At 44.4% G+C, this 539,978-nt stretch overlaps 6 protein-coding genes, 1 long non-coding RNA gene and 10 other non-coding genes across 41 annotated transcripts; 11 read left to right on the forward strand and 6 right to left on the reverse strand.

Annotated features, from left to right (window-relative positions):
* Positions 1 to 21,528: 21,528 nt before the first annotated feature.
* Positions 21,529 to 21,600, reverse strand: TRNAC-GCA (transfer RNA cysteine (anticodon GCA)). The gene has a single exon. It is a non-coding gene; the product is annotated as a tRNA-Cys (tRNA).
* Positions 21,601 to 37,369: 15,769 nt separating this feature from the next.
* Positions 37,370 to 68,389, reverse strand: ZNF777 (zinc finger protein 777). Its single transcript, XM_058297554.2, has 6 exons — positions 68,159 to 68,389; positions 63,317 to 64,177; positions 62,134 to 62,260; positions 56,613 to 56,726; positions 41,807 to 42,058; positions 37,370 to 38,658 (listed from the first exon to the last, which is right to left on the reverse strand). Exons 1-6 carry the CDS (start codon positions 68,273 to 68,275, stop codon positions 37,502 to 37,504), a joined length of 2,628 nt encoding a protein of 875 aa, XP_058153537.1. The 5' UTR covers positions 68,276 to 68,389; the 3' UTR covers positions 37,370 to 37,501.
* Positions 68,390 to 96,831: 28,442 nt separating this feature from the next.
* ZNF746 (zinc finger protein 746) lies at positions 96,832 to 124,079 on the reverse strand. 4 transcript variants are annotated; one of them, XM_058297555.2, is made up of 7 exons: positions 123,884 to 124,079; positions 120,741 to 121,040; positions 120,530 to 120,656; positions 119,431 to 119,544; positions 101,400 to 101,591; positions 100,782 to 100,907; positions 96,832 to 99,628 (listed from the first exon to the last, which is right to left on the reverse strand). In XM_058297555.2, the coding sequence occupies exons 1-7, from the start codon at positions 123,905 to 123,907 to the stop codon at positions 98,541 to 98,543; spliced, it is 1,971 nt and encodes a 656-aa protein (XP_058153538.1). In that variant the 5' UTR covers positions 123,908 to 124,079; the 3' UTR covers positions 96,832 to 98,540. The 4 variants fall into 4 exon arrangements, with proteins under 4 accessions (XP_058153538.1, XP_058153541.1, XP_058153540.1 ...); XM_058297558.2 differs by having other exon boundaries at positions 96,832 to 99,625; positions 120,530 to 120,611; positions 123,884 to 124,024; XM_058297557.2 differs by having other exon boundaries at positions 120,530 to 120,611; positions 123,884 to 124,024.
* A 9,972-nt stretch (positions 124,080 to 134,051) lies between these two features.
* Positions 134,052 to 336,142, reverse strand: LOC131278550 (uncharacterized). Its single transcript, XR_009185915.2, has 3 exons — positions 335,210 to 336,142; positions 277,846 to 277,952; positions 134,052 to 138,371 (listed from the first exon to the last, which is right to left on the reverse strand). It is a non-coding gene; the product is annotated as an uncharacterized lncRNA (long non-coding RNA).
* Positions 181,456 to 181,527, forward strand: TRNAC-GCA (transfer RNA cysteine (anticodon GCA)). Its single transcript has one exon. It is a non-coding gene; the product is annotated as a tRNA-Cys (tRNA).
* Positions 189,008 to 189,079, forward strand: TRNAC-GCA (transfer RNA cysteine (anticodon GCA)). The gene has a single exon. It is a non-coding gene; the product is annotated as a tRNA-Cys (tRNA).
* Positions 196,163 to 196,234, forward strand: TRNAC-GCA (transfer RNA cysteine (anticodon GCA)). The gene has a single exon. It is a non-coding gene; the product is annotated as a tRNA-Cys (tRNA).
* TRNAC-GCA (transfer RNA cysteine (anticodon GCA)) lies at positions 197,140 to 197,211 on the forward strand. Its single transcript has one exon. It is a non-coding gene; the product is annotated as a tRNA-Cys (tRNA).
* Positions 212,492 to 212,570, forward strand: TRNAC-GCA (transfer RNA cysteine (anticodon GCA)). The gene has a single exon. It is a non-coding gene; the product is annotated as a tRNA-Cys (tRNA).
* TRNAC-GCA (transfer RNA cysteine (anticodon GCA)) lies at positions 213,498 to 213,569 on the forward strand. The gene has a single exon. It is a non-coding gene; the product is annotated as a tRNA-Cys (tRNA).
* On the forward strand, positions 232,935 to 233,006 carry TRNAC-GCA (transfer RNA cysteine (anticodon GCA)). The gene has a single exon. It is a non-coding gene; the product is annotated as a tRNA-Cys (tRNA).
* TRNAC-GCA (transfer RNA cysteine (anticodon GCA)) lies at positions 282,977 to 283,048 on the reverse strand. The gene has a single exon. It is a non-coding gene; the product is annotated as a tRNA-Cys (tRNA).
* A 544-nt stretch (positions 336,143 to 336,686) lies between the features above and the next one.
* Positions 336,687 to 378,232, forward strand: KRBA1 (KRAB-A domain containing 1). 20 transcript variants are annotated; one of them, XM_004465168.4, is made up of 19 exons: positions 336,687 to 336,840; positions 345,474 to 345,600; positions 346,126 to 346,245; positions 346,585 to 346,672; positions 347,049 to 347,198; positions 353,120 to 353,275; positions 354,051 to 354,221; positions 363,896 to 364,045; positions 364,944 to 365,096; positions 365,928 to 366,167; positions 366,586 to 366,759; positions 367,195 to 367,365; positions 369,684 to 369,836; positions 370,352 to 370,534; positions 371,352 to 371,537; positions 371,632 to 371,772; positions 372,180 to 372,284; positions 372,931 to 373,155; positions 375,218 to 378,232. In XM_004465168.4, the coding sequence occupies exons 2-19, from the start codon at positions 345,580 to 345,582 to the stop codon at positions 376,162 to 376,164; spliced, it is 3,534 nt and encodes a 1,177-aa protein (XP_004465225.1). In that variant the 5' UTR covers positions 336,687 to 336,840; positions 345,474 to 345,579; the 3' UTR covers positions 376,165 to 378,232. The 20 variants fall into 20 exon arrangements, 17 of the variants coding, with proteins under 17 accessions (XP_004465225.1, XP_071071441.1, XP_071071439.1 ...); XM_071215340.1 differs by having other exon boundaries at positions 354,108 to 354,221; XM_071215338.1 differs by having other exon boundaries at positions 353,123 to 353,275; positions 372,183 to 372,284.
* Positions 378,233 to 414,373: 36,141 nt separating this feature from the next.
* ZNF467 (zinc finger protein 467) lies at positions 414,374 to 423,806 on the reverse strand. Of its 3 annotated transcripts, none has more exons than XM_012527794.4 (6): positions 422,786 to 423,741; positions 420,915 to 421,026; positions 420,541 to 420,616; positions 419,916 to 420,032; positions 418,964 to 419,077; positions 414,374 to 416,333 (listed from the first exon to the last, which is right to left on the reverse strand). In XM_012527794.4, the coding sequence occupies exons 2-6, from the start codon at positions 420,993 to 420,995 to the stop codon at positions 414,808 to 414,810; spliced, it is 1,914 nt and encodes a 637-aa protein (XP_012383248.2). In that variant the 5' UTR covers positions 420,996 to 421,026; positions 422,786 to 423,741; the 3' UTR covers positions 414,374 to 414,807. The 3 variants fall into 3 exon arrangements, with proteins under 3 accessions (XP_012383248.2, XP_071071435.1, XP_023446516.2); XM_071215334.1 differs by lacking the exon at positions 422,786 to 423,741 and adding an exon at positions 422,697 to 422,771; XM_023590748.3 differs by lacking the exon at positions 420,915 to 421,026 and having other exon boundaries at positions 422,786 to 423,806.
* A 2,281-nt stretch (positions 423,807 to 426,087) lies between these two features.
* SSPO (SCO-spondin) lies at positions 426,088 to 482,074 on the forward strand. The gene is given in 108 exon segments (XM_071215526.1): positions 426,088 to 426,137; positions 426,215 to 426,511; positions 426,941 to 427,023; positions 427,202 to 427,381; positions 427,648 to 427,892; positions 427,987 to 428,086; positions 428,825 to 428,983; positions 429,073 to 429,152; positions 429,652 to 429,804; positions 430,144 to 430,315; positions 430,540 to 430,780; positions 431,151 to 431,295; positions 432,465 to 432,582; positions 433,271 to 433,446; positions 433,531 to 433,758; positions 433,990 to 434,155; positions 434,363 to 434,597; positions 435,321 to 435,510; positions 435,654 to 435,748; positions 436,030 to 436,286; positions 436,640 to 436,774; positions 437,643 to 437,839; positions 438,014 to 438,141; positions 438,230 to 438,339; positions 438,719 to 438,865; positions 438,961 to 439,054; positions 439,145 to 439,314; positions 439,538 to 439,771; positions 439,995 to 440,216; positions 440,681 to 440,917; positions 441,775 to 441,866; positions 441,955 to 442,186; positions 442,312 to 442,464; positions 442,610 to 442,747; positions 442,827 to 443,009; positions 443,164 to 443,314; positions 443,894 to 444,047; positions 444,193 to 444,247; positions 445,070 to 445,174; positions 445,492 to 445,710; positions 445,822 to 445,949; positions 446,600 to 446,741; positions 446,824 to 446,977; positions 447,971 to 448,043; positions 448,871 to 448,928; positions 450,654 to 450,837; positions 451,165 to 451,196; positions 451,199 to 451,300; positions 451,845 to 451,852; positions 452,375 to 452,407; positions 452,409 to 452,586; positions 452,677 to 452,841; positions 453,691 to 453,870; positions 454,000 to 454,122; positions 454,298 to 454,427; positions 454,509 to 454,634; positions 454,922 to 455,013; positions 455,804 to 455,977; positions 456,234 to 456,398; positions 457,047 to 457,299; positions 458,286 to 458,332; positions 458,515 to 458,685; positions 459,032 to 459,163; positions 459,414 to 459,559; positions 461,367 to 461,461; positions 461,657 to 461,709; positions 461,890 to 462,111; positions 462,230 to 462,400; positions 462,512 to 462,591; positions 463,702 to 463,871; positions 464,139 to 464,185; positions 464,306 to 464,497; positions 464,596 to 464,766; positions 465,042 to 465,242; positions 465,481 to 465,577; positions 465,670 to 465,869; positions 466,101 to 466,267; positions 467,514 to 467,674; positions 467,901 to 468,121; positions 468,724 to 468,765; positions 468,926 to 469,081; positions 469,605 to 469,814; positions 469,968 to 470,135; positions 471,051 to 471,182; positions 471,333 to 471,579; positions 471,839 to 471,994; positions 472,096 to 472,142; positions 472,335 to 472,450; positions 472,452 to 472,680; positions 473,021 to 473,188; positions 473,766 to 473,896; positions 474,125 to 474,249; positions 474,533 to 474,579; positions 474,828 to 475,106; positions 475,417 to 475,575; positions 475,718 to 475,800; positions 475,802 to 475,835; positions 476,325 to 476,463; positions 476,586 to 476,788; positions 477,032 to 477,159; positions 477,297 to 477,439; positions 477,566 to 477,612; positions 478,425 to 478,645; positions 478,943 to 479,038; positions 479,187 to 479,247; positions 479,538 to 479,668; positions 481,178 to 481,328; positions 481,882 to 482,074. Coding segments are annotated over 108 exon segments (15,642 nt in total). The 3' UTR covers positions 481,905 to 482,074.
* Positions 482,075 to 491,778: 9,704 nt separating this feature from the next.
* LOC111765758 (small nucleolar RNA U3) lies at positions 491,779 to 491,990 on the forward strand. Its single transcript, XR_002798008.1, has one exon. It is a non-coding gene; the product is annotated as a small nucleolar RNA U3 (small nucleolar RNA).
* A 12,949-nt stretch (positions 491,991 to 504,939) lies between these two features.
* Positions 504,940 to 535,289, forward strand: ZNF862 (zinc finger protein 862). Its single transcript, XM_023590751.3, has 8 exons — positions 504,940 to 505,173; positions 510,372 to 510,483; positions 511,949 to 512,050; positions 513,610 to 514,307; positions 515,760 to 515,916; positions 526,689 to 526,793; positions 528,018 to 530,126; positions 531,853 to 535,289. Exons 1-8 carry the CDS (start codon positions 505,150 to 505,152, stop codon positions 532,026 to 532,028), a joined length of 3,483 nt encoding a protein of 1,160 aa, XP_023446519.3. The 5' UTR covers positions 504,940 to 505,149; the 3' UTR covers positions 532,029 to 535,289.
* Positions 535,290 to 539,978: the final 4,689 nt, after the last annotated feature.

Below are 539,978 nucleotides of genomic sequence, written 5' to 3' on the forward strand. Positions count from 1 at the left end.
AAAGAACATCGTCAAAGTATTACTGCTAATTATAGGCCATAGCTTTCATTTGGTGTATTTTCCCCAAAACCACCCTATTGTTAACACCATGTATCAGCATTTTATATTTGTTATAGTTTATGAGAGAACATTCTCATATTTGTATTGTTAACCACAGTCTATTTTCTACCATGGGGTTCACTGTGTTATATGGTCCCATGCCTTATATAAACCATCCGAAGTGTACACGCAGTGGCTCTCATATTCACCACAGAGTTGTGCTGCCATCACCCCAGCAATTTGAGAATGTTTTCATTACTCCAAAAGGAAAAATCCCATACCCTCTAATACTCCCCTAATGTTGACACTTAGCATTGATATAGTACATTCTTTGTCATTGATGTAAAAATATTACAATATTACTATTAACTATAGTCCATAAGTTACTTTAGTTGCATTTTCCCATGTATTACCATATTCTTTTTTCCCACCGTATTCTTAATGCCTTGTAATAGTGATGTACATTTGTTCTAGTTCATAGAACATTCTTGTATTTGTACTATTAACATCCTCATCCCCCACTGAGTTCACTACATTTTACAGTCCCTATATTGTCCTCCAGCTTACTTACAACTGACAATTAAATTCCTAGAGTACCTCCTTCAGTCATAATCACATTTATAAACCAACAGGGTTAGTTACACTCAGTATAATGTGCTACCATCAACTCTATCCATTTCCACACATTTACAATCAACCTTACTAAAAATTCTATATACATTAAGCATCATCAACTGCCATTCTCAACTCACATTCTATCTCCTGGTAACCTATACTCTAGAGTTTACCTCCATGAGGTTACTCATTGTATTTAGTTCATATTAATAAAACCATACAATACTTGTCCTTTTGTGTCTGGCTTATTTCACTCAACATGATGTCCTTGAGATTCGACCATGTTGTCATGTACATCCCTTACAGGTGAACAAAAAGAAATGGAGTGCTTCTCCAGAATTTGTAGTTTTCTGCTTGTTTTTTTTAATAATGGCCATTCTATAAGGTGTGAAATAGTATCTCATTTCCCTAACAGCTAGTGATTGAATATTTTTTTCATGTGCTTTTTATCATTTTTATTTCATCTTTGGAAAAATGTCTGTTCATGTCTTTTACTCTCTTTTAAATTGGGTTGTTTGTCTTTTTATCATTGAGTTGTATGATCTCTTTTATAACATGGATATCAAACCCTTCTCAGATAATTTCCAATTTTCTCCCATTGAGTAGGCTTCCTTTTTACTTTCTTGACAAAGTCTTTTGAAGAACAAAAGTGTCTAATTTTTTAAAATTCTTTTTAAATTAAAAAAATTTCCTCCCACCTGAGACAGCTCCCTCATCTGTTTGCTCATTGCTTTTGCTCATTGTCTGCTCATTGTTTTTGCTCATTGTCTGCTTGTTTTCTGTTTGTTTCTTCTTTTGGAGGCTCCTGAAACCAAATCCAGGACCTCCCATGCAGGCACCCAACTGCTTGAGCCACATCCGCTTCCTGCTCATTTTTTGTTTTTGCTCGCTGTCTGCTCATTGTTTTTTTTTTGTTGTTGTTGTTATCTGCTCATTGTTTTTGCTCTTTGTCTGTCCTCTTTAGGAGGCACCAGGAACTGAATCTGGTACCTCCCATTTGGGAGGCAGGAACCCAACTGTCTGAGCCACATCTGCTCCCAAAAAGTGTTTAATTTTGAGGAGGTCCCATTTATCTATTTTTTCTGTCATTGCTTCTGCTTTGGATGTAACGTTTAAGAAAATACCACCTACCACAAGATCTTGAAGATGTTTCCCTACGTTTTCTTCTAGGACCCACATCTGCTCCCTTGTTGGAATTTTTATTGGGACTGCATTGAATCTGTAAATCAGTTTGGGTAGAATTGACATCTTAACAATATTTAGTCTTCCAATCCATGATCATGGTATATCCTTCCACTTATTTAGGTCTTGTTTGGTTTCTTTTAGCAAGGTTTTGTAGTTTTCTGAATACAGGTCCTTTATGACCTTGGTTAAGTTTATTCCTAAATACTTTATTCTTTTAGTCACTATAATAATTGGAATTTTCCTGACTTCCTCCTCAGATTGCTCATCAGTAGTGTATAGAAATGCTACTGAATTTTGTGTATTTATTTTGTATCCTGCCACTTTGCTGAACTTGTCTACTAGTTCTAATAGCTTTGTTGTGGGTTTGGGGGAAGATTTTCTAGATATAGGATCATATTGCCACCAAATAAAAAAAAGTTTTACATCTTCCTTTCCCATTTGGGAGTCTTTTATTTCCTAAAATGAAATCAGTCAGTGTTAATATACCACATTAATAAATCAAAGAAGAAAAATCGTCCCAACTGATCATCCCAATTGATGCAGAAAAGGCATCTGACAAAATCAAGCATCTTTCTTGATAAAAACACTCCAAAGATAGGAATAGAAGGAAACTTTCTTAACATGATAAACTGCATATATGAAAAACCCACAGCTAACACTGCACTCAATGGTGAAAGACTGAATACTTTCCTGCTGAGATCCAGAACATGACAAGGATGCTCACTGTCACCACTGTTATTTCATATTGTGCTAGAAATTCCAACTAGAAAAATTAGACAAGTTCACTTCCTGACATTAAATCATTTTACTTAGCTACAGTGGTAAAAACACCATGGTACTGGCATAAAGATAGACATATTGACCAATGGAACCAAATCAAGAACTCAGATATAGACTTTCACATCTACAATCAAGTGATTTTTTTACAAGGCTATCAAAAATCCCCAGCTGGGCCAGAAGAGTCTATTCAACAAAGGTCCTGGAAGAAATGGATATCCACATCCAATGTAAGATGTTAACATAGAAAATTGACTGTGTGATATACAGGAACTCTCTGAAAAATCTTTGCAATCTTTTTGTTAAATTTAAATTGATTTAAAATTAAAAGTTTGTTGTAAAAATCAATTGCACAGATTATAAAATAAATATTTTACAATTTATTAAAGAAAAAAAGTTTTTAAAAAAACATGAGCATAGAAAGATATGCTATCCAAACCAAGTCATATTTGAAAAAGAGACAAACTGAACTTTCAGAAATGAAGAACATATTGACTGGAATTTAAAACTCAGTGGATGGATTAAACAGCAGAAAATTCACAGCCAAAGAGGTAATTAGGAATTGTAAAGATAAGAAATTACCTTGAATGAAACACAAAGAAATAAAGCAATAGAAAGTAGAAGGGAAAAGGTAAGAGATATGGAGGATAGAAATAAGATCTAATATATGTCTAACAAGAGTTCCTGAAAGAGAAAATAAAGAAAGTGAGAAGAGGCAACATGTAAAGTGATAGTGGTAGAGTATTTTCCAAAACTGATAAAGGACACAAAAATTTAGATTCATGAAATACAATATAGCGCAAGAAATAAATCAATACAAAGAAATCCACACCTAGGCACATCGTAGTGAAATTGCAGCACACCAAAGACAAAATAAAATCTTGTAACAACCAAAAAGAAAAGAGATTACCTCAAAGGAATATGTTAGATTGTTAGCAGATTTCTGAACAAAACAGTTGACCACAGAAGACCATAGAATATTACCTTTTATGTATAAAGAAAAAAGAAGAAGAAAAAAACAAAACAAAAAGTGTACACCCAGAATAGTATACCAGCTAAACCATTGTTCAAGAACTATGAAAAGACCCTTTTCTTGATAAAAATAGAATTTTCCATCAATAAACCCTAACAAAAGGAAATTTTAAAGGACATTCTTCAAAAGAAAAAAACTGGGGCCAGAAAGAATGATATATAATAAAGAAGGGGCAGGGGAAGATCAATAGGCTAGTTAATCTAAACAAACATTAGCTGAATAAAAGATTAATAATAATAAAATAATGATAATTTGAACATTAACAAAAACAAGGTAAAACCAATATTTGCTTTTATGAGTCATATAGGGAGATTTTTAACACAGCTTTCTCAATAATTAATAGGTTAAGCACACAAAAAATATGAATTTGGAAGATTTGAATAACATTACTACAAGCTTAAATTGATAGACATATATAGAGAGTGTTGCAGCCGACAATAAAGAATGTAAATTTTTTTGAAGCTTACACAGAATAAAGGAATTAACCATGTACTAGTCTACAAAGATAATTTTAACAAATTACCAAGAATTAACATCATACAAACCTCATTCTCTGATGAAATGTAATTAAGTTAGAAATTTGTACCAGATAAATAACTTCTAAATTATTCTGTATACTTTGAAAAAATTACTCATATATAAAAGTAAAAACAGTAATGGAAATTGGAATTACCTTGGACCAAACAATAAAGAATACTACCTATCAAAACTTGTGAAAAGTTACTTAGAAAGAAATTTATTACCATCACTACTTATATTTAAAAAGAAAGGGGCCATAATTAATGAGCTAAGTGTCCAACTCTAGAAGGCAAAAGGCAGCATAGGAAAACCAGTGACAATATAGGGAAGGACACAATAAAACATAAAACAGGGTAATGGTTTATAGAATAAGTGGGTAGCAGTGGGAGCCAATATTATATACAATAATAGCCAGGGAGAGCTTACCTAAATAGAACTGACCCCTGGATGATTGAAAGAAATGAGCTAAAGAAATAACAGTAAGAAAGCATTCCATGCAAAGGGAAAGACATATGCAAAAGTCCTGAGGTTGAAACAAATGTTGTGTTAGAAGAACAAAGAAAGTCAGTATGGCTGAGACACAGTGATCCAATTTTGGATATTTTCTGCATGTAGGTAGTAAGTGATGGCCTAGAGTAAGAAAGTAAATGAAGAGGGCTGAGGGCATGTACCTAGACTCTCTAACTTAGGGTTTGGATAGATGAGAAAGAGCACCAAAAGAGTCTGAGGAGTAAGTAGAGATGTAGGAGAATAGAGCAAACAAGAGAATGAAGTGGTGTCATGGAAGCTAAGAGAAAAACAAGTAATCAAGAACTAAGGAATGGTCATTGGTTGGATACTGACAAGAAATCAAGGAAGATGAGAACCACCTTGACCACTGATTTTGGCAGCATGGACATCATTGGTGACTTTGACAAGAACAGTCTCAGTGGAGTGTCAAGCAAAGAAGCTCAGTTAGAGCAAGTTAGGGAGAGAATAGGAGGCAAGGAAATAAATACAGTGAGTATAGACAACCAAGTCCATACATTTTGATGTGAAGAAAACAGAAATAAAAAGTAGCTGGAGGGAGATATGGGATAGGAGTGGCACTTATGACGTAAGCAAATAGAGCATGGTTGTATACAATCAGAGAAAATACGATGTAGGAAAGGAGAGAGGAGAAAATCCTGATGCAGGGGAGAGAGAATAATTTTAATATTTTAGAAGGTGAGACAGGTAGGAATGTAGACCACAAATGGAGGAGCTGGCTTTTGATAGGAGCAGGGATACTTTCTTCGCCAGGGGAAAAGAAAATAGAGGTATAAAAACAGATTGGTAGATTTGGCACTGGGAAAATGAGGGGGTTCTATTGCTTTTCTCTCCTTATTGAAATATGAGGTAAGCTCCCCAGCTGAGAGTAAGAGAAGGAGAGGATATTAGAGGTTTATGGAGAGAGAGGTTGTCACATAGTTATCCAGGAGTGGAGAAGGTAAACTTGCTAGAAAAATGGAGAACTGCTGGGCAATGTGGAATGCCTTTAGGAGATTTGTGTTCATAAATTTAAAACATACTTCTTAGAATTGTGTGGTTATTTTTTTCTCCAGCAACACACAAATGCTTGCGTATTCTCCTAGAGTAAATTGTTGGGTTTAACCCAGGTTTAGTTTTGATCAACAAGAACAATGTGGTAAGGGAGGGACAGGGAATTGAGAAAGTTAAGAGTATTAGCAAGCAGTTAGTTTTTTCAAGTATTATAAACAACACTCTGAAGAACATAAGCATATATCTTTGCCCACTCCTCATACTTCCTTAAGATTTATTCCTAAAAGTGAAAATATCAGGGTCCAAAGATATCTCAGTAAGGTGGTTCACAATATCATCACTTCTTAACGATAACTCACGCCCAGGTGGTTCTGATATGCCGGCCGTCACCTCTTCTCACCCATGGTTCTTGCAGGATCACAACATGTACTCTGCCCCTCACTGGAGTGCTAAGAGCCAGCTTGAGAAGCCATTTAGAATCCCTGAACTGGCAGAACCTCAGTGTAGTCATCAACGTAGCCTGGGCCTCAGACTGGCAGCAACAGATCCCTAAATTTGTAGATGCAACATGATTTCGCCTGGCTCTCAAGACTCTTCCCTAATTAGACTCTCAAAGGCTGATACATAATAAGCCAGAATGCCCTTCAGGTTACCTGGGAAACCACATTAGCCAGCAAAAGGTTGTCCAGGGAGGCTACAGTCATAGCAAATGGAATCGAATGGTCTCAAGGGTATTGTCCCAGGCTGTGGAAAATTATGAAATATTCCTAATTTTCCCACCACTGTGTCCACCTCTCTAAAGGTTGGAATGTTCACTTCTACCTAAATAGGAGCCTCTGTATATTTTTTTGAGGAGGTACCAGGGATTGAACGCCAGACCTTGTGCATGCAAAGCACACGCTCAAACACTGAGCTACGTCTGCATTAACCTCAGTGTCTCTTCACATCTTCACACACATCTAGTTAATCACTGGGTCCTGTCATGTTATTTCCTGAACACAGGCATACCTCCTCCACCCCTACTGTCACTGCTGTTGTCTCAGTTCTGTAATCTAAGTGTGTACAAATCTTAATCCACAAATTGAGGGCTAGAGAAATGTACCTTTATTTTTCTACAGAACAACTTGATTCTATCTTGGGTCACATTTTGCTGGGTGATGAAAATTTAATGACTCAACTCAGGGATCCCCTCAAATTTCTCCTGTGTTACACTTAATGGTGAAGGTATTTTCAGAGTACCCCAGCACTGTGGGTGGGGATGGGTATCTGGTGCTCCACATCATCTTGACCACTGTGGTAAGTTGAATTACATACCCCAGAAAGAAATAAGTACATCTTAATCATTTTCTGTGTGTGCAGGGAAGCAGATTTGGCTCAACTGAGAGAGTGACTGCCCACCACGTGGGAGGTCCAGGGCTCAAACCCAGGGCCTCCTGACCCGTGTGATGAGCTGGCCTACATGCAGTGCCAATGCATGCAGAGTGCTGTGCCATGCAGGGGTGTCCATTGCTTAGGGGAACCCCACGCACAAGGAGTGAGCCCCATAAGGAAAACTGCCCCACGTGAAAAAAGCACGGCCCGCCCAGGAGTGGCGCCACACACACAGAGCTGACACAGCAAGATGACGCAACGAAAAGAGACACAGATTCCCAGTGCCGTTGACAAGAATACAAGCAGACACAGAAGAACACACAGTGAATGGACACAGAGAGTAGACAACGTGGGGTGGGGTAGGGTGGGGTGGGAAGGGGAGAGAAATAAATAAAAAATAAATCTACAAAAAAAAAATTCCTGTGTGTGTAAACCTATAGGATCTTCTGAAGACGTTATTTTTAAGGAGTGCCCCCAAAAGACTGTGGTTGGGCCTTAATCCTATTACTAGGGGCTTTATGAAGAGAAAGCCATGTGGAAGGAAGAAGCTGGAAATCAATATAACCAGAACGAGGAAGGAAAGGACCTTGGGGCCATGTGCATTGACATGTGAACAGAAAAGAAAAAAAAAATTTGTTGTTAAGCATACAATACCCATTGTGTAGTCATTATTTTAGCAGGCAGGTTAAAGCAACCACATTGTGAGCATGGAGACATTATTTCATTCTGCCTTGGGATTCCTGATGGCTCCCACTGCATCCTCCTACTCAAGTTCTGACACTCATGGCCACATCCAGCTGCTCTCTCATGCTGGGATGGAGTTGGCTGCTCCCAAGCCAGTCTTGATCCCCTGCAACCTCTAGCATCCAGACTTTGAGAATTCAAAGATAAGAACTTACAACTTGTATTCTTCTGTGTCATACCTTCTCTTGGGTTAAAGACTTAACACATCTGAATGGATGGGGGAAATAGGTGGGGAAAAAGAGGGCAGAAAACCGTGGCTTTTATCTCAAAGTATTACCCCACCACACATGAACTATAGACACAGCTTCCTAACTAGTCTCTGTCTTTCTCCTTCTCCTTATTACTTTCCATCCTTCCCAAAGTAGTTCTTAGTTGGGACTTAGCATGACCAGGCACTAAATGGTTTACACGAATTGTCTCATTTAGTCTTCACAACCAGCTCTATGAAGTAATACTATTATTATCTTCAATTTTCAGAGAAAGAAATTAAAGCTTGTAGAAATTCAGTAACTCAGACGCCTAACTCCAGAACTAAAACTTGTGACCATAGTGCGAGAATTATTTCTAAAACACAGATTGAATAGGGTTTCTCTGCTAAGCAATGCTAAATGAGACATGTACCAATTCCTTACTGTCTGATTTTCCTTCTATAACATTTGTGAGATAACAGCTCACTTCAGCCTGTTATGATAAAATTAATTGGGTTAGCTCACTTGTACTTCTATTCCAGCCCGAAGAAATAATTTTGATTGTTCTTTATAAAAAATACTTTTCTCTGCATCAACTTCTACTGATAGCTTATCCCAACTATTGTATGCTGATTCTAGTTTCACTTTTCCTGGGCAACTTTATCCGCAGATTCCTGGAGTGTAACCATCCCAGACACAGGAGTAGCTCAGTAGTTGAGCACCTGCTTGCCATGTACGAGGTCCTGGGTTCAATCCCCAGAATCTCCTAAAAACAAACAAAAGTGAGAGGTCCTAGGAGAACTACGAGGTAAGCCAATACCCGAGGCAGAAACACATTTAGCCAAAGGATGTTTGTTACTTGTCCTGAGTTGCCATTTTAGAACCAGAAACCATAGTGATGGCTTTATCAGTGTGCTTTCTTTGTTCATTTCCCCTTATTTTCCATCAAAGTTCCTTTTGAAAATGTCAACCTGTCTCTATAGTGCTAAAAGGAACAAAGAAAATTTTCCTCCGTACACATCAATACACTGTTTATTAATATAAGACACAAACTCAAATCAGAACCACAAAATGAAAATAGTATTTTGGAAAACATAGTTTCCTTCCATGTATAAAAATATGTATCTAAGAGAAAAGAGGTTTTTTTCATTTGTTTGTTTACTATTTATTATGGAAATTTTCACATATTCACAAAAGTGGCTGTAGCCATCACCCAAATTTAACAATATCAACATCTGGTCAATCTTATTAGATCCAGAGGCTTGGTCATATTCAGGTTCAAATTTAGGGTGATAATACATCCTTAGAAGTACTGTCCTTCTTTTGTATGAAGAAGCCCATAATGTCCAGTTGTTTTTCTTTTTGTGATATCAGTATTGATTGATGGGTTGAGCTGTTGCCAACCTCATTATAAATGTCCCCATCAAATACATAGCTGATGTTTTAGCAGTATTCGTTATACTTGCCGAGATCCATTATTTTTTTAGGGGTTTTATTCTAATTCTGATTCTCTACATCCATTAGCTGGAATTCTTTTGCGAAGGAGAAATTTCCTTCATCAATTGAAATATAGTTCATACAGAAGATGTGGAACAAATGCTTGATTCTTTTCCTTTATGAGTTTTCAGAATGGTGGAGCTTTTACTTCTGAAGTTGACTAGGGTGATTTTGTGTTGTTGTCTTTTTAAATTTTTTTTATTCCCCTCTTCCCGAGATGGCTCTCTCATCTGTTTTTGCTCGTTGTTTGCATTTGTTGTCTGCTCATTGTTTTGCTCTTTGTTTTTGTTCAATGTCTGCTTGTTGTTTTTGCTTGATGTCTGCTCATTGTCTGCTTGTTGTTTGTTTTGTCTTCTTTAGGAGGCACTGGGAACAGAACCTGGGACCTCCCATATGGGAGGTGGGTGCTCAACTGTTTGAGCCACATCTGCCCCCCCAAGTGTGTTTTTTAATATCATAATGAACCCATGGATTTTTTTTGTGTTTCAATCAATTATATACATTATTCTTTTTGACCCTCACATTGTCCCATCTTTGGCTAGTGGGAGTCTGTTCAGTTTGACTCCAGTGTACAGTGATCCTGAGGGCTTCCTTGCTTTCTGGTGTGACAAGGCAACCCAAGCTCATCTTGAAAACTGCCCCAGGCTTGGAACCAGTCATTGCTCCAAGGAGCCCTGATTACTTTTAGCTGGAGATAGTATTTGGGTGCAAGGGCTACTCATTGTTACTGGATTGTCATTGTTTCCAGTCCTTTTTATGAGAAGAACAAGGGAAACATTTTTTTTGAAAGAGAAAAATACACCATGAGGTCATACTTACATTTCCAAGTAGTATATAAAATGATAGGTTTTTACTCAGTTTCTTTGATTTTATAATTGTCATCTCTTTTCTCTTAAACTTTAAGCTGAAAATCTTTGTACAATTAACATAATTACTTATTTGCTTTATCCTACTATAACTCGATCTCTATTCATATATAATATTGGTATATCCAATATTGGTATATAGAGGTCTTCCTGATTCCACTTTACAGCTACAAAGTACTTTATTTTGCAAATGCATGATAATTTAAGAAACCCCCAATTTATGGAATTCCTTTCTTTTACTATTACATATAGTGCTAGAATAAATAGCCTTAAGCATCATTTTATGTATATATGTACACACACACATTCACCAAGGTTTCTTAAATAAATGCCTAGATGTGAGATTATTGAGTCAAATGGTGAATTCAAGTAATTTTGCTAGAAAAGGACAAAATTGCCTTTTAGGAGTTTATATTTTGCATTCCCACCAGCAATATACGAGAGAGCCTGTTTCCCAAAAGAATGGTCAACTAAGTGTGTTGTCAAACTTTGAATTCATGCCTATCTGATAGATGAGGTATGATACTTAGTGTAACTTGAATTTGCAGTTCTCTTACTATGAACAAGGTTAAGCATATTTTCACATGCTTTAGGGCCATTTTTTTCCCTGTGTGTCATCTCCCTTGTCCATTTTTCTTCAAGGCTGTTGGTTTTATTCCTCTAAAATTTTAGAAGCTCTTTATATATTAAGATATTAACCCTATGTCTGTGACATAAATTGCAAATGTTTTCTTCCCAGTTTGTCATCTGTCTTTTTAGTTTGCTTATGATATTTGGTTGTGGTTGTTGTTTTTAATGCCATTGTTTCATGTAGCCAAATTTACCAATCTTTTTCTCATTGCTTCTAAATTTTAAGGCCAAAATTAAGAATGTGTATGTGTTCTCCGAGGACGGGGATGAATTGATGCCTAGTTTTCCCAAGGACCAAAAAGGCTTTGAATTTACTTAGGCTCATGCCTTGGGTTCTCTACCTAGTTGGACGAAATTCATAGCTTAAGGGGCTCTAGACCACCCTGGCTATATATACTTGCATGCAAATCCTACACAAAGGCCCATTTTCACAGGTAGTAGGACCCCCCTCCCCCGCCCTTTTCCTTTTCCTCTCATCTTCTGCTCAGCATCAAAACAAGTGGCCATCGTTCTTCCTCTTCCTCAGCTTCCTCCACCACTTCCCTCCTCTTCTTCTTAATGAACATATAATAAAAGGGACATATTTTGTTACATAATTCTAGAAGGTTTTTATTTTAGAGATACTCAGATTGAACCCAGGACCTCGTCCATGTAAAGCCCACACACCCCAGAGCTACATATGCACCACAGTTCTATGAGTTTTAACAGATACAGACATCATGTCTGATCACTATTGACCCTGATCAGACTACAGAGAGTTCAAACACCACAAAACAACTCCCTCATGCTGCTCCTTTGTAACATGCTTCCTTCTAATAGCCGGAGTGCAGTGGAGGGATAGGTGCGTTTACTCTTCATTTGCCTTCACCCAGGCAATTTATTCCTTTGGATTCCTTGCACAATGTGAGGAAGGTCTTTTAAGAGATTTCCCGTAGGACTTTTGCCCCTTTGTTGAAGGGAAGCCCAGGAGTACTCTTTTGATGACTGTCCTGAAGGCAAAGTGGCTTTGGTACGTGTCCTAGATTGGATTCCGTCAGAAGTAGCCAGTCTCTGAGGCAACGATTTGAGTGCAAGTAGAAGTGAGACAGGAAAGGAAAGGAAACTAATTAAAGGTGTGTGGTGGAGCATGTGACCTCTGTGGGCAATGGGTGCTCAGTCACACTGGGAAACTCTGGAAGACAGTGTGGACTGTGCCTCAGACTTATCTCCACAGAGTGGTGAAGGAGCTGGGTATCTTCCATCAGCTTCAATCAGACTGAAAACTATGGCAGGGGCGACGGGTGGCGTTAACTCCCTGACCCTCTGACCTGCCCCCCACCAACCAAGCAGGCTCCTGTAGCCAGAGAAAGGACTCCAGCCAAGAGCCACATGTGCTCGCATGTGGAAGCTGTTAGATCAGCACATCCAGGAACGGTGGGTGCTGAAGGCATGTGAGTATCTGCTCTTGGACTCTTCTATGTGGATTTGAGGTTCCCTCGCACACAGTTTAGCCTGCCAGTTTCCCATTCTCTTAACTGTTCTTCAATGCTTTTATGGCAGTTTAGTCTTCAGTGGGAGGGTTGATTTGATAACGGAGTCTTCAGTGGTTGGAAACCAAAGCCTCAGGACTCATCCCTTTTCTTTATATGTATGTACCATAGTGACCCGTGAAGGGCTTTATGTGTGAGTGTGCAGAAATTATATCTGGACTCCAGGTTCACTCTAGTAGATCACTGATGCAGCTTGGTCAATTGGAAAGCATGTGAAAACACCTTACGTTTGTAAAGGCCTTCCAAGAGCCTGGACCTGACTCCTTATTCTGTACCACTTGCAGGAAAATACTGATTCAGAGGTTCCTAGGACATGAAAGACACACTGGAATTCCAGCATCACCTTCAAAAACTGAAACCCAGACAGGTAGGAGTTCCTTGGATTTCAACTAGGAATCCCTTGAACAGAAATCAAATTGAGCTGGTAAGTTAACTGAATTACAAGCCCTAGTCTCATAATCACACTCAGAACAGCCAAGATCCTTTTAGAAATTGAGGGGGTATGGGTCAGATGACCCTAAAGCAGTTTCCCAAATTATATTCCATGGTTCACTGTTTCCTCCAGATGTTAGCTAATGTTCTGTAAAAAAATTCATGTGATCAATATATATGAAAAACAGTGAACATTTTTCTATACTTGTTTTTACTTCTTTGTGCAATAATCTGCATTTAGAAATTATAAATAACTGAGAACTCCTGGAAATCAAATGAGAGACCATTTGATGGTGAAGGTTGTTACACCTGCTCATCAAAACGTGATTAGCATTTATTTGCCCACAGGCATAGATCCTTTAGGAACCATGTGTTCCTATTCAGTGATTGCTTAATATAGTTTAAAATACTGCTATATACCTATATTAAATTTAAAACTATGTTTGTGAATATTATGTCATATGTTTTCCACATAAAGAATTTATTCTGCACAATGCAAGAAAAAAAATTTTTGGTTTTGGATTACAAAAGAGGTTACAACTATGTCAGGGAAGGATCAGTGGTGCAGGGTGTCAGTGGTGGGGGGATGTGTGGGGAAGGATGCTCCTGGGGCATGCCTCTATGGATTATGAATGTGTTCATGTCATCATGGGGTGTTATCTCAGTGGGTAGAGACCCACACAATAATCAACAAAATAGTAAATTCCCATCCTGAGGAGTCCTGCTACAGTCTCTAATAGAGTGGCAAGAATCTGTAGAGTACATTGGCAATGCCTAGTGCCAGAGGACAGACCAATATTCCAGGCCCTTGGTATTAATGCTTGTACTTATGAACCTTATTCTTGTAGAATAGAAACTTAGCCTAGTAATATATATTTCCTAAGATTTACCTCCTGAAAACCACCTTGTTACTCAAATATGGCTCTCTCTAAGCCAAACTCAGCATATATACTCACTGCCTTGCTCCTGCATGTGAGACATGTGACTTCCGGGGATAAACCTCCCTGGCGCTGAGGGATTATTACCAAGTGCCAAATAGTGATGCATTTGGGAAAAAAAACCTTGACAAAAGGGGGAAATATTAAATACAAAAGAATTCTTTTTTTAAAGATTTATTTATTTATTTCTCTCCCCTTCCCCGCCCCACCCCGGTTGTCTGTTCTCTGTGTCTTCTTTGTCCGCTTCTGTTGTTGTCAGCGGCACGAGAATCTGTGTTTCTTTTTGTTGCGTCATCTCCGTGTGTGCGGCACCATTCCACTCTTGGGCAGGCTGTACTTTCTTTCATGCTGGGCGGCTCTCCTCACAGGGTGCATTCCTTGCGCGTGGGGTTCCCTTACACGGGGGACACCCCTGCGTGGCACCGTACTCCTTGCGTGAATCAGCACTGCTCATGGGCCAGCTCCACACGGGTCAAGGAGGCCCGGGGTTCCCCATGTGGTAGACGGATGCCCTAACCACTGGGCCAAGTCTGCCGCCAAAATTTTTATACTTAAGAGTTTAAGTGAGTTGGGAGGTCATTCCAGGGTTATGCTTAGGTACCTCTCAGAAGGATCTGACAGACTGCCGCAGTAAACAAAGCCTCAAGCAGGAGTGCCCCTGAGGGTTCTAGAGACATCTGAACACTATAGGCAAGGCACAAAACTCCAGGAAATTGACATCCTGTTGCTCAACCTAGCCTTGGAATATATGTTAATCAATTTCCCCAATGTAACAGAGCTAAGCTTATCTACAATTTTCCTACACGTGGTTGGTTAAGGTTAGGGTTAGAGTTAGGCTTCTGCTCCTTTTGTTTAGCACTATACCTATTAAATATATATCCCAGAGACTTAAATCTTCTTTCTGTTCATATGCAGGTTGAGCCCTTAATCTTAGCAGAGTTGCAGCCAGCACCTACTCTCCAGTTCATTAGACTCTCCAGGACAATTAACAAAAGGATGATGATGGACAATGCCAATCCCCCAAAACAGGGAGCATTTGCAACTGCAAGCAAGATAGTTCCATCTGTCTGCCCCACCGGACCTAAGCCCCCTCTCAGTTGGAAGCAGAGTGGGCATCAACATCCCCAAATCCTCAAGATTGAGGAATGAACCAACATAAGGGAATGCAACCATGTACCAAATAGACTTATTATTATTCTAGTAATGAAAAAACTTGTAACACTGATACAGAGACAGTGCTTACCAGAGGTTCTAAGTGGAGGGGGAGGGATGAACAAGTGGAACATGTGGTATTTTGGAGACCTTGGAATTGTTCTGCATGATATTGCAATGATGGATATAAGCCATTATACATTTTGTCAAAACCTATAAAAATGTATGGTACAAAGTGTAAACAATAATGTAAACTATAGACCATGGTTAGTAGCTATGCTTCAATATTTGTTCATCAATTGTAACAAATGTACCATGTTAACAGAAGATCTTATTAATGGGGAGATGTGAGAGGGGAGAGAGTGGGATATATGGGAATCCCCTGTATTTTCAAGGTAACTTTTCTGTAATCTAAAACTTCTTTTAAAATAAAGTTTAAAAAATATTGGAAGCAATTCACAAAAAAAGGAAAAGAATTTATTCTTCCCAACCTGTTTCTCATGGATCTATATTCCAAAGAAGATTTTAAACAAAGCAAAGTCTTATGATTTTCAAATGGTGTCTGAAATAAGTAAGAAAAAAAAAAAGGTCTGCCTCAAGTACAGTTGAAAACAGTGATGTAGCCTTTTATAAAAAAAAGTTGGTGAGTAAGCTGTCAAAAATGAACAATAAAAGAAGTCAGGGGAGTGGGTATAGCTCAGTGGTTGAGTGCTTGCTTTCCACATATGAGGTCCCAGGTTCAATTGCTCGTACCTCCTTAAAAAAAGCCAGACAGTCAAGAACACATACTGTATTGTTCCATTTATATGAAATTCTAAGGTAAAATTATAGTGATGGAAAGCAGCTCAGTGGTTGCCAGGAGCTGGTCATGGTGGGAGGGCATGAACTGCAAAGAAGTGCATGAAAACTTTCCAAGACCTGGCAGTATTCTATATCATGATTATCATGGTGGTCTTCAAACTCATCAAATTATGCATTTAAAATCAGTAAATGTAAATACTTATAAATTATACTTCAATATTTTTTAAACTTTTTTGTTTTTTTTCGTTAGGAGGTACTGGGGATTGAACCTGGGGCCTTGTACATGGGAAGCAGACACTCAACCACTGAGCTACACCCACTCCCCTTTAAAAATAATTTAAATGAATTTTAAACAAGTAAACAAAAATATGTTAAAGGCAGAAAAGAAATTAATGATTTTTTGGAACAGCCTGAGTAAAACGCGCAAAATAATACAAAACACATGGTTTATGTTAATATGTTCTTTGCTCTGATGGACAAGTAGGAAATGTAATTTTCATATTATGTACCACAAAAACAAAATATAGGAATATGTAGATCTGATATTGTACCTGAGAATCTGACTCAGCAGCATCATTTCTAATATTACAAGGATATGTGATTAAAAAAGAGACAGGGAAACGGACTTTGGCCCAGTGGTTAGGGCGTCCGTCTACCACATGGGAGGTCCGCGGTTCAAACCCCGGGCCTCCTTGACCCGTGTGGAGCTGGCCCATGCGCAGTGCTGATGCGTGCAAGGAGTGCCATGCCACACAGGGGTGTCCCCTGTGTAGGGAAGCCCCACGCGCAAGGAGTGCACCCATAAGGAGAGCCGCCCAGCGCGAAGGAGGGAGCGGCCCGCCGAGGAATGGCGCCGCCCACACTTCCCGTGCTACTGACAACAACAGAAGCAGACAAAGAAACAAGACGCAGCAAATAGACACAGAGAACAGACTCCCGGGGGAGGGGAGAGGAATTAAATAAATAAAAATAAATCTTTGAAAAAAAAAAAAAGAGACAAATGCACTTTCTCATTACAAAGTATTGGCTATTTTTGTATGTGATATATAATAAAAATTTTAAAGTGAAAAATGTTTTACTTCAACTTGAATTCAATGTGGCCACATTCACTGTTGAGAAATTAGCTGTATTTTGTTTATCTAGACTGGAGGCCCACCACACAAGAGTAGAAACATACACACACATATCCCAGTTTCCTCCCCATCTCTGGGAAAAGTGACTGGCCTTTGCGTTCTTGAGGTCTGGGTCTGAGGTGTAGGAGTGAGGATAAGAAGGGCTAACACCGTGTGTGAGTGCATGTGCATGCACACGTGTGTGCGAGAAGGAGATGCTCCCAATCTGGGTGGGCCGCACAGGATACTACCTCTGAACAGGCCAATCAAGGAGATGAACTTGTATTTGTCTGATGCACGGTGGAGAGAACTGGGCCCCGCTGGAGAAGGATTGGCTGGAGCCTTCAAGAAGCACGTGACCCTGGCAGCCTGGAGCACCCAGGCTTGGCCCTAAGGGAACAGAGCCGCTGTTGCCTCAAAATGGCCCGAGCAGGTGTGGGTGAGGAGTGAGCCTCAGTGGCCACCGAGACAGCCCAAACTTCTGGTTCTCAGAGAACACAGCAAAAGAGAGAAAGGAGGAAAGACCCTCACGTTGGATCCATGCTGGATTCCCCACCCACCTTGGTGGGTGAGACCTATAGCCAAATTTGATTTTTCAATTGTAAATTGTTAATTTAAAAAAATACTGAATTTACATGGTACAATTGTCAAATGGTACCAAAAAAGTATGCAGTGAAAATTCTCCACCTCGTCCCTATCCAACAAGCCTCCTCTTTCTAGACACTGGAGGGAAGAAACCATGTGAACACTCTCTTACATACTCCTCCATAGAAAGTTTGCACATGGGAATAATCAATGCATATTTTCCCTCCTTTTCTCAAACACAAATGGTAGCATAATACATACACTGTACTGAATCTTGTTTTTTTCATCTAATTCAATACCTATAAATAAAAACGACATTAGTTACTAGCAATCATTTTGGTCTTTTTTTCTCCATAAAGTAGACATCAATTAAATCAAACCAGCTCCAGTCCTACAAGAAGGGAAATCCCTGGAGGAGAAAGAAAGACACAAAATCCCAGGATGTACTCACTTTTGTAACAGGAGAGAAGAGTAAGGCTTCCTAATGGAATTTCATATCCTCCACCTTTACCAGTTGCAAGACTTCAGTGTAAGACCTGAGAGTTGTGTTTTGTTTCGCTTTTTGCTTTTTTCATTTGTTTGTTTTTTTGGGAGCTACTGAGGATTGATCCCAGGACCTTGTACATGGGAAGCAGGCACTCAAACATTTGAGCTACATCCTCTCCCCACGAGCCAGGATATCTTAATCTGCAGTCAAACGTTCTACCCCTAAACCACAGCCCCTACTGGAATAAGTTTAGGCCTCATTAGAACTTTTCACTTTGATAGTACACTCAACATACCTCTAATAAATATGCCTTAATGTTTGTTGACCACTTGCAATGTGCTAGACACACTTTTGTAAGAGCTTCATATATATAATTATTTTAATCCTTGTAACACTCTTTGTGGTAACACTATCATCACCACCATCATCATCAACATTGTCATTATGGATAAGAAAATAATGACACAGAGAATTGAAGCAACTTTTCCCAAATCATAAAGAGTTAAGCGGCAGAATCAAGAGTTAAATAACCACTGCATTATCTTGCCTTGACTCAGCTACCCTTTAGGGTGGATCTCTGGGGCCTTGCTGTCTCATGGCCAACTCCTCTTTCTACCCTGTGACAAACAACCCTTCCTGGACACACACACACACAGAGTCCTGCAAACCTTCCCCCTTTTTAACAATAAGGTTGCCGAGAGAAGCAGAGAAGGCAGCCTAACTCAGTGCCTTGAGAGAACCCTAAAAGAGGATTCTGGGAGTTAGAATACTTGAACTGAACTTCTCTAAATTTGTATACTAATGAATTTCGGCTTTCATGTGGCTCACAATTGAAAATGTACAAAATGACATACAGAGAAAAATTAAGACTCCATTCCATCCATGGCATCCAGCTACCAGGGAACCTCTTCAGGGGTTTCTTGTTGGGTATATACCTTTAAAAGGGAAATTTTCTTCAGGATTTATTTTAGTTTATTATAGTGCCTTTTATATGCAATCATATCTATAATGCATGTACATACTACATATAGTGCATGTATATATACAAATACGTACAAAAACCTAGATATAAGTGCCTTGTACCTATACTTTATACACTATAAAGACAAAACGATTTTAGAAATCATTCCATACAAAATCACAACTCCAATCTCATTCAAATGACTAGCAGTTGGGAGAGTGGATGTGGCTCAGCAGTTGAGCGCTAGCTTCCCACATGGAAGGTCCTGGGCTTGGTTCCTGGTGCCTCCTAAGAACAAAAAACAAACAAACAAATGAGAAGTCCAAATCAGGGGTGCCAAAGTGGCTCAGGGTTCAATCCCCAGCCCTGGTACCTCAAGAAAAGAAAAAAAAAAAAAAAAGATTCCTAGCAGTTCAGTTGAAACTGTTTTGTGAGAATAGGCTTTCTGCTTGTGAAGCTGTCTGCTGCTATAGAGTTTCTGCCCCTATCTGTGTGGACTCAATTCTTCCCCAACCCTTTTCTGAATTTCTGTAAAAACCTGTCTCCATTTAACACAGCTAACATTTGGCCTCCCTTGGCTCAGGTCTCTTATAGACTAAGTCAGAGTCGTTTTTCTTTTGTTTTCTTTTCATCACAGGTATTAAAGCACAGCATGATGACAACTTACACATAAACATACGGGCACACTCAGGCAATGAGTATCTAGAAACAGCTCTCGATTCGAGAGTAGCCCAAGAACCTATAGTATTCCTGTATTTAAAATGTTAAGACTGGTGTTAACATAGGAATAGAAAAAATTTAAAATCTTATGGGAATTCAGGAACTCCTGAAGAACAGTGATCTCTAGCTGTCGTCCTCACGGTACCCACTCGTAACAAAGCTCCGAGGCCTGCACATTTGGGCAATTGACAACTGGACTAGAACTTGTTCGTTTTGATTTTGCTCCAGAATCTATACCTCAAAACTTGCCTGAAGCACGGGCTGCCCTCCTTTCACTTTCTGCTTATCCCTGTCCAACCCCTTGACCAGCTAGACGACATGAGCCTTTCAGAGAAAAACACCCTTCTTAAGGAATAGTTGGTACATTGGTGACTAAGGAAGCTGAGGAACTGCAGGGTGAGTAGGGTGAACAGAAGTCTTTGTTTCCTGTCTGTTGTGTTGGCATTCGATTCATGGAATTAATTAAGGTTTTGGAAGTTCATTTTGCCAATGCTGGAATATATTATTGTAAATGCTATTTAAATTCAGTTTGAAAGTCCAGCGGGGGTGGGGGGCTGGAGACGGAGCTCCAGTGGTTGAGCCCCTGCTTCCCATGTAAGAGGTTCCTGGTTTGATCCCCATTACCTCCTAAAAGCAATCATGAAAAAAACAACTCCCACTGGGTAGCAGAAATAGCTCAGTGGTTAACCACATCCAGGTATGCCTGGCCTTAGTACCTTAAAAAAAAACAAAAAAGGAACACGGGGTGTTAGCAGAACTGGAACCAGACTCTTCTGACTCCTCTGTGGGACTCTTTTTCCTCCACCACACTGTAGGGGAGCAAGAGAAGATTGCCTGAACCATGGCCGAGCCCACCAAATCCCCTCATCCCATCGAAACTGCAGGAACCCAGGGAGGTTTCCCTCCCTCATGGCCCGCTGTCTCCCTGCCGGGTGCGGTAGTCACTAGCCACGTGGGCTCTTGAGTACTTGAAATGTAATTAGTAGTACTACTTGAAAGGTGCATAAAACACACCGGGTTTCAAAGGCTTAGTACAAATACAAAAGAATGTAAAATATGTCATTTGTAATTTCTATATTGGTTACAGGATGAATTGATAATGTTTTGGATTAAGAAAAACATACTATGGAAACTAATTTCACCTGCTTGTTTTTACTTTTTAAAATGTGGCTACTAGAAAAATTTAATCAGGTACGTGACGTGCCTTAGATTTCTGCGGGACAGCTCTGGTCTAGCCCTCGGCCTTGGCGAGTCTGCCCCAACCCGGCGGGCCTGAGCCCCGGGGCCAACCGTCCCCGCCCTCCTCGCTCTGGGCTTGGCGCTCAGCCCCAGCTTCCTGCGGCCCAACACGTCCAGCATTCTCTCCCGTCCTGTTTCTTGGGTCCTGTTCCTGCGCTTTGGGAATAAAAACGACGGTGGGTTTGGTGGTCAAAGGATCTACTCAGTAGCTACCTTCACAGGGGCCATGAGGCCTTGGGCAGGTTACCCAAATTCTCTCGGTCTGGCTTTCCTCATTTGTGAAGTGGGAAAAATAATGAAACGACTTATCTTGCAGGCTTCTTGTGAGGATGAAATAAGAATGTGTATGAAAATGTGCTTTGGAAATGGCAGATCACGTGCGAACATTAGCCTCTACTGTTGCGTAGCGTCAGAACACGGAAAAAGACGAGCAGGTCCAGACTATGGAGCTGCGAGGTGAAGTAAACCGTGGAGTGGGACAAGGATAAGGTTTATTTCCACATCTTGTATGATCTGTAGGGATCTGGAAAGGAAGTTAAGAGCATGTTTGTCTTCCCAGAAACTAGAAACAGAGAAAAGAAATAAACAGGGGGCACCCGGATTTGAACCGGGGACCTGTTGATCTGCAGTCAAATGCTCTACCACTGAGCTACACCCCCTAGCCGTAGGGATATTGCTCTCCTTTACCTTTGTAATCACAGGAACACATCCGGGCCCTACAAAAGTATTGTATCTTTAGCTACTTTTCCCATTGTCATTCCACACTGGTCTTCCTATTGTATAGTTATGCTCCAAATCACTTTCTTCTCCCAGCCTGGTGCCTCGAGTGATTTGGTCACAGCAGTAGGCAACCAAGCACCTTTTCATTGTTCATGGGGGAAAATCCAGGCAACCTGGAGCTTCTTCATCACACTAAGCTTTGGATCCGAGAGCCACACCAGCCCATTTATTCAGCCACCCTATATCTCTAACTTTCTTTTCTCTATTTTTTTTTTTTTTTTCTTTTCTTTTAGCCCTCCTTCTTAGCCTCTCTTCTTCAGCTGTCTTTCCTTATTTCATTACTCTGGTATCACTCACAGCCCCTCCCCTACACCCGCAGTCCTCTCCGACCACAAGGACCTCCACTGGTCCCTTTTCTTCTTCAATATTTTCTTTTCCAAACTAACTCCTTACCTGAGCTATAAATGGAAGTCCAGGTCTAGTAAATAGAAGTTGGACCATTTATTTTGAAAAATAAAATAGGTGATAAAAGATAAGAAAACTGAAAAAGAGGCAATACTGGAGGATTTGTTCTATTAAATATTAGAGGATCTACTAGAACTCAAGAATGAAAACGGGGCAAGAACAGAACAGACACATGCAATAAACAGACTATAGACCTGGGAATACACCATGGTGTGTATATACTTAAGAAAGGATAATCACTAGTATTTACTGAGCAGTAATTATTTTGCAGGCACTGTTCACAAACAATCCTAGAGGAGAGGTACTGTGATTGTTCTCCCCATTTTACAGAGCAGGAAACTAAGATGCAGAGATAATAAATAAGTTGTCCAATGTCAAATAATTATTGAGCTGTGATGCAAACTTAAGCAGTCTCATACCAGAGTCCACACAATTAATCCCCATGTTTTACTGCCTAACGACTGTAGCAATCACACATTCATAGGGGAAACAAAGGGCTATTTCCATAAACTGTATTGGGAAAATTAGTTGGCCCTTTGGGAATAAAATTAAACCTCATATCATACACCAAAATAAAGTTCAGGTGGATGAAAGCATTCTGTATAAAATATCTAACATAAGTAAAAGTACAAGAAAGTATAAATAAACACCTAACTGATTACTGAATGGCAGGATTTCTAACACACAGAAGAAATCCCAACGGATGATACCAATCGATTTGTATACATTAAAAATATAGACATCTGAAAAAAATTTTTTTTCCTGATAATTTGACAAATTCATTAACCTCTGACCATGGTAAGAATTCCATAGCATAGAATAATTAAAGATAAAATACGTACAAATCTTATCAGAGACTTGGAACCCTCAGCTGGAGAAGGAGGCGGGGCCAGGGGTACCGAGGATGTTGGGAGGAGGGGCTTGGACTGAACGGAGAGCATCTCTCCGGCTTCACCTTTTTCCTGATATCTCTTCTCTCGCGTTAACGGTGAATCTACACCTGGTCGCCTCGGGGGTTATTTCTCTGTAGGAGGGATTTAATGTCTCGTCTTGGGGCTATTCTGAGCCAGGGCCCTGCGCACAGAGGATTCAAGGAATTGCTGGCTCCTGTGGCATCTCCCACTGTCCCTGTGAATGTGCCCCAGGCTGCACAGCCGGTCCTGTCAGGTGCTTCTTCCACTCCCTGTGCAGCTGTTCCTCTCGCGACTTGTTTGGCATAACTAGCACATGCAGAACTTTCTTCCTGGAGCACTTACCTCCTTTTGATCCCAGACCAGCATGGAGTATAACCCCCTCCACACTTCAACTCAATTTCCACTAATCGTGACTGACATAACATTAAAAATTAATATCCTTAATATGTAAAGCGCTCATAGATAATGGCAAAGGCCATGTTCCCCACAAAAGGCATTTTCACATCCCAACCTCTGGTCCTGTGGGTGTTAACCCATTTGTAAATAGGGCCCTTGAAGATGTTATCTGTGAAGGTGTGTGCAAACTCGTTGTGGTGAGCCTTATTCCAATATGGCTAAAGTCTGTATAAGCAAAGGGAATTGGAGTCAGAAAGCGAAGATATGCGGAGCAGCCAGAAGCTGGAAGTCAGTGGAACTTAGAAGAGAAAGAAGGCACTACCATATACATTACCAAGTGATGGAAAACCCAAGGAATCCCAGAGATTGCTGGCCAGCAGGAGGATACCTTGGGAGGAAGCAAGCCTACTAGCCTCTGAAACCGTAAGCCAATAAATTCCTGTTGCTAAGCCAACCCAGTGTATAGGATGTGTTTTAGCACAGAGGAAACTAAGACAGCCATCAACAGACAGTTCACACAAGGAAATAAGAGAAGCTAATAGTCAAGAATGAGTGTTCAATTTCAGTAATATCAAAGAAATGCAAATTAAAACACTATTATTTAATTTTAACCTCTCAAATTAGAAAAAAAATTAAATAGTAATTCTCAAACTAGCAAGGCCAGGTAGGACCAGTACTATTTTAGGACTGTAAATTGGTACAATCTTTCTTGGCTGGGAAAGGGCAATATACAACAATCAATTGATCTAGTTGTAATTGATCTAGTTGTAATTCCATTTCTATTAATTTATTCTTAGAAAAAGCCAAAATATGAACAAATGTTGGCTCAAAGGTATACTTCAAAGTGTTATCTTAAATATTTAAACAAATAGAAACTGAGATGCCTAATATTACAGAGGTGGTGAAGTAAAGTATGGTGCATCCACATGACAGAAAACTATATAGCAATTAAAAATGCTTAACTTACAAGAAAATGTGAATTATATTCTGACTGTACATTATCACCTACAGAGATTTAAAAAACATTAGTGCAGGAAGTGGATGTAGCTCAAGTGATTGAGCACCTGCTTTCCATGTATGAGATCCCAGGTTCCATCCCCTGTACCTCCTAAGAACAAACAAATGAAAAAAAGGGCTCTCACTGGGGAGTAGATGTAGCCTTGTGGTTGAGTGCCTGCTTTCCATATATGAGGTCTTGGGTTCAATTCCCCATTACCTCCTTAAGAAAAAAAACATTAGAGGAGTGGAGTAGACCAATTGAATCAACTAAGTGTGATACCATATTTTGTAAGACCTTCCCAGGGGATTCAGCCATGGTTGGGAATCACGGTGTTAAATGATAGAGGGCATTATCTCAAATATAAAAATAGAAAGAAAAAAAGCTAAAAGGAAATCTTTTGAAATCCTAGTAGCTGTTATTTCCTTGGTGAGATTATTAGCGATTATTTCTTCTTTACACTTTCTGTATTTTCAGTCATGGCTAAATATTATTTTCATAAGCCAGTTAGAAATTTTCTAAATGTTTTCAAAGGACCTGTAAAAAGCACCTAGAGACCTCTGAATTTAAATTAGGACCTCTTAATCTATAATCAAATACCTTACCTCAGTCCACCCCCAAAAAATCCAGCCCCTCCCCCTTAGTCTTCTTCCCATCAGAGCCACCACCAGAACTCACGTCAAACATCAATGCTCCTCTACTCGGATACTTTCCTGTAACCTTCCTAGAAGTGAACTTACCTTTTGTACTGCATGGGCCACTGGCTTGCTGGGATCACAGTTCCTTGTATGGGTGAACTTAATATGCATCGTTTGTTCCATAGCATAAAGGTAAGGGCTAACAAATAGGGGGATTACGGGTGGTTTTTAGACTTTCTTTTTTATACTCTTTTCTATTCTCCCAATATTCTGCAATACAATGCATCACTTTCAAATTAGAAAAACCAGTAAATATTAAAAATTTAAGTACATGCTCTCCTAATAGTTGCAAACAATACCATAAGTATCAATGGAATGCTATTTTGAGCAATCAGGTCATTATAATTTACATATAACTGATTCAAGCAACTTTAGGAATAATTATGTGCATTTTGCAGCTGAGGACACAGCCTCAGAAAGTTTCTAAGGGACTCAATTTCAGGATGTCTCCCTCCAGATCCAGGGCAATCCCATGCTTTTTCTTCTTTTCTAGTAAGGGTTGGGTAATTTGAAGAACACCAAGGCAGAATTCTTTGGGGACCTGTAAAAATTACCACCTCATCCCCAATCTCATCCCCCCACCTTGTTAGGATGTATGTTCATCTAAGATTAATAATGGCTAACATTTATTATTTTCTATGTTGTAGGTACATGGGACATTTTTCCATTCAATCCTTACAACAATCCTTTGAGATAAGTACAGTTATCATCTCCTATGAGGGAGCTAAGATTTCCCCCTATTTATAAAGAAACAAAAACTGAGAGGTGTTAAATAACTTTCATTCAATTGCTCAACAAATACTAAATACCTACTGTGTTCCAGGTCCTTGGCTAGGCACTGAGGACTGCAGTGAACAGACAAAAGAACAAGGTCCCTGCTCTCAGGGAGTTTATTTTCTGAGAGATGTAGGGTGACAGAGAAGTAATCAAATAACTGAACAAGGTAACAATTGAAAAATACTATGGGAAAATAAAACGGTGTAATGAAATTGGGTGGTCAGGAGAGTGACAATTTGAGCTGACATCTGAATGACAAGCCAGCTGAGTAAAAATCTGGTTCTAGAGGATTCCAGGCAGAAGGACCCTTGACTGCAAAGGCAGGGACTAGCTTGGCAGGATCAAGGAGCACAAACAATGCCAGTGTGGCTGGAGCAAAGGGACAGAGCAGGACAGTGATGTAAGTGCGGTGGGGAGGGGTCAGATTATACACAGCCAAGCTTGTAAAGCACAGTCAGCAGGTGGGTTTCTTTCACGTGCCACTTAGGAAAGAGCGGAGCCTGGACTGAAATGCGGACCTGTCTCCCTCCAGGCTACATGTGCCACTGCCTCCAAGGCCTCTGGATGGGTTCTCTGTAGTGGACTCAAGACAGGGCCCTACTATCTGTGGCCTGATCTACGGCGACAGGCTCCCCTTGTGAGCCTGAGGCCTCCCTTCAACATGTATTTAAGTTTGTTACGTTCACTCAGTCGACCTGGTCCCTGCCCTTGTGGAGCATCATTTCTAGTGGAAGAGGCGTACGTGAACATACATGGTCACTCAGGTACTTCTTCAATTACAGTTGGGGTAAGTGCTGTGAGCCCATAGAACAGGGCAGCGGGGAGGTGCTGTGAGCCCATAGAACAGGGCAGGGGGGAGGCGCGGCTAACCTAATCTGGGGGTTTGGAGAGAGCTTCTCTGAGAAAGTGACATTTCCATAAAACCTTGAAGGAAAAAGGAAAGTTAGGAGATGAGTGGCCCAGAAAGGCAGGGCAGCGTGGGTGAAGGCCAGAATCAGAAAAGCAGAAAGAGGGCCACAGTGCCGGTGCCTGGGGAGGTAGATGGAGATGGCGTTGGGGAGACAGGCAGGGACCGGTGGGCTCTGACAGAGATTTTGGATTTTACCTTTAGACCAAAGGGTGTTATGCAGAAGTCCATGATAAAATCCGCATTTTCAAAAGATCACTCTGGCTGCCTAAAGTTCCCAAAGCACAGCTTCATCATATTAAATTCAAATACATTAACTCCATGACCTAAGCCTACGGTGCCAACGATTCTGCCCACCTGCACATCAATCACATTGACCCACATGTGGCTCCTTAAACACCTTTGCAGCCACAGAGAACAATCTCCTAATTCTCAGCTCTTCCTGTCAATACCCTACCTGTTTCTCAGGGATGTGTCAAAGGATCGACCTTACCTCCGAACGGTTTAGCAATATGAAAAAAGACATAAAAATGTCTACACACATTCATATGTAATATACATATTATATTATGTATAATAATATACATAATATGTATATTTTATATTACACATTATATTAAAAATACACTTCTAGGAATTTAGTATTTGTAATTAATTAGGCAAATATTTGTAAGTTTGCCAAAGAGTTAAAAACAAAAAATTCTGCCCATCATCAGAGCGCTTCTCAAGGTCCACCAATGCATGATACACCTGCAACTTGCTTAATTAATTTAAGCTTTGGTTTCCTGATTTATAAAATGAGAAAAGTAGGTAAAGAGTACAATGAAATGCTGCATGTTAAAGTGTTTTATAAACCGTAAAAGCCCGATGTAAATTAAAGGAATTTAAATTCCTCCTTCCTGGAACCCCTACAGGCTCCTGGGCTCTCTTTCCTACTCCTCTGGCCTGCGCGGGGTCGTAGCCATCAGCGCACGTGGTCTACTACACCCCACCAATTCCTGAGGCCTAAACGTTTGGTTCCTAGCACCGGGGAGGTTTGCCGAAAAAAACGGTCTCTATCAAATCTGGGTGAATTGGGGGCAGCCAAGGGACCAATGATCTTTAAAAGAAAAAAAACAAAAACAAAAACAAATTGCTGCTCTGGGCGGGTGCGACAGCGACGGAGCCGGATTTATAAAGAGGAGGGGCAATCCACTGGCAAGGCAAGAGGATGGTTCGTCTTTCAGCAGCGTCTGCACCGCAAACCCAGTTGTTCTGGGCGCTGGGCGGGGATTTCGACCACCGGAGATTGCCCGGGAAAGCGCGGCGGCCCTGCGAGGCCTCCGCGCACCACCGAGAGGGGACCCCCTCCCCCGCCTGTTCCTAGAGCGGCGAGCGGCCAGGTGCGGGCGCGGTGGCCTCCCCGGACCTCCCCGGCGCCAACCAGCAGAGGGCAGCACGCCCCGCGGTCCCGCTCCAGCGCTCGCGGCCGGCCCGACGTGGCATGGGCACCTTGAGCGAGGCCTTGAGCTGGTGGCCCCGCAGACGTCCGCCCACGCTGCTGGCCAGTGTGTGATTGCAGATGATGCAGCAGCGAGCTGTCTGGTCAGATGTGTTTAATCAGATTGGTGAGATGAGGTTTACCCAAAGGACTATTGTAAATAAAAAATATATAATAAAGATATGATAATATACAGTAAATATATAACGTTAATAATTCATATTAAGCTTCTGCTACATTATCTCACAGCAACCCTGTGAGAACTGTTACGTCTCCATTTCACAGGTGCTGAAATTGGGGCTCAGAGTTTTTGAGAAACTCCTATAGACTCAGTCAGTGAAGACCTGTGACTCAAGGGAAAGGTGAGGACCATGATACCTCTGTCCTCTGGGGGAGCCAGGGCACCCAGGCTGGGGACAAGACGCGAGGAATCCTGGTGAGGTGGGAGGCAGGAGGCATTGGGAGATGGCACTCCAGGGTCCCCCAAAGCCTGTATTTCGTGCCATGGCTATAGGGAAGCAAGAAGACACAGCAAAGCAAGATTTAAAATTTGAGAAAGCTTTACAGCCCCTGCTGCCTTGTGTGAGCCCAGACGAGTGACAGCGTGACAATTCACTGACAGACGGAGGAAGGTGGGGAGAGCTGGAGCCAATGCCCCTGGAAAGGCACTGGCTCTATCTCCATGCAGTCTTAGGGCTGCTGACTCCCTTCCCTTGGACTCCTTATCAGGAAGCTGGGTGACCTTCCTTCAAAGGACAGGGCAGCCCAGGAAGGATTTCAGTCATCACCCCGGGCACCTTGCAACCGTGTAAGAGGATTTGCCAGTGTCATACCTCACAGTGTCCTGGCACTCTACCTAATATTTGGACTGAAATATAAAAGGGAATGATAAAATACATTTTTAAATGCTCTCTTTTAAAGGTTGGGCTGAGTTTTCATGAAGAAAGTAATCTCCACTCCAGAAACTTGGGGTTTTACTTGTATTTTTTTCCCTGCATCCTGTCACCTATGGTTTATTCACCTAACATTCATTGAGTTCCTAGTATGTGCCAGACCCTGTGCCAGATACTGGAGTTAGCACAGAAATGAACCAAAGAGGTTCCTACCCTTGAGGAATATCAAACACAGCAGGCAGCTGAGTGCCCTGCTTCAGGCATGCACCGAATCCAGGAAAGCCCAGAGGAGAAGGCCTCTTGACAGTGCACAGTTGTAACTTGCACTTATTATCTTCCCTGGCCTTCGCAGTATAAGCATTTACTGTAAAAATAACATTGGGAATCCTTGTAGCTTTCTCATAGGGGATTTCAAGACATCTGTGTTGCTATATACCCCCTGGCTCCCGGGGATTCTTGGTGGCCGTTAGCTTGCTTGATTTCACTGATGAAGTTAGAGGGATCTGCCGAGTAAGGAAAGGCTATAGGGAATAGGATGCATTTATGCCCTAAAAGAAAGGAATCAACTTAGGAAACCCTGTGCTCTGTCAAAGATTTAAGTAAGCACCGATGTGTCACTGGATAAATAAAACACAGAGATTGGATTAAGACTGGGAAATATTGAAGGAAGGGGGGAGAGTCATTATGACATGCCCAGGGCAGGAATTTTTCGAGGTGGGGGTCTCTCTTTGGAGACGGCTCAGCCCAGTCCTTGGGGACAGGGAGGACAAGCAGGTGGGACTGGGCTCCAAACTGAGCAGCAGCTCTGCCTTCAATTATTTTACATATTTAGTTTCTGAAAATGGTTTTATTTAAGCAAGGGACTCTGGAGCTAAGTTTGAAAACACTGACTGCTGAAGTGCAGAAAATTTAGCTGATTATAAATGTGATAATGAGTTTGCATCCTGAATCTGATAAATATTCTAAAATATAATATTATGGACTTGGTTTCTACAGCAAGGGGGTAATCCACTTAATTTCACAGGTGTGGAGACTGGTTAAAAGTCATCATACTGAGTGGTAAATAAAAATGGATTTCAATACCATCTCTTGGAGAAATAAGGGACTCATACAATTCAAAATAAGTTTTATTGTTTGGAACTCAGAAATTCCCTTTACAGTTGTAAAAAAGCAATAATGCTACTTTCATTTAGGGGAAGAAGGTTTTAAATAAAATTCTGTTACGTGATTATCTATTAATGTGAGGTAATCTTGGTAAAACGCATACCCAAGCATGTTTGTATGCAGTTAACGCTTGTTCCAAGACTCTGAAGAGCTGGCACAGATTTGGGCAAGAAAAATGTGTCTGTTTCTCTCAATATGTGTATATATCTACTGTTAGAATTACATATACTAAAAATTGGCTTAATTTGATCTGGATGTTGACTTGTTTTTTTTAGCAGTATTCTGAAAAAAGTTTGTTATTAAATTGTTCAGGTGGTAACTATACAAACAAACTTACTGCCTTTACTTCTGGACAAAATAGATATGGTCATTTTCAGTTATGACTAGTAATCAAAGTAGGATAATACATACATAAAAACTGTTAGATTTTAGAATTTGTTTGTATAAATAATTTATCTACAGAAAATTTAGGCATGGAATGTGCAGTTCTTGGATTGTAATTCAGTAGAAGAATGGCAAATGTCACATTTCATTACCCATTTAATTTTCTTAATTGGGTTTGGTGGAAATCTAATGTATGTCAATCCTTTGTGGGAATAATTTTAGTATTTGTGTATCCTGTAAATAAATGAGTTTGGTTCTTAAAAAGGTTTTATACTTATTAGACTATTATGATTCGGAAAGAAATCAGTCTGTTTCTCTGATATGCATTCTTTATATAAAATTACCAATGGGGACAGAAATTTTCACTGGTAAATTTTGTCATTAAAATTCATTACTCTTCTTAGTAGACAGTAGTGACACTCCTGCTTTATAATATTGGGGTTATTTTGAGAACCTGGTTTTTTATGAGAGCCAGTTGGTTTCATTCATGTGGTTGTAGGAGGGAATGGTGAGACCCCAAAAAGTAGCATATGCCTGGAGGGTTAGGGTCAGGAGTGTAAATGTTAGTTTACCATGGGAGCAGGATGTTTTCCTTAAATAATTTCCATCACCCAACTACTCTATTAAACAAATGACTTCTTAGGTACCAGCATCAGAAAAATAGAAGCAGAGCTTCTTGCCTTAACAGATAGCTCTCTTCCCCAAAAGCCTAAGAGAGGAGCTCATTTTGAAACTAGGGCTAGATTAGCACTGTAGCCACCAAGGCTGCCAGCAGCATCTCTTCTGCCAGCTCAGGAGAACAGAAGCGCCCATCCCAACATTTCCCTGGCCAGCCTGGCCAGCAGGGAGCTTCCAGCAGGTCCAGAACTGACACACTGTGGCCATGACCATCAGAGAGAAACGGTACTGTTTTGCCTTCTTCATTAAGGATCTATGTTGAAAAATTTGGGAGACAGTATATATGTAACAGCAGTTAATAGCACACACTTTGGGTCCCTCAGACTTTGGTTTAAATTCTGGCCATGGGACCTTGGGCTGGATACCAATTTCACAGAGAGTTTCACATGATAAAATGAAATGAAAGCATTTATTTAGCACAATGCCTGGAACAAGGTAAGACTCAATAAATTGAAGTGAATATTATTATCATCCTTAATAAACTCAAAGCTGGGTCTGATTTCTGACTGGAAGTTTTCATGTAAAATCATTATCAGTAGGGCTAGATTTGTTTTTCTTTTCCTTCTTTCTTCCTTCATTCCTTTCTTTCTTATTTTTAAATTCTTTTATCTTGGAGCTACACTTTGTACAAAATAGAAATAAAAGGGTTAGATTCTAAAGTTTTATCTAAAAATACTCATTTCAAGAACGCAGCGAGAAGTGGTAAATGTAGAATTGATGTTTTAAAAATATAATTCTAGAAGTTCCCACTATGATAGGGAAGCAATAAGAGGCTTCAGAAGCCCAAACGCTTTCCAGAAAACAGGAGAGGCCCTGGCCTGACTCACCGTTGCCCTGGCAACAATAGGGCCTGGAGGGCCTCAATCCCTGATCCCTTAATCTGAGTAGCTGCCACAGCAGTGCTTCAGGAAAGGTCTCCAACAGACACCTGGCTTGTTAATGTCATACTGGCTAAAAAGAGGGACACAGAAAAGATATGGCTTTCTCTTTGTCAAAAATAGCTGCCTAAATATCTCCCATGGTCCAGTTTTTCCAGACTAGCCAAGGCTTAGTTTAGAAAATAAGGCCACAAAGTCTCCACCAGATTCTAAGTACTGTCAAGGCAGTAGATGGTTTTCGAATATTTTTGTTTCTCCAGGGAGTCCAGCACAATGCTTTGCACACAAGAGGTACTTAATAAATAGGCACTAGACCTGCATCCCGCTCCACTCGCTGCCTCTCACCAGATGCGTGAATAAGCTAGCACAGACAATCTCACTCTTCTTCATCTTAATTTCTCCAGCTGTAAAATGATAGGGCTCAGTGCTGAAGTCTTTTCTGGCTCTAAAATTCTCCTTTTATTCTATTACTATTTTCATAATTTTGATAAACAGAGGACAAAGCATGCTCTTTGATATATTCCATTTTTCCCAATTGTGTATTACATTTTTTTATTTTTTTAAAGATTTAGATTTATTTATTTATTAACACCCCCCCCCCCCCCCCCCCCCGGTTGTCTGTTCTCTGTGTCTATTTGCTGCTTCTTGTTTCTTTGTCCGCTTCTGTTGTTGTCAGCGGCACGGCACGGGACGTGTGGGTGGCGCCATTCCTGGGCAGGCTGCACTTTCTTTCGCGCTGGGCGGCTCTCCTCCTTATGGGTGCACTCCTTGTGCATGGCGCTCCCCTACGCGGGGGACACCCCTGCGTGGCAGAGCACTCCTTGCGCGCATCAGCACTGCGCATGGGCCAGCTCCACACGGGTCAAGGAGGCCCAGGGTTTGAACCGCGGACCTCCCATGTGGTAGACGGACACGCCCTAACCACTGGGCCAAGTCCGTTTCCCAAATTTTTTTTAAATCTAAGGGTAAAATGGGATAATTTGAAAGAGGTATTGGGTTTTTGGTTTTCAATAACCATTCTGTTCCCAGGGAAAGAACTTTGTGGCTAAGCACATGGGCTAGGCAAAAGGACTTGAGTTCTAGTCCTAGCTCCATCAGTTGCTGTGATACTTTGGGCCTTCAAGCTCATTACCTATAAAATGAGTAGGTTTGATAATACATTAACCAAAGTTCTCAGGTAATGTATGTAAAGTCTTTGAAAGTAAGATGCATTCCATTAATACTAGTTATTCTTTCTGGTACACAATTCCACGTGCCAGCAACAACTGTTAACTTAGGAGGGTGAAAGTCTGGATTTGTAATTAAAAGGGAAGCTCTGTGAAAGAGTACCAGAAAACCCAATGAGGGGGGCACTAACCTGCTGGAAATACTGGCATATGGCTGAAAGGTGAGGGTTTTTTCCTCCCTGCTTTATATTACCTGTATTTTATTTTATTTTTCTGTATTTTTAAAAATTTATTTTGAATTGTTTTTTCTTAAAAGATACATAGATCACAAAAAATGTTACATTAAAAAGTATATGAGGTTTGAAAGGTAAGTTTAAACCCCTGTCCACCCAACATCAGGACCAAGATTTACATTTTCTGAGTGTTTTGTTTGTTTTTTTTTTTGTCTGAGTGGTTTGATTTGAACTTCCTCACAACAAAATAATTTTATGAAGATTTCCTTCTCAGAGATTCATTCTTTTAGGATACAACACTATCCCACTAGCTACCTGAATTTCTGTCTTTATAAATTCAGCTATCATTAGCTATAAACTTAAAATGAAATTATCAAACTTTTATTTTGAGGCCTGCTACATACTTACTATTTTATTTAATCCTCAGAAGAATGGGACCTTTTTCATCACCATTTAACAGATGAGGAAATTGTTAATTAACTTGCTCAAGGTCACACAACTATTACGTGGCAAGGTTGGAGGTTTAAATCCCTATCTTTTTTACTCCAGAGTCTGTCATATGTTTGTGACTACCCTCTATTTGATGTTGGCCTCTAACAGCGAGATGAAATGACAGCAGAGGCAAAGTGAGATTCGTGATGGGAGTGGGAGGCAGAACAGAAGTGAATATATACTCTTTGGGCCTAGGGCATTGGACACTTAACATGAAAAGGCATAAAGGGGGTTACAGCCAAGAAAAGGAAGGTGGAAATACAGAGAACCCCTGACAGTTCAGTCTAGCAATATTTGGTTTAATCCCTCTAATTACCAGATTTTCTAGGAAAGGGAGGCTCATTTATACATTCCCACTTGACTTCATGTTGGTTTCTGAGGATGTCCTGATAATGGCATATAACAAATGAAGAAGTTACTCTCTGAATCTCTAACTTGGATTATGCCCCTAACAACTATGGCCTCTCACTCAAGTATGAACAACTTCAGCACACTTTAGTCCTCAGATTCCAGGACTAGTAAAGATTTTGAGCAGCAATGGCCCTCTACCAAATATCTCCAAAATACAGATATCCTAGTGTTAACAACAACCACCTATTTCCCCGGGCATCCCCCCAACTTCCACCCACAGATTCCATTTTGTGACCTTTCCATTTCACACTGCTGGTTCTTCCATGTCTTTGACTACCTAAGTTTCCCTTCACCATCAAATTAATTCTCTTGATGCTAGTTTGCATCATATCTATCTCCTCCTCATTAATCTTCAAGAGTTTCTCATACAAGACCAAATTCAGACTCCATGGTCTTGAAGTATTTAATTCAAGACCCTCTCTGTACCCCTAGTCTATTCCAAGCCAACCTTTTGACTGTTTTTTCACTAGATTTAATCACTGTTCCCTAACCATACTTTGAGCCCACCTTCCATACCTGTGCTTAAAAGAATACATCCCACACACACCTAGAAGACCTTCCTCATTTGTTTCATCTACGCAAATCCTCCCCACCCTTCAACACCAGCTCAGATTCCACCTCCTCAGAGAAACTGTCCTTGACTCCTCCAGACTCCCTCCTCCTGTACTCTGAAGTTTGTTTTTCAACCATTTGGCACATAGCACTTACTGTACACTGATGTAATTACCTGCTCCCAGATCATCTCAGCTTTCCAGCTGGTTCTTTTGTGTGTGTATTTTTCTTCCCCACTCCCTCCCCTGCCTTGCTGTTTTTGCTGTCTGTGTCCATTCACTGTGTGATCTTCTGTATCTATTTCTCTTTTTGTCTTCTCATCTTTCTTCTCTAGGATTCACTGGGATTCGATCCTGGGGACCTCTGATGTGCAGAGAGGTTCCCTGTCAATTGTGCCACCTCAGTTCCTGGTCTCTGCAGCGCTTCACCTGTTTGTCTCTCGTTTTATCGTCATCTTGCTGCATGACTCACCCGCACGTGCACTGGCTCACCATGCAGACACTCGGCTCACCATGCAGATACTCCTGCAGGCATTTGGCTTGCCATGTGGGCACTCGGCTCGCTGCACCGTCACTCGGTTCCCTGCACAGGCACTCGGCTTGCCTCGCGGGCACGCTTTCTCTTCTTTTTTTTCACCAAGAGGCCCCAGTGATCTAACTAGGGTCATCCCATATGGTGGGCAGAGGCCCTATCACTGGAGCCACATCCACTTCTCCCAGCTGGTTCTTGAGATCACGGGAGGGACTGGCCTCCTCTCCAGCCTCCTTTACGCTGACATAGATCTCTGCTCCTTCTTCTGTCTTCTCTAATGTCCACCATCCTTTTGAGAAATGGCCAGTGTAAACACAGAGGTAATAACCTTTCAAAGTGAGGTCTTGGGGTATCACTTTCCCACTCAGTGCCTCAGTTTATGTATGAGGGGCGGGGCTTTGATGACCACTATGATCTCTTCAAAGTAAAAAGCGTTATCACCATCTTCTTCCAAATTCCCTTTTTCGAAACCCCTCTTAGTATCCTGACCCCTTGTACTGTCTCTCCAACCTCAGCCTCACAACTTATTTTGCCCAGCTCTTTCCTGTTAGGGCAGTCTCAGCAGCCTCCAGCAGAAGTCCAGCCTCCACAGTTCACCCTCTGCTAGCCTCGGTAAACTGGCCTTTCAAATGGCCCTTAATGCTCTCTGCGTCTCTGCCAAGCCAGTAGCAGAGTGAGAGGAAAGAGCTCCGTGGACAATGGAATATGCCTGCAGTTCCTCTTTCTATGCCTCCCAGAAGTGACTGGAAATGAATACCTAGCAAAACCAGGATAAAGTTCATGCATTCAACGAATCTAGAGTAACTTGGTACAACACTCAAATAAAAAAATGTTCTGGCTGGTGCCTCTCTTGGCTTCCCCCAAGACTGGCACCAGGGGCCTCTGTACCCCTATGCTACCTCTCTGTATGCTTTAGGCCATGCCACCCCACCACCAGCTGCCAGCTGCCAGCTGCATTTCAAGCCGGGCTGCTTGTGTCGAGAGGGAATCGCTTTGGCTAGGTCTGTCTTTCCAGCCCATTACAAACCTGATTGTCACTCTCCCTCGGTCATTCCAGTCAACTGAAACCTCTGCCCTTCCCGAACCCCCTTAATCCTCGCTGACACCCAGGGCCCATACCATGGTCTGCAGCCAGTTGCTTCTACCCTTCCTTAGACTTTTGTACCATTTCAAGCTTGTCAGCCCTGTCTCTCCTTTCAGATTACAAACCAGCCAGCAGCGGGATCTGCATCCCCCTCACCACCCAACTCTGGACAAGCACATAAAAGGTATTCAGTTAAAAAAAAAAAAAAAGGTACTCAGTAAAACCTTTCAACTGACCCTAGCCCACATTCTCAACCCCTCCCCTTCAAAACCAAACAAAAACGGCAAACAGGAAACGCTCGTCTTTTAAAAATTACTCTATTATTATCAAATAGAACCACAGTATCCAAAAGGTAATTATAAAGTTCTATCCCCAACTAAACTGCCCTGCCCCTCCCCTCCGAGTGGCTGGCGGCCAAATCACTCCCCCCGTGCTGATTGGTTTCATCCATTTTATTGTCAAGGAAATTAACAACCCGAAGGGGTTCCCCAGGTCCGCGCTCTCTCCCCCTGGGGCCGCGGGGGGGGGTACACAATGGCAGCCAACGACCTGGTCTCACTACCCCGGTGTCCTTAGGAGGAGGGACGAAGGAGAGAGGGGCTCACAGCAAAGGGGCTTTGGGTCCGCCCTGCCCCGCCCCCGCCCGGTGGGCTCGGGCCTCCCCCGGGTGGCCGCGGCGGGTGTCCGGGGGGCTCGGCCCCGCGCACCCTGGCCGCGGAGCCGGCGGCGGGGCGCCGGGCTCACTCGCCCGTGTGGGTCCGCAGGTGGTACTTGAGCGACTGCTTGTAGCGGAAGCACTTGGCGCAGTGCGTGCAGGGGTAGGGCCGCTCGCCCGTGTGCGCGCGTTGGTGCTCCAGCAGGTGGTGCTTCTGCGTGAAGCGCTTGCCGCACTCGGCGCAGTGGTAGGGCCGCTCGCCCGTGTGGATGCGCCGATGCTCCAGCAGGTGGTGCTTGCGGATGAAGCTCTTGCCGCACTCGGGGCAGGCGTGCGGCCGCTCGCGCGAGTGCACGCGGCAGTGGTTGGTGAGCTTGGACTTCTCGCTGAAACTCTTCTCGCACTCGGGGCACTTGAAGGGCCGCTCGCCCGTGTGAGTCCGCTGGTGGCGCAGCAAGTGCGACGGGCGGCTGAAGCTCTTGCCGCACAGGCTGCAGATGAAGGACACCTCGTGCTTGCCCGCGTGCACGCGCTGGTGGATCACCAGGCTGATGTGCAGGCGGAAGCTCTTCTTGCACTCTGGGCACGTGTAGGGCCGCTCGCCCGTGTGCGTGATCTGGTGCTTGGTCAGGCTCGACTTGTGGCTGAAGCTGCTGTCGCACTCGGGGCACTTGTAGGGCTTGGGGCCGCCGCCCCCGCTGCCCGAGCTGGGCGACTTGGGCCGCGGCTTGAGTGTGTGTTTGGGGTTGAAGCCAGATCCACGCTCGGGCGAGGAGTAGCCGCCACGGACGCGGTGGATGCGCTGGTGCAGCGTGAGCTGCTGCTTGTGCCGGAAGCTGATCTCGCACTCGGCGCACTCGTAGGGCCCCTCCTTGATGTGGTTGCGCTGGTGGATGATGAGGTTGATCTTCAGCCGGAAGCTCTTGCCGCACTCCATGCAGGTGAAAGGCCGCTCGCCGCGTCGGTTCCGCTGCTGCTGGCTGGAGGACCCACGGTTCTCGCTGAGGTGCCGTTCTCCGTGAGAGCTGGGCGCCAGCCTCTTCACCCCTGGGTTTCCCAGCTGCAGGGGTGGGGGGCTCTCCTCGCCTTCGGGAGACATCTCCCCCGGCAGCGGGGTCTGGTATATACTGGCGTCGTATCTCCCAGATAGCTGCCCGAGGGACTGCAAGTGCTGGGGAAGCTCATCTTCCTCTTCCTCTTCCTCCTCCTCATCTTGTTCCTCCGTTTTTATCACGATCCCCTCTGCTCCAGAGACAGGGAGAGAGAGAGACGATGTTAGCTGTTGCCTGCCGCCATCCCCACCAACACTTTACCCGTACTGTCGCCCACATTCCTTCTCTGGGGAAACCACTGCTTCCCACTGCCATGGGTCTGCGCACGTAACCCAAGCTGGCCACGGTGTTTGGTAGAGGAATGAGCAGCGACCCAATCCGAGTACTCTCCTGGAATTTTATCGTGGAGGAAGCAAGCCAAATGGTCTTGATGGTCACCATGTGAAGTTGGCCATTGCCCGTGCCCATTCTCCCAAGCTGCTAAGGGAGCAGTGACCAGCAGGAAAGAAAACCAATAGAGGCACCCAGATCCAGCTGTGCCTGAAGTTGGACATTCATGAATTTAGGGGTTATTTGAGCTGATAAGTATCTTTGCTTTTCCTTCCATTTAGGCTACTTTAAGGGTTAGATTTCTGACATCTGTATCAAAAGGGTCTACATGCATAGAATTCTCTCGCTTTTCTCTTCTACAGCCTCCTTTACATGAGCTCTGCTCAGTCAGACTGGTCTACTTTCCAGAACTCACTTGGGAATTTCTCCTTGTCCTACCTTTACTCACTCCCCTCCAGGAACGTCCCCCTATTCTCCATGTCTCCAAATTGTACCCATCACTTAACACCCCACTCCAAGCCTGTCTTCTCCCTAAAACTTTCCTTGATTATCACTGCCTGCAGGACTCCACCCCTTCTCTAAATCCACAGCTTCTGTGTGTGGCCTCCTCAGGAAGCTGTGGCATCTCGTGTGTATGATTCACCTGCAGTCACATGCCTCCGACCTTGAAGTTGGGACTGGATGGTTTTTCTTTGCCTCTCTCACTGTGTGCAGTGCACACCTCTGACTGATTACTGTCCTCCCACTCCCAACCCACCACTTTCTGGCCCGGCCCTTTAGGACCTAAACAATGCGAAGGCTACAGTGGCCTACGCGCATGTAAGTTTTAGAGAAAAGAATGGCATCTTACTATCATTTGGATTTTCTCAAGGGCCTTGTACTTATTTGGCACTCTGTAAACACTGTTAATTGAAGGTCTCTATTTTTAGCACTGACTTTGTGTGATTATGAGAAAGTCACTCACTTCTTTGAGACCATCTGTGAGAAGGAAGGCGTAATAATAGTCTGCATTTGCAGAATCCTTAAAAACAAACATGAACTTTTTCAGAGTACTTGCACACCTGTTCTCTTTTCATGTTCACAATATTATAGAATAAGTCAAGCAAAAATTATCCCCATTTCATAGATGGGGAATCCAAGACTCAGAGATATCAAGTGATGTATCCAAATAAGGTAAATAAAGTCATGGACCTTTTCAGAGCTTGCATTTTAGAGATCATCGAGTCTATCCCCTTTTCTGACTGAAATTAAAGCTAGCAATGTTTGTGACTTGGCCACAATCTTGTAACTTTATTAGTGACTCCTAGGCCATAGCACTTTTTTCTACTCTCAGTCTAGTAAACTGCAGTGTTAAAATGAAAAGCCAGGGGTGCTGAGTCCCAGCTCAATACTCTTGCCATATGACAATGCTGCCTCCATACTGTTAGGATTCTCAGCAGGAAGTGACTCAATATGTTTAAAACATCAGGAGGGAGGAGACAGGTTAATAGGCTGATACCTAATTATTCTGGTGATTATCCTAAAAATACAGAGTTCATGAAAGATGCGGAAAAAAAGACCTAAGAGGACTTAACTCTACCTGAGTGTCAAAGTTGTATGTGTGTGTGTGTGTGTGGGGGGGGTTTAAATGAAATCTTAAGAAACAGTTGACCCTAAAATTCAGGACTCAAAATTCCACAAACTACTGTTTAGTAACTTTCTATGGTTCTACTAGAATTACTGAGAATGCTCAAATGGCACTTTGGGATTTATATTGTGAAGCTCTCAATTTACCATCCACACATAATTTGACTTGTGCATTTCATTATTATTTTATGAAAAGCAATGTGGCATATTAAAAAAATTCTAGAATATCATGCAGTTATTAAAGAAATAAGGAGTTAGATTCAGATCTTTTGACCAAGAAGAGTGTCCATGATATTTTATTAAGTACAAAAAAAAGGCTAATTGCAGAGGAACTGTCTATGGATAAAATGAAACATTTTAAAAGCTATCACCATAACAATAATTTCTAAAACCCAAATAAAATCAATGTGATACATTTCTCAATTTAAATAATACATAAATTGATATACTGCTTAATACACATAAAACAAAACAAAAACCCAGGTGAATTCTACCAAATTTTAAAGGAACACACTTAATTCCCATCTTATTCTTTTTTCCCCCCCAGAATACAGAAAAAGAGAAAAAGCTGCCCCATTCATTTAACAAGTCTAGTATAATCTTGTCTCCAAAACTAGAGGATGATTCGAGAAAAGTTCAGGTTCATTTTACTTATGAATATAGTTGTACAACTCCTGAATACAATATTAGCTAACTAAATCCAGTAGTGCATTAAAGAAAACAACAACAACAAAAAAAACCACCATGATGATAAAGTAGGGCTCTTCCCAGGACTGCAAGGATGGTTCAGCATCAGAAAATCTATCACAAAATATGTCTTGGGATCATGCCACTGTGAGTCTACCTCCTTACTGTTTCTCCTTCTACTGACAAGCATCAGTAGTGTGCAGAACGGTGACCCTGAGGTTACCATTTAAAAAACGCAGAACACACATAGATTCTACCGGGGAAAGACAGTACAATCAGTCATTTAAAAAAATGTACTCCAAGGGTTAAAATCGTCAAGTTAATAGAGGCTTCTAGTGGAACAAAAGAACTATCAAGGACAAGTTGGGAAACTGAAGTTCTAGCTTTGCCACTATCTGTGTGACCTTGGACAATTTACGTGACCTTTCTCTGCCAGTAAAATGAGGGAGTTGGAGGTGTGATCTGGAATATCTTTTCTGGTCCTTCCCTTTACCAACTTCTTTTTTAGCCTGGAGACAGATTCTTAAAAATCCAGTGTCAGGAAGCCTACACTGCAGGCCAGGCTTGGTTACTTTCCCACCTGCCAGGCCCACCTTTGTCAAACTGCCTCTCTGAAGGAAACCATGGGAGGTGGGTGGGAGCTATCTGCAGGGCTCCTCACACCAGCTTCCCCGCGGCCCCTGCACAGAACTTACCCGTGCAGTTTCTCTGCTGCACCAGCATCTGTTTGAGCTCGCTGAACTCACTGGAGCCTTCCGTGGACTCCTCCAATGTATTTTCTTGTTCCTGCATGTCCAGATCGGGCTGTTCTCCGCAGGGGTCACCCAGCTCTGAATCCTGAAAGCCATGTTCTTCCACTTGGCCCATCAGGGGTTCAGGTGCCTCCAAACTTTCTGAGCCCTCGTCGTTGGTCTGTACCTCGATCTTAATCACGATCCCGTCGTGGGCTGAGAGAGGTGGGGAGGGAGAGGGGGAAAGGAGGAGGAAAAAACAATCCAGAACACTTTCATTCCATTTGCTGAGGTTTCTACAGTTCTAGAACCCACATTTCAAAAATTCCTATTTTAGAAACCCTGAAGAAATACGATTTTGAGGTAGCAGAAAGTAGAAATACAAACTTTTCTGGACATTTTATAGCCTTGAAGACCAGTAAAAACTGGAGTAAAGTTAAAATAGATGCAGAATTTGTTTTCCATGACCCGCACATTTTTAAAAATATTCAGCATCATCAGGGTTTTTAATGGATCCTAATTCCTTTTCCCAGGTTAGACGAGCCTAAATCAACAAATACAATTTCTCTCTGTCTCTTTATCATTCTTTCTCTCCCTCTCTCTCAATCACTCACAATCGAGTTGTGTAAAGAAAAATCTATTCTCTCTAGCCACTCACATCCTTTCAGACCCACTCTAATAGACGCAAGATAGCCTTCCATTCCTTTGCCTTGCCCACATTTACAAACACTGATATATGTTTAATAGTTTTAAAAAACAATATCCTATTACACACAGTGCCCTGCAATGTTTATTTTAATTGCCTAAAGGTCTGCAGATGAAATTCAAATGTTTCATTACACACATAACAAAATTTTTCATAAATGAGATAACATACACTTTTGTTTTTTAGTGCAGTTTTTTCCTTTTAATTTGCTTTCCCCTCACTTCTCATTTCATCATTTTCTCTTCCCAGATAACTCTTATAATTAACTTAGTATTTTTGTGTCATCATTTACATCATATACATTTATATTTTTATTTTTTGCCTATTGGTCTTAAAAAATAAAATCATTATACATACTCCTCTATACCTTTCTTTTTTCAAATATCTTGTAGAATATCTTCAAATAAATTTCTATAGGGCTAATGCATTCATTATTAAAGCTGCACATATTCCATGGTAAGGTTAATAATGTAGTTTATTCAATCATTTCCTTTTGAAAAACATTCACTTTTTGTTCTCAATCTTTTGTTATGGTGAACAATACTGCAATAACCATTTTTTTTATATCTCAACAAAACAGTGGTTTATTTCATTGTGTATGCATATCTTTTGCCTCTTTTCCAATTAGGTTGTTGTTTATTGTCAATTTATAAGAATTCTTTGATTCCTGCATTACAGATGTGTTCTTTTATCTACATTATAAATATCTTTTTCCAAATCTGTGACTTGCCTGTTAACATATTTGTAACACCTTTTACCATATAACTTTTTAAAAATTTATACATGTGGGGTATATGGAAACCTCTTATATTTTTTAATGTAACTTTTTTTGTGATCTATGTATCTTTAAAAAAAAAGCCAATAAAAAAAACATGGAAAAGAAAAAAAAAGTTTATACATTGTCAAATGTGTCCATCTTTTTATGCTTCTTGGTTTCCTGTCTTACTTGAGAAGGTACTTTATGGCCCTAAATGGCACATCTGCTCTCCTAGATTTTATCCCAAAGATTTTATTTCTTATATTTAGGTCTTTAAGTCATCTGGATATTTTTTAAAATTTTTGTATATGGTGTAAGGTAGGGGTTCAACTTTGTTTTCTTCTATATGGGTAGAGTTCTGCCAGCATAAACCCCCTTACAGTTGGAAAATCACTGTTAGATAAATGTGTAATGCATAAGCATTCATTCATTCATTCAACATTTATTCAACATATTTATTGAACACCAACTCATATGTTTACCATGCAGTGTACTAATGGATTGGCTCCATCAGTGAACAAAACACATGTTCCTGCCCTTATAAATCTTACATTTTAGTAGGAAAAGGAAAGAAACAAGAAACATAATTATATTGTATGTTAGAAACTGGTAAGTGCTATGGAGGGAAAAAAAGAAACCAGGAAACCAATGAACAAAACAGATATAATCCTTGCCCTCGTGAAACTTCCTCATTGTTCTTCTGCCATATTTCCTTGTCATTCCATCTGAAGTGAAGCTCATCACTGAGAAATCGGACCAACTAATTTTAATGCTCTAAACCGATGCCATATGACCTAAAATTAGGTTCTTGCTGATGCTTGCTGATTAGCCAACTCAAATCCTTTGGATGTAGACTGACTATAAAGCAGCTCTAATGCCTCCACATTGTATTCCCCACAGCCTTAAATGTAGACCTTTTCTACTTTTCCTAAAACTGAGTCTTCCACTCTCCAAAGATGTCTTTATTCTAGTCTCTATTTTTAAAAAGTCACCCACATTTAAAGCCTTGGTTTCCTCCTGCTTTAACTCAAAATTACCATCTGTACCCTCCTTTTCTCTCCAGTCTTAGGAGAAAGTGTCCTCCTCCCTCCTCTTTTAACCTAAATCTTCTGCTTGTTTCCTTTACCGCACCCTAGTTTTTCCTCCCAGGAATTCTGTTCCATCAGTTATCCCCCTTTTCTCTTCTTTCTTAAATTATGTTCCCTCCAGAAACATGATTGTGACCCCTGCATCAGAAAAATATCTTCCCTAATTTCAAATTCCTTAAAATATTTTGCTTGTCTACTCCCTAAAATAATTGTCAAAAACGATGTACCTCTTTGTACCTTTTTGAATAAATGTATAAAATGTACCAATAACTGCAAAAGATATAATTTCTGGGGTATTGTAAATAGTGATATTTAAAAATAAAACTTTCCAGCCCCCCCCCTTTTTAATTTAAGAGATATCATCGATTGAACCTGGGACCTTGTATATGTGAAGCAGGTGCTCAACCTCTGAACTACACCTGCTCCTCCACCCACCCCCTTTTTTAGGCACAACCACTGAGCCACATTGGCTTCCCTGAGTTGATTTTTCATTTTTTTGTGCATTGTTTGTTTTTTTATTTTCAGGAGGCACTGGAAACCAAACTCAGGACCTTCCATGTGGGAGGTGGGAGCTCAATCACTTGAGCCACATCTGCTCCCACCACCCTCTTTTTAATGTAGCCAATGAACTCTAAAAGCCCAATTTAAAATCCACCGTTATTCATTTAAAAATACATGAACAAGTTCTTCTTTGACAGTTGAAATTTTTATATCACCTTCTATTTTCATTCCACTTTTCCCAAGAACTTTATCTAATTAGAAGATATTTTTTTCACCTGGAACTCCTTCATGATCACCTTATCTGCCTGTCCACCAAAAAAATACATATATAAATTAAAATTTTAATTTTGCCTTTACTTCTAGGCTCTAAGTGTTAATTTTTTTCCTGACTTAAGCTATCCTTAGTTATTTTTTTTTAAGATTTATTTATTTACTTCTCTCCCCTCCCCCCCCCCCCACCCCGGTTGTCTGTTCTCTGTGTCTATTTGCTGCGTCTTCTTTGTCCGCTTCTGTTGTTGTCAGCGGCTCAGGAATACTTAGTTATTATTACTACAGAATGATAAACAATTATTCAAGATAGAAAACAAAAATCTTGTTGGAAATATATCTCTTTCAAGGATAGGTAAACATTTTTTTCTTCCAATTAATTCACTTATCTGAGAGTATTCTTTTTGCTAGAGTGAGTCAGAGTTCAGAATTAATTCTATTTTTCTATTTCATTTTTAGAAATGCAAGCACTGGGAAGCCTCCTTTGCATTAATATGGAGATGGTATAGAAGGAGTTTTGCTATGGAACTGTCACTTGATGCTTTGAACTTCTGAATTATATGTCACAAAATCACATGGTTAACATATCACAAATTGTTTTTAATGATTAGCTGACAACTTGATTAGGTTCGTCAATTTTGTTGAAAGCAAAGTACTGCAAATGATCTAACTTGTCAAAGAATTTGTCATCCAGGCTCTAATGATGCATTTCTGGACATGTGCCCCCAAATTCTGGATTGTCTCTTTGTTTGGTGACCCAGAGGGCTTTATACCTCAGAGAAATATTCCATAGTAAGATAGGGATGGATGGGAGGGTCCCCACCCTCCCCTTTTTCAGTAGTGAGAGATGTAGGAGAGAAGAATCTAATTTCAGGGACCATATGCATTGTGTGCTCTCAGCTGATCAGTTCCATGAATGAGAACAGGTGGATTAAGGACTTCGACACTGAGTCCTTAAAACCATCTGTTGTACATACTCGTCGAAAGTCTTTCTGTACCCTCAAGGGTATGGGTACCCCAGGTTGAAGACCACTGCCTACCAACACCTACCCCTACTTCAAGACCTCCATTCAAATGTCTCCCACTCCACAAAACATCTAACAATGTCCTCACACTCCTATCTGAACCCCAAGCATTTTTCTCCTCCTCCTTGAAGACATGTAACTCTTTCTTTCCCTAAAAATTTACACACTTCCATGTACCCTCATTTGTTAGACAGTGGGTAAGCCAGTTGTTTCCCACCCTTTTGCCCCCAGAAAGGTCCCTCACCCCAATTTTTGAAAGAGTCTTACCTAAACTGCATTTATAAGTGGTCATTTGTTCTTCCATTTTAAAAAATTAACAGAAGCACAGTGTGGGAACATAGTTTATGATCAAAGTTAGCATTTCAAAAGTATTGCAAAAGTTTGTTGTTGTTTTTTAAAAAAAGGAGTGCAGACATCTGGTTTGCTGACAAGAAGAAAAAACTACCTTCACATATCTTACATCAAAATTAATTCCTGATGGATCAAAAATTTAGACATAAAAAATGAAATCATACTAGAAAAAAAGACATGGGTATAAAAAATTTAATGACTTTGAATTGAAGAACAGGCTATTCTTAGACTTGGGGAACCTTAGATATTCCTTCTGAAAGCTGTCCAGTCGGTGACACCAAACGTATTAAGTGTACTCAACCCACATCAACTCCAAATTTGCTAAATAATATTTTAAACGAATTTTTGTAGCTCTGCTTTGAGATCATGTGGCTAGAGAAACTTACTTAATCTGTGACTGGTTTTTCCTCTTTGTAATCACACTTGTTCATAAGAACTCTTGTGAGATGGGAAAACCCTAACCTACAAATTGTTTTCAAATTAATTCAATGTATGTGAGCACTAAATTTAATAAAGAGGCTGACATATTAATTTGTAGATTTAATTAAACATTTACTCACTTTGCAATTTTCTTTTTGTTTTTTAGAGCAAAAATACTTTATTTCAGATTTCAAATATTTCCATAAGTTTTCAAAAAGCTCATAGGTCTTAGGCCTGTGATCATAGTGTTCACTGAATAAAATGACCCAAGTAAGTATTTCTACACATGATGTGAAACCCAGACACCATAAAGAAAATAGCTGATAAATCTGAATGCATAAAACCTTAAAACGGGTAGATTTGAACATAGAGAAATTTAAAACTGCTATACCACCAAAAAAGCCCACACCAAACCCACCATTTACGAAGGTAAATCACACATTGGGAAAAATATTTGCATACATATAACAGACAAGTGCTAATATCCTTAATATTTTAAAAGCCTATACAAATCAATAATAAAAAAGATGAAAAATCCAAAAGAATAATGGACAAAATACACAGAATTAAGAAATGCCAATGATCAATAAAGGCATGAAAATATGCCCAACATCGAAATTAAAGAAATTAGAATGAAAATATCAAAATACTGTTTTTCCCACTATTTTGGCAAATATTAAAAAGATAATACGTTTTTTTTAAAGATAATACAATTGACATAGGTGTGGGAAATAGGTATTCTGAGACATAGATGAAGGAATATAAATTGGTACAATTGTTTGAAGGGCATGAGCTAGTATCTTTATAAAATTTTAAGGGGTATATATCCCTTGACCCAGCAAATCCACTTCTAGAATTCTAGTTTCAGACAAGTGCACAAGGATTTATTTGTAAGGATTTTTATTGAATCACTGAAACTTCTTACACCCTAAATGTACATCAGTGGGAGATTATTTAAATAAGTTATGAAATCATTACACAGTATATTATATAGTCTGCTAATAAAAAGAACATTCACATGTTCTGATGTAAAAAGATGTCAAAGATATTATGGTAAGAGCAAGTTGCCAAACAATATACACATATATATTTTACAAGAATGTATTTATGGATCACTTGTATAATTAAGACCATATTGTGTATATATTACTCTCTGTATATAAAATTGGAAGGAATAAACTTTTGACTCTTGAGAGAATTATGGGGGACTCTTACTATTTTTTCTTTCTGAATGTTTTAGAAATACAAATGGAAAGACATATGTTAATGAAACGTTAGAGTTTTACTGGAAAGTAAAGAAGAGTTTGCTGCATTATCTTTCTCTACTAGCTCAAAGCCAAGAAATGATGGTTGACATTGACTTTGCAACCTTCTCATAGGTATACTTTCTGTTATACTTTTTAAAAATTTGCTATATGTACTTTTAAATCCTTTTTTAAAAAACGTATACATGCACATAACCCTGGGCGTGAACAGTTTTTCAGGACCTGCAAAAAAAGTTCTCCTCCCATTTTCTGCTCCCCAGAGGTAGTAACTTTCAAATCTTCTGGCTGATTCTTCTGTCATTTTCACTCAGAACTCTAATTTACATACTTACATTGCTGGTCCTTGATTTTTCAATTTTAATCATTACCTAATGTCTTTCAACAGGTGGAGATGAAGATCTTACACATTTTTTCCAAATCTCTGATCTTCCAGTATAGTTTCATTGTAATTTTGATTATATCAATATCGGGTATTTACAGTAGGTTATATGACTAGTATTCATAATTGAACCATGTAGCATACTATAAATACTTTTCTATGCCTATAAACCTTTTTGCTTTCCCTACAGCGAATATTTTTTTCTTTTGCTTAGTTCACTAGAAATACCATTAATTCAACCCCAATCTCTCCCCTTGCCCGCTGTGTAGTTCTCCCTCAAAACATTCAAACATATTTACTATGCCACCAATTGCATCTTCTTGAAGAAAACTTTTCTGGAACCTTCTGATGTGCTCTAATTTGACTGGTTACCTCTAGGTACTTAGCTGCCTTCTACGAATACCTCTTCACCGTCACCTGGGAGTCCCTCCACCTCTCTGCTGTATTGGAGCACCTAACCCCTGCAGCAAAGTGTCTTCCTCTTCCTTGGTTTACTTTTTTCTTTTAATTTCTCGCCCCCCCCCCCCCCCCCCCCAGTTGTCCGCTCTGTGTCCACTTGCTGCTTGCTCCTCTGTGACCGCTTCCATCCTTATCAGCGGCAGCAGGAATCTGCGGCTCCTCTTGTTGCGTCATCTTGCTGCGCCAGCTCTCCGTGTATGCGGCGCCATTCTTGGGCAGGCTGCACTTTCTTCGCGCTGGGCAGCTCTCCTTACGGGGCGCACTCCTTGCGTGTGGGGCTCCTCTACGCGGGGGACACCCCTGCGTGGCACAGCACTCCTTGAGCGCATCAGCACCGCTGCATGGGCCAGCCCCACACGGGTCAAGGAGGCCTGGGGTTTGAACCGCAGACCTCCCATGTGGTAAGCGGATGCCCTTTCCATTGGGCCAGATCCGCTTGCCTTGGTTTACTTTATTTGGTAAAGCATCTTCTCTGACTTAAAAAACAGTGCATAGGAGACCATGAACACCTCAAAATCTCTCAATTTTACTCTCATATTTAATTAAAATAGTTTGGCTAGATATTGAATTCTCAGTTGGGAAAATGTTTCCCCTCAGAATTTTAAAGGCATTGTTCTACTGTCTTCAAGTTTCCAGTGTTGTTCAAAAGTCCAAAGCCATTTGGGTTCTTGTTTATTTGGTCTGAACCTTTTCCTCCCCTCTCTCTCTGGAAGTATGTAGGACCTGCTCTTGTCCTCAGATGCTCTGAAATTTCTTGCTGAGGTGTGTAGGGTGTGTGTCCATTCTCACCCGTTGTTCTGAGCAGTTGGTGGGCTCTTTTCAATCTGGAAAATCATGCCTTTCAGTGCTGGGAATTTTTCTTGATTTTGTTGAAAATTCCTCTGTGTTTGCTCTTCTCTTTCTTTGATACTCCTATTATCTGGATGTTGGACTTCCATTCTTTACTTTTTCTTTCCATATTTTCTTTTTGTCTTTTTGCTTTATTTTTCTGGAAGATATGCTTACCTTGATCTTTCACCACTGCTGAGTTTTTAATTTGTATTAAGATATGTTTAACTTCCAAGAGTTCCTTTATATTCTTTTAAAAAATAAACATTTTATTTTGTGTAATGGATGCACTCACTTCTTTTATCACTCTAAGGTAGGGGTTCTTAACCAGAGGTCCTTGAGTTCGAACTAAAATTCAAAAAAAACATTATTCTTGTGGGTATGTGTTGGTGCAGGTGTGCTATATTTATTAAATAATATACAGTATAGTGTGGACTTACTAAGGGGTACATGGTTTCCACTTGGCTGGCAAAGGGGTCTATAGAACAAAAAAAGGTTAAGAACCCCTGCTCTAAGGATATCTATGTGTGTGTGCATGTATTTATACTTACCCTTTTCCCTCTCTGTATGATCTGTTTTCTCTAAATTAATTTTTCTGTTTGTTTTGATCTCTTTATATTAGAGGCTTTTCAAAAATGTCTTGTGGTTCTTGGTTGTCCATTTTAATTTAAAAGTGAAACGCTCAAGACAACTGAAGTGAAAGAAAGCTAGAGGATAATCTAGGGACTGTATAACAAAGTGATTTCAGTGGTGGATGACGACTGTGGTTATTAGTACAAATACAAGAATGTTTCTCTATCACAAGATATTAAGAATATGGAAACTCATGGGAAAAATACAACTAATGTAACATTTTGACTATAGTTAACAGTAATAATATTTTTACAGCAATGGCAAAGAAGATACTCTATCAATACTAAGGGTCAATAATGGGGTGCTGTTTAGGAGATAAGAGGAGGGCTTTGAAGGAGTACTGACGCTTAACGTATATATAGTAAGTTTTAATTAACCTGACTGTAAATGTGTGGAAATGGATAGTGTAGATGGTAACACATTATAGTGAATAGTAGCTGGTTTATAAATGGGAATGTGGCCGAAAAGGGTAGTCTAAGTATGTAAATGTCAACTGAAAGAAAGCTATAGAATAATCTAGAACCTGAATCACACCAAACCCAGAAGTGGATGAGAATTGTGGTTAATAGTACAAATGCAAGAATGTCCTTCTGTGAACTAGAACAGATTTACATCACTATTGCAGGGTGGTGGGAATGTGGAGAAGCATGGGAAAAGTACAATTAATGTAACGTATAGGCCATAGTTAACAGCAATACTGTAACATTCTTGCATCAGTGCCAAAGATATACTATGTTAATAATGGGGGGGGTATGGAAAAAATATGCCAAATGTATGCTCTGGACCACAGTTAGTAGTCATAGTCTGATGATGATATTATCTCATAATCTGTAACATTGTTCCACAGTGTGGTGTGGTGTGTTGGTGAAGGGTTGTTGTATGGGAATTCTACATATTTGCATGATTGTTTTATAAATTCACAAATTCTATAATAAAAAATATATTTTAAAAATTCATGAGGAACTATAAGGGGGGATATGGGATTTTTCCTTTTGGATTAGTGAAAATGTTCTGAAATGGGTGAGCTGATGACAGCACAATTCTGCCATGAAACTGAGAGCCACTGAGTATGCTTTGGATGGGCTGAACAAGGGAGGGGACCGCATAATACAATGAATCCTAAGGTAAATGATGGACTGTGGTTAACACTACAAATACAGGAATGTTCTCTCATGAACTAAAACAAATATACAATACTAATACATGATATTAGTAATAGGATGGCTTGTGGGAAAAACATCAAATATAAACGATGGATTATAGATAGCTGTAATATTATGACAGTGCTCTTCCATCATTTGTAACAAATGGGTCACAATAAAATAAGGTGTTGGAGGTGGGGCTATGTATGGGAATTCTGCATGGTATGCATGATTGTTTTGTTAACTCACAATTTCTCAAAAAAGAAAAAGACAATTGAAAGTTCTGCACATTTGGGTGGGACTTGCAATGGCCTCCAAGTGGGTTGGTTTGACCAGATGGATTTGGGAGGTGGGAATAAACACATGTTCAATCTGCCACCTTTAACAGGAAGACTTTATGCATTTTTTAAAAAATATTTTTACTGAATAGAGTACATGCTCACTTTAGAAAATTTAACAAAGCATAGAAAAATATGATTTTAGTATGTTTCTATTCAATTTTCTTCTATTTATATCTTTGATTTCATATTATATTTACATTTTCCACTTCTACACTGTTAACTTCTATCAAAGGATAGCTCTCATCAACATTCCCAACAGGTTTTATCAATCCCCACCTTAAACAAATAAGAAGCTCCCCATCTAGCCCCTCATCTTCCCACTACACACACAGCTAAGCTTCTTTTTTTTAAAGATTGATTGATAGATTGATTTCCCTCCCTTCCCTCCATCATCAGCTCTCTGTATCCATTTGCTATGTGATCTTCTGTGTCTGCTTATATTCTCATTAGGTGGTTCCAGGAACCAATCCTGGGACCTTCTGGAGTGGGAGGGAGGAGAGCATTCTCTTGCACCACCTCAGTTCCCTGTTCTATGTCTTATTGTCTCTCCTCTGTGTCTTTTTTGTTGCATCACCTTGCTGCATCAGCTCTCCACGTTGGCTGGCACTCCTGCATGGGGTGGCACCCCACATGGGCCGGCACTCCGTGTGGGCCAGCTCACCACACAGGCCAGCTTGCCTTCACCAGGAGGCCCTGGGTATCGAACCCTGGACCTCCTATATGGTAGATGGGAACCCAGTTGTTTGAGCCACATCTGCTTCCCAGCTAAGCATCTTGAAACAACTGTCAGTATGTGCCATCTCTACTTTCTTGCCCCCACCCAATTCATTCCTCAACCCACTCTAATCACCTGATTAGAACGCCACCAACATTTCATCTTGCTGAGGTCACTGATAATTTCCAATTGGCAAATCCAATGGACACTTTTCAGACTTTGTGTTCCTGGTTATACAGCAAGATTCAACACTGCTGATCACACTCCCTTTCTGGAAACACTCTTGTCTTGAAATACCCAATGATGCACTATCTTAATTTTTTTGGCACCTTCTGGTCACTCCTCTGTTCCTTCTTCTGGTTCCTTCTTCTCTTTCCAGATTCTATACAACAGTGGTTTTCAATCCTGCCTGCACTTGAGAATCACCTTGCAAGCTTTAAAAAAAGACCAAAAAACTAATGCCTGGACCCATCTAGACATATATTAAAAATCCCCAACTCTGCTATAAATACCAGGGCTCCCCAAGATGTGATCTGTAGCTCACTTTTCTCCCTCTCTATTCTCTCCCTGAGTAAGCTAATCCAGTCCATGCAACCAACAGCAAATATCCATCTCTAGCTCAGACCCATTTTGAACTCTAGACACTTTCATTCAGCTGCTTTCATGACATTTCCTTCTTGATGTCTCAGAGGGCTCTCAAATGCAATGCATTCAAAATTGAATTCTTGATCATTTCTCCAAATCTGAGCCTCATCTTGGCATCTATCTACCTACCCTGTTACTCAAGCCAAAGACCTAGGAGTCATCTTTGGCACCTCACTGCCTTCTTCCTCATATTGAGCACCCTCCTCCCCCCGCAACTAAGCCTTTCTATTCTGCCAAAATATATCTTGCAAATGCTACTTCTCCCCCTGGGCTAAGCCAAGGTGTCCTGCCTAGACTGTAATAAGAGAGTCTCCAATTGGCCTCTGAGCCTCTAGTTTTTTCTCCCTCCAATAGATCTCCTCAGAGCAACCAGAATTCCTATTGTTCTTTAGGTTTCCACTAAAAATTCCACTTGCTCTAGGAGGTCTTTTCTGACCGTCCAATCTGAATAAGGTCTATCATGCCATACATCTTGTAGCCCAAGAGCCTTTTCTTCATTCTATCATAATTAATAATTGCATTTTCACATATGTGGGGCGTTTTGGTTGTTAATGTAAGTTCTCTCTACTAGAGCATATGTCTGAGGAAAAAGAATCTCTGGGACATATAGTTCTTAATGTGGTACCTAGTCAAAAAATATTTGATGAATTAAATAATAAATAACAAATGAAACATAAGAGCTCTTCATAAATATTATTTTAATGACAGTATAACAGTCTATTATATGTGATAAAATATCTGTATGCACATATTAACCAATATTTTGGATTCTATATACTCCCAAAAAGGAAATCATTAGGCCAAATGTATCAACATTTTACTTAAAGCATCTTTAAAGACTAGAAAAAATTGTTTTCTAAAAATGATGGGAACTAGATCCACTCTCAGTAGTAACATATGAGGATACGGATTTCAGCTATGCTTTTTTGTTTGTTTTACTCTTTGCTAATTTGTAAGGTGAAAATGATCCCTGGTTTCCCCAGGGCTCTACTACCACCTTTATGGGGCCAAGAATGGAAGTCCCTTCTCTGAGTATTTTTTCATTTTTAATTTTTTAGGAGGTACTGCGGATTGAACCTTGTATATAGGAAGCAGGTGCTCAGCCACTAAGCTACACTGCTCCCCCTGCTCTGAGAATTTTGAAAGCAGGGTCAATGTAGGAATCACATTTGCATCTCCTTGCCATTAGGGATCCAAAAATCCCTATGGTTTATAAATAGTTTGTTGAATGAATTTACTTAACCAGTTCATAAAATTGTCATGTTTGGTATATTTGGAACTATGAAAATTCTCAATTTTCTAGACTTCTACCTCTTGGAATCACTTTGGGGTTTGGTCCAACACTGGCTTTATTGCCATCTTTCCAAGGAGAAGACACATGAACAGATAAGTTATCACTGGTACATTAGGGGCTCTGTTAATTACAGTTTCAAAGAACAATCCTGCTATCCACAGAGGCAGACGCCAGGGCCTTTGGTTTAGCACAGACATGTGAATTGAAGGCCAGCTCTGCAGAGTAGTAGCAGTTCCTATGTTCTCTCCTATCCTCCCTCCCACTCCAGGCTCCAAGGGTCTGGAGATGCCCAGTGGAACAAATGGCACATTTCAGCCAAACAAGGAAGCCTCTGTGAGGCTGCCACTTCCCAACAGAAGCTCAGGCTGTGCAAGGGCGTGTGCCAGAACAAACCTAGCCTGGGGCAGAGTGGGCAAGGGTTATTTGCTTTTTGATTCTGGCCCCATTCTGTGGGAGGCACATCAGTGGAGAGGGTAAAAAGCAGGAAAATTGAAGCCCTCTCATCCCAGCACCTCCAAGAAAATCCTACAAGAGCAGCATCTGAACCACAAAACCCCAAAAGGGACATCAGGCTGTATTTTAGGATTTTCACAAGTCCTTTTCCCATACTCTCATTCTTTGCCTCCCAGTTCTTCTTTCTTATTTCTTCTACCCAATATCTTTCTCTTCCCACTTTAGCCTTGTTTTTGAATGTGGCCACTCAAACCTTACAGACTTATTTTCCTCCAAACAAAAGATCATTCTGACATGTGCCATTACTGGCTTCCTTCTCCCATCTTCGTCTCATCTTTTTGTCTGCCAAGATGACCAGCCTCAACCCTCAATTTACATTTCTAAGTGAATTTCTAGCAAGGTCTCTCTTAACAAACATGCCAGCACTTGTGTTTTTACAGGGGTTCTGCCTCTCATAAGTCATCTTTATTCTTAGTACATGTGGTTGGCACTACTCAATATATTTCTCAGACTTCTCCTTGGAGCCAGTTCATAGATCCCAAAACCAATGGCATTACTTCAAAGCAAAATCTAGCTTTTGGCCCCAACCTGTATTCCCCAGGTTTCTTTAAAACAGACATGATCACAGATGATGTTTGGCTATTTCCAAATGTTATAGCTACCCACAAAGGACAAGGATTTGCTTCCACTGTAGATGTTCAAAATAAGTGATGCAAGTCCAAAGGCAATTCCAAAACAGGGGTTCTAAAAACCCACGATGCACCATGGAGGCACCAGTAGTGTAAGTGTACGTGAGCTACAGATAAGGCCACTGTGAAAGGGACAACACCTCATGCTGGTGTTTACTATGCCATTGTGACATGCCAGGCCCCAGGGTTAGATATTAGGACTGATCCTATAGATGAGGAACTGACATTCCAGAAAGGTCAACTAAAATCAGGCTCCCAGTAAGCAGTGAGGTTGGGATTCAAATCCAGACAGCCTGATCCCAGAGTCTGCACTCTTAGTTACATGACCTTGTAATTGGTCATACCGGGATGCATACCTGCTGCTTCTATCTAATCACCCCATATAGGCACTGTCCTGTCTGGAGTCATGCATTTTAGGATTTGTCAGGGAAAGCCCATGTCTGTCTTTTTACATTCTACTGACCAGCTGCAGTACTCAGAGATGTGGCCCTTCTGTGGGAAAGTCCAGGATACATGAGCACTAACACCCTCACAGGTCACTGCCTTTCTCTGAATTTATTATATTCCCTACAAAGAGCAAGGTGATGCTTGGTCACATTTTAAAAATCCCGCAGATGATGAACCCAATGGCATTCTTATTTATCCAATAGTCTGGGCCGCTGGCAACCGTGGAGGCCCCATGCCGGCCTCCATCCCGCACACAGCCTGCTAATCTCTCTCTCCAGGGTCTTCCTTGGATTGTGAAGCTCCATGCTGGGGCCTCCTGAGGACTGAAAGACCTACAATGCAGAATTCACCCCCCAGCCACTCACCAGCACTGGGATCCGTGGATGTCTCACCCTCCTCAGAGTCTTCCTGTTCCTGCATGGGTGGCCTCTCCCCTCGCTCCATCTGTGACATAAGGTCTGGTTTGGAAATTGCATAGTCTGAGCAGAAGAAAGGAAAGAAAATATAGGATAAGGTCACATTGGATGCTAAGGTGTCACTTGTGTGATTGTGAGACCAGAAGTAGACTCCTCTACCAGGGACTGGCAGTGTTTGAAAAGAAACGGGCCAAGTTTCTAACTCTTTTTCTTAGAGCCCATTCTGCATGTGTGTATGTGTGCAAGTGAGTGTTCGTGTGTGTGTGCTTGTATTAACCACATTCCATGGCCTCCCCTGCGGAGACCTACCTAGGTCCCTGTACCTAGGTACAGCCTACCTACCAATGAAAATTGGCCCATCTAGCATCTGAGGTTCATGTTGTTCACAAATGGCCGATGCCTGATCAGGCTTGTTATGACAAAGGCACAAAATATTTGCAATTTAATAAAGTAAAAATTAATCTTGATAGAAAACCTAGAAACCATAAAACAAAATATGGATAGATTTCATTACTTAAAAAGTTTAAAGTGCTTTGGAAAGAAAGCCAAAAGAGAGAGTTGGAGGAAAAATTATATATATATATATTTAATATACATAATTATATATAAGGAGCCCCTACAATTAGTAAAATTTTAAAAACCAACAAAGATATGAAGAGGTAATTCATAGAATACAAATGGTCAGTAAACATAAGAAAGGATGCAAAAGGTCACTAATCATCAAAGAAATATAATTTAAAATAATGAGGTATCTTTTTTACCTATCAAAAAGACAAAGATTTAAAATAGAAAGACATCGGTGTAGGCCAGGGTATGAGAAATGGGCATCTTCATACATAGTTGTATAAACATAAATTGGTTCGGCCTTTTGGAGGACAACCTGACAGAAGCCATAAAACTGTAAATGCGCATCCTTTTGACAGAGCAGTTCCATTTCCTGGGATCTGGACTACTTACTGAAACACTCATGACAGCACACAAAAATACAGAGATGTGTATCACAACACTCTAATAGTGAAAGAACACAATCAGCCTATAGTTCAACTGTGGAAAGGTTAAATGCCTGTTGGTTCATCTGAAATACTGTGCCATCTGCAGAAGCAGGTCAGGTTCTGACATGGAAAGTTGTCTATGACATATAATTAAGTAAAATTAAGTGAACGATCCTATTTTTGTAAACCATGAACTGCATGTACATGAGTGCCTTCATGTTTGTTTTCATACGCATAAAAAAAGATGAGGACCCTCACATTTATGACCAATTGCCATTTGACAGGGCCACCATGTCACCTGGGACAGAACACGCTCTACAACAAATGATGCTGGGAGAACTGGATATCCATATCCAGAAGAAAGAGGACCCCTCTCTCATACCTTAAACAAAAGTTCATTCAAAATGGATCACAGACCTAAATATAAGAACCAGGATTATAAAACTCCTAGAAGAAAATGTAGGAAAGCATCTTAAGATCATGTGGTGGGCAATGGTTTCTTAGACTTTACATCCAAAGTACAAGCAACAAAAGGAAAAACAGATAAATGAGGCCTCCTCAAAATTAAAAACGTTTGTGCTTCAAAGGACTTTGTCAAGAAAGTAAAAAGGCAGCCTACTTAATGGGAGAAAATATTTTTTGTAAACAAGTGTTGGAGAGGATGTGGAGAAACTGGAATACTCTTCAATGCTGATGGAATGTAAAGTGGTGCAGCCACTGTGAAAGACAGTTTGGCGATTCCTCAGGAAGCTAAGTGTAGAATTGTCATATGATCTGGCAATCCTGCTAATAGGTATATACCCAGAAGAACAGAAAGCAGGGACTTGAACAGACACTTGCACACCCATGTTCATAGCAGCATTATTCATAATTGCCAAAAGATGGAAGCAACCCAAGTGTCCATCAACTCATAAATGGATAAATAAAATGTGGTATATACATATAATGGAATATTATTCAGCTGTGAGAATGAATGAAGTCCCGATGCATGTGACACCATGGATGAAATTTGAGGACATTATGTTGAATGAAATAAGCCAGACACAAAAGGACAAATATTATATGATCTGACTGATAATGAATTAATTATAACAAGCAAATTCATAGAGTTAGAATCTAGAATACAGATTACCAGGGGATAGAATGGGGACAGAAAATGGGGAGCTGATGCTTAATTTGTACAGAATTTTTGTTTAGGTTGACTCTAAATGTTTGGAAATGGATAGGGGTGATGGTAGGACATTATTGTGAGTGCAATGAACAGTGCTGAATTATGTTTGTGAATGTGGTTGAAAGGGGAAGTTTTGAGTCATGTATGTTACTAGAAGGAAAATTAGAAGACAAAAGTGGGACTGTATAACACAGTGAGCTCTGTTGTGAACAATGGACTGTAGTTAGTAGTACAAATATAAGAATGTTTTTTCATGAATTATAACAAATGTGTCACTGTTACAAGGTGTTAATAATAGGAGGCTGACCTACAATCTGATTTATTGGACTTACCACACTCAGCTAAGATGGAGTTGAAGAAGGACAACCACCACACCATGGAGCCTAGAGTGATTACAACTGAAAATGGGAGGATTGCATCCAGCATCCAGGTGGAATCTGAGCCTCCTCTTGACATAGAGGTGCAATGGACACAACCAATCCAATGTCCACATAGAAGAGGTGGCATTGGATTGGGAAAAGTGGACATAATGGACAAAGGGTATGGGGAAAGGCAGGAAGAGAAGAGAGGTGGAGGCGTCTTCGGGACATGGAGCTGCCCTGGATGGTGCTTCAGAGGTAATCACCGGACATTGTAAATCCTCACAGGGCCCACTTGATGGAATAGAGGAGAGTATGGGCCATGATGTGAACCAATGTATATGAGGTGCAGAGGTGCCCAAAGATGTACTTACCAAATCCAATGGATGTGTCATGATGATGGGAACGAGTGTTGTTGGGGGGGGGGGAGAGGGGGGGTGGGGGGGTGGGGTTGAATGGGACCTCACATATATATTTTTAATGTAATATTATTACAAAGTCAATAAAAAATAAAAAAATTAAAAAAAAAAATAAATAATAGGAGGCTGGGGAGCGACTGTAACTCAGTGGTTGAGCACCCATTTCCCATATATGAGGTCCAGGGTTCAATCCCCAGTACCTCCTAAAAAAAAAAAGGGGGAAACGGACTTTGGCCCAGTGGTTAGGGCGTCCGTCTACCACATGGGAGGTCCGCGGTTCAAGCCCCGGGCCTCCTTGACCCGTGTGGAGCTGGCCCAAGCGCAGTGCTGATGCGCACAAGGAGTGTGTGCTACACAGGGGTGTCCCCCGCGTAGGGGAGCCCCACGCGCAAGGAGTGCACCCATAAGGAGAGCCTCCCAGCGCGAGGGAGGGAGCAGCCTGCCGAGGAATGGCGCCGCCCACACTTCCCGTGCCGCTGACGACAACAGAAGCTGACAAAGAAACAAGACGCAGCAAAAAGACACAGAAAACAGACAACCGGGGGAGGGGAGGGGAATTAAATAAATAAAAATAAATCTTAAAAATAAATAAATAAATAAAAAATAATTAATAAAAAAAGGCAGAGACTATATGGAGCTAAAAATACCTAATGTAAACTAGGGACTATAGTTAGCAGTAATATTTTAATATTCTTTCATCCAAGACCACACTAACGCAAATGTCAACAATAGGGGAAGGGAAGCGGACTTGGCCCAGTGGTTGGGGCGTCCGTCTACCACATGGGAGGTCCGCGGTTCAAACCCCAGGCCTCCTTGCCCCGTGTGGAGCTGGCCCATGCGCAGTGCTGATGCACGCAAGGAGTGCCCTCCCACAAAGGGGTGTCCCCGTGCTGGGGAGCCCCACGTGCAAGGAGTGCGCCCCGTAAGGAGAGCCGCCCAGTGCGAAAGAAAGTGCAGCCTGCCCAGGAATGGCACCACACACAAGGAGAGCTAACACAACAAGATGACGCAACCAAAAGAAACACAGATTTCCATGCCGCTGACAACAGAAGTGGACAAAGAACACGCAGCAAATAGACACAGAGAACAGACAACCAGGGTGGGGGGAGGAGGGGAGAGAAGTAAATAAATAAATCTTAAAAAAAAATAGGGGAAGTATATAGGAACATATGTTTTTACATAAGTTTTTGATAAACCTACAACTTCTCTAACTAAAAAAAAAAAAATTACAATAATTTGGGAAAAAAACCATTATGCTAAGTGAAAGAAACCAGGCACAAAGTACTACATATTGTTTGATTACATTTATATAAAATGTAAATATAAAGAAATTTATAGAAATGGAATTAGATTAGTGGTTACATATGCCTGAGGAAGGATAGAAGGATTGAGAGGTGATTGTTAGCATGTAGGAGTTTTTTCTTTTTGGAGTAATGAAAATGTTCTAAAATTGATTATGGTGATGAATGCACAACTCTGTGATATACTAAAAGCCACTGATTGTACACTTAGGAAGAACTGTATGCACAGTATATGAATAGATCTCAATAAAACTGCTTTAAAAAAAAAAAAAGATGAGAAAGAATAGAGGCCAAAAGTTCATGGCAGTCGCCCTGGGGAGAGGGATGAGGAAGGAGGGGTATTTTTTATTATACAGATTTAATTTATTGAATTTTCAAAGTATGTTTGTATTTTAACACAATTCTAGCAAGAATCAAAGTTTCTATACAACAGTACATTTAACGTTTGTTTTTTAACTTTTTTGTATAAGCCCCAAAATTTCCCTATATCAGAGAAATGGATACCTACAAAACTAAAGTATATTTTCACAGGAGTTCATCCTTAAATACTCTTAATGACAACTGCAAGGTATAATGAAAAAAAAAATCCACAGGCTTTGGGGTAAGACAGATCTCAGTGAAATGGTGACTTCCTGGCATGGGATCTCGGCCAAGTATTTAACCCCCAAGGATCACAGTTTCTCAGCTATACAGTGGGAATGAGAACCTGAGAAATAAGTCCATAATAAATGACAGTGTCCAGTTAACTGAATAAAACAGGAGTGAAAATACTTATCCTCGCTTCCTCACTGGAGGGTTGTGAGAATTAAATAATGTGACATTTTAAAGTACTGGCCTAGTACACAGTAGGCACTTAGAACATCTGTTTTCTTCTGTTCTTTTTCCTTTCCTTAACAAAAACAGTTTGCTGGGAAAATTAAAGTTTTTAAGATAGTGTCCATATGGGAAAATAATATAAAGGTGAGAAACACTGATGTCTAGTCTGTACTCTCCCCCTTCCAGGGCTTCTCTGTAGAAGGGTGTCCCAGGCTGGGAGCTGCTCTGATTTGTGCTGCACTGATGCATGTGGCTATGTGAGTACACCTGTTTTGATGCTCTCTAATGTTAAGAATTCAGTTTTTCTTCTTTTCTACTCTTGGTCCTACTGGAGTTCAGAACTCCTAAAGGTCCCAAATTAGCCCCAGAATGATAGCAACGATGCTCTCAACAAGTGAAGCCTTCTCCTTACCCATGGAAACCAGAGATTCATAGTTGCCCCTCATCACATTCTTGTAGAGCTCCTTCTGCCACTCAGACAGGTTTCCCCACTCCTGCTCCGAGAAATGGACAGCAACGTCATCGAAGGTCACAGGAACCTGAAATTACACACACAAGCTTGGCTCTGACCAACTGGAAGCCAGTCACAGGCCCCATGGCTGTCAAATACCAAGGCAAGAATAGCTCAAGCATCTCTTCCTTAGACAGGCATGGGAAGGGCCCAAATGCACAGTTCTGGAGTTTCACCTAGGACCTCTCTAGAAATCTGGCCAGACTTTGGTCACTGTCCTGGCGCCAGAGAATGAGGGACTCATCTTTTCTGATTCATTTCCTCTATGACAGTAGAATCCTTGCCAGTCTAAAGTGGTCTGAGGACAAGTAGCAACGAAACCACCAGGGGACTTGTTAGAAATGCAGAATCTCAGGCCCCATCCTAAACTAAATCAAATTCTGCATTTAGTAGGATCCCCGGGTGATTCATACGCACACTACAATTTGAGAAGTGCTGGCAGAGAATACAGTCTAAGTTTTTTCCCTATATGAGGCTGTGAAAAGGGACAGCAGCACAGAAGAATAGAAAGAAATCTGGTCCACATTCAAGTTCTTTCAGAATCTTCTACAAAATAATATTAAAATATAACTGTTCTCTAGTTTTTTAGGATACCTCTTGAAATTTCATCAGCATTATCATGATTTATAAGTCAACTGATAAAAACGTGAAACAGGACAAAGCCCTGTGACATTTCACCCAAGATCTCCTTTCTCTCCAATAATGAATCACTAACTCCCCAATGATGATTCACTAATTAACATTCATCAGTAACTGACTATAAAGCCACTCAACAGCACTGTCATCTGGCCTTCACCACCACACGGACATCATGGAGTGCTCTGCTGAACGTCCTTCCAAATTGACAAGCCCTGACCAGTGGGACATGTCTCTGATCTATTAACCTATGTGTTTATCAATAGGAGAAATACTTTGCTTTTCACAAGACCTGTCCTTAGTGAACCAATGTTGACACCTAGGGAACACTGTATTTTTTTCTTTCTCAATCATTTCTTTCCCTTTCTTTTACATTAAGCTAAATTTCTAAAACAAACATTCTTATTCAGACTTCTTCCTTGGGAATCCCCAGTGGGGACAGTCTTACCTTGGGGACCTCTCCATTGCTACCCGGCGGCAGCCGCAGGATCCAGAAATTTCTATTTTTCAGCAGGTTCTCCATGTTCTCCAGCCGCCTCTGCAGCAGCCCGTACTCCTGCAGCAGAGTCCCCAGCACGACCCATTTGCTCTCCAGATGGTTTGCAAACTCCACAGCCGTCTTCTCACAGTCAGCTATCTTTTTTTCATTTGTCCCTGTCCTGCCCTCCAGGGTCAGTAGCCTCATAGCCTGGGCCTCCAATTTCCTCTCCACCGCCTGGACGGCAGCCCACACAGCCAAGCGGGTGATCTCTGCCGTCGGGAGTGATGTTTCCTTCTGGGCTGTAGAAGAGATCTGGAAGGGGGTGTCCTTTTGGGAGACTGAGCTCTGGAGCAGGGAGTCCATGTCAGGCTCGGGGACTGTGGGAGAGAGGGTCAGAGGGTCTTTCTCAGGAACTTCAGGAGAATGGAGTGGGGCTTCTTGATGGTGGCTGGAGTGGGAGAGAAGTGAGACTTCTTGTTCAGCAGCAGCTGGGGGTGGATACTGGGTTTCTTCTTGGGAAGGCAGGGGGCACTGGAGATGAGTCTCTTGCTCAGAAGCACCCGGACACAGGAGTGAAGGTCCCTTCTGAAGGACACGTGGCATTCGGCCAGAAGTCTCTTGCTTGGGAGCACTGGGAGTCTGGGGTAGGGAGCCTTGACGGGGAATGGTGGGAGACAAAGAAGGAATTTCTTTGGGGGGAAGAACACGGGATGGGAACAGAGTTTCTCGGGGGAGTCCAGCAGGAGCCTGGCGCAGGGTTTCTTCTTGAGGAACATTGGGGAATGACAGAGGTGATGAGCATTGGGTCTCCATGTCCAGCTGCTGGACCTATTTTCAAGGAAAGAAAGAAAAAGATAGGCTTGAAGGCCATAGTGTCCAGCTTGGAACGTTAATTCCAAAGATAAGTATTCACATTAAACAGGTCTCAATTTTGGTAGCAATAAGATATGTTCTGGGGATATGAATCTCTTCTTGAGACTGTAGCACTGCTTTAAACATAAATTATAAAACTATATGAACAACAATTAAAATGGTTTTACAGCCTTCTATTTTTAATAGAGCCATCTCCTTTTACAGAGCATGTACTTCACAGGAATCATCTTATGAGTAGTTGTTTGTCAGAGGGGAAAAGGAACTGAACTTGGATTAGAACACTGCCCCTTGGCTCTGTCTACACCTCTTATGCCTAGGTCATCTGGGTCAGTTATTTGACCTCTCAGTTCTCAGTATTCTCATCCAGAAAATGAGGATAATATCTGACATATCTTACTACCTCACTGAGATGGTTGAGCATTAAATAAAATACAACTTTGAAAGAGATAGAACTGTAAATGCCAGGCCCTGTTATTATCAGGAGACTCCCAACAAGGTGGGAAGTGACCACTGGATGCGGGCAGCACTGTAAACTATGGCCCTGACATCCAGCCCCCACTGTTTCTACCAGCACTATCAGGCAGCTGTTAGGCAGTCCTGGGGCACTGCCCATATGCTTTCCCTCCCTTTTGTCAACAGTGAGGGTGTACTATTACCTTTTTATGTTTCTTAGACTCTTTTTCTGATAAAAGTTGAGTTGTTGACTTAATAAAATTTTTCAAGAGTTCATGGTGTATTTTGACTTTGAAACACTTCCTATATACCCAGTCCCCACTGCAGCGTTCAAGTAGGCTTCTGGCTATTCTAGGTTCACTTCTGCCATAGCAGAGAGAGACACCCAGACAGGTGAGGACGTGCAGATTCAGCCACACTACAGGAATCAAGGGCCTTTTGGCAGATGGTCCAGGCCACTGCTGTAGGTGTTCTCTGGTGATCTGGGTACTTCCAGATGATTCTTGAGGTGGGGAATGAGGAGGGAAAGAGGCAAGGACTGGAAGCAAAACTCAATTCAGCCGGTTTTGCTTCTTTTGTCAAGGTTGGTGGGGACTAGAACCAAAACAAAGATTCAGCTGGAATTTCAATTATTCATGCTCTCCCTGTTCCCCACCTTGTCACTTTCACATTGACAGAATTCCTGTATCACTGGGGAGATGAAGGCAAGATCTTCTGGGAGTGACCAGTTCTGTCACTAACCAATCAATCAATATCTTTACTGGAAGTGAATAGAATTTCTCCTGTAACAATTTTTGTCCATTTCTTCATTATCTTCCCTCAGTGAATCTGCTGAATGACCAATTACTACACTCCATATACATGTGACCTTTAAAGTAATTAAAAATCCAAGTTTTTTTCATTCAAAAATTAACACATCCCCGGTGCCTAGTCCAACATATAGTATGTATTCAGTAAGTATCTGCTGAATGAATGAATGAATGAATGAATGGGAAATTGTTGGGTTACCAGAGGATGGTTATTACGATAAACAACGAAATTCCTTTAGTCACCCATCAAAGATTCACCTAAACCTACTTCTTATTGTCCATTGCTTGATTTCTTTTATTTGTTCATTCATTCATTTGAGTGGCATACCTGAGACAGCATCACACTTTGAAGCCAAGGCCTGAAGAATCAAGACCCTGTCTGAGCAAAAGGTTTTCAAGGTAGTATGAGTCAAAGGTTTTGCCGCTATTGAATTGGGTAATAGCTAACAAGTGTTCGGCATTTGTTATGTGCCAGGTACTGTGCTAAATATTTTAAAGGGTTATCTCACCTCATCCTCATCACAGCCCTATGAAGTAGGTACTAACCACTTAACATATGAGGACATTGAGGCTTGAAGAGGCCAAGAAACTTGCCCAAGGATATGCAATGATCTGGCCACACTTGATGTTGCCTCTGGGTCTCATCTTAGTCGGAGGCAGCTGGTCAGTATAAACTATGAATCCTTTTTACCTCTAAAATTCGGTGGAGGCTTGGAGACTAAACAAAGACCTATAGCAGGTTCTGTCACGAACCCATTTAAGTTGGGTTCATGGACCCCTTAGAAAACCTACGGAAAGTTATGGATTCTCCCCTTCAAAAAATACACACGATTATATACACAAAATCTGGCAAACACTTTCAAGGGATTCATAGATGCCTAAATCTGAAGGCTCATCAATGACTATGCCACCTCTCAACTCTTCACTCTCAACAGGTGAAGTCAAGTTTGGAGGGCCCTCTCCGGTAGGAGCCTCAGGCACTAGTTTAATGCAACACAATAGACGCATTATAGCCCTTCCTCGGAGGGGGTTTAGGGTATTTTATCTACAACTAGTGGAAAGAAGGGAAATATCCACCGCCCCCATCAAGTTAGTATCCCTGAGTAATAGAGGGATTTAACTGAACAATGACTATGTCTTAAGGGAAAAAAGTGCCCATTTAGTAAATAAAGCCCACAGAGAAAGACATCTTTACCAGCTAGTCTAATCAAGGCCCAAAGGAAAACAAAAACAAAAACAAAGCTATTTCTTTGCTATCTATTATTAGACCCTCTCTTTCCTTTCCATTTCTGGATTTGGAGGGCTGTAGAGGGATGTAAAACCAAAGGAGCTGGTCCCTTCCCACATTCCCCCGAAATAAAAAAAGTTCCTCACTATAATTTCACGGGTCCCAGTAAATCTCTGGTTTGATTTTATCTTTAGCAAAAAGAAATGGCCAAAGAGAGACGCTGCTGTAAATACAATATCTAAAACTCACAAGCACATTCTCAAACTACTGGGGGTGGGGTGGAAATCCTTCTGAATACTATTTCACAGAATTTACCCCCATGTCTCATCAGTGGATGGGGATGCCCAGGATTCATGCTATATTAGCAGATAACCATACACATCTAATTTAAAAAGAAAGCCTTGTTATTTTCCTGACTCACAGAGTGGCTCATGCAAGATTGTAAGGGTCCTGGAAATCTAAGCCCAGAGACAGGAATTTTAAATTTCCATTTCTATTTTCTCAAGAGGTTAAAATAAAAAAAAATTTTTTAAAGAGCTAGAAGACTTTTTAGAGTCACATATCCAGATCCCTTCGCGATAGGGAGACTCAAAAGCAATGACTCCCATGCAGTAATCTTTCTCGCCAGCACGGCTACTGCATCTCAAAGAGGTTAGCAGAGAGATCTTAAGACTGTTTTTTAAAGAATGGCCCACTGAAGAAGAATATCAGGCCCCAAACCCTTAGAAGCTTGCTCCCCCGACCCCAACAGTCAGGACACCCAAAGTATGGTGTACCGGGAGAGTGAGGGCCAGACCAGGGTCCTCCAGATGCAGAGGCTGGAGGGTGAGGCGCTGGAGCCCGGATAGTCACTGCTCCCCCACGACGGAGGCGGTCGGCTGGGCACTGCTCGGCTTCCAACCCAGCCTTCAACTCCCCACCCGACGCCCGACGGAACCGTGCTCACGCCCGCCCCAGCCTTAGGCCCCAGCCCAGCCTCCTATCCCCTGGAAGCCACTGTCAAAGCCACCCCTCTCCCCGTCCAGGCCAGCAGCCCGGGAGGCAGGCATCTCCTAGGACGTGGACGCAATGCCACCGATGACTCGCTACGTGACCTTGGGGTAAGGCAGAGTGCCTCCAGTTTTTCGGTGCCTCAGTGTCTCCGCTCTGCAAAATGGGAGAGAGCCGCGTCAGCGCCACGCTCAGGTCGGGAGAGGCTCCGGGGCACCCGAGCTCTGCGGAAAATGTGCCGGCTGCAACCCCGACGTGTGTCGGGGCACGTGTGTGCGTTAGGGGGGATCCGGGTGTCCGCCGCAGCCTCAGACAGACGGCGGCCGAATTCTCCTCTCGACTCCCAATCCCGGAGATTCCAACACCCCCGGCCCAGTTCAGGGGCGCGCGAGCCCCACCAGCGCCCGCCCACCCCCACCCCCACTCCGCGCCAACGTCGCAGCATTTGTTCCTTACCGAGACCCCAGGCCGGGCCGCCGAGCCTGGGACACGCAGACCGTCCCCGGGGCCGCGAGTCCGGGTGTCCGTCCGCGCGCGGGCCGCCCTTACCGGAGCCGGAGCCGCCTCGGCCATGGCCCTGGCGCTGTCCTGTCCGGGCCCCGGGGGAGTCGCCGCCGCCGCCGCGCGCGGCCACACACAGGGTCGGCCTCGCGACCCTCTCCGCGGGCGGCGCCGCGGGCTCCGGCCCTTCCTTCTCGCCTGCTCGCTCTCGCGCGGGCCGTCGGGCTCCGGCCTGCACCCGGCGCGCGGGGCGGCAGGGACCGAGCTGCCGCGTCCCGGCGGCGGCGTCGGAGCGGCGCGCGCGGGCAGAGCAGGCGGCCCGGCTGGCCCGCGGCGCTCCCGGCGCGAGCTGGGCCCCCGGCCCTCAGCACCCGCCCCCGCCCCGCGCGCGGCCCCTGTGCCGCCGCCGCTGCGACCCCAGCACCGGCCCCGGCCCGGGCTGCGAGCTGCGCTCCCGTCTCAGCGCCTCTTCAGCAGGGGAGCTGCACAGCAGCTGCCATGTTGATACAAACTGCATCCTGGGAGGCATGTCCCTCTCAGGCCGTTTAAAGAGAAACACTCCGAGACTCGTCGGAGGCTGCAGGAACCCAGACAGCTCCATCTACAGCTGGTAGGAGCGAACAGTGTCGAGCGAGCCCAACGGAGCGAGCGGACACGCCCTGAGCCCCGGGCCAGCCCGTCGTGGAGCCGGTGCCCCACGGCCTAGGCCTCCCACCCGAAAGGACCCTCTGGCCTCTCACCTGCGATCCTCGCCTTCCGGGCACCCTAGGGCGAGGCCAGGAGGCAGAAAGGCAGAGAAGAATAAACAGCCCGCGGCCAAAGCAGTACGGTGGGGTCTGGACGCGGGTTGATTGGCTCCGACAGCCTTCCTCCCGCCGGATCCCCTTGCGCCTCTCAAATCCAGAACCCAGGGTCGTTCCCGTTCAAAACCTGCGCTCACAAAGGGATCTAAGAAATCCCGTCACACCAAAGAAAGCACAGAGTTCATGTGACCAGCTCCGTGCAATCTGGGTTCTAGGGAAGCGGACTGTGGTTCCAAGGGTAGCAAGGGGACTGGGGTGCTTTTGTGAAACCCCGGGTGTCGTTTTTAACATTGAAATACCGGTTCCTAGAATCATAGAGTGCTAGGAATGGAAGCGGCCAGAACAGTCATGTATGAGGAAATTGAGGCAGAGTGGGGGGAGACTTGTTTAACCGAAGTTAGTTTCGGCCCGTGGTGCGAATACTCTTTCCAACCTGAGAGCTGTCTTAAAAGGAGTAGTGAAATTTAGAGTTGGCAAACTTCCTTTCCTGGACAGGTTTATGTAAACACATATTTATTAAAATATGGCAAGACCTGGGAATAAAGTGAGGAAGGGGGGCAGGTGGAGAAAGTAGGCAGGCCTCCTAGTTGAAAATAATGAAACCCAACTGGAACTAACTTAAAGGTGGTTTAAAAAGGGGGGGGGGGGGGCGGGGGGATGGGGAGCTTATATTCGCTCACCTGCCAGAACCCCAGGGAGGGCAGGCGTGGAGCTGGCCTTGGAAGGCAGGGCTGAACATGCTGTCTACTAAGATCTCTCTTTAAGAATGGGAAGTTGGGAGCTGATATAGCTCGTGGTTGAGCGCCTGCTTCCTATGTACGAGGTCCTGGGTTCAATTCGGGTACCTCCTTTTAAAAAAAGGAAAGTTATGGACAGTGATGAGGCCCATCCTCTCCCCTCGCTTCCCAGAGGCAGCCCTCTTAAGCTGGGGAGAGGGTAGAATTCTCAGCTATGTCTCCATTTCCTGCCATGTCTTGTATCCCTAAACAATGCATGCTACTGTTTTTGGTATTTTCAAATTTCACATGAATGTTAGCATTTAGTCTATATATTCTGTTGCAACTTTTTTTTTTTCATGAATTATTATGTTTTGGGGATAGTCTTGTTTAAACAAGAGTATTTAGTTTTTTTCATTTTAACCACTTTATAGTATTTCATTGAATAAATAAACTGCTGCCAGAAACTTCTACATAATGTCTCATTGTGCACTGTGCTAGAGTTCCTTCTCCAGGAGAGACACTGGAATATGGAATGTTGGGTGACAGAAGCACATTCATCTTTTCTAGGCTCACCAAAGAGATTGTGCCAGGTTATACTCCCACCAACAGTGCACGAGTTACTGTTTTTCACATCTTTGCCAACTCTTGGCAAAATTGGAACTTTCTGCCAACACCATGAGTGAGAAATGGTAGTTCATTATTTTAATTCATGTTCATATTTGTATTTTCCTGACTAGTAAGGAGTTGAGCATCTTTTCATATTTGGGTTTCTTCCTCTATGAATTCCCTCTTCATAGACTTTGCCAATGTTTTTATTATGAGGGTTTTTTCTTATTAGTTTATTGGTGCTTTTAAAAACACATTCTGGATACCAATCCCATGCTGGTTGTGCCCATGGCAAATATCTTTTCCCAGTCTGCCTCTATCTTAACATTTTTCAAAATAAGTGTTCACAAAAATTTAAATGTAATAAAGTTTTAAGTCTTTTCTTTTAATGAGTTGTGCTTTTTTGTTTGTTTGTTTTCTTCTCTAACCTATGCCTTAAAGGTATTCCTCTATATTTTATTTAAAACATTTAAGTTTTGCCTTTTCACATAGACGTTTAATTCATCTAGAATTGATTTGTCCAGCCTTTAAAAAATATCTTTATTGTGATGTAATTCACATACCATAAAGTTCATCCATTTAAAGTACACCGAAGGGCGCATCTATCATCACAGTCTAAGTTTAGGATATTTTCATCACTCCAAAAGGGAACCTTGAACCCATTAATAGTCACTCCCCGTTTCCCCCTAACCATCTCCCTCTTCACACTTCTCCCAGCCCTAGGAAAACACTAATCTACTTTCTGTCTCTACAGATTTGCCTATTCTGGAAATTTCAATAAATGGAATCATATGATATGTGGTCTTATCCAACTTGCTTCTTTTACTTAGCATAACATTTTCATCCATCTTGTAGCACGAACAGGTACTTCATTCCTTTTTGTTGCTGAATAACATTCCATTGTAAGAATATATCACATTTTATTTATCCATTCATCAGGTGATGGACTTTTGGTTTGTTTCCACTTTTTGGCTATTATGAATAATGTTGTTATGAACAATCATGTAAAAGTTTTTCACTGTGTTCGTTTCTCTTGAATCTATACCTGGGAATGGAATTGCTGGGTCAATGTTGATGTTTAACATTTTGAGAAACTGATAAACTCTTTTCCAAAGTGACTGCACCATTTTACAATCTCACAGTGCATGAAGGTTCGAATTTCTTCACATCTGCCCCTAAGCTTGTTCTTATTCTCTTACTATAGCCATCCTATATGTGTAAAGTGATAACTTATTGTGCTTTTGCTTTTCCCTGATGATTAATGATGTTGAGCTTCTTTTCATGTGCTAATTGGCCATATAATTAATTTTGCATATGGTGTGAGTAAAGATCTAATTTTATCTTTATCCATCTAGATAGCTACTTGACTGAAACCACTTTTTGAAGAGTTCATACTTTCCTCATTATTTGTTATGCCATGTCTATTATTGATGTTATTATGTATGTGTGTGTTTCTAGGCTCTTCTTTGTGACCTAATGGCTTTCTTTCAATCCATGCACCAAAGTCACACTAATTTGAATTACTCCAGATTTAAAGAATTTGATATTGGTAGGGTGAATACTCCCTTCCTTTTCAAAATTATCTTGGCTATTCTGGAAGATTTACTGACCCAGATGAACTTTAGAATTAGCTTTTCATATTCCTTGAAGAACCCCACTGGAATTTTTATTGTAATTGCTTTGACATCATAGATTATTTTTGAGAAAAAGCTTTTTTAATGATTTTGTGTCTTCCAGTCCATTCATTTTTTTTATTTCTCCATTTATTTGGGTAATATTATTTATCTTTTAATGAACTTTTCTATTTTTTTCTATGAAACTGTTCATATCTTTAGATTTATTCTTAGGTTCTTTATGTTTCTATCACTATTGTAAATGGTATCTTAAAGATAATATATTTGAATTGCCTACTGTGGACATTGAGGAAAATCATTTACTTTTGCATGTTATCTTCTTGCTAAATTCTGTTACTAGTTTTAAGTATTTGACTATAGATTCTCTTGAATTTTCTAAATGAATAGTTAACATTTGTGAATAATGACTTTTTCAATGTTGATTCTTTTATTTCTTTTTCTTATCTTATTTCTCTGCTTAGGATTGCCAATATAATGTTGAAAAGATATTATGAGCATGGGCATTAATTTCATGTTCCTAACTTTAAAGGAAATACTTCTTAAGTTTCACATTAAGTTGTTTGACTTGACCTTAGAAAATTAAGAACATTTTGGAATAGTAAGGAAACTTTCTATTCCTAGTTTGCGGAGTTGTGTTTTTAAAATCATAGATGGGTATTGGATTTTACCGAAGACTTTTTCTTCTATATTGAGATAATCAAATAATTTTTCTGTTTTAAGCTACTAATTTAGTGTATAGGTCAGGAATTGAGTTTGGTTGCTGGCAAAAGAAACTCATATATACTAGCTTTAAAAATAGAGATGTATACTTTAATGTAAAAGAAGACCTACAGAAGACATTTCAGGGATTTTTAGTACAATGACTCAACAAAATTGTCACAGACCTAGGTTCTTCCTTCTTTCTGCTCCACATTCTTAGCATGTAGCTTTCATTCTCGAGGTCACCATATAGCTCCTGGAGTCCCAGTCATCATATCCATATTTCAGGCAGGAAAAAAAGGGAAAGACAAAGGGCAAAAACCATCAGTTTTCCTCCTATTTAGGAGATCTTCAGGAACAACTAGACAATGTCTAATTATGTCTCTTTGACCAAAACTTGGTCATTGGGCCACAATTCATTGAAATGGAGGCTGAGAAATATAGTCAATTAGCGAGTCACACTGTCATCTCAAATAAAGCTAGGTTTTGTTTTTATTTGTTGTTGTTGTTTTTTGCTTAGCATATTTTTTTAAAGAAGCTTTAGATTACATAATTGTTACATAAAAAATATAGGGGCTGGATGTTGTGTGTCCTGTCGTGGCCCACTGGGTAGACTGGGGGAGAGTGTGGACTACAATGTGGACCACTGTCCATGTGCCGCAGCAGTTCTCCAGAATGTATTTGCTGGGTGCAGTGGCTATGCCACAATGATGGAAGAGGTTGTTGATGTGGGAGGGGTGGCATGGGTGGGGTGGGGGATATTTGGGGACCTCATATTTTTTTAATGTAATATTTAAAAGAAAATAAAGAAGAAAAAAAATGATGGGGGTGGCTAATGGTGATTGGGGTATATGGGAAAAACTCATGTTTTTTAATGTAATGTTTTGTGTGATCTATTAATTTTATAAAAGATAATTTGAAAAATTAAAATAAAAAATATATATAGGGGATTCCCATATGCTCCATCCCCTCCTCCTCCCACACTTTCTCACATTAACAACACTTTTCATTAGTGTGGTACAGTAGTTACAACTGATGAACACATATTGAGGCAGTGCTACTACCTGTGTTTTATAGTTTACATTGCAGTTTACACTTTGCATCACACAATTTTATAGGTTTTGACAAAATGTATATTGGTCTGTATCTGTCATTGCAAAGTCATACAGGACAATTCCAATGTCCTGGAAATACCCCCATATTATATCTATTCTTCCCTCTCCCTCCCCTCAGAACCTTTGGTGGCCACTGCCTTTATATCAATGATAAAATTTCTTCCATTGCTAGAATAATAGTAAGTCTATAATTGAATAATAAGTCTACTTCAGTCCAGTGTTCATTCCCCAATCTTGAGGATTTTGGCTCACAATGATTGAAGACAAAATGTCTAAAAATTTTTTATATTATTCCAATTTTTTCTATGTTTTATTTATTTTTAAAACTATTATCATTTCATTTTCTTTCTTTTTTTTAAGATTTATTTATTTATTTATCTCCCTTTCGCCCCCCACCTCAGTTGTCTGTTCTCAGTGTCTATTTGCTGCATCTTCTTTGTCCACTTCTGTTGTTAGCGGCACGGGAATCTGTTTCTTTTTGTTGCATCAGCTTGTGGTGTCAGCTCTCCGTGTGTGCAGCGCCATTCCTGGGCAGGCTGCACTTTGTTTCGTGCTGGGCGGCTCTCCTTACGGGGCACACTCCTTGAGCGTGGGGTTCCCCTATGCAGGGACACCCCTGCGTGGCAGGGCACTCCTTGCGCATATCAGCACTGTGCATGGGCCAGCTCCACACAGGCCAAGGAGGCCCGGGATTTGAACCATGGACCTCCCATGTGGTAGACGGACACCCTAACCACTGGGCCAAGTCTGCCACCTCATTTCATTTTCTTATGAATTTTGTTTGGTTATTTTGTTGGCTTCATTTTTTTAGATGATTTGGATCACAGAAGGGTCACAACTGTGGCAGGGGAGAATCACTAATCTGTGGTGTCAGTGATGGGGTATGTATGGGAAGAAAGGCATATGAATATGTTCAAGTGTTCATGGGCTGTTGTCTCAGTGGGTGGAGAACCACACCATAACTGAAAACATATTAATTCCCATCCTGGGGAATGCTGCTACATTCTTTAATAGGACAACATGAATACCCCAAGTTCAAGGGCAGTGCCTAGTGAAGGAAGACAGACCAATTATGCCTTGCCCTTGATATTGATGATTGTACTTATGAACATTTTCTTATGAAATTACCTGAGTTATCTCCTGAAAGCCTCCTTGTTGCTCAAGTGTGGCCTCTCTCTAAGCCAAACTCAGCATATAAATGCACTACCTTACCCCAGCATGGGACACAACTTCCAAGGATGAGCGTCCCTGGCACTGAGGGATTATTAGCCAGTACCAATTAGCAATGCATTGGAGAATGACCTTGATCAAAAGGGGGAAATATTAAATACAAATGAGTGTTTATGGCTAAGAGATTTCAAAGTAATTCAGGAGGTCATTCCAGAGGTTATATTTATGCCCATCTCAGCAGGATCTCATTGACTGCCACAGTAAACAGTGCCTCAAACAGCTGGACACCTGAGGGCTTCAGACACTATAAGCAGGACAGATAAGCTCAGGAATTCAGCACCCCATCAGTGGGCCTTACTTTGGAATTTATGATCCCCAGAGCAAAAGGGTTAGACCCATTTATAGTTTCCCTACACATGGATCATCTACCCCTTTTATTTGAACCTATGATTAGCACTATACTTGCTAAATATATGTCCCAGAGACTTAAATCTTTGGTCCATTCATGTGCAAATTGAGCCCTGAATTTCAATAGAGTTGCAACACCTACTCTCCAGTTCATTGGACTAACCCAGGACAGCTAAGGAGGAGATGATGATGATGGACAATACCTATTCTAAGGAAAAGGGAGTGTCTGCAACAAGCAAGTAAGATCCATCTATCTACTCCATGTGATCTAAGCCCCCTCTCAATTAGAACAGAGTGGGCATCATCATCCCAAAACTAGGGTTTTGATCCTAAGCAAGAATAAAGAACAGTGAACACATGTGACAAATCCTATTAACAAAATTTCTTCTATTAAATCATCCTTGTTTTCCTGGGATAAATTATATGTGGTCATGAGATGGCTTTTAAAAAAAAGTACAGGATTAGTTTGCTATTATTTTGATTTTTGCATCTATGTTTCTACTTAATATGGGCCCATAGCATTAATTTCTCACCATGTCCTTGTTTGGTTTTGCTGATTTTGGTTCAGAGTTATATATATTAGTCCCAGAAAATAAGTTGGGTAATTTGCTTCTTTTTCTATCTCTGTAATAGTTTGCATCAAATTCTTTGTACTATGGTATAATTGACTGTAAACTCTTTCTTTCATTATTGTTGTTTTGTTTAGTTTTAGTGGGTCTATTGAGAGAGACATTCACTGACTAAATGTCTTTAAAGGGTGTACATCTATTTGGGTTTTCTATTTCCTTCTTAATATAGCTTGCTGATTAATAATTTTCTACAAAATTATCTATTTAATAATCTAAGATTTTAAAACCTATTGGCACAGTTGTTTATAGGGTTTTCTTAAATGACTTTAAACCTTCTACCTGCAGTTGTGTCCCTCTTTTCCTTATAATATTGCCTCTCTCTTATTTTCTTCAAGTGATCCTGCCAGTGGTCTATTTCACTGTCCGCTTTGGTTTGCTTCATCCTCTCCATTGTTTCTTTGTTGTCTATTCAATAAAGTTGTGTTCCTATGTATATTATTTTCTTCTTTCCACTTTCTTTGGGTTTGCTCTGTTCTTTTTCTAACTTGTCTTGAATGAGACAATTAGGACTTATTTCCCCTTTTTAACATGTGTATTTAATGGTACAAACATCCCTCTAGGTACTGTTTTACTGCAACACCCAAATTTTAATATATATCATTTTCTTTTTGTTCCACTCTAAATATTTTTTAATATACATTGTAAATTCTTCATTGGCCTACAAATTATTTAGACATGTGTTTTAAAATGTCAAAATATGGGAAGGCTATATTGGGGGAACACACGTAAATGTACAATGTGTTTTATAAAGAAAATGCTTCGGAAGCAGATGTGGTTCAAGCAATTGGGCTTCTATCTACCATATGGGACGACTGGGTTCAATCACTGAGGCTCCCTGGTAAAAAAATTTAAAAAAGAGAAGTAAAAAAACTAAAATGCTTCATGGATTTATTGAGAACTAAACTAATCCAGGCATAGCACCATTGATATTGTAACCAGTTATTCTTTTTATTTTTATTTTCTTTCTTTCTTTCTTCAAATCATTAGGATATTAACTCCATTTTTCCCCCTTCTCTAGCTGATTTCCTCAACAGTCAATTTTTAAATAAATTAAATGACTTTATTGAGATATAATACACATACCATATAATCCACCTATTTAAAATATACAACTCAATGGTTTTTCCTATATTCACAAAGTTATATGTCCATGACCACAACAAATTTTAGAACTTTACATCTTCCCAAAAAGAAAACCTCTATCTATTACAATCACTTCCAATTCCTCCCCAAGCTGGGCTCACATCTTTCTCCCCAGCTTCCCAGCCATGAGCAAGCACTGTTCTACTTTCTCTCTCTTCTGGACATTTCAAGTAAATGGAATCATACAAAATGTGACTTTTATGCCTGGCTTCTTTTGCTTAGAATAATGTTTTCAGGGTCCATCCATGTTTAGCAAATATCAGTACTTCATTCTTTTTTATTGCTGAATAATATTCCATGGCATATACATTCATCAGTTGATGGCTATTATGAATAATGAACATTCATTATACACTATGACATTCATGTATAAGTTTTTGTGTGGACATGTTTTCATGTAGGAGTGGAATTTTGAAATCATATGGTAACTCTATATTTAAACTTTTGTGGAACTTCCAGACTTTTCCAAAGAGACCACACCATTTTACAATATTACCAGCAGTGTATGAGAGTTCCAATTTCTTCATATCTTTATTAATACTTCTTATTGTTTCTCTTGTTTATTATAGTCATTCTTTGGGTGTGATGCAGCATCTTTTTGTGGTTTTGATTTGCATTTCCCTGATGGCTAATGATGTTGAGCATATTTTCATGCACTTATTGGCTATTTCTATATCTTTGGAGAAATGTGTATTCAGATCCTTTGCCCATTTTAAAATGGAACTCAATGTTTATTATTGAGTTTTAAGAGTTCTTTAATATTCTAGATAAAAGTACCTTATCAAGTAATTTACAAATATTTTTTCCCTTTTTGTGGATTATCTTCCCCTCCCCCCCTTTTTTTTGATGACATCTTTGAAGCACAAAAGTTTAAATTTTTATGAAATTCAGGTTATTTTTGTTGTTGCTTTTGCTTTTGGTGTCAAAGCTAAGAAACTATTGCCTTATCCCATGATCACAAAGACTTACACCCATTTTCTCCTAACAGTTTTATAGTATTAGCTTTTATTGTAGGGTCTATCATACATTTTGAATTCATTTTTGTACATCGTGTGGGGTAGATATCCAACTTCATAATTTTGTATGTAGATACCCAGTGTGCCAGCACCATTTGTTGAAATCAATGTTTTCCCCACTGAATTGTCTTGGGACCCCCCAAAATTAATGGATCATAAATATGAAGGTTTATTTCTAGATAATTGATTCTATCTATATATCTATCCTTACACCAGTACCACACTGTTTTGATTACTGAATCTTCGTAGTAAGTTTTGGAATCTGCAAGTGGGAATCCTCCAAACTTGCTCTTTATTTTCAATACTGTTTTGGCTATTCAAGTTCCCTTGAATTTCCACATGAATTAGGCTCAACTTGTCAATTTCTAAGAAGTCTGTTGAGATAGATGGGGCCTGGAATTCAATTAACCAGGTAATATTCTACTGAGAATTACCTGGATTAACTCATCTATCACCATTCTTTAGACATTATCTTGGATTTACTGTATTTTCAGAAAACTGTAAATGAGAAATGCAGTATTAATAATTTGGGGTTTTCTTGTTACAAAAATAAAATGAGACTTCAGTCATCAAAACAGTTTATTAAGTGGTTTGACTCTATCTTCCTTTGTCTTCTAGAATATGTAAAAATAGAAAACAAATGTTTTCCCATACATTTCCCCACATCTAATACCTGGCATTGTGAAACATTTCTAACGAATTATGAAAAAGCATTGTCAAAGTATTGCTAGTAGCTATAGTCCATATCTTACATTTGGTATATTTTTCTCCCAACCCACCCAATTATCTTTTTTTGTTGGTGTTCATAAACCATATAATTTATCTAAAGTGTACAATCAACAGCATTTGGTATAGTCACAGATTTGTGCATTCATCACTTCAGTCAATATTAGAGCATTTTCATTACTTAAAAAAAAAGAAAAAAACAACAAAAAACCAACCACTATCATACCCACATGTTAGTGTTACTAATTACAACTCCTATGATGTGCTTTCGCCATTTCTATTCATGTTCAAAGACCTTTTTATCAATTCTGCACAGATTAAACCTCAACTTTCCATTCTCTAACCACATTCTATTTCTTGATGACTTATATTCTAGCTATTAACTCCATGCTCATTATATTTAGTTCGTAATAGAAAAATCATACAATATTTGTCCTTTTTTGCCTGACTTGCTTCATTCAACATAATGTTCTCCAAGTTCATCCATGTTGTGATTATACTTCACGATTTCATTTCTTCTTACAGCTGAATAGTATCCCATTGTGTGTATATAACACCAGTTTGTTTAGCCATTTGTCAGTTGATGGACACCTGAGTTGTTTCCATCTTTTGGCAATTGTGAATAATGTTGCTATGAACATCGGTGCACAGATGTCTGTTTGTGTCACTGCTGTCAATACTACCGCTATTGGGTATATATACCTAGTATATACCTCATAGCAGTATTGCAGGGTCACATGGTAGAGCTGTATCTAACTTCCTTGGTCTATCTCTAACTTACTTAGGAACTGCCAAACAGACTTCCACAGTGGCTGTACCATTCTATATTCCCCCCAATAATGAATAAGTGTTCCTATCTCTCCCCCGTCCTCTCAACACTTGTGGTTTTTTGTTTTTTGTTTCATTGTTGTTGTTGTTTTTATTTTTTAGGTAGGAGGGTTTGAACACAGTACCTTGTACAGTGGGAAGCAGGTGCTCACCCACTTGAGCTACATCTGCTCCCCTCTGCTTTGTTAAAGTGGCCATTCTAGTAGGTGTGAAAAGATATCTCATTGTAGCTTTGATTTGCATTTCCCTAATAGCCTGTGACGTTGAACATTTTTCATGTGTTTCTTTGCCATTTGTCTTTTTTCTTTAGAAAAATGTCTGTTGAGGTCTTTTGTCCATTTTAAAAATTGGGTCATTTGTCTTTCTATTGTTGAGTTGTAGGATCTCTTTATATATCATGGATATTAGACCTTTGTCAGATGTGTGATTTCTAAATATTTTCTTCCATTGAGTAGGTTGCTTTTTTACCCTTTTCACAAAGTCGTTTGAGGAACAGAACAGATTTATTTTAAGGAGGTGCCATTTACCTATTTTTTTCTTTTGTTGCTAGTGCTTTGGGCTTAAGGTTTAGGAGACTGCCACCTTCTACAAGGTCTTGTAGATGTTTCCTTACACTATCTTCTAGGAGTTTTATGGTCCCGGTTTTTATGTTCACATCTTTTTTTTTTTTAAGATTTATTTTTAAAAATTTATTTCTCTCCAACCCCTCCCCCCCGCCACACACACACACACACACATTGTCTGCTCTCTTGTGTCCATCTCCTGTGTGTTCTTCTGTGTCTGCTTGCATTCTCGGTGGCACCGGGAATCTGTGTCTCTTTTTTGTTGCATCATCTTGCTGTGTCAGCTTTCCGTGTGTGCGGCGCCACTCCTGGGCAGGCTGTGCTTTTTTCACATGGGGAGGCTCTCCTTGTGGGGTGCACTCCTTGCGCATGGGTCTCTGTGTGGCATGGCACTCCTTGCTTGCAGCAGCACTGTGCATGGGCTAGCTCACCATACTGGCCAGGAGGCCCTGAGTTTGAACTCTGGAACTCCTATATGGTAGGCAGACGCTCTATCAGTTGAGCCACATCCGCTCCCCATGTTTACATTTTTGATACATTTTGAGTTTATTCTTATATAGGGAGTTAGATTGGGGTCTTCTTTCATTCTTTTGGTTATGGCTACCCAGTTTTCCCTGCACCATTTGTTGAAGAAACTGTTCTGACCCAGAAAAGTGGACTTGGTATGCTTATAAAAAATTAGTTGACTGCAAATGTGAGGGTCTATTTGTGAACTCTCAATTCCATTCCACTGATCAATACGTCTAGCTTTATGCCAGTACCATGCTGTTTTGATCACCATATCTTTATAATATACTTCAAGGTCAGAAAGTGTGAGTCCTCCAACTTCACTCTTCTTTTTTAGGATGTTTTTGGCTATTTGGGACCTCTTTCCCTCCCACATAAGTTTGGTGATTGACTTTTCTATTTCTGCAAAGTAGGCTGTTGGGATGTTGATTGGTATTTCATTGAATCTATAAATCAGTTTGGGTAGAATTGGCATCTTCATGATGGTTAGTCTTCCAATCCATGAATACAGAATGTCCTTCCATTTGTTTAGATCTTCTTTGATTTCTTTTAGCAGTGTTTTGTAGTTTTCTGAATACAGATCCTTTATATTCCTTGTTAAATTAATTCCTAGATATATGAGTCTTTTTCTTGTTATTGTTAACGGATTTTTTTCTTGGTATTCTCCTCAACTTGCTCATTACTAGTGTATAGAAACACTACTGATTTTTGAGTGTTGATCTTGTATCCTCCCACTTCGCTGAACTCATTTATTAGCTTTAATAGCTTTATCATAGATATTTCAGAATTTTCTAAATATAGGCTCAAGTCATCTGTGAATAGTGAGAGTTTTACTTCCTCTTTTCCAATATGGATGCTCTTTATTTCTTTAATTGCTCTATCTAGAACTTCTAACACAATGTTGAATAGCAGTGATGAGGGTGGTCAACCTTGTCTTCTTCCTGATCTTAGAGGGAAAGCTTTCAACCTTTCCCCGTTGAGTACAAGGTTGGCTGTGGGATTTTCATATATGCCCTGTATTATGTTGAGGAAATTTCCTTCTCTACCTATCAAGAAAGGATGCTGGATGTCATCAAATGCCTTTTCTGCATTGATTGAGTTATCATGTGTTTTTTTCCTGTGATTTATTAATGTGGTATATTACATTAACTGATCTTCTTCCTTCATTTTTTTACATTAAAAGCTTTTCTAAAAAGAGCCTTTAGATGTTAATTGATTTTCTTATGTTGAACTAACCTGGCATACCAGGAATGAAACCCATTTGATTTCAATGTATAATTCTTTTAATATGCTGTTGGTTTCAGTTTGCAAGTATTTCGTTGAGAATTTTTACATCTACTGTATGTTCCTTAGAGAGTTTGGTCTGTAATTTTCCTTTCTTGTAGTATATTTACCTGGCTTTGGTTTTACAGTGATGTTGGCTTCATATAATGTGTTGGGTAATTTTTTCTCCTCAAAATTTTTGGAAGAATTTAAACAGGATTGGTGTTAATTCTTCTCAAAATGTTTGGTAGAATTTACCTGTGAAGCCATCTGATCCTGGAATTTTCTTTGTTGGGAGATTTTTGATGACTGATTCAATCTCTTTTCCTGTGATTGTTTTGTTTAGTTTCTGTATTTCTTGTAGAGTCAATTTAAGTTGTTTGTGTGTTTCTAGGAATTTGCCCATTCATCTAGTTTGTCTAATTTGTTGGCATACAGTTTCTCATAATATCCTCTTCTTATGAGGTATATATTTTTTATTTCTGTGGGGTCAGTTGTAATGTCTCCCCTTTCATTCCTGATTTTATTTATTTGTATATTCTCTCTTTTTTCTTTGTTAGTCTTGCTAAAGTTTTTTCAATTTTATTGATCTTCTCAAAGAACCAGCTTTTGGTTTTGTTGATTTTCTCTATTGTTTTGTTGTTGTTGTTGTTGTTCTCAATTTCATTTATTTCTGCTCTAATCTTTGTTATTTGTTTCTTTCTAACTGCTTTGGGATTGGTTTGCAGCTCTTTTTCTAGTTTTTCCAGTTGCTCAGTTAGGTCTTTGATTTTAGCTCTTTCTTCTTTTTTCATATAGGAGTTAAGGACTACTACTTTCTCTCAGCATTACCTTTGCTATATCCCATAAGTTTTGATAAGTTGTGTTCTTATTTACATTTATCTCAATATATCAACTAATTTCTCTTGCAATTTCTTCTTTGACCCACTGTTTAAGTGTGTGTTGTTTAGTCTCCATATATTTGCATACTTGCCCCTTTACCACCTACTATTGATTTCCAGCGTCACTCCACTATGATCTGAGAAGGTATCTTGTATAATTTCAGTCTACTTAAATTTATTGAGAGCTGTGTTGTGGCCCAACATGTGGTCCTTCCTGGAGAAAGATCTATGAGCACTTGGGAAGAATGTATAAGCTGCTGATTTGGGGTGCAGTGTTCTGTATATGTATCAGGTCCAGCTCATTTATCATATTGTTCAGGTTCTGTTTCCTTGTTAATCTTCTGTCTAGTTGTTCTATCTATTGATATGAGTGGTGTGTTGCAGTCTTCAACTATTATTGTAGAGACCTCTATTTATCCTTTCAGTTTTGTCAGTTTGCCTCATACATTTTGGGGGCACCCTTGTTAGATGTATAGATACTTATGGCTGTTAATCTTTTCTGGAGGATATTAATATATAATGGCCTTCTGCATCTCATCATTTTTTTTGCTTTACAGTCTGTTTTGTCTGACACCAGTATAGCTATCCCTACTCTCTTCTGGTTACTGATTACATGAAATACCTTTTTTCCAACCTTTCCATTTCAGCCTATTTGCATCTTGGGTCTAAGGTGAGTCTCCAGCAGATAGTATATGGATAACTCATGTTTTCTTATCAATTTTGTCAGCCTATGTATTTTGATTGGGGAGTTTAATTCAGTAACATTCAACGTTATTACTTACTTCAACTATTTTACCCTTTGGCATTCATATGTCTTATCTTACTTTTGTTCATCTTTTTGCTCTTTTGGTTACCCTTTCTGATAGTTTCACTACTACATTTTCATCCAAACTCCTCTCTCTTCTCTTTCCTTTTCTATCTGCAGAACTCTCTTTATTTTTACTCACTTATTTTTTAAAGATTTATTTTTTTTAACTTATTTCTCTCCCCTTCCCTACACCCCACTCCCCATTGTCTGCTCTGTGTCCATTCGCTGTGTGTTCTTCTGAGTCTGCTTGCATTCTTGTCAGTGGCACCTGGCATCTGTGTCTCTTTTTGTTGCATCATCTTGCTCCGTCAGCTCTCCATGTGTGCGGCACCACTCCTGGGCAGGCTGCACTTTCTTCATGCGGGGTAGCTCTCCTTGCAGGGGCGCACTCCTTGTGTCATGGGGCTCCCCTACATGGGGAACACCCCTGCATAGCATGGCACTCCTTGCACGCATCAGCACTGTGCATGGGCCAGCTCACCACACAGGTCAGGAGGCCCTGGATTTGAACCCTGGGCCTCCCATATGGTAGGCTGATGCTGTATCAGTTGATTCAAATCTGCTTCCCTGCAGAACTCTCTTTAAAGTTCTTGCAGAGATGGATTCTTCTTTATAAACTCTCTTAGTTTCTGTTTATCTGTGAATATTTTATACTCACTGGCATATTTGAAGGACAGTTCTGCTGGATAAAGGAAAAGAATTCTTGGCTGGCAGTTTTTCTCTTTCAGTACCATAATTCTATACTACCACTGCCTTTTCATCTCTATGGTTTCTTGTATATGATGTTTTCCTTCTTTCTTGCTGCTTTCAGAATTTTCTCTTTATATTTGGCATTGGGCCTTTTGCATATTATGTGTCCTGGGGTAGGTCTATTTGGATTTATTCTAATTGGAGTATGCTGTGCTTCCAGGACATGTATATTCGTGTCTTCCATGAGAATTGAGAAATTTTTGGCCATTATTTCCTCAAATACTTTTTCTGTCCCCTTTCCCTTCTCATCTACTTCTGGAACTCCCGTAATATGTATGTTGGTGTGCTTCATGCTGTCATTCAACATCCTGAGCCCCAGCTCAACTTTTCCCATTCCTTTCTCTTTCTGTTCTTCTCTCTTTTCAATTTAAGCTATTTTGTCCTCTACATCACTGATTCTTTCTTCCATGATTTCAAATATGCTGTTCTGTGCCTCTATTGTATTTTAATGTTATTTATTGTGTCTTTCATTCCCAGAAGCTGTTATTTTTCTATCCAAGGTTTCAAAGTTTTCTTCATGTACAACTAGTGTCTTCTTTTTTCTTTCAGTGTTTAATTTTTAAAAAACATTTATTTATTTTTCTTCCCCTCCCCTCCCCCACCCTGCTCATTTTGCTGTCTGTGTCCATTCGCTGTGTGATCTTCTATATCTATTTCTCTTTTTGTCTTCTCATCTTTCTCCTCTAGGATTCACTGGGATCCAATCCTGGGGACCTCTGACGTGGAGAGGGGGTCCTTGTCAATTGTGCCACCTCAGTTCCTGGTCTTTGCTGTGCTTCACCTTGACTTTCCCCTTCATCTCTCTTTTGTTGCATCATCATCTTGCTGTGTGACTCACCTCTGTGGGAACTGGCTCGCAGTGCAGGCACTCAGCTTCCTGCATGGGCACTCAGCTCACCACGTGAGCACTGGCTCATCAGGTGGGCACTCATGTGGGCACTCGGCTCACCACACAGGACTCAGCCCACTGCACAGGCACTCAGCTCACAGTGTGGGCACTTGGTTCATCACATGTGTGGGCACTCAGCTCACTATGTGGGCATGCAGCTTGCCTCATCGGCACCCACATGGGTACTTGGCTTGCTACACGGGCACTAGGCTCAATGCGTGGGCACTTGGCCCACCACGTGGGTACTTGACCCACCGTGTATGCACTTGGCTTGCCTCGCCAGTGTCTTCTTAATGCCTTTCATTTCTTTAGCCATGTTGTCCCTCAATTCTATAATTTGATTTAGGAGATTTGAATGAACTTCATTGTTTAGTTGTTTTAAGTCCTGTGTCTCATCTGGAGCTTTGATTTGTTCATTTTCCTGAGTCATATCTTCCTTTTTCTTGTAATTTTTTGCTGATTCCTAGGCATGTGATGCTGAGTTTATTCTAATGTTCAGTTTTTCTCTGTTACCTAGGAATTTACTGTTAAGTAGCTGTGTTCTACCACTCTATTCAACTTGTTCTAGATATTTAGGATTGCCCCTATTTAACTCCTCAGACCAGGTTTAGAGACCCAGTAATGGGGTACAGACCAGTTTCCAAGGTCCTCAGAGAGGGGGGCAGTAAAGGCATCTGCTTGCCTCTTTTATGTAATTATTTTTCCCTTTTCATGCACTTTTCTGGTCTGCCAACAGATGGTGCTCTTTGGCAGATGTTTCAGCTCAGACCCCAGGTTTTGCAGGGAATGCATTCAGTGTCACTCAGGGTCCATGTCCTCAGTGCTGACCAGGCCTCACAAAGTTTCTCAGAAGCTGTTCTTTTCCCTTGGTGGGCTGCACCCACTCTCTCTCTGCCTCCTCAGCAACCAGCCCAGGGCAGTAGGAAGGATATTTGAGAAGGCAAATTACCTTTAGCCCCCTCTTGGCTCTCAGTGCAAACAATGTGGAAGCTCCACCTGGCCTGGAAGTGTGGGAACCCTCCAAAGCAGCAGATCAAGTTTGTAGGCCAAAATCTGAATTTGCTGCAGGCTGTGTCCTTCCCTCTCCCCTTTCTTGGAAAAGAGGATCCCTGCAACCTCCCTCAGTCCATAGTCCCTTCAGTCCATAGCTGCTGCAGTCCATAGACTGGTGTTTGTTCCAGGGGTAGGGAGCTGGGTGCCTGCTGCTGCTGCTGCTGCAGCTCTACTCTCAGGACTTTTCAGCCAGCTGAGACTCCTTTTCTTCTCTGCTCTCTCCTCTCGGTAGTGTCTTGCCTTCCTCTGGTGTCCTGAGCTCCAGAGTAGCCCTCCTGTCTCAGCCTGTCTGCTAGCTACATTTTTCTGGGAGAGAAGTGATCCCTCTGCCTCTCTAATCCTCCATCTTCCCAGAAGTCCCACAACTGTAAGCTTTTATCTCAAATAAAATTCCCATTATAAAAGCCCACCCATTTCTGGTACTTTGCCTCAACAGCCCTTTGACAACCTAAAGACACTCTTTGATATAATTTGCCCCTCAAGGTTACTAAATTTATACTCAACACATTAATATTAAATATTCTGTAATCAGTTGAAATTTTTGTTTTGAACTTATAATAGGAATTGTTCAAAACAAGGAAAAAATCCACAGTTATATAAAAACGGGAGCAAAAGTGTTCTGTATCTTCTTAGATAAATTGTTACTTTCTTTTATTATTTATTTTAAATTTTACTGCATTGTGATTTTTAAAAATGTTCCAAGTGAATTAGACTATTTGGAATTTGTTGTGAATCTCTTTGTGGCCAACTTTTGTAACTACTCCATGTATACTTAAAAAGAAAGTAAATTTTCTAAGTGGTTATATAAAACTAGTTAAATATGCTATTCGAATTTTCTTTATTAATTTTTGTTGGTTTCTTGTATTAATTATAGAGAGGGGGATACAGAAACCATCCATTGTGGTTTTAAAATTTTTTCTTATAATTCTGTCATTTTTGCTTTATGCATTTTGAGACCATGTTGTTAGGTATATTGTGCCTTATTTTTTCTAAATGTGGTGACCCTGTTAATCCTAGTAATGCTTTCTTTTGCGTTAAAGTCCATTTTGTCAAATAGCATTAATATGCCAGGTTTCTTTTGATAGTGTTTGCAGATACGCCCTTTCTCCTCAATTCTTTTCTAGTTTGCTTTAATAGTTCAATTCTGAACTATTTTGTGTCCTTAACTTTTAGCTTTATCTCTTTGAAGCATGTGACAGGATGTGATTTTGTGCATCTGGGAATCAAGGCTGAGGCCCTGAGCTAAGGACAAAAGGCATAAGCTACCCATTTTAATTTCATGTGACCAGTTGGAGTTGGGACAGTCAATTACCCATAGGACATCAGAGAGCCACCCACTGACATTCCCCACCCCCGACCTCTACATAAAAAGAGGACCACAAGAGGAGGTTCCTGACTATTCCTTTCACCAGCATGTGAGAGTTCTTGGTCTCTGTTTGTAGAACCCAAGAGAACGGCTCATTGTCCTATCAGTTTCCCTCTCCCATTATAGGGAAGAAGAGGAGGGTACTTGATATGTATCCCTTGGTCTAGCCCAGCAGAGTAGGGCCTAAAGGCTTCATAGGGAAAAGGTGGGGTTATTCCCACCCTATTCTAGTTCTCCTCAACCCTTGATCTTGAAAAATACATCCCTAGAAGTTTTCTGGCCTTTTTTGTAAAGGAGCATGGAGTTTAGTGAGGGGAGGGGCAGGGTTAATGAAGTTGCCCATGTGGCTGCGGGCCAAGACTTGGGATGCCTACTCCTGAGAAAGTTAGGGGCAAATATTGCCAGCTGACCCACTGAGAGTGATTCTGTGTCAGAGGGGATCAGGATGAAGCTGAGCCCTATCCCCAAGAATACTTCATCTACCACCTACCTGGAAAGCACCATGCCAGTAGATGCCAGCAGCCACAGGAGGAACCAAGCTGAACCAGCATTCTACATCCAGATGCACGAGCACATTCTCCTTCACCTTCTTTTCCATCTCTTGGTGCCTTGGCCAAAAGCGAGGCATTAGTAAGGCCCAAGCTTAGTCTGAGTGAAAGAAGAGTGGGAACCCAAAGAGAGCAAAAAGGATTTGAAGAGTAGAAAACATTCTCTTATTAACTTGAGCCAGATTTAGCCTAAACTGGAGTTGAGGGAACACAGATTCTGAATTGAGTTGGACATTGAAGTTCAATATGGATCAGATTGACACTGGAATGAGACTTTTCTGATCTCAGAAAGTGATGAATCATTTTGGAATTTATAAAAGATGTCGTTATAATACCTAATAGCCAGTAAGAAAACAGGGTTTGATATATTACGGGTAGTCATTGGAGACAGGATGACCATTTTATATTTATGTCCCAAAAGGAATTAACATTCCTGACTATGACTTAAAAGCATATAGCTGGATTTTTGTTTTACAATCTGATCATTTGTCTTTTAGCTGGAGAGTTTATTTTCTCTTTTTATATATATAGTGAACATAGACATACTTAGATATTTCTACCATCTTATTTTTGTGATCTTTATTTACCATGCCTTTTCTTTGCTTCTTTCACCCAGTTCCTGCTTTCCATTAGATAAATCAAGTTTTCTTTAGTCACATTTTCTCCCTCTGCTAGGAGACATTCTACTTCTATACTTTTAGTGGTTTATCATGAGCATTAAAAATGAATGTTTGACTTACAAAGTCTAAATGTAATTGATTTCTCTGCTTGTCTCTTGAAATTACAAAGCCTATAGAATGCTTTCACTTAAATAATGCTCTATGCTTCTTACGTTATTGTTATATAATATTTTAGTTCCACGTTGTTTTATATCACCTAAATGTCTTTATTATTGTTTTACAAAGTCAGTGCCTGTTAAGATTTGCCCACATACTTAATTTTTTTCTCACCATTCTCTCTTCTTACATCCTTTTCCTTCCTACAGGATTCAAGTTCTTACTAACAAATGATAATATTCAGCAATTTTTTTTCAGTGAACGTCTATGAATGATAAAGCCTTGGTTTTTATTTGTCTGAAAACATCTTTATTTTTTTTTTTTAATTTTTTTATTTTTTATTGACTTTGTAATAATATTACATTAAAAATATATATGTGAGGTCCCATTCAACCCCACCCCCCACCCCCCCTCTCCCCCCCCCCCCAACACCACTCGTTCCCATCATCCTGACACATCCATTGGATTTGGTAAGTACATCTTTGGGCACTTCTGCACCTCATATACATTGGTTCACATCATGGCCCATACTCTCCTCTATTCCATCATGTAGGCCCTGTGAGGATTTACAATGTCCGGTGATTACCTCTGAAGCACCATCCAGGGTAGCTCCATGTCCCGAAGACGCCTCCACCTCTCATCTCTTCCTGCCTTTCCCCATACCCTTTGAAAACATCTTTATTTGATTTTGCTCTTATATGATAGTTTATTGGTATAGAGTTTAGTTTGACAGTTACTTTAGTCCATTGTCTTCTGATCTGTTTTTATCATAGAAGAGTCTATTTGTCAATCTAACAGTTTTTTCCTTTTTCTTTGGTTGCTTTTAAGATTTGTCTTTGGTGTTCTATAGTTACACCCCAATATTTTTAGGTATAGATATACTTTTTTCTTTCTTTCTTTTTCAGGCGGTACTAGGGATGGAACCTAGGACCTCATACGTGGGAAGCAGGCACCCAACCACTGAGCTACATCTACTTCCCAGAGGTTTTTTTTGTTTGTTGGTGTTTTATTTTATTTTTTAAGGAGGTACCGGGGATTGAACCTGGAACCTTGTACATGGGAAATGGGCACTCAACCACCTGAGCTACATCTGTTCCCCTGGATTTACTTTTTTTAAAAAGAGATTTATTTATTTATTTATTCCTCCCCTTGCAGCTTGTTCCTTTCTTTGCTGTCTCTTCTCTGTGTCCATTCGCTGCGTGTTTTTTCTGTATCTGCTGGTCTCCCTTTTGTTGGGTCATCTTGCTGTGCCAGCTCTCCGCAGTGCATGGGCCATTAGCTCTCCATGGTGTGTGGGCCAACCTGCTTCCACAAGGAGGTCCTGAGACGTGAACCTAGGGCCTCCCATATGGTAGATGGGAGCCCAACTTATTGAGCCACAGCCCCTTCCCTGGATTTACTTCTATTTAGTGTACTCAGGAATTACTCCTCTTGAATTTGAGGATTCGTGTCTCTGTCTCATCGATTCTTGAAAATTGTCAGCCATTCTATTTATATATATATTTCTTTTCTCCAATTTTCTAATTATATTTTTCTACATGAAAGTATCTAATCAGCTAGATGTGTATTAGTTCTTCCTCACTTATCCTCTTGATGTATTTTTCCTCCCATCATTTTATCTCTGTGTTCTTCATTCTGGGTACTCCTCACCTATCTTTCATTTAACTAATTCTTTTCAGTTGTCTCTAGTTCTGCTATTTAACCAGTCCATTGAGTTTTTTTTTTAAGATTTATTTTTTATTTATTTCTCTCCCCAACCCCTTCCCCCCTCAGTTGTCTGCTCTCTGTGTCCATTTGCTGTGTGTTCTTCTGTGTCTGCTTGCATTCTTGTCAGTGGCACCCAGAATCTGTGTCTCTGTTGCATCATCTTACTGCGTCAGCTCTCCATGTGTGCAGTTCCATTTTTGGGCAGGCTGCATTTTTTTTTGGCACAGGGCGGCTCTCCTTGCAGGGTGCACTCCTCATTCATGGGGCTCCCCTATGCGGGGAGCACCCCTGCGTGGCAGGGCACTCCTTGCGCTCATCAGCACTGCATGTGGGCCAGCTCACCACACCCGTCAGGAGGCGTTGGGTTTGAACTGCGGACCTCCCAGATGGTAGGCGCTTTATCAGTTGAGCCAAATCCGCTTCCCCAGTCTGTTGAGTTTTAAAATTTAATGACTATATTTTATTTCTAAAAATTCCCTTGGTTTCTTTGCCAAAGACTCCTTTGTCTTCAACTGTATCTCGATTGTTCTTAAGGTTTGGTGATTTCTGTTTACCACTCTTTTTCTATGCATCTTTTTCCACTTGTTGCTCTTTATTAATTTTATGTTTTTACTCATAATAAAGATACTCATGTTATAGTCTGTTTTTCAGTTATCTCTACATGAATTTAATTTCTTGAGTTTTTTAATCTGTTTATTGTATTCTCACCAACGGTGGATTGTTTCCTTTTGGGTTTTGCAATCTGTGATTATGAGCTTCTGTTGAGCAAGGTTTGTGGTCTCGATTGTGGGAGGGTTCCTCCTATTTTCGAGTTTGCTTCCGCTAGGAATCTCAAGTGCTATCACTGGTCTAAGTTCAATTACTCTCATGAGTAATGTAAATTTGTATCCCAAACCTGCAGGAGGTACTAGTTGTGGTTTTGAATTCTCAAGAAAGACATCTCCCCCACCCATCAGTCAGATTCCAGCCTGAGACAGATACACTTCATGCCATCTGTGCAAACCATGGAAGTATGCCACTCAGATTTCCACTCAAGAACGTACCACTCAGTTGCAAGGAAAGCAAACAACTGACTGCCTCCAGTTGTTAATACCCTTAGGATATATCCCAGCTTTTGAGCTAAGACCATGCTCTTCTTTGCAACCCCAGTCAATGACTGAGCAGAGCGTCCCAGGACCTGACCGTTTCTGCCCAGCACAGAATTCCTTTAATAGGCAACATCTGCCCTGGAGCACTTTGCTGGGTTAACTGAAACTGTCAGATCTGCATCATGGCCTGAGACTTTACCTGAGAAATCCTGCTCCTTCCTGCTTTTATCTTTCACAGGCCTTATTCTTCAACAACTCTCTTACACTCCCAACTTTGTCTCAGCATCTTCTTCCCAGAGGACCCAACTAGTGTTGGAATGCATTTTTTCTGGATTACATATTTCCTAAGGAGATCAGGTTTTATGGGGCGGTGTCAGTTCCAATTTCATATCTTCTTGAGCCCAAGGCCTTATCTCATGTCCCTCCTCATGCATTAAAACCTAAGCGCCAAGATTACCCAGACGTATCTCCCCTTTCCTCTTATTCCCACTCTAGTAGGTTCAACAACTACTCACTTGTTTATAACTTGGGTATACTGTTTTGTTTTCATTTCTGGCACACCAGGATTTCCCTTTTTCCTTTCTATCTTAGCTCTATATTTCAAATTATGTTTATTATAGCCTATCTAGTATTTCCAGATATTTATATCAGGAGTGTGTTCAGATTATACAATCCACAATATTTGCATTATTACTTAGTGACCAAAATATTTTAAAAAGAGAAATTATTGCACTATATATATTTCATGGCTAATCTGTACTTTTAATATTTTAAAATAATCACGTATAAATTGTACAGCACTCAGGGTTAAAAGAAATCTGGCAATTGCACATAATCATGACTTTCATTTTATAGCTGTCAGGGAAGAAAAACATCCTTATGATTTGTAAGTCTATCATTTCCTTTTTATACAGACAACTTTTATACACATTTTTAGGAACACATTATATACAAAGTAAGGGAGGGCCTGATAAGGCAACAGATGGAGTCTGGGCAAGAGCCAGTGAGAAACACAGGGGGGTCATCAATTCCACCTGCAGAGACCAGGCAAAGCTGGGTGATGCTTTGAGCCAAGACCTGGAGAATAAGTAGGAGTGTGCTACGAGGTCTGGGGGTGAGAGTGAGGGATGTGAGCAGTGGAAACAGTGTTTGCAAAGACATGGGACAGCATGGTGCTCAGGAAAGGGCAGGCAGTGCAGTTTATCTAGAGGGTAACAGAGGAAGAGGAAGTGGGGGGAACAAGAAAGGAGCCATCTCAGGAAGGATCAGAAGTGCCGGGCTAAAGATTTGATTTTAACTGGCAGATAATTAGGAATCACTGGAGGACTGTGAACGGAGGAGAGATTGATAGTGATCAGAATTCCCAGTTAGAAAGATAACCCTGAGTCACAGTGAGAGATGGATGGGGGCAGTGTGGGGGTGGGAGTCCCAGACTTGAGGTCCGGCAAGCCTTCCGACTAGCCTTCAATAATGGGGAAGGATACTTGATAAATGACAGAGACAAGGAGAGTTAGGTGGCACAAGTCTTAAAGGAGGAAGGGTCTTTTCCCAAGGATGGAGAACTAAAAGAGTTATTGTTATGAGTGGACAGGACAAAGTTCAAAGCTCTCGTGGCTGTTAAAATGGTTAAGGTGAGCTTGACCCATCTTGTCTTCAATCTGTGTGAAAATGATGACGTGGCATTGTTAATTAATGATGGAGAGTTGGGAGGGATGGAGTCTATCTTCAGAACAAATGGGAAGAAGAAAACAAAGTTGTAAAAAGACAAAGGTAAAAAAAAAAAGATGTCAAAAGGAGGCAGGCAAAAGGTAGGCAAGTTTTGATAAGCAACTGACAGTGGCAGAGATGAAGGAATGGCTGGGAATAATGAGCCTCAAATGTTCTAATTTTGGCACAAGTTATTTCAGTGCCACAACATATATGAGTGCTTGTCCCAGCGAGTATTCAGCCTGGCCCCAGAGAGGTAAAGAGGATGCCGTGAGATGTGGTAAGTGTAGAAAGGCTGAATATTGGCTCTCCAAAGACATCCATATCCTAATTCTCGGAACCTGTGCATATGGTACCTTATGTGCCAAAAGGTACTTTGCAGATGTGATTCAATTAAGAATCCTGAGAAGAAGAGGTTAACATGTATTATCTGGGTGGGTCCAATATAATTGCAAGGGTCTTTGTAAGAGGGGGGCAAGTGGGTCAAAGACAGAAAAAGGATGTGATGATAGAATCAGAAGTTGGGGTGATTCCCTCTGAAGGTGGAGGAAGGGGCCACAGGACAAAGAATGCAGGAAGCCTCTAGAAGCTGGAAAGGCAAGGAAATGGCTATTCCCCTAGAGCCTCCAGAAGGAATACAGCTCAGCCAACTGCTTGATTTTAGCCCCAATAAGACTCATTTTGGACCTCCATCACTGTAAGATAATGAATTTGTGTTAGTTCAAGCCACTGAGTTTGTGGTAGTTTGTAACAGCAGCATCCAGGACCAAAAGAGACCATCAGGGCTTTAGCCTAAGCAGGGTTTCAGAGCAGTGACAGAACTAGAGTTGCTGGGAAGTTTTGTGGAGGAGTGGTGGGCCTTCCTTATTCCATGGTGTTTGTCTGGTTTCCCTAACTACTGACTGGGCATCGCCTTCTGGATGGCTCACAAAGAACTCTGACTCCTCCTGCACAAACCTGGTCCTCCCATGTTCTTTCCTTGAAGAATGGTACCCATGCCAGAAATGCAGGAATCATCTTTAGTCAACCGTGGTTGGGGTTCTGGTCATGATATACAACAGTCCTGCATGGAGACTGTGGAGGAGAGCGTGAGGATGCATGAGAGAGTACTGAGAAGGTGACGGTGGAGTGGCACTGTGAGCAGGGCAGACACCAAAGGCATCTCCGGTTGACTTCCAACTACTAGAGACATGACTAGTGGGACAGATGGATAAGCTCAGGAGAAAAGTCAGGGTGGGAGAGAGGGACTGGATTAGATCTCCCTTCCTTCTCATTGTCCCACTTCCTTGCCCTCTGGGGTAAAAATTAATGCAAATTTTATTTTACATCTTTCTCAAAAAGACTATGACCAAAAAAGACTGAAACATGAGATAAAAGTTACAACTTAATTCTGGTTGGTGGGAATATGAGTATCCACTTGGCATGTAATTGATGTTACATATATTTGTTGAAATATTCCTTGAATAATTTCATGTTTTAAAAATCTCAAAATAATTTAAAAATACAATTTAAAAAATTGAATACATAGTCAGTACTCGACTCCCTAGTTTCCGTCTAGAAGTTTCGTAAGGAGCAGACTGCATGTCTGCTTTGTTCCCTGCCAGTGCTCAGGAAGTAGTTGTGAATAGTCAGGAATAGTCTCTGCCTCTCCAAGCTCCGTGGCCTGTGATGGTGCTTTTCCATTTGAGACTCGATACTTTGTTTTGTTTTTAAAGAATGAGAACACAGGCTATCAAATCTGGTGATATGAAGCCCCTATAATCCGAGTGACCTGCAGGGGTAGTAGCTGTGGCTCCTTCCTTTCCCATTTCAGGCAGTCAGCTTCCTGGACCAAAGAGGGAGCCAAGACCTGCTCTCCTCCCCTTTTGCACGGTCACCTGCCTTTCCTTGGGCATTTACCTGTGGGTTTTATCTACAGGCCAGACACTATTACCTAAGGTAACTTCCACAGGCCTTGAAAGTCTTGTCAACACTCTTATGGGGCTGTTAATTTCCCGCTCCCTCACACCCACCACAAATGGTTACGATACAGTGGGGTTAAGTGGTGCATTAGAAGCATGTTCAGAGAGCCATGGGAAGAGTCCTCATCAGATGCAGAAGCAGATGGGCACTCCTGTGCACAGGATCCAAATCTTTGAGAGCAATTTCCTGCCTGAAGGGGGCAGTGGGAGTAGAGGCTACAGGGCAGTTCGGACAATGAGTTGTCCAATGGGCAATGAGTTGTTTAGGAAGCAGAAGATATGATCAGATTTATGTTTTGAAAAATAATTCTAGTAGCTCTAAGAAAGCAAGGCTGCAGAAAGGCCAACCTGATGTCTCCAATTTGGGAGACCAGTTTAGGAGCTTGCAATACTCCAGGCTGAAATGGTGCTCGGGCCCTAAAGGTCTTATCTTGCGCAGGTGCACAGAAAGCACCTCACCTGCCTTTTTCCAAAACCCATATACCTCCATCCCTTCTTTCCTTTAAATCTGCCTAAGGCTCATCTTTGGGTTCCTGATTAGTTGCAGGTCCCCTGGCCCTTTCTCCATGTCCTGATGTTTGCCCTCTTCTGGGATGATGTTTGATTGTACATGGTGCTCTTTCCTAGGACTTCAGAGCTGCAGAACTGGAGGAATCTTTAAGATCACTGAATAAAATACCCTTGTTATAAACCCTAGTAAATTGTACCAGAAGCTGTGACTTGCTCCAGGTCACATAGCCAGCAAGTAGTGGAAGCAGAGCACAGACCTAGGACCCCAATTCCCAGCCCTCTTCCACAAAATGCTCATACGACATCTGGCAGACTGCTCCACGATCAGGTGTGCCAACAACTCCAGGCACCACCAACCCTTTCATCACCTCCTCCGCCACCTGAAGGATGCAAGAAAAGAGGCCACATCCATTTTTCTCTGATATTTCACAATTCCCCTGCCCCACCCCATCCCCAACCTTCTATTTTCAGGCCTACTCTATCAGATTAGAGAAAACTTAATCACACAAACCATGCTTATGTTCTGAAACAAAGTGCCTCGTGGTGTTTCGATTTTCCTTTCCAAATGTCGTTCGTTCCCACCAAGTCAAATGTCTCTGGTATTCTTCCATTCCTAGTTCTCAGGGACAGCCACCTCTCTGGTCCAAAGGCAACCAAGAGCAGAAGGACGGCGGGTGAGACGGCTGCCTTGGGGCCGTGTTTGGGAGCATCTGCACTAAAGACACAGCTCAAAGAATGGAGCCCACCAAACTGCCTGGGTGCTGGTTAGGTTTTATTTTGACAGAACATTTTCTGTTTATTTTTCAAAATATCAGTTATATCAATATTAGAAGTGTAAACAGGTACAAAATATACAGTACATAGAAACAATTTTCTTAACTAGTCTATTGCCTAATAAAGGTACGCATGAAGGAGCTGAATGAATGAAAGCCATGGTCTCTCCCTCCTGCAGGGGAAACAAGTTACCCGTCTTGGGTAAGAGAACCAGTGGCTGCTTCAACAAAACAAGAATGGATACTCGTGGCAGAGACAGCACTGTGGCAGAATCAAGAAAGCTGGGTTCATTTCTAATTCCACCTTTAAGATATCAGTTATGGGAAATGAGCAAGCCACTTATCCCTTACCTAGCTGCTTCTCTAACTCTGCCTCCAAGTACCCCTAACATTGGAGGGAGCATATACTTTGAGGCGGCTGGTGCTCAGCTAAAGCAGCGGCTGCAAGCAGAAGTTTCTTCGAGGTGTCATGATTTTACTCACACAGGTGTGGGTCAATCTTTTAAGAGAGAAAAGATTAAAACCTGTTCTCCCCTAAACTGATGTTCCAGGAGGATGGACCTGTGGCATTCCACACCTCTTGACACACTGCCCAGTAAGCGGAGATGTGTCCTCTTTGGGCAATTTCTCTCCCCATCTCTAAAAAGAAATAAGACATGTCCTGCCTGTTTCACAAAGTCACGTTAATGATCAGGTGAGATGTGACGTGAAAGCATTTTGAAGATGGAAAGACAATACACAAAGGGCAAAGGAAACAGAAGCATCTTGCTGGAGTGGAAAGCAGCCCCAAGTGGGAGTGGGCAGGCCAGGCTCGACTGCCAGCTCTGCCATTTGACTAGGTGTGGAAGGGTTCATCACCCTACTCCTCAGCTTCTCTACCTCTCCGGACCTGACGTTATACTTTCAGACACCTCTTTAGGAGGCCCAAGGAGTCAGGTGACAGGCGGCACCGCCCCTAACAGGGAAACACAAAGGGCCAGCACTTTTCGGAGACCTTTTCAGATAGAGAGGCAAGCTGGGGAACGTAACCGGCTATTCCTGGACAAGTCTTTCACCCTGCTGAGATGAGGCTGGGGTTTCACAGCACCCAGTTGCACTCACTTCCCAGGGGCTTGGGGCGCAGCCCCCCACCAGTCAGCCCCTGGGTGGAGCAGGATCTCAACTGCCAATAGTGTTGTGTGCTGAGCCCATCCCATCACTGGGAGCAGTGGGCCCAGGGGAGCCAGCAGGTCATGTCTCCCCTCCCTCCCCAGGCAGCCGACCTTTGAACACACTCACTACCAGACTGGTAAGGACACAGTCGACATGAACACACTTTGAAAACCAAAAGCACGCTACAAAATTTAAATTGGTGCTACTACTATTTTCCAGCTTTTTTTCCTCAAGAATTAAAAAAAAAAGTTTCATAATTAAATTACTTAAAATTCTATGGAGCTCAATTTCACAATCAGAGAATTCTACTTTGTTTATAGGTAGAAGCTGTACTGTTTGATAGTTTTTCTTTTTCCAGTGATCAGTTCAGCAACTTTTAAGTTTGGTTCTCCCAGTCTCCATTTCTGCCTCTAAGCTTTTTAATACCACCCTGATGTCTGGAAAAGGTTCTTTTAAAATTTGTGAGCCTGCAGCAGTCACGACGACTTTGGGTGCTGAGGAGGGAAGCAGCCCAGCCGTCTGGGGGAAGAGGGGGTCCCTCACAGGTTACTGCCATCAGTGGGTCCCAGGACACTTAGGCCACAAGTCCAGTCAGTCACAAGGTCTGTTGAGGCCAAGGGTCCTTTAGGGCCAGGGCCCTTGAAAGGGTCTGGGGGGCCAGTGGGGAGGGGCAGGAGGGGCTGGCTTCGGGCCGGCCCCTTGGACCCTGCTGCGTGGTTGCGCTGGTGTTTGCGGAGGTGGTCCTTGCGGATGAAGCTCTTGCCACAGACGGTGCAGGTAAAGGGCCGCACGCCCGTGTGGGTTCGGTAGTGGTCGATGAGCTTGGAGCGCTCGGTGAAGCGCTTCTCGCACTCGGTGCAGGGGAAGGGCCGCTCGCCGGTGTGAAGCATGCGGTGCCGGATGAGGTGGGCGGGCCGCGTGAAGCAGCGCCCACACTCCCCGCACCGCAGGGCGTTCCCATCCCTCGCGTTGCCCGAAGTGGTCGCCCCGGCTCCCGTCGCTCCTGCCGCTGGGGCGGCCACCCCATCGGGCAGCCCGCAGCTGCGCTGGTGAGCCGTCAGACTGACCTGCAGCTGGAAGCTCTTCCCACAGGTGGCGCAGGTGAAGGGCCGTCCCCCAGGAGGGGCTGCTGGGTGCTTCTTAAGCCCTGGCTTGTGGCCAAAGCCTTTTGTCCGGCCGGGGTATTTACAGGGGTCATTGAAAGGTCTTGGGGCCTGGTTGGGGTCCAGGATGGCCTCACCATTGTCTGGAGAGGGATACGGGAGCCCCTCTGGCCCAGTCCTTGGGTTCAGACCCACCGAAGGTTTGCACCTGAAATTCCAGCCCCACCGGACTCCACCGAAGAGCCAGTCTCCTTGTGGGGTTTCCTCCTGGGCCACTGCAGGGCTGAGCTCACTGATGTCCCTCTCGGGCCGGGTGGGTTCTCTCAGGCCCAGCACAGGGTCCTGGCTGGGGAATGAACTGCCCTGGCTTTCCCAGGCTCCTTCTTGGACAGGACTCGGGAAAAACCTTGTGGCCTGGCCTGGTCCAAATAGGGTTCCGTGAGCCTCTAGGTCAGTAGGATGCACTGGTGTGGCCACCACCTCCTCTTCCTGGACTTCTGTTTTTATCACAATTTTTACATCTGCTGAGAAAGCCAGAAAGACCAGGTATCATTCTTCCCCCTTACCTGATGACAGCCAAGAATCTGATGCTCTCATCTGGAAGCCCCACCGCCTCCACCCTTAGCCTGGTCTCCAAGTCTGAGGATCACGGTTCCCTACAGCACACTCCAGCCAGAGCCAAATGGCGGTGCGGCTGCCTCACTCTGAGGACACCTGTGCTCTAGAACCTTCACCACAGGAAAAGCAAGGCCAATCTGTTCACCCAGCAACATATTCACTTCGGCTATTAAGGCTAATCATGGATTTTTCTAAGAAAAGAAATCTGTGCCCATGGAGCAAAAGCAGGTTTGGGATTTGGATGGACCTGGGAGCTTATCATGGCTCTGCTACATACCAGCTGGGAGAAATTCAGGCAAAGTTCTTAACCAGTATTTAATTGGGAGATACCCCATTTCATAATGGAACTAAACAAGATCAAACATCTAAAAGCACTTAGGTGTGCTGCTTGGCATGTAGTAAATATTCAAAAAATGCAGCCAGCCAGGCAGTGATAAAAATATTACTGAAAACGTAAAAGTATTCGATTTTATATAAACATACTTCAATTTCACATCCTGACGTTTTACACTAGGGATCTAGGCTTTTAGCACATTTGTGTGTGTGCACACTAAATATGGCAAAGACTAGTATGTAAGTTAAGAGATAACTGGCCTTCTAGGAAGAAATACTGTTAAATAGAAAAGTAATACATAAATTTGGTAGCTTTTTTTCCTAACTCTGGCCTTCAGACATCACATCTATCTTTGGGAGTAACAACTCTCTTAAAAGTAGTTTTTGTATTGTTTTGTTTTCCCACAGAGGACCCACTGGTTGCTTGAGTCTGGGCGGATGTATATAGCCTGCCAAGTTATCAGCTGTCAGAACAGACTGGTTAAAACCATATGAAAAAGGAACAGTCTGAAACATGGACATTCTCAAGAAAGAACTGTTGGAGTATAAGAATTTGGAAAGAGATAAAGGACAGAATGTAAATAGTCATAACATCACGGAAACATGAGTACTTACTGGCTGACCTGGTCAAGGTAGTTTACCAATAAAAATGAGGGCATCTGGGTATGTGGCTTCCGCCACAGGCGAAACACTAGCCTTCCTTCTTCCTCTCCAGCCGCCCCTTACCTTCAGTGGAGGCTGCCGTATTGAGCTTCAGTGTCCCATCTGAGCATGCTGAAGAAGGGTGATGGGGGGGGAGATCTGCCTGCCAGGAACTGGGTGGGATTGTGGTTGAAAAGTTGGAATGGACACCTGAAGTGAAAACAAAGCACAGCCTGTGGGTTAGGGAAGAAAAGGGGGACAGAAGAAGAAAACCATGGGAGAGGGAGAGCAGGCTAAACCCTGAAGATGCCAACTGGGACTCGTCTGAATGACCATAATGACCCAACCTCTCCTGAACCCAGTTCCCTGTGCCCCTTTCTCTGAAGCACTAGGGAGCTCACACATCACTAACTAATCCCACGAAGTCCCTCATTAACATGAAGTGACTAGTGATTTAAAGGCCCAGTGCTGGAGAGAAGAAGAAAAGGAGTGAGGCTGATGAAGCGAGCCACTGATACAGCGGGCTATAGAACTAACCCAGGACCATGGCATCCTGAACCCACAGGGGCCCTCAAGATGTCATTTGGTGCAGCCTCCTCCCCTGCCTTAAGGAGTCAGGCTAGATGCCTGGAGCCTGCAGCCCACGATACTTCCAGGAACTCCTTCCCCTATGCCCTGCCCTTAGTCCCGAATGCCACTCACCGGGGGTAGCATCTGTAGAGATGTCGCCTGGTCCTGAGTCCAGCTGACTGAGGCCCCAGGGCTCTTCCCCGATATCTGGCTGTCCGGCTGCCCAAGCCTCCACCCCCAGAGACTGCTGCTCTTGGAGCTGGAGCTCACTCTCCTGCTTGATTTGCATTAAGAGGTCAGGTGCAGGAACTGGAGCCCCAGAGCCTGAGAAGGGGAGAGTACATGAGCTAATGGCTCATTGATCCTGAGGTTACACATATAGCTTGGACACACCCACAGCCAAGGAAGTCAAGTAGGGGCCTTGCAAGGGTCAAAGAGCAAAGTGTGGTGGAAAGAGAGGACAAGAGCAACTGGGGACTCCTGTGCCTTCTGGGCCAAGGATGAGGTCACATGATATTGGGTACATGGGCAGGGTATAAAGGGAGGTGGGGAAGGGTGAGGGATACACAGACTCTCAGGGCTCGACTTCTGGTCAGTGGAGGAATGCTGAGCTAACCTGGGGAAGTTCCTGCTCCCACTTGAAACACAGAAACCCTGAATAAAATTTAAACCTCCCCAAACCCCACATTCAAGTGAACTCAAAAGAAATATTCCAGATACTGTATGAGAATCAAAGAGAAAATGCAAAGTCAAATAAAGACTTAGAGCCCAAGTCAAGTGACCTCCAGGTTGCTGGAAGAGGACTTAGGGGCTGGGGTTTTAATGTCCATGACATGCAGAGCAGAAGTGAGCTTCCTGCATCAAAGCAGGATCCACAAAGGATGTGTCCCATCTGTTCAGTGGGGACTAGAATAACTCTACCTACCAGACTGAGGTAAGTAGGTAAGGTAAGCTGCCCACCTACCCAGAGCTGTGAATAGGAAAGTCACCTATAAGAAATCAGAGTCCCGTGTCCACAATGAATTCATACTACCCATGCGTACGAAAATCCTAAGCTGAGAAATTCACAGAAAAATTGGCTGAGAACTATAAAAACTTACGGGGCCCAGGCTGGGTAAATGCAAAACTGTTCCATAGGTACCTTCACAATGCAGGTTGCAAGAGACTCCCACTAAAAAACTATAATTACAGACCAGAAGAGGAACCAAATGGCCACAAGATTCAGCAATATAACACATGGTAGAACTCATTCCCAAGCTACTAAAGAAAAAGGTATAAACTGAATAATATGGCAAAATAAGTATGTTAAAAATATTCACAGGATTAAAGGAAGGGACAGAATCTCTAAGGCTAGAATAGGAAATTATTTTTTACAAGGCAGATTTGAAAAAGAACTAACTTGATATTTTTGAAATGACAAAACCAGTCATGAAAACAAAAAACTCAATGGATCACTTTGGATGGATTTTATGGTATGTGAATGTTTCCATAAAACTGCATCAAAAATTTCAATGGATGACTTAGGCTGAACAAAAGTCAAGAGAAAATTAGTGACTAAGAAGATGGATTTAGGGAAATAAGCCAGGACACAGCACTAAGAGTTAAAGAAATGAAAAATATGGAGAGAAGTTAAGAAACATGGAGGAGAGAATGAAAAAGGTCTGATATATGGGGGTAGAAACCCCAAATTGGGAGAACAGAGAAAAGGGTAAATGGAAATAAAGAAAAAATGGCTGAAATTGTCCAAAATTATAAGCCCATGGTTTGAAGATACACATCAATCCCCAAATATGAAAAAAAAAAAAAAAAAAAAAATCAAGAAAACCCTAGATAACCTTCATGTGGAATGGAAAAACTGCAAAGCCAGAGAGAACACCTTAAAAGGTAGCCAAGAGAAAAGAATAACCCTTAGACTGAAAGCTCATTTCCATCAGCAACTACAGTATCAAAAGATAATAGAATATCTTAGAGAATGCTGAGGGGAAAATACCTGCCAACTCATTTTATCAGGCCAATTTAATTTTGATAGCAAAAACTAGAGGACAATATATGAAAAAACTTACAAAATCTCATTTATGAACAGATATGCAAAAATTTTAAATGAAGTAATACAAATTAAACGAAGCGATGCATTTTTTTAAAGGGAAAAAGATAATACATTATGAACAAGTTGGGTTTGTCCCCAAAACTCAAGGATAAGTTAACACTAGTAATATAATTCACAGATTAATAGAGAAAAATGATATAACCATCTCAACAGATGTAGAAGTATTCCACTCTTGTCTAGCTGGCTAGATGTGGGGAAAAAAACTATTTCTAGTACAGAACATCTCCAAGAGTCTGGGTTTTCATGGAACATGCCCTTTGGGGTAGAGGAGGGTGAGAAGCCTAGGGCTCGAGCAGGATAAGGAGCTGGGTTGCAGACCCTTTCCCCCTACCACACACATAAACCTGGGCCTCCAAAGGGCATCATCTAGTGGAGTAAGTTTAAAACAAAACAAAAATGAAAACCTGTCCTGGAGAAAGAGACATGTAGATCCTAGCCTTGGTGCCAAGCTCAGGGGTAAGAAATCTCCCCCTGGGAGTTCACTCACCACAAGGCACAGTCAAGGGCGTCTGGTGCCAGGCTTCCCATCACCAATGTAGGAAAAACCTTGAGGCCATGATTCTGCCTTGAGGTGGTTCCTACCTAGTCCTACTGGTATCAGACGACCACCAGAGGCAGACATTCCTATTCTCAGGAAAAGAACACTTTAAACACAGCTTGCAAATAACGAATGAGCTCACAACTAAAAATCACTGCTTCAGGGAGAAAACCAGCTACCTCAAAGTCAGTAGAAATCATGGGCTGCAGAACATAACCTGAAAAGACTTTGGGTAGCATATGTGGCTCAAGCTGTTGAGCACCTGTTTCCCACATGGAGGTCCTGGGCTCAGGCCCCGGTGCCCCCTTAAAACAAAAATACACAATAAGCAATAAATAAATAAATTAATTAAAAAGACAAAAAAATTAAAAAACTCAAACAAAAGAACATAAAACCTACAAAAATGCTTTCAAAGAAGGACAAAAAGAAAAATGAAAAAAAAAACCAACAAAACCCAAACCCCACATACAACAACAAGCAAACAAACAAACAAACAAAAAACAACTCCGGGGAGCCAATGTGGCTCAGTGGTTGAGCCCTGGCTTCCCACATAAGAAGTTCCAGGTTCAATCACTGGCTCTGGTACCTCAGAAAAAAATTTAAAAAGGCTTTGGATATTGGAATATCATATACAGAATATAAAATTTAATATGTTTAGAGAAATAAAGATAAAGAGGGGAAGTGAAAGTATGATAAATAAACGAGACTATCAAAATCAGAATTTTGAAAAAGAAACAAATATAACTTTAGAAAGATAAAACGATTGAAATAAAAATTCAATCTATTGGTTAAACAAAAGAATGGAAACGATTTAATATAGAATAGTGAGCTAACTAGAAGACAGATCAGAAGAAATTATTCGGAACTCAGCACAGACAGAGGTGAAAAATATGAAGAGAAGTTCAAATATATGAAGGCTAGGGAAAGAGAGTTCCAGAAGAAAAGAATAGAGAGAATGGTGGTAAGGCAATATTCCAGAGATAACCTTGTGAATTTCCCCCAAATTGTTGAAAAATATCAATGATTAAAGTGAGCTAAAGAGAAAGAAATCCACACCTAGACATATTGTAGTAAAATTGCAGATCACCAAAGACAGATCTTAGCCTGAGAGAAAAAGCACATTACCTACAAAAAGGAATAATGATCAGACCAATAGCTGACTTCTCAATAACAACAAAAGAAACCAGGAAAAAAAAAGGGGCGGGGATTATCGTCAAAGAACTAAGAGAAAATAACAATCAATCTGAAACTCTGTCTTTAAAATATACAGATAGAATAAAGACACTTTCAGATACGTATAAACTCATATACCAACACACACACACAGAGTTCATTACTAACAGACCTTTGAAAAAGAAGTTCTAAAGGATGAGTTTTAGGAAAAGCAATTTTTCTAAGTTAAATACAAAAAGAATAGAAATAGAATATATAACTTCCAATTGAATTAAAAATAAAAATAGTTTGAGGAGGGACAAAGCCTAAATCAGCAATTCCAAAAGACATGAAGTAGAGTGTATGTGTGTATGGGGGCGGGGTGGGAGGGGGTAGGAGGAAGAAATAAAGAAAAGGCAGGACTAAGGATTAATAGCACAATTTAAGAAGGCAGAAGGGAATCTAAATAAACTCGTAATTATAATCAATGTAAATGCTCTAGACCAGTCTTGTCCAACAGAAATACAATATGAACCACATACCTAATTTTTAAATTTTCTATTAGCCACATTAAAGGAAAAAACTAATAGGCACTTTCTGTGATTCAAATGATTCATGAAGAAGGTGAAAAAGTGGCCCACTCATTGGGAGAAAATATTTGGAAACCACATATCCAATAAGGTTTGATTTCCATTCTATATAAAGAGATCATACAACTTATCAATAAAAGAGCAAGCAATCCCATTAAAATGGGCAAAAGATTTAAATAGACATTTCTCCAAAGAAGAAATAAAAATGGCCAAAAAGCACTCAAAAAATGTTCCATATCACTAGCCATTAGGGAAATGCAAATCAAAACCACAATGAGATATCATCTAACATGGCATAAAATGGCCATTAAAAAAAAAAATACAGACAACAGTAAGTGCTGGAGAGGATGTAGAGAAATAGGAACACTCTTTCACTGTTGGTGGGATTGTAAAATGGTGCAGCCTCTGTGGAAGACAGTTTGGCAGTTCCTCAGGAAACTAAATATAGAACTGCCATATGATCCAGCAATTCCTCTATTAGGAATATATCCGCAAGAACTAAAAACTATGACACAACAGACATCTGCGCACTGATGTTCACAGTAGTGCTATGCACAATTGCCAAAAGATGGAAACAGGCAGCGGACTTGGCCCGGTGGTTAGGGCGTCCGTCTACCACATGGGAGGTCTGCGGTTCAAATCCCCGGCCTCCCTGATCCGTCTGGAGCTAGCCCATGCGCAGTGCTGATGCGTGCAAGGAGTGCCCTGCCACGCAGGGGTGTCCCCCGTGTAGGGGAGCCCCACATGCAAGGAATGCGCCCCGTAAGGAGAGCAGCCCAGCGCGAAAGAAAGTGCAGCCTGCCCAGGAATGGTGCTGCACACAAGGAGAGCTAGCACAACAAGATGACGCAACAAAAATAAACACAGATTCCCGTGCCGCTGACAACAACAGAAGCAGACAAAGTAGACGATGCAGCAAACAGACACAGAGAACAGACAATCAGGGTAGGGGAGGAAAGGGAGAGAAATAAATAAATAAATCTTAAAAAAAAAAAGAAACAACCCAAGTGTTCATCAACAAATGAATGGGAAAACAAAATGTGGTATATACATATGATGGAATACTATGCTGCAGTAAGAAGAAATGAAATTGGGACACATGATAACATGGATGAATCTTGAAGACATTATACTAAGTGAAGTAAGCTAGACACAAAAGGACAAATATTGCATGGTCTCATTAATAGGAATTAAATATGAAGAATAAACACATGGAGTTAAAACCTAGAGTATAGGTTATTATGAGATAAGAGGAGGGTTGAGAAGAACTACTGATGCTTAATGTATGTAGAAGTATGTAGAAGTTTTAATTAACTTGACTGTTAAAGTGTAGAAATGGATACAGTTGATGCTAACACATTATAGTGAGTAGCAGCTGGTTTATAAATGGGATTGTGGCTGAAAAGGGTAGTCTGGGGAAGTAAATGGCAATTGAAAGAAAGCTGAAGAATAATCTAGGGACTGAGTACCACAGTGAATGCAGAGGTGGATGAGAATTGTGGTTGAGGGTACAAATGCAAGAGTGTTCTTCTGTGAGCTAGAGCAGAGGTACATCACTATTGTAGGGTGATGGGAATGTGGGGAAGCATGGGAAAACCACAACTGGTGTGACCTATAGACTGTGGTTAGCAATAATTACTATAATATTCTTGCATCAATGCCCAAGATGTACTGTGTTGAAAATAGAGGTGTATGGAATGTCAAAGATGTACTGTGTTGAAAATGGAAGTGTATGGAAAGTGTGCCAAATGTATACTATGGACTATGGTTAGTGCTAATAGTCTGATATTATCCTATAATCTGTAACAAATGTTCCACCACAGTGTGGTACGTTGGTGAAGGGGTGTTATATGAGAATTCTACCCGTGCATAATTGCTTTGTAAATTCTCATCCTTTTTTTCAAAAGTATAATTTTTAAAAATAGGGTGGGTTGGGGGAAAAATACACCAAATGTAAGATACAGACTATAGTTAGTAATAATATTTTGATGATGCTCTTGCATAGTTTGTAACAAATGTTTCACAACAATGCAACATGTTGGTGGAGGGATGATGTAGAGATCCCTGTATGATGTTATACATGTTTATTTTGTAAGTTCACAATCTTTACTATACACTTATTGTTTATGCAATAATATACTTCAATAAAAAGTATATTTAAAAAAAGAGGGAAACGGACTTTGGCCCAGTGGTTAGGGCGTCCGTCTACCACATGGGAGGCCCGCGGTTCAAGCCCCGGGCCTCCTTGACCCGTGTGGAGCTGGCCATGCGCAGTGCTGATGCGCACAAGGAGTGCCGCGCCACGCAGGGTGTCCCCCGCGTAGGGGAGCCTCACGCGCAAGGAGTGCACCCATAAGGAGAGCCGCCCAGCGCGAAGGAGGGAGCAGCCTGCCCAGGAATGGCGCCGCCCACACTTCCCGTGCCGCTGACGACAACAGAAGCGGACAAAGAAACAAGAAACAAGAAACAAGACGCAGCAAAAAGACACAGAAAACAGACAACCGGGGGAGGGGAGGGGAATTAAAGAAATAAAAATAAATCTTTAAAAAAAAAAAAAAAAAGGTAATAGGCAAAATTAACTTTAACATTATATTTAACTCAATATATCAAAAACGTTATCATTTCAACATATAACCAATATAAAATTATTAATATTTTTGTTATTTTTCATATCATATCTTTGCTTGGATAGCCTTTGAAATCTGGTATGTATTTTATACTTATAGCACATTTCAAGTGCTCAATAGCCACAGGTAGATAGTCGCTACAATATTAGACATTTAAGAAGCAAAGATTACCAGACTAAAAGCAAATAAAAATCCAGATATATGTTGTTTATAAGAGACACACCCAAAACACAAGGAAGCAGAAAGCAATGTAAAAGAATATAAGATATGGGAAGCTACTGTGGCTCAATCAGATGGGCTCCTGTCTACCACAAGGAAGGCCGTGGGTTCGCGTCCCAGGGCCTCCTTGTGAAGGCACGCTGGCCTGCACGCCGAGGAGAGCTGCTGGCCAGCAAGTGCCATGGAGTGCTGCCTGACCAGCAAGTGCCACGGAGTGCTGCCTGGCCTGCAAGCATCCCAGAGTGCTGCTGGCCTGCAAGTGCCATGGAGAGCCGACTCAGCAAGGTGATGCAACAAAAAGGGAGACACGTAAAAACACAGACGAGCGTGCAGCGAATGGACACAGACAGCAGACAACAAGCAAGCTGCAAGGGGGGGAGATAAATAAAAAATAAATACAGACAAAAGAATGCACAGTGGATGCACAGAGAGCAGAAAGCAAGCAAGCTGCAAGGGGGGGGGGAATAAAAAAAGTATATATATAAAATATGCTGGAAGCCAGAATTAACAACTATTAAGCAAAACTGGCAGAACTCAAGGAGAAATGGACAATCGACCATCATGGTAATTTTTTTTTTTTTTTTTTTTTTTTTTAAAGATTTTTATTTATTTAATTTCCCCCCTCCCCTGGTTGTCTGTTCTTGGTGTCTATTTGCTGCGTCTTGTTTCTTTGTCCGCTTCTGTTGTCGTCAGCGGCAGGGGAAGTGTGGGCGGTGCCATTCCTGGGCAGGCTGCTCTTTCTTTTCACGCTGGGCGGCTTTCCTCACGGGCGCACTCCTTGCGCGTGGGGCTCCCCCACGCGGGGGACACCCTTGCGTGGCACGGCACTCCTTGCGCGCATCAGCACTGCGCATGGCCAGCTCCACACGGGTCAAGGAGGCCCGGGGTTTGAACCGCGGACCTCCCATATGGTAGACAGACGCCCTAACCACTGGGCCAAAGTCCGTTTCCCCCATCATGGTAATTTTGACACAGTTCTCAGTAATTAATAAATCTAGCCGACTAAAGGTTATTGAAAATTTGATCACCACTATTAACAGACTTGAACAAATAGACATACACATAATCCCAATACAAAGAAAATGTGATTTTTAAGCCACATAGACTACTGAGGAAAACTGAAACTTTCTAGGCCACAAAACAACAAATTTGAAATACTAGTATTTTACACACTGTATTTTCTATCTACGACACAATAAAGTTAGAAATAAATAATAGATATTCCAAAACTCCCTACTAAAATTTAGGAAAAATATATATTTGCTTTCTAAATCAAAGGTCAAAGGAAGAATCACAATAAAAATTAGAAGATATTTACAATCTGATGTTACTGAAAATATCATTTAACAAAATGTGTGGGCTATAGGTGAAATTTTATAGCCATATATGTTTACATAAAAAAAAGAAGGGCAAAAATTAATGGGTTAAGAGTCAATGCAAGATGTTAGAATATGAGTAACAAAAACAAAATCCGTAAAAAGGCAGAAGAAAGGAAATAAAGATAAGAGGATAAATTAATAAAGCAGAAAACAAACATAATAGAGAGACCAAAGTTGGTCCTTTGAAGAGAATATTAAACCAATATATTTTTAGCAAGATTATCAAGAGAAAAAGAGATAAATAATACTAATATCAAGAATGAAAAATGGTTCCATGGAACTATGCCATACAACCAGTGAACCCTAAATTAAACCATGGACTATATAGTTAATAGTACAATTATTAAAATGTGCTATCATCCATTGTAAATGTTCTACCCCAATCCAATGCAGGGTGTTAATAATAGGGTGGTTTATGGGAATCCTGTATTTTATGCATGTTGTTCCATAAACCCACAGCTTCTCTAAAAAGAAAAAAAAAGAATGCCAAAAAAGGGGGGGTGACACAAGATTATAGATGTAATAGAGATTAAAAAGATGAAGAGAATACTATGAATATTATTCCAAGTAATTTGAAAGCTCTGGGGAAATGGACAATTCCTAGAAAAACTATAACTTGCCAAAATGACAAAAGAAGGAACAGAAAATTTCAATAGTCCCATAGCTGAAAAAGAAATTAAATGAGTAGCTGAAAATCTCCCCACAAAGAAACCATGAGGCCCAGATGGTTTCACTGCTGTTTCTTACTAAGTATTCAAGGAAAAGATCAATGTTACATAAACTCTTTGAGCAAATAAAAACGGAGGAAATATATCATAACTTGTATCTTTAATACCAAAACCAGTCTGAGAAAGAAAAATATAGTCCAGTCATACTCTTGACAAAGATGCAAAAATCCTAAATGAAATATTAAGTACTAAATCCAGCAAAGCATTCAAAGGATCATGACAAAGTTAAGTTTATTCCAAGATTGCAAGGTTGGTTCAACATTCGAACATACTTTAACATAATTTACCATGTTAATAGGCTAAAAGAGAAAAACCGTATATTCATCTCAGTTGATACCAAAAAAGCATTCTATAACCATTACTGAATCTGTGGTTGGCACTGGGGTTGGTGTATACTCAGGAGACTTGAATCTCTGGACTGTCCATGTGCCAGGTGGGCCCTGAGCCTCAGCAGAGTTGCAACTCCTACTCTGTGGTTCATTGGACTTACCAGGTCAGCTAACAGGAAGAAGAAGAAGGTCAACCACCACACCAAGGAACCAAGAATGCTACAACTCCAAACAGGAGAATTGCATCCATCATCTATGTGGAATCTAAGCCCTTCTCGATAGAGAGGTGGAATGGATCAGAAAAAGACTGGAATGTTTATATAAACTGAGCTCCTGCCATCTGAGAAAAAGCATTGAGAAGGGTATTCCTGCTCCCAAACCTCCAGTATGTATCAGCAACAAACAGAAAATGCAAATTAAAAGATACCTCTGACAATATTGATTTAAAAAAAAAGAACCTAGGAATATATCTAGCAAAATATATGCAAGACCTTTTCAGAGAAGATTATAAAACTTCAGAGACGTAACGGATGCGCTAAATGAAGGGATTTAAGAAATTCATGGATAATCTGACTTGTGACAATTCTCTCTAAAATGATTAACAGATTGAATGCAATTCAAACCAAAATGCCAGTAGGATTTTTCAAGTAAATTGATACTGCAATTTGAAAATTTACCAGAAAGAGCAAAGGAAAAGGATAACCAGAATGCTAGTGAAAAAGAGTCAGGGTCTCTATCTCACATCACAGAAATCCTTTCCAGAAGGATTAAGAACTTGAACATGAAAGGCAAAACTTTAAAACTTTAATAGAAGAGATTCGATTGTGTATTATGACCTCAAGGTAGGAAAAAAATTCTTAATTGCTTAAGACCTAAAAAAGGATAAACCATAAAGGAAAAGATTAGTAAATCTAAGTACAATAAAATTAAAAGCACCTGTTCTTTAAAATACGCTAGAATTGCAAAAGATAGCAGCAACACAAGAACTAATAGAAAGATTAATGTCCAGAATATATAAAGAACTCTTACAAAACAATTAAGTGAAAAGGAAAACAACTCAAAAGAAAAACAGACAAAAGCCAAGAACAGGCATTTCACAGAAATGGACAGTCACATGGCCCATAGATACAGGATACAATGTTCAATCCTATTAATTAGGAAAATGCCAAGCTTTAAACCATAAATTTTAAACCATTTTGCTCTCACCAGATTGCCAGAAATTAAAAGGTAAGACATTGTGAAGGCTGATGAGGATGTAGTAACTCCAGTCCTTGCTGTTGGGGAGGCCAGCTGATACCACTTAATTTTATTTTTTAGCTGGTACCATTTTAGATAGCACTCTGACATTACCTGGAAAGGTTGAACATACATCTTTCCTGTGACCCAGCAGTTCCACTCCCAGGTCTACACCTAGAGAAACTTTTACACAGGCATAACAATTTTCACAAGAGGATTGTTCCTAAGAGCAAAATATTAGAAACAACACAAATGCCCAACAATAGTAGAAGGAATAAATACCACCGTATTATGTTCATAAAAAAGAAAACTACGAAGTGGTGAATGTAGTGAAAGTGAATGATCTACAGCTACATACATCAATATGGATGACTCTTAAAAATATAACATCAAATGAAAAAAGTTAAATAAGACTGTAACTTCAAATTAGGTAAAGCTAAACAGGTAAAGCTAAGTAGTTATTTAGGAATATATACTTAGGAGATAAAAATGTAAAGAAAAGCAAGGACCTCATCCCCTCTGTTTCTGAATTTTGTGTTCATCTGTACAGGGAAGGGAGGAGGATGTGATCAGGGAGGGGCAATGGCAATGGGGTCTTAGAAGGTTCTGCTTGTGATCTGTTTCTTATGCGAGGGTGTTGGGAACATGTGTGTTCATTATCATTCTCTAAACTTTGCATGAATGATATATAATTCGCTATATATGATACAATGTAACACTTATTCACATAAAAACTGCTGGCTAGCCAGTAATAGAAGGAAACCTCCTTAAACTAATAGACTATCTTCAAAAGCTAAGGCAAAAATCACTCTTAATATTGAAAATTTAGAAGCATTCCATAGACAAATATTCCAGCCTTTACTGCTACTATTCAGTAATGTCCTAGCCAAAGTACTAAACAAGAAAAATGTAGTCATAAAAATTAAAAAGGAAGAGATAACTATTGTGCTATTGTGCTATTGTGGAGGGTATAATTGTCTACAAAGAAAATTCATGAGAATCTAAATAGACAAATCATCAGAACTAATAAGAGGATTTAGCAAAATTTTTCTTTTACTTATACAAGTCAATGGTAGAAAAAAAGATTAAAAAAAAGTCAATGGCATACCTGTACTTTTTAAAACTCATCAATTAAAAGAATTCCATTCATATTTGAAGAGCTACCAGGAGAAAATTGTAAACCTTATTCAAGCACGTATAAGAGGCCATCAATAAATAAGTCTTTCCATAGATAGAAAAGCTTGATGTCAAAATGGGGCAATTCTCCAGAAATTAAATTATAAAGTAAACACAATTTCAAATTTTCACCAAGATTTTTAAGAACTTGACAAAAAGATTCTAAAATTCACATGGAAAATGAATGGTCCAAAAATAGCCAAGAAAAGTTTTGAAGAAAAGTTAATCTGTTTTATTACAGAATTGTTGTTACAAATCAGTAGGAAAAAAGATTGAATATTAAGCAAACTTTACTGGAAAATCAGACATCCTTTGTGGACAAAAATTTGAAATATTCCCTTCCAACCTAAGCAAATATGAATTCTAAATGGGATTAAAAATTTAAATGCAAAAAGCAAAACTTCCCAAGTTCTGTAAGAGAATTTGGGAGAACATCATCCTGGCTTTTAGTGAGGTAGGGAAGGATATCTTACAACAGAAAAAGCACAGATCATAAAGGGAGAGACTGGTATATATTTGACTCAATCAAAATTTAAAACTATACAAAACCCACAAAACTAAAAAACCCATGACAGACTAGGAGAGGTTATTTGTAATGTAAACAACAGAGGGATCTTACTTAGAACAAATACAAAGTACTCCTGAATCAATAAGAAAATGAGAACAACTCAGTACAGGAGAAGAAACCAAGTAAACATATGACAAAGATGCAAATTAAAACCAGATATCATTTCACTGCTGTCAGACTAGTAAAAGTTAATTATGAAAAGTGGGCCAAGACATAAAAAAATTGGAATGTCACAACTCTGGTGGGAAAATAAATTAGTGTAGGGGAAACGGACTTTGGCCCAGTGGTTAGGGCGTCCGTCTACCATATGGGAGGTCCGCGGTTCAAACCCCAGGCCTCCTTGACCCGTGTGGAGCTGGCCATGCGCAGCGCTGATGCGCGCAAGGAGTGCGTGCCACGCAAGGGTGTCCCCCGCGTGGGGGAGCCCCACGCGCAAGGAGTGCGCCTGTGAGGAGAGCCGCCCAGCGTGAAAAGAAAGAGCAGCCTGCCCAGGAATGGCGCCGCCCACACTTCCCGTGCCGCTGACGACAACAGAAGTGGACAAAGAAACAAGACGCAGCAAACAGACACCAAGAACAGACAACCAGGGGGGGGGGGGAAATTAAATAAATAAATAAATCTTTTTAAAAAATAAATAAATAAATAAATAAATTAGTGTAACCAACCACAGGGAAATAATCTATCAATGGTAAAGCTGAAGGACAGTATGCCCTGTGATACAGAAATACCACCTCTGGGTATAGCTCCCAGACAGACATGTCCTCAAGGGGACACGGTGAAGAATGTTCACCACAGTATTGCTTGTGATAGTGAAAAATCAGAAGAGCTTAAGTGTAAACTAATAGAGGAATGGATAATAAATTATAATATAGTTGCATATGGAATACTAAATATCCGTTAAAATGAATGACTTTAATATCTATCAGCATGGATAAATCTGAAAAACAGAATGTTGAATGATAAATATGACATTCACATAATTTTTAAGAATACACAAAACCATATTATATATTATTTATGGCTAAATACATATGTAGTTAAAGTTTTAAAATGTAGATGGAAATTATAAACATCAACTTCAGCATAACTGGTTACCCTAGGAAGGAATGGGACTAGGAGACCCAACAAGGAAGTTAAATTGTATGAGATATACATTTTTTACATACCCATATTTTATATATATATATATGTCTATATATGTCTATGTACATATATAAATATGTTTTAAATTATAAAATATAGCATACATTCCATAGTTTTTAAATTTCTACTCTGTGCTAGGCAGTTTTCTATGTTAGAAATAAATATATGAACAAATTCTTGTCCTTCTGAAATTTACATTCTAATGGGAGAAGCAGACTATAAATATGAATGATATATAATAGATGGTGAGATCTGATATAGAAAAACCAAAGCAGGAAAGAAAGAAAGAAAATTTTAGGTGAGGAGAGGGGATACAATTTTTAATGGGGTGATTTAGGGCAAGTAATACTTGAGCAAAGACCTGAGGAGGCAATGGAATGAGTCATGGGACTATCTGAAGCGCATTCCAGGCAAAGGGTACCGCAAGTGCAAATGCTCTGAGAGGGGCATGCCTGGAATGTTCACGGAACAGCAAGGGAACAGTACAGCTGGAGCAAAGAGTGAAAGAAAAGCTTCAGGAGACACGGTCAGAGAGCCAGACTGTGTAGGGCCCTTGAGCTTTGGGCTTTTTTCTTTGAGTCAGATGGAAAGCCATTAGAGATTCTGAACAAAAGAATGGCAGGACTTATGCTTTAAAAGTATCAGTCTGGCTGCTGTGTTAAGAATAGGCAGTGAGGCAATGGAGCAGAAGCAAGACTAGTTGGAGGACTACTGCAATAATTAAGCAGGAGTCAAGGGGCTGGGGTAATGGGGAGAGGAGATGAGGCATGTATGGCTTCTGGATGAATTTGGAAGGTAGTGTGGAATTTTCTGATGGATTGGGTGTGACAGAAAGGGCCAGGGATGTCCCCTAGGTTTATGACCTGCAACTGGAAGGATGAACTGCCACTGAGTGATGTAGGGGGAATGTGGAAGGAGCAGGTTTTTCAGGGAAGAGTGCAGTTTTAGACATGTTAGGAGATGTCTATTAGCTATCCAAGTAGAGATGTGGACAAGGCAGCTGGGTGTACAGAATTCAGGGTATAAGTCAGGTTGGAGATATATGTTTAGGAGCTTTCAGCACAGGGATGCTATGTAAAGCCATATGACCCACTGGGATGATGAAGGGCATGGGTATAGATAGAGAAGGGAAGAGGTTTGAGGACTATAGGCACCCCAACACTTAAAGGTCAGAAAGATGAAAAGGAACCAGTAAGGAAGACTAGGAAGGAATGGTGAGTGAGGTAGGAGGAAAACCAAAAACAAGGTGTCCTGTAAGTCCAAAGAAGTGAGTCTAGGATCAGAGGGTGACCAATGCTGGCAAATGCTACAAACCGGTCTAGTAAGATGGCAGACCTTTTAGCAATATGGAGGTTAGCAGTGATCTTGCCAAGAGCAGTTTTGGTGAAAAGGGTTCAAGAGAGAATGGGAAGGAAGGACTGGAGACAGCAAGTATAGACAAGTTTTCCAGGGAGCTTTGCCATAAAGGGGAGCAGAGAAATAGGGGCAGTAGCTGGAGGGGAGCAGAGTTAAGAGAACATTGTTTGTTTTCAGATGGGAGAAATTAAGAGTATGTGTAGATACTGATGGTTAGAGGGGGAAGAACTGAAGATAAGGTGAAGGCAAGTGAGAACTGCTGGACCCATGTCCTTGAGAAGGTGTCATGGGACAAGGTCTAGTGCCAAGTCAAAGAGTGGGCTGTAAGACTGGGCTGTGGACTGGACGGTCCAAGGTGTATCCACAGAAAATGGAGCAAATGCAGAGAACATGGCACAGATGTGGCAGACGGACAGACAGGGCTTATGAGAGCACTGCATTTTCCCCCCCAATTAAAAAATGATTTTTCAACATATAAACCATTCTTGGCTCACAGGCTACGAAACAAATCCAGCCTGCAGGCCATAATTTGCCAACTGCTGGGCTAGTGAATCAATTCAGGAAATGTACTATGACTGCTGGGCAGCACTAAATGCCCACTCAAAGTTACTGATTACAAATTTAAAGTGAGAACAGCATGGGATTGTAGGATGTTCTCCAGCCACAGGCAACCACTTGTATGCAGGTGCAGAATTAGTAGAATAATCCTGATAATCCTGATTTATGCTCTTTTCAAGTGAAGACAATGAAAAAAGAAGGCTGAGGACGGTGAAAGTGTATGCAAGATAGATACACAGAACATAAGCTGAGTAAAGAGGAAAAGGAGAGGCAGTGAGAAGGTAACAGGATCAATAGATGGTAGGTCCTGAAGGACTGTTGGAGTCAAGGTTCTAGAAGGAGGGCTAGAAAGACAGGAGGTGGTGGTCAGGGACTGGTGTGCTTGAAACTGAGATTACAGAAGGGGTGCAGCTACAGTTATCAACCAAGTCAAGTGAATGACCGAGGCGGTGGGTGGCTGTGGCAGGATGGAGAAGAGGTCAAAGGAACTGAGAGGCCACATTATTCTAAGGACCACCTACAATCTACATGGTTATTGTTATGACAGGAATAGCGGAGGTGAGTGAGGGGGAGGGCAAGTGCCCCAGAGGTCTGCAGAAGACAGTAAGGGGCCAACAGCCTGAAGGCATGCGATTCAAAGTAAGTGGATAGGGTGGAGAACTGGTGTAGAAGCAACATTCAGGCCCAGGTGTAAGAGCTGTGGGAACAAAGACCACAACCATTTAAGAGGGCTCCAAATGGAGCAGTGACCTCAGGGGACAACCAGGTGTCAGCAGGAGCAAGAATGGGGAAGGAACACTCAGGCAAGAGCCTGAGGACAAAGGGGATTCCTGCTGATGGTTCTGAGTTCCACAAGGCACAGTGGAAGAATTTTTAGGAGCTGAGAAGTGGGAGATAAGGTCGGAAAAGTGGATGGACCAAGCCAAATGGGTATGAGGAATGAGCTGGGAGCCCTGGCTTCTTGGATTGACAAGGATAGGGATAAAAGCCACAGAGAATGCCTGCTGACGTTCTCACGGCAGAGGGAGCAGTGGGGAATCTGAGTGTTGGAGAGGGAGAGGGAGGTGGGGGCCTTGCCAGGAACCAGCAAATATTTCTAGGTCCCTACTCACTCTTATTAGCAATGGCATAGAAGCAAGGGAAGCCTCCACATATTACAAATACAGTAAAACAAATCCTTCATGGACCTACCACCCAGATTAAGAAGTAGAACATTATGAGAGCACCGAAGCCCCTGTTTACCCCATCCCAGCGTTATCACCTTCTTTTCCATCCAGGCAGTACCGTGTTCTAAGTCAACTTTCTAGCCTCTAGCTCTCAGCTCTGTCACAATACATTTGTTGAAAACATTCCATACCTATGCAAGGTGTTGGTGTATGGGAACCCTGTATTTTATACATGCCTGGCCAGTAAACCGACCTCTCTAATATAAAAAAAAAATTTTTTTAAGTACATTTGTTAAATTAAATTGGTGAATGCTTCACTCAACAGGTTCTCTCCTTGAAAAAGTAAAAGTCTAGTTGAAACAATACATATAATAAGACAGTAATTATTTAACATTAATTAAACACAGTAAGACTTTTTTAGCTGTTCTAGGTTTTCAGATAAAAGGGAAATCCAGGTGGGAACCATCAAGGGAAGTTTTGTGGAGGAAGTAGAGGTTTGGCTTTTCTCATGTGTCTACCTCTCCTTTCTGTAACTTCCAAAAGGGCTGACTGGCAGCAGTAACATCTGAGACACCAGTGTCAGCTATCTAGATTCCCCTTAAATGAATATGCGGCTCTAATTGAAATCCATGTTGCTAAAAAAATGAGTTTATGTTCTGTAACTACTAATGGATTTGAATGACATTTGGCTCTTGGATGGAGGCACAGTTAATTCTGTAAAGCTATAAATGAATTAAAATTTGTCTTGAATAATATATGTCCATCTCTCCTATCATTGTCCTCCTTTCTCTTCCTCTTATTCTGTGCCACTGGCTCTGTTTTTTCTCTAAAAGACCACGCTTGCTTTACATGCTGGCAAGTATTAGTTTCTAGTGTTAGCTGAAAAGGTTATAGGCTATAATTTAACTATAAAAACTCTTAGTTTTAAAACATTCAAATTTGCTGTTTCTCCTTAGCTCTCTCTGGCAAGAAGATGACACAATCCTAAGTCCTTTACTTTTCTGTTTTCATCTGGTCACCTTCTTTTCTATCCAGGCAGTACCATGTTCTTAGTCAGCTTCCTAGCCTCTAGCTCCCAGCACTGTCACAATACATTTGTTGAAAACGTTATTCACCTAATGCAAGGTGTAGGTGTCTGAGAACCCTGTATTTTATACATAAATGGCCAGTAAAAGTGAAAAAAAAATTGTTTAAGTACATTTGTTGGGGAGCAAATGTAGTTCAGTGGTTGACCGCCTGCTTCCCATGTACCAGGTTCTGGTGTCTCCTTGGCCTTCTCCCAGCTGCTTACCTGGACTCGGGTCCACAGGAACATCTGGAATCTTGGGACCAGTGCGACGCCAGTTACACGGTTCCTTCCCTTGTTCAATCTGAGAGAGGACTTCAGGCTTGGAGATGGCATAGTCTGAGGGAAGATAGAAAGGTCAGCTTCTGCCAAATTCCATTCAGAGCTGGGCAGAGGCATTGGGAAATTGGCCCAGAAACCAAATTTCTTGATTGGTATAGAGTAACTGTTCTCAATTAGAGGCGATTGTGCCCACCAGGGGACATTTGGCAAAGTCTTGAGGCAGTTTTGATTGTCACAACTAGGGTGGAAGGGGTGCCACTAGCATCTAGCGGGTATAGAGATCAGGGATGCTACTGCTAAACATCCCACGATGCACAGGATACCCCACAACAAAGAATTATCTGTGTCAGTAGTGCTGAGGTTAAGAAATTGTAGAAGAGTCTCCACATTAAGAAGCAATACATTTCTGCAAACTAGAATATGGTATTATGTGTGCACCTGCCCCCCTCCTCGCTAAACATGCACATTGCTTTCAGATCTGGAGTAACACTCAGAAACTACCACAAGAGGAAATAAGCGCAAGAAGAAACAAGAGCAAAGGCTCTTACTGGGCAGTATCAATTGAGGAGAGCAGAAGTAGCCCCAGGGAGAAGAAGCAAAGCCTTGGGGCATGAAGAAAACATTAGCTACAAGAAGCATAGTCTGCCCATATTCTTCACTGACCCTTGAGGAATGTCACCATAAAGTCCACTTAGAGGTGGCCCAGAGAAAGAGACCTTTTCAAACTGTAGGGTCAATTATATACCACATCTAAGTGCTACTGGGGCCCTCTTGACTCCAATTCTTAACAACAAGAACAGAAACTTCCATGCTCTGGGCTTATCACCCTTTCTCGACCTGGCATTTCCTGTATCTCAACCATCAAGTGGAAGCAAGGTTCTGCCGAGGTCGCCCAGGGCTCAACCTTAGGTAAAGCTGGAAATACTTCCCTTCTGTGGTCTAAGCTTTTAGTGAAGTACACATCCAAGATTAAAAGGTAAAACCGCACAAAGAAAAAGATTTGAGGACTTCCGAAACCAGAAAAATGAGTATCATGCCTTACCCAGAGAGACCAGGGTCTCATAGTTGCCCCTCATCACGTGCTTGTAGAGCTCCTTCTGCCACTCGTCCAGTTTGCCCCACTCCTGCTCAGAGAAATACACGGCCACATCATCAAAGGTCACGGGCACCTGGAACCACAAGTGTCACACACGCTCACACACACACAGCCCCGGACTCTCTGGCCCCCCACCAGAGAATGCCCAAGGGGTTACCTTGGGGACCTCCCCCTTGCTGCCCGGGGGCAGCCGCAGGATCCAGAAGTTCCTGTTCCGCAGCAGGTTCTCCATGTTCTCCAGCCGCCGCTGCAGCAGCCCGTACTCCTGTAGCAGGGTCCCCAGCACCGCCCACTTGCCCTCCAGCTGGTTCCCAAACTCCAAGGTTGTCTTCTCACAGTCGGCCAGCTTCTTCTCTGCCATCCCAGTTCGACCTTCTAGGGAAAGCAAGCGAGCAGCCTGCGACTCAATCTTCCTCTCCATGGCCTGAATTGTAGCAGCCATTGTCCAAGGAGAAATCTTGCAGAAATAAAGAGGAAACGAGCACCATTCATTCCATCCACTAGGTTCTTTGATCCTACCTCCCCCAGCTTGGGAGAGCTGGGCTGGGAGTAGAGAGACCATTTATATGCAAAGTGGGGATATCCTGTACCACAGGCCACCTCTCAACTCAGCAATCACCTGCTTTGGGGAGTTTAGGGATTACCTAAGACTGGGTGGGCACCTTTCCTCCAGGCCTCTGCAGCACACTGTGCTGACCTGTGGCACTGCACTGACCCCTCTACAGAGTAAATTTCCTGCATCTGCCTCCAAACTGTGAAGTCTTTGAAGGCAGTACTGCATCTTTTCACAGCATAGTTCTTGGTTCATGGTACGCACTCAGTACAATTTTGTAAATGAACAGTAACTTAGCCCCACTGGAGTTCTAAAGGAGAAATAGTAAACTGCAGATTTACTAGAGGCTAGTCAGGCCCTCCCATCATAATCACACAGTAACGTCTACTGATGATGACATAGCAAAAAACAGCTGTTTCACTGAACAGCACAAACAAGCAGTGTTGCTCAATTTTTCTTTTAAGTATTTCATGTCCCTTTTAATAAACATAACAATTTAATGGCCAGTACTCCTTCTCCCAGAGAATCTGATTTTGTTACCTCCTCAACTGCTTCCATGTCATCCCCACTCCCCAAGCTAAAAAAATCACCATCACAGCAACTCTCCAGCAGTCAAGAGTTAGATGCTTTCTGATATTACCTGAGTCCCCTGGGGCCCCTGAGAGTCTCACTTTTTCTCTCATTTCTGCCAACCCTCGCAAGGTAAAAATTTTGGTCTCAGACATTTTTGCAGCTGCACCAAAATCAGTGATGCCCCTTACAGTAGGTTAGGAAAATAAAGCATATGCCATTATATTAGACTTTTCTATGTAGAGAAACCATCATAGATAAGGGATTACTGACAAAGTTCTGGAAATTACTCCTAAACAAATGGTTGGTGACTATTTATGAAATAAAGAAGTGATTACTGGGAACCAGTGTGGATTCATTTGGGGACAGTCATTGAGAGCTAGAACAAAGATGACAAAATGATAGAAAATGGTGACAAAATGATAGAAAATGGTAACAAAATGCAAGGTTGAGCATAGACCAAACGACCTCTGACCTGAAGAAGGTAGGGCATTAGCCGGATCTCAAAAGATGTGAAGGATCTGGATAAACAGAGAGCTGTTTTGAGGGGAAATTTTGGAACTGCCCAAATGCTCTATATAGTGCACACCCGGGGAGCTTGGGCTGGTTGGCTCAGCTCTGGCCCTGATGGAGGTCTTTCTCCTCACTCCTCTTTTTGCACCGTCTCTGCCATACGAAGCCCTTCTGCAAGAGTTCACTCCTTAAATCTCCTTTAACTTCACCACCCAGCTCTCCACCCACTGAAAAACTACTCATCCTTGAATTGCATCTGACTGGGTATTATTACAATCTTTGTGTTGCAGGAAAGGGCATCTGCATATATTTTCCATGTATAGTTTTTTAAAGCTAGTCTTTAACATATGACTATGGCATAAAGGTTTCCTTGCTATTTTACTGGAGAAATCTGACACCATGTAAAGTCTCCATACTATTTGGTAGAAGGTGGTGACTGTGCCCTATTCAAGTACAGCCCCATTTACTAAATGGTGGATAGAATCTCTGAGGTTGTCCTTAGACACAACCATTGCTTGAGAGGAGTTGGCAGGAAGAGAACTCCATATCCTTCAAAGGCTCCTCATCCATATGATGAAGTCCATACTTTTCCCAGGCATTCAAATCCCTTCCAACACTCTGCTGCTTCGTCTCCTACTAGCTCCCTACAAAAATCATCTTTTCCAGGCAAGAGAGACTCCCTTTTGTTCCTTTAATGCACCCTGCACGGTCCCATCTCTCTGTGTCTTTGCCCAAGCAATCCTCCCTGCATACCTGAAAAACAGTCTTCTAGCACAGCCTGTTGAAGTCCTAACCTAGCCCAAAGCCCTGCTCAAATCACAGAAGAATAGAATATGGGACCTGGAAGAGATGGGAAAGATTCTGAGGCCACTTTTCCCTCTCTTTCCTCTGCACACCCACATGAAATTCCTACCTCTGTGCAAGTACTTGCCTCTTTCTGTTCTTCACTGTTATTATCAGGGGACGTCCGTTTCCCCTGCCACACACAATGGGTCCTTGAACACACAGGCTGTCTTTTCACACACTTTGCAGCTGTGTGGTACTGGGCAAGTTCTTTAACTTCTCTAGGCCTCAGGTATTCTTTTGTACGGCAGAGATGATAACAGCACCCACCCCACTGGTTTGTTGTGAGGACAAAAACTGGGCTTAGTGCAGCGTCTAGTTCTGCAAATGGGAGCAATTATTTTCCTCACCAACACGGAGGCAGCTGGGCACACACTGGGTACTCAATGTATGCGGAATTGAAGCTGGACACCTCCCAGGTGAAACCGGGCCGCTGGGGGGAGCTGGGGGGTAGGAAACACATGGGAAGTGCGGTAGGCAGAGAAAGGAGATGGGGGGGGGGGGCGCGGAGATGAAGGGGACAGCGGGTGGGCTGAGGGCAGGAAACCACAAGGGGCTTAAGAAACTTGGCGTGGGGCGGCCTCTGGTGCAGAGAAGGTCGGTTCAGCCCCGGCCTCGGACTCTGCCCGGAATGGGGGACCCAGGCCGGCGGGTGCCTTAGGCCTCGGGGGACCCCGCGCCTCTCTCGCCCGGAGCCCCAGGCCCGACGGCCCAGCGGGGGCCCCGGAGACCCTCCCTAGGCCCTACGGCGCCGTGTGCTGCGCCCAGGCCGCTCCGGGGCCCGGAGTCCGTGAGTCCGTCCGCGCGCGGGCCGCGCTTACCGGAGCCGCAGCCGCCTCGGCCATGGCTCTTCGCTGTCCGGCCCGGGCCCGGAGGAAGTCGCCGCCGCCGCCGCCGCACGCGACCACACGCAGGGCCCGGCCGCCTGGCCCTCTCCGCAGGCGGTGCCGCGGGTTCGGCGGCCTCCTCCGCCGCCGCCGCCGCCCGCGCTCGCCCGCGCTCCTCGGCTGGGCCGGCCCTGCTCGCCCGCCTCGCCCACAGCCCCGCCGCCGCCGCCGCCGTCAGCGCCCGGCAGGTCCACACTGCATCCTGGGAGCCCGGCTCCCGCGGCCCCGGAGGAGGGAAGGCCCGTGAGGCTTCCTGGAGGCAGCGCGGCTCGCACAGCCCCACCTGCAGCCCGGAGAGGCGAACGGCAGGCGCGGCGCCTAGGGCTCCGCCCGGCCCCGCCCTGCCGGCCGAGCGCTGCGGGCAGACCGACGGACGACGGACCGACCAGTGGACGGACGGACACGCCCGGCTGAGTCACAGCTTGCAGGCCCCGCGAGCGCGCCCCCAGCCGAGCCACCTTGCGGGCGGCGCGCTTCTCTCGACTGTACCGCCGTTCGCGCTCGCTGCGCCTCGCGAGCTGCTCGGGCTTTTGACCCAAAGCGCCATGGTCCGGCGTGAGCGCCCATCCCATCTACTGGATCCCGCCCTGAATTACTTGGTTATCGAAAATAAATTCCCCGCTCAGAGGACCAGCCCAGGCTGGGCCGCCGGATGGCTCCCAGGAGCACAAAATTGCGAGTGCTGGAGGGCATCGTGGGGAGGTGTGCAGCTCCGGGGTGATTATGGCGGAGGAGACTGCGCTCAGCCTGCGAGGCTCGAAAACCCAGTAGCTGCGATCAGGGCCACCACTCTCTAACTGCACCTGACATGGCCACTTCTGTTTTAGGGCCTGGGCCAGGTGATTTGTGTGTGTATGCAACTGTACCTCATGTCTACCTTCGGTGGGAAATGGAAAAACTTCTTCCAACAATAGAAATATAGTTCACTAAATCCCGGTTGGTAGCCACTTAGAGTTTTCTATAATGTGTTTATTACACTTGTAATTATTAATCTATATTAATGGAATGAACAACGGAACGTCACTTAAAATTATTTTGGTGAAGAACTTAGTATGGAAAGTTGTTTATGATATGATGAGAGGAAGCCTTTCCAGAATGATCTTGTATTTATTTTTAAAATGCACATATGTTTAGACAAGTTTGTAAGCAATACATCAACATACTCTAAGTAATTTTCTTTAATGGTGAGACCACAGACCATTTTTCTGCATTTGCTAACTTTTAAAATTCATCCTTTTCTTTCGTGAAAACAAGAATGGTATTTTTAAACGAGGAGAGAAAAAATAAATTGAAAAACTCCTTAGGAGGGGAACCAGAGTAACCGGATTGAAGCAACCTTTGAATAGGGCGCCCCCATGTGGTTACAGCGGTTTATTTCCCTTCAGAATTTCCTCTGCACTGAGTCTTGCTGATAAGGAACCTGCTCCCACGTGGTCCTGACTTGGGCTTGGCTTGCTTGGTCGAACCCGCCGGGATTTTAACACCTTTCCCTTTGCTTTCTCTTCTTTATCATCAGCCTAGGCTGAACGTGCAACAAGGGAGTCATCCCAATGCATTCTTCTTTGTGTGTAAAAATGGAAATTTCTCAGGAGTTGTCATGAGGAAGACCTTACTCATAATATTTCAGGAGGTCATCTCCCTGTGCCTGACTTTCGTTTTCTCACGGATACCAACCACAGCTGTTTTCAGAGCTTTCAGGGTTTGTCCCTTAAATGTGGGGAAAGGAAGCTATGTATTTCCTGATGGACGCCCTGGCCTTTTGGAAAAATCTCTGAAAGGGTAAAGTCAACTCTCTCACCTCATAGACTATAAGAGAATGTTCTGGAACTGCCCCTGAGGTACTTTTCTTAACACCCCCCCCCCCCCCCCCAGTATCCCTTTCAGTGATTTTGATGCCTTGTATGTAAAATGAGGAGAGTGGACTAGATAATTTTGTAGGTTTTCCTGGTTCTGTCTCTCATTTCACCACTAACTTGCTTTGATGTTAGACCTACTCTCAAAATGTCTTGAAGGCTACTGCTTCCTCTCTCACCAAGGCCTGTCCTTAGATCAGTCCACAGGACTGTTTGCTTATTCTCATGACTGCCCATGTTCCTCAGTCCCTTTCATGTTGCCCAGAAGAGCTGCTCCAAGGTTCCTTAGAGAAGGTGATTTCCTACTGAGTTTAAGGGGACAGAGATGCTATGTGCACGCTGATATGGTCCCTCTGGGTCCCAGCACTTCCATGATAGGATGCATTTTATGCTCCATGGAGGATGTGGGCATTGTGGGGCAGGATGCTCCCTGGGCTTGTGATCATCCGTATGTCCCTCAAATTAATTCTTCCCAAGAGAAGGGATCTGATTGGATTGATTCATACTATTCAATACCATTCAATAGGGAATGCTCTCTTTGAGCAGAGTTTAAAGCCAAGTCCTCCAAGGGTGGCCAGAGGAGACCAGAATAACAGTGGCAAAACTGTTATCTTTACGGAGGGAAAACTGCCATGGTTTGCTTTCTTCCAAAGGATGAGAGACCTTTAACCTTCATGGACATCTTTCAATCATGCCACCATCACCTGCTCTGGTCCATTGGATTGGGTACTCCTCTTGGTCAAGGACCGCACCTTGCTAGCAAACTTCCTGGCATACAACTGGCAAGAAAATGCATGTGTGTATGTATATGTGTTAGACATACATATATATATACATATAAAGCTTATATTTTTTTTCTTTTTTTTCCAAACAGGGATGACATTGTAAAGAATTTGAACTGGATCTTGAAGGATGGACAGAATTTTGACAGGCAAAGAGGATTTCATACCAGAGGGTGATTGTTGAGGTGCCAGTAGGGGGATAGCATAGAAAAAATTTGAGGCTAGAAGGTACAAAGCATGTTTGATGAAGACGAGTGGCCCAGTTTGGCTGGGATTTAAAGTAGCAAAGGAAAACAAGCTAAGCCCATTGTTACAAACCTCAAATGCTAAGGCTTTTGAACTATATCCAGGCTAAGGTGCTGCATTTGAGTTAAGCAGTAATAACCCAATTATGGTTCTGATAGGGAGCTTATCTGAAGCAATACGCATGAAGGATTGTGAGGGATAAAAGATTAATCAGGAGACAACTGCAACAATCCAGATATGAGGTGAAAAAGGTCTGACCAAGTGTAACAGGAATGGGAATGAAAAGGAAGGAACATGTTAGAGAGAGAGATAAAGGGTATTCAATAAGAGATGGTAACGAACTGCATGTGGGCTTGCATGCAGAATAATTCCAGTCCAGTGCTGAAGTACTGAGTCTGAATGTAACAGAAATAAAGTGATCAGAAATAAGAGCTAGTTTTTTTTTGGAGTGTGATTTTAAAAATTCACAGTTTGATATGCTAAATCAGATGTGCCAGGACCATTTCTATGTAGAAATGACCTAGCCTAGTGGATTTCTGAATCCCATTCCAGAGCCACTGAATCAAAATTTCGAGGGATGGGTCGGTGTTGTGGGAAATTTTTTGTAAAAGAAGGTATATTATTTAACAAGCCCCTAGTATGGGGTAAAGAAGGTGGATAAGGGTGAGTTCTAATGCACAGTCAAGTTTGGGAAATAATGACTGGCCCAAACTTTCACCAAAGGCAAGAATCCATTTTAAAGCATCCCTGATAGCTGGCCCTCAGGCTTTGCTGGCAAAAAGAGTAAAGATAAACTTCCTTGGATTGATATTTAAGGACTTCCACATCCTTTAACCTCCATTTCCAAATTTATGGTTCATTTTGCCCCCACATATGTCAGTCCATTCTGTTTCATTAGCAGGCATGAGAATTCCCACTCTTGTGCCCTTTTCCACACTCCTCCTCCTTTTCTTGCCCACCTAAAGCCTTCCCATCTTTCCTAGTCCATCACACTACATAGTTCTCTATGTAGTGTGATGCAGTCCCAAAATTTCATGATCATGGTGCCCAATACCATTGCCATTACCCTGACCATCCCTCAAACATTCCTAGAAAAATCTAAGTGTGGGTATCATTGAGCATGCATCTGCAACTTACCCAGAAGGAGTCCAGGAATTCTGGTGAATATATGATACAACATGTCAACCCAGAGAATTGGAGAGACATGAAGAACTTGATTCAGATTATATAGATGTAGGGGCTGCTAACTCATGAGCTTCTGTGGGGGCTTTCTATGCTTGGATAGGATTTAGCACTATGGATGGGGCCTGTTTTTCCAGATGCTTCCTTAGACCTAAGATTTTCCCATGATTCTCTAATGGTTCAGGACCATGCTTTTCAGAGAAGGCTGTGGTCCTTTTCACTGCTTTTTGCCAAATATTTCCAGTTGGCCTCCCTTGAGGAATATGGTTGGATTGCACTTCCTGTTGTGTTGGACCATGTGAAAAGTTCTGGCCAATGAGTTGTGCACAGAAGTGACATGTCATTTCTGGCTGAGCAACTACGGATTTAGAACAGGCAAATATTTCTTTCCTTCTACTATGGTGACTGGCAATATTTGAGAAGGTGGCTGTCCTAGTATCCTGCATCCTGGAGGGAGAAACAATGACTAGAACCTCCAAACAATGCACGGTGAGTAAACTGTGAATAGAAAACAAAATAAGCCACAAGATTTTGGGGGCTGTTTGTACCACAGCTTAACTAGCCTCTCCTGACTGATACAAAGCCTTGTTGAAAGTTGACCAGGCATTAGATCAGGTGTCTTGGAGCTCAAGGTAGTCTCTTCTCAAGCTTGACCTGTCACAGAAGACTTTGTCACACCAAAGGAAAAGAAGGCACTGTCTAAAGACTCCCAAAGACAACATTACCCTACATTGATGTGGGCTATGGGTGGGAGGCTATTGTCTCTTCGTAGATAGCCTAAGCTGTATGTGTCCTGACCTGTGGGTGTGGGACAGTGAAAGGCTGTAGCTCTGCCTTGGTGACTATAGCAATGACTCCAGTCCCGGAGAAACAGTTTAGCAATGCAAACTCTATAAACTTTAAATATTCAAGGAAAATGCAAACCAAATGTGCTAAAAGCTTATCTAGAATGTATGAAGTTCATGTTAAAAGCTTACCCAGGATGTGGAAGATATATGCTATTTCAAACCTACTGAGCACTGAAACAAAGAACAATTTGGCCCTTCCTTTGTATAAAAGGAACTCAAAAATCTTGTTTGGGGCTCAGGTTTGAAACAGAAAGCTCCCGAGTCTGGCTGGCTGGCAATAAAACATTTTCTCCTTCTCAAAATCATTCCTGAGTCCTGGCCTTTCTATATGCAAATAATTGAACCTCTCTCATTTTCTACAACACATCCCTTCTGTGACTACCTCAGGGAAAGTTGCAGAGAGCCTTGGCTCTAAGGAGATACTTCCTTTCCAGCTCTTCTGCTGGGAGCTGGAAGACTTTGCAAGCCTCTGTGATCTGACTGTGGCCCAGTGCCTCACAAATATTTTACACCAACACTCAAGAACAGGGAAAAGTGATCATGTGTCCTGTGGGACTAGATACTGCCTGAAATGGCCAGCAGCAAGCCAGAGGTTTTATAGAATTGTCATACTTTAGTTTAACAATCCATGTAAAGCTATCTCTTTTATATATCCATGTTTCTCTGACTTTTAAAATATTATTTTGATTAATTGACCACAGGCCACATCTTTTGCTCCCATACCCCTCATCACTCTGGTTCTACCTCCTAGAAGAATCCATGCCTCAGTTTGAGAAGCACAGGTCTAGTACATCTCAGGTTGTTACTGCATTTCCACTGTGATATCACCTCAGCCAAGCTGGAGATAAGATTCTTATGTGGCTTTAGAGAGCCATGGCAAGGGAGGCTTACAGCAAGTGTGTAGAGAAGGTGTCAGTACCTTTGCATCCCTGAATTGTCCTCCATGTTTCTTTCTTAGAGCCTTCTGTGTCCTCAGTTATTCTGACATGCTGATATCAAAACCTGCCCAGACTGAGTGTGTTGGTGACTGACAACATGTTAGAGCATGTGGGGGAATAAATTGTGTACCCAGGTTGGAGATGTTCTTGGTCTTGGTCCATATTCTGGTGGGTATGGGCCCTTTCTCAATAATAGCTCTTCAAGATGTTATTTCTGCTAAAGTGTAAAGCTTTTATAAAAAATGATTTATTTTCTATTTCTTTCTCGTCCCAGTCCCCCCCCCCCCCCCCCCCGCATTGTCTGCTCTCTGTCTCTGCTTGCATTCTTGTCAGCAGCACCGAGAATCTGCATCTCTTTTTGTTGCATCATCTCGCTGCGTCAGCACCATTCCTGGGCAGGCTGTGCTTTTTTTGCATGGGGTGGTGCTACACATGGCATGCACTCCTTGTGCATGGGGCTCCCCTATGTGAGGGACACCCCGCATGGCACAGCACTCCTTGCACGCATCAGCGCTGCACATGGGCCAGCTCACCACATGGCTCAGGAGGCCCTGGGTTTGAACCCTGGACCTCCCATATGGTAGGCAGATGCTCTATCAGTTGAGCCAAATCTGCTTCCCTAAAGTATAAAGCTTTAATCCGATTACTGGAGTCTTTTGTAAGTAGAGTGAAAGTCAGACTGAGTTAGAAGCCACAGGGAGCAACCAGAAGCTGGAAGTCAACAGAATCTGGAAGAGAAAGGAGAAGACATTGCCATGAGCCTTGCCGTGTGATGGGAAAGCTAGGGAACCCAAGAGATAGCTGGCCAGCCAGAAGATACAAATCCAGGAGGCAGCAAGCCTTCTAGGCTCTGAAACTGTGAGTCAACCCACAATTGTTAAGCCAACCCATTATATGGTATTTGTTTGAGCGGACTGCCAAATAAAACAGAGCATGACCCCTCCTGGGGCCCCTGAGCCTTCTCTTGGGTCAGAACTTTGAGCCACAGGAATGAAGTTTTGAAAACCAAGGCTGTCTGAACTCCCTCAGCATAGGGAAAGGCTGTGGGCCTGACAGGGCAGGAGGAGGTCACCTTACACCAAAAAAGATGAGGAGTACAGCCTAGGGGATGGAGGTGAGCCTTTAAGGAAATTCCAAATATGGAAAAATCTGAACTTAAATGAAACTAGTATTAGAATTCAGTTTTAGATTTATTTTTAAAATTCACCTGTAAATAACTGAGTTCCTCAGAACTTTTGAAAATAGTATTGTGGTTACGAAAGTTAGATTTCTCATCATCCACATTCAGGAACAGGCATAGAACAAGGTCCACCCCAGCAATCACATTATTAATTATAAGAGAAACACGCTTATTACTCAGTTTCTGACTCATATTTACAAGGGATTTTGAAGTTTTATAAGGCTGACCCTTGAGTCATCAATTTCTGTGGCCTTGTAATGAATAGAACACTGCCTTGTGGCTTTCAAAGATAGGGAAGCCTGTCACATCAAAGACTAGTTAGGCAAAATTAGCAATATTTATAGGGACATTGAGTCCTTTCTAGCTTGGCGAGGGACAAAACCAACTGAACAGAAATTAGTCAACAGGTCTATACTGAGTACCTACTGGATCCTCAGCCCTCTGCTGCTCCTGGAGGGTGTGTAATCAAGGTGTCTTATAAATAAACAGAGAAAACACAGGATTTTTAATATAACAAAGGATTTTCATGTCCCTTATCAGTACTAAGGGATAATTTGGGAAATATAATTTAGACCACAAATAAAGAAAAATCTGGGACAATTTATAGGTTCATCTGGACAAAAGAAAAATATCTAAAACTATAACTGTCTTAAGGAAATGGGGATGCCCGACTATTTATTCAACAAAAAAACTTTTCAGGGTTAAGCACAATGGTGAAAGCTGAGGTCCTTGCCCTCAAATTTATTACCATCTAGGGGGATATGGATATGTAAACAATTAACAATAAGAGGATGGATGTGAAAACAAAATGTAGTAGAGTGAAGAAGGAGTGTTAAGTCCTGCCCATGCATCAGGGAAGGCTTCTGAAAGCACGTACCGTGAGCTGAACCATGGATAATCAATAGGAGATTGCTAAGCAGACAAGAAGGGCACAGAACATTCCAGACAGGAAACAGAATGTCTGAAGCATGAGGGAATGATACACCCCAGAAACAATGGCAAAATGTTCACTGTGGTTAAAATGGTGGGTGAAGAGTAGCATGGTGTTAGTGATGAAGGATAAGATTGAGGGCAGACCATAAATGGTCCTATATACCATGTTAATAATTTGAATGCTATGAACTAAGTCAAGAGCTGTCAAATAATTGTAACTGTAAAACCCTTTCTTCAAATAAAAGCTTTAAAAGTACAATAAATGAAATAGACCGGTGAGAAACTGCTCTTCGGGTTCAATCACTTGACCTCTTCCACATTTCCACTGGTTGTCTCAGAAGAGTTTCCACAGAATATACTTCAAAGTCCATTGGTTTAGGGATTTAGCTAGAGGATTCCGAGCAGGGAGTACAAAATAAAATAGATGTTCTTGAGGCCATATGAACTATTGCTTTAAAGGGAAGGCTACTAACATCTGAAGGTAAGCACAAAAATCCAGGTGGGGCTCAGTGAGGGGACAAGTATTGGAGCTCACAGCTTCCGAGAAGAGAGGCCCTGATACACATGCCTGAACTGTTGTAGGGCCATACCAGCTACAAAACTACTGAGTCCAATTTAGAATCAAATTATTCCTAGATTAATCTGTTGTGATCTACTTCTACTCTGCCTGCTCGAAGGAAAAGTATATCCTCTCTGAAAGAAGGTAACATATGGCAGAGCCTCAAATGATCTCCACAGTTTTTCAAATATAGTGTCTGTCATTGTCAAAAACAGCCAAGCATGTAGAAAGATAAAATGGACTTAAAATCAAGAGAAAAATAGATCATAGATAAAAATATACCAGAAAGCCAGTTAGGGAAGTTACCAAGACATGGACTTTAAATGAAGTATGGCTGAAAAGTTAAAATGTGATTAATAAAGGACAGGATGGATAGTTTCAATTAAAAATCAAATACAATAAAAAAGAATAAAATGGTAATTCTCTATTTTAAATAAATTAGACTGTAGGTGGATTTAATAGCAGAATGAACACAACTGCACCTTGAATTAGTAAACTAGAAGAAAGCTAGAAAGAAAATATCCAGACTGATGCTCAGAGAGACAAAAGAATGGGAAATATAGATAATCCAAAAGAGGACATGTGACATGATGAAGTGGTCTAACTTATGTGTAACTGGAATCCCAAGAAGAGAGGAGAGAGAACAAGGAACAATGTTTAAAGAGATAATGACCAATAATTTTTCAAAACTAATGAAACAAAACAAACCACAGATGCATGAAGACTTTCAAATCCAATCAGAATCAATAAAAATAAAGCTATATAAATATGGGTGGTGAATACTAAGTTCATGGAAAGGAGGACTAAATATAGTAACTATATCAGTTCTGCACCTACTTTTATCTATAGATACAAAGTAATTCTGACAAACATCACATAATTTTTTTGTGGGTACTGATACACAGTTGAGCAAATATGCCCAACAAGAAGACATGTTCAAGTCCTAACCCCTGGTCCTGTGGGTATGAACGCATTTGTAAATAGAATCTTTAAAGATCCTGTTAAGATGAGGCTTAATAAAAACAAGGTGGGCCTTAGTCCAATAGGACTGGCATTCTTCTAAGGACAGGAAATTTGAACATAGAAATAGAAGCCAGAGGAGGAGACAAATCATCATGGGACAGAGGCAGAGAGTGAGTCACCACCAGGACACTCCAGACTGGAGAACACATGACCTGCTGATCCCTTGATTTTGGACTTTCAGCCTCCAAAACTATAAGACAATAGATTCCTGTCATTTAAGCCAACTAGTCTATGGTATTTGTCATAGAAGCTCTGGCAAACTAAGACTTGCACCAATTCTAAAATTTTTATGGACACTCAAAAGGCCAGAACAGCAATACAATCTTGAAAAAGGAGAAAGAAGTTGGAGTAATTACAGTAACAGATATACTATGTATAGTAATTAAGACAGTGTGCTATTGGTGCAAGGATAATATATAAAAAATCATTAAGTCAAGCAGACAAGAAAATGAGCAGAAATACTGAAGACACGATTAATAGTAGTAATATGCCAAGTGGTTATACATATATAGAAATCTTACAGAAATCTATACTCAACAAACAGTAAATACACATATTGAAGCTTCATAGAATCATTTATAAAAATGGATTACATACTAGCCCACAAAGGAACTCTCAAAAAATTCCAAAGAATCATTATCATCTAGACTTTGTTCTCCAACCATAAAACTTTACTGTATTACAAATTAACTTTTTCTTTTTTTAGTTTTGGAGGTACTGGGGATTGAACCAGGACTCAACCACTGAGGTACACCACTCCCACAAATTAACTTTTATATGAAGTATAATATAACATCCTTTGAGTTAAAATATCATGAGCAGCATTAGTCACAATTGCCAAAAGTTGGCAGCACTCCAGCGTCCATAAACTGATGAATGGCTAGACAGAGTATGGTATACATAGCAATGGAATATTATTGGGCCATAAAAAGGAATGAAGTTCTGAAACATGCTACTACATCATGTTGAGTGAAATAAGCCAGACACAAAAGGACGTGATTTCATTTATATGAAATACTAGAATATGCAAAAACATAGAGACAGAAAGTAGTTTACTAGTGTCTAGGGGAAGGAGGTGGGGAATGGGGAGTTAATGCTTAATGGATATAGAATTTCTGTCTGGGATGACAGAAAAGTTTTGGTAATGAATGGTGGTGATGGTAGCACAACATTGTGAATGTAATTAATGTCATTGAGTTGTGTATTTTGAAAAGTGGTTAAAATGGGAAATTTTATGTTGTATATATTTTACTACAATAAAAATCATGATGGAAGTTAAATAATTAGAAGTGCATGATAATGAAAATACTATATGTCAAAATTCATAAGACAGAAAAAGCTGTCTTTAGAGGAAGATTTAGCACTTCAATTTATCAGGAAATGAGAAAGTGAAAAACAAACAAACAGGGCGGTGAACTTGGCCCAGTGATTAGGGCGTCCGTCTACCTCATGGGAGGTCCGCGGTTCAAACCCTGGGCCTCCTTGACCCGTGTGGAGCTGGCCCATGCACAGTGCTGATGCGCGCAAGGAGTGCCCTGCCACGCAGGGGTGTCCCCCGCGTAGGGGAGCCCCACGCGCAAGGAGTGCGCCCCGTAAGGAGAGCCACCCACCATGAAAAAAAGTGCAGCCTGCCCAGGAATGGCACCGCACACACGGAGAGCTGACACAAGGTGACGCAACAAAAAGAAACACAGATTCCCATGCTGCTGACAACAAAAGAAGTGGACAAAGAACACGACGCAGCAAATAGACACAGAGAACAGACAACTGGGGGGAGGGGGGATAAATAAATAAATCTTTAAAAAAACCCAAAAAACCAAACAGACCCACACCTATATGGGCACTTGATTTATGACAAAATTGGTGCTATGAGGAGTGGGGGAAAATTTTTTTAAAAATAAATAATGCTGGGTTAATTGAATAACCATATGGAGGGAAAAAAAATCTAGACTCTCACTCCATATAATTCCTGGTAGACCGTAGCTCTGACTGTGAAAGGTAAAACAGGTTTCTGGAGGAAAACATAGACGAACATCTTTGTTAATTGGTGAAAATAAAAATATTGATAAATCAGACCATTATAATTAAGAATTTTGTTCATCACAGAACATCATTAAGAGAGCAAAAAGTTCAAGAGGAAGATATTTGAAATGCATATAATTAACAAAGACATATTCAAATATAGAAGTAATGCTACAAACCAACAAGATAGACAGACTACCTATCTGTGGGATTGGAACAGGCAATTCCCATAAAAAGATGTACAAAACATGGGACTGTATAACACAGGAAATCCTGTGGTGGAAGATGGACTGTGGTTAAATATGGACAAATATGACAACATTCTCTGATGAACTATAACAAATGCATTGCACTCATAGAGGGTGATAATAATCAGATGGGTTAGGGGAAAATAAACCAAATGTAAGATATGGACTATATAGTAAGATTTTACAAGGCTCTATTGTAGTTTGCAACAAATGTTCACAACAATGCAAAGTGTTGGTGGTGGGGTGATGTATGGGAGCCCTGTGTGATGATATGCATGCTTGTTTTGTAAATTCACAACTTTGACCATATACTTGTTTTTATGCATGTTCATGTATGAATTATATACTTCAATAAAATTTTATTTAAAAAAAATAACAAGTAACATTTATTGACTCCTTCTTATATATCAAGAAATACTGTTAGCACATTCCTTAGATTAATTAAATTTACTACTCACCAGAACCTGATAAAATAGATATTATCTTCATTTTCTTTTTTTCTTTTTTGTTACCTTTATTTTAGAAATGAGGAAAAGAATATCTAAAATATTGTCTACAGAAAGAAGATGAAAGAACACAGAGGAAAGACTCTATCTTTTGGGGATTGAATCATGTCCCCCACAAAAGGCCTGGTTAGATTCCAACTCCTGGTCCTGTGGGAGTGGACCTCTTGTAAACAGGACATTTGAAGATGTTATTAGTTAAGGTGTGCCCACACTGCATGAGGGTGGGCATTAATCCAAAATGACTGAAGTCCTTACAGGGAAAGAATTTAGACACAGGTAGAGAAGCCATGGGAGCAGACAGAAGCTAGAAATCAATGGACGCTGAAAGAGAAAGTCAAGATGCCACCATGTACATTGCCACATGACAGAAAAGCCAAAGGATCCCAAAGATTATCTGCCAGCTGGAAGATACTAACCTGAGGAGGAAGCAAACCTTCTAACCTCTAATACCGTGGGCCGATAAATTCCTTTTGTTAAGTCAATCCACTGTGTGGTATTTGTTTTAACATGTAGGAAACTAAACACTATCCCATTGTCTATTGATTTATTCTTTTACCAGTATTATATTGTTTAATAAGTCCTTAAGTATAATAGTATAAATTCTCCAAATTTGCATATCTTCTTTGAGATTTTCTTTGCTATTCTGGGAAAAATTTAGTATCAACAACAATTTCCGCAGATATACCTTCAGGATTTTTATTGGTATTGCATTGAATTCATGGATTAATTATAGAGAATTGATATATGTAAATTATTGAGATTTCAGTGCCAAGAGCAAGGTTATCCTTCATTCTATTTATGTTTTCTTTTCAATTTCTCTCATTGTTTTGTTGCTCACTGTGTAAAATCTTACACACTTTGATGTGTTTATTTCTAACTATTGGATGTCTTCTGATTCTCTTGTACTTTTAAAAAATCAAATTTTCTTATTATTTGCTACTGTCCTATTGAAACAGTGGCATGGTATCCAGCAAGCATACTAAATTTATTTATTAGATTATCGATTCTAATAATCTATGTAAAGTTTCTTTTGGATTGTCCACATGCACAATTACATCATTTACAAATATCTACAGTTTTCTTTTGAAATCCTTATACCTTTTCATTCTTCTTTTGTTTTATAACACTGGCAATGGCTTCTAAGACAATGTTTAATAAAAGTTGTGATAGCAGACTTTCAAGTCTCATTCTTTATATCTGGGGGATAATCTTTCTATATTTCACCCACAAGTATGATGTTTAATGTAGAATTTTTGTAGATACCTTTTAGCTAATTTAGGAAGTTTCCTTTTGTTCTTAGTTTGCAAAGAGTTTTGACCATGAATGGGTATATTTTGTCAAATGAATTTTCAGTGCTACTGAGATAGTTATATAGGCTTTCTTGTTTAATCTGTTAATGTGATGAATTATACTGATTTTCTAGTGTTTAACCAATCTTTTATTCCTTCAGTAGTCAATTTGGTCATACCTTATTATCTTTTTTGTATTTCACTGGTTTCAGTGGGCTAATATTTTGCCTAGGATAGTTACATCAATAGTTATGAGATACATTGGATTGAATTTTTTTATACTTACGATATTCTTGTAAACCTTGGCTATCACTCGCCTCATTAAAAGACTAAGAGGGACTCTTTTCTATTCTATTTTCTGGAATAGTTTATGTAAGATTGATATATTTCTTCCTTAAAGTTTTGGAAGAACTCAATATTGACATTATCTGAGCATGCAGTTTCATTCAATAAAGGAATTTTAATTACAGATTCAGTTTAAAAATAGAAATAGGGCCCATGTGGTGAGCTGAGAGCTCATGTGGTGAGCCAAGCGCTCACATGGTGAGCCAAGTGCCCACGTGAGTGCCTGCATGGTGAGCTGAGTGCCTGCATAAGTGCCTTTGTGGTGAACCAGTGCCCACTCAGTGAGCCAGTGCCCACGTTGTGAGCCAGTGCCTGCGCAAGTGAGTTACGCAGCAGGATGATGTCGCAACAAAAGAGAGATGAAGGGGAGAGTCAAGGCGAAGCGCAGAGACCAGGAAATTCGGTGGAGCAGTTGACAGGGAACTTCTCTCCATATCAGAGGTCCTCAGGGTCAAATCCTGGTGGATCCTAGAGGAGAAAGATGAGAAGAGAAGACAAAAAGAGAAATAGATACAGAAGATCACACAGCGAATGGACACAGGCAGTAAAAACAGCTGGGTGGGGGAGGGGGAGGGGGAGAAAAATAAAGTGCATTTCTAAAAAAAAATAGAAATAGGATTAGTTCAATTTTTCTATTTCTGTCATTTTTATTATCTTTTTAAAAAGATACATAGATTACACAAAATGTTACATTAAAAAATATAAGAGGTTCCCATACAATCCCACTCCCCACCCCACCCCCACTCCTCCCACATCCACAACCTCTTTCATCAGTGTGGCATTTGATGAATACATTCATTGCATTTGATGAATACATTTTGGAACTCTGCTGCATGGCATGGATTATAGTTTACATTGTAGTTTACACTCTCTCCCAGTCCATTCAGTGGGTTTTGACAGGATATACAATGTCCTGCATCTGTCCCTGCAACATTATTCAGAACAACTCCAAATCCCCAAAATACCCCCACATCACATCTCTTCTTTCCTTTCCCTTCCCTCAGCAACTCCCGTGGCCACTGTCTGCACATCAATGATACCGTTTCTTCCATTGTTAGAGTCACAGTAATTCTATAATAGAATACCAGTAAATCCACTCTAATCCATATTTTATTCCTCCATTCTGAGGTCCCTGGGATGGCGATGTCCATTCCACCTCTAAGTTGAGAGGGGACTTAGATCCCACATGGCTGATGGATGGGCTTATCCTGCTTGCAGTTAGACTCTCTCAGTTCCCTGGTGTGGTGGTTAACCATCCTCACCTCCCTGTTAGCTGACCCAGGTAAATCCAATGAACCAGAGAGTAGGTGTTGCAACTCTGCTGAGGCTCAGGGCCCAGCTGGCACATGAACAGCCCAGAGATTCAAGTTTCCTGAGCATACACCAATCCCAGCATTTTCTTGTTTTGCTTTTCTAGGTGTTTTTACAACGTCACTAGCATAAAGTTCATCATGTTATCTTATTTTCTTTTTGTAATATTTGTAGGAATGGGAATGATACCCCATTTTTCATTCTTTCACTTCTTTTGATCAGTTTTTTTTCCAGAAATGTGATGGTTAGGCTAATGTGTCAACTTGCCCAGGTATTGGTGCCCAGTTGTTTGGTCAAGTAAGCCTTGGGCTAATTGTATGGCAAGTACTTTTCATGGACCTAAATCATCACTGAGTTGATTGCATCAATGGCTGGTTACATCTACAATCAACTGAGATTGCCTTCAGCAATGAGTGATGTCTCATCAGTCAGTTGAATGATTTAAAAGGAGAAGTGATTTCAGCACTCAGAGAGAGAATTCCCATCTCTACTTCAGATAGCCAGGGTCTCCTGGGAAACTCAGTGAGGACCGTCACAGGAGTTCCTGGCTTGCAGCCTGCCCTATGGAATTTGGACCCTTGCATCCCCATGGTTGCGTGAGACAGTTTTATAAAATCTCACAATATTTACTGATATCACCTGTTGGTTCTGTTTCCCTAGAGAACCTTGGCTGAGACAAGAAGTGTATTGATTTTATTAGTCTTTTTTTTTTGAGTTTGATTTAGGTGATAATTCTTTATTTACCTTTGCTTTCTTGTTTTCTGATTTTCTTTTATTTTCTCTGTATAGTTTTTTCATTTAAAAAAAGTTATTGAAGTTTATCATTCATACACAAAAACACATAAATAAGTGTATAGTAAAAGTTGTGAACTTATAAAACAAACATGCAAAACATCATACAAGGCTCTCATCCCTCACTTCACCACCAATACCTTGCATTGTTGTGAAACATTTTTAACAAATGATGAAAGAACATCCTCAAAATATTACTAGCCAAAGTATTGTACATTTGGTGTGTTTTCCCCCAACTCACCCTATTATTATTATTTTTTATACTATCTATACATGAACATACATAAACAATAAATGTATAGTAAAAGCTGTGAACTTATAAAACAAACATGCATAACATATATAGGGGTCCCATACATCAACCCACCACCAATACCTTGCATTCTTGTGAGACATTTGTTACAAATTATGAAAGAATATTGTCAAAATCTTATTACTAACTATAGTCCATAACTTACATTTGGTGTACTTTCCCCCCTACCCACCCTATTACTATTTTTTTGAAATATATTTTAATCACAGAAGTTGTAAACTTACAAAACAATCATGCACATGTATAAAATTCCCATACAACATTCCTTCATAACATACCACACTGTGGTGGAACATTTGTTACAGATTATGAGATAATATCATCAGACTATTATCACCAACCATGGTCCATAGCATACATTTGGCACACTGTTTTAATACACCCCTATTATCAACACAATACATTTTTGGCATAGATGCATGAATATTACAGTATTGCTGTTAACCACAGTCCATAGGTCACTCCACTTGTATTTTTTCCCCCATGCTTCTACACATTCCCACCACCCTACAATAGTGATATACATCTGCTCTAGTTCACAGAAGGACACTCTTGCATCTGTACCATCAACCACAGTTCTCATCTACCTCTGGGTTCACTGTGTTACTCAGTCCCTAGATTATTCTCTAGCCTTCTTTCAATTAATACTTACATCCCCAGACTATCCTTTCCAGTCACATTTCCATTTATAATCCAACTGTTACTATGTGTCACCATTAATTCTATACATTTCCACACTTTTACAGTAAAATTAATTAAAACTTGTACATACATCAGCCCTCCTCTTATCTCCTTTAAGAATCCACTACCTACCACTAGGTCTTAAAGATGTTTTCCTACATTTTCTTCTAGAAGCTTTATGGTTCTTGCTTTTATATTTAGGTCTTTGATCCATTTTGAATTAATATCTGCATAAGGTGTTAGATAGGGGTCCTCTTTCTTTCCTTTGGCTATGGCTATCCATTTCTCCTAGCACCATTTGTTGAATGAACAACAGCTCAAGCTGGGTGGGTTTGACAGGTTTGTCAAAAATCACTTGGCTGTAGATGTGAAGGTCTGTTTCTGAACCATCAGTTTGGCCCCATTGGTCTTTGTGTCTATCTTTATGCTAGTACCATGCTGTTTTTACCATTATAGCTAGGTAATATGATTTAAAGTCTAACAGTGAAAGTCCTCCAACTTTGTTTTTCCTTTTGAAGACGTTTCTGGCTATTCGGGATCCCTCACCCTTCCAAATAAATTTGATAATTGTATTTTCCATTAGTTTAAAAAAAGCTGGTGGAATTTTTATCAGAATTGCATTGAATCTGTATAGCAGTTTGGGTAGAATTGACATCTTAATGATATTTAGTCTTCCAATCCATGAGCATGGAATATTCTTCCAGTTATTTAGGTCTTTTAAAATTTCTTTTAACAAGGCATTGTAGTGTTCTGAATACAAGTGCTTTACATCCTTGGTTAAGGTTATTCCTAAATATTTGATTCTTTTAGTTGCTATTGTAAATGGAATTTTTTTTACTTCCTCTTCAGGTTGCACATTACTAGTATCTTTTGAAGTCTATTTCATCTGATGTAAGTATAGCTACCCCAGGTTTTTGTTTTTTTGTTTTTTGTTTTTTGCTGTATGAGGGAAATATCTTTTTTCAGTCTCTTACTTTCAATCTATTGGTATCCTTGGGTCGAGGGGAAGCTCTTGCAGTCAGCATATATGTGGCTCATCTTTTCCTATCCATTCCACCAGTCTGTGTCTTTTGATTGTGGACTTTGATCCATTAACATTCAATGTGGGAAGCGGACATGGCTCAACTGATAGAGTGTCTGTCTACCATATGGAGGGTCCAGGGTTCGATCCCCAGGGCCTCCTGACCCATGTGGTGAGCTGGTCCACATGCAGTGCTGCTGCATGCAAGAAGTGCCATGCTGTGCAGGGGCGCCCCCACATAGGGGTGCCCCATGCTCGAGGAGTGTGCCCCACAAGGAGAGCTGCCCCATATGATAACCAGCACAGCCTGCCCAGGAGTGGCATTGCACACACGGAGAGGTGATAGAGCAAGATGATGCAACAAAAAAGAGACGCAGTTTCCCTGTGCCTCCAGATAATGCAGGTGGATGCAGAAGAATACACAGTAAATGGACACAGAGAACAGACAATGGGAGGGAAGGGGAGAGAAATAAATAAAATAAATCTTTAAAAAATTCAATGTCATTACTGTACAGGAAGTTCTTCTTTCACCCATTTTGTCTTAGGGTTTTATCTGTCATATTTTATTTTCACCACTCCTTTGAGGCTTTTAGTTACTTTTACTGATATAATCTTCATTTCTAGACACTCTTCCAAGCCTCTCTCTCCTGTCTTTTCCTTTCAGACTATAGCACACCCTTCAATATTTCCTGCAATGTGGTTTCTTTGTTATAAACTCTCTTAGTTTCTGTTTATATATGAATATTCTAAACTCACCCTCATTTTTGAGACAATATTGCTGGATATAAGGTTCTTGGCTGGAAGTTTTTCTCTTGAAGAATCTTAAATATATCATACCACTGCCTTCTTACCTCCATGGTTTCTGATGAGAAATTGGCACTGAATCTTATTGGGTATCCCTTATATATTATATATTGCTTTTTTCTTGCTGCTCTCAAAATTCTCTCTTTGTCTTTGGCATTTGACATTCTGATTAGTATGTGTCTCAGAGTTGGTCTATTTGGATTTATTTAGATGGGAGTACATTGTGCTCCTTGGACACAGATATCTTTGTCCTTTAATAGGGTTGGGGGATTTTCTACCATTCTTTCTTAAAATATTCCTTCTGACCTTTTCCCTTTATCTTCTCCTTCTGGGACACTCAGGACATGTATGTTTGCATGTCTTTTGTTGTTGTTTTGTTCCCTGAAACCTTGCTCAATTTTGTCCATTCTTTTCTATGTTTGCTTTCAGAGACCACGTCTTCAAGCACACTAATCCTTTCTTCTGCCTCCTCACATCTGCTGTTAAATGACTCCAGTGTTTTTTTCCCTCCCCCACCCCCCCCATTGTCTGCTCTCTGTGTCCATTCATTGTGTGTTCTTTTGCAATTCAGTCAGGCAGCACCAGGAATCTGTGTCTCTTTTTTGTATAGCTATCTCACTGTGTCAGATCTCCATGTGTGTGGTGCCACTCCTGGGTGGGCTGCATCTTTTGGGCAGGACAGCGCTCCTTATGGGGGACACTCCTTGTGTGTGGGGCTCCCCTACATGGGGAGAACCTGCATGGCGTGCCACTCCTTGTGCAAGGCAGCACTGTGTTGTGGGCCAGCTCACTACATGGGCCAGGAGGCCCTGGGCATCAAACCCTGGACCCCCCCACATGGTAGGTGGACATTCCATCAGTTGAGCCACATCCACTTCCCTCCAGTGTATTTTTAATTTCATTTATTGTGCCTTTCATTCCCATAAGATGTACTATTTTTCTATGTATGCTTTCAATTTCCTTCTTTGTGTTCACCCAATGTCTTCTTAATATCCTTAATCTCTTTAGCCATCTCATTGAATTTATTAAGATTTGTTTGAACACCTGTGGGTCATCTGGAGGATTTTCTTGTTCTTTTAACTGTTCCTTGGTATGGATTGTAGTTTTTTGTGTCTTGGCATATGGCTTACTAGATATATTTATTCTGGGAGCAGTTTCTCTCTCTAGTTGAGGGCTTTCTTGCCCTTTCTCCCTTGCTGGTTTTGTAGTAGGAGCCAAGGATGTAACTGGTGCTATAAGCTGTGGAGGCTCTAGCTGTCCACCTTGCCCCAGGGACTGATGAAGCTTCTCCCATCTTTCTCCTTTGCCAGGGGTAGGGACAGAGCCACAGTCATGTATAATAATCCAAGTCTTGCTGGCCAAGACCATCTGTAGTTGCCCGGAGAGACTGCTGAAGCTTCATGCCCCTTTCTTCCCTGCCTGGGACAGGAATGGAACTGCAGGTGTAGATAGCAGTCTGTGCCATGTGGGTCCAAAATGTCTGTAGTTGCCCGTAGATTTCTGACTATTCAGTCTGTGCCAGCCAAATGTACCTACAGTTATCTGCAGAGGCGGGTGCAGGTCCCCCAACTTCCTCCTGTTGGAGGTGGGCCTGGGGTTTAGGCTAGAACTGTGATCTAAAATGGATGGAAAGGAGCAGGTCCCTCCAAGCTCTGTGATTTTCAATCAGTCTTGCTTCCCCTCATGCTGAGGGCAGAGTTAAAAATGCAGCTACTGGCCTCTTTCTGCCTTGGACAGGTTCAAACTTTAGCTGTTCTTAAGATTATACTTTAGCCAGCCAAATTTACTAATCAGTAGCTGAAATTGGTGCCCAACTGTCTCTTTCTCTCCCTTTTTTGGGAAATTGAGTTTCCAATTCCAGCCACAGAACAGCTCCTGAGGTGACTAGTGCCTCCAGTGGAGTATGGGCACTGGCCTCCGAGGTTTGGAGTACTCTACTCATGACTCTTCTGTGCAGATTCTCAGTTTCCTTCTTCCATTCTTTCAGAGATGTTGTAGGATGCTCTAATGGTCTACTAGAGCCACCAAACAGGTGCTTTATATAGCTCTGGGTGATTACTAACTGTCCTGTAGCATGAGCTATTGGAGCTCATTACTCTGCTGCTGTCTTGCTGGTTGTCTGCTCTGTAGAGTTTTTGAGTTCTATCTTGTGTTTTTCTTCAAGTTTCTTGAAACTGATACTTTGATTTACTGATTTTCATTCCTGCTTTTCAAATATATGGATTTAAGATTATACACTTTAAATTTGACAGCATTCTTCACATTTGATAAGTTGAATTTAATTATTGGTCTCTTCAAAATATATTTGTTTTAATCCCCCACCACCAGAGGATATCCAACTAGCCAATAAATTGGTACATAAAACCACTTTGGAAAATAGTATGTTGTTATTTACCAAAACAGAACAATTGCATTCATATGATTCAGCAATGTTATTCCTAAGGATACACCTAACAGAAATGCATACATGTGTTGATCAAAGACATACACAAGTATCTTCATAGCTTTTAGTTCCTAATACCCCCAAACTGGAAACAACGCAAATATCCTTCAACAGTAGGCTAGATAAATAAATCATAATATATTAATACAATAGAATATTATACAGTAATTAAAACAAACAAATCAATTTTATATTCTGGATCTTGCAAACATAATATTGGGAGAAAGAATATATAAAGTTAAAAAAATTGGCCAAAAATGGGGTGTTAGAAGATAGGATAGTGATTACTTTTGGAGAAAGAGATCTAACTGGGGGAGCACAAGGGTGATTTCTGGGGTGCTGGGGTAATGTTTCTTTCTTATTATTTTAAATTTAACTTTAAAAATAATTTTCTCCTAAAGTTTTATTTTGAAAATTTTCAAACCTATAGAAAAATTACAAATGTAATGCAATGAAAATCATTGTAACCTTTACTTGGATTGGCCAATGTTTAATATTTTGCTATTTATCTTTCTTTCAATATACATACATATATATGTATTTTCCTGCATCATTATAAAATTAGTTGAAGATGTTCTGGCACCCCTAAGTACTTCAACATATATTTCTTAGAACAAAAGCATTCTCCTACACAACCACACTACACTTATAAGGTTTATCAATGATACAATACAATAATCTATTATGAAATGTACATTCTATATTTCTCAGTTATCACATTATTGTCATTGAGAGCTGTCTTTTATTTCCAATCCAGGCTCCAACAAAGGCTCATTTATTATGCTACTGTCATTAGTTTTTAGATTGCTTTAATCCAAGATAGTTCCCAGCCTCTTATTTTCTTTAATGAAATTGACATTTTTGTATCATCCAAGTCAGCTGTTTTGTAGAACGCTTCTAGTTTTAACACATATACAACAGCATGGCTGGATCTCACACACATAATATTGGGAGAAAGAATATGTAAAGTTCAAAAATAGGCCAAAAATGGTGTTCGTGGTTACTTTGGGAGGAGGGAATTGCCTGATTATTTCCTCATTATTAGATTATCGTTAAATATTTTTGCAAAATTACCACATAGGTGATGTTGTGTCCTTCTCAGTGCACCACATCAGGGGGGCAACCATGTCAGTTTGTACCACTATTGGTGAAGTTGAATTTGATTATTCAATTAAGGTGGAGTCTGACACATTTTTCTATATCCTTGTTTTAGTTTGCTAGGCTGCCAAAATGCAATATACTAGAAATGGGTTGGCTTTTACAATGGGTATTAGGGTGCAAGCTTACAGTTCTGAGGCTGAGAAAAATGTCCAAATCAAAGCATCATCAGGTGATACTTTCTCCCTGAAGACCAGCTGCTGGCGATCCTGGACTCCTTTCTCATGTGCAAGGTACATGGCGACGCTGCTGGTCTTTCCCTTCTCTCCTGGGTTTCCTTGTTTTGACTTCTGACTTCCTCTGGCTTTCTCCCTGCTCCTGTGACTTTCTCTCTCAGCTCCTGTGGTTTTCTCTCTGTCTCTTCATATTCATCTCATTTATAAAGGACTTCAGTAAGAGGATTAAGATCCTCCCAGGGAGACATCCTACTGAAATATTCTAAACGAAAGATTTCACCTACAATAGGTTCTCACACACAGAAATGGATTAGCTCTAAGGATATGATTTTTCTGGGGTCCATAAAAGTCTCAAACTACCATAATCCTGTTCTCCAATAATTTTTAATCTAAGAAATTTATCATCTATTAATGGCTCTTATCTGAATTAATTGTTACAATGATGGCTATAAAATGGTGAATATATATTTCTATCATGCCTTTTACATTTATCAGTTGACTTTTTGGTAAAGAAGAGCTTTCCTTTTTGTCTACCTTAAATGTAAAAAAATACATTAATATGGTTGCACAGATTTTTAAAATTTAATGAACCATAGCTCAATTACATCTTTATTCATTTTGATACTCAAATTGTCCCAAATGTAGCTAGTGGTGAACCCTTTCAAGCTGGCTCCCGTGTTCTATTGACGTGTCCCCATCAGTGTTTGTTTTTAAACTTAATTTTTAAAGAGCAGTTGTAGGTTTACAGAAAAATTACTCACAAAGTACAGGATTCTCATAAACAACACTCCCCCAAAGTTTTCACCATTAATAACATTTTGCATTAGTTTGGTACATTCATCACAATTACTGAATCAATACTAGTATTAACTAAAGTCCAAAGTTTACATTAGAAATTCATTCTTTGTATTGTATGGTTCTATGTAGTTAAAAAATTTTTTTATTGTGGCAACTTGTATAAAATATAAAATTTCCCATTTTAGCCACTTCACAATATACAGCTTAGTGGTATTAATTACATTCACAATGTTGTGCTACCATCATCACCATCTAGTACCAAAACTTTCCATTAAGCAATATCTACACATTACCCCTGCCCTACCACCACTTCTTGTAAACTGTAATCTACTTTCTGTCTCTATGAATTTGCATATTCTGGTTATTTCATGTAAGTGAGATCATACAATATTTGTCCTTTTGTGTCTGGCTTATTTCATGCAACATGATATCTTCAAGGTTCATCCATCCTGTAGCATGTATCAGAACTTCATTATTTTTTACGGCTGAATAATATTCCATTGCATATATTTACACCTCTTGTTTATTCATTCATCCACTGATGGACATTTGGGTATTTCAAGTCCCTGCTTTCTGTTCTTTTGGGCATATACCCAGAAGTAGATTACGGGGTCATATGTACTTTTGTGTTTAATTTTTTGAGGAAATGCCAAACTGTTTTCCATGGTGGTGGTACCATTTTACATTACATTTTACACTACAACAAGCATATCCTCATCAACACTTGGTATTTTATTTTATTTAAAAAAAAAATAGCCATGGATGTGAGTATGAAATGGTATTTCATTGTGGTTTTGATTTGCATTTCCCTAATGACTAATGAGGTTGAGCATCTTTTCATGTGCTTGTTGGTCATTTGTAACTCTTTGGAGCAACGTCTATTCAAGTCATTTGCCCATTTTAAAATTGGGTTGTTTGTCTTTTTATTCTTGGGTTATAGGAGTTCTTTAGATATTCTGGATATTGAACCCTTATCAGATAATATGGTTTCTAAATATTTTCTTCCATTCTATAAGTTGTCTTCTCACTTTCTTGACAAGTCCTTTGATGTGTAAAACTTTTTAATTTGGATGAAGTCCAATTTATCTATTTTTTCTTTTGTTTATCAAACTTTTGGACTAAAGTCCAATAATCCATTGCTTAATACAAGATCTTGAAGACATTTTCCTAGGTTTTCTTCTAAGAGTTTTATAAGTTTAGCTCTTATTTTTAGGTGGTTATTCCATTTTGAGTTAATTTTTGTATTTGGTGTGAGATGGGGTTCCAGCAGCTTTGGGGCACTACTCTATTTTCTAGTGCACGACGATGTTCCACGTTCACCGTGTAGGTTTCTTGACCAGCCCTGCAATTAGGCATTTTCCCAAGGGTTTCTGGTTCCTTCTAATAGGAAATGATATTTAATAACCAAGATCTGGGCATTAAGAGTAGTCATTGCACTGGGTTTTGTTGCTTCTAGCCCCTTTCAAGGGCAGAGTTAGGAAGTGTGTGTATTCACACTGCTACTTCACAATTGCAACTCTACAGGGTTCCACTCTACCTTTATCCACTTCAAAATTATATCTCATATCTCCTACAGTTAGAACCCTGGTTTCCCCAAAATATCACTATGCCTACTAATTTTGTCAAAATTAGGTTTTGTAAGTCATAACTACCACCACCAATGAATATGTTATGCTGAGAATGTTTTTCTTCTTTGTGGTTATCTTCTCAATGTGATATACCTTTAAGATTTTGTTTCTATTTATATTTACTTTTTTGCCTATTTCTCCTACTCGTTTTATTTCTTGAAAATGTAAAACATAAAAATTATTCTAAAGTCAAGACTATAAAAAATGTAGGCAGAGACATTCCATACTCTATTCTTCTTTCCATCTAATTTTCACCTGCCATTGAGTAATGTTCTATTTTTTTATCTGGGTAAATACAAGTGTACTTATTTTTTATCATTATTATTCATCAAGCTGTACACTCATGATTTGTGCATTTTGTATGTATTATAGTTGAAGAAAAAGTTGCAAAATATATCCAGTGAGATGTGAAAATTAATGTTCAATTAGGGAAAAAGAACTACTATAAATATTATGGAAAAAACAAATTATAGAAATAAGACCTTGCGTGATTACAGGATGAACTAGGATAAGTAATAGTCCAGAAGGGGGAGTTGGAGGATCAAAGAACAGCCACTAACCAACCTTCCTAAAACATGTCAGAAGTGGGCAATTCAGAGAATGCAGGAGAATCTGGGAAGCTAAGCAAATCCAGTTGCTGGAGTAGGACCATGAAGGGCACTGGTGAAAAAGTTTATAGAAATATTTTCCATCTACTTAGCTACCACTTCTGGAGGTACTCTGCCAAGCATCTGGTGGTGGCATTGGGGCTTCTATTGATGAATAGGACTGACAGTGAGGAAGAATTGCTGAACACGGAGTGTTCTTGATGTATTTCCACTGTGTGCTTTTGGTCTCTGATTTAAAGGAGCTAAACCCTGCTGAACCACTGTAGCTCAGTGGTTGAGTGCCTGCCTCACATATATAAGGTCTTGGATTCAATCTCACTCCTGAGGGGGCAGGGAAAATGTTGGGCTTCAACAGGTTCCAGAGTTTCATAAGGATGTATCCGGTCCCTGGCTTTCCCTGACAGAACTGTTTAGTCCCTCACAGAGAGTTCCATATTCGCAGGTGCTCTTATTTTGTGAATTCTTGATGTATTTTTATTTGTTGCCAACATACCAATCTCTCATCAGCCACTTTCTCTTTATGAATGTCCACGGTCTGTGAGATGTGAGTGATGTAAGACTCCGTTCTCTGAGGCCTGGATGTCCAGCAGTTGCAACACATTGTTGGCCAGTATATTTATTTGATAAGCAACACTAGTGAGGTATTGGGTTGTGCAGGCTTTCATCTCTTCTAAAGCTTTTCTCTTGTCTGTAGCCTGTATGTAGTTGTTTTCACAGTAGTCAGCCACCCTTGTTAGGTTCTGGTAGCTTTCTATCAGCGGCCTCTTGACAGATGGGATCTCTCCCTCTGGTAATATCTGCAGCTCTGCCATTTTCCACCCTCTGCAACACTTCCTCCTTACAAAACCCTGGAACCTGTTAAAACCGAGGTCTCCATGTGAAACAAAACTAACAAAAAAGGGCGATCTGTAATGTAATTTTGTACCTACATTTTTAATGAGTGAATGTGAATTATAAATTTTCCCATTCATAAATACATAAATGAACCAAAGGTCTTTGTCATTTCCTTAATTGGTTTGATTTAAAAAAATAAAAGATACAGATTTATTGGAAGAAAAAAAAGAATACAGTAGAGCAACATCTGTACTGGAAAAAGAAAAAAAATACCAGCAATGAAAAATCAGAAATTGAATTAAAAAGAAATACCATTTCCTAGAACATAAACATGAAATACTTAGAAAAATAAGACCAAAAAATGTGAACTTATACACTGAAAACTAGAAAACTTTGCTTTTGAAATTAAAGAACACCAAAAACTGGAAATATATGCTGTATATATGGGAAGACTCAATATTGCTAAGATATTTAGTCTCCTCAAATTGATCTGTAGATTCAGTGCAATCTCATTCAAAATCCCAGCAGGGTTTTTTTGTAGAAATTAACTAATTCTAAAAATCATATGGAAATTCAAAGATGTAGAATTGCCAAAACAACTTTGAAAAGGAAGAACAGGGAGGAATATGTATTTGTTTCCTAGGGCTCCAATAACAAAATATTGCAAATCTGGTGACTGAAAACAACAAAAATGAATTATCTCACAGTTCTCATAGTTCTAAGCGGCAGAAGTCCAAAGTTGAGGTGTCTGGAGGGCCTTGCTGCCTCTGAAACCTGTCAGGGAGAATCCTTCTAATTTGGGTTGAATTGTGTGCTCCGGTTTGGACATGTTCTTGGTCTTGGTTTACATCCTGGTGGGTGTGGACACCCGTAAATAAAATCTCTTCAAGATGTTACTTCAGTTAAGGTGTGGCCCAAATTAACCAGGTTAAGCTTTAATCTAAATTACTGGAGTCTTTTATAAGAAGAGTGAAATTCAGACTGAGATAGAAGTCACAGAAAGAATCCAGACGAAAGAAAACAACAGACCCCAGAGGTGAAAAGAGAAGACATCATCATGTTCACTGCTATGTAACAGAAAAGCCAAGAAGTCCCAAAGATTATCAGCCAGTCAAAAGATACCAAACCTGGGAGGAAGCCAGCCTTCTGCCATCTGAAACCATGTGCCAATGAATTCCTGTTGTTAAGCCAACCCATTGTATGGTATTTGTTTTAACAGCCAAGAAACTCAAAACACGTTCTCTGCTTTATCCTAGCTTCTCACGATTTGTTAGCAAACTGTCTTTATCATTACATGGCCAGTTCCTCTTTTGTCTGTCTCTTGTCCTCCATGTATAAGAACACAAATCATAATGGATTAATATGGAACAGAATAGAAAGTCCAGAAATAGGGCACACCACACTCCATTATGACCTTATCTTAATTTAACTAATTTCATCTGTGTCGTGGTTTGGAGATATGTACTTCCAGAAAAACATATTCTTAAACTTAGTCCATTCCTGTGAATGTGAGTCCTTGTAAATGGGGCCTTTTGATGAGGTTCCTTCCGTTAAGGTGAGGACCATCTGAATCAGGATGGGTCTTAATCCTATTATTAAAGTATAGGGAAGGTCACAGAGTGAGAGAAAGCCACAGGGAGTAACCAGAAACTAGAAGTCAACAGGACCAGGAAGAGAAGAGAGGCCGCCATGTGCATTGCCATGTGACAGGAAAGCCAAGAACCAAGGTTTCCTGGCAGCCAGCCCCAGAATGCTCCAGAATGCTGGAGTCTTCTAGGAGAAAGCATTGCCTTCATTTTGGATTTCTCCTAGCTTCAAAACCATGAGCCAATAAATTCCTATTGTTTACGCCAACCCATTGCATTGTATTTGTTTTAGCATCCAGGAAACGAAAACAATCTGCAATGAACCTATAGCTATCTAAGATCACATTCTAAGGTAACAGAGATTAGGACTTCAACATATTTTCTTGAGGACTACAATTCAATTCATTAGAGAGGTCATAATATAACCTGATTTCAAGGTTTATTGTAATGCTAAAATAATCAAGGTAGTGTAGTATTGGTGCAAAGCTAGATAAATAAATAAATGGAACAGAATATAAAGTTCAGAAATAGGCTCACACATGTCTGGACAACTCATTTTCAACAGAGGTACAGGGAAGCAGATGTGGTGCAAGTGATTGAACTCCTACCTACCACATGGAGATAGAATGGAAGTCCTTTTTTAAAAGGTACAAAGGGGGAAACGGACTTTGGCCCAGTGGTTAGGGCGTCCGTCTACCATATGGGAGGTCCCCGGTTCAAACCCCGGGCCTCCTTGACCGGTGTGGAGCTGGCCATGCGCAGTGCTGATGCGCGCAAGGAGTGTCGTGCCACGCAAGGGTGTCCCCCGCGTGGGGGAGCCCCACGCGCAAGGAGTGCGCCCGTGAGGAAAGCCGCCCAGAGTGAAAAGAAAGAGCAGCCTGCCCAGGAATGGCGCCGCCCACACTTCCCGTGCCGCTGATGACAACAGAAGCGGACAAAGAAACAAGACGCAGCAAATAGACACCAAGAACAGACAAACAGACAACCAGGGGAGAGGGGGAAATTAAATAAATAAATAAATCTTTAAAAAAAAAAAAAAAAAAAGAAGGTACAAAGGCAGCTCAGTGGAGAAAGAGTAATCTTTTTAACAAATGGTACTTAAACAGGTGGGTATCCATATACAAAAATAGGAACTTTGATCTATACCTTGCACCATGTTAAAAAGACTAACTCAAAATGGATCATAGACCAATCGTAAAATCTAAAACTAGATTTCTTGTTACCTAGAAGAAAACAAGAGAAAACTTTTTGATCTAGGGTTGAGCAAAATGACATCAAAAGTACAAAGCATGAAATAACACACTGATAAATTGGATTCATCAAAATTCATTAAAATTCAAAACTTCTGCTCTTTGAAATACACTCCTGAGAGCATAAAATGATAAACTAAATATTTGCAAATCGCAGATTCAAAAAAGGACTTGTATCCAGAATACAAAAAAACTCAAAATAAATGCAAATTTAAAATGGGCAAAAGATTTCATAATGATAAAAAGCTTAATTATTTAGAAGATATACCAATCTTAAATGGGTATACACCTAATTACAGAGTTTCAAAATACATGAAGCAAAAACCAAGAGAACCATAGAGAAAATTGACAAATTTGCAATTATAGTTGGAGATTTTATAGTACTCTTCTTTCAGTAATCAATAACACAAATAGGAAAAAAATCAGGAAAGATATAAAAGATTTAAACCATACTACTAAACAACTTAACTAAATCACATTCATATGTTGGAATTCTACCTCACTTTTCCTTATTAGAGTTCTGGACATTGGGTCACAGACTCTTCCTGAAGTGAGGGAACAAAAAGATGCCAGGGATGCAGCCCTGTTGGGCCTATCATGGATAGTTTCAAAGTGCCTTCTCCTGTGCTGACTTCCAGTCTATCTCCTGGGCAGACAGAGGTTTGTACAGTTCACCTTTCTCCAACCCCAACTGCCATTCCCAGAAGGAGGGCAGGGGACATGCTGTAGGCTTCCCTTGAACTCCTTAACTTTTGGATACTGCTTGTGTCAGATACAGTCATATCTTTTAATTTAATTTTCCTTTGAAGGGAAGTGGGAGAGAGAGATTTTCCAATTTCTCCTACTGTGTAGTGTGCATGTATGTGTGTGTGTAGTAGTAGTAGCCTCCAAATCCCGTACTCAAAGTTGGCAGAATTTTCTAATGGATTGGATAAGGGATGTAGGAAAAATACATGAGGTATGGATAACTAAGTTTTGGTCTGAATAACTGGAAGGCCAGAGTTATCATATGAAAAGGGGAAGACTTTAGGAAGAGCAGGTTTTAGAAAGCAGGTAAGTTTGCTTTTGGATATATTAAATTTGAGTTGCCGATTAAACTTCCAAGAAAAAGTATTGAGTATATGGCACTTGAATTCAGGATTAGGGTCATGGCTGGGAATATACATTTGGCAGATGGTGTTTAAAGCTATGAGCCAAGAGTGCCTACAACTGCAAACAGGAGAATTGCGTCCATAATCCAAGTGGAATTTAAGCACCCTCTCGATATAGAGGTGGAGTGGACATAACCATCCCAGGGTCCACAGATTGGAGGAATAGAGTATGGATTAGAGCAGACTTGCTGATATTTTATTCTGGAACTATTGTGATTAGTAATGGAAGTAAATGTAGCATTGAGATAGAGAAAGTGGCATGGTAGCTGCTGAGAGTGGGGAGTGGGAAGAAGAGATGTGATGTGGGGGCATTTTCAGAACTTGGAGTTGTCCCAGGTGGTACTGCTGGACAGTTACTGGACATTGTATGTCCTCCCATGGCCCACTGGATGGACTGGGGGCGAGTGTAAACTGTAATGTGGACCATTGACCATGTGGTGCTGCAGTGCTCAGAGATGTATTCACCAAGTGCAATGAATGTCCCATGATGTTGGAGGAGGTTGTTGTTATGGGAGGAGTGGGGTGAGGGGAGTGGGGGGGTATATATATATATGAGGACCTCATATTTTTTTAATGTAACATTAAAACAAATAAATAAAGACAAAGACTTTTTTTTGAAAAGCTATGTGATTGGATGTAATCATGAGGATAATTAATGTAGAGAAAGGGGTTCGAGAATGAGCCCTAGAATCCTCCAAAGATAAAAGATAAGAGAGACAACAGGAACAAGCAAAGGAGACTGAGAAGGAGTGAGGTAGTAGGAAAATGAGAGAGGTCTCCTCAAAATGAAGAAAATTTCAAGAAGAAAGTCCTCACTTCTCAAATGTTGCTCAGAGTTGAAGTGGGATGAGGTATAAGACTTGACCAATAGTGTTAGTAACACGGAGGTTAAAGGTGACTTGACAAGAGCAACTTCAGTGGAGTGTGAGTGCCAAGCCCTAATTGGAGTAGGTTTTAAAAAGAATGGGAGGAGAGAACTTGGAGCTTCTGAGTAGAGAAGACTCTTTCAAGGAGTTTTGCTTTAAGGGGAAGCAGGGAAACATGATGGTGTGTTGGGAGGGGGTGGATGGTGGGTCGAGAGAAGTATTTGTTGTTCTTGTTTTTTGGGGGGAAAACACAAGAATGATTAGAGTAGAGAGGAGAAATTTAATGATGTGATAGGAAAAGGGTTACATCTCTGACCAGGTAAGAAGAGCTCGGACTCAGAGCACAAGAGGAGACGTTGACTTTGGTCAGGGTCACAGATAGGTCATATATAGTGACTAAAGGGAAAGTAGAATTTATGAGCCCAGATTCTGGGAAGTGGATAGATGATCTGGTGGAAGTTTGTGCATGGTTTCTCTTATTGCCCCTATTTTCTCAGTGAAATAGGGGTGGGGGAGGAACTATTAGAGGTTTGAGGAGAAAGAAGGAGTGAAATATTCATCTAGGAGAGTGGGAAAGTCAATGGACTAGAGATGAACAGATGAATCAGCTAAGAAGTCATATTCAGCTGAAAAGTGTAGGTGTGGAGTTAAGTGGAGAATTTCACTAACTGGGGTTGATTTATTACCATGCACAAACAACAAAGAAGAAAGACAAAGGCATTGGAGATGACTAAGTGATTATAATGATGGATAATGATCTCTGAGATGGGTAAAGAGGAAATGGAAAACATGAGTGGTGAGGGACAGCAACGACGTGATGGAACTATTATTTAGAAAAGAATTTCCTTATCAGAGCCATGACAAGTTTATAGGTGTGTTGAGATCTTTATCCCCTTGGTTCTTGGGGGTGATTGTTTGAGGTGGCTTGAGCCCTTTAGTTGGTGACTCCTAGCTGTGAGAATCCTCTTCTATTTTACCCTAGTATGCCACTGTAGTGGTTTGATATTATTGGTGAATTCCAAAAAGAAATAATGGATTATGTTTGTAAACTGATCTTTTCCTCTGGACATATTAGATTATATTGGATTCATAGGTTTACTTGATTAAGTAATTATGTAAACCTCTTGTGCCAGTAGGGTGTTGAGTCCCTACCCTTTGGTGGGTGGGGACTCACAGATAAAAGGCATGGCAAAGGAGCTGAGGGTTCTTAATGTTGGAGTTTTGATGCTGGAGTTTAATGCTGAAGCTGGAGCCCCCAGGAAGCAAGAAACCCTGAACCCAGAGAGAAGCAAGACCCTGGAAGAGAGGAACCCAGGAAGCCAGAACCCTTGCAGATGTCAGCAGCCATCTTGCTCCAACACGTGAAAACAGACTTTGGTGAGGGAAGTAACTTATGTTTTATGGTCTGTTATCTGTAAGTTCCTGCTCCAAATAAATACCCTTTATAAAAACCAACTGGCGGCGGACTTGGCCCAGTGGTTAGGGCGTCTGTCCACCACATGGGAGGTCCGCGGTTCAAACCCTGGGCCTCCTTGACCGGTGTGGAGCTGGCCTATGTGCAGTGCTGATGCGCGCAAGGAGTGCCGTGCCATGCAGGGGTGCCTCCCACGTAGGGGAGCCCCACGCACAAGGAGTGCACCCTATAAGGAGAGCCGCCCAGCAGGAAAGAAAGTGCAGCCTGCCTAAGAATGGTGCTGCCCACACGGAGAGCTGACACAACAAGATGATGCAAGAAAGAAAGAAACACAGATTCCCGTACCACTGACAACAACGGAAGCGGACAAAGAAGATGCAGCAAATAGACACGGAACAGACAACTGGGGTGAGGAGTGGGAAGGGAAGAGAAATAAATAAATAAATAAATCTTAAAAAATATATATATATATATTAAAAAAAAAAACAACTAATTTCTGGTATTTTGCATCAGCACCCCTTTGACTGACTAATACAGCCATAAAATATTATTTTTCTACATCTGCAAGGTAAGAAAGCTTTGATTTCAGCAGAGCACTAGAAAAACTGCTGCATTATGTATCATTTTTAGCTATTGTTGGAAATTTATAGTTTCTGGTTTTTCCTTATTACAAACATTTCTGCAATGAATATCTTTATTCATTTATCATTGAATATTCATCTAATTGTGTTTTTAGGAAAATTTCCTAGAAATGGAATTGTGAAGTTAAAGGATATACACCTTTTAAGCCCCCTTTTTTGGCTAGCCTTTTGAAATTTTGCATCATCAATGGTAGCTACTAAGTAGATTTTTCTTTCTTCCTCTAAATGTCTTATTATGTAACATTATACACATACAAGAGTGTATGTAATGTTTATGTTCTGAAAACATTAAAATTAAGTGAACACCTTTGTATCCACCACTCAGCTTAAGAAATCAAACATTATTGATAACATTAAAACTCAATTGTTTCCCTGTCTTATGCATTCCACTGCCTACTTCCAGAGATATCTACTGTATTAGTCAGGGTTCTCTAGGGAAAACAGAATCAACAGGAAATATCTGTAAATAAAATGAGATTTTATAGGGTTCTCTCACTTGACCGTGGGGATGCAGGAGTCCAGATTCTACAGGCAGGCTGCAAACCAGGGGCTCCCGATCAAAGTTTAATGAAGGTCCTTGATGAGTTTCCTGGAGGCGTTGGCTGTCCAAGGATGAGTTGGGAAATTCTCTCTGAATGCTGAAATCACTTCCCCTTTTAAGACATTCAACTGATTGGATAAAATGCCACTCACTGCCCATGGCAATTTCTCTGGTTGATCATAGAAGTAATCAGTCATCTATGCATATAAACTCACTGATGACTAAAGCCCATAAATGTTCTTGTATTAAAATTAGCCCAGTGCTTGCTTGACCAAACAACAGGGCCCAATTACCTGGCTGAGTTGACAAATTAGCCTAACCAGCACATCTACTCTGCTGGATTTTGGTTTTTCATCCCCTAACCTTTTTCATAGTTTTATTCTATAGTCATGTATCCGTAAACATTTTGCTTGTTTTTGAATTTTATTTTATTTTATTTTTTTAAAGATTTATTTATTTATTTCTCTCCCCTTCCCCTCCCCCACCCCAGTTGTCTGTTCTCTGTATCTATTTACTGCGTCTTCTTCTTTGTCCGCTTCTGTTGCTGTCAGTGGCACAGGAATCTGTCTCTTTTTGTTGCGTCATCTTGTGATGTCAGCTCTCCGTGTGTGCAGCGCCATTCCTGGGCAGGCTGCATTTTCTTTCACACTGGTGGCTCTCCTTACAGGGTGCACTCCTTGCGTGTGGGGCTCCCCTATGCGGGGGACACCCCTGTGTGGCATGGCACTCTTTGTGTGCATCAGCACTGCGCATGGGCCAGCTCCACATGGGTCAAGGAGGTCCGGGGTTTGAACCACGGACCTCCCATGCAGTAGGCAGACGCCTTAACCACTGGGCCAAGTCCGCTTCCCTGAATTTTATATTAAAGTGTATCTTACTTTCGCAACTTGATTTTTCCTTCAACGTTGTTTCTGATATATTTTTTTTCTGAGATTTTAAAAATCTCTTTTGATGTGTCTAGTAGTTATTTCATTTTCACAGATATATATATAGTTTTCCACTTTTTGAGCATTGTGAAAAGATCGTGTTCTTAAAGGTAATCCACTCCTGTGGAGTGGGACCCTTTGATTGGAGTGGATTCTGTTGGGGGGCCTTTGATTGCATTATTTAGGTGATGGGTGACCCAGGGTGGGTCCTGGTCCTCTTGCTAGAGTCCTTTGTAAACGGAGGACCAAAAGCAGAGACACACAGAAAAAAAGTCACAGAGACAGAGAGAAGGAACCCATATGCTCAGAGGAACCTGGGAGAAAGGAAGCCTGGGAGACAGAGCAGCCAGAAGCTGAAGCAACAAGACCTGGCAAAGAAGCAGATGCCTCCTTGTGCCTTGCCCTCTGAGAGAGGACTCCAGAGTCACTGGTGGCTAGTACCTGATGATGCCTTGATTTGGACACTTTCACAGCCTCAGAACTGTAAGTATTTAAATGAATAAATTCCCATTACAAAAGTCAATAGATTGTATTATATTGCTTCCAGCAGCTTTAGCAAACTAAGAAAAAAACAACAAAGCAAAACTATAATTTCCTTACCTATTTTCCTGTTGACGTACTGTATCAATCTGAGTCCACTCAGGAGAAAGAAACTATACAACAATTTGAACAGAGAAAGTTTAAATAAAAAATACTAACTATAACATAGGATTGGAGTAATGAGGGCTTCACTAGTAAGAAGTAATGAGAACTCTAAAAGAATATAGGAATAGTAGATATAAGGAGCAGCCACTACCTCTAGGGCTGATAAAAGGATACCAGGAAGAACTCTCAACTCCAACCTGGCTGAGATCCACATTTGGTTGGAAAGATCCTGGTCGTGGCTCACAGGATAGTAAGGACCCTGGAGTTGTGCTGGTGGAATCTCCTGGAAATCTGCCCTCAAGAGCAGGGAAAGCTGTTCACAGGGAGGTTTCTCACTGAAGGTACTCTACTACAAAACTGTCCAAGGGGAAGCTGCTGGCCAGAGTGCGCTGCTGGCCACTGTGCATTACTGTAGCTGGGCCCGGGAGTAGTCACCCTTGCCGCATGCGCTATAGGAGGTGAGCACTGCAGGAGCTTGCTGAGTGAGCACACCAGCTCCAGGAAGCAAAACCTGCTTTTCCTGCAATATTTCTCCAGTGCCTTCTATTGATAAAGCTTCAGTGCTATCTGGGAAAGGAAAAATATTTAAAGGGCCCATTCTAATTGCACAGAGCTGGCAAAAAGGGAGAATTTGGCGCTCTGAGGCATAAATCAATAACTGACACATATACCTTTGGATTATTTCCAATTTTTTTTTTTTTTTGTCACTTTCAAAGGAAAAAGTTAAAACATCTATGTATTTGTCTCCTGGTACATAGGAACAAGAGTTTATCTAGGGAATATACCCAGGAAACAATTAAGGTGTATGTATGAGCACCTTTACTAAATAATGCTAAATTGTTTTCCAAAGAGGTTATACCAATGTATACTCCTGCCAGCAGCATGTGAGAGTTCTCATTGGTCTCATTTCCACCACTTTGTGGTGTCAGACAAATTAATTTTTAACATTTTGGTGAGTGTAAAATGTAGTATCATTTAAAACTGCATTTACCTAATCACCACTGAGGCTAGGCATTTTGCACGTTTAGTGGTCTTCCACATGTTTTTAGAGAAATGCTTGTCAAGTCCTTTGCTTATTTTTCTACTTTCTTTTTGGTCATTTACTATTGATTTGAAGAATTTTGTATATACTCATTTCTTATTTGCCTGCTGGATCTCTGTTAGCTTCTGCCAATAGAGGTCAGTAGATGGAGACTAGAAGGCAGCAGGGAAAGGACTCGCTCCTGTTCTGCTAGTAGTTCTGTCAGTGTGATCCCAGGAATGATCCTTCTCACTGGCAGCATTGATTTTAATTCCCAGACATCTTTCAACACTCCTAGAACCAGCCTCATTGAGCACTCCCAGAGATAACAGACAGCAGCTGGATGATGCTCTACCTCTGGATGATGGATCTTCTGAGCTCCTGAGGTGCAAGTGGTACAGCACCCCATCCTCTAAAGTCTGAATCCTAGCTCTTCAGGGTTCCATCTTCAAGTTTATACCTTCTTTATTAATTTGTTTGTTTTCCTCCTTCCCCTCCTCCCACCCTGATGTTTTTGCTGTCTATGTTGTCTTCTCTTCTCGTTTTCTCCCCTCTAGGATTCACCAAGTTTCAATCCTGGAGACCTCTGATGGGGAGAGAGGTTTCCTGTCAATTGTGCCACCTCAGTTCCTGGTCTCTGCTGCACTTCACCTTGACTCACTGGCGTGGGGCACTGGTTCATCACGCGGGCACTCATGCAGGTACTGGCTCACCATGTGGGCACTTGTGCAGGCACTGGCTTGCTGCATGGGCATGCTTTTCTCTTCTTTTGCACCAGGAGGCCCCAGGGATCGAACCCAGGCCCTCCCATATGGTAGGCAGAAACTCTATCACTTGAGCCACATCCGCTTCCCAAGTTTATACTTTCTGATAACTGCCACCTCCTCCTTTTTCTTTCAAAACTGGGAGTGATAGCTCTTCTTGTAATTATTACCTTTGCAATACCTCAGTGCTCACTTTTTCCCTTTTAAAATTATCCAACACTTGTTTAACCAGTACCCTACATTAAATTCTCTCTGCTTAAACGCTTACTGTAGTTTTAAAAATTTTATTATTTTTATTATCTTTTTTTAGAGATACATAGATCACACAAAATGTAACATTAGAAAATATAAGAGGTTCCCATTTACCCCACTCCCCCACCCCTCATTCCTCCCACATCAACAACTTCTTTTATTAGTGTGGTACATTCATTGCATTTGATGAGTACATTTTGGAGCATTGCTACACAGCATGGAGTATAGTTTATGTTTTTTGTTTTTTTTTAAAGATTTATTTATTTATTTAAATCCCCCCCTCCCCCGGTTGTCTGTTCTCTGTGTCTATTTGCTGTGTCTTGTTTCTTTGTCCACTTCTGTTGTCGTCAGTGGCACGGGAAGTGTGGGCGGCGCCATTCCTGGGCAGGCTGCACTTTCTTTCGCGCTGGGCGGCTCTCCTTACGGGTGCACTCCTTGCGCGTGGGGCTCCCCTATGCGAGGGACACCCCTGCGTGGCGGGGCACTCCTTGCGCGCATCAGCACTGCGCATGGGCCAGCTCCACACGGGTCAAGGAGGCCCGGGGTTTGAACCGCGGACCTCCCATGTGGTAGACGGACGCCCTAACCACTGGGCCAAGTCTGTTTCCCTAGTTTATGTTTTATTTTATACACTCTCTCATTCCATTCAGTAGGTTATGGCAAGATATACAATGTTCTACATCTGTCCCTGCCATATCATTCAGGACAACTCCAAGTCCCAAAAATGCCCTAATATCATGCCTCTTTTCCCTCTTCCTCTCCCCAGCAACTCCTGTGGCCACTGTCTCCACATCAATGATATAAGTTCTTCCATTGTTAGTATCACAATAATTCCACAGCAGAATACCAGTAAGTCCACTTTAATCCATATTTTATTACTCCATCCTGAGGACCCTGGGATGGCGATGTCCACTCCACCTCTAAATTGAGAGGGGCCTTAGATCCCACATGGCTGATAGATGGAATTCTCCTGCTCACAGCTGTAGACTCTCTTGGTTCCTTGGTGTCATGGTTGACCACCCTCACTTCCCTTTTAGCTGACCTGGGTAAGTCCATTGAACTGGAGAGTAGGTGTTGCAACTCTGCTGAGGCTCAGGGCCCAGCTGGCACATAGACAGTCCAGAGATTCAAGTCTTCTCAGCATATATCAACCCCAGTGCCAACCACAGGTTCAGTAAAAGTGGTAGAAGAAGCATGCATAGAGAGGTCTCATCTGAGTCCAACTCCATCACACTCAGGAGTGCAAATTCCAAAGTAGGGCCCACTGACAAGGCACTGAACTCCAGAGCCATCTGTCATGACCATAGGACCAGGGTGTCTCCATAACCCCCAGGAGCACCCCTACCTGGGGTTGTATCTACTTTCGCTATCTCTGAGATCCTGCTGAGATGTGCAAAAGCACAACCCTGCTGATGACCTCCTGACTCATTTTGAAGTCTCATAGCCATATAAACTCATTTTTCTTTACCATTTCTCCCTTCCATTCAAGGTCTTTTTCTAGTTGCATCATCAGCTGGTGATGATAGTAATCCCTTGGCACCAGGGAGGCTCATCCCTGGGAGTCATGCCTCATGCTAGGGGGAATGTAATGCATTTACTTGCTGAGTTTCACTTAGAAGTGGCCACATTTGAGCAACATGAAGGCTCTCAGGAGATAACTCTTAGGCACCCTGCAGCTCCAGACTTAGCTGAAACTTCAAGCACACAGGCTCATAGCACAGTCATCAGTATCAAGGGACCTTCATTGGACGATCCTTCTTCACTGGTCTTTGACCCTAACTTGGGGAATTGTTGCTGCTCCATTGGGAAGTGCAATAGAGTTTCCTGGAATGGGAACTCAGCACTCCCTCAGTTGTCGTATGAAACTCTACCCCCTATGTCAATACCCAATGAACATACATACATATCTATACACCCTATATGCATGCCCTGGATAACTCCCTCCCACCCATGCATCCTCCATGAATGACACCCCACATCAGTACTCTTCCCTTGCCATAGTTGAACCCCTCTGTGATCCAAAACTTTTTAAAGAATGAAGCCTAATATATTGCCAAATTCAATTACCAGGAAAATGAAATAGCAATGATAGATTTAAAGATTAGAAATAGAATACATAATAATTTAGAAATACTAAAATAAAGTAAAAAATAAATTGGGGTAATGAAAAAATGAAAAATATCATAAAATTTTTTTTCATGTTTTGCCTTTTATCACTGCAATGGGTGTTGCCCTGTCTGTAAGTGGCAAGGCAATCTCTTCCATTTTTCCTCAGTGTTTGCATCTTTTTTTTTTTTTTTTTTTGTATGTCTTCAAAAAAGTTTTAGGTCACAGCAAAGTCACATATAGAATACCAGGAACTCCCAAATACCCAACATCAAACCCTTTTCTCTCTTCCTCAGCGATGATTCTTCTACATGTGAATGTTACATTTGTTGCAGCAGATGTACAGATTTTGAAACATAGCTACTCACCATGGTTCCATTATGGCTTACATTATGGTTTACATTTTGGACTGTGTGCTTTTATAAATTTCTGGTTACATTATGGTTCACATTATGGTTTACATTTTAGACTATACACCTTTATAAATTTTTAGTGATATTTAACATGGCCTGTATCCATGATTGAAGGGTCATGCAGAACACTTCCATTGCTCCCCAGTTACCTCTCTTCCAACTATTCTATTCCTTTCTCCCTCTCCCCTCAGGGCTCACAGTGACAACCAAGCTTCACTGCTTGAAGGACAAGATTCATAGATACTTACAACAATGCTGAGGGCTTGACACATTAGTCTGTCCTCCCCCATTGGGAGCCACCCATGCTCTGGAGAGAAACCCTCCCCTCTGTTTGAGAACATCAGGCCTCCCCAGGATGGGGGCATAACACCTTCCGGCTCATTACCTGGGTCTTCACCCACTAATAAAACACACTATGACATGATGAGCACTCACATACTCCTTAAAAGACTGCCCCAGGTGTACCCTGTACCAGATGCCCCCCATCAAACACCTTATACCAGTTACTCTTCCTTATTATATTTCCTAAAGCGTTTTCTCAACATTATAGTTTGAACCACATACCTGACAACCTCCTGTTTTCGCTTGCTCCCCCCAATCCTTCCCCCAATTTGTTGGACCATCTGACCCATCCTCCCAACCCTAGCCCCCCTCAAGGCTTCAAAGCCCAACCCAATAGTATCTCTATGCCCCCATCTTATCCCTTCACTGCACAACTATTCACCTCCACTTTATCATAGATTTCACCCATGTGGGCGTTGGCTCACAACTTTCCTCTCCCCCTCTATTTCCTGTAAGCCTATATTCCAGTCTCTAGTTCTCTGAGACAGTTGATTTGCTTAATTCATATCAGAGAGGCCATGTAGTATTTGTCCTTCAATGCCTGGCTTGCTTCATTCAACATAAGGTCCTCAAGATTCATCCATGTTATCCCATAGTTTTGTTTTCTGATTGAAACTTGACTGATTCAATGATTGACAAATCTGTTTTTCCAATCCGTGACTTGTGTTTTCAATTTCTTTCTGGGTTATTTCAGTAAAGAGTGGTTCTTAATTTCAGTGAAGTAGAATGTGAAGTTGAATGTAACAATCTTTTTCATTATGGTTTGCATGTTGTGTCTTAAGACTTTTCTCCTACTCCAAGGTCATAAGGGTTTTCTCATATTTTCTTTTTAACATTTTAAAAATTTGTCTTTCACATTTAAATCTTGAATCCTTCCGGAATTTATTCTGTGTGTGGATGTCCAATTGTTCTTGCACTATTTATTGGAACATCAATCCTCTCCCTACTGATATACAATGCCAGCTCTCTCATGCATCAAGTTTCTGTATATGGATTGGTCCATTTCTAAACTCTCTATTCTATTTTATTGGTCTTAATTTGTCCATTCTTTGCCAATACTACATTGTCTTATAGCTTTATAATATCTTGGTAACTAATAGGGGTAGTTCCCTTGCCTAGGTCTTTTCCTTCATGAATATCTTAGCTAGTCCCAGCTCTTTGCTTTTCCATATAACTTTTAGCATTACTATGCTAAGTAACATGAAAATCACTTTTGGGATTTTGTTCAGTGTTGCATTCATTATCTATGTCAGGGGTTCTTAACCTTTTTATTCCACGGACCTCTTTGCTAGTCAGGTGAAAGCCACTGACCCCTTACTAAGTCAACACTATATTGTGTATTATTAGTAAATATATCACACTACACCAATATGTCCCCACAAGAATAATGTTTTTTTAAATTATTATTATTTTTTAAAATTTATTGAAGCATATCACTCATACATAAACAATGTGTATAGTAATAGTTGTGAACTTATGAAATAAACATATATAACATCATACAGGACTCTCATAACTCATCCTGCCACAATTATCTTTCATTATTATTAAACATTTTTATCTAACGGATAACAAGCATTTTAAAAGTATTACTACTAACCAAAGTATTTTCCCCCAATCCACCCTATTATTAAGAATCATGTTTTGTTTTTTTTTTAATTTTCAATACAAGCTCATGGACCCCCTGAAATCTTTCCGTGGGCCCCTTGGGAGTCTGTGGACCCTTGGTTAAGAACCTCTGATCTAGATCAATTTGTGGAAAATTATCATCTTTACAAAATTGTATATTCCTATCCAAAGTCATAGCATATCTCTCCATTTATTTAGGTCTCCTTTAATGTCTTTCAATGAAACTTTATTATCTAAATAAGGTCTTGTTTATATTTATTCTTAGTGCTTTTGTTACTATTTTAAGTGACATCTTTTAAAATTTTTCATTTTCTAACTTTTTGTTACTCTGTAGAGATATATTTGATGTTCAATAAGATCATTTTATATATTATCATTTATTAAACTTAATAATTCAAATAACATGTCGAATATTTTGTGTTTTCTATATAGACAGTCATATCATCCATGAATAATAGGCATTTTACTTCTTCTATTCCATTTAAAAATTTTTTTTTTCCTTACTCTACTGGATCTAGCTTTGAGTACAACCTTAAATTGAAACAATGAAGACAGACATCCTTGTCTTGTTTCTAGTTTCCAAGGGAATGTTTCTAATGTGATGATTGCTGGAGAGTTTTTTTTATTAACACTCCCTAATGGATTATTTTTTTTAAGTCTTTTTCTTTTGTGGAAGAAGAGGCATTTTAATGAGGGGATTTCTCTAACTCCTTTCCTCCTTTTTTCCCTTTTCAATAAAAAAGGGAGACATTGCTAAGGGAGAGAGAAACTCAACAAGGAGTGGTTGTGAATTGGCACAACTCTTCTGGCAAGAGGAGTAGAACCCAAACTCCGGGGAATGTACGTGTTCAAGTTTGGAAAAAAAACCCCAACAAAGCATCAGCAGTCTTCTTTTGACCGGTGGTACTTCAGATAATTTATCTTTGTTTCAAACTTATGTATCTTTGCTCATTTTGCTATCTTTTCTTCCATTCAATAGATATGTGTTGCTTACTAACTTTTAGGCTTAATGTTGTATTAGGCACTGTAAAGAGATACAAGTGGATTGCAGTTTTACTTTCAACAATAAACATTTCATTATCTATGTTGGACTAAACATAAATAACTAAATTAAATTAACTGAATGATGAAAGAAAATTCTCTCGTTCTTACTTTCCTTCTCAAATCTCTCTGCATTCAGGGTTTTGGTGTCCCTGACAGTTATCACAGGCACTTACGCTACTTCATATGCCTCTTTGGGTGGTTGTCTTTTCTCTACATTTTGGGAATCTGTATGGCCTTCTGCCCCCAGGAGTGGCCTCAGTGCAGGAGGGTTTGGCCAGTGGAAAGGTTCACTTCCTAGGACTCATCATGTTGCTCAGGGCAGTGGTTTGGCCACTAGAGGGAGGTTTCTTTGGCCCTTGTCTGGATCCCAACTCTTACTGCTCCAGCTGTGTTGATCTTCTGGTTTGAGGCACTTTGGGACAGCTGGGGCTGCTCCCTCGGCCCCAAGATGGGAGAGTTGTGGCCTCCCAGGGCCACAATGTCTTCCCTGGGCTCAGTTTAGATCTGCCAAAAGCCAAGAAGTAGTTGTAGTGAAAGGAAAGAAGAGGTAAGAGAGGAGATGGATGACAAAACCCCCAGGTCCACCCACTGATGTAGAGATGAAGATAGGAGAGGGGGAGATGGCTGAGGAACAAATTTAAAACAGATGGAGCTTCCGAGCAAAAGAAGTAAAAGGGAGTGGTCCAACTCTTAATTATTTTTCAAGTGGTGCCTTCAAACTGGTATTAAGAGGAAACTACAAGATTGTAAACAGAGAAGTCTTCTGGGAGCCAAAATATGGAGGGAGTCTATGTAGAAGAAGTGGGTCAAAAGATGATAATTTGCTGTAAGGCAAGTTTTCTATATCACCAGAACTTACTAAAAATTAATAGGAATTTCATTGCATAAGTGTGGGTGTTGCAAAACAGGTAAAAATTATTATTAGATACTTCTAATAGGCAAGGAACTATAGTTCCAGGGTAGGGCAATTGACTATAGACCAAGAGGTCCATGGTTTAGATCCAGGGCACCTTGTGGGAAGTTCAGTTTTAGTACCTGACACAGTTTAGCAATATAAGCTAGCTATGCCAAATGGCACCTTCAGGTTGACTTACCTCATCTGACCAATTGAGGGGTATAGAGGTTGGTGAAAGGGAAAAAGATGGAGAGGAGTGAGTTGACTGCATCTATGGCTGATTTCATCTACAGTAAACTGAGGAGATTGCCTTTAGCAATGAGAGACATCTCATCCAATCAGGTGAAGACCTTAAAAGAAGTGATTAAAGCATTCAGAGAGAAAATTACCATCTCTACTTCAGATAGCCAGAGTCTCCTGGGGAACTTGTCGAGGACCTTCCTTGGAGTTCCTGGCTTGCAGCACACCCTATGGAATTTGGACTCATGCATCCCCATGGTTGGGTGAGACAGTTTATAAAATCTCATAATATTTACTGATATCTCCCGTGAGTTCTGTTTCCCTAGATAACCCTAACTAATACAGCATGGTACCGGGAGTGGTTCTTGAGAAACAGAATCTTAAAAGTGGGATTTCTGAATTGGCTCTAGGGTTTTGCAACTGACTCTCTACTCTGATCCGATTCAAACGTACTAATGACTATGTTACCAACAATCAAGAGGCCATTAATAGTTCATGGCAGGGAAGAGGACTTGGGCCAGTGGATAGGGCGTCTGTCTACCACATGGGAGGTTCACGGTTCAAACCCTGGGCCTCCTTGACCCATGTGGAGCTGGCACACACGCAGTGCTGATGTGCGCAAGGAGTGCCCTGCCACGCAGGGGTGTCCCCGCGTAGGGGAGTCCCACGCACAAGGAGTGCGCCCCATAAGGAAAGCCACCCAGCGTGAAAGAAAGTGCAGCCTGCCTGAGAATGGCGCCACCCACACGGAGAGCTGACACAACAAGATGATGCAACAAAAAGAAACAAAGATTCCCGTGCCGCCGACAACAACAGAAGCGGACAAAGAAGAAGATTGAGCAAATAGACACAGAGAACAGACAATGGCGCGGGGGGCGGGGAGGTGAGAGAAATAAAGAAATAATCTTTAAAAAAAATAGTTCATGGCATGAGCTGGCAATAGAAATACACAAAATATCACCACTGGATATGGCTACTTCTTTGCTTATAAGGGACAACACTGCATGAATGTGTTTTTTGACACCTTAACAGAGTTTTGTGGTGTTAAAAGTTACAGTGATGTTGGCTGGTTGTTCCTAAATATGCTGGATATGGTTACAAAAGAAAGGAATGAGCTGGAGGCTTCAAATTTGCAACTTAAGGGTCTCCTGAATGATGTGAAAGTTTCTTTGTGTGCCCTAAAAGAAAATCTTGTTTCTTGCAACCACAGATTTGAGATCTCTGAAAACCAGATCCATAGTCTCATTGTGCAAATAGCAGAGTTACAAAAGATCTCAGCCTTGCAAAGTGTCTGCTGTTAAAGTGAGCACACAGGATCGAGAGGAATAGAATCCTGAAAATTGGGATGGAGACATATGGGTTGATAATGATGGTAGTGGGGGACACTGAAACTCTTAATTCAGTTGAGTCTTTGCCAGATAAACATGTAATGGTCTGCCCTGGGGAAACACCTTCCTGATCTCCAGTCTTCCCTGAGGTAAAACAGCTTCCCTACCTCCAGTCTGCCCTAAGGAAATACCTTCCTACCTCCAGTGTGTGCTGACGAAACAGCCACATGACATCCAGTCTGCCCTAAGGAGTTTTGCCATCAAACTGTCACCTGAAGAAATTAACCCTGTCTCAACAGGTGGACCACCGCTGGAATGCTCTGTGGTAATTGGCTTGTAAGACATTTCTAATCCTTCTTGTTACCCACTCTCACCACCTCTTTTTTCTTCCAGACCTATAACTAAACTAAAGTCACAAGTCCCCAAAGGTGAAGTACAAAGTGTGACTCATGAGGAACTCCAAAAGAACTTCATAGGTTTTTCAATTTATATTGACAGAAATCAGGGGAATATGTGTGGGAATGGATATTAAGGGTGTGGGATAATGGTAGAAGGGATATAAAGTCAGATATGGCTGAATTTATTGATATGGGCCCACTAAGCAGAGATTCTGGATTCAGTGTTGTAGCTTGAGGGGTTAGAAAGGGCACTAGCAGTCTGTATGGGTGGCTGGCTGAAACATGAATCAAAAGATGGCTGACATTACCTGAAGCCGAAATGTCAGAATTGCCCTAGTATACAGTGGATGAGGGGATCCAAAGGCTTAGAGAAATTGGGATTTATAATGGATTGCTCATGTAAGACTAGCTCACCGATCCCAAAAATGTCCAGAGGGGACACCTTTCACCAGAACTAGGAGGAATAAATTTGTGAGACTAATTCCTTCTTCCCTGGGGAAATCTGTGCTTGTTCTTCTCTGTAGGTCAGATATTACCTTGGGAACTGCTGTTTCTGAACTGGGATGCTTAAACACTGTGGGGATGATCAGATGCTGGTTTTGCAGAAGACAGGTGGAAGCACTTAATTGCTAAAGACAAGGTGGGATGGCTACCACAATAAAAGCAGACTCAAAGTAGCAATCAATCGGTTACATGGACCTATGGCATTGGTTAGTAGATCATGAGGTGCCTAGAATTAAAATAAATGGTCAGTCTACTAAATTCCCACCTGATCTATATAAGCAGAAGAGTTCTATGTCAAGTGAACAAAGAAGTCTAACTTGAATTACACAAACAGAATCACAGTCCCTTAATTCCCAGACTTGAGACTATTTACAGACCCAGAGCCCCTGAATGAGGGGAAGGACAGGTCCCATTGGGGAAGGGCCTTGTTACACTGCAAAAAATGTATACTGTTAACCTTCCCCCGAGCCTTCCCTAAAGAGACCTACACTTTTTTACCAGGTAACTGGGCATTGACATTACAGACATTTCAGGGATTATTAGACACTGGCTCAAAAGTAATTCCAAGAGACCCAAAATGTCATTTTGGTCCACGAGTCAGAGTAGGGGCTTATGGAGATCAGGTGATTGATGGAGTTTTACTTCAGTCCATCTCACAGTGGGGCCAGTGGGTTTCTGGACCCATTCTGTGGTTATTTCCCCAGTTCCGGAATGCATAACTGGAATATACATACTCAGCAACTAGCCGAATCCCCACACTGGATCCCTGACTTGTGGAGTGAGGGCTATTACGGTAGGAAAGGCCAAGTGGAAGCCACTAGAACTGCCCCTATCTAGCAAAATAGTAAATCAGAAGGAATACTGGATTCAAGGGGAGATTGCAGAGGTCAGTGCCACATCAAGGACTTGAAGGATGCAGGGGTAGTGATTCCCATCACATCCCCATTTAATTCTCCTATCTGACCTGTGCAGAAAACATACAGATCTTGGAGGATGGCAATAGATTATTGTCAGTTTAACTGGGTGGTGACTCCAATGGCAGCTGCTGTCCCAGATGTGGTATCATTTCTTGAGCAAATCAACACATCCCATGGTACCTGGTACGCAGCTATTGATCTGGCAAATGAATTTTTCCTCAATTGTTGCTAGTAAGGACCACCAGAAACTGTTTACTTCCAGCTGTCAAGTTCAGCAATATGCTTTCACTATCCTACTTCAGGGGTATAACAACTCTCCAGTCCTATGTCATAATATTGTCTGCAGGGACCTTTATTGTCTCTCCCTCTCATAAGACATCACACTGGTCCATTATATTGATGATATCATGATGATTGGACCTAGTGAGCAAGAAGTAGCGACTACTCTATACTTATTGTTAAGGCATTTGCATATCAGAGGATGGGAGATAAATGCAACAACAATACAGGGGACTTTTACCTCATTGAAATTTCTAGGTGTCTAGTGGTGTGGGGCATGTTGAGATATCCCTTCTAAAGTGAATGATAACCTATTGCATCTGGCCCCTCCTATGACTTAAAAAAAAGGCACAATTCCTACTTGGTCTCTTCGGATTTTGGAGACAACATATTCTTTATTTGGGTGTGCTATTCCAACCCATTTACTGAGTGACCATAAAAGCCGCTAGTTTTGAGTGGGGACTGGAACAAGAGGAGGTTCTGTGACAGGTTCAGGCTGCTGTGCAAGGTGTAATGAGCCATATGATCCAGCAGAGTCAATGGTTCTAGAAGTTTCAGTGGCAAATATAGATGCTTTCTGGAGACTTTGGCAGGACACTATAGGAGAATCACAATGCAGAACCTTAGGATTATGGAACAAAGTCCTGCCATCCTCTACAGATATCTACTCTCCTTTCAAGCTTTTGGCCTGCTACTGGGCTTTTAGTAGAGACCAAATGCTTAACCATGGACCGCTGAGTTACCATAATACCTGAGTTGCCTATCATGAGCTAGGTGTTGTCTGATTCACCAAACCATTAAGTTGGACATGCACAACAGCACTCCATCATAAAGTGAAAGTGGTATATACCCGAAAGACCTCACGCAGGTCCTGAAGGTACAAGTAAATTACATGAAGAAGAGGCCCAGATACTCATGGCCACCACTCCTGCCACATTACCTTCTCTTTCCCAGCCCAAAGCTGTAGCTTCTTGGAGGGTTCCTTTTAATTAGTTGATTGAGGAAGAGAAAACTCATGCCTGGTTTACAGATGGTTCTGCATGATATGGAGGTACCATCCCAAAATGTTGTGCTGTAGCGCCTTTCTGGGACATCCCTGAAGGACAGTTGTGAGGGAAAGTCCTCCCATTGGGAGAACCTTGAGCAGTGCACCTGATTGTTCATTCTGCTTGAAAGGAGAAATGGCTGGAGGTGCATCTGTACACTGATTCATGGGCTATTGTCAATGGTTTAGCTGGATGGTCATGGACTTGGAAGGAAGATGATTGGGAAATTGGTGACAAAGAGATCTGGGGAAGAGGCATGTGGATAGACCTTTCTGAGTGGGTAAAAAACATGAAGATTTTTGTGTCCCATGTGAATGCTCAACAGAGGATACTTCAGCAAAGGAAGAGTTTAATAATCAAGTAGATATGATGATAGATAAGATCGTCTGTTCTGTGGATACCAGTAGGCCTCTCCCCAGCCACTCCTGTCATTGCCTGATGGAATCATGACCAAAGTGGTCATGGTGGTAGGGATGGAGGTTATGCATGGGCTCAGCATCATGAACCTCCCCTCACCAAGGTCAACCTGGCTACAGCCACTGTTGAGTGCCCAATCTGCCAGCAGCAGAGATCTACATCATTCCCTTATATGGCACCATTCCCCAAGGTGATCAGCCTGCTAACTGGTGGCAGGTTGATTACATTGGACCACTTCTATCATGGTAAGAACAGCAATTTGTTCTAACGGGAATAGACACTTACTCTGGATATGAATTTATCTGCCCAATGGAATTTGGACGTCAGTATCTTCATGGTTGCATGAGACAATTTTATAAAATCTCATAATATTTACTGATATATCCTGTCAGTTTTGTTTCCCTAACCCTAATACACACTTGCATCACAGGACACCAGATATTCTCCTGGACTGCCAAATTTGGCAACCACTGTACTTGATAACTCTACAAGCCCTTCTAGTATAGCATTAATTGTATCCAAGCTGACATATAAGCCATGAATTGAAGGGAGAAGAAACTACAAGGCTCTAGGCTGCTAGGTGGGATGAGGTAGGGGACTGGGGAAAGGAGAAAGTAAACAGGAATGCGTTTTGTTTGTAGTGGAGCTGTTTTCATGGATTGACAAAAATGCCTTAGAGGACTAGCTGTGGCTATGGAGGTGAAAAGGTGCTTATCAGCATTTAAAAAAGTGAAGACGAGAACCTGAAGGAGAGCATTCACCTCAGATCAAGTAGTCTTTGATTGATCAAATCCATGTGCTTCCTAACCCCTTTTTAGTTTTTTCTCTTATTGAAGAAATGCCTTTTCACCTCTAGGTCCCTTGATACTGGAATCTTCAAGCAAGTAATGTATAAACATTTCAGATCTTTTCCAGAAAGCCCCCCTACTTTTGTGTAGTCCCAGATTAGCTCCTCAGGTCAACTTCTCCGGGCTAATCCTATCCCACTCATTAAGACTTATCCTTAGAGCCTTGCAGAATTCACATTTCTTGTGAGTATGTCTCATCTCCACCCTATATGGCCACCTCTGGAGGAAAATTGCAGCTTTGACTGCTCTTGTATCTCCTATAGTGACTACCTAGCCCAGGACTGTGCATGGAATAGGCCCTCAAGACTCCAGTTATACCCATCCATCTCCATCCTGAACTGCTCTAGCAAAGGGACTAAAGGGTAGTAAGGAACGTTCTTACAAAAGTGTGATGACATGTAAGAAATGGCTGTAATTTATGAGGGCTGTGAGCCACTTTTAAACAATCATTAATACATTCAATAAGCTAACTTATATAGCGTGTCTAGTGGACATGAGACCATGTGCTATGCTCCAGGGTTATACAGAGATATACAGGGCAGCTTGCCTGTCCCCTGCGTTCATACTCTAGCATGGCACCCGCTCACCCACCTCTGTAACACAAAAACTAGAAATGTACCCATGGAGCGTCTTTCCAATTTGGAGCAGCAGAGATCCCCAGTACCCACTGGGGTGAATATGTTGCAACATGTTTTCTCAGGAAAAGGAACAAGAGCAATCTTCTTTGGAGAGTCTTTCAGTGCTGACTGACTGAATTTTAGAGAATGACAGGAAAGGCAGTGATTTCAGTTTTGTTCTAATTAGTGATCAATTATTCTTTCTAGCAGCATCCAGACAGTGGACTGGCTGTCCTTTAAGGGCTTTCTTATTTCAGGTCAATAAAAACACATCATTACTCTATAGGAGGATTTCTATCCAATTCACCCCTGTAAGCTGTATCAGTCTCAGTGCATGAGTTTCCTGCCTTTGTCTGTTCGTTTTTTGTCTCTATTTTTTTTAATGTTACATTAAAATAAATGAGGTCCCCATATAACCCCCACCCCTTCACCCCACTCCTCCCATAACAACAACTTCCTCCATCATCATGGGACATTCATTGCACTTGGTGAATACTTCTCTGAGCACTGCTGCACCACATGGTCAATGGTCCACATTATAGTTTACACTCTCTCCCAGTCCACCCAGTGGGCCATGGGAGGACATACAATGTCTGTAACTGTCCCTGCAGTACCACCCAGGACAACTCCAAGTACTGAAAATGCCCCCACATCACATCTCTTCTTCCCACTCCCCACTCGCAGCAGCTACCATGGCCATTTTCTCCACATCAATGCTACATTTACTTCCATTACTAATCACAGTGTTTCCATAGTAGAATATCAGTAAGTCCTCTCTAATCCATACTCTATTCCTCCATTCTGTGGACCCTGAGATGGTTATGTCCCCTCCACCTCTATATCAAGAGGGTGCTTAGATTCCACTTGGATGATGGATGCAATTCTGCTTGCCGTTGTAGGCACTCTTGGCTCCCTGGTGTGGTGGTTGACCTTCTTCACCTCACTGTTAGCTTGCTGGAGTAAGTCCAATAAACCAGAGGGTAGGAGTTGCAAGTCTGTTGAGGCTTAGGGCCTGGCTGTCACATGGACAGTCCAGAGATTCAGGTCCCCTGAGTATACACTGAACCCCAGTGCCAACCATAGGTCCGGTAAAAGTAACAGGAGAGGCTTGTAATTCTTTTTTTTTTTTTTAAGATTTATTTATTTATTTATTTCTCTCCCCTTTCCCCCACCCCGGTTGTATGTTCTCTGTGTCTGTTTGCTGCAGTCTTCTTTTGTCTGCTTCTGTTTTTGTCAGCGGCACGGGAATCTGTGTTTCTTTTGGTTGCGTCATCTTGTTGTGTCAGCTCTCCGTGTGTGCGGCACCATTCCTGGGCAGGCTGCACTTTCTTTCGCAACACCCCTGCGTGGCAGGGCACTCCTTGTGCACATCAGCACTGTGCACGGGCCAGCTCCACACAGGTAAAGGAGGCCTGGGGTTTGAACTTCGGACCTCCAATGTGGCAGACGGATGCCCTAACCACTGGGCCAAGACTGCCGTCTTTTCCCAGGCTCTTGATACTTGTTCTTTCTTCACACCCAGAGTGGCTTCTAGTTTAATAGAATATCTATGCCTTTGCAAAGAAGGCTCCCTTCTTGTGAGGAAAAACCTGCCCTTCCAGTTCCCTTCTCTGGCCCTTTCAGCAAGCCTTTCTCAGACCTGAAGTCCTCAATTCCCTGGAGGGAGAATTTATGGAGAGGCTAGATCATTCTGGTTCTTTTAGTACCTAGGAAGCTATTGTAATTTGAGAATAAGCTTACCCTCTGAGAATAGGAGCATCCTACAGCATCTGTGATAGGAGCATCCCACGGCAAGTTTCCCACTCCAAGAGATGGTTTGTGCATATGATGCTGAAAAATACCTAGGAAACACTCCTACTTAGTTAAGATGAGGAGGAACTCTGAAAGGTTAGATATAATCACCCTAGTAAACTGCAAACTGATGCATATAGAAAACTGTGGTTGGCTGGCATATATACAAAGGAGAAAGATATGGTAACTCTGTCTTTTTCCATCTCAAAAGGGCCAAATAATCACTAAAGAGTAGGACCCTCTTATGAGGCAATAGGGGTCTCACAATTAGAGCATTAAGCTTTTGCCTAGCCTAGGTGAAAGCCACTTTTAGTCTTTCAGCCTACAAGGACTCTTCTGATTGTCTTGATGTGGGAAGAGGTGCCCTGATTAGGTGGCATGAATAGTCCTGTAATTGGAATGATTATAATTGTGAACCAATTTTCAGTTTTTGAAATTGTGGATTGGGGTGGGGGGAAATCAAACACTGCAGAATGAGGAAACCTAAACATGGTGATCATACTGTGACTCTGCTTGGGAGGCATTACCTATTCAGACAGGCAGCCTCTAACGTGATGACATTACTCCTAGGTTGCAAGGAAGAGAGCTTCTCAGTCTCTATCATGGATAGGAGTGTGTGATAAGAATAATAGCTGGGCCCTGAGCCTCAGTGGTGTTGCAGCAACTACTCTCCAGTTTGTTGGACTTACCCAGATCAGCTGACAGGGAGGTGAGGATGGACAACCACCACACCAAGGAACGGAGAGAGTCTACAGCTGTGGGCACAAGAGTTCCATCCACCAGCCTTGTGGGATTGAAGCCCGTTCTCAATTGAGAGGTGTAATGGCCATCACCACCCCAGGGTCCTCAGGATGGAGGAATAAAATATGGATTAGAATGGACTTACTGGTAGTCTACTATAGAATTATTGTGACTCTAGCAATGGAAGAAATTATAACATTGATGTGGAGACAGTGGCCACTGGAGTTGCTGAAGGCAGGGAAAGGGAAAACGAGGTGTGATATGGGGGCATTTTCAGGAAGTGGAGTTGTCCTGAATGATATTGCAGGGACAGATGCAGGACATTATACACACTGCCACAACCCACTGAATGGACTGAGAGAGAATGTAAACTACAATGTAAACTATAATTCATGCTGTGTAACAGTGCTCCAAAATGTATTCATCAATAGCAATGAATGTACTACACTAAGGAAAGAAGTGGCTGATGTGGGAAAAGTGGGGGGGTATGGGGATTGGGGCATATATGGGAACCCTCCTACATGTTTTAATGTAACATTTTGTGTGACCTATCTTTTAAAAATAAATTTAAAAAAGAATATTTAACATAAAAAAGAATAATACAAGAGACATATATTTTTCATTGGAATCTAGAAATAGGCAAACAACTGGGTCCTATGGAAATTGGGAGATGACTCTTGACATATCAGATGAAGCTTTAGGACTCAGGCCTAATGCTACCCCTTTTCCAGTAGGACTTCTTTGATACCCTTCCTTAAAAAAGAGACGTGGATCATAGTGTAAATTAAAAACCAGGATTAAACAAAAGACATTAAAAGTTTAGAGAGTGGAAAAAATAGGTGATTTTTAAGGGACAGGGACTCACATGGTATTTGAAATTTCAATAGCAATACTAGACAATAGAATATAATATAGAAAAACCTTCGCAATATGAGGGACTATGATTTGGAACTAGAAAGCTATACCAAGCCAGCCTATTAATCAAATGTGTGGGTGGAATAAAGACATTTCTAGATAGTCAAGGTCTCAAAAAATTTACCTCCACTTGCCTGGCACAGAAAGTATTGTATGATGTCCTCTGTCAAAGTACAGGAGTAAGTTAAGAATCTTTTGGAGTCCAGGATAAAGAGATACTTACAGGAGAGAAAGAGGTAAAAAGAAGGTGTAGTATGGTTATGAATTCCATACTTCTATCATACAGAAGTTTGATATGGTTATGAATTCCAAAAATAGATATTGGATTATGTTTGTAATCTGGTCTGTACCTGGGTATGATTAAGTCATGATTAGGGCTTTGATTGGGCCACGTCATTAGGGTATTGAGTCTCCACCCCTTGGTGGGCAGGGACCCACAGATAAAAGGCATGGCAAAGAACAGAGTTGAGGGGTTTTGATGTTGGAGTTTTAATGTTGGAGTTTGATGCTGAAGTCTTAAGCTGGAGCTCCGGGAAGCTCACAGAGGAAAGAGAAGCAAGCCCCGGGAAGAGAGGAATGCTGAACCCAGAAAGAAGGAAGCCCTGGGAAGAGAAGAACCCAAGAAGCCTGAACCCTTGCAGACATCGGTAGCCAACTTGCTCCAACATGTGAAAATAGACTTTGGTGAGAAAAGTAACTTATGCTTATGGCCTGATATCTGTAAGCTCCTACCCCAAATAAATATCCTTTATAAAAACCAACCAATTTCTGGTATTTTGCATCAGCACTCCTTTGGCTGACTAATACAGAAGGGCTTGGTGAGAGTGAAGGGCAGTACAGCAGGCTTTTGAGGTCAACCAGACCAGACTGGGCAGGAAGTTGGGCAGTTACCAGAAAATAGAAAAAGGAAATGTTAATTATCTGACAGTTTTAACAGTGTGGAAAAAAATTTGAAAGGCACTTTATGAAGTGATTTAAGGTTGTTGAAAATCTTAATTGGGTATTCAAAAAGAAATGAAGCAACTGAAAACATGTTATCATTAATTTTAAGAAAAAATAAAAAGTCCTAAAAGAATTCTTAGGTCTACTTAGTGCTACTCAGATAAAACATGAACAATATTTACTAATCATAATGATAAAAACATAGAATGTAATTAACCAAAAGTTGAGATATGATATTTTGGAAAGCTAAGAAGGGAAGGAGGCATATGCGTTATAGTCATAGTGCTATCTACAAAACATATCAATTAATGAAACTAAAAATGGATTAAATAAGACTTAACTGAACTTGAAAACAGGTGAACATTTCCTTGCAAGTCAGGATTGGAAATACAGTTATCCCCAGGAAGGACCTCTGCAAGGTCTTACTGTCTGATGGCTTGGACCCCTGTGAACTGCATGCAAGACAAATGAACTTTATGTGAGAGCTGTATGAACAAAACCACTGTCAACCTGGATGAAAAAGTACAGAAAAGGGAGAAATTGAAGGAGAAACCATTTCAAGAGCAAAACAGTGGAAGCTGAGGTCTGAACTAAAGACATAAGAGAAGGAGGAGAGTATATCTTGTGAGGAGGGGGTGCATTTACCCTGGGAATTGGAATGGGTGGGCCTTCCTTCTGTTGTTCAGAAAGAGTTTGGCTGTATCCCCAGGCTACAGAGAAAGGGGGCACATTCCTCAGGGATTAGAGAGAGTTAGGTTGCCATCCAACTATTCTGAGAGGGTTTAGACTGTGCACCAGAGACTGGGGAGATTGTCACATGGGTGTTCTTGGAGGGTGAGGCCTAGAACTTGGCTGCCACAAAAATGCTTGATGAGTGTGGAACCAAGAAGATGGTCACTGGGCAAGACTGTGGAAGGAATGAGCCTCCATGCGGCCCCAAGGAGAGGAAACTGTCTTTCTATAGATGACTCACAGATTGTGAAATCTAGTGGAATATGCCCTGCAGGTTGTGACAACTGTTTGGGACCCATGATGCTGGTTTTCCTCCCAATTTCTCCCTATAGTAATGATAATGTTTATTCTATGTCTACCCCTCCTTTGTAAATTGGGAGCAGATAGCTTGTTTTCTAATTTTCACAGGTCTATAGCCACAGGGGAATTTTTGTCCAAGGAAAGACTGCATGCCTAAAACTGACGTTTATGAGATTTTATATTTAGAATTCTTACTAAAATGATTTAAGGGTTTTGCAATATTGTGATGTAATGAATATATTTTGCATATGGAAAGAATGTGTCGGGAATCGGATGTTGCTCAACTGATAGAGCATCTGCCTACCATATAGGAGGTCCAGGGATCAAACACAGGGCCTCCTGGCCTATGTGGTGATCTGGCCTGTGAGCAGTGCTGCTGTGTGCAAGGAGTGCCCTGCCATACATGTCCCCCATGTAGGGGAGCCCCACATGCAAAGAATGTGTCCTGCAAGGAGAGCCGCCCCACGCAAAAAAGTGCAGCCCACCCAGGAGTGGCGCTGCACACACAGAGAGCTGATGCAGCAAGATAATGCAACAAAAAGAGACACAGATTCCTGGTGCCACAGAGAATGCAAGCAGACACAGAAGAACACACAGCAAATGGACACAAGAGAGCAGACAACAGGTTGGGGGAGAGGGGGGTGGAAGGGAAGAGAAATAAATAAAATACATCTTTAAAAAATTTTTAAAAAAGAGAGAACATGTCTTTTGGGGATTCAGCGGGTAGAGTATGAGAATTTGAACTTCGTGAATCCCAGATAAGATTATGCTATTGAACTATCCATTCCTGTGGGTGAGGTGGCCTTTGATTGTATTAAAATCAGCTCAGAGACATTTGATTAGATCACTTGATTAGATAACTATAGGGCTTTAGATTGGATTATATCAATAGGCATGACCAAGTTTGGGTCTCTGCCCTCTAGCTGGGTCCTATATAAACAGAGAACTGGAGAAGAGACACACAAAAAATGCCAGGCAGACTTGCCCTCTGGGCAACTTGTTTGTCACATGCCAGACTTCACTCACACAGATGCCTGAAACTCATATACCTGAACCCTGGCTATTTCAGCTACCTTACCAGCAGAAACTCCTTTACTATGGTTGGAACTCTGTGAACCAGTTGAATGGTAGCCTATTACTGGCTTCACTGAAGGAAGCTTGGCTGAGGGCTGGGGGCAGGGGACTGGGGTCCCAGGTGAGGTGTATGTAGTTCATTTGGTAACCCATTGGCCAGCTCTTGGGCTAAACTGAAAAGGCAATTGGTAATGGGATGCAGGTTCTAGGGACCTCTCTCTGCTGCGCTGGGACTTCCACACAGGGACTGGGGCTAGGAAAGATGCAGAGGTCTGGAAAGGTGTCTTGTTATGAGTCATGACTCATAGCTTCCCAGAAGCAAGCCCTGAAAGGGAGCAATAACTTAGTGTTACAGAGCTGAGTGTTACCACACAGCTGAAAGGTATCAATTAAGTCATATTAGCATGGCAGGGGGTATAGCTCAGGGGTAGAGCATTTGACTGCAGATCAAGAGGTCCCTGGTTCAAATCCAGGTGCCCCCTAATTTGCCTAACTTTTTGGTAGCTCAGGTTACCCACACCTCCTCTCATGGCCCTACACAAAGGCTTAAGAGATCCTCACCAGTTGCACTGGGGAGGAACATTCCAGTTTGGTAGCTGAGGATACCCATGTCCTCCTTTCATGGACCCTCCATGAAGGAGTAAGTCCTCTCTACCAATTGCAGCAAGCCCACAGAAACACTCCTCAGGTCGATAACAGGGACTCCCAGTGGTGTCCCTTTGAGGTGGATGGGGCTTGTATGTTCAATCCCACTGTAATCCCTGAAGGCACAGTGCTGATTTGGAATCCTCCAATCTCACAGTGTCTAGTACGGGCACACACAGAGCATCTCAGAAACTATTCTGTGAAAGCGGGAATTGAAGAGAAGTCAAACTGTAAACAACCTGCCTAAATGAATAAAGAGTGTCCCAGCACAGAGACAATCTGCAGACTGGGAGAGATGCTTTTTTTTCTGTGACCCTGCCATTGAAGGACCAATACAGGCTAACCCTTCAAGAATCAAGAATAGTTAGAAAAACGAATACAACGACATGGATGAACCTTGAAGACACCTATATTGAGTGAAATAAGGTAGTCACAGAAGGACAAATATTCTTACTGATATGAAAAATTAGAATACACAAGATCATAGAGTCAAAAACTAGCATGAAGGTTACTGTGGGCCAGGGCAGGGTACAGAATGGGCAGTAAATGGTTAATTGGTACAGAATTTCTCTTTGGGGTGATGGAAAAGGTTTGGTAAAGGATGGTGATGGATGTATGATGACCAAATACCTGAAAGTAACTTGTTTCTCTTCCTGTTGCTAGTATGCAAAGGAAAGAATTATATGTAAATTAGAAGATAATGAGAGGAACCCTTTCTTGGTGCCAAATTCTGTTTCTTATGATCGAGAATATACTGTTGAAGCAATGAAGTATGAAAACCAGCTTCACCAGGTTGGCTAGACCTGCACAGAGGAAGCCCCTTGCTGTCCTTATTTCAACTTGCTTAATTAAAATAGTAAAATTCCCAACCAGGGAATTTTTTTGATCATGCAATATATGTGCAAGCATGATTTCCTGAACATACTAATCATACAATTATATAACTAGCTATGTATGTTCACCCATATGCATAAAAGCTAATACATAATAAAAGCAAATGCTAATTATAACTTGGGTAGTTAAGCAAGAGTTAAACCACAGCAAGGAGAGTCATATCTTGGTCATTTTAAACCAACCTTGGCTCCTGTCTGCAGACATAATAAATGTAAATACTGCCTAATTCTCATATTAAAGTTTTTTTCCCTACATCTCTGGTTGTCCCCAAAGGCCCAGCTATGGAGCCTTGCAATGGTGCTGATGGAGCACAACATTGTGAATAAAATTAACACCACTGAATGATATACTGAATGTGGTTAAATGGGGGGGGGAGGGGGAGTTTTGGCTTGTATATATGTTACTAAAACAAATTTAAAAGATAAGCTGTAGGCCTGTATAACACAAACAGTGATCCCTAATGGAACCCATGGAATATAGTTAATAGAATGATTGTAATAACAGTCTTTCCTCAGTTCCAACGAAGATACCATAGTGTCTATGTGGGAACTCTCATTTCAGCATGATTTGTTTTGTAAGCCATCAACTTCCTCGTGAATAAATAAATAAATAAACAAATAAGTAAATAATTGCATGTGTGCATATAAATATGGAATGAGAAACAGCAAATCCTTGGAAAGGGGGAGAATCTGATTTTCCAGGTAACGAAATGATAATATTTGAATGTGCAGTTTTCAACCAAACATCAGAAGTCAGACAAAGAAACAGGAATGTCTAGCCTCTTCAAAGAAAAAGAGTAAATTGACAGAAACCATGCCTGAGTAAAACCTGACATTGGACATGCTAGACAAAGACTTTAAAACATCCAATTAAATATGTTCAAAAAGCTAAAGGAAATCATAAAATAAATAATCCAGGAAATCATGAAAACTATGTATAAACAAAATAAGAATATAAACAAAGAGAATGAAATGATAGAAAGGAACCAAATAGATATACCAACTGGAAAAGTACTATAAGTGAAGTGGAAAATTCACTTGAGGGATTAAAAGCAGCTATAAAGAGGGAGAAGGAAGAAGCAGCAAACCTGCACAAATGATAATTGACATTACCAAGTTTTAGGAGAGAAAGAAAGAGGGATGAAGAAAAGGTGAACAGAGCCTGAGGGACCTGGGGATTACCATCAAGCAGACTGACATGCAAATTATGGGAGTCCTAGCAATACAAGACAGACAGAAAAAGACTGAAAGAATTTCTGAAGAAAAAATGGCCACCAATGTTGCAAACTGGGTGAAAAACAATGAATCTATATACCCAAGAGTTCAACAAACTCCAAACAGGATAAATGCAAAGAGACCACACTGATGCGTATTATACTAAAATTGTGGAAAGACGAGCAAAAAGACTCTTGAAAGCAGCAAAAGGGAAAAACTCATCACAAACAGGGATCCTCTAGAGGATGAATAATTGACTAATCATCAGAAACCACGGAGGTGAAGAACCCTGACATATTTTAAGTGCTGACAGGAAAACAAAACAAAATAAAACAGAAAACTTTCAACCAAAAAATTCTGTACACAGCAAACTTCTTTCAAATATGTAGGAGAAGTTAAGAAATTTACAGTTTAAAAAATATGCTGAGACAATTCCTTACCAGAAGACCTGGCCTACAAGAATGGTCTAGAGAGTCCATCAGTCTGAAACAAAATGACATGCGACAGTAACCCAAAGCAATATGAAGAAATAAGACTGGTAAACATAACTACATAGACTAATATAAAAGTATTAATATACTTTTGGTTTATAGCTCCTCATTTTTCCTGATAAATTTAAAAGGTGAATGCATGAATAAAAAGTTATAAAAATATGTTAATGTACACATTAAGAATAAAGATATATTCTGTGACAATAGTAATGTAAAAGGGGAGGGACAGAGACAAACTTTGGTTGAATGCTATTGAAACTAAGTTGGCATTTAGGTCATTGTAAGTCTGAGATGTTAATGAAATCCCCCAAGGTAACAGTTTAGAAAAGAAGAGAAAGATATACGTAAAAGGAAAGAGGAAGGGAATAATATGTTACACTACAAGAAAAAAATTAATGAAATACAAAAAAGGAGGTCAGGGAGGAATTGAGGGCCTCAAATCATGTAAGATACACAGAAAAAGGAATAGTTAAATAGCAGGGGTAAGTCCTTCTTAATCAGTAATCACTTTAAAAGTAAGTGGTGTGTAGTTCTCTTTCTGTACGATGTCTTTGTGGGGCTTCAATGTTAGGGTAGTGTTAGCCCATATTATGAGTTAGCAAGTGGTTCCCTCCTTTTCAATTTTTCTATGACTTACATGAAAATTGGTGTTAAGTAGTCTTTACATGTAAGGGAGAATTCACCAGTGAAGCCATCTAACACTGGGCTTCTCTTTGATGGTAGGTAATAATTACAGATTCAATCTCTTCATTTTTAATAGGTGTGTGGCAGGCTGATTTATGGATCCCAACAAACACACGCCCTTAATCTTGATCTGCATCCCTGTGGGTGTGAACCCATTGTAAATAGGACCTTTGGATGATGTCATCTTGGATTGGGGTGTAGCAAAACTGAATTAGGGTGCGTCTTAATCCAGATTACTAGGTTGTGTAATATGAACCAGGAAATGACAGAAGCTAGAAATGACTGGACATTGCCTTGTTATGGGAGGAGAAATACAAGCCAGGGAACTTCCAGGATTGTCAGCAGCCAGCACCGGAGTGTTACAGATTTTGCTGGAGAAAGCAAGCTTTGCCGGCACCTTGATTTTGGACTTTTCCTAGCCTCAAAATCATGAGCCAATAAATTTCCATTTTTAAATCCAAAGTCAGTTTGTGGTATTTGCAATAGAAGCTTAGGCAAACTAAAACAACTCTGCTCAGATTTTTCTACTTTTTTTTGAGTCAGCTTGATAGTTAGGGGGTTTCTAAGAACATCTCCATTTTGTCTAGGTCCTACGACTTGTTGGCATACAGATGTTCATGTTATTCTCTTAGACTCTTTTTGGTTTGTATAAAGTTAGTAGTAAACTCTCCTCTTTCATGTCTGATTATTGAAGATCGTGTTCTTCCCTCTTCACACGTTCTCAGCAGCCTTGTCAAAGACTAATTGACAATAGCAGTGAGGGTTTTTTCTGGACTCTCAATCCTATCCCACGATCTCTGTGACTACCCTTATAACAGCATATATTAATAAATAAATAAGCCAATTCCACTTGCAGTACAATCAGAATAAAATGCTTAGGAATAAACTTAAACAAGGAGGTGCCAGACGTGTACATGGAAAACTACAAAATGATGCTGAAAGAGTTTAAGACACCTAAATAAACATTGAGACATACAGTGTGCATGGATGGGAAGATTTTGTATTGCTAAGATGACCATTCTACCCAAAGTGGTCACCAGAGCCAATACAATCCGTTTCAGAGCCTGAATGGTGTTTGAAAGTCCTATCCTAAGATACATAAAGAATTTCAAGATACCCAGAATAGCTATAACAGTCTTGAAAGGGAAGAAAAAAGGTAGAGAACTCATATTTATTTTTATAAAATCTACAATAAAGCCACAGTAATGAAAACAAATCATGGTGGGAAAACTGGATGTCCACATGACTATTAAAAAAGATAAAGGAACTTAAAAATACTGCTGAGGATGCAGAGAAACTGGAGCCCTCTGATAGTGTTGGTGGGATCCCAAGATTTCCACCGTAGAAAAGAGTTTGCTCTTTTCTCAGAATGTTGAATATAGAACTACCAAAAAACCCAGCAATTCCACCCAAAAGAATTTTAAGAGGGAAGAAACAGATAGTTGGACTCTAAAGTTCATGGCAGCATTATTCATAAAAACCAAAAGCTGGAAACTCCAGTGTCCATCAACACATGAATGGCTAAACAAAATGCAGAATATACATATATATACATATAATGGACTTTTTAAAAAAGATTTTTTATTTATTTATTTCTCTCCCCTTCCCTGCTCCCCCCTGGCCCTCTCCCCCTTCCCGCCCCCCCCCCCCCCCGCCGTTGTCTGCTGTCTGTGTCCATTTGCTGTGTGTCCTTCTATGTCCGCTTGTATTCTTGTCAGTGGCACCAGGAATCTGTGTTTCTTTTTGTTGCATCATCTTGCTATGTCAGCTCTCCGTGTGTGCAGGGCAGGCAGGCTGCACTTCTTTCGTGCTGGGCGGCTCTCCTTACGGGGCGCACTCCTTGCGTGTGGGGCTCCCCTACGCAGGGGACACCCCTGAATGGCATGGCACTCCTTGCACACATCAGCACTGCGTGTGGGCCAGCTCATCACACCCGTCAGGAGGCCCTGGGTTTGAACCTTGGATCTCCCATGTGGTAGGCGAACACCCTATCCATTGGGCCAAATCCACTTCCCATAATGGACTATTATGCATTCATAACAAGGGATGAAGTGCTGATATATACCACACATGGATGAAACTTGAAGACATCATGTTGAGTGAAATAAGTCAGACAAAAAGGACAAAGGTTGCATGATTTCACTTATATGAAATACATAGAATAACCACATTTATAGAATAAAAATTTTATATTACAGGTTCTGGTGTGGGAAGGAGGTATGGAAAAATGCTGCTGAAGGTGTGCAGACTTTCTGTTTGGGGTGATGAATAATTTAGACAAATGATGCTGATGATGGTTACACAACATTGTGAATGTAATTGATACCAGGGTACTGTACACTGAAAAGGGTTAAATGGGAAATTTTGGGATATATACGTGTGACCACAACAAGAACTTATTGGGGAGGGAGGGAGAAAGAGAGAGAGAGAGAGAGAGAGAGAAAGAGAGAGAGAGAGAGAGAGAGAGAGAGAGAGAGAGAGAGAGAGAGAGAGAGAGATTCCTGCTTCAAATTCAGAGGGCCCCTCTTAGCCCTCAGGCTATGTTGACTCAATGATGCTTCCCAGGACTACTATTCCCTGATCACGATCATGAACTGGGAAGTTCATGTGCTGTCCTAGTCGCCATCTTCATGATTTAATGGACAGTTTCACAGACTGGAGACATGTGTGAAGATGTGGATATGGCATGTGTCCCAAAAGTGGTTGAGCAGGATCTCTCCAAAGTGATGTTTGTTGTTTATAACATGAGGGAAAAGACAAGTAAATCCTCAAGTTCCTCCCAGTCATAAATGTAAATGCTTCTCCGTGCTGCTAGTGTCCCCATAGACAGGGAATGGGAGGTACAGAAATGAGATAGGGAGTAGGGCTGGGGGATACAGGGAAAGAGGAAGGAGCACCTCTGGGGTGACTTCATAGAAGAAGTGTTTGCTTGTCTTACCAGCTTTCTAGGAATAAGAAATTTCCAGTGTGGTTGAGGAGGCATGGCATGAATTTGTAGAAAGCTGGGAAGGTGCTCATTAGCCACCTGTTATAGGTAAGTGCACAAAGCGCAGGGTTGGAGCATTTGACTGCAGATCAAGAGGTCCTTGGTTCAAATCCAGATGCCCCCTACTGCATTGGTTTTTCCCACTCACAGAAGCTGTTGATCCTGTTCAGGTTTCCTTTCATCCATGACAATTATGTCTAGCATAACAACAGCAATCTGAAATCTCCTGCCTGCATTAAAATCCCTACCGCACTTGGCATCTGGCTTCTTCACCCTCTGATAATGGGTATATCTCATTTCTTCAGCTCTTTTGGATCCTCAAAGTGAAGGTAGATACTCAGATGTCCATTTCTGCTGGCTTTCCCAGGGCATGCAAAAGGGCTGTACTTTAAGAAGATTTTCCAGGGACAGACAATAGCTCAGAGCCCGTTACTGTTGCTCTCAGCTCCTTTCTTCCCACCAAGACAGTATGACTCCCACATTGTGGTGTTGGTCAGACATAGGGAGACACATTACAGCATTCAGGGTCTCATGTTGGGTAAACCTGTCCCTCTGGGTAACTTGCTTGTCACAGGGCAGACTTCACTCACACAGTTGCCTGAAACTTGTAAGCCCAGACCCTGGCTTAGCTACCTTACCAACAGAAACAAGGATACTGCAGTTGGAACTCTGTGAAACCAGTTGAATGGTAACCCATTACTGTTTTCACTGAAGAAAGATAGACTGAGGGCTGGGAGTTGGGGGCTGTGGTCCCAGGTGAGGTGTATGTGGGTAGTTTTGGTAACCCATTGGTGAGCTTTTGGGCTACAATGAAAAGGCAATTGGTAACAGGTTGTGGCTTCTATGGGCCTCTCTCTTTCTGCCTGTGCTGGGATCTCCACCCAGGGACTAGGGTAGGGAAATGTGCAGAGCTTGGAAAGGTGTCTTGTTATGAGTCATGTCTCACAGCTTCCAAGAAGCCAATCCTGAAAGGGCAATAACTTAGTTTTACAGAGCTGAGTGTTACCACAGGGCTGAAAGGCATCAATTAATCTACACTGGCAAGGCAGGGGGTATAGCTCAGGGGTAGAGCATTTGACTGCAGATCAAGAGGTCCCTGGTTCAAATCCAGGTGCCCCCTAATTTGCCTAGCCTTTTGGTAGCTCAGACTACCCACACCTCCTCTCGTGGCCCTCCACAAGCCTTAAGAGATCTGCACCAGTTGCAGTGGGGAGGAATACCCAGTTTAGTAGCAGAGGATACCCACATCCTCCTTTCATGGGCCTTACACAAAGAGTTAAATCTTCTGTACTCATTGGGGTTTGTAGCAGCAAACCCACAGACACTCCTCAGGACTGCATAATATAGACTCCCAATGATGTCCCTCTGAGGTGGATGGGGCTCGTATGTTCAATTCCACTGTAATCCCTGAAGGCACAATGCTGATTTGGAATCCTCCAACTTCACAGACAGACTATCTCAGAAACTATTCTGTGAAAGCAGGACTTGAAGACAGGCCAAGTTGTAAACAGCCTGGCTACATGTAAAATGAGTGTCCTAGCACAGAGACAATCTGGAAAGACTGGGAGAGATACTTTTTTTCTGTTAGCCTGGCATTGAAGGACTGATAGAGGCTAACCCTTCAAAAATCAAGAATAGTTAGAAAAAGGAATGCAACAACATGGATGAACTTTGAAGACACCCATATTGAGTGAAATAAGCCAGTCATAGAAAGACAAATATTCTATGGTCTCATTGATAGGAAAAATTAGTATATGCAATATCACAGAGTAAGAACCTAGCATGGAGGTTATCGGGGTCTGGGCAGGAGTATGGAATGTGGAGTAAATGGTTAATTGGTACAGAATTTCTCTTTGGGGTGATGGAAAATGATTGGTAAAGGATGGTGCTGATGGAGCACAATACTGTGAATAAAATTAACACCATTGAATGATACCCTGAATGTGGTTAAAAGGGGGGAAGTTTTAGCTGGTATATATGTTACTAAAACAAAAATTTAAAAGATAAAATGTAGGTCTGTACAACACAGTGATCCCTAATGGAACCCAGGGACTATAGTTAATAGAATGATTATAATAACAGTCTTTCCTCAATTCCATCAAAGGTACCATAGTAAGGCATAGAGTTAATAATGGGAGGGTGCCTATGTGGGTACTCTGTCATTTCTGCATGATTTACTTTGCAAATCATCTACTTCTCTCATAAATAAATAAATAGATAAATATATGTGTGTATAAATAAGGAATGAGAAGTAACAAATGCTGGGGAATGGGGAGAATCTTATGCTCAGGGTAACAAAATGATAATATTTGAATGCTCTGTTTTTATCAAGACATCAGAAGTCAGACAAAGAAACAGGAATGTTTAGTCTCGTCAAAGAAAAAGAGTAAATTGACAGAATCCATGCCTGAGCAAACCCTGACACTGGACATGCTGGACAAAGACTTTAAAACATCCAACTAAATATGTTCAAAGCATTTAAAGGTAAGCATGAAAAAATAATCCAGGAAATAATGAAAACTACATATGAACAAAATAAGAATATAAACAAAGAGAATGAAATGATACAAAGGAACCAAATAGATATTCCAAATGGAAAAGTACTCTAAATGAAATGAAAAATTCACTTGAGGGGTTCAATAGCAGCTGTAAAGAGGCAGAAGCAAGAAGCAGCAAACTTGCACAAATGATAATTGACATTATCCAGTTTGAGGAGCAGAAAGAAAGAGGGATGAAGAAAGGTGAGCAGAGTCTGATGTATTTGGGAAACACCATCAAGCAGATGAAAATACATATTATGGGAGTCCTAGAAGTACAAGACAGAGAGAAAAGTATCTGAATCAAAAATGGGCCCAACTTCCCAAACTCAATGAAAGACAATGAATCTATTTACCCAAGAGTTTAACAAACTCCAAACAGGATAAATTCAATAAGACCACACTGATGCATATTGTCCAAAAGTTGTATAAAGACAAAGACAGTGAGACTCTTGAAAGAAGCAAAAGGGAAACAACTCATCACACATGGATTCTCAAGAAGATGAACAACTGACTATTCATCAGAAACCAAATAGATCAGTGTGCTGACATATTTCAAGTGCTGATAGGAAAACAAAACAAAACAAAAAAACTTTCAACCAAAAAATTCTGTACCCACAAACTTCTTTCAAGAATATAAGGGAAGTTAAGATTTCCAATTTTAAAGATATGCTGAGGGAATTCATTACCAGAAGACTTGGCCTACAAGAACGCTCTAGGGAGTCCTTCATACTGAAACAAAGGGACACTAGAAATTAAAAAACAAAACAAAACAGAAAAAAGGACACTAAGGACACTAGACAGTTACTGAAAGAAGATGAAGAAATAAAGAACAAAGGTAAATATAACTACATAGAGAAATATAAAACTATTATTATGCTTTTGGTTTATAGCTCCACTTTTTTCCTCTATGTTTTAAAAGGCCAATGCACAAATGAAAAATTATAAATCTATATTAATGTGCACATTAAGAATAAAGATGTATTCTCTGACAAGAGTAATATAGAAGGAGAGGGAAAGAGATGGACAGAGAAAGAGTGTTTATATGCTATTGAAACTCAGATGGCATTTGGCCATTATGGGTCTGAAATGTTAATGCAACCCTCAAGGTAACTACTAAGAAAAGAAAAAAAAGACATACATGAAAGAAAAGAGGAAAGGAATGAATATGGTGCACTACAAGAAAAAAAATTAATGAAATATGAAAAGGAGGTTAGGGAGGAATTGAGGGCCTCAAATAATATAAGACTTAAAGAAAAAGAAATAACTAAATAGCAGGGGCAAGTCCTTCCTTATCAGCAATTACTTTAAAGGTAAGTGGTGTGTAGTTCTCTTTCCGTACAATGTCTTTGTGGGGCTTCAATGTTAGGGTAGTGTTGGCCCCATAGAATGAGTTAGGAAGTGTTCCCTCCTCTTCAATTTTCCTATGAGTTATGTGAGAATTGGTGTTTAGTAGTCTATACATGTTTGGGAGAATTCACCAGTGAAGCCATCTAACCCCGGGCTTTTCTTTGATGGTAGGTAATAAACAGATTCAATCTCTTCATTTGTTATAGGTGTGTGGTAGGATGATTTGTGGATCCCAACAAACATGTCCTTAATCTTAATCTGCATTCCCAAGGGTGTGAACCCATTGTAAACAGGACCTGAATCACAAATGGCCCCAACTTCCCAAACTTGATGTAAGACAATGAATCTATTTACTCAAGAAATTCAACAAACTCCAAAGAGGGTAAATGCAATGAGACCACACTGACTTATATTGTATAAAAGCTGTGGAATGACAAAGAGAGAAACTTGAAAGTAGCAAAAGGGAAACAACTCATCACACACTGGTATCCTCAAGAAGATGGACAACTGACTATTCAGAAACCAAAGAGGTCAGTGGGCTGACATTTCAAATGCTAGCAGGAAAAATGAAACAAAACAAAAGAAAACACTTTCAACAAAAATATTCTGTACCAAGTAAACTTCTTTCAAGAATGTAGGAGAAGTTAAGACATTTACAGGTTTAAAAATATGCTGATGGAATTCGTTACCAGAAGACCTGCCCTATAAGAATGCTCTAGGGAGTCCTTCAGACTGAAACAAAAGGACATTAGACAGTAACCCGAAGCAAAATGAAGAGACAAAGAACAATGGTAAACTTAACTGCATAGAAAAATATAAATGTATTAATGTGCATTTGCTTTGTAGCTCTTCTTTTTTCCTGTATGATTTAAAAGGCCAGAACACAAATCAAAAACTATAAGTCTATGTTAATGTGCACATCAAGAAAAAAGATGTAGTCTGTGACAATAGCAATGAGGGTGGAAGGGACAGAGATGGACTGAGACAGAGTGATTATACGCAATTGAAACTAAGATGCATTTAGGTCATTCTTAGTCTGAGATGTAAATGCAACAACCCAAAGTAACCAATAAGAAAAGAACAAAAAGATATACATAAAAAGAAAGGGGAAGGCAATGAATATGATAAACTACGAGAAAAAAAAATAAATGAAATACAAAAAGGGGGTCAGGGAGGAATTGAGGGCCCAAAATCATAAGACATAGAGAAAAAGAAATAGCTAAATAGCAGGGGCAAGTCCTTCCTCACCAGTAAGTACTTTAAATGTAAGCGGTATGTAGTTCTCTTTCCTTATGATATTTTTGTGGGGCTTCAATGGTAGAGTAGTGTTGGCCCCATACTGTAAGGTAGGAAGTGTTCCCTCCTCTTCAATTTTTCTGAGTTACACAAGAATTAGTGGTAAGTAGTCTTTATATGTGTGGGAGAATTCACCAGTGAAGCCAATTAACCCTAGGCTTTTCTGTGATGGTAGGTAATGATCACAGATTCAATCTCTTCATTTGTTATAGGTATGTGGTAGGTCAACTGATGGATCCAAACAAACACATGCCCTTATTCTAAATCTGAATTCCCAGGGGTGTGAAACCTTTGGAAGATGTGATTTTAGGTTGAGGTGTGGCCCAACGGAATAGGGTGGGTCTTAATCCAGATTATTGGAGGCTCTGTAATATGAATCAGGGGGTGACAGAAGATAGAAATGACTGGACATTGCCTTGTTATGGGAGGAGAAATACAAGCTGGGAACTCCCAGTATTGTCAAAATCCAGCCCTGGAGGGCTACAGACTTTGCAGGAGAAAGCAAGCTATAACAGCACCTTGATTCTGGACTTTTCTTAGCCTCAAAACCCTCAGCCAGTAAATTCCATTGTTTAAGCCAAAACAATGTGGTATTTGTGACAGGAGCTTAGGCAAACTAAGACAACTCTATTCAGAATTTTCTATTTCTTTTTGCATCAATTTGGTGTTTCTAGGAATGTCTCTATTTCATCTCGTTCATACAACTTGTTGGCATACAGCTGTTTGTATTAACCTCTTAGAATCATTTTGGTGTGTAAAGCTGGTAGTAATGTCTCCTTTTTCGTCTCTGATTTCTGAAGATACTGTTCTTTCCATCTTTGAATGATTTCAGGAGTATTGTGAAAGATCATTGACTGCAGCTGTAAGGGTTTATTTCTGGATTCTCAGTCCTATTCTATTGATGTGTGTGATTACCTTTAAAACAGTACAGATTAAAAAAAGAAAGAAAGAAACCAATCCCACATGCAGTGAAACTAGAGAATTAAATGCTTAGGAATAAGCTTATACAAGGAGGTGCCAGACATGTACAGGGAAAACTGGAAAACGATGCAGAAAGAGTTTAAGAGAACTAAATAAACATAAAGACACACAGCATGCATGGATGGGAAGAATTTGTATTGTTAAGTTGTTTATTCTACACAAAGTTGTTGACAAAGCCTATGCAATCCACTTCAGAGTCCAAATGGTGTTTGAAAGTCCCATCCTAAAATTCATAATGAATTACAAGGGACTCAGGAGGGCTAAAATTGTCTTGAAAAAGAAGAAAAATGTTAGAGGACACACACTTTTTTTTTTTTCTCTCCCCTCCACCCCCTCCCCCAGTTGTCTGCTTTCTGTGTCCATTCACTGTGTGTTCTTCTGTGACTGCTTCCATCCTTATCAATGGCACCAGGAACCTGTGTTTCTTTTTGTTGCATCATCTTGTTGTGTCAGCTCTCCATGAGTGCAGCACCATCCCTGGGCAGGCTGCACTTTCTTTTGTGCTGGGCGGCTCTCCTTAGCAGGCGCACTCCTTGCGCATGGGACACCCCTGCGTGGCACAACACTCCTTGCGTGCATCAGCACTGTGTGTGGGCCAGCTCCACACGGGTCAAGGAGGCCCAAGGTTTGAACCGTGGACCTCCCATGTGGTAGGTGGACTCCCTATCCATTGGGCCAAGTCCGCTTCCCTACCCACACTTCTTTTTATAAAATCTACTACAAAGCTACAGTAATGAAAACAAATTTTGGTGGGAAAACTGTATATCCACATACTATCATAAAAGAAACAGTAACTAACGTGTACTGTTGAACATGCAGAGAAATTGGACCCTCGGACATCATTGGTGGGTTTCCAAGATTTCCACTGTAGAAAAGACTTTGGTGTTTCCTCAGAAAGTTGAACATAGAACTACCAGATTACACAGAAATCCTACCCAAAAGAATTTTAAGAGGGAAGAAACAGATAGGTGGACACTAAAGTTCATGGCAGCCTTATTCATAAAAACCAAAAGCTGGAAACAACTCCATTGTCCATCAACAGCTGAATGGTTAAACAAAATGCAGTATATACATATAATGGACTATTACGCATCCATAACAAGGGATGAAGTGCAGATACATACTATGCATGGATGGACCTTGAAGACATCATGTTGAGTGAAATAAGTCAAACAAAAAGGACAAAGTTGCATGATTTCACTTACATGACGTAGCTGGAATAACCAAATTTATAGAATAAAAATTTTACATTTGAATTTACTGGAGTGGGAAAGAGGGTTAAGAAAATACTTCTGAAGGTGTGCATTATTTTTATTTGGGGTGATGAAATAATTTAGGCAATGGATGCTATAAATGGTTACATAACATTGTGAATGTAATTGATACCAATGAACTGTATACTTGAAAGGTGTTAAAAAGGGAAATTTTGAGGTGTAGATATGTGACCACAACAAGAACTCGAGCCTGAAACAGAGACAGAGTGACAGAGAGAGGAGAGAGAGAGAGAAATCCATACTTCAAACATAGATGACCCCTTCTTAGCCCTCATGCTATGTTGCCTCAATGATACTTCCCAGGACTACTATTCTCTGATCACGATCATGTCCTGGGAAATTCTTGTACTGTCCCAGTAACCATCCCCATGGTTTAATGGGCTGATTCACAGACTGGAGACATGTGTGAAGATGTGGATACTGTATGTGTCCCAAAGGCAGTTGATTAGGATCTCTTCAAAGTGCTATTTCTTGTTTTTAACATGATGGAAACAGACAAGTAAATCTTAAGTCTTTCTAGTCATAAATGTAAATATTTCCCAATACTATTGCTGTTCCTACAGACAGGGAATAGGAGGTACAGAAATTAGACAGGGAGAAGAGTTGAGGTGCACAGGGGAAGGCAAGGCGCTCCTCTGTGCTGGAAGAATTTGTTGCTGGTCTTACAGCTCTCTAGCAATAAGAAGTTTTCAGTGTGGTTGAGGAAGCATGGGTATGACTTTATAGAAAGCTGGAAAGTGCTCATTAACCACCTGTTACAGGTAAGGGGGTATAGCTCAGGGGTAGAGCATTTGACTGCAGATCAAGAGGTCCCTGGTTCAAATCCAGGTGCCCCCTGCCACACTGGTTTTTCCCATTCACAGAACCTATTGCTCATATTCAGGTTTCCTTTCATCCATGACATTTATGACAATTGTAACAGCAACCTGCAAACTCTTGTCTGCATTAATATTCCTCCTGCACTTGGTGTCTGGCTTCTTCTCCCTCTGATGATAGGTACATCTCATTTCTTCAACTCTATTGGATCTTCACAGTGAGTGTAAGTGCTCTGATATCTACTTCTGCTGGCTTTCCCAAGGCAGGCCAAAGGGCTGTACTTTAAGAAGACTTTCCAGAACAGACAACAATTCAGATCCCCAGTTACTGTAGCCCTCATCTCCCTTCTTCCTACCAAGACAGTATGGCTCATACAGTTCAGTGTTGGTCAGACATAGAGAGACGCATTACAGCATTCGTGTCAGGTAGATCTGTCCCTCTGGGCAACTGGCTTGTCACAAGGCAGACTTCATTCATACAGTTGCCTGAAACTCATAGGTCCAAACCCTGGCTTAGCTACCTTACCAACAGAAAAGGATACTGAGGTTCAAACTATGTGAACCAGTTGATGGGAGCCCATTTCTGTCTTCACTGAAGATAGTCTGAGGATTGAGGGCTGTGGACTAGGCTGTCAGGTGAGGTATATGTGGGTAGCTTTGGTAACCTATTTGCCCGCTCTTGGGCTAAACTGAAAAGTCAATTGGAAATGGGCTGTGGGGTCTATTTGACTCTATCTGTCTGCACTGGGACCTCCAACCAGGGACTGAGGCTGGGAAAGGTGCAGAGCTCTGGAAAGGTGTCTTGTTATGAGTCATGACTCACAGCTTCCTAGAGGCCAGTCCTGAAAGAGAGCAATAACTTAGTTTTACAGAGCTGAGTGTTACCAAAGGCCTGAAAGGCATCAATTAATCTACACTGGCAAGGCAGGGGGTATAGCTCAGGGGTAGAGCATTTGACTGCAGATCAAGAGGTCCCTGGTTCAAATCCAGGTGCCCCCTAATTTGCCTACCTTTTTGGTAGCTCAGGTTACCCACACCTCCTCTCATAGCCCTACACAAAGGCTTAAGAGATCTTCACCATTTGCATTGGGGAGGAACACTCCAGTTTGGTAGCCGAGGATACCCATGACCTCCTTTCATGGCTCTCCATGAAGGAGTAAGTCTTCTCTACCAATTGCAGCAAGCCCACAGAAACACGCCTCAGGTCTATAACATGAACTCCCAATGATGTCCCTTTGAGGTGGATGGGGCTTGTATGCTCAATCCCATTGTAATCCCTGAAGGCACAGTGCTGATTTGGAATCCTCCAATTCACAGTGTCTAGTACGGGCACACACAGAACATCTCAGAAACTGTTCTGTGAAAGAAGGAATTGGAGACAGGCCAGGTTGTAAACAGCCTGGCTAAATGAAAAAGGAGTGCCCCAGCACAGAGAAAATCTGCAAAGACTGGAAGAGAAGCCTTTTTTCTGTGATCCTGTCATTGAAGGATTGATACAGGCTACCCCTTCAAGAATCAAGAGTAGTTAGGAAAGGGATGGAACAACATGAATGAGCCCTGAAGACACTCATATTGAGTGAAATAAGCCAGTCACAGAAGGACATATTCTATGGTCTCACTGATTTTAAAAGTTAGTATACACAAGATCATAGAGTCAGAACCTAGCACGGAGGTTACTAGGGGCCATGGTAGGGGTACAGATTGAGTAAATTGTTAATTAGGAGGGGTGAGAGGAGGGGGGGAGAGGAGGAGGGGAGAGAGATAAATAAATAAATAAATCTTAAAAAAAAAAAAATCCTGGGGTGGGGGCCTGCCTGAGAACTCTGTCATTTCTGCATGATTTATTTTGTAAACCATCATCTTTTCTCATAAATAATTTTATAAATGCATTTTTGTATAAATAAGGAATGAGAAACTGAATCCTGGGGAATGGGGAGAATCTGATTTTCTGGGAAACAAAACGATAATATTTGAGTGTTCAGTTTTCAACAAAGCAGTCAGACAAAGAAACAGGAATATTTAGCCTCTTTAAAGGAAAAAGAGGAAATTGACAGAAACTGTGTCTGAACAAACCTTGACATTGGACATGCTAGACAAAGTCTTTAAAACAACCAACTATATAAGCTCAAAGAGCTAAAGGAAAGCACATATGAAAAATACTCCAAGAAATAGTAAAAACTATGTATTAAATAAGAATATAATCAAAGAGAATGAAATTCTATGAAGTAGAAACTTCTGGGAAAATGGCGCTGAAGTAGGTAGGCAAAGTCTTATCCTCTCACAAAAAAAGCAGAGAGAAAGCAGGGATGAATCTAAAAGGAGCTGCTTTGGATATATATAGAACAGGAAGGTGCTTGAGCCATCTAGGAGTGTACTGGAAAGATAAAGAAGCCAAAGGAAAATCAGAATATAGACAACAACAGGGAAATAGAATAAGAGGAATGAAGTATCAAAGTGAAACCTTACCACAAAGAAAATCAAGAACAAAATAAAACCTTAGAGTAGAAAGAGAAAGTAACCAACTGAATAAACCAATCAAGATAAACAGATGCCTAGACACCAATAAAAAATTACAAGCCATACTAAAGACAGGAAGACATGTCCAGTCTAAAGAACAAACAAAACAACAGGAAGAGATGCAGAATATGGAACAACAAATCAGAGATGTCCAAACAAATATCATGAATCAATTTAATGAAGTTAAGAAAAAGATTAAGGATAGTAAAAAACATAAAAAGATAACAGATATGATGGTGATGAATGACACAATGCAAGAAATCAAAAATATGCTGGAAACACATAACACTAGATTTGAACAGGCAGAGGAAAGAATTTGTGATTTGGAAGACAGTACATCAGAAATCAGACAGATAGTAGAACAGATAGATAAAAAGATAGAATAAATCCAGCAGGGACTTAGGGACTTGAGTGACAACAAAAAATGCACAAACATATGCATTATAAGTATCCTAGAAGGAGAAGAGAAGGGAAAGGGGGTGGAAGGAGTGTTGGAGAAAATAATGGCTGAAAAATATCCTAACTCTATTGAGGGACATGGATGTACATGTCCAGGAAGCACAGCATACCTCAGACAATATAAATCCTAACAGGCCTACCCCAAGACATATACTGGTCAAACTGTCCAATGCTCAAGACATAGAATACTGAAAGCAGCAAGAGAAAAGACATCCATCACATAAGGGAGAAGATCGATATGATTAATGCTGATTTCTCATCTGAAACTATGGAGGCAAGAAGGCAGTGGTGTGACCTAGTTAAGGTGCTAAAAGAAAAAAGCTTCCAGCCAAGAATTCTCTATCCAACAAAGTTGGCATTCAAAAATGAGGGAGAGTTCAAAATATTCACAGATAAACAGAAAATAAGAGAGTTTGTCAATAAGAAACCTGCCCTTCAAGAAATATTAAAGGGAGTTCTGAAGGATGAATGAAAAAACAGGAGAGCAATTTGGAGGAAAAAAGAATAACTAAAAAGATAGAGAAATAGAAACAACATATGGCACACAGGAACCTAAAGATAATATGGCTAATGTAAATAATTCCTTGACAATAATAACAATGAATGTTAATGGATTAAACTCTCCAATCAAGAGACATAGATTGGGCGTCGGACTTGGCCCAGTGGTTAGGATGCCCGTCTACCACATGGGAGGTCCACGCTTCAAACCCCGGGCCTCCTTGACTCGTGTGGAGCTGGCCCATGTGCAGTGGTGATGCGCACAGGGAGTGCCCTGCCATGCAGGGGTGTTCCCCGTGTAAGGGAGTCCCACGCACAAGGAGTGCACCCCATAAGGAGAGCCGCCTAGTGCAAAAGAAAGTGCAGCCTGCCTAAGAATGGCACTGCCCACACGGAGAGCTGACACAACAAGATGACAGCAACAAAAAGAAACACAGATTCCCGTGCCGGTGACAACAACAGAAGCGGACAAAGAAGATGCAGCAAATAGACACAGAGAACAGACAACCAGGGGAAGGGGAAAGAAAGAAATAAATCTTAAAAAAAAAATAGAGACATAGATTGGCAGAATGGATAAGGAAATATGGCCCATCTATATGCTGTCTGCAAGAAACTCACCTTAGACCCAGGGGTGCAAGGGGGCTGAAAGTGAATGGTTTGAAAACATTTTACATGCAAACAATACCAAAAAAAGGCAGGAGTAGCTAAACTAATATCAGACAAAATAGACTTTTAAAAAAAGATTATTTATTTATTCCCCCCCCCCCACCTCAGTTTTCTGCTCTCTGTGTCCATTCACTGTGCTGTCTTCTGTGCCTTCTTGTATTCTTATTAGGCAGCTCTGAAAACTGATCCTGGGATCTTCCAGAATGGGGAAGATGTGATCATTCTCTTGCACCACCTCAGCTCCCTGATCTGCTGCAGCTCTCATTATCTCTACTCTGTGTCTCTTTTTGTTGCTTCATCCTGCTGTGCCAGCTTTCCGCATGGGCCAGCACTCCTGTGTGGGGCAGAACTTCTACGTGGAGCAGTACTCTGCACAGGCCATCACTCTGCATGAGTCAGCTTGCCACACGGGTCAGCTTGCCTTCACCAGGAGACCCTGGACATCGAACACTGGACCTCCCATATGTTAGATGGGACCCCAATTACCTGAACCACATCTGCTTCCCCAAAATAGTCTTTAAATGCAAAACTATTATAAGAGATAAAGAAGGACACTACATATTAATAAAATGGGTAATCTATCAAGAAGAAAGAGCAATCATAAACATTTATGCACCTAACTAGGATGCTGATGCAAACATTGGAAAAACTAACTAGAGAAATATACATGTCTGTACAATTTTTGTGGAGGACTTTAATACACCATTATCACCAAAAGACAGAACATCTTGACAGAGAACCAATAAAGAAACAAAGACCTTGAATAATACGTTAGAGGATCTGGACCTAATAGATATATACAGAACATTACACCCAAATATGGCAGGATATACATTCTTCTCAAATGAACATAGATCATTCCCATGATAGACCACATGCTAGCCTACAGAACAACTCTCAATGAATTCAGAAAGATTGAAATTATATGAAGTAATTTCTCTGACCACAATGGAATGAGGCTAGAAATCTTAAGGATCAGAGAAGCAGATTAGGCACAAAAATGTAGAAGCTAAACAACATACTTAGACAATCAGTGGGTCAAGGAGGAAATTGCAAAAGAAATTGGTAACTAACTTGAAATGAATGAAAATGACAACACTAAGTACCAAAACCTATGAGACACAGCAAAAGCTGTACTGAGAAGAAAATTCACATCCCTAAATGCCTATATTAAAAAAGAAGAAATAGGTAATATCAAACTGCACACCTGGAGAAATTAGAAAAATAACAAACTAATCCTAAAGGAAGTAGAAAGAAGGAAATAACAAAGATTACAGTACAGCTAAATGAAATTGAAAATATGAAAGAATTAGAAAAAAAACCTTTAAAACCAAAAGCTCATTCTTTGAAAAGATTAATAAAATTGACAAACCTTTAGCTAGACTAACAAAGAAAGAGAGAAGACACAAAAACATAAAATAAGAAACAAGGATGGGGATATCACCAATTACCTTACAGAAATAAAGAGTATCATAAGAGAATACTTTGAAAAATTGTATGCTAACATGATGGATAATTTAGAGGAAATGGACAAATTCCTAGAATCACACAAGCAGCCTACACTGAATTAAGAAGAAATTGATGGACTCAACAGACCAATCACAAGCAGTGAGATTGAATTAGTCATCAAAAACCTCTGAACTAAGAAGAGCCCAGGACCAGATGTCTTCACAGGTGAATTCTACCAAACATTCTGGAAAGAATTAACACCAATACTTCTTAAAATCTTCCAAAAAATACAAGTGGAGGGAACATTGCCTAACTTATTCTATGATGCTATTGCAGTTTTTAATATTGCTTATGAAGTCCAAAAATAGATATTGGATTATGTTTTTGAACCAATCTGTTCCTCTGGGCATATTAGATTATATTAAATTCAGAAGTTTCACTTTTACTTGATTAAATAATGATTAAGGCTTTGGCTGGGCCACATCAGTAGGATGTTGTGTCCCCACCTCCTTGGTAAGTGGGGACTCACGTGGAAAATGACATGGCAGAGGAGTTAATTAGAGTTTTTATTTTGGAGCCCAGGAAGTAAGCACACAGAGAAGCAGATATGTGAGGAAAGAGAGAAGGCTCCATTAGATACGAGGCCCCAAGAATAGAGACTAGCTGTACTGACAGTTTATAGCTGGCCTTGTGGAGTGAGCAGAGCAGCTGAGCCCAGAGAGAAACAAGCCCTGAGAGAGAAACAAGACTTGTTGCAGCCTGTGGCTGAGATTGGAAGAAGCTGGAACCACGGAGCTTTGGGAGGAGGAGGAAGGCTGAACCCTCCCAGACATCACCTACCATCTTGCGTCAACAATGGTAACAGACCCTAGGTGAGAAAGTACCTTTTATGGTACCTTGAGTTAGACTCTGTAGGGTCTTCTGACCATAAGCTTCTACCCCCAAATAAATACCCTTTATAAAAACCAACTGATTTCTGGTATTTTGCATCAGCACCCCTTTGGCTGATTAATACAGATGCCAACATCACCCTAATACCAAAGCCAAAGACACAAGAAAGGAAAACTATAGAAAAATCTCTCTAATGGGCCTAGATGCTAAAATCCTCAACAAAATACTTGCTAATCATACTCAACAACACATAAAATGAATTATACATCATGACCAAGTGGGTTTCATCCCTAGTATACAAGGATGATTCAACATAAGAAAATCAACCAATGTAATATACCACATCAAGAGCTCAAAAGAAAAAAAGCACATAACCATCTCTATAGATGCAGAAAAAGCATTCAGCAAAATACAGCACTCTTTCCTGATAAAAACACTTCAAAAGATAGGAATAGAAGGAAACTTCCTCAACATGATAAAGGATATGTAAGAAAAACTCAAAGCTAACATCATATTCAAAGGTGAAATCCTAAAAGCTTTCCCACTAAGATCTGGAACAAGACAAGGATGCCCACTATCACTACTCTTATTTAACATTGTGTTAGAAGTACTTGCTCAAGCACTTAGGCAGGAAAAAAATATACAAGTCATCCAAATTGGAAAGAAAGAAGTAAAAATTTCTCTATTTGTAGATGACATGATGCTATATGTAGAAAGCCCTGAGAAATCATCAGCAGAGTTTCTAGAGATTATAAATGAGCTCAGTAAAGTGACAGTTCATATTAATGTGCAAAAATAAGTAGCATTTCTGTACATAAATAATGAGCAATTTGAAGAGGAAATCAAGAAGAAATTTCATTTACGATAGCAACTACAAAAATCAAATACATAGGAACAAATTTAACTAAAGACGTAAATGACCTGTACATAGAAAGTAACACAACACTGTTAAAGGAAATCAAAGAAGACCTGAATAAATGGAAGAATATTCCCTGTTCATGAATAGGAAGACTAAATATCATTAAGATGCCTATCCTACCCGATCTGATTTACAGATTTAATGCAATCCCAATAAAAATTACAACAGCATTTTTTTACTGAATTGGAAAAGCTAACTATGACATTTATTTGGAAGGGCAAAGGACTATAAATAGCCAAAGACATATTGAAAAAGAAAAACTGAATTGGAGGATTCACACTATCTCACTTTAAAACATACTACAAAGGTATAGTGGTCAAAATTGCATGGTATTGGCACAAGGATAGACATACAGACCAATGAAGCCAAATTGAGAGTTCTTATATAGATCCTTGCATATACAATCAATTGATAGTCCACAAGGCCACCAAGCCCACTCAACTGGGAGAGAATGGCCTCTTTAGCAAATGGTGCTTGGAGAACTGGATAGCCAAATCCAAAAGATTGAGAGAGGAACACTATCTCACACCTTATATAAAAATTAACTCAAGATGGATCAAAGATCTAAATATAAGAGCCAAAACCATAAAGATTTTGGAAGATAAAGTAGGGAAGCATCTACAAGATCTTGTATTAGGAAATGGTTTCATGAACTTTACACTGAAAGCATGAGCAATGAAAGAAAAAATAGATAAATGGGACCTCCTCAAAATTAAAAACTTTTGCACCTCAAAGGAGTTTGTCAAGAAAATGAAAAGACAGCCTACTCATAGGGAGAAAATATTTGGTAACCATCTATGTAATAGGGGCCTAATATCCAGCATATATAAAGAAATCCTACACCTCAAAAATAAAAAGACAAACAACACATTGAAAATACAGGCAAGTGATTTGAATAGACACTTCTCCAAAGAAGAAATAAAAATGGCTAAAAAAACCCCATGAAATGATGTTCAACATCACTAGCTATTAGGGAAGTGCAAAGAAAAACTACAATGAGATATCATCTTACACCCATTAGGAGTGGTGGCTGTTAAAAAAACAGAGGACTACAAGTGTTGGAAAGGATGTGGAGGAATGGGAACACTTAACCACTGCTGGTGGGAATGTAGAATGGTGCAGCTATTGTGGAGGAAAGTTTGGTAGATCCTCAGGAAGCTAACTACAGAACTGCCATATGATCCAGCAATTCCACTGCTGGGTATATATCCAGAAGAATTGAAAGCAGGAACACGAACAGATATATGAACACCAATGGTCATAGCAGCATTACTCACTATTGCCAAAAGTTGGAAACAACCCCAAATGTCCATCAACAGATGATGGATAAACAAAATGTGGTATATACATACAATGGAATAGTACTCAGTTGTAAGGAAGAATGCAGTATTAACACAGGGGATAATATGGAGGTATCTTGAAGACCTTATGTTGAATGAAGCAAGCCAGGCACTGAAGGACAACTATTACATGACCCCACTGATATGAATTAAGCAATTGAGCAGACTCACAGAGCTGGAGTCTGGAAGATAGATTTATAGGAGACAGAAAGGGAGAAGATGGTTGTGAGCCAATGCTTATATGGGCAAAATCTACGATAAGGTGGAAAGGTATAGTTGTGCAGTGGATGGGCAGGACAGTGGTGCAGTGATATTGGGTTGGGCAGTGCCAGTCTGTGAGAGGGGTAGGGTGGGAAAGGTGGGTTGGATTGTCCATGGAACTGGGGGGAGGGTTGGGGGAGGGTGCAGGTGAACTCTGGGGATTTGTGGGTATGTGGCTGTAACAACACTGAGAGTGTTCTTTTGGCAAATATGGAAGGGGAGGGTTACTGGTTTAGGGTGTTGGATGTGGGGGCACGCAGGACAGGAAGCACTTGGGACAGGCTTCTAGGGAGTTTGTGAGTTTTCATCTTGTCGTAATGTGTTGTATTAGTGGGTGGAGACCCACATAAGAAGCAGAGAGTTGTGGGGAATCCTGTGATGTTCTCAAATAGAGGTGCAGGAGTCCCTCAAGAGCATAGGCAGTGCCTAATAGAGAAGGACAGGCCAGTATGTTAAGCCCTTAATGTTGTTGCAAGTAACTATGAATCTGTTCTTTAAGGAGTGAAGCTTGGTGGTTGCCTTGGGTCCCAAAGGGAGGGGGAGAGAGGAATAGAGTAGATGGAGTATGGGGTATTTTGGTGGTGATGGAATTGTTCTGCATGATCTTGCAATGATGGATACAGGCCATGTTAAATTTCATCAAAATTTGTAAAAGTGTATGGCCCAAAATGTAAACCATCAGGTAAATCACTGACAGGGGTTAGTACCAATGTTTCAATATTTGTGCATCAATTCTAACAAATGTACCATCCACATGTAAAATGTTATTAATAGGAAAGAGGGGAAAGGGGGTGGGTGGCGGGTATATGGGAATCCCCTAAATTCCATACATGACTTTTCTGTAAACTAAAGCTTCTTTGAAGACCAAATGAAAAAAATAAGACACTGGGTGAATAAACAGAAAAAAAATGTGACTGTACATAAAAGAGAACAGATCTTACAGTGATGAAAGACATAATGTCAATTTTTAAAATTTTTAAATTTCTTATTCCAAATTTTTAAAAATTGTATTTTATTTGTTATTTTTAAAACTACCATTAATATTTCGTTTTCTTTCTCGTTGTATTTGTTTTTGTTGTTGTTGTTGTTGTTGTTGTCATTGGCATCATTTTGGAAGAAGTTTTGGACCACAGAAGGGTTACAACTGTGGCAGGGAAGGATCATTGGTGCAGGGTGTCAGTGATAAATGCATGGGAGAAGATTCACCTGGGGCATAAATATAAGGCTTATGAATGTGTTGAGATGTTCATGGGGCATTGTCATGGTGGGTGGCGATTCACTAACCAAAAGAATACTGAATTCCCATCCTGGGGAATTCTGCCACATTCTCTAATGGGACAGCAAGAATCCCCTAAGTACAGGGACATGACTAGTGAAGGAGGATGAACCATTGATGGACCCTTGATACTGATGACTATGCTTATGAACCTTTACTTTTAAAATGGAAACTTAACCTAGTATTATAGGGTGCCTAAGGGTTACCTCCTGAGAGTGTCCCTGTTGCTCAAATGGCCTCTCTCTAAGCCAAACTCCCCCCAATATGGGACATGACTCCCAGGGATGAGTCTCCCTGGCACCGAGGGATTACTACCAAGTGCCAACTAGCAATGCAACTGGAAAAAGACCTTGACCAAAAGGGAGAAAGACAAAGACAAATGAGTTGATATGGTTAAGAGATTTCAAAGTGAGTCAGGAGGTCATCCCAGAGATTATTCTTATGCATGTCTCAGCGGATCTCATTGACTGCCAAAGTAAATTTCACCTCAAAAAGTGAGGTTTTTGAAGGCTCTGGAGACAACCGGACACTAAAGTCAGGGCAGACAGCTTAGGACATTGGTTCCCTGCAAGTGGGCCCAACTTTCGAGTTTATGCTCCCCAGTGTGACAGAGTTGGATTCAGTTATGGTTTCCCTACACATGGCTTTTCTGCCCCTTCTATTTGAATTTATAGTTAGTATTAGAGTTGGTAGGTGTTCGTCCAAGAGATTTAAATCTTTGGGCTGTCCATGTGAGAGTTGGTCCCTGAATCTCAACAGAATTGCAACACCTACTCTCCAGTTCATTGTACTCACCCAGAACAACTAACAAGGAGATGATGATGGACAACGACCATCCCAAGAAACAGAAAGAGTCTGCAACTTCAAGCAAGATAGTCCCATCCATCTGCCCTGTGGGATCTAAGCCCCCACTAAGTTGGAGGCAGAGTAGGCATCAACATTCGAGAATCCTCAGGATTGGGGAATGAACGATGGACTAAAGTAGACTTACTGTGATTCTAGCAATGGAAGAACTTTTGTCATTGATGTAGAGGCAATAGCCATTGGAGGTTCTGGGGTAAGGGAGAGGGAAAAATGGGTATAATATGGAGGCATTTTCAGGACTTGGAAATTGTCCTGAATGACATTGCAAAGACAGATACAGGCCATTGTATATCTTGACATAATTTACAAAGTTGTGTGGGAGAGTGTAAACTACAGTGTAAACAATAAACCATGCATAGTGGCTATGTTCAAAAATGTGTTCATCAGTTGTAACAAATGTACCACCAGGATGTTAATGTGGGAAAGTGTGGGAGGTGTAGGGAGTGGGACATATGGGAATCCCCTATATTTTTATGTAACATTTATGTAATCTAAGTATCTTCAAAAAATTAAAAAGTATTAAAACTAAAGAAAGTATACAAAGGAACCAAGTAGATATTCCAAATGGAAAAGTGCTATAACTGAAATGAAAATTTCACTTGAGGAGTTCAACAGCAGCTCTAAAGAGGAGAAATAAGAAGCAAAAATATTTGCACGAATGAAAACTGACATTATCCAGTTTGAGGAGCAGAAAGAAAGGACAATGAAGAAAAGTGATCAGAGCCTGAGGGACCTATGGAACACCATCAAGCAGACAAACATACACATTATGGGAGTCCCAGAGTACAAGACTGAGAGAAAGAGACTGAAAAAATACCTAAAGAAAAATGGCCCCAACTTCCCAGACTTGATGAAAGACTGAATCTATATACCCAAGAGGTCAACAGACTCCAAAGAAGATAAATGCAATGAGACCACATTGATGCACATTATTCTAAAATTGTGGAAAGACAAAGACAAAGAGAACTCTTGAAAGTAGCAAAAGGGAAACAACTTATCACACACAGGGATCCTCGAGAAGATGAATGAATGATTATCAGAGACATGGAGGTCAGTGGGCTGACATATTTCAAGGGCTGACAGGAAAACAAAACAAAACAGAAAACTTTCAACCAAAAACTTCTGTACTCAGAAAACTTCTTTCAAGAATGAAGGAGAGGGAAGCGGATTTGGCCCAATGGATAGGGCGTCCACCTATCACACGGGAGGTCCAAGGTTCAAACCCAGGGCCTCCTGACCCGTGTGATGAGCTGGCCCACCCGCAGTGCTGATGCATACAAGCCCTGTCCCGCAGGGGTGGCCCCCACGTAGGGGAGCGAGGCCCACATAGGAGTGCGCCCTGTAAGGAGAGCCGCCCATTGCAAAAAATGTGCAGCCTGCCCAGGAATGGCGCCGCACACATGGAGAGCTGATGCAGCAAGGTGACGCAACAAAAAGAGACACAAATTCCGGGTGCCGCTAACAAGAAAACAGGTGGACAAGTGGTGAATGGACACAGAGAGCAGACAATGGTGGGGGGCAGGGAGAGAAAAAAAAAGAAAGAATGAAGGAGAAGTTAAGACATTGCTTAACTTTTAACAGTTTAAAAAATGTGCTGAAGGAACTCATTACCAGAATCCAGCCCTACAAGAATGTTCTAGGGCATCCCTCAGACTGAAACTAAAGGACACTAGACAGCAATATGAAGAAATAAAGAGCGTGGTAAAAAATAACTACATAGAGAAATACAAAAGTACTAATGTGCTTTGGGTTTGCAGCTCCTCTTTTTTCCTGTATGATTTAAAAGGCCAATGCCTGAATCAAAAATTATAAATCTATGTTAAGGTGCACATCAAGAATAAAGATGTATTCTGTGACAATAGCAATGTAAAAGGGGAGGGACAGAGATGGACAGGGACAGAGTGCTTGTATGCCATTGAAACAAAACTTGAAATCTAGGTCAGTCTTAGTCTGAGATGTTAATGCAATCCCCAAGGTAACCACTAAGAAAAGAACAAAGAGCTATATATAAAAAGAAAGAGGAAGGGAATGAATACGGTACACTACAAGAAAAAAATTAATGAAATACAAAAAGGAGGTTAGGGAGGAATTGAGGGCCCAAAATCATATAAGACATAAAGAAAAAGAAATAGCTAAGTAGCAGGGGTAAGTCCTTCCTTATCAGCAATTACTTTAAAGGTAAGTGGTGTGTAGTTCTCTTTCCGTACAATGTCTTTGTGGGGCTTCAATGTTAGGGTAGTGTTGGCCCCATAGAATGAGTTAGGAAGTGTTCCCCTCCTCTTCAATTTTTCTGAGTTACATGAGAATTGGTGTTTAGTAGTCTTTATGTGTTTGGGAGAATTTACCAGTGAAGCCATCTAACCCTGGGCTTTCCTTTGATTGAATAAACAGATTCAATCTCTTCATTTGTTACAGGTGTGTGGTAGGCCGATTTATGGATCCCAACAAACATGTCCTTAATCTTAATTTGCATCCCCAAGGGTGTGAACCCATTGTAAACAGGACCTTTGGAAAGGTCATTTTAGGTTGAGGTGTGGCACAAATGAATCAGGGTGGGCCATAATCCGGATTATTGGAGGCTGTGTAACATTAGCTAGAAAATGACAGAAGCTAGAAATGAGTAGACAAAGCCTTGTTATGGAAGAAGAAACGCACGCCAGGGAACTCCCAGAATTGTCAGCATCCAGCACTGGAGTGCTACAGACTTTGCTGGAGAAAGCAAGTTTTACCGGCACCTTGCTTTTGGATTTTTCCTAGCCTCAGAACTGTGAGCCAGCAAATTCCCATTGTTTAAACCAAAACCAGTTGTGGTATTGGTGATAGGAGATTAGGCAAACTAAGGGTACTCTATTCAGATTTCTATTTCTTTTTGCGTCAGTTTGGTAGTTTGGGTGTTTCTAGGAATGTCTCCATTTCATCTAGTTCATATGACTTGTTGGCATACAGCTGTTCATATTATCCTCTTAGAATTGTTTTCACTTGTGTAAAGTTGGTAGTAATTCTCTTCTTTCATGTCTGATTTCTGAAGATATTGTTATTTCCCCCTTTGAATGATCTCAGCAGCATTGTGAAAGGTCAATTGACTATAGCATCGAGGGTTTATTTCTGGACTCTCAATCCTATTGATGTGTGTGATTACCTTTACAACAGGAAGGAAGGGAGGAAGGGAGAGAGGGAAGGAGGGAAGGAAGGGGAGGGAGGGAGAGAGGGAGGGAGGGAAGGAAACCAATTCCACTTGCAGTAAAACTAGAGAGAATAGAATGCTTAAGAATAAACTTATACAAGGAGGTGCCAGACATGTATAGGGAAAACTACAAAACAATGCTGAAAGAGTTTAAGAGACCTAAATAAAGACACACAGCATGCACGGATGGGAAGACTTTGTTAAATTGTCTATTCTACACAAAGTGGTTGACAGAGCCAATGCAATCCACTTCAGAGTCCAAATGGTGTTTGAAAGTCCCATCCTAAAATTCATAATGAATTACAAGGGACTCAGGAGGGCTAAAACTGTCTTGAAAAGGAAGAAAAATGTTAGAGGACCTACACTTTTTTTTTATAAAATCTACTACAAAGCTACAGTAATGAAAACAAATGGTGGTGGGAAACCTGGATATCCACATACTATTATAAAAGAAACAGGAACTAATGTGTACTGTTGAGGATGCAGAGAAATTGGACCCTCGGACATCGTTGGTGGGTTTCCATGATTTCCACTGTAGAAAAGACCTTGGTGTTTCCTCAGAAAATTGAACATAGAACTACCAGATTACACAACAATCCTACCCAAAAGAATTTTAAGAGGGAAGAAACAGATAGGTGGACACTAACGTTCATGGCAGCCTTATTCATAAAAACCAAAAGCCGGAAACAACTCCAGTGTCCATCAACAGCTGAATGGTTAAACAAAATGCAGTATCTACATATAATGGACTATTATACATCCATAACAAGGGGTGAAGTGCAGATACATACTACACATGGATGAACCTTGAAGACATCATGTTGAATGAAAAAGGTCAGTCAAAAAGGACAAAAGTTGCTTGATTTCACTTACATGAAACACATAGAATAAACAAATTTATAGAATAAAAATTTTATATTAGAGTTTACTGGGGTGGGAAGGAGGTTTGGGAAAATACTGCTGAGTTTCTGTTTGGGGTGATAAAATAATTTAGGCAAAGGATGCTGATGATGGTTATACAATTCTGAATGTAATTCATACCACTGAACTGTACACAGAAAGGAGTTAAAATGGGAAACTTTGGGGTGTATATATGTGAACACAACATGAACTAAGGGGGGAGGTGGGGAAGAGAGAGCGAGAGAGAGGGGAGAGAGAGAGGAGAGAGAGAAAGAGATCCCTGCTTCAGATTCAGATGCCCCCCTCTTTTTTATTGTCTTTATTAATTTTTTTAATATTCCATTCAAAAAATATGAGATCCCCATATACCCCCCACCCCCCTTACCCCACTCCTCCCCCCATAGCAACATTCTCCTCCGTCATCATGAGACATTCATTGCATTTGGTGAATACATCTCTGAGCATCCTTGCACCTCATGGTCAATGGTCCACATCATAGCCCACACTCTCCCACGTTCCATCCAGTGAGATGCCCTCCTCTTAGCCCTCATGCTATGTTGCCTCAGTGATGCGTCCTAGGACTACTAATCCTTGATCATGATCATGGACTGGGAAGTTCATGTATTGTCCCAGTCATCATCCTCATGGTTTCATGGACAGATTCACAGGGCGGAGACATGTGTGAAGATGTGGATATGGCATGTGTCCCAAACGTGATTTAGTAGGATCTCTTCAAAGTGCTGTTTTGTTGTTTATAACACAAGGGAAAAAGACAAGTAAATCCTAAAGTCCCTTCCAGTAATAAATGTAAATGTTTCTCTATGCTGCTGCTGTCCCCATAGACAGGGAATGGAAGGTGCAGAAATCAAACAGGGAATAGGATTGGGGTACACAGGGGAAGAGGAAAGAGCCCCTCTAGGGTGAGTTTAGAGAAGAATTGGTTGCTGGTCATATCAACTTTCTAGCAATAAGAAACTTCCAGAATGGCTGAGGAGGCATGGGTATGACTTTATAGAGAGCTGGAAAGGTGCTCACTAGCCACTTGTTATAGGTAAGGGGGTATAGCTCAGGGGTAGAGCGTAGAGCATTTGACTGCAGATCAAGAGGTCCCTGGTTCAAATCCAGGTGCCCCCTGCCATGCTGATTTTTCCAATTCACAGAAGCTGTTGCTCACATTCAGGTTTCCTTTCATCTATGACAATTATGTCAGTCATAACAACTGCAATCTGCAATCTCATGCCTGCATTAAAATCCCTCCCTCACTTGGCATCTGGCCTCTTCTCCCTCCAATGATCATTATATCTCCTTTCTTCAACTCAATTGGATTCTCAAAGTGAAGGTAGATTCTCTTATGTTGACTTCTGCTGGCATTTCCAGGACAGGCAAAAGGGCTGTATTTTAAGAAGACTTTTCAGGAATAGACAATAACTTGGATCCCCAGTTTCTGTTGCCCTCAGCTTCCTTCTTTCTACCAAGACAGTATGGCTTATACAGTGCAGTGTTGGTCAGACATAGGGAGACACATTACAGCATTCAGGGTCTCATGTCGTGTAGACCTACCTGTCCCTCTGGGCAACTGGTTTCTCACAGGCCAGACTACTCATACTGTTGCCTGAAACTCATAGGTCCAGACCCTGCTTTAGCTACTTTACCAACAGACAAGGATACTGTGGTTGGAACTCTGTGAAACCAGTGGAACCCATTTCTGTCTTCATTGAAGGAAAATAGTCTTAGGGCTGGGGTCTGGGAGCTGGGGTCTCAGGTCCCAGGTGAGGTGTATGTGGGTAGTTTTGGTAACCTGTTGGCCAGCTCTTGGGCTAAACTGAAAAGACAATTGATAATACTCTGCAGGTTCTACCAGCCTCTCTCTTTCTGCCTGTGCTGGAACCTCCACCCAGGGACTAGAGTTGGAAAAGGTTCAGAGCTTGGAAAAGTGTCTTGTTATGAGTCATGTCTCACAGCTTCCCAGAAGCCAGTCCTGAAAGGACAATAACTTAGTTTTATAGAGCTGAGTGTTACCACACAGCTGAACAGTATCAATTAAGTTATACTAGCAAGGCAGGGGGTATAGCTCAGGGGTAGAGCATTTGACTGCAGATCAAGAGGTCCCTGGTTCAAATCCAGGTGCCCCCTAATTTGCCTAAGCTTTTGGTAGTTTAGGCTACCCACATCTTCCTCTAATGGCCCTACACAAGGTTTAAGAGATCTGCACCAGTTGCAGTGGGGAGGAACACACAGTTTGGTAGTCAAGGATATCCACATCCTCTTTTCATGGGCCCTCTAGGAAGGATTAAGTCTTCTCTACTAATTGGTGTTTGTAGCAGCAAGCCCACAGAACCACTCCTTGGGTTTGCATAACATGGACTCCCATTGATGTCCCTTTGATGTGGATGGGGCTCATAGCCTCAATCCCATTATAATTCCTGAAGATATGTGCTGATTTGGAATCCTCCAACCTCACAGTGTCTAGTACAGGGCACAGGCAGAACATCTCTGAAACTATTCTGTGAAAGCAGAAATTGAAGACAGGCCAAGTTGTAAACAGCCTGGCTAAATGAATAAGGAGTGTCCCAGCATAGAGATAATCTGCAGACTGGGAGAGATGCTTTTTTCCTGTGACCCTGGAATAGAAGGACTGACACAGCCTACCCCTTCAAGAATCAAGAGTAGTGAGGAACAGGAATGTAACAACATGGATGACCTTGAAGACACTCATATTGTGTGAAATAAGCCAGTTACAGAAGGACAAATGTTTTATGGTCTCACTGATATGAAAAATTAGAATACGCAAGATCATAGAATCAGAATATATCATGGAGGTTCCTGGGGGCCAGGGCAGGGGTACAGAATGAGGAGTAAATGTTTAATTGGTGCAGAATTTCTCTTTGGAGTAACAGAAAAATTTTGGTAAAGGATGGTGCTCATGGAACACAATACTATGAATAAAATTAACACCACTTGAATAATATAATGAGTGTGGTTAAATGGGGGGAAGTTTTAGCTTGTATATATGTTACTAAAACAGAAATTTTAAAAATAAGCTATAGGACTGTACCACACAAACAGTGATCCCTTATGGAACCTTTGGACTATAGTTAACAAAGATCGTAATGTCTTTCCTCAGCTCCAACAAAGGTACCATAGTAAGGCATAGTATTAATCATGGGGAGGGGTCCTATGTGGAACTCGGTCATTTCTGCATGATTTATTTTGGAAACTGCCAACTTCTTCCATAAGTAATTAAGTAAATAAATAAATGCATGTGTGTATAAACAAGGAATGAGAAACAGCAAATCCTGGAGAAGGGGGAGAATCTGACTTTCAGGGTAACAAAATTATAATATTTGAATATTCAGTTTTCAATAAAACATCTCAAGTCAGACAAAGAAACATGAATGTTTAGCCTCTTTACAGGAAAAAGAGTAAATTAACAGAAATTGTGCCTGAGCAAATCCTGACATTGCTTGTTCTAGACAAAGGCTTTAAAACAACCAACTAAATATGCTCCAAAATAGCTAAAGGAAAGCAGGAAATATTAATCCAGGAAACAATCAAAACTACATATGAACAAAATAAGAATACTAACAAAGAGGTAGAAATTATAAAAAGGAGCCAAATAGATATTCCGAACTGAAAACCACTATAATTGAAATGGAAAAGTCACTCGAGGGGTTCAACTGCAGATGTAAAGAGGTAGAAGGAACAAGCAGCAAACTTGCACAAACAATATTTAATATTATTCAGTTTGAGGAGCTGAAAGAATATGGGCTAAAGGAAAGTGAACAGAGCCTATGGAATACCATCAAGCAGACCAACGTACACATAATGAGTGTTCTAGAAATTCCAGACAGAGAGGAAGAGACAGAAAGTATATTTGAAGACAAAATGGCCCCCAACTTCATAAATTGAAAGACATGAATTTATACATCCAAGTGTTCAACAAACTCTAAACAAATGTAATGATACCACACTGCCACATATTATAGTTAAATTGTGGAAAGAGAAAGACAAAGACTCTTGAAAGCAGGAAAAGAGAAACAGCTCAGCACACAGGGGATCCTTAATAAGATTAACAATTGGCTGTACATGAGAAACCGTGGAGGTCACTGGGCTTACATATTTCATGTGCTGGTAGGAAAAAAGAAAAGCCATCAACCCAAAATTCTGTACCCAGCAAACTTCTTTCAAAAACATAGGAAAAACTAAGAAATTCTCAGATTAAAAAAAAAAATGCTTAAGGAGTTCATTAGTCAAAGACCTGCCCTTCAAGAATGCTCTAGGAAGTCCTCATAATGAAATGAAAGGACACTAGACAGTAACTCCAAGCCACATGAAGAAATAAAGAACATAACTATACAGAGAAACATAAAATTATTGTGCTTTTGGTTTGTAGGTCTTCTTTTTCCCTGTTTTACCTAAAAGGCCAATGCAGGAATCAAAAACTTTTAAATAAAAAATAGTTGAAAATTTTCCCTCTTTTCTCAATCAGGAATACAAGTAATGAATGAAACCCAAGTTGCATAAAAGTCCTACTACAAAACTGATGCCATTTAGCATATTATAAAAATTGGAAAGAATTCATCAAACATCATAGAGCTTTGTTTATATGTTTCTTTGAGATGCTGGAATTTGTGTAATTGCAAAGAATCAGGCAGTTCTGTACTCTTGTTTTTAAATTAAATTCATAATAAATTGATTCAATTTGCTACTTAGAAACATAAAAATTATAATCTGTTATTCCACATATCAATTATATATTTATTCTTTCACAAGAGCAATGTAAAAGGGAGGGACAGAGATGTACAGAAACAGAGTTGTTGTATGCTATTGAAACCAAATTGACATTATTCAAAATAAGTTGTTGAGCCGAGATCTCTGAATCCTCACTCTGATGTCCTAATTCTATGTTTTTATGCAACTGTCACCCTACAGATATATTAACATGTCTTTCCAAGACATATCTTTTCAATATTGAAACCACACTGTAGCAGTTTATATGGTTATGAATTCCAAAAATGGATATTGGATTATGTTTGTAATCTGGTCTGTACCTGGGTGTGATTGAGTTATGACTGGGGCTTTGACTGGGCCACGTCATTAGGGCATTAAGTCCCCACCCCTTGGTGCATGGGGACTCCCAGATAAAAGGCATGGCAAAGGAAAGAGTTGAGGGTTCTTAATGTTGGAGTTTTGATGTTGGAGTTTGATGCTGAAGTCTTAATCTGGAGCCCCGTAGAAAGAGACAGAGACATTTGTCTGATAGTCTATAGCTGGCCTTGTGGAGAGAGGCAAAACCTAGAAACCCTCATAGTCTACAGCTGACTTTGTGGAGAAAACAGGAGCTGAGCCCAGAGGAACCCAGGAAGCCTGAACCCTCGCAGACATTGGCAGCCATCTTGCTCCAACATGTGAAAATAGACTGGTGAGGGAAGTAACTTATGCTTTATGGCCTGGTATCTGTAAGCTCCTACCCCAAATATATACCCTTTATAAAAAACAACCATTTTCTAGTATTTTGCATGAGCACGTCTTTGGTTGACTAATACACACACCCACCATGACTTTGTCTTCCTGCAGAACAGCACTGACCTGTAGGGCTACTGGCACCTCTGCCCCACTGAGAATGGGTCTGTCTTCCTGCCTCAGTCTCCCTCTCGGCATGTATACCTGCATGCACTGGGGGTTCCTCTGCCAGCAGCACTGCTACCTTCACTCTTCCCCCACTCATCTCTTTATCTGTGGGCTATAACAAAACCCTGGAGAACTTTTTTTAAAAGATTTATTTTTATTTATTTCTCCCTCTCCCCGCCCCGTTGTCTGCTCTCTGTGTCCATTCACTGTGTGTTCTGTGACTGCTTCTATCCTTATCAGAGGCACCGGGAATCTGTTTCTTTTTGTTGCGTCATCTTGTGTCAGCTCTCTGTGTGTGCAGTGCCATTCTGGGGCAGGCTGCACTTTCTCTCACGCTGGGTGGCTCTCCTTACAGGGTGCAATCCTTGCGCATAGGACACCCCTGCATGGCAGGGCACTCCTTGCGCTCATCAGCACTGCGCATGGGCCAGCTCCACACAGGTCAAGGAGGCCTGGGGTCTGAACCGTGGACCTCCCATGTGGTAGGCGGATGCCCTATCCACTGGGCCAAGTCCACTTTCCCCTTGGAGAACTTTTGACCTTCACAGATTCAGCATTCAGGGCCCTCAATTTAATTCCTCATATATTTATTGTGTTTACTAAATTGCCAAGTCTTAGAGAGAATACAGATATGATTAAAATCTAGTCTAGATTAATTTAGTCCTTAGCCATCCTTTTTTTAGATGCTCTTAGTCTAATAATGATTAGACAGCACAAAATTATATTTGTGTTGACAGAAGAAGCTCTAGGAAGTGGAGCTGGACTACCTCCAAATGAAGACTTAAGGACAGCTTTGCAGAGATGGTGAGAGTCAACTGGAGTTTGAAGATAAGTGTTTAGGCAGTGTGTGTAAAGGGTATGAGAGACAGACAATGCAAAGAAATAAAGATGCAAGTTTTTGGAGTGCTTTCTGGGTCTAAAGTTTGTTTGCATGTGTACATATGTCTGTCCATGTGTGTGCATATGTATGCAGATGTGCATGTGAGCATCTGTAGTAGGTTGGAAGTATATGAATGAGGAGTATGGAGGGGAGAGGCTGGACGGAATGTAAATGTGAGCAAAGGATTGAAAGTGGATGATTAGACCAAAGAGATTTTTTGTAAGGAAAGTTTTGGAAACTGGACTTTGTTTTGTGAGCAATAGAAAGTCATGCATGTTGCTGAAGAGAAACAAGATCAGTTCCTTTATTTAAGGAGACACTTAGGAGTCATTACAGAGGATGGTTTGGAGTTTGGAAAAAGTCAAAAACAAGAAAGTGGCATTTTTGTCATTATTATTTAGCACTGTTAGTACCATGCTAGGTACTTGAACACGTTTCCATATATGTCACACATGCACAAACTTGCAAAAGGGGTATTATTATCCCTATTTAAGACAAAGAAACTGAAGCTTATAGAGGTTAAATAACTTGCCCAATGATATACAGAGTAAGGAAATCAAAGCAGAAAAGTAAGAAATTCCAGGAAAACTTTTGGATATAATATATAGAACTTGATGACTATCAAATGTACAGATTCAGGAAAATGTGAGAAAGTAGAGTCAGATAATGAAAATTACATATATTTTTTTCCCAGAGAGAAATGTAGTAGTAGCTACAGGGGAAGGTGGGGCAATCTGACCTACCTTAGGATAGAGATGTGAGCCTGCTTTTGGCTGGGGGAAGGAAGAATATTGAAAAAGAACTGAATTAATTCAAGGATGGGAACAAGAGCACAGATGGGATGGCTTGCTTTGGGAAGGAGGAGTGAATGTCTTTCTCTGAGATAGAAGAGAACAGGCTAAGGATGGTTAAAGAGCGAGACGTCTATGAAGTGCAATAGGAAGCCAAGGAGCTAAGGTCTGGCTTATTCTATTCTCTCTGTAAAGGTAACATCTTCTGCTGAGTGAAACGGCAGATGTAGAGAAGGAAAGTAGATCACTGATGAACCTACAATCTGAGGAAGGGGAGTTAGATGGTCTGGTGGGGTTGGGAATAGTTTTATTTGCTGTGACCTGGTTCTTTTCCTCTCTAGAGTCCACCTCTTGTGGCCACTGAGAACACTGTTGTCCCTCAGATATATTTGGCCCTGCCCAGCTCAGCATAGGAAAACTGCTAATGATTTTATTCTCAGCTCCCTAATTTTTTTTTTTTTTATTCTATACAGACCCTGGCCCAAGGAGTCTAGGTCTATCTTGAGAGTAGATAATATTACTGGTTCCCTTTTGTACAGCTCTACTCTCTGTCAGCAGCATAGTAATCATCTTTTGAGTGCCCTCTGTGGAGGAATCCATTACCTCATTGTTACTAGCGAATTTTTACCAATTGCCTTCCCAGAGGGCAGGGGATCTCATTTCTAAACTCTGAGGGTTCCTTTCTATAACCTCCAAAAGACTAGAGGGGAGGAAAAAAAAGGAAACTGGAAGTTGTGGGGTAAAAAGGATAGTAGAGGGAAGCAGATTTGGCCCAATGGATAGGGCATCCGCTTACCACATGGGAGGTCTGAGGTTCAAACCCAGGGCCTCCTGACCCGTGTAATGATGAGCTGGTCCACGCACAGTGCTGACGCACGCAAGGAGTGCCATGCCACGCAGGGGTGTCCTCCGCATAGCGGAACCCAACGCGCAAGGAGTAAAAGTGCAACCTGCCCGGGAGTGGCGCTGCACACATGGAGAGCTGAAGCAGCAAGATGACGCAACAAAAAGGGACACAGATTCCAGGTGCCACTGCCAAGAATACAAGCGGACACAGAAGAACACACAGCAAATGGACACAGAAAGCAGACAATGGGGAGGGGAGGAGAGAGAAAAAAAATAACAGTGTACTAACAGAAAATAATAGGCCAATCTCATTCATTAACACAGATTTAAAAATCATAAACAAAAGTTTGGTAAATCAAATTAAAGTTTGGTAAATCAAATTCAGCATTACATAAAAAGAATAATACATAATAAAATTAAGTTTATTCCAGAAATACAAGATTGACTTAACATTAGGAAAATCTACATTACCAATATAGCAGATGCTGTTGGTGTTCCATGGATGCTCCTTTAGCACCTACTATTTCTGTGCAGGCTGGACCAAATTTCATCTGTCAGCATCTGTAACTTTATGTCTGAGGGCTTTCGCAGGCTGCCAAAGCCTGCTCCTCCTATGCATATAGCAAGCTAAAAGTGCCAGGGAAATAGCACACTACCTCGAAGAGCAGCCCTCAACCAACCATTGAAAGGAGTTGGTGCACCAGTACCTGTCTTAGTTTGCCAAAAGCTGCCAATGCAAAAATACCAGAAAATGTAGGCTTTTATAAAAGGGGACTTATTGCGGGTAAAAGTTTACAGTTCCAAGGCTGAGAAAATGTCCAAATCAAGGTATCACAAGGGGTGCTTTCTCACCAAAAGTCAGTTACCAGCAGATCCTGGAGCCCTGCCATGTGGAGAGGCAAGATGGTGGATCTACCAATCTTACTCTAGTTTTCCTGGACCTCGGCTGTTGGTGATCAGGCATCTCTCCCTGGGCCTTATCTCCTTGAGCCTCTTGGGGCTTCTCTGTGTTTCTGCAGCTGTAGGCAAACCTGGAGTCCTTTCTCACGTGGCAGGGTCAAAATAGCAGCTCTCTTTTCTCTGTGTCTCTCTGTGTGTTCTCAGTTTATATAGGCCCAGCAAGAGGTGGAGATCCAACATCAGGCTTCACTGATGTAGTCCAATCGATGAGGTATAATCAAGAGATCTAATCAAGTTTCCTCAAATGAATTTCATCAAAGGTCCATCCACACTGTTTTTATAGGCAAAGGAAAGGGTTAGCTTAAGCACATAATTTTCTGGAGTCCACAAAAGACAAATCAGGACAATATCCCAGCTCCCTCATCCTTTTGGGAAGAATAACTCTGCAGTGTGTTATACATTCTTATGGTGTTCTCTAATGTGTATTAAGCTCTAGTTGCCTATAGTGGTAACTTGGCCAATATGCCACCTTTTATTGGCTCTTTTCCTTTCTCTATCTGACTTCCTCAATTCCCTAATGGTGTTACTGGACTCATCTCTCAAATAAACTACATGAACTCAAATTCAAGATTCTGTATGAACCTGAACTAAGACAACATATTAAAGGAGAAAAATCATGTCATCATTAAATACAGGAAGAAAATATTCAATAAAATTCAACACACATTCATGGTTTAAAAAAAAATCTTGGCAAACTAGGACAAGCATTCTACCTCCTCAGTATACTGCAGGGTATCTACCTAACATAAAAATAAGTATTTAATTGTGGGATTTTGAAAGCTATCTACTGTAGACTGAAAATAAGACAAGAAAGTCCACTGTTGCCACTTCTAATTAATAATGTACTAGAGGTACTAGTCAGGGAAATAGGGCTAGCAAAAAATAAGGTAAAATTTATAAAAATTAGAAGGGAGAAACAAAATAATTATTATTTGCAGGAGATTGTATATGTAGAACATAAAAAGAGTCTTTAATCACATTATTAGAATTAATTATATGGCTTAGCAATGTTGTTGGATTCAAAATAAAAATTGCATTTTGATTTACAAGCAACAAATTTTAGAAAATGAAAGATTTCATTAACAAAAACATAAAATATTGAATTCCAAAAAATAAATCTAAACAAAGATGAGAAAAACTCTGTGCAATCATAAAATGCTGTTAAGAGTAACTGAAGAAGACATAAAACAATGGGAAGGTACACCATTTATGGATCGGAAACCTCAATATTATAAAAATGCCAATATTTCCTAAATTCAGCTAGAATTTTAATGCAATCTTAATCAGAATTCCAAGATTTTGTGAGTGTGTTTGCGTGTAATTTGACATGCAGATGGTAAAATTTATTTGTAAATTCCGAAGGCCAAAATAACTAAGACATTTGAAGAAAATAGATACCAATACTTATTTAAAACCACAATAATTAAGATAGCTTGACATTAGTGCAAGGCTAGGCAAATAATCCAATGCCCTAGAACAGCCATCCCAGAAAGAGGCCCATACGTAAACGGATGCTTGATTGATCACAAAGATGGCACTTGCAGAGCAGAGAGGAAAATCTAAGCTGGCCAATGAATGGTGTTGAAGTAATGAGGTATTCACATAGAAAAAAAAACAAAACTTGGGGAGCATGTGTAGCTCAGTGGTTGAGCACCTACTTTGCATGTATGAGGTCCCAGGTTCAATTGTCAGTAAAAAAAAAGGAAGAAGGGAGAGAGGGAAGGAAGGAAGGGAGGGAAGGAGGGAAGGAGGGAAGGAGGGAAGGAGGGAAGGGAGGGAGGGAGGGAGGGAGAGAAGGAAGGAGGGGAGGGAAGGAGGAAAGGAAGGAAACTTTTTTTTTAAAGATTTATTTTATTTCTCTCCCCTTTCCACCCCCCTGCCCCAGTTGTCTGTTCTCTGTGTCCATTTGCTGTGTGTCCTTCTTTTTGCCCACTTCTGTTGTTGTCAGCGGCATGAGAATCTGTTTCTTTTTGTTGCGTCATCTTGTTGTGTCAGCTCTCCGTGTGTGCAGCGCCATTCCTGGCAGGCTGCACTTTCTTTCACGCTGGGCAGCTCTCCTTACCAGGCGCACTCCTTGCGCGTGGGGCTCCCCTACGTGGGGACACCCCTGCGTGGCACGGCACTCCTTGCGCGCATCAGCACTGTGCATGGGCCAGCTCCACACAGGTCAAGGAGGCCCAGGGTTTGAACCGCAGACCTCCCATGTGGTAGACGGACGCCCTATTCACTTGGCCAAGTCCGCTTCCCAAGAAGGAAGGAAACTTGACCACTACCTAACACCACACACAAAAATCAATTCCAGTATGATTATGAAATTTCAAAAAAGGTGTGATATGGGGGCATTTTCAGGGCTTGGAGTTGGTCTGAATGACATTGCAGGGAAAGAGGCAGGATATTATATATCCTGTCATAACCCACTGAATGGCGTGGGAGAGAGTGTAAACTACAACGTAAACTATAATCCATGTGGTATAGCAGTGCTCCAAAATGTATTCATCAAATGCAATGAAAGAAGTTGTTGATGAGGAGTGGAGGGTGGAGGGAGTGGGGTATATGGGAACCTCTTATATATATATATATATTTTTTTTTTTAATTTATTTCTCTTCCTTTCCCCCTCTCCCAGTTGTCTGCTCTCTGTGTCCATTTGCTGTGTGTTCTTCTGTGACCGCTTCTATCCTTATCAGTGGCACTGGGAATCTGTGTTTCTTTTTGTTGCGTCATCTTGTTGTGTCATCTCTCTGTGTGTGTGGCACCATTCTTGGGCAGGCTGCACTTTCTTTCATGCTGGGCAGCTCTCCTTACGGGGCACACTCCTTGCGTGTGGGGCTCCCCTACACGGAGGACACCCCTGCGTGGCACAGCACTCCTTGCGTGCATCAGCACTGCGCATGGGCCAGCTCCACATGGGTCAAGAAGGCCCAGGGTTTGAACCGCGGACCTCCCATGTGGTAGGCAGACACCCTATCCATTGGGCCAAGTCTGCTTCCCTTATATTTTTTAATGTAACATTTTGTGTGACATATGTATCTTTTTTAAAAAAAAGATACTTTTAAAAATTGACTCAAGTTTAAAAAAAAGGCAAAAATAATTGAACTGTCAGAAAGTAATATATGAAAATACTTCATAAATTAGACACAAAAAAGCACACATTACCACAAAGAAATAGATTGATAAAGATGATAATTTAAAAATTAAGAACTTTTAATCATCAACAGACACCATTAAGTGAGTAAAAAGGCAATTTACAGAGCAGGAGAGACAATATCTGCTACATATATAACTGTGAAGGGTTTATATCCAAAATATATAAAGAAATTTAATAAAGCAGTAACAAAAATATAGACAACACAATAGAAAGATGAACAGGAGACTTGAACAGGCACTTCATAAAAGTGGACATCCAAATAACCAATAAGCCATGAAATAATAATAATGTTCAAACGTCATCAATCTTCAGCTAGAGTGGTATCTTTTAGACCACAAAGAGTTACCTCCTGAAAGCCTCCATCTTGCTCAAATGTGGCCACTCTCCAAGCCAAACTCAGCATATAAATGCATTACCTTCCCCCCAGCATGGGACATAGCTCCCAGGGATGAACCTTTCTGGCACTGAGGGATTATTACCAATTACCAGCTGGTGACGCAACTAGGAAAAGACCTTGAATGAAAGGGGGAAATGGTAAAGACAAATGAGTTTATATGGCTAAGAGACTTAAAAAAGAGTTAGGAGGTCATCAGAGAGGTCACACTTAGTCATGTCTCAACAGGATCCCAGAGACAGCCAAAGTAGATACAGCCCCAGGTACTAGTGCTCCTGAGCATTACGGAGACACACAGGTTCTACAGTAAGGGCAGATGGCTCTGGAGTCCTATTTTGAAATTTGTGCTCCTGAGTGTGATGGAGTTGGACTCAGATGTGACCTTTCTACAAATGCCTCTTCTATCACTTTTACTGAACCTGTGGTTGGTGCTGGGGTTGGTGTATACTCAGGAGACTTGAATCTCTGGACTGTCCATGTGCCAGCTGGGCCCTGAGCCTCAGCAGAGTTGCAACTCCTACTCTCTGGTTCATTGGACTTACCAAGGCCAGCCAACAGGGAGGTGAAAATGGTCAACCACAACACCAGGGAACTGAGAGTGTCTATAACTGCAAGCAGGAGAATCCCATCCATCAGCCATGTGGGATCTAAGTCCCCTCTTAGAGGTGGATTTAGAGGTGGAGTGGAACATCACCATCCCAGGATGGAATAATAAATATGGATTGGTGTGGACTTGCTGGTGTCCTACTATAGAAATACTGTGACTCTAGCAATGGAAGAAATTGTATCATTGATGTGGAGACAGTGGCCATGGTAGTTGCTGAGGGCAGGGAGAGGAAAGAAGAGATATGATGTGAGGGGATTTTTGGGACTTGGAGTTGTCCTCAATGATATTGCAAAGACAGATGCTGGACATTATATATCCTGCCATAATCCACTGAATGTACTAGGGGAGAGTGTAAACTACAATGTAAACTATAATCCATGCAGTCAAGCAGTGTTCCAAAATGTATTCACCAAATGCAATGAATGTGCCACGATGAAAGAGGTTGTTGATGTGAGAGGAGTGGGGGTGGTATATGGGAACCTCCTATATTTTTTAATGTAACATTTTTTGTGATCTATGTATCTTTTTTTAAAAAAAGAGTAATGTAGAAATTTTTAAAAATGAAAAAAAAAAAAAAAGATAACCACTATATCCTCGCCAGGATGGTTGAAATTAAAAAGATGGATGATACTCAGTGTTGGTGAATACGTGGAGCTATAGTAACTGATACTACTACTAACTAACTAGTAAACTGCTAGTTGGTTTTGGTATAACCATGTTGGAAAACTTTCTAGCACTACAGTTAACATTAAACATATGCATACTCTATTACTCAGCAATTCTGTTTCTAGATATATACCTAAGAAAGTGCATATGTACATACAACAAAGTTCATAGCAGTATTTCTCTTAATAGCCCCAAACTGGAAACAACTCATATGTCCATCAGCAGTACAATAGATAAATAAATTATGATATAGTCATGAAATGGAATACTAAACAGAAGAAAAAAGAACCAATTACTGCTCTAATGGACAAACGTGGATAAATTTTATAGACATGAGTTTGAGTGAAGGAAGCCAGACTCAAAAGAAAACTATCATTCCATGTATATGAAATCCAAGGAGAGACCAAACAAATCCATGGTGATAGAACAGTGGTTACCTTTTAGGGAGATGGGGTAACTGGAATAGGATCCAAGGGAATCCTCTGAGGAAATGTTCTATATCTTAAATCTAGATGGTGGTCACATGGGTGCATCCATATGTAAAAATTCATCAAGCTATACATTTAAGATGTGTACATTATACTGTAAATTATACTTCAATAAAAATAAGTAAAAGGGCAAAAATTGTCCATTAAAATTTTCATTTTTTGAATGCCATATGATTTGTTTTCATTTGGTCATTTCATTATTTGGTCGCTTTTAATAGTCTTTTGGTCCTAAATTAGGTTTTATTTTCCTCTTTTATTTAAGATACTCATTTATTCAAATAGTTTAATATGTAAAGTCTTTTCAGGTTTCCCTGTGTTTTTTTCTTTTTATTGTTTAGCAATAGTCATGTAAAATTTAATATGTGGCAGTCCTGTTTCAAGTACTTTAAATGGATTAACTCATTGAATCCACACAACAATCCATGAAATATTTACTACTATTATCCCCATTTTACAAATTATGAAGCTGAGACATAAAGAGGGGGCGGAATCTGTCCAAGGTCTTGTAGCTTGTAAGGGGCAAGACTTGAACCCAGCTAACCTTGCTTCAGCATCCATGCTAAACCCTCAGAATTTGCTGTCACTGGCTGATTCTGACTTGGGTTTGGACCCGAACTCTTCATTTGGTCCGAAAAACTACAAGTAGGAACTTTTTACTTTAAATAACTTTATTTCACATTCAAAAATTTTTTTTAAAATGCAAAAAGGCAGCTCAACAAGTTATGGAAGCATTATTTCTAAAAAGTTCTGTCCAGGTAATTTATCTCATCTAATTCCAACTACTAACTCAATTGTTCCTCTAGTGTTAAGACAGATAAACAGATGAACACAGATTAAATGACACAGTCAAGTTTTCCTTATTAATAAAAAAATGAAGAAGAGAAAAAATGCTAAATCGTATTCATATCTCACAAAACCAAATCCCATCATCTTTTTTTACCTTTAGCATTAATATAGTACCAACTTTGCTTTTGCTACAAAAACATTACAATATTGTTAACTATAGTCTATAAATTACATTTGTTCTATTTTTACCAGCAGAACACTTCTGTAATTATTTTCCTAACCACAGTCCTCATCTACTGCCAAAATCATTGTTATACATTCCCTATATTACCCTCCAGCTGTCGTCCAACTAACATTAATCATCTGTAAATTCTCAGGGTCGGTTTTCTTTTTTCTGTCTTCTAATTCACCCCTTTGTTAAGAGCTCAGTCCTTCCTCAGTCCCATCTTTATGCCAGACTTTCTCCTGTTTCTCTACCAAGTGTGGGGTTAAGGCTTTCCTCCTGGATCTGCTCCCTTTATCCTGGTACTACCGAAACTCTAGGCATTCATAATTCACACGTCTCAGGTCTTCTGCTACTTTAGAGCTCTCTTCCTGAACTCACTCTGTTGCTTAGTTCCTGGCTTTGGGAAGTTCATTTCTGCTTTTTCAGGCTCATCAATCCTTTAAATTTTACCTGGTATTCTTAGATACTTTGTAGTAAGGGAGTCTCAAGATTGCCAGTCCACTGTATTGCTGCGAACAAATTCATAGCACTTTAGCAACATTGTAGAAATCAGTGTTCCCCTAGCCTGTGTCTTCCTTGGACTGGGAGAGGAGTGGATTGGCTGCTGGGCTGCCTTCTGAGGTTTCCAAGGCTCCAAAAAAAAGGTCTGTGAATAAGAGGAAGAAATTCCAATAGGATGAAAGGATGGTTTGCAGAAGACAAAGTTTACCAGTTCCTGAAACAACATCAGAAGCAAATAGTAGCAAGGCCTTGGCATGGCTATGGAGCTGGGTTTGTTTTCCTTCCTGATGGAATAGGGCTTTGTCCATAGATCAAAAAACCTCTGGATCAAAGGTGTTTTTTTTTCTGTGGTAGTTTGATGGTTTGGAACTGTGTGTATCCCAGAAAAATATGTTCTTAAAGTTAATCCATTCCTGTGGGTATGAAACCATTGAATGTAGGACCTTTTTTTCCCCAATATATATTTTTTATTAGATAAGTTGTGAGCTTACAAAACTATCATGCATAATGTGCAGAATTCTTGTATATTACCCCTCTACCAACACCTTACATTTCAGTGAAATATTTGTTACAGATTATAAAAGAATATAATCATAATATCACTAACCAAGGTACAAGGGTTACATTTGGTGTATTTTTTCCATCCATCCCGTATTATTAACACCATGTATTAGTACGATACATTTGTTATAGTTCATGAGAGAATACTCTCATATTTGTACTGTTAACCACAGTCCATCTTCCACCACCTGGTTCACTGTGTTAAACAGTCCTATCAGCACTGCACATGGGCCAGCTCCACACGGGTCAAGGAGACCCGGGCTTTGAACTGCAGACCTCCCATGTGGTAAATGGACACCCTAACCACTGGGCCAAGTCCACCGCCAAGAATCATGTATTTTAGAGGCTTTTGTTGGAGGGTAACAACTCTAAATGTCTCCCACAAACCTGGCTTGGTGGCTTTGGTCTGAAACCTGGGTTTAGGCATCTGCCAAGACCTCCATTGGGATGCCCAATGGTACAGCTGAGTTCTTAGGATGCGGAGACCAGAGAAGAGGCTCCAAATGTCCCCCAAAGCTTAGGAGATCTCAAAGCAGTCAGTGTCCTTTAACTTCTTAGAGGGACAAGTATTTTGGGAACTTTGGAGGGTAAAAGTTTAGTCATATTCAGATTCTGGGAAGCCAGATCAGCTGACAAATGCTTCTTAATTTTTCCTAGATAATGGGCATGGCCTCTATTATACCAGTAGAATAGTCCTAGACAGCACTCAAAACCTGCAAGATGAAGCCCACCAACTTTAGGAGGATGCAGTCTTTGGAAGCGCCCAGACTTTCCTACTCTCGTGGTCCAGTATCCTTTTAGTGGACCATGTATCTTCAAAACTCTGTTTATTTCTTCCAGAATCAACACTTTATTAGTCATGTGGGGATTTCATCCAGCTCCACCCACAGTGCCAGTCTCATCTTCCCCCAACTGCAACAGAGTACCAAGATGGTTTTTCACACTGTCAGGTAGGGCCTACTGCCCCTAACCAGCAAGAAGTAGTTACAGAAGAATGACCATCATCCTTCAATGCCCCCTTATGAATAAGGGTGTAAACCTTCTGAGGGGGTGTTGAGGCAAGTTAGTTTAGAGAAAGGGAAGACAAGTCTAAGACCTGGTAGAAAAACATGGCTGCAAAACCCATGGCCATGGAACCCCACTTAGAAACCCCTGAGGGAAAGACTGCCACTAAGCAGGCTGCTGGAAGGACCCTGCAAGAACCCTATTTGGAATGAGATCTCATTTGGGGTCAAAGGAAAGCCCTGGATATCCTCAAGGGGTCTCACCATTGGGATCCTTGGGGAACTGACAGGTGGGGTAACCAATCAGAATGGCAAACAGCTGGGGCCCCTCCCCCAAACATTAGCAAGGGAAGGAATAATTTATTGTATAATAAAGGTAACCACACAAGCAAATTCTCTCTTTCTGCCTGGAGGAGCCCACACCTGCATCTGGGGATGGGTAATCTGTTATTTTCTCCCATTTCTGTTCTTTTCTCCTATTTTCTCAGTATGCTACTATCCTAACTGAACCAGCATGTTCTTAAATTATTTTATGTAACATAGCCAAGAACCTAGAGAAATTCTTCATCCCCCGACTTCCCCCAGCTTCAGAATTGGCGTTTGAATTCAGCTCCTTTGCCCAGCTTAAGCTTCTGCACAGTGAGAGGAGGCAGGAAATACCTCCTCCTCTGGTGTTAGCTGGTTGTAGCGCATTTCACAGTGATCACTGGGGTCTCCTCTAGCACTGCCTCTGCGTGTCTCCTGTGTGTGTTTCATTCTTCTAAATCCTTTTAAGGCTCCCTGAGTGTGACAGTTTGGTATTGTTTATGAATTCAAAAAAACAGATATTGGCTAATGTTTGTAAACTGGTCTGTTCCTCTGGGTGTATTGGATTGTATTAGATTCAGAGGTTTCACTTTTACTTTGTTAAATATAGATTAGGGATTTTATTTGACCATGTCATTGGGGTAACTCAGTTTGAGATGTGTGTCCCCCCCACCCCAACACACACACACCCATGCATTGTGGGCTATATAAATGGATGCTCAGTTAAAGACAGGGAAGTAAATACATGGAGAAGGAGAACATAAAGAGTTTACTTTTGGATGTTGGAGCCCCAGAGAGAGCCAAGCCATTTGCCTGATATTTTGCAGCTGAAGAGACCAGAGCCCTGAACAGCTTTGAAAGCCTGGAAAGAAATAGCCCTGGGGAGAAAGACAAGCCTTATCCTAGCTTACAGCTGAGATCAGAAGAAGCTGGGACCACAGAACCTTAAGAGGAAGAAGACAGCTGAACCCTTGTAGAGACCAGCAGCCATCTTGCTCTAAGACATGGCAACAGATTCTGGTGAGGGAAGTAACTTACTCTTTATGGCTTGTGACTGTAAGCTTCTACTCCAAATAAATGCCCTTTATAAGAGCCAACAGATTTCTGGCATTTTGCATCAGCACTCCTTTGGCTGACTAATACACTGAGAGAAGGAAGATTTGTAAGTTCTACACAGCCATGCTAGGACCTCAGTAGCCAGTCTTCACTGCATGTCTGGACCCTATGAGACAGGTTCTCTTTTCTAAATTAGACTTTACAACCGCAAAAGATGTTTGCTGGTCCCTACTCTTCCCTTGCAGAGGGTGGTGTTCTAGCTTGTGGGAGGTAGGGCAGGGAGAGCTCACTTGGGAGGTTATTAGCATTCCCCTCATTGTTTTCACAGACTTGCACCATATTTTATAGCCTCCTAGGGTGTGTCCTTACTCTATTTTTGGAACAAATTCCTTTATATCTGAGAGGCCTTTAGGGGAGTTTAGGAGGTCAGGGTGAGGAAGGCAGGTGTGGAAGAGCAGTGGAACACCCCTCAGGGTGGCTACCAAGGGGCAGGTACTTTTAGAGTCTGGGTTCTCCTGCATCCAGGTTTTGGCAGCAGGGCCTGTCCTGGTCCCTGGAGGCAGTGCCCTTTGTCCTTAGACCAACCAACTACATCATGCCATCCTAGCTGGGTGGAAGGTGGACAACCAGTATGTAAAGCAAGACTGACAACATGGGGGTAGGGGACAGGAAAACTGAGGAATGCCTGAAACTAATGTGGCAGAGGTAATGGATGAAAGATTGGGAGGTGTTTCAGATTCAGAAATGACACCGTGTAGTGACTTACTGTTTGGGATCTGAGGGAAGAATCACTATGACTCTGACTGCAGAAAGCAGGAAAGACTATCTGGAGAATGTTTTTATCGTTTTTCTCTTAATATTTTTAAATACCTAGAGGATTCAGCACATGGATATTAAAGGAAAGAATCATCTTGGAAGACTGAAAATTTGTAAGCATTTGGGTTATTACATGTGTAGATTGAAAAATAAAAGGTTTCCCCAATTGCTCCCTAAATTTTCTTAACACACCCTCCCCAGTGGTTACCACTGTTAACTATTTAAAATATATATACATATACATACACAAATACACTTTCTATGTATGCATAATATAATAACATGTATTTATATTAACTTTTAAATTCCCAAATGAACTCATACATATATGTCATGCAATTTTTTTTTTTTAAGGTACCAGGGTTAGGGACTAAGCCTGGACCTTGCATGTGGGAAGCTGGTACTCAACGACTGAGCTACAGCGGCTCCCCTGAGTTGATTTTTTCACTCGTATGCTTAGTTTTTGTTGTTAGGGGGCATCAGGGTCGAACCCAGAAACTTGTACATGGACAGCAGGTGCTCAACCACTTGAGCTACATTCACTCCCCCCACAATTTGCTTTTTTCACTTAAGGGTATTATTTAAACATCTTTCTGTGATAGCTTCTGGATCTATTTTACTTTTTACTGTTGCATCATATCCCATGAATATACTATAATTTTTTAACCAATAGCCTGCCAGTAGATATTTAGGTCATTTCCAATTTTTTGGTAATATAAAAAAGACCTCAATGAATCTCCACATACATTATATTGATGTGGGCTATGGGTGGGAGGCTCTTTGTCTCTTCAGAGATAACCTAAACTATCTGTGACTTGTGGGTGTGGGGTGATAAAAGGCTGCAGTCCTGCCCTTGGTGACCATGGCAAGGACTCCAGTCCCAAGGAACAGTTTAACAATGCAAGGTCTAAAAACATTAAGTATTCAGGGGAAATACAAACCAAATATGCTAAAACCTTATCTAGAATGCCTGAGGTCCATGCTAAAAGCTTACCTAAGATGTGGAAGATATATATGCTAATTCAAGCCTGTTGAGAACTGAAACAAAAGAACCATTTGGCCTTTCCTCTCTGTATAAAAGGGACTTAAAAATCTTGTTCAGGGCTCGGGATTGAAACAGAAAGCTCCCGAGTCTGGCCAGCCGTCAATAAGCCATTTTTCCTTCTCAAAATCATTCCTGAATCCTGGCCTCTCTATACGTAAATAATTGAACCTCTCTCAAATTCTACAACAATATGAGTATTTCTTAAGGTTAAATTCCTAGATGTGAAACTCAGTAGAGTACATAACTTTTCCTAAGTAACATTTTTTTATTACAAAAGAAAGCTGTTCAACATGGAAAAGTTAAAAAATAAAGACAAATAAAAAAGCTAAAATCATTTATAATTTCACTCGGACATACCAATTTGTAATCTACTTTTTCATTTGATGAATTATTATGATTATTCTATGTCATTAAGTAACCTGCCAGATAAGGGTTTTGAACCTGCTTTCAGTGTAGGGAAAAGTACTGTCACCTATGCAGTTATGCCCCATGCCAGGGTGTCTGATACATAGAGATGCTCTACAAATGTTTTTGTTGAAGAGGATTATCTTCAGTATTGGATTCTAAATGTTCCTCCAACTGTAAAGGTCAACAAGGCTACCAGGGTATAAACCAGGGACTGCCTGGTACACACCCAAGTGATAAGGGAAAGAATGGCTGGTTCATGGCAGGAGGGAGGCCAGAATTCAGAGAAATTGAGCTGATTAGGACATCCCAACCAGCAAGACTGCCAGTCAAGGTGTTTCAAAACAGGTTAAAGGACAGAGTTGAACCTCCCTACCAGGCTAGGGGGTATAGCTCAGGGGCAGAGCATTTGACTGCAGATCAAGAGGTCCCCGGTTCAAATCCGGGTGCCCCCTGTTTTTTTTCTCACTTTTGTCTTGCATTACTTGCTCCTCACAGGCCAGAACACCTGGTACCACATCTTTTCCCAAATGGAGAACCATTAGACAGGCCAAAACTCTTTGACCAGGGGAGCTGCTATAGCTCAGTGGTTGAGTGCCACTTTCCACATATAAGGTCTCAGGTTCAATCCCTGGCCCTGGTACCTCCCCACCATACCCCTCAAAAAAAAAAAAAAAACTGTCTTGACCAACAGCTTCTTAGAAGTACACAGTGTGTGTGTGTTTTAAAAAGATCTCTCAGGTGGATTTACAAAGAACTGATTTGGGTCTTACTCAGCTCAATCTTTATCCCACCAGTGCTGGGACTGAGACTTCACTTTTTACCTATATTCCCATCTCCCCAAATACATGTGTCTACATCTCCTGCTGTGTATTTCACAGTACACAGCTTAGAATACGCACACAGGAGTAGCTTCTGTAGAAGCGTCAAGAGTAGCTTCAATGACCTCTACAATGGAGTAGGTGCTTTGCTTTCTGAGCTCAGCATATTGGGCAGCAGATTGGAGGCCCTGGCCTGAGGCTCCATCTCCCCCAATTCTGGAACTTACATATGGTGCTGCTCCAGGCTCACAGACCCACCCAAAGACTCATGCTTTGCCCTTCCCGTAATAGGACCTAGAGAAGAGCAGGATTCTGGGAGACTCTCTGGGACTAAGGCAGAGGAATGAGACAGTGGAGAAAATGGTGGAAGAAGTCACCTAGGGCTTCTTAGAGGACCTGCCCAGATCCTACCTGCCTCTTTCTCTTCCCTATGCAGGCAGATTCAGAATCACAGGACCCAGCAAGAGAAAGGAAGCTGGAATCACAGTTCCAAAACTCAGTGAGTAAAAATAAGAAGAGGTAGGGAGCACCTGGATTTGAACCTTTTGGTCTGATCTTATAAGCTCACACTTTTGTCTCTGTCTAATGAATAGCATTGACCTCTGTAATTATAATCAGATTCCTTCAAAACACTGAGCCGCCTTCTTATATCTAGTAATTCCACCATCTCTGCTCTACCACAGACAGAAGGCATTCCTGCTTGCCATTCTCTTTGCATAATCCCCTGCCTCTGCCCACTTGGCCTCCTTCCATTCCCTATGTCCAACACCCACCTCCGTCAGTCCATAGCTGAGGACATCACTGTAAAAATCATGGATGCCTCAGTGGAAGGCATCTGGGCTAATCTAAAGGGGTGGTTCCCAATCTGTACTGCCCATCACAGTCATCTGGTGTGTAAGGTAGGGAAAGTGGACAGTGTGCTTTTATTAAAAGAAAAGTTCACAGGCTCCACCTCAGACCTCCTAAGGCAGATTACTTGGAAATGGGGCCAAGCAACTCTATTTTTAACAAGCTCCTCAGATGCCTCTAATGAAAAGTCAGAATTGGGAACCACAGAGATTTAATTTGTTGTCTCTTGTTATATGTTTTAAAAGAGTCTTTAATTAAAAGACATGTCCAAGCACACACACCTCATTAATAATAGGGTCCTGACTAGCTTCCACATTGCTGGTCCTTGGCTCTATCCACTAAGCCCACCCTGGGGCAGGACAGACCTGGCCTGCTGCCTTCATTTGTTTCTCACTCCTCATCAGCTGAAGTCTTCAATGGGCCAAAAATGATAGGCATTTCCTCAGAGTGATGGAGAACGGGGAATGATTTCCAGTCTATGTCTAGTACTAACAAGGGCATCAGGACCTAAACCATGGATCTCCTGGCCTGCATCAAATGCTCTTCCTTTGTATCAGAAGCCCAGTTTAACCATGTTTCCTAATTGATGCTATTTAATAATTGTGGCCTGCCCCAGGAATCCTCAAGGAAACTGTAGTTTTTGTTTATTTCTAGTCAGCCCCAGTGACCTGTCTGACTTGCTTGAAGCAAACAAACCACTTTCTGGTTAAAAATTTACCCTCTCCTTTTCCACTAACCCTTCATTTGAATGCCCATAAGCCTTCTCTGCCCTGTACATTCCCTTCCTTCTGTCTCTAGCTGGATGCATTGGCTTTGAAAATCACTTGTTAGTGGAATAGTCCCCACTTCCTTCCTATTGCACCTCTTCCTGAGCACACTCATCTAAAACCCAACCTCCCTAGTACTTTCTCTCTACCCCACCATCATCCATTAGACTTTTGGCTGGATTTTCCTTTCTCTTCCATCTCCTACCTTTCCTCTTCTTTCTTCCCAAGGCAAAATTCTTGGCCTTGGACATGCTGAGCTGAGCATAGGGGAGGTATTTGGCCAGAGCTGTCTCTGAAGGCCTCAGATCATCTGGAGGAGCAGGTACTGAGCTTAAGTCTAACTGTTTTGGGGTCCAAATCCAAGGCCCAAAGGGGTATTTGAACTGGAACAAGAGATCTCTCACTCTGCGGGCTGAGCCCTTGCCTAGGAAGGTCAGACCACACCCTTGGCTGTGCATCTTTCCCCTGTAAGATGCATCTGCCTGGAGACCCACATTGTCCCTTCCTTTATCAAACTGTAGCATGTTTTTGGTTATGATGATGATAGGGCAGCACCTGACACTTGGTGGATGGAACCAGGGATACATGACATTCTTAAAGAATTTCCAGGCAGCGGACTTGGCCCAGTGGTTAAGGCATCTGTCTACCACATGGGAGGTCCACGGTTTAAACCCCGGGCCTCCTTGACCCGTGTGGAGCTGGCCCATGCACAGTGCTGATGCGCGCAAGGAGTGCGGGGCCACGCAGGGGTGTCCCCCGCTTAGGGGAGCCCCACACGCAAGGACTGCGCCCAGTAAGGAGAGCTGCCCAGCACAAAAGTAAGTGCAGCCTGCCCAGGAATGGTGCCGCACACATGGAGAGCTGACACAACAAGATGTTGCAACAAAAAGAAACACAGATTCCCGTGCCGCTGACAACAACAGAAGCAGACAAAGAAAGAATATGCAGCAAATAGACACAGAACAGACAAGCAGGGTCGGAGGGAAGGGGAGAGAAATTAATTAACTAATTAATTAAGAAAAAAAAGAAAAGAATTTCCAGTAGCCAGGACAAGAGGGGCTGCTTTAGCTGCCATGGAGATTTGGAGGAATATTTAAATGGTTACAATGAATTCACTACATCCTCTCATAAATCCCCCTTATAATTTTTGGAGTAGTACTCTTTCCTGATAAATGTCCCACTTTCACACATGAGATCAGGGAGGTCACGAATTTAACTTAATTTAACAACTTCAGGGTGGAAATTTGTCTTTGGTTTTCTGCTAAACCATGCGAGTGCCTTAGATAAGATTATTGTAGCCCAGACATAGAAAGCCCTATAGTACCGTTTGTGATTGATACAAAAAGCTGTACATGGGATATAGTAATTCCCAGTTCCACTAAAATTAGCCACCCACCCTGCAGCTTTTCATTCTGACTTATGGCAGCAGTTACTGGGTCTTCCAAAGTCTTGCTTTCAGTGGGCACTTCATTCCAGCTGACCACAGCAGCAATTTACTCTGCTGCTTTGAGGCTATATACCATGGTCTGCTAGATTCCCATCCAGAAAGGAGCAACTGGATTTGTACTGACTTCAGTACAACCAGGTTTGACAATTAATCCCAAATTCTCCCACACCCCATTCCCCTGGGAATCTCTTGCTTGAAAATTACTCCTGGTACCAATTTCTGTACTAGTCATAGTAAGTAGAGATAAAAATAGAAATGGACTGCGACTAATGGAAACAGACAAAACAATTTCTGACAGTGTATCAGGAAGCTCAGAGTACTGAAGGTTGGAGCTCTAGGCTCACAGCCAAGGTTACAGCAGAGCAGCATCCTGGTCAGGGGGCCACTGCAGCCCCCACTGAATACTGGATGCAGCCAGCAGCTCTACTTTGGTGACAGAGCTCTGCCACTCCTGGAATAAAGGATAGTTGGTCTCTTGTTTCTATGTGTTACTCATTCCACATTTAAAGTTTGAGCCATGCCCTTAACACCAGCAATTAGGGGGTCTAAGTGTCTGACATATTTGTTTGGTGTAGCAGTTTGCAGAGCTGTACTTTCCACCAAGACTCACACTATTTTGGGTGCCCAAAATACATGAAGAAGGTTCGGGTGGCAGGCAGTTAAATAATAACATTAATGTTTACCAAATACCACAGAGAAGGACTGAATCAGCACAGGAAGGTTGGGTAGTGGAGCTCTTCTGTGTCTTCAAGAGACCGATAAGTTGTAACTGAAAGGTCCTGAACCACCTCTTCTCTTCCCTCCTCATAGGAAGTTTCAGTGTGGGAAAAGAAGTTGGAATAAGAACTGGTTCAGAGGATAAAAGGTTAAGCAGCCATGTGACCCCTGGATTTGAACCAGGGACATCTTGATCTGCAGTCAAATGCTCTACCCCTGAATTATACCCCCTCTCCAACAGAGCTTTGATTTAACACTATTAACAAGTGTGGCCCCACTCGCACACTACAGTGCATGGTGATTTCTATTTGCTGCTACTCTGTGCCTGGGCCAGGCAGATCCATCATACTGCAAACTTACCCCTTTCTGGTAATGAGTTAACTCTCTTCTGTCTTCATTTGAACTCCAGAAAATTCCTCTGCCTTGATCTGCAGTTTCTCTTTCCTTAAGACCTATCTGGGGTCACCACACCATTCCCTCTAGAATCAATGGATGGCTTTTGGTTTTCTCTGTCATTATCTTCTCTCTTTTCCTCTTCCCTCATCCTGTGATCAAGTTATTGACTTTGGAAGAGTCTCCCACAGACTAGGTTGACAAAACTGCAGGCATTTGGCCTGAGAGATTGCAACCTCCATGCTAAGCTAGAGAACAATTCCAGCTCTCCCAGGAGGCCCCAAACCATCAGATCAGCACCATTGGAGAGGCAAAAATCCTGGCTGTTTTGGTGGCTCAATGACAAATACCAAAGGCCCCTTGAACTGAAAGGGCCTTTCCTCATCCTGGCCAAGCCCCTGCCCCACAGCAGGATACATCACACAGTAGGTTATACGGAAGATGTACCTTTGGTGAGGCAACTCACTAATCCATCTTAGCAACTAAAACATCTGATAAATGCCAGAATCAGAACCACCCAGAGGGGCATATAAGACTTTCTAGGTATGTGATTCAATTATTTCTATTACACATAAAATTTCAGTGTTGTCATAAAAAAAAAAAAAAAAAAAAAAAACTTAAAAAAAATCTCATGTCAATGCCTTGCCTGTTTGAATACATTGTCGATTCTCAACAAATACTTATTGAATTTTAAAATATAGAAAATTTAGAAAACACATAAAAGCATCTGGAAGAAAATTTAAATTACCTGTAATATCACCAGCCAAATAACCTCTAATAGCAGTTTGATTTCTATTGTTCCAAACTTAAAGTTCCAGGATGGTGGGTCTAATATTTTGCTGCTAAGGGGTTGAATCTATTTATAGCTACCTGGTGCCCCCACCCTGCTTTGGGCTATAATGTTCCTTGTCCTATTCTATAAAGAAAAGACTTTTATATTTAACAGAAGGCATATTCCTGACTTGACTTTCTTTTTACGTCAAAAATGTTGAAACTCAGAAGATGCAAAATGGTGCAGTAGGAAGCCCTAGGCACCAGTCCCTCTACTGAAGCAATCATTAAACTGGAAAGTGGATGCAACTTTTTCCAGGAATTCTTTGCAATTCTGGAACCTAATCAGACACATATAACAACCAGGGGAGTGCTTGACGAAGGGAGAGTCTGCTTATCTTCCACATTTAAGGAAATCTCTGTCAGATCATTGTTGATTCCAGAGATAATGGAACAGAAACTTCAATAACCATGTACAAAATGGAATACACACTTTGAAAGAATAGTTTGGAAAAGTCATAACTGGATGACTCCAACCATTAACAAGCAAAAATCCACATTTCTGAGGAATGGGAGAATTAGGTTTCTAGATTTACCACATTATAAATTCAATTCTTAAAAAGAAAATGTTATAAAACACACAAAGAAACACAAAAGTATGGCCTAGTCACAGGAAAAAAGAACTTGACAGAAACCATCCCTGAGACAGTCCAGACATTGGAATTGCTAATCAAAGATATTGAATCAACTATCTTAAACATGGTCAATGAACTAAAGAAAACCATGGACAAATCATTAAAGTAAATCAGGAAAAAAATGTATAAACAAAATAAGAATATCAATAAAGAAATAGAAATTATAAAAAGGAACTAAACAGAAATTCTGGTGCTGAAAAGTACAATAATTTAAATGAAAATTTCACTACAGAGAGTCAATAAGAGATTTGAGCACACAGAAGAATCAGTGAACTTGATGATAAGATCATTGAAATTATCCAGTTTAAAAGTAGCAGAAAGAAAAAAGAATGAAGAAAAGTGAACAGAGCCTGAAAGAGTTTTTGGGACACCATGAAGTATACTATCATATGCATTAAAGTATTTCCAGAGGTGAAGAAAGAGAGAGAAAGGGGCAGAAAAGTACATGAAAAAATAATAGCCCTAAACTCCCCAAATCTGATGAAAGACATAAATATACACATCCCAGAAGCTCAATGAACTCTAAGCAGGATAGATTCAAAGAGATCCATACTGAGACACATTATAATCAAGTTATCAAAACTCAAACAAAATTGGTGTAGCTCAGTGGTTGAGTGCCTGCTTTGCATTTATGAGGTCCAAGATTCAGTATCTTGTACCTCCTAAAAAAGAAAAGAAAAGAAAAGTCTTAAACACAAAGAGGAACTGTTGAAAGCAACAAGAGGGAAACAACTCAATCTTCAATAAGACTAACAATGAATTTCTCCTCAGAAACATGGATGCCAGAACGCAATATCCTGAAAGAAAAAAAAAAAAAAATCAACCAAGAATTCTATATCTAGCAAAACTACTCTTTAAGAATGAGGGGGAGGGGAGCAGCTGTAGCTCAAGTGGTTGAGTACCTGCTTCCCAAGTGCAAGGTCCTGGGTTCAATCCCTGGTACCTCCTAAAATGCAAAACAAAACAAACAAAAAGGCAAAACTGAAAAAAACAACTCTAATTGGGAAGCAGATGTAGGTCAGTGGTTGAGAGCCTGCTTCCCATGTTTGAGATACTGGGGTTGATCTCTGGTAACCCCCTTTAAAAAAATAGTTATGCTTCTGTGCTCATGAATTAAGTTCAGAAGGTGATAGGGTAAGTCATCAGAGGAATGTAAAGAATCCCACCCGATGGACTCAATCATACCTCCAATATTCAAAATCTAGGTTTCTATAATAAATGCCCATAAATACAAATTGAAAAAAAAATGAGGGGAAAATTAAGACATTTCTAAATAAACATAAACTGAGAGAATTCATTAGCAGTGGAACTATCCTCCAAGAAATGTTAAAAGGGGTTCTTCAGATTGAAATGAAAGAACACTGGAGAGTAGCTCAAAGCCATAAGAAGGAATAAAGAACACTGATAAAGGTAACTACATAGGCAAATATAAGTGCCAGTATTATTGTAATTTGGTTTGCAATTCTTCCCTTTTTTCTATATGATTTAAAAGGCAAATGTATAAAGTAAGAATTATATATTTATTTTAATGGGCACATGATATATAAAGACATAACATGAGACAATAAAAATACAAAATGGGAGGGGTGGAAGTGTATAGGTACTGAATGTTTGCATACTACTGAAACTACATTGGCAGTAACAAAATTGTTAGAAGTTTAAGATGCTAACTGTAATCCCAAGGAAACCACTAAGAAAATAACTAAAAAATACACAGAAAAGGAAAGAAGAGAATCAAATGGTGCACTAAAAAATTACTAAGTACAAAAAGGGGGAGTAATGGAAGAATTAAGGAACAACAACAAACATATAAGACATACAGAAAAAAATAGTCAAATGGCAGAAGTAACTTCTTTCTTATTAATAATTACTTAAAAGTAAATAAACTCCTCTATGAAAGGGCAGAGATTGGTAGATTGGGGGGCGGGGAAAGAACACATGACCCTCTGTCTGCTGTCTATAAGAGTCTCACAGACAGACAGAGACACAAAGAGGTTGAAAGCAAAAGGATGGGAAAAGATATTCTATGCCAATAGTAACCAAAAAAGAGATACAGTTACTATATTGTTGTCAGACAAAATAGACTTAAATCAAAAAAGGTAACACAAGACAAAGAAGGACATTTTATATTGGTAAAAGAGTCAATCCTGCAAAAAGATATCACAATTTTAAACATATTATGAACCTAACAACAGACTTCTAAAATATATGAAGACAACAATCCCCCAAGTGCAATAGCAAAGACCAAAAAAAAAGGAAGGTCCAACAATGAGCCCTTGATACTAATGACTATGCTTGTAAGCCTGTGCACCTGAAATAAGAACAAGGCCTAGAGCTGCAGAGTGCCTAAGAGTTGCCTCCTGAGAGCCTCCATGTTGCTCAAATGTGGCCAGTCTTGAAGCCAAACTCAGCATGTAAATGTGTTGCCTTCCCCCCAGCGTGGGACATGACTCCTGGGGATGAGCCTCCCTGGCACTGAGGGATTACAACCAAGTACCAGCTGACGATGTAACTAGAAAATGACCTCAAATAAAAGGGTCAACTCGGACCAGCAGAATATCTCAGTCTACATATAATACCAGGAGTTAAAAATGCTTTTTACCTGAACAAAAGGGGGAAATGGAAAGGACAAATGAGTTTATATGGCTATGAGTCACCAAAAAGAGCCGGGAGGTTATCAGAGGGGTCGCTCTTATGCACACCTCAGCAGAGTCCCAGAGACAGATAAAGTAGATACAACCTCCAGGTATTGGTTCTTCTGAGGGCTACAGAGACCCACAAGTTCTATGGTCATGGCAGGCAGATGGAGTTCAGTGCCATGTCAGTTGGCCCTACTTTGGAGTTTGTGTTTCTGTGTGATGGAGCTGGACTCAGATGTGATCTTTGTCCACAAGCCTCTCCTGTTACTTCTACCAGATCTGTAGTTAGTACTGGGGTTTAGTGTATAACCAGGGGACCTGAATCTCTAGACTGACCATGTGATAACCAGGCCCTGAGCCTCAACAGACTTGCAACCCCTACACTCTGGTTTATTGGACTTACCCCACTCAGCTAACATGGAGGTAAAGAAGGTTAACCACACCAGGGAGCCAAGAGTGCCTGCAACTGAAAGCAGGAGAATTGCATCCAGCATCCATGTGGAATCTAAACCACATCTTGATATAGATGTGGAGTGGACACAACCATTCTAAGGTCCACAGGATGGAGGAATAAAGTATGGATTAGAGTGGACTTACTGATATTCTATTCATGAACAATTGTTATCAGTAATCAAAGAAAATGTGGCACTGGTGTGAAGAAAGTGGCCATGGTGGCTGCTGGGGGTAGGAAGTGGGAGGAAGAGATGTGATGTGGGGGCATTTTCGGGGGTTGGAGTTGTCCCAGGTGGTGCTGCAGGGACAGTTACCGGACATTGCATGTCCTCCTATGGGTGAACTGTGGGAGAGCGTGGGCTACGGTATGGACCATTGACCATGAGGTGCAGCAGTGCTCAGAGATGTATTCACCAAGTGCAATGAATGTCTCATGATGATAGAGGAGGTTGTTGTTATGGGGGGAGGAATGGAGTGAGGGGATGGGGGGTATATGGGGACCTCATATTTTTTTGAATGTAACATTAAAAAAATAAAGACAAAAAAAAATTTTTAATTAAAAAAAATAAAACATGTGAAGAAAAAAAATTGCCAGGATTGAAGAGAGAAATAGACATTCTTTAATAATAGTTGGAAACTTCAATACTAGGCTTTTAATAATGGATAGAATAACCAGACATTGGATCAATAAAGAAATAGAGAACTTGAACATTATAAACCAAGTGTTTACAGATGCGGCATTTATAGACTACTCTATCCAACAACAGCAGAAGACATAATTCTCAAGTGCTTAGGGGATCATTTTCCAAGATAGACCACTTGTTAGGCCACAAAATAATCTCAATAAATTTTTAAAGATTGAAATCATATGAAATACCTTGATTATATGACAATAGAATGAAACTAGAAATCAGTAACAGTAATTGCATGAATTTGTGGAAATTAACACATTCTTAAACAATCAGTGGGTAAGAAGAAAGCACAAGAGAAACTAGAAAGTACTTTGAGTCAAATGAAAACACAACATGCCAAAATTTGCAGGATGTAGAAAAAGCAATGGTCAGAGGGAAATGTAAAGCCATAAATGCCTACATTTAAAAAGAAGAAATATATAAAATTAATAACCTAAATGTACACCTTAAGGAACTAGAAAAGAACAACAAAGTAAAAACAAAACTAGCAGAAAGAAGGAAATAGTAAATATTGGAATGGAGATAAATCAAATAGAGAATAGATAAACAACAGAGAAAATAAATGAAACCAAAAAGTTGGTTTGTTGAAAAGATGAACAAAATTAACAAACTTTTAACTTGATTCACTAAGAAAAAATGAAAGAAGACTCAAACTACCAAATTAAGAAATGAAAGTGGGACAGTACTATCAATTTTACAGTTATAAAAAAGGATTATAAATGAATACTCTGAACAATTGTACACCTAAAAATTGGTTGACATAGAAACACATAAACTTAACAAACTGACTTAAGAAAAAAAAACAAAAACAGAAAATCTGAATAGACATATAACAAGTAAGGAGATTTAAATAGTAATCAAAAACCTCCCAACAAGGAAAAGTCCAAATCCATATGGCTTCCCTGATGGAATCTACCAAATATTTTAAAAAGAATTAACACAAATCCTCAATCTCTTCCAAAAAATTGAAAAGGAGGATATACTTCCTAATTCATTCCATCAGACCAGTACTATCTTGATACTAAAGCCAGAAAAAGGCAGTACAAGAGAAGAAACTACAGGCTAATATTCTTTTATGAATATAGGTGTAAAATTCCTTAACACAACACTGGCAAACCAAACTCAACAACATATTAAAAGGGGAGAGTGGAGGTGGCTCAAGTCATTAGGTGCCTCTCTCCCACATGGGAGGTCCCAGATTTGGTTTCCAGTGCTTTCTGAAAGGAAAATGAACAAATGGAGAGCAGACAGTAAGCACAAACAACAGAAGGGCAGGGGGGAAAATAAATAAAAATAAATCTTAAAAAAAAAAATGTTATACACCATGACCAAGTGGGATTTATCCTAGAATACAAGAGTGGTTCAACATAAGAAAATCCATCTGTGTAATACCCCACATTAATAGAATGAAGGAAACACATACACATATATAATCATCTCAAATGGTACGGAAAATATATTTACAAAATCCAACACGTTTTCATCATAAAAACACTCAATAAACTAGGAATAGAAGAGAACTTCTAAAACATGATAAAGGTCATATATGAAAAACCTATACCTAATATCATTCTCAATGATGAAAATTGGAAGCTTTCCCCCTAAGATCAGTAACCAGAGAAGGATGCCTGTTTTCACCACTTCTTTTTAAAATAGTATTGGAAGTTATAGCCAGAGCAATTAGTCAAGAAAAAGAAATAAAATACATCCAAATTGGAAAAGAAGTAAAATTATTCCAGTTCATTGACAACATGATCTTATTTATATGTAGAAACCATAAAGAATCCACAAAAATACTGCTAGAAATAATAAATGAATTCAGCAAATTTACAGGATACAAAATCAACACTCAAAAATCAGTTATATTTCTATACTGTAAGAAACAAAGATTAGTTTAATTTTCACATAAAGGAAAAAATATTAATTAATGTAACCTAGCAGCCTACTGCCTCAGTTTCCTATTCCCGGGTTAAGCAGAAACAAAGGAAACCAGCTTAAGCCAGTCCTATAGCAGTAAAAAAAAGATGCCCAAGAAAGAGCAAAGTCAGTACCAATTCAGCACTAAATTCCATTCCTTATTTGGCAAAGGGGAGCAGGTAAAAACTAAAATGGTTGGAATGTGATGAGGGAAGCGGTTAATCACAAACATTTGTGTGGAAAAGTTAGATCTTCTCGGATAGGTTGTAACCTCTGAAGTATCCAGTCTATGGAGAAGAAGGGCTTGCGTCCTAGGCTTAGGGATATAAATTGTGTCATTTCTCTTTGTTCGGGGCGCCAGCCACATTTTCTGGTTGTGCACCCCTTCTTGCAAGATTGAGAATAAATTATTTTCTTCTCTACAATTGGATGAGCCTTATTTTCTTCTAAAAGAAGATTTACTTCTTACAGCTTTGGGGGCTCACCCGGGATTCTGAAGCTTCAGAAAGTGGACCCCCGGGGTGGATGATGGGGAGGCGCGCCCTGCTGCTTAAGTGGTCTTGGACTCCACCAGCAGGCGCCTCACCTCTGGCAGCCAAGAGGTCTGAGAACAGATGCTTAGATCTGCTGATTGTGGACGGGCAAAAGGGAAAGGAAAATCTGCCTCTCATTAACCAGGTAACTCCATGCATGGACCAAGGTAAGAACAAAGGCTATTAAGTGTTACCTTGGTGGTCAGGAATTCTGATGAGTCTGAGGTTAACTGAGCATGCATGAGACTCGTGACATATGGTGTATAGTGAGTGCAGTGTCCCAATTCGCGTTTCCCTTCTCCCATGAGGGAAAGGGCTGAACACAGACAAAGCGAAAGATTCAAGAGAGTGAGACCCAGACAAGATTCAGAATGGGAAATAGAGGCAGTCAACTGGGAAAAAGGAAAAGAGGGTATCTGTAGGATCCCCTGGAGACATTCCTCCAGATAGTCCATTAGGGAGGATGTTAAGGCATTGGACCGATAGTGATCGGACCAGGGGGAAAGACAAGAAGAAAATGATTAAATACTGCTATTGTATCTGGACCAAGGAAAGTATTTTACTGCTTGATGTATTCTGGCCAAAATATGGGGCAAATGAGGATTTGGCTTTGTGCTGACCTTGTTCTGTATGTTAATGGGAAAACATCCTTCTCCAAAGAAGAATCTATGCCATGTGCTGGTTAAATGGAAAGGGGACCACTTTCTATCCTATGAAAGCTGAAAATCCAGACCCGGAGACTAAGCTTGCAGAAACTAAAGTTGCAGAAAAAAAGCTTTAGAAACTAAACCCTGAGGTCCCCTGTCTAATCTCCCTCCTCCTATGTTCCCCCTCCCCTCCCAGGAGAAGGGCCATTAGACTTAAAGGGCCCAGGAGAAACCATTGTAAACCCTGGGGAACTGGAAAATCAAGCAGGGCCAACAGCCCCACCGGTTACAACCCACCAACAGCTGGGGAAAGAATTGAAACAGTGTAAGAAAAATATACAAAATATTCCATTCCCTAGAACATCTAAGGAAAAGAGAGTGAAAGAACAAAACTCCATTGAGCCTTTGTATCCACTGAGAGAAGTAACCAATGGGGCTGGGGAGATTGGCTATGTAAATGCCGCACTAACAATACTGAAGTAAGAAACTTCAAAAATGAGATGAAATTACTAATGAAAAATCCAATGGGGCTGGCTGAACAAGTAAATCAATTCCTAGGTCCTAGTTTATACACCTGGCCTGAACTTATGTCCATACTGAATATCCTCCTTACAGGAGAAGAAAGAGGAATGGTGCGGAGGGCAGCTATGAAGGAGTGGGAAAGGCAGCATCCACCCGGACAGGGGGTAATGGCAGCAGAACAGAAGTTCCCAAACACAGACCCTAACTGGGGTAAGAATGACTTGGGGGACAGAACACAAAAAAGATCTTAGAGACCTCATTATACAAGGGATCAAATTGGCGGTACCCAAATCTCAAAACCTAAATAAGGCCTTTAAAGTAGCCCAGGAGAAGGATGAAACTTCCTCTGCTTACCTGCAACGATTGAGGGACCAAGTGAGGAAATATTCAGGGATGGACCCTGATGATCCTGTGGCTCAGGGAATGTTAAAGGTCAGCTATGTGAAGGGATCTAGGCCTGACATTCAGAAGAAGATTCAGAAAATAGAAGGATGAATAAATAAGCCATAAAGAGTTATTAAGAGTGTCCCAAAAAGTGTTTGTAAGGAGAGAGGAGGAAAAGCAGAAACAAAAAGCAAAAGTTATAAGCACAGATGATCAAATGGTTAGGAAAAGACTGGAGATGAGTCAGGGAGGAAACAGGTAGAGGTGAAATAAAGATGCAAAATGGGCTTATTTAGATAAGGTGGCAAGAAGAATGTAAAGCTCTGCAGGGTGCTACCACTGTGGGAAGCCTAGTCATTTGGAAAGGGAATGCCTGAGTTTAAAGAAAGAGAGTCTGGGTAATCCCCCCCATGAATTTTGAGGATTGGGGGGGGGGGGGTCTGAGGCTCCTCACTTCTAAAGCCCACCAGGAGCCTTTAGCAAATCTGAGGGTGGGCCCATATCAGGAAATCACATTTCTAGTGGACACTGGCACAGCCGGATCCTCTGTAACTTATCTTTCCAAAGGAACCAAACTCTCTGGCAGTTCCCTTACAGTCTCAGGGGTAAAAGGAGAAGGATTTGAGGTCCCCATTCTTTCTCCCACTAATATTTATTGGGAAAACAATCAAACTGTAAGCCCTCTGTTGTACATCCCAGAAGCCGGGAGTAACTTGTTGGGAAGGGACTTAATAGTATTCATGGGCTTGGATTTGAAAATAAGGAATGGGCAGATAAAAGTAGTCTTAGCCATGCTCACTAAAGAAGATGAAAAAGATATTAGAGAGGAAGTGTGGGTGAGAAAAGGAAATAAAGTGGGTTTGCAGGTAACCCCTATTAAAATCAAATTTTAAAAGGAAAGGGAAATTATTTATTAAAAACAACTTCCCATTCCCCTTAAGGGGATGCAGGAACTTCAACCCATCATTGAAGACCTCCTTCGGGATGGGCTCTTGGAGCCCTGCATGTCCCCCCTTCAATTCTCCTATCTTGCCCGTTCAGAAATCCGACAGTAGGTGGAGGATGGTACAAGATCTAAGGGCCATTAATCAAATCATTTGGGTTCAACACCCAGTAGTCCCAAATCCATACACTCTCCTTAGTAAAATCCCCTGCCATCATAAATGGTTTAGTGTAACAGATCTAAAGGATGCCTTTTGGGCCTGTGCCCTTGATCCAGAGAGTAGAGTCTTGTTTGTCTTTGAGTGGAAGGATCCCTCTGTTGTAGAATTTGAGGAGGTTCAATTATTTGCGTATAGAAAGGCCAGGACTCAGGAATGATTTTGAGAAGGAAAAATGGTTTATTGACAACAGGCCGGACTTGGGTGCTTTCTGTTTCAAACCCCAGCCCCAAACAAGATTTTCAAGTTCTTTTTATACAGGGTGGGGAGTCAAATGGTGCTTTTATCAAAGAAAACTACTTTCTTTGTTAGTTAAGTCTCTGCCTGAGTACCAGGTAGGTTTTGAATTAACATATAGCCCACACCTCAGGTGAGCTTGAATTAGCATCTTGCCCACATTCCGTCTGGATGCAACTTTGAATACACATTCAGTTTTACATCCTTTCTGAACATTCAAAGCCCTTATCACTTAACTGGATTTCTAGAGACTAGGCACACTTGGATATAGAATTAGATGATTTTGAATTCATGCACAGGCTATATTGTATTTCTCATTCGAGGCCAAGTCCAAGTTCCCTTAACTTTTGGCATTACCACCATCAGAGTTTCCCTGGACTGACTGGTATGTATAGAGTTTGCATTGCTAAATTGCCTCCTGGGACTGGAGTTGTTGCCATGGTCACCAAGAGCAGGACTGCAGCCTCTTACCTTTCCACACCCACAAGTCAGGACAGACAGTTTAGGTTAAGGTTATCTCTGAAGAGACAAAGAGCCTCCCACCCGTAGCCCACAGCACCTCTACAGGAAAAAAGAAACCAGCAATATAGGTGGACAGTTTTACCCCAAGGCTTCACAGAATCCCCTAACCTCTTTGTGCAGGAACTGAAAAAGTATTGGAAAAATTTGCAGTCCCATCTGAAATTTCCCTTTTACAATATGTAGGTGATACACCAGCATTAGGTTAAAAAAAGGCAAGTAGTGGTCCAAATGACAAAGAGCTTATTAAATTTCCTGGGAGATCAAGGGCTAAGAGTGTCAAAAAGTAAGCTACAATTTGTGAAAAAAGGAAGTAAAATACCTGGGTGATCTCATTGGTGAGGAAAGGAGAAAAATAAATCCAAAAAACATTCAGGCTATTACTAAATTACCTCTTCCCCAGACAAAAAGAGAACTAAGATTTTTGGGATTGGTGGGATATTGTAGATTATGGATAAATTCTTATGCATCCCAAACCAAGGGGTTATACCAAAAACTGTTGGAGGAGGAGCCTAACAAATTAGAATGGAAGGAAGAGGAAGTAAAAGCAGAGGGCTTCAAATGGGCATTGGCGCAAGCCCCTGTTCTAGCCCTCCCCTCTGCTGAAAAACCTTTCCATCTGTTTGTTACAGTAGATAAGGGGACAGCCCTGGGAGTCCTAACCCAGATCTGGGAGGCCAAAAAAAACCTGTGGCCTTCCTTTCCATGTCCTGGACCCTGTCTCCAGGGCATGGTCAAGGTGTGTTCAGACCATGGCAGCAGTTGCTCTCTTAGTCAAAGAAAGCAGGAAACTGACCTTTGGAGGGCCTTAGTTGTTGGCACCCCTCATCAGGTCAGGACTATTTTGTCTCAAAAAGCAGGAAAGTGGTTAACGGATTCCCAAATTCTGAAATATGAGGCAATTCTAATAGAAAAAGATAATTTAATCCTGACAATTGATCATAGTCTGAACCCAACTTCTTTCCTTTGGAAAGGTCCCAATCAGATAGAAACTCCTGAACATGATTGTTTAGACTTAATAAAATACCAAACCCAAGTCGGGCCTAACCTAGGGAAACTTCCCTTACATTTGGGGGAACAATTGTTTATAAATGGGTCTTCCAGGGTTCTGGAAGGAAAAAGGCACAGTGGCTATGCTGTTATTGATGGGCTAACTTGTGGGGTAAAAAAAGCTGGCTGACTGCCCAAGAGTGGTCAGCTCAAACTTGTGAGCTGTATGCATTAAATCAAGTCCTTAAATTGCTAGAGGGAAAAAATGGTATAGTCTACACAAATTCCGAATATGCCTTTGACGTAGTCCACATCTTTGGAAAAATTTGGGAAGAAAGGAGATTAATCAATAGCAGAGGGAAGGTATTAGTCCATGTGGAAATAGTAAAACAAGTGTTAGCCAGTCTGCTCTTACCAAGGGAAATATCCGTGGTACATATAAATGGGCATCAAAAATATACTTTTAAAACAAAAGGCAACAAATTGGCTAATGAGAAGGCCAAAGAGGCTTCCCTCTGTTCCCTCTGGAACTAATGGTCCTGATACTCCCCATCCTCAAAGAAATTGAAATCCCTGTATTCTCTTAAAAGGAAGTAAAAGAACTAAAACTGTTGGGGGCAACCTTAAATAGCCAAGGAAAAAGGCTCCTCCCAAACGGGAAATGTTAAATAAGCAAATAATGAGGAAAGTACTAGCAGTTTTGCACAAAGGGAGTTACTGGGAAGTACAGGCCATGTGTGACCTGGTCCTCAAGCATTTCGGGTATATGGGCCTTTATACTATAGCCAAACAAGTAAGTGAATGGTGCATAATCTGTCAAAAAGTTAATTAAAAAGTTTTAAAAAAGCAAGTGCCAGCGGGGAGGAAGCCCGGTCTCAAACTATTTCAAAGCATTCAGGTTGATTATACTAAAATGCCCCCTGTAGGTCAACTAAAGTATATTCTGGTTATTGTGGATCACCTGACAGGGTGGGTAAAAGCATACCCTCTTGCTTCAGCTACAGCATCAGGAACTTAAAAAATTATCCTTAAACAAATCATTCCCTGATACGGGTTAACAGAAAATATAAATTCAAATAATGGTAATCACTTTACATCCAGAGTGTTGCAAGATATTATGCAGGGTCTAGGTGTCACATGAAACTTCCATACACCCTGGCACCTGCCATCCTCAGGAAAAGTAAAAAAAATAAACCAAACCTTAAAAGAAAAAAAATCTCTTTAAGTTGGTCTTAAAAACCAAATTACCATAAGTTAGATGTTTGCCTATAGCTCTTTTTAAAATCCCAACCGCCCCTAGGAAGGAACTGGGAATTTCTCCTTATAAAATGCTTTTTGGTCTGCCCTTCCCTGGAAAGCCTGAAACACTCCCCTCCTTTGAGAAAAAGGATCTCTTTCTTCAAAATTATATACTGGCCTTGTCTTCTACTTTGTCATCCCTCAAACATCAGGGTTTGCTGGCTCAGACTCTGCCTCTTAAATTTGCAGTCCACCAACACCAACCTGGCTGCTGGGTCCTAATCAAGTCATGGAAAGAGTCCAAACTCCAGCCAACCTGGGAGGACCTTATCAAGTCTTGCTGACAAGTAAAACAGCAGTCCAAACAGCAGAAAAAGGCTGGACTCATCCGAGTAAAAGGACCAGTACCTGAACAGGACGATAAGCACCCAACAACTTCATCTAAGTCTTGGAAAATAATTTCAGCCTCAGATCCCTCAAAAATCACACTGAAAAAACAATAATTGGGGCGGGGAGGGGGGGAGGTTAACCTATGTATTGTCCTAGTCAACAGTGGCTCTAGTCCTATTAAAATACCAAAGAAAAAATTCAAACCTTAAGTGTACAGGTAAAAATAATCTTACTAGCCATGATGTTTCAAACCCAAGAAGCAACTAGCACCATCAAATTAGTTATAACTTAACTGAAAGTCTGGAGTCCCAAATGGTGCAGTTTAATGTCTGCCAAGTAATAGACTGCAGAAATTTAAAGCACCAGCAATGGCTGAGTGGGAAAAATAAATACCTATGCTCAGAGCCAGTGGGAAATGATTACAGTCAAGCCCCCCCTTACCCCTCCTGGGATGAGGTATGGTGGACAGCCCAGTATAAGGGATGGGTGGTGAATATGCGATGGGTCTCACCAAGTTCAAGGCCATTAAAGGGTAAAGTAACCTTTTCTAAAGGTAATACCCTGCCAGACTGCAAAAGTCGCCAGTGCAATCCAGTAGTAATAACTATTAAGAAAGCAAACAAATTAAAAGCTGGGAGCAACACCAGGAACCAAGTAATCGATAGAGTATATGGAATGGGAGGAAACGTTACAGGCAAAGATCCTCTGGGAAAGTTCTGTATCTGAGTCCTTCCCCTGTAAATACAACATCAACAACGCCCTTTCCAGCTAACCCTTCAGAAATAACACAGGAAAACCAACCAAAAGCCAGTTCCCCAATTCAAAATAATCCCAAAGCAGTCAGGATACTTAAAGCAAAAGATTTAAAGCAAACCACAGAAATAAAAACAAAATATGGGAACACAAATGCCTAAGCAGAATGAATCAAATATTCAGTCCAGAGTCTAAACAAAACAACTGTTAACACTTGTGCAACAGGCCGGCCCACAGCTCATATTGTACCCTTTCCACTAGGTATGGAAAAGCATGCAAAAAAGTTTAAGTACATAATACTCCTCTTCCAAAAATGCTACTCCTGGTGAAAATTGTAGTACATTGTCCTCTCTCTTCCCATCCAGCAAAAACGGAAATATCAAAACCATACCTGCCTTCAGCCTGGGCCCAAGGAATCCCTCTGCTTGTCTCTCTAAACAGGGGAAAGGATTCCGGAGCCTTGGAACCACAGCCTCGTGTACACAAGTGTAAAATGTAAGCAGTCATCGTACTAACAATTTCTCCAGCGTAGTCACACCTGGAGCAAACCTGTGGTGGTACTGTGAAAAGGGTGTTCTCCAACCAATACTGCCTGAGAGGTGGGACAGAACCTGTGCTCTAGTCCAATTGGCTATCCCATTTACCTTGGCATTTAAGAAAATAACATCCCAGGGAGGGAGAAAGAAAAAAATTTACTTGGTTCTATTGATGAACAAATCTATCTAAACAATAGAAAAGTCCCCCGAGGCATCCCAGAGAAACATAAGGCTAAAAATCAGGTAGCAGCTGTGTTTGAGTCATTCTTGGTCTGGTGGATCACCATTAATAAAAATGTAAATTTGATTAATTATATTTATTATAATCAACAGAGATTTATTAATTACACAAGGAATGCAGTTAAGGAAATTGCAAAAACAATTAAATCCTACTAGCAAAATGGCATGGGAAAATAAAATGGCCTTAAATATAATGCTAGCTGAAAAAGGGGGAGTCTGTGTTATAATTAAAACTAGTTGCTGTACATTCATCCCTAATAACACTGGCCCTAATGGAACTATCACTAAAGCTTTATAAGGCCTAATAGCCCTATCTGAAAAATTAACAGAAAATTCTGGCATTAGCAAATTCACTCACATAATGGCTTAAAAATTGGTTTGGAAAATGGAAAGGGGTTGCACTGTCCATTTTAGCTTCCCTCATTATCTCAGCTGAGGTGCTTACCACAGTAGGATGCTGTATCATTCCATGTGCCCAAGTGCTAGTTCCAAGACTCATTAAAACCGCCCTAACCAAACAAATGCCCAAACAGTATAGGCAAAACAATCTGTACCCGCTTAAAGAAGGAGATCCCGATGATGAAAAATGTAAAATAGCGCTTAAAAAAATTTTTTAATGAAACTGTAAAAACTAAAAAAATTTGAAAGAAAGAGGGGCAATTGTAAGAAACAAAAATTAGTTTAATTTTCACATAAAGAAAAAAAAATACTAATTAATGTAACCTGGCAGTCTACTGCGTCAGTTTCCTACTCCCAGGTTAAGCAGAAACAAAGGAAACCAGCTTAAGCTAATCCTATAGGCAGTAAAAAAGATGCCCAAAAAAGAGCTGTCAATACCAGTTCAGCACTAAATTCCATTCCTAATGTGGCAAAGGGGAGCAGGTAAAAACTAAAATGGTTGAAATGTGATGAGGGAAGCGGTTAATCACAAACTTTTGCACGGAAAAGTTAAATCTTCTCGGATAGGTTGTAACCTCTGAAGTATTCAATATATGGAGAAAAAGAGGAAGGGCTTGCGTGCTAGGCTTAGGGGTATAAATTGTGTTATTTTTCTTTGTTCGGGGTGCCAGCCATGTTTTCTAGTTGTGCACCCCTTCTTGCAAAATTGAAAATAAATTCTTTTCTTCTCCACAATCGGGTGAGCTTTATTTTCTTCTAAAAAAAGATTTATTTCTTACATATACAATAGCAAGAAACAATCCTAAAAGGAAATTAAGAAAACAATCCATTCACAATAGCATCTGTGATGGTTAGGCTATTGTGTCAATTCCACTAAGTAATTGTGCCCAGTTGTTTGGTCAAGCAAGCACTGGGCTAATCGTAAAACAAGGGCATTTATGGGCTTTAATCACCATTGACTTAACTGCAGGGGTAAATCATAGATAGCTGGTTATAATTACATCAATCAGGGAGATTGCCATCAGCAGTGAGTGACTCTTTATCAGTTGAATGCCTTAAAAGGGGAAGTGATTCCAGCACTGAGTGAGAATTTCCCAGCTTGTCTTTGGATAGCCAGCATCTCCCAGAACTCATCAAGGAACTTTACTGGACTTTCATTGGAGCCCCTGGTTGCAGTCTGCCTGGGGAACCTGGACTTGTGCATCCCTACAGTCACGTGAGCGACTCTGAAAAAATCTCTTACTATCCATGGATATCTCCTATTGATTCTGTTTCCCTAGGGAAAATTGACTAATACAGCTTGGTACCAGGAATGGTTCTTGAGGAACAGTCTTAAACATGGGATGTCTGAGGTGGTTTGGGGAATTTTGCAATTGGTTTTCTACTCTAATTGGACTAACGGGTACTAATGTCTCCCTTTTCAATAACAAAGAGGGGGCTAACAGTCCGTGACACAAGTTGGCAATCAAAATACATAAAATAACATCACAGGATTCCCCTACTTTCATGCTTATAAGAAGCAAGGATCTGGATGACAGTGTTTTCAATATTGTAACAGTTTTTAGTCAGGGTTCTCTAGGGAAACAGAATCAACAAGAGATATCCGGGGATAGTAAGAGATTTTATCAGAGTGTTTCACGTTACCGTGGGGATGCACAAGTCCAGGTTCCCCAGGCAGACTGCAATGGGGGGCTCCAATGAAAGTCCAGTGAAGCTTCTTGACTAGTTCTGGGAGATGCTGGTTGTCCAAAGAGGAGCTGGGAAATTCTCACTCAGTGCTGGAATCACTTCCCCTTCTTAAGGCATTCAACTGATTAGATACAGTGTCACTCATTGCTGATGGCAATCTCCCTGATTGATGTAATTGTAATCAGCTATCTATGATTTACCACTGCAGTAAAGTCAATGGTGACTAAAGTCCACAATTAACCCAGTGCTTGCTTGACCAAACAACTGAGCACAATTACCTGGCCAAGTTGACACATCAGCCTAACACAGCATCCACAAGAATAAACTATTTAAGAATAAATTTAAACCAAAGAGGTGAAAGACTTATTCACTGAAAACTACAAAACAGTGCTGGAATTTTAAAAGAATACCTAAATAAATGAAAAGACACCCCATGTTCATGGACTGCAAGATTTAATATTGCTAAGATATCAATTCTACCCAAAGCTATATACAGATTCAGAGCAATTCCTATCAAAATTACAGAAACGTTTTTTTTGCAAAAATAGAAAAACCCATCCTAACATTCATATGGAATTTTAAGGGACCCCAAAAGTCAAAATGATCCTAAAAATAAACAAACTTGATGGACTCATGCTTCCCTACTTAAAAACTTACTACAAACTTGTAGTTATCAAAACAGTGTGGTACAGGCACAAGGAAAGACACATAGATCAAAGAATAGAATAGAATAGAATGCCCAGAAATAAACCCTCACATATATGGCCAACTGATTTTGTCCTTTTTTTTGGAGGTAGTAGGGATTGAACCTGGGACCTCACACATGCGAAGCAGGTACTCAACCACTGAGCTACACTGGCTTTGCTGGCCATGTGCGAGGGAGGCACCCAATCTCGAGCCACATCTGCTCCCTTTCATTGATTTTTTTAAAAGATTTATTTTATTTATTTATCCACCACCACCCCCTTGCCGATTTGTTTACTGTCTGCTCTCTGTGTCCATTTACTGCACGTTCTTCTGTGTCTGCTTGTCTCCCTTTGTTGCGTCATCTTGCTGCATGAGCTGTCAGCTCTTTGCAGGTGCGGGCCAGCTTGCCTTCACAAGGAGGCCCTGAGACTTGAACCCAGGGCCTCCTATATGGTAGATGGGAGCCCAATCGGTTTAGCCACATCTGCTTCCCCCTTCAATTGAATTTTAACAAGTGTTCCAAGACAGTTCAATGAGGGAAAGGTCTGTCTTTTCAATAAATGGTCCTGAGAAAACTGGATATCCACATGCAAAAGAACAAAGTCGGACACTTATCTTACACCGTATGTAAAAATTAACTCAAACTGGCTAAAATTTAGTATCTAAAATCATAAAACTCTTAGTAGAAAACATAGATATGGCAATGATTTCTTAAATATGACACCAAAAGCAAAGGCAATAAAAGAAAAATTAGGTAAATCGGATGTGGCAGTTTGAAACTTGGTGGACCCCATAAGATCATGTCCTTCTTAAAGCTAATTCATTCCTGTGCATGTAAACATATTGTAGATGGGACCTTTTGATTAGTGCAATACCCCATATTAAAGGGTATTGTTAAGGGACCTTTTGATTATTGATTAGATCACTTTGGTTAAGGGCCTTTGATTAGGGGTCCCAGGATGGTTTTAGTCCTCTTAGTGGAGTCCTTTATAAATGGAGAACTAAAAATCCACAGACACAGGAAAAAACACAGAGACAGGGAAATCCCAAGAGGCTGAGAGATCCTGGAGGCCAGAAGCTGGAATCAGCAGAGCACAGAGGCACAGAAAGGGCCCCCGAGAGGCCAACAGAGATGAAGCCCACGGAAAGGGGAGAGATGGGGCATATGCCTGATCCCCCACAGCTGAACTTGGGGAGAAAGTAAGCCTGGAGGAGAAGGCAGAGACTGCGGAGCTGCCATTATGCCCTGCCATGTGCCTGGTCACCCACAGCTGAGCTCAGAGAGAAGGCATCATTCCATGATGCTGCCACGTGCCTGATCACCCACAGCTACAACTTGGTGAGACAGTATCTCTTGTTGATGCCTTGATTTGGACACTTCCACAGCCTCAGAACTGTGTTGTTTTGTGTGTGTTTTTTTTATGTCAAAAAACTTATATTTACAATAAGCCAGCTAGACTCAGCTTAGATGATCCCAATTTTGTTGGCAAAATCCAAAGCATCATAGTCAGGCGCCAGTAGAATGAATGCCATCTTTTCTCCATCAGGCCTGATCAAGGTGTTGACCTTGGTTTCTTCAATGTCACAGAGCTTTTTCACCACCTCTTTGATCTGGTGCTTGTTGGCCTTGACGTCCACAATGAACACATGTGTGTTGTAGTCACCAATCTTCTTCACGGCTGACTCAGTAGTCAGGGGAACTTGATGATGGCATAGTGATCAAGCTTGTTTCTCCTGGAGGTGCTTTCCCGAGGATATTTGGGCTGTGTTCAGAGATGCGTGTCTTAGGCCACGGGAAGGTACGTGATGTGCAAAACTTTTTCGTGTGTGGCTACGGATACCTTTCAGTACTGCCTTCTTGACTTTCAAAGCCTTTGCTTTGGCCTGGGTTTTGGAGGTGCAGGGTCCCTTCTTTGCTTTCAGCATCATCTTCATGAAAAGGGCAGAATTGTAAGCTTTTAATCAAATAAATTCCCATTATAAAAGTCATTTCTGGTTTATGGCTCCCAGCAGCTTTTAGCAGACTAAAACTTCAGACTACATAAAAATTTAAAACTTTTGCCAGCCTTCCTGACTTAACATTCATGCATGCCAAGGTGTTGATGTTCCGAGCCACGTTGACACCTGCCACAAGTGGCCAAGACAAGGCAGACTGATAACTGCTATGAACTGGACACTTTCAATTGCTTTGCCTTCCTTCTATCCCTTCCTACCATCAAAAGCATACCTGCTCTAATTTTTTAAAAAAATTCAAGTTCAGCTGATTTGTTGGTAAGCCGCACTAGAAAAGTATACATAGTAATGTATATTTATTTACATACTGATGTCCTAAATTTATATTAGAAAAAATGTAAATAATCTGGGGTGAATATTTTTGAAGATTATTCTTTTTGTGTTGCTGGGGTGGATACATTTATGTCTTTGTGAAATACACTGGTGGTGTCCTTCTTACAAAACTTTTGAAACAAAAAAAGAAAATTAAAAAAAAAACACTTTTGTGCATCAAAGGACATTATCAAAGAGTGAAAAAAACAACAGCTAGAATGGGAGAAAATATTTGAAATTCATATATCTGATAAGGGTTTATTATCTAGAATATATAAAGAACTCCTTCAAGTCAATAACAAAAAAACCAAACATCTGTTGCAGCCCAGCTCGGGAAGTTCATGGGTCAGGGTGGGGGACGGGATGAGGCAGCAGGACAAAGGATACACTGGGCACATAATCAGACATGAGCTTTATTTATTGGGACTTATAGTCAGCAGAGGGTCTTCAGCAGCTGTAGGCCAAAGAATGACAGTAGCGCTCCTCAAAGAGGCAGGGCAAACAGGGGCAATATGTAGGGTCCCAGAACAAAGACATTTTATAGCAGAGTTACATAAATGGGGTCTTGTGATGTTACTGTAAGAAGGAATTATACAGTCTGAAGAAAATTAAGTCTACATACCTTCTGTACATTGTTCTCCTGTGAGGAGGTTTGTTACATTTTAACTTGTGCCCTGGAGCATGCAGGTGGCTGCATACTGCTGGCTGAGTCTCCTTTAGGGAGGGGCAGTCAAGGCTGGGGGCCCACTGGACCCCCATACATCCAATGGAAAAAGGGCAATGAATGTGATTTCTCCAAAGAAATCACATGAAAAAATACTCAATACCATTACTTATTAGAGGAATGCAATACCAGAAGGAGATATCATTTCACACCCAGTAGGTGGATTATTAAAACACACACACACACACAACAAAATATAACAAGTGTCAACAGAGTGGATATATTGGAATGCTTGGACACTACTGGTGGAGTTGTAAATGTTGCAGTCACTTTGAAAAACAGATTAATGGTTCCTCAAAAAGTTAAACAGAATTACCATATGACTCAGAAAAAAAAAAGATTTGAAAACAGGAACTTGAACAAATACTGTATTAGTCAGGGTTCTCTAGGGAAACAGAATCAGCAAGAGATATCTGTCAATAGTATGTGATTATATAAGAGGCCCTCACGCAGCCATGGGGATGCACAAGTCTAGGTTCCGCAGGCAGGCTGCAACCAGGAGCTCCGGTGAAAGTCCAGTGAATGTTCTTGACGAGTTCTGGATGATATTGGCTGTCCAAAGACGAGCTGGGGAATTCTCACTCAATGCTGGAATCACTTCCCCTTTTAAGGCATTCAACTGATTGGATAAAGTGTCACTCATTGCTGATAGCAATCTCCCTGACTGATGTAATTGTAATCAGCTATCTATGATTTACCACTGCAGTAAAGTCAATGGTGACTAAAGTCCATAAATGCCCATGTGCTTGCTTGGCCAAACATCTGGGCACAATTACCTGGACAAGTTGACACAACAGCCTAACCTTCACAGATACTCATACATCAAAGTTCATAGCAGCCTAATTGACAAGCCAAAAGGTAGAAATAACCCAAGTGTCCATGGATAAGCAAAATGTGGTATATACATACATACATTGGAATATAACTCAACCATAAAAAGAAATGAAATTATGATGTAGGCTACAACATGGATGGACCTTTGAAACAGTATGTTAAATGAAATACGCCTGACACAAAAGGACAAATATTTTATGATTCCACTTATATGAGCTATCTATAATAGATAAATTCACAGAGATAGAAAGTATATTAAAGATTACCAGGTGTTAGGAAACAGATGTGGCTCAACCAATTGGGCTCCTGTCTACCATATAGGAGGTCCAGGGTTCGAAGCCCAGGGCCTCCTGGTGAGGGCAAGCTGGCCCACAAGGGAATACCGCCCAGCCCGGGAAAGCTGCCCCGCACAGGAGTGCCAGCCGATGTGGAGAGCTGACACAGCAAGATGACACAGCAAGAGACAGATGAAAGAAAATAGGAAGACATAGCAAAACAGGGAGTTGAGTTGGCATAAGAGAGTAATGGCCTCTCTCCCACTCCAGAAGGTCCCAGGATCAGTTCCTTGAGCCACCTAATGAGAATACAAGCAGACACAGAAGAACACACAGCAAATAGAAATGAAGAAATGGGGGGGGGGGGGGGGTTGGAGATTAAGAGGATTAACAGGAGGGTGTGCCTATCAGACATAAGCCTCTCCTGTTACTTTTACTGGATCTGTAGTTGGTGCTGGGGGGGGGGGGGTTAGTGTATACCCAGGGGACCTGAATCTCTGGACTGACCATGTGATAGCCAGGCCCTGAGCCTCAACAGAATTCCAACTCCTACACTCTGGTTTATTGGACTTACCCCACTCAGCTAACATGGAGGTGAAGAAGGTCAACCACCACACCAGGGAGCCAAGAGTGCCTACAATTGAAAGCAAGAGAATTGCATCCAGCATCCATGTGGAATCTAAGCCCCCTCTTGATATAGATGTGCAGTGGACACAACCATTCTAAGGTCCACAGGATGGAGGAATAGAGTATGGATTAGAGTGGACTTACTGATATTCTATTCATGAACTATTGTGAATAGTAATCGAAGAAAATGTGGCATTGGTGTGGAGAAAGTGGCCATGGTGACTGCTGGGGTTAGGGAGTGAGAGGAAGAGATGTGATGTGGGGGCATTTTCAGGGGTTGGCGTTGTCCTGGGTGGTGCTGCAGGGACAGTTACCAGACATTGTATGTCCTCCTATGGCCCACTGGGTGGACTGTGGGAGAGTGTGGGCTATGGTGTGGACCATTGACCATGAGGTGCAGCGGTGCTCAGAGATGTATTCACCAAGTGCAATGAATGTCTCATGATGATGGAGGAGATTGTTGTTATGGGGAGAGGGGTGCGGGGAGAGGGGTGGGGGGTATGTGGGGACCTCATATTTTTTTAATGTAACATTAAAAAAAATAGTGCTTAGTCTCCCCTCCATGATCTAGTTGACTAATCTTACTCCTAGCTCTTTTCTAGCTATGAGCTCATCTTCACCTTCTCACATACTCCTCATTTGGGGTCCCCAAAGCTTCTTCTCCACCGTCTTGCAAGCCTCCTCTAGTCCCTGGCTGAGCTCATAAAATCATGACTCATAGTTGTACCCAAACTCCCTCCTTCCTTTTACTCTTTTCAGGCTTGATCTACTCTAACTTACTCCTTAGGATTCTTTTTATAAAATTTCATTTTCATTAGAGCAGTTACAGATTTACAGAAACACCATGTGGGAAGTACAGAGTTCTCATATACCCCCACATGCAGTTTTCCCTGTTATTAGATTTTGCATAGTGTGGTCTCTTTGTTTCATGAGAAGTAATATTATAATTATGCTATTAACTTTAACACACCGTGTACATTGTGTTGTAAACTTCTATAGGTGTGTGTGTGGTAACTTACATACAACCCAAAAGTTCCCTCTTTTTTCCTTTTCAAATATACAATTTGGTGGTGTTAATTACATACAGGCATGTCTCCATCTCCACCATCCATTGCCAAGACTTTTCCTTCAACCCAAAGAGAAACTCCATACCAATTAAATATTAACTCCCTATTCCCCTCCCCGATTTGATTCCTGGTAAACTGTATTCTAGTTTATGACTTTAAGAATAGGCTTATTTCACATCATTAAGATCATACAGTATTTGTCCCTTTGTGTCTGGCTTATTTCATTCAACATAATGTCTTCAAGGTCATCCACATTGTCGTGTGCACCAGAACATCATTCTTTTTTATAACCAAATACTTACATATATTGTATGTATATACCACATTTTGTTTATCTGTTCATCAATTAATGGACACTTGGATTGCTTACATCTTTTGGCAATTGTGAATAAGTCTGCTATGAACATCAATGGGTAAATATCTGTTTGATTCATTGCTTTCAGTTATTTGGGGTATATACCCTAGGAGTGGGATTGCCAGGCCATATGGTACTTGAGTTTCTGAGGACTCACCATACTATTTTCCACAGTGGTTAACTCCATTTTACATTTCTGCCAACAACGAACAAATACTCTTCTTTTTTCCACATCCTCTCCAACACTTATTTCCCTTTTCAAAAAATTAGTAGTAGCCATTCTAGTGTGTTAGAGATGGTATCTCATTGCTCCCTATGGTTTGATTTGATTTTCCTGAGGCTAATGACTTTGAGCATCTTTTATGTGCTTATTGACCATTTGAATTTCTTCTGTGGAGAATGTCTATTCAAGCCTTTTTCCCATTTTTAAATTGGGTCATGTGTCTTTTTGTTGATGGGTTGTAGAAGTTCTTTATAAATTCTAGGTATTAAACCCTTATCAGATATATGGTTTCCAAATATTTTCTCTCACTCTGTAGATTGTCTTATTTTATTGATAAAATTCTTTGATGCACAAAAGTTTTTAATTTTGATATAATCCCATTTATCTATTTTTTCTTTCTCATGCCTGTCATTTAAAGTCTAAGAAACCACAACCTAACTCAGGGTCCCAAAGATGTTTTGCTATGTTTTCTTCTAGGGATTTTATAGTTTTTAGGTCTTTGGTTCAGTTTGAGTTAATTTTTGTATATGGTATGAGGTAGAGGGTCCATCTTCCATCTTTTGCATATGGCTATCTAGTTCTTTTGCCATACCATTTGTTGAAGAGATTATTCTTTCCTCATTGAGCTGACTTGGCACCTTTCTCAAAGATCAGTTGGTTATAGGTGTGAGGGTTGATTTACAAACCCTCAGTTTTGTTTCATTGGTCTATATGTTTGTCCTTGTGCCAGTAACACAATGGTTTGATTACTGTAGCTTTGAAATAAGTTTTAAAATCAGAAGGTGTGAGTCCTCTAACTTTGTTCTTTTTCAAGATGGTTTTGGAAGTTTGGAGCTGCTTACCCTTCCATATTAAATTTATTGGTTTTTTCCATTTCTGCAAAGTCTGTTGGAATTTTGATTGGATTTATGTTGAATTTTTATATTATTTTGGGTAGACTTGACATCTTAACAATATTTAGTTTTCCAATCCGTGAACACAAAACACTCTTCAATTATTTAGATATTCTTTAACTTCTTTCAGCAATGTTCTGTAGATTTCCATGTACAAGTCCTATACATCCTTGTAAAGGATAATAAATTTATTCCTAGATATTTGATTTTTTAATTTGTTATTGTAAATGGAATTTTTCATGATTTCCTTTTCAAATTATTCATTACTAGTGTACAGAAACATCACTGATTTTTGCATGTTGATCTTGTACCCCACTCCTTTGCTGAATTTATTAAATAGCTCTAGCAGCTTTGCAGTAGGTTTTTCAGAATTCTCTGTGTGTAGGATCATGTTATGTTCAATTAGGGAGAGTTGCACTTCTTCCTTTTGAGTCTGGATGCTATGGTGGTTTGTAGCTGTATATACCCCAGAAAAACATTCTTAATCCATTTCCATGGGTGTGAAACCATTTTAAGTAGGACTTTTTTAAAAAGTATATTTTTATTTATTTTTAAAAGATACATAGATCACACAAAATATTACATTAAAAAATATAGGAGATTCCCATATGCCCCACTCCCTACACCCCCCACTTTACCCACATCAGTAACTTCTTTCATTAATGTGGTACATTCATTGCATTTGATGAATACCTTTTGGAGCACTGCTACACAGCATGGATTATAGTTTATATTGTAGTTTACCCTCTCTCCCAGTGCATTCAGTGGGTTATGACAGGATATATAATGTCCCACATCTGTCCCTGCAATATCATTCAGGACAACTCCAAGTCCTGAAAATGCCCCCATGTCACACCTCTTTTTCCCTCTCCCTGCCTTCAGCAACTCCTGTGGCCACTGTCTCCACATCAATGATATAATTTCTTCCATTGCTAGAATCACAATAATTTTATAGTAGAATACCAGTAAGTCCACTCTAGTCCATATTTTATTCCCCAATCCTGAGGATCTTGGGATGGCAATGCCCACTCCAACTCTCAGTTGAGAGGCAGGCTTTGATCCCACATGGCTGATGAATAGGACTCTGTAAACAGGACTTTTTGATGAGTTACTTCAGTTAAGGTGTTGCCATTCTCAATCCAGATGGGTCTTAATCCTTTTACTGGAGTCCTTTACAAGTGGAATGAAATTCAGACAAAGAGAAAAAAAAGTCAGAGGGAGCAGACAGAAGCTGAACATGAATGGGACCTAGAAGAGAAGAGAGAGACCAGGAGACACTTTCATGTGCCTTGCCATGTGACAGGTTAAGGACCAAGGATACCAACAGTCAGCCCCAAAATGGCACAGTCTTTGGGGAGAAAGCATCACCTTGATGATGCCTTGATTTGGACATTGTCTCAGCCTCAAAACCATGAGCTAATACATTTCCATTGTTTAGCCCAACCATTTCATGGTATTTGCTTGAGCAACCAAAGAACTTAAAAGACTTTGATACCAGGAGAGTGGACTGCTGCTATTGCAATTATTAAAAATGTGGAAATGGCTTTTGAATTGGGTAATGGGCAGAGGCTGGAAGAATTGTGAGGTGCTTGATAGAAAAAGCTAGATTGCTTTAGAGAGACCATTGGTAGAAATATGAATGCTGATGCTATTTCCAATGAGGCCTTTGAAGGAAATGACAAATATATTATTGGAAACTGAAGGAAAGGCAATCCTTATTTTCAAATGATGAGAATTTGGTGAAATTGAGTTCTGATGTCAGATGGAAGGCAGAACTTGAAAGCAATGAACTTGGATATTTAGCTGTGATTTCCAACCTAAATGTGGAAAGTACAACTAGGTTTCTTCCTGCAACTTATAGTAAAATGAGAGAGGAAAGGGATAAACTGAGAACTGAACTCCTGGGCACAAAGAAACCAGAAACGTATGGTTCAGACTCCTGTAAACTACATGAAAAGCTGACAAGTTTTTGCAAGTTTATAAGAGCAGAACTGCCAGTCTAGACAGAAAGGGACAGAGAAGGGACAAATTAAAGAAAGAATGACTTCAAGGGCAGAACCATGGAAGCTTAGGACTGATCCAGAGAGATCTCCTTGGATCAAGAGAGTGGGCCAACCCATGTGTGTTGGACGAGTCTGCCTTGGCACTTGGAGAGGATGGGCCTTCTGCCTTTCATTGTTCAAGGAGAGTGCTGCCACCCTAATGCTCAGAGATGGTGGGGCCTGTGTTTTGGGGTTGCAGATAGCCTGGCCACTACCCCAGTGCTTGGGGAAATTGGGGCCTGTGCCCCTGGGTTTGTGGACAGCCTGACTGCCATCCTAATGCTCAGCGAGAGTGGAGAATTCATGCCAGTGTTTGGGGAGAGCACAGCTACTGCACAAGAACTTGGAATGGATGGGCTGCTGCTCCATCAGGATCAGAGGACAAAACATTGATTAATAGATCATTCTCATGTCTTAAAGTCTAATGGAGTTTTCCCTGTTGGATTTTGGAATTGTTTGGGGCCCATGACTTTTGTTTTCTTTCCAATTTCTCCCTATTGGAAAGGTAATATCTATCTTATGCCTGATCCTCCATTGTATATTGGAAGCATAAAAATTGCTTTCTAGTATTCCCAGGTCCACAAACATAAGGGAAACTAAAACAGATGCCTTTTATTTCTTTTTCTTGCCTAATCACACTGGCTAGAACTTTCAGTACAATATTGAATAACAGTAGTGACAGTGAACATCCTTGTCTTGTTCCTGATCTTAAATAGAAAGGTTTCAGTCTTTCACCATGGAAAATAATTTAGCTGTGGGTTTTTCATATAATATCCTTTATCCTGTTAAGGATGTTTCCTTCTATTCCTAGTTTTCTGTGTGATTTTATCAGGAAGGGGCACTGAGTTTTGTCAAGTGCCTTTTTTGCATCAGTGAAAACAATCATGTGTACTTTTTCCTTCATTCTATTAATATGGTGTTTTAAATTAATTGATTTTTCTTCTGTTGAACCACCTTTGCATACCTGGGATAAAGCCCACTTGATCATGGTGTATAATTTTTTTAATGTGCTGTTGGGTTTGGATTGCTAATATTTTGTTGAGGATTTCTTCATCTATATTAATGAGTGGTAATGGTATATAATTTTCTTTTCTTGTGATATCTTTATCTGCATTTGATATTAAGGTGATACTGGTCTCATAGAATAAGCTGGGCAGTGTTCCCTCCTCTTCAAATTTTTGGAGGAGTTTGAGCAGCATTGATATTACTTCTTTGAATGTTTGGTAAAATTCACCAGTGAAGCCATCTGGTCTTGGGCTTTTCTTTCTTGGGAAGTTTTTGATGACTGATCCAATCTCTTCACTTGTTACTGGTCTGTTAAGATCTGCTTTCTTCTAGGATCATGTACTTAGTGTGTTTGTAGGAATTTGTCCATTTCATCTAGATTATTTAATTTGTTGGCATACAGTTGTTCATAGTATCCTCTTAAAGTTCTCTTTATTTCAGTAGGGTCAATAGCAATGCTCCCCCTTTCATTTCTGATTTTAGTTATTTGTATTTGTTTTAGTTTACAGGCTTCCAAATCAAACACCATGCAATGGGCTGGATTAAACAATGGGAATTGATTGACACACAGTTTTGAGACTAAGAGAAGTACAAAATCAAGGTGTTATAAGGTGATGATTTCACCCAGAAGACTAGCATTCTGGGGCTGGTTGCCAGTGATCCTTCGTCCATGGCTTTTCTGTCACATGGCAATGCATATGGTGGCCTCTCCTGGGTTCTCCTTTCTATTCTGGGTTCCATTGACTTCTAGCTTCTAGCTGCTACTGTGTGGCCTCTTTCCTTTCTGACTTTCACTCTGCTTAAAAAGAACTCCACATAATCCAGTTTAAGCCCAATCTAACTCATTTAGGTCACATCTTAATTGAAGTAACATCTTGAAGAGAACTTATTTACAATGGGTCCACATCCACAGGAATGAATCAAGTTTACGAACATGTTTTTCTGGGGTACATAGCTGCAAACCACTGCAGCATCTTTTCTTTTTTTTCTCCTTGTCAATCTAGCTGAAGATTTGTTAATTTTTTGATCTTCATAAAGAACCAACCAGGTTTTCTGTTGATGCTCTCTATTGTTGATGATGTCCATTTCATTTATCTCCACTTTAATCTTTGCTGTTTCCTTTCTTCTCCTTGCTTTGGGGTTAGTTTGCTTTTCTTTTTTCTATATTCTCCAGTCATGAGACTAGGTCTCTGAATTGAGATCTTTCTTCTTTTTTAATATAAGTATTTAAAGCTGTGAATTTCCCTCTCAGCATTCTTTGCTGCATCCCCTAAGTGTCTGTATGTTGTTTTCATTTTGATTTGCCTTAAGATATCTTTTTTAGATTTATTGTTTTTTTAAAATTTCTCTCCCCTTCCCCCTCTCCCCCAGTTGTCTGTTCTCTGTGTCCATTTGCTGTGTGTTCTTCTGTGACCACTTCTATCCTGTCAGCAGCACTGGGAATCTGTGTTTCTTTTTGGTGTGTCATCTTGTTGTGTCAGCACTCCGTGTGTTCGGCACCATTCTTGGGCAGGTTGCACTTTCTTTTGCGCTGAGTGGCTCTCCCTACAGTGCACTCCTTGCAAGTGGGGCTCCCCTATGCGGGGGACACCCCTGTGTGGCAGGGCACTCCTTGCATGCATCAGGACTGCGCATGGGCCAGCTCCACATGGGTCAAGGAGGTCCAGGGTTTGAACCGCAGACCTCCCATGTGGTAGGCAGATGCCCTATCCATTGGGCCAAGTCCGCTTCCCAACATATTTTCTAATTTACTTTGTGATTTCTTCTTTGACCTGTTAAGTTATATAAAAGTGCATTGTTTAATTTCAACATATTTGTGAATTTTCTAGTTGCCCCTCTGTTATTGATTTCTAGCTTTCTTTCACTATGGTCAGAGAAGATACATGATTTCAATATTTTTTTAATTTATTGAGACTTGTTTTATGATCTAATATATGGTCTACCTGGAGAATGATCCATGTACCTTAGAGAAGAATGTGTATTCTGCTGCTGATGGGCAAAGTGTTCTATATATGTCTGTTAGGTCTAGATGGTATATAATATTCAAGTCTTCTATTTCCTTACTGATCATCAGTCTACATGTACTATTCATTACAGAAAGTAGTGTATTGAAGGCTTCTACAATTAATGTAGAATCATCTTTCTCCCTTCAAATCTGTCAGTATTTGCTTCATATAGTTTGGGGGTCTGCTATTAGATACATATATATTTATAATTGCTATGTCTTCTTGATATCACTTTTTATCAGTATACAGTGACCTTCTTTGTCCCTTAAAACAATTTTTACTCAAGTCCTATTTCATTTGCTATTAATTTAGCTACCTTAGTTCTCTTCTGGTTATTATTTCTGTAGTGTATATATATATAGTCATTTCACTTTCAACCTCCTTGCATCTTTGAATTTAAGGTGAATGTCCTTTTAACAGCATATAGTTGGATCATGCTTTTTTTTTTTTATGCATTCTGCCAATCTCTGCTTTTGATGGGAAAGTTTAATCCATTTATACTTAAAGTAAGTACTGATAATGCAGGACTTTTTTCTGCCTTTTGCTATTTGGTATTTCAATTTTTGTCCCTCAATTATTTAGTTAATGTCTCTCTCATATTTATGTGGCTTTATGTAGCATACCATTTTGAGTCCCTAATCATGTCTTTCTGTATATACTTTTCATATTATTTTCTTTGTGGTTGCCATGGGGCTTAAATTTAACATCCTAAATCTGTAACAATTGTGTTTGATTTAATGCCGACTTAACTTCAATAGAATACCCAAACACTCTTCCTATACACTTCAGTCCCCCCACCTTTTTGTTGTATTTGGTACAACTTATATCTGTATACATTTTATGTCTAAAACCATAGATTTATCATTAATTTTCAGAGCATTTGCATGTTAGAAAGTGTAACAAGTAAAAGGAGGAGTTACATACCAAAAACACAATACTATAGTACTAACACTTATAATTACCCACATGATTTCCTTTACTAGAGGTCTTTCTTTATGACACTTTGATCCATTGTTTAGTGTTCTTTCCTTTCAAACTTTAGCAATGCTGTAGGGCAGGTCTAGGGGTGATAAACTCCCTCAGCTTTTGTTTATCTGGGAATATCTTAATCTCTCCCTCATTTTTCAATGAAAGTCTTGCTGGATATAAAATTCTTAGTTTGAAAAAAAAATTTTTTAAGCATTTTAAATATTTCTTCCTGTTGCCTTTTTTTCTCCATGGTTTCTGATGAGAAATTGGCACTTAATCTTATTTGGAGTCCCTTGTACATAACATATTGCTTTTCTCTTGTGAATTCTTTCCTTATCTTGGCATTTGAAAACTTCACTACTATGTGTCTGTGCATGGTTCTCTTGAGTTTATACTGTTTGGGGTTCATTGGACTTCTTGAATTATATATTTCATGTCTTTTGTTAAATTTGTAAAGTGTTCTGCCATTATTTCTTTGAATATTCATTCTTTCACTTTCTTTCTTCTCCTTCTGGGACTCCCATGTGTGTATATTGGTATGCTTCATGGTGTCCTGACAGGTCAGTTAGGCTTGTTTACTTTTTTAAAATTCTTTTTCTTTTTGCTTCTGAACCTGAATCATTTCAATTTTCTTGTCTTCAAGTTCATTGATTCTGTCTTCTGCCAGGTCCCATCTGTTGTTGAAATCCTCTAGGAAATTTTCCATTTCAGTTTACTGAGGTCTTCAACTCCATTATTTCCGTTTGACTCCTTTCTAAAATTTTGATCTCTTTATTGAGATACTCATGGTTTTCATTTATTGTTTTCCTGATATCCTTTAGTTCTTTCTCTATGTTTTCCTTTATCTTCTTGAGCATATTGAGGATCATTTCTTAAACATCTTTTTGTTGTCATTGTTGTTGTTTTGTATGTCCAAACTCAGGGCTTCTTCACTGCTGGTTTCTGGATTTTTATATTTTTCCTTTGGATAGGCCATCATTTCTTGTTTCTTTGTCTTGTAATTTGCTGCATGCTGTATATTTTAATACTTTTAAGTGTTAACTCTGGGAAATATTCCCTGAGTTGCCTGTTCCTTAAGTTTGTATACAGCTAGTGATAGGACAGATATTTCCTAATTGGCAGGGTCTAACCAACAAATCAAAGTGAAAAGCACCTTTCACTGTCTTGTAAGTTGACTCCTCATTGGCTGGTGCTCTCCTTCAGAGTTTAATCCTCCTTTTAAGAAGACCAGTCCAAAGCAAATGCAAAGTTTAGGGTCCTCTCTGTCTTTTGTACTTATCTTAGCCTGAGTCTTATCCTGAAATCCTGCTTGCATGTGGCCTTAGGAATTCCTCCATTTACAGGAATTCATATGCCCCCTCAACTCCCTATAAAATAGACATTCTCACCCCCACACAGGTGCTCTATGGTATGACTTAAAGAAGGTAATCCTTTGTCCCAGGCACCTTTACTTGTCTCTTATACTTCTTTAGCTATCTTCAGGCTGCTTCAACCTGTATTCTGTGAGAGCAAGCCAGAGAGGATTTTTCCCAGTTCAGTATTTCAGGCTGCCACCTGATAGACTGACACTGACATACAGGCATACAATATGTGCATAGGAGTTACTCTGCTCTCTTTAGAACAAGGCCAGGATCCAAAATGGGAACACAGGCTGGCTCCACAATCTGCAAGGAAAAGCTGGGGGAGGCTCCAGCAAGGTCATCATGAGATTCTCCAACCATTTTTTAATAGCTGTGCTTTCTTGAAATGGTACTCATCCCATTACTGCAACCATTTAGTTGTTTTCTGAAGTCCTGAGGAAGATGGGACTGTCAGCTACTTCTGAAGTCCTGAGGAAGATGGGTCTGTCAGCTATTGCTAGTGGGAAAACAGCACCCTGAAGCATCTTGAGCTGTCATCTTAGTCAACCAGAAGTCCAGACAATTTGGGTTTGCTTTTTTAAAAAAAGCAACAAACCCAACTGCCTATGGGACTTAAACAAGAGACAATTTTATCTGAAAAGAAAATGACTCCAGCAGGAATACCAAACAGGTTCCTGAAGACAGTTCCCTGCCATAATCTCCCCTGCTCTCCTACTGTTGAGGCTATCAAACTAGAATCCAGCATCTGGGCTGGTAGTCTCACAGTACAGTGACAACCTGTGGTAGACTCTATCTTGTACTTCTGAAAGAGCATGTTCTTAATCTTAATATGGACTTCCAAAAGATGTATTTTTAGTTAAGGTATGGTATTAATCAATATTACTGGAGGCCTTATAAGTAGATGAAATTGGAAGCCAGGAGTCCAAAAAATCCACAGGGAATAGTCAGAGGTCAGTAGAACTTGGAAGAGTAGACACAAGGAAAGAGAAAGCCCCATGTGATAGGAGGCAGAGATGCCAGCCAAGGAATCCCAAGGGTTGCAGCAAGTCACCACCAGAATGCTACCGACTTTGGGGAGAAAACAAATCCTGCTAATACCTCGATATTGACTTTTAACCTTTCAAACCATACGCTAATCAATTTCTGTAGTTAAACCAATCCATTACGAGGAATTTGTTGTAGCAGACACACTGACATCCTGATTTAGAGTCTCTGGCCTTACTTTGGTGATTCCAATAGCTTTATTATTTGGGATAGATTTCACATTTCTGCCAAATCAGGACAGCTCTTTCTGACAAAGATTCTGCCCCTCATCCACAAACCAGTTCAAATATGTCATCATGATGTTTTTCTAATTGCCAGACAGTAGGAAGAGAGTGGTGAAGGCAGTTGTATCAGCTGATTTGGGAGGTTCAAACTGTTGAAAAATACTCTGGCTAATTTAAGAAGATAAGAACTTATTGGAAATACATTGCAAGTTTCTAGGAGGCAGAAGAATAAAGCTTGAGTTTCTCAGAGATTTGGAAGCAGGAATTATAGCAGAAATCTCACTGCAAAGCCAGAGTGGTCAGGGTACTGCATTTGCATGGTGGAGAACCAGGCATTTTGGAGCGTTACCCTTTTCTAAGGCTCAAATTCCAAGAATAGAACATCTGCATGACCTAGTTTGTGTCAGGACTTGCCCACCACTTGGTTATAGAAGAGACTGGATTCCAATCCCACCTGTATTCAAAGGAAAAGGTAGTTTTTCAAGGAAACACTGGGATTCATTAAGAAAAGGAACTAGATATTGGGCAGCCAAAACACAAAAAAACAAAACCCACAAAATTCCCATATTGTCCACCACATTAGTTATTGAGATATCTGCATTGAGGAATTAATAGAAATGGTTACTATATTTGTAATACATCTTCCACTCTGGCATCTGCCAATTATCTCTTTGAACTAAGTACGAAGGCTGTTTCTCTTATTACAAAGCTCAAATTATTTTTGGATAGAAACAAAAGGTATGGGCCACCACAGGCATTCAAAATAAGAGATGCCAAAGTTGTATGTATGTGTGCATGCATGTGTGTGTGCATGTGTGTGTTTGTGCATGCATGCACATACATGAGAATTAAATATTAGAAAAAGCATTGGAGATTACTACTTACATAAAATCATACAGAAAATAAAAAGATTTTTAAAAATTAACAACAAAATCATATATATACATGTAGGTAGAATTTGGTAACTAGTAATCATCCCCAGGGTCTACCCCACAAAGCAAAGAGAGCCTTTGAATCTAAATATTTTAACATCCCTGCCACCGTTCCCTGGATATAAGAAAAATACCCCCAATAGGCTAAAGTGAGGGCAAGATGTAGTAAACTTTCAAATATGAGGAGTGATATCACTGAAGTGGCATTTCATATAAGAGATAGGGAAATTGTGAACCCAACCAGAATGGTAATTTGACAATTTAGCCTTTGTTTTCAGCAGCCTCAGTCATTCGGCAGCAAGAGATGAGTCTCTTAGAGCAGTCATGGGAAAGTCTGCAATTTCCATCTGTGTCTGGAGATGAGAATATGGACATTTAAGCTTTCCATTGTATGTCCCTAATCTGTCCAGGGCTCTTAGATTCAGCCACTACACTAAGCTTGGCCTTTCATACCACTCTATGACAACAACTGGTCTCTAGAAGTTTTGCTCTTCAATGAGAACTTTGTTCCAGGAAGGAGTGATACTCAAAATATTTAACCACTGTTACAGTACAGGCACTGACCAATCAGAATGGACACCAGCCACATGCAATAAACAACTATTAAATGCCTACCAGATGAATAGTCACCCTGAAATGAATGACTACATGTGATCAATTACTCAATTAATTTGTCACTGAGGTGGCGGACTTGGCCCAGTGGTTAGGGCGTCCGTCTACCACATGGGAGGTCCATGGTTCAAACCCCGGGCCTCCTAGACCTGCGTGGAGCTGGCTCATGCGCAGTGCTGATGCGCATGGGAGTGCCCTGCCATGCAGGGGAGCCCCACGCACTGCGCCCCATGGGGAGAGCCACCCAGCGCGAAAGAATGTGCAGCATGCCCAGGAATGGCGCCGCACACACGGAGAGCTGACACAGCAAGATGATGCAACAAGAAGAAACACAGATTCCCATGCCGCTGACAACAACCGGAACGGACAAAGAAGACGCAGCAAATGGACACAGAGAGCAGACAACCGGGGTGGGAGGGGAAGGGGAGAGAAAGAAAGAAAGAAAGAAATCTTTAAAAAAAAAAAAAATTTGCTACTGAAACCCTTGGGCTGCCAGATTATCAGCTTTGAGTGACCAACTGGATTTCCACACTCTTCCATCCCAGCTGAGACAGAAAACCAGTCCTGCATTCATCCCATTTTCTTTAGAATCTTTTGCTTGCAACACACTGCCAATTTTTGTACAGCCAGCGTACATTGTTACAGAAACAGCAGTTGGATCTGTCTACTAAAACAGATAAGACAATCATTGTCCTAGTGTCAGGAACTCACAGCACTGGCAGAAAATTTAAGATGCAGGCTTATAAATAGGCAGGATCTAAGGGAACCCAGGCAGCAAGAATGTCAGGTGAAGTTAGAGGGAGTTGCTGCTCCTGTCCCCACTGGACAATGCTAGAGCTCTGCCATCCCTGGAATGAATTATAAACTGTCCCTGCTCCTGCGTGTCACTCAGTCTATATGCATAGATTGATAGTTTGAATTGGGGGGATCCGGTTGACCAAAAATTCTAAGGGAACAAAGGGGAAGTGACCTTTGATTTTGGCTTGAGGCTGCGAGCAAAGCCAAATCGTCTACCAAGGCTCACACAACTGGGGATCCTCAAAAATGTGGAAAGAGGGTTCAAGGCTGGGAGAGGGGTGGGGAGGAAAAAGGAAAAGGGAAAAAGGAAAAAACACACAATGTTAACCAAGGAAAATTTAGACCGACTGAATCAGGATGCAAGAGCTGGCCTGGGGACGTTATGCAGGGAACTGGGGAAGAGTTCTAGAGAAAACCTGAGCTTTCATCCTCTTTTCTTTCCTTGCAGGACGATCCAACTTCATGGAACACAGGAAAGGAAACTATAGTTCCAACATCTTGTTTAATAAGCAAAAGTACTTATAGATTGGAAGCTCCTGAAATTCAACCAGATGCATGTTTGATCCTTTATCAAATGCTATACCTCCAAACCAGTTAGTGCTGTCTAATAAAAATGTCTCAATTCTGAGCTTTTAATATAGTAGGCTGAGTAATTACATATGGCCTGCCATGGCATGTAGCAGGACTGCACCACGGCTAACTGTCACCTGGCTACCATGCCCACACTTTCATTCCCCATATTTTCCTGCCTTTACAGCCCAGCATTCCACATTCCCTCAGTCTTGGACTAAAGATACTAGCTTGAAAATCATTTTTGTTTACCACTAGAATGTTGTTTAGAATTATCCAGTGATAGTAGTACCAAAATAATTTTCCAGCCACCGAGAATCATTAACTACTAAGACAAGGTTAGCAAAACATTGTGTCTCCCAAAATAAAAATTCCCAGACCCCTCCTAAGTTCTACTAAATCAAATGTCTAGGGTAATCTGTATTTTTAACAAAGTCCCTAAGTAATTTTGATGCAAGTTAGCCTGAATAAAAACTAGCTAATGTGTCTTTCCATAATTAGAACCTTAAAGAGGAATTATGAGAACTTCGGAGGCACATGCACACACACATCATTAATGACAAGACGATTCTATATGTACCTGATAAAGTAAAGCACCTGAGAAAAGGTGACTATAAATGTGCCAAACCAGATCAATTGAATGCTTTGTCAGGAGTCATTCTCTATTTGGGATTAAGGCAAAATATTAGTAGGATAAATTCTTTTCATTCCTGATCAGGCTATGAAAACTGCCAGAACAATAAACTGACAAACCCACCACAAACTGACCCTCTTCTGGCCATGTTCATCCCTCCATTTCTTCAGAGACCCTTTACTTGTCTAATAGACACTTTTCTTTCAACTCTGTAGCTACAATCTGAACTTGTTCAATAAACTGAAGTCTCAGGCAGCAGATGTGGCTCAAGTGGTTGAGTGCCTGCTTCCCACATGGGAGGTCCTGGGTTCAGTCTCTGATGCCTCCTAAAAACAAAAATAAACAAAAAGCAGACAAACCAAAACAAACAAACAAACTCAGGGGAGCCAATGTGGCTCAGCAGTTGAGTACCAGCTGCCCACACACGAGGTCCCAAGGCTCAATCCTCAGCCCCCCCAAAAAACTGAAGTCTCTTCTCCATTCAGTTTAGAGGTTAGAAAGCATAGTAGATATAAGAATGATGCTTGTTTTAGTCAGCTATTTCCACAATAATACTCAATAATAAATTATCCCAAAATGCAGTTGCATACAACAATAAGCATTTATTCTCATGTTCATCATAGGTCCAGCTTGAATTCTGTATTAGTCAGCCAGAGGGGTGCTGATGCAAAGTACCAGAAATCTGTTGACTTTTAAAAAGGGTATTTATCCGAGGTAGAAGCTTATAGTTTCCAGGCCATAAAGCATAGGTTACTTCCCTCACCAAAGTCTGTTGTCACGTGTTGGAGCAAGATGGCTGCCGATTCTGTAAGGGTTCAGCCTCCTTCTTCCTCTTAAGGCTCCATGGTCTCAGCTTCTTCAAGTATCAGTTGTAGGCTGGGATAAGTCTCATCTCTCGCCTAGGTTTGTTTCTCTCCAGGCTCAGCTGCTCTGCTCTCTCCACAAGGCCAGCTGTAAACTATCAGACAAATGGCTCATCTCTCTTCCTGGGGCTTCTGCCGTGTCTAATGGAGCTTTTTCTCTTTCCTCACGTATCTGTTTCTCTGTGTTCTTCTCCTCTGTGTTTACTTTCCAGGGCTCCAGTTCAAAACTCCAAATTCTGTTCTCTTCCACATCTTCTCTCTGTGAGTCCCCACCCACCAAGGGGGCATGTCCTACTGACATGGCCCAATCAAAGCCTTAATGATGATGATTATTTTTTTAAAGATTTATTTTTTATTTATTTCTCTCCCCTTCCCCCGGTTGTCTGCTCTGTGTGTCCATAACCTGTGTGTTCTGCATCTGCTTGCATATCTGGCAGCACTGGGAAACTGCATCTCTTTTTTGTTGCGCCATCTTGCTGTGTCAGCTTTTCATATGTGTGGCATCACTTCTGGAAGGGCTGCACTTTTTTCACATGGGGCGGCTCTCCCTGCAGGGCACACATCTTGAGTGTGGAGCACCCCTAGTAGGGGGAATCAAACCCTGGACCCTCCATATGGCAGGAGGATGCTCTATCAGTTGAGCCAAGTCTGCTCCCTTAATCATTATTTAATCAAGTAAAAGTGAAACCTCTGAAATCCAGTATAATCTAATACGCCCAGAGGAAGAGACCAGTTTACAAACATAATCCAATATCTATTTTTGGAATTCAAAAACAATACCAAACTGCAATAGATGCTAATAAGCTTTGGCTTGACTGGGTCGCTCTGCTTCTAGCAACAGGTCCATCTGGACTTGGGTCCTCTCTGAGGGTTAGGCTTAGGTCTGCTCCACATATGTTCATTCTGGGGTCCACATTAGAGGAGTAGCAGAAAATAAGTGAAAGCTTTCCTCCTGGCAAGGCAGAAATGCCAAAGGGCAAGCCCAACTATGTAAGCAGATTTCAAGCCTCTGCTTGAGTTGCATGGGCTAACATCCCACTGGTCAAAGAAAGTCACAGAACTGAGTCATAAGTTAAGGGGGAGTGTGGCAGTTTAAATTATTTTATGAATCCCAAAAAGAGAAAGAGTATGTTTTTTATCTAATCTATTCCTGTGGGTGTGATACCTTTTGATTGCATTAAATTTGGTTAAAGGGTCTTTGATTAGATTACTTTATAGGATGGATTTAGGGCTTTTGATTGGATTACATTAATGACACATTACTCAGGTTGAGTCTCCACCCCCTAGCTGGATCTGATATAAAGGGAGGCAGAGACAGCACAGGAAAAGGAAGTGGCCATATTATATTGATTCTGTGATGTGAGATAGAGAACTGCAAGAAAACAGAAGCCCCAGAGATGTTCAAAGAACAGAGGACCAGAGAGAGAATGAAGAGGCCCAGTAAGAGACAAGCCCTATGCCAGGTTTGCCATAGCTGCAGAGAGGCAGAGACCACGGCAGAGGTCAGCAGCCATCTTGCTTTGCCACGTGGTAGCTGACTTTGGTGACAAAGCATCTCCTGCGTGCCCTGATTTGGATTCCTCACAACCTTGGAACTACAAGTTATTACCCCAAATAAATCCCCTTTATAAAAGCCAACCCATTTCTGGTACTTTGCATCAATAGCCCTTTGGAAAACTAAAACAGGGAGGGAAGTACATTCCACCTCTAATGAGTTTGAATCTGAAAAGTCTTACTGCAAAAGGGACAGATACAGAAATAAGTGAAGAAATGGGGCCAATAATTTAACTGCTATAGTCTGCCTTCTTGGTCAAAATATACTCACCTCCATCCCAAGACCCTTAAAGCCTTATTCAGTCAGACTTGAGGTCTAGTATCTTGTGACCAACATTAGATCCAGGTGAAGTTCCTCTTGATCCAGAAACCTATGAACTGAAAAGGTAAGTGTTTTAGTTTGCTAAAAGCTGTTAGGAACAATATACCAGAAATAGGTTAGATGATACAACGGGAATTTATTAGGTTAAAAGCTTGCAGTTCTAAGGGTGTGAAAAGGTCCAAATCAAAGCAACATCAGAGATGCTGTGTCAATGAAGGTTGGCGCTGGAGGTCCTAGGTTCCTGCCATGTGGCAGACACAATGGTGGCTTTGTAGGTTTCTGCCTTCTCCTCCAGGTAAGCTCAGCTGTGGGTGACAAGGCATGTGGCAGTGCCTGCTCATCTCTCTCCTCTCCTCTGGGCCTCATTGCTTTACCTTCTTGCACTCTGTGGGCCTTCTCTCTCAACCTCTTGGGGACCTCTTTCTATGAATCGATGCTCCGCTGATTCCAGGCTCTAGCCTCCAGGACCTCTCTCTCTGTCTCTCCAGCTTTCTCTCTGTGTCTGTAGCTTTTTAGTCCTTCATTTATAAAGGACTCCAGTAAGAGGATGAAGACCCACGCTGGTTCCTATAATCTAATCAAAGGCCCTTAACCAAAGATATCTAATCAAAAGTGATCTCAGCAGAATCTAGACCTGAATCTAATCAAAAGGACCTATCTACAATAGGTTTACAGGCACAGGAATGAGACCCGTTTAAGAACAGGCATTTCTACCACGCTAACGAAGTTGTCAATGTGGGAGGAGCGGGGAGTGTGTGGAGTGGAGTATATGGGAACCTCTTATATTTTTAATGTAACATTGTATGTGATCTATGTACCTTAAAAAAAATGTTACTAGAAAAAAAACCCCAGGATTTTCTGCAGTCCACAAAAGACTTAAGCCAGCAAGCAAGTTATCTGCCTCTTACACATCCAAAATAAAACGGTGGCACAAAAATAGAATTGCTGCACTAAATAATTATAAAACCTGAGGGAAGCAGATGTAGCTCAAGTGGTTGAGTGCCTGCTTCCCATGTATGAGGCCTCAGGTTCAATCCCCAGTACCTCCTAAAAACAAAACCAACAGACCACAACAAAAAAACCTCTCACTGGGGAATGGATGTAGCTTAGTAGATGAGTGTCTGTTTCCCATGTATGAGGTCCTAGGGTCAATCCATGGTACCTCCTAAAAACAAAACAGCATCAACAACAAATAAAGAACTGAGAAAATGTGAAGCATATAGAACCATAAAATCTGGTTCATATGAAATCTGAACCCATCCTATTTAAAAGTGAACATATCTCCCTTTTGGTTTTTGTTATAGCAGAAACCCCTTTTGAGATGCCTGTTTCAGTATTTACCAGTTTTTCCACAGAGTGTTGCATATCAAACCACCCCAAAACTCAGTGGCACAAAGCATTAAGCATCCTAGGAGTAGGGAATGTTCCTTTATTGGGCCTTGGTTCTGGTCTGTGGAGTGGCTCCCCAGTCCACTGTTCTTCACAACTCTTCCCTCCACCCCTGGGAGATCTTCCTTTTCCATCCTCCTCCTGTACACTTTCTAGAGAAGTTGTTGGAAAATACATCATTTTGGTGGCTGAGCAGTCCCCTCAGCTTGCTTGACATCTGTAGAAAGTTGGAGGCCCAGAGAGCTTTTTCTCAAATAGTCTCAGTCTCTTTTAGTGCAGGCTCTTAGTGCCTTTGTTAATACAGCTCTTTCAAGAAACTTGTGGGCTTCCCATGTATTTGACTTCATGTGCCAAAAGCTACATCCACAATTTTTTGATACATGTCTCCCCCAGCTCAGTTACAAATATTTGGGTACAACACATTTCTGTGTTATTATGTCCTTAATCCAACACTTTTGTCCAATTGAGAGGATCTATTTGCACCAGCTTATTTTGTTCAGTGCCCTTAACAAAGGGCACTACAACTACACCCTTGATTTGGTTCATTTCCTGATGCCATCTGTATTAGTCTGCCGATGCAAAGTACCAAAAAAAGTTGGCTTTTATAAAGGGTATTTATTTGGGGTAAAAGCTTACAGTTACAAGGCCCTAAAGAGTCCAACTCAAGGTGGCTTTCTCACCAAAGTAATTTGCCATGAGTTGAAGAAAGATGGCGGGCAGTCTCTGCCTGGTCTCTCCTTCCTTCTTTCTCTTAAGGCTCTGTGGCCCTAGCTTCTTCCAAGCTCAGCTGTAGGCTTGCATAGGGCTCATTTCTTTTCGGGCATTCTCAGCTGCTCAGCAGCTCTGTTCTCTTCAACTGCAAACCATCAGGCAAATGGCTCATCTCTTCCCCGGCTTTAGCTGTTTGAGCCTTCTTTCTGTCACACGACAAAGTTCTCTCCTCTGGCATCTATGGAGTTCTCTCTCTTCCTGTGTGTCTGTTTGAGTGGGTGTCCGCTTATATCAGCCTATCAAAGGGAGGGGACTCAATCTGAGTCATGTCCTTTTGACATGGTAAAATCAAAGCCCTAATCTTAACAGGTAATTTAATCAAGACATGTCCACCAAATCAAATACATTCAAAGGGTATCACACCCAGAGGAATAGATCAGTTTCCACATGAAATCTCTCTTTTTGGGATTCATAAATAAATGTAAAAGGCTCTAGATATAAACTTTTTCCTAAGGTGATATAGTAATGGTTTCCCTTCCTTTTGGAAAGAAAAGTTTCATTTTTCCAACTGTACCATTTCTGGGCTACCTATATCGCCTTTAAATTCTAAAACAAACCAGTCCATTCTCTTATGCACACAAATCTTTCTTGTAGTATCTTATCAAAAGGAGTGTTTTAGTGGAGTGGGTATAATTTAGTGATTGAGTGCCTGCTTTGTGTATATTAGATCCCAAGTTCAATCCCTGGTAACTCCATAAAAATATATATATTTTTTTCAAAGCAGTGTTTTAATTTGCTAGGCTGCCAAAATGCAATATACTAGAAATGGGTTGACTTTTACAATGGAGATTTATTAGGTAGTAAGCTTACAGTTTTGAGGCTGAGAAAATGTCTAAATCAAGGCTCGTCAGGTGATGCTTTCTCCCTGAAGACCAGCTGCTGGTGGCCCTGGACACCTTGCTCATATGTAAGGCACATGGAGGTGTCTACCAGTCTCTTCCTTCTCTTCCGGTTTTCACTTGTTTTCAGCTTCTGGCTTCCTTTGTCTTTCTCCCTGCTCCTGTGGCTTTCTCTCTCACCTCTGTGGGTTTCTCTGTGTGTCTCTCTCCATATTTATCCCGTTCCTAAAGAGTTCCAGTAAGAGGATTTTGACCCACCCTGGGTCATGCCCTACTGAAATAACCTAATCAAAAGAAGGTCCCATCTACAATAGGTTCACATCCACAGGAATGAATTCTCCCTAAGAACATGACTTTCTGGGGTCCAAAAAAGCCTCAAACTACCACAAGCAGCCTGTAACAAATAGCTCATGCATTTAACATTTTACCATGAAATATCCTTTTCCAACTCTACAATCTCAAGTATCTTTTCTTCCTTCCAGATTATCATGGGCCACTGTTGTTCCTCATCATCTTCCCTGCTGACTATAACAGATTCCTTGCCAACCACCACTTTGTCATGAAGCCACTGCCATAAATCTTAGGCTTTTGTTACAGCAGGAGCCCCTTCTCAATATCAATTTTGATATTTACTAGGTTTTTCTCGCAATAATGTTGCATATCATACCACCCCAAAAATCAGTGACACACGACAATAAGCATTTAGTCTAATGCTCATGGGTCTGCGAACAGAATGAGAATCAGCTAATCTAGGCTGGGATTGGCTATGTGGCTCTGCTTTAAGGTGCAGATCTAGCTAACCTTGGCTCCTCATGCAAGTTGGGCCCACCGTTGGACCATGCATGTTCATTCAGACTGGGGCCCAGGCTGAAAGGGCAGCCTTTTACCAGGAGAAGGCATCCCTTGCTAATGGTGGAAGTGCCAGAAGGCAAGCACAACCTTGCAGGCTGGTTTCCGGCCCCTGCTTGCTTCACATCTGCTAACATCCCATTGACCAAAGCAAGCCACAGTGTACCAGTCAGGTTATTAACTTGATTAACTCAGCTTCAAATTTCACCCTTCCATACCTGCACTGTGATAATGGACTGAATTCCTTAAGGATTTCTTTTTTATAGTGAGCAAAATATTAACACATTAACCTTTGTCACTAGGCAGTGCTGGAGAAATGCTGCAGGAGGAAGGGGACTTCAATTCCTGGTTCTCACTGCATATTTTTCCTTTTTTACCTGGCTCCTGCTGCAGTGTTGGTCAGTGGTGCAAATGTGTGTGCCCCATGTTTGAGTCTAGAGAATGAAGTCCCTAGACGACCACAAAGTCCTGGCCAGGCTGCTGACCACCTTCCTGTCCCCATCCCCATCCCCACCCCCAACGTGGACACTGTGCTCCAACCTTGCACGTCCAGCTGTGCCCCAGTGCCCTCTATGTGCAGCCTACCAGCATCCGCTTGCTTCTGACCCAGAGGTTTGTTTCCCACGCCCCACCCCCCACATGTGGGCACTGCATGCTCCAGGCCTCACATGTGCAAGGGGCTGACCTCCACACAGAGGGTTCCCTCTGGGGACTGTGACCCACCCTGGGTGGGGCAACTCAGCAAGTGGACTGCAATCACACCTTCTTCAAAGAAATCTGAACCCTAGCCTTGGGGAGGGGTCCCCTGTGCATATTTGTCCTTGCTCGAATACTCTCCCTCACTAGGGCATCCTGTAGAAGATTCTTTATACCTTTATAGTTACTTTCCTTTCATAACTTAATAATTCTTTATATTAAGTGCCCCCTGTTTAGATTACTGTGTGGTCTTTGTCTCCAGTTGGGTTCAAACTGATAGATATGGTCAAGTCGAGAGTAGACTGGTGGAAAGGACACACACCTCTGGGGAAGAAACTGAAAAGACACTTGGCAAAAGGTGTGGTTACAGGAAGGGGTGAAAATTTGGGGCTAATAGTTCAATCTACTGTATCTCAATATGCCAGGAGAGAGAATTATGTTGAAAGAATCATCACAGTCTGAGGAAGAGTAGTAGTTAAGGTGACTAAGGGCATTTCTAGTTTGTAAAATATCAGGTAAAGGGAAAAAAACCCAGCAGGGGGCACCTGGATTTGAACCAGGGACCTCTTGATCTGCAGTCAAATGCTCTACCCCTGAGCTATACCCCCTGCTAGTCTAAATTCCCTTCTCAGCATATTTTACCTTCATGACCACACCCAAAGATTCTAGAATTTACACTAAATTCTGTTCATTCTGAGGCAGCCTATAGGAACTGGCAGACCCAGAAACAGACAAAACCGCCACAAACTGACCCTCTTTTGACCATGAGTTCACCCTTCCATTGCCCCAGAGATGCTTTACTTGTCAAATGGGCACTTACCCACTCTGTAGCCATAACATGAACATCAGTACCTGGTGGTAGGGAGGCACCAGGTTTGAGAATAAGGGCTTACCACCAGAAACTCCCTGCATCCTTCCTTTTTCCTTCCTTCCTTCTCTACTCCCTTAGCACCATCTCCTTTGACCCATCTTCAGCACTCTCATTCTTCCCCACCCTCACCACCTGCCTTCCTCTCACATCTTATAACCTCTGCTCTTCCTCTTTCTCTGGTCTAGTCTGTGGCTAAGGTAGTGTCTTAGGGGTTTGGCTGAACCCAGGGGAGACAGAGCATTGGAGAGAGTGCAGCCCCTAACTCCTTCAGGCAGCACAACTGAGGATACTAAGACTAGTCATGTAGCCACCTGTTTGGGGGCTCAGAGCCCAGGACCAAAGAGCCCATGACATTTGGTTAGAGAGCTCTCCTTCCCTCTACTCCACAGCAGGAGATGGATTCCTGAATTTGCCCATTTTTGTTGGCAGACGTCCATTCACACAGTGAGGACACACACCAGTCCTTCCTACAAACCAACAGGCCCTAAAGCTGACAAGGACTTACAGAAAAGACAGTAATCTAAAGGTATGCCACAGGGCATCAAAGAGATTCACAATAGGGAGACCACAGAATGCATTTTGCCATGCAATGGAAGATAAGGGCATTCCTATGCACTTTACTTATATGATTACTTTGTTACACAGGCAATATATTTCACCTGGTTGTCCCGCGGATCTGTCTCTCTTTTTTTTTTTTTTTTTTCCACTGCTGCAAAAAGCTTTATTGTTTACACTTGGTTCAGGGCTTGTTAGAGGGCTACAAGATGGTAGTTAGAAAGATGCCTCCTGGCTGGAGGGGCTCAGGCAGAAGCCTGGATGCTGGGGGAATAGAGCCCTCCCCCACGGCCTCGGGGCTCCGGAGGCTCCTAGTCGTGCTTGAGGGTGAGCCTTTCAAAGAGATACTCGCCCAGCCCCGCCTGCGGGCCAGCAAGCCTGCGGAGGTTGGTCAGGTGGTCGCCTATCTTTTTGATCAGTTTCACCTCCTCATCTAGGAAATGGGTCTCCAGGAAGTCACACAGATGGGGGTCTGTGTTGGCAGATCCCAGGGCATGCAGATCCAAAAGGGCCTGGTTCAGGGACTTCTCCAGGACAAGGGCAGCTTCCATGGCGTCCAGGGTATTGCCCCACTCATCTTTGGAAGGCTTCTGCACATCCTGGAAGAGGGCACGGCCGCCACGCTGATTTTGCATCTTCAAGAGATGCTCGGCGCCCTCCCGCTTCTCCTTCGCCAACTCGCGGAAGAAGTGGTCCACGCCCTTCAGGGCCACATCGTCCCGGTCGAAATAGTAGCCCAGAGAGAGGTAGGTGTAGGAGGCCTGCAGCTGCAGGTTGACCAGGCGGTTCACAGAGGCCTCCACGTCGGCAGAATAATTCTGACGGATCTGGGAGTTCATGGTTGGTCGACAATGAGGAGCTAACCACAAAAAAGCGGTGTTAGCTGGTCCCGGCAGCGGGGGATGGCCGAGGAGTTGGTCCCAGAGGTTGCAACTGGAGAAGCAATTGCAAGGTGGTCAAAGCCGAGGGTGTGGGGAAGAGTCCCCGGGTCTGTTCCGTTCAAACACTGTTGAAGCAAGAGACAGATCCGCGGGACAACCAGTATAATCCAAAATCAAAATTAAAGTATTTATTTGAGTGAGAACAAATCATTGCCTCTTCCCTGACGTTTCCAACGTAATCACCCTACTACTATGTTGATGGTTGCTATCTCCAGGATATAAAGCACCATCTTTTTTTTTTTTTTTGGGGGGGGGGTGGTTAAATCTAAATTTAATTTTTTAAATATAATAAGTTTTATTTTTAAAGAGGTTTTAGATTACAGAAAAGTTACATCACACTCCCCTATGGAACAGCAACAATCCCCCAAGTGCAACGGCAAAGACCAAAAAAGAAGAATGGTCCAACTGTGAGCCCTTGATACTAATGGCTATACTTATGATCCTGTGTGCCTGAAACATGAACTGGGCCTAGAGCTGCAGGGTGCCTAAGAGTTTCCTCCTGAAAGCCTCCATGTTGCTCAAATGTGGCCACTCTCTAAGCCAAACTCAGCATGTAAATGCATTACCTTCCCTGCAACATGGGACATGACTCCTGGGGATGAGCCTCCTGGTGCCAAGGGATTACTACCAATCACTAGCTGGTGATGCAACTAGAAAGACACTTGAATAAAAGTGTCAACTCAGACCAGCAGAAAATCTCAGCCTACATGTAGGATCATGTGTTAAAAACTGCTTTTGGACCTTGAATTAAAGGGGGAAATGGCAAAGACACATGTGTTTATTTGGCTAAGATTCTTCAAAAAAAAGTCGGAAGGATACATCGTATTCAGTACTCCTTGAAACCCAGCTTCCCATTGCCTTTCTTCCAAGTCCCTGCAAATCATGTCAAACCTAGTGCCTATGAGTCAGCCTAGACTTGTATCTTAAAGCATCTCTACTTCCCAGCAGAACTGTCAAGGAAACACTTTAAATTCTGCCCATTAGCAAAACATGCTACAATTTCTTCCATTACTAGTCACAATAGTTCCATAGTAGAACACCAATTAGTTCACTCTAATCCATAATTTATTCCTCCATCCTGTGGACCCTAGGATGGTCATGTCCACTCCAACTCTGTATCGAGAGGGGGCTTAGATTCCACATGGATGATGGATGCAATTCTCCTGCTTGCAGTTGTAGGCACTCTCAGTTCCCTGGTGTGGTGGTTGACTATCTTCACCTCCCTGTTAGCCGACCTGGTTAAGTCCAACAAATCAGAGGGTAGGAGTTGCAACTCTGCTGAGGCTCAGGGCCCACCTGGCACATGGACAGTCCAGAGATTCAAGTCTCCTGAGTATACACCAACCCTAGTGCCAACCACAGGGCCAGTAAAAGTGACAGCAGAGGCATGTGTAGAAAGGTCACATCTGTGTCCTACTCCATCACACTCAGGAACACAAGTTCCAAAGTTGGGCCCACTGACATGGCATTGAACTCCAGAGCCATCTGCCATGACCATAGAACCTGTGTGTCTCCATAGACCTCAGGAGAACCAGTACCTGGGGTGGCATCTACTTTGGCAGTCTCTGTGGTCCTGCTGAGTTGTGAATAAGCATGACCCCTCTGATGACCTCCCGATGAAGTCTTGATTTGAACTTTTTCCTAACCTCAAAACAGGGAGCCATTAAATCCCCATTGTTTAAGCCAGCCCATTGTGTGGTATTTGCCTGAGCAGGCAAGAAAAGAAAACAATATTCAATATACATCACAATGGAAAATCAGAATCTTGTACTCACTGCCCATTTCTTCAGCCTGAATGCTGAAACAATTTCTCTAATTCCTTCCATGGTAATAAGAAACATATTTTTCCCCCAAATGAAGCAGTGTGTAGATTTAGCATTCAGGAGCAAACACTTCTGTGTGTTATTGCCCTTCTTTCAGCTTGGCAAGGGAGAACTGACCCCAACATCCCTTTCCAATGTATATATGGTTCATCAAAAAAAACCACAAAAAACAAAAGACTAATCACATGGAAAAGTATCTTCTCCAGTACATGGGTTGTCAATACAAGATTTGAGGAGCACATTCCCCTCATATGTACACAGATATGCTAGGGGCTGATTCAAACTCTGCTCATCAATAATTTCACTTAGAATTGAGCAAAGTATTTTTTAACCCACATCTATGGCAGTGTTTTTCTCTCTGAACTTAATATTCACCAGTAACTTCACACCAGGTTACAAACATCTTCTTGGCAAATGTGTGATTTATAACCAATTTTGCTATTTCTGGAAAATGTTAGCATCTTCCTTTGGGTCCTTCCAGTCCATTCTCTGCACTGTAGTCTAAGAAATCCAATGTTGCGTTCTGCCCTGGTGTTCTATGAGATTTCACTTCGTAAGGGTAAGGCTACATTGGGAAAATAGGAATAGAACTACATTGGGAGGTGGAAATTGCAAGTGCCTTCAGATAGATAAATGACTTAAGGCAGCCTCCAAGGAGAGTGCCAATAAATAACTTAGAACTGCCCACAAGAAAAGTGCCAATAAATAACAAGGGGCTTTTAGAAGAAAAAAATAGATATGCTATCTTCAGCTAACCACAGTGTTCCGCTTCTGTGCCTGCTTGCTTGCTCGTAAACCCCCTCCCCCTCCTAAAAAACTATAAAACACCTCTTCCCTGAGACTTGGGGCTGCTCTCTCCTCTGCGTAGGATGAGACAGTCGCTGCACAGCTAATAAAGCTCTCATTTGGAACTATATTCAAAGTCTGAGTCTGGTCAATATTGTTAATCTATAACATTTGGAGGCCCCAGTGAGATTGATCAATGAGATCCCCCACTCCAGCAGGGTTGATCTCCTCAGACTCAGGGAGATGGGCTCGTTCTGGGGACGGACCAGTGGTCTAGGGGAAGGCCTCAGAGAGACGTTCTTCCACCCCGGACACCGCCCGGCCCTGGAACTTGTCTCCACCTAAATTCTATCTGGAGAGCATCAGGAGTTCCTGGGTCCAGGATTAGCAAATGTCCCTCAGCAAGTCTGTTTTCTGGAAAACCTCTGCAGAGTCTGTGGAATGTGGGGAAATGGATCTGCTGGACGCAGCAAATAGATCCCACCCACTGGTCAGAGTGAGACATCGCTCTTGACTTTGGTTCAGGTTGTCTGGTTTGTCTTTTCATCTGTCTTAATTGTTTGTCTTTTTGTATTTCTGTTCTGTGTAATTTGTGAAAAATTATGAGTCAAATGTAAACTGTATGTTTCTGCTAATGAGTTGTAATTGTTTTGTGTTTGCCTGTTCAGTGTCAACGTATATTTTGATACCTCCGGATGGTGATATAAATTAATAAATAAAATTTTTTTTTTAAAAAAGAGCTCTATTCAAATGGGCAAATATAAAATAGTGCTTATATTAATACATAAGTTTGAATGTTAACAGGATTTCTACAATAACAAAAAATTGTAAGTCTTAACGAAATTACTGTGTCTTTTCATTAAAAAAATAGTTCTTGTCTAAATTGAAATGAATATTTTTCTTCACAGGATAAAATGAAGGAAGTAAAACTTAAATGAATATTAAAGAAGGTTAAAAGTTTGTGGGAATGCTGACTGAAATTTAATGAGTTTTTTCTGGAAGGATGTGTTTTGTCCTAAAATAGGATGGCTGATTTTCATGAACTCTTGGAACGCAGATGCATGTGGCAAGTGGTAAAAGGTATTGTGGTAACTTTAAGTAAGGGAATGTGTTCTGTGAAGGTAAAATTTGTCTTAAAATAATATAATTATAGTCTATATGGTTATAAATAATTATAAGAAGTTTAATGAAGCATTGTTTAAATTAAGGTATTTAAATGGCTAATTCCAAAAAGTCATGATTAAACAAAACCTGAATTGATAATACTACTAATAAAAGGCAATTTTATAACAAGAAAACTTGTTGGCAGCCAGTCTCCCCTGCCAACTTGCTTCTAAAAGACTGTTTCTAGTATGACATGCCACTAAGTATTTAAAGTGAAGAAAAGTTCATTATTTTAACAAGCTTGTTTAGTGTTGACAGCAATTATATGTTGTAGAAAGTTTTCCTGGTAACTTAATATGTGGGAAATATGGAATGTGTTTTTATTGTTAAGGAAACAGGAGATGATTTTGTCCTAAGATAAAATGATTGATTATTGGAAAGAGTAGAGTGTAGGACAAAACCTGAATGAATACTGAGAGTGTAGAAGGTTTGTGGAAGAGAAATTCTTATAATTAAAATTGATTAAGATTTGATGGGTCTGTCTATAAAGTTTTAAAAAGTTTAGTATCAAATAGTGTACTGATGCAAAGTTAAAACTGTTGTTCTTTCTCAAAGTCTCCCAAGTCATTAGTCTCTTTTAGTAAAAGTTTCCTGAATAATCAATATTTTTAAAAAGTCTGTTTTATCAAAATAGCTTCTTGTGCTTTTAACCTCATCATTTCCTCAGTGTTTGAAGAAGAAAGGGTCTTATCTCTTTTTAAAAAACATAATGTTCTAAAAATCAAATCCTGAATAGTAGCTTTTTGTTTCAAACTAACTGCAAGAAATTTGTTCCTTTACCTTAAAGGAAAAATTAAATAGTTAAGTCAATTTAATATGTTATAATTTGAATGAAAGGTGTTTAAAAGTGTATGAAATTAACAGGTTTAAAAAATTAATAAAAAATGTAACTAAGAATTAAATGACCATTAGAATTTTATTATCTCCAAGGCCTGGGAAGAATAAAGGAAGTCTCCTGCTTTAACTGTCAGTATTCCTAAGAGTAGCAATTCATGAAAGAAACCAGTCTGTCTCCCTGAAGTTCAAATAGCTTCGGTAAATATACATAAAATTAGTCTTATTGCTTATCCAAAATTCTGCTGGGTTCAAAGTAAAGTGTAAAATTCTAAAACAAAAAATAGTGCTAAAGCATTAGGAACATTTTAGTTACAACCCATTAGTAAAAAAATAAAATTCTTGTGCAAAATTGCACAATCATAGTGCAAATTTAAAAAGTTTCAAGAATCTTTAAAATGTTTTGCTGTCAAACATTTTTGTAAAAAATAAAAGTTTTAAATAACTAAAGTTATGTTTTTATAACAAACTATTCATATCTGCCTATCTGCTCAAATTGTTGAAATTAAATAGGCAGTTATATAAGTAATAAATATTTCTGAAACCCAAATTAAGCTAAACAGTATATAAAATAATGCAAATTATAAGTAACATCAATGAATTGTGTTTCTGTATCTAACTCTATTTGTGTCTGCCCGTTTGCTCGGTGTATGTCTTCATACATCAAGATGATAGTATCAAATTAACAAGTAAGAATTCTTAAAAGCTCTATTCAAATTATTAAAAATTAAATATGCAGTTATATATGTGAATAAATATTCTTGGAGCCCAGATTAAACTGGCAAAATGAACAGAGTCTTATAAAAATCTAATTATAAAAACTATTCAAAAAAGAGCCTCCTCTCTGCAAGAGTTTTAAGGGCAAGACTGAGTGTGAGATATTAAACCTATCTATTAAGCTAAAAAATTAAAAATCAGTTTGCCCTGTAATTTCCCAGTTTAAACCTTTTAACAGCCATAAAATAAAAGTAATTAATAGTTCTGTTAACAAATTTCAGTAAGTAAATGTTAAAGATTTGGACCCGAAGGGTATCAGGAATGTAAGAAAGAGAAAAGGGGGGGGGGAGAAAACAAACAAAAAAAACTAACGAGCTGGGATCAAGGAGTCTGTGAGTAATGACTCCTCAAACAACTTTATTTTCTACATGTGGCATTATATATACTCAAACTATAAAGATAACAAGCAGTGTAACTACACATTAACAAGACTCATAAATTAAAAAACTTATCTCAAAGTACAAACATTCAGTATTCCTTTCAAACTACAAAGTGTGTTTACTCGTATTTCTCCCTGCCTCGGACAGCTCTAGCCTCTTAACTTGAAACGCTTAATTGCTGCATTCCTATGTTAAAAGCATAGCCATGAAAACAGCACATCTCCCTTTGTGAGACCGCCATGCCTCAGTTTCCAACAAGTAAAAGAGTCCATAAAAACTATGGAAAAATCTTTTCAGGATTATAATTAAACAATTTAAGCAATTATATAATGTGTTTTCAAACCTGGTAGTCTGTATGCTCTTGAAAATTATTCATTTTCATAACTTAAACAAAAAAAAAGTTTTAGCTTCCTGTAAAAAATTTTTAAAAATTAAAAAAAAAAACATTCCTTGCATAAACTATAGTAGTTTCAATTTTGTTTAGCCTGAGTGTAATCTCCCTCAGTTTATGAAGTGCCCATTAAATAAATTGACATTGTATGTACAAGGTCTTTTGAGTAATAAAAATTATAATTTTATGTTAATAAAATTTAAAAAAGAAAAAAGATTGTGGATGTGCTCTCTTAAATAAATAAAGTAAATTCCTTTGGTTAGTAATTGTAATTTAATATATTTATTGAAATATAAGGTAACTGATCAGTGTGGTCATGGTCAATTATAAAAAGTTTGTAGAACATCTTCCAAACTGAAAATGTTTAAATAATTATAGTTCTAAAAGTCATTGTTAACTGAAAACTTGGATTGATATTGGTTGCAAAGAATAACTTCGTAATAATAAAACCTGTCTGAAAGCCACTGCAAGGTGCATATTTAAGTAAATAGTAATAAAAAACTATCTTGATTCTATTGAGAATCTTCTGTTTTCATTTTAACAATGAAAAATAGTTTTTCCATCTATTACTACAATAAAATACCTACTATTATCTTAATAGTAAAATTGTATAAGTAAACAGTCAATTGATATAATGTGTTGCATTAAACTGTTTAAAATATATAAAACAAGAAATAAACTTTAACATTGTCAAACTCTTTTGTGCATTCAAACCAGGCCTTGAATACATTCAGGTTGCCTCCATGTGAGTTACTGGGTAGGCTGGTCACTGACCCCTTCATTTAAAAAATTTGCCTTATCAGCCTCTGGTTTTGCTCCTGAAATCGATGAAAACTACGTTGCAGTTTCAAGCTCCTGCAGCAGCCAATAATGACTTAGTACTGCCAAGTGTACAATGAATATTGCCTCCAGAATGGCACTGTTCCATAGTGCCAGAGAGCACTATGCACCTGGCTGGTAGAATACTGGAAAATCTCTCTAAAATCAAGGATGCTGCAACTTGCTCACTACGTGAAGAACATGCTAAGTGGAGCCATGATACCAGGATACTGCAAGTAAAACTTAAACACAATTGGCATTATGGCCTGCTCTCATGGAAAGATAACATGTAAAGTATTACAAACCTGAAACTTAAAACTATTAATTGCAACTCTAAATCCTTTCATTAAGGAATACATTAATTAATAGTAAGTGCTGCACTCTTATCCTGTACTAAATATATGCCTAATAATAACGTTATCTTTTCTATTTTGGATCAAGTGCAGAAGTATATTAAACATGTTAAATTCCTAGTAAATTCATTTTCTAAACAGTTAATAAACATGTCTATAAAATAAGGTTGCAGTCTCAGCCAGGCTCAGTCAACTTACTATTATTCTACTGTACTCTACTGTATAGCAAAAATGAGGCTTGCTTGCTAATAATGAATCACCTATTAAACAAGTCAAAATTACTAAAAATTGTACAATTAAAACCAAAATGTAAAAACCTTTATTCTGTAGTTCTGATCACTCCCATAGCTAAAAACTAAGAAAATTTCCAACTTAGTGTACTAATCCTGAATGAAACCAATTGCCCAAATGGTGCCAGTTCACCAGGAGCATCTGACAAAGCACATGAGTGCCAATCATTAAACAGCTTGAAATGTGTCTTCAAACAAAGCTAAGTATCTATTGCAATTTCTCTCTGAAAATAAATAACTTAGAAAATTTATATATATATATATATACCGTTCCCACCAGCTTTTAAAAAGGGGTGCCATCTTTATAAGCACCTAACCTTGTCTACCTCTGTAATCCAATGTCCTCTTTTAAAACCAGGTATTCCAAATTTTTAATTAAGTTTGTTTCTTTCAGAGTAAACATCTTATTAACCATATGAAAACTTCATCCAACTTCGTACAGAATGCCAGATCCATCTTCCTCCAGTTAAAATAAAATAAGAGTTTTACACCTTGTTAGGCAACAACTACAGCCCATAGCCAGCAGGAAGCAGTTACAGAAAAGAAATCATCTCCCTTCAGCACCCCCGTAAGACTAAAGGTGTAAACTCTTTAAAGGTAAAACAAAATTAATAGATGGATCTGGAGCCTGATTGGAAATCCATGTGAGTGCCGGTGGCCCCAAGATAACTACAGGGGACCCTGCCCCAAGATTCTGCTGTCCAGAATAAAAACTTCTAAACTTTTGCTGATTCCTGTAAACACCGTGCAACTACAAACCAGACAAATTCAAACAAATCCTGGGTATTGGTTGCCCTCCTCCAGGAACTTGGTTTGCCTGCATCTCAGGTCTAACCCCTTGTATTCTCCCCGACTCAAACAATCTCTGTGTCCTAATAAATACAATTCCCCAGGTTTATAACTATCCAGGGCTTAAGGGCAGGGAACTCTTCGACTTGTTAAAAGTACCAGAACCAGGTCATTGAATATATAAAAAGGTCCCTGTGTATCCTCCTTGTACTGCTTACCTGTGGCCCATTATATAATCAGTAATTTAAAAATTAGTACAAAAAAATTCCAAACTGTTAAACTTATAATTTTAAAAGCCCCCTACAGTTAGTGACTACCCACGAAGAAATTCAAAAATTTGAATTACCATAAAGGAAAGGAGAAATGTAAGGGTAAGGCCACATTGGGAAAATAGGAATAGAACTACATTGGGAGGTGGGAATTGCAAGTGCCTTCAGATAGATAAATGACTTAAGGCAGCCTCCAAGGAGAGTGCCAGTAAATAACTTAAGGCGGCCTCCAAGGAGAGTGCCAATAAATAACTCAGAACTGCCCACAAGAAAAGTGCCAATAAATAGCATGGGGCTTTTAGAAGAAAAAAATAGATATGCTATCTTCAGCTAACTGCAGTGTTCTGCTTCTGTGCCTGCTTGCTTGCTCGTAAACCCCCTCCCCCTCCTAAAAGACTATAAAACACCTCTTCCCTGAGACTCGGGGCTGCTCTCTCCTCTGCGTAGGATGAGACAGTCACCGCACGGCTAATAAAGCTCTCAATTGGAACTATGTTCAAAGTCTGAGTCTGGTCAATATCGCTAATCTATAACAACTTGTTCTGATCATAAATTCTCCCTTTTTTGTTTAAACTACCCCCAAGTTGTTGTTTTCTTAAAATCTGCAATATGGCTCATTACTTGACTGAGGATAATCTCCCTTAGCATGTTTATATGGAGAAAGAGATTGAAGAGAGGAGAGCGAGCTTGGAGGGTTGATGAACCAGGTAATAAAACAGGGAGGAAGCAAGTATGCAAGCAACAACATGCAGGAGGAGTATCTTTCCAGAAGAAAGGGCAATAGAAGGGAGGGAAAATTGAAGCATGGATAGGAGAGATACAGAAACCTCTGCAAATGTGGAATGCCAAGGGAACTGAGGGCAAGAATAGTGCCTTATTTGTTTATTGTTCTCTTCCAGGACCTAGCACCTTGTCTGGTGCATAATGAGTACTAAATGTTAGTTAAACGAATGAGGTAACAGCAATAGACTCTTTTTTCCTGTGAAGTAGCAAAGTCAGGTACTTCTTTTGTGTGAGAATGATGGATGGGGGATGGCAAGGAGTGGAAGAGGGGAAAGGAAGTTTGTGGGTGAGCCTGGGGGTGGAGTGAAGGGAAGTGAAATGGCTCCACACCCAATGGTTTTGCTGGAGACCTCTCCATGCCCCGCTACAAGGCTTCCTCTCCACACACTGAACATTCTGGTCCCGCCCCCCTCACCCCCAGTACAGTATCTCCTCCCAGGGTTTTAGAAAAATGCTGATTATCGTTGAAGCGCCCAAAAACAGAGGCAATACTATGTGCCAGATATGTTTTTGCACACTGCAAAGATATCTTCCCATTTAATTCTCACAATAGCCTAATGAACTGGATGTTAGCATCCTTATTTAGATATAAACAAATTGCTTCAAATAGTTTAACTGACTTGCCCAAGTGCCAGGGCCGGGATTCACTCAGGTCTGACCCCAGTCTGCATTCATTTCATACACCATGCTCCTTCCCTAAAATCTACGCAAGCAACTCAACCCATCTCACAGGTGCATCTTTTTTTTCTCTCCAGGGGAACCCCTTAGCTCAATGGGTTTTTACTTTTCTTTTCTTTTCTTGGAGAGCAACTTCTCTTCAAATTCTTGAAGATAACTTACTGTGGCCTCGTTTACCCTAAAAAAGAACGCAAAGAATTATGGGCCCAAGCAGTGAGTTTGTGGAGTCTCAGATATGTTGCTGAGTTTAAAGATGTGAATTAGGCAGTTAATATGCAAGGGGTTATAGCTCTGGAGAGCATCTGGCTGTAGCTCCTTGCAGGAGGTCCTTGTTTCAAATCCAAATCCCCCTGTTTACTTCATACTTTTCTTTACAAAAGGTAGTGAGAAAGTAAAACGTAACTCAGAGGGAGAAGTAAAAAACCTGACCAGATAATGTGAGGTGGGAATAAAACTTACTGCAAAGTTAACAGTAAAGAACTATTTCTCCCAAGGCAAGGACACAATGCAGCTGTAAAATTATAACTGAGGGTTAAGAATTAACAAACAATTATGATTACTGAATCATTACATAGATGCCTTTTTATTTCCAATATATTATAAAATAGCCAAAGGTTAATATCTGAAATTCCTGAAACCAGCTAGACCGACCTCACACTTTGTATATGATCATTTCAACTAAAAACCTGCCGTCCTGATGATTATCCCAGAAGGATCTTGCCTTTGTATATGGTCATTTCTGATTCAGACCTGCTATTGTGATGATCATCCCAGGTTGATCTTACCCTTGTATATCAGAAGGTAAGCACTCCACCCTCCCATTTGAAATCCTAAGAAAAACCTTGTAACTGACTCCTATTCTATAAAGTCCTCATCCCCAGATGCCTTGATCTCTGATAAGGACTGTCTTGTGTATGGGAAACTGATGTCGTTCAAGTGATAGAGCTTCCACCTACCATACAGGAGGACCTGAGTTTGATCCCTGGGGCCTCCTGGGGAAAAAGAAGAGAAAGTGTGTTCACGTGGCAAGCTAATGTCCATATGGTGAGTTGGTGCTTGCACAAGTGAGTCACGTAGCAAGATGATGATGCATCAAAAGAGAGACAAGGGGAGAGTCAAGGTGAGGCCCAGAAACCAGGAACTGAGGTGGCACAATTGACAGGGAACCTCTCTCCACATCAGAAGTCTCTGGGATTGAGTCCAGGTGAATCCTAGAGGAGAGAAAATGAGGGAGAGACAACACAGACAGTAGAAAAAAAGAGGAGAGAAAATGAGAAGAGAACACATTCAGAAAAAAAAAAAAACACAAAACAGCAGGGCAGAAGGAGGGGAAGGGGGGAAATAAATAAATAAATAAATAAATAAATAAAATCTTAGGGGGAAAAAATTGTCTTGTGATTGTAATAACCTTGTTTCTCACCCTGGTTTTGTACCCACCCCTCATCCTGTTCAGCCCTTTTACTAAAGAAGGAACCTGAGTCAACCCCACCCCAATTACTTATTAGCATACACTGCTAAGCCTGGGTATTAGAAAACTAACAGGAGTACTGCAGTTTCCCAGAGGCAGATTTTGGGGCCCTTAGGCCACTGATTCTGAAACGCAGAGTTAGTGGCCTAAGCAAATAAATTCTCTCTCTGAGAAAGCCAAGTGTTTCAGGAATTGGTTAATAAAGTGCAAAGAGCAGAAGAACCCACGTTTTGCTCAGTATCAAAATGTCATAATGGGGCCCTTCTTCAAGAGACTACTATTTTCTTATTCACTGAGGAACTTTGTTTTCTAAGATCATAGACTATCGTAAACTTTCCTGTTTAAAATTTCATCAGGGTAGCGGATGTAGCTCAAGTAGTTGAGCACCTGCCTCCCACATGGGAGGTCCTGGGTTGGGTTCCTGGTGCCTCCTAAAAACAAAAACAAACAACAAGCAAAAAGAACAAAACAAAAAACAAAAAGAGGAAGAAGAGGCAAGGAAGGAGCCCGGACCGACCAAAGCCCACGCACCACTGCATCCCGACGTCCAGTACCCACATTCCGCTGCCACCACCATGCCCAAGAGGAAGGCTGACGGGGACGTTAAAGGAGATAAAGCCAAGGAAAAGGACAAACCACAGAGAAGATCTGCAAGGTTATCTGCTAAACCTGCTCCTCCAAAGCCAGAACCCAAGCCTAAAAAGGCCCCTGCAAAGAAAGGAGAGAACGTATCCAAAGGGAAAAAAGGGAAAGCTGATGGGAATAACCCTGCAGAAAATGGAGATGCCAAAACAGACCAGGCACAGAAAGCTGAAGGTCCTGGAGATGCCAAGTGAAATGTGTACATTTTTGATAACTGTGTACTTCTGGTGACTGTAAGTTTGAAAGACTATTTTTTATCAAGTTTTATAAAAATGCAGACTTTTGTTTTACTTTTTTTTAAAGCTATGTTGTTAGCACACAGAACACTTCATTGTTTTTGGGGGAAGAGGCAAAAGTCACTAATAGAATATCTCTGAAGCTGGATTAATATGGGAGAAAACACCTTTCCCCTCTAGTTTTTTGAGAGATTTCCTTTTTACTCCCAGGAGAAGGGAATCCCTGATGTTGAGAAACATTATTCACCTTGAAACAAATGCCTTGAGGTGTGAAAAAACTAAAATTTGTTTTATGCCCTCATGACCTATTTTCTCTCTCTGCCTTCAGCATACATTTGACCCCTTAAACCCAGAGACCTGTTGGGGCCTGACCCCCAAAAATTGGTTACCAGGATGTCAGGTAATCTGGACTTTCCCATGATGCCATGGATATGGCATCCCTCAAAAAAGTAGTGATTCCTTTTTTAGATTGTGGATAACTCTGCTGTTTTCATTTAATTTCCTGAACCTCGGGGTTGGCTCATGAAAAGGTATTAAACAACATGCTAAATGTGAAATGTCAACCCTCACACTAAACTTCCCCTGTTCAGAGCATCAAATGAAGACTTCATTGGGTTTTATAGTGGCTTTCTGATTTTGGTAGTCCATTGAAGAAAGGCGTTTGAAAGTTGTTGTCTACTGTTAATGATAGTCTGCCTAAAATGCCATGACTGTTTATGAAAAGTGTCTTTAATAAAAGCTGGCTTGGAAAAAAACAAACAAACAAAACAAAAACTCTGGGTATCCAATATGGCTCAGGGGTTGAGCACCAGCTTCCCACTTATGAGATCCAGGGTTCAATCCCTGGCCCCAGTACCTCAAAAAAACAAAAACAAAAAATCAGAATAAAACATCCCACTCTTGCCTGGAGGATGTAAATTACTTTGTCTGGCCGAAACCTGCTTAAGGGTAACCTCCATAATGACCTTCCAACTGTTTGAAATCTCTTAGCCCTTAATACTTTATTCTGTTCTATTTCTTTCCCTACTTTTGGTCTAATCCCACATAGTTAGGGAGGCCCATCCTTGGGAGTTGTCAAATTCAGCATTGCCAAGAAAGGTCTCTGGAAGTCAAGTCCTACATTTGGACTCCTGTTTTCGTAACTAAAGTTATACTGGAACACAACCACTCATTTTTTGTTTATTGGCTATGGCTGCTTTTGCACAACAACTGTTGAATAGTAGTGACAAAGACTACGTGGCTCTCAGAACCAAAAATATTTACCGTCTGATAAAATTACAGAAAATAATTACCACCCCTGCTCTATGTTCACAGCTCCACTTTGTGGAGTCCCATTCCTTCCTCAATTCACTACAGTCGGTCTTCCACCCCCATGCCTCACTATTAAACAGCCCTCCAATGACAGTTATCAATTCCCAACAAGCCTATATGAACACTAGGACAGGAGGAAGACAAGAGAGTCACTGGTTTAGTAACTTCCATAGTCAGGAAGTATGGATTCAGGTCCTGATACTATCAATAAGAAGCTGTATGTGTTTGGAAAGACCATTAATCTTGAAACTGTATTCAGATGTCTGCTGTGAAGGGCACAGGCTAGTGAATCTGAAGACCCTCCAGATATAAATGCCAATGTCAGTTCTTTTTCAAAAAGGGTGTAGGGAGATGGCAATAGGGAGGGGAATATGTTGCTTGTTTTGCCTCAGGGAGATAAAATTATGGCGCAGGTTTGGCAACTTCCAGCAGGCCCAAAAGTTATAGGAATGTTGGGTGTGGTTACACAGGTGAAAGGAATTACGTAGGCAATACTTACATGAGGGGTTATGGCTCAGTGGTAGAGTATGTGACTACAGATTAAGAGGTCACTGGTTCAAGTCCAGGTGCTCCCTGGGTTTGGTAGTTCTGCTCACTGGACCTGGTGGAAGATTCAGCTCCCTTTTCTAATTCTGCATCTCAGGATATTGATTCTTCCATATTTGGGTAAAAGTCTGGCATAATTCAGGGACCTCATCAAAATTTAAAAATTTGTGCATCAAAGACCTTATCATGAAAGTAAAAAGACAACTTTGGGAGAAAATATTTGGAAACCATCTATCCATCAATGGTTTAATATCCAGAATACAAAAAGAAATCCTACAACTCAAAAATAAAGACAACCTAATTTTAAAATGGGCAAATGATTTAAGTAGACATTTCTACAAAGAGGATATACAAATGGATTAAAAAAAAGCACATGAAAAGATAATTGACACCATTAGTTAATAGGGAAATACAAATCAAAACCACAATGAGTTACCATTTCACACCCACTAGAATGGCTACTATTAAAAAACAGAAAATTACAAGTGTTGGAAAGGGTGGGGAGAAATAGGAACACACATTCATTGCTGGTAGGAATATAAAATGGTGCAGCTGCTATGGAGGACAGTTTCGCATTTCCTCAGAAATCTAAGTATAGAACCACCATATGAACTGGCAATCCTACTACTAGGTATATACTCAAAAGAACTGAAAACCCAGATATTTGCACAATGTGTTCATAGTGGCAGTATTCTTGATTGCCAAAACATGGAAGCAATCCAAGAGTCCACCAAACAATGAGTGGATAAACAAAAGGTGGTGTATATATACAAAGGAATACTATTCAGCATTAAAAAGGAATGAGGTTCTGTATCATGCAACAACATAGATGAAACCTGAAGTCATCATGTTGAGCAAAATAAGGCAGACACAAAAAGACAAATATTGTATGAGCTCACTGATAGGAAATAATTAGGATAAGCAAATTCATGGAGTTGGAAATTAGAATATAGCTTGTCAGGGGCTAGGGTGGGAATAGGGAATGGATAGTTAATGTTTAATTTATATAGAGTTTCTGTTTGGAATGACAGAAAAGTTTTGGTAATGGATGGTAGTGATGATAGCACAACATTATAAATGTAATAAATAGCATTGAATTTTATATGTGTATGTCATTAAAAGGGGAAATTTTAGGTCATATATATAAATAGAATAAAAATTAAAAGAAAAAACATAGGACTGTACAACACAATGAACCCTATTGTAAATGATAGACTAAATTTAACAGTACAATTATAAAAATGTTCTTTCATGAATTATAACAAATTTTACCCCATGTGATGGTTAGGCTAATATGTCAACTCAGCCAGGTAATTGTGCCCAGTTGTTTGGTCAAGCAAGTACTGGCTAATTGTAGTAAAAGGACATTTATGGACTTTAGTCATCAGTGAGTTCATTGCCTAGAGGGCTGATTTAAAAGGGAAAGTGATTTCAGCATTCTGGGAGAAATTTTCAGCTCGACTTCAGACAGCCAATGTCTCTGGGAACTTATCAAGGACCTTCATCAGAGCCCCTGGTTTGCAGCCTGCCTGTGGAATTTGGGCTTGTGCATCCCCATGGTCCTGTGAGAGAATTTTATAGATTCTCATACTATTTACAGATATCTCCTGTCAATTCTGTTTCCCTAGAGAATCCTAACTAATTCAGCTTGGTACCAGGAATGATTCTTGAGAAACAGAATCTTAAACATAGGATTTCTGAAGTGGTTCTGGGAGCTTTGCAATTGGCTTTCTACTCTAATTGGAATCAAGGGTACTAATAACTCCCTTTCCAATATCAAGAGGCCACTAACACTCCACAGTGTGAGTTGGCAACAAAGATATGCAAAATATCACCACTGGATTCCCCTACTTCCATGCTTATAAGAGGCATGCATATGGGTGAGAGTGTTTTCAGCATCTTAACTGAGTTTTATGGAATCAAAAGGTACAATGATGTTGGCTGGCTCCTCTTAGATACTCTGGATACAGTTACAAAAGAGAGGGAGGAGCTAAAGGCTTCAAATTTGCAACTTAAACACCACACAAATGATGGGAAAGTTTCTATGTGTGCTCTGAAAGAAAATCTTGTATCGTGCAGCCACAAACTTGATATCTCTGAATTCCAGGAGACCCAAAATGTCATTTGGTTCCCCAGTCAGGGTAAGGGCTTATGGAGGTCAAGTGACTAATGGTGTTTTAGCTCAGGTCCACCTCATAGTTGGTTCAGTGGGTCCTGGATCCATTCTGTGGTTATTTTCCCAGTTCCAGAATGCTTAATTGGAATAGACATACTCAGTAACTGACAGAATCCCCAAATTGGTTTCCTGACTTGTGAGGACTCTTATGGCAGGAAAGGCCAAGTGGAAGCCACTAGAACTGCCACAACCTAGCAAAATAGTAAATCAAAAGCAATACCAATTCCTGAAGGGAATACAGAGATTTAGTGCCACCATCAAGGATCTGAATGACGCAGGGGTGGTGATTCTCACCACATCCCCATTTAACTCTATTTGGCCTGTGCCGGAAAAAGAAGTATCTTGGAGGATGACAGTAGATATGGTAAACTTAACAATGTGATGACTCCAATTGCAGTTGCTGTCCCAGATGTGGTATTATGGCTTGAGCAAATCAACACATTCCCTGGTACCTGGTATGCAGCTACTGCTCTGACAAATGCTTTTCTCTCAGTTGCCATTAGTAATGACCACCAGAAACAGTTTGCTTTCAGCTGGTAAGGTCAGCAATATACCTTCACTGTCTGCCTCAGGAGTATATCAACTCTCTAGCGCTATGTCATAATATTGTCCACAGGGATCTTGATCATCTCTCCCTCCCACAAGATATCACACTGGTCCATTATATTGATGATAACATGTAGCAAAAGTAGCAATGACTCTAGACTTATTGGTAGGGCATTTGTGGGAGAGAGGATGGGAGATAAATCCAACAAAAATACAGGGGCCTTCCACCTCAGTGAGATTTCTAGATGTCCTGTGGTGTGGGGAATGTTAAGATATCCCTTCTAAAGTGAAGGATAAGCTGCTGCATCTGGCCCTTCCTATGACCAAAAAAGAGGCACAATGCTTAGTTGGTCTCTTCAGATTTTGGGGACAGCACATTCCTCATTTGGGTGTGCTACTCCTGCCTATTTACTGAGTAACCATAAAACTGCTAGTTTTGATTGGGGACTGGTACACGAGGAGGCTTTACAACAGGCCCAGGCTCCTGTGCAAACTACATTACCACTTGGACACATGATCCAGCAAATCCAAGGGTGCTGGAGCTGTCAAACTCAAATACAGATGCCATATGGAGCCTTTGATAGGCCCCTATAGGAGAATCACAATTCAGACCCTTAAGGATTTTGGAGCAATACCCTGCCATCCTCTGCAGATAACGACTCACCTTTTGAAAAACAGCTTTTGGCCTGCTACTGGGCCTTAGTAGAGACTGAATGCTTAACCATTGGCCATCAGGTTGCCAGAAGATTTGACTTGCCTATCCTGCACTGAGTATTGTCTGATACACCAAACCATAAAGTCAGATGTGCACAGCAGCACTCCATAATAAAGTGGAAGTGGTATATACGATACAGGGCTTGAGCGGGTCCTGAAGGCACAAGTAAGTTACATGAACAAGTAGTCCAAATGCCCATGGTCACCATCCCAGCCATGTTACCTTCTCTTTCCCAGCCCACAACTTTAGCCTCTTGGGGAGTTCCTTATAATTAGTTGACTGAGGAAAAGAAAACTTGGGATTGGTTTACAGATGGTTCTGCACAATATGCAGGTACTACCTAAAAGTGGTCAGCTGCAGCACTGCAGGCCCTCTCTGGGACTTTCTTGAAGGACAGTGGTCAGGGAAAATCCTCCCAATGGGCAGCACTTCGAGCAGTGTACCTGGTTACTCATTTTGCTTGGAAGAAGAAATGGTCAGAGGTGCGTTTGTACACTGACTCATGGGCTGTTGTCAAGGGTTTGACTCAATGGTCACAGACTTGAAAAGAACAAGATTGGAAAAATTGGTGACAAAGAGGTCTGGGGAAAAGGTATGTGGATAGACCTTTCTGAGTGGGCAAAAACATGAAGATATTTGTGTCCAACATGAACGTTCACCAGAGGGTGACTTTAGCAGAGGGAGATTTTAATAATAAAGTGGATAAAATGAACTGCTCTATGACTAATGCTCAGCCTCTGTCCCCAGCCACTCCTGTCATTGCCCAATGGGCTCAAGAACAAAGCAACCATGGAGGTAGGGATGGAGGTTATGCATGGGCTCAGCAACATGGACTTGCCCTCACCAAGGCTGACTTGGCTACAGCCACTGCTGAGTGCCCAAACTGCCAGCAGAAGAGACCCACACTCAGACCCTGATTTGGCACCAAATACCAAGGTGATCAGCCTGCTACCTGGTGGCAAGTTGATTACATTGGACCACTTCCATCATGGCTATTTATTTTAACTGAATAGACACATACTCTAGATATGGGTTTGCATTCTCTGAACACAATTCTTCTTCCAAAACTCCCATCCATGGACTTACTGAGTGTCTTATCCACCACCATGGCGTTCCACACAGCATTGCTTCTGATCAAGGAACTTGTTTCACAGCAAATGATGTGTGGGAATGGGCACATGCCCATGGAATTCATTGGGCTTACCATGTTCCCCATCATTCAAAGCAGCTGGATTGACAGACAGTGGAATGGCCTTTTGAAGACTCAATTATGGCTCCAACTAGGTGGCAATACCTTGCAGGGCTGGGGCAATGCTCTCCAGGAGACTGTATATGCTCTAAATCAGCAGCCACTCAATGGTGCTGTTTCTCTTGTAGTCAGGATTCATGGGTCCAGGAATCAAGGAGTGTAAATGGGAGTAGCATCCCTCACTATTATCCCTAATGATCCACTAGGAAAGAGTTTACTTCTTATCCCTGCAACCTTAAGCTCTGCTGATCTACAGGTCTTAGTTCCAAAAGGAGAAGTGTTTCCACCAGGGAACACAACAATGATCCCATTGTACTGGAAGTTAAAACTGCCACCTGACCACTTTGGGCTCCTCGTGCCTCTGAATCAACAGGCAAAGAAGGGAATTACTGTACTGGCTAGTGTGATTGATCCTGATTATCAAGGGGAAATAGGACTGCATCTACATAATGGAGGTAAAGAAGATTTTGCCTGGAATGCAGGAAATCCTGTAGGGCATCTTAGTACTGCCATGCCCTATGATTAAAGTCAATGGAAAATTGCAACAATCTAATCCAAGCAGGTCTAACAATGGCCCAGAATCTTCAGGTATGAAAGTTTGGGTCACCCCATCAGGAAAAGAACCATGGCTTGCTGATTGTAATGGGAACATGGAATGAGTAGTGGAAGAAGGTAGTGATAAATATGGACTCAATGATGTGACCAGTTACACAGACTAGGACTGTAATGGTCATGAATATTACTTCTTTGTTTTGTTATGAGTATGCTTGTATATGTACATAAAATAAATATCTTTGTTTTCTTTCCTTTTTCCCTTATATGACAAGTTGTATTAGTTTCATGTCATAATATTTAAGGATGCTAAATTTAAGAGTGAATATTGGGAAATGGATGTGGCTCAAGCACATGGGCTCCCAACTACCATATAGGAGGTCCAGGGTTCAATGCCCAGGGTCTCCTGGTGAAGGCACGCTGGCCCGTGTGGCAAGCTGTCCCATGCAGATTGCTGGCCTGTGCAGAGTGCTGGTTCGGCAAGATGACACAACAAAAAGAGACACAGAGGAGAGAGAATAAGAGACACAGCAGATCAGGGAGCTGAGGTGGTGCAAGAGAATGATCGCCTCTCTCCCACTCCAGAAGGTCTCAGGATTGGTTCCCAGAGCCGCCTAATGAGAATACAAGCAGACACAAAAGAACACAGCAAATGGATACAGAGAGCAGACAATGGAGGGAGGGGGGAGAAATAAATAAATAAATCTTTAAAAACAAACAACAAAAAAAGAGTGAATATTACCCAAGGACTTGCACCCTATTCTGTATGGAATTAATGCATTTCCAATTAAAGGCAGGACAATTGCATATTGTTAGGAGGAAATTTATATATGTATGTCTGTTATTATTATTATTTAGAGACCAAGTATGGTTTAAGGTGTTGTGTATGACTGCCAAGTTGACAAGGGGTGGACTATGATGCTTAGGCTAATGTGTCAACTGAGCCAGGTACTGTGCTGTTGTTTGGTCAAGCAAGCACTGGACTAACTGTAATACAAGGACATTTATGGACTTTAGTCATCAGTGAGTTCATTGCATAGATGGCTGATTACCTCTACAATCAATCAAGGAGACTGCCATCAGCAATGTGTTATCTAATCCAATCAGTTGAATGCCTTAAAAGGGGAAGTGATTCCAGCATTCTGAGAGAATTTTCCAGCTTGACTTTTGATAGCCAGCATCTCCTGGGAACTCATCAAGGTCCTTCATCCGGGTCCTTGGTTTGCAGCCTGCCTGTGGAATTTGGACTTGTGCATTCCCACTATTATGTGAGAGAATTTTATAAAATCTTATACTATTTACAGATATCTCCTGTTGATTCTGTTTCCCTAAAGAATCTGACTAATACACCCCACTGATATAAGTGTTAAAAATAGGGTGATATATGGGAACTCTGAATTTTATATCTTTTATGAATGATATTTCTGTAAACCTATCAAAACAAAAAAGAAAAAAACAAACAAAAAACCCTGTCCCTGATATGTACCTCCAACTCTTTTTATTTCACTTACTAAGGGCCTTGTTCTATATTGCCTGGTTTAGTTTCTTTCTTTTTTTTTTTTTTTTAAATTGTTTTCATGACCCCAAATCAATGGTATGATGATTTTTTCTTCAGGAAGAAAAAGTCTTGACTCATAATGTTTTCCAATTTCCATGGTATAAATAATCCCACCAGGGCCAGTCTCAAGCTACAAACATGAGATAACTGATCATGGAATTGGGAAGATATGCTAACAATTAGGTCTCTGGTGCAAGCCAGCTCCAGGACACTACTGTCCCCAATCCATCTTCCCTATAGTGGCATGGACTCTTTGGTCCCTGCTATATCCTTACAATGTTTACTGACATCAGAGCAGTGGCTTTGACCTATCCATTCATCCATGTAATAATTCATTCATTCAAGATATATTTGATTCCTACTCTATGCCAGACACACAAAAGACACAGCTGAGCCAAAACTGTCTATGGTAAACAAAATAGTCAAAAAAAGAAATAATGATCAAGAGAATGATAGCTGGACAAAAGAAAAAAGGATACTAATCTTAAATGAAAAGATTTCTGTTATTAGCAATATGCCACATTAGATAATTCAAAACTTTTATTACCTCAAAATACCTAGAAATGGAAGAGAAAATATCATCGATTTCCATTTATAAGTATAGTTGAGCTCTTATGACAGTAAACGATATTGTGGGAATGGTGGGTGGGATATAGAATGATTTTTTAAATTGAGAATGACCTTGGTGATGATGAGATAACCTAAATGCTTGAAGTTTTGTTTTTTGTTGTTGTTGTTTGCTTGGTTGGTTTTTTTAGGCAAGGGAGAAAAGAGTTTATTAAGAAACAAGGAAAGAGATAATTACATAATCTGGGCCGTGCTACTGGGTGAGGCATGCTCATGGGGCCCTGGGTTAGACCTTTTTAAAGGCTGTCTTCCTCCCCTTCCCTAACTGTGGGGAGGGATCCCAGCTGTTTGCTATTCTGACTGGTTGCCCCACCTGTTAGCTCTCAGGGGGCCAATGGTGAGGCCTTTTGTTTGAAAATATCTGGGGCTTCCCCTTGACCCTGGAAAGGGTTCAAAATGGGACCTTGTGTCCAGGGTTTAGGTGGAGTTTTCAGGCTTTGTCCTTAGCAGCAGGGGGGTTAGTAGGTGGGGCCTCATGACCATGTTCTATGCCAGCCATGTTCTCTGCTGGGTCCCAGCCACATTTTCTCTTTCCCTATACTAACCTGCCTCATCTCCCCCCTCAGAGAGTTTACACCCTTATTCTTAAGGGGACACTGAAGGGCGATGGCCATTCTTCTGTAGCTGCTTCCTGCTGGTTAGGGGGAGTAGTCCCTGCCTGACAGAGTGTAAAACCCTCTGACTATTCTATTGAGATTGAAGAAAGATGGGTCTGGCACTGAGGATGGAATTGGACGAAACCTCCATGTGACTAATACCTTGTTCTGGAATGCATTGATTGTGGAAGAAATAAACTGAGTTAGAATTTTAAAGATACATGGTCCCACTAAAAGGATAAAGAAGATGTGGTGAGTGGGCCCAAAATGTGGGCCAGCCATGACATACTGGACCATGAGAGTGAGAAAGGCCAGGTGCCTCCAGAGGCTTCATCCTCCCAAAGTTGATGAGAAACAGCATTCTTCCTTGAGTTATTTTATGCTGTTGAATAACTCTAGGGAGAGATTGTAGTAGACCTGCTGGGTTTGATAGAAACTACCAAGCCCCGTTCCCATGGCAGTGGTTATGCCGAGGACAACTAGGAGAAGTACGAAGAGAGGCACTGCCCTAGATATAAACTCACAAAGACAGTACAGGCAACAAGACAGGCATATGGCAAACAAAATAAAGACAGTACTTAAGAAAGCCATTCCTTTAACTTATAGGCACATTCATTAACTACTTAGAAAATGAATTAAGTTTACCAAGACTTTTAGCATGTTCAATATCCTTCTGCATATGATCTATAATAGAAGAGATATTATCATATTCATCAGGTATATAGGTACATCACTTAATACTAGTTAATGCACAAGTTCCTCTTTGAGCTGCAGTTAATAGAGCAAACATATGCTTGAGTTTTAAGAGTCATGTGGGTATAGATTAGTCCTTGAACTGAGACTGGCCTGCTCCCATATAAAATCAGAAATCTTTAAAAGCCATACCTTTATAAAAGAGTGAGCTGGGAAAAACTCCATTCACAAGAAGACAAGAGCTCTTTCTCTTTTCAGAGGACTTCTCCATGGAGCTACCCTCATACTTGTAAGGTTTTTTGGTTTTTTTTTTTTCTTTTTAGGGGTACCAGAGATTTAACCCAGGACCTTTTATATGAGAAGCAGGTGCTCAAATACTGAGCTACATCTGCTCCTCAATGAAAGTTGGTTCTTTTATTTTGTTTTTAGGAGTACTGGGACCTCATATGGGACACACGACACGGCTGGGGATGAGGGGATGGGGGGGTGAGGGGGTGGCACTTGATGTCTATTCTTCAGATCCCTTCCACTGGGAGAGCTTCCCAATAAACTTCCTGCCCTCAATCATGGTAGTCTCCATGTCCCAGTGAGCAGTGTTTTTCTCTAACTAAGGTAAAATAAATACATTAACATACGAACAAAAACAGAGAATTTGTTGCTAGTAGACCCACCTTCTAGAAATATTATAGGAAGTTCTTCAAGCTGAAAGCAGGTGACTCCTAGATGGTAATCTGAATCCATATTGGGAAAAGTAATTATGTAATTATTAAAGATGGTAAAAAAGCATATTCCTCTCCATTTTTAACTGACTTAAAAAGCAATTGTAGGGAAGCAGATTTGACCCAGTGGTTAAGGCGTCCTTCTACCACATGGGAGGTCCGTGGTTCAAACCCTGGGCCTCCTTGACCCATGTGGAGCTGGCCCACCCAGTGCTGATGTGCGCAAGGAATGCCGTGCCACGCAGGGGTGTCCCCGTGCAGAGGAGCCCCAAGCGCAAGGAGTGTGCCCTGTAAGGAGAGTCGCCCAGTGCGAAAGAAAGTGCAGCCTGCCCAGGAATGGTGCCACACACACGAAGAGCTGACACAGCAAGATGACGCAATCAAAAGAAACACAGATTCCCGTGCTGCTGACAACAGAAGTGGACAAAGAAGAACACACAGCAAATAGACACGGGGAACAGACAAGTGGGGTAGGTGGGAGGGAAAGGAGAGAAAAATTAAATAAATAAATAAATCTTTAAAAAAAAAAAAAAGCAATTGTATAGTAGTCGACCAAGACATCAGTGTAAGATGCTCCAGGGTGCCATTTGTTATTAAACAACTGAACAACTAGGAAAAACTGACAGAGCCTTCTTCCACCAAACTCTGGAAAACAGCTGAAGGATTATAGTAATTGCATGACTGCTGAGTCAAGGAAATGCATCTTTAAAAATGGTAGAAGTCTGTGGTGACTTTGATGGTCCCTCCCTGACTCCGTGGCTCCCCAGCATGGAGTAGAATCAGACTGCCTTCCCATTGTGGGTCCCTGGCTTTGTCCAGGAGGGATCAGAGTAATCCCTGTGCATATACTGCAATGCCTGTTTGTGGTGCCAATCTATCAGGGTAGCAGTCTGAAAAATTGAACCAGGAAACTTGTTCTGACTAACCTTCTAAGAACTTGCCCTTCAGGCAGAAGTAACTTTCAGACAGCTAAAGAAGTATAAGAAACAATTAAGTCAAAGTGGCTTCAGGCAAAGGATTACCTGTTTTGTCATATCAGAGAGCACCCAGGAGGGGGAGAAAGTCTATTTTATAGGAGTTGAGGGGGCATTCCTAAGGTTACATGCAAGCATGAGCTCAGACAAGACTCAGGCACAGAAAAGACAGAGAGGACCTTCACATTTGCTTTGAGCTGATCTTCTTAATAGAAGGACTACACTCTTAAGGAGAGCACCAGTCAATGTAAAGCCAACTTGTAAAGACAGTGAAAGGTGTTTTCACCTTGATTTGTTGGGTTATGTTAGCTCCTGGGCAATTATGAAACAGAAACCAAACAGAAATATTGGAATTGAAGATCTCAGTAACTGAAATGAAATATTCCCTAGAGGGTTTCAACAGCAGATGGGACCTGGCAAAAGAAAAAAATCAGTGAACTTAAAGGCAAGACAGAAAGAGTGAAAAAAGTGAACAAAGCCTAAAAGACTTTTGTGACACCACCAAGTGTATCAATATACGCACTATAGAGGTCCCAGAAAGAAAGAAGAGAAAGGGCAGAAGGAATAGTTAAAGAAATAATGGCAGAAAACGTCCCAAATTTAACTAAAGACATGAGTATGCGCATTTTAGAATCCCAATGAACCCCAAACAGATAAAACTTGAGGAGACAAAGAGTAAAGAAGCTGTCAAATGTCAAGGATAATGAGAGAATTCAGAAAACTACAAGAGAAAAGAAGTTATATAAAAGAGAGCTCCAAAAAGATAAAGTGCCAATTTCTCATCAGAAACCACAGAGGCAAGAAAGCAGTGGAATGCAATATTTAAAGTGCTGAAAGAAAACAAGTGCCAACCAAGAATTTTATATTTGATGAGACTGTCTTTAAAAAAGAAAGGTGAGATTAAATCATTCTCAGATAAACAAAAGCTGAGGGAGTTTGTCCCCGTTAGGTATACCTACAAGCAATGCTAAAGGGAGTTTTTCAGACTGAAAGGAAAGAACATTCCACGGTGGATCAAGTGGCATAAAGAAATAAAACCTCTGGTAAAAGTAGCCATGTGAGTAATTATAAATGTCAGTAATATTGTACTGTAATTGTTAGTATATAACTCCACCTTGTTACAGTTTCTAAAATGCAATTACATAAAAAGTAATGATAAATCTACAGTTTTGCACTTACAATTTATAAAGATATAATTTGTAACAAGTATGACAAAAAGGTAGGGGACAGAAAAATATAGCAACAGTGTATATGAATGTTGTTATATCAACATTAAAGTGGTATCAAATCAAGTGTGATTGTCATAGATTTAGTACATTACATTTAAGCCCCATGTTAACCACAAAGAAAATGTATGAAAAATATACACAGAAAGAAATGATAAAGGACTAAAAGTATTATAATACAAAAAATCAAATAAATATGAAAGCAGTCATTAGTGGAAGAATAATGAGACTTTAAAAAGACCAAATATGGGAAGCTGATTTGGCTCAACTGATAGAGTGTCCGCCTACCACATGGGAGGTCCAGGGTTCAAACCCAGAGAATCCTGACCTGTGTGATGAGCTGACCCACGCACAGTGCTGATGCTTGCAAGGAGTGCCGTGCCGTGCCATGCAGGGGTGTCCCCATGTAGGGGAGTCCCACGCACAAGGAGTGTGTCCCGTAAGGAGAGTCGCCCAGTGTGAAAAAAGTGCAGCCTGCCCAGGAGTGGTACCACACACATGGAGAGCTGATGTAGCAAGATGACACAACAAAAAGAAACACAGATTCCTGGTGCCGCTGACAAGAATACAAGCGGACACAGAAGAACACACAGCAAATGGACACAGAGAGCAGACAACTCGGGGTGGGGGGGGGGGGAAGGGCAGAGAAATAAATAAAAAATAAATCTAAAAAAAAAGACCAAATAGTAAGATGCCAGGGGATGTCCTGCATTATCAGTAGTAACTTTAAAAGTAAATGGGAAAAAAAAGAAGTAAAAGGATTAAACTCTACAGTCTAAAGGCAGAGATAGGCAGAATGGATAAAAAATTTAAAAATAAAAAAAAAAGAAAGAAAAAGCATAACCTAATTATATGCTGTTTATAAGATACTCAAATTCAAAGACACAGGGAGGTTGAAAGTGAAAGGATGGGGAAAAATACACCATGTAATAGTAATCAAAAGAGGTCTGGGGTGGCTATGCTAATATAAAATAAAAACTGTTATGAGGAACAAAGAAGGTTACAATATGCTGGTAACAGGGTTGGTTCACAAGAAGACAGAGCAATTACAAATATATATGTGCCTAATAGCAGAATGCCAATATATGAAGCAAATATTGACATATTTGAAGGGAGAAATAGATGGTGCTGCATTAATAGTAGGACATTTTAATACATCATTTTCTGTAATGGATAGACCATCTAGACAGCATACCAATAAGGGAGCAGAGGATTTAAATGATAAGATAACTCAACTAGACCTAACAGACATATATAGAACACTTTACCCAGCAGGAGAGAAGAACACACATTCCTCTCTAGTGCCCATGGATCATTCTATAGGATAGACCATACGTTAGGAGATCACAAAAGAAAAATAAATAAATTTAGAAATATTGATACCATAAAATGTATCATTCTGGCTGAAATGGAATGAAACTAGAAATCAGTAAGAGAGAGAGAACTGGAAAATTCATAAATATGTGGAAATTGAACATCATGCTCTTGAACAACCAATGGGTCAAAAAAGAAATCACAAGGGAAATTAGGAAATATCTCAAGGCAAAGGAACAGGAAAATACAACATAGCAAAACTTATGGGAAGCTGTATTAGTCAGCCAAAGGGGTGCTGATGCAAAATACCAGAAATTGGTTGTTTTTTTTTAAAGGGTATTTATTTGGGGTAGGAGCTTACTGATACCAGGCCATAAAGGATAAGTTACTTCCCTCACCAAAGTTTATTTTCATGTGTTGGAGCAAGATGGCTGCCAACGTCTACAAGGTTTTGGGCTTTCTGGTTTCCTCTAGGCTTAGCTCCCTGTTTTCTCCACAAGGTTAGCTGTAGACTATGAGGCTTTCTAGGCTTTGCCTCCCTCCACAAAGTCAGCTGTAGACTATCAGGAGAATGGCTCTGTCTCTTTCCCCAGGGATCTAGCTTAAGACTTCAGCATCAAACTCCAACATTAAAACCTCAACATTAAGAACCCTCAACTCTGTCCTTTGCCATGCCTTTTATCTGTGAGTTCCCACCCGCCAAGGTGCAGGGACTCCACACCCTAATGGCATGGCCCAATCAAAGCCCTAATCAAACTCATCAAGCCCAGGTACAGACCAGATTACAGACATTAACCAGTATCTATTTTTGGAATTCATAACCATATCAAACGGCTACAGATGCAGCAAGAGTAGTGAAGACAAGCAAATTTATAATTCTAAATGCTTAAATTAAAAAAGAAGAGAGGGGAACCAGCAAGACGGCAGTGGAGTAAGGAGCTCCTAGTCACCTCCTGCTACAGGGCAGTTCGTAAACACCCAGAGCTATATGGAGCTGGCTGAAGCACCAGTTTGGGGGCTCGAGGAAGCCAGAAAAGGATCCTGCCACATCCTTGAAGGAATGGAAGGAGGAGCCTGTCCATCTGCAGAGAAGGCTAGTAAGTAGAGGGCTCCATGTCACAGAGGCCGGTGCCCATCCTCCACTGGAGGCACAAGCCGCCTCAGGAGCTGTTCCATGACTGGATTAAAAGCTTCACTTCCCAAAAACAGGGGAAGAAGAGACAGTTGGGCACCAACTTCAGTTACTGATGAGTAAATTCAAGGGGCTAAAGTATAATCCTGAGAACAGCTAAAGTTTGAGCCTGTCCAAGTCAGAAAGAAGCCAGGAGCTGCCATCCTAACTCTGTACCCGGTACGAGGGAAAGCAGGGTGGACTGAAAATCACAGTGCTGGTAGGGACCGGCTTCTTTCCATCCAGATCAGATTGCAGCTCTGTCCTAGGCTCCAGTGCCACCTCCAGCAGGGAGGAAGCTGCAGGGACCTGTGCCAGCCTCTCCAGGAAATTACTGGCCAAGCTGTGGAGACCATGATTATCCTACTCTGGCAAAATGAACCACCCCAGGAGCTATTCTGTGGCTGGAATTGGAAGCTCCATTTCCCAAAAATAGGGGAGGAGGAGATGGTTGGCTGCCGATTTTGGCTACTAATTGGTAGATTCAGCTGACTAAGATATAACCTTGGGAACATCTGGGGTGAAAATCTGCCCAAGTCAGAAAGAGGCTAGTGGCTGCCATTTTGACTCCACCCCAGCCTGAGAGGAAGCCAGGACAAAAATCACAGTGATGGTAGGAAACAGTTTCTTTCACCCAGATCTGCCAGCAGCCCTAGACTAGGCTTCAGCCCTGCCTCTGGCAAGGAGGAGGCTGGCAGGCCCTGCACCAGCCTATCCAGGTAACTGCAGATACCTTTGGCTGGCATAGACTGAAAATTAGAAATCTACCAGGGCAACTGTGGTCATCTTGGACCTGCACTGCATAGGTTGCTGCCCATACCTGCAGCTCCATTCCTGCTCCAGGCAAGGGAGAAAGGCATGAAGCTTCATTGGTCTCTCTGAGCAACTACAGTCTAGGCCTGCATTTCTTGGACTATTCCACACAGCTGTGACTGTCCCTATCCCCCTGGCAAAGGAGAAAGTTGGGAGAAGCTTCATTGGTCCCTGGGGCAATGAGGGCAGCTTGAGTCTTCACAGCTTATAGCACCAATTACAACCTTGGCTCCTACTGCACAACCAGCAAGGGAGAAAGGACAGGAAGCCCCAGAATAAATACTCTAGTAATCCAGATGCCAAGATATCAACAAAAAATTACAAGCCACACCAAGAAACAGGAAGCTGTGGCCCAGTTAAAGGAACAAGATAAGCCTCCAAAAGACATAAAGAAGTTGTGACAAGTAATCATAGATGTTCAAACAAATTTCTTTTTTATAAATTCAATGAGATGGCTAAAGAGATTAAGGATATTCAGAGGACACTGGATGAGCACAAAGAAGAATTTGAAAGAATACACAGAATAATAGCAGATCTTATGGGAATGAAAGGTGCAATGAATGAAATTTTTAAAACATTGGAATCATATAATAGCAGATTTGAGGAGGCAGAAGAAAGAACTGGTGAACTTGAAGAAATGGCCTCTGAAAGTGAACATACAAAAGAACAGATGAAGAAAGAATGGAAAAAATTAAACAAAGTTTCAGGGAACTAAATGACAGCAAAAGGTGTGCAAACATATGGGTCATGGGTCTCTCAGAAGGAGAAGAGAAAAGGGGCAGAAGGAATATTTGAAAACATTAATGGTAGAAAATTTCCCAACCCTATTGAAGGACATAGATATCCATGTCCAAGAAGGACAATGTACTTCTATCCAAAAAAATCTGAATAGACCAACTCCAAGACATACACACATCAGAATGTCAAATGCCAAAGACAAAGAGAGAATTCTGAGAACAGCAAGAGAAAAGCACTGCATAACATATAAGGGATACCCAATAAGATTAAGTGCTGATGTCTCACTAGAAACCATGGAGGCAAGAAGACAGTGGTCTGATATATTTAAGATATTACAAGAAAAAAACTTTCAACCAAGAATTTTATATCCAGCAAGACTGTCTTTCAAAAATGAGGGCAAGATTAAAATATTCACAGATAAACAGAAACATAGAAAATTTCTAAGCAAGAGACAAGATTTTCAGGAAATATTAAAGGATGTGCTAAAGCCTGAAAAGAAAAGACAGAACAGAGAGGCCAGGAAGAGAGTCTAGAAATGAAGATTATATCAATAAAAGTAACCCAAATTGTCGAAAGAGTGGTGAAAACAAAATATGACAGATAAAACTGAAATAGTCAGGAATAAACTTAACCAATGATGTAAAGCACTTGTATTCAGAAAACTGCAACTCAATGTTAAAAGAAATTTAAAAAGACCTAAATAACTGGAAGAACATTCCATGCTCATGAATTAGAAGACTAAACATCATTAAGATGCCAATTCTACAAATTGATAAACAGATAAAATGCAACTCCAATAAAATTTCCACCAGCATTAAAAAAAAAATTAAAAACATGATCATCAAATTTATTTGGAAGGGTAAAGGGTCCTGAATAGCCAGAAACATCATACAAAGGAAAAAGCGAACCCTCATCACCAGATTTTAAATCATATTACCTAGCAATAGTGGTAAAAACAGCATGGAACTGGCATAAAAACAGACACATAGACCAATGGAACCAAGTTGATGGTTCAGAAACAGACCCTCACATGTATGGTCAAGTGATTTTTGACTAGCCTGTCAAACCCACACATCTCAGGCAGAACAGTCCATTCATCAAATTGTGCTGAAAGAATTGGACATCCATAGCCAAAAGAAGGAAAGAGGACTCCTATCTCACACCTTATCCAAAAATTAACTCAAAATGGATCAAAAACCTAAACATAAAAGCAAGAACCATAAAACTTCTAGAAGAAATTGTAGGCAAATATCTTCAAGACCTGGTGGTAGATGATGGATTCTTAAAGGAGATAAGAGGAGGACTGAGATGGACTACTGATGTTTAATGTATGGAAAAGTTTCAATTAGCTTTACTGTAAAAGTGTGGAAATGTACAGAGTGGGTGGTAACACACAGTGAATAACAGCTAGTTTATAAATGGGGATGTGACTGAAAATGGTAGTCTAGGTATGTAAATGTCAATTGACAGAATGCTAGAGAATAATCTAGGGACTGAATAGCACAGTAAATCAAGAGGTGGATGAGAATTGTGGTTGATGGTACAGATGTAAGAGCATTCTTTCTGAGCTTGAGCAAATCTATATCACTACTGCAACGTGTTGGGAATGTGGAGAAGCATGGGAAAAATACAGCTGGAGTGACCTATGGACTGTGGTTAGCAGTAATAATATAATATTGTTGCATCTATGTGAAAGAAGTACTGTGTTGATAATGATGCAGTATGGAAAATGTGAGCCAAATGTACACTATGGACATAGTAACAATCAGATGATACTATGCGTAGCAAAGGTTCCACCACAGTGTGGTGTGTTGATGGAAGGGTGCCGTTTGGGAATTCTGCACATGTTTACATGATGTTTTATAAGTTTACAACTCTGTCATAAAAAATATATTTAAAAAATAATAATAGGGTGGGTTGGGGGAAAAACACACCAAATGTAAGATAAGGGCTATGATTAGTAATAAGATTTTGGCAATATTCTTTTATAATTTGTAACAAACATCTCACAACAATGCAAGGTGTTGGTAGAGAGCTGATGTATGGGACCCTGGATGATAATATACATGATTGCTTTGAAAGTTCACAACTTTTACTATTCACTTAATTGTTTATGTATGTGCATATATAAAAGACATAAAGATAATAATAATAGGGTTGGTTGGGGGAAAATATTTTGGTTAGTAGTAATATTTTGACAATCCTCTTTAATCGTTAGTTTAAAAAGGTTTAACAACAATGTAAGTTATTGGTGGTAGGGTAAGTTATGAGAGTCCTATATGATGTTATATATATTTTTTTTTAAAGTTCACAACTATTACTATACACTTATTGTTTATGTATGTTTATATAGGAGTAATATACTTCAATAAATTAATTTTTAAAAAAGAGATCTCAAATCAGAGACAATGTCACAACTAGAGGAAAAAGAAGCACAAACTAAACTCAAAGTGAGCAGAAGGAAAAAAAATAACTCAGATTGGAGCTGAGATAAAGAAATATAGAAAAAATACTAGAATCAACAAAACCAAAAGTAGTTTCTTTGAGAAGATCAATAAAATTGACAAACCTTTAGCTAGACTGACAAAGAAAAGAGATAGGGTGCAAATAATTAAAATCAATAATGAAAGGGGTCCATTACTACCAACTCCACAGAAATAAAAAGGATCATACAAGGATATTTTGAACTGCTGTATGCCAACAAATTAGACAACCTAGATGAAATGAACAAATTATTAGAAGAACACAAACTACTTGCACCAACTCAAAAGAAATAGTAGAATTTTTTTTTTTGTTTTTAGGAGTTACCAGGGATTAAACCCAGGCCCTCCTACATGGGAAGCAGGCACTCAAACCACTGAACTACACCCACTTCCCAGAAACAGGAGATCTTGACAGATCAATAGTTAAGTATAGAGATTGGATTAGTAATCAATACCTCCCAGCAGAGAAAAACCCAGGACCAGATGGCCTCACAGGTGAATTCTACCAAACATTCAAAGAAAAATTAAAACCAATCCTGCTCAAACTCTTCCAAAATATATGAGGAGGAACACTTCCTAATTCATCCTAGAAGGCCAAAATCACCCTAATATCAAACCCACATAAAGATATTACAAGCAACGAAAATTACAGACCAATATCCTGATGAATATAGATGTAAAAATCCTCAACCAAATACTAGCAATCCTAATCCTACAGCACATTAAAAGAATTATACACCATGATCAAGTGGGATTTACCCCAGCTATGCAAGGGTGGTTCAACATAAGAAAATCAATTAGTAGTAATGCACCACATTAATGGATCAAAGGGGGAAAAAAACACATGATCACCTCAGTTGATACAATAAAGGTATTTGACATAATCAGAACTGCTTCTTGATAAAAAATCATTTAGAAAACCTGGAATAGAAGAAACTTCCTCAACATGATAAAGGGAATATATGAAAAACTCACCACTAACATCACACTCAATAGTAAAAGATGTAAAGTTTTCCGTCTAAGATCAGGAACAAAACAAGGATGCCCACTGTAACCACTGTAATTCAACATTGTACTGGATGTTCTAACCACAACAATTAAGCAAGAAAAAGGAAGAAAGGGCATATATAAATTGGAAAGGAAGTAATCAAACTCTCCATATTTGTAGATGACATGATCCTATATTTAGAAAAGCCTGAAATATCCACCATGAAGTTACAGGAGCTACTAAACAAATTCATCAATGTGGTGGGATACAAGATCAATATGCAATATGGGATTTTTCTTTATGGAGAAATGAGAATATTCTCAAATTGACTGTGGTGATGAATGCACAACTATGTGATTAAACCAAGAGCCATTGATTGCTCAATTTAAATGAATTTTACGGTATATGAATGAAACTGTTAAAAAAGATGTCCATTTCATCTGAAGGAAACTTAAACAAAAGCAAGCTTTTTATTTTGCCCTTCTTAAAATTCTAACAGAAATAACACATTCATAGTTACTCTAGGTTTGGTTTTTTTTAAAATCAGCTTTAATAGCCCTTAACAAGAAAGCAAGTAGTCTTTGCTTTCTAATGGGGAAAAAATAGACCTCCTGTAAAAATGATGTAACAGAATACACAAGTTTTGTTTTTTAAATGGATATTATAATAAAAATAATGAACTTTAAAGTCATATTTTTTGTTCTTACTTTTAGCATCCTGGTTTCTACTATCTTTGTTCTAAAATAGTTGTTGAAAATCTATATTTTTGCCATCTTTGGTTATATAAGATGGAATAAGTAATCCTTGAGTTCAATGAATTCACAATATCAAGGGACAGAAGGGAAAATCACTATATATTACACATGCCACTTAAAAAAATCACAGTCTTAAGCAATCAGTGAATCAAGGAGGAAACTGCAAGATAAACCAGTAACTAACTACAAATGAATGAAATTGAGAACACAGCATATCAAAATGTAAGGGATGCAGATAAATCAGTGCTGGGAAATTTATAGCCCTAAATGCCTACATTATAAAAGAAGAAATAGCTAGAATGAAATATCTAACTACACACCTGGAGGAACTAGAAAAAAGAACAAACAAATCCCAAAGCAAGCAGAAGGAAAGAAATAACAAATATTAAAGGAGAATTAAGTGAAAACGAGAATAAAAAACATTAGAAATAATTAACAAAACCAAAAGTTGTTTCTTTGAGATTAATAAAATTGACAAACCCTTAGCTAGACTAACACAGAAAAAAGGCAGAAGATGCAAATAAACAAAATCAGAAATGAGAGAGGCGATATAACCACTGACCCCACAGAAATAAAGAGTATCATAAGAGAATACTTTGAAAAATTGCATGCTAAGAAAATGGACAATTTAGATGAAATGGATGAATTTCTAGAAACACACAGGAAACCTACACTGATGAAATAAAAAATAGAAGAACTCAACAGACCAATCACAAGTAATGAGATTGAATTCGTCATCAAAAACCTCCCAACCAAAATAAGACCAGGACAAATGGCTTCATGAGTGAATTCTACCAATCATTCCAGGAAAAACTAATACCAATCCTGCTCAAACTCTTCCAAAAAATTGAAGAGGAGGGAACATTGCCTAACACACACTATGATGCCAACATTACCCTAATACCAAAGCCACATAAAGACACTACAAGAAAAGAAAACTATAGACCAAATATCGAGGAATAAACCTATCTAGGATGTAAAGGACTTGTACACAGAAAACTACACAACATTGCTAAAGGAAATCAAAGAAGACCTAAATAAATGGAAGAATATTCTATGTTCATGGATTAGAAAACTAAATATCATTAAGATGTCCATCCTACCCAAATTGACTTACAGATCAAAAGAATTCCAATAAAAGCTACAACAGCATTTTTTACTGAACTGGAAAAACCAATTATCAATTATTTGGAAGGGTAAGGGGCCCTGAATAGCCACAAACATCTTGAAAAAGAAAAACAAAATTGGAGGAATCACACCACTGATTCTAAAACATCCTACAAAGCTACATTGGGAATGTTCTTTTGCCAGCTATGGCAGGGGAGGATCACTGATGCAAGGGTATTGGTGGTGGGGGAATGGATGGGGAAGGGTGCACCTGGGGTATGCCTCTATGGAATTTGAATAAATTCATGTGGTCATAGGGTGTTTTCTCAGTGAGTGGAGACCCATACAATAGCCAACAAAATATTACACTCCCATCCTGGGGAGTCCTGCTATATTCTCTAATAGAGTGGCAAGAATATCTAGAATATATAGGCAGTGCCTATAAAATTAAACAGACCAATACACCAAGTCTTCAATATTAATGCTTGTACTTATGAACCTTATTCTTGTAAAATTGAAACATAGCCTAATAATACCTATTGCCTAAGAGTTACTTCCTGAAAACCTCCTCATTACTCAAATGTGGCCTCTTTCTAAGTCCAACTCAGAAAAAAAAAAAAAAAACTCACAACATTCCCCCTATCATGGGGCATGACTCCTAGGGATGAGCCTCCCTGGCACCCAGGGATTAATACCAAGCTCCAACCAGCAATTCATTTGGAAAAAGACCTCGACCAAAAGGGGAAACATTAAATACAAAAGAGGTTTTATGACTAAGAGATTTCAAAATGAGTCAGGAGGTCATTCCAAAGGTTACATTTATACACATCTCCGGTGGATACTACCAACTGCCATAGTTAAAAAAAGCCTCAAAGAGGGGTGCTCCCAAGGGATCTATAAACATCTGGACACTCTAGGCAATGCATACAACATCATGAAATCAGCACCCCATTAGTGGTCCTTACCTTGGAATATATGACAACCTATTTCCCCAATGTAACAGAATTAGTCTCATTTATAATTTCCCTACACATGATTCTTCCACACCTTTTATTTGAAACTATAATTACCACTATACCCATTAAATATATGTCCCAGAATCTTAAATCTTCTGTCTGTTCATATGCTGGTTGAGTGCTGAATCTCAGCAGAGTTGCAGCCAACACCTACTCTCCAGATCATTAGACTCACCCACAACAATTAACAAAAGGATGATGTATTATTCAGCCAAAGGGTTGCTGATGCAAAATACCAGAAGTCTGCTGGCTTTTACAAAGGGTATTTATTTGGGGTAGGACCTTACAGATACCAGGACATAAAACATAAATTACTTCGCTCACCAAAGTCTCTGTGTCGGAGCAAGTTGGCTGCCAATGTCTGCTAGGGTTCAGGCTTCCTGGGTTTCTCTCTTCTCAGGCTTGCTTCTCTTTCCTCTGTGAGCTTACTTCCCAGGACTCCAGCTCAAGACTCCAGCAACAAACTCCAACATCAAAACTCCAACATCAAAACCTCAACATCAAAACTTCAACATCAAAATCTTCAACTCTGTCCTTTGCCATGTCTTTTATCTGTGAGTCCCCACCCACCAAGGCATGGGGAATCAACACCCTACTGATGTGACCCAATCAAAGCCCTAAACATAATTTAATCATGTTCAGGTATAGACCAGTTTACAAACATAATCCAATATCTATTTTTAGAATTCATAACTATATCAAACTGCTAAAACCCCATCCCGAAAAGCAAAGATTATCTACAACTGTAAGCAAAACAGTGCCTTCCATCTGCCCATAAGATCTAAGCTCCCTCTCAATCTGAAGTAGAGCAGGCATCACCATCCTAAAATCCTCAAGATTGAGGACTGAACAAGCATAATGGAAGAATGCAATATGGACCAAAGTAGACTAATTATTATTGTAGTAATTGTAAAACTTTTAACATTGATATAAAGATAGTGGTTATCAGACGTCCTGGGTGGGGGGAGGGAAGAACAGATGGAACATAGGGCATTTTGGGGACATTGGAATTGTTCTGCACGATTTTGCAAGGACAGATACAGTCCATAATACATTTTGTCAAAACCTATAAAATTTTACAGTGCAAAATATAAAACATAATGTAAACTAGAGACCATGGTTAGTAGCAATGCTTCAATATTTGTTCCTCAATTTTAACAAGTGTACCACATTAATGTAAGATGTTATTAATAGGGGAAAATATGAGAGGGAGAGGGTGTGGAGTATATGGGAATCCCCTATATTTTTTATGTAACTTTTCTGTAATCTAAAAATCCTTTAAAAATAAAGTTAAAAAAAAGATCAAGAAGATGGTGGCTGAGTGAGCTTGCCTTGCCGTCTCTCCTGGGAAGAGGCAGCTGGGCACCGCTGGAGGTTCTCCGGGACCAGGCTTTTTCAGGATTTTTTCAGGGCAGGAAGTGTCTGGACATCGATTTGATGGGAAGGTAACGGAAAGGACTGGTCTATAAGATATAATTTGGGACTTTTCAGGAGGGGGAGGCAAGATGGCGGCTGAGTGAACTTCCCGGTTACTAGCTCCTGGGGGGAATCGGCTGGGAGGCGTCGGAGACTCTTTGGGACCGGCTGTTTCGGGATTTTTCCTGGTCCGGAGGTGTCTGGACATCGATTTGGAGGGAAGGTAACAGAGAGGATCCATCTGTGAAATATACACGGAGATCCCAGCTACGTGTGGAGGACTCCCTCCTTGGGTAGGCGGAGCCGAGGCAGCTAGCACCGCGGCGGGCGGCGGGCGGGGGACCGGAGCCCAGCTGAGCCCAACCAAGCCTGGCGGCGGGGTTTCTGTTCTTTGTTTTTTGTTTTTTTTAATTTTTTTTTTATTTTTTATTTTTTGTTGTTCTTGTTGTTCTTGTTGTTCTTTTTTTTTTTCAATCCTCTCTTTCTTGTCCCCAATATTCTTCTTATACTATTTTACCTTAACAATACAACTTGATACAATACAACTTGATATCCTCCACCATCTGCTATCTCTCCTATATTCCATCTCCCTTTCTTTGATCCACAAAGTGTCTAACTCTTAATTTCTAATACCTTTGTTTAGTTTTCCATCTGGTATTCGTCCCTGAAACTATTACCTTTCTTTTCTCTTTCCCTCTCTCACGAAAACAATAGCCTCTTAGTAGGTACCACATTCCTCCCATATTCAGTCGTCTACCTCATTATAGGTACTTTCCTACTACTATAACTCTACACAATTTACATGATCTAACCTCCATCCTCCCAGAACTCATATTGTTGCTTTGTAAACATATATCACCAATACTACTTCACACTTTCTCCTTCCTTACACAATTGACTTTCCCCAGCACTAATACTTTCCTTTAAAGTGAGCTTAACTAGCAATAAGAAATTGGAATAAGAAGAACAAAGTGACAAAGAGAAGATATAACACTTACGCAAAAACAACAGCTAATTAATCTCCAAGACTAGACAAAGAAGCTAAGGAACTGATTAAACCCGTCAAGAAAAAATGTTGACAAGACAGCAACAAAAATCTACAAACCAAACCAGTAATCAGGAAAACATGGCTGAATCCAATCAACAAACTGAAAATCAGGAAGGGGGGCAGGACTTCGCACAAGCAATGAAAGATCTCAGAACATTTATCACCGACAAATTTGATGAAGTAATGAAAGAGGTTAACAGCGTGAAGACAACACTTGGAGGGGAAATTGCAGACATGCGCAAAAAAATAACAGATATGATGGAAATGAACACCACAATTCAAGAAATCAAAAATACACTTGCAGCAAATATCAGTAGACTAGAAGAGGCAGAGCAAAGAATTAGTGATGTGGAAGACAGTGCATTGGAAATCAAACAGATAGTAGAAGTGGTCAATAAAAAGGTAGAAAAAATCCAGATAGGACTTAGGGACCTGAATGATAACGCAAAACGCTCAAACATACGTATTATAGGCATTCCAGAAGGAGAAGAGAAGGGAAAGGGGTCAGAAGGAGTGTTGCAGGAAATAATGAATGAAAACTTCCCAAATCTACTGAAAGAGACAGATGTACATATCCAAGAAGCACAGCGCACTCCACTGGTCATAAACCCCAACAGGCCCACCCCAAGACATATACTTGTCAAATTATCCAATGCTCAAGACAAAGAAAAAATTCTAAAAGCAGCAAGAGAAAAGAAAACCATCACATACAAGGGAAACTCCATAAGATTAAGTGCTGATTTCTCATCTGAAACGATGGAGGCAAGAAGGCAGTGGTATGATATAGTCAAGGTACTAAAGGAAAAAAATCTCCAACCAAGAATACTCTATCCAGCTAAACTAGCATTCAAAAATGATGGAGAGTTCAAAATATTCACAGATAAACAGAAACTGAAAGAGTATATCAACAAGAAACCTCCCCTTCAAGAAATTCTTAAGGGAATTCTGCAGGAAGAAAGGAAAAAACAGGACAGTCAGAGATGGAGGAGAGTGTAAAAGCAACAAGAAAGACAAAAATAGAAGGGGAAAATAAAATAATACAAACAAAATATAACAAACACAAATCCAACCAAAATATGGCTACCATAAATAACTCTCTAAACGTAATAACACTGAATGTCAACGGATTAAACTCACCTATCAAAAGATTCAGACTGGGACACTGGATAAGGAAATACGACCCATCTATATGCTGCCTACAAGAGACACATCTTAGATGCAGAGACTTATGGAGGTTGAAAGTGAATGGCTGGAAAACAATCATACAAGCAAACAACAACCAAAAAAAGGCAGGAGTAGCTATATTAATATCAGACAAAATAGACTTTAAATGCGAAACAATTGTGAGAGACAAAGAAGGATACTATATTTTAGTGAAAGGGACAATTTGTCAAGAAGATCGAACAATCATAAATATTTATGCTCCTAACAAGGGCGCCTCTAAATATGTGAGGCAAACGCTGGAAAAACTAAGTGAAAGAATAGATGCATCTACAATTATAGTGGGGGATTTTAATACACCACTATCAACTCTGGACAGAACATCTCAAAAGAGAATCACTAAAGAAACAAAACATTTGAACAGTATATTAGAAGAGCTAGATCTAATAGACATATATAGATCATTACACCCAAACACAGCAGGATATACATTTTTCTCAAGCGCACATGGAACATTCTCCAAGATTGACCATATGCTAGGCCACAAAGAAAGGCTTAATGAATTCAGAAAGATCGAAATCATACAAAACAATATCTCTGACCACAGTGGAGTCAAGCTGGAAATTTGCAAGGGACAGAGACCCAGACTTCACACGACAATTTGGAAATTAAACAGCACACTCTTAGAAAAACAGTGGGTCAAAGAGGAAATCTCAAAAGAAATCAATGACTACCTTGAAACAAATGATAATGATAACACAACATACCAAAATTTATGGGATGCAGCAAAAGCGGTACTGAGAGGGAAATTTATAGCCATAAATTCATATATCAAAAAAGAAGAAAGAGCAGAAATTGAAGAATTAACTGCACATTTGAAGGAATTAGAAAAACAACAACAAAGTAACCCAACAGGAAGAAGAAGGAAGGAAATAACAAAGATAAGAGCAGAACTAAATGAAATAGAAAATAAGAAAGCACTTGAAAAAATAAACAAGACCAAGAGCTGGTTTTTTGAGAAGATCAACAAAATTGACAAACCTTTAGCGAGACTAACAAAGAAAAAAAGAGAAAAGATGCAAATACACAAAATAAGAAATGAGAAAGGTGATATCACCACTGACCCCACAGAAATAAAGACTATCATAAGAGGATACTTTGAAAAACTATATTCCAACAAAAATGACAATTTAGAGGAAATGGACAAATTCCTAGAAATACATAAGCAGCCCATACTGACGAAAGAAGAAATTGATGATCTTAACAAACCAATCACAAGCAAAGAGATAGAATCAGTCATTAAAAATCTCCCAACTAAGAAGAGCCCAGGGCCAGATGGCTTCACAGGTGAATTCTACAAAACATTCCGGAAAGAACTAACACCAATCCTGTTGAAACTATTCCAAAAAATCGAAACAGAAGGAACACTGCCTAATTCCTTCTATGATGCCAACATTACCCTAGTACCAAAGCCAAACAAAGACACCACAAGAAAGGAAAATTACAGACCAATTTCTCTAATGAATCTAGACGCAAAAATACTTAACAAAATACTTGCTAATCGTATTCAACAACACATTAAACGAATTATACACCATGACCAAGTGGGATTTATCCCAGGTATGCAAGGATGGTTCAACATAAGAAAATCAATCAATGTAATACACCATATAAACAGATTGAGAGAAAAAAACCACATGATTATATCTATAGATGCAGAAAAGGCATTTGACAAAATACAGCACCCCTTTCTGATAAAAACACTCCAAAAGATCGGAATACAAGGAAACTTTTTGAACATGATAAAGAGTATATATGAAAAACCTAAAGCCAACATTGTTTACAATGGCAAAGTCCTGAAATCCTTCCCTCTAAAATCAGGAACAAGACAAGGATGCCCATTGTCTCCGCTCCTATTTAACATTGTCTTGGAAGTACTGGCTCGAGCACTGAGACAAGAACCAGATATAAAAGGCATTCAAATTGGAAGGGAAGAAGTCAAAATTTCATTATTTGCAGATGACATGATCCTATATATAGAAAACCCTGAGAGATCTTCAACAAAGCTCCTAGAACTCATAAATGAGTTTAGCAAAGTCGCAGGTTATAAGATCAATGCGCAAAAATCAGTAGCATTTCTATACACCAATAATGAGCCAGATCAGGAGGAAATCAAGAAACAAATACCATTCACAATAGTAAATAAAAAAATCAAATACCTAGGAATAAATTTAACTAAAGAGGTAAAAAACTTATACATCGAGAACTATACAAGATTGTTCAAGGAAATCAAAGAAGACCTAAATAAATGGAAGAATATTCCCTGTTCATGGATAGGAAGACTGAATATTATTAAGATGTCTATCCTACCAAAACTGATCTACACATTCAATGCAATCCCAATAAAAATCAACACAGCCTTCTTTAAGGAACTAGAAAAACTAATTATGAAATTTATTTGGAATAAAAAGAGGCCCCGAATAGCCAAAGACATATTGAAAAAGAAAAACGAAATAGGAGGAATCACACTTCCTGACTTCAAAACATACTACAAAGCTACAGTAGTGAAAACAGCATGGTACTGGCATAAGGAGAGACACACAGACCAATGGAATCGAATTGAAAGTTCAGATATAGAACCTCATGTATATAGCCATATAATATTCGATAAAGCCACCAAACCCTCTCAACTGGGAGAGAATGGCCTATTCAACAAATGGTGCCTGGAGAACTGGATAGCTATATGTAGAAGAATGAAAGAGGATTACCATCTCACACCTTGTACAAAGATCAACTCAAGATGGATCAAAGACCTAAATATAAGAGCCAAGACCATAAAGACCTTAGAAAGCAGTGTAGGGAAACATCTACAGGACCTTGTAATAGGAAATGGCTTCATGAATATCACACCAAAAGCACGAGCAGCAAAAGAACAAATAGATAAATGGGACTACCTCAAAATTAAAGCCTTCTGCACCTCAAAGAAGTTTGTCAAGAAAGTAAAAAGGGAACCCACACAATGGGAGAAAATATTTGGCAACCATATATCTGATAAGAGACTTATAACTTGCATATATAAAGAACTCATATATCTCGAAAACAAAAAGATAAACAACCCATTTAAAAAATGGGAAAAAGATTTAAACAGACACTTCTCCAAAGAAGAAATACAAATGGCTAAAAAGCACATGAAAAAATGCTCCAAATCCCTAGCTATCAGGGAAATGCAAATCAAAACTACAATGAGATACCATCTTACTCCCATAAGATTGGCAGCCATGAAAAAAACAGTAGAATACAAATGCTGGAGAGGATGTGAAGAAAGGGGAACACTCATCCATTGCTGGTGGGAATGCAGAAGGATCCAACCATTCTGGAGGACAGTTTGGCAGTTTCTCAAAAAATTATCCATAGATTTGCCATATGACCCAGCAATACCACTGGTGGGTATATACCCATCAGATCTGAAAACAAGGACACAAACCGATATATGTACACCAATGTTCATAGCAGCATTGTTCACCATCGCCAAAAGTTGGAATCAATCCAAAAGTCCATCAACAGATGAGTGGATCAATAAAATGTGGTATATACACACAATGGAATACTACTCAGCTGTAAGAACCAATACACTACAATCGCACGTGATAACATGGATGAACCTTGAGAATCTTATGTTGAGTGAAGCAACCCAGGCATTGAAGGACAAATACTATATGACCTCAATGATATGAAATAAGTTAACTGCCTCAGAGAGCTAGAGTCTGGAAAAGTGGCTTACTGGAAATCGGGGGGTGGAGGAAGGATGTGAGTTAATGTCTGTAGGGGTGGAATCTGGGATGAGCTGGGGGTAAGTATGAGCACAAAGAAGGGACAAAATGGGGGCAAGGGGTTACCTTCGGGTGGGGTTTTCTGGGCTTGAGGGGGCTGGGGATGGGAAGAGGGGTAATATGGTCCAAGAAATAGGTGGGAGGGAGGGGCAACATACAAACATGGGAGAGTGCCAGAAGTTCGTTGAGAACTAAATGTTGAGTAAAACGTATCAAAGTATAAATAGGAGGGTCACCTGGTTAGGATGCTCAGGGGGTATGGTCTGATGCGGGACGGACTCCGGAGGGAATAGCTGAAGGCTCATTTTGCCAAGGTGGGTTCTACCATTGGGTGGGGTGGACCCATATCCTGGGGAAGACTAATGCCGTCGAATAGAGAGAACTGTATCTCTCGTGAGAAAGGACGGCTCCCAGGGCATTAGATTGGCAGGCGTTGTGGGCCCTAAGGGGAGGGGAAAATGGACGTGCAATGGATAGAACAAAGGTTAAATAAGGGGGCAAAAGAGGAGTTATGTGAGAGTACACGAGAATGAATATAAAACAGCTAATATTACACCAAAAACATATAGGGGACGACAGACTAATAATGAAAACCATAAGACAAAACATAGGATAACTAAAAAATTTAGAAAACTGTACAACCTAAAGTATGGACCACATAGTAAGCACAAATGTTACCTTGTTTGAAAACTATAGTTTCGGAATCTGTACATCAGTTTCAGGAAATATGATATGAATAAGTTAAAAGATTATTGCTGTGGAAGGGAAAAGGTTTTATGGTGGATCTGGGGAAATACTGTATATTGTATATATGAATTTTGGTGATCTAAGACTCCTCTGAAGCTGACATTATGTTGGGATTCACTTTACGGGAAGTTTTGGATCACAGAGTGGTTCAACAATGGCAGCGGAGGAATACTGATATGGGATGTTATTGACAGGATATATATGGTTGACAGGGAGTTATACAGGGCATATGCCCAGGGTATATGGTAATGTCTATATATACTCATAGTGGAAACAATTAAAAACAACAGCTGGGGGGGTACTGGGCTCCTGGCCGGGGGGTCACTGTTGTGGGCCCTGGGAGAGCAGCGGCAATCCTCCAGGTGCAATGGCAAGAACCAGGAAGGAAGGAGGGCCCAACAGTGGGCTCTTGATATTAATGGCTACACTTTTGAGCCTATGCACCTGCAATAAGAACAAGGCCTAGAGTAGCATTGTGCCTGGGGGTTTCCTCCTGACAGCCTTCATGTTACTCAAATGTGGCCACTCTCACAGCCAAACTCAGCGTGTAGATGTGATGCATTCCCCCCAGCGTGGGACACGACACCCGGGGATGAGCCTCCCTGGCACCGAGGGATCACTACCACATACCAGCTGAAGAAGCAACTAGAAAATGACCTTGAATTAAAGATTCAATGCGGAACAGCAGAATATACCTGTCTACATATAATAACATGACTTCGGGAAGCGGTTTGACCTAATGTAAGGGGGAAATGGAAAGGAGAAATGAGATTATAAGGCTGTGAGTCTCTAAAAAAGAGTCTGGAGGTTGTCAGAAGGAATACCCCTATGTACAACTGAACAGAGTCTAAGAGACAGATAAGGTAGATACAACCCCAGGTATTAGTTCTTTTGAGGGATAAAGAGACCCACGGGTTCTATGGTCATGGCAGAAGGGGTTCACTGCCATGACAGATGGCCCTTCTTTGGAGCTGGTGTTTCTGCGTGATGGAAATGGATTCAGAGGGGATCTCTTTTCACAAGACTTGCATGCTACTTTATTGGAATTGTAGTTGGTGCTGAGTTTAAGATATATGTAGGGGATTTGAATCTCTGGACTGATAATATGATACCCAGGCCCAGAGCCTCAACAGACTTCAGCTCCTACACTTTGACTTATTGGACTTACTCCACTCAGCTAACATGGAGTTGAAGAAGGTCAACCACCACAACATGGAGCCTAGAGTGTCTACAACTAGAAGCGGGAAGAGTGCATCCAGTACCCATGTGGAATCTAAACCCTCACTTGACATAGGTGTGCAATGGACACAACCAATCCAATGTCCACAGAGGAAATGTGAAATGGGTGTGGGAACGGTAGCCATGGGGGCTGCGGGGTGTGGGGAACGGGAGGAAGAGATGAGATGTGGAGGCGTTTTCAGGACGTGGAGTTGTCCTGGATAGTGCCTCACGGACAATTACGGGACACTGTAGATCCCCCCAGGGCCCACTGGATGGAACGTGAGAGAGTCTGGGCTATGATGTGGACCATTGACTATGGGGTGCAGTGATGCTCAGAGATGAACTTACCAGGTGCAATGGATGTATCACGATGATGGGAGAGAGTGTTGCTGTGGGGGGAGTGGGGGGCGGGGGCGGTGGGGTTGAATGGGACCTCATATATTTTTTTAATGTAATTAAAAAATAATAATAAATAAATATTTTTTTAAAAAAATCAACATGCAAAAATCCATAGAGTTTCTATACAATAATAATGAACATTGTGAAAAAGAAATCAAGAAAAAATTGCATTTATAATAAAAGAATAAAATATCTAGGAATAAATTTAACCATAAAAGCAAAGGGCTTGTTCATGGGAAACTACAAAACATTGCAAGAGAAAGGAAAGAAGACATAAATAAATGGAAGGACACTCCATATTCATAGATTGGAAGGCTAAATATTGTTAATGTGTTAATAAACTTACAGCTATTCTAAAAAAAATAAAGCCATTGTAGGTATTAATGTATTTTGGGGCCTAAAGCACATAGAAATGTGATTATTTGTAACATATTTGCCAATAATAGCACAAAGAAGGTGTGTAGGAGCAAAGCTGAATTGGGCTAAGGAAATGACTGCAGAAGGTAAAGTAATAATTATAACAAGGAATTGTTGAGTTTGTAACATTAGTAGATGTTATGTGTATAACTATTAAGTCACAAAAAGGGAAAAGGGGAATGGAGCTATACAGGAGTAACATTTCCAACTCTTTCCAGAATTAAGCTGGGATAAATCTGAAGCTAATTCTGATAAATTAAGATGTATAAGATAAGCCCTAGAGAAACGACTAAAAAAAGAAGTAAAAAAAATACAATGAAAAAAATCATTAAAGAAACTTAAATGCTTCATTAGAAAATATTCACTTATTGCAAAAGAAAGCAGTAAAGGAAGAATAGAGGAACAAATAAGATATGATACATATAATTAAAAAATCAAACTGGCAGATGTAAATCTAACTATATAAAAAATAATATTAAATGTGGATGAATCAAACAATCCAATCAGGAAGCACAGAGTATCCACTGGATAAAAAACAGAATCCAACTACATACTATCCACACGAGACATACTTTATATTAAAAAATACAAATATATTCAAAGTAAAAGGATGGAAAAAATATATATCATGAAAATAGCAACCACAAGAAAGCTGAAGTAGTTATACAAATATCAGATTAAAAAGACTTTAAAACAGAAAAATGCTACTAGAGATAAAAAGTGACATTTTATAGATAAAAGGGCCAACCCATCAGGAAGATGTAAAAACATATATACATCTGATAACAGTGTGCTAAAATATACCAAGCAAAAACTGACAGAAAACAAAGGGAGAAAATAGATAATTCAACAATAATAGTCAGAGACTTCCATACCCCACTTCCAATAAAGGATAGAACAACTTGGCAGAAGATCAACAAAGAAAGAGGAGACTTGAACAACACTATAAGCTAACTAGACCAAACAGTTATCTCTAGAACACACCAACTCAACATTCTTCTTAAATGCACGTGGGGCAATAGCTAAAGGGTCTCTTTTTGAGTGATGAAAATGTTCTAAAATTTATTTGCAGATGGTTGCATATATCTGTGAATATACTATAAACCATTAAATTGTATACTTTAAATTGGTGGATTGTATGTCACATGAACTATATCTCAATAAAGCTGTTTTTAAAAGTATTAGGGATAAAAAATGTTCTTCATAATAAAATGAACAAGTCTCCAGGAAAATGTAACAATTCTAAACTCGTATGCAGATAGTCTCAAAAAATAAAAAGCAAAACTTATCAGAAACACAAGGAGAAGGAAGCAGATGTGGCTCAAGTGATTAGGTTCCTGTCTACCCCAGATTTGAGCTGAGCTGGCAGAACAAGATGACACAACAAAGGGAGACCTGGAGGAGAGGCAGTTGAGAGACACAGCAGACCAGGGAGCTGAGGTGGCTTAAGAGAGGACAAGCAGACACAGAACAAGCAGCAAATGGACACAGAAACACAAAGTGAGGGCAGGTGGTGGTGGGGGGGGAGTGTGGAATAAATAAAATAAAAATAAAATAAATCTAAAAAAACACAAGAAATTAAATGCACACTTTACACAGGAGATTTTACCACATCTCTCTGAGAAATGACAAATTACTGAGGTTAGACAAAAAATGATAAGATAAAGAATAGATCCCTATAACCAACATTAGAGAATACATATTCTTTTTTTTAATATTTTTTGTCTTTATTTTTTAAAATATTATATTCAAAAAATATGAGGTTCCCATATACCCCCCAACCCCTCACCCCACCCTTCTCCCCATAACAACAATCTTCTCCATTATCATGAGACATTCATTGCATTTGGTGAATACATCTCTGAGCCCCGCTGCACCTCATGGTCAATGGTCCACATGATAGCCCACACTCTCCCACAGTCCACCTAGTGGGCCATGGGAGGACATACAATGTCCAGTAACTGTCCCTGCAGCACCACCCAGAACAACTCCAAGTCCTGAAAACGCCCCCACATCTCATCTCTTCCTCCCACTCCCTACCCCCAGCAGCGACCATGGCTACTTTCTCCACACCAATGTCACATTTTCTTCGATTACTAATCACAGTAGTTCATGAATAGAATATCAGTAAGTTCACTCTAATCCATACTCTATTCCTCCATCCTGTGGACCTTGGAATGGTTGTGTCCACTCCACATCTATATCAAGAGGGGGCTTAGATTCCGCATGGATACTGGATGCAGTTCTCCTGCTTTCAGTTGTAGGCACTCTTGGCTCCCGGGTGTGGTGGTTGACCTTCTTCACCTCCATGTTAGCTGAGTGGGGTAAGTCCAGTAAACCAGAGTGTAGGAGCTGAAGTCTGTTGAGGCTCAGGGCCTGGCTATTACATGGTCAGTCCAGAGATTCAGGTCCCCTGGGTATATATTAAACCCCAGCACCAACAACAGTTCCAGTAAAATTAACAGAAGAGGATTGTGGACAAAGATCACATCTGAGTCCCACTCCATCACACAGAAACACAAATTCCAAAGAAGGACCAACTGACATGGCACTGAACTCCATCTGCCATGACCATAGAAACTGTGGGTCTCTGCAGCCCTCAGAAGAACCAATACCTGGGGTTGTATCTACTTTATCTGTCTCTGGGACTCTGCTCAGGTGTGCATAAGGGGGACCCCTCTGATAACCTCCTGGCTCTTTTTGGAGACTCATAGCCATATAACCTCATTTGTCCTTTCCATTTCCCCCTTTTATTCAGGTATTCTTTTGAAGTAAACATGGAACATTAACAACATTTATTGCATACTTGGCCACAAAACAAGTCTTAGCAATTCCATTAAGGTCAACATCACATACTACATTTTCTGACTACAAGGCAAAAAAAGTTTTTAAAAGGGTAACTTTACAAAAAGACATGCATTTGGAAATTTAGAAGTATTTTTAAATAACCTGAGTAGAAAAACATGTTGCATTGAAAAACAGAAAATATTTTAAAATTGCTGCCATTTTCACATGGAGGAGTGGGTAGTACAATTTATCTTTAGATGACATTACCCAGTTCATTTGGGAAAACTGCAGCTGCCTAGGTCACCAAAGCCAATTCAGAGAATGATCACAGAGCTAAAAGCCAAAAACAATGACAGTTAAGTCACTGAAAAATCAATTTGTTGAACAACCAATTCATTGAATTACGAAGAATTTTTTAAAAGTTTTATTCCACCTCCATTCCTGCCGCTGAACCTGTAAGAGTCACCAAATAAACACTTTAAACATGATTCAGGACAGTTTTCACAATCATTTTGCAATGCAGATACAAGAGCTGGGGTAGATATAGGAATAGGAAAACAGGTGCATTTAAAACTTTAGTGGCTGTGATTTTACCAAGTCCCATTGATTGTAGACTTTAGATGAATTGTATGGTTTATGAATATGTTTCGATAAAATTGACTTAAAAAAAAAACTTTGGAGATGTGGGAGGCAGATAAGGTTTTTCAAAAATTTCTAAAATTTGCTAATTCAGAAATTGATTTTTGACAAATTGGTCATTCAGCAAATTGGATGCTGGTAAACTGTTTTCAGCAACTGATGATCCAAAGGCTACAAGGTGGGGACCCAAGCCTAGTGAAGAAGGGGGAAGTTGAGTCAAAGAAAAGCCAGGCTGCTGTCCATGTTAAAATCTTGGATGGAAATATCACTTTTTTTTTTCAGGAGGGGAGTAAAGAGGAGCTAGGAGGAGGGACACTTTACTGGGAAGCAGACCTCAAGGAGGAAGTTGGTACATCAGCTCAGAGCACAGGTGAGGACTTACCACGAGACGCTATGGGCTTTAAGAATGCTACCAGATGTCCAAGTGTCCTGTAACCCTTGTGATCTTCTCAAATCCTGGTTCCGTCTGCTACTCACGCACAGGTCCTGTGATAGTGGCACAAGGCAGTGCTGGAGAGTGACCTTTCCCTCACATCTCTCCCTGGAGGCCGCTTTGAAGTTTTAAGTATCATATATCCGAGTTCTGGGGTTGACCAGCCGCAAAGCGAACCGAGGCCCAGAGCGGAGGCCGATGGCAGGCCAGAGCTGCTGCAGGGACCAACACTGGAATGGCTGGGTGAGAAATTCCCCTTCCCAAATATTCCAGAGGAAGAGGACTTAGGCTCCGGTGGAGGAGAAGGGACGAGGAAGATGATTCTCTCGGTGGCAAGAGTCTGAACCCAGGTTGCAAGCTTAGAGCAGCATCTCGCCTTCTCTGGGCCCGTTTCCTCTCTCCAAGCTTCTGTCTCCCAGAGCAGGTTTGGCCCCACAGGTCCACCTTCTCTGAGCTGTTCTAACAGGGTGTCCCCCTTCTATTCAGGGAAAGTCAGGCTTATGGTGCTCAGCCGGGGTCCTCTCTCCTTTTCCCCAGCCCTGCCTGACCAGGCATCCTGTATTCAGACCCACGGTGGCGCAGAGGAGGCAAAGAATGGTAGGGTCCACCTTCGATCATTCATCAGACATTTATTTGCGAGGTGGGTACTGCTAGGATTACCACAATAAACAAAAAAGACCGATAAATGGTCACACCAAAACTAATTACACACTGGTAAGTGCTACAGGTGCGGGTGAGCGAGGGAGCCAGCTGCCAGATCTGAAGACGAGCCCGGGCTCTGGCCCCACACGCCCCAGCTCCGCGCCCTCCAGCCGGCAGCCCCTGAGCCCCGCGCGTCCTCTGCTGGGCCGCTCCGCATCCCTCGGGATCCGCTCCTCGCCCTCCCCCCGCCTCGCCGCGCAGCCTCCGCCAGCCCTGCCCGTGCGCGCCCTTGCAGCACCGCGCGCCGCTGGTAACGGTCGGTTTACTTGACTGCGCGCGCTGGGGAAGGCACGGTCCCTTTCCATCCGAGCGTCCCCACCTGGCACACAGAACGCGCTCCGTAAATGTTTGATGAAAGAATGAATGAACGAGTGAAGCGGAGGCACACAGGCAAACCCGCAAGCTTGTGACCCGCGGGGTCCCCACGCCGAGCCCCTCCGGGGAGCTTCCGCAGGAACCCCGGGCCCCGCGGACGCCAGGTGGGGGCGCGGCGCCCCAGCCGCAGCCCGCCCCGCCCCGCCCCCGGGCGGGCGCCGCGGAGCCTTCTGGGAAGTGGAGTTCTCGGCCTGGGCCGGGCGGGGCCGCCGAGGCCTGGGGGCGCGGGGCGGAAGCCCGGGACCACCACGCTCTGGGCGGCGCGGCGCGGGGGCGGGCGCGGCGCGGCGTGGGGCGGGCCCCGGCGCGCCGACCCCTGCCCCTCCCCCGCGGCCCGGCCGCCGGCCCCGCCTCCTCCCGCGCCGACCCCGCCGCCGCCGCTCCCGAGGGTCGCGGCTCAGCCCGCGGGTGGGGGAGCGGGAGCCAGCGCCTCGGGCGGCCGCGCCGGAAACCGGGCGGGCCGAGGAGTTGGAGGAAGGCTGAGTCCGGGGATGGCGCGCCAGGTAAGGCGAGCCGGGGTCGGACGACGGACGGACGCCTCGGCCAGGCTGCTCCGCACAGCTCCGTGTGGCCCCCGGGGTGGGGAAGACCCTGGGACCTGCCAACTTTGGGATCGGGCAGAGCCCCGGCCCCCTACTGGTGCGGCCGGCGGGGCTCAGTCTTTAGTGCGGAGAAATCCAGGTCCTCGGAAGACCCCTGCCCCCACTCCTCACCTCAGCCCTTATACAAACGTTGATCGAGGCTCCCTGCACCTTTGGAAATTCATTCTTTTGGGTTAAGCATCGCCTTCTCTCTGCATGACTTCTTTTAATTGCATGTTATCCTGGGAGAGGTGGGCATGAGGCACCAGAGGTGATAGAGTTAAACTGGTACTTTTCTTGGTAGGATCCTGAGCCCCTGGGAAGGGCGTGCAAGTGCGAGCCGTAGTGAAGTGAGAGGTGTAAGTTTTACCCTGGGCAGACTCTAGGTAGGGTGTGTAGATCCCAGAGCTGGAGAAAGAAAGCCCCGTCTGCACTTATGGCCTGGGCAGATTTGGGCTGAGTTGTGTGATGGGGGGCGGGGGATGGGGGGGCTGTGATGATGCTGAGAAAACTCTGGGGAATTGGCACCTGAAGCCAATTCTCTTCCAGTGGTGAGTCCATGAGCTTTGACCAACATCAGGCAATTGTAGTGTGGTTGGAGTGTGTGTATGTTGGATAGTGGCTGGGTGGCTGGAACAGTCTGGTCAGAGAGAGTGGGCACTAGGCAGGGACCTTGGCTTCATCAGTGCCCCCCAAGCATCTTGGGAGAAGAGAGAAGCCAGGACAACTGAAACTTTTCAGAGCAGGGGCAGCCTGCTTTTACCTCTAGCTGGACAGTTAAGCAGCCCAAGGATACCCTTGTTCAGACAGGCTGACTGGTACTATCCCAGGGCCTCCTCACACTACAGTTCCCTCTTCTATAGAATTGAGGGGGTTGCACCACCATCCTTCAGATCTGATGTTCTGGGAAGGATTAGCCCTCCCTTGCTGTAGATGAGAAAGGCCTCCTGGAGAAGATGGACCAGGAGTGGCCTTGGGGAGTGATAAGTCAGATGGGGAAGGTTAGGGAGGGCCTCCTGACTTCATGTCTAGTGTGACTCCCAAAAGCTCAGGGGAATGTGAGCCCAGCCCACAAGTGTGGGGCAGCAAAGGGCAGCAGGTGTGCAAGGTCTGATTTGGGAGCCTGATGCCCAAGGCATGTTGAGTCAATGACTCTAGACTGGTGTATTAGTCAGGATTCTCTAGAGAAACAATCAACAAGAGATATCTGTCAATAGTATGCGGTTCTATAAGAGTCTCTCACACAGCCGTGGGGATGCTCAAGTCCATTTTCTGCAGGCAGGCTGCAACCAGGGGCTACAATGAAAGTCCAGTGAAGGTTCTTGATCAGTCCTGGGAGATGTTGGCTGTCTAGAGACGAGCTGGGAAATTCTCTGTCTGTGCTGGAATCACTTCCCCTTTTAAGGCATTCTGCTGATTGGGTTAAGTGGCAGGGCACTCGTCACTGATGGCAATCTCCCTGATTGATGTAATTGTAACCAGCTATCTGATTTACCACTGCAGTAAAGTCAGTGGTGACTAAAGTCCATAAATGCCCTTGTATTACACTTAGCCCAGTGCTTGCTTGAGCAAACAACTGGGCACGGCTGAGTTGACACAATAGCCTAACCATCACAACTGGGAAGGACCTTGAGTGATGGAGGGGTCCTATGAGCACAGAAGCTGGTTTTCATGCTGGGGTTAGACTGTTGGGAGGGGTGTTTTAGGACAACCCTGAATTAGCCCAGAAAGCATTTTTGCTTTTTGTTTGGGAGAGGGAGGCTTGAGAGCCACAGAGGGTGTGCAGTAGATACAGAAGGAGGGGGATCCAGATTGCAAGCCATTGGTGGGTTTCTCTTTGCTGAGGGTAGTTGTTTGTGGCCTGAAGTTTGCACCATCACTCTTGCTTCCTCACATACTCTTCACTCTTTTTTCTGAACTGGGAGACCACCAACTGGACCCCTAACTGTGGCCATGTTCAGTTCCCATTAGCTTTTTGTTTTTGTAATAATAAACTTTATTTTTAGAAAAGTTTTAGATTACAGAAAAGTTCCATCAAAAGTACAGGGAAGGGAACGAATGTGCTTAAGCAGTTGAGCACCTGCCTCCCACATGGGAGGTCCTGGATTCGGTTCCCTGTGCTTCCTGAGAAAACAAACAACTCAGGGAGGCAAATATGGCTCAGTGGTTGAGTGCCAACTTCCCAAATATGAGACCTGGGGTTCAATCCCCGACTCTGGTACCTCAAAAAAAAAAAAGAAAAGTATAGGGGATTCCCATATAATCCACCCCTCCCCCACCCACATTTCCCTCTGTTAATAACATCTTACATTAGTGTGGTACATTTGTTAAAATTGCTGAACCAATACTGAACAATACTACTAACCAAGGTCTATAGTTTACGTTACGGTTTATACTTTGCGCGTACAGTTTTATAAGTTTTGACAAATGTTTAATAACATGTATCCATTATTGTAGTATCAGACAGAACAGTTCCAATACCCTGAAAATGCCTTATGTTCAACCTATTCTTTCCCCCACCGCTCAGAACTTTTGGTAACCACTATCTCTATAACGATGTTACACATTTTTCTATTACCACACATAAATAACTACAATAACAGTAAATCTATTTTGGTCTGTGGTTGCACTCCCCTCTTATGTTTGTTCATTCCTCGGTCTTTAGGAATTTGGGATGATGTCCAATCTGCTTCCAATTGAAAGAGGTTTGGAAATTTTCAGTTGTATTTCCTCAAATATTCTTAGTATCCCACCCATTGGCTTTTTTTTTTTTTTTTTTTTGAGGTACTAGGACCAAGGTACCCAGGGATTGAACCCAGGGCCTCGTACGTGGGAAGTTGGCTCTCAACCACTGAGCCACATCAGCTTCCCTGTTTTGTTTTTTTAGGAGGTACCAGAAACCGAACCCAGTACCCAGACCCTCACCCGCTTGAGCCACATCCACTGCTACTATTAGCTTTCTTTTAATACGATTTTTTAAAAAGAGTTATTTATTTATTTCTCTCCCCTTCCCCCTCTCCCGCCCCAGTTGTCTGTTCTCTGTGTCTATTTGCTGTGTGTTCTTTTTTGTCCGCTTCTGTTGTTGTCAGCGGCATGGGAATCTGTGTTTCTTTTTGTTGCGTCATCTTGTTGTGTCAGCTCTCCGTGTATGCAGCACCATTCCTGGGCAGGCTGCACTTTCTTTCACGCTGGGTGGCTCTCCTTATGGGGTGCTCTCCTTGCGCGTGGAGCTCCCCTATGTGGGGACACCCTTGCGTGGCATGGCACTCCTTGCACATCAGCACTGCGCGTGGGCAGCTCCACACGGGTCAAGGAGGCCCGGGGTTTGAACCACAGACCTCCCATGTGGTAGACGGACGCCCTGTCCACTGGGCCAAGTCCACTTCCCTCCATTAGCTTTTTATAAGAGCTTTATCACAGAAGGGTTGGTCTTGAGGCTGAGATGTTGAGGGGCCTGGAAACTCTCTCTTACGGGTGTTTGAAAGAGCCGGGTATATTTAGCTTGGAGATAAGGAACCACAGGAAGATTAGAAGGTATGCATGTGGAAGAGGAGTCCTGTGTAGCTCAGGGTGGCAGGCTATGACCTGGAGGTAAAAGTTATGCAGAAAGGTTTGGCTGCAATAATACTAATTGTGGCACTTGCCACTTCCCAGCATTTTTTCCAAGCACTTTACTTATATTAACTCATTTAATCAAGGTTGTCATTTTTCCATTTTCATAGTTGAGTTCACAGAGTTCCAAATGGGTTAAATAACTTGGCCAAGGTCACATAGCTAATACAAATTCCAGCACCTGGCTTCTAAGGTCAAGCCCTTATCTCCCACGCTGTCTCCTGTCAGTATATCAAGAAGCCAAGAAGAGCTTCTTACCTGCAGTCCAGGCCAGCAGTAGGACCAGCTGCTGAGAATGTGGTGAGCCATCCATTACTGAAGGCATTCGAACAGAAGAATCTCTGATAGAAAGGGATTCCTGTTTTGAGTAGGTGTTAGGTAATCATTGCTTCTTAAAGGTCTATAATAGTTGCCTTTGGTTTTAGTTCACAGTTATGTTGGAGAGTGCATCCCTGGGAAGAAAAGAGGCAAACGCTGTTTTCAGGGTATCATTTACCAGGGTTGTTTTATCTCCAGTTTTCCTGGGCCAGTTCTTCCAAATCTCCAGCCTGTGATGGGAGTGGCCCCCTGGACCAGTGAGTCTTTTTGTTGTTGTTGTTGAGGTACCAGGGTGGGGATTGAACCCAGGACCTTGTATATGGGAGGCTGGTGCTCAACTGTTGAGCCACAGCAGCTCCCCCAAGTTGGTTTTTCCATTTGTTTGCTTGTTACTTGTTTTGGTTTTTAGGAGGCACCAGAAAGCAAACGCAGGACCTCCCATGTGGAAACAGTCACTCAACCTTGAGCCACATCCACTTTCCCAGTGATTCTAAAACTTGTGTCAGAATCACCTGGGAAGTTTGAAACTAAATTTCTGGGCTCTGATCTCCTGAGAATGCACTAAACTGAATCTTGATTTAGTTGATCTAGGTAAGGCAGGAAATCAGCCCTAATTAAAGGGAAACTGTGACGTAAGTCATTTGAACCTAAAAGCACTTTTGTTTTTCAACCATTATGTATTAAATAGCTTCTCTTAGCTGTGAGCAGCTAAAGATACAGAATATTTATCACCCAGTTTGCTAAACAAAGAATATGCCTGCTGACTGCTCAGGTGAAAACAAGCTAGCACTTGGCTCTGCTGTGATCCTGCTCTCTCCCCATTTCCCCTCAGGCAGGGTGTTGCCATTTTGACTCTCACATAGAGATGGCTGCATGTGCATTTATATATACTCAGAGGTTGGCTGGATGTCATGCAAGGGACACCTCTAGTGCCACCTGGTGCACATATCAAATAGTGAGTATTAGAGGAAGCAGATGTGGCTCAGGCTACAGGGCTTCCGCCTACCACATGGGTGGTCACTGGCTCAGATCCTGGTGCCTCCTAAAGAAGACAGAGAGCTGGGGAGACGGGCAGGTACAGCAAGCTGACGCAACAAGAGACACAAGGAGAAAAAAAACATAATGAGAGACCCAAAAAAGCAAGGAGCAGAGGTTCCTGGTGCCTCCTAAAAAAGACTGTGCCAACACAACAGACAGGCATGGTGAGCTGACACAAGATGATGCAACAAGAGACACAGGGAGGAAGAACATAATGAGAGACACAACAAAGCAGGGAACACGTGGCTCAAGCGATTAGGCACCTGCCTCCCACATCAGAGGTCCTGGGTTCATCTCCTGGTGCCGCCTCAAGAAACAAGGAAGATGAACAGACACAAGTGAAAAACAACAAGGGGGTGGAGAGAAATAAATAAATCTTAAAAAAAAATAGTGTTGGGAAACCTTATAAACAGAGAAGCAAAGCCTCCAAGTGCCTATGGCTCACCCCCCCAGCTCTGATTCTTCGATAGGGAGGTGGTCTCCTACTGGGAGGCGTTGAGGCTAGCCACAGGGCACAGCATGGCCAGTGTTCCAGTAGAGAGAGACCTTGGGGGTGGGGGCGTGCAGTGCAGCAAATATCCCTGGTTGGGGAAGTGGCCTTATTAGGAAGGTTGAACCTCTATCGCTCAATTGCTGGTATCAGCCTATTTGCTAACTAGGATGCTGAGCCAGCCCTGTGTAGAGCTACCAAGAGGTAAGGAAGAAATGAGTGTGCAAAGCCATCCAGATTTGTCTTCTCTTATCTTCTGGGGGTGCTGATTTTTTACTATTATTATTATTGGTGGAGTCCTGATGCTGGTAAGGTATATGGGTCTCAGGGGAATTGACTTATACTAACTGAAGGACAAAGAACAGGTAAACCAGAATATGGCCAATCCCTTAATTTACAGTGAAAAATATAGCTGACATGACAATCAAACTGGAAATACACAATGGCTGATTAAGTCTTGGACCAACTAAACTGAAATCTGAATGGGGAGCCAAATATCAGTCACTTGTCGCCTGGTGAGCCTTGAGACAGAGCAAGGAGGTTTGTTGGATGAACTTGACAGGTATCATCTAGCTAGGATGGCCTGAAGCATCCATCTCCCTTAAGGAACAGCCCTGTGGTTGCAGGGCAGGGCACTTGTGTCACCTGGTCAAGACAAGGCAACACCTGGCAAATTCTTGCCCTCCCCAGTTGCCTTCTCTGTCCTCGGTTCTGTTGCGACATTCTCTGTTGAAGCGGAATATGGTGCTACTGATCTGGTTTCAGCTTCCATCCTCCTCTCTAGCCTCTCTGATGGGCCAACAAGCCAGGACCTAGATATTCTAAACTCACTAAGGCCACTTCTTCAGGTGGCTAGTCCCACCCACTGGGGTTGGTTTGACACATTCCCAGGTCCTGTGGACACTTTTTGCCCCAGTGCTTGGACACAGTGGGATTTTAATAAATATGTGTGACCAAAATGAAAGGCAGCAAAGTAACCTTTCCTATCCCACCACACTTTTGCTCAGATGTAAAGTAACATGGAGAGAGTTGGATTAATAATAGGTGGTTCAAACCCTTTTGACTATGAGATTCCCCCCTTCTTAATAGTGAAAAATATCCTTTACCCCCCATGATGGTTGTGTTCTTAGCACGTGGTTGTAGGTTTTTATATATGTGTTTAAATATAGTGATCAAAATGTGCATGTCCAGTCCATCAAGAGTGTCTGCACCCATTTGGATCCTGGCCTGCGGGACAGGTTTGAGGCTCCCAGGATCTTCAGCCAACAGATTGGGACACACTGGCTGCAATGGTCCAAGGCCTGTCCCTACTCCGAACTGCCCCGTGGTTGCAATGCCTTGGCCAATGGGTAGGATTCTAGATGGGAAAGAAGGAAGAGGTAGAGAGAACCGGACCAGGCCGGTGGAGCCGGGTCAGGAAGGGGCAGTGACCGTCAGGAAGCCATGCGGATAAGGTTGCAAAGGTACAATGAGGCTGGGCCAGGCCGGGAAGCCTCCCCGAGAGCAGGGCCAGGCAGGGCCACTCTGCGCCCTCACCAGGCTCACGTCACGTCAGGAAGTGCCATGGGACTTAATGTTGGCTACAGCTTATCAGTGCAAAGGCCAGAAAGATAGGCGAATGACTCTTTAAAGAGAAGTGTTGGAGGGTCCCTGAGCTCTTTCCTGAGAGTGACTGGTGGTATCTGAGACAGAGGGGCAAAGGGTTAGTGAGGAAGAGAGGCCGCACAGGTGGCGGGGATGCACAGTGAGCCTGAGAGGGAAGGGCCACGGGGTCTGCCCCCAGAGGCCTCTGGACGAAAGGCCATTACTAGATGATATGCAGAGCGTGGGTGGACGCTGTCAGCTGTCAAGAGGGTGACAGGTAGAGTGTGACAGTGAGTCGGTAAGCAAGTGTAATCAGTGACAGGGCCTCAAATTAGTAGTAAAGACAGTTTTTAAAGTCACTGATTTGAATAGATGAAACAAGGCAATAGATTGCATTCTTTGCTTTATTAGAAATTACCTTAATTTTATTTAATAATTGTTTTATTTTCCCTTACAAACTTAGCATTTTTTCCTAACCGTGTCACATAATTTGCATTGTTTGTTTAATTTGCATGAGGTCCATTTTTGCCACAATTTAAAATGCAGTGTAAGGTGCTGATCATCTTCGAGGATCTGTTTGCAATTTTAAAGCCGATTTAATGACAGTTTTTACAGAAATGAAGATAAAAGTGTCTCTGAACGTCCTTTGCAGCCCAGAAGGTCTTTAGCGGCTCCGTGTCCCGTAGAGCTGAGTGGCCAGCCTGCCGCAGGGTCTCTGTGAAGACGTGATGCCTGGTCCTAAGTGCTGCAGAGTTGAGAGGGAGGTGCTGCAGCTGGCAGGGGTCGGGATGGCTTTGTGGAAGAGGTGGGGCCTTGACAGTGGAGGCAAGATCTGGAGAGTGAGGGTCCACTCTGCCCAAGCAAAGGCGGAGTCCAGCAGAGGAGCCGGCGATCCTGGAGGCCAGCCTGGCTGCACCAGGAGTCTGTAGGAGAGCTGCAGGTGATAGGATTGGACCCTGAAACTGGGTAGAGGAGTCGTTTGCGTGCAGATTTTTCATGAGCAGTCCCTGCATGGCTGGCTGTCTGCCTTAGGAAGAGTGGTCTTCTCTAGACTCACAGAGCCATCTGCATCCTCTTGTTCTCTCTCTGGGGGTGGAGGTAGAGGAGGGAGAAACACCATAAAAACAATGCTTGCTTGATACTTGACTGTTGTATCATCCCTGCTAAAAGGTATAGAGTTTTTTTCTATTCCTCATATTTATTATCAATTTTATTTGTAAACTTCTTTTTGAGTGTCATAATGCTCAGAACCCAGGTCTGCACAGTCAGAGGGCAGGTTGCTTATTAAGTCCAGTGAACCTCTAAACTGGGCTGGCAGGGTTCCCCTCCTGCGGTTGACCTTCTCTCCAGTGCGTTCCTGTTGCTCCTTTCCCGCCTCCCTCCAGCCCATGTTCCCACCCATCCCCCAACCCTCGTGTGCACGTGGGGGCACGGGTGGGGCACCAGGCTGCGGGGCAGCTAGGCTGGGCCTGGCAGGGCCCGAACCACCCGACCCCGGACGCTGTGCCCACAGGTGTCCATAACCTTCAAGGACTTGGCTGTGCGGTTCTCCCAGGAAGAGTGGCGGCTCCTGGAGGACGGGCAGAGAGAGTTCTACCGAGACGTGATGCGGGAGAACTATGAGACTCTGGTCTCCCTGGGTGAGAAGCTGGGCATGCTGGGTGGGGGGGCCGGTGGGACTTCCCTGCCCAGGAGGCCTCTTGGGGAGACCGCTGCATGGTGCAGCCTGCGCACTGGGTCGGAAATTGGAAGGGAGACCGGGATTCTAGTGCCAGGTGGCCCAGAGTTGCCGTGTGGCCCTTGGACCGCCTGAGCCTTGGTGGTTCCGCATAGGAATGAACAGTTTCCTGAAGGTATCCGAGGAGCCTCAGGGGCTGAGCCGGGTGGGGTGCTTTATCGTTTATGCTTTTGTTGTTTTATATATCCTGGAATACGGTGCTGGGTACGATTTGGTGGGGGCAAGGAGTGTGCACTGCTAAAAAGCCTCCTAATGCTGAGCAAGAGGATCGTGCGGAGCTGGCAGCACGGCTGTTCTTTGAGTGTGGGTTATCAGCCAGACACAGCCCTAGAAGGTGTGCAGGCACTGGCCCACCTGCATAAGCAGGGCAGGACGGCAGAGGCCAGCTTCCCTTCTCCAGGGTGACCCTCCCCTCTTTTTTTCCCAGGGACAGCTGAACTGCTCCCCCTCTCTGCTTTCCTGTCACCTGTGGAGCCTAAAGGAGCCATGGGGGATGGGAGCCACACTGAGGAGGAGCAGGGGTCTTGGGGCAGGGGAGCCCCCCAAGGTGAGTGATCCTAGCAGACATGAGCCAGGCCCCTTTGGGCGTCATGGTCCTTCCAGGCAGCCTGAGCCCAGGCTGAAGTCTTCTTGGTGCCTCCCATTTACGTGGACCTTAGCCTTGCAACTCCACCCTCAGATGACGTTGTAGCCCGAGCCCTGCTCAGCAAGCACAGCCCTCTCCACCCTGTCGTGCCTCTCTACACCCCATCCCTTCCCCATCCTCGTTGCCCCTGACCCCTCTGGAGCCTGTTACAGTGCTCCGCAGAAACCTGGCATCCCCCCTGGAAAGTATCCCCTGCTTCAGAACCACCCTTCTTGCCTGACCCTGTTGCTTGGGTCCCAGCGCACCAGGGCCAAGCCAGCTTCCAGTTCCGGGAAGTCCAGTGTGTGTGCATATCTGTCCTGTCAGGGCCACGTGGAGACCTCAGATGGTAGGTATGGTCCACGGGCCCAGGCTGGGGGCCAGGCAGGGAGCTGAGGTGGTGCCAGGAAAGGCAGAGGAGGGGAGAGTGGAGAAGGCAGCCCTCCTTGGCCTTCCCCATGAGGGGAAGGGTACAGGAGTCAGAAGTAACAAGCAGAAGTTGTGGAAGAAGAGCCCAGTGACCCAAAGCCTCCACCCCCTGCCGGTTCTGGCTGTGCCCCTGGGCAAATCGACTGGCCTCTGGGGCCAAATCCTCTTTATCCCATGGGACAGCAGTCTCCTCCCTGGCTGTTGCTGGTGGTTGTTAGGAGGATTAAATGAGATGCTGCATGAGCTGCTCTACAGACGCAGAGGGCCGTGGAGGTTAACTGTGGCCTCTCTGGCAGGAGGACAGCCCCAGCAGAGCCTGCCGCTCACTGCCCTGGTGCAGCTGGTGAAGGAGATTCCAGAGTTCTTGTTTGGGGAAGTCAAGGGCACTGCCGACAGCCCCGAGAGTGGCGGAGCCAGCCTGGACGGGGAGAGGGCGAGCCCAGAAGGTGAGTACAGCGGCGGGACAGCCCTCTGCTCTGTCCACCAGCCTCTACATCCCAGCACTGGGGACCCAGCCCCGGCCAGACCCAGGCACATGCAGAGAGGCAGAGTCACTGAGCGCTTCCCGAATGCCCCTGGCTGTCCACCTGCCCTCTGAGAGCATGTCACATGGTTGGGGAGATAGCAGTTTCAGCTTTTCTCATAGTGGCGTTTACATGGACTCATCCGTCCCCTCGTGCCCCCCCCCCCATTGTTTCATACCCTGTCTAGTAGTCAAGTTGGTATTTTTTGTCCCTGTTTTACACGTGGCATCAGAGGGAAGCCACAGCTTGTCCAAGTTTTCCAGTGGGGAGCCAGGTCTTGCCCTCCCAGCATCATGTCCACCTCGGCAAGCTCTTTCTGTTCCCCTTTCTCTATTCAGTTGTTGCCCTCAGCTCTGGTCTCACTGTCCCCAGCTTCTCCCCACATCTGAGGCCCATGTATTTCTGTTCTGATTTCCTTTTAGATCCCAGGAGGGTAAAGGGTCAACCCATGGATGCTACTCTGCCACATTTTAGTGCCCAGGACAAAAGTAGGCAGCCCTGGAGGGGTGACCGTTGACTGAGGAATGGGAAGCCCAGGCTCCATAAAGGATGACCGTTGTGAACTTCTTTTAGTTTAATCTTTGAAGAGATTCTTACCTCTTGTATTAGTCAGGGTTTTCTAGGGAAACAGAATCAACAAGGGATGTCTGTCAATAGGAAGAGATTTATCAGACTCTCTCACACAGCCGAGGGAATGCACAAGTCCCAGTTCCGCAGGCAGGCTGCAACCAGGAGCTCCAGTGAAAGTCCAGTGAAGGTTCTTGATGAGTTCTGGGAGATGTTGACTGTCCAAAGATGAGCTGGGGAATTCTCTCTCAGTGCTGGAATCACTTCCCCTTTTAAGGGGTTCAGCTGATTGGGTTAGGCATCACTCATTGCTGATGGCAATCTCCCTGATTGATGTAATTGTAATCAGCTATCTATGATTTACCACTGCAGTAAAGTCAATGGTGACTAAAGTCCATAAATGCCCAGTGCTTGCTTGACCAAACAACTGGGCACAATTACGTAGCCGAATTGACACAATAGCCTAACCATCACAGCCCTCAAAGATGAGGACCCACATTTTTAAGCCCCCACATCATTTCAGGTTAAATATGTGCTTCTGTGTGACTTTAGGCAAGTCACTTTACCTCTCTGGACCTCTGATCTCAGCTGTCAGTTGAGAGTGTAGACTAGGTGGGCCACAAGATCTCCCCCAGGTCCGGCACTGCCCCAACAGCTCGCCATAGGAGAAGGTCCTTGCATCCAGGCAGACCTTTGATCTCCATGTCCTTTGCTGCTCCAGGGAGTTGGCTCTGGTCTGGACTTGAAGGAGGAAGTGGCAGGCTGCTTCGTCCAATTGAAGCAGCACTGTCCAGGGTACAAGACCCCAACTTTTGGGTAACACCAGTGCAAAAGGATGGGCTGTTGCTTTAGAGTGAGCAAGAATGAGACTTTGGATGGTCCTCAGTGCTGGGTCAGGGCCTTGAGTTGGACCTACCTGTTGTGCCGCTGGAAACCGAAGCTTCCCCCCAGGACTTAACATTGACACTGCCTGCCTGAGAGGGGCCCTGTCTCCCAGCTGGCAGGTAGCTGCGCTTTATGGCATTGCCCTTAGACCTGGGGTGTCCTACATCTCCTCATGCCCTCTGATGATTGGTAGTCAATGAAATAAAAAAGTGGACGTGGGAAGTGCAGGAAAGCACAGGATTGGTGGAACTGGAAGTTTGGAAGTCATCTAAATGGACAGACTTGTGGGTGGGCATGTGGAAGATTAGACTTTCAGTCTAATTGTTTTCCCAGGTGAGTTACTGAGTGAGAAGTTAGGACACTTGATGTAGAGGAAAGACCACGGACTGCAAGGCTGGATTCAAGTCCTGGCTCTGCAACTTCTAACTTGAGCTTCTTATTCTTGAGCCTCAGTTTCCTCATCTGTAAAATGATGTGGTAATACTTTCTTTGCAGAGTTGTCATGGGAATAATTAAGCCTGTGAAAGGACCCAGCACAGAGTGTAGCTTGTAGGTAATGGACAGTCCAGTTTGTTGTTTCTATCTGAGAAACAAAATAAAAGAGCAAAGGGTACCAGCTTCTACTGAATTTGATTGATTGTCTCCTCAAGAACTGGATTTGGTATGATGATTTAAAATTTGAAGATATATCCTATATGGAAATGTAAAAGATACAAAAAAAAAAACAAACTTCAATCTGGGTATAAGAAAATAAAGAATCATTTATGTAATTTAAATGTCTTTTAAAAAAATTAAAAGTAAAAACCGTACCACATAAAAAAATTAAAAACCCATAGAACTTTACAACAAAAAGAAAAAATAATGAATCAGAAATGTCTTTCTTTGACTGGGAAGCAGATGGGGCTTGTGACAGGGCTTCCACCTACTATATGGGAGGACCTGGGTTTGATCCCTGGGGCCTTCGGGTGAAAAAGAAGAGGAGAAAGCATGCCCACGCAGTAAACCAGTGCCTACAGAAGTGCCCACATGGTGAGCCAGTGCCCACACAGTGAGGGACTGCCCACGCAAGTGAGTCACACAGCAAGATGATGACACAACAAAAGAGAGACAAAGGGGAGAGTCAAGGTGACTGCAGCAGAAACCAGGAACTAAGGTGGCACAGTTGACAGGGAACCTCTTTCTACATCAGGGGTTCCCAGGATTGAATCCCAGTGAATCCTAGAGGAGAAAAAAATGAGACGAGAAGACAAAAAAAAAAGAAATAGATACAGAAGATCACACAGCAAATGGATAAAGACAGCAAAAACAGAAGTGTGGGAAGACGGGAAGGGGGGAAAATAAATCTTTAAAAAAAAATGTCTTTAGCTATTTTTAAAAAAAAATACTTTAGTGTCACAGTGTTGGGCCCCCTGTTGGAAGGTATGTGAACTTTTTTAGGATAACCTGATAATCCTAGAATATTCCCAGTGTCCAGATTGGAAAGGCTGTACCTTTAGAGGTCATTGGTTTTACCCCTCCTCCACTCCAGTACTTGCCCTCTCCACTCTGCCACACCCTGACCATGTGGTCACCCAACTCGTGCTAAAGTAGCCCATCCCATTTTCAGTTCACCACAGCAGTCAGAAATCTGAAGTCTGACGCTGCGCTTTCTGGTTATCATCCTGGTCCCATTCTTTAGATGGGCCCCTTTTCCTGACCTGCTGTCCTTTATGATAAAACTTTCCAGTTTCTTCAGTGTTTCCTTGCACTGTATTTCAAGTTTTCTGCCCATCTTGCAGTTTCTGCACTGTCCTTCCATGTGGAACCCAGAGCTGCTCCTGTATTCTAGGTTCAGAGTGTGGCTTGAGCCGAGGCTGCCATTCAGGCCCTGTCTAGTCACATAGGCTTAGATTTTTTTTCTCTCTTGTCACCGTCACATGGCTGGTTGATATTAGAACTTGGAATCAGCTGCTCCTCGCTCTTTCTCACACATGCTGCCACGTCACCTTGTCCCCCTTTTATGCCATGCAGATAGTTTTCTGGGGCCAAGCATAGGACTTTCTGTTTTCATTTCTTGTTTTGTCAAATTTCCCCAACCATCTAGCCTGTCAGAGTCTTCATGAGTCCTGTCATCTAACATTAGTTCTTTCTTCTAACATGGCTTCACCTCAAAACTGGCACAGTTTATTATGACTATCTAAAACCAAGGATTTAATCCGGCTATTTGCTAAACTCAGGTCAGTTACAAAACCCTACAGCATGCAGCTGAGATTTCTCTTCAGCTTGCATGGACCCATTAATCATTGAGTTTATCTAACTCTTCTTGCCAGAGTTATCGTGAATGCATTGGGGGAGTAGTTACATGTCACTCCAGGGGTTTGGCAATGCCCCCCTTCTCCAGGTGACCAACCCCATAGTCAAAGACGGCTTCTCTCGCCCCTGAGGAGAAAGCCTCTGCTCAAGCAGACCTGGCCTCATTTATGACGCTGGGTGTTTTCTTACCATCTCACCTCGTGGACCTTAATTCTTAATTCTCTTTCTAATGTTTATTCCGTGCTTTCTGCTCTGAATACTTTCTTGGCATTAAAAATGGAAAAAATATTGGAATTGGGTTTTACTGTTTTCATGGTATTTGTTAATATGGAAGGCTGGTTAATATGGAAGGTTGATCTGTTGCTAATGTGGTCTTCTTGCCATGTCTAGTTTTTAAAGCTTTTTCTGTTGCCTTCAGCACTGCAGCAAGCCTAACTCATTCTGAGCTCTAGGCCTCCTGCTGCACTCCTCAAAGCATCTTGGTCTGCTGGTCATCCTTGGTTGTGCATGTCCTTCTCTCTCCTGTATAGACCCTGCCTCTCTCTGAGCAGGTTGGAGGGCTTCCTATAGAGACCTTTCAATCTCTGCAGATGCTCACTGAACTCATTTAGAATTCTGCCCCCAGTTTCCTCCTTGAAAACCCACTTTTGGGCAGTTATTTTCCACCTGAGTTTCTCTCTGATGATGGAATCCACTGGTCTTTATTTCTGAAGCTTTCAAAACCTTCCTCCTAAAAATGCACCTGTAGAAGATAGTGATTTACCAGCTCTGTGATGGCTGGGCTCTCTCTGAACCTTGTCTTCCTCAAAATGAGACCATGAGACCAGATGATCTTAAGGTTCTTTCAATTCTGGAAGTGTCTGATTTCAGTGCTAAGTATCAGATTAGTGGTAAATATATATATATATGTGTGTGTGTGTATATATATGCTGCAGGAGTTCAGAGAGATTTCCCAAGAACTGAGAAGACTTTCATGGAAGAGAGAACTTGATTTGGGACTTAAAGGAAGAATAGAGCTTGAATATGTAAAGAGATGAAGGACCTGCCACACAGGAAGAAAAGCCGAGGCTGAGGCAGAGACTTGGGATGTACAGGGTTTGTTCGGCATCCTGAGCAGATCGCATGGGAGCCAGGCTCTTGGATGACTTGTTCCTGAGGACAGGGTCATCTGTAAGTGACAGACAACCACCAATATCAGTGGTTTAAATTAAGTAGAAGTCAGGGTTGGATCCATGATTATCAGGAACCTAGGCTGCTTCTATCTTACTTGGCTGCTGCAGCTATGGCCATACATCTGCCTCCTAGCCAGTGGAAAAGAGAAGTGCAAGCTCTCCCCCTTTAAGTACTCTTCCTTAAAGCTCCATGCCCTTCTGCGTACATCTCATTGTCCAGGGTAGGCATATGACCACAAAAACCTGCAAGAGGAGCTGTGAAATGTCTTCATTTCAGGCAGTCATATACTCAGCTGAAAATCAGGAATTCTATACCTTCAAAAGGTGGGGAAGAACAGATATTAAGGAACAACTTCAAGTTATTGCCACAGGCTAAGGGCCATGTTATGGAGCAATCGAGTGCCATCATGTGTAATTTTAACATCATTTGCAGAAGTCATTGATAAAGATGGTAGCAAGCCCATGCTTTAAGCAATGCTTAAAATAATAGAGGTGGCAGGCAGGTAAAATATGCTAGAGAGAGCAACCAAACCAGAGAGGCAGGAGTGGTAAGAATGGAAAGGAGGGGATAGATGCTAAAAATGATACCGAGAAAGACCAAAGCTCCTGGTGACTAAGGACAGGAGGACGAGCCAGCACACTGGAATGGGCTAAGCTCAGCCAGGACTATTTAGGGTGGTATCTCACAAGGGGTTCTGGGAGCAACTTTATGAGCTACCCTGATTTAGAGCTACTTCACATTTTATCAGGGCAAGACAGTGGATATAAGTATCAAGTTCAGAGCTCAGTGACAACATTGACTGACATCCTGGTCATTATTAGTGGAACATAGCAACGAAGGGCCCAAACTGTGGCAGTAGCAAGGGCATTTACCAGTTGCTGGGTTTACCTTCTAACCTCTGAGTGTCTTCTTTCTTCCTCTGACAGCAGCTGTGACAGTGGAGACATGTCCCCTCCGGGGCCTGCCCAGCTACCTTCCAGAGATCCCTGTGCGCAGGCCCAGCCTAGCCACCACGCCCACTGGCAGCTCATCCTCTAGCAGCCTGACCGGAGAAGGGGAGCAGGGAAGCCTCTTCCCCACCAGTGAGTCTAACCCAGAGCGGGGCAGGGAGGACCAGGCCTACCAGTGTCTCAGGGGCTCCAATCCAGGGTCAGTGGAACTTGGACCTGGTGCCTCTTCATTTTCTTTGGGGCTTAGCTGCCTCTAATGAGAAATGGGGACAAAACTCCACAGGGAGCAGGACAGTGCACAGGTATTTGGTCTGCAATCCAAAGAGGAAATGGTTGCGTACTGTGTGCAACACATAAGAAGACACAGCAAGTAAAATAGCTGAATACCCCATACTGATTCTCGGACTTTCTCATCAAAGTAACTCTAATAGGTGGCCACTAAAATTCCTTTGGTGTCTTAGGTTATTTTTTTAAGTTCTTACAAATTCTGTATTTTTTTATTTTTATTTAAAATATTTTAAATTAATATGGAATAAAATTGACACTCCATCAAAATATACCGCCTTTAGGCTGTGGTTTCATGTATCATCTGCACATTTGCTCTGGGCTTACGTGTGCCCTAATTTGAGAAACGAGGCCTAATTGAGTGTGAGATTGTGGCCTGTATGTTAAGGTACTGGCATCCCTTGCTGAGCCAAAGTCAAGGCTAGAGCTGGGGGCAAGGGCCCCAGGGGTATTCAGAGTGAACAGTCCACTGGTTTTACAATTCGATGAAGAGACAGGGGAAGGCCCTCTGCTTTCCCCAAGATGGACTCTGGGAACAAGCCCCCTAGAAGCTGGCCCCGCCTCAAGCCTCTGCTTCCCAGACGTGTGCTTTAGGGGGATCAGACCTGGGGTGATTTCACAGGAACCAGGACTCAGAAGGCTCTCCCATCTTCTGCGACATGTGCTGCTGATACGTCAGTTTCTGCAGGGAAGGAAAGTCCAGAAGCCCCCGGCAATGAGCCCAGTACTCCTACCTGTAGCTCCAACAGAAGGAAGAGCCATAGGAAGCAGGAGAGAGGAGCCAGGGGAGCAGGTAAGAGGCTGACTTTCCTGAGGGTGGGGCACTGCCCTGGAGCTGAGTGAGGCGAAGAAAGGAAGGGAAGAGAAATGAAGGAGCATTTCGTTTCATGTCGAGGATTCCACATCATTCTCTCATTTGGTATCATGACAGCGTACAAGGCAAATGCTGTCTCCTTCTGATGGTTGGTGTCTGGTCATGAACCTACAGAATAGGTTCCTCCAAAGTTTGATGGACACTTAAGACCGAAAAACAATGCAGACCACTTCTATAGCAAAATAGTTACTCTTAATTAGGGAATTTACAGACCAGGAAGTTGGCCCTGGGTGGCCACAGGGCGTTCAGATTAGTGCCCCCGTGCCAACCAGCAGTTTGGGGGTGAGGGGATTGTTAAGTGGGCCCAGAGCCAAATTGGGATTTGCAAGATTGTAAACATCTCTTTGAAGTTACTGATACATAGCAGGAATGGTTCTAGTATAGACAGCTATTGTGTTTAGGAATGCGCACATGCATGTGTGCTCTAAGATGCACTTAATTTCCCCCCTCCCTTATCTAGGAATTTATGGCTTCTGTATTAGTCAGGGTTCTCTAGGGAAACAGAATCAACAAAAGATATCTGTCAATAGTATGCAATTTTAAAAGAGTCTCTCACCACACGATCATGGGGATGCACAAGTCCAGGTTCCACAGGCAGGCTGCAACCAGGCGCTCCAGTGAAAGTTCAGTGAAGGTTCTTGACGAGTTCTGGGAGATATTGGCTGTCCAAGACGAGCTAGGAAATTCTCTCAATGCTGGAATCACTTCCCCTTTTAAGGCATTCAACTGATTGGATAAAGCAGCACTCATTGCTGATGGCAATCTACTTGATTGATATAACTGTAATCAGCTATCTATGATTTACCACTGCAGTAAAATCAATGGTAACTAAAGTCCCTAAATGCCCTTGAATTACAGTTAGCCCAGCGCTTGCTTGACCAAATAACTGGGTACAATTATCTGGCCAAGTTGACATAATAGCCTAACCATCACAGCTTCTGTGTTTGTGGCCTTATGCTCCAGCCCACAAAAAAAAAAAAAAAAACCACTCTTACATTCTACACACCCCTCTTCCATGAATCTCCCTGAGCATTAATAGGGGGGCACATCTGGAGACAGAATCCACTAACAAAATAATAATTATACCTATGCCTGCTAATGGCAAAAGGGAAATTAGTAAAGCAGATCCCCAGACCCCCTTCTGTTAGGTTAAAAAGCATTCTGGGTCCGGGAGAAGTCAGCAACTGTCCACACACCCAGCAGTCAGTCTGGTTTTGAGTTGCATCCACCTCGGTTGGCCATTTCAGAAATTCATTTCCTTCTGGTATAAAGATTAGAAACATTAACCTAGGGGCAAAACACAAGATGTCTAGTAGGAATTAACATAGGGAGGCCACGATTTTTCAGTCAAATGCAAGTTACAGGCTCCTCTCCTGACTAGATGGTTCCCAACATTAAATCCCCCAAGGGTTCCATGGCATCGGGTAGGATGTCACGTACAGGAGCCCGTGTGTGAAGCTGTCAAAGGAGTGTGATTTCTGCCCTGGCTGCTAGAGAGGAGTCTGTCTGTAAACTAGAGCAGCAGAGACTGTCTACATATAAAATAGGAGTCAGAGTTACTGCTAATTCCTTTTCCTGTCCCCAGAGAATAAGAATACCTTTCCACTTGGGTGGCATTTTGCAGCATAAGCCCCACCTAAGTTGGTGGGTGCCTTTGGGTATGGCCTTTGGCAATCTCATGCCAAGTCCCTGCTCTGTTCTAACTGGAAGAATACCTTGTTCCAGTGTCACTGCTATTATTGGTGATAGAGATGGCATTGGGGTCCTGAAACCTCGTATGCTGAGGTTTGTCTAGTCATTGGTGCAGTGTTAGCCTAATTGCTTCCTGTAGACAAGGTGCCTACCGATGCAATGTGTGGTTGGGAAATAATTGCTGTAGCAGAAAAAATACCATTTTTCCCTCCTGTCAGGCCAGCGGCCTGGTGGTTGTATGGAAGATGAAAATTCCAAGCCATTTCTTTCTTGCACGCAGTTCTGGACTTAGTGACTGTAAAATGGGTGCCTTGGTCACTGTCAGTGTTTTGTGGGTTCCCATACATACCGGAAAGTTTCTCAAGTGCTGATATTGTTGAAGCTGGATTTGCTTGTCGACATCTACAATCCTGCAGAATGCCTGAGCCAGTATCTACACGGGTTAGCACATACTTTTGCCCATCTGACAGAGGAAGGGGTCATATATAGTTTATTTGCCAGCAGTGCCCAGCCTGTGTTCCTGGTGGTTATCTGCCCCATATTATAGGGTAGGGGGAGCCTCCGTCAAGCACATGCTGGGTAGCACTCACAGGCTGTAAGCACACTGCTACATTCCAAGGGGAGATGTAACCTTTTACATAATTTCTATACAGTCTTAGGACCCTTGTGTCCCAATTTTCTGCATAGTCAGCCTGCTTGGCCATGGTTTTCCTCAATGCATCTAATTTTAGCTAAGGTGTTGGCTTCTAGGTTTCCTGGAGGTGTATGTGAAGTATGGACTGGAACATGCCAGCTTGTTATTTTGGCATCTGGGTTTTGTGCCCTAACCCAGATATCTTCCCACAGGGCTTTACTCCATATGTCCTTACCAGCTGTGGTTCATTTCTCCTGTTGCCTCTGTCCCATCCAGAGAGTCAGACCATGATATGTGGCCCAGCTCTCAGTGCGTTTGGAGCTCATCATGGGCTCATGGACTGTAACCATCCAGATAGCTCATAGCTCAGCCCCTTGATTTCTCTGACTTTCATCTTCATCCATCTATCTGGTGTCTGTAGTTATTTGAACTGCTGTTGTGTACCATCAGGAGCTTGTCCTCTGCAGGAACCATCAGTATAGCAGGCATTCTCCAGTGGGGCTCCTACACCATCTGTTATTGATGCTACTTTCTCTATTGCTGGCATGGATGCTGTAGGGTAGTTTGAACTCTTGCATATGAAACTGGCCCCAATAATTTATGTAACTAGTGGGGAGTTAACTCCATTGTTGTAAATAAGCATGCCATTCTTGTAGTATGCTAGTCTGTATACAAGCACTTTTGAGTCGTATACAAATGTCTTTGACCCATCCACTTACTGGCTAAAACATTTGCACAGTTATTGGCAAAGTCATTGTTAAAGGCTCAGTTTGCGTAAAAGCAAGATATGCTGCTAATAGTTGTTTTCCAATAGGACTATATCATTGTTTTTTTCCTTTTTGTAGATTCTGGGGACCAGAACCCAAGTGGTACTTGCTTCCTGTTTTGCTTTTGCCACAGACCCCACCTGAACTCTTTTGGGTAGCTGGCAACATCCTAATCACAAGCTTGGTCTATTACTAAAGTACCTAGAGACTGGATCTGTTTTATAGCTATTTTTGCTCTTTGGAATGCTTGTTGACCTCATTGTCACAATACCAATGAACCCCCCTTTTTATTAATCCATATAATGGTTGAAGTATTTGAGCAAGGTGGGGTATAAAGGGTCTTCAGTAATTTAATAAGCATATAAAGGCTTACAGTTCCTTTACCATGCAGGGAGTTGAACATATTTGTACTTTATCTTTGACCACTGCCAGAAGAACCTTTGTTTTACCCAAACAAACCACTCCTAGGAATTTTACAGACTCCTGGGACCCTGGATCTTGGCATCATGAATGACTCATTAATGGCAGGCCTCAGTTTCTAGAGATGTAATACAATCAGAAGTAAGCATAATATCATCAATATAATGAAACTCAGCAACATTTAGTGGCTTTTCCTGTCTTGTGAGATCAGCTGCCACCATTTCGTAACAGATGGTAGGGCCATGTGTAGGTGCCCTTGTGGCAAAACCTGAAAAGTGCACTGCTACCCTCCCCACATAAATGCAAATTGATCTTGGCTGTCTTCAGCTAGTGGGATACTGAAAAGGGCATTGGCTAAGTCTAATACATAATGGAACTCTCCTAACTGGGCCGGCAAGTTATCGAGAAGTTTTGCAAGATGAGGCACAGGGGCATGAATAGAAGGAACAACCTTATTCAGTTCTCAATAATCAAATGTCATTCTCTAACAACCACTAAGGTTTTTTCACTGGTCATATAGTACTATTAAATGTGCTCTGTACTGATCATGTGATCCCCACCTGGTCATTTCTTGTAACGTTTCACTGATTTCAGCACATCCACCCAGGAGGCGATACTGTTTGGTACCGGTGACCCTTCTGGGTGGAGGCAAGTTTACTGGGGACCCACAAGCTGCACCCTCTATAATTGATTTCACCATGCAGGTGCAAGGACAAAATTCACTGGTGGTAAGATCGCAGTCTTGTAACACATCCACCCCTAGTGTATATTCAGGAATGGGAGAAATACAATGTATTTTGGGTGTGGGAGGATAAGTGTCCGATTTCCAACGTTAGGGTAGTTTGTGCTACTCTATGGCTTTTTCCCCATACCTGTCTATCACCTTTAGGGCCCATTAAATCTCGGGGATTCCAGTAGATGAGTGCGTACTCTGCTCCAGTATCAGTAAGGGCTACAATGTGCAAACAGTTTGTTGGAGACCAGTAGATAACTAGCTTCATGTGAGGCCTTCAGTTGCCTGCTGTCACCTGTATTAAGGTGACCAGGATCCCACCCCTAGACTTCAGGGATAGGGGATATCCACCCTTTCATACCAGACTTTCTTTCCTCCAGGGGTGCTGTGGGAGTAATAACTGGTGGCACAGATTTAGGTGTAGGCAAAGGCTGATATTTTTTTCTTTAGGCAACTTTTGTCAGAATCCTACTAATGTTGCATCAGTTGTTTATTTTTTTATTGGGGTGCATGTGACAATTAAATCAGCCCATAATCATTTATGGGCTGCATGTACAGGCCCCCTCTGCACCTTCCCTTGTGAGCTTCTTGGTTACTTTCCTTACCCCATGTTCTTTCCATGTTCTTTTCATCCCACCCAAGTCTGCTATTGCCTTTGCCACTTGGTGAATGGCCTGGCCAACTAGTGGACTGAGAATAGCTACTAATGTTTCATACCAGGCTGAAGTTGCGGTTTGGAGGATTATACTTTTTATAATGGCCTTCATCATCTCATCTTCAGGTCCACAAAGTGTTCAGCATAGGCTGCATGCTTCATTCCTGGTTCTCTGATGATATCCTATAATTCTTTGATAAATGACCATCTGCCTGTTGTCTTCCCTCTGTCTAACCACTGCCTTGGCATCCTTCCTTCATGCATTATTGCAGCTTTGCATACCATTACTTCTGATTGTCCCTCTTGGGTTTGTACCTTTTTTGCTAATACATCAGTGTTGTTGGAACATGCTAACCTAATATCCTTTTCTAAAGTTAAAACCTCTTTAATCTCCTTACTTTAGCTTTTGCTTTTTTTTTTTTTTAGGAGGTACCAGGGATTGAACGCAGGACCGTGTACATGGGAAGCAGGTGCTCAACCACTTGAGCTACATCTGCTACCCCAGCATCTGCTTTAATTGGGCTTCGGTACATATCTAACTGCCCATGATGGTCATGCAGTGGTGGCAATCATTTCTTTTCTTTGCAATTTCCATTTGCCCTCATGGTTTTCCTGCAGGACTAACACTCTAGCTGGCATTTTTGGTGGGATCCCCATACTCATGCACTGGGCTGAACTGTTTAAAAAATTGATTTCCTCTATCCACACACTGGAAGTTGACCACCCTGGAATTTCCCCCTGTGGATTCCCATTTTTCTCAGCTCGTTTTGTTTTTGGTCTCCTGGCTGGCTCACCAGTGTCTGACTGAGAACCTACCACATAGGTTCCGCCAAGTTTGATAGGCACTTAAGACCAAAAAATAAAGTAGGCCGCTCCATATAGCAAAATAGTGCAGTTTATTAGGGAACTTACAGACCAGGAAGCTGCTCCTGGGCAGCTGCAGGATATTCAAAGTAGCACTCATGTTACCCAGATGGGGTAAGGAAAGCCCCAGAGCTAAGTCAGGGATTTGTAAGATTTGAGGTTACCAATATATGGCAGGAGTGGTTCTAGTACAGACAGAATAGGTATCATGTTTAGGAATATGCACGTGCTCTCTAAGGTGCATTTACAGGGTAGAAGTGTTGTCTTATCTAGGAATTTATGGCTTTTCTGGTTTGTGGCCTCATAGATGGGAAATCTTAGACTCCTAGAAACTTGAGTAATTGCTGAAGGTTTCATGGCTAGTAAGTGTGAAAGCAAGTTTAAACCCGGAGGTGTCGACTCTTGAAGCTGTGTTTTGTTCATGATATCCTGCTTTCCAGTGGTAGAGACACCAATGGTAGGAGCAGAAACAAAGTCAAGTTCTCATTCTCTGTTCACGATGCCCATGCCCAGAACCTAAGTGCACCAGTGATCCCTTCCAGTCCAAATGGGGTTTTTGTAATTAAAAAAAAATTCTTAATATCCATGTATAGATAGGCATAGGTAATTACATACAACTAAATAAATAGGATTAGAACAGATCATATATGTGCTATGAATATTTTAAATGGCTTTTCTTTTCTTTTTTCTTTTTCCGTTTGCCTCTCTCCTCCCTGAATTTCAACGCCATACTACTCCCCCACATACCCTTCCCATATCCATGTTTCAAACTCACTAGGTATGTGTCCGCATCTTTCTCTGTGCACACGTGAATATTTGTCACATAAGGAGGTTTTTGCTATTGTTTTATAAAAATGGAATCATATAGATACTTTTTTGTATTTTGTTTTTCTCATCCCGTAATACCTACAGGAAATCCAAGGCAACTGGTATAGCTCTAATTGTTCTTTTAATGGCTGTATAAAATCTGTGGTATAGATGTGTGATTATTATTCAGCTGTTACTCTATGAAAGGTCATTAACTTTATTTACATTTTGTTGCCACTAAAAACAATGCTATAATAAACATTCTTTTTTCTCCCTTTATTATTTTTTTAAATGTTACATTAAAAAAATATGAGGTCCCCATATACCCTCCACCCCCCTCACCCCACTCCTCCCACATCAGCAGCCTTTTTCATCATCGCGGGACATTCTTTGCATTTGATGAATACATTTTGAAGCACTGCTGCACCACATGGATAATGGTTTACATTGTAGTTTACACTCTCCCCCAGTCTACCCAGTGGGCCATGGCAGGACATACAATGTCCAGCATCTGTCCCTGTAGTACCACCCAGGACAACTCCAAGTCCTGAAAATGTCCCACATCATATCTCTTCTTCCCTCTTCCTACCCTCAGCAGCTACTGTGGCCACTTTCTCCACATCAATGCTATGATTTCTTCCATTACTAATCACAGTAGTTACATAGTAGAATATCAGTAAGTCTACTCTAATCCATACTCTATTCCTCCAGCCCGTGGACCCTGGGATGGTTATGTCCACTCCACCTCTATATCGAGAGGGGGCTTAGATCCCATGTGGATGATGGATGCAATTGTCCTGCTTGCAGTTGTAGGCCCTCTCAGTTCCCTGGTGTGGTGGTTGACCAACTTCACCTCCCTGTTAGCTGGCCGGGATAAGTCCAATAAATCAGAGGGTAGGAGTTGCAAGTCCGCTGAGGCTCAGGGCCTGGCTGTCACATGGATGGTCCAGAGATTCAGGTCTCCTGAGTATACACCAACCCCAGCGCCAACCATAGGTCCAGTAAAAGTAACAGAAGAGGCATGTGTAAAAAGGTCACATCTGAGTTCAACTCCATCACACTCAGCACGAATTCCAAAGTAGGGCCAACTAACATGGCACTGAACTCCAGCGCTATCTGCCATGAGCGTAGAACCTGTGGGTCTCTGTAGCCCTCAGGAGAACCAGTACCTGGGCTTATATTTACATTGGCTGTCTCTGGGACCCTCCTGAGGTGTGTGTAAGCATTACCCCTCTGATGATCTCCCGACTCTTTTAGAGACTCATAGCCATATAAATATAATAATCATTCTTGAACATGTATCCTTATTACTAGGGTTGGTTGGTTTGTGTTTTTTCTATGGCATTGATTCCTAGTTTCTAGGTCGAAGGGTATATGCATTTTTTATTTTAATGATTTCCCCAGATTACTTTGCAAAAAGACTGTCACACCCACTAGTAATATATGAAGTACTCTATATTCCTGTCTCCAAAAACCAATGTAGCTCTTTTTTTTCTGGTTGGGTATAAAGGAGTGCTTAGTTTTTGTTGGAATTTTATATTTCCATCTGTGCTAGTGAGTATGTCTGTTCGTATGTTTATTAGCTTTTAACTTGCTGTTCTGTGAATTGTCTATTTGCATATCCTTTTCCTCTTTTTCTGCTAAACTGTGTTTTTCTTGTCAGTTTTAAGAGCTTGTTTAACATGCCTAGGTATAATCTTTATCTATTGAGTTTGTATTCCTTCCATCCCAAAACTTAAAAATTGTTTTGTAGACAAATCTATCTCTTTTCTCTTCTGGTATTCCTGGGATGTTTTGAGGTTTTGTGAACCCATAGTTTGTCTGTTAGACCTCTGGCATTTCTTTTGGGACTTTTATTGGTTTATTTTAATCCACCTGGATTTTATTTTTGTAACTGGTGTGAGATAGGGGTCCAACTTGATTTTTTCCCTGTTGACATGGACAGCTGGACCAGCACCATTTATGAAAGAAACCATCCTTTCCCCTTTGCGTTGAGGTACCCCTAGCTCTACATTAAATTCTCACATGCATTGAGATCCTTCTGGATCCACTCTTCTGTCCGCTGATCAATCTGTCTTTTCCTGGGCCAATGTTGGACGGATTTGATCACAGTGGCTTTAATTCTATTTGCTGTCTGACAAGGCAAGTCCCCTATCATGATACTTTTGTCAGACATTCCATATACGCTTCCCCACATCTTCAGGTCACTGTGAGTTAAACACTTCATGATTGGCTGTGCTCCGACCCTTGCCTTAACCTGTAATGGGTGTCACCAGGCTCTCGCCTAGCCATGGGAGAGAAAATTCTGAACTGGTGCTCCCCAGTAGGGTCCTACCAGAGGCCTAAGGCCTCACATACCCTCTGTTGTCTACCATCTGAGCATCAGCATCCTTTTAGCTTAAGAAAGACAGACATATTTGAGTTGGGAGAAGAGAGTGAGATGCATTTAGATTGCATCTTGCCAGAATTCCCTCCAGACCCCCCAACCCCTGCTGTTTAAAGATCTTTACCAGGGACACGTGGCCTTAGTCTATATGAAAATTGACCATAAAGGAAGTTTCCAGAAATTTCAGCGTATCTCTTCCTCATTAACTAGACATAGACTTGGCTGTTTCCAAAATCCAGTTAACTCCAAGATTATCTTAGTTTGGTTCGATGGATTCCATACCGAAGAGCTGTTTCAGACATATTTTGAGCACAGATCTTGCTACTGGGATGCCTTTATGCTTTACATAGGAAAGCTTTTAAGTATGAAAGCACTCATTTGGGCATATTTATAATGCAGGGGTTTTGCTTCTGTTTTGCTACACTGTAAGGTTTCAATGCCAGTATTTCAGATCATATTCCTAAAGATGTCTGGGGAAAGAAAAGCCCTCAAAGTGAAGCTGTTACTAAATTGTATCATTGGTGCTTAGACAGTTCTTTTTTAGAGCCAGTGCCTCCCTCTCACTCCTGCCAGCTGGCCTTGTGCTCCCACCGGCAGGGCGACACTGACCTCAGCTTATCTTGTATGTGCTGCAGGAGTGTCTCCTGGGAGCAGCCCCTTGCAAGGCCTCATCAACTGCCTGAGAGAAATCCTTGTGCCGGAAGCCCAGCACCCCGAGGTATCACCTCCTCTCTCTGGCCTCAGCAGGTCAAGGCCTTTGGGACCTGGGGGCCCACCCTGGGAAGGTGAGTCCCTGGACACCTTGTCTCCCTGAAAAGCTTTAATTGCCTGTATCGAATTTTCTCTTCTCCAAAATGTCTTTCATAAGGATTATTACCAACTTGGCTCTTCCAGTGTAATCAGTGGTATATTTCTGAAGCCAGTGACTTCCTTAGGGAGAATAAAATTTGGTTAGCTAGAAAAAGGAAACTCAAAAACATAAAAGGGGTGTGATTCCTTAACGTTGCTGTGGTTTCTTTTGTGTCCTTTTCTCTTGCTAGCATGGGATCTCTGAGGAGAAAAGATGTGAGTTAGTGAGTCACTTAATGTGGACACTAAGATACTTTAGTGTGGAGTGTGGGGCGCTGGACACCATGGTGTGGGACTCGGGCAGCTGCTCATGAGCCGTGCAGACTCCGCCTGGCTACTTAAACCCTTCCAGCCTGGTTTCCTCATCTAGCTCCTCATCTGTACTGTAGAGAAAATTATTCCCACCTCCTAGGGTGGTTGTGAGGTTTAAGTACAATAATGTAGGTAAAAAGCTTGAATGGTGGGGCCTGGTCCTCCTCAAATGTAAGTTCCCTTCAGGACCCAGAGAACTATCTAAAGTAGCAGCCCCATCAGCCTCCTTCCTTCAGATGTGTACTTCAACTAATACCATGTTTTGCTTTTATGATATACTTTTATATCTTTCCCCGTTTCATCCACCGGGTCTGGGAGGTTTGTAAACAGGTATTTTTCACCTCAGCACCAAGAAGATGGTGCCTCACACAAGCCTAAATGAGTTACTGGAGGACTCTCATCTCCAGATTTCTGGCCCTGTACCCTTTTAACTACACTGCCTGGCTTGTCCTCTTTCCATTGTTTGTCCTGAGGACTGAAGACCATGGGTTCAAGGTGGGAATTTGTTCCTTTTTCCTTTAGTGAAGACAGAGGCAGCTTCAGGGGCTTGTCCCCTTGAGGGTCTGCTGAAGTGTCTGAAGGAGATCCCAGAGGCCAGTGGCGGGCATCCCAGCCCCTCAGGAGCAAGGGAGCTGCAGCAGGAAGAGCCGGGGGCCTGGAACAGGACCACTGGAGGTAAAGGCCACCTGCGGGCTGGGCGCTCCTTTGGAAATCTGTTTGCTCTGCCTGTCCCGTGCAGGACTGCACCTAACGCTCAGGCTCCACATGTCAGCCTGTCGGTCAGAGGAACCAGATGTTGGGGTCTATCACTGTGTAAATGGATCTAGGAGTGTAGGAGGTGTTCAGTAAATACTTGGTAGTTCTCCACATTGGCTCTTATGGTAGCAGCAGAAGGAAAGAAGGGATGGTAAAGGGGGAGAGAGAACAAGAGAATAGAAGACGTAGTTCCAGCTAAGGAGGCAGTCACGATACAATTTTTTTTTTTTTAGGAGGTACTGAGGATTGAACCCAAGACCTCATACATACAAAGCAGGCACTTATCACTGGGCTATACCCACTCCATTCACAATATAATTTTGATTTGGAGGTTCTTACCACATTTGTTTAGGTGTGTTAGCTGGGATGGGTAACATTTTCACACACTTCATTTCACCAGTACTCATTAGCTTTTCAGAACAGAGCCTTGAGAAAAGGGTCTTGAGACAGGGGTGTTAGTCTTGGAGGAAAGATCCTGATGTGGGTGCTGACTGGGGAGGTACTTCCCAGATGGCCTGGGGTGAAAGGAAGATTTGACTTGGAATTAGCTGCCAGTGATTGGCAAGTGACGGTCATTGGAGCAGGTGATCGTGGTGGAGGCAAAGGGCCCTTGGAAGCCCCGTCCTCACCCTGCATGAAAAGGGTGGGCTGCATACTTGTGGAATCCAGTCCACCCAGATGGTGGCCACACAGAATTCTGGGTGGGTCTAAGCCTGAAACCTGGGTTTCACAGTGGCTCCCTTCCCACAGGGCCCAGACCCTCCCAGACCCCACCTCCCTGCCCGGAGCCTGGAGCTGCTGGCGTTCTCCCCGTGGTGAAGACGGAGGCCAGCTGGACCCAGAGCCCCCAGGGATGCACTCCGTACCCCACAGTCCCTGCATTCTGGCAGCTCAGCAAGCGGACTCCCAGCTTCTCTGCCCCCAGTAGCCTGGGGGGCCACGGGGACACCAGAGGGCTCGAAGTGCCCAGCTGGGGCCCCGTGGCTCAAGGTGAGGTCTGAGGTGGTCTGCTCGCGTTCTCCCCAGTGGGATCCTCATTCTTCTGGACGAGGTTCTGGCGGCCACAGGGGAAGAAAAGCCTGCCCTTCCTCCCGGCCTTTGCTCTCCTGTCCTTAGTCCACACCCTTGCCCCAGTGAGCCTTCTATTTTAAGGACATTCATTTTGCAGTGATTTCATGACTCGAAAGCCAGTGGATGCACACATGTGGGTCTTCCCATCCTCCCACCTCGGGGCCCGGAAGCCCAGCTTTCTTCGTTCCCTCTGTAGCAATAGACAGGAATTAAAGGGGTTTCCTGCATGGTGGTTCCCCCAGAGCCAGGCATAGGGGAGCATCCCTGCAAAGGCAGGCAACAAGGCAGGGCTGGGGACGTGCCAAGGGTGATGACGGGGTGCTCTCTCCTGCCCCAGCCAGCAGTGCCTCAAGCTCACCCCTGGAAGCCCTGGAAGCCTGTCTGAAGGGCATTCCCCTGAAGGCGTCGTTACCTCCCCAGCCGCTGACCACCTCTTGGTCCCGGAGCCTCCAGCAAGGAGAGCCTGGGTTTCCCCGGCCCGAGCCGCAGCCCCACCGAGCGCATGGCGAAGGTAGCCTGTGGCCACGGGCTCGGGGCGTTTGTCCCTAAGACAGGGTGACAGAGGGAAAGGCTGAAAGCACCCTTGGGTAGTCTGTCCCCTTCGCCCCAGCCTGGGTGTCCTGAGCTACAGGAACTTCACCCAGAACTCAGGCACACCCTTCCCCTCCCTCCCCCTGCCCCTTCTTTACATGCCACCCCCACACCATTCCCCATATGAAGTGAAAACCAATTGGCATCTTCCTGCCCCGCTTCCTTCCCTTAGAGTTCCTCTTATTTCTAGGAATATAAGATAAACTCTTGGGCTTGGGTGGGTCACTAGATCCGTCAGTGCCTTAACCTCAGGGAAACCCTGAGGGGGGCAATTGGGGGTACGGTCTGCATGCCAGCCCCCACCCCCAGCTCATCCCAGGGAGTGCTGCGATGCCAACTGTGCTGTTTTCCACAGAGGGGGCCATGGCGCCTCTTCCTCTAGGCCTGCAGGGATGTGGGAGAGACAGCCCTGCCCGCCCCCCGGGCCTCCGCTGCACCCCTACCAGCTTCTCCTCGTCCAGCAGCTCCGACGGGGACCTGGATTTCAGGAGCCCAGAGGGAAGTCAGGGGCACCAGCCTGGGAAAGGTGAGCTGTGAGCTGGGCTGGCTGGAGAGGGGATTCAGTCCTGGGAAAAGAGGCCCAAGACCCCCCACCCTACCGTCTCCTCACCTAATCTGGTTAGGCAGCTCCCCCCCCCAGTGCCTGAAGCGGAACTAGGAGTACAGAGGAGGGACAGGCAGGGGACTTGTGTTTGGGGTGGGATGTGGGGCAAGAGGGGAGGGTGTGGTCTAAGATCTCTTAGAAAAATAAAAAGGGATCTCCTTAAGCAGCACATTCGTCCTTTTCCCAGACATAAAGAAGTGCCTGTAATATCAGTTTGACCTCTGGTTTAGAAAAACTGATGAGTTTCAAGTAAAACCACCCTGAAGGATATATTTGGTAGCCTTGTGTCTACCCTAAATCTCTCCGGGTACAGTTATTCCTTACGACCCATGTTATAATCCTTAGAAATTTTGTAGGCCTCTTCAGTGGCCCCTCTTGGCTTCAGCTGAGTAACCCAAGTACTCTTGGTCCACCTTGTCCCACGGACGCGTGGTCGGCTTCTCGGTCCTCTGTGTCCTGCCAGTCCATTGTTAGGGGGTTGGTCCAGCTGGGGCCTTTCAGAGGAGGACTGAGGCCTCCCAGGGTCCGTCACAGCCTTGATTTCTGGTCCCCACTGTGTTTTTTAGACCCAGGATTGTGGGAGCTTTTCACCCCAAATGCTTTCCATAAAACCAACTTTTCTTTTTCATTTTTGTTTTTTTAATAATCACATTATTTTGTTCAAAAGCTACAAAAGGTCAAATAGGAAAAATGAGTCTCTTTTCCTCATCTGTCCTCCTCCCTTCCCCAGGGTCAGCCACTATTGTAAATTCATTCCGCTTCCCAGAGGGATTCTGTGCATAATCAAGCTTTTTGTTTACTCACGAAAATGGTAGCATTCCATACACATTCTTCTCAACCTTGCTTATTGTCATACTTTTTGTCTTCAACATTTTTCTCTATTCTGTCTTCATAATACTCCTTTGGCATGAGAGTCAGTCATTCTTTTTCACAGCTGCATTGTGTTCTGTTAAACGGGTTAGTGCACTTTCTTTTACTGTATCCTCTGTTGATGGACTAGGTTTTCTAAGACTGCAGGGGATTTCACTCTGCAGATGTCCTGTGGGGAAAACTGCATGTGGGCCCATCTCATTTACACTCTGCACATCAGGTGCCCTGCACAACTCTGTCAGATGGTCTGATGGTTTCTCATTGCTCTCTCTGGACTTGGGCCCAGACTCAGCAAACACCTTCAGGAAAGAAAATTGTCACAGATTGTCAGCTCACCCAGGAAAGGCTCATCTCTCTCTACAGCTTAAGTTCATCTAGCCCATGTTCTTTCACAGTTCTCATCAGAAATAAGATTTCTTTGCAATTTATATGTTTTTTCCCTGGTGGTTACTGCATTATTGTCAACTCATGGCCTGTAACACCCTACCCAGAAGCCTGGGTGCCTTTAATGTTAACTTTTCTTCCAGTACTGAAGGAAGTGACAGAAGTTTTAGCACATTCACTCTTTAATACCATCCTGGGGGTGTCATACCTCATGATGGGCGGCATTTCGGTGGCAGCTTGGTGTAGATGGAGCCTGGCACCCATGTATGGCCAGTCACCTCAGTGCGGCCTGTTGACCGTGCTTCCATGTAGGTGGCTGTCTTGGTTTGCCAGGCTTCCCTGACAAATACCATTGGCTTAAACAATGGCAATTTTTTGGATCACAGTTTTGAGGTTAGAACAAGTCCAGAATCTAAATCAGAAAGGCTTGCTTTCTCCCCGTAGACTGGAGCATTCTGGTGCTGGCTGCTTCAGTCCTTGGGGTTCCTTGGCTCTCCATCACACGGCCATGGCCTCTCCTTTCTCTTCCAGGTTTCCCACTGACTCCCAGCTTCGGGCTCTGTAAACCTTCCAGTAATCTGGGTTAAGACCCGTCCTCATTCAGTTGGGCCACACCTTAACTAAAATGAACACCTTCGAGAGGTTCTGTTTACAATCAGTTCACACCCACTGTTATGTGCATTAAGAGTAAGAACAGGTCTAAATTAGGGTACATAATTCAGCCTACCCCAGTGGCCAAGACCGTTTAGCTTCTTCCTTACCTAACCAGGAAGGACAGGTTCCCCTGTTAGTATAGCCAGGGCCGGCCAGAACAGGGCTGCTCCAGAGCCAGGCCTGGCAGGATGTTTGGTCCTGGGCCATCTGACCTGAACTGCTATGGCATGTTCATTGGCTCTGAGCCTCCAAACATGCCTCCAGCTGCGGTGGACAGAGTTTCAGAGACTCAGCTATAACCCTCTAAGACTGAGACTGTTCTTTTTCCACAGGGAGCCCATTTGGAAGCTCCCCGCTCCAGGGGCTGGAGAACTGCCTCAAAGAGATACCTGGGCCCAGGCCACAGCCTGCCTGGTCCTGGTCCTTGGCAGCGGATGGTGGACTAAGAAGAGGGGAGCCCAGGAATTGGACTGTGGACAAGGAAGGTAAAGTAGCAGCTGCTGCAGGTAACTAGGGAGTGGGAAAGGAAGCCCCAACGCTGACCACCCGGGCGCTGCCTTCCCCCAGCATCTTGAGATGAGAAGATGTTCTGGATTCAGGCCTGGGCGGAGACTTGCTTGAAGCCTGAAAGCCAGGCATAGTCTAAGCACTGAAGCCCAGATTTCTTGGTGTCCAGAGTGATGCATTCAGTCCAGAATGGGAACAGCCCAGGGCCTGGGCCCAGAGCCTTGTCGGCAGCCTCTTTTGATCCTGGCCATGTTGGTCCTGTATTCGTGGGCACTAATCCTCCGAGGGATGGGACTCACCCGGGAAACCAGATAGCTGGGTCCAGGAAGAAAGGGGTGTTGGATTCGAGCAGGTTCCAGGGAATATGAAGGTGCCCATAGGTCGGTGTTTCCCGTGCCTGAAGTTTGTGTTCCTAAGAATCCAGTGGTGGCAATAATTGTTCTCAGTTCACAAACTTCTTCCTTGGCAACACTGACCTTCTCCCTGCAAACAGGGCTGAGTGGGGAGTCCTGTGAGCCATACTATCTCCGACCAGCTGAGAGAGAAGTTCCCACCAGGAGCCTCCTTCTGGCTAGCCCACCAGCATTCACTTCTGGCATCATCCCTGCCTGCCCGCAGCAAGGGCTGAAAGACCATGGGGCCACCAGGCCAGGCTCGAGGAGGTGGCTCCAGGAAGGTGAGCTCATGTCTTCCCAGAGGATTATAAATACTTTGCCATCTGAATTTACTGGCCCATTTTCCCTCCAATTCAAGTTTTTTAAGTGGAAATCAATTTCCCCTTCCCCCTCTATTCCTTTGTTATTTGGCTACCTGGAGCTGCTCTGAAGGGTGTGTGGTAAAAGAAGATAAAGTGATACAAAAGTGCTGAAAAAAAGGGAAAAAAGAGAGCATTGATCATGCCAATCCCCTGGGTTCCTTCCAGTGGACTGGTTATTTTCTTCATATTGTAGCTACCTAAGGCGGGTAGGGTCACTCTCTTCTACTGCTGTCACTTAGTTGAACTTACATCAGAGTTCCTTCCTTTTCTGCTAAAATGGGCTGATAGGACTACATGTTTGAATAGGTATGTTATTTTTAATACTCCCACCAGGCAAGAACTGGCCTTTGGGGGGCCTTCTCCGACCCTAAATGAGTATGTGCTCTGAGTGCTGCGCCCCTGCGTGAGTGCCGGGTTGAGGGATGATGGCCTGGGAAGTAGGGGAGGCTGTCTGACTGGAATCCAGCCGCTCGTGGCTTCCAGGGACTTAAGACTTCCAGACGTCCCTAGCCAACTTTCCTGAGGGGCTGCGAAGCTGGTCAGGCGCTCGCTTTGCTTCTTTCCACATCCTATTACCAAAGAGTGAGCTGTTCAAGGTCCACCAGAGTTTGTGTTGGGTCCTAGCTGAGCTGAAAGGGGGCCAGGGGTTCGCTGTACCACATTCACTAAGGCCACGTGTCATCCTGGTTGGCATGGGGCCGGCGGACAGGGGGTTCTCGTGTTCTCGTTTGCTCAGGGGCAACCACCAGGCCCTCCCCACTCCACTGCCTAGAGAACTCTCTGAAGGGAATCTTGCCCGTGCGGCCCTTGCGTTTCACCTGCCTGGCCAGCCCCAGCCCCAGCCCCAGCTCGAGCCTCAGCAGCTCCGAAGGAGAAGACCAGAGGCTGGAACCTGAGCCCTGGCAGTCACGTCTCCTCCAGGGTAAGCTGCTTGTGGTAGGGACGAGAGGAGGGTGGTGAGCCTCGGCCGAGGGCAGAGTCACTGCTCTGATGCCAGCTTTGGTTTGTGATGCCAGAGAGTGGGCGCCTTTCCAGCTGCAAGGGGCATGTCCCCCTGTCCCCACACCCTGGTGTCGCCCCCACCAGCAGCAGTGGCAGTGGCCCTGGCGATGACCAAAGAACAGCAGACCCTGGGGACTGCAGAGATCTCAGTACAGGTGAGCTGAGGGGACATGCCTGGGGGAAAAGAGGACCAGGACGAGGGAGTGCGAAGCATTGCAGGTCTTCCAGGAGGGCCAGAGAGCTAGAGACCAGCGTCTCCTTATCCCACTCCCCCCTTGTACCTCCTCTTTTCAGAAAGGCTCTCTGTATTTGTCATGCCTCAGTTTCTCCCGTAAGATAAAGTTGTGTCTGAGAGAGAAGGCAGGTCTCTTGAGTAGCATGTGTCCCTGAAGAGTAGAAAATGGAATGTCTTGATTAGAAAAGCTTTGATTCAAAAATAAGATGCCCCCAATTCAGAGAACATCTCTCAGAGCTAGTTCCATTAAGAAAGCTGGAAAAGCCGCCTAGCATCCCAGGCTACCTCACTTCCTGGTCTTGCCCTGAACCCAGTGTTTGCTCCCAGCAGGCAAAGCAGAAGAGAAGACAGGAGACTGCTCCCAGCCGCCCTGGGGAGATGTGTGCACAGAGACCGCGGGCCGGCCTGGCCCCCTCAGCAGGGCCAGAGGAGGTCGGGACCAGACAGAGATGGTGGGGGGCTCGGGGCGGGAGCGCGTGCTAGCCGGCTCCCCTCACACCTCATCTAGTGCCTCCATTGCTGTCCTTGTCCTCTGCCCTGCTCGGACCTGGGCTTTCTCCACTGCTCACTGCCCAGACGCCTCGCAGGAAACAGCAGAGTGGGGTGGGGTGGGCCTAAGGGAAGCCAGAGCAGAAGTGCCCCTCTGCATCCCCGCGGCCCACGGGCTCCCCTGTGCTAGTCTCAGTGCCTCTGAGCACACCCTTGGAGGAGCCTCGCAGTGGCCAGCCTGCGGGCCGGGGTCCCCACACCTGCTTTCTCCCGTCTTCACCTCCCAGATGACCAGAAGCATGATGCTGGGGCTGCAGAGACACTGGGACTAATTCAGTTCAGCAGCCTCATTTTACAGATGAGGGATATACCACGTACACAGAAATCCTCACTCACACATACCCACAGGCAGGCCATTTGACCAGAATTAGAAGCAGGGATGAAGTATGTCCATCTTGCTTCATTTAATAATTTTTTTTAAGTTAAAATTGGATTTTTTTTTAGATCATGTCAAAAGAGCCCCACATCAGAATGACTCTGGAAAAATTAGCTGTGTCCATATCTGAAGCGCTCTCTGTTCTTTCTGCAGGGGCGACTGTGAACCCCTGTCCTATCCCTCAGCTGGAGAAAAAGCCCAGGCCAGGGGCCTGCCAGCCTCCTGGGTCAGCCCTCGGACCCTTGTCCTGGACACCCAGAGTTAGTGACAAGTGCAGGAACCTGGAGCCAGCAGAGGGAAGACCACATGCTGCAGCTGCATCGGTGGCTGTCGGGTCCCCGTCCTCGCGTCATCAGGAGCCCTGCGCAGACCTCCAGGGTGAGGGGAGTGAAAGGGTCCTCTGCAGGGGACCGGGTGACCCGGAGGGTCATGGTGTTTGCATGTTCACCCTCCTGCCCTCCGCTCTGCTCCTTCCCACAGGGCAGGGTAGCCAGACCCTGGGCGCACGGCTTGAGTTGGGTCTTGCTTTGGGAAAGCTTTTTCATAACACCCTCCCAGCTTCCTTGTTTGGGCTGTAGGTGGGAAAAGCCTCCCCTTTAACATACCTCAGGTTACTTATTTCAGAGTTTTCTTACAGAAGTAGCTGACGTTTTCATAAAAGCACATAGATACCTATACAGCAAAAACATAAATTGAAACATGTGCCAGGGTAGATACTCCTAGAATCAAAGTTTTGGGTTTGAGGGGGCTTCAGAGAATAGATGAGGAAACTGAGGCCCAATAGTGTTTAATGACTGATCAACGTCATCCAGAAAGATTTGGCTTAAAGCACATCTCATGACCGAGGAAAGTCTCTTTTCTTAAACAAGGACTTGGATCCTTGGCCTTGTGCTTCACCCTAAAACAGGTATTGATATCCTCACACCACAGGTAAAAAACGTGACCTGGGGTGGAGAGATCCAGAACTGGCCCGTGGGACTGCTTACTCTCAAGGCTCAGCTGTTTGGTAAAGAGCTCCAAGCTGCAGGAGGTTGCCAGGCCCATTGCCCCTCCCTGAGACTGAAGCACCTTGGTCAATATCTCTAGCCCTAAGCCTTGTTCCTTGCTTAAAGAACCTGACCAGACAGAGCTTGGCTCCACCTGCCACTCCAGTCTTCTCTTTTTGCCCCATTTGCAAGGTGCTGGAAGGAGAAGGCCAGAGCCAAGGCTGGGGTCTCAAAGAAACGGGGTGGAAAAGCAGCCCTCCCTGGCCCTACCCTGATCTGGTACCGGGGCTTTGGGTTAAGAATGGAAAGTGCTATGACCAAGGCTTTCTTGTGAGGTTTTTCTTGTGAGACCAATTCTGAGGGAATTTGAAGTGAAGAATTAGGTGATTTTTCAAAGGTAATTTGTAATACTTAAAATCCTGTGGATCTGTAACTTCTAAGGAGGGCAGGTAGAGGTCAGCAGTGGGACCCTTGTGGTTTGCTTATGACCAACAGCACTAGATACTGAGGCTGCCCTTGGGTCCCTCTGCTAGAAGTGCCTGGCAGCCCTCAGGCTGCACGGGCACTCCTGGCCTGGAAATGCTCCTCTGCTGCTTGGACCTCAGGCTCTCCGGGGGGCTGTGTGTTCCCAAGGCAGCCCAGAGAATCCAGACTTTTCCCTACAAGGGTGGGAAGACCCCTCTCATTGGAAAGCTTGGTCACCATGGAAACCCAGTCTCTGGCCTGTCTTGCCCATGAATTTGGGGAACAACCAGAAGTGACCAGTTTTGATGTACAGAGCATCGCCACAGGTATTCACAAGCCTGAGTCGTCGTCTTTCCCCTCCAGAAGCCCGGCCTCAGAAGGAGCAGGATGCCTAATGAAAAGGGATCTCTGGGGACCGGGTGGGAAAGAAAAGGTCCTTGCTACCCAAGACACGGCCGAAGGGGTGCTCATGCAAAATACCAGAAAGGGGTTGGTTTTTATAAAGGGTATTTATTTGGGGTAGGAGCTTACAGATACCAGGTCGTAAAACATGTTACTTCCCTCACCAAAGTCTATTTCCACATGTTGGAGTAAAATGGCTGCTGACATCTATGCGGGTTCAGGCTTCCTGGGTTCCTCTGGGCTCAGTTCTTCTGTTTTCTCCACAAGATCAGCTGTAGACTATCAAGTGAACAGCTCTGTCTCTTTCCCCCGGGCTGCAGCTTAAGACTTCAGCATCAAACTCCAACATCAAAACTCCAACATTAAAAGCCCCCAACTCTGACCTTTGCCATGCCTTTTATCTGTGAGTCCCCACCCACCAAAGGGGCGGGTTTACTTAATCAAGTAAACCTATGAATTCAATATAATCTAATATGTCCAGAAGAAAATATCAGTTTATAAATATAATCCAATATTTCCTTTTGGAATTCATCAATAATATCAAACTGCTACAACACTCTAACCCCAGGTTCTTGCTCTTATTTTAGCCAGGACTGATGGGAGGCTTCTTCCCAGAGGCTTGCCTGTGTCACCCACCAAGTCTCCACGGCTGGACCCACCCCTCCTGGCACCCACCTCTCCTGCGCTACCAGTTGTCCCCCCACAGCCGCTGTGCCCCTGCGGGAGCAGCCTGCAGCAAGAGCTGCACAGCCTCAGCGCCGCCCTCTCCGAGACACTGGGTCGGCTTGCTGCGGCCCTGGCAGGCCTATCTCAGGAGGTGGCCACCATGAAGAGCCAGGTGGACCGGCCGGGGAGGCGCGCGCGGGGCCTCGCGCTGCAGGGGCAGCCTCCCCGGCCACAGGCCTTCCCCCGCGGACCTCACTGGGTCAGAGGCCCTCTCCATAGACACCTGCCCTACTGGAGACAGAAGGGCCCCACCAGGCCCAAACCCAAGGTCCTGCGGGGCCCGGGGGAAGGCTGCAGGGCGGGCGACCCCTCAGGCCTCTCCAGAGGGAAGCACCGCCTGGCGCCCCTGCCGCCCCCCGCCGCTCCCCCAGCAGAAGCAGCTGCCGCCTCAGCCGTACCTTCTGGACCCAACTCCTGCCCCGCCCAGCAGCCTGCCCCCTCGGCACCCAGCTGCCGTGCTATGATGACTGTGCAGCCCCCTCTCGGACACACTGGGCGTCACCTGAGCCCCCTGCCTTCCTTGGTGCCCGCTGCCTTGTCCCCTCAGATTGCCTCTCCTAAGACCTGTGCAGAAGCAGAGCCTCCGCCTCCAGGAGCTGTGCCACACGGAATCCTAACTTGGCCCAAGGATTCAAACAGCCTATTGACAGGAGTTCAGAGAGTCCCCCAGGAGGAAATGTGGGGAAGTGAGCGCAGAGACTCAAGGTGGGGGGCCCATGACCGAGTGCTTCATCGGCTCCGTCCTGCTGAGGAGGCCAGCAGTGGCCTGGACAGCCCGCTCGCCCCCTCCTCGGGCTGCCTGTCCTAGGGGAGGCGCTTCTGTCCCTTCACCTCTGCTCCATTTGTCAGCATCAAGGTGCCGGGAGATCCACCCTTTGCCCTGGCTGCCGCAGACCCCCAGGATGGTGCTTGCTTCAGGAAGGACACTGTCGTGGGGTGGATCCCTCAGGCACACCTCTGGCTTTCTCGGCTCAGGCTCACTTGAATGTTGCGTCCCCCTCCAGTGGGAACACAGCTTTGGCAGGTCCTTCCCACTGGACCTGCCAAAGCTAATGGGGGCGGGGTGGGGAGTGTACGTGTGTGCACACACAACCTGCGTACGTGGTGTGCTTTGTGCAGATTTCAATTAGCCCTGACTGAAAAGGGTTTGGCTCTTGCCTTTCTGGAGTAAATATTGGCCCAGATTTCATTTTGGGAGAACTCTGCTCCTTGCTCTAAACTGGATTTACCCATGTGGATTCTAAAATTAAAGCAGTTGGTTGCTGAGAAAGGCCTCTTCTTCTAGAGAAAGGCGCTAAGTGAGGACCCATCCTGGGGCATGGCTGATTGGATTATGTTAGCAGGACACTGGGGAGAGATGGGTGCCTGCTGCCTCTCTTCCCAGGCACCCTTGAGAGAGTTCAGCAGTCTGCTGGTACAGTTGGGGGAAGACAGGCCGGGGAAAGTAATTCGCACATTGCTTCTTGGCAAAGAGTGGCATGCACATATCAGGGGCAGGGCCAGGCTCCTGGGGTTCGTCTCGGGAGAAGGCATCGGTAGGACCTCTGCTGCCAGGTCCCTGGAATCTGTTCTGTCCCGCCCCTCGGCAGATGCCTGGTGAGGCCCAGGGCACCTGCCTGCCTGTTCACTTCATCTCCTTCAGGGTCAGATCTTTTCTCCCCAATCTTAAGTTTGCACCTGAATTCCTTATTTTATTAGAGGACTTTCGGGGAACTATTTATGTACACTTTCCTAGGAAGGAAAGGCCTTTTGTAAGTTTTATGAGTTTGCACAAATCTGCTGTCGGGTAGCAGAGAACAGGGCATAAGAGAATAGAACCTGGGCCAGCAGTGGCTGAAGTCTACCCTACAATGGGGCTCAGCGAGGGGCTCTCCGTATGTGAAGACTGAGTGAACTTGTCACTAACGTGAAGGTCATTGGAGCCCCATGCAGGGCCCGAGGGAGGGCCAGGTGGCCTTGCCCAGGGCGCAGTGGAGCTTAAGCCCTCTTTCCTCTTGGCTGTCACTGCTGCAGACTGCAGGGAAGAGGGGCTGGGGTAGACTCTCACAAAAGGGGGTGTTAACATATTTTGAGGACTAGAATAAATCCCAAAATGACTATCTCAAATGCTAATATTCATAAAATCATGTCAGACGGTTAAAATAAGCAGTATAAAATAAGCAGGTATAGCCATACCTGACACAGAATAAAGAGCAGAAATGTTCTTAGAGGCATTTCACTGCTGAAGAACTCAGATGAGTCCAGCTCCTTCTCACAACCTGCAGGGAGCAATGCTAGGTACGTGTCAGAGTCAGTAGAGGGGGGCGCGCAGACTTGTGGAGAGGAGGTACGCACACGGTACAGTCAGTACTGCCAGGGCTTGGGTGGGTGCTCCCAGAAGTGAGGAGGAGAGGAGTTCTACCCCACCCCACCCTCGTCCCCTCCTATTCCCTATCTGCCTGGGTTGTCCACCCATTGTCCTTTTCTAAGCAGAGGAAGGTATGGACATCTGAGTTAGTGGAGGTGGTCCGCCATAGACCCTGGTATGGCACCGGAAGGTGTGTTGTGTTTTATTGGATTTACAAATATTAGCCCCAAACAAACCTTAATCAGTAGGCATAAAAAGCAAAAAAGCTCAGAGAATTTAAATCATTTGCTCACAGTTACACAGCTTTTAATTGGCAGAGCTAGAAACAGAGCTTGACTCTCAGTTCAGAATATTCCATCACTGTACAAACAACTCACCACTGGGGCACAACTACCTCCTGCTTGTGACAGGGAAGAAGGTAATCAGGAGTGCGCACAACCTGTGTTGTCCAGATCCAATTTGACTGTATAGTTCAGAGCCTTTTTAAAAAATTATGTGGAATATAAATAATAAAAAAAAATGAATGGTATGATGTTCCCTGGTCTGCATCTACATTCATCCCACAGGAAATAGTTCCCTAGATCCTGTTTACTGCCATTCCTTTTTTTTTTTTTAAGATTTATTTATTTATTTCTCTCCCCTTCCCCCCACCCCAGTTGTCTGTGTCTATTTGCTGCGTGTTCTTTGTCTGCTTCTGTTGCTGTCAGCGGCATGGGAATCTGTGTTTCTTTTTGTTGCATCATCTTGCTGTGTCAGCTCTCCGTGTGTGCGGTGCCATTCCTGGGCAGGCTGCACTTTCTTTGGCACTGGGCGGCTCTTCTTACAGGGCGCACTCCTTGCGCGTGGGGCTCCCCTACGTGGGGACACCCCTGTGTGTCACAGCACTCCTTGCGCGCATCAGCATTGCGCGTGGGCCATCTCCACACAGGTCAAGGAGGCCCGGGGTTTGAACTGGGGACCTCCCATGTGGTAGATGGACGCCCTAACCACTGGGCCAAATCCGCTTCCCACAAATAAAATCCTTTTATAGCTGTTAACTAATAAACCTTCTAGAATCAACAATTTGGTGAAAAATCCTCTCTATACAATTTGCAACTTTGTTAATATCTCCAGCTCCACCTACTTTACAGGGTTGTTTTGAGGAGGAAATGTGGCCATTTTGGCAGGAGAAACTGAGGGAGCTTTTTTAATGCAAGAGATTTGGGTGGGGAGGAGTGGGGCAGAGAAGGCTCTGGCTCAGCTCTGCCCAAGCACCAGGGCCAACCACAGCCTGGGTCCACCTGCTGCCATCTTGGAAATTAGCGCACAGAACACCCGGGCTGACATGGGTGCAGACCGCCCTCCTTTCCATGAGCTCACAAAGTCCTCGAAGTACTCCCTCTGACGTCTGCCATCCTGAGACGGTAAGAAAAGGACAAAGGTCAGGCTCCTCCGGCACACACCCCTTGTCTCCAGGCCATCCCTTGAAGTGTCTGTCTTAGTTTACCAGGACTGCTATAAAACATCACCGTCTGCTTGGCTTAAACAACAGAAATTTATTGTCTCGGTTCTAGAGTCTGGAAGTCCAAAATCCAGGTGTCATCAGAATCATGCTTTCTCTGAAATCTTTAGAGTCCTGGTAGTGGCTGGGAATCCCTAATTCAGTCTGCTTCCATCTCATGATTGACTCTCCCCATCTGTCTCCAACTGTGCCCGGACTTTCTCCACTCGTAAGGACTCCAGTTGTGCTGGGTTAGGCCCCACCTGGCTCAGTGTGGCCTCATCATAACAGGATCAGCTCCACTTTACAAATGAGTTCACATCCACAGGACCAGGGCTTAGGACTTGAACATGCCAGGTCCAGGGGCACCTGACTGAATCCATAGTGGGGTCCAGTGGAAGGGAGACTGGCTGGAAGGGAAGGGAGTGCAGGGACCCCCATGGTGTCACCGTGCCCCTCTTAAAGCAGCCTGCTACACTAGCAGCCCAGACTTTTAACCTTCCTGTATCCTTGTGTTTTAGATGTGCCTCCTATAACCTGCTTGGAGTTGGATTGTATTTTTAAACCCAGCTTGACAACTTGTTCTTTATTTGAAGCTCTCTATTTACTTGTAATATAATTACTGATATATTTCAGTTTAAATATGCCATCTTATTTTGTGCAATGTGTTTTCCCCTTTTGTCTTGAGGGGTTTTTCTTTTTCTCTTGCATTGATAATTTTTAAAATCATTTCATGTTCTCAAAATTTGAAGAACTAAAAGTGAAACATTCCAAATTCACACACATTTTGGAGATTTCAGGATACTTTTTCAGAAATTGATAGAACAAGCAGGAAAAATCAGGAAGGATATAAAATATTTGATCAAGCCAATTAACAAAATTGACCTAACTGATGAGTATAGAAAACAGTGCACCATAGAACTAAAGGAAATAACATTAATTTCAGACATATACAATATATTTTAAAATTGACTTTTAACCATATACTAAGCCCTAGAGCAAGTTTAAAGAAAAGTATTAAAATTATGTTCTCTTATCATATTTTAGCTTTTAAGTTGGAAGTAAATTATTTTAGATTCAAAAAATTATGCTGCTAAATAACCATGTATCAATGAAGAAATCTTAATGGAAACTAGAAATATTTTGAACTGAACAGTAAGAAAAGTACCACATATCAAAACTTGTAGGGTAAAGCTAAATCAATAATTAAAAACGTTTAAGTGTGAATGAGAATGTCAAAAAGGAAAGGCTGGGAAGTGGATTTGGCTCAACAGATAGCATCTGCCTACCACGTGGGAGGTCCAGGGTTCAAATCCAGGGCCTCCTGACCCATGTGATGAGCTGGCCCAGACACAGTGCTGATGCATGCAAGGAGTGCCGTGTCACGCAGGGGTGTTCCCTGCGTAGGGGAGCCCTGTGAGCAAGGCGTGCGCCCCATAAGGAGAGTTGTCCAGCGCAAAAAAGTACATCCTACCCAGGAATGGCGCCTCACACAACAGAGAGCTGACACAGCAAGATGACGCTACAAAAAGAAAGATTCCTGGTGCCGCTGACTAGAATACAAGCGGACACAGAAGAACACACAGCAAATGGACACAGAGCAGTCATTGGGGGGGGGGGGGGGGGGGCAGGGAAGGGAAGAGAAATAAATAATAAATCTTCATTAAAAAAAAGGAAAGGCTGAGAATTCACAAAGAGTTACAAATAGAAAAGCAAAGGAAATCCAAAGAAAAGTTAAAAGGGCATGTAAAATAAGCAGAAATTAGTGAAATAGCCATATGTATAATAATCAATAAAGCCAAAACTGCTTCTTTGACAAAAATAATAAATTGATTAGCCTGTGGTGAAATTAATTTAAAAAAAGGCACAAATAATTTCAGGAATGAGAATGATGACATTGCTGTGGAAGCGCAGACTATATAAAGGTAAGATGATTATAGAAATAACTTTGCTGAAAATTTGAGAAGACAAGTAAACAATAAAATTCCTACAGAAATGAACAAACTTAACAAAATAGACTCAAGAAGAAATAGAAAACCTGGATTGTTCCATATCATTGAAAAATTGCATCAGTGATCAAACATTTTCCCGCAAAGGAAATTACAAGTCCAGAATGATTCACTGGCCAGTCCTGCCTCACATTTAAAGAGAAAATTATTCCAATAATACATAAACTATCCAACTATTCTAGAGAACAGAAAAATATGGAATACTCTGATTTTTGAGATAAGCATAACCTTGATAATAAAACTTGAGAAGGACCATACACAAAAGGAAAACCAGACGAATCTTGAAAAAGTATACATAGGGGAGTAGATGTAGTTCAAGTGGTTGAGTGCCTGTTTCCCCTGTATAAGGTCCCAGGTCCAGTTCCCAGTACCTCCTAAAAACAACCAAACCAACAAATGATAAAACAACTCTCACTGGGGAACAGATTGGTTGAGCTCCTGCTTCTCATGTATTAATATGAGGTCCTGGATTCAATCTCTGGTACCTCTTTTAAAAAGGTACATAGAAGCAAAACCAAACCAAACATTAATAAACAGAATCCACGGAGCGGAGTCAACCCAGTGATTAGGGCGTCCATCTACCACATGGGAGGTCCGCGGTTCAAACCCTGGGCCTCCTTGACCCGTGTGGAGCTGGCCCATGCACAGTGCTGATGCGCGCAAGGAGTGCCCTGCCACACAGGGGTGTCCCCCGTGTAGGGCAGCCCCACGCACAAGGAGTGCGCCCCGTAAGGAGAGCCACCCAGCGCGAAAGAAAGTGCAGCCTGCTCAGGAATGGGGCTGCACACACGGAGAACTGACACAAGATGATGCAGCAAAAAGAAACACAGATTCCCATGCTGCTGACAACAACAGAAGCGGACAAAGAAGAACACACAGTGAATAGACACAGAGAACAAACAACTGGGGCGGGGGGGAAGGGGAGAGAAATAATAAATAAATAAATCTTTAAAAAAAAAACAACAGAATCCAGCAATGTGCAAAAGAATAAAACAGCATGATCAAGGGTTTATCTCCAAGTTGCAAGGATGGTTTGACATTTGAAAATCATTAAGGGGAACACAACATGGTAAGAGATTAAAGGAGAAAAATCATGTGATGATCTCAACAAATGCAGAAAGATTTGACAAGAGCCAATATCCATAAAGAGTCTAGAATGAGAAGGGAAATTCCTTAATTCAGTAAAGATTATCTGTCCAAAGGGGGAGGGGGCTTATAACAACTATAATAATTAGTAGTGACATACCGAAGTGTTTTCTCAGATCATGAACAAGAAAAGGTGGTGCACTCATGTTATAGCAGGTGTCTTAGCCAGGACAGTAAGGCAAGGAAAAAACGGTATAAGGATTCAAAAAGAAGAAAAGAGTCATACCTCACAGGTGATATGATTATACATGTAGAATGTTGAAAGAAATCTATAGGGAAGCGGATGTGGCTCAACAGAGCATCCACCTACCATATAGGAGGTCCAAGGGTTTGATACCCAGGGTCTCCTGGCTCGTATAGTGAGCTGGCCCACGCACAGTGCGGCTGTGCACAAGGAGTGCCAGCCCACACAGGGATGCCCCCATGTAAGCGTGGCCACCACTCAAGGAGTGGCCCCTGTGCTAGGAGAGCCACCCCACACAAAACTGCAGCCCACCCAGGAGTGGTGCCACGTACACAGAGAGCTGATGCAGCAAGATGACACAACAAAAAGAGACACAGATCTCTAGTGCCAGCTGATGAGAATACAAGTGGACACAGAAGAATGCACAGCAAATGGACACAGAGAGCAGACAATGGGGTGTGTGTGTGAGAAATAAATATTTAAAAAAAAAAGAAATCTATAGATTATTAAAATAATAAGACTTTATAAGGTAACTGACTATAAACCATTGTGCCAAAATAAGTTGTATGTCTATATACAGGAATTTAAAATTTCCTTGTAATGAAAACCAAGAATCTAGGAATCCCATAAGATTTATGTGGAGAAAACTGAGCACTTTTCCTGATTTCCTTCACTCTTTTAAGTTGTTACTTAGGCAGGCATTAATGCTATTATCCTCATTTTACAAAGAGAAAATGAAGCTCAGATAGGTAAGAAACTTGCTCAAGGTCATATAGCTGGTAGATGCTTCAAGAGGGTAGTCTGACTTCAGAGCAAAGTGAGGCCGTAAAATACACAGAGCAAGAGGTACACTGAAAGCTAGACTTTTAGAGTAGATCTGTTGGAGTCTGAGGCAATTTGGGGAGGAAGAAAAAAGATTATTTTTTAAATTACTAACCTGCAACGTTTATATGCATGTAAATTCATTGAATGTCTGCTTTCCCCACCCTACCCCCATTGTAAGCTCTGTGGATGAGGGCAGATGTATATATAGTATCTCTGGCAGCAACTGTGGGTCAGGTACATAGTGGGGGTTCAATAAAATCATATTGAATTATGAGTAATGCTTTAATTTGGATTTGTGACAGCAGAAAATGGGGGTGTTGAAATAAATTCATTGTAATTCCCAAGTGTCTGTTGAACCCTTGGATTCCAATCTAAACTGGAGCTAATACAATAGCTGCCTTGGGAGGCAGCCCTGCCTGGCACTTTCTCCTGTGTTAACAGCATGCTCATACACCATTCCAGGGGGAAGATGAGGGAAATGTCTTCTTTCCTGGTATGGAAGCATCTTTGTTGACCCGGGTACATTCTCACACTCCTCCTCCATCCCCACTTCACTTTAAATTTTTTAAATGTTTCTGAATTGATGGCAATCTGGACTTGCATCTCTAAGGTGATGAAGGACAAAGCCCTAGAGTAGAGGTTCTTATCCCTGAGTGCACATTAGGATCACTTGGGAAAGTTGTTTGTTTTTTAAATAAAAATTGTATTTAGGTCCCATTTACACAGATTTTGATCAGTTGGTCTGCAGTGGGACCCAGGACAGGTATCCACAAATCCATCTATCTACTTACCTATTTAAACTCTGTATTGAAATATAATGAGTATACATAAAAGTGCACAAATCTGTTGGTACATTTTTAAGTTTCCAGAAGATTCTAAAGGGCAGGACCACTGAGAACCATTCTCATTGGGAAAACTGTAGAACTGCCAGAGTTTATCTTCCGCGCTTTTCCCTCTCTTTCCTTTCAGCCTTTCCCTCTGCCTACCACAGAGCGCTCTGCCCACATCTACCCGCAACAGCAACCTTCACGTATTTACTTCATTCCAAAAGATTTACAGAGTGCGGTCCGTGTGCCTGGAAATCCTCAGCCTGGGGAGGATGCAGAGTGGCAGGGGCTGCAGAGCCCTGAAGATGGGCAGGTGGAACTCTCAGTGGCAAGGAGTAGCCCGTGTGGGGTGGAAGGCCCAGATTCTGGGGGTTGGGGGTCCCAGCTGAGAACCTGTGCATTGGACTTTTCCTGACCCTCCGCCGATAATGAAACTTACCCTCTGAGTCCCGGTCCCTTGGGGAATGAATTCTCAGCTAGGGAACTGATAGAGTAATGCTTTCTTTAAGGCTAATGCCCGCTCCCAGGAAATATTTGGATTCTACCAAAAAACTTTCAGGCTGTTTGGTAGGCAGAAAAGGTGAATATTTTTAGGATGACTTTCATTGTCCACCACTTCGCAACGGGACTGCTTTCTCTGTCAGATCTAGCACTGAGTTGCAGAAACCTGTTATTTCCGGAATTCCTATTTAAGAGGGGAAGAGCTGGGATTTGCCGGAGGAAAGGGCTTCGGTTTCAGGCCTCAGCGCCATCTGCCGGGAAGGAAAAGCAATTACAAGCCAAAGCTAGCATCAGTAAAATGGCTAAAGGGAAAACTGAGACGCCGTCACGTTGACCCCCTTCTATTCCTAGACATAACTTTGACGGCCTCAAAGGAAAGAGCCCACTGCTTTGCATATGAAGTCATTCGTGTGTGCTTACTGGAGAGGGGTGGAGATAGGTCTTTTGTCAGATTTCTCTCCCTAAAGCAGAGCTTGATTATCCTGCCAGCTTGCTGAGGGGTTGGAAATGAAGGGAAAGATCCTTCAGAGGCTCCCCATTGACCACAGAACCAAATCCTAAGCCTTCCCCCAGCATTCAAAGCCTTCCTTCATCCGCCCCAAATTAGTTTAACAATCTCTTTGCTGCCTGCTTTCTCTCACACAATTTGTGCTCCCACCAGGCTAAACTTCCCACTATTCCTTAAGCATTTGTCCTTGCTATTCCCCCTGCCAGAAATACCTCCTCGGTTTTCAGATTTCATTTGATAAAATCCAACTAAGTTTCTGCCCCTCCCATGATCGCTACAACAGCACACCTATGTCCAGCGACAGGATTAAGAACTTTACAGGCAATTAATCCTCACAGCAATCTTACTAAAGCAAAGTTCATTATCCACAATTTACAGGCTCAAAAACTAGCATCAGAGTAGTTCGGCAGATTGTCCCAAATCATGAATCTAAGAAGTAGTGGAGCACAGACTAAAATCCAGGTCTGACTCCAGTTTCCAGTTATGTACTACAACTCTCTACTGCCTCTTTTCAGTTCGTTTATCCCTAATGTTTCCATTGTCTAGATTGTTTTCATCTGTAGAATTTTAATTACTGAATAATTCCTGCAACTGACACACCTTAATTTATTTAGACACTTTTTATAGTTTGACATTTGGATCACAGGGGCTATCTTTGTGCCCATGGTGATTTTCCTGTTTTGAAATCCCCAGGAATAGGAGCAATGAGTATGTACATTTTGGGGATCTGGATAGGGAAAGTCAAATTGCTTTCCAAAATTATTTTTCCATTAGCAATGCAGAAGTGTATCCATTTTTAAAATATATATCATGTAGTGGAATTGATTTTTTTTCTTGAATTTCAAACCTACAGAGAATATGAAAGAATAGTTTGATGAACACACATGTACACGTCACTTAGAATTCACAGTTAACGTTTTGCCACAGTTGCCTTCCTTCTCTCTCCATCTCTCTCCCTCTCCATGTATAAAGATTTCTTCTTTTTGTATGAATCATTTGTAAGTAAATTGCATTCATACTGATATTTCACACCTAAATACCTCATCATAATATCCTGAGAACAATCTACTACATAATCTTAATACTACAAACACACCCAAGAAATTTAGCATTGACATAATATCATCATATAACGCATAGTCTATATTTAAATTTCTCTAATTTTCCCAATAATTTTTTTAAAGATTTATTTATTTCTCTCCCCTTCTCCCCCCTCCCCCCTCCCCCTCTCCCCTTCCCCCCTTTCCTCCCACCCCCCCCCCCCCCCCGCCCCAGTTGTCTGTTCTCTGTGTCTATTTGCTGCATGTTCTTTGTCCATTTCTGTTGTTGTCAGCAGCACAGGAATCTGTGTTTCTTTTTGTTGATCATCTTGCTGCGTCAGATCTCCGTGTGTGCGGTACCATTCCTGGGCAGGCTGCACTTTCTTTCATGCTGGGTGGCTCTCCTTACGGAGCGCACTCCTTGCGCATGGAGCTCCCCTATGTGAGGGACACCCCTGCATGGCAGGGCACTCCTTGCGCGCATCAGCACTGCGCATGGGCCAGCTCCACACGGGTCAAGGAGGCCTGAGGTTTGAACCGCGGACCTCCCATGTGGTAGACAGACGCCCTAACCACTGGGCCAAGTCTGCTTCCCCTCTGTGGTTTTAAGGAACTAAAATCCCCCGAGTGTTCTCAGCCATCACATACTCAAACCTTCACTGTGTCCACTGACCCAGATCACTTTACTTTCCCCTGATTCTGACCTCATTTTGCATCTGTTCTACACACATCTTGACCTCTGTATTGTTCTCTGCTTCATTTTTTAAGAGTTTTGTCTCCAGGAACTAACAGCTCTAACAACAGAAGCAAAGGTCCTCTTTCTGGGTGGTAGAGGTCTGAGAGAAGGAAGATGTTTGATAAGTATTCAGAGCCTTGAGTTAAATTCCAAGAGGACCTGGAATGGAGGAAGCCCAGGACTGAGAAAAAATGGACAGGCAGGTGAAGGACTCAACCTGGAAGGGAAGGAAGAAACTGAGCAGCGGGACTCACTTTTGATTAGGAAATCAAAACTGTGGAAGGGATTTCTGCTTTAAGCGAGTGAATGACCAGAGCTAGGTAGACTTTAAAGTCACTTCCATACTTAGGAACTATGGATCTTTCAAGCCTGATACGAGGTGAATTTTTACCTTGAAAATATCTTACTATTGAAGTGTAGCTCAGGTAAGATAAGTGAGAATTTTACATTTTGTACCAATATAGATAAATATTTAGCAGGGGGAGACAGAGACCCAATCTGACATCCACTGAAGAACAGAAGACTGTTCTTCTTCCCCATTTCCTCAGGCAGAACTTCCTGTTTACCCCTCGTGTCCTTATTTCATTGAGCTTCTACTGGATGAACAAGCCTCACCAAAACCATATGGCAACGTGGGGATTTCAAGGTGCAGGGAGGATGTGAAGGAAGGAGAGGAGTCTACCAACAACTACAGTCTCCAGCTTGCAAGGCTCTCTTCCTTCTGCTGCTGGGGGAGGCCCATGGCAGGGGAGTCCCATAGAATGGGACATCGAGACTCCTCCCCACCCTGGGGAAAGGCAAGGGAAAGCCAAGCAGAGAGGTCCAGTGAGGAGCTGAGAACCCTGGGCCACAGCCCTGCTCCCAGGAAAGGGGAAGGTGCAACCCAAGGGGGAAAGCTCTCCCACCCATAGACGCTGCTGAGGAGTGCCATGGGCCCAAGGGAGCATTGGCTTGGCTGTTGTCCCTCATGCTGCTGAGGCATTGTATGGACCACTTTAGGGGAGGTATTGTCTTCTCTGACCCCACCTGTCATCAGTCAGTCTTCCTCAGCCATGTGGGGTGCTGGGAGTTTCCTGGCCTCTGTGCCCAAAGCCAGCTAAAGGGGAGAGAGGGGTGCCTCAACCTCTCCTCCAAGCAGTCATATTCCAGTCAGTTAACCTGTATTTACTCATGGCCTGGAATACTCTGTGAGGGCAGATGGTCCAGTCCCTTTTGGAAGATGGGGAACCAAACCAGGTTTAAAGAGAAAGGTGACTTAAGATTCTTTTGCTGGAGGAAAGCCTGAAAAGGCCTCAATTTAAATTTTTAAGAGGATGGAAAACATGAACAAGGACTTATTTGCCATTCCCAAATGCCAGACAGCAGTCTGGCTAATGAAAGTAATGACAAACATTCCTGGAGGGCAGGGGCCTGCGCTAAGCACTTTACACACTGGTACATTTAAAGCTCTCACAACAATCCTATGGGGTAGGGACATTTGTGATGTTATTATCCTCATTTTACAGATGAGGAAACTGAGACACAAAGAGGTAAAGTACTTTGCCCAGCATTACAGGGTTAATGCCTGGAAAAGCCAGGATGTAAACTGAGGCAAGTTTTGAGTAAGACAAGTCCAGACTTGCAGATCCTGCTCCCTGCTTACTTGTTCAAACTTTTTAAGCCTCAGTTTCCTCCTCAGTAAATAGAGTGGTATCTGTGATGGTTAGGCTATTGTGTCAACTTGGCCAGGTAATAGTGCCCAGTTGTTTGGTCAAGCAAGCACTGGGCTAACTGTAATACAAGGGCATTTATGGACTTTAGTCACCATTGACTTTACTGCAGTGGTAAATCATAGATAGCTGGTTATAATTACATCAATCAGGGAGATTGCCATCAACGATGAGTGGCACTTAACCCAATCAGTTGAATCCCTTAAAAGGGGAAGTGATTCCAGCATAGACAGAGAATTTCCCAGCTCATCTTTGGACAGTCAACATCTCCCAAAACTCATCAAGAACCTTCACTGGACTTTCACTGGAGCTCCTGGTTGTAGCTTGCTTGCAGAACCTAGACTTGTGCATCCCCAAGGCTGCATGAGATACTCTTATAGAATCAAATACTATCGACAGATATCCCTTATTGATTTTGTTTCCCTAGAAAACCCTGACTAATACAGTATCTACGCCAAAGATGGTATATTTCAGGGATAATCCATGTAGTACTCTATGTGGTATCTGACAAATTTAAATTTTCAATGAATATTGATTTTATCACTCAGAAAGAGCATCCTCTCATCCACACTCTCATTCCCACCTTGAAAAAAAAATTAATTTTAGACAAAAGAAGTCCTCTTTCACAGTGAAAGTTAGACTCGAGGTTTTTGAGTATCTTAGAAATCATTTAGGCCAGTATTATCAAACCTAACTGCACATCAGAATAATATGGCTGACTCTTGATTAAAACAAACAACAAAAAAGAAACAAACACGCAAATACATTTCTCATACCCACTCCTTGAGATTCTTCTTTAAGAGTTCGGGGATAAGACCCAGGAACTTGCATTGTCAGGGAGGTTATGGGATGTGGACTGGCCACCTCTGGGTTTGCAGCAGCAGTTTTCTGCTTGAGGTTGATGTCCCCCATTTCCTTCAGTCCTCCTCACCACAGGGTGGCAACTTTTCATCCCTCCAGGACTTGAGGGAAGAAGCAGTGGAGGCTGGCCTTTGAGGTAACTAGGCTTACTTGACTAAAGGTGTTCCAAAATTGTATTATATTTGACATAAGCTCAGTTAAAAGTAGGTCTCCTTTGGACATTAGACTTCATGTTGTCACTGCTTCCTGTGAACAGATAGACAGGCCTAGAGTGTAATGTCAGCAGTGTCTGTTGGCTGTGCAGAAGTCAGGTGAGTTTGAACCTTGGCTCTGTCATCCGCTTTCCTATGTTCCTCACTTGAGCTACATCCCCAATAGCCTGCACATCTCTGTAAGGGGCAGTTTTTCTTCTAAATTCAGCCTCTCTTTAGTCTCGCTTCCTTCTTCTCTCATCACCGTGATCCTTCACTTCCGGCCCGTCTGCTGTCGCTGTGATCTCTGTTCTATAGAGCCGTCCCAGTAAGGGGAAAGGGATGTGGCAGGACAATCACGTAGGAGGTTTTTGCACTGCTTTGCTCAGCCACAGGGTAGGCAACACCTATGAGCTAGTGTTTAAAACCAACAAACATCTAGTTAAGATCCACCCACCTTCACAGTCTTAGGCTAGCTAAGATCTGCACTTCTCCACTCACCCCCCACACACACTCTCTCTCTGTCACATACATTCTCAGGTGTTGTGGTCATATTATGTCTTCTTTCCAAAGCCACCCCTGATGAGCACTTAAACTTGCCCTAGGTCTACAAGAGTGCTGATGGAGAGGGAGTCCTAGGCAGGGATGGCCCTGACTGCTTGTCATGTGTCCAGCTCCATCTACTCCAGCAGGCTCTTGCTTCCCCAAGTAGGAGCCCCATAAAACACAGGTGCTTAGCCCTGGAGCAGGGGTTCTTAACAAGGGGTCTGTGAGCTTGAATTGAAATTTTTTTAAAAAATTATTCTTATGGGACGTGTTGGTGTGAATGTGATATATTTATTAAATAATACACGGTACAGTGCAGACTTAGTAAGGTTTTCACATGATTGACAAAGGGGTCCGTAGAACAAAAAAGGCTAATAAACCCTGCTTTAGAGGCTTTCCATTTTTTATTAGGAAATTAAGAGTTTAGAACTTTGGCATTAGTCTTAATAAAACTAAATCTGGGGAGCAGGTGTAGCTAAGTGGTTGAGCACCTCCTTCACATATATGAGGTCCTAGGTTTAATCCCCGAGAACTCCTGGGGAAAAAAAAAACAAAACTAAACCTACTGTGGAGGACAGACTCCCCACCTCTTGGTTTCACTCCTTGGCATAATCTCCTTTTGGGTGTGGGTGGTACCTACCACTTGCTTCTAACCAATGTGGCAATGGTGACATGATGTCACTCCCATGACTGTGTTACATTATACAAGACTCTGGCTAGCAGAGATTCTCTTTGCCAGCATGATAAAGTAAGCAGCCAAGTTGGGAAAGCCCTCGTGGCAAACAATTACATGTAGCCTCCAGGAACTGGGGACAGCTTCCAACCAACAACCAGCAAGAGACAGTGGCCCTCGGTTCTAAGCTGCAAGGAAATGAATCCTGCCAATACCCTTACTAAGTTTGGATGACAATCCTTCCTCAGTTAAACATCAGATGAGATTGCAATTTGGCTGACAACTTTATTGCAGCCTTCTGGGACCCTGAAAGCTAAGCCACGCTTGAACTTGTGACCCACAGAAATTGTGAGATAATAAATGTGTGTTGTTTTAAGCCACGAGGTTTGTGATTATTTGTTAAGCAGCATTTGGATTAATGTATCTGCGTATGCCAGCTTCACCTTCTTTTAGTATATTTATCTTCCTTTTGTTAATACATGAAAAATGCTTTAAAAATATGGAAAAGTCAAAAGTATAAAGAAGAAAATAAAAATTGCCTACGCTATCTCATATAACTTAAGTACTACCTAGTGCCAGTAATTTAATTTGTGAGGACAACAACCCAATAAAGTAACTGAGGCTTAGAGAAAGTAAGTGATTTTCTGCAGCCACACATCCAGTAAAAGTGGGGATACAGGATATAAACCAATGTCTGACTGATTTTATAGCCAGCACTTTTAACCCATCATGCCAGAGTTTCTCAGCTTTTTTGTGTTTGAGGAATATTTACAGAATTGTGGAAGCACAATTGAAGGAATTTTAAGATTTGAAACAACACTGAATAAGTCTTCCAACAAAACAAAACATAATGACAAGTATGTATAGCAATGTCACAGAGCATCTATAAAAACATCCACTTACAACTACTTTACTTGGTGGCCTTCCATTTCTGTGATACTGTTTGAATATAATATTTATAGCTGAGACCCCATTCTAATTTGGACCCTTGTAGCAAAGTTCATGTATTTTCCAGTATTCTTTGGCAGTGGTTTGACTTACAGCCAGACCATCTACCCTTTTTTTTTTTTAGGAGATGCTGGGAATTGAATGCAGGAACTCATACAAACAAGCAGGTGCTCAACCACTGAGCTACACCTGCTCTCCAGCCATTTACTTTTAATTGCCATGAATAGTTCATTCTTGCACCAATCAATGTTGCCCAAGCTGCTCTGTTTAATAACAATAACAACAATACTAGCTAACAATTGCTGAGCACTTATTACATACTAGTCACAATAATGATGTTTAATGAGGACTTATGATGGAAAGATTTGAGAATATCCCTGCCCTTGATGAGTTTCATAAAATAAGATTTAATTTACTTTTTCAATTAACTTTAGCACCCAGAACATGCCAGGCCCTATGCTATCTGATTTGACTATTATGGATTCTTCGGTTAATCCCAACACCAACCAAAGTATTATTTTTTCCTCATTTTACAGAAGAAGAAATTGAAACTTAGGCAGGAAAGTCAACTGCTCAACCTGGTTAAGTGCGAGGGCCACTTTGGTCCCAGATAACCTGACCCCCCAATGTACTCTCTTATCCTGCTAGATTCTCTCTAACTATTACACACCTTTGTTTTCTTTAGACTTTCGGATATTCTTGCAATGTGAGTTGGTGCAGTTTGCAACTTTGTGTAAGAATATATGCAGATCCAGAATCTAAGGAGGTAATAACTTTTATCATTGACCCAATAACCTTTTTTTCCTAATCATGAGGAATTTTCCCTCCTCATTGGTTTTCAGCATTCCCACCCTGGATTTTACTGGGCAGTTACAGTGATGCTCCTTGGCTGGCTCACCTGCATGTGGTCAGCTGGGACCTGGGGTGACGTCTGGCAAAGCTGAGTTGCCATCTGAGGGAGTGAGGCAGGTCAGGGCATTCTTAGCTACCTCAGACCTCCAGCCAAGTTCCTGCCACTGGTAATCTCCTTGACACGATGAGGGGCATGATAAGAGAAACATCTAGTGAAGTAGAGAGTGTCCACCTACCACATGGGAGGTCCAGGGTTCAAACCCAGGGCCTCCTGGTCAATGTGGTGAGCTAGCTTACATGCAGTGCTGATGCGCACAAGGAGTGCCGGGCCACAACAGGGGTGTCCCCATGTAGGGGAGCCCCATGTGCAAGGAGTGCACCCCGTAAGGAGAACTGCCCAGTGCAAAAGAAAGTGCAGCCTGCCCAGGAATGGTGCCGCACACACGGAGAGCTGACACAACAAGATGACGCAACAAAAAGAAACACAGATTCCCATGCCGCTGACAACAACAGAAGCAGACAAAGAAGACGCAGCAAATAGAAACAGAGAACAGACAACGGGGGGGGGGGGAGAGAAATAAATAAATCTTTAAAAAAAGAGAGACACAGGTTCCTGGTGCAACCGATAAGAATGCAAGTCAACACAAAACAACACACAGCGAATGGACACAGAGAGCAGACAACAGGGGGGAGGGGAGATAAATAAATAAATAAAATCTTTAAAAAAAAAAGAGAGAGAGAGAGAACCATCTAACAGGGCACACCAAACAACTCACTCTGCTTCGGATGCAACCATCTCCACCACCACCATCAGTACCACCACCCAAAATCAACTTTTGACCCCGTCTATGAGAAATATTTTATCAGAATTTCTTCCAGTAGGAAAGCTGACTTGGAAACATGAGGCAGTTGGGGAGTAGGGGAGCAGTAAGAGGGTCACTGGCAAGCCAGTCTCCCTGTCGAGTGCCTGCAACGAAGACACGCTGAGCTAGATACCTTGGGCTAGAAAAAACTGCACTGCAAGTCCTCCCTTCTTCCAGGACCTAAAAGCAAGGTATGGAAGCAAACTGAAATCCCTTATCACCCTATATATTAGTCATCCAAAGGGGTGCTGATGCAAAGTACCAAAAAACTATTGGTCTTGGGGTAGAAGCTTAAATTAAAAGACCCTAAAGAGTCCAGCTCAAGATACCATAAGAGGTGGTACTTCCTCACCCAAAGTCTGTTGCCATATGTTGGAGCAAGATGGCAGTGATGTCTGCAAGGGTTCACCCTTCCTCCTCCTCTTAAAGCTCCATGGTCCCAGCTTCTTCCAGTCTCAGCTGTAGGCTGGCATAAGGCTAGTCTCTCTTCCCGGGGCTGTTTCTTTCTGGGCTCAGCTGCTCTGTTGTCTTCACAAAGTCAGCTGTAAACTATCAGGTTCATCTCTCTTCCTGGGCTGCAGGATCCTCTACATACCTTCTCTGTGTATCTACTTCCATGTGAGAGTCTGTTTCATCAGCCCACCAAGAGGGCTGGGACTCAACACTGAGTCGCACTCTAATGGCATAGTTGAATCAAAGCCCTAATCTTAACATAATTTAATCAGATGTCTCAACTGGATCTAATACAGTCAAAGGGTTATCACATCCAGAAAAACAGACCAGTTTACAACATGATCTATATCTCTTTTTGGAATTCATAAGTAATATCAAACTGCCACACCCTGTCTACCTTGTGGCAGTATCTAGATAATGATCTGAGAAAATAAGTTTACATCGAAGGATAAGTTAGAGCATATGCACTATTTACAAAGACCACTCAGCAAAGAGAAGAATAGATAAGAGACTGCTGATTTCCTACTCCCTCAGGATCCTTGTTTTGTTGCTTTCATCCTTTCACTCTTGGTAGGGAAGGTGGGGAATCAGATTCTCTTGGGGACCTCAAGTTGGAGCAAACACCTTTGACCCTGATCTTGCTGCTTGCAAAAGCCCCATGGAAGCCCAGGTGTGACTGCTTGTCTCAGCATAACCAGGAAGGATGATGCTAAGGGAAGTGGAAAGGTCCCCTGGCTGCTGTTCTCATTGAGAGGGCTTGGGGTATGCTGTATCTCAGGCTGCCCGGCCACACAAGTACTAGATTCCTTCTAACTTTAATACATGTTTGTTTTCATTAGACTCTCAGATATCCTTGCAATATGAGTTGGCACTGTTTGCAGATCTGTGGAAAAATAAGTGCAGAATTCCTGCTCTAAATAGTGGGTGGTATGAGCAGCAAAGGAAAAGTCAGGTCTCAACTATAGTTCAGGAATGAAGTGAGCTGAGCTGATGTTGTACTCCAGGCCAGAGAAGCAGTTGTACAGTAGGAGCTTGATAAAACTGTTATTTATCATGTGTGGAGACAGATTTCCTTTTAGAGAAAACCTGGCAAAAAGGCTGTAAATCTGAAGCTCAGGGGGAGCCTGGCTTAGGCTTTCCAGATTTAAAGGATGGAGTTGCTGAGAGTAAAGCTGGGACAAGTCACCTGCACAACTTTGTTTATCTCACCCTAGTCCCAGCCCTGGTCGAAGGGGTTAAAGGCAAGTTCAAACAGTTCTGTATTGAGGAGCTCCTGGGTTGAGGCGAAGAGCGGAGCACTTCAATGGGGCAGTGCTGAGATCCACCTGCTCAGCGAATCAGGCAGGAGGCCACAGGCACTCTGGGGGTTCGTACCAGACTGAAATTCAGCCAACCCCCACCACTTTAACTGGGGTGTGAATCTCCAGGAATCTAAGACCATGGGGACAAGGCTTTTCTTGGGATGGAGAGGATGAACAGCTTCCTGCACACCTCTTTAATGGGTGTCTTCATTCTCCCAGGAGAGGCCAAGCTTGGAGGCAGGCTCTAAGGTCAAGGTCGTTCTGAAGGGGCTGGGTTCCTCTGGGAATTGCAGCTTGGGCTCTTTCAGGCAGAGGGCAGCAGGCTCTTTCCACTGGCCCTGACTTATCTCCCTTTTCTTCCCCTGTGTAATCACCAGGGTTTCAGGGACTCTGAGTTGGGGACTTAAGCCCAGAGTGGGGCATCTTGGTCCTTGAAATGAGAGGGCAGGGCAAATCCTCCCAGGTGTGGGGTGATTCCTCTTTGAAAGCTGGGAACAAGGTCATCACTCTACCAAGGGTGGGCACTCTAATTTGAGGGGCCTCCATATGTGTGGCATTTCCTCCCAAGGCTGGATTTCTGGGCAGCTCTTCCCCAAGCAGGAGTCACTGCTCTTTACCCACCCTGACATAGGAAGAGGGGCTATGCCCTCATCAGCTAGCATCACTTTGGAACTCATAAACTCTCTTGCTATGATGGATAAGCTTTGAGCACATGATTGAAGCTACCATGGAAAGCTGGCCTGGGGACAGGCTCATGGGGCACTACATGGGCATCAGGTCTATGAGCTGACGTTTATAGCAGTAGCTACCACAGGGAGTCCAGGCTGGATGCTCAGCTTTCTGAAAAGTTCTAGAATGGGTTATTTCTGCCTTTTAAACACCTGGGGTAACACTAAGTAGGCATAGGCATGGAAACAGATGATCCAAAATAAGACCTTGCCATTTGCAGATATTTTCCTAAAAACGTGTTATGGCAAAAAGGTTGTGGTGGATGGAATTCTTTCACTTGGTAATGTGCTTAAAATAGGGGACATATCCTTTTTTTGGTTTGTTTTGGTAAATTATGAGTTAACAAAACCATTATGCATACCATGCAAAATTCCTGGACATTGCCCAAACACCAACACCTTACATTGTTGTGACACATTTGTTACAAATGATGAAAGAACAGCATCATAATATTACTATTTATAGTCCATAGCTTATATTTGCTGTATTTTCCCCACAAACCATCCTATTAGCACCATGTATTAGAATTGTATATTTGTTATGTACTTCATGAGAGAATGGTCTCATATTTGTACTGTTAACCATAGTCCATCATTCACCATGGGGTTCATGTCCCCTGCCTTTTACAATCCATGCAAAGCGTACACTCAGAGGCTCTTGGTTTCATCGCAGAGTTGTGCTGTCATCAGCTTAGTTCATTTCAGAACATTTTCATTACTCCAAAAGGAAAAATCCCATACCCATTAACGCCCCCTGTTATTACACTTACCATTGATACAGTGACTTCTTTACCATTGCTGTAAAAATATTACAATATTACTAATTATAGTCTATATGTGACATTAGTTAAATTTTCCCACATATTTCCATCTTCTTTAACACCCTACAAGAGAGGAAGATTCTTGTATTTGTACCATTAACCACAATCATCCACCACTGAAATCATCATGTTACAGCTGGATTATCTTCTAGCTGTCTTTCAACTGACATTAACCTCCCTAGACTAACCCTCTCAGCCACAATCACATTCACAAATCAGCAGTGTTGGTTATACTCACTCTATGTGCCACCATCAACTCTAACCATCTCTAGGGGATGTATTCTTGATCAGCATATAGACACCTTTCAGTCATGTGGTTCCTCTCCACATTGAAGGCAAACTGTATCCTAACCACCCAGAAGTAGGGAGTCCTCCTAGATAAATGCAGAGTTCTGTCAGGGGGGTTCCTCAGCCTTAACTGGCTCCCCTTTAAGGGAAGTTTCTCCTCTTCCATTCCTTGCTTGATGCTGCTGGAGTCCAGTTCATCAGAACTCATGCATCCAAGTCACTGGATGTTGATCAAGTTATTGCTGTGAATAATGCCTGCTTCACTGCCAGCACTGCTTTCCCATTTCTACCTGGAATAAGCTCCAGTTACCACTTTTAATCACTTTTCCCCTTGTAGTGTCATCACCACAAGGACTGGAGGATGATCCAAGTTCCAGGAGCAATCAAAGGAAGATGAACTCTTTGGGCCCACTGGCACCACTGTTTTTTCCTTTAGTGGTCAGGAATGTGATGATGCTCTGAATATTGGCATTATAGGGAAGACCACTATCTAGGTGTTGGGCAAGGTGGGGTGGTTAATAATCTTGACCCCAGCTGGAAACTTGTGAGGATCTGACTTAACACCTCCTTGGAAGCCTGTGCTTGAGCAGGCTCCATGGAGCAGGGGTCTTTTAAGCTATTCCTTTGCTCTTTCACCTGCAACATTTTGAAGAAGAAGGTAGCAGCCTCTATCTTCTGAGAATCAGCAGCCATTGAGGATTGGTTTTGGTCATAAATCTATGTTATTATCCTCCAATGGAAATCAGGAGAATGGGCCCTCTGGACCACAGCTTCTACTGCCACCTCTGATGTGGTGACTCTTGGGGTGGACTCTGGGCTCCAGCCACCTCCGACCTGTGGGGGATAAGCCAAGGTCCAGCAGACTGACTCATGCAATAGGAAACCTATCTGCGTCCTCTAGTGCTAAGAGAGGAGCTGAGGATTGCAGGAAGTGAAGGAGTCCTGGGAAGAGCTCTGGGGGATTCTACTTCATGTTTTTAATACTATTTGTGCAAGGAAAGAAGAGAATGTCAGGAGTCTTTGGTAGCAAGTTTAGAAGCCCAGCTCAACTAACCAAGGCATATTGGGAACTGCATTGGCTCCATGAGTTCATGCAAAAGGAAGGCATATCAGTTGGGCCCTTCAGGAAATAGGCAGAGTTGGGGGGTAGGTGGGTGGGGTAAGAGAGATTTATTGGGATGGAATTTCTATGAAAGATAAAAAAGAGAGAAAGCAGTATTAAGCAGGTAGGGCCTTCAGACTAACACATCTCCCTCTTTTTTTTAAAAAAGACTTATTTTTTTCTCTCCCCATCCTCCCCATTGTCTGCTCTCTGTGTCCATTTGCTGTGTGTTCTTGTGCATCTGCTTGTATAATCAGGCAGCACTGGGAAACTGTATCTCTTTTTTGTTGAGTCATCTTGCTGCGTCAGCTCTCCATGTGTGCGGTGCCACTCCTGGGTGGGCTGCACTTTTTTCACGCAGGGCAGCTCTCCTGGCAGGACGCACCCCTTGAGCATGGGGCATCCCTGCGTGGCACAGTAGTCCTTGTGTGCAGCAGCATTGTGCATGGGCCAGCTTACCACATGGGTCAGGAGGCCCTGGATGTCGAACCCTGGACCCCGCATATGGTAGGCAGACACTCTTATCAGTTGAGCCATGTCCACTTCCCATAATGCATATCTGACACTCATGAAAGGCAAGCAGACAGGAAGGAGGATCATGCAGAAAGAGAACCTCAGCCCACAGTGCAGATCTGATAGCCTCAGCCAACCCAACAGGGAGTTTTGAGGCAGACTGTCATTTAGAGAAATTCCACACTGGGCAGAAATAGCCATGCTGGGTCATTGGCTGGGGACTGCTTGGGAAGGGCCTGGCCTCTCCTCAAAAGCGGAGGTGGATCCTAAGACTCCTCACAGCTGAATGACAAGTTATTTTGGAAGGGAAATTTGAGTGATGCCAAATAACTTCCAAAATAACTTCCATGGTTGCCACGGGAAAGGCAGGGATGCAATTTGGCCTCAGGAATCTCAAAAATCTAGGGCTCATCTGATACTACGATTTTTCTCCATCTCTCCTTTCTGCTTTCTCTGTGGTCAACTTCGTTCTCCCTCACCAAAGACCAACCTCATCCACATAATAGGGAAACTCCCAAGTTTTAGATCTTATGAAATTTTCTACCCAAGAGGGTCTGACTCTCATATTTCCTGGTCCAAAGGTCAAAGTCCTGCAGAAGGGCTCCAACCGGCCCAGCTTCAGGTGGGTCCCCACCGGGACAAATCAGCTGGTGCCAGAGGAGCAGGTTCATGTAAGATCCAGCCCAGGCCATGTTGGTGAAACAGGAAGCGGGTGCTTTTTCCAGAAGAAGAGCAGTACAGGGTAAGTAAAAAGTAGATGTCCGTAACTGGTACTTTATACACCTTGCCTCCACTTCCTCACCTCCAACTTACGCTTCAACCACTTGCAATCTAACTTTTGCCCCACCACTCTACTGAAACAGCTTTCTAAGTGATCACCAATGATTTCATAATTAATAAACCTGTTCATTCTCTAGGAACTCTCAATATAAAAGTTGTTCATATAGGACTAGTTATAGTGCCCACTGCCGTAGATGCCTCTTGGGCTTGTCTATACAACTTTGGAGTTAATGGCCCGTGATTTCCCTGGAAACCTCCATTTCTTCCATAAACAGGCATTGAGCATGACACCCATATTTAAACTAGGTGATCCCATTCCCCCTGGTCAAAACTGATCAAACTGGAGATTAAACTTGACCAGGGCCAATCAAACTGTCTCTTCTAGGAATATGGAATTGAGAAAGTCAGTCAATATTTTGAAATTTTGAATGTAGTTACTTACTACATAAGTAACTCCTAAACTTGAACAGTTTGGAGTCGTCACTTTGACTCTGCTACGTGAATAAAGAAGCAAGGAGGGGAAGCGGATTTGGCTCACGTGATAGAGCATCTGCCTACCACAGGGCCTCCTTGACCCGTGTGGAGCTCGCCCACACGCAGTGTTGATGTGCCCAAGGAGTGCTGTGCCATGCAGGGGTGTCCCCACATAGGGGAGCCCCACGTGCAAGGAGTGCTCCCTGTATAGAGAGCTGCCCAGCGTGAAAAAAGTGCAACCCACCCAGGAGTGGCGCTGCACACACAGAGAGCTGACTCAGCAAGATGACACAACAAGAAAAAGACACAGATTCCTGGTGTTGCTGACAAGAATGCAAGCAGACACAGAAGAACACACAGCAAATGAACAGAGAGCAGACAACTTGGGCAGGGAGAAGGGGAGAGAAATAATAAAATAATAAAATAAAATAATAAAATTTTTAAAAAGTAAATCTTAAAAAAAAAAAAAGGAAGCAAGGAGGATGGTTTGCAGAGATGACAGAATGAAGCAGATGCACAGAGGGAAGCAGAGGTGAAAAGACTGCCTGTCTGGTTAAGTAATCCTACTAAAAGAGGACTACCAGTAGAGCAGAAGCTGAAGTGTGGTCATTTAAAGAATGTGTTGCCCTTATCAGGAGACAGCACAGCATCACCTGGCCCCACACAGGGGGAGAGTGACTTGGAAGAACTCAGCAAGGTGCTCCTGAGGGGAAAAAAGGCAATATCCAGCATTCTGCCACACAGAGGACACCAGTGATAGATTATGACAACACCAGTCAAATTAGATCCCCCCACTTCACCCACTGCACCCACACCCTGCCATCACCTTGCGAGGAAGGCAACTGGAGCTCGGGGAATGAGGAGAAATAGAAGGAAAAGATGGAGAAGCCTTGAGACCCAGGCCTCCTTTTCCATCGATCTACCAGATTTCTAGATTATCCCCAAATGGAATTAGGGAAAAGTTTTAAAGTAGATGAGATATTGAAGAAATAACTGAAAATGAGACCGTTCAAATATGCAAGATATATTAAATCCACCTAATATATTGTCCAGGAGTCGGTATGGTCGGTTGTCAACAAAGATGGCCACAATTTCTCCCACCCATGTATGCACACTACTTGGCAAGGTGACTTCACTGGCCTCCCATCACAGACTGGTCTGTTTCCCCACCTCTTGAATCCAGGTTGGCCTTGTGACCTGATTTGATCAATGGAATGTTGCAGAAGTGAGGTACAAGTTCTCGAGCCAAGGACTCAAGAGGACCTACAGTGGTGCCATGTTAGGAAGTCCCGGCTAGCCACCTGGAGGATGAGAGGCCCAACCAATAGCCAGCATCAACCACTAGATGTGTGAATAAGGCCATGTTGGACCACCCACCCCCAGTCAAGCCACCAGATGCACAGATGACTACCACACTGCATGAATGATGCCAGGTGAGACTAGCCATTAAATCTCCCAGCTGAGCCCAGACCAAATTCCCAACCCACAGAACTATAAGCAAATAAACGGTAGTTAAGTCATGAAATTTTTAAGTAGTTTGTTATACAACAATAGAAAACTGATACAGTGGGGAAGACAGATCTGACAGTATGGGTTTGAATGTGATGATGGAAAAAAAACATAAAATTGCTTCTTGCTTGCAGCATGCTGAGTCCAGCTCATTTAATTAACCAGTTACATTTGCAAAGGACAGATCAATGTGGTGATACTGGATAAATACTGGATTTTTCTTCAGGTATCCTCAAATGCCTAAGTACTTACTTAATTTAGATAATTTTTATGTTTCTGGGAATCTCCCCTTGTCCCAATCAGCAACGTTTCCCTTAGAACATCCCTCACAGAGCTGCTGAAAGATCAGAAGATTGCTCTCTAAACCTGACCAATCATAACTAGCACCAGCCCCAAGAAGGCTGCTGTTACTCAGGGCTGAGCACAGGCCTGTGACCTTGATTGGGAATAGAAGTGTAGGCGAGGGGTGAGCTATATCTCGGCTTTGTTTCCTTCCTGAAACAAAGCAGAACAAAACAAAATGAGACATAAGGGTGTGCAGGCTGTACTGCTGCAGCTGTGAAATGGAAAGCTTCTAATTAGAATGTTTTACATAGGCCAGGGAGTATAACTCATGACTACACTTTTGGAGTGCAGGTCATGGGACTTCTGCTTCCAAGCCAGCCAGGCCCTGGTGGGTTTGTCATCAGGCCTCCAGGCCCAGCTTTGCCGTCTGGGTTGAAAGGTGAAGGGGAGAGCTTCCTTCTCACTAATGGTGAGAGCCTGAATCTGGTCTCAGAACTTCATCCCACTTTAGTTTTGGGTTTGTATATCCCACCCTTCCAAGCCTGCAGAATAGGAAAGGGGATGCAGAGCTGGGGGTGTTTCCTCTGGCCCCCCAACGGTTTCCAAATTGACTTCAGGCTACTTCCTGTGGTAGGGACAGGTTCAAGGTCACAAAGAGCACCGGAAACCTGCCAGCAGGACATGCCCCTGGCAAAACCACGTTTGTTTGTTTATCTTGCCTTTCCTTCTCTTCCTGCCTTTTAGCCCTGCGTGAGCCACTCTCCTTTTCCAGGCCTCAGTTTTCTCATAGGTAGGATAAGGGGTTGGAAAGGGTCATGGAGCAGAGCTTCTGGGACTGTGAGGGCTCATGGGTGGGCTGAAGTGAGGTCCAGGAACTCCCTGAAATTGTTTGCAAATGATAGTGTCTATGCACATTTTTCTGGGACAGCATTAAATATCTTAAAAAGCAGTTGGTGGACCAAAAAAAAAAGGGCCAGGAACCACTGGTCTAGAAAATTCCAAAGTCCCCTCCAACACTAATATTCTTGCTATTCCTCTCTATACCCTCACCCAAATTGTGGCACTGTTCTCTCTTTTCAGTCTGTGTTAGCTATCTTCTCATCTAGCTGTGTGTACTCTGTATGCTTCCAAAGAGGATCTGGAATAACCACCAATAAAAGCTAAATATTACAATAAGTCTGCTGAAATAGAAGGGAAAACGTAAAACCTGTGAAATATACCAGCTATCTAACTCATATAGTTGCATTTGAGCAGAAAATTTAGCCTTAAGCATCCTGGCAGCCACAGAGAGAAAATGGATTGCTTAATTGAGTATTTCTTTGTGATTTGCTGTAACCATGACTCAGCCCAAAGCAATAACTTTGAAAAGGTGGTATTTTAGACCTAAGGCCCCCTTGGAGAGATTCTTAGATGGATGGACCTGCTAAAGGCTGTTCTTCCACCTGTGCAATTAAACAATTATGTACTGAGCAACTGAATGTCCCAGGCATGGTGCCAGATCCTGGGAATACAAAGATGAATAAGACACAACCCTGCCCTCTAGATGCTTCCAGTCTGGCTGAGGGGATGAGACTCCTACATATATAAAGGTTCAACTTTTCTGAACCCCAGTTTCCCATCAGTTTCCTTATCTGTGAAATTAGGACAATAATTCCCATACCAAAGGGGCTTTATGAGAATTGAATAAGAGCCTAAGTCACCCTAAGCATGCAATACATTTTAGGGATCTGCAAACACCCACCCACTGAAGCTGGCTGCTTACAGAGAGGACCCGCATACATTCCTGGTCTGCAGGGTGCTCACAGACCAGTAGGCGCCTCTAGTGGGTTAACATGTAGTAGAAGTGGGTGCAGAGGGTCATGGGACCAAGAAAAAGCACAAATGGATGACACCTGGCGGGCTGGGAGCTTCTCCAAGGAGACTAATTAACTTGCCAAAACTGCAGCCTCACTGGGACTAGGCTCCCAGGCAGCCAGGAAATTTGGCTACATTCGCCCACAGGTTAACAAAGGACCACAAACTGGGTGGCTGAAAACAACAGAACATTTTCTCCCACAGCTCTGGAGGCTGGAAGTCTGAAATCAAGGTGTCAGGCAGGGCATCTGATAAAGTGGCAATCAGTGGAACTGGGAGCGCTTAAAAGAGGAGATCACGGTGGGCTGTGGTGGTCAGGTAAGCTCCCCACTTGAGGGGACCCCTATTTGGGCTGGAAGAATACATAAGATTTATAGGATGAGAGTGGATGTAGCTCAGTGGTTGAGTGCCCGCTTCCCATGTACAAGATCCTGGGTTCAATCCCTGGTACCTCCTTTTCAAAAAAGAAGATTTATAGGGGAGGTCAAGGTGGGAAGAGCATTTCATGATGGGAAAGCCAAGTGAAGCCAGGTAGGCGGGGAAAACCATGGTAGGCTTGGAAGACAGGAACAAGATCCCTTTGGTGCATTGGAGGGTTTGAACCCAGGAAGTTTGGGAAATATGTTTAAAAGGGTTGGTTGGGGACCAACTGCAGAAGGCCTTTAATGATAACAGACATTTACTGAAGATGCGGCAGGTGCCCTGCCAGGGCAGCTCACACTTCCGCAGACGGAGGCAAACCCATGCCCAGCATAATATGGCACTGTGTGTTGACCATGAGGAGGAGTTTGGATATCAGATGTAGAGATACGCTTAGATTATAGGAAACATGAAAGTTTCTAAGCAGGGGAATAACAAACTAAAAGAAAGATGGTTCTAACTGTTGGAGGACAAATTGGAAAGTAACTGTTGGAGGACAAATTGGAAAGTGGGGGGGGGGGGCTGGAAACCAGAAACCTGTTAGGAGAATTTATAAATAGTTCAGGTAATCCACAAGCCTGAGCAGGGGTCAGATGCAGAATGGGGTGCATGGGTCTGAAGGCAAAAACTGCTTTGTGAATGAGATCATTGGGAGAGGAGAGACCCTGGGGCCGTGCCCACACTGGAGAAAGTTGGCTTTGCCCACTCACCACCAGCAAATAGAACCCTCTAGGAGGAAGCTGAGGGACGGGGGATGGGGTGGGGGGGGAGCCTTCCAGGGTCTTCTGATTGCGCTCCAGTGAAACTTTGAGAAGAAAGTCCCGCTAGAGAAAGGGGGCGCTGTGCTAAGCAGTAATTCTGACTGGCTTGGCTGGAGGGTAGCTCCCCTGGCTTCCACAGAGCCTGAAATAGAACCCAATTTGCTATGCCCCTAATGATGTTACATAATGACATTACACAAGCACATTACATAAATTCAAAGTCCTGATATTGACCAAGAACTTCCCCTGCCCTGAGGCTGACCTATCCTAAACGTGAAGTCTCTGTCTTTGTAGAGGCTGGTTGGGAAAATTTGTTTCCTAAAATCCTTCTCTCAAACCCACTCTGACCGCCTGTCTGCTTGATGACTCCCAGCCCTCGCCCCATTCCCACTCCATTGCTGCTTCTCTACGGTGTCCTCTCAGCACAACACTCCAGTTTTTCCTCAAATGGCTGTTTCCAGGAACCTCCAGGATGGCAGTCATTTACAACACAGTGTGAATTTTAGTCATTTGCCCTCTTTTCAGGGTCTTTTTCTCTCCTCTGATTGTGATGAAAGATTTATCTCTAGTCAAAGAAATTTCAAGGGTCAATTCATGAGTGAGGAGATTTTTGAGTTTGGAAGCAGGGGCAGTGGCCTCCCCCAGGCCCTTGGAATGACGTTACTCCCAGAGGCTTTTCTGCCCCTGTGAACATGGGCGCAGACTTCCCCACAACTCCCAGGAAGGTTCTTTAGTCCCAGGGGCTGAAAAGAGCCTTTCCTATGAGATACCACTTTCCCTCTGCAGCCGAGCACATCCTCTGTCCGTTCTCCCCCCACCTCATCTTACTTGTCTCCCACCTTCTCTGTCTCTCCAGGAGCCTTCCTCATCCTCAGACCTGACTCTCAAGAGCTCTCCCCTTCAGTGCCCTTTCAAACCTGCTCACCCTTCAGAGGCAAATCACCCCTGTGCGGCTACTTCCTCTCCTCCATCTTCTGTCTGTCTCTTAATAAATAAATTCTCTCACTCTCTCTCTCTCACACGCGCACACACACAGAGTTCACAGAAACCAGCTCGTCTTGTTTGTTGGGAGAAAGCTCAGTTGCTCTTAAAGTCTCCTGAAAGTCACCGGTGCTTTTTTCTTTTTTCTTTTAAGATTTATTTTAATTTATTTCTCTCCCCTTCCTCCCCCACCCCGGTTGTCTGTTCTTTGTGTCTATTTGCTGCATCTTCTTCTTTGTCCGCTTTTGTTGTTGTCAGCGGCACAGGAATCTGTGTTTCTTTTAGTTGCGTCATTTGTTGCGTCAGCTCTCCGTGTGTGGGGCACCATTCCAGGGCAGGCTGCACTTTCTTTCGCGCTGGGCGGCTCTCCCTACGGGGCACACTCCTTGCGCGTGGGGCTTCCCTACGCGGGCGGGGGACACCCCTGCATGACACAACACTCCTTGCCTCAGCACTGCGCATGGGCCAGCTCCACACGGATCAAGGAGGCCCGGGGTTTGAACCACGGACCTCCCATGTGGTAGATGGACGCCCTCTCCACTGGGCCAAGTCTGCTTCCCTGTGCTTTTTTCTTATAGTTACTGTCAGGTCAAAGCTATTTTACTGTTACAGAAATAAGACAATGTAAATTTTTTAAAAAATTGTAGAATAAAGCAACACAAAACAAGATTTTGTTAGATTTTTTTTAGTGTTTTTTGAATAAGTCCCCAGAGCTAATTTTTTTTTTTCAATTTATTACGGAAAAGGGAAGTATAAGTCACCTGGAGACTCCAGGTCCACCTCTGCCGGCTTTTGATCAAAACTGGGCTGGCTTCCCAGCCGTGCTCCTCATCCACTGAGCTAACCCCATGCCCTCCCAGTGCCAGAACCTCAATCCCCATCTCTCCTCCTCCAGCTTCCCCACAGTATCTCAGTTAAGGTGACTTTGTTGCCCACCTCAGTACTCCCCACCCCCGTGTGTGTGTGTGTGTGTGTGTGTTTGTGTGAGTGCGGGCGCGTGCAGGGGCCAGGCAGGAAGGGAATCAAGACAGGGCAGGGGGACTTTCAGGCAATTCTCAGAAACTGTGGCTTGGAGATGGCCGGGGCTGTGTCACTAAATGCTGTGACACACAGGCTCTTTGCCCAGATTCCTACCCACCTGTTGCACTGACACATCCCGCCATTCTATTGCGTTCCTCCCGCGCTTCCAGCTCTCTCTCAGAGCCCCTGGTCTGACTGCACAGTTTCTTCTCTGCTGTGTATTACTTGTTTGGACATCGTTCACCTTTTCTTGATGCCTCTACTCAGGAAGTCATAATATATATTTATTATAAAAACTAAGCTTCATCCTGCCCAACAATATGCAGAAATATTTAAAATCAATGCATCTAATTTATTATTCATTTAAAAGTAATGCTGGCATCTATACTGCAACATAGACTCTGGTACCCCTACCTTAGAGTGACTCCAGAAATCACAATCACTTTTGGAAAAGGAAAGTTATGCAAGAGTAACCCAAGTCCACTGCTATGGATTAAATTGTGTCCCCCCAAAAAATACATGTTGAAGTTTTAATACCCACGACCTCATTTGGAAATAGGGTCCTTCCAGATGGAGTTTGGCAAGTTAAGATGAGGTCTTACTGGAATAGGGTGGGTCCTTAATTTAATGTGACATGTGCCCTTATATGAGGAAATCTGGACACAGAAAGAGAGGAGAACTCTGTGTGACGATTGCGGTGGACTGCTGGCAAGCCAAAGAGCGTGGAACAGATTCTTCCCTGCAGACTACAGAGGAAGTCTGGAGTGTGCTGACACCTTTTGATTTCTGCCTCTGGCCTCCAGAGTTGTCGCAGAACAAGTTTCTGTTGTTTTCAACCAATCTGTTTGTGGTTCCTTGCAGCATTTTCAGTCGCTTCCTGCTTTTTCTCAGGTCCCTGCTACCCAGAACTGTGGCTCGTCCCCTTGCGCACTGAGGGGGCAGGGAGTGGGGAGAAGGAACATTTCTTTCTCCTCTCCCAGGAGACAGACACTCCCTAAATCTGTGGGCGAATATAGGCCCATTTCCTGGCTGGCTGGGAGCCTAGTCCCAGGGAGGCTGCAGTCTTGGCAAGTTAATTCGTCTCCTCGGAGAAGTCTCCCAGCCCGCCAGGTGTCATCCATTTCTGCTTTTTTCTCGGTCCCATGACCCTCTGCATCCACTTCTACTACACACTGACCCCCTGGAGGCACCCACTGGTCTATGAGCAGGACTATGTGCGAATCCTCTCTGCAAGCGGCCAGCGGGGCCTGGCGTTTAAGAGCATGGGCTCAGGAGTCTGCCTTCAGCGCTTGCTGCCTCTGCCACTGGGCACAAGTTATTTGGACTCTGAGCCTCTTCACATGATCAGAAAAACTGCACCAAGGATAAGGATGCCACCTCATAGGGTGGTGCTGAGAAGAAATGAAAAAACACCTGTAAAACTTTTAACTCGTGTAATACCTGACACTAAATAAATGTTCAGTGATTTTAGTGTGTTACTATTATTATTCCAAAAATCTAACAGTGCCAGATACTTAGCAGGTACTCCATACATGTTTGTTGAATGAATGAATGAATGAATGAGTGAGTGGCCTTGGGCAAATGCCTTAATTGCTCTGTGCCTCAGTCTCCTCATCTATAAAATGGGAATAATAGTAATTTTTGTGAAGATTGACAGTGTTAATATATATGTAAGATCTTAGACTGGAGCTGGCACACATTAAGTATAATATAAATATTAGCTATCATTATTGTCATTGATAATAGTAGTCAATCCTTTTACATATCGTCTACCCAGTCCCTCTGTAGCTTCTTTGGAGCGGCCGCCTCGTGGAAACGTAGTACAAGTGCAAGTTCTGCGAAGCATGGCAGAAAAGGAAGAATTCGGATTAATAGATGCCTCCGCAGCAAAGGAACTGAAGTGGGGGTGTCCTGGAGAGGTGGATTTTTCTCTTCACTGACATTGAGCTAGACAACCCCTTCCCATTTCAAACTTAGCTGCTGCAAATATCTGACCTCCTGTGGCACTAAGCCTGAATCGCACAATTTCGTACTTAATTATACATTGTCTTGCATTGTTCTCCTGTTCCTCCCACATCCTCTTTGCCTATTCAAATCCTAACCATCCTTCAAGACTCTGCTCAGGACCCTCCTTCCGGAGCTATCCCTGACTGCTCCAGCCCACACCCTCCCCTTTCTCTGGCCCCCTCACATACATATATCTTAAAGAATATAATCTAATACCTGGGACTGTACAACCACGTGTGATGGGCTACATGTTCTATGAAACGCAAGCCTTCTCTTGCATCTAAGTTTTAAGGTTTGTTAAGTCAGGGACTATGTCTTTTACTCCTAGAGTACTCAGCACTCAGGGTCCGAAATCTATCAGCTGTTTGTCTCATTCTGGACTCTAAACTCCATGAGGATGTGATTCCCTATTACTCTTGCACAAGGCTGGGTAGATTTTAAAGCTCAGACCATCTTTTTAGGTGGGTGATTAAAATGTCTGCATCTCTCTGCCTGCCTTTGTCAGTAGAGCCTGGTGAATGTATGGATGGAATCTTTTATGAAAGGTGTGCAAGTATCTCAGGCAGATCACTCTGACTGGCAGTTTTCATTATCTAGCCCTGGAGATGGTGAGAGACGAAATGTGAGAACTTCAGGGAAGAGTCTTTCATTGCACTTACCAAGGGCAAAGCAGAATCCATCAGAGACTGGATTAAGTATCTCTTAAGACCACTCACTTCATTTTACTCTAATTCCATCCCTGCCAAAGATCCTCTTTATCACTAATTTGGTTTCCCAAGCATAGTGTTACCTTGATGAAAATAGAAACATTCTCAGCACTTCAGTATCTTCCAACATAGAGCATTACACTGGCCTTGTGGTTAATTTTAAAACAGCCCACTCTGGCTCATTCACAGACTCTCTCTCTCCTCAATTTGAAAAGGCAGCCAACGCCTACAAACTGAGCACCAGTGGGTGTGTCTAGTGCCTGTTTATTGGTGTTTGTGCTCTAAGGGGCCAGCTGAGACTTGGAACAGGGTTGAAGTCCAAAGCAGGCAAAAGATACTGTCCTCTCTGTTGACTACTGTCCGCTAGAGTCCTATCTTCTGATGGAGGAGTTGCAGCATGGTTCTTTGTCTCTGCCACCTACCCCCAGCAAGACATCTTCTCTGGAATGGCTGTGAAGCTGGCTTCTAAATATTTAAGAGTTCCTAGCTGTTGGGTACTGTTATCAGTTGAGATTAGAAGCCTAGGGTGGATCCGTAGTGGAAGAGGAGCTGGCGGCCCAGGAAGAGGAGAAAAAGAAGGAAGAAGTGTTTCCTGGACACAAGTGAGTCCCTTGCCCTTATATGTCAAGAGCATCTGAGACTATGGACATGGAAAATTCTAGAAATAGCAATGAGCTAGCTGTCCTTCAAATCATTCTTTTGAGATGTGGCAGGGGTGGAACATAGAGATCTGATGACTCTAGGAATGATTAAGAGTGAGAGAGACATGAAGAAAAACTAGGTTGATGCCTAGTGGGTCTCAGGCCTCCATGATGTTTATTATCCCAACTAACTATTATAAATCAGGGACACTTCTCTCAAAGTTGGCTATTTATCACTCCTAACCATCTCCCTCAAATGCAAGAATTTGAGTCTCTGGGATGAAACCGAGTTTCCCAATCTGTTGAGAGTTACAGGGATGTGGAGAGCATTCGGCTAGCAGGACAGTCAGGTGTAGCTTTCAGGCAGTCCCTAGGCGGTCACCTGAGGTCTTGAGCTGAGGTGAGGCAGGGACTCAATGACCCCCATATTATCCTTCTCTAATTGTGCCCTCACATGAAAAAGATTGCGAGGCCCAGGTTCCATAGGAATCCAGGTTCCTTGGGTCACAGACTGGAGGGATAGATGAGTTGAGAGAACAGAATCTGAGGAATTAGGATTGGCTGTAAGGAGAGCTGAGAGAAGAAATGTTTGAGGAGAAAATGGGTGGCAGCCATCCTCTCTCTCCATGCTGTTCCACATGTCCAAACCCTAGCTATGCTCAGCTCCACGTTGAGCTCCACCTCCTCCAAAAAGCTTCCTCTCTGTTCTCACAAACTTCCCCTTTCCAGACTTCTTTTGCCGTTAGAGAAAACCACGTAGCACTTTATGCTCTCTACTTCACAGATAATCATATCTCATCTCCAGCCAAGTTGTAAGCTCCTTATGGACAAATGGCATATTTTAATCATCTCATATTCTTCACCATGTGTTGTTCAGGACCAGGCATATACTGGGCATTCTATACCTGTTGCTACAGTAAGTCTTGGACCAAGATTGGGAAAAATAAACCAAGTTTAACTGATTAATGAAATGTTTCTTTTCTATATAGAGAAAGAGTAAATTTGACTTTACTTTTCAGATGCTTTCCACAAACCCTTGTGTGGTTCTAAAGGAAAAAGCCTGGTGCTTTACCAAGATGGGGTGGTATAGGGGTATAGATTGATTTCAGGGAGACTGCCACTGTTTGAGTCTGGAACTCCTCCTTGAACCTTCAGAAACATCAGTTTTCCTTGGCAGACACATTTCATTTTTTGATCTCATGTCCCATTTTGATTACCACCTTCTACACCAGGCTGGGCTCTAAATGACTTCTGGCAATTTGCAAACAAAGCCAAAGAACAAAGCTAGGCCTCATAGAGAAGATTCAAGAGGATGCAAAAATCCTGGAAATGTTTAACACATGGAGGGTCTCAGCAAATATGCTACAGGATCTAAAAGCTGTTCACCCCTAAGAATTTCAGAATGAGGGGAGAAATGAAAACATTTGTGTAACCAAGATAAATGTTGTTGTGGTGTGTTTGATTTTAAAAGACTGCTAGGTTACTTTTTAAGCTGGAATCACAAACTCAAGCCCTAAGCGTCCAGATAGGCAACTTCAGTGAGCAAAGCAGAGCTGGGTTTTAGGACAACAGGAAGAAGTGAGGACTGTGGGGGAGCAGTTCCAATCCTTCAGTTGAAAGAGGCCAACTTCTGCTCAGCTCCAGCCACCAGTTGCCAGATCTTCCAGTTTTTCACAATGTTCCAAGAGAAACTAAAAATCCAAATTTTTATGTGAAACTTTCAGATATTTAAAATATTGTTGGGGCGAAAGAAAATGACTCCTGTTTTTCAGCCACACCTGACACATTAACCTATAATCACTTACTCATTCTTGCTCATCAAACTTAAAAACTCACTTGCATTCATGCCCACCTTTTCCGTCTCCTTAGAGTAAAAGAGGCTTCCCATCCAAGGTCAGTCCCTCACCTGTGTCCAGGTTTCATTCTGCTTTCTTTAGGACTTTAATTGGCAAGGACTCCTTCTTGCAAGATCCAAAGGATTTGGAAGTCCTTACTTGTGTGAGTTCTCTACAGCCTCCAATTGTGGACTACTTCTTCCTTCCTGAAACATTGTCTTTCCTTTGCTCCTTTGTCACCTCCTCTCAGGATTTTCATTTTCATTCTCTGGCACCTCCACCCTCCCAATCTCCTTTGCAGGTTTCTCTCTCTGCCATCTCCTAAATGTTGGTATCCCTCAGGGCTCTATCCTAGGCCCCTGTTCTCACTCCATACTCATTTCCTGGGGGGCTCATCCACTAGAACCCACAGGTGCAGAAATACATGCCTATGGTTCTCAGATCCCCAGCCAGGCCCTCTCCTGAGGTCTGCACCCATATTTCCTATTGGTCATTCCACAGAGCATACCAACTCAACAGACCCAAGGCTGCTCCCCCAGCACAAAACTACTCATCCTCCCATGTCCCCCATCTCAGGGAATTGTCACTGTCATCTAATCAGTTACTGTCACAGAAATCAGGCCAACATCTTCAATTTCTCCCTTCCCTACACCCTACTCATTCATCAACAAGTCCTATACCATCTGCCTCTTAAGCATCTCTTGAATCCATCCACTTCTCTCCATCTCCTCTGACACAACCAAGGTCCAAGGTCACCATGTACTACTGTCACATAGACTACTGATCTGCAGACCTCCTGCCTCACTCCCCACCAGTCAGCCCATCTCCACATGGCATCCAAAGCCATTTTTCTGAAATGTATAGATGTGAATCTGATCATGTTTCTCTGCTGTCTACATCTTTTCATGGTCCTCCACTGCTCTAGGGTAAAGTCCAAACTCCTGAACACATGTTCAAGGCCTTTCCTAATCTGTGCCATCCCACCTCTCTGGCCGCATCTCTTGCCTCTGAGCCTCTCTCACTCTATGCTCCAGCCACACTGGACCTTGGGCCTTTGTACAATACCCTCTTGGATTTCAACCTCCATGTGGCTACTCTTGCTCATTCTTCAGGCCTCATTTTAGAAATTTCTTCATCAGACAACCTCCTTTGACCTTTCCTAAATTTTTGGATGCCCTTACTGTACACTCCAAAAGCCCTCTGTATTTGCTCTGTTTACTATAAACTCTCTGAGGGTAAGTGTCCTGTCTGTCTTGCTTACTATTACTTCACAGTGCCCAGCACAGTGCTTTATACAAATAAGTACCCAATAAATATTTGCCAGGGTTATCATGGTGATAATGGTATTAGAATTGTAAAGGGCCTTTCTTAAAATCATCTTTCTTATTTTAGTGATAAGAAAACAGAGGCCCAGGGAAATGAATACTCTGTCCCAAGTCCTAATGAGGCAGAGGAGTGGCTCAAATTCAGGTCTTCTCTCTCTAGTCCAACATGCTCTACATCATCCTGCCTTCCCTTTCCCTGTGCAGTCAGTTCCAGCTCCCTTGCCTGCCTGCACTAGGGAAATAGAGTGACAGAGAATTCTGGATCAAGGATCCATCATGAAGAGAGACTGTGTTGACAAATGTGCTGTGAAAGCAACCTGCTCCTGGCACTAAACGTGGTGTCTTCTTCCTTGTGCTGCCGGGCATGGTGGCAGGTGGGGCTGCTGCTCTGAGATCTCCTTGGAAGAGTTGCAGAGGCAGAAGAACTAGAGCAGGAACCTTCAGATCAGGAACCTTTTTTGTTCCACGGACCCCATTGCCAGCCAGGTGAAAACCACAGACCCCTTACTAAGTCCACACTATACATTTTTTTAAAAATATACCACACCTCCACCAACACATCCCCACAAGAATAATGGTTTCTCTTTGAATTCCAATTCAAGCTCATGGCCCCCCTAACTAGAGCTACAGAGCCCATGGCGGTATGCTGTTCTCCATGTGGATGGCAAAAGGACGTCATACCGCCTCTCTTGCATTCCTTACTGGGCTAGGTGTCAACTTCTGGCACACAGGTAAGGTATACAGTACTAATGTTTCTTCCTTGTCAGATTTCTGAGCTAGAAGCAGGAACTGGGGTAGTGCTTTGGCAATTAAGTGTATAATTTTTTTTTTTTTTTTGGAAGGTCCAATTAATAGCAATTGGCTACATTTCACTCACCCAGCAAGGGGAAGGGAAGGGGCACCTGTGTGAGGGTGACGGGAAGAGTCAGGGATTTCCTGCCAGACTAATTTAACAGCTCCAGAATCTTCAGATTTTAACTTTAATGAAACTTTAAATACACAGACAACCATTCTCTCCCTCCCCACTGGAGAGGTTCCTGGCCCTTGGGGAAGGGATGAGATAAAATAAGTACCAGTTGGTCCTTGATCACTAGTGGTCGGGGGAAATGTCTGCTTTCTGATGGCATCTCTGGATGGAGAGTCTTCAAGGAGTTGGGCCTGATCTGTTCCCAGCAAGAGTTCATTCTTATCACTGCCTTTGTCATACAACGTCCAAGCTGGGTATCCTTTCCAGACTTCTCCGCCAGCAAGATAGTGAAGGAAAGGTGCATTAGGGGTCCAGGCTTTCCAGCAGCAGCCCAGACCATCGGGTTCAAACAGTCCCGGTGGCCTGGGAGCACCGGTCCCCTTACCCCTGTGTGCAAAAGAAGACCAAGGAAGCGTCTGGGACGGGATGAGGCTCAGAAGAAGAGCGAGGTTGGTGCCACCTCGGTGGGAATGGGCCAGTTTGGGGCTGTGAGGTCTGCGTCTGAGGCTGGGCGCGCCACTTCGCCGTGGATGCGCTGGTGCCGCACCAAGTGGGTTTTGCGGCTGAAGCTCTTGCCGCATTGCGGGCAGGAGAAAGGGCGGGAGCCGGTGTGGATCGCCTGGTGGCGGACCAGGTTGGTTTTGGAGCTGAAGCTGCGGGCACAAATGGAGCAGGAATGAGGGCGACTGCCCGTGTGCACCGCCTGGTGGCGGCCCAAATGCGACTTACGGCTGAAGCGGCGACCACACTGAGTGCAAGCGAACGGCCTGGCGCCGCTGTGGGCCCTGGAGTGGGCGACCAGATTGGGCCGCGAGCCGAAGCGGCGGCCACACTGCGCGCAGGAGAACGGCCGTTCGCCGCTGTGCACTCGCCGGTGCCGCGCTAGATGCTGTCCGTGGGCGAAGCCGCGCCCGCAATCCGGGCAGAAAAAGGACCGCTCGCCCGCGGAAGCGCGCTGGGGCGCCACGGAGTCCGGACTCGGACCGCAGCCCTGCCCACTGTGCACACAGGCCAAGGGCGCGGCAGCGGCGGGGTCCACGGCGGCATCCAGCGCACACTCGTCGCACCCAAAGGGGCGTCCCTCGCCGCGGTGCAGACGCTGGTGCGTGGCGAGATTTTTCTTCCAGCCGAAGCTCATGCCGCAGTCGGGGCAAGCGAAGGGCTTAGGCCCAGGGGGAGAAGGGGTCGGGGATGCGGCGGCGGAATGGGGCAAGGCGGGCGTGTCGGGAGAGGGGGGTGCCGGGCCGGCGGCCTCGTGCACCCTTTGGTGCCGCACCAAGTGCTGCTTATGCGTGAAGCTGCGTGCGCATTGAGCGCACTGGTAGGGCCTCTCGCCGGTGTGGATACGCTGGTGTCGGATCAAGTGCGTCTTTTTGCGAAAGCGCTTCTCGCACTCGGTGCAGGGGAAGGGCCGCTCACCGGTGTGCGTCTTCTGGTGCGAGCCCAGGTGTATCTTCTGGCTGAAGCGCTTGCCGCACTCGGCGCACGGGTAGGGCCGCTCTCCCGTGTGCGTGCGCAGGTGGCGGGTCAGATGGGCCTTCTTGCTGAAGCGCTTGTCGCACTCGGAGCACGGGAAAGGCCGCTCGCCGCGATGGCTGCGCTGATGCAGCAGCATGTGGGCGCGCTGCGTGAAGCTGCGGCCGCAGTCCGGGCAGGCGCAGGGCCCTTCACCACGGTGCAGCCTCTGGTGCAGCCGCAGGGTCAGCTGGTCCCGGAAGCGCCGCTCGCACTCCCCGCAGCCATAGGGCTTCTCAGCGTTCGGGGCCCACGCGGACAAGGCGAGCCCGCCCAGTGCCCCGGGGGCCCCCGGCTCCAGCTTATACGTAGCGGCCAGCGGCCCCAGGTCCGGTGTCGGGAAGGGGCTGGGAAGCAACGATAGATGTTGGTGCCATTCGACCTCCTCTTCTGCCTCTTGATCCTCATCCTCCACCTTCACCTTTCGGATCATCCACTCGTCCCCTGAAAAGTCAAAACCAGAGGAGTTTATTGAGCCCCAAGTCGCCCATCCTTTATGTGCCAAATACAATACAACTCCCACTTCCTGGAGCCCTGCAGTCTGGCGGCAGCACTTTCTACCCGACTGAAAGTTTTGTGGAGATGACCAAATCGGAGCATTATCCCTCAGTCCTGTCTTTCACTCTCTGCGGCTGCGACTCTCGTGAAAGCCCAGTTTGGGGGAGTTCTCCGAGGCTTGCATGACACTAGGGAGCGCCTTTTCTGCCTCTGCATCAGGCAGGGCTTGCTCTTCCACCCCGTGAACTCGAGGTTCAGCTCTCACCCGTCATTCTGCCTTCCTAGGTCTCCTGTGGCCCCTTTCCAGCCTGGGCTCCTCCCTGGAACCACAGCCTGGCATCTCCAGTTGAGCAGCTCCCCTGGGGTATCCTGCAAATGGTTGCAGCTCGGAGGATTTACCTCGAAATACTTGATCTTTCCAAACACGCCCCTTCCCCCCTCTTTAACATTGGAGGACAGCCTCCTTCTCCCAGTCATTCCACCTGGGAATCCTGACATCTCACCTTCTGTGCTTTCCCTTGTTCTCTCCCTCCGCCTCCAGCCAGCCAGAGAGTACTGTGGTATTCCTTCATGTTGCCTCTCATAGGCCTCCCCCTGCTGCTGCTCCTTTCATTCCTGCTGCTACAGCCAGGTGGGAAATCCCAGTTAGGAAGAGGGGGATTGCGTTTACAGGACTTGGGGGACCAGTAAACATCATCTCCCTGACATGCCCAGCCTCTGGAGAAATAGGGAGCCTCAGGCCCAAGGGGAGGTTTGCGATGTGGTTTGGCTGGAGCTCAGCCCCTCTTGGGTGCTGCAGTGACTCAGCGGAGAGGAAGGAGGTCGGGGCCCAGAGTTGGGCGTGTCCACCTTGGGTTTTCCTCTGTCACCAACCAGCAGTGTGGCTTTAGTTAAGTCACTAAGTCACTTAACCTCTTTGAGCTACATTTCTTAGTTTGCTTAGATGTAAGGACTGAGCTGTTTTCATTGGTCCTAAACCTGGTGCCACATCATTATCTCCTAGAGAACTTTTACAAATGCACCTGCAGGTACAGGGCTCATGAGCCTGTTCTTTTTCCTTAAAGCTCCCGAAATGGTTCTGGTTTGAGAATCATTGGGCCAGATGATCTGAGTTTCTCTATGGCCCTAAAAGTCTGTGACAGGCCTGAGCCTGAATTACATTACACATGGGTTGTCACAATTAGATCTACTGCCAGTTTCTCCCACCAATCCATCAGCTCCAAACCACTGTCAATGTGTCATGCTATTATATTGCTTTCATTTTCACTGTGCCACTGTTCTACTCAAAAACACACCAATAGTTCCTTATTATTTACAGGCTAAAGTAATTTCTACCTACATCTGAGACACACAACATAGTTCAACCTTCTTGACTACTCCCAAACATGAACTCTACCTTGGCCGAGCTGGTCTCCTACTAACCCAATCACAAGTGAACTTTCTGGCTACATCCGTTCCCCAATGAGAGTTAGAGTTTTTGTTTGTTTGTTTGTTTTGTACATGGGAAGCAGGCACTCAACCACTTGAGCTACATCCACTTTCACTCTTAGCACATTTACACTTATTTGTGACATGACTTTATTGTTATCTGTTCTTTAATTTTTTGTCCTATTTCAATTTTTTAAAATATAAAGATACATATGGATCACACTATTAATGCCACGTCAACTAGATTTTAGCTTCTGGAGAGCAGACATCTCGTGTTCTCTCCGTTTACATGTCTAATCACAATAGGCATTGCTGCCATTCACTGAGTGCTAACTATACCCAAAGCACTTTATGTACCCTGTCATGAGCCTTCACAACAACCATGAAGTTGCTGCTATATTATCCCTATGTACAGGTAAACAAACTGAAGCTTCCAGAGGTGAGATCTTCTATCCAAGATCTCTCAAGTGATGACTGTGGAGCAAGGATTCAAACCAGGTCTATGTAACTCTAGAGCCCATCTCTTTCCAGGATAAGCACAGCCTGTACACAGAAGGCACTAAACCAATCCTTGTTGACTAAAATGATCTCACACGGGTGAAAGATGACAAGGAGGGTGGGAATGGAAAGAAGTAATGAGTGAGACTGTGAAGAGAGTATCAACTGTTTGCTGCCAGGATATGGGTATGATGAGTTGACTACAACAGATTTAGAGCATTTGGGTGCCACTCAAGATTGATGGCAATTTGGGGAAGGGAGCTGGTCTGGAGAGATGATGAAAAGATTCACCAAGACCATATATCTTCATGGGAGTTGTAATTCACATCATCAGCAAGCACTGTTAGACTGGCAGAGATAAGGAAGGGAAGCCAGGACTTTTAGAGGATGTTTGGGTAAGGGTTTGTTTCTCTTTGATGACCAGCCTTTATGATTCCTGCTGTCCATAGATGTGAAATTTCCTTTGGGCACTGGGCTCCATAGCAGAAAGGCCAGCCAGGGCCGGAATTCATCTTGGGTTGGAGGAGCCTCGAGCTGCTGTCTCAGGGAACAGCCAATCCTGTCTTATCAGATAGGAACTCTGGAGCTTGCTGGGCCCCTAGTTCCCTTTGCCTGATCCCATGGTGGGGTGGATAGATGGAGAGACTTACCTGGACAGGTGCCTACAGACTCAGCCTTCTGTGGTATGCATTCCTTCCCCCCTCTGAAGGGAGCCTCTTCTTGCTCAGACCGACCACCCTCCTCGGGCCTGGGGGCCTCGAGCCCTGACAGAGAACAGGATACCTTAAGGATTCTGGAGACATGAACAAAGGTCCCCACTGGTGCTGGAAAGTGGGGGGGGGGGGTGGCATTTGCTTATTTAAAACCCAGTCCCAGCTCCTTCCTACAGAACTCAATTCCCAGCTGCCCCAGGCAGCCTTGGCCTCCTTCAAGCAGGGCAGCTGCTAAGTCTGTATAGATTGCAAGAGCCACAAACTGTGAGAAGTTTCTAGAGTATGTGCGTGTAAGAAAGAGGAAGCAAGGAAGGGTCCCTGAGGCTTCTAGGGGGAGGGCTGGGCCTTCCTAGCCACCAGAAGGAGCTTAGTCCAAAGCCAATCATTGGGGAAAACTAGGACGTCAAAAAGCCAGGCACGCTCCTGCAGTAGGTGCTCTGCTCTGGCTGTTCCCTCCCAGTGCCTGAAAGCTCTTCTCCATCCCAGATATCTGCTTAGCTACCTCCTTGGCTCTTTCAAATCTTGGTCAAATCTTACCTTCCCAGTGAGGCCTTCTCATATCAACTTTGGTTAATCCTATGACTTGCTCTGCCCTCACCTACTGTGGCCTCAGTGTCCCCACCTTGCTTTATGCCCCACCCCCACATAGCACTTATCATCTTCTAATAGTTTAAAAACGTACTATTTTTACATTTGTTGTTTGTTGATGCTCTCCCCCCACTAGGAATAAATGTCTCAAAGGCAGGGATGCTTATCTATTTGCCAAATGAGCTGTTCCAAGCGCCCAGAACGGCACCTGACACATAAAAGGTGCTCAATAACTACTTGACAAATGAAGGAGAAAGGACAACCCCCCCCCAGATATCCTCCATGGTCCCCACTTACTTACCTGAGCATGCGCCCAAGGCTCTCTCTTCCCTGGAAGGGGACATCTGCTTTTGAGTATTATGGGATCCTTCCCCGGGCTCACTTTGGGGGGCCATCTCTGGCTGTCCCACAGAGAATCCTGTAACCCAGGATGGGTCCAAGTAAAGCATCCAGTACAAAATAGGTGATCAAAGACTCTTCCCCTCCCCATCCCACCCAAGAGACTCTCCCCAACCTACTGAGGATGGATAGGATCTCTAGCCAGCATGGACCAGGGGCAGCCCAGGCTCCCCAGAAGCCTGGCTAGGTATCAACATCAGCCTCTTTGAGTCAAGAAGGACAGGAGAGGGAGGAGCCATCAGGTATTTAAAAATCGCAGTGCTCTTTGACTACCCACATGCACATTCAGTCTAGCACAACACCCAACATCCTACAGGGGTTCAAATATTCCCTGTTGATATTGAATATGTGCCGCCCTAGGGCTTCTCAGGGTCTCTGGGTCCTCAGAAGTGCTAGGAGATGCAGGCTCCTGAGGATGTCTCTGCTGCCTGCGTTGTAGGGAAGCAGGTGAGCCACCATGCCCCTGAATCCTCCTCCTGCCCTGCCCCACCCCTCCCCACCCAAGTTCTTTCAGTTCCGCGGCTCACCCAGGGAGCTGAGGGCCTCAAAGGTCTCTCTCATGGCAACCTGGAGTGGCTCCTCCTGGGAATTAGGCCACAGACCCTAAGGAGAAAAGATATTCCTGTTCAGAGTCTTCCCACCACAGCTTCCACCTGGGCCCTGGCTCTGCCTGTCCCTCAGCCAATGGTGGTGTCCCCGGGTACAGCTGACGGAAGCCTAATTTCAGAAAGCAAAGAGATCTTTGAAGGTGGTCCAAGGAGAAGGCCTTGAAGTCACTTCTCAAGCTCTGGTCAGATCTGGAAATCTGCAATCCCCCACCCCCTCACCTGGCAAGGTGGCTCTGAGCCAACCCCAGCCCAACAGCAGCCACGCCCCCCCCCCCCCTCCAGCGTGCGCTTGCCTGGAGAAGTCCGGGATTCAATAGGTTCTCCGGGGAGTGGGTGGAGGGTGGCAACCCAGGGTGGGGAGGGGGGAACTTCATCTCCTAGGCCCTCCAGCTGTCACTGCAGGAGCTGGTGAAATAGGAGCCAGCCGAGGGGGCAGAGGTGAGTGTTACTATACGGCCACTGGTGGGGGGGGAAGGTTCCTTGCTTAAGGCAGAAGGTAGGAAATGGCTTTTGCTTCCTCTCCCTAAACCCCTACCTCAAAAGCATCCCCCCTCCCTTGGGGGGTTTCCCCAGCCAGAGACTGTACCCCACTCCCGATCCCCCACCCCCCACCCCGCGCCGTGCCCCCTTTCCTGCTCCTTTTCCAGCGGGTTGCTGGCCCCTCCTACAGCAGACTCCCCTCCCCCCCCAATCTCTCTGGCAGCCTTCCCTCTGCCCCTCCCCTCTCCCCGGCTCTCAGCCTTCCGCCCTCTCTCTCCGCCCCTCTCTCCCCGCCGAATCGGGCTGGCTCCTCCGAGCTCCTCCCCCTGCCCCGCCCCTCCGGCTCCTCCCGCTCACCCGCAGCAGGGCCAGCCCCTCACGGCCCCCTCCCAGGTCAGCCCACCCGGGCCACCGCCTCCCCTGACCCTCGGCTCTGGGCAGTCTCAGTGGCCGCGCTCTCCTCCCTCTGCCTCTCTCCCGGGCTCAGAGCCGCCTCTCCCTTCCCTCCCGATTCTCCTCCGGCTCCCTCCCCCTCCCGGGCTGCACACCCTCTCCCTTCCTTTCCCCCAGCTCTTTTCCTTCCTCCTCTCCACCCGCCCTCCTCTCTCTCAGCCTCTCTCCCCCTCCCCGCTCTCCCCTCCCCTTCTCTTCTCCTCCCCCACTCCGGTTTCCCTTCCTTCTCTCTTCCTCTCCTCACCTCAGTTCCCTCCCTCCCCCCTTCCCAACCCTCCCCCTCCTCACACCAGCCCTCCCCCTCTCCCCACACCAGCCCTCCCTCCCTCTCTCCCTCCCTCCTGCAGCTCTCCTTCCCCTCAGAGGCCCCTGTCTCCCTTCCCCCTCTGCCTCCCCAGCAGGCGCTCTCTTCCCCTCCCCCTTCCAGTCCGCTCTGAGGAGCTCCCTCCTTGTTTCCCTGTTCCCTAAGCCTGGGGGTCCAAGTCATACCCCGCTCATTCTAGACCCTCTCACTGGCCCTGCCCCTCCCCACCCCTGCCTTGTCTTCCAACCCCTTTCTCCCCAACACACCTCCGTCGCTTTTCCCCTCCCTCTCGGTAACCCTTCCCCATTTCTGCTCCCCACTGGCTTCTCTCCCCCTCCCAAGTTTTCCTCCCGCCCAGCCCCCTCGCCTTCCACCTCCCCGTGTCCGTTTGTCCTCTAGAGCCTCACCTCCCTGAGACCTCACCCCACGCCTGGGAGCCCCCTCCTCTGCTCCGGGGCTCACCTGTCAGTGCCCTTCTCTCTTGCCCCTCCCAAGCGGCCCGATCCTCTCCGCCTCATTTCGCCCCTTCCCTTCCCCCTTGGCCCCTTCCCACACCCCCTCTCCTACCCCCTCTAATGAGACTCCCCACTCCCTCACCCAGGAACCCTCTCTTCCCTTTCCCACCAGATTCCCACCCCGCTCCTCTCTCCCCAGCCCCCCCTTCCCTCCAGACCCTCCTCTCCTCTAAATCCCCGACCCCCCCACCCAGCCAGCCTTGCCCTCTCTCCCAGTCACATCCCCTCCCTCCTCTACCCCGTGCCCCCTCCCCTGCCCATTCCCCCCTCCCCGAATTCCAGACCTCCTCCACTCCTAGCACCCCTAGCCCGGGGGCTGTCACCTGCGCGGGGCGGGCAGTGAATGTGAGTGTCGGTATTGAAAGGGAAGCGGGCGGAGCCGCCGGCAGCTCGGAGCCTCCGCGGCCCTTACCTGGCGGGACGGCCGTGCCTCTCCGCTGCCGGGACACCGGCGTCCCGGCGTCCTGCCCGGCCGGCTCTGCTCACAATGGCGCTCGCTGCCTGCAGCTCGGGTGCGGACTGCCCGAAAGACTGACAGACTGACAGCTCCGAAACTTCGCGGGGAGGGGAGAGGAAAAGACGGGGAGGGAGCGGGAAAGCGGCTCCGGGGAGGGAGGAGGGACAGAGCAAGCAGGAGGGGAGCAACAGGGCACGAGGACTGGGGGCGGGGGGGGGGGGGGCAGGGGACTCTAGGAGTGGGGTTGCGGGCGGGAGCAGAGCGGGACAAGGAGGGCAGGTGTTGGTCGGGAGGGACGACGACCAGGATTAGGTGATGAAAAGTGGGAGCAAAGGAACAGGGGAGGGAAGAGGGGGGAGAGAAGGGAGGGAGGGGTGTTCGGGGGAGGGTTGGAGGAGGGAGAGGAGCGCTAGGGAAGAAGGGCACTCGGCTGGGAGGGAAGGGTGCTCACCGCCGCCGAGGGAGGAGCCAAGGTGAAGGTGGAGAGCGGGGTGGGAGGTGGGGGGGCCGAGGGAGTGAGGAGCTGGGAGGAAGAGGGGGCGCGTCCGGGGAAGGGGAGGCAGGGGAGTCGGTGTGTCTGCGTTACCGTCTTGGAGTCGCGTGCGCCAGCAGAGTGTCTGTGCCGCGCTCTCCCCTTTGGTGGGGTCGAGTCTTCGTCGAGAGTGGTTCGGTTCGTTGGTCCCAGAAACTCCGGCCCCGCCCCCCTCTCTCCTCGGGGATTCCACCTGGATCCACCCAAACCTAGACCCTCTGGCCCCCGAGTCCAGAAGGACCCCATCAGAGACGGGCCACGGGAGTGGGGCTTCGGGTGTGGAGGCGAGGGGGTGGGTGCGGGAAGGCGGGGCAGAAGAGCTGGGGGCCGAGGGAGAGCGGGCTGGCCCTGGTGCTCGACGAGAAAGAACCCTTCCAACTAGAAATCGGGGAGGGGGCCTTGAGCCAGGTCCCCCGGGGAAGGTGGGGCTAGAGGGGCGCACCCGGAGCGCAGCTGGAGCTGGGCGGGGCCGAGACTGAGGGCGGGGCCGGTGGGAGGAGCGGGAGGGGTGCTGTTCGCTGGGCGTGGTGGAGGGCGGCCCTCCTGCGAGGCTGAAACCTCGAGAAGTTAGGTGTGGGAGGGCTCCCCTCAGCCCTCAGATCCAGCTCCCAGGGGACGCTAGACCTGCCGGTCCTTGCTCCCGCGTTAAAATGTTTCTCTTTTGGCCTTGCCATCTGTGCAAGGAAAGGTGAGAGGCCTCCAATCCTTTTGAAAGCTTCCAGTATCCTGTCCTCCTAAAGCTAAAATCTGGGCCCCCTCTTCCTAATCTCTTTCTCCAGGCTCCCCAGCTCCAGCTTCTCTCCCTCCTGCCCCCTTTAGGGACAGGGACAGCTGTGATCTGTGCTTCTTGACAAGCCAGGTGCTGCTTTAGCACCCAATATTAGAATCCACATGCCAGAGAGTCTGCGAAAGGGAGCCAAAACAGGGGTGAGTGGCCCTAGAGGGCAGAGCAAGCCCATCCATCACAAGGATGTGAACACCTGTGGAATCAGGTGGCCTTGAATGGGACAGAGATGGCACAGAGGAGGGCTCCACCAGTAGTTGTTGGCTGACTGATGTGAGGGTTAGAGGTGTGTGAGCAGATGGAACCTGGGAGAGCACCAGTGCCCCCACTTCCTTGATGGGCTGCCTCCGTGAGTCAGTGCCCAGCCTGCTCATTCAACTGCAGGGATGGCCCCGGAGGAGCAGAATGTGTCACTGTGTGTGCTGGAGTTGGGGAGGGCTGAGCATCCGTGTCAGTCTTGGGAGACCTGCAGTGGGAGTGTGGATGAGTGTGAGGGGTGTGTGGGAGCACGGCTGGATGAGCGACTGGGAGAGTGTGCCCACCGCATCCTGCTGTGAGTGTGTGAGAGGCAGTGTGTGACAGAGATGTGTGAGAGAGATCCCTGCCTGGCAGTGAACTGTGGGACCCACACTGGAGCCTCTTTTGGCCCCAGGACCAATGGTGGTGGGTCTGGGAAAAGGAATGCAGCCTTCCACACAACCCCCCCACCCCTGCCGGGTGGGATGACTATGGGGGTGCTGGGGTCTAGACATCAGCTTTAGGGGATGGAGGAATGGGAGGGGAGAAGGCATCTGAGGCCCAGGTCACATTCCAGCCTGGGTGTCCCGGAGCTAGACTGGTAACCAGGATGTAACCAGGATGTCCCCCCTGCTGCCCCCTCCCAACCCGGATGCTCAGATTACCCCATCCGCCTCAGCCTTGGCCTCTGGAGGTCCCTTGGCCCCACCCCCCACCCCAACACTTCCCACCCCCAGGCACTTCTTCCTAAGTCTTGCTCTCAATCCTCAGCCCAGGCTCCCTGGCTCTGGACCCCAGGGACCCTAGGATGCCCTTCCAGAAGGAGACCAGTTTGGGTCCAAACAACCAGACCATCTCCAGTAAGAAGCTCAGACCCGCACAGAAGAAGAGTACACGTCCACCCTATCTCCACATGCAGGGCTTGTTTAAAGGCTCTCAAACTACTGTGGAATCTCTGCTCTTTCTGCTCCCTGACCCTCCCTTTCAGAGTGCCTGGCAGGAGATGGGGGACAAGGGGAGGCAGGAAAAAGAGAAAGGGAGGGCATCATAAAAATCTGAATTTTAGGCCTGGAAGACCATAAAAACCATTTAGCCCAGTAACTCGTAACCTTTTTGTAAAGTCATGGTCCCCCATGAAAATCTGCTAAAACTTACGGAACTGTACTCAGAAAAATGTGCACACAGAATTTCAAGGTATGGATGGGGCTTCTGAGTCCTGTCCATGTGTCCCTAGGAGGTCCCTGAGATTCTTACTGGGAAGGAGATTGAGACCCAGAAAGGAAGGGTGACTTCCACAAATCCCACCTTGATTTGTGGTAGTGATTGAGAGTGTGTAAGTTCCTGAGGCGCTAAGTGTTCCCCCACTACCAACTGCACACACACACACACACACACACACACACACACACACACACACTGGGAGGGGGCGGGAAGGGGACTGTTTCCAGGGAAAGCAGGCCTCTGAGGGGATTGCGTGGGCAGGTCCAATCCGGTTCTGGGCAGATGGTGCCAGGGAACATGAGGGAAGTATAAAGCCTCCCCAGCCCCAAGGGCCATGCTCTCACTGGCCGCCTTGGACAGACTGACCACCGGGCTGCAACAGACAGGCCGTGTGGGGCTGGGGACACCAGCAACCAGCCTCTGTGCTCACCTCTGCGGGCACTGCCTACCCCCCAAGGTGACTCCAGGGGGCAAGGGGGCACCATGCTGCTCCCCGCCCTGCTCTTTGGGGTGGCATGGACGCTGGCTGAAGGGTGAGCTCTCTTCCCGCCCCTGACCAGGGACCCTCTGGGGCAGCTAGGCTCCCCTGCCCTGGGCTTTTCTCTCCCAGGATTAACCAGCGCCTTGGCTCACTTACCCCCTTCCCTGGGGGTCAGCTCTTAGTGGAATGGAGTCACAGGACAGGCTTCTTGGTGACTGAGGGGAAGGTGGCAGTGGCAGCAGCTGTTACTCCCCCATCCCCGGGCAGGCGGTGGTGTGAGCGGACAGAGACCATCTGGGTGGAGGAGGAAGTGACCCCCCGTCGGGAGGACCTGGTGCCCTGCGCCAGCCTCTACCACTACAGCCGCCTGGGCTGGCGACTGGACCTGTCCCGGCAAGGACGTGCTGGGCTCTGTCCCGTCTACAAGTGAGTGAGGGTGCAGAACCTGGGCTGTCTGCAGGGCAGGAGGGGTGACAGGACATCCCGAGGGGGGAGAGGCCTGGTGTGGGGCTCAAGGAAGGGGCAGAGAGTGGATGAAATGGGGGTGCTGAGTGGGCACTGCTGCGGGCAGAGCGGGAAGGCACTTGATACCTGTTCAGTCTCGGGTTTCCCACACTCCCTCTGCATCGAGGAAAAAAGCCCTGGGAATCACGAATGCCAGGATGTCAGAGCAGGAGGGCCTGCAAAAACCGTCCAGTTCCAACTTCCCACTTTGCAGATGGGGAAATTAGAGCCAGGAAGGGGAAATTACTTGATAAAGCCACTCGAAGAGTAGGTGACCAAATGGAACATCCCGTCCCTGTGGTGGGCTGGACACTAACATCCCCTCCTCCCTTCCCTGCTCCGTGGACCCAGGCCCCCGGAAACCCAGCTGGCTGCACAGAACCGGACAGTGCGGGCTTGCTGCCCGGGCTGGGGGGGCACCCACTGCATCCTGGGTAAGCACCTGGGTGGGCACAAGTGGGGGTCCTGGGTCAGAGGGCAGCATCTAGCCCTGATCTGTGGCTTCGTGAGGGGGGATGGGTACCAGGCTGCGGGGGGAGGCTGAGAGCTCCCGTGAGCCCCCATGCTGCCTGAATGTGTCATCCGCCCATTCTCTCCCTCCGCCCATCACAGCCCTCCCCGGAGCCAGCCCTGAGGGTCAGTGCTTTGCCACGTGGCAGTGCCAGCCTCGGGCAGGCTCAGCGAATGCCTCCTGGGGAACCCTGGAGGAGTGCTGTGCCCAGCCCTGGGGACACAGCTGGCGAAACGGCAGTTCCCAGGCCTGCCTCAGCTGCTCCCGGCAACGCCTCCCAGGTGGGTCCGGAGATCCAGCGTGCCAGGATGGCAGCGGCCCTAGCTATCCCCCCTCCCCTCTCAGGCATTCCCGCATAAGGAACTCTTGGTTCTGGGCCTTTCCACAGGGCCCTCACCTGCTCTCCTGCTGTCCTGGAGAAGTTCCCATGCACTGCCAGAGTGACCATGCACTATCCTCTGGCCCCCCACTCTGAGGAGCCTGGGTGCCCATCCTCTGCCCTCCCGGCCCCCCACTCAGAGTCTTACAGATGGTGCATCTCCCGCAGGCAACGCTCCCACCCCAGGCCTCCTGCAGCCCTTGGCCGGGGCTGTGGGCCAGCTCTGGAGCCAGCAGCAGCGTCCCTCAGCCACCTGTGCCACCTGGTCAGGCTTCCACTACCGTACCTTCGATGGGCGCCACTACCACTTCCTGGGCCGCTGCACCTACCTGCTGGCGGGCGCTGCGGATTCCACCTGGGCCATCCACGTCACGCCCAGGGGACACTGCCCACTACCTGAGCACTGCCAGCTGGTGAGGGAGAGAGATGGCGATGGGCACAGGGAGGCGGCTGGGTGTGGGGGCAGGAGAGCTGCTGACCCCCCTTCCGCTCTGTGTCACCCCCAAGGTTCGGGTGATGATGGGACCAGAGGAGGTGCTGATCTGGGGCGGAAACGTCTCTGTGAACGGGCTGCTAGTCCCTGCTGGGGAGTCTCGGCTGCTGCAGGGTAAAAGAGCCGTAGGGGAGCACGTTTGCTCCTCTGGGGCAGTCTGCCCACCCCCAGGGCAAGGGTGGGAAGAGCAGCAGCAGGGGCAGTTCAGGGCTGAGCCTGCTGCCTTCCCCATCCCCTCTGCTGTCGGGAGGCAGTGGGAGAAGAGGAAGCCAGCAGAGGAGCCAGGAGGATGTGGACTGAATCCGCCCACCCCTCCCTCTGCAACCCCCAACTAACCACCTCAGAGTGTGACCTCTGGCAAATCCCTCTACTTAATCTCTCTGAGCCTCAGTTTCCCCTTCCTGACCAGTGGGTGCAGTAGTCTACCTGCCTCCCAGCAGTGTTGGGAGGAAGGGCTTTTGTGATAATAGACGGGAAAGCTTTAAACCAGCACTTTTATCCTGGTTGGGCTTTCTGGGGTGCGGCAGAGGCGGGTTCAGTGGGTACGTGTGTGAGTGTGTGTGTGAGAGACGGTGTGTATGAGAGTGGGGGGTATCCAGGGGGAGTGTGTGAGGGTGAGTGGGTGTGGGTTTTGTAGTTAACTTGTCATTGATGCTCAAGTGTAAGTCCCTAGCTTCCACGAGCTTCCCGATGAGAGCTGTGATGAGGGGGTAGTCACTTCTGCTTTAAGAAGTATAAAGTGCAATGCACTCTAGAATTTCCTTCCCTGGGCAGTTTGAACCTGCTGTGGTGGAGAGGCTGGGGGGAGCGTGGCAGCAGGAGGCAGACTGACCACCCCCTTCCCCTGCGCAGGGCTGAGCCTGCGGTGGCAGGGGGACTGGCTGGTGCTGTCGGGGGGCCTTGGGGCCACTGTGCGGCTGGACAGGTCCAGTTCTGTCTCCATTTCCTTGGACCATGAATTTCGGGGACAGACTCAAGGCCTCTGCGGGCTGTACAATGACCGGCCTGAGGGTAAGCGGGCTGTGGACAGGTGGCTGGTGTAGGAGGGAAGGGGGGGCAGGAGACCCCAAAACCAGCACTCCTACCATGTCCCTTCTCAGATGACTTTATGGAGCCAGGCGGGGGGCTGGCTGCGTTAGCTGCCACCTTTGGGAATTCCTGGAAGCTCCCTGGCTCCGAGGTGAGGCTGAAGCCCTGTGCTCCCTCCTTCCCTGCCCACCTGCCCGCTCTTGGCCTCTCAGTCTGGGACCCCAGCCCTTACACCTTGAAGTGTTTGTTCTCTGTCTCCTTCACCAGCCTGGCCCCCAGGCCCTCTCCCACATCTTCAGGGGGTCCCATGGGAGCTCACCTGAGTTGCTGCACAGACTCCCAGCTGCCTGCTGTGAACCAGCCTTCCAGTGGCTGAACTAACCCACTGGGTCACTGACCAGCAGATGCTTCCATTAACTAGCTCATTACCTAACCTCCTGGCTGTGACCCGGCCGCTCTGCCTCCCCTGGTGACCTCCTTCTCCCCACCCTGGGCTGGCCACTTTGCGCCGTCCACGGCCCCAGGAGGTCTGGGCTGGTGGCACGCTGGCAGGGTCTTGAAGAGGACATAATGGGAGCAGTCCTTTCCTTGGTGCCCTGGTTAATCTCCCTCATCCTTGCTCTCTGGTGCCTGACTCCAAATGTCCCCAGCCTGGGTGTCTAGATGCAGTGGAGGTGGCTCAGGGCTGTGAGGAACCCCTTGCAGACACTGAGGCAGGCATGGAGGCTGGCCAGCTGCGGGCTGAGGCCCAGGACGTGTGCCATCAGCTGCTGGATGGTCCATTCAGGGAGTGCCATGCCCAGGTACAGGTGGCGTGCCGAGGTGGTATCAGTGCTGGGGTGGGAGGAGTGGGCAGGGGGGCGGGCACTAGAGAGGTGCCAAGTGAATTGAGAGATGAGACCTGGATTCGAAATCCGGTCCTGCCACTAGATTGCTGGGTGACATTAGTCAAGTCACTGCCCCTCTCTGGTCCTCAGTTTTCTCTCTGAGAAATGAGACAGCTAGTATGTATGCAACCAGGGGCCCTTTCAGCTCCCAATTTCTTTGGTTGTAAATCAGGACATCATGCGAGCAAGACGGGAGGTTCCGGTGCATATGGGAGGAAGCTTCGGTTGACTGAGGGCCTGTTCTTTCTCTGCCAGGTCCTCCCTACGGAGTACCACGAGGCTTGTCTCTTTGCCTACTGTGCGGGGGCGGCGGCAGGCCGTGGGCGGCAGGGGCGGCAGGAGGCCGTGTGTGCCACCTTCGCCACCTACGCCAGGGTCTGTGCCGAATGGCACGTCCATGTTCCCTGGAGGAAGCCTGGCTTCTGTGGTACGGCTGGTACCGGTCCCTCCTTCTCCATCTTCGCCTCACCCTGCAGGATTGACAGAGCTGCCCGGGGTCATTGTGTGGCCCCGAGGCACAGCCGTCCCCAAGTGCCCTTTCCCCCAGGCTCCCTCGGCCTCCCAGCTCTGACCAGGCCGAGCCCAGTGGGTGGCAGTGGGAGGTGTGGGTGGGGCGCTCCTTGGGCCTCCCGACCGTTCTCGTGCCCACAGAGCGCCTGTGCCCCGGGGGCCAGCTGTACTCCGACTGCGTGTCATCCTGCCCGCCCAGCTGCTCGGCCGTGGGCGAGGGCGCGGACGGGTCCTGCCGGGAGGAGTGTGTGAGCGGCTGTGAGTGCCCCCGGGGCCTCTACTGGGACGGCACCCGCTGTGTGCCCGCTGCCCGCTGCCCCTGCTACCACCGACGCCAGCGCTACGCCCCTGGCGACACCGTGCTCCAGCTGTGTAACCCGTGGTGGGTCCTCAGGCCTTGCTCGTCCTTGCCCTGGGTCGGAGGCCCGCATGGGCCCCTCCAGCCCCTCCCGTGATGCTGTCTCGGGCAGGCAGCCCACTCCCCCCAGTTATCCAGCCTTTTTTATCTCGCCTGCTTTCTGGGGTCTCCCTCGCAAGTGACCGCTGACCTCCCGTGGCACAATTGGTGGCCCTGCTTACCTTGCCGGTGACCGCCACCAAGTGACCCCTACCCCTGTGGGGCGGGGAGGGGGGAGGGGGAGGCATGGGGTGTTGTGAGGCGGGGGCAGGCGGCTGGCTCAGGCTCCACTCTTGCCTCCCTGGGGGTGTGGCTGGTGCCCGAGCTCACTCTGCCGTTCCCACGTGCCCCACAGCGTGTGCCAGGACGGCCGATGGCGCTGCGCCCGGGCGCTGTGCCCTGCTGAGTGTGCTGTGGGTGGGGACGGGCATTACCTCACCTTGGATGGCCGGAGCTTCTCCTTCCAGGGCAACCAAGGTTGTCACTACAGCCTGGTGAAGGTGGGCAGGGAACAAGTACTGGGCTGGGGGCCAGAGCAGGGACCTCGGGACCTCATAGGGGTGTTGTGGGGGGAGAGGTAATGGTGTAAGGAGCCTACTAAATAGAAAACCACACACAGGCATCCAAGGAAAAGCGCAGAGAGAGCACCTCTGGAGGGAGGGTGGCTGCTGCAGACTCCTAAGCTTCCCTTCTGTGCTCTCTCTCGCCTCTTTCTTGGGGTACCCCCACGAACTGCCTCCCTGCCATTGCCACCCACCCAGGTTGCACAAAGCCAAAGTCATCCTCTCAGTCCTTTGACCCTGACGAGTCAGGCTGGTGTGTCTCAGGTTATTTAACTGGAAACGACCCCAGGGGAAATAAGGGGTCCCCCTCTCCACATTGCCCCTCCACCCCTGATAAAATTAGGCAACTGCCAAGTCCAGGCCCCGCCACATTCCTTTCCACTCTCTCTGCAGCCCCATCAGTGATCGATCCAACTTCTCCCTCCATTATCTGCACCCTCCTCCTTCAAGGGTACTAATGGGGTGAGAAAACGAGGGGGACTCCTAAGAGAGGCTGAAGTCCTCTCCATGGGGAAGGAAAAAGGCAGCCCCAACACATGTGTCCAAAGATGCAGACACATACACATGTGGAGAGACACACATACACAGGGTATTACACACACAGACTTGCATGTACACAGACAAGTAGGCATGTACACATACATATATACACACACGTACATGCTTACACACATAGACAAGCAGGCATGTACACATGATACCCACCCAGGCATGTGCACGCAGACTCACCGATGTGCAAGTACAGATGCACATATACATGAAAACACATATTGATGGGGAGGAAAGGGGCAGCCACTGCATCCCACCCCACAGACATGCACACATATGCACACATGTACACACAGAATGCACACACGTGTGCATACACAACCATCCAGACCAGACCTGCATATATCTCTCCATGCGTGCATGTGCACACATCCACACAGAGACACCCACATGGGCCAGCACGGGGAGAGGGCTCAGCTCTCTTACATCTGCTAGAAGGTGGTGAGCACACGTGTCAGGTGGAAGCTGCGTCCCAGGTGTGTGCTGGGGGTCTGCAGGGAAGACACAGAGCCCAAGGGTCTGCCCCATGCCCCCGCATTCCTTGCCTTCTGCCCCAGGACTACGTGAAAGGGCAGCTGCTGATCGTGCTGGAGCATGGGGCCTGCGACACTGGGAGCTGCCTCCACGCCATCTCTGTCTTCCTGGGGGAGACCCACGTCCAACTCAGGGCCTCAGGTAGCCCCTGCTCTGTGTCCTCCGGGCACCCACTGGCTGCTGCTGCTGCCACTGTCACTGTCTAGGCAGCCTCCTGTCCCCGCTCCTCTCCCTGCAGCTCAGACACCGTCCACCACATTCTGTCCTCACTGCCCTGTGGCTTCCCAGCTGAATCCCCACCAGATTCCTGCAAACAGAACGCACTGCCTCAGCTTTTCTCCACCCTCCCATTCTGCAGCAGACACAGTCCTGTGGAGATTTTCCCAGGCATCTTCGCCCCCCATCTTCAGGGGGAAAGAGAGAGCTTACAGTTATGAGAGGCGCTAAGAGTCTCAGCCTGACCCGAGCCAGGCGGGCTCCTTCTCAGCTCCACGATGAGCCAGTCCCAGCGGGCCCTCCAGCTCCCTGTCCCTCACTGGCTCTGCTCCGGGCTTTCTCTGCCCAGCTTCTCCAGCTCACTGACGACAAGGGGAGATATAAGGCAAAAAAAAAAAAAAAGGAGCGGGGCAGTGTTGGGCCACAGGGGACTCAGGGGCACTGGCGACCCCTCGGAGATCACCCCAGTTCCTCCAGCGCAGGCATTCTCCACAGCCCAGCCTGACACCAGCCCTCATCCTCCCAGGAGCCCTCCTTCCTCGCCCCCCCCCCACACCATTGGCCCAGCCCTGCCCGGTCTGGGGCTGCCCCCCTTATAGCCCCTCTGTTTCAGGAGCCGTGCTGGTGGATGGACAGGATGTGGGGGTGCCCTGGGCCGGTGCTGGGGGCCTCCGTGTCTTCCAAGCCTCCTCCACCTTCCTGGCGCTGCGCTGGCCTGGGGCCCGGGTCCTCTGGGGCGTGTCGGACCCTGCCGCCTACATCACCCTGGACCCCCGCTATGCCCACCAGGTATGCCAGGGAGGTGGGTGAGTGGCAGGGCTCGGCTGTGGTGGGACTAGCCTTGACTGCCCCGCACCCACTCCTGGGGCCCAGGTGCAGGGTCTGTGTGGCACCTTCACCTGGAACCAGCAGGATGACTTCCTAACTCCTGCGGGTGACGTGGAGACCAGCGTTGCCGCCTTCACCAGCAAGTTCCAGATGGCAGGCGAGGGAAGGTGCCCCTCGGGGGTCAGTGCCCTGCTTCCCCCCTGCAGCACCCACAGCCAGCGCCGCATTTTCGCCGAGGCAGCCTGTGCCATCCTGCATAGCTCAGCCTTCCAGGTAGCCGGGGCAGGGTGCTCCTGCTCTATCCCTAAGATGGGGACAATACCTGCTCTGCCCACTTCCAGGGTTATTGGGAGAATTAAAGGCGAATAAGTGCCAAGCCCATCCCCCCACCCCCCATCGTGGCTGGGTTGCCAAGCATTTGGGACGATGCCAGTTGGGAGAGGGACCAGAGAACGGGGGACCTGCGGAGGAGGAGCTGACCCATTTCCCCACTCTCTCCCGAAGGCGTGCCACGGGCTGGTGGAAAGGGAGCCGTACCAGCTGCGCTGCTTGGCAGCCGTGTGCAGCTGTGCCCCTGGCAGGGACTGCCTGTGCCCTGTGCTCTCTGCCTATGCCCGCCGCTGTGCCCAGGAGGGTGCCCCCCACTCCTGGAGGAACCAGACCCTCTGCCGTGAGCCTTGCTCCCTCTCACTTCCCTCTCCCAGCTCCCTTCCAGCAGTGCTGGGCTTGGGAGAAGGGGAGGTGGGGACGGCATCCTCTGGAGGACCTCTTAGCTTGGTAGATTCCTGTGGAGGTGTGGGGGGTGTGGGGGCCCAGAGGAGACTGGGCAGAGCTGGCGAAGGCCGTAGCCCTGACCTGCATGTGCTCCTCTGCCCAGCTGTCACATGCCCTGGTGGCCAGGAGTATCAGGAGTGTGCCCCAGCTTGCGGTCGAAACTGCAGGGAGCCAGAGGACTGCGGGGAGCTGGGCGGCTGCGTGGCTGGCTGTAACTGCCCCCTGGGGCTGCTGTGGGACCCTGAAGGCCAGTGTGTGCCCCCCAGCTTGTGCCCCTGCTGGCTTGGAGCCCATCGCTATGCCCCTGGCAGTGCCACAATGAAAGACTGCAACCGCTGGTGAGGGCTGCCGTCTTTGGGTAAAGGGGGTGAAACTGGGGCAAAGAGGTGGAGCTTGAGAGAAAAGAAGGGCAGTGTTTGTAGCACTGTGGATTATAGCCTGAGCAATTAGGAATGACAGAGCATTAAGATGACCCACTTTAGGTTAGACAAAGTACTGCCATATACCTATTTCCTTTGGCTTAATTCTTAGAATAATCTAGTAAAGTAGGAAGTGGGAGGATTGTTCCCATTTTACAGATGAGGCTTAGAGAGGCTCGATGGCTTGCAGAGTCTCGCAGCTTGTTAATGATGAAGGACTAGACCTCAGATCTCTGAATGTTGAGTGGTCCGGAGGATTTTCCAAGGGTTAAGGAAACGTAAGGGGAAATTAACACCTCTGGAGGCCGGGCCAGAATCCAGCGAAATCCCTTTCCCACTGGGCTGGGAGTGGGATGGTTAAATGCCCTGCTGCAGAGCCCAGGGAACCGGCTCGTTGGAGCTGGGGTAGCAGAGGGTGACCATGTCCACCTGGTCATGCCCACCTTCTTGTGCTTGCAACGGGGTAGGAAATGAGCTGCTTGGGTCTGCGGGGCCAGGGCTGGATTTTCACTCAGCGTTTGGCATCTGGACACTCGGGTGCCGGGAGCCCCTGTTCCTGAGGCTCCCACAGGATCAGACCAGGAACCTGCAGGCGGATCCATAGCTGGGCCTGGCTCTTATCTGCCTCCCAACCTCTGGCAGTGTCTGCCAGGAAAGGGGCCTCTGGAACTGCACTGCGCGTCGCTGCCCCCCACAGCGGGCATCCTGTCCCCGGGAGCTCGTCTACGTCCCTGGTGCCTGCCTCCTTACCTGTGACAGCCCCGGCACCAACCACACGTGCCCCAAGGGCAGGACCGATGGCTGTGTCTGTCCCCCAGGCTCCGTGCTGCTGGTGAGTCTGGAGACGGGCTGCCTGGGGCATCGGGGCAGCCTTCCTAAACCGTGGCACTGCCCTGATCCCCTAGCGGTCAGAATTGCTGGGTGGGATGTCCGGCAGTCCTTCCAAGACGTCCCTTGGCCCTGATCTTTGCCCAGGATGAGCTCTGTGTGCCTCCTGAACTCTGTCCCTGCCGTCACAGTGGGCAATGGTACCCGCCCAACGCTACCATCCAGGAGGACTGCAACACTTGGTATGCCCAGACCCTGTGACCCTGTAACTCTGACCTCGTGACCCCTGGTTCCCAAAACATCCTTCTTCCTAAACCTTACCTTTCCCTTGGAAAACATCGGAGCGGGTTAGGGTACAATATCCAGAATGACCTGGGCCACGGGAACCCTCCAGGATCCCTCCAAGCCGAGGGTCTGGAATTGCTTGGAACCTGGACTAGCTCCATCCTGTGCACATGGTCCTGGCGGCCTCTGGCCTCAGTGACTCTTCCCCCTGTCTTACCCCCCACCCCCTTGCCCACAGTGTGTGCCGGGGCCGGCAGTGGCAATGCACAGGGGAGAGGTGCAGCGGACGGTGCCAGGCCTCGGGTGCCCCCCACTATGTGACGTTCGATGGGCTGGCGCTGACCTTCCCCGGGGCCTGCGAGTATCTGCTGGTGCGAGAGGCCGGGGGTCGATTCATGGTCTCTGCCCAGAACCTGCCGTGCGGGGCAAGCGGCCTCACCTGCACCAAGGCGCTGACCCTGCGGCTGGAGAGCACTGTCGTTCGCCTGCTTAGAGGTGGCTGTGATTCTGGAAGGTGGACATGGCTAGGGAAGGGGCACAGCCAGCTGGCTGGCACAGCTCTGCAAGGGTAGCCAAGGCCCGGGATTCCCGGGGTCTACCCGCTGTCGGCCAGCCCTGTGCGGGGGCTCGTTCACCCATCGATATGATGGGGGTGGTGTCTCTCCCCTTGATTGGGAATCACAATTCTGGAAGATTCCAAATTAAGTCCCAGAGAGGCCTAATAATTTTCCAGGGTCACCTGACTAGAGAAGGAAAAGAAAAGTGGGAGAGGAGACTGGGAGAGCCTCAGGGAGCTCTGGGAACCCCTTTACTCCCCAGGCTGAGCCTTGATGCCTCTTCTTCCTTAGGCCGGGCGGTGACGGTGAATGGGGTGAGCATCGCGCCCCCCAAGGTCTACACGGGCCCGGGGCTGAGCCTGCGCCAGGCCGGCCTCTTCCTGATGATCACGACCCGCCTGGGCCTCGCCCTGCTCTGGGATGGAGGTCAGGCACCTGCCCCGAGCCCTGGACCCCTGCCCCGCTTCAGCACCCTGCGGTTCAACTCGGGTCCCCGCCTCTTCCTCCTGACCCTGACTTTCTCTCCTCCTCATCTTCCTCACTGCTAACCCCGGGGTCCTGAACTCTGACCCTCCCCCCCGCCACCTCTCCACCCCTCCCAGCCCAGAGCTCCTCCTGCCCTCACGAGCCATACCAAACGTCGGAGTTTCCAAATTATTGTCTTATCATTGTAAGGGTTGTTTTCCTTCTGAAAGCAATACCTGCCCATCAGAGAAACACAGAGGAAACATCAAATTTTAGAAAGAAGAAATGAAAACAAATCTAACATCCCACCATCCAAACACGAGCAGGTGGCATTTTAGAAAGAACTGTTACTGAGAATGTGAGGGAAAGAAATGTAACCCTGACCCGCATGGGGCGGAGGGCAGGGCAGACCACAGAGCCGCCCCGTCCGGACGTCAGCTAGCCGCCCTCTGCACCTCTCCACCCCTGGGTGTCTGGCACTGGGGGCCCTCGTGGTCCATCCCGGAGCCTGGTTTCTTGTGCAAACCCAGCCTGCTGGGAAATTACCCTGCCCCACCCAATGGCCTGGTTTTAGTTTAAAAACTGGGCATCCCCTCTCACCCTTATCTCCCCAACTGTAGGTCTCTACATCTACCACCACCAATCATCCCCACGCAACCCCCCCCCCCCAAAGAGGGAACTAGCATCCCCTATTGGTTGGTGGTAGCTGAGCAGGTGGTACCACAGGCAGCGGGAACGTGCCCCTGGTCTTCTCCCTGCCCCTGCCCCTCTCAAGGCCAAGGGGTGGTTTCTCCACAAAGCTGCTGCCCTGCCGCCCTCTCTACCCCAGGCACCCGGGTGCTGGTGCAGCTGTCCCCCCAGTTCCGCGGCCGCGTGTCTGGACTGTGTGGAGACTTTGATGGAGACGCCAGTAACGACCTGCAGAACCGCCAAGGCGTCCTGGAGCCCACCGCCGAGCTGGCTGCCCACTCCTGGCGCCTCCGTCCCCTCTGCCCTGAGCCAGGAGACCAGCTGCACCCCTGCACCGTGAGAACTGGGGGGAGGGGGAAGGGGGTGCAAGCCAGAGCATGGGGAACAGCAAGAGGGGAGGGAGGTGGGAGAGGAGCTGCAGAAGCTGGAGGTGGGTGCAGAGGCTGAGGGCTGGAAGGGTGTCCAGCTGGCCCACGGGTGCTGGAGACAGCTGTGCCCTGGGCCCTGCAGGTGAACGCCCATCGGGCAGGCTGGGCTCGGGCTCGCTGTGGGGTGCTGCTGCAGCCACTCTTTGCCCCGTGCCATGCAGACGTGCCCCCCCAGCGGCACTACGAGTGGTGTGTGCATGACGCCTGCGGGTGAGGAGGGGCAGCGCCTGGGACAGGGTGGGAGTGGGTGTGAGGCAGGTGGGGAAGGGGTTCTGGTGCTAAGCCCTCCCTCCCACAGCTGCGATTCTGGGGGTGACTGCGAGTGTCTCTGCTCAGCCATTGCCACCTACGCAGATGAGTGTGCCCGGCATGGGCATCACCTGCGCTGGCGCAGCCAGGAGCTCTGCCGTGAGTGTGTCCTGTGCTCAGTCCCCGATGCCCAATCCTGCCACATGCTTAGCTCTTTTAAAGATGCATCTCCATTCCACTAGTAAGCCATTTGTTCGTTCAACGGCAAATATTTATTGAGTGCTTGTAATATGATTGTCCACGTAGAAAATCCCAGAGAATTGACCAAAAGAAAGAGTGCCAGACACTTTTCGAGATGAACAAAACATGCAAAAATGGCCGCCCCAGTGGAATTTACATTGCAAAGAGCCTTGAAAGGGTTTCAGCAAGAGTCTACACAGCACCCCTGTGTCCCCCAACTCCTGTCGCCATGGCATCACCTTGCACGGGTTCCCCGGTCACAGCCTAATGCCCTCGCACCTCTCTCCTCTCCACCCAGCCCTACAGTGTGAAGGGGGCCAGCTATATGAGGCCTGTGGCCCCACGTGTCCCCCCACCTGCCATGACAGTCCCGAGCCCGGGTGGCACTGCCAGGCTGTGGCCTGCGTGGAGGGCTGCTTCTGCCCTGAGGGGACGCTGCTGCACGGTGTGTAGTCAGAATGGCAGAGGGGAGGGGGCCCTGGGACTGGGGAAGGGCCACTGTGCCCTTCTGGCTCTGAGCCCTGCCCTCGGTGGCCTCAGGTGGAGTCTGTGTGGAGCCCGCCTCCTGCCCCTGTGAGTCGGGGGGCAGCTTCTTCCCGCCAGGGGCTGTGCTGCAGACGGACTGCGGGAACTGGTGAGCGGGGAGGGGCCTCAGGGGAGCCCTGTGTCCCCAGGGCTGGCCAAGCCCAGCGCCGTGGCTAATCCCAGGGCACCATGTGCTCAGCACGTGCCAGGAAAGTCAGTGGCGTTGTGGGGCTGTCGGTGCCCGCTGTGAGGAGCTGGTGCCCGGCTGTGCAGAGGGAGAGGTCGCATGCCAGGAGACTGGGCACTGTGTGCCCCACGAGTGGCTTTGTGACAACCAGGATGACTGTGGTGACGGCTCAGACGAGGAGGGTGAGTGTTCTGGCCTGTGTGTGACAGCGACTGATTGATGGGTTCCGCCTATGTACACACAACCAAGGTGACTGGTGCTGAAGCGTGTGTCCTTAGGGTCATTCACCCTAGCTGCTGCCCCACTGACGGGTGGGGGTGGGTGGCAGTGGCGGGGTCTCTCCCAGGCTGGAGTTTTCTGGGACCCTTCATCAGCATCCTGAGCCTCCTGCTTGCCCCGCGCCAGGCTGCGCCACCCCTGCCTGTGGGGAGGGCCAGCTCTCTTGCAGCTCCGGCCACTGCCTGCCCTTGAGGCTGCGCTGCGATGGGCAGGACGACTGTGAAGATGGGAGCGATGAGCAGGGCTGCCCCTGCCCCCAGGGATCGCTGGCCTGTGCTGACGGGCGCTGCCTGCCCCCCGCCCTGCTCTGCGACGGCCATCCCTACTGTGCAGACGCCGCTGACGAGGAGGCCTGCCTGGGTGTGTGGCCGCCCCTGCCCTGGCCTCGGGCCCGCCGGGCGCTCCGTGCACAAGGCCCATCTCCTCATCAGCCCTGCCCCTGCTGGCCTCCCTTCCTTCACCAGCCCCTGTTCCCTCTGCTCTGCCACAAGTTGGCACCCTTGATGTGGGAATGGGGGGCACCCCAAGCAGCGAGGTAAGGGGGAAGGCCCTGGGGACAAGCCCCTCCTTTCTCTGGCTGCAGGGCAGGCGAACTGTGCCCCTGGGGAGGTGCCCTGTGTGGAGGACACCTGCGTGGACGCCGTCCAGCTGTGTGACGGAGTCTGGGACTGCCCTGATGGTGCGGATGAGGGCCCTGGACACTGCCCCTTCCCCTCCCTGCCCACGCCCCCCGCTGGCACCTTGCTTGGCCCCTCCGCTGGCTCTCAGGAGACTGCACCATCCCCTGGGGCCAGCATCAGCCCTGGTGAGTACCCTGGAGGAGTGTGGTGCAAAAGCTGGAGCTTGAGGGGAGAGGCACAGGGGCAGATCACCTCAAAGGGACCTGTTTGGGGGCTGTGCTCCAGTGCCGGGAGGATTAGAGTGACTCCAGAAAACTCCAGAATGAGTGGAGAGTGGAGTATTGAAAGGAGAGTCCAAACCTTATTTTAAGGCCCTCCTCTAAGCTGTGGGAGTCTCACGGAACTTCTTGCAGAGAGTGTTGGGAAAATCAATAGGGCAACAATGCAGGAGCGATTGGACTTGGGGAGGGACCTGAAGGTAAGGAGGCGGGCGGGAAGACTGGAGGGGGCTCAGATACGGCGCAGGAAGGGCCGGGCCGGGAGCCTGGAGCCGGGAGGGGAAGTGGTCGCCGAGATGGAAAGGCGATGAACCGCCTGGCGGAGGCCCCGCTGGTCCCCGCGGAGGGTCTAGAGCTGGTGCCCGCCGCAGCACCGCGCTGCGGCCCCTTCGAATTTCCCTGCGGCAGCGGCGAGTGCACCCCGCGGGGCTGGCGCTGCGACGACGAGGAGGACTGCGCCGATGGCAGCGACGAGCGCGCCTGCGGCCGGCCCTGCGCGCTGCACCACGCGCCCTGCGCCCGCGGCCCGCGCTGCGTGCCCCACGGACAGCTTTGCGACGGCGAGCCGCAGTGCCCCGACGGCTCGGACGAGGGCCCCGACGCCTGCGGTGAGACCCCCGCGCCCACCCCCGCTCCCGCCGGGGGAGCCCGGAAGAGCTTGCCAAGGAGGCTGGGCCCCATCTGTTCCCAAGCACTTCTGTCCCTGGAGTGGTCAAGCGAGCTTGAGTGACTTAGTTCTGGGAGTACCAGAGTCTGAGCTAGTTTTTTTGCCTTTTATCTTTTTGATGACTTTCCTTGTGAAAACTTTCATGGTTCAACCCAAAGCCCAAGGGAAAGAAGAAGGGGCTTTTGGCTTTGCTCATATTTGGGCAAGAATCGACAGGAGGGTGGGCAGTGGCATTGTGGGCGTGGGTGAAGTGGGTTAAGTGGGCTGCCCCCCACCCCAGCTCCTCTCCACCCGGTGGCCCTTCTTCGTGTTCCTCTTTTTCCTCTCTCCTCCTCCCCAGCTGGCCCCAGCTCCTCCCCAGTGGTCTGTCTGTGCCTTTTGGACCCCACCCAAAGGTTTCTCTGAGCCAGGTGCAGGTCCCAGCCAGAGCTCTGCCTCCTCCCTGCTCCTCCCCGCCCAGGGCCTTTGTTTACCCCTGCCAGCCCCTCTGCCCCAGGAGGCAAGGAGCGGAGCAGGACACTTGCTCCTGTGCCTGCAGGCTCCACCCAGCTGCCCCCTTGCTCCGGCCTCTTGCCCTGTGGTTCAGTTCCCCAGCTCTGCCTGAACCCTGACCGGCTCTGCGATGGGATGCCAGACTGTCCTGAGGGCGAAGACGAGCTGGGCTGTGGTATGGACACTTTGTTCCCCTGAGGGAGGTCGAGTCAGGAGTGGGCCCAGGAGATGGCCTCTGAGGTGGGGGTCTGTCCTGTGGCAGAGCGCATGCCTCTCACTCCTGGCCTGTCTCTCCCTTCTCCCCAGAAGGTTCGTCAGCCCCTGGAGGCCCAAATAGGACTGGGCTTCTCTGCCCAGAATACACCTGTCCTGATGGCACCTGCATCAGCTTCCAGCTGGTGAGGGTCGGGAGTGGGTGGTGGAGGAGGCCACCCGGTGTGTGTGCCGCCCGGGGCAGAAGGAGCCCTGACCCGCTCCCCTTCCCAGGTGTGCAACGGGCATCCGGACTGCGAACTGGCAGGGGGAACAGGGCCCTCCCCAGAAGAGCAGGGCTGTGGGGCCTGGGGTTCTTGGAGCCCGTGGGGGCCGTGCAGCCAGACATGTGGGCCTGGGGTCCAGGGCCGGAGCCGCCGCTGCTCCGCAGCTGGCCTCCCGGTGCTGCAGCACTGCCCGGGCCCTGAGCGCCAGTCTCAGGCCTGCTTCACTGTGGCCTGCCCAGGTGAGGGGGGTGGGAGACGGGGGGGGGCAGCAGGCGGCAGGGGCTGGAGAGAGGAGGGGAGAGGGAAGGCTGGTGGCCCTCCCTCACGGTGCCCGCCTCAGCTGCCCTGCCCCTCCTCCTCGCAGTGGATGGTGACTGGAGCTCCTGGTCTCCCTGGTCTCCGTGCCCCGAGCTGTGTGGGGGCACTACGTCACGGCAACGGCAGTGTCTCCCGCCCCAGAATGGGGGCCGGAGCTGTGCTGTGCTGCCCGGGGACCCTCCCAGCACCCGCCAGACCAGTGAGTGCCCATGGACGGGCAAGGCAGGGAGGAGGGCATGGATGGGGGGAGCAGGGAGAGGCTGGTGGTGGGCAAGCTGTCCTTCCTGGGTGTTCTCTGCGGTGGACCCACCCCTACCAGACTTCTGGCTCCCACTTCCTCTTAGGGCCTTGCCCCCAGGATGGCTGCCCCAATACCACCTGCTCTGGAGAGCTGGCATTCCAGCCCTGTGCCCCCTGTCCGCTCACCTGCGAGGACATCTCTGGCCAGGCCACGTGCCCATCTGACCAGCCCTGTAGCCCAGGTAAGAGGGCCCTGGGCCCAGGGAGCACTGCGGAGGCTGAGCTCTCTGGCCCGGGTGCCTCACCCTGGGCCTTCCCTAGGCTGCTGGTGCCCCAAAGGGCAGGTGCTGGGCAGCGAGGGGCGGTGTGTGTGGCCCCGGCAGTGCCCCTGCCTGGTGGATGGCGCCCGCTACTGGCCAGGGCAACGCATCAAGTCCGACTGCCGGCTCTGCATCTGCCAAGATGGGCGGCCCCGGCGCTGCCGGCCCAACCCAGACTGTGCTGGTGAGGCCCCTGCCCTTGACCCTTTCCTCATGGTTTCTGCCCTCCCCGCACCCCAGAGCACCCAGCTGGGCACCCATCCCCTGTCCATCACCCCCAGCTCTGAGGATCTCCCACCCTGAAGCCCCCCCCCCCCCGATTCTTGGCCTTCCCTCAGTGAACTGCGGCTGGTCATCTTGGTCCCCCTGGGCTGAGTGTCTGGGCCCCTGCGGGAGCCAGAGTGTTCAGTGGTCCTTCCGGAGCCCCAGCAACCCCCGCCCTTCCGGCCAAGGTCGCCAGTGCAGGGGCATCTACCGCAAGGCCCGAAGGTACTCTGCTCCTGCCCCCAGGAGCCTGCAGGGTCCACCAGCACCCGCCAGACCAGGAGGCCAAAGAACTCACTGCCCGTTGCCATTTGCAAAGCTTCCTGGGTGCCACTTACCAGGCCGGGTGCTTTCACATGCACCTGTGACCCCGAATTAGGAGCTCCCCACTCTCGTGCCCCAATCAATCTAAACCCCAGGACTCCTAGCACATCTTTGGAGATCCCCTATCTTCTTCTTCGGTTTTATGCCCTTTCAACCCAAAAGGAGGGTAGAGGCAGCCCATGAAGACCCCTATGGATGAATCCAGGAGGGGGAGTGGCCCCTCTGGTTTGTGACCCTGTCCTCTGGATGTCCCCGTGGCAATGCTTGTCAGGGGACATAGCAGGAACTGCCTGCCCGGGCCCCTCTGGGACTGGTTCCGCTGGCTGGGGATGTTTGTACCAAATGCTTCCAGGCCCCACTTTGCGGCCAGTTGCACTTTCTCAGGTGCAGAGGAGGGGTGGGACTAGAGGGTGACCAAAGGTCCCAGTCTGCCTGGGACTTTCCATCAGGCGAGACCCCCCCACACCACCTGCTTCCCAGGTGCCAAACAGTGCCGTGTGAGCAGTGTGAGCAGCAGGGCCAGGCCCACCAAGTGGGCGAGCGCTGGCGCCAGGGCCCCTGTCAGGTGTGCCAGTGTCTGCACAACCACACAGTGCGCTGCTCCCACTACTGCCCGCTGGGCAGCTGCCCCCAGGTGAGGGTGCTGGGGAGAACAGGGGATGGGCAGAGTCTGGGGCTGGGGGTGCGGGGAGAGCAGGGTCCAGGGAGGCTGATGGGGTGGACTGAGGGACAGCAGTGTGGGGCTCAGCATACCCAGCCTGCCTCCTGTGTCCCCACAGGCCTGGGTCCTGGTGGAGGGGATGGGAGAATCGTGTTGCCACTGTGCCCCGCCTGGTGAGTGGGTCTGGGGGATGGCAGAGGAGCCCCAAAGACTGGGACACTGAGAGGCAGCCAGGGGCAGGAACAGTGAGGTTAGGGGGTGGCTGGATCCCCTAGATGCAGGGAAGCCCCCCAGGTGGGAGAGGACGTCTCTGCCCACAAGGTCCTGCTTCACTTGCTGCCTGGCTCCCTTGGACCTACCTGGATTTTCTGGCTCGCCCACTGGGCCGCCCTCAAGGATAACCTCTCTTCTCTGGTTCTGCTGAACCAGATCTGGATGCTTCCTCAGAGCAGCCAAGACAAAGTCAGACCTTTTCAAGAGCATCTTTGCTTAGAAATTAAGTTGTAAATAAAGCAGGAAGAGAGCAAAGTCTCAAACATCCATGCATTTATAGCTCCAGATTCCTTATCCTAAAAGAGCACCCACAGGCCACAATTCCTTCACCTCATCGCGCTCTGCAGAGGTTAGGACAGAGCTAGCACACTCAATTGTCCAGAATATCCTCTGCACAAAATAGCTGGCAAGGGCAAGCAGAGTCGAGCCTGCAATATGTTCTCCAAATCATGTGCCCACAGGGTGGCTTCCCTACAGAGCCTGCCATTTCCCAATGCTCAAAGGCGCCCTATTAGTAATAGTAACAGCAGCCCTGGATTAGTATTCAATGAAAGTGGAAACCCCCAACTCACGCCAAGGGAGGAGGGACCCTTCCCAGCTCAGGGGTTTTTTGCGGGTCCCCTGCTCCTGGGAAGCGACAGAAGAGGAGGTGCTCCAGGAAGTCAGGAGATGAGCCCCATCTCGTGGTCTCTCCCTCCTGACCTCCGTGTCTCCCCACACAGGAGAGAACCAGACAGTCCATCCCGTGGCCACTCCTGCCCCTGCTCCAGGCCCCAGCCCCCAGATCGGACCCCCTCTGGTCACCTACCTTCTGCCTCCACCAGGAGGTAAGGGCCACGTGCTGTGGCCAGAGGGGGATTGCCCAGGGGTTGCCCAACCTGGGAGAGGAAGCAGGACAGCTGGGCTGTGTCCTCTGCTTTTCCCTGGGAGGGTGGTTATCCTAAGGATTTGGGAAGTCATCCTCTGTCTTAAGTTGCCTTCCCCGACTCCACACTCGTCCTTCTGTCCTCGGCCAAGGTCAACTGTTCGGGGCCTTCCAATCCTCCAGATCCTTTTGTGACTTCCTAACTGTGTCCCTGGCAGGCTCCTGCCAACCCCCTCGGTCTGCCCCACACTCCAGCCCCTCTCCCTCTTCTGCACCCAGACCCCTGCTATTCACCCCTGGGCCTGGCAGGACTGCCCAAGGGGAGCCTGCGTGCATCATCCCAGCGGCTGGAGCACCCCCCCTGGGCTGCCCTCTTGGGCGCTCCCACCGAGGGGCCTGGCCCTCAGGGCTGGAGCCCTGGGGAAGAGGCTTATGCTGAGCTGCACACCCGGCCCCCCTACCTGCAACTGGACCTGCTGCAGCCCAGGAACCTCACGGGTCAGTGTGGGGTTGGGGTGAGGACTGGAGGAGGGGGCAGAGATGGTGGCTGGGGGCAGGGGCTCGCTTCTCCAGCTCTGACGCCTGCCCTTGGCCGTGGCTCCTCCCCAGGCATCATTGTGCAGGGCGCTGGGTCCTTAGGTGCCTATGTCACCAGCTTCTCACTCCAGTTCAGCAGTGACGGTCTACACTGGCACAACTATCGTGAAGTCCAGGCTGGCATCTTGTCCCCACCAGAGGTACCAGCTGGCATGAGGCCCCGGGCCCGTGCCCCACCATACCCCTTTGTGGATCCCACAAGTCTTTGTCCCCAAGGACCTTCTGGGCCATTAGTCTCCCAAGAGGGGCATTCCCTGCATTAGATGCTTGTTGAACCCCCAGTGTTCACAGGACTGTGCCCTGTGGTGACGGGTATGGGGATCACTGCCAGGTAGGGGCATCAGAAACTGCAGAAGTCACTCAGATGCAGGGAAGCCTGTGGGAAGCTCCAGCAGCCCGAGGAGGGCGAGAGGGTGGGGTGACAGCAAGTTCATGGAATTCTCTTTGCGGAGAGAACCCTGGGCCCAGCCCCTGCTCTCAGAAGCACCTCGTGTTCACTCTCAAATACTGAGGGAGCAGCTGCTCCGTGCCAGGCCCTGGGTACAGGGCGGTCATCAGGACCTGGCCCTGCCCTCAGGCACTACTGGCCTTGGGGGAGGAGCCTCGTGCAGGACGGGAGCCCCTGCAGCCTGGAGTGACCCGGATGGCTCCTGCCCCAAGGGCCTTGAAGGCCTGGGGGTCCCGGCCAGGCCGCGAGGAGGGGCAGGCACTTTGGCCGGGGTCGTCGAGGCAGCCTGGGCAAGAGATAGGACTCAGTGCAGCTCAGTGAGCAGGCAGCCCTGTGTCGCAGCTCTTCCCTGGGAACCGGGACGACTCGACCCCGGCGGTGCGGCCATTTGGTCGGATGGTGCAGGCGCGGCACGTGCGGGTCCAGCCCCGGGACTTCCACCGCAGCATCTTCCTGCGGGTGGAGCTGCTGGGCTGTGGGCCAGGTACTGGTGGGCCTGGGGTGGAGGGAGGCGTGGGGGTGGGAAGGGAGGGGCGGCAGGGAGCCTCCAGTGTGCCTCCCCGCAGTGTCCCCGCTGATGGCGACCCCATGCCTGGGCGCTGGGCCCCGTTGTGCCAGTGGAGAGTGTGCCCCGAGGGGGACGTCCTGCGACGGCATCGCAGACTGCGGGGACGGCTCTGATGAAGAGGGCTGCGAGCCTCTGCCCACGGGTGCAGCCAGGTGAGGGTGGCGCTGCTGCCCGACTCGTGCCCTTTGGCTTAGCCTAGGAAGGGGACCCCCTGCAGAAGGACCCCACACTGCCTTCTCCCCCCAATGCCCGTGGAGCCCTGCAGGGTAAGGAGGTGCCGCTGCGTACCTGTGGAGCCCCTTCCCACCCCGGGGTCCCAGGATTCTGTCACAGAGTCTACCTTGCAGTGGTTCCCAAAGTGGGGTCCTCAGATGAGCGGTGGCAGCAGCAGCATATGGAACTTGTCAGGAATGCACCCTCTCAGGTCCCAGTCTGGACCTGCTGAATCAGAAGCTGTGGAGAGAAGCGGAGTTGGCTCAACTGATAGAACATCCACCTACCACACGGGAGGGCCAGGGTTCAAACCCCGGGCCTTCTGACCCGTGTGGAGCTGGCCCATGCACAGTGCTGATGTGCGCAAGGAGTGCCCTGCCACGCTGGGGTGTCCCCGCGTAGGGGAGCCCCACGCGCAAGGAGTGCGCCCCTTTAGGAGAGCCGCCCTGTGTGAAAAAAGTGCAGCCTGCCCAGGAATGGTGCCGCATACACTGAGAGCTGATGCAGCAAGACGATGCAACAAAGAAACACAGATTCCCAGTGCCGCTGACAAGAATGCAAGCAGACACAGAAGAACACACAGTGAATGGACACAGAGAGCAGACAACAGGGGAAGGGGAGGAAGGGGAGAGAAATAAAAATTTTTAAATAGTCTAATATAAGAATTAGATATGCAATCAAACAAATAAACAAACAAACAAAAAAAGAAGCTGTGGAGGTGGGACCCACCAATCTGTGTTTTAACAAGTCCTCTGGGCGATTCGGAGGCAGGGGAGGTTTAGCCCATCGCCTCTGTCTAGCCTTAGGGCCAGTGCCCTCCCTGGATGCCCCAGCCCCAGCGCCTGCCCCCAGAACCAGCTCAGAAAACACTGACCCTCCTGCCCGGCGGGTGGGGGGACCCACTGCAGCCCCTTGGTTATTTTTCTCCCCAGGGCCCATTCTACAGCCAGGAGCCTGACTTTCGCCTCCACGCAGCACAGACAGCTGATCCCCCAGCCCCAGGAGGTGAGTGTGGGGTGAGCTGTGACGTGTGGGTGAGGGGGTCACCAGCCCCGCTGCAGCCCCTACAGTCTTTCCCTCTCCTTGCACGTCCGGCGAGCCCTTCATGCATTTGAGTTCATGGGGGCTGCTCTCTCAGTCCTTCAACCTGAAAACCTTGTCAGGCCACCGGTGCTAGGGTGGGCGTCAGGGGCCCGAGAAGTACAGGCAGAGCACCTGAATGGGGAGTGGGAGACAAGCGTGGCCTCAGCCCTTGGCAGACCCCGACACCTCAGGTGCTCCGAGCCGGGAAGAGCACTGTCACCTGGAGTCCCCAGATGGGCCCAGGCTGAGGGGGGACCAGGCATGACAGGTGCCTGTAAAGCGGAGAGGAGAAGAGGGAACAGGGCCCTTCCCACTGGGGACAGCCCGGTCAAGAGCCCAGAAGGGAGAATGAAACGGCTCAGGCACGCACGTGCGTGCGTGTGTGTGCCTGCATGCGTGCTTTGGGGAGAGGGCATGGGGAGTTTGGGAGGCAAGAGCTGAAGTGGGTCCACCCAGGTGGGCCATTAAAGACAGGGCCCTGAGCTTCCTGGGGCCAGTGGGAGGGAGCCCGGAGGTATCAGCCCACCTGACTTGCAGAGGAGTCAGGCTCCACTGCCCAGCTCTGTGCTGGCCATCAGGGCAGGGAAAGAATGGAATATGGGAAAAGGGGCACCAGTTACTGTGGACCCAGGGAAGGCCCAAGCTGCGTCCCTGATGGGAACGAGAGGCCGGGTGGTGAACAGGGGCAAGTGCAGGGAGCTGCCCTGAGGGCAGGGGAAGGTTGGTGGCTGAGCCCTCTCCCTGTGCAGGGTCTGGCAGAGATGGAGCACTGGCACCCCAGGCAAGAGTCACCCACAGCCCCCACAGGTATGTGCACAGACCCCAGGACTCCTCCTCAGAGGGCACAGTGGCATCTCGGAGTTTCAAGCCCCCTGACCCTAGCACCCCTCCAGCCAAGAGAAAAGCAGTGAGGCCCGGGAGGGGCACTGGCCACCTTGGACGGTTCTGGACTGCAGGCTGTGAGGGCCGTGAGGAGCCTGGGGGGTACTGAGCCTGCACCCTGCGGAGTGGCTGCCTCCTCCAGAGCCCTGGCCCAGCCCGGGTGGGCACCCTTCCCATGGGTGTGGACTGCCGGGCCAGTGCCCCTCTGCTCACACACAGCCGGGCACCTCCCTCTTAAGTGTTTGCTGGAGGCAATGCTGTCCCTAAATGGGCAGGCGGGTGAGTTGGGTCACTCAGGTCACAAGTTTCTAACCCAGACGAGGAAGCCACTCCCTGCCTGGTCGTGTGCTAGCCTTCCTGGGACCACCTGGTTGCACCTGGATCTTAGCTCCGAGGAGAGTGGAGTTCAGAGAGAGGAGGCCAAGGGCCAAGACGAGCAGGAGCCCTGGGGCAGGGGGCGGGCACAGTCAGGACAGCTGGGCCTGAGTCCTGACTTTGTTAAGATTTGTTTTTTATTTATTTCTTTCCCCTTCCCGCCCCCCCTCCCCCATCTGCTCTCTGTCCATTCGCTGTGTGTTCTTCTGTGTCTGCTTGCATTCTTGTCAGTAGCACCAAGAAGTCTCTTTTGTTGCGTCGTCTTGCTGTGTCAGCTCTCCGTGTGTGCAGCGCCACTCCTGGGCAGGCTGCACTTTTTTCGCATGGGGCGGCTCTCCTCACAGGGCACACTCCTTGTGCATGGGGCACCCCTACATGGGGGACGCCTCTGCGTGGCACAGCATTCCTTGAGTGCATCAGCACTGCGCATGGGCCAGCTCACCACACGGGTCAGGAGGCCCTGGGTTTGAGCACTGGACTTCCTATATGGTAGACTGACGCTCTGTCAATTGAGCCAAATCCACTTCCCCTGAGTCCGGACTCCTTCTTCCGCCTGAGATGTTGGAGCACCTCTACCACCTGCCTGTGCTTCCGTTTCCTCACCTGTGGTACTAGGAGTTCTTATAGACGAGCTCTATGGCCACTTCCTATGAGTGCTGAGGAAAGTTTTTCAGGAGTCTGGATTGGTTCTATGTCTTTTGTGAAAAGAGGCTAACTTGTCCTTAGGTCCTTGACAAATAGACCCACGCAATGAATTGTAATCTCGTTCTAGAAAAAAGATTGTCTTTGAAGCAAATCTCTTACCTGAAATGAGAATTTCAAAGCCCTTTTCACTGTAGCTGCTAGGAAACTCAAAACCAATTTCTCTGCACAGCAGTAACAATGGGCTCCTCCTGAGTCTTTGGTCGTGTTTGCTCCTTCTCCTGCTGTGTTTAAATAACCTCTATTCTCTTCCTTACTAAATACCTTCTGTTAATAGTACGTATGAACTTGAAAGCTGCCATATTATCTTCTGGAGAATAGATCAAATCTAAACTTTTCTTCTACTTTCAACTAAAACCCCCTTTGTATTCCATGGACTACTGAGCCCCATTTCCTTTTTGATCTGAAGCCCCGTCGGAAGGTGGGGTGCAGTCTTGGGTATCTGGCTTTACCCTGCACCATCCGGAAGCCTGGGGTATCATCTGTCATCTCCAGGGCCTTTATCAGCCTCCATCATGGAAGGCAGGAGAGGCCTCCCAGGTGGGCCTCACCCTCTGACTCCTCTTCCCATAGGGAGGGGGCCAGTAAGTCCTGCCCCAGCCTCCAATCCTCGCCCAAGTTCTGGGGCGTCTGTGCCAATGGTGACCACCTCCCCCACCTCCCAGCCTGGGGCCAAGACCCTGCGACCAGGAATGGCAGCTGTGACCATGCTCCCCCTGCACTCCATGACTTGGGTGGCCCCTGAGGGTAAGATTTTGTGGCCTTGTATCTGCAAAGCCTGTTCAATCCTGATGACTACCCTGTGAGGGGATAGTACCCATTCTCTTTGCAGACGAGGGACAGAGGGCCTGGGAGTTTAGTTGCTTGGCTCAAGGTCAAATTATTGATAGGTCCAGGCCCAGGCCTCAAGTCTGCAATTGCAGTTCATTATTTCTCCTTTATCCCAAGAGAGGAAGGAAGTCAGAGGACATCAGATGTCAGGAGGAGGCGAGGTTGGGGATGGCCGGGAGGAGAGATTGAGGGAGAGAAGGAAGTGAGCAGGCCGCCTGCCTGGGTCAGCTGGCTGTGTGGTGCCCAAGGCCAGCGCGTCCCCGGGGCCCTTCCCACCGGCGCCGTGCAGCCAGGCCAGGCGCCCTGTGAGGTGCTGGGCTGCGGGGAGCAGGAGCAGCTGTGTGACCGGCAGGAGGGCTGTCCGGATGGCCCTGATGAGTGGCACTGTGGTGAGCAGGCGACCCTAGAAGGGGCCCCGCAGTATCCAGTGACTGCGGGGTCTTGCCTCCTATCAGTGGTGATGGCAAGAGGGCTTCGGGTTTGGGGACGTCTCTGCTCCCGTTTCTAGCTCTTACAGGAAGGGCCTACGTCTTGTCTGCCAGAGCTGTAGCAGGTACCTCAAACCGGTTGGCTGAAACAAGAGGAGTTTCTGCTCTCTCAGTTCTGGAGGCGACGAGTCCAGAATCGAGGTGTCAGCAGGCTTGTGCCTTCTCCCAAGCCTGTAGCTTGCCGGCAATCCCTGCGTCCCTGCGCCGGTCACATGGCCATCTGTTTTCTTTTCTGTGTCCAATTTCCTCTGCTTATCTGGTCTCCAGTCCTGCTAATTAAGGCCCAACCTGACTTGGCTTCGCCTTAAATAGGGTCTTTGAACATGCTGTTTAGAGATGAGTTCACACCCACAGGACCTATCTGTGGGGACATGACTCAATCCATAACAGCCTGGAGAGGCTTGGGGCAGCAGGGAGTAAAGAGAAACTGAGGCAGTAAAAACAGCCAGGAGTGTGTGTGTGAGGGGTGGTAGGGGATGGTAAAGGACAGTAGGGAATGGGAAAGGCCTTGGGTCCCAGCCTGTTTTATAAAACTTGGGAGACCCACCTACTCATCCATCCACCCATCCATCATCCATCATCCACCCATCCACCTGTCCTTCCATCCGTCCAAAGTAGAGCCCTGTGTTTAAAGGCCATGTCATGAAGTCTTCCAATCAGGAGAAGAGAAATCAAGAGGCAGCTAGTCAAAGGAGGGAGTCCCATTTGGGAAGAGGGTACCAGATGGGATGGACTGCTCTTCCGAACTGCTCTTCTAGAAGCTCTGGCTCAGACCTCTGACACGTAGGAAGGTTGTGTGGGAGACCGTGTAGGCCAAAAGAACCCACGATCTCACACGCATGTAAGTGGAGGGACGCCTGCCCTGGGCACAGCCGCTGGAGGCGTGCTGAGGGGACGCCAGGGCCTCCGGTCAGCAAGCGCAGCTCCACTCTTGGCCCGAGGTCAGAGGGGCTGGGTTTGTCATCCAGCCAGCAGTAACGTAAGTGGGTCCCTTCTCTCCCTTGCCTCCCGGGCAGCGAGCCCCGTGCGCTTCACGGTGCCCACGACGGCCCTGCCTGGGCGGCCAGCCTCACGCACCATCTGCTCCCCAAGACAGCTGAGCTGCGGCAGCGGGGAGTGCCTTCCCGCCGGGCGCCGCTGCGATGGGCGGCCCGACTGCCAGGATGGCTCCGACGAGCGCGGCTGTGGTAGGCGCCGGGACGGGGCACCCCGGGGCCCCTGCTTCCGCCTGGGTCTCCCTCTGAGCCCCGACCCCGTCCCCTCCCGTCCCCCTGCAGTGGACTGCGTGCTGGCTCCCTGGTCTGGCTGGAGCAGCTGCAGCCGCAGCTGTGGGCTGGGCCTCGCCTTCCAGCGCCAGGAGCTGCTGCGGCCTCCCCTGCCCGGGGGCAGCTGCCCGCCCGCCCATGTCCGCAGCCAGCCCTGCTTCGTGCGGGCCTGCCCAGGTAACCCGGCCCCCAGCCTCTTCTCAGGGAAGACTTTGCTCCCAGAGGAAACTGGGGCCTGAAGCCTCCTTGGGTGGAAAACCTGGGATAGTTCCCGTCCTCTATCTCCCTCTGCTCTTCTTTGGGGACCCCAAAGTGTAGACTCCCTTCCTGGGACCCTAAGAGGAAGGGCCTCATCTGATGTCACAGCCTCCTGCCAGCAAAGGGCTTATCAGGAAACCGGCATTGCTGGCCCTGCCCCTCTTTTCCTGCCGGGGGGGCCCGGACGCATCCATAACTGGTTTGAATCTCAGGTTCCCTGTGTGTAAAGAAGGAATAATGGTAATTCCCACCTCGGAGGACACTCATGAGTGTTAAATGAGATGATGTGATTGAAACTACATCAAATGTTTACTGGCGGAGCGGCTTGTCTCTGGGCTCCACACTGAAGGCCTCGTATCCCTTTTGTTCTGTGAATCCGGGGGAGTAGTCCCCCATTCCTGCCTCTGTGCGTCTCACAGGGGTTTCCTACACAGGCCACTCAGTCCCCACGTCTGGCCCCCTTTACCCCTAATTCTAGTCGTTGTCACCAGTAGCAAGGTCCACCAGGGGGCGCACTGATCCAGGAGTCCCACGGCCCCCAGTCCTTTCTCTTGGACCAAAACCTTTTATCCTGGGATGTACCAAGGGGTCTTTCTCCAAGTTCTCACCACCTCTGGGGGGTTCCTGGGGGAGAAGAGGAAGCAGCAGCGTTTCCTGAAGCGCTTGCTCAGGCTGAGGGCTGCAGGCTCCGCCCACCCCGCCTTACTTTAGGACAGGTGCGTCTCCTGGGTCTCCAGCTAGCCCATCGCCGTTTCCCTTTCCCCACAGTGGCTGGGGCGTGGGCTGTGTGGGAGGCCTGGGCGCCCTGCACGGTCTCCTGTGGGGGCGGCCACCGGAGTCGCCGGCGGAGCTGTGTGGACCCCCCACCCAAGAACGGTGGGACCCCCTGTCCTGGCACCTCCCAAGAGAGGGAGCCCTGCGGCTTGCAGCCCTGTGGAGGAGGCACAGGTACAGGGCCTGGGGAGATGGGTTGGGGGCAGCACGGAACCCAAGATGAAGCCCTCTGGCGGCGAGGTGCTGGAGGCGGGTCTCCAGGCCTCCTGCTGCCCACCCCAGCTGGTACCCACCTCCCCCCAGACTGCGGGCCGGGCCGAGTGCATGTGAGTGCCGAGCTGTGCCAGCAGGGATTGGTGCCCCCATGCCCACCCTCCTGCCTGGATCCTGAGGCCAATGGAAGCTGCAGTGGGCACTGTCTGGAGGGTGAGGCAGACCTAGCAAGCCAGGGTGCCAGGGACAGGGACCTCGAGGGGGGCCTGGGATGACAGATGAGCACCCCCACCCCCCCAGGTCCCCAGCCCTGTCTCCAGCCTCCCCTTCCAACTGTCCCCCTTCTTCACTTGGGGTTCAGTGCCATCCTCCCCACCCCCACCCCCAGGATGCCGCTGTCCCCCTGGCCTCCTCCTCCATGACGCTGGCTGCCTGCCCCTCTCCCAGTGCCCCTGCCTCGTGGGCGAAGAGCTAAAGCGCCCCGGCGTGTCCTTCCTCCTGGACAACTGCAGCCGATGGTGAGGGTGTGTGTGCTCTGGAGTAAGGGGGGGCCGTGACCTGGAGCCTCCCCCAGCACTGACTCTCTCCCTCCCCTGCAGCATCTGTGAGGAGGGGACTCTGCATTGTGAATTAGGGGGATGCGCTGTGCCCTGTGGCTGGTCGGCCTGGACCTCCTGGGGTCCCTGCGACCGTTCCTGTGGCTCTGGAGTGAGGGCCAGGTTCAGGTGCAAGAGGGAGCCAGGGAGGGAGGGCGAAAACAAGACGGGAGACGGAAGGGGAGTGTGGCAGAGGGAGAAGGATGAGAAATTGGGAGGAAGCAGCTGGGGCCCGGGGGAGCTCTGGGTGGGGCTTAGTGGGAGCAGAAGCCCCTGGGGCAGGGGGGCCAGATGGTGGAGGGAGGCGCTGGGGCCTGAGGTGCATGGGGTGGTGCTCGGAGGATGAAGGACGGCGAAGGCAGGTGCCAGGGCCGGGAGAGAGGAGAGCAGGTGTCCAAGGCTGCCTGTCTCCCCAGGTCCCCCTCCAACCCTCCGGCCACATCTGGGGGTGCGCCGTGTGAAGGAGACAGACAGGAGGTGCAGGCCTGCCACACGGAGTGTGGGACAGGTAAGGTCACCGGCCTGTCCACTCTTCCCCTGTGCCTTCCACCCTCCCCTCAAACCTGTGCTCGAGGAAGAAGAAGCGGAGCCCAGCTGCTCCCTCCGGACCAGTGGCCTTGAACTAGCCTTTATAGACCGGGCCTCGGCGGGGGAGAAGGCAGAGGCCGTGCCAAGGCACCTCCTCCTCCCACACCACAGAGCCCAGGAGCATGAGCAGGCTGGCGGGGGTACCGCAGGGGGGCGCTGGAGTCGGCGGGGGGCAGTCGGCAGCACAGAGGCCAGTCTCTGCAGAGCAGGCCGGCCCTGTGGGCGCAGGTGGACGGGGTGGAGGAGGGGGCAGGCACGGGCGTGGGCGCGGGGGCCGGGGGTGGGGCCAGGCAGTGGGCAGGGAAGGAGGGCTGTTGGAGGGTGGCTGGACCGACTCAGGTTTCCAGTGCCGGAGCCTGAAGGAGGCCTTTTAGAAGGGCCTGGAGGAGCCCCTCTGGGGGAAGCATGAGGATGGGGTGGAGAACACGTCGAGGACCCACGGATGGCAGTGTGGGAGTGGAGCCGGGGACCAGGTCCGTGGGTGGCTCTGCTCTGAGCAGTGAGATGCGGCTCCCGAAGAGCGCGGGGAGGCGTCTCAGCGTGTGAGGGAGGAGCGGAGGCCGCACCCTGTCCTCACTCGCCCTTCCCTGGCCCCCTGGCGTCCCACCCGACCCCACGTCTCTTGATGTTCTCCTGAGTCTGGGTCCCCAGCCCCCAGCCCAGCTCTGCCAGGGCCCTGGGCAACAGGCCTGTCCCCTTCCTCCGTCCAGATGTGCTGGGCTGGGCACCCTGGACGCCCTGGACCCCCTGCTCCCAGAGCTGCCTTGCTCTCGGCGGTGGCCCTGGCTGGCGCAGTCGTTCCCGGCTCTGCCCCGGCCCCGGGGACACATCCTGCCCGGGAGAGGCCACCCAGAAGGAGCCCTGCAGCCCCCCTGTGTGCCCAGGTTTGCTCCTGTCTGTCCCCAGGGTGGCACTGGGCGGGGCCATGGACACTTCTCACACCGGGGAGGTGTGGGCAACTGCAGTCCTAGGCATGGGGGGCAAAGGGTCGGCCACTGTCCTTGGGCTCCCATCCTCCCAGGAAGCCCAGCACAGGATGATGGGGGGGCCTGGCCTGGAGGAGAGTCGGGGACAGTCCTAGAGATCTGGGGGAGTGCTGACAGCCGACCCCCACATCCCATCCTCTGTGCTCCCTGACAGTGCCAAGTGCCTGGGGCCTGTGGGCACCCTGGTCTGCTTGCTCAGCCCCCTGCGATGGAGGCATCCAGACACGTGGGCGCAACTGCTCTGCCTCAACCCCTGGGGACCCCGAGTGCCAGGGGCCCCACAGCCAGACGAGGGACTGCGGCACGCAGCCCTGCACAGGTGCTAACCCCCCTCCCCTTTCTCCAGGCCTTGTTCAGGCCAGCCTGCTGTGGATTTTGACACCCCCACCCAATTGGGACCCCTCGCCTCTGCCCCACCCTCACCTTCACCCATCACTGGCATCTGGCTTCAAGGCAGGAGATTGGGTGCCCTCCTCCGGTGCCTCTTGAGCTCTGCCCTCTCCCCCCACTGGGCTGTAGCCCAGCTCTGCTCCCTGCTCCTCCCTGGGAGCAGATCTCCTTCCCAGGCCCAGGGCAGAGGGCAGGCTCTTCTGAGGGGGTCACACTTGCCCTTGGGCAGAACCCACTTGGGGCAAAATGGCAGAGAAGCAGAACCAGCACGTGGAAGCCCCTGGCCCCCATCCTCACTCACCCTCCTGCAAGCGTTCCTGCTGGCCAGGGACTCCTGCCCTCCTCTTCTGCCCTCAGGAACATTTGTAGGAGAATCAGGCTGTCAGTGCAGACTCCAGAGCATGCTGCAAGGGGCGGGGGGGGGGTGGGGTGGCGAGAGGGGTTTCCTAAGTCTCCTCAGTACAGCCAAACGGGCTGCAGGGCACCTGCAGGTTCTCCTCTGCCCTCCCCCCCATACACACCGTCTCCCTCTCCTGCCTTCTGCCCGTGCTGAGCCCCGCTCTTTCTCCTTGTCCAGCCCAGTGCCCAGGAGCCATGGTGTTCCGCTCGGCTGAGCAGTGCCTCCAGGACGGGGGTCCATGCTCTCAGCTGTGCCTGGCACGGGACGCTGGGGTGCAGTGCATGGGTGTGTGTGCTCCTGGCTGTGCCTGCCCCCCTGGCCTCTTCCTGCACAACACCAGCTGCCTGCCCCTCAGCCAGTGCCCCTGCCAGCTGCGGGGGCAGCTCTACTCACCAGGAACAGTGGTTCCACTGGACTCCTGCAACAACTGGTAGGCGTGGGGACTGAGGGTGGGTCCTAGGGGAGGGGCTTGGTGGCTGGAGGGGTGGGCAAGCATGGTGTCCTTCGCTAGACTACACACACACACACACACACACACATGCGCGCGCGTGCGCACACACACACACACACACCCTGGCCTGGGAGGGCTCACCATGCCTCCACTCCCTAAACATGTCAAAGCCACGAAGGACTGTCTTCTCTGGAAGGGTGGGCAGCACATACGGGAATTATTATCCCCATTTGACTTAGGGAAAGCGTGAGTCTAGATAGGCAAAGTGTTTTACGATGGAACTAGAGACTGGAAAGGAGCTTCTAATCTCTCTTCCCATTTTTCTTTCTTTCTTTTTCCAAAATATATTTCCCTGCCTGAGATCTGCTTGAATTCTGCTCAGAAACCTTCAAGCGCCCATTTCTCAAAACTGAAACCGGGCGTAGCCGGCAGAGGGCGCGCTAACCCCTTCAGGCTCCTTTTATCCTCTTTCTTTTCTCTTCCTGGCTTCCCTCTCCAGCCTCGTCTTTGTTCATTCTCCCTCTTTCCCTTCTCTTTTGGCTTTTCTCTCTTCGATTCTTTTTCTGGAGCCTCCGTGAATTTGACAAATAATCTTTAAAGCACTTATTGGATTAAAGTACCCAGTTGCCCTCCCCTATTAAATTGACACTACTCTGTCCTGAAGAGTCACCTCCAAACAATGTTGTATAAACACTAGTGGAATAAAAACTGTAAAAGGGATTCCTTGGTAAAACTGGGGTAAAGGGACAGCAGAGTGTTGGGGCATCATGGGAGCCCACTGATGCGGGGACAAAGGGGCCTGGGTGAGAGGCCCCGGCCACATCTGAGCCTCGGGTGGGGCGGGGCACTTGCCGACCCCCTTGGCCCACTTCGCACTGAGGGGCAGGTGCAGAGTGCTCCAGGGGCGAGGTGGCTTGTGGCCGCCGTGCTCTACGCCAGCCTCACTGGGCCCCCTCTCTCTGCAGCACCTGCGTGTCGGGTGAGATGGAGTGCACCTCCCAGCCCTGCCCAGGTACCCCTGTGCTCGGGGCCTTCAGGAATTGGGGGCAGTGGTGGGGCCCCAGGGGCCATAGGGGATGCTGGTACCTTCCGAGCTGAAGTCCAGGATGTGTTGGTGGTGGTGTCCCCTGGGGAATGAGTGGGCCCGGAGCAGGATTTACAATACTTGCTCTCCCCGCTCCCCGGCCCTGGCAGTGGCCTGTGGCTGGAGTCCCTGGACCCCATGGAGTCCCTGCAGCCGCAGCTGCAACGTGGGCATTCGGCGGCGCTTCCGGGCAGGCACTGCGCCCCCAGCTGCCTTTGGCGGGGCTGAATGCCAGGGCCCCAACATGGAGGCTGACTTCTGCAGCCTGCGGCCATGTCAAGGTGAGAGCGGAAGCTGAGGTCCTGAGACCTCCTGTAAAAACCTTCCCCAGAGAAGAGAATACTCCCATCACCCCCCCCCTCGAGAGATGCAGGGGACTTCCCTAAGAGGTCTACTAAGAAATGGTCGCAAGGGGGCCATTGTCCCCGAAGAGAGTTCATTGTCCCCAAAGAGGTTTTCCCTAGAGTAGCCCCACCCCACAATCCTCCGTGTCCCGCCCTGTGACCTCCTGAGAAGGAGTGAGGTATCCTGGGGGCAAGGAGAGGGATGTGTCAGGGGTAGAGGTGACCCGGATGTTTGGGTGGGAGGAGAGGCGGGGCCCTGCTGTGACCTGGGTGCCATCCCCAGGTCCTGGTGGGGAGTGGGGCCCCTGGTCCCCCTGCTCCGTGCCCTGCGGTGGTGGCTACCGGAATCGCACCCGAGGTGGGGGCCTGCACAGCCAGACTGATTTCTCCACCTGTGGCCTGCAGCCCTGTGCAGGTGAGGGCAGCCCTGGGAGCCCACTTTCCACAGCGCCCCAGCCCTCCTTCTCATCCCCACCCCGCCTGGGACCCACAGCCCCCTCCCCTGGCCTCACGTGTCACACCCACCCCCCAGCACCCCTCTCCCTGGGCTCTTGTGCAGCCACCGTGACACCCGCCGCCACACCAGAGCTGAGGCATCTCCCAGGTTGGGAGGCCAGGGAAGCGTTGGCTGCCCTTGGCTGGCCTGTTAATTTCTGTGTCCCCAGGGCCAGCGCCTGGTGTGTGTCCCAGGGGCAAGCAGTGGCTGGATTGTGCGCAGGGCCCAGCCTCCTGCACAGAGCTCAGTGCCCCAGGAGGGACTAACCAGACCTGCCACCCCGGCTGCTACTGCCCGTCTGGGACACTCTTGCTGGTGAGTGTCCTCCCTGCTGGGAGCCCTGGAGTGGCAGGAAAAGGACGGGTAGGGCCTGTGCCAAGGCAGAGCCAAGGCTATGGGGCTGGAGACTGGAGGCCCTGCAGAGTTGAGCAGAGAGCACTGAACTCTGAGTACTTCTCTGAGCTATGCAGGAACGACCTGGGCAACTTTGGGGTAGTTTCATCTCTTCTTGGGCCTCCATGTTCTCATTGGTGAACTGGGCAAAGGGTCTAAAAGTTCTGTATGATCCATGCGTGCTCAAGCTGTCTGTCTTCTTATGTAATCACCAGTTTTTATTGAACATCTACTATCTGCTCAGTCCTGGGCTGGGCTACACTGAGGGGTTAAACAGGCTCTGTCCACCAGAAGCTTCCCGTCTGGGAAAACCAGACCAAGAACCCCTAGAATGAAGCTAGACCCATCGATACACAGAGTCAGCTTTGTGCGTTGTAGTGCATCTCATTCTGCCACGCAGCCTTCTCTAGCGTGTGCTCATTGCCTTCTTTCCCCTCTCTCATGAGTGGGGGTCAGCCCTGGGGGCTTCCCACAGGAGGTGGTTCTTGATGCAAATGCCAGAGATTGGAGGGTTTGGAGAGTGGAGGGCGGTGGGAACGAAGGTTGGAAGATGCCAGCAGGCATGGTGGAGTGTGAACACGGTTTGCAGAATGGCGGGGAGGAGCTCCTGTCCAGCCTGGACTTGATGTTGTGGTTAAGAGAACAGGTTCTAGGGAATCAGACTTGGCCCAGTGGTTAGGGCGTCCGCCTACCACATGGGAGGTCCACGGTTCAAACCCCAGGCCTCCTTGACCCGTGTGGAGCTGGCCCATGCGCAGTGCTGATGCGCGCAAGGAGTGCCCTGCCACGCAGGGGTGTCCCCTGCGTAGGGGAGCCCCACGAGCAAGGAGTGCGCCCCGTAAGGAGAGCCGCCCAGCGCGAAAGAAAGTGCAGCCTGCCCAGGAATGGCGCCACACACACACAGAGCTGACACAACAAGATGATACAACAAAGGGAAACGCAGATTCCCGGTGCTGCTGATAAGGATAGAAGCGGTCACAGAAGAACACACAGTGGGTGGACATAGAAAGCAGACAACTGGGGGGGAGGTGAGAAATAAAAAATAAATCTTAAAAAAAAAAAGAGAGAGAACAGGTTCCCGTTGAGTCCACGTTCAAGTCAGACTCTTCCACAATTAGCTCTGTGACCTTGGGCAAAGTATTCTCGTGCCTCAGTTTCTTCATTTGTAAAACTTGAGTCAATAAGATGATGTATGAAAAGTGCTTACCCAGTGCCTGGCACTTACATTTCAAGACACTGGCTTTTTTTCATCGAGGTAAAATTCTCATCACATAAAATGAACCCTTTCATACTGACTTTTAATCATGCTAGTGGGTGGTGGTTTCTTTTACATTTGAGATACTAGTGACTTCTGTTCAGACTCTCCCTGTGCACATAGTTGTTTTTCTGTTTTTTATTTTCTTGATGAAAGTGTGATTTTTTTTTACACTGTTGCAGTATAAATTGCACATTTTGCAATTTCCATAGCTGATTTCATAGGCATTTGACAGTTTAGTCATGTTTCCTGCAAAGGAAAATCATCTTTTACAATCAGAATTGAGGGGTCCACATCCTCCCCCAAGACCCCTGTAGCTGAGGGGAGTGGGAAGAGTGGGGGGGTCTGGGGAAGAAGCAAGGATGGCGTTTGGAAGGGGGTTGCAGAGGAAGTGGGGTGCTGAGCTCTGAATGGGGAGGGAAACGGCCAGGCCACTGGGAAGCCGGAAGATGACACCGGGGATTTTGCTTCCAGAACAACGTGTGCGTGCCCACCCAGGACTGCCCCTGTGCCCACGGGGGGCGCCTCTATCCCCCAGGCGGTGCTGTGCTCCGTCGGTGTGAGAACTGGTGAGACCTCGCCCCTGCTCTGAGCCCCTGACCAGCAGGGGATGCTGGCCTCCAGGCTGCCACAGACCCCCCTGCCCGGCAGGCCGGGCTGCCAGCGCTCTGGCGTTGAACCTGCCTTCACCCCTCCATGCACCCCATCCCACCTTCCTCTCTCCTCTCTCACCCCACTCCACTCTCTGCTTTCTGCTCTTGCAGCTCCTGTATCTCTGGGCTCATCACCAACTGTACCTCCTGGCCTTGTGAGGAGGGTGTGACGAGGGGACCCCACTTTTGACCTTCACACCCACCCGTGGGGCAGGGCTGGCAGCTGGGGAAGGAGAGCCTTAGGGAGGGGTGGAGGACGGGGGCAGGGAAAGGCCGGCCCCCCTTGTCCATCCCGCTCCCCTGCAGCTTCTCTCCCGCCCCCTCTCTCCTGTGCATCACCCCAGGCCAGCCCGTGTGGTCACCCTGGACCCCATGGAGTGAGTGCTCGGCCTCCTGTGGCCCTGCCCACCGGCACCGGCACCGCTTCTGCCCCAGCCCCCCCAGCATGGCCCCACCCAGTGAGGCGCCCTCCAGCCCGGCACCCCTCCCGCCGCCAACCACGCCCGCGCCCCTCTGCCCGGGCCCCGAGGCCGAGGAAGAGCCCTGTCTGCTGCCGGACTGTGATCGTGAGTACCCGCCGCCCCCCTGGCTGCGTCCTGCGTGGCGCCCAGGACACTGCCCTCTGGATGCCTGCTGCCATGCCCCAGCCGAGCCTCTCTAACTCCTTCCTGTGCCGTCCCCCAGGAGCAGGGGGCTGGGGTCCTTGGGGCCCCTGGGCGAGCTGCAGCCGGACCTGTGGGGGAGGCCTGAGGAGCCGGACCCGAGCCTGTGACCGGCCAGTACCCCAGGGCCTGGGAGATTACTGCGAGGGGCCTCAGGCCCAGGGGGAAGCCTGCCAGGCCGTGCCGTGCCCAGGTACCTGCCAGGGACGGGGCAGGGGGCAGGCAGCTGGAGGGAGGTGTAAGGGGAGGCAGGCCAGGCTGGGTGACCCCACACAGCTCTCAAGCTGCCCTGTCCCTCCCCCAGTGACCAACTGCACGACCATTGAAGGTGCCGAGTTCAGCCCCTGCGGCCCACCGTGTCCTCGCTCCTGTGACGACCTTGTGGTGAGTCTGGGCCTGCTGGCACGCCCACCGGGCCCCTGAGCCCAGAGGGTCTCTTTGCAGGGATCACTGAGCACCCCCCCCCCCCGCCCCCGGGCAGGCTGAGACTCTGGGCCCACGGTCTCTTCTTGGCTGGCGCTGTGCAGCCCCACGCTGGCAGGGAGGGGGTTTCAGGTTTCCATGAGTGCACATCAGGCGTGCCCACTCTTTTTCCAGAAAGATGGTCTGGCATGGCAGGAGTCGGCCTAGCCCAGCCGCTCTTGTCTTCATTTCAGCGAACGCTGTTCAAATTAAACTGTATTACAAAAACAGCACAAATACACAGGAAGGAGAAGAATCACCTTACACACCATCAACATTTTGGTACAGGAGCTCTCTGTGTGTGTAATTATTTTCAACACATTTCCTGAGCACCTTCAGGCACTGTGGACACTGAAGAGAGCAAAGCCAGACAGCATATATGTCCCCAGGCAGCATACATTCTGGTGAAGAAGACACACAGGAATCAAAGACTCTGCACCACAATGAGAGCTGTGAACCATAAGATGGGGCTTTGCAGGGGCGGCTTGTCTATGGGAGGTCAGGAAGGCTCCCGTCAGGGTGAGGAGGGAGAAGACAGGGCCTTAGCCGAGAGTCACTTCAGGCACCGCACGCTTCACAGCCTCCCCCAGAGCTGCCGGCTCCTTCTCCAAACCGCCCCTCGCAGCCAGCTTTCTGGGCTCCCGGGTCATGAGCCCAGCGTCATCTCTCAGCCCCCGGGAGCTGTGGACTTAGATCCGGAGGACACCCAGCCCCAGATTCCTTCCCTGCTGGGGAGGCTGCGGGGACTCTCCGCACAGGCTGCCCCTCGCCTTCCTGGCTCCTTCCCCAGGAAGCCGAGTCAGAAACCCTGGCCTGGCTTTCCAGGGCGTAAACTGTGCTTCCAATACACTCGCCTTCCCTTACCTCCCCACCCCACCCCACCCCACCCCCCTCCTAACCTCCCCTTCCACTTTGCTGTTCCTCCCAGCGGTCCTGGGAGGCTCCCTGACCCCCGAGGGCACCCCCTCTCCCCGCTCTGGCCAAGTGGCCGTGTTTAAGGCTGACCAGTGCTCACCCCCTCTGTCCCCCCAGCACTGTGCGTGGCGCTGCCAGCCCGGCTGTTACTGCCCCCCAGGCCGGGTGCTGAGTGCCGACGGGGCCACCTGTGTGCAGCCGGGCCACTGCGGCTGCCTGGACCTGCTGACAGGGGAACGGCACCCTCCAGGCGCCCAGGCACTAGGGCCCGACGGCTGCAGCCAGTGGTGAGGGCAGGGGCACACAGGCCCTGGATGGCAGGGGCACGGGAGTGAACCGTGAACCGCCTCGTGGCTCTGTGGCCTCTGGTTCTGTGAGGCTGGAGGGACAGGGAGGCGCTGGAGACTAGGGAGAGGGTCACAGGCCCTAGGCCCCAGCGGGGAGGGGGGGATGGAGGGGTGTGCAGGGAGGGAAGAAGGGAGAGCAGGAGGGGAGCGTGTGAAGGGGCAGCGCTAAGCTGACTCTTCCCTCCTGCACTCCCACCCACCACTCAGCACCTGCCTGGAGGGGAAGCTGAATTGCACCAACCTGCCTTGCCCAGGTACGTCCCCTGGCAAGGAGAAGGGGCCCCGGAGCCCAGAGAGGGGGCCCTGGGGCTGGAAAGGGAGGCCTCAGGCTCCCAGTTCCCCACCCCCACCCCACCCCTGTTCTCCCTTTGCAGTGCCTGGAGGCTGGTGCCCATGGTCCGAGTGGACAGCGTGTTCGCAGCCATGCAGGGGCCAGAGGAGGGCCCGCTCCAGGGCCTGTGCCTGCCCCTCCCCTCGGCATGGGGGCGCCCCCTGCTCCGGGGAGGCAGGGCAGGCAGGGGCCCAGCACCAGAGGGAGACCTGCCCCAGCCCCGCTGCCTGCCCAGGTGTGATGTCCCCCCCAGGCCCCAAACATCTGCTCTGGCCCCCGGCGACCTGGCACTTCGTGGCCCTCCTAAGCAGATGCTCGGTCTTCCGGCCACAGTGGACGGAGCCTGGAGCCCTTGGGGACCTTGGTCAGCCTGTGACGCCTGCCTGGGGCAGTCCCATCGGAGCCGGATGTGTAGCTGGCCCCCCGCCCCTGAGGGAGGCAGGCCCTGCCCTGGGGCTCACATGCAGAGTCGCCCCTGTCAGGACAACTCCACGCGATGCACAGGTGAAGGCTTTCGGCAGAGGTCGGGGAGGGACCCTTGGAAATCCAGGGAGATGCTGACTCCGACCTCTGACCTCTGACCTCCACATATACGCAGGCCTCCCACTGTCTTTGAGGGGCAGCCCTTAGCTCAGTGCGCAGACCCGGGGCAAGGTAGAACGTCCGGGAGGCTGGTGGGCGCGGTAGGAAGGGTTGCCCTCCGTGCGCGTGCGCGGGGAAGCCAAGGCGGCCTCAGATGAGCCTCCTCTCACCTCTCCCTCGGCTTCCCTCCCGCCTAGACTGTGGGGGTGGCCAGGATCTGCTCCCCTGCGGTGAGTCCTGCCCCCGCTCCTGCCAGGAACTCTCTCCCGGAAGCATGTGCCAGCCAGGCCCCACGGGCTGCCAGCCCAGCTGTGCGTGTCCCCTCGGCCAGCTGTTCCAGGACGGGCGTTGTGTGCCCCAAGCCCAGTGCCGTTGCCAATTCCAGCCTGGAGCCATGGGTCAGCACCTCAACCCTCTTGCCCCCTCGACATACCAGCACCTTCCTTGCCCAGGGCCCCCTGCCCGTCTGCCTGGGGAGCCCCCCTGGCCCACAGTTTACCCCACATCCCAAAGGCTGGGCCAGGTTGGAGGCCTCCAGCTCCCATGTCCAGGATGAAGGGGCACCATGGGGAGAAGGGGCCAGCGGGGATGTGGCCGAGCTGTCTGGAGTGCCCACCCCCCACCTGTGCCCCTCAGGGATCCCTGAGAACCAGAGCCGGTCAGCAGGGTCTGGGCTCAGCTCCTGGGAGAGCCTGGAACCCGGAGAGGTGGTGACTGGGCCATGCGACAACTGGTGAGCCAAGAGGGGCCCTGGGGTGGGAGAGCCCGCTGGGCCCGCAGTGAGGCCGCCAGGGCAGACGTCTTCTGACACCCACTTGCCCCCAGCACCTGCGTGGCCGGCATCCTGCGGTGCCAGGAGGTGCCCAGCTGCCCCGGCCCAGGGCTCTGGGGCCCCTGGGGCCCCTGGGAAGACTGCAGCGTTTCGTGCGGGGAAGGGGAGCAGTTGCGCGCCCGGCGCTGTGCCCGTCCCCCCTGCCCAGGGCCTGCCCGCCAGAGCCGCACATGCCACACCCAGGTCTGCCAAGGCGAGTACCCAGCCCCGGGCTTGCCCTCCGACTCTAGTCTTAGGTTTCAGCTCCATCCTGGACTTTGACTCCTGGCTCAAAGGGGCTTTTTGAGTTCTCCCTCCAGCCCCTCTATGCATCCAGTGACCGGTGACGAGGAAAGCGGCCAGGGGTGGGGCTGAGGGACACACAGAAGGAGGTAATGAGGGCGGCAGGGCAGACGTGGGCTTCTGATGCACGTGTTGCCCACAGAGGCAGGCTGCCCGGCTGGGCGGCTGTTCCGGGAGTGCCAGCCCGGCGAGGGGTGCCCCTTCTCTTGTGCCCACCTCACCCAGCAGGTGGGCTGCTTCTCCGACGGCTGCGAGGAGGGGTGCCACTGCCCCGAGGGCACCTTCCAGCATCGCTTGGCCTGCGTCCAGGTCAGAGCCCCCCCTGCCCCCAGGAACCCAGGGCTCTTCCCTCCCCTCCCCAGGTCCCACGCCAGAAGGGACCCCAGGAGGGAGGTCAGTCCACTTCCCTGGCAGGCCCTCACTGCCCCTTGACAGCTCACCCCTTTCTCACTTGACCCTAAATCAGCAGACAGGCTGGCGAGGCTTCCTGGGGCTTTTGCTGCCAGCACAGGTGGGGAAGGCAGAGTGAGAGTTCCAAGATGGGCCCTGCGAGAAGGCTGCCCTGGCTCCCAGAGAGGGGGCACACCTGCCACCCATGGGCATTTCTTGGGCCGCTGCTTATCACCCGTGCCTCTCCCAGGCGCCAAACCCTGGCTAGGAAGCCCACGCAAGGGCCGAGGGGTGGGGCTGTGGCCCTGCCTGCTGCTGGCCCCGGCGGTCCCTGCCTCCCTGATGCAGAGTTCTCCCCCAGCAGAGAAGCGTGGATTCCTGCCCGCTCCCGGGGCACCCCCACTTGATTTAGGCCACGGTGCTGACTCAGGTCCTTTGTCCTGCTGCTCTGTGGCTCTTCACTGCCTCTCCCTTTCATGCCCCCACGGGGAACACGTCCCCTCACCTTTGCTCAACCTGGCCCCACACTCCTCTGTGCCCCCGCTGTGGGATCCAGAAGGCTGGCAGATGCCACGCCTGCCCGGTCGAGCCCGACGGGCACACGGGATTCCTTTCCTCGTTGGAAAGCTGGCTTCCCCAGCCGGAGTTCCAGAGTGGCCTGGCTGGAAGGGACCTGAGCCGCTCTCTAGTCCCACCTCCTCGTCTTAGTGTAAACACCACCTAGAGATGATGCTCTGAGCCCCAGAGAGGGGGAAGTGAGGCACCAAGGTCGCGCAGAGACTTAGTGGCAGGGTTGGCCCACGCCCCGGCCTCCCGGGCCCTGGCTGAGCGCTCTTTCTACCCACCATGGCCCACCACCACCACCAAATTCCTCTTCCCATAATGGGCTCTGGACTCCTGGCTGTCCTGGCTAAGCAGTGCATGCAGGGAAGCCGAATGGCCACCTCGAGGCCAGCCCACGTGTGGCAGAGCGCTTGTGTTCAGATGCCTGCCCCAGGCAAACACTCCCACTTGCTCTCTGAAAGCTCCAGGTCCTCCTGTTTTCTTCCCCACGTCCAGTTCATTCTTCTCGCCTCCAAGCACAGAGGGCTGGCACCGGTGAGGGCCGGGGGCCTGGACCCCGCCGGGGCTGACTGCACTTTCCTCTCTGCTCCCGCCCGCCCAGGAGTGCCCCTGCGTGCTGACCGCAGCACTGCTGCAGGAACTGGGCGCACCTGGCCCAGATCCTGGAACTCGTCCACCCATTTTGGGAGAGTGGGGTCAACCTCTCGGGCCTGGAGATGAGCTGGGCTCGGGGAAGACCCTTTACACAGGTTGCAGCAATTGGTGAGGGGGACGATGAGGACGGGGGGCTGGGCCGAGAAGGGGAGGGGATTGGGCGTCGAGGGGGGGGTTTGAGGGTGAGGGCGTTGGGCAAGGGGCTGTGGGTGGGGAGCCTTGGTCTGCTCTCGCCCCCTGCCTGACCTGGGCTAACCCTGGCTTGGTCTCCTTGCTCTTGGTCCCCTTTTCCTGGGGGCTTTTGTGCCCCTCACCACACATGCCCATCCCCCAGCTCCTGTGCCCACGGGAAGCTGTCTTGCTCTGTGGAGGACTGCTCGGTGGCCGGTGGCTTCAGTCCCTGGAGCACGTGGGGTCCGTGCTCCCGCTCCTGTGGTGGCCTGGGCACCCGCACCCGCAGCCGCCAGTGTGCACACCCCACGTCCCCTCGTGGTGGCCCGGGCTGCCTCGGGCCCCGCCAGGACCTCGAGTACTGCCCCAGCCCAGACTGCCCTGGTGAGGGAAGCAGGGAGGGGGAGGGCAGGGCGGGCACAGGGAGGGGGGCAGGCAGGCATCCGGCCGGCCAAATCTCACAGGTCCCCCCCGCCGCTTTGTCCTTTTCTGGCTCTGCCCATCTCTGTGTTCTCTGGGTCTTCCTCTCACCCTCTGGTGCTGTATCTCTTCCAGCCAGGTACATGAAGCCAGCATTTCTGGAGCTCTTGCCAAATGCATCCTACTGTGTGTTGGGAGAGGGGGTGGGGGTGAGGACCCAGGCCTCAGGAGCCCTGTGGGAGGTGCCCTGGCAGCGCTCCAGAACATTAGGGAGGAAGGAGGGAGGAGGGAGGGACAGCTCCCAGAGGGCTTCTTGGAGGAGGCGTAAGTGGAGGTGGCCTGGAGGGATGGCTAGGGCTTTGACACCTGATGGAGGGAAAGGAGACCCAGGTGGCAGGTCGCACCTGAGCGAAGACCTTGCTGCTCTTGGAAAGTGGTGCTTGGGGCCTGGAGGGCTGGGAGAGCAGGCGGAGGGCGGGGTTGGACCAGAGAGCAACTGGGCCAGGCTTGGTCCTGATGCCCCGCAGGCTTGGAGACATTGCCGAGCAGGGTTTTCCTTTGCACAGGGGCTGACGGGTCCACAGAGCAGCCGGTGACGGGCCTTCCAGGTACTCCTGAGTGCCAGGTCCCTGCCCAGCCTCCAGCATCCTGGCCCTGGCCAGCCCCCCGCACCTCTCCCACATAGCTTCCCTTTGGGAAGCGCAAGCTGAGGTCAGTCCTGCCCCCTGACCCATCAGCAGCGTGTCCCTCCTTTCTCCTCCCCTGCAGGCGGCTGGGGCCCGTGGTCCCCCTGGTCGCCCTGCTCCCGCAGCTGCACAGAGCCCGCTCACCCTGCTTGGCGCAGCCGCACCCGCCTCTGCCTGGCTAACTGCACCAGTGGCGACACCACACAGGCGCGGCCCTGCAACCTGCCCGCCTGCACAGGTGCTCTTTCTAGCCTTGATCTCTGACCCTGACCCAAGTCTGAGCCCAGACCACCCACCTCCAACCTATACAACTGACCTTGAACAACTCGTTCTAACCCCTAAACACAGTGTCCAACCTCTAACTCCCCAGCATGGACTACCCCTAAGCAAATATTGATTTCCAGCTCTGGTGTCTGAACACGAAGCTGTAGTTGACTCTGGCCCTCGGGCCTCTGCCAATGCCAACAGCTGGCGGGAAGTCCTTCCAGCTTCTGGCAAATCCCTTGGTCCTCACTCTCCCACAAGGTCCCATCCAAACCCCTCAGCAATCCTGTGAGTCTGGGATTACCATCCCCTGATGAAAAAAAAAAGGGAAACTGAGGCCCAGTTACCAAAGCCACAGAACCAGTCAGTGTCACATGCATAACTGGAGCCCAGAGATCTGGATGAGGCTTGTAGCTGGCTCCCAGCAGAGGGGGGCTGCACTGGAGCCAGGGTAGGGCAAACGGGAGTAGCTTCCATGCCCCCACTTCATCCCACAGAGCTGCCGCTGTGCCCCGGCCCTGGCTGTGCGCCTGGCAACTGCTCCTGGACTGCCTGGGCCCCGTGGGAGCCTTGCTCCCGCAGCTGCGGGGTAGGCCAGCAGCGCCGCCTGCGGGCATACCGCCCCCCAGGACCTGGTGGGCACTGGTGCCCCGACATCCTTACTGCTTACCAGGAGCGTCGCTTCTGTAACCTGCGAGCTTGCCCAGGTGAGGGGCCAGTGAGGACCAGGCATGCCCAGGCCGAATCCCTCCTGGTGAGAAACACCTGCATCAGTGCCCTCGCCCAGACACCCTAGCCCGCCTCCAGCAGCCGTCTCTGTCCGTGCCAAGCCCTCACCTGCCCACCTCTTCCCCACACAGTGCCTGGGGGCTGGTCCCGCTGGAGCGCCTGGTCCTGGTGTGACCGCAGCTGTGGTGGGGGCCGGTCCCTGAGGAGCCGCAGCTGCTCTAGCCCCCCACCCAAGAACGGGGGTGCCCCCTGTGCCGGGGAGAGGCACCACGCACGGCTCTGCAATCCCATGCCTTGCGGTATGATAATGGTGACAAACTACGTCCCTTCTGGGCCCTGCACGTTGCAGGGCTCTTGCCACTTCCTCATCTGACTCCCTCCTCGCAGCGCCGTGGGATGTGGATGGGGAGCAGCTGTTACCTCATTCCCCGTTTAGATCACCAGGACCCCTGGGTTAGGTGCCTGAACCTAGCGCTGGGCAAGGACACCCGTGGTGTGCCTGTCGTCTGTGCTCTGGGCCCAGAGAGGAGCCGCCGGAAGCCACCCCACTGCCCATCCCCACTCCCGGGCTTCTGACCCGAGGTTCTTCCCTCCATGACCCCGGAACAGACCTCATTCTCTCAGCTTCCCCCACTCTCCAGTTCCTGAAGAGCCACGCAGCCGTGTCAGGACAGTGTGAGGTTCTGAGAGTAACGTGGTCACGCGGGTCTCGGTTACGAGTGTTCCTGGTAGTTACTGGATGTGGACTGAGCTAGGTGGGCTACAGCTGAGCACCCCCTCTTCGCCCCCAGCCTTCGGCCCCTTCTCTGTTGGTCCGTCTGAGCTCACCCAACCCCATGGACCTTGGTTACTCTGGAGAAGCTGCTAGGGCCCCACACCTCAACCCCACCCACGCTGCCACTCTCACCCCCCTCTTAATCGATACAAGGACACACATAGGTGACAGTGTTGGCTCTTTGGACGCACAAATTCAGCCCAGTTCAACAAACACGTATTGGGTGCCAGGCTGAGAGAAACACGTCATCTACTTAGACTGTCCCGATCCCAGGGTCCCCCCAAGGCCCCCGGTATCCATGAGCAGCCACACGGGCAAGAGGACGGGCCCTGGAGCTTCGTGGATGTATGGGTGGACACCGATGGGGAGAAGGGGGCTTGGGCCCTGAGGCTCAGGTCCCTCTTGACTGCGGTCCTCCCCCCCCCGACCCTCCGCTCAGAGGAGGGCTGCCCGGCCGGCATGGAGGTGGTCGCCTGTGCCAGCCGTTGCCCGCACCGCTGCTCAGACCTCCAGAAAGGAATCGTGTGTCAGGACGACCAGGCCTGCCAGCGGGGCTGCCGCTGCTCCGAGGGTAGGGGTGCCGTGTGGTGGGGGGGATACCCTGTACTGCCCCACTGGAAATGTCCTGCAGGCATGTTGGGGAGGCTCCGTGGGAAGCGGGACCAAGATGCCAGCACCAGCTCTCAAGGGCCACCTCCCCAGGACGCTGCTGTTCCCTCAGGGTCCCTGGAGCAGGACGGCAGCTGCGTGCCAATGAGGCACTGCGAGTGCACTGATGCCCAGGGGCACATCTGGGCCCCAGGGAGCTGGCACCAGCAGGCCTGCAACAATTGCACCTGCCGGGAGGGGCAGCTCTCCTGCACGGCTCAGCCCTGCCCGCCTCCCGCCCACTGCGCCTGGAGCCACTGGTCAGCCTGGAGTCCTTGCAGCCGCTCCTGTGGGCCTGGAGGGCAGCAGAGCCGCTTCCGGTAGGGGGCTGGGCTAGGCTAGATGGCACCGTCCCCCATGCCCCTCCCCCCATGCCTCTCCCCCCCAGACTAGGTCCCCTCTTCCTGCCTAACAGGGAGTTCCTGGATTCTGCTCCCCACAAGTGACTCTGCACCCACCCAGGCCCTGGCCAGTCTTTGTCCCTGATTATCTTTGTCTTTCCTTAGCCACTCTTTGTCCACCCTGGGGTTTTCCCACTGGGGTGTCTCACACCTTCGTCCCTCCCCCCACCCCACCCAGATCCTCCATGTCAGGCTCATGGGCCCCCGAGTGTCGGGAGGAACAGTCGCAGAGCCAGCCCTGCCCTGGGCAGCCCCCATGCCCACCCCTGTGCCTGCATGGTGCCCGCCTCCACTCCCTGGGGGACAGCTGGCTGCAGGGAGAGTGCCAGCAGTGGTGAGTGCAGGGGCAGGGGCGGGGGGGGGTGCCACTACTGTCTTGGGCCGGTGGCAGGGAGGCTCCAGCAATGCCCCTGAGCCTGGGCCTCCGCCCCTCAGCTCCTGTACCCCGGAGGGTGTGCTGTGCCAGGACACCGAGTGTGCAGGTCTGAGATTTCACCCCGACCCCCGCCCCAGCCCACCCACCTGGCCTCGGGCCTTGCCTGTCATCAGCTCCGTGCCCCACATTTCCCTCCCATCCAATTGCCACCCTTATGCCACGAAGGTCCCAACCCCGACCCCTGGGCCTCAGCTCCCTTTGACCTCTCTGACCTCGGCCCCTCTCTGCCCCCCTGCAGGGCCCGGGGCCTGGGCGCCATGGTCCCCCTGGTCCGACTGCCCCGTCTCCTGTGGAGGTGGAAGCCAGGTCCGCGCTCGGGCCTGCATGGCCCCCTGCCCTTCACCGCGGGGGCCTGCCCTGCCCGGGCCCCGACGCCCAGACCCAGCCGTGCGGGCAGCAGCCTTGCCCGGGGCTGCTGGAGGCCTGCTCCTGGGGGCCGTGGGGGCCCTGCTCCCGCAGCTGCGGCCCAGGCCTGGCCTCCCGCTCCGGGTCCTGCCCCTGCCTGCCGCCCAGGCCAGACACCAGCTGCAATGGTACCTTCTTCCACCTGGACACCCAGGCCTGCTACCTTGGGCCCTGCCAGGGTGAGTGTGCACAGGAAGTGCAGCTCCTCTCCCCCCATTTTCTCACCCTGAGAAAATGCAGGGAATAATTTGTTTCCCAACCCCCCAGAATCTATTTTTTGGTTTATTCTTTTCTTTCCTCTTCCAGCCATCTCTGCTTTAGGGAACTTAGAGACTCATTGCTGGGTGAGGCAGGGAATCCAGTCAGTTATGTCCCCTCTTGCCCTTTTCCTGGGCAGGTCTTGGCTAGGGCTGGGCAAAGGCCCAGAAGCTGGGATGAGAGGGGAGGGCAGGTAGGATGAGGCTGGGGGAGTCCAGGGAAGGCCCTGGCTGACGTCCCCCGACTCCACCTCATCCCCAGAGGAGTGCATCTGGAGCAGCTGGAGCAGCTGGACAAGGTGCTCCTGCCAGGTGCTGGTCCAGCAGCGATACCGACACCAGAGCCCAGCCCCCGGACTGGGTGGAGAGGGCACTCCCTGCACACGTCTCGACGGCCACTTCCGGCCTTGCCCCATCGGCAACTGCTCTGGTGAGATGCCAGGAGCCGGGACTCCCAGCTCCCTCGGAGCAGACCTCCAGTGCCCACCAGAGCTGCGTGCACTGACCTCTGCCCTGCGTGGCCCACAGCTGCACTCCCTGCTCCCCTCCTCATCTACTCCCTTGTTACACTACTCTCCTCCCCAAAACACCTCCACCACTGATTTTTCCCACTTTGCAGCTTCCAGGCCACCTGTAGCTTTGTCCCATTTGTGGCTGATTCCAAGGACAGTATATCCTGCCCATCTCCCACTGTAGCTGCCCTCCCACCTCTACCCTGCTCCCATCTGCCAGCCCGTGGGCACTTGGTTCTCCAAAGCCCAAACTCTACTTCCCTGGAGGCAACAGGGGCTACATGGGTGCTGGAGGGGTGACACTCTTCTGTATCCTCAGATGCAGCCAAGGGCCAGTGCCACCTCCTCCTTAGGTACAACAGTGGGCTTGCACTCTTACTGGGTGATGCCTAGGGCCTCAGTGGTACCATCTGGAATTGGTGGAGGTAGGAAGGAGGAGGGTAGTCCGGCCTCTCCCCCACCGGCTCACCTGCCTCCTCCCACCTGCCCCCCCAGGGGAGAGCTGCTTGCCTCCCTTTGAGTTCCAGGCCTGCGGTTCCCCCTGTGCTGGGCTCTGTGCCACACACCTGCACCATCAGCTCTGCCAGGACCTGCCTCCCTGTCAGCCTGGCTGCTACTGTCCCCAGGTGAGGGGAGCAGGTAGAAGGGGGATCCCTTGTCCACGCTCCCACATCAGGAGCATGAAGCTTGAGTCTTCTGCCTGCTCCATGGCACCCTCTGCCTCCAAACCCCTCATACTTGATGCCTCCCAACAGGTGCATTCCCCCACCCACTGGCTCCGCATGACACCTGTGCCCCTGCTCTGGGCTACAGAGACCAGATGCAGCTCCATCCCTGCGTCTTCCTCCATGCAGGGACTGCTGGAGCAGGCTGGGGCCTGCATTCCCCCGGAGCAGTGTAACTGCCTGCACACCTTGGAAGGGGGAGCTGGGGTGGCTCTGGCGCCTGGGGAACGTCTGCAGCTGGGCTGTAAGGAGTGGTAAGTGACGGGGAAGGGGAGCGGTAGCACCAGGGGGCTGGAAAACACTCAAGAGTGGGGAAGGGGAGAAAGGGGTGCAGGCATGGGGAGGGTGGCCAGGGGCAAAGAAGGCTGAGCCAGGCCCCTCAGGCCCAGCCCAGCACCCAGAGTGCCCCAAGACTCTTGACCTTGCACCTCCCTCCAATGAGCCCAAAGCTCAGGCAATCCCAACATGAGGCTGCCCCTGCACCGCTCTGGGCTGGGTCCTGCCTCCCGAGCCCACCCCAGCCTGGCCCTCCCACAGTGAATGCCGGCATGGGGAGCTGCAGTGCGCCAGCCGAGGCTGCCAAGGTAATCCTGGCCCCGCCAGGCCAGCTGGCCCGTTTGCCTGGGACTGAGGACTACTGGGATGCACAACTCTCAGTGCTAAATCCAGGCCAGTCCTGGACAGACAGGGGCGGTGGGTCACCCTCCCGTGGCCTGCCCATAATTCCGGCAGCCTCTCCCGGGTCTGGCCCATGCCCCGCTGCCCCTTACCACTGGGGTCTCTGTGCCTGAGGAGGGTCACTGAGCAGGCTCCCCTCCACTGCCCTTCCCAGGGCACCTCCCTCTGAGTGGCTGGTCCGAGTGGTCGCCCTGTGGGCCCTGCCTGCCCCCCAGCGCCCTGGCTCCTGCCTCAAGGACTGACCCACCGGAGCATTGGCCCCAGGATTCTGCCCACCTCTCCCCCACCTTGGCCCCGCTGCTGGTTTCGGAGCAGTACCGCCACCGCCACTGTCTGGACCCTGAGACGGGGAGGCCCTGGGCCGGGGACCCTCAGCTCTGCACGGTGCCCCTCAGCCAGCAACGCCTCTGCCCCGACCCTCGTGCCTGCCATGGTAATGGGGGTAGGGGGCAGAGGGAGCAGGGGAAGGGGAGGGGCTTGGCCAGCTGGGGCTGGGCCACCAGTGATTTTCTGGGACCAGAAAGCTCTCTGATGTCCTACTTGCCTCCAGGGCTTGCTGGCTGTGAGGCTGGGGTGGGACAGCAGCAGGAAGGAGCAGCAGGTGGAAAGAGGAAGCCAGGAGCCAGGATGGCCTTGGAGCCTGCTGTCTCCAGAGTGTTTGCAGTGAATCAGGAGAGGCCTGGGAGCAGGAGATGGGGAAGGAGGTAGTCCCTGCGGACTGACTTCCACTTTATCTTCCCCAGACTTATGCCAGTGGGGTCCTTGGGGCCCCTGGAGCCAGTGCCAGGTGTCCTGCAGTGGGGGGTTCCGGCTGCGCTGGAGAGAGACGGGGAACACACCTGGAAGAAGCTGCCAGGGTCCATGGGCTCAGACTGAGAGCTGCAACACGGGGCCCTGCCCAGGTAACCTTGTCCCATTGCCCCATTGCCGAGCAGGGGACAGAAGGTGTTGCCTCTGGCCCTGGAGGCATGCGGTGGAAAGAAGGATGTTGTCATGAGGTCCCAAAAGTATCCCCCACACAGACTCTTACCTTCTGGTCCCCAGGGGAGAGCTGTGAGGCCCGAGAGACTGTGTTTAACCTTGACTGTGCCAACCAGTGCCCTCGAAGCTGTGCTGACCTCTGGGACCCGCGTGCAGTGTCTGCAAGGACCCTGCCGCGCAGGTGGGCTGGGACAGCCCCTCAGCCTGGCCTGGGAACGCTGGGGCTCTGGGACCAGGCCCTAGAGAGCCTGGGCCTCCTTTGCCGCCCTCATGCTCACCTTCCTCCTGCTCCCAGAGAGCAGGCCATCTCGGGGGGAAGAGGAGGTCCGACCGCTAGATAGTGAGCTATAGGGCAGGAGAGTGGGTTCCCAGATCACTTTTAGTAACTGGCCCCAGGTCCTGCATATAGTGAGCCTTCATCAAGACAGACTGTATCCATGAGGATACTGGAAAGAGGAAAACATCCAGGCAGTCTCAAGGGCTCATGGAGCCCACCCACAGGGCTGGCTGGAGAGGGCCTTTCCTGAAGATGGGCAGTGGGGGATATTGTAAAGACCAGGTGATGGGGCCTCCAGTTCCAGCCTGAGCCCTTGGACTTGATCAGATTGCCGGGGGAATCCTCTCCCAGCACTGAATCCTGTTTATGCACACACTCCCCCACCCCGGCCAGGCTGCCGCTGTCCCCCTGGCCAACTGCTACAGGATGGACACTGCGTGCCCATCTCCTCCTGTCGCTGTGGCCTTCCCAGCCACAATGCCTCATGGGAGCTGGCCCCAGCTGAGGTGCTGCAGCTGGCCTGCAAAAACTGGTATGGCTGCCCGCCGGCGACAGGGGACTTTGGGCTGGGAGGCTTGGGGAAAATCAGGGCTTGGGGTCACTGCTGGGGAGTCAGGGTTCTGTTGCGCTCTTTTGCCACACCCCTGTTCACAGCACCTGTGTCAATGGGTCCCTGGCATGCCCACCCCATGAATGCCCAGTCCTTGGGCCTTGGTCAGCCTGGAGCAGTTGCTCAGCGCCCTGTGGCGGAGGCACCATGGAACGGCATCGGAGCTGCAACGGGGGTCCCCGGGGGGCACTATGCCAGGCCCAGGACAAAGAGCAATGGCGGGAATGCAACCCACAGCCCTGCCCTGGTGAGTACCCAGGGGAGGTGGGCGTCTGGCTCTCCTTCTTGCTGCTGAGCCCAGGCTCCTGTGCCAGCTGGCTTTTACCAGGATTCCAACGTAGTACCCCATGGGCAAGAGGGTGGAGGGGAAGACTACAGTGCCAGGTTGTGAGAGGCGCAGCCTCAGGCAGCCCTGGGACTCCAGGAGATGCCAGGCCCCCTCCACCTCCACCTTGATCCATCACGCTGCCCTCTGTTTGCTCCCTCACAGAGTGCCCACCTGGACAGGTGGTCACGGCCTGTGCCACTGCGTGCCCACACCTCTGCTCTCATCTGCAGCCTGGCACCATCTGTGTGCAGGAGCCCTGCCAGCCTGGCTGTGGCTGCCCTGGAGGCCAGGTAGGTCTGGGGCTGCCTTGACCTGGCTCCCAGCCTGGGGGAAGCAGCAGGTAGGAAGAGCCCTCGACAGGCCAGGGGAGCGGGTGGAAAGGAAAGAGGCGGTGGTCCCAGCGTAACCAGAACTGGCCCTGCCTTAGCTGCTGCACAATGGCACGTGTGTGCCCCCTGCCGAGTGCCCCTGCACCCAGATCTCTCTGCCCTGGGGCCACACCCTGACCCCTGAAGAGCAGGCTCGGGAGCTGCCTCCAGAGACTGTGCTCGCCTGGAACTGCACCCGCTGGTGAGGGTGCTGGGGCCGGGGGATGGGCAGTGGGCTGGAGGAAGGATTGATGAGCAGGGCATGGGGAGCAGAGCGGATGGCGCGAGGGGGTGGCAAGCATCTGAACACGTGGTTCTGTCTTCCCAGTATCTGCCAAGATGGCGCCTTCAACTGCTCCCTCGCTGCCTGTCAGGGTGAGACATGGGCTCCGTGCCCTGCTGCTCCCCCTCCCCCAAGCTGAGGTTGGGGCTGGCCCTGAGGAGGCGATAGGGCCCTGCTCAAGGTCTAGCCCACAGCCAAGTCCAAGGCTACCTCTTTCAGGAAGCCCCATCCAAGGTCCTCTTTCCACACTGATTTCTCCCTAATGAGACCTGTCACTCACTGTCAAGGATGCCCTGGACTCTGTGTCGCCCATCCTCACTGTGAGGGACATTTTTCAGGTGTAGTGTCTGCATACAGGGGTTCTGAGGGATTACAGGAGGAAGAAGTTTCTTCCCCTACAGATGAGAAAGCTGAGGTCCAGGGGAGTGTGTTGACTCAGACCCTGCCTGCCAGTCCCCAGGCTGGGAACATCTGTCCTGTGCAGTGCTGCCTCCATCCGAGGAAGCACCCCAGATCTTTGCTAAGGGCCCACTATGTGCAGAGCTGGGCTTGGTGTGGATTGCAGAGATAAGTAGCATGGCTCACCTCTGAGAACCGTGAGAGACAGAAGACAGTAACCATCTCGCGGGCAAGCAAATACAGACAGGATGTGAAATAGGAGCCAGAATGAGAGTGCAGAGTGAGCAGGATGGGTCAAGGGAGGCTTCCTAGAAGAGGTGAGGCCTGGGCCTGGCCCAGGCAGTGTTTGAGGGGATGGGTACTCATGGAGAGGAAGATGACTGCCTGAGCCAAGAGGCGGGGTCCGAGGGTGGAGCAGGGAAGGGTGGCCGGTGTGGAAGGGGGAAGGACTGAGGCTGGATCTGTGGCTGGCCTGGACGCTGACAGCGGTGGTCTTCCCTGGCAGAGTGCCCCCCAGGGGAAACGTGGCAGCCGGTGGCCCCTGGGGAGCTGGGAGCCTGTGAGCAGACCTGCTGGGAGATGAACACCCCAGCGGCTCCTCAGAGCAACTGCAGTGCGGGGCGCACTCCCAGCTGCGTGTGCCAGAGCGGGCACTTCCGCAGCCAGGCAGGCCCCTGTGTGCCCCTGGACCTCTGCGAATGCTGGCACAGTGGGCGGCCCCACCCGGTGAGACTCCTCCCCCGCCGCAACCCACCCCTTCCTAGCCTCGGCCTCCCTACCCAGGGTCCCACTGGCTCCTCTGCTCCCTGCTCTGGGGTGGGGGCTGGGGCTCCGCCTTTATGCTGGATTGGACCCCCTGGCTCCAGCCCCAACAGGAAACTCTAACCCAGCTGCAGTCCTAGTCTGTGGCCCTGGCAGGGAGTTCTCAGGTTGGGTTCCCGGATCAGGGTATTATTGGAAGGCTTACAGGGATCCCTGTAAGTCTATTAGGGATCAAGGAGTGTCTCCCCACCCCACCCCCAGCCTGGATCCAAGTGGCAGGAGGCCTGTGAGAGCTGCCGCTGCCTCAGTGGGAAGAGTGTCTGCACCCGGCACTGCCCCCTCCTCACCTGTGCTCAGGTACCCACCCCCAGCCCTGCTGCCCTCTCATGGGGGCTCCCTGGCTCCCTCCCTGCTCCCTCCTCAGAGGCTGGCCTCAGGGCCTCTGGGCAGGCAGGGCCTGGGCGTGGGGAGGTGGAGAGTGAGTCAGGGCCTGCTCCCTCCGCAGGGTGAGGTGAAGGTGCAGGTGCCAGGGAGCTGCTGTCCCATTTGCCGCCAGGAGACTCTGGGTACGGATGGGGACCTGGGCATCTCCCGCCTTGCCTCTCCCAAGAGTCTGGGCCCTTCTCCCAAACTGCCGCCAGGCCCATCCCAGGAGTCTTTGCAGCCTAGCCTCTGCCCTCCTTCTCCAAGCCTGCTCACCAGGGCCTATACCTTAGTGCCTGGCCAGCCTGATGCACATGCTCCCACCCCCCCCACACACAGAGTCCCCTCAGCCACTGCCTTCTCTCTGTACTGCCTTCTCTCTGTACTCCCTCCACCGCCGCCACGCTCACTCACCTGCCCTGCTCCCCCACAGAGGAGCACTCAGCCTCCTGCCAGCACCTCACAGAGCTCCGCAACCTCACCAAGGGCCCCTGCTACCTGGACCAGGTAGAAGTGAGCTACTGCAGTGGGCACTGCCCATCCAGCACCGACGTCATCCCTGAGGTGAGCAAGGGGGCTGTGGGAGGTCCAGGAAGGCAGGGCAGCCAGCACCTCCCGAGGGCCTGCTGTGAGCCTAGGACCTGGGCAAAACCCAGAGGGCACGAGAGGACGCAGCAGAACCCCACAGAGCTCACAGCTGAGGATCTAGACGATCAGAGCCGCCAGCGAGTTTTCTCCAAGGTGGTGGCCTAGACTGCTGGCTGGTCCAGTGACCCTCAGCTGGGTTTGGGCTCTGGAGCCTTGCTGCGTGCCACTGCCCCTCCGAGAGAGAGGTCTTCTCCTGCTTCTCCCCACTGTGGCCAGAACCCAAATCCTGTTGCATGCCCTTCTGCCCCACTGTGCCCTTTGAGCCAAACAAACCAGGTCACCAACAAAGAATGGTACTGAGGAGCTAAGTTTAGATTAAAATCAGCACCCATCATTCAAAAGACAGCTTTAAGGGATAGGTTGTCCCAGACATTTCCCAGCAGAGTTTATAAGCCTGTGCCAGAAGGCTGACTCTGAGTCTCGCTCTGCTGCCACCAGCTCTGCCCTGCTGCTGCTCTGCTTTTGCTCTCCTTTGGACCGAGAAGCCCTAGCCCCACCCATGGCTAGGAGCGCCTCATGGGCTCCAGTGCCTAGCCTGCCTCCCTTACCCCTGCGCCCCCAGAACCTGGCTGCTGCTCTGCCTGCTGGGTCCCTTCTTTGATTCTGCCCAGAACGGACCTTGGCTCAGGCCCAGCCTCGTGTCACTTCTCAGCCTGGGGCCATGCCCCCTGCTTGGAAGCCACCAGTGCTTTCCTACCTGGTCTCCAAGGACGCTGCCCTCAACACTCCACTGCTCCCCTGGGAGCTCCCTGTTCCTCCTGGGAATCCGTTTCCAAATCACTTTTGGAATTGTTAAAACTTAGAGTGAGGAAAGAGAGAGAGTAGTTCACAGACGTTTCTTGTAAGGGAAACTGAGTGAGAGTGGGATGGGAATTGGAGAGAGCTGTTTTTGGATAACCTTTTGAACTTTTTGAACTTTGTGGTATGTGGAATGTATTGCCTATTTTCAAAATAAAATTATAAATATAAGTACACATAAAATTAAACATCCAATGGGACTTACAGAGATGGATACTCACAGAGTAAGAAGCTTCTGCTGTTTTTTCTCTGCTTTGGGGTGAGAACTCACTTTGCATTTAGGATCAGAAAGGTGCAGTCTAGGGCTTATTTGCAGTTTCACTGACTACTTTTATCTAACTAGATCAAAAGCCCATTGGGATAGAGACTATCTTTTCCACCTTTTGTCAGGATGCCGTGAGAAGCACAATAAAGGCAGGTAGTTGGTCCTTCTGACGGATGGGAGCTAGTGAGGAAGGGGGCTTGGTTGTGAGACATGCCTCCTCCAGACTGGCCTCCTGCTTTCAAGGAGCCTGGGACCGGCCCTCCCTCTGCCCCAGCCTTGGGGAAAGGCTAAGGGCAGGGAGGAAGATGGTTTGGGCCAACTCTGTTTGACCTTCCTCAGCTCAGCCATCCCCTCTTGCCCAGGAGCCCTACCTGCAGAGCCAGTGTGACTGCTGTAGCTACCACCTGGACCCAGAGAGCCCCGTGAGGATCCTGCACCTGCACTGCCCGGGCGGCCACCCCGAGCCAGTGGTGCTACCTGTCATCCACAGCTGCCAGTGCACTGCCTGCCAGGGCGAGTCTGGGCAGGGCTTGGGGCAGGGTGGGTGCCTCAAGTCGAGCCAGGTTCCAGGGAAGCACACAGCCCCCTCGCCCTTTTCTTCTTTGAATCCTTCCCATCAACTCCCTTTCCATTCTCACCATTCTTGTTCATTTCATCTCCAATCATACCTTGAGTGCCTAGAATCAATCCTGCCCCAGCTCAGCTATTTCCTCCCTGGCTGAGCCTCTGTAACCCCCTCTATGAAAGCAGACAGCATCTACTGCGGAGGTTGTTGTGAGGACTTGGTAAGAGTATGCCTGTGAAGTGCTTGGCAGCTGCCTGGTGCCTGTGAAACACCTGGTATATGGTAACTTGAGGCCACACTGTGAGCCCGACATGGCACCGATGTGCCATCTGGGTGGAGCACATAGGGAAAGCGTTCATGTTTGCTCTGGGCTTCTTTCTGGCAGCTCTTCCATCTCTCTTCGCCCGTTTGCTCTGCTGCCCTCCCTCTTCCGCCCATCGCTTCCCGCGCTGACCACTCTGCCTCTGTTGCTAGCCCGTCTCCACCCCCTCTTGTCCCCAGGCGGTGATTTCTCCAAGCACTGAAGAGCGGCACTGGGGAGTCGACTGCCTCCGTCCTGGAGTCGGCAGCTGCTTGTGGAGCTACGGACCTGTCAGAAGCACGGAGCACCTCCTCCCATGCCCACCCATGTGCCCTGAATGGGGACCCATGACCTGGCACAAGCACAGTTCAAATAAAGTAGAACTGGCAGCAAGTTCATATGTAGAGTCTCCTTCTTGGGACCCAGAGGGAAAAGGGAGGAAGGGTGGGCTGAGCCCTGGGCTGGACCTGCAGAGGAACCACATCTCCAGGGGATCCTCTGAACCTGCCATGGTCTGGCTGGTGAACTTGAGCAAGTCACTTCTCATATCTGAGCCTCAGTTTCATCATCTGTAACGTTCTGAATATAAAGTCTGAGGACCTCTTGTATTAGACATCTCTAGCACCCGCAGGTCACATCTCTTCCACTCACCTAACTTCAGCCGCTGCTGTGATGGACAGTTCCTGGAAGGCTCAGACTCCTCTCATGCTGACATTTGCTTCTCCTCCTTTTTTTAAACAGTTTTGTTGCGATATAATTTACATACCACAACATTTGCCCATTTTAAGTGTACAAGTCAATGACTTGTATACATTGTAAATAGACAAAGTTGTGCAAACAACCCCATGATCTGGTTTTAGAACATTCCATCATGTAAAAAAGATCCTTTGTAATAACCTTTTGGAAGCAGTCCTTCCTATCTTCAGCCTCAGGCAAACACTAAACTGCTTCGTTTATCTCTATAGATTTGCCTTTTCTGGACATTTCATATAAATGCTGGTTTCTTTCAATTAATATTATGATTTTAATGTTCATATTATAGCTTCTTTTATCTTTTACTGCTGAAATACTTTTCCATTGTATGGCTATAACACATCTTGTCTAACTTCACCAGTTAGTGGACATTTGGGTTGTCTCCTTTTTTATTTATTTTTTGTTGTATGAATAAAATTGCTATGGGTAGCAGGTGTAGTGCAGTGGTTGAGCACCTGCCTCGCATTTATGAGGTCCTGGATTCAAATCCCGGTGCCTCCTAAAAAAAAACCAATAAAAATTTTATTTAGGGGAGCGGATGTAGCTCAGTGGTTAAGAGCCTGTCTCCCATGTTACGAGGTCCAGGGTTCAATCTCCGGTACCTCCTGAAAACAAAAAATAAAACAACAAAAAGATTGCTTTTAAAGAATTGCTATGAATATTCTCAGACAAGTATTTGTGTGGGCATATGTTTTCATATGGGAATGGAACTGCTGGTATATGGGAAGTTCTTTTTAACTTTTTAAGAAAATACCAAACTGTTTTTCAAAGTGACTTCACCATTTTACACTCCCACCAGCAACATATGATGACTCCAGTTTTTCCACATCCTCTCCAACACCCGTTACTGTCTTTTTTATTATAGCCATTCAGTGGATGTGAAGTGGTACTTCGTGATCTCAATTTGCATTTCCTTGGTTGCTAATGCAAAAATATTGAGCATTTCTTTTCCATGTGATTATTTGTCACTGTATATATTTTTTTAAAGATTTATTTATTTATTTCTCTCCCCTTCCACCCCTCCCCCCCACTCCCCGGTTGTCTGTTCTGTGTCTATTTGCTGTGTCGTCTTCTCTGTCTGCTTCTGTTGTTGTGAACAGCATGGGAATCTGTGTTTCTTTTTGTTGCATCATCTTGTTATGTCAGCTCTCCGTGTGTGCGGCGCCATTCCTGGGCAGGCTGCACTTTCTTTTGCACTGGGCAGCTCTCCTTACAGGGCGCATTCCTTGAGCATGGGGCTCCCCTACGCAGGGACATCCCTGTGTGGCACAGCACTCCTTGAGCAAATCAGCACTGCACATGGGCCAGCTCCACACGGGTCAAGGAGGCCCGGGGTTTGAACCGTGGACCTCCCATGTGGTAGACAGACGCCCTAACCACTGGGTCAAGTCCACTTCCCACTGTATATTTTCTTTTCAAGCTTCTTTTGGCATTCTGTCCCTGGATGTCTCTAACACATAGAAGGTCTTTTTGGCCTTTGCACAGCACAGCCAGGCCTACAAGTGCTGAGGAAGTAGACGCAATGCCTCTGGGAGCAACACTCAACTGCTACAGATAAATGCTCCAGCAGCCCATCCTTTAAGCAGACAATTGGGGGAGGCATTCTGTACAATACTCAGAAAATGGAGTCAAACCTCCAATGCCCACAGCAGTGATCTCTAAAATGCACCCTTTAATCAGTTTGTTCTCTTCTCCATTTTAGTCTCCCAAGTCCCACAGTCCTGCTCCCTGAGATCACCTTCCAAGACGACGTTCTTGTCTCAGGTTCTGCGGTCAGAGAGGGTGGGGGTGGGGGAACCAAGCAAAGCACTCCTCCTGCTGCAGTGCTAAATGATTCTATGTATCAGCCCCCGCTCCCCTCATCTTCCTCAGACTCCCCCCACAACTGAGAGTCCCAGCCAGCCAGAGTTACTGGCAAAAGGGAGAAGGTCTAAGGGCAAGATGAAAAGAAAAATCTCTAGTTAATATGTGGGACATAGGAAGGGGGACCATTGGGCAAGTTATGAGAATGTGAATCGTTTTAGGTGAGGCCAAATTGGGGCCCTGTCATGGCCAAGTCAGGTGAATTCCTGAAAGGTGCTATCATTGAGTGTATTTGATTTCTATGTGTTTCCTAGAAAGTGTTCCTCCTGAAAATTGGTTTTTGTTTCATTCTGATTTCATTTCCCTACGGTTCCAGTTCTCAGGTGTCCTCCCACGACCCTTCCATGCTTCCTTATTATGATCCTCCAGGATCTGGGTTTTTCCATTTTCTAAACCTATCAGCCCCCACTTAGCCTCTCTTTCTTGACTGAACACCTTCAATGCCTTTATACCCTATATCTTTCTCCCTTTCCCTAGAAAATCTAAATCCTAGGTTGATTTTGAAATCTACCTTATCTCTCCTACACCTGATTTGAATGCTTTGAAAGTGTACGGCCCTGGCGAATTTAGGAGTTTTTTTCCCTCAAGGAGGCCAGCAGTAATGCCGGTGATGACCCTGACAGGTATCTGGGTGTACCAGGGATCAGCAGTGGCAAAGAAGGTGACAGAAAACTAGCATGAGACAACAGTGACCCTGAGTCACAGTGACCCAATCAAAGCAGCACTTCTGTGGGTGTCTTAGTTTTCTATTGCTGTGTAGGAAACTTAGCAATTTGGGAAGAGGATATGGCTCAATGGATAGAGCTTCTGCCTACCATATAGGAGGTCCAAGGTTCAATACCCAAGGTTCCTGGCCAGTGTGGCAAGCTGGCCCACGTGGAGTGCTGCCGGGTGCAAGGAATGTCACCCTACCCAGGGGTGCCCCCTGTGCAAGAAGTGGCCCCCGTGCAAGGAGTACAGCCTCACGCAGGAGGGCAGACCTCTCAGGAGTGGAGCCGCCCACACAGAGAGCTGACACAGCAAGATGACACAACAAAAAAGAGACACAGAGAAGTCAATATTAGATGCAGCGAACAAGGGAGCTGAGGTGACGTAAGAGAATGATTGCCTCTCTCCCTCTCTGGAAGATCCCTGGAGCTGCCTAATGAGAATACAACAGACACAGAAGAACACACAGTGAATGGATAGAGAGCGCAGACGATGGGGGGAGGGGGAAGAAATAAGGAAAAAAAAAAAAAAAGAAACTTAGTAACTTAAAACAACATCCATTTATTGTCTCATAAATTAGGAGTCCCAGTGGACTCAAGTGTGTTCTCTACTTAGGCTTTACAGGGGCAAAATCAAGGTATGTGTTGGACTGGGCTCTAGCTGAAGGCCCTAGGGAAAAACCCACCTCCAAGCTCATTTAGGTTGTCAGCTGAATTTGTTTCCTTGCAGTTGTAGGACTGAGATTCCCATTTGTTTTGCTGATCATCAGCTGGGAGCCTCTCATTTCTTTAAGGCAGCCTGTAATCCTTGCCACATGGCCCCGCCATCACCCTCATCCTTTGAATCTCTCTGTCTTCCTTTTATGTCCCCAGCAAGAGAAAACACTGCTTTTTAAAGAGATCATGTGATTACATTGGGCCTATGCAGATAATCCAGGATAATTTCCCAATTTTAAAGTCAACTGTGCCATATAACATAACATAACCAAGGGAGTGGCAGTGCATCATATCCACATGTTCCAGGTTTAAGGCAGGATATCTTTGGGGGTGTGATTTTAGAAATTCTTCCTACCACAATAGGCCTGCGTGGCAAATCAACAGTTTTTGGTTTCAAGAGTCAGGAGGCAATGCTAATTACCAGTTCTTGATCACATGTAAATCTCTATGGTGAAGGAATATCAGAAATATTTGGGATGGGAAACTTGTAAAAGGATTGACATTCTTAATAATAATTCTGCCATTATAATTTGATGATCTACATGATTTCTGTCCTCACAGACAGGTTACACCTGGTACATACACACTATGTATTTGCCAAATAGAATATCAACCTGGATATCACTTTGACACATTTATCATGTCCAAAATTCAACTCATCATCTTCCCACCACTCTACCTCACATCCCATTTTCTCTACCTATGTAATCCTCGTTTTATCTACACTAGAGTCCCAATGCACTCTGTAAAGCCAGAGAAAACAGCTACTCAGATTACTGAGCTAAGTGTTTAGGATATCAGGCCCATTCTGTTCCAAGAGACTAGTTCCACTATGTTCCATACCCCTATATACTTCAGTCATCTTTAGAAGACCAAGCTCCCCAGTTGTCCCTCACTATCACTTCTCATGCCCATTTGGCTTGTAAGTGCCCCAGTCTAACTCAATCCCCCTCACCACATCCCCCTCCCAGATTCTTCCACTGTTCTTTGGAACTCTTGATTTGTCATCAGTAAACTCTGGTTTATCGTCAATATCTCCAGAAGTTTCTTCTCTCATTCTCAGCTGCTCTACTTTCTTCCAGTCCAACCAGGATGGGTCTTAATCCTATTACTGGAGTCCTTTATAAACAATGAATACAGAGAGAGATGGGAAGAAAGCCACAGGAGGCAACAAGCTGAACCTGGAAGAGGAAGAAGAGACCAGGAGATGCTGCCATGTGCCTTGCCATGTGACAAGCTAAGGACCCCAGGATCACCAGCAGCCAGGCCTAGCACACCTTAGTCACTGGGAAGAAAGTATCACCTTGATGATACCATGACACCTCGATTTAGACTTTCATTGAGCCTCAAAACTGTAAGCTAGGGAAGTGGATGTGGCCCAGTGCTTAGGGCGTCTGTCTACCATATGGGAGGTCCGCAGTTCAAACCCCGGGCTTCCTTGACCCTTGTGCAGCTGGCTCATACACAGTGCTGATGCACGCAAGGAGTGCCATGCCACGTAGGGGTGTCCCCCGCGTAGGGGAGCCCCCTGCGCAAGGAGTGCGCCCTGTAAGGAAAGCCGCCCAGCACGAAAGAAAAGTGCAGCCTGCCCAGGAATGGTGCCGTACACACGGAGAACTGACACAACAAGATGACACAACAAAAAGAAACACAGATTCCCGTGCTGCTGACAACAACAGAAGCGACAAAGAAGACACAGCAAATAAACACAGAGAAAAGACAACCGGGGGGGGGGGGGGGAGGGGAGAGAAATAAATAAATAAATCCTTTAATAAAAACTGTAAGCTAATAAATTTCTCTTGTTTAAGTCAACCTGTATTTACTTGATCAGCCTAAGAAACTAAAACATTTCCAAAACAGTGAGCCAATAAATTCCTGATGTTAAACCAAATCATTGTGTAGTATGTGCCAGAGTATCCTGGCAAACTAAGATTGTTGGTATCAAGCCAAATGAGACTGTTACAGATTTAGGATGTTAAATTTAAACCCCATAGTAAACTACAAAGAAAATATCAGGAAAATATGTACAGAAGGAAATGAGGACAATTCTAAAGATCTCACTACAAAAAAAGGTCCCATTCCAATATAAAAACAGGCGTTAATGGAAGAATTGAGAAGGGGGAGAAAGGTAGAAGACTTAGAAAAACCCAAAGAGTAAAATGGCAAAAGAAAGTCTTACCTTATCAGTAGTTACTCTAAATGTAGAGGGATTACATCCAGCTAGAGGTTAGAAGAATGTATAAAAAGCATAACCTACTTAAATTCAAAAACACAAGGAGGCTGAAAGTGAAAGGATGGGAAAAAATCATCCATGCAAATAGTAATCAAAAACGTGTGGGTGGGAAGCAGATTTGGCTCAATGAATAGAGCATCCGCCTACTACATGGGAGGTACAAGGTTCAAACCCAGGGCCTCCTGACCCATGTGGTGAAGCTGGCCCACGCACAGTGCTGATGTGCGCAAGGAGTACCCTGTCATACAGGGATGTCCCCCACAAAGGGGAGCCCCACGTGCAAGGAGTGCACCCTGTAAGGAGAGTTACCCTGTGCGAAAAAATTGCAGCCTGCCCAAGGAATGGGGCTGCACACATGGAGAGCTGATGCAGCAAGATGACGCAACAAAAAGAGAAACAGATTCCTGGTGTCCTGACAAGAAAGCAAGCAAACATAGAAGAATACACAGCGAATGGACACAGAAAGCAGATAACTCAGGGGGGGAAGGGGGAGGGGAGAGAAATAAATAAAATAAAATCTTAAAAGAAATGAGTGGGCAACACTATACTAATATCAGGGTGAAAAATGGGCTTTAATTTACAAACCATTAAAAGGGACAAAGAAGAGGGGCTCTATATATCGATAAAAGGGTCAATTCATCAAGAATATCATGATTATATACATACCTGCACCTAACAGAGCCCTAAAATATATGAAGCAAACATTGACAGATTTGAAAGAAGAACTAGACAATTCTACATTAATAGTAGGAGGCCCCAATACACTACCTTCCATAATGGATAGAATATCTAGACAGAAGATCAATAAAGAAATAGAGGACTAAACAATACTATAAACCAATTAGACCTAGTAAACATATATAGAACACTTTATCCAGCCACTAGCAAGGTACACATTCTTCTCAAACGCACATGGATCATTATCTAGGATAGACCATATGTTAAGTAACAAAACAAGTCTCGATAAAAGTAAAAGACTGAAAATCATACAAAATATCTTCTCTTACCTTAATGGAATGAAGCTAGAAATCAATGACAAGGAGAAATGGAAAATTCACAAACATGTAGAAATTAAACAATACTCTTAAGCAACTAATGGGTCAAAGAAGAAACCACAAAGGAAATTAGGATATATCTGAAACAAATGAAATCGAGAATACAACATATCAAAACTTATGGGATGCAGAAAATGAGTGCTCAGAGGGAAATTTATAGCTATAAAGGCCTGCATGATAAAAGAAGAAAGACCTGAAATATGTAACCTTATTTCAAACCTTATTTCACATTTTGAGGTATTAAAAAAGGAACAGCAAATTAACCCAAGTTAGTACCAGGAAGGAAATAAAAATCAGATGAGAAAGAAATAAAATGGAGAATAGAAAAAAATAAGAGGGAATCAACAAAACCAAAATTTGATTCTTTGAAAAGAACAATAAAATTGACAAACCTTTGCTAGACTGGTAAAGAAGAAAAAAAAAAAGATCAGAAGCAAATAACATGTCATAAATGAAAGTGGGGACATTACAGACTTTAGGAAATAAAAAGGATTATAAGAGAATACTATGAACAATTGTATGGTAACAGATTAGATAATAAAGAGGAGTAGAGAAATTCTTAGAAACACACAAATTACCTAAACTGACTCAAGAAGAAATAGAAAATCTGAGCAGACCAATAATAAGTAAAGATACTGAAACAGTAATAATAATAATTTTTAAAACCTCCTAACACATAAAATCCCAGGACCAGATGGCTCCACTGGTTAATTCTACCAAGCATTTAAAGAAGAATCAGGTGGTGGACTTGGCCCAGTGGTTAGGGTGTCCATCTACCACATGGGAGGTCCACGGTTCAAACCCCGGGCCTCCTTGACCTGTGTGCAGCTGGCCCACGCGCAGTGCTGATGAGCGCAAGGAGTGCCCTGTCATGCAGGGGTGTCCCGCGTAGGGGAGCCCCATGCACAAGAGCCGCCCAGCGCGAAAGAAAGTGCAGCCTGCCCAGGAATGGTGTAGCACACACGGAGAGCTGACACAACAAGATGACGCAAAAAAAGAAATACAGATTCCCGTGCCGCTCACAACAGAAGCTCACAACAACAGAAGCTCACAACAACAGAAGCGGACAAAGAAGACGCAGCAAACAGACACAGAGAACAGACAACTGGGGTGGGGGGGGGAGGGGAGAGATAAATAAATAAATAAATCTTTTTAAAAAATGTGAACACTTTAAAAAAAAAAGAAGAATCAACATCAATAATTCTCAAAACTTCTCAAAATAACTTGAAGAGGGGGGAACATTTCCTCATTCAATGAGGCCATCAATATACTGATACCAAAGCCAGATAAAAATATCACAGGAAAAGAAAACGATTTCCTTTTCTTGAAAAACATTCATAATAGGAATATAAGGGAACTTCCTTAACATCATAAAGGGAATATATGAAAAGCCCACAGCTAATATACTCAATGGTGAAAGCCTGAAAGCAGTCTCCCTAAGGTCAAGACAAAGATAAGGATGCCTGCTTTCAGGACTGCTATTCAGCATTGTACTGGAAGTTCTATCTGGAGCAATTAAGCAAGAAAAATGAAATAAAAACCATCTAAATTAGCAAGAAAGAAAAAAACTATATTCACAGATGGCATGATCCTATATATAGAAAATTGCGTAGCAATTACAAAAAAGCTATCAGAGCTAATAAATGAATTTATCAATTTATTCATTGACTACAAAGTCTATACACCAGCAATGAACAATTCAAAAAGGAAATCAAGAAAACAATTTCATTTCAAACAGCATTTAAAAGATAAAATGTCTGGATTAAATTTAACCAAAGATGTGAAAGACTTAAACCCTGAAACTATAAAACATTGCTGAAAGAAATTACAGAAGACCTAAATAAATGGAAAGACACTAAATGTTCATGAATTGGAAGACTTAATATTGTTAAGATTTCAATCCTATTCAAACTGAGCTACAGATTCAACACAAGCTCAATCAAAATCCTAGCATGGGGGAGTGGGCGTAGCTCAGTTAGTTGAATGACTGCTTTCCCAGTTGAGTGACTGGGGTCCCAAATAGCCAGAACAGTCTTGAAAAAGGAGGGAAAAAATCAGAGGACTCATACTTTCTGACTTCAGAATCTGTAACAAATCTACGGTAATTAAAGTAAACCTCCTTCCATTAGAATAAGGATAGACGTATAGACCGATGAATAGAATTGAGTGTACCTAGATAAACCCTTACATATAAGGCCAATTCATTTTTGGCAAGGTGCCAACTCCACTCAATGGGGAAAGAATAGATTATTCAATGAATTGTGCTAGGAAACTGGATGTCTACATGCAAAAGAATGAAAGTGAACCCCTACCTCATACCATATACAAAAATTAACTCAAAACAGATCAATGAGCAAAATATAAGTACTAAAACCATAAAACTCTTAGAAGAAAATATAGGGGAGCTTGTATTTAGAATGGATTCTTAGATATGACACAAAGAGTATAAGTGACAAAAGAAAAAGTAGATATATTGGCTCTCAATAAAATTTAAAACTTTTATGCATGAATGGACATTACCAAGGAACTGAAAAGACAACTACAAAATATGAAAAAATATTTGAAAATCATATATCTGATAAAGATTTAACATTCAGAATATGTAAAGAACTCCTACAACTCAACAACAAAAGACAAGCAAACCAATTTAAAAATGGGCAAAGTACTTAATAGACTTTTCTCCAAAGAAGACATACACATGCCAATATGCACATGAAAAGATGTTCAAAATCATTAGCCATTAGGGAAATGCAAATCAAAACCACAATGAAGACTATACTTTCAGGGATCATTTTTATAGTTTGTTACCAGAGAAGGTTATCTGAAAATGTAGGGCACTGAAAACCATGAGGAAGATGCACAACATTCTCTCCTAAGCATGAAACTGGCTCTAGGTGTTGCTTTCTTGCAACTGCCTACTGCCATTTATGATCATTTTTATCTCCCATCTTGGGGGAGTAAGAGAGAAAGGACAGGGTAGTGGACTTGGCCCAATAGATAGGGAGTCCGCCTACCACATGGGAGGTCTGCGATTCAAACCCTGGGCCTCCTTGATCTGTGTAGAGCTGGCCCATGAGCAGTGCTGATGCGTGCAAGGAGTGCCGTGCCACACAGAGGTGCCTCCACGAAGGGGAGCCCCATGTTCAAGGAGTGCACCCCGTAAGGAGAGCTGCCCAGCGCGAAAGAAAGTGCAGCCTGCCCAGGAATGGCGCCGCACACACAGAGAGCTGACACAACAAGATGACGCAAAAAGAAACACAGATTCCCGGTGCCGCTGATAAGGATAGAAGCGATCACAGAAGAACACACAGCAAATGGACACAGAGAGAAGACAACTGGGGGGGGGGGGGGCGGGGAAGAGGAGAGAAATATATAAAAAATAAATCTTGAAAAAAAAAAAAGAAAGGACGCAGTCTGAGTGGCTTTTGGTTTAAAAAAAAGAGACAGGGAGAGATACTACTTCCCACCCACTAGGATGGCCATTCTTAAAAACAAACAAATGAAAATAAGTGTTGATGAGGATGTGATAAAATGGAACCTTCACACACTGCTGGTGAGAATGTAATATGATGCAGCTGCTGAAAAAACTATGTGCCAGTTCCTCAAAAAGTTAGACACAGAATTACCTTATGATCCAGCAATTCCACTTTTAGGTGCATTCCCAAAACAACTGCAAGCAGGGATTCAAACAGATACTGATACACCAATTGCATTAGTCGGCCAAAGGGGTGCTGATACAAAGGACCAGAAATCTGTTCTTTTATAAATGGGTTTATTGGGGGTAAATGCTTACAGTTACAAGGCCGTAGAAAGTCCAACTCAAGGCACCATAAGAGGTGCTTTCTTCCCAGTCAGTTACCACGTGTCGAAACAAGATGGCTGCCGACCTCTGGCTGGCCTCTGCCTTCCCCTCTGGGCTCACCCTTTCCTCTTGAGCTCCATGGGCCCAACCTCTTGAGGTTTCATGCGTCAATAATCCTGGAGTGCTCTTTCTCCTGGCATAGGGCTTGTTTCTTTCTTGGTTTACTATACCAGTCCTGCTGATCTACTCGCTTCCCAATCTCATCTAAGAGCTATCAGGTAAATGGCTCATCTCTCCCAGGGGTCTCAGCTGTTTGAGCCTTCGCCTTTCTGTCACATGGCGGGATAAAAAATGACAGAGCTCTCTCTTCCTGTCTGTCTGTCGGTGTGATTGTCTATTTATAGCAGATCCAGCAAGGGGGTGGGGACTCAACCTGAGTCACGCCCACTGACTCAGTAAAATCAAAAGCCCAAAGCAATTTTATCAAATAGTATAATCAAAGTCCCCTCAGCTGAATTTAATGCAATTAAAGAGTATCACACTCAGAGTAATAGATGAGTTTACAAATATAATCTTTCCCTCTTGGGGATTCATAAAATAATCTCAAACTGCCACACCAATGTTAACAGCAGCATTATTCACAATAACCAAAAGATGGAAGCTATCAAGTTGATAGATGAATGGATAAAATGTATTATATACGAACAGGGGAATATTATTCAGCCATAAAAAGGAATGAACTTCTGATACATGTAACAATATGGATGAACTCTAAAAACAACATGCTAAATGAAACAAGCCAGACACAAAAGGACAAATAATGTGTGGTTCCACTTACATGAAATTTCTAGAATAAGCAAGTTCATAGAGATGGAAAGTAGATTAAAGATTACCAGGGACTGGAGTGGGGGAGATGGGTAATTATTGCAGATTGGGTACAGTGTTTTCTGGTTTGAGTGATGAAAAACTTTTGGTAATGGATAGTGTTGACGGTAGCACAACATTGTAAATGTAATTAATGCCACTGAATTTTACCCTTAAAATTGTGAAAACAGCAAATTTTATTTTATAGATAAATTACCATGAAGCTCATGCTGCTTGCTATAATAATGCTGATCCATGAAACTGTGGCAGGTTAACTTGTTAGCTTACAAGTAGGGTAAAATTTCAGACACTTTACAATTCTTGAAAGGAGACATATTTATCAATCAGATTTGTAAAAAATAAAAAAAACAAAAATGGGATATAATACATTATTCCTGCTACTGGTTTCTGACTTCCAAAATTTCAAGGACGTGATGAACACAAAGCAAAAATATCTCAGATTTTGCTAAGGAGGCTAGGTTAAAAAAAATAACAAAGGATAGTAACTTTTCAAGTATCACATAATAAATAATGTCCTACACAACTTCTGATGCTCATTATTGGGGGGGCGGAAGAAGAGGCCATGGATACTTTTTTTTTATTATTTAAAAATTTTTTTAATTTCTCCCCCCACCCCAGTTGTCTGCTCTCTGTGTCCATTCGCTTGCGTTCTTCTGTGTCCACCTGTATTCTTGTAGTGGCACTGGGAATTTTTGTGTCTCTTTTTGTTGCATCATCTTGCTGCATCAGCTCTCTATGTGTACAGCACCACTCCTGGGCAGGCTGCACTTTTTTTCATGTGGGGCAGCTCTCCTTATGGGGCACACTCCTTGCATGTGGGGCTCCCCTACACGGGGGACACCCCTGCGTGGAATGGCGCTCCTTATGCACATCAGCACTGCATGTGGGCCAGCTCACCACACAGGTCAGGAGGCCCTGGGTTTAAACCCTCCCATGTGGTAGGTGGACGCTCTGTTGAGCCAAATCCACTTCCCCCATGGATACTTTAAAAAGAAGTTTTAAGTCATGCAGATAAAATCATTTGCTCTTCAAATAAGTGGGATCAGGATATAAGCAGATATTCAAAACTTCAATTATAAGCAGAGTCTCATGTTATCAAAACTATATAATTGTAAACAACCAGCAAGATGGTGGCAGAGTAAGGCACTTCTAGAGAGCTCATGTACAGGGCAGTTAGTAAACACCCAGAGCTATCTAAAGCACCTGTTAGGGAGCTCCAGGAGACCAGAAGAGCATCCTGCAACATCTTTTAAGGAATGGAAGGAGGAGAATGCCCACCTGCCAAGAAGATTTGTAAGCAGAGCACTGTTTGCCACTGAGGCTGGTGCTCATCCTCCACTGGTGGCACAAGCCACCTTGGGAGGTATTCTGGGGCTGGAATTGGAATCTCCACTTCCCAAAAACGGGGAAGAGTTGGTTGGGAACTGTAGCAGTTTATGAATTCCAAAAATAGATATGGGGTTATGTTTGTAATCTGATCTGTACCTGGGCATGATTCAGTTATGATTAAGGTGTTGAGTCCATACCCACCAAGGGGTGGGGACTCACAGATAAAAGGTAAGGCAAAGAACAGAGTTGAGGGTTTCTGATGTTGGAGTTTGATGCTGAAGATTTAAGCTGGAGCCCTGGCAAGTAAGCTCACTGAGGAAAGAGAAGCCAGCCCCAGGAAGAAAGGAGCCTTGAACCCAGAGAAAAGCATGCCCAGGAATGTAGAAACCCAGGTAGCCTGAACCTTCACAGACGTCAGCAACCATCTTGTCTTTATACCCTTTATAAAAGATTTTTTTATACCCTTTATAAAAACCAACCAATTTCTGGTATTTTGCATCAGCACCCCTTTGGCTGACTAATACAGGCACCAACTTCAGCTACTGATTAGTAACTTCAGTGGGCTAAAGTATAATCCTAAAAACAGCTAAAATTTGAAACTGTCCAAGTCAGAAAGAGGTCAGCTGCCATTTGAACTCTGCCCCTGGCACAAGGGGAAGCGGGGTGGACTGAAAATCACGGTGCTCTTAGGGACTGGCTTTTTTCCATCCAGTTTGTATTGCAGTGAAGGTAAGGACCGGCTTCTTTCACCCAGATTGGCCTGCAGCCCTAGCCTAGGTTTCAGCCCCACCTCTAACAGGGAGGAAGCTAGCAGGCCCTGCACCAGCTCTCTGGGTAACTGTAAGTATATTTGGCTAGTACAGACTGACTAGTTGGAAGTCTACCCAGGCAATTGCTGTCATTTTGGACCCACACAGCATAGACTGCTGCCCATACCTGCAGTTCCATCCCTACCCCAGGCAAGGGAGAAAGGGGAATGAAGCTTCATCAGTCTCTCTGAGCAACTACAGTCTAGGCCTGCATGACTTGGATTATTATAAATGGCTGTGACTTTATCCCTACCCCTGGCAAAGGAGAAAGTTGGGAGAAGCTTCACTGGTCCCTGGGGCAATGAGGGAAGATTGAGGCTCCACAAATTACAGCACCAACTACATCCTTGGCTTCTACTACACAACCATCAAGGGAGAAAAGACAAGAAAGCCTTAAACTAAAGAAAGAAACTGTACCCAGAATAAATATATCCAGTAAGCCAGATGCCAAGATATCAACAAAAAATTACAATCCACATCAAGAAAGAGGAAGATATGGCCCAGTTAAAGGAAAAATAAAAGCCTCCAGATGACATAAAGGAGCTGAGACAACTAATCATAGATGTTCAAACAAATCTCCGTTTGTTTGATAGCTAAAGAGATTAGGGATAGTAAGAAGACATTGGTAAAAGAAAAAAAAAAAAAGGGAAGACATTGGTGACCCCATATTTCACCTATTTTTCCCTCTCCCTCCCCTCAGAACCTCCAGTGGCCATTTCCGTTATTTTTTTTTCTCTCTATTTTTTTTAAATGTTACATTCAAAAAATGTAAGAGGTCTCCATATACCCCCACCCCCCTCACCCCACTCCTCCCACATCAACAACCTCTTTCAACATCATGGGACATCCACTGCATTTGGTGAATACATTTTGGAGCACTGCTGCACCACATGGATAATGGTTTACATTGTAGTTTACACTCTGCCCCAGTCCACCCAGTGGGCCATGGCAGGACATACAATGTAATGACAGACACAGGCCATTATATATCTTGTCATAACTTACAAAACTGTGTGGGAGAGAGTTTAACTATAATGTAAATTTTAATCCACAGTTAGTAACAATTCTCCAACATGTATTCATCAATAGTAACAAATATACCACATTAATGAAAGATGTTGTTAATATGGAAAACTGTGGGAGGGGTAAGGAATGGGGCATGTGGGAATCCCCAACATTTTTAATGTAGCATTTATGTAATGTAAGGATCTTTTAAAAACACAAATTAAAAGTATTTAATAAAAATTTTTAAAAATTTTCAAAATTTAAAAATTTAAAAAAGACATTGATGAGCACAAAGAAATTGAAAGCATACATAGGAAAACAGCAGATATTACAGGAATGAAAATCACAATAAATGAAATTTAAAATACACTGGAATCATGTAATAGCAGATTTGAGAAGGCAGAAGGATTGGTGAACTTGAGAAATGGCCTCCAAAAGCAAACATACAAAAGAACAGGTGAAGAATGGAAAAAATTGAACAAGGTCTCAGGGAACTAAATGACAGCAAAAGGTGTGCAAACATACATGTCATGGGTGTCCGAGAAGGAGAAGAGAAAAGGGGCAGAAGGAATATTTGAAGAAACAATGGTAGAAAATTTTCCAACCTTATTGAAGGACATAGATATCTGTGTCCAAGAAGCACAACATACTCCCATTTGAATAAATCTTAATAGACCAACTTTGAGACACATACTAATCAGAATGTCAAATGCCAAACTCAAGGAGAGAATTCTGAGAGCAGCAAGAGAAAAGCAATGCATAACATATAAGGGATACCCAATAAGATTAAGTGCTGATTTCTCATCAGAAACCATGGAGGCAAGACAACAATGTTATGATATATTTAAGATACTTCAAGAGAAAAACTTTCAACCAAGAATCTTCTATACAGCAAGACTGTCTTTCAAAAATGTGGGTGAGTTTAGAATATTTACAGATAAAGAGAAACTGAGTTTGTAACCCAGAGACTGTCTTTGCAGGAAATACTAAAGGGTATGCTACAGTCTGAAAAGAAAAGACAGGAGAGTGGGGCTTGGAAGAGAGTCTAGAAATGAAGATTTTACCAGCAAAAGTAACTGAAAGTCTCAAAAGTGTGGTGAAATTAAAATATGACAGATAAAATCCAAAGGTCAAAATGGTGAAATAAGAACTGCTTTTAAAGTAATAACACTGAATGTTTTTTTTCAAAGATTTATTTTTTATTCTCTCCCCCCCCCCCCGCCAGTTGTTTGCTCTCTGTGTCCACTTGCTGTGTGTTCTTCTATCCTTATCATTGGCACCAGGAATCTGTGTTTCTTTTTGTTGTGTCATCAGGCTGTGTCAGCTCTCCATGTGTGCGGCACCATTCTTGGGCAGGCTGCACTTTCTTTCACGCTGGGCGGCTCTCCTTACGGGGCGCACTCCTTGCATGTGGGTCTCCCCTATGTTGGGGCACCTCTGCATGGCACAGCACTCCTTGTGCGCATCAGCACTATGCATGGGCCAGCTTCACACGGGTCAAGGAGGCCCAGGGTTTGAACCACAGACCTCCCATGTGGTAGGCAGATGCCCTATCCATTGGGCCAAGTCCGCTTCCCAACATTGAATGTTAATGGATTAACTCCCAATCAAAAGACACAGACTGGCAGAATGGATAAGAAAATATGAGCCACCTATATAGGCTGTCTGTAAAGGACTCACCTTAGGGCCATGGATACCAATACACTGAAAGTGAAAGCCTGGAAAAATATATTCTACACATGCAGTAATAAGAATAACAACAACAAAAGCTGGAATAGCTATACTTATATCAGATGAAATAGACTTTAAAAAACACTAGTAATGTGCAATCTGAGAAGGAAGTCAGTAAAAAAATTCCATCTACAATAGCAACTAAAAGAATCAAATATTTAGGAATAAACTTAAACAACGATGTAAAGGACTTGTATTCAGAAAACTACAAGTCATTGTTAAAAGAAATTTTAAAAGACCTAAATAATTGGAAGAACATTCCATGCTCATGGATTGGAAGACTAAATATCATTAAGATGTCAGTTCTACCCAAATTGATATACAGATTCACTATAAACCCATTAAAAATTCTACCAGCATTTTAAAAATAAATGGAAAACACAATTATCAAATTTATTTGGAAGGGTAAGAGGTCCTGAATAGCCAGAAATATCTTAAAAAGGAAAGGCAAAGTTGATGGACTCTCACTTCCAGACTTTAAATCATATTACCTAGCTACATTGGTAAAAATAGCATGGTACTGGCATGAAGACAGACACATAGACCAATGCATCCAAATTGGTGGTTGAGAAACAGACCCTTACATCTATGGTCAAGTGAGTTTTGACAAGCCTGTCAAACCCACTCAGCTCAGGCAAAACAGTCCATTTATCAAAAGGTGCTGGGAGAATTGGATATCCATAGCCAAAAGAGGACCACTATCTCTTATACAAAAATTAACTAAAAATGGATCAAAAACCTAAATATAAAAGCAAGAACCATAAAGCTTCTAGAAGAAAATGTAGGAAAATATCTTCAATACTGGTGGTAGGTGGTGGATTCTTAAAGGAGATAAGAGAAGGACCAAGATGGACTACTGACGTTTACATATGTAGACGTTTTAATTAACTTTACTGTAAAAATGCAGAATTGTATAGAGTTGATGGTACAACATTATAGTGAGTGACAGCTGGTTTTTAATGGGAATGTGGCTGAAAAGAGTAGTCTAGGGATATAAATGCCAATTGAAAGAAAGCTAGAGAATCTAGGGACTGAATAACACAATAAACCCAGAGGTGGATGAGAATTGTGGTTGATGGTATAGGATGTAAGGGTGTCTTTTGTGAGGTAGACCAGATGTACGTCACTACTGCAGGGTGGTAGGAATGTGAAGAAGCATGGGAAAAATACAACTGGAGTGACATATGGACTGTGGTTAACAATAATGTAATATTCGTGAATCTACACCCAGATGTACTGTGTTGATAATGGGGGAGTAAGGAAAAAGTGTGCCAAATGTACACTATGGACCTAGTAATAGTCTGATTATATTATCTCATAATCTGTAACAAATGTCCTACCATGGTGTAGTGTGTTGATAGAGGGGTGTTGTATGGGAATTCTGCACATGTGCATGATTGTTTTGTAAGTTTACAAGTTCTGTCATAAAAAATATATTTAACAAATAATAATAGGGTGGGTTGGGGGAAAAATACACCAAATATAAGATAGGAACTATAGTTAGTTGTAAGATTTTGATGATATTCTTTCATAATTTTTAACAAATGTCTCACAACTATGCAAGGTGTTTGTGGTGGAATGATCTATGGGACCCCTGTATGATGTTATGCATGTCTGCTTGTAAGTTCACAACTTTTACTATACACTTATTATTTATGTATGTTCACGTATAAATGACATAAAAATAATAGTAATAATAGGATGGGTTGGGGGGAAAATATACCAAATGTAAGATACTTTGGATAGTAGTAATATTTTGAGGATGCTCTTTAATCATTAGTTTAAAATGTTTCAGGACAATTGGTGGTAGAATGAGGTCTGAGAGCCCTGTATGATGTTAAGTATATTGGTTTTTTAAGTTCTCAAATACTACTATACCCTTATTGTAAAAAGAAACTTGCACATGAAAAAAAACCTAAGTAATTGTAAGTGAACAAAATTCCTTTTTTGTTGTTTGTTTTCTTGCGTTTATCTATTGCCTTGTCTCTGGCATTTGACAATAAGTTAAAACCCATCCATTTCTGGAGAAAAGAAGACCGTACACCAGTTTCATGAATTCAGACATGAACAACCTCAGTCAGTTATTCTTTCACTTACTCCTACCTCAAGTCACTCTCATTTACCTTTACCTTCCGCAAACACAGCAGTGATTACAGGCCACTGAACCTCTCTCATAAAATTGCTTTGTTTGGGAAGTACATGTGGCTTAAGCAATTGAACTCCCACCTACTACACTGGTTCCCAGGGCCTCCTGGAGAAGACGAGCAAGACAGCAAGCTGGTGCAACAGGCTAGCACAGCAAGCTGACACAACGAGGAAACACGAGAGAGACAACAAAGCAGAGAGCGGAGGTGGTTCAAGCAATTGAGAGCCATTCTCCCACATGAGAGGTCCCAGGTTTGGTTCTCAGTGCCTGCTAAAGAGAAGATGAGCAGATACAGAGAGTACACAGCAAATGAACAGAGAGCTGACAGCGAGTGCAAACAATGGCGGGGGGGGGAAGGGTAAATAAATAAGAAAAAATTTTTTTAATTTCTTTGTTTCCTAATTTTATTTTGTTAGGTATTATTTTTATTAAACATCTATGTTTAAAATGTTATTTCAGGGAAGCAGATGTGGCTCAGCAATTGGGCTCACATCTACCATATGGGAGATCCACGGTTCGACTCCTGGGGCCTCCTGAAGAAGGTAAGCTGGCCTGTGCAGGAGTGCTGGCCTGCACAGAGTGCTGGTGCAGCAAGATGACACAACAAAAAGAGACACAGAGGAGAGACAATAAGAGACACAGTAGACCAGGGAGCTGAGGTGGCACAACAGATTTAAGCACCTCTCTCCCACTCCAGAAGGTTCCAGGATCAGTTCCTAGTGCTGCCTAAAGAGAATACAAGCAGACACAGAAGAATGCAGACAGCAAACACAAAAGGAGAGGTGGAGGAGTAATAAATCTTTTTAAAAAATATTATTTTATTTAATTGTATTATGATATATTTCACTACAGTATAGAAGCATATCATAATCTGTATTTGGTTCTGTACAGGACCATTGCATACTGCATGCAAATATACCCACCAATAAATTCATGTTTGGTAATGAATTAGGTAACTGATATCTTAAATGTTTTATAATTTGATGAAATTCTTGGTAGATTATGTCAGTGTTCAAGTGTTTTAGTGATATTTGAGGGGAAATAGTTGAAACTTTGGATGTACTAAGGACAAATTATTTCTATTTAAAATAATAGGTTCTCACTATCTAAAAAGCTACTATCCAACGTGTTCTTTTGAAATGCACTAAATTTGGATAACAAGGAATGAGTCTTTCTCCCTCTCTCTCCAAATATATATATTTCCCACTTGCTTGCAAGAAGCAGTTCAGTGGAATGAATGGCTCATGATGATGGAGGAGGTTGTTGTTATGAGGGGAGGAGTGGGGTGAGGGGGGTGGGGGGTATATGAGGACCTCATATTTTTTTAATGTAACATTAAAAAAATAAAGACAAAACAAAAAAAAGCAGTTCAGCTAACTAAACACAAATTGCTTTGAAACAAGTGGTGAGCCAGACAAGAACCAAAGTTGCACAGTTTGTGAAAATTCAAGAAAAACCTTTAGTGTATGATGCAACAAACTGAGAGAGGGGGTCAATATGAATAAGCTCAGGTCACATGCCCTCTGCTTGATAGCAGCAGGGCAGCAGAAGGGAAAATCTGGCGGGAAGAACCTACCAAGCTCTTTTTGGGGGTCTTCTACAAGGGAAGGGGAGTACCTGAATTTACTTATCCCACCAAAATTGCACATGATAGGAAATTCCAGTGCTTTCAAGAAGGATTATTGAATGCCTAGCAGCCAAAAAAAATTTTTTTAATTAAAAAAGAGTCAATTGCACCATCATGTTAATCTCTATCACATTATTTTTTTCCTTCATAGCACTTCACGACAATCTGTAGTTATTTTATTCACTTTTACTTGTTTGTGGTGTGTCATCCCTACCAGACAGACTATAACCTCTTTAAAGGGAGGATTGTGTCAATTTTATTTGGCACAATGCTTGGTGCTCAATAAAAATGAATAGGGAAGTGGACTTGGCCCAATAGATAGGGCATCCGCCTATCACATGGGAGGTCCGTGGTTCAAACCCCGGGCCTCCTTGACCCTTGAGCAGCTGGCCTATGTGCAGTGCTGATGAGCGCAAGGAGTGCCATGCCACGCAGGGGTGTCCCCCGCGTAGGGGAGCCCAACGTGCAAGGAGTGTGCCCCGTAAGGAGAGCCGCCCAGCACGAAAGAAAGTGCAGCCTGCCCAAGAATGGCGCCGCACACATGGAGAGCTGACACAACAAGATGACGCAACAAAAAGAAACACAGATTCCCGGTTCCACTGATAAGGATAGAAGTGATCACAGAAGAACACACAGCGAATGGACACAGAGAGAAGACAACTGGGGGTGGGGGGGGGGGGGAAGAGGAGAGAAATAAATAAATCTTTTTTTAAAAAAAAGGGAGGAAGCGGACTTGGCCCAGTGGTTAGGGCGTCCGTCTACCACATGGGAGCTCCGTGGTTCAAACCCCGGGCCTCCCTGACCAGTGTGGAGCTGGCCCATGCGCAATGCTGATGCGCGCAAGGAGTGCCCTGGAACGCAGGGGTGTCCCCCGCATAAGGGAACCCCATGCACAAGGAATGTGCCCCATAAGGAGAACCACCCAGAGCGAAAGAAAGTGCAGCCTGCTCAGGAATAGCGCCGCACACATGGAGAGCTGACACAACAGGATAATGCAACAAAAAGAAACAGATTCCCGTGCCGCTGACAACAATAGAAGTGGACAAAGAAGAAGAGGCAGCAAACAGACACAAAGAACAGACAACCGGGGTGGGGGGCTGGAGGGGAAGTGGAGAAAAATAAATAAATAAATCTTTTTTAAAAAAAAATGAATAAATTGATGCAACCACTATCCACCCAGTTATTCAAGATAGAAACCTGGGAATCAATCTTGACTCCTCCCTCTCTTTGGATCTCCACATAAAACCATCACATCCTGTCCCTTTTTCTTTCTAAATACAGTACTTCTCAATTCTGTCCTCTTCTCCCCTTACATATAACCAATGAACGCTTTCAAGACATTATCTCGGGGGATTTCTGATGTTAGAGTTTGATGCTAAAGACCTCAGAAGTCAGCACGCAGAGGAAAGAGAAGCCAGTGCCAGGAAGGAAGGAACCTTGAAGCCAGAGTAGAGCAAGCCCCAGGAACTTAGGAACTGAGGAAGCCTGAACCCTTGCAGATGTCTGCAGCCATCTTGCTCCAAATAGACTTTGGTGAGCGAAGTAACTTATTCTTTATGGCCTGGTATCTGTAAGCTCCTACCCCAAATAAATACCCTTTATAAAAATAAAAAAATAAAAAAAGACATTATCTCTCTCTCGGATAACTGCAGAAGTGTCCTTATTGGTTATCTTCTAGTCTTTTTTTCCCCCTTAAATTCATCCTCCACTCTCCAATAGGATGGATGCAGTTGAAGTGCAAATTTGTCTCCATCCATTTACTAGATTAAAACTCATTTCAAACTCCTTCAGGTACCATACAATGACTTCCAGCCTCTGTCTCTCCAGCATCATTTCCCATCACTTCCTGTCTTAGACACAGATCCTACGCTCATCCTTTTCTCGCCTCCCCGACATTGCTCAAACTATTTCGTGCTATGCTCAATTTCCCTTCCTAGCAACACCTTCCTTCCCCTCCTTGTTTTAATTCAGTTCAGGCACCACCTCCTCAGGAAATCCTTGACCAACGACCCCAAACCCCACCACCACCTCATTCTAAGGTGATAAAGCGTGCTCTAACGGTGCCTTTTGCTTACCTCTGTCATTGCAAGTGTCTTTTTAAATTTTGTAATTATCTATCTTTTCCCCCAGACCCTTAAGGGCAAGGACTGTGACTCATTCAAGTGCGTATTCCCCAAACCTAGCACAGTCTCTGGCACATTGGAGGCAATCACCGATGTTTTTCGAATAAAAAGTACTGCCTTCCTTGACTAAATAAAATCTGGGAACTTCAAGGTGGGCATGAGAAGCCTAGAAATGCGAGGGAGCAGACTCAAGAATAAGGACTCCACAGCCCAATAAGAGAGCTATTTTCGATTTTCCCTTACCGCAGGGATGGGAGCGCTTGTGGGGACGTCACCTAGCACCCATCGCCCGGGAGGAAGGTTGGGACGACAGAAAGCAATTTAACCTGCGCGCAACCCGTACCCTCCCCTCTGGAGCTAATACAGTACCAGCCTCGAGCGCCGCTTACCAGGACTACGCTTCCCGTGAGGCGCCGCCGTCTCGGAGCTAGGCGGCTGCCGTAAAGCTGTTCGTTCCGCACGACGCTAGTCCCGCGCCGCTACTCTCCCGGCTGGGCAAATGCTACCGCACCCCCGGCTTGGGGGTTCCCGTGCGGCGTTCCTCCCCCGTCAGGGCGCCCTCTCCTTCCCGGGGCCTAGTCCTCAAGGTGTTCGCGGTGGCGGCATCCTCAGGCCAGGCCGCGGGGGGAGGGGGCGGCCTGGAGGCAGTGGCGGGATCCGCACGGGCCACCGAATGCGGGGCCATGGAGCCCGGGGAATCGGGGAAGGTAGGACTGGAAGGGCCCTGGGGCCTCCCACTCCCCTCCCTTTGAACCCTAATTTGGGCTCTGGCGAGGCCGGGCCGTACAGGCGAAGTCCTCTCAGAGGAGCCTTGCCGGAGAGGTGCTACCCGCCCGCCTCTTCCTTCGTACACCAGCGGCCGCCTTTAGGCCGGTGGCGGAGGGAGGAGCGAACGGTTCAATTCCTAGTCTCGCGCCCCTCCAGCTCCCCTTCCTTTCTGTGGTCCTCTGGCCAGTGGTCGTTCTTTTGATGCTTGGCTGGGTGACCCGCTAAGTGGAGTGATGCGAAAGTGCTTCCTGTTTCCTCACACCACCGTTGGTGTTTTGAAGAGGCCCAGATTGTTTTAAGGCTTTGAGACTGTATAGAATGCCAGTGAAAGCCAAAGGGGAGACTAGGTCGCCAAGAGGCAGGGTGAGGGCTTGGACCTGCCTCGATCCCCTAGTCAAGAAGGGGCTGAAAAGAAAAGAAAAAAAAAAGGCATTGGGCATGTTTTGGCCGGCATATTTCTAACTCATCTACTTCAAGGAATACATGGGCTTTGCTAGGGACCATATTCCATAAATTTGTTTCAGAGTGTGGGCGAGAGGCTTTGAGTTGGAGGAAAGTGTGGGACGAAAATGCTTGCGGGTAATGTTAAGTGGGTTTGCCAGGACTACTAGAGCTCTAAGGCAGTGTCAGCAAAGACCAGCATGGTTAAGGGCAAGTGGACTTGGAGACACCGGCTGCCTCTTGGGACTAAGCTCTTTCGGGGTGTTCTTTGCTGCCAGTTCCTGATAATAGTTTCTTCTATGGCGCAGAAGGAGTTCCCTCAACAAACGGTTTTTAGTGTTTGTGGATTTCCTCCTTTTAAAAAAAATGTTCATTTAATAAACATTTGTGATCTGTGATTTACATTGAGCTAGGTACTGGAAGTACAAGGATAAATATGAAATGACCACTTTCCTTAAGGAATTCACATGCAGTTTCACTTGGATGACTTGGACAAGTCTGGAAGCACTAGCCCACAGACAGAAGAGAGAAAGGATGATGAGGTTATTTTGATGCTGTAGTTTTTCCTGGAAAAACTGGGAAGGACTCTGAATTACAAAAGTTTTTCCTTGCTTAAACATCTCATCCATCCTCCCTTCCCTGTGCAAGCCACAGCAATGCAATATCCAGATAAAACAATCTATGAAATACATGGTCCAAGAAAATAAAGCTCAAAAGAACATAAGAAAGATTAAAGGCCGAACTGTGCCCCAGATTAGTTAGACTGAACTTGATTTTGAACAAGGAGGGACAAAATGTAGTGAGGAAGAAGAATTTTTTTTTAATAACATCAAGAATTGGAATTACCTAGTTTCATTTTCTTCCCGACTCAAATCGCTATACAAAATTATCACATTTATTTATTTACATGTTTATTGCCTTTACTCTCCACTATTCCCAGCCAGAACAATGTAGCAATACCTGGTATTTAAAAGGTTGTCAGAAAGTACTTGTCGAATGAATGATCCATAAAGTAGCATCACTACAAGAGCCCTTTTGCTACAGGGAGTGGGAATTATGAAGGACACTGCAGTCTAACACCTCATGTGCCCCCCCCCGGAAGACTATTAATGCTGCCAAAGAGTGTCTGCATATGGATTTATTACCTCAACATTTCTGTTTCATAGCCCTCTCTGTCATTTCCTTCAAAGTGGTCATACCTCTCTCTTTCTTTGGACACAGTTCTCTTATTAAACTCATAGTTATCTATCATATCCTGATAGATTTTTTAATCTCCTTGAGAATATAAAGTATCTTTTGTATCTTTGTATCACTATGCACCAAGCACATAGAAACTCTTAAATAATAAATGTATGTGAGTGAGAAAATAATAAGGGCCTATGAAATACCTGATCTTTAAAATGGTGGGGGGGGGAAGAAGTGTTGGTGAAGGGAGCTGTAGATATAAAATGAACCAATTAGCATATGCTGCTATAGTTATAAAATGAACCAATTAGCATTATGTTTCCTAAGTGCCAGGCCTTGTGAGTAATAAAGTCTTTCTTGCTCAGGGAAAGGAGAAATGCTTGGGCTATGTGTTTAGGCTAGGCCTTGTGAAATGTGAATAGGAACTTGACCAGTGGATAGACTATCAGTGGGTAGAATGAAATGGTCAGAGGCTCTAAAGATTGGGTATGTAGAGGTAGGAAAGGTGCAAAATATGTTGAGCAATTGCAGGTATACAAATCTAGCCAGAATAGAGACTCTAGGTGGGGCAATGAATAGAGCTAATTTTGGGAAGGTGAGTTAGATTCTTATTGAGGGTACCTGGGAATTGGACTCAGAGTCAGAACTTTACACTTTAGAGACAGTAGGAGTCATTAAAACAACATCAGATGTTTTTTGCAGTAAATGTAGATAAGGAATTCCTCTTATTCAAGCAGATTTGTGTTTTCTTTTTAGTGCCGTCAACCACAGTCAGAAGTCTCTCACCATGATACTGTTGGAAGAGATACCAGGTGTTAGCATAATCATTTTTTTTTAGGAAGTCACTCCTATTTTCTAACCATTCAGTCTTAACCATATTCAGTAATACATTTACTGGCTTTTGCTGTGCCCACCTGTTCACTCTGGAAGAAAGGGCTGGTATAAATAGGCACACAGATTTATTTAGCCTGCCCCCATCTGAACAGGTTGCACTCTATTCCTGGTATATAACAATCACTCTGGGATCCCCCTTTAAGATCATCTTGGGGATTCTCTTTACCTCTTTCCAGTGTTGGATCTCCTTTGGCTATACCCTGTGAACACTGCTTTCCTGTTTTCCTGCCTTGTTTTAGTGAGGCCCATCCTCCAGCAGGCTTTTGGAAATTTAATCATGTGGTACTTTGGATGTTGCTCTAAGAACAAATAATTGTTTAAAACATAAGCATTTGGCAGTACAATTCCATTTTTGTTTTTAAAACCTGTTCATACACATTCCTAGGCAAAAGACTAGAATGTTAAATGCCAAATGTTGCTAGTTTTGTGTTGTTTTTTTGAGGTCGCAAGGCTGGGGATTGAACCCAGGACCTTGTATATGGGAAGCTGACACTCAACCACTGAGCTACATTGGCTCCCCTAAGTTGGTTTTTTCATTTGTTTGCTTGTTTGTTTTTAGGACACACCAGGAACCAAACCTAGGACCTCCCGTGTGGGAAGCAGGCATTCAACTGCGTGAGCCACATCTGCTCCCCAGTAATTCTTTTTGAGAGAGAGGATTGTAGATGATCATAAAACATTTTTGTATGCTTTACATTGTCTAAATATTGACTCATCATTAGAAAAATACCCAAATTATTTTTTAAATTTATAATTCAGTAGCAACTTAAAGTTACCTACGTTGTTTTTCTCAAGAAGTTAAAATAGGTATTTCATGTGCTTGAAATTTAAATATAAAGTTACAAGACAATTTTTTTTTTAATGCACTGGTACTTATAAATGGAAATAATATCGCCCCCTTCATATTTGTCACTTTGGACTAAGCGTATATGTATTCCAAGGATACTTCATTTCCCAAAATGTTTTTTCTTTGGGGTGGGGAATTCATTTATTTGTTTATAATTTATTTATTTTATTTCTTTGATAAGGTGATATATTTTCATGGTACAAAATTAAAAAGTATAGACAGAGAAATGGTTTCTGACTACTTACTTTTGATTATTTCTTTTATAACTCTTTGTTTCCCAGATGCAATATCTTACTTATTTGATGCTATTGATGATAGTTTGTCTTTTCCTCATCTCTGTTTCCTCAGCTCCCTTTTTTTTAAAATTTTGACCTCTATAATCCTTGTTAGAGTCTTTCCTCAGATGTCTGGTAGTCTAGTTGTTTAGCAGTGAAACCAAAAATCTAACTGGAAGCTTTTTTGAGCAGGTGGGGAAGGGGAGGCTTGTCAACTTGGAGCCACCATATAGGGGCATTTGGGTAGGCATTTGTTGGGGAACAGCTTTCCTCCAATTCTTATCATTTGAGCCTACCTGCCTTCACTCCCAGGCCAGAGTTTTCAGGTGCTGTCAGATCCTGAGCCTTTTGAGGACTTAGTGGTATAAATTGTGTTGTTTCTCAGCTTAGCCCACTGCCTGATGAGGATTCATTTTATCTGCTTTCCAAGTTTCAAAAATTGTATTGCTATTATCTCTCCTCTTGTGCTCCCCATCCTAGAGTGTTTTGGTTTTGGTTTTATGTTTTGGGTTTTCTTTTAAATTCAGAGAGGAGACAAAATTAAATATACTTTTCCAGTCTACCCTCTTAATCCAGAGCTTCCTTCCCCCAAAGGTTTTCTGAAACATCCTCCCCTTTTTGACAGAATACAAGTACTTTCAAGCCTCACAGAATGTAGTTCTCAGCTCTAAAGCTTTGCCTGTTTAATTATCTATTTCATTCAGCCATAGTTCTAGGTAACTTGGTTATTTCTATAAATCAGATACTTCCCTCTAGATGAGGATTTACCATGTTCAAAATCATGCAAAAGAATGTGCCATAACAGGAAGCAGATATGGCTCAAGCAGTTGGGTGCCTGCCTACCACATGGGAGGTCCTGGGTTCAGTTCCCAGGGCCTCCTAATGAAGATGAGCAAGACAGTGAGCTGATATGATGGGCTTATGCAGCGATATGACACAACGAAGAGGCATAATGAGGAAACACAATGAGAGACACAACGAATGGGGAGCGGAGGTGGCTCAAGTGATTGTGTACCTCCCTCCCACATGGGAGATCCCAGGTTTGGTTCCTGGTGCCTCCAAGAAAGAAGACAAGCACACAAAAAATGGACACAGAGAGCAGACAGCAAAGGCAAACAATGGGGGGGGGGAGGAGAAATAAAATAAATCTTTAAAAAAAAAGTGCTATAGTATTCCTTAGGGTATAGACTGGGTCATATGGGAAGGTAGGTGAGGCCACATACAGGGAAAGGATTATGAAATGTTTTAGTACTAGTTGTCATCCTTTGTGACTCTATTTTGTTTTTGTATAGCACTTTCCAGAAAAATGAGTCTCGTTCACACTGTCATTTGTACCCAGGGGTGAGAGAGATGGGGTGTATAGGTTATGTATGTAGATTGGCTATGTCCTCTGCCCCAATCTGGTATGGGTGCCCCTGAGGTGGTCATGAAGACTGGTATGAAAGACAAATCTAAGGGAGAAGTTGGTACTTAGAAGATGTATTTTTCCTTTCAGGCTCCTGTGACATTTGATGACATCACAGTATACTTGCTTCAGGAGGAATGGATGTTGCTGAGTCAGCAACAGAAACAGATCTGTGGTTCTGACAAGCTAGTGGCACCACTGGGTATGGATTCCTGTTGGTTTCCCCACCACTGTGAAAATAAGTTAACATTTCTAACCCTATTCAGGCCAAGACATACTTGAGAATTTTCTGGGATCCTACTATTTTTTTCAGGCATCTTAATTGCACATGAATTCACACATCACCCTTTCTCTTTCAAATTGGCTAAGAAAGGTGGGAAATCCAGTATGCAAGGCTAGACCTCAAGGTCTGTCTCCTTAATGCCTCAGGATATTCCAGGGCACCAAATGGGAAAACCATGCCTGTTGAGCTGTGGAGACACCAGGTGAATTTCATTTCAGGTGTGCATAGAATACTGGAGGTAGTTAAATTGTGGTCAAAAACATCAGATTTGGTGTTTGGAAATCTGGTCTCAACCCCAGTTCTACCACTGAATGGTTGGAAATCTGGTCTCAACCCCAGTTCTACCACTGAATGGTTGTACGGCTTTGGCCAAGTTTTTCAACCTTTTTAAGCCTCAGTTTCCTTCTTCATAGCATTGTTGTAGAGATTTGATGGGATAAAATAATTTAAAACATTTTTTACAAATGCAGGTATTTTTAATCCTTTCCATTTTCTCAATGTTGTTTTCTCTCTGCCTATATGGGTAGACTGCAGCAAGGATAGAAGTAATTATACACCATGTATGTACATGTATATGCACTATTTTCTGATTTCAATTTGATGACTGTCTTTTCTGATTTTTATCTTGGTCCCTGGCTAAAGGTTATGGGAACAACAATTTCAGCTCTCTATAGGTGGAAAGCTTGTAATGGTTTGAGTTTTCTTCCCATGCCTGCTAAAAAAAGGTTTGAAAATCATTGGATCTTCTAAACCAGAAGTTGCAAAGTTGTAGCTCCGCCCACAAATTGTTTTATTTTGGGTTTTTTGTTTTGTTTGTTTATTTGCTTTCTTTTGCTGATTTTGTTTGGCTTCTTTAAAATATTTAAATAAGTTGCCAACATTTAACCATTGGGAATTTCCACATAAATATATGAGTTTCTGGCTTCTCTCGAAAAATGAGAAGGTTTGGCAGTGCTGAGCACATGGCAGCACTGGGGTTGAGAGCAGCTGGCCTACCCCACCACACCCCCGACTCCCATAAGGTTTGAGTCCTCTAGATTGCCACTGTCTCCCCAACCCCAGCCTGATTTCCTCTGACTGGTATGGCCCTTCTCAGCATTTGAATTTGCGTGCCTCGGTTCTGAACCAGTAGTTTTTATACCTCTTTAACCATGGAGAGGCAAACACTGCTTGTGTGTGCCCTTCACTGCTTTTCCCTAGATCCCCATTCTTGTAGGACGCTCACGGATATCAGAGTTTGTAAACCACTGCTCTAAAGCATTGAGAGTCACTTTCTTCCATAACCAATAATCATATGTTCCTAGAGGATACACTGACAGATCTTTCCTTAAAGGTGCAACCTGGAGCCAGTTCTTCATAGTGCTTTTCTCTGTTCCTGAATCAGGACCAACTGTTGCCAACCCAAACCAGTTTTATAAGTTTGAGCAAGGGGCGGAGCCATGGCTAGGAAATTTTCAGAGCCAGAGAAATCTGAACCATCACCCAGGTAAATGTGGACCTGCACTAGGAGGAAGGGTGCTGAGGTGAATAGAGGGAACAGGAAGCTGGGTGCCAGCACTCCAATCTCATTCTCCACTTCTCTCTCTTTTCTGCAAATGAATACAACTAATGCTATTCTTCCCCCATTGACACCTTCTCTAAAATATACATACCTCCCCCACCATTGTTCTCCAACTTATCTCTCTTTATTTTATTTCTACCTGAAAGTATATATATACCTATAATTATATATTATAATATAAACTTCATAAGGGCATGGCTTTATCTTATTGACTACTGTCAGCCCAGTGACTAGAACACTGCCTGTGGCTAATACACATAGCAGTCACACAATAGATAACCACTGAATGAATGAATGAATGAATGAATAAGTAGCAGTCTGTCAAAGTGTACGGATTACATCTTTTTTTCCCTCCTTTGCTAAGCTTCTCCTGTTCAGGGATGAGTTTAGCTAGAGCCTGGCCAGGTGGCATCTTGTCATTGTATAAAGTGACTGATACAACCCAGTCCCTACAGTGGGAGAAAAAGGAGGTAGAGGAAAAAAAACCTATCTGAATTGAATCACAAAAGTTTGCTCTCCTTTCTGATTTATCTCAGATGTACCACAAAGAGCCCTAGACTTCTTTTGACTCTATAAATATCAATACTAATTTATTTTGTTTTGTTTTTCTTTGCCTGGCTCTTAATTTTCAAGCTCTTCTTTATTAATAGCTTTATGCTCTTGGATTTAGCTATAGTTTTGTAGGTGGATCTATTGGTCCAGAACCAACATTGATTTTTTGGCCATTGGGCCTCTGAGCATATGTTAATGCATAAGACATGCAAATAAAGCTGGGTTTCAAATAAGGAGTGAAAAAAGAAACTTCAAGTTTAACTTGAAGATGAAAAATCTTAGTGAGCTCCTGAGAGTTTTCTCCACTTTGAAAGGTTGCAGTATGAAGAGGAATTAGACTTGTGTTTCTCTTGGAGGCTAGATCAGAATCACTGGATAGAAATTACTAAAAGATAGGTTGCAGCTTAAGGAAAATGATCTAGAGACCAAAACTGTCTACCCTGGGAAATAGGTAGCTCTCTTCCGCTGAAGGTACTTAAGCCAAATGTAGATGCCTCTCTGTTGTGGTCCATGGAAGGGATTCCTGTGGAGTAAGGAGTTGTATTATCTGGCTTTAATTATCTTTTTTAACTTCATGTTCTCTTAGTTTAGTGTTCTTATCCATAAATAAGTTTTGAATCCCTGAAGATTGTGCATTAATCAAATTGTAAAGATTTCCTTTTTGCTACGTGTATCTGTCCTTTAAATTAAAAAAAAAAAAGATAGAAAGATAAAGATTTGCTTAAAGCCCATTTGATATTCTGCTGGGTCAGGTAAGGTGGACTGGGGGATTAGGGGTCCTGAAAGAAGAGAATTCAAGTTGAGGCCATGTCACTTTTGACTGTGTGTACTTTATATCTTCCATATTTGATATATCTGAGTGCCTCCATAAGTTGCAATGACTCTAACTATAGGATTTCTAAACAAATTCCATTTGTCTCTTTCCTTTAAAGGAAAAAACAGAATGGGCCACGTGGAAGATACAAATGTGCAAGGTTCAGCCAGAGAAACTGGACTATACTTGCCACCACAGAAGAAAGTCTGCCTTTCCCACTTCAGTGCAGAGAGTGGAAACATAGAAGAAGACTATATAGAAAAAGGCAAAAAAACATTAAAACCCCGATCTATCCAGAAGTCATGGTTTGTACAGTTTCCATGGTTGATCATGAATGAGGAACAGACGGCTCTATTTTGCTCTGCTTGCCGAGAATACCCATCTATCAGGGACAAACGGTCAAGATTAATAGAAGGTTATACGGGACCATTCAAGGTAGAGACACTCAAATACCATGCCAAGAGTAAAGCTCACATGTTCTGTGTCAGTGCCTTGGCTGCAAGAGACCCAGTCTGGGCAGCCCATTTCCAGAGCATCAGAGATATATCTAGAGATGTACTGACCAGCCAGGAGCACCTCTTCAATGCAGACTATCCTATATTGTACCCTCCAGGGCCTCTGGAAGACTATGGTAACATGGCCGAGCTCTTGCCAAGCTCTAGAGCTGAACTGGAGGATCCTGGGGGGAATGGAGCCATTTCTGCATTATATCTAGACTGCTTTTCAGATTGGAGGCAAAAAGAAATCACTGATGACATCCACAACTCTGCAGATGTTAACATTTTATTTAACGACTCTCCTGAATCCTACAGTCAGGTAATATGTTTGTAATGACTAGTATATCTTAAAGGGAAGGATTCTTTACTGAGAACAGCACATATTGCATCATGATGATGAAAATATGATTATAGTGACATTCGCTACTACCATTATACTGTTATACACTAACATTGTTTAAGTACTTTACATGTATTAAGACAACAGTCCTATTATTTTCATCTCTTTTTGACAGAATATTCTAATTTCTGATATAAAGGGAATACCTATATTTAGAATAATAATCTTTAAGCAGAATACAAAACAACCACAGTACTCAATAAGTAATCCACAACCATAGAACAACCACAGAGCTCTTAATCTATTTTTTTTCATTTACCCGTACCCTCATAATCAGAACTTTTAAACACTGCAGAGTTTTTCATGTACATTATTTATTAATGTTTCTAGTGCTGCTATGAGACTGGTACAATGATATCACTAGTAGAGTGATTAAACTCATCTTGTTGGGAGAAAACTGAGACTTAATTGGGGGGAAATGACATATCCAAAGTTAAAGAGCTATTGTGGTTAAATCCAGGACCTACACCTCAGAGCCCTTGACTGCTAGACCCATGCTTTCCTTCCACACCCTGAGCACTGCTGGATCCTAAAAGACTCTAGTTTTCACCTTATGTTTATCCTGTAATTATCTAATTCCTTGAAAAGTTGGCCTGTAAGGAAAATTATGTTAACTGGAACCTTTGATTAACTAGAACCTTCCCCATTTCTCAGCTATTCCAAAATAGTAGGATTTGAGTACAAATCATGTTTAGATCCCCTCCAGGATTCCTGTTAGGATAACTCAGATGTTCCTCACAGCTAATGTAGGGATGAGCTGAAGTGAATAAGTTTTAATTTTTCTAGAATTGAGGAAAATAACAAAGCTCATTTCTCTTCATGTTCCCTGCTATTTTATGGTATTAGAAACTAATAAACAGGTTTAATGTTTTATAATCTGAATTCCTTTAGCAGTAAGGTGTATCTAAACCAAGTCACTGAATATAAGCATCTTTAGTTCTTTTTGATCGCTTCTTGTCCTTCCCATCTCATTGGGGAGTCTTAGCAGGTGCTCCTTGAGGCAGATGGTCTCCTTTGTAGTCAAGGTTGAGTAGAAGAAACTCCTCTGAGAACTATAAAAGAAAGGGTGTAGACATAGACATAAGTCTCTAGCAACACAGCTGTTCTTTTGACGAGTTTTTATTTTCTACCAGGAGACTCTAGGGTCTAACTCTAGGGTCATTTGGTTTTTACTTACTAATTCTTGGCCTCATGAATTTGTTTGTTTGTTTGTTTGTTTGTTTTTTGCTTTAGCTGGATAAATTAACTCCTTGGAGTACATCTGAGCCTCAAGAGAAATGGGCCCTGAGAAGGATCCCAAAAATGTCACACTGGGTGTCGGACTTAAGAGGCGTGAATCTCGCCTCTAAGTGACTGATGCTTTTTTTGCAGGATCCTTCTGAAGAGGGGCTGTTTGAGGAGGTTCCTGTGGAGTTTGAGGATGTGGCAGTATATTTCACCCAAGAGGAGTGGGGCAAGCTAGACAAGCGGCAGAAGGAACTGTACAGAGATGTGATGCGGATGAATTATGAGCTCTTGGCATCCCTGGGTAAAGATTCATATAGACTTTTGTTCATCTCCATCATTTGACATGGGAAGCCCACAAGAACTGCTGTGACTTGTGGTCATCTTCTCATTTCTTCCCGCTTTTTAAACGTGGGAAGATAATTATATATTTCACACCTCAGCACTCTTCCTGCTTTGAGATCTGTACTTTACCACCTGTTCATCCATCCATCTAGCCATCCATCTTCCTCAACCAAACATTCATTAAGTACCTGCTATATGCCAGATGAACATGAATGAGGCTTTCAAAGGACTAACAGGTTTGTGAGAGAGACAGACACTTTAATAAGAAACTATAAAAATAATCCATGTTTTATGAAAGAAGTTCAAGGAAGGACCCTGGGAGTCCTGAAGAAGAGTGATTTAATTTTGCCACTCCTTGGAGGGAGGGATCAGGAAAGTCTTTACAGAGTATGAACTGTTTTAAAGGCAGGTGGACAGGAAGAAAGACCTTCTAGAATGGCAGAGTGGACAACATGAGCAAAGGCATTACAGGAAGGAAGGGCCTCAGAATGCATTCTGCCCTCTCTGTGTAGTTTAGTGCTAAGGCTACTCTCTTATCCAGGGGCCAGCAAGTGTTGGCAGTCTTTGGCATAGAAGTTACTGTGCTTGGGTGTCTGAAAATTATCATTAATCATTTTTTTTTATCTTCTCATGATAGTGTTCTTATCTCCTGCATCTGTTTCTTTGTCTTCTCTTTGATTATCCCCTTTTTCTATCAGACACTCAAGGTTCTCATGCAGCATGGCCCCTTTCATAAAGATGGAAAGACAATGCTTCATCTTATAAAGCTTTATTTTTGTTTTTTGACATATATTGTACAGTTTCTTGCAGAACAGGCTGCTGTTTATAACTTACACATTTCAGCAGCCACCTATAGCGTGACTTTTACATAATATGAAGAATATTCATGACTTAATTTATGTTATATCTCCTTTTTTTTTTTTTTTTTAAAGATTTATTTATTTATTTAATTTCCCCCCCTCCCCTGGTTGTCTGTTCTTGGTGTCTATTTGCTGCGTCCTGTTTCCTTGTCCACCTCTGTTGTCATCAGCGGGCACGGGAAGTGTGGGCGGCGCCATTCCTGGGCAGGCTGCTCTTTCTTTTCACGCTGGGCAACTTTCCTCATGGGCGCACTCCTTGCGCGTGGGGCTCCCCCACGCGGGGGACACCCCTGCGTGGCACGGCACCCCCTGCGCGCATCAGCGCTGCGCATGGCCAGCTCCACACAGGTCAAGGAGGCCCGGGGTTCGAACCACGGACCTCCCATATGGTAGACGGATGCCCCAACCACTGGGCCAAAGTCCATTTCCCTATATCTCCTTAATATACACTATCCTTTTAGTGTGCAGCTAAGATAATGGGTAAATATTTAAACATTTTTACTTATGGGCTTATTTTTATTGTTGTTCATAATTTGTATACGACTCCCCAAACATTCAGGAATGGCTTAATATGATTAACTTTGTGGTGCTAGAGATTTCATAATCATGTCATAGGTCCAGGACACTTTTATGAAGTGTACATTCAAAGAAATTCAGTACTGCCTATTGTGCATTGAGAAAGACGGAGGAAATTTTTTTTTTTAAATACATGCACACTTACATATAATCCCAAATTTGTAATTCCTTTAAGGTAATCAATGTACAGATGTACTTTGCATCCCAAACAATGTCTTCTAGGATCCTCTGTGAAAAGTTATGGTGAAAGTGATGAGCAATCAGTACTGAAAATTATGTTCCTCCTACGTATGTCTGATTTGGATTGCTTAGCTTATAATTTGTTCCCTCAGGTTTTATATTTTGACAGAGCATAGTCTAAGCATTTTATCATTAAGTTTTCTTTGAATGAACAGAAAATATAATCACAAGAAAAGGATTAATTTTGCTTTTGAGGTTTGGGGGAAGGAACAAGGGAAGACTTTATAGAGGATGGGGTTTGTCCTGTGAAGTTAAAATGGGTACAACAATCTAGAAACTGAATTGCATGAATATGATTCCTTTTACTTACTTTAATTAGGTCTCCAGTGATTATCCTTTAACTATTCCCCAATTTAAACAACTTTTCATGTTTGAGTTTAAAAAAAAATTTTTTAAGGAGCTTTGAGAATATATCCTGGACTGAGCATAAATGATTTTTATGTTTAGTGACCTTTTAAAGAGCATCAAGCCAATAATTGGGATTTAAACAGCTTTGAAATATAGATTCCCTAATTATTAGTTTTTTCTTTGGCTAGTTTTTTTAATCTCCCACTTACCCATTTATCCCCTTTGACAAATGCTTTAAGATTTGAAAAAAATATATACATTATTTTGTATTATCTTTTAATTATTTTTTGTAAATTGACCTCCTTGCACTGAACTCAATTTTTGAAAAAGAAAACATTAATTTTTGCAGCCAAGAAAAGTTCTGTAGGCCTTTTTTTTTAAAGTTTCCCATACATATATATAATGATATATAATGTAATATGTCTTTATATTTTATCTTGACGTACTGTGATCTTCTTATACTGGATGTTACAGGAATCTTCTGCTTTTCTTTATTCGTTCTTGTCTTCTGATGTTTGGAAATAATAACATTGGCCTTTGCTGTTTATTGAGCTCCTGGTCCTGTGTTCAGTATTTTACATGTATTCTCTCTGATCCTTAAACCAAACCTGGAAGGTAGATAGTACTATTATTTTTCAGATGGGAAACAGCCCTGAGAGCCCAAGTCATCTAGCTGATAAATGGCTAATCTGAGATGCTTACTATTCTTCCACTAGCAGTGGACTCTGATAAAATTCCTACTTTGTATATGTTTATTACCACTTGGAATCCCCTTTATTTTGTTCCAAGATTTATGCTAATTACGTTGATGTTGAAATAATAATAAAATTTATGATTATTTACATTTGCAAACAGTATAAGAAAAAAGGAAGAAATAAAGAAAAGAGAGAAGCTCCACTCCTGTCCTTTTTATTCCCCAATCTCACTTGCAAAGGGGTTAATAGTTTTGTCTGCATTCTTTCAGGCCTTCTGTTTAGGTCACTGTCAGTGCTCCTACCTCAGGGAGAATGGCAGTAGAGAATGGTAACAGAGACTGCCTAGGGGTAATCAGGTTGTACTGGCTAGAACTCAGGTTGTGTTGTCAGTTTTTTGTAGTCCAGTGTTCATGATGCTGCATTGCAGTACATTCTAAGCCATTTATTTCCTTTTGCTCTTAGAATTTGAAGAATTCCAGTTAATTCTTCCATTGCTTTGTATCAGGATTTACAAATGGTAGATTTGTTCTTTCCAATTTTATAATAATTATCTCTTCTTTAAAAGACAGTCTCAATTTGACGCAGTCAGGTTTAATATTAATTTGTTAGTTGTTTGGCAGTTAAATTGCAAGTCACTAAAGCCTTTCAATAGATGTACTTTTCCAAATTATATCCATTCTCATATTATATCCTCCTCAGCTCTACCAGCTATCTTAGCAATCATTTCTAGAAGATAATCATTTTGATTATAGAGAAAGGTTTTTTGTTTTTGTTTTGCTGTTTTTAATGCTTTTTTAAATATATTTTCCTAACTCCTTTTGTGGACTTGCTGATTTAGAACAATTTTATTTATCACTCTGCAGAGTTTTTGGCTCTTCTTTTAGTCTTATACTTTAACTCTGGCTTCAGACTTTGGCCATATTTGATGAAGTCTCTTGCTTCTCCCCAAAAAGAATCTGGAAAACACAATTACATTCAGCTGTTAAGAAACTAATATTTGTCGGTAACAGAAACAGACATTCCAATATGGGGAATAAGTGGATAACCCTTATTTTTTTTTTAGTGAAAGTGTTATTGTATGCTAAATGACCAGGTCACTTTAGGTGGTAGTGCCTTGTCTACCAGTGAGGCCATGAACTACAACTAGACATCACATAGCTGGGGGAAGGAGTTTGTGTCATTAAAAGGAAACCAGAACTGAGTGGGAGGGTCCTATTTGAGTATGAGAGTTAGAATTGCTCGTACCATGCATAGGCCAGTTTCTCGATGAGGGATCATATGATGTGGCTTCCAAGTGACAGAATAAGTGTCTCCAAGGACAGAACAGGAGTTAGAAAAACCAAGGCAGGTGCCAGAGTAGTCATCTCAGAACTTTTATCATGGGATAGGGCCTGCCAGCCCTCAGATGAAATTTGCCATGGAAGGATCAGAAGTCTGTATTTTTAAGTCAAACTAATTTTATGGATTTTTATGGATTGTAAGTGTTAGTATATGTGTGTATACATGTACTTGCTAGAGTTTTGTTCCCTTAATAGTTTTTTCATCACCAAGGTATAGAAACAGAACAGGTTTTGGACAATACATAGGCCATAGCTTTAAAGAGGTGCAATCAGTGTACAGTACTTCTGAGGCCAGTGCGGTTATGTCAGGAGCAGTCAGAGTTGGAAAATCCCAAAGGGAAATATAAATTGAGGCAAACTGGTCTGCAATATATGGCCACCTGTTTGTTTTCAATGGTTCTTTTAAAATATTTTTCTAATTATGTGGGGTTTTTTAAAATGAAAGTAGTTCTAATAAGACTTACAATGAAAAATGACGGTCTCCTGCCCCTTCTTGCCACATTCTCCTCCCCAAAATCTTTGAACTGTTTCTTCTTATAACTTGGCTTCACATTTTGAAATAATATGTGTAGACATTGTTTTTAAAAGAGTGAAATTCAATACATTTCACTCATAAAACAGTTCTGTTCTTTTCCATTATATTTTTTCAGATCAGCTCTGTGGGCCTTTTCTTTCTTACCCTTTGGGTAAAGTCTAAGGCAGGTCCCATGACTTTTTCTGATCACACTTAGATAATAGAAAATCCTGCAGTCACTTTTTAATCACATTAATGGTCTAATTTTAATGAGCAAAATATATATTATAATACCTTATAAAATTGTCATAATCAGGAAAGACAAAGAAAGGCAGACACTCTATTCCCAATTAAAGAAGACTAAAGAGGCGTGACAACCAAGGGCAATGTGTAATCCTGTATTAGATATTAGACTGGGGAAAATAGAGAGAGAGGTATAAATGACGTTTTTGGGATAACTGAAGAAATTTAAGTATAGACTGGATTACATAATAGTATTGTATTGATGTTATGTTTTCAGATTTTGTTCACTATACTTTGGTTATATAAGATATATAGTCTTCTATTGCTGTGTAACAAGTTATCACAGACTTAGTGGTTTAAAAAATAACCATTTATTTTCTCACAGTTCTTTAGGTCAGTAGCCCAAGTGGGCTTGACTGGATTCTCTGGTTAGGGTCTCAAATGGCCAAAATCAAGGTGTTGACCAGGCTGACCTCTTATCTGGATGCTCTGGGGAAGAATCACTTCCAAGGTCATTTAGATTGTTAGCAGAATTCAGTCCCTTGCAGTTGTAGAACTGAGGCTTCTGTTTTCTTGCTGACTACCAACTAAGGATCATTCTCAGCTTTTAGAGGCCACTCTTAAGTCCTTTCCACATGGCACCCTCAACCTTCAAGCAAGCAACAATGCACTGAATGCTCTTTGTGTATTGAAGCTCTGATTACTTCTTCTGCTACCAGCCAGAGAAAACTCTCTGCTTTTAAAAGGTTTACGTGATGGGGTCAGGTCCATCTTGATAATCTCCCTTTTACCATGTAACATAACATAATCATGAGAGTGATTTCTCACCATGTTCACAGATACCACCCACACTCAAGGGTAACGGATTATACATGGTGAGGGTCATTGGAGGTCATTTTAGGATTCTCCTTGTTGCATAAGAGAAAATTCATTTTCTTGGAGCACACAAGGAGATAAAGGGGTATGAAAACACTTTACCCTTAAATTATTCAGAAAAATTTTATATGTATATATATCCATTTATATATTTACATTATACACACAGAGTCAATCATTATTCACAGATTCTGTATTTACGAATTGGCCTACTAACTAAAATTTATTTGTAATCCCTAAATAAATACTCACTGTGCTTTCCTGGTCATTTGCAAATACGTGCAGAGCAGTAAAAAAATTTGTGTTGCCTGATGTGCACCTTCCCAATTGAGGCTGAACAAGGTGACAATTCTGCCTTCTTGTTTCAGCTCTCATATTGTAAACAAGTGTCCTTTTTGCCATATATTTAGTGTCACCTCTTTTGCCTTTTTGTGCTTTTTATTGGTGATTTTGCTGTTCACAGTGGCCCCCAATTATGTACTGAAGTGCTATCTAGTGTTCCTAAGCACAAAAGGCTGTGATGTGCCTTATGGAGAAAATGCATATCTTAGATAAGTTTCATTCAGGGATAATTTATAGTGCCATTGGCCAAGAGTTCAATGTTAATGAATCAACAATGTGTTTGATAAGGTGTCTTTAAACAGAAACATACCTAAAACATGCTTAAGTATTGACTGGTTGCTGAAAATGTTGTGATCAGAGGCTTGCAGGAATCTACCCCTGTGTTTCCCCTAAAAACAGTGGTTTAGTATTTTCTAATCCAGTGTTTGCAGCAGCTTTAAAGAGCATAATAACTACTCTGAATAATGAGACTAGACTGTGCGTGTCCATAATATTTATAGGAATGTGTGTAAGTATATACATACAGAGAGAGTGTGTGTGTGCATGAGAGCACATGCAAGTACATGAGCACAATGAAGCAAATAGGACAAAATGTAAACAGTTGGAGTTCTTTGTACTGTTACTGAAACTTTTCTGTATGTTTAAATTATATCAAAACTTTGCCTGCACTCCCCGCCCCCCAAAAAAATCTAGGGGGATAAAAGTCCAGTCCTGTGTTGTAGTTTAAAAAAAAAAACCCAAAAAACAAAACCATGAAAGCTAAAGTTTCTTACCTCTCCCACCTCAATGTATTTCAGGTCTAAAATCTAGAATCGTGTAGTAGGAAGAGGGTGCTTCTCCTCTTACCCTCCTCCAGCTTAGTCTAGGATTTGTGAGGCATCCTGGGTTGGAATGGGAGGGGCGGGTAGAAGTGTGGGAGAGTACAGGAAGGGTTTTAATTGGCATCCATGTAACCTAATTTCACTTCTAGCCACGATTATTTAAAGCTGATTCTTAGGGTATATTTGTAACGTCTACAGAGCCTCCTCCTGCCCCAGTCTCCGGAGATCACTTACCTATAGTTCCCTTTGCAAGGGAAAATGTCTTCTTTGGCAGTTTGTCCAATATAGGCTGATTCTTGAGGGCGCACACCACCAATAGGCAGCCATCAGGGGCAGAGCCCATTTTAAGATGGCTCCAGGCGTTCTTTCTTTCCCTGCATGGTCCACATTTAGACCTCAGAAGCCCTAGGCTATTCCCAACAAAGCCAGCTCACAGGAGCCTGTCATCTTTTTCTTCTTTAGTTTTTTTCCAGGCCTAAATTCAAGACCAGCCCCGTAGACTCCAGAGGATACAGGTCAGGACGACCGAGTGGTCTCCTTGAAGCTAGTCACACTAACTTAAGATGAGGGGAAGGTAGCCCACTCCACCCCTTCCCATGGCAGTAGTGCGAGGTTCACAATATACTTGATAACTCTTCCCAAATATGAATTTCAGTCTCTAATATTTCCAGCTTCCTGACTTCTTCAATTTCTGCTCTTTTATTCCCTCCTAGTGGGTGAGGGGTGGGTGGGTTAGAGCACCAATTTTTCAGCCATCTTCTCTCCAGATTGTGTCCAGGTAGTCTAGCTTTGGAATGTGGAATAGATGGCATCTATTTGGGGAGGGGGACTACAGCCAAAACAGACAGAATCACACTTTAATATCCTGTTGCATATGTTTATTGCTATTCCTGATTTATTGATTTTAGATAAAATCTATTGATTCCTACTGTGGAAGATGAAGATATGGCCCTTTTACATCACCCCAGGCCCCCACTTCTCTTTTCTCCATCCTCTCAGAACAGGTATCTCACACTTTTTTGGTTAAATCAATGTAAATTATTTGCATAATTATGGCTATGTATTATTTACTGTTGAGCAAAGTGATATATTATGATGATATTTCCTTCATTGTGGGATTTTCCCCCCTGGAATTGAATTTTTTCATTATTTTTTATTTTGCTAGTTTTCTGTACTATCACTAATTCTTCCCAACTACCCAGTGGAAATTTATAACTCCTCTGAAGAGTATTTTTCACGTGATCAAAATTCTAAGATATTTCAGTTTCACTCCTCTTCTAGAGACTTCCCTCACTGAGCCTTCCATTCCCTCTGTCTAAACTAGTTACTCTCTAGGCCACTACACAGCTGGGGCCTTAGATCATCTTGTCTCTCGCCTATTTCCTGGATCCTTCTCTTCCTCTTTCAGTTTATATCTTCATTTTGATGGAAGACATTTTTCAGTAGCTTCCTAAAAAAGTGCATAGGAGGAATTCTTTTTCTTTAGACTCTGCATTTCTGAAAATACCCCCTATTCTCCCACAATTGATGGATAATTTGATTGGATATCGAATTCTAGATTAAAAATCATTTCCTCAGAATTTGTAAAGTATTGATCTTTTAGGTTTCACCGGTGCTGTTGAGAAGTCCAATGTCCTTTTTATTCTTGAATCTTTGAATATAGACTCTTTTTTCCTCTCTGAAAGCTTTTAAAATCTATTCCAGTGTTCTGAAAGTGATATGCCTTGATGTGGGTGTTTTTTCTTCTTTTGTGCTGGGCATCTGGTGTTTCCCTTTCATGTGGAAACTAATATTTTCAAGTTCTGGGAAATGTTCTTCTATTATTTCTTCTTTGATTTCCTCCTATTTTCTCTTTTCTTTCTTCCAGAACCTCGTCTGAGTTAAATATTTGACTTCCTGGATTGAGTCTCTGATTTTCTTTTTCTTTGTCTTTTTCTTTTTCTCCTATTCTCTGCTTTTTGTTGTTGTTGTTGTTCTACTTTCTTAGAGATTTCCTCAATTCTACTTAATATTTTTAATTTCTTCTTTTTTCAGATTGCTAAGAGTGTCTATTGCTCCTTCATAGCTAACGTGACTCTCTAGGAATATTAATATTAGGTTTTTTGAAGTTTTATTTTGCTCCCTACAGTATTTCTTTTCTTCTGATCCTTTTTACTACTTGTTTTGGTCCCTCTCTTTTATATTGAAGGGTTTTCTTAACTTATCATGTTTGTATTCATTTATATTTAAGAGGAAACCCTTAAAAAAAGATTAGAATCTGTATGTGTGTGGCTGGGACACATAAAAAGATAGATTTCACTATAGGATGATTAGTTATAAACCTGGATGTTTCATTGAAGAGCCTGCAAAAGTCAGTATCCAGAGGTCTTTTTGGGGCATGGAAGAGGGAAGAAGCAATTCAGTTTCTCTAAAGAAAACCTTTCGAGTCAAGATGCTTGGAAGATATAAGCCTGACTGCCAGTATTCTTGGAACCTAATAACTCACCTTTCAGTCTATAAATTCTTCCCTGCTCTCTTTACCTTTCACTATTCCCAGTATTTCAGAGTCTGCAACCTTTCTGGTTAAGTTTTATTCTATAGAATAAATCTCTCTTCTCCTCTAAGGCTGAGAGTGGTGGTGTTTTCTGGTTTCATGGACCTATAGGTCTAACTGGTTTCTATGCAGCCTTTGAATCAGTCCTCTCTTTCCACCCCATTCCTTACGCACCATCTTCTCCCTACCTGGTGTCTTTGTTTTCTGAATCTTTCTGGGATTCTATGGTATAAATTAACTTGCTTCTCCCTCTTACTCCCCTCTGCAGGTATTTGGGGTTCAGCTCCATTAGTTCTACTCTCTGTTTTATCTCTTTTCCTTCTCTTGACTATGTATCAACGATTTGAGTACAATATTTCTAATGGGCTTATTCTTATTCTTCTTATTCTTCTTTACTCTAATTTTAGAGATGTTTTAGGAAGGACGTGTGTTCAGTCTGCCACACCTGAATAATTTAAGCACTTATCTGTATTTTTACTAGTAGATATGTGGCCACACATATACATATATATATATATAAATATAAATATGTTCAGGTTATCCAAAAGATGTAGAGTGAAGAATAATCTCCCTTTTACATTGCTCTTCAGTTCCTTCCCAGAAGCACCCACAGTTACTAATTGTTTGTTTGTATATCCTTCCAAAGAAAGCTTATACACACAGATACATATATGAGCATATTTGTAGATGTTAATGGATTTTATTTTAAATATACGAAGCGATTTATTTACATATTTCTGAAGTATATTTATATTTTAAATAAAGAGCAGGGCTTAACACAAAGATATGACTCTCTTTTAGTTACATTTCAGGTTCCATTGAAGATGGTAGATTTTTTCAAGGGGCCTTTCAAGTACCTCTTAAAATAACCCACGTGGTTACCCACCTGCACTCAAAGCCAGCTGTGGGTGTTGCCGAGGGATATATGCATGGCTCAGTTATTGGTGGCACTTTTTCACTTCTTGTGTGACTTTCTTTTTCATTCCTATCTTTTCTTTCCTTCTCTTTTATTCTCTGTTTCTCTTCCTATTTCTACACTTTCCCCTATAGGTGCAATTAGCTGGTTCATGGCTCCCATGACTGGTCTATGGAGTTAAAGAAGTTATTTATCCTGGCTAGTTATTTACACACCCTAATCTGGTTGCCTCTTTGACGTTTAAGAACAAATTGGTACCCTAGGAGAGTAAGCTTTCAGCCTGCCCCTAGGTGAACAGATGTTATTAAGTGATAGAACCCAGAGGCTATCCCTGAATATTTTAGGTACCATGTCTAGCTTGAGGTGGGCTTCTTGACTTGATGGTTCATAGCAGTAACATCAGTGTGACTCTTCATCCCTACAATAGGGCCTGCTGCTGCCAAACCAGACTTGATCTCAAAATTGGAACGTAGAGCTGCTCCCTGGATCAAGGATCCAAATGGGCCAAAGTGGGGGAAAGGTCATCCTCCAGGTGAGTCTTAACCTGTTAAGTTCTAAAGGGCACATCCAGTAGCCCCTATGTAGCTATGGCAACTCACACAACATTAGTTCAGCCATCCTAGTGCTGCACCTACTGTGCACAAAGTCCTGTATTAGGCCTTGGGTTTACAAAGATGATCAAGAAGCTAACCCTGCCCTCAGAGTAAAGGATAGCCTAGGAAACTGAAACAGTATTGAAAAAACAAGATCCTTTGATAAGCAGAAGTGCTAAGAGGCCCAAGGTAGAACTGATGGGAGGATGTGTGTGGTAGACACTGTGGTTGTGGGGAACCATGTTAGCTATAGGTCTGTGAACCTCTTATCCCTTCTTCCCTTCTCCTTGGATTCTTAGTGACAACCCTGTTGGTCAGTGAAAATTAAGTGTTTTACCTAGCTTATTGGCTAGTAGCTACTATGTATGCTCCTGGACAGCCCTTTCTAATACTTATAAGAAGACTTAGAGAAGATTAATCTCTTTTCTTTGTGGTAGCTCGCAAGAGGATTAAAGCAACCTGTTTATTCAATAATATCTGTGGCCAAGCGTAGTCAATTAAGCTTAGCGGGAAACGGACTTTGGCCCAGTGGTTAGGGCGTCCGTCTACCACATGGGAGGTCCGCGGTTCAAGCCCCGGGCCTCCTTGACCCGTGTGGAGCTGGCCCATGCGCAGTGCTGATGCGCGCAAGGAGTGCCGTGCCACACGGGTGTCCCCCGCGTAGGGGAGCCCCACGCGCAAGGAGTGCACCCATAAGGAGAGCCGCCCAGCGCGAAGGAGGGAGCAGCCTGCCGAGAATGGCGCCGCCCACACTTCCCGTGCCGCTGACGACAACAGAAGCGGACAAAGAAACAAGACGCAGCAAAAAGACACAGAAAACAGACAACCGGGGGAGGGGAGGGGAATTAAATAAATAAAAATAAATCTTAAAAAAAAAAAAAAATTAAGCTTAGCATCTGAGGTTACATGATCCCAAGGTAGCTGTGAGAATGGTGGGGAATATGCCAAAAGAATCCACAAAGAGTAGCAATCAACTCCTGGGTAACCAGATTGACTTTCATAGATAATAACAGAGAAGGATTTAAATAGAAGTCCCTAGAAAAATGAGTAGAATTCATCTCTTGTTTGGATAAGGGGTACTTACTGAATTGAGGTATCTTAACTGACAGGAAACCGTAGAATTTTGGGGAGCAAAACCAACCACAGTATCATTTTCTCCAAAGGGAAAAAGATGGTGACCGTAGCAGAGATTAACACACAAGCCTTGGCAATAGAATCTGCTTTGCTTCCAGCTCCTTCTGTGGAAACATGTGGCTCCTACTGTAACTCCAGCATTTGTGAAGCAGAAGTAGATGAACCTCAGAAAATCAAGAGGACTTACAGACCTCGTTCAATTCAGAGGTCATGGTTTGGGCAATTTCCATGGTTAGTAATTGACCCAAAAGAGACCAAGCTTTTCTGCTCAGCTTGCAAAAAAAGCCCTAATCTCCATGACAAATCATCCCGGTTAGTCAGAGGCTACACTGGGCCTTTTAAAGTGGAGACCTTAAAATACCATGAAATCAGCAAAGCACACAAGCTCTGTGCCAACACAGTTGAAATCAAAGATGCCCCTCAGGCTGCCCTAGTCCCAGAAATCTCCAGTGACCTGATGGCAAACATGGAGCACTTTTTCAATGCTGCCTACTCCATCGCATATCACTCAAGGCCACTGAATGACTTTGAGAAGATCCTGCAACTTCTCCAAAACACTGGAACCATGATTTTAGGCAAATACCGAAATCGTACTGCATGTACTCAATTCATAAAGTACATCTCTGAGACTCTGAAGAAAGAAATCCTGGATGATATCCGAAACTCTCCTTGTGTCAGCATGTTGTTGGACAGCTCCACAGACTCCTTTGACCAGGCATGTGTGGGGATTTATATCCGGTACTTTAAAGAGGTGGAGGTGAAAGAATCTTATATCACTTTGGCCCCTCTGTACAGTGAGACAGTGGATGGATATTTTGAAACCATTATTTCTGCCCTGGATGAACTAGACATCCCTTTCCGGAAGCCTGGTTGGGTCGTGGGCCTGGGAACTGATGGCTCAGCTATGTTAAGCTGCAAGGGAGGCCTTGCGGAGAAGTTCCAGGAGATCATCCCTCAGCTGCTGTCTGTCCATTGTGTGGCCCACCGCCTTCACCTGGCTGTGTTAGATGCTTGTGGGAGCATTGATCTGGTGAAGAAGTGTGACCGGCATATTCGAACCGTCTTCAAGTTTTACCAGTCCTCAAATAAAAGGTTGAGTGAGCTGCAGGAAGGTGCAGCCCTGCTAGAGCAGGAAATCATCCGCCTAAAGGACTTGAATGCTGTCAGGTGGGTTGCCAGTAAGAGGCAGACATTGAATGCACTTGTTGTGAGCTGGCCTGCCCTGGCTAGGCATCTGCAGAGTGTGGCAGAAGCTGGGGGCCAGATTGGGCACAGGGCCAAAGGAATGCTGAAGTTGATAAAGAGCTTCCATTTCATCAAGTTCTGCCACTTCCTTTTAGACTTCCTGAGCATCTACAGGCCTTTGTCTGAAGTATGCCAGAAAGACATTGTGCTGATTACAGAGGTGAACTCCATGCTGGAACAGGCCTATATAACACTAGAGACCCTCCTTCACAAGGAAGGGCCCAAAGAGGAAGAATTCAATGCCAGCTTCAAGGATGGGTGGCTCCATGGCATCTTCTTGGACCGAATGGAGATGGCAGAACAGCGGTTTCAGGCAGACAGGGAAAAAATGATCCTGACTGGGATCAAATACCTTCAGCAAAGATTTGATGCAGACCGTCCCCCTCAGCTCAAGAATATGGAGGTGTTTGACACCATGGCCTGGCCAAATGGTATTGAACTTGCCACTTTTGGGAATGATGATATTCTTGCCCTTGCCAGGCATTTTCAACTCTCGCTGCCCACAGGCTACAGTGAAGAAGTACTGCTGGAGGAGTGGTTGGACCTGAAAACCGTAGCCAAGAACCTCCCATTCTCCATGCTATATAAAAATGCCCTTGCTCAGCACTACCGCTTCCCCTTGGTGAGCAAGCTCATGGCAGTGGTGGTCTGTGTGCCTATCTCTACCTCCTGCTGTAAGCGGGGATTCAATGCCATGAACCGGATCAAGACTGATGAGAGAACCAAGCTCTCCAATGAGGTGATCAACATGCTCATGATGACAGCAGTGAATGGTGTGGCAGTCACAGAGTATGACCCACAGCCTGCCATCCAGCACTGGTACCTGACTTCCTCAGGCCGTCGTTTCAGCCACATCTACACCTGTCCTCAAGTGCCAACTCGTTCCCATATAAGTAAGTGTGACAGTAAGGGGTACACATAGCAGACTTCTGGATGTGGGGGGAAAAGGAAAAGAATCTTATCCTCCCAATCCCATGCTGAGTTAGAAGTCCATAATGACTGAGAGTCAGCTAGCAAAATAGGCTTGATCTAAAGTATTGTTGAGCTTCTGTGGTATGTCCAACTTTCGTTGAGCTTCTGTGGTATGTCAGGGGGTTCATGGGTGTGGTGAGACATGATGCCTCCCCCTCAAGGAGCTTATGACCCAGCTGGAGAAACAAGCCATTCACACTTTATTTATTTATTTATTTTTCCCCTCCCCCTACCATTCACACTTTAAGCACCAGGACATAGTGATTTTGAGCATGACTTTCTGGAGCCAGTCTGTGCAGGTTCAAATTCTAGCTCTGTCACCTAACTAGCTGTGTGGCTGTCAGAAAGTCACTCTTTGTGCTTTGGTTGTTTTTAATTTGTAAAGTGACTTAATAAATGTAAAACACTCAGAACAATGGCAGATAGTACGAATCACACTCTTTAAGGGTCATGAACTATAGAAGACCTGACAAGCTGGTATAGTGCCATCAAATTCTATGTGGGCTGTCTAGATTCTGAGTTGTACAGGAAGAGGTCAGAGTAGCTGTGAGGAAGGTGATGTGAAGAGGAGAAGGTTGGGGCATTCCAGGAATGGCATGCAGCAGGGAGAGAAGTCAGTGAGGGATGTGGCCTAATGAGACTGGAGCACTTACATTGGGGAAAGTTATAAAGAAGGGGAAGTTACTGAAAACCTTATACTAAGTAGTTTTCTTCTTTTCAAATAGTTGAAAAACAAAACATGATAGCTATTGAGAGTCTCCAGGCCACTCGTGCTTTCCTGAATAGTGACAGAGCAGTGATTTTTCTCTTTTTGATTTCTTTGTCTAGCTGGTCTCCTTCCTTTTGCTTCCAGCTTTCATTTTTACCTCTGAGTCTGGTCATCAGCAGTAGGAATGGTTCTCAGGGTTGACAGAGGCTCTGTAAGAAGCAGGGTAGCACTGGAGCCAGAGTCCAGCAGGGATTGGAGAAGGCCATGGGAGAACTGGAGAGAGGGAAAAACAAAGGATCTCACCTACCAGAGACAAGGGAAGAACCAAAATGGAGGGGCGGGAATCCATCTCAAACATTTGTTGAGTGAGTTGTTCTCAATGTCCAGCCTTGTGGGCAAGAAGGAGTAAAAGATGATGTCAGGTGTGGTCTTTTGCAGATTATTCTTTTCATGGGGATATTGGGACTAAAACATGAAACTAATAATGAACACTACCAGGTTTTACATGATGAAGTCCTCCTTCTATGGCAGGGGTTTTCAACCTCAGCATTACTGACACTTTGGGCCCCAAGAGTTGTCGTGGGGGGCTCATCTCGTACGTTGTAGGATCTTTAGCAGTATCTCTGGCCTTCACCCACTCGATACCAGCAGCACCTCCCCAGTTGTGAAAATCAAAAGTGTCTCCAGTCTTTGCCAACTGTTCCCCAGGAGGGGACAAAATCCCTGCCCAGTTGAGAACCACTGTTACAGAGTAAAAGAAATAAACCTGGGAGAGCTAGATTAGGGCCACAAAGAACAATCCTAGTCCTATCTTCAGTTGGTTCTGTCCTCGTTGTTTTTTTTTACCAAACATACCTTGGGGCTAAGTTGGAAGTAGGAAGGGAGGTAATGTTAAATCTGTTTTCCCCCTAATTGTGAATTCTCTCCCCCTGCCTGAGGTGCTGGGCTCAGGGATGAGAAGATGGGAGCACTCCATATGGAACAGTCAGTGACCCAGAAGCCATCCATTCAATCCTGCAGGGAACCAGTGGAGACTCTGAAGGACTGCATCCTGGACCCACCTAACAGGATACATGTACCCCTACACCAGCCGGAGACCCCAGAACTGTCCTGATAGAGCCTCCTGCAGGATCAGGAATACTAGTAATTACCTTGGAGACCCCCATCTTTCCCTACTCTCTTGTGGCACAGGCCACCCTGAGACAGTGATCATGGTCACAGGCTTTCTGCAAAGATTCTAGGCAAGTGGGGGGTGGGGAGGACTCTGACCAGGGAGTGGACTGTAACAAGATAGGTAGAGGCCACAATCCAGAGAGGCAAGGAAATTAGGAGGCACACAACCTCTTTACCAAGGCCCCTCTCTAAGCATAGCAGTGACCTCATAGCACTTAAATATGCAGAAAAATTTTGTATCTCAAGTTCATTTTCAATGCGCTTTATGAAAGAGTTCACCCCATGATCCTGTGGCAGACGGAACTTTTCTGAAATGAGAGTTACTGTTGGAGGTGAGGGCTTAAAGGAGCACCCCTGCCCTCTGGATAGTTGGGGAATGTTCCAGGGAGGCTATCCACAGCCTAAGTTGCCCTGGGGAAAGACCACTTTGTTAGGGGAAAGGATTTCTAGGCTCTAAGGACTGTGACTTGGTGCAGGTGCTTACAGGAACCATTGTGCTGGGGCCTCATATCCTGGCTCCTGTGGCAGAAGCAGGAGGGCCTCGATTTCAAGTGAGAGACTCAACATCAAAGAACTTCTCTACCTCTCCCCAGGGCATTCCTTTCAGAATGAAACAAATACCCCTTTGAACAGAGTGCTGAAGGAAGGTTATCCTCCTTTAGCTATGAGACAGTGGAAGAATATGTTTTCCCTGAAAGGGAGCCTGATGCTTCCTAGAAGTTGTAGCACTTGTGTTTGACCTGTGACATGCTGAACTCCATTATTCTATGGAGTGTACACGACCAAGTTTGGAGTTGGGGGGCTTGGGATATGGCCCCAGTTCTGCTGTGAGCAGTGATTCATCCATGATTAATTCCTTTCTCTTTTCTGTGGCTCATTTTCCCTCTCAATGAAGTGGCAGCAGAGAATCCAAGTGCCTGCTGGCTCCCAGTCAGCCATAAGGATTGATGAACAGTAGCACCTCAGTTTCCTTGAACAAAAAACAACAGGGGTGCACTAGGTGGACTTAGCTACCTTCAGTCCCTTTCTTTATCTTTAGTTGGACAGGTATCAACTTTGACACTGAAGTCCTTATTGTGGGAAGAAGGGCTCTCTAAATGTACTGTCAGCATGACAGTCTGGTCCATTCTTTCTCAGAGTTGCTTTGGGAACTCTGCATCAGAATTGCTAGGGATGCTTATTAAAGGTGCTCTGCTCCAGACACAGAATCAAAATCTCTGGAATTGGGGCTTAGTAACTGGATGTTTTAAATAAGTTTCCCCAGGAAATTCCTGGGTATGTGCAAGCTTAAGGAATGCTACCCTAGAAGCACAGAAGGGCTTCCTGCACTACCATGTTCCCAATTTCCCTCACCCCTTTCTTCCCTTTCAACCTAAAGTAAAACACTTTTCCTTATAGGGGCAGCTTCTTTTGGTAGGTTCAGTAAGGCTTCTTACCTGGTTGGGCCTAATTTTGTGTCTAGGTTCAGCCTTCCCCATGTGAGAACTTTCCTATTTAACTTTCTTCCAAGATGATAAGAACAGGGAAGGGCTTCTTTACACCTGCCTTTCATTTGTTTTCAGTAGAAAGGAAGTACTGCTCCATACCTAGCTTCCTTGCTGCGCTCCTCTAGGCTGGGGTCCCTTGTCTGCCTGCAAGTCCAAACGTTCAGGTCCCTTAACCAGCAGTCTACCACTTCCCATTTCTAGAAGATGCTGAGAGCTTAGTGAGACATTATCATCCTAGCATCTTGTCATTATTGCAGACCATGGTTTCCAATGTTTCGGACATTCCCTTCCAGTTACCCCACCCTTAGCACTTAACCTCAACACCATCATTTTCCTATATATCTTTTTCAGCTCTACCCTGGAATTCCTTTCTCATTTCCTGCCTTTTAACCTTATGGAAATATCTTCCAGTCTGGAGGTCTGAGATGTACCTGCCTTCTGGAGCCAGAGCTTGGATAGTGTCGCTCTCTACATGATGATGCATAGTCCTTCCTCTCCCAATTCACATAAATTACTACTGGGAGTTCAGGGTAGCATTGTTGTGAGTTGGCAGAATGGAAAAAAAGAGAAAGGCCCTTTAAAGTGGGGCTTGTAGCCCCTGCCCAATCTATAGGGATTCCAAATTAAGGTGACATTCTAGCAAGCACCCTTCCCCTGACAGCTCCATCCTTTAAGAAGTCCTTGGAACAAAAGTCTAGTGCTGTCAACAATGCTCTCTGTGAGTTTCTGGGGGAGAAGTTCTCTAACACAGATTTAGGAACTGAAGGTAGAAGACAGGTAGGGAAGCAACCTCCTCTCCAGTCAGTGTTAGGATGACCTGGTGCTCTCTATCTTTGAGGAAAACCTCCAGTGTCAGGTTTGTGAAAAATCGGGTTCCCTTGGACCAGGAAATGACTGAAAATGCTACTTGACATAGATACTTGTACTTCCTAAATTTCTCGAGGGGATGGAGCATGCTCTGGTTCTCCTTTGTTAGTAGAAGGCAAAGAGGATTATTGACATTTTTGTGAAAGAACCCAGGATTGAAAAGTTGTGAAAGCCTTTGCAAGAGACCCATTGCCCAGATTTGCCTCTTTGTTTTGTTTTGAGATACTTCACCTATGTTTTAGACCTTAAGGCCTGAAGCTTCCCTTAGTTGGAAAGGATTCCTATTTTTGCCTCACAAGAGAACAAACTAAAATGCATTGGTAGTCAAAGGAGTAAGCACTTTCCCTTTAGCCAGAGTTCTAGCCATCATCTCTATCCTCCTTCCCTACCTGTGATCTTTATAGCATCTCTGTGTACATATCCTGGCATTTCTCCCTCTCTTTTCCCAATGGCTCATGCCCACTGGGTCTGACATTCTATATAACCAGCATTAGAACTGACAGTTTGACTTCAAAAGCCATAGAATTATGAGACTAGGATGGGTATGAGGGACCTTGGCCCTCTGTGCTACCCAGATAGCATTACAAGATGTAGCCATACTCCAGACCTTGTTTCTTTCAGCCCTGACAGTCACCTAGGGTTCCTAGGGTGATAAGTACTTCTTAGGACAGTGTGAAGATTGGCCAGCACCCTCTTGCAAATGTCTGCTCAGTCAAGAACACTACTGGTGATTGGCCCCAGGAATGTGCTCTCCTCCTCTGGTTTCAAATATGTGCAAATGAGGTTCATAAGGACATGTTTGATTCTTAACCTTTTGCTATCTGAATAAAGCAGTGTTTATTTCTACACATCTCTGTCCTCTAAGTTTCATAAGCAAGAGCTAGGAAATTGGAGAAGCTTCTCAAAGCTAACCAGATCTTCCAAGGTACAGAGGTAGTCAGGGTAAGAAATATGTGTTCACCTTTAGGTTTGTCTTGTGATTTCTTTCTTTTCTGATCCTTGAAAGGGAACTAAATTGTCTTTGCCAGTAGGAGTTAGGAGAAGATAGAGATAAGATGTATAAGGTTTAGTGAATGGTCTTCTAAGTATTTGAATGCCTGACTTTTATTAAGCACTTTATAATTTACAAAGTACTTCAACATACATTATCTTATTTGGTTTACTGAGGATTGAAAAGTCCAACTTAAAGGGAAAAACATCTATCTGTGCCAGGACCTTTTGAGACTGAAGCCTGACCCCATCGCTAGGACAGAGTTCCTTAGAAGCACTCTCTGGAACCCCTATTAAGCAAGCCCTAATAGTTCCAAATCCTTGATGCTGGACCCTCTCTGAAAGAACCATAGCAAAGGTTCATAGAGACTATGGGTACAGCTAAATCTCTTTGGTCGAGGAGATCTCAACCATAATTATTTCTACTTATTCTAGTAGACTTGCTTCATCCCCACTCCCATGTACCACAGTCACATTCGTAAGAGGGCTCATGATGAAATAGTGAAGAGGAAAGATTTAGATTTATGTTGTATGCAAACTCAGCATCTATGGATACCTTGCAGTATCAGTTTGAGGGACCAAAGAGCATCCCTGGTCAAAACCTGTGTTTGGTTGTGCAAGATAAGTATATATGAAGTGTCAAATAATGTAATAGTATAAGATGCACCACTAGGAAGTTTATGATAAGCACCAAGTGAGCAATATGGAAGGAAATGCTGTAATCCTTCACTGATTTTACAATCCATCTTAAACAATTTGTGTGGGACTTTCCTTAAATGTATTTCTTTATATTACTTTGCCCTTGGAAAAGTTTTACGTCCTTTATCCTTCCTTTTTTTCTCTTTGCTGTGACCTTTTTTTTTTTTTTGGTCATAAGCTGTTTGTCATAATATCTTACTCTTTTTTTTTTTTACGATTTTTTTTTTATTTCCCTCCCTTCCCCGCCCTCCTCATTGTCTGCTCTCTCTGTCCATTCGCTGTGTGCTCCTCTATGTCCACTTGCATTATCCTGCGGCACTGGGAAACTGCATCTCTTTTTTGTTGTATCATCTTGCTGCATCAGCTCTCCATGTGTACAGCACCTCTCCTGGTTGGGCTGCACTTTTTTCATGCGGGGTGGCTCTCCTTGTGGGACGCACTCCTTGCGCATGGGGTACCCCTGTGTGGGGATGCCCCTGTGTGAAATGGCACCCCTTGTGCGCGGCAGCACTGCGCATGGGCCAGCTCACCACATGAGTCAGGAGGCCCTGGGGATCAAACCCTGGACCCTCCATATGGTAGATGGATGCTCTAGCAATTGAGCCACGTCTGCTTCCCAATATGTTATTCTTAGCTTGGCCATCCCCATGCAGAAAATAAATTTCACTGGGCCTTTCTATAGTATGTGACGTTTTAATGTTAGAAAAATTCCTTGGGTTATAAGGCCTTATTGAGTTGTGAGTTATCAGCGGATATCATGGGGCACTGGGAACCAGATGAGGTACAGTGGAATCAAGTTAAACTGGGCTTCGTGTATAGTAGGTGTTCAGTAAATATTTGGGGAATGAGAAAGAGTGTAGAATAAACCAGCACCTGTAGTAGCAGTAGGGCTAGCTGGGAGCATAGGTAAATACATATGGTACAGTTTGAGAGGCAACAGGAAGACAACTATGCTTTCAGAATGGGTCTGCATGCCCACATGCATCCACACGCACACACACACACATACCTGCTAAGTGCCTACACTTTCCCCTTAGTGTCCATATTTTAGGGTTAAGTATTACCTCTCAGGACCATAAAGTTTAAAATATATATATATATATATATATCCTTCAACACCTTAAGCTTCCTACACTTCTGTGAGAGATGAGCAGTTTATACACATAGCCTATTCCTGGAGGGGGAGAGAGAATGTGCATGCCTACAGGGCCTCTTAGGGGAGGTGGGGGAGCGGAGGGGGTGGTCTTTTCCCTTTGTTTTCAGTGTTCAAGGACAACTTTCCAATCTAGATTGGTAGGTTCTGAATGGGGCAGGAAAAAGACACAAAAGGGTTATGTTTGGGTGTATATGGTGGCAGAAGCATCTCAATATCTCAGGGAGGTGAAGGATCTGCTGCACAGAGTCTCCACAGTGCTATTGGAAGAAATTCTCTGATTGTATACCAGACCTGATGGAGCCTCAGTGGCGAAAAGTGGCACCAATGGACAAGCCACTCACAGGATTAAAAGCGCCCCTAAAATAGATTAATGTCAGGAGCTATGTAGTTCCTGCACACTTGAGCCACTAGTTTGGGGCTCTGTGGGAGATTAAAGGATCTATGAACCAGGGCTCCACTCAGTTAAAAAAAAAAACACCCCACAGTTGGACAGTCTCTATCCTGAAAGCTGTTGCCAGATCTGGCAAAGCTTCTACTACCATGAAGTAGCTGGCCCCACTGGAGGTCCGCCAACTGCAGGAATTATACTGTCAGTGGCTGAGGCCAGAGATCCACTCAAAAAAGCAGATGTTGGGACTGCTGGTGTTAAAACAGTTCCTGGCTGTTCTGCCCAAAGAGATTCAGGTACAGAAGCATCACCCACAGAGCATCAAGGAGACTGTGGCCCTGGCAGAACACTTTCACAGAGAATCTGGTCAAACAAGGCATGAGAGTCTGTTGGCATTCAAAAATGTTGTCTTTCAAATGTGGCCACTCTCACAGCCAAACTCAGCGTGTAGATGTGATGCATTCCCCCCAGCGTGGGACACGACACCCGGGGATGAGCCTCCCTGGCACCGAGGGATCACTACCACATACCAGCTGAAGAAGCAACTAGAAAATGACCTTGAATTAAAGATTCAATGCGGAACAGCAGAATATACCTGTCTACATATAATAACATGACTTCGGGAAGCGGTTTGACCTAATGTAAGGGGGAAATGGAAAGGAGAAATGAGATTATAAGGCTGTGAGTCTCTAAAAAAGAGTCTGGAGGTTGTCAGAAGGAATACCCCTATGTACAACTGAACAGAGTCTAAGAGACAGATAAGGTAGATACAACCCCAGGTATTGGTTCTTTTGAGGGATAAAGAGACCCACGGGTTCTATGGTCATGGCAGAAGGGGTTCACTGCCATGACAGATGGCCCTTCTTTGGAGCTGGTGTTTCTGCGTGATGGAAATGGACTCAGAGGGGATCTCTTTTCACAAGACTTGCATGCTACTTTATTGGAATTGTAGTTGGTGCTGAGTTTAAGATATATGTAGGGGATTTGAATCTCTGGACTGATAATATGACACCCAGGCCCAGAGCCTCAACAGACTTCAGCTCCTACACTTTGACTTATTGGACTTACTCCACTCAGCTAACATGGAGTTGAAGAAGGTCAACCACCACAACATGGAGCCTAGAGTGTCTACAACTAGAAGCGGGAAGAGTGCATCCAGTACCCATGTGGAATCTAAGCCCTCACTTGACATAGGTGTGCAATGGACACAACCAATCTAATGTCCACAGAGGAAATGTGAAATGGGTGTGGGAACGGTAGCCATGGGGGCTGCTGGGTGTGGGGAACGGGAGGAAGAGATGAGATATGGAGGCGTTTTCGGGACATGGAGTTGTCCTGGATAGTGCTTCACGGACAATTACGGGACACTGTAGATCCCCCCAGGGCCCACTGGATGGAACGTGAGAGAGTCTGGGCTATGATGTGGACCATTGACTATGGGGTGCAGTGATGCTCAGAGATGAACTTACCAGGTGCAATGGATGTATCACGATGATGGGAGAGAGTGTTGCTGTGGGGGGAGTGGGGGGCGGGGGCGGTGGGGTTGAATGGGACCTCATATATTTTTTTAATGTAATTTAAAAATAATAATAATAAATAAATATTTAAAAAATAAAAAAATAAAAAATAAAAAAATGTTGTCTTGTGTTTTGCCCAGGAAGAATGGGAATTATTGAACTCTTGTCAGAAGGCCCTCTTCAGTGATATAATGCAGGAAAACTATGAAACTGCCATCTCTCTACAGTTCAACCTCAAAATGACACTGGAAAGATCCAGCCTATATCTCTTTTGCATTAGAAATACAAACACTAGGATGCAAGGCATCAAAAAATGCCAGAGTGAAAGTTCTCCAGAAAACAGTGGCTGAAGAAAATTGTGGTGATACACACAGGGTGGGAAAATGACATCGAGATTTTCCAAGGAAGAAAAGAAAGTTTCAACTTGTAAACAATAACTGCTGAAACTTATGGATCTCCCAGAAAAGGTGACACAGGAGAGAAACCTTTTAAATGTCAAGAATGTGGGAAAAGCTTCAGAGTGAGATCTAACCTCCTTCTAAGGAGCAAGGGCCTGAATGCTAACAACTAGGAACCTTGCAAGCACTTTACATCTCTCCTTTCACCTATCTACACTAAGGTATATAAAATGGCCAAGTTTTCTCCCTCTGGAAGGGGCCCTAGAAATCTGGCCCTAGAAATCAGTGTCTCCCACACTGATATTTTGAGAAAGCAGTTTCTGAGCCACTAGAAGCTATGTCAGGGAAAAAAGTGGATAATTCTCTTTCCCCAGTGCCTAGCAAGAGGG

Source organism: Dasypus novemcinctus, chromosome 5, assembly GCF_030445035.2.
Source record: "Dasypus novemcinctus isolate mDasNov1 chromosome 5, mDasNov1.1.hap2, whole genome shotgun sequence".
NCBI lineage: Eukaryota > Metazoa > Chordata > Mammalia > Cingulata > Dasypodidae > Dasypus > Dasypus novemcinctus.

What these genes read in the sequence shown, in the direction of transcription:
- ZNF862 (XM_023590751.3), top strand. Translation starts at nt 505,150, where the DNA reads ATGGAGCCCGGGGAATCGGGGAAG. An exon ending in CAAGCTAGTGGCACCACTGG is followed by an intron (nt 510,484 to 511,948) that starts GTATGGATTCCT and finishes TTCCTGAATCAG; the next exon opens with GACCAACTGTTGCCAACCCA. An exon ending in CTCCTGAATCCTACAGTCAG is followed by an intron (nt 514,308 to 515,759) that starts GTAATATGTTTG and finishes CTTTTTTTGCAG; the next exon opens with GATCCTTCTGAAGAGGGGCT.
- ZNF746 (XM_058297555.2), bottom strand. Translation starts at nt 123,907, where the DNA reads ATGGCCGAGGCGGCTGCGGCTCCG. An exon ending in CCGAGGCGGCTGCGGCTCCG is followed by an intron (nt 121,041 to 123,883) that starts GTAAGCGCGGCC and finishes TATTTCTGCAAG; the next exon opens with ATTTCTCCTTGGACAATGGC. An exon ending in TCCTGTGGACCCGAGTCCAG is followed by an intron (nt 101,592 to 119,430) that starts GTAAGCAGCTGG and finishes TCCCCTTCTCAG; the next exon opens with GCTCTGGGGCTCCAGTTCCT.
- ZNF467 (XM_012527794.4), bottom strand. Translation starts at nt 420,995, where the DNA reads ATGAAGTTCCCCCCTCCCCACCCTGGGTTGCCACCCTCCACCCACTCC. An exon ending in AGCCTTGGGCGCATGCTCAG is followed by an intron (nt 419,078 to 419,915) that starts GTAAGTAAGTGG and finishes GTTCTCTGTCAG; the next exon opens with GGCTCGAGGCCCCCAGGCCC. An exon ending in GTCTGTAGGCACCTGTCCAG is followed by an intron (nt 416,334 to 418,963) that starts GTAAGTCTCTCC and finishes TTGACTTTTCAG; the next exon opens with GGGACGAGTGGATGATCCGA.
- ZNF777 (XM_058297554.2), bottom strand. Translation starts at nt 68,275, where the DNA reads ATGGCCGAGGCGGCTCCGGCTCCGGTAAGGGCGGCCCGCGCGCGGACG. An exon ending in TGAATCTCTGGTTTCCATGG is followed by an intron (nt 56,727 to 62,133) that starts GTAAGGAGAAGG and finishes TCTTCTGCTCAG; the next exon opens with ACTATGCAATTTCCAAACCA. An exon ending in ATCCACGGATCCCAGTGCTG is followed by an intron (nt 42,059 to 56,612) that starts GTGAGTGGCTGG and finishes CACCTCTCTCAG; the next exon opens with CCCACGACGGGATCGTGATT.
- KRBA1 (XM_004465165.5), top strand. An exon ending in GGGAAGCCTCTTCCCCACCA is followed by an intron (nt 353,276 to 354,050) that starts GTGAGTCTAACC and finishes GTGATTTCACAG; the next exon opens with GAACCAGGACTCAGAAGGCT. An exon ending in CCTCAGCAGGGCCAGAGGAG is followed by an intron (nt 372,285 to 372,930) that starts GTCGGGACCAGA and finishes TTCTTTCTGCAG; the next exon opens with GGGCGACTGTGAACCCCTGT.